The sequence below is a fragment of the Equus caballus genome, chromosome 23, assembly GCF_041296265.1.
Source record: "Equus caballus isolate H_3958 breed thoroughbred chromosome 23, TB-T2T, whole genome shotgun sequence".
NCBI lineage: Eukaryota > Metazoa > Chordata > Mammalia > Perissodactyla > Equidae > Equus > Equus caballus.
In genome coordinates this window covers 46,749,505-47,326,220 of record NC_091706.1, presented here as the reverse complement: position 1 = coordinate 47,326,220, position 576,716 = coordinate 46,749,505, and the positions used below count along the sequence as shown (strand labels likewise).

The 576,716-nt window shown below is 38.8% G+C and overlaps 6 long non-coding RNA genes across 7 annotated transcripts; 5 read left to right on the top strand and 1 right to left on the bottom strand.

Moving 5' to 3' along the window:
• The first annotated feature begins 68,768 nt into the window (after positions 1–68,768).
• LOC111770176 (uncharacterized) lies at positions 68,769–77,799 on the top strand. Its single transcript, XR_011431396.1, has 5 exons — positions 68,769–69,014; positions 72,080–72,188; positions 73,619–73,726; positions 75,736–75,868; positions 77,458–77,799. It is a non-coding gene; the product is annotated as an uncharacterized lncRNA (long non-coding RNA).
• An 18,714-nt stretch (positions 77,800–96,513) lies between these two features.
• LOC111770175 (uncharacterized) lies at positions 96,514–450,839 on the top strand. Its single transcript, XR_011431571.1, has 4 exons — positions 96,514–96,631; positions 444,891–444,980; positions 449,021–449,074; positions 450,368–450,839. It is a non-coding gene; the product is annotated as an uncharacterized lncRNA (long non-coding RNA).
• LOC106782497 (uncharacterized) lies at positions 215,864–228,173 on the top strand. The gene is made up of 3 exons (XR_002803259.2): positions 215,864–216,027; positions 225,724–225,947; positions 227,703–228,173. It is a non-coding gene; the product is annotated as an uncharacterized lncRNA (long non-coding RNA).
• On the bottom strand, positions 368,342–374,512 carry LOC138920419 (uncharacterized). Its single transcript, XR_011431570.1, has 3 exons — positions 373,920–374,512; positions 371,253–371,338; positions 368,342–370,845 (listed from the first exon to the last, which is right to left on the bottom strand). It is a non-coding gene; the product is annotated as an uncharacterized lncRNA (long non-coding RNA).
• On the top strand, positions 377,677–407,372 carry LOC138920420 (uncharacterized). 2 transcript variants are annotated; one of them, XR_011431573.1, is made up of 4 exons: positions 377,677–377,809; positions 399,331–399,457; positions 404,094–404,221; positions 406,106–407,372. It is a non-coding gene; the product is annotated as an uncharacterized lncRNA (long non-coding RNA). The 2 variants fall into 2 exon arrangements; XR_011431572.1 differs by lacking the exon at positions 406,106–407,372 and having other exon boundaries at positions 404,094–404,244.
• A 65,643-nt stretch (positions 450,840–516,482) lies between the features above and the next one.
• Positions 516,483–573,878, top strand: LOC138920421 (uncharacterized). The gene is made up of 3 exons (XR_011431574.1): positions 516,483–516,607; positions 567,020–567,066; positions 573,785–573,878. It is a non-coding gene; the product is annotated as an uncharacterized lncRNA (long non-coding RNA).
• The last annotated feature ends 2,838 nt before the right edge of the window (positions 573,879–576,716 follow it).

The following is a 576,716-nucleotide window of genomic DNA, read 5'->3' as shown; positions in this document are numbered from 1 at the left end:
CTTGTTACCAAAGCGAAAAAGAATTTCACCAACAATTTTATCCTGTCTTGTCCACTTTACTGCCTTTGCAACTTGGGTAAATTACTCCTTATCCTGCCTCCCCCAAAGTTGACCTCTTGTATAATTATAGTTCAATGTCAAAACCAGGAAATTCACATTGGTAAAATCTACAGACCTTACTCAGATTTCAAGAGTTATACATGGGCTTATTTGTGTGTGTGATATGTGTGAAGCTACATAGATATCACATGTGTAGCTTCATGAAAATGTATTTTTAAAATAAAAACTAATCAAATTTGAATTTGAGGCTTGCACAAAAATTAATATAGTACTTATCTCACATTGATTTCTTCTACAGGAGTTCTACTTCCAATAATAATTGAATATCTCTTAGGAGATTAAACTTTTGAGTGAGAGCAACTAGAGAAGCTATATGCAATTTCTTTAAAATGTGTTTCAAGGCATTAAAGAACTACCAAGGGAGCCAAGATTTGAGGGTCCAAGATCCTGTAAAGAAGGGAACCCCATAGAGGTAAGGGTGGTATCTGAGGAAACTTTTACTCCTTGATTTACAAGGGGCATGTGCTGAGAGGCAAAGAAGCCAAACATAGAGCATCTGTTAAGAGTCAGAGATGCTCATCAGAGCTCTCTGTCCTCTCTCACAGCCTAGAGGACAAAAACTAAAGTTCAAGGCTGTGAAAACAGCCAGGAATTGAGGTGCCAAGGAACCAAACAGAGCTCTCAGTCATCTCAAGGTGATGTGGAGATAAAAATTCGAGTTCAGGTTCTGCCAAATAAAGCAGTCACTGGTGAACACCCCAGGCATTCAGCTGGGACACCTGAAGGTCTGTTCCCTAATGTCAAACTGGAAACAAGCCAAACCACAAGAAGACTGAAATCTAGTAGTAAAATAACTCATGTTTGATTGGACAAAGATGATAGGCCCTATTCTATATCTTGACAGAAGCTAAAGATGTTCTCTACAATTTTTAAGATGCAATGTTTGATGTTAAACAAAAATAACCAGATTACATGAAAGAAGACCAAATGAAACCAGGAGTAAAAATAGCCAATAAAAATGGACCCACAGTTGATTTAAATATTTGAGTTTTCACAGAGTTTAAAATAACTATGATTAATATATTTCAAAAATAGATGACCATAGGGGCTGGCCCCGTGGCCGAGCGGTTAAGTTCGTGCGCTCCGCTGCAGGCGGCCCAGTGTTTCGTTGGTTCGAATCCTGGGCGCGGACATGACACTGCTCATCAAACCACGCTGAGGCAGCGTCCCACATGCCACAACTAGAAGGACCCACAGCAAAGAATATACAACTATGTACCGGGGGGCTTTGGGGAGAAAAAGGAAAAAATAAAATCTTTAAAAAAAAAAAAAAAAAAAGATGACCATACGAATAATTTCAGTAAAATCAATAAAAGAAGTCAAATAGAAGTTCTAGAAGTGAAAGCACAGTAACTGAAACAAAGAACTCAGAACCAGATTTAACAGTAGTTTGGCCACAGTTCCTTTTTATTAAAAAGTATCCAGACTTAAGGATTACGAGAAAAAATAATGACTAATACAGGAAAAAAGCACAGAGAAGTATAACATCTGAAGAGATGTTTGTCTGAGGAATTTCCAAAACTGATGAAAGGTATCAAACCCCAGATTCAAGAAGCATTTTATACCTCAAGCTGGATAAATACAAAGAAAAATCCATCTAAACGCATCCTAGTTCACTGATGAAACCAAAGACCAAGAGAAAAATCTTGAAGCCAGCTGATAAAAAGACACATTGCCTGCAAAGGAGCAACAACAATAATTCTGACACTTAACAGCAAAGTTGGAAGCCAAAAGAAAATAAATTTTAAAGTGCTGGAAGAAAAGAACTTTCTACGTAGAATTCTACAATGAACAAGAATTTATTTCAAGAATGAAGGCAAAATGAAGAAATTTCCTGACAAACAAAAACTTTTAAAAACTCTTGCTCATAGTCCCATACTGAAAGAAACACTAAAAGGAGTTTTTCAGGGAGAAGACATAAATTCCCTTAAGGAAAAATGGAAATACAGGGAGTAACAAAGAGCAATGAAAAGGTAAAAATTTGAGTAAACTTAAAAAAAATTGACTTTATAAAATAAATAAGAATAACTTTGGGATTTAAAATATGTGAAGAATGAAAATATAGGAAATCAATAACAAAAAATGTGTGAGGAGGGTCAATGTAGTAAAGGTGTTTAAAGACCCGTTGTTTGGAACAGGATCAAAATACCAATTTACTGTAGATTCCCATAAATCTAGGGCACGTAATGTAATTTGTAGGATAACCATCTTAAAAAGAGAGAAAGAATGCATAACCAAAAAGCTAATAAAGGGCAAAGTGGAATAATAAAATATTTGATTAATCCAAAAGAAGGCACAAATGAGTGAAAAATCTCAAATAGGTAGAAAAAAGAAAATGACAAGTTAGATGACAGATTCAAACCCTAAATAAATGTACTAAACTCTGGGGACAGAGTTGGGAGACTGGATTTAAAAACACCAATTTCATTTCATTAGTTCTGCTTTTTCATCTTTTTACCATAACTTTTCAAACTTGGATTTTCTTTTCTTCCTGATTTTCAAGAGAACATCCTCTCCTCTCTCAGCTCTTTCTGGAGTTTCCTATACTGGGTGAAATCTTCTAATCTATGAGACAGGACAGGGAAATGGGAGGAGAACAGCATTTTGCAACTGTCTAGGGAACTTCCTGAACGAACATGGAAAATATCACTTCACTTCCTTGGGCTTCCATTCCTTCCTCTGAAAAATAAATTTGCTGGTATTGATTTTCTCCTAGCCTTTTTCAGTCCTAGGCTCCTTTTAGTCATGGGCTCTGTACCTGTGCCACGGGGATAAGGTTTATCACAATCTCTCATATTCTGAATGCAGTTTGAACGTAGTTGAGAAGGACGAGGGAAGGGAAATTTCGTATATCATCCAACTCTGATGATATATTCATCTGTAATGCCTCCAATACAAAACGTAAAGATGAACTGTGTGGCACGAGTGTAGTAGAAAGGTGAGAATAGACTCGGGGAGGGATCGGTGGATTAGACTCAAGAGAGCTAAATTCTAGATCTGACTCTGCTGTTAACTAGTGATGTACTTTTGGGAAAGTGACTTAAGTTCTTGGGCTCTGTAAAACTGAAGTGCACACTATTGTTGTCTTTATACTTTGGGACAATGTTACATGTAGAAACGCCTGGTGGGGACTTTGCATTCTTCAATAACTATAATCCTTCGGTTAGGTCTCAGATTGACTCATACTATATAAAAGTCTATTAACTACAGTATTTTCATTCAATGAGCTTCTCTCTGGTGTTGTATAACAGGTAATAGAAATAGGGTCAAGAGGTGTGGATTCGAGACTCTCCCAGCTCTGTGACTTAGACAAGTCATTTAATCCTGCCTCCTTACCTGGAAAATGGAGGTAATAATACTTGCTCACTTTCCCTGACCAAAGACGATAATGAATAAGAAAGTGCTTTGTAAATTGTAAAGCATTTTACAGACATAAAGTGTTTTGTTATTGATGACTTATAAGTAAACTCTAAGGAAGTCTACAAATCTGATTTGTTCCAATAACAGGGAGCCAAAGGCAAGAATGAAGTAATGATTTCTGGTCATTGAGTACTGTGTTCCAGTATCTTGATTCTGCCAATGAAATATATGACAGGGTCAAGATGGTGGCTATGGATGGAATGGCTTTTTTTCTTTCAATGTTTGTGTTTGCTTAATGTACATGCCTGGTACTCTGCTGTGTACTCAAGAACTTTAAGTTATACAAATAATCCACAAAGACATTCTTTTAGTGAAAAAATTCAATCTAGGCAGAATATATAAAAAGCAGAAGTTTCCTTCAGCCTTTCACCTCCAACTTTCTCCTCTGTGAATAAGAGTTTGGAGTACATCTTTTTTAGGTCTTTTGCCAATGTATTTATATAAATATTTGGGGCTTTTTGTTCATAAAGATAATTATACTATACCTGTGTATTCCACAATGTGTTTTTTTTTTAACATAGCAACATATCTTGCAAATCATTAAAGAGCAGTAAATAAAAACTTACTTTATTCTTTTTAATTGTTGCATATTATTCCATAGAATAGAAATCTCAATTAATGTAATCAGGATACTTCAAGTGATTAACAGCTAAGTGTTTTCAGTTCTGTATAATTATGTGAGAGTATTTTTACAGGAGAGATTTCTAGGAATGTAATTGATCAAGCAAATAGTTATTACATGTAATTAGGTAAATATTGCCAAATTACTTTCTTTTTTGTGGAGAAGAAGAAGATTAGCCTTGAGCTAACATCTGCTGCCAAACCTCCTCTTTTTGCTGAGGAAGATTGGCCTTGAGCTAACATCTGTGCCCATCTTCCTCTACTTTATATGTGGGACACCTGCCACAGTATGGCTTGATACGTGGTGCATAGGTCTGCACCTAGGATCCAAACCAGTGAACCCCAGGCCTCTGCAGGAGAACATGCAAACTTAACCACTGCATCACCAGGCTAGCCCCCCAAATTACTTTCTAAAGGCAGAGTTTAAGTTTTCTAAATTGTGTTCCATCAACAGAACATGAAATGTCTTTTTCCCTATATCTTCATCAACACTGTATATTATCAATATTCAAATTTTGGCTAATCTGATCACCAAGAAAATAACTCATTGGCTAATATGGAAGTGGAGCATATTTTTATATATACTTTATGTATACCCTTGCATTTCCTCTTCTGTGAATTGCCTATTTGTATCCTGCATCCTTTTTCTACTGGTTTATTTGTCTCTTTTCTTTTTGGTGAGGAGGAAGATTGTCGCTGAGCTAACATCTGTGCCAATCTTCCTGTATTTTATATGTGGGATGCCACCACAGAATGGTTTGGTGAGGGGTGTGTGGGTCCATGCCCAGGATCTAAAACCACAAACCCTGGGCTGCCGAGGTGGAGTATATGCACTTCACCAGGCCCCTATTTGTCTGTTTCTTATTAATTTGTAACATCTATTTATATTTTGTGGATCTTTATATTTTGTCCTTTATATATGTTGCAAATATTTTTAATGTTACATGTATTTTAATTTATTAGTCATATCATTTGTCATAAACGTTTCAATTTTTCATTATTTTTTGTTGTCTTTTCTTTTTTTTGAAGAGGAAGATTGGCCCTGAGCTAACATCTGTGACAATCTTCCTCTGTTTTGTACGGGAGACGCTGCTACAGCACGGCTTGATGGGTGGTGTGTAGGTCTGCACACAGGATCTGAACCTGCCAACGCCTGGCTGCCAAACTGGACTCTGTGAACTTAACCACTATGCCACTGGGCTGGCCCCTATTTTTTCTTTTCTTTATGATGTCTATAAAATGTTTTCTAATGTGCTTTCCTAATACTTTTATTGGTTCTTTTTTTTTTTTTTGCATTTTAAAGGACTTTTTTTTTAAGTCATCTGGAATTTCTTTTGGGGCATAATAGAAGCTAGGAGTATAACAATTTTTTCCTTCAAGTAGATGGCCAGTAAATAGCAAATTATTTCAACCTCATTTTTTTTAGTAATTTAGTCATTTCTATTGTTGTGAAATATAACATTTTATATATTAAATTTCCATTGATCCATTGGCCTATCTCTCGAACTGTCTTTTTTGTTTCATTAATCTAACTGTGTAATCTTGGGGTATAATGCAGTTTTAATTGTGTATCTTTTCTTCTTGAGAGTTTGAAAAAGCATCTTTTTCCTTGAATAATTTTTATCCATTTATTTAGGTAATTTTTTAAATTTCTCTTTTAATCTATCAAATTTTTAGAATTATAGTAATGGATTTCCCAATGTTGAACTATCCTTGCATTTCTGAGAAGATCCTATTTCACCATGATTGTTTTTATACAGTGGATTAGATTTTCTTTCACTTTCAAGATTTTTTCCTCTATGCACATAAGTGAGATTGACCTCTAGTTGGAGTATATCCTAAATCTTTCTCTATACATTTACATAATTGTCCTTATACATTTTGATATGAGGATTGTGTTAGCTTTTTCGATTGAGCTGGAAAGCTTTCCATCTTTTTCTATGCTCTGGAAACACTTATACAATATAGGAATTATCTATCCTTTGAGAGTTAGATCTTACCCTTTACATTTCCTGGAATAACTCTAATTTTAGAGAGAGATTTTTATTTCTGTAGTGATCATGATTACGTTTTTAGCTACTATATTTAAACATATTTGCTTGGTTTTGAACTTTTTTCATGTTTTGTAAGTAAATGTTGCTTAAGGTTTGCTGGTTTTGTTGCTTCACCAGCTAGAACATCTCTAAAAATGGCACACTATGATCTTAGTGCTTCTCCATCAATTACGTCACACAAGGAACCCAATATATAAGGGATTGTACTTAGGAGTAAAACCAGTACTAAATCTTTCAGTTTCATTTGTCAGAATCACTTCAGTTGTCACCATTTGCTTTACTACTACTGCTGCTTTTGGGAAAGATGGATATTTTCTTGGCCTTCTCCCAAAATAAAATTTCAATGAAGATTGTTTTGACAGTATATTAGGGTTAAAAAACACAAATTTTGCTTCTCTAATGTAACTAATAATGTTTAACCATCAATTAAAAAACAGGCTTGATTAAAATTAAAGTTGTTATAAAATAACAAATTTTACATAAATTTTTATTTTACATAAAAATTTTACATAACAGCAAAAATGAGATGCTTTTATTTTCACAAATTTTAATACACTTTGGGGGTTCAATTAACAAGGTAACATTAAAATGTTAATGTCACATGTCATACCACGTGGGATTCATCATGCAAATTCAACAACCTAGTTTATTCTGTTCCAGGAGATATATTACCTGATCATGGTCAAACAGCTTCCAAATACTCACCCTCACTTTTTGTACTTGTTGTGGTCCAGTGACAAAGTGTTTGTGGACTGGCACCAGAGAATAGGCCGTGGTTGTGTAGTCCCTTTCCTGGTTACCTACTCAATGGTAGAGTCAGAATTCCATCCTGGGTGCGTGGGACGGTTTTCTTGCTTTCTCTGTGGAGTACCTTTGGACTCCTCTGACTATCTTTGGTCTCTGTGATGACCAGCTTATTTCCCGAGCTCTTCCTGAACACACAAGTTTGGAACCAGGGCTGTCATGAAGGGCTCGGTCCTGTGGTACCCCTCCCAGGGAGGGTCTTCAGATCCCCTAAGATTGGCATTTTGGGCTTTGCCTTGTTTTCTGGACCATTATCACTTGATGACAAACGCTGTTTCCCTTTCCCCAAGTCTGAAGCCAGGGGCCATCCTCATCTTCTCCTTGTTCAAATCGGGTTCTAGACCCTCAACTCACCCTGGAGGAGACAGCAGAGAGAACCCAACAGAGGACAGAAAAGACTACTAGCACTGCTTCACCATGCTCCTGTTGTCAATTTCCTAATAATAGAATTGTGAAAATAGTTAGGCAGCCCTCTATTCAACACCATCACAGCTGATTAGTCTCATCCTATGATCCTTCCCTCCCCTCTTACGCAGAGCATTGGAAACTGACTATTTTGCAAAAAAAAATTTTTAAAGCAGATTCACTGTAAATAACTACAATTAAAAACTCAAAATTATGATTAAGTTTCACATTTGGTGGGAACTCTATTTTTCCTCTTACAATATCTAACATAAAATTTCAAATATGTAAGTAGGAGAGAAAATGAAATGCTGCTGATCAAAATAGAGTCCTTCAGATTACTCAGTTCAGGTTGCTTTATTTCAAAGCAGTGACATGGGGAGTGATAAGCTGTAGACAAATATTTAATTACTTAAAAATAATTGTGTGCCTCATTTCTCCTTTTTCTAACCATAGAAGAAAGTATAATTAATAAAATAGAAAATACTGAAAAATTAAAAAAGAAAAACGAAATTAATTCCCCTAAATCCACCACCCAGAGGAAAATCATTTGCTGTATAATCTGCTAGAGATTTTGTGCAAATTTACCCACAAATATATTGAAAAAAAGTGTTCCTTTTATATGTGTGGGTACCTATTTGTAATCTGCAATTTTTACTTACTATTATGAGTATTTTTCCATGTCAGTACAGTCAGGCCTGTCTCAGAAGGGCTGCACAGTATTCCATCGTGTGTCATTACAATTTATATAGTCATACTCCTGTTACTGGACATTTATCTTGTTTCTAATTTTTCATTACTTTAAACATGCTATGACAAAAATAATTCAAAGTACTTTTGTTTTAAATATTTGGCGCCAATTGTATAATGGGTCTGTGTGAAAGGAGATTCTCTCAGGCTGTGAAGAGCTCTGAGTCATGATGTCAGCTGATGTCACTCATTTTACTTTATGCTTTATAAGTTCCATTTTATAAGACACACACAAAAAAAGCACCCAAGATTATAACAATCCATTCTCTGTATCTAGAAGCTTAAGATGAGCTTGAAGTTGGGCATATCTGTGCTCTGTCATGCGGACCCCTACCCCAATTTCCCATCCTACATTCTCTTACTATATCTAATATCCTCTGGCCTTAATTTTTATATCAATTTTTTTCTCCTTCTAAGTTAAGAGATAAAAAAATTCAAAGCAAGGGTTTGATGTACTCAAAGCATTAGCAAACAAATAATTGGGTGCTTGCCTTGTGGGGATACTAAGATGAATAATGGGACAGGGAACTAACATTTATTGAGAGCTTTCTCTGCATCAAATTTTTAAAAATTTTATTTGTGCTTTTCTTTAAGGAAGATTAGCCCTGAGCTAACATCTGCCACCAATCCTCCTCTTTTAAGTGAGGAAGATCGGCCCTGAGCTAACATCCGCACCCATCTTCCTCTATTTTATAAGTGGGATGCCTGCCACAGCATGGCTTGATAAGCAGCGCGTAGGTCCACGCCCAGCATCTGAACCTGCAAACCCTGGGCCTTGGAGCGTGCGAACTTAACCGCCCCACCACTGGGCCAGCCCCTGCGTCAAGATTTTATATTCATTATTTTACTTAATTTTCATGCTACCTCCCCAAAGTTGAGGAGATTAAGTTCCAGAGAAATTTTATAACTTAACCAAGATGGAACCTAGTAAGTGACAGAGTCGGTTTAGAACTCATCTCACTTCCTCCCTATGGATGAAGCACTGTCCCTACCGGCAAGGAAGTCACTCAGTGGTGGCATCCTGAAGAAGTTGTGTGCTAACTGTAATTTATTGGCATGCACACTTCTGTCCCTTGCCTATTTACCCCTTTCTAGCTTTGAGGAGGAAACCCAGGTCGTTCTTTACAACAAGGAAATGCTATTCTTAACAGAATAAACTGAAATGATTACAATGGAAATATGTCATGCACAAACAAAATCCGTGTGGACAAAACTGTGGGCTGTCACAGATGATGCATTCCTGGGAGACAGACTCTTTCAAGAATTAAAAACACAGTTTTAAAAGCCAGCCAAACACTTGTGGTTGCCAAATATTCAATGATGAGAATAAACAAAAAACATTAAAAAAAGAAAAGACCGATTTACTCACCTCCCTCCAGCGCTGGAAGGAGCAGGGCTGAGGTGAGGTTGGGAACTAATTAGCAACCTTAGGATTGTTTCAAAGGTGGGAAACACCTTTAGAACGCGAGGGTATTTTCATTTCAGCCACCATGCCTCAGCAAACGTGCTTCAGTGCTTTTTCTTTTTTTGCAAGACCTTCAGTTCAGATGTCTCTGGGTGGATTTACTGCCCAGGAAGCCAGAGAAACTCCTTGCTGAGCCCTCCTGGAAGGGAACATCTTAAGGTCTTATGTCTACATCCTTGTTCCTTCACCTCTTCAGACCTTCCTGCTTGAAGGAAATGGCCATGTTTAGCTTCAAGAAGAGATGCCTTGCAGGCAAGATAACAGCCTGTTCAAGTTCTATTTAAAAAAAAGTAAAACAAAAACAACAACCATGAAACTGGTTTTCGTTTTTTCTATTAAACTCTAGAAATCAGATGTAATACCACCACGGGGGAATTATAGTGAGAATTTTTTTCTCAAAAGAGAGATAAATGTATCAAAATTTCTGATACAGTGGAAAGAGCACCACATTCAGAGCTAGATGTTTCAATTTCATGTCCTCCTTCCAATAGTCCCATGAACTTGGGCGAATGTCTTAACCCGTCTGGACCTTAGGTTGTTTGTCTAGGCATGGAGAAAAATATTTGCCTCGCCTACCACTTAGGATTGCTAATGACAATGAAGTGAAATAATAGATGTGAAAGCCATTTCTGAAATATTGAGCGCTATGTAAAATTCGTTATTATTGTTAGCGTGGATGTTATTAGCCTCACCATGCCTGATATAACTGAGTACTTGGTTATAACTTGTTTTTGTTATTTTAGTAGCGTTCCCAGAGCAAAGAGCTGTAGTTTTGGAGCTCTGGCGTTCAGGCTGGCACATTATATGAACCTGTTGAAAAATGATGGCTGATAACTGAAAAGAGGAATGTGAGCAATTTGTGGGCTGCTCACCTCTAGCCGGAATTTATCATTCCCACCCAGCTGGCCAGATTCTCTCTGAAGCTGTGACCCTTACATGTCAGCCTGTAAGAAAAGAAGACAAGAAAGAGGGTTCCTCAGACTCAAGATTATTGTTCCAAATGGACAAACATGCCCCCCCAAATCCAAAGCAACAATGATGACAAAGCCCATGTCAGTTGGTCTGCAGTCTCCAAAGAACCAGGATGTAGCACCTAACGTAGCAGTGTGTGTTTGGGGAGTGGGCATGGGGGTTAGAAAGACCTCTTGTCACAGTTAGATGGGCCTGGAGACATTGTCCTGGCCACGCTTTCTGGTTGCGGTCCAGGACACAAGGAGAAGTACAGGTCCTTTGGCCTGGTGCATCTTCTGCCTTTTCACACTCTCCACAGTCTGCCAAAGGGTTAGCCAGGAACAGTTGATGCAGAATTCGTTCCCTGAAGCTGTTTCTGAAATTCCACAGGGTATGAATACAACCTGGCCAGGCAGCAGATGGGCTCCTGGGCTCGGGCCCAAGTGAGGTCCATATCCTCAGAGGAAGGCCAGCCTGGTGTGTCCCAGAGTGGGACGGAGTTCCTGCGCATGTCTGGGAAACACCAGTGCTGGGGACTTTGCTTCTAACTGAAGCTCTTGGCCTATTCTCCCTGCCTTTCTTCCTCTTCCCCTCATCCTTATAGATTTTCAGTCTTCAGAACCTCACTCCCTTTCTTTCCCTTTTTTATTTCTGTTACTTAGTAGATACACAGTCTTGTGCAAGCCTATTAACTGCTTTGTGTTGCATTTTCCTTAGCTGTAAAATGAGAATAAAATACTCACTTACTAAAGGACTGAAGGAGATTATGTACCTGTCTGTTCCCTCTTCCTTTCCCTGTCTTTTCCTCATCTTATCTTTAAAACCTCTTTCCTTTTTTTCCCTTCTTTCTTTCGTTCTGTGCCTCTTCGCTCCTGACGATGTGCAAAGCCATCTCCCACCAGCTTAGCTTTATGCTCTCAGTAAGACACCTTGAAACATTCCATTTTGTCAACTAACGACCTCTCCTCTGCTCCTGGGGCAAGCAGTGTGGCTGTGAGGAGCAGGACTTGCAGAATTAATGAATGGCCTTCCGTTCCCTATACTCTCATACCATTGTTGCTGAAACCCAGGCTGCCACAAATGCAGAGTGGGATTTAATGGTCTAGATCCCTTCTCATGCTCAACTCGTCTGGTGGCATTATCTGTCTTTTTCAATGAGAATTAATCAAATAGAGGTTGGTTGGAAATCTTGCAAACCACAAACATTATTTGACTTGACATGTGCAGCAGAGGTCTTTGCCTTCTGAGAACATAGCCTGCAAGACCCTTTCACTCTTGACACTAAAACTCACTGCTGCCCTCTCACAGCTGCCTCTCAATGTCAGTTCATTGGAGCTACAGAATGTTGACTATTTGTATGTACCATAGGAAATGTAGGGTGGATTTCATCGAAATGATTCAAATATTCAGGGAGGTATTCTTATATTCTTATTCTTATGCTGAGAATAGCACAGCATTGAATAGGAAAGTGAGGTTTCCTGGGTAGAGCTGGCTTGGACCACTCAGCCCTTGTACATCCTGTGCTCCCACCATGGGTTGGGTGCTGAACTGGACAGAAAGGGCACAGTGGTGGACAGGCATCTACTTTGCTCCCAACGGTTCAGAATCTAGTGAGAGAGAAGGCAAGTGAATATCTCCACCTGTGCTAGAAGTAAACCTAGGATTTAAAGAGAATGCTAGTAGTAGTGAGCATCTTCTCTATCTGAACTTGAGGCAAATCTAGGATTTGGGGGGCATGCTAATGGGAGTTGACAGCTATCAGCTTAGGGCTGTTGGTGGGGCAGGACTCCCCAAGGAGAAACACTTGATTTAAATCTAAAGGAGAATGAGGAGAAGTTAGATTTGAGAAGGTGCTGGGCACGGGGAGAGAGAATTTTCCAGGTGGAAGGAGCAGCCCATTGCAAGGCTAGGATGTGTGGGAGAGAGAATCGTGCGCACGGGGGTTCAGGGAGTTCCATGTGAACGGGCTGGTGAGTGTGGAGGCAGGGATTGGCAGGAAGTGCAGCTAGAGAGGGAAGTGGAGGCCAGGAAACCTTGATTGTCATGCTTGGGTATGCATTTGGATATTTTCCTGTAGGCATTAAGGAACCCTTAAGAACTATTAACAGGGAGAAAACATGACCACATATGTTACTTTAGAAAGCTCACTCCTAACTTCAGTGGAATCATTGATTGGAGGAGAGGGGGACCTGACGCAGGAACAACAGTGAGTATGGTGGTTCTCAGTCTGGCTGCACATGGAACTGCCTGGGGAGCTCGAAAAATCACTGATGCCTCCCTTCCACCCACAGAGACTCTGATATAATTGCTCTGGGATGTAGCCTGCGCTTTGGAATTTCTAAAAGCCTCCCAGGGGATTCTAATTTGCAACCAAGGCTGAGAAACACTGATTTAAGAGGTGAAGAAACGGAGATGACCCAAGGACTATTCAATGTGTTGGGCTTGGGCAAGACTCTGCCCCAGTGCTTCTTGAAAAAAATTTTGTTTTCTCCTAGGAGTGGTTAGAAAGTCCAGTCTTGAACTTGATGGCCAACTTCAAGTGGTTCTCAAGTGACTGTGAGGGGAGCAGGGAGCCTACAAGTTCCTCAGTACCAAGCTTGAGACGTTCATTGATGGAAAAGAGAAGAATCTCAAGAATGAATTGATTGGTGACAATGGGATGGGGGATAGAAATGGTACAATTTACTTAGAGTATAAGTTATTTCTGCATCAGCAAACACATATAACCACTTAACATTCTCCCCTCCTTCATTTCGTCTAAATTTTGCTTTAATTTTCTTCCTCAAATTGACTGGGATCGGACAGAAAATCTCTATAATAAACTGCATTGAAAGTTTTATATTTAGCCTCTCCAAACTATGGCTAATTTGTGAACAACAACAACAAAAGAAGCGTTTATTTTAAACTTGAAAAAGGGGTTATTCAGTTTCTTTCTTTGTTTTTCCATGCATTGTTTTTCATGGAGAGCTCAAAGTCATACCGCACAGTCTGCATTTCCCCCGTTTCTGTTTAGCCTTCTAAGAATCGCTCAGCCCCAGAACACTGAGAACGTTCGGGCACGTCCAAATACCGTGGAGTTAACCCCTCCGTGCACAGAAGGGCTCCCTGGCTTCGCAGCAGTGGTTTTGCTGGGAGCAGCCGTGTTCCAATGGGCCCCTCGTGTCTGCTGAGATGATGTGACTTAGGGGTTAAATGCAGTTTGCAATTTCAAAAAAAAAAAAAAAAAATGCTGGATTTGTTGAAAGAGGCTCCTGAAGAAGAACATGTGAGTATGAAATGGTTTGCAACATCTGAGAAGGTGGGAGTGCACGCTCAGAGGCCCTTGAAAACTCGGATTTGGGCCCGGAATCAGGAGAAAGACTCTATTGGGATTTCTATGACTCTCATCAACTTATAAGCCTTCCTGTTGAAATCCCTGACAGTACCTTTGACAGCATGTGATTATCTTACAATAAAATCTGTCCCCAACCCCCTCATCCTGCTGCTCCCCCAGTTTCTAAGAAGGTGTCGAATGGTTAACTGTGGGAGGATGGAGAGTTAAAAAGCAGATTCTAGAAGTTCCTGGAGACTTGAGTCTTTCAGGGGCTAGGTTGGGATCAAACTCTCATTTTATTTTTTCATTTTCACTGGAGTTGAATTAACAACAGCAAGAGAACGCCTCCAGGTTTACAGTTGTATGGCCTATTGTGTATATATCCTATAAAACCGAAAAACATATGGAGAATTCCGCTTTCTTGGCTTTCTGTGTGTGTGTACCAGGAAGTAGTAAAATGTTTTGAGGTGCTATTAAGTCTTTAAGTTACAAAATCAAGATTCCACCTTAAAAATTTTCCATACTGTATGTCGTTGCATAGCCTGGGGTGCTGAGTGCCTGCCAAATATCTATCAGAGAGTGATTTATGACACATGATACGCTCCCCAGCCCAAGTGGGGACTGTGTCGTTGAAACATGAGAAAGGGGAGGCCTTGCTCTCTCGAAACCATGATGACTGGTTTCTGTTTGGCTTTTCGGAGAGAACATACAGTACAAAATGTGCTCCAGTTTACAGCACCAAAACTTATGTAAAAAACAAAACACAATTTAGCTTAAAAAAGTTAATTTCTCTTTGCTGTTTGTTAGGGATTGTTTTCCCCTTGAAGGACTGTTATTCTTTTCTCTTCCATACTCTCCCTCTCTCCAACCCTCCTCCCACCCATTGTTGCTAATCTACTGAGCTCTGAAATAGAATCGAAGAGCTCTGGACAGGCAATTAAAATATTTAAGGATGAAATCTTGACTCCATGTTTTAAATATTTCATGTGCTTTCCGTTCTACTGTGACTAAGAATATATTGTGATTTCTAGTGTTTTCTGTTCTGCAAATGTTTCCTTTGCAGCTGTGAATAAGTACGTCTCCCATATGGCTTTCAGGACACTTCGCAGTTTGCTTGAATAAAGCAATATGGACCAAAAAATTCTTTAAAAAAACAGTTTTTCTTCACAGCAGAATCTTTTTAGCCTCTAATTCGATATTCTAATTAACTGTGATTTAAAGGACAGTCTGATTGCTTGGCTTTCAAAAATACATTTCGTGGTGATAGTGCTACAAGTTTTTTAATAGCCCATGAGAATGTTAAGGTTGTTTTGTTCGTATTAATGTGTATTTCTTGTTTTCTAAATCTATCTATGGTCACTGAAGAAAAATTAGAAAATAGAGAAAGGTACATTCAAGACAATGTATAATAACCCACTTAATTTTCCAAGTTACCTTACATCATTATTGTTTTTCAATGTTATTATATATTCTTTGAAAACATGATTTCTAATGGATAACATCATGATATATTTAACTATTTCCTTATTCTAGGACATATAGGGCATTTCCATTTTTAATGGAGATGTTCTCATAAATCACAATGTGATAAACCATTCTGCATATGGAGCTTTGGTGATATTTCTGTTTACTTTGTAAGGGCAGACATTCCACAATTGGCATTACTAGGTCAAAAACTATGACCCTATTTTAATAATCTTGCTACATATTTTCATATGTGTTAGAAAGTCTATACTGTATTTTATTACCACCTCTGTAAGCTGGGTTTGTGTCAATCATCCTTACATTCTTCAGTACGCTGGTGGTTGATGGTCATTTTTAAAATCTTTGCCATTTTAATTCATATGACAACATGAGATTAATTTTAATCAGTAATATTTTAATTATTTAAATAGCAAAACATATTTTTCTCTTGTATATAGTCCACTAATTTTGAGCTTTTAGTGGCTTGGTTTAGTAAGCTTTCCCCAATCCATATTCTATTTATTAGAGATTTCTTTTGAAAACTCTCAGACTATACATCTCCTTATAGTAATAACATGGGAATTAATTTTCTAGTAGAGCAGTCAAGCACTATATGGAAATCTGGCCAGAACCTGAACAAGTGTTTCCAAAATGTGGGGGATCTTAAACCTCCCAAGTCAGTGTAACTCAGGACCTGCCCCAGGTATACCCAGAGCAAGCTGGGCTTCTGCAACGACTGTGAACATCTTGCTTTCATGGTAGCATTCCTTGACAGGTGTGTGTTGATGTTCTAGGGATCAACTGGAGCGTATTGCTTTTTGTTCTTGATTCTGCTCATGAACTTGTATCCCATTTGACGAATGATTCTTGAACATAGGATGCTTTAGATAATGCATTTCTGGATCATCTTTATCTGTTTTATCTCAAAACTGTTCCCACTGAAGGTCTCTGTGGCTTTCTTTAATGTGCCAGGATTACTGCTAGTTCGTCCTGAATACTTTGTTGAGAGAGTGAAAGTGTCAGTTGGAGCCACTTTAAAGCCAGTCCTGGGAATGCCTCTCAAATGCCCCCTGCTTTTCTATTTTCTAAATTAGTCTTTATTGAGCACCTATTGCATGCCAGGCATCTTTCACATTTGATCTCATTTAAGCTTCACCATTATCCAACGGAGCTTGTGTAATGATCCATTTTCACAGGCAAAAGTAACTTCAGAGAGATTAGGTCAATTCCCCAGAGATATAAAGATTACAAATGGTAGCTGGTAAATACACAGAGGTGCAAAACTCCTGTTTAGTAATTATATAGAAGCTGTAGAAATAGACATGTCCAGTGCTCTCAAGTAAACTATTGAGTGACTCAGGAAGACGATGGGGGGATTTTTTCACTAATAACACGGAGGAACACTCTCTACCTGCTCCCTGAAGAACATATACTCTAGTGTTTTAAAGTTGCTTTTCAAACTTAGTCACTTCATATGTAATAATTAGAGTCTCAAACATTTCTTAGAGCATAGACAAACCCTGGAAGGATTGCAGAAATTTACCCAGTGACTCAGGCTTTTTGGATTTATTCCTCAGCTTCAGTTGAACACCTTGAATTTCTATATACATGTGTCTCGCAAATCCTTTTGCTTTGTGGCTTAGTAGCAAGGCATTTACCCTCCGAGCAGTTTGCTGTGCCCATAAAAACAGGAGTTGATCATTTATGGAAGCTGACCATGGAATATGCCAAAGGCGCTTTAAGGACAAACTTCTAGTGTCCACTCTCGGGAACCTGTATTTCAGCTTCCCAAGGGCTCAGGATTTTAAAGGACAGGCTTCCTAGCCTCTTCAGCTTCTGCAAGCTGAGATAACCTGTTGCTATTTTTGAATATAAATAGACCTTATTAGGCATTAAAAGAACTGCCCAAGGGTTTTCCCCCCTTTCTCCTTTTGGTGTTTGGATTGTCAGCGGAAGTCTTGAGCTTTGAGACTTGGAAGGCAGTGCCTGCAAACAAACATCCTGTGGATGAAATTCTTGGCCCAGCACTCAGTGTTCCAGGATGATTGACAGGAAGCAGAGTGTGCCGTGAGGAGGGAGGATGGACACTCTGAGCAGAGTGGCTTCCAGTTCCCCCAAACAATAGCCCGGCTCCCAGGGAGCCTCACAGGTCCTTTTTCCCATCTGCTGGTGTGGAAATTTAAATGGTTGGTTGTGGTGGGAGTTAGGGAGGATGTGGGCTGGGCAGGAGGTGAAAAGAACCCTGGTACTCAACCCAGCAATTACAAACAGAAAACCGAAACCTTTGATAATGCTTCTATTTGAGGGCTAGGAACACGGAGATACGGGGAGGTCAGGATGACGGCTTGAATCAAACAACGGCAAGAAAGGAGGCATGCAAAGAAATTATAGCCAAAGTCAACCCTAGTCACTCAGGGGAACTGGGCTTGAGGTGGGTGGTAGGGAGAAGAGATCAAGGATGGTTAAAAGAAGGGAAATAAAACTCACTAGGAAAAGAAGAGGGACATTACAAAAAGCCCAGCTATGTGCTGGGATTTTGCATATGTTTTTGCATTTTGTCCTGTTGCAGGTTTTTGAGGCAGGTATTATACTAATTTTTCAGATGGTGAAACTGAGGTTTAGAGAGCTTAAATAAAGTTGTTCAATGTGCCAAAGTTAGACCATGGAACAACAGGTATTTAAGCTTCTGTTCTTTGGACCCCCAGACCCATGCATTTTCCTCTTTACATTAGCTCTTTAAATTATCCAGGTCCTGCTCTCTTCTCTGCCCAGTCCTGGGGAATATGGAGAAGAGCATTTATCTCTCTGGCTCAGTCTCCTACAACTTCCAACTTACATCTTCCTTTCCAATCTTCCCAAACCTTTCCCACTGTCTGAATCATCAGGACCTTCCACATCTCTTGGTTTTATCACGTTGTTTCTCTGCTACAATGACTTTCTCTTCCTTTTCCCTAGCACAGTCTACTCATCACTCTTCAAAGTCCAGTACAAATGCCAGCTTCTTCAAAGAACTTATCACGATTTTCCTCACTCCCGCAAATGGGATCAGTAACTTCCCAACACCATAGTCTCCCAGCAATTTGTGTCTACTCCCATTACAATTATCACACGGTATTTCGAATCTGAATATCCTTAGTTCTTATAATCCATGAGTAACACATACACAAAAAATACCGTAAAATTTAGTCCTGTCTTTTAATAGCTTTATGATGCCCCATTTAAGTAAATATTAGGCTTTAATCTTCCTTTCCAGATCTTTCTCTCCCTCTATCTCTGTGAATCTCCAATAGCCTATAGTCTATTTACAGTCAGTGGTTGCCCTTATGAGATTTCGTGAATTAATCGAAGAAGGAAGAGTGGGCGGAAACATTAAACGAGTCAGTTGGGAAAAGAGTTTCTGGCCAATTTGTCCTTCCTTTCTTCTTCTGAAGTGCAATTTTGGAGAAACTTAGGGAACAAATAGGGGAAGCTATATTGTATTTTATTTGGACTTGAAATGCTTATGATACACCTAGATTTATAAACACTTATATTCTCAATATTTCTGTTCAGAGAACAACGTCAGAATTCCATACCTTGGCATTCAAACCTTCACGCACCTAGATCTTTACTACCTTCCTAGCCTTATCTACTCTGACTCTCCTGCCTCAGGCAACCCGGTCTCCTCATTGTTCTGGGGACAATCCGGCTGCCTTTGTTCTAGTTCTTATGTCTTACCAGAGCTGACCACCCACCCACTCACAGGCACTCCGAATTCTTCACCTCCTGCTAGTCTACCCATCCTGAAAGGCCCTACCCAAGCCCTCCAGCTTGAACGATCTCCCTCTTCCCTGAACTCATGGCACTTTTGACTTATTTGGCAATTTATGCTGTGTGAGTTTGTGAAAAAGCTTGTTTTGTTTGATTATATTGTTGTGGAACTCATATTACTATTTTATTTTTCTACCTTGTATTTTCTACTCTTTGTAACCTCCATAAGGGCCTGGGACCTTGTCTTTTATATTTTTGCCACTCTAGCTATTTGAAACACTGCGTTATCTGAGCAAATCATACGTCTTTAATAAATCACTTGTTTATTTATTGAAGAGATAATTTTCATTACTTAAACTACCAGCTGAGGGATCAATGAAGAGAGAACTGGTATCTATTGATATGATACTATTTATCAGGCACAGAGCTAAAAGTTTTATGATATAACTTTATTTAATCTGTCCCCAACCCAGTAAATCAATTATTTTTAATACCCATTTTACAGATAAAGACATTTCACTTAGAAGTTTTGAGCCGTTTGCTTAGGATCTTACAGAGTGTGTGTCAAAGATTAGCTATCATTTCTCCCACAAAAATGTATTCATTGAAACACTCATGAAACAAATGTTCAGAGTACCTTGTTGAGTCAGGCAGGAGAGATGCAATGATGAGCAAAAATCTACCCAGCCCCTGTTTTCATGGGGCTTAGATGAGTGGAAAAATACAGGCAACCCAAACAGTGACCTAAATAAGTGTCCACCTGCAACTGTGTTAAATGTGGGATAGAGAGAGCCATGCTATTAAGATAGGATGTTTGACCTGCTCAAGGAAGGAAGGAAAGATTTTCTTGTTGAAATAATACCTAGGCTGGATACGTAGGATGACTAAGAGTTAACCAAGTGAAGAGGGAAGGAAGAGTGTACCTAGAGTGGGACCAGCAAGTGCGAAGTAGAGAAGACACGGCAGGTAAGAAAGACTGGAAGGTTCCATTGTGGCTGGTGTGTGTGTGTGTGTGTGTGTGTGTGTGTGTGTGTATGTATGTGAGATGATGTGTGAAGCTTGAGATACAAATCTTTCTCTTCGTTTTTGTCTTTATCCTAAAAACGGTGAATCCATTCAGAACTTTTCAGCATGTGCATGACATGATTATTTTGGAGAGCAGACAGGAGAAGGGCAAGATTGGTGAGGGTAAACCAGGCAGAACACTATTTTAAGAGACATGGTAATGGACAAAATAGTTGGCCTAGTGCAGGAGTGGTGGTAGGAGGGTAATGGAGAAAAGGGCGTGGGTTAGAAAGTTATCTAGGTGGTTCAACTGAAAGGACTTGTTGATGGATTGGTCACAGGGGGGAAGAAGGTGACACAGATGACTCTAGAATTCTTACGTATAAAACTGGCTGCATGATTGGGCCGTTATTTGTATAGAGAACTGTGAAACACAATAGCTTTGAGGTGGACATGTATATCGTTGGATTTGGATGTATTATAAGATAACTTTTAGACGTCAAAGACGAGATGATAATTTGGATAAATATGTCTGGAATTTAAGTAAGAGGTCTGTCCTGGAGATGAAAAATTAGGAGAATCTGTGTAGAGGTGGTTATGAAAGCCATGAGCATGGAGAAGGTGGCCTGGGGAGAATTTCTGAGGGATGCTGGATTCAGGTATTATTAGAGCCACTGAAGACACAACAAAAATGGTATTCAGTCCTTGGTTTAAAGGGATTCTCAGTTTAGTGGTCTCCACTTGGATTTGTCAGATTCCAAAGTCCACAGTATTTCAGTGACATCATCCTTTGAGAAAGCAAAGGCTGAAGTGAGTAGGAGTCAATGCTGCAATTCTTGACCTTTAAGGGTTTTTTTAGCTTTGTTTTCTAAGACATGTGGTTTCCTGCCACTGTTTTGGCACATTTGTTGTTGAGATTGAGAAACAGTGGTGTGTCTTATATTTGGCAGTTATGCTCATTACCTTCCAGTGTTTGTGTGAGCTTGGGAGGTAGAAACTTTTTACTTTGCGAACAGGAAAACAGAGGCCTAGGCAGGGTCAGGAGAGTTTTGAGTGAGGTCACCAGAGGCCCGGAAATACAGATTAGAACCCACCACATCTCAACTCCCAAAGCAATTTCCATGCCTCTGAAGCGTGCTGCCCTGACATGCTTATGTTTTGATTTCTTTTTTACAAGACTAGGAAGCTTGACTAGAAAAGGAGTTGGCATTGCTGTCCCAGAGGGACTCCTGACCTGTCCAGTGTGCACTAGACTAGATTCTGATCATCAAAGTTCTTATTGGTACCAGAAACATCTGGGTCAATCACATTTGCAAACTAAGAAGAGTGAAGGTAAAAATAATCAATCACTTCCATTCCAATAACATGTAGTTCATGGTAATAGGAGTAAACCATAAAAGGACTAGTTTTATAGAAATTGAGAGGATAAATTTGAAAAAGCAAATATTGATGTAAAGAACCTTTCAGGCATTAGTGACTCTCCAAAATAATTTGTATTCAAGGAAGATGTGATTTTTTAAAGTTATTAATTTGAAGAAGTAATGTTTCCATTTGGTAAAAGATTCTACTGGGAGAGGAGGGTACACACAGCAAGGTTCTCCATTAAGATACTGCTCTCCAAAGCCCAATTTTCCTCCCCTGGTGACAGTCGCTGCCAGTATTTATTTCTTCAGAGATATTCTATGTACATCTTTTGTGTGCATGTGGTAGCTTGTGATGCATAGTGCTTTCTGCTTTATTTTTTCTCTAGGATATCACTTCCTATCTGTACATGTAGATCTGCCTTATTCTCTTTAATGACTGCAGAATGTTCCATTGCAAGTGTTCCATAACTTATTGAACCAGTTTCCTACCAATGCATATTTGGGTTGTTTCCAATCTCTGACTATTAGTGTTAAAAAGAAAATTCTTGAACAATCTTTTTGATACATATGTGACTATTTGTGTAGGAGAAATTTCTAAATGTATAATTGATGGATCAAAGGGTATATGTGTATTTATAATTTTCATAGATATTAGAAATAGCCATTTAAAGATGTTGAATTAATTATTATTGTATCAAAAAGTGTATGAGAGTGCTTGTTCCCTGAAGCACTTGTCAAATTATCAAACATTTTATTTCACTAAAATGTAAAATGGTTTTAAAGATACTGGAGCTTTCTGATTTGTTCCAAAGTCTTGCTTGCTAAAGAATCAAGAGGCTTCTAGATTTTGCTTTTATGGTTATTCATAGAGATGTAAGAATTCTTCAGTGCTCTTTTTGGCAAATGGCCCAAACTTCATGATACAATGAAGGGAGAAGGGGGTTAACATTTATTCTGTGTTAAACTCTGTTATCAAATTTTTAAATTTATTCAGCTAATATTTATTAGTACCTACTCTGTACTCTGTTCTAGATGCTTAAGATTCATCAGGAACAACGCAGACCTAGACTTTGACCTCTAGGAGCTTATATTCTAAGAGGGCAATAAGACAATAAGGAAAATATGATAAATGCATGGATTGAAAGGTGGTAATGTGGAAAACCAAAAGGTAGATTACTGTAATGCAGAGGGTTGAGAAATTTAGTGGCTCAATAAGATGGTCAGGGAGGGCCTTATTGAGAAGGAGATATTGGATCAAAGACTTAGCCCAGTGATGTCTAGGGAAGAGCTTTCCAGGCAGAGTCAATAGGGCCCTAGTGTGGGAGTGTGCCTGGAGACTCCCAGTGTGGCTGGAGTGGAGCAAGTGAGATAGGGAGGGCACATTATATGGAGCTATGCAGGTTATACATTGAGAGTGAAATGGGGGAAGCATTGCAAGGTTTTGAGCAAATGAGGGACATGATCTGAACTATGTTTTCAAAAGTGTGACTCTGAATACGGTGTTGAAAATAGACTGAAGATGGACAGGGCAGAAGAAGGGAAACCTGTTAGGAGGCTGGTATAGCATTCAAGAGAGATGTGGTGGCAGCTTGGGCAGTAGCAGCGGAGGGAGTGAGAACTGGTCAGATTCTAGATACACTGTCGTTTACTAATAAAGTTGACAGGATTTCCTGATGGGCTGGGGCATGGGCTGTCAGAGTAAAAGAGGAATTAAGAATGATTCCAAGATTTTGGCATGAGTTACCACCAACCAAGATGGTGAAGCTCATGGATACAGCACAATTTTTGAAAGGAGTCTAGAAGTTCACTTTTAATCATGTTGAATTTGAAATATCTGTTAGATATCTAAGTGGTTTATAAAGTAGGAAGGTATATACATGAGTCTGGAGTTTGAGAGAGAGAGAAAGAGAGAGAGTGATCTGGACTGGAGAAAAAACAAGAGAGTTGCATATTATATTTCATTTAAAACTCACAGTAACAGGAGCCAGCCCTGGAGGCCTAGTGGTTAAGTTTGGTGCTCTCACTGCTTTGGTGGCCCTGGTTGCTGAACCACACCACCCATCTGTCATTGGCCATGCTGTGGCAACCGCTCACATAGAAGAACCAGAAGGATTCGCAATTAGGGTATACAATGATGCACTGGGGCTTTGGGGAGAAAAACAAAAAAGGAAGACGTGCAACAGATGTTAGCCCAGGGCGAATCTTTCAAAAAAAAGAAACCTCACTGTAACAGGCAATACTATATTCAGTTCACAGATGGGGAGAAAAACTCAGAGTAACTTGCTCTGAATTATCTGAATCCAAAGCCCACCATATTCTCACAGTGTTATTACTGTCCATTCTTTTGCTGCACGGCTCCTGTGTTCCGGGATTTGTTCAAGGCTCCTTGCCGTAAAGAAGTTGAGACCTGCTGGTTACACCTGGAGACACATAGATGCTGGTGAGAACACTGTTAGAGTGTATGCTACGGATACAAGGCCCCCAAGATCAGGGGACCCTACTGAGATGATGGTGCTATGTGCAGTAGATGAAGTTTGGGGCACAATGGATTTCCTTTGAGCTAGCATATTTCTGGTAATATATAGTTTTTCTCATCCAACTGTGCTCTATTGGGCCTCACTAATGCCATCAAGGGGGATTCCCAGTTTATTTCCGGCATCTCAAAATCCTTTATCACTTCAGTGGTTACCTTATTGGTTATTCCATAGAGAAGCTTAGATCTCCCTGATGTCCAGGTGTGGGAAGATTGCGTTGTACAGAGCAACCTGTGTCAGACCACTGCCACCAAGAAGACGTGAGAGAGAGGCACTGTGTGTCTTTAAAATGTAACTCGCAGTTATCAATAAAGTTCCACTATCTTCTAAACTGACTCAATACTGCATGTCTTGTATTCTTATTTTGGTGTTTAGACTTACTGAATTTTTCATTTATCTCTCATGAATTAAGTTTTGAGCCATCATTGAAAAAATTCTTATAGTGGTTAAGAATTAAGCCTTTGAAGCCAGGTAGTTCCAACAATTGTTACCTCTCTGACTTGGGGAAAGTTATTTAAGTCTTAGTTCTCTCAAATGTTATAATGAAGGTAACAATAGGATCTGCCTCAAAGAGTTGAGAGGAAGATTAAAAGAGAATAAACGTAAATTCTTAGCAATTCTCCTCGCACAGAGCAGCAAATAAGAAATAGGTATTCACTCTGGAAGTCCCTCAAAAAATTAAAAATAGAAGTATCATATGACCCAGAAATCCCACTTCTGGATATTTATCCAAAAGAATATCTCAAAGAGATATTAGCACTTCTGTGTTTACTGCAGCGCTACTGACAATAGCTCAGATGTGGAAACAACCTAAATGTCCATAGATAGATGAATGGATAAGGACAATGTGGTACACACATACTATGGAATACTATTCAGCCTTAAAAAAGAAGGAAATTCTTTGACATGTGACAACATGTGTGGAACGTGAGCATGTTATGCTAAGTGAAATAAGCAAGACACAGAAAGACAAGTACCACATGATCCCACTTATATGAGGAACCTAAAATAGTCAAATTCATAAAATCAAAGATCAAAATGGTGGTCACCAGGGGCTGGGGGGAGGGGAAATTGGGAAGTTATTAATCAATAGGTGTAATGTTTCAGTTAAGTATGGTGAATAAGCTCTAGAGATGTGCTGTACGGCATTGTACCTACAGTCAACAACAACGTATTGTACACAAAATTTGTTAGGAGGGTAGGTCGCATGTTAAGTATACTTATCACAACAACAAAAAAAGGAAACAATTATCATTAGTAGTAGTAAGCTAGTATGTATAATGACATATATAGACAGTTTATATAATGAGTGATATTTGCCAAAATATTGTATTTAAAATGAAAAAATTTTAAAGCATATGAATAGTACCTTGTAAATATTTTCAGCAACAGTTCTTTTTTTCAAATGACATTTTCAACCCATCACAATTTATAAAATATACAAATAATAGTAGAAGTGTTTTTAAAATTAAAAATATTTTGTAAGTTTAAATGCATATCAATTATTAAAAAGTCAGTTGATGAAAAGCATGAACTTATTTTGATGACATCAATACTTAATCAATACTCTGATTATTCAGCCTTCCCTCCCTCCCCACTAACCCCTGGCAATCACTGATCTTTTTATTGTCTCCACAGTTTTGCCTTTTCTAGAAGGTCATATAGTTGGAGTCATATAGTATGTAGTCATTTCAAACTGGCATTTTTCACTTAGCAATACACTTTTAAGATTCCTCAATGTCTTTTCATGGCTTGATAGCTCATTTATTTTTAGTGCTGAATAATATTCCATTGCCTGTATGTACCACAGTTTAGATCCACTCTCATACTGAAGGACATCTTGGTTGCTTCCAGGCTTTGGTAATTGTGAATAAAGCTACTATAAACACTTATGTGCAGGTTTTTGTGTGGACATAAGTTTCAACTCCATTGGATAAATACCAAGGAGAACAATTGCTGGATTGTATGGTAAGAGCGTGCTTAGTTTTGTTAGAAACCTCCAAACTGTCTTCCAAAGTTGCTGCACCATTTTGCATTTCCATCAGCACTGAATGAGAGTTCCTGTGGCTCCTCATTCTCACCAGCGTTTGGTATTGTCAGTGTTCTGGGTTTTGGCCATTCTAATAGGTGTGTGGTGATATCTCATTATTGTTTTAATTAGCCTTTCCCCAATGACTATGATGGGGAGCATCTTTTTACATGCTTATTTGACATCTGTATGTATTCTTTGCTGAGGTGTCTGTTAAGGCCTTTGGCTCATGTTTTAATCTGGTTGTTGGTTTTCTTATTGTTGTGTTTTAAGAGTTCTTTGCATGTTTTGGATAACCGTCCTTTGTCAGATGTGTCTTTGCAAATATTTTCTCCCGTCTGTGCCTTTTCTTCTCATTATTTTGACGTTGTATTTCCCAGAGCAGAAATTTTTTTTTTTAAGATTTTTTTTTTTCCTTTTTCTCCCCAAAGCCCCCCAGTACATAGTTGCATATTGTTAGTTGTGGGTCGTTCTAGTTGTGGCATGTGGGATGCTGCCTCAGCATGGCTTGATGAGCAGTGCCGTGTCCGCGCATGAAATTAACCACTCGGCCACGGGGCCAGCCCCTCCCAGAGCAGAAGTTTTTAATTTTAAATCCAGCTTATTGATCCGTTCTCTCACAGATCATACCTTTGGTGTTATATTCAAAAAGTCATCGCCAAATCCAAGGTCATCTAGACTTTCTCCTGTGTTATTTACTAGGAGTTTTATAGTTTTGTGTTTTACATTTAGCTCTGTGATCTATTGAGTTAACTTTTATGAGGAGTATAAAGTCTGTGTCTAGATTCATTGTTTGCATGTGGATGTCTAGTTTTTTCTGCACCATTTGTTGAAACGGCTATTTTTTCTCCATTGTATTGCCTTTGCTCTTTCATCAAAGATCAGCTGACTATATTTACGTCAGTCTATTTCGGGGCTCTCTATTTTGTTCCATTGATCTATTTGTCTGTTCTTTCCCCAATACCACACCATCTTGATGACTGTAGCTTTATAGTCAATCTTCAAGTTGGTAATGTTAGTCCTCCAACTTTGTTCTTCTTCAATATTGTGTTGGCTAATCTGGGTCTTTTGCCTCTCCATATAAACTTTGGAATCAGTGTGTCAATATCCATAAAATAACTTATTGGGATTTTGATTGGGATTGCATTGAATCTATAGATCAAGTTGGGAAGAACTAACATGTTGACAAGGTTGAGTCTTCCTGCCTATGAATATGGAATATCTCTCTATTTATTTGGTTCTTCTTTGATTTAATTCAGAGTTTTGATCAAAGTTTCAAGCAAAATTTTGTAGTTTTCCTCTTATAGTACCTATTTTGTTAAATTTATACCTAAGTATATGCATATTTTTGCTGTGAATATAAATGATATTATGTCTTTAAATTCAAATACCACTTGTTCATTAGTGGCATATAGGAAAGCTGACTTTTGCACCTTGTATACTATAGCCTTGCTATAATTGCTTATTAGTTCCAGGAACTCTTTTGTTTGTTTGTTTGTTTGTTTTCTGCTTTTATCTCCCCACCCCCCGACCCTGTACACGGTTGTTTATCTTAGCTGCATGTCCTTCTAGTTGTGGGATGTGGGACGCCACCTCAACGCGGCCCAATGAGCAATGCCATGCCCACTCCCAGGATCCGAACCCTGGGCCGCCACAGCCGAGCACGCGAACCCAACCACTCAGCCATGGAGCCGGCCCCCTATTTTGTTGATTCTTTCGGATTTTCTACAAAGATGATCATGACATCTGTGAATCAAGACAGTTTTATTTCTTGCTTCCAAATCTGTATACATTCTTTTACATTTTCTTGTCTTATTGAAATTTCCAGGGCTTTCAGTACAAAGTTGAAAAGCAATGGTAAGGGGGAACATTCTTGCCTTGTCCATGATCTTACTGGGAAAGCCTTGAGTTTCTCACCATTAAGTATGATGTTAGCTGTAGATTTTTTGGTGGATTTTCCTTATCAAGCTCAGGAAATTTCCTTCTATTTCTAGTTTACTGAGAATTCTTATCATAAATAGGTGTTAGATATTGTCAAATGACTTTTCTGCATCTATTGGTACGATCATGTGATTTTCTTCTTTAACCTGTTGATGTGATGGACTACATTAATTGAGTTTTGAATGTTGAACCATCCTTGCATACCTGGGATAAATGTCCCTCACTCTTTTCATCCATTGGTAAGTGTAGTTCCACCTCCAATGCATGTCTTGAACCAAACATTACTGTTCCCTCAGCACTTTTCAGAATCTCCTCCACCTCTCTCTGATGGATTCTTAGTCCCTCTCTCAGTCTGCTCTTGCTACACTTCTACATCCATTATCCAGAGAGTGAAAACAAATTTTTAAGTATGTAAATCAAATCATATCACTCCTCTACTTAAATGCTCCAAAGTCTCATCATCACCAGAAGGATAAAATTCAAATTTTTCCTCACAGCTTCTATGATATAGCTTCTGTCAAATGCCATGACCTTTCCCACCACTTTTAAACTTAAAATTTAGATCCCTTTTGTTTGTTTTGGAGTAAAACAGGCTATTCACTATTTACAAGGTTATTTATGAGTTGCAAAAATTCTCTCTCTGTATTTTAACTGCATTACCATGTTTTCCACCTATATTCTTCCATTTAATCTTGGTGCCACAATCAGACAGAAAACATGAGGACACTTTTTTCTTGCATCTGCAGTGGAGATCATTGCAGTAGATAGCACCTGCTCCAGGTCCGTCAAACAGTTGTATCCACTTTTTTCACCATGATCCACCGACATAGTCCTTTTTGTCCTTTGAATTTGTCAAACGTATCCTTAATTAAAGTCTCCACACGTGGACTATTTTGTTACCTGATCTTTACATAGTTGGCCTCTTCTCAACATTGAGGTTCAAGTGCTACTTCCTCAAAGTGCCTTTTCTGAACACCCCATTGAAAGAGTCATATGCTCAATATCCCCACTGCTGTTGCACTCTCTTTACCCTGCTTTCTTTAATACCTTCCTTCTGTAAATATTTATTGGATGCCTATATGTGCCACAGATTGTCCTGAGCAATAGAGCAGTAGAACACGAGAAATCTACATCCTTGTCTCTGTAGCTTACACTCTAGTTAAGAAGACAGACAATGAACAGATACATAGTAGATATATAGTCTATCAGGTAGTGTTAAATGTGGAGAAAAGTAATGTGGAAAACAGAAATGCAAAGTGCTGGGATTGAGGTGAGAGATTACAATTTTAAATATTGTGGTTAGGAAGGCCTCACTGAGCAGAGATTTAAAGCAGCTGTGAGAGAGATCTGCTTTCTGGGGAAGAGCAAGTAGAGAAAACCCCAAGTGCAAAGGCCCTGAGGCAGCAGCATTTCTTAGGTGTTTGAGCAACAACAAGGAGACCTGTGTGCTAGAGTGGAGTGAACCACAGGGAAGAGCCATAGAAGGTGAATTCAGCAAGGCAAAAGAGACGGGAATGGGCAAGCTCTTGTATGTCATCTAAGGGGCTTTGGCTTTTCTCAAAATAAGAGGAGATACTTTTGGAAGCTTTTGAGAGAAATGTTCTGAGAGACGTGACCTGACTTAGTTTTAAAAGGATCATCTGCCTGCTGAGTTGATAATAGACTATAACAGAGAAGGATAAGCTAAAAGAAGACCAATTCAGAGGCTATTGCAATATTCCACGTGAGAGAAGCTGGTAACTTGCATAGGATGAGGGCAGTGGAGGTGATGTGTAGTGGTCATTTGATGGTGGATTTGGATGTGAGCTGTGAAGGAAGAGATGAGTCAGGAAAGATGCTAAACTACTGGAAGGATGGAGTGCCCCTAATGAATTATGGAAGACTGCAGGTGGAACAAGTTTGGGTCAGGGCGGGAAAGATCAGGAGTTTGATTTTGCACACATTATGGTTAAGATTGATTTTAAATGGGCAACTGGATACGTAAGTCTGGAGTTCAGCACGGATGTGTGTGTGTGTATGTGTGTGTGTGTGTGTATGAATGTGTGAATTTGAATATGCATGTGGTTTTCAAATTCTCTTAGAATAATTTAAGAAATGCAATTTAAAAGGAATTTGAATAATATTTTTGCAGAATTCCTGAGGTATAATTGCAGAACTTGCATGGAGCTCAGTTTTATTTATTTATTTTTTTGTTTTGTTTTAGTTTTTTAAATTTGCTTTTCTTTTTCTTTTTTTTTTTTTGAGGAAGATTAGCCCTGAGCTAACTGCTGCCAATACTCCTCTTTTTGCTGAGGAAGACTGGCCCTGAGCTAACATCCATGCCCATCTTCCTCTACTTTATATGTGGGACGCCTACCACAGCATGGCTTGCCAAGTGGTGCCACGTAGGCACCCAGGATCTGGGCCTGCGAACCCCGGGCCGCCCAAGCGGAACGTGTGCATTTAACCGCTGGGCCACAGGGCTGGCCCTGGATCTCAGTTTTAAAACTCAACATACAATTCGTGTAAAAAGTACTACTTGATACAACCATCATAATCAATTTTTTTGGTGTGTGGTATGGCAAGAAGAAACAATAGGATTTCCCAAGCTATTTCCCAACAGGGTTTACCTCAATTTTTTATTCTCTGCTGTTGGGTCCGTTTCTCAGAAAAGTAACTGGATTTTTCTTGTATTGTTGAATATGCTGATGTGAAACGCCAACTGCTGACAGGTGCTCTTGATGGACATTTACAACGGGACAGACCACTCACTCCTTTTTAGGGCCACATTGGCACAACCCAATGAAGGGATTTTGTGTGATGTGCAAGTTGTCATGATGTACTTTTCAAAAATAGTGTTACTGACACATACCCGCTAAAATAAATTAAGCTTCCTATCTTGACTGACTCACATTTTGGAAACAGCAACTTCACATGCCAGTGATGATAGGACCAGCAGGCTTGGATAGGGGTGAGAGAGCAAGGACCGGCAAGAAGACAGCAGTGTGATAGGCCTTGTAATAGATTTTAGCAGAGCCGTGCAGAGGCAATGAGCATGAACCTAGATTCGTACCAGCCTGGGTTCTAATTCAAGCTCTGTTGCTTTATGGAGGGCCGGATTTAACTTCTCCAAACTCAAATGTTGATAAAAAAAGATATAATAAGGAATAATTATAACTCTCTGATGAGAAGAACTAATGAGCTAATGCTTGAAAAATACTTAGAATAACATCTTGTACATAGACAGCTCTCAATGAATGATGGTTATTACTCTCAGAACTCTTGCATTTAAATCTAAGGAGTTTGGTCTTTTGCATTATCAGAAGAGGGTAATGGAGAGATCCAGTGATCTTTCTCTTTCTCTTATCTTTTTACATCCAATTCTTTTGATAAATCATTTCAATAGCACATTATTTCCCTCCAGAGCTTAGTTTCAGAATGTGATTTCGTAAGTTGCGGCTGGGCTCAGCAGATTCAGAAAAGGCTTCTTGTGAACGTAAGCCCAAGTTTAGATGCAGGGAATGCTTTGAGAAGAGATGATTTCAGACTGTCATCTCTTAACTGGTGAGCAGGACTGCCACTCCGGCCTCAGATTCAGCTGGGACGGGTAACCCTAGTGAAAATCAGCATCCAGATCATTCAACCTTCTAGTTGAAACCCTTCCACTGCACGCTTGAACATTTGACACACACATTTCATCTTTCTTGGCTGTTATTTGGACTTATTAAGCATTTCTGTAACACCTTTTTTCCCCCGAAGTTGGCTGCTTTTCATTAGCGTTCCCTCCCATTGCCCTGTGTGAAAGGTGAATACAACGGTCCGTATTTTATAGACAAGGAAATTGAGGTTCGAGTAAACCTAGTGCGGTTTGGCTAGGGACAGCAGAAAATTAAAGCCCGTACTAGTAACTGAACCCAGACTGCTTCACAGTTGGGTCGTGGTTGACTCTATCAAGGAGACTGTTTTCCATAGATGACTCAACACATTCAAATAAAACACAAAAGCGGTATCCCCTTCTCTCCCCAAGAACAAAAACACGTCATGATTTCACATGGTCAGTATCGTCGCCAGAGCGATCCTTCTAAAATTGCACCTGGTCAAATCACTTATCTATGTAAGGTCTGGTTCTGGCTCTCCACTGACCAGGAAAGTCCATTCTCCTTAACAACATGCATGGCCTTCTCTGTGCTTCTCTATATGCCCACTGTCAGCCTCGTCACTCATCCTTCCGTCTTCACTATAGTTCATGCTGAAGACTTTCAGTTGTCTTTAGGTGCCTTTGTACAGAAAATATAGAAAAGAACCTTCCTCTATCTCATTTCCTCTCCTTTAGTTAGATGTCACATTTTTCTAGAAGTCTCCCTACATTTCTCAAGGCTGGGTTAGCGGGCCCCTCTGTGCACTCCTATACATGATAGTTACACCACTTACATCACTACAATTATATCTTTAATCAGTCTTTCCCTTGAGACTGAAATCTCGAGGGCAGTAATTTCCCTGCTTTGTCGCAGATTTCCAGGTCCCAGCATTGTGCCTGCAAACAGTAGGGTTACAATAAATATGTTTGGAATGTATGAAAGAGCAATATGCCTTGTGATTTGACATTTGCCATCTCAGAAAATTTTAATGTTTTTAGCTTTGTGTCTGCCTCTGTGAACCATGCTGGAGATGCAGCAGGTTTGGTTTGAAGCTGTTTTTACCAGTGGAGTTGCTGGCAACCGGCAGCAAGGAGGTGTGGTGGCTACAAAGCCCACCACTGTAGATGTTTTGACATAAGATATGCTCATCCTGGTCCCTTGAGCTTTTGCAGATGTAATCAGGTCGACCATATAGTTATCCAGACTAGTACAACTTTGTGAGTGGAAGTGGACACTGTTGATAATTATGTATGAAACTTGGCGTAGACCAGGACTGTCTCAGGTAAATTGAGTGTGTGGTCACTCTAGGTACATGGATTACTCCAATGTGCTGTTAGTCCTGAGCTAAATTCCCAGTTTAGCTGATCCATCTAATGGGCTCAAAGCTGCTGCTGGGTGAGAAGTTGCACAGTTGCACTATATGAAACAGCTAAGGGCTATGTAGCAGTCACTTTGCAACATATGGCTTGACAATCCTTGTCCTGAAGTAGCTCTAAACATGGTGGTGGTTATATCTCAGTGACAGTAGCAGGTGAGAGAGGCAGTTAAGCAGTCATTCTATCGCTCAGTAAAAGTTTTGGCACCTGGATTTGGACATGAAGAATGCTAACTGGGGAGCTGAAAGATTTCCAGATCGACCGAATTGCTCAAAGCTGCCAAATTGGCCTGAGAGCTCTCCTTTGTGAGTGAGATGTGGATGATAGCTGAGACCACTCCTTAGCTGGAGAATGCAATTGAAGCATATGTTTAAAAAAGCAATGATTAAAATATTACATTTTCAGAGCCCTTCAGTGCTCCTGAATCCATGGCTCTGCCAAACACTTATCTTTCGAGGGCGGAATAGTAGTTCCCCACTTGCTACAGTGTAGGTCTCAGCACTGGCCAGAGTTTAGGAGGTGAAAGAGGAGGCCTTGACATTAGTAATAGAGGTGAAAATCCCTGACACCTAGAAGGTGTTGAAATTCTGGTTAGTTTACTTATCTTGTTTTGGCAAATGTCCTATATCAAATGGAAGATGGCATTTTCCTATTACTAAAGTTCTCTTTTCCTTCCTGATAGGATTTCTCCAAATTTATGTCTATCATCTATGCCTGGAGAATGTAATAATTTGGAACTAGCAAATTCGTTGGTAGAATACAGTATTAATTGTCACTGTAATGACCTTGGGTTTGAATTAGGAATCCTTTTGTATTAACAGAAGATTGGGAAGTGGATTATCTTTTTAAGTATACTGAACAAACACACATGGAGGGAGCCAAACCCAAAAACCCAAACCAAAAAAACTCCATGATGCTGGTTGAAATCAAGGAAACCCTGGAATTTCAGCTTCATAGCCCATCTTATCCTTTTTCTAGTTTTGTGTTAGTATCCTTTTATAAAGGCCTGAGTTGCCACCAGGTGCATTTGTGAGTAGTAGTCTTAATTTCCTAATTCAAACTTCTAGGTCATCAATGTAACTATGCTTTCGGACTGGGTTCCTCTGGAGAAATAAAAACCAGCAACAACAACAAAAAGACCCCAAATACATGGAATGATAGTTGCTATACAAGTCAATTGCACCAGCTATATGCCATGTACCTTTGGGGAAAAATAGCGCACTGTGTGCAAGAAAAAAGTGACTCACTGCTTGGTGTGAAGGACTGTAATTGATACGATACATATAATATACTTAGGAAGCAAATTGTGGCTTATACACTTTATGACTTTCCTTGGCCAGACAACAGCAGGTCTTTCATATATCCAGAAGGACTGAGGGGTTTAGAACAGGAAGTGGAAAAAAAAAAAAGACACTCTTCCAATGGCACAGAAAAAACCAGCTCTGGTTATGAATGTGTTTCTAGTGTTAAACAGCCTGGGTTTGTATCGCAGCTCCATTTTCAGTTGTGTGACCTTGGGAAAGGCACTGAACCTCTTAGCTTCAATTTCCCCATCTTTAAAATAGGAATAGTAAAAATAACTGCCACGTATGGTTTTAGTGAGGATTAAATGAGATTATGTGTAAAAGCGCTTGGTAAAGTATTTGACAAATAGTAAGATCAATAAATGTTAATCATGATTGTTAAAACCCAGTCATTTGACGTCACGGCTCTAATTTTTATTTCAGGTTGCGCTTGTGTATATGGTTAACACCCATGGATGTTTGTAGCTCAGTTTATGGTTCATTAAGAATATTCAGCCTCCAACATTGCATGGTTCCTAGGTCAGGGAGTTCCTGACACAAACGACATCCAGAAAGGCCCGCTTTCCCAGAGTGCTTTGGTGGGCTCTGGTCCTACTTCTTGACTTGGGCCTGCCCCAGCTCGCTCAGGGGAGCAAATGGGATTGCAGCACCAGACTGGGGCAGGAGGCCATGGATGATTCTATTTCTCAGGAATGCCTTTAAATCTTGTATATGCTCTGTTGCTATGTTATTGTGTTGAAATTTTTTTTTTGTATTTTTATTCTAAAGCAAAAATCAATAAAGAGCGTGTGTTAAATGTCACAAGATGCGGATATTGAGTTTCCTTGAGAAACCATATATTTGGATGGTGAATTGGCACCAAGACCTCTCACCAGACTCTAAGAACATCCTGTCCTCTTCCAGTCTCCTTCTTCTCTTCTCCTTCCAATAACTTTAACCACAAGAATACTCATCACTTTCTGCTTGTGTTGCTTCTCTCCTATTTTGCTTTTCTAGCTCTTCCAACATCTTTGTTGCCAGTTCCTTGTATTATATTCCTTCTGTTTGAAATACAAATGATATGTTAGAGTAAGAAGTAAGAAGAGTTGGATAGGAATTTTGAATGTTCTGATACTTTGCGTTATCTTGGTCTTATTATTAATCTCTCTGAGTCCCAGTTGTATAAAGACAGCGGAATAACAAGCTCATCATACCTGTTTCACAAGATTGTAATGAGGACAAAATAAAATATTAGGTGTGCAAATACTTTTCAAATGCTCCTATAATTTTTAAGTGTACTGTTTATTGTTAAACGCATTTATGTAATATTTCATCTTGTTGCAAAAATTAAAAAAAATTAAGGCAAATTTGAAGTTATATTTTCCTTGTGCAATCTGCCCAGACTGACCCAGTTCTCCTTCTTTTATTTGTTTTTTAGATAGATTTTATTTTTTAGAACAGTTTTAGGCTCACAGAAAAATTTAACAGAAGGTACAGAGATTCTTCTATTTTTAATATTAAACTGAAATATGACAAAAGTGTTTCTGATTTTTTGATCCTTAAAAAAAAATTCTTCCTTTGCTAGCCTAAGCTTTTATTGGATTTTTTTTTTTTGATCTGTTTGTTTTACGTAAGTGGAAAAGTAAATAGCTGGCTTAGAGGCCTCTTATACTTTCCTCTCAGCCATCTAGACCCACTATGTAAGTGTGCTTAAGTGTTATTTGCATAGCTGCCACTCTGGCCTATTTCTAATCTCTACAACAGTTTTGATGACCATGAGACAATTTTATTTATCATATGTTGGTGAGGAGCTGGAATGGACATTGCTTGAGAAATGCAAATCTGTTCACTAGAAAGTAGGGTCAAATTGAAGGCTATTTGTCATGGAAACAAATCATTAGTGAAGTGACTGGATGTTCTTTTCTTTTTTTTTCCTTTCTCCTAAACAGGGGCTTCTTCAGTAGCATCCTGATGTAAAGACCAATGAGATCACTAGAGAACGATTGAAGGAGCCAAAACAGTCACAATAAAGCTCTTTACTAGGAGCCAGGGACTGTGCTAGTTGCTTTATACTTGCTAACTCATTTAAACATCATAGAAACCCTAGGAGGTAGATCTTATGAACCCCATTTTATTGACAAAGAAATTAAGGCTCAGAGAGATGACGTAATTTCTCAACAGAGTGAAGCATCCTGGTTGAACTAGGATTTCTCCTTATATTTGCTTTTAGCTAGTCTGTGAGTCCTGAAAAATCCAGTAGCCTCTTCTACTCATAGTACAATGAGATGGTATATACACACAAATGGCATGTGCGTTCTATCAGGAACAGAGAATTCCCAGGCAAACCTTCCTCCTCCTCCTCAATAATAATAATAATAATAATAATGATAATAATGATAATACTGTTCTTAGGCCTTGTGCTCAGTATTTTTCACATCTTATTACATTTAGGTCTGCAATAACCCACTGAGGAAGGATCATTAGTCCCACTTTACAGATGAGAAACTCGAGCTTTAGCGAGGTGAATTGCTTGCCCATTTCAAGTAAACACGTCTCTCTGACTCTCTAGACTGCGGCCTTTTTTCTGTATCACGGTGGTGTGAACCCATCTCTTCCTTGAAAGAGTAGTCTCCTCAGAAATTTAAATTCTTGGTGCCCCAAGCAATACCTACCCACTGCAGCATGCTTTATCTCTAATTTCTCTATGATGGGGGTACCGTGGGATGTTGAAAACTTGCAGCTGGACTGGCTATCTTGTCTTTTGGCCATTTTTGAGACCTTTCTCGAAGACTCTATGAGGGCAGTACCTTAGGGATCCTTTCCTTCTAAATATTGGCCTTTACATCTGATTCATGCCACAGAAACAGAGAATCTCTAAATAAACAAACAGAAAGTACGTTGGAATGACTTCATGCCTGGGTTTCCGATTGCTCGCACAGATGACATCCCAGCTCTGTCTCACCACTCATTATTTTTTGAATCATTTCCCTTAGCCCAAGTATCGCTGGTAACCAAATTTTAGTAACTTCCCCAAGGCAACCTGAGGTTTGGAAACCAAGAGGGCAATTCCAAGGTCCTAGTGGACCATTCTGAGGCATGCCATCACAGAGCTAAGGTCAGACCCCCATTAGAATGGGGGAAGGGAGAGAGGATAAGTGGAAAAAGGTACATGTCTTTCCATTGTACTGGAATTTAACTGGAATGAGTGAAGGCAATTTCATTTTAAAATCTTTCCCCCTGTCACCTCATTAACACCTCCAATGAAAGGCAGCTGTGAGACTGTTAACTCTTTGCTTGCACATTCTTGAAAGTGCTATTGGCTGGGATCTCTGGTCCTTGTGAGAAGATACCCTGCTGTCACCAATCTGGGTATCTGTAGCATTGAAATGAGGGTTTTTCCAAGACTCGTATTTATACCCCAATAGTGTGCCATTACATAGAGTGAGACGTGCATTTCTGCCAGGTTTTGCATATTTTGAGCTACTATTCCATAAGCTGCAGTATGTTGGTTTTTTGGGAACTTGGCTGCCACACATTTTTTTTGAAAATAAAATGAGAGCGTATGTGAACATTCATTAAGTTATTAACTCATTCATTTACTCACTCACACTTTCAATAAATCACGTTGGATAAGTGCCCATTACATGCCAGGCAACATGTCAACATTGGAGGTATAAAAGAGAATAGGACATTGTTCCTTCCCTCAAGGAGTTGACTATTTAATGTGGGTTTAAATAATATATTCCAATACAAAGTTATAAAATAATGATAAAAATTACTGTAGGAGTGAAAAAGGAGAGGCAGTAAAGCAAAGTAGACTAAGGGAGGTCAGGGAAGACAGAAGAAAATATACTTGAGCTATTTTGAAAAATAAGTAGGAGTTAGCTATATGGAGAAGAGCTGACATGGGAAAGCAACATGTGCAAAGTCAGGAGAGAGTGGTTTTGGCATGATGTTAGAGACCAGCTTTGCGTGCAGTGTATGAACATTGGTGTAGTGGCTGATGTAGTATACAGCCCAGACTCCCCACTGCCGCCCTTTGGAATTGAAACACACATTCTCCCAGCTGGTGGGAGTGTTGATGGCCATAAGATCTCAGCTGAATCTCTTTTGGGGAATTGCCCACAATCAAAGGGAGCTGCCTTGTCCAAGTTCATGGGCCCTTTCCTGAGATAGTGTGCATCCAAAACACAGAGGTATAAAGGCCTGTTCCCCTTACTTTAAGGTAGACAATTCTGAATATTCATCCCATTTCAAGAGCTTCCAGTAAGATTTTCTGAAGGCTGTTCTGCAACTGTACTATAGTTCAACTTCTCCCTCTGTCTCATCTTGGTTCCACATCTCTCACAGCTGGTGTCCCCTGGCAAATGGTATAAGAAGGGGTCAAAAGGCTGAGGGAGCTGGGCATGCTCAAGGGTAAGTACTATATAAGGGTGGAAAACCTGCCAGCTGAATATGCTCATCAGGAGGGCCTGGTGAACACCCCATTTACTTAAGTGATCAGGGATATACTGGTGGGACAGACTCTAGCATCATTGAGACACTCAGTGGTGGCCGACGGTAGGGGATGCTTTTAGAAAACTAGATTCACTGATAGCAATGAGGATGATAGAATTCCAGGTAATAGAGGCCAGGTGGTGACACCTGACTATTAGAAGCAACAACATTTCTATAATGAGTGCCAAGATTGGAGTGTCAGCTTGGTGGGGAAGTTATGAAGATGGTTAATAGAATACAGTGGCCAGAGAGGCAAAATAGATGGATGGCCAACCAGAGTATTGCTCAATCTACACAATCAAAATAAATCAGGGATGGCTGATCAGAAGGTTGAGCACCCCAAACTCCCTTGCCTAGTCTCCAGACCTGAGACAGATTTTGGACCTGGAACCTTGAAAGAGATGCCCGGTATACAAAAGAAGTTGAAAAAGGAGGAAAAGACCAGTCTTGGTTAATATATGAGCCAGATCAATGTGTGTGCAAGTTAAAAGTGGACTGTGACTGCATTATAGTCCCACTCAGGGATGACCTTAATGGGCCATAGTGAGAAAAAAATCCTTACAAGGAGCAGAGCTTCTAATGGGATACCTGGTCATTTATTTTGTGTGGGAATAGAAGTGGCCCAAGATAAAAATACATCCAAACTCATGGGTAGAGGTGAATTGGTTGGTTGGTTGATCAAGGGCCTGGAAAGAAAAATATTAGAAAACGTAGTACAAAAAGATCTGGCAAAGAGGCATGTGTCTGGACTTATGGGACTGAATACAAAGAAGAAATATCCCTGTATTATGTGTTAAAGCTTCCAGAAAGAACCTACCAAGGAAGAAGCAATAAACAACTAAATGGAAGGAAGGACTTCACCAGTTGATATCAGCCAGCAATCTCATCAACACAATGGATGCATGAATGGAATAGTTATATTGACAGGAAAGAAGCTCTTTATGGAGCCAATAACATGGACTCCCACTCACCAAGGCTTACCTAGCTACTGCTGGCTAATAACCAATGAGTCAGCAACATAGATGAATGCTAACCTGCTGACATGACGACATCCTTTGTGGAGCTCAGTTACTGTGTGGTGGCAAGTTGATCACTCTTGAACCCTACTTCTCTAGGAGGGACGCCATTTATCTTGACTGGCATTGTCACATATTCTGGTATGAGTTTGACTTAGTCATCATTACCGTGTATGGTGCATCAACAAATAATCCCATAAAATATCACATGAGATCAAGGGATACCTTTCAGCAAAGGAAGTGATGCAGTAGGATACGATCATGGAATTCACTGGTTCTATAACTTACCACATCCAGAAGCTACCAACCTGATAGACCTATAGATTGGCCTAATGCAACTGAAACACTAGTGTAGAGATGATACTCAGTAAGAATAGGGCATCATCCTCTAGGATGCACTATCCATGTCAGTAATAATTAAATATTGTTTTATTTACAACAGGAAGAATATATAAGTTCCGGAAAATATGAGTGGAAGCGGAAGTTGATTCTCTTATTGTCACTCCTGGTGACCCACTTGGGAAATTTGCACTTTTCTCTGCACAACTCTGAGATCTGTGTGTTTAGAATTCCTGGTTTCCAAGGGGCAACACTTCCACAAAAGACCATGGCAAAATTCCCATTAAACTTTGGGCTATAGTTGTCATCTGGTCACTAAGGCTCTTTGTGACAAGAGACAGGCAAAAAAAGTAGTCACTATCCTGCCAGAAGTAATTGACTCTGTTCAACAGGAGGAGGTAGGGAGGTTGTTGTTAGTAGTGCAGAGGACTGTACGTATTGTACCGAAGTGATCCATGGAGCATCTCTTGGTATTCCCTCCCCAAGGGACAGATGCTAGAGAAAAAGCCTGAGAAGATCCTGGAAACCAGTGACTCAGACCTTTTCAGGATGAGATTCTGAGTCACCTTATGATGTAAGCTATCTAGACCAGACAAGGTGTTAGTTGAGAATGAGGGGAATTTAGAAAAGATAATGGAGGAGGGGATGATGAGAATGTGTTGCAACCTTGGGGCCAACTGCAGTGGTTGCGTTTGTCGATTTCTTCTTGTAAGTTTCCCCAGGGAAAGAGACCAACCAGAATCCGGGATTTGCTGTTACAAGAACTTATTAAATGAAGCAGGTGGGTCTGAGAGAGATGCTAGAGGTGGACTGAAGTGGATGCTGCTGTGGTGCCTTACCCACATTCACCTTCAGGGTTGAGGTGCTCCTCCTCAACTGCTGGATGTGTTGGTGGTTCTAGGCTCTCAACTGAGCCCCTAGCCAGGCATATTCCTTAGCCAAAGACAGCATCCTCACTCATATTCCATTCTCTTCCCCAGGGGCAACCTGCATGTAATGATTGGTCAATATGGAGGTACAAATGTCTAGTCTTCTTGCCTCGACAAGAAGGGGCATTTCAAATTCAGGGCTTCCTCTAGAATTGGTGGCTTCTGTTACCAATTGCATATAGTCCAAATTCTTCCTCTGCCAAATTCTGCTGCCCTTATCTATTACAATATTGAGAGCCTTTCCCAATAAAACTCCTGTGTGCATATATCCAAGTGTCAGATTCTGATTCCTAGGGCACCCAACCAATGACAAAAGAGTATGTATTAGTTAGGGCAAAGTCTAAGCTGTTGTATCAGAGAGACCTAAACAAAAAATGGCTTCAGTAAGAGAGAATGTTGTTTCTTTTTGATGTAATTGTCTGGATAGTCTAGGCTGGCAGGCCACCTCTGCTCCATGTGATTATTCAAGGACCCAGGTCCCTTATATCTTATTAATTCACTACTCCCTTGAGTGTTGTCTCTTTTGACTAGTTGACACTGTTTTCCCACTATGTTCCAGGCCACGGAAAGGGGAAAAAGAGCATGGAGAAGCACACGTCTATTGATTTAAGACTCAGACCTGGAAGTGGCACACTTTTTCTGCTCACGTCAGGAAGACTTAATCACGTAGTCATACCCAGCTACAGAGGATGCTGGAAAATGCGGTCTCTAATTTATGTGCCTGGTCTCAACTCTGTTATAGCAGGAGGAGAGAAAAGGTTTTGGTGCGCGGTGCTCCCAGCATAGCTAAGGAGGCTAGAGTGGGAAGCAGAAATCATTTCATGTAGAAACAGAGTGTTAAGCTAAGGGGTTAGAACCTTCTTCTGAAAAGTGTGAGGAGCACAGGGGTTGAATAGTGAATAATTTGTGAGAGAGAATTTTGTTGTAGGTGAGCCAAACAAGTATATTATTCTTCACGTGGAAATACTGATTTGTCATGTTGTCTTTTATAACAGATGTGATCCCTTGTGTGAACGTAGTTGATGTTTCTGTTTCCCACTTTGTCCTCACAAGGAGAAAAGACCTGAGGAAAAAATAATGGATATTACTCTGAAGTAGGACAGTGGATGAGTTGTTTTCAACCTTTCTCTGAGAGAAAAACTGACAGAGTATTCTCTTCCTTCCCACTCCCCAAAACCACAGGGGCAGGGCCTATGGGTGAGACTTAGGCCATTAAAAAAAAAGTAGCCTGCCGTGTACCAAGAGATGGAGATGGAGGAATCTGGAAGAAAGGGCACTGGAGTCTCTTGGTCTGGTCAGGAGACTGGAGCTTGGCCTCGCCCTAGCTCTACCTCTAGATTTACGACTTTTCCCAAATCAGTTGGTTACACTGGCATTCACCTCTAAATTAGGTTGTTTGACAAAATAATCTAGAAGTTGCCCTTCAGCTCAAAAACTTACTTCAATTTGAACAGGTCTTAAAACTAAAGTTTGGAACCAGCTAGAGTTAGAGCTCAAGAAATGTTTGTTGATTTAATTAAATTTTTGATTTTTATTCTGGCAAAGTAAATCATTACGTGACCTTCAGCCCACATGAAGACCACCCCCTAACATTACAATAGCAGCAATAACAACAAACAACAGCTTAGTGAACTTTCTGTGATCGCTGATAAACTGTCTGAGGAGATGAGTTTTATTTTTATCTTCCTGTTCCAGAAGCTGATTCCACTGAATGATGAGTGAAGGGGAATTTCCAAGAGAAGAACCCTGGACAGCCAATGGCCACCTGGAGTCTATCTCATACATCACAAAGGTTAGAGATAAAGAGTACATAATGGAACATCTAATGTGCTCTTTTCCTCATGGTATTTTGATGTCTACGAGAAAAGAATTATGAGAGACTGGCCATTTATCCTAGGAGTAAACCAGATCTCTGTGGGTCAGCAGTCAGTGTGAGCAGTGGAGCACATTCTCAGACTCATGCAGCTGCCTCGGGAGTGACAGACACCTTTCCACTATTCTGGGCCTTGTTCTGAGAGGAAGAAAAGCGGTTACCGTCTGTGATGCTGGTGGCTTAAGGTGCAAACAAGGACAGGGATGAGGGATTGGGGTAAAAGCAATTAACGTAAGCTGGAAATTCACCAGAATACCACTCGCATGGGCAAAAAGAACCATGTGACCTCCTATGACCATTCATGACCCTGACACTTTGATTTCTACATCTTAAAAAATAAAGTAGCACCTGCTAGGGGTTGAGTCTTAAGTGACTTTAATAAACTCTAGCTGTTGGCTGAAGGGCAAGAATTATACATTTGTGATTAGAACTAATGAGTAGCAAGGTGTGTGCACAAACTGGCAACGCTTTGATGGAAAATCCTTCCTTTTCAGATATTTTTGAAAGGCTGATTTACTTATAAAGTTTAATTTCCCCCAGATTAGTGGTCACGTCAGCACTTAAAATGCTAGCGGGGGAAAGAATCAGTATCATGTTTGTCTTTAAAATGGGAGACGTAGGACACCTGGCCCTCTGTTAATACTGGGACACTGTACAAGAGTCAGCTGGGGCACAATACGCTTCTTATTCTGAATCGGAATCCATCTGTACTCTACAGTAGGAAGACAAAAGAGGATTGTTAGCACTTAAAGGCACCTTGACAGAGTCATACCGCTTGACTCTTTTATTAATTGCCCCATCTGCTAAGTGAGAGCTCTCTGACACAGGTTGGTGCAGAACTCTTAAAGCCCTTAGTCTGCTTCCTATTGGTTCCACATGTGTTTGTATTTGTTCTCAGTAGGCAGAGATTCCAGAGAGAAAATGAACCGCTGCAGATCGATTGCAGTATCAGTCATGCAGAAGACATGGTGAAGCGTGCCATTTGATTTTCATCTAGTTTTAACCCTTGCCAGGCAGTTGCCACAGCTTCTTGGCTTTTGTTTGCCTCGGTTATCGTTTGAAGTCTCAGATGCTAACATTAGGAGAAAAGGCAGTAGGACGCCCTCGTGTTGGGAAATACAGCGTTTCCCCTTTAAGTCATTGAGTCCTCAAAACCTTTCAGTCTCTGTCTGGGACAGAGCAATAGAAAAACCAGAAAGCATTAATGTGTGTGTGTGTGTGTGTGTGTGTGTGTGTGTGTGATTGCTGCCATGAAAAGATATGCCTTGTTTATGTAGTCAATGATAATTCCCAACGAAAGTACATTGACACTGCAGGCAGAGTCTGGGCCCAGACTGACAGAAGACAGACCAACTAAACTCGATGGTTTACTTAGGCGACCATTCTCCCCAGTATGATTTGTCTTTGTCCTTTCCTTTCTTATTTTGTTTTAAAGAGATTCAATGAGATTGAGTTAGGGATGTGGTGTCTATTTCAGCCTCAGCTTGGCAATTTCCGCATTTAGCCTGGATTATGTTACAGCCATCAGCATGCCGGGATATTTTTCTATGTACAACTTTGAGATAGAGGAGAGAAACAGGAAAGGCTGCCGTCTCCTCTCAAAGTTCCTTTATCATGGGGTCTGGAGGATGCATGGATTTGTGTGTGTGTGTGTGTGAGAGAGAGAGAAAGAGTGAGAAGAGGGAAAAGAGCGAAAATGACCAAGAATACTGTGATGCCGAACAAAGCTTTTGCCCCTTAATTATGCTCCTTATCTTCTCAATAAGGATATTTGAGCTCCTTAGTGTTTCCTGAAACTCCAGGAACCTAAAGATGGAGACCTTGGAGAGAGAAATAAACCCTGTTTCACTATACAGGGGAGAGCCTGAGGTTCAGGAATGACTTAGTACAACTTTCTTGCCAGGCCCTGAAATCTCACTTTGTGCCCTAGGCCCCTCGTTTCCATTCTGAGCCCTGCCCTGCTGAGTTAGGCAGCCTTGGGTCCCTCCTATCCTGTCTTCCCCGGAAGGGAGAACTGTGTTCCTTGTGGCTGGTGCTGTTGGAGGCAATAGCAAACATAGTCCAAATCTGCTTACATTAAAAGGTATTTTATAAGTTCATCTAAAAATGTGGGCTGGGAATAGGGCTAGCTTTGGTCATGGCTGGACTGGGGGACTCAGAAGTCCTCAGGAGCTGGTCCATTTCCATCTTTGACCCATCTCTGCTTTTCCTAAGTCTGGTTTCTTTCTCAGACTCCATATGTTGGCATGAAGACTACATTAGTCCCTTCCAATTTCATGTCCGGGTGGAAAGAGAAACTGTCTTTCTCCTAGTAGCCCCAGAAAATGTCTCACTGGGTCTGGCTTAGATTAGTTCACATGCACGACCATGAACCAACCCTGTGGCCAGGGGAATGCAGTTCTCTGGCCAAGACTGAAGCTATCGTGTTCTTAAAGCTGGAGTAGAAGTCAGCCTGAAGTTCATTTGGGAGAAGCTTATTTCCAAGAGAAAAATCTGGGTACTGTTAGCAAAGGAAGAGAGAGCAGAGGCTGCTCTTCAAACAACAGTCCAAAAATTATCCATTGCAAGGATCTTAGAAGTTGAAAGGAAAAAAAAAAAAGGAAATTTAGTCAATCAACTCCATAATGTGTGTTTGTATGTATTTATCATCTCCCTTTCTTTCTCTCTCTCTCTCTGTCTCTATCGTGTGTGTGTATGTGCTGGTAAGAACACTGTCCAAATACACTGATTTCAGAATCACATGTCCTGGGCTCAAATCTTAATTCTAGCAGTAATTAATTCATTGACTTTTTGACAAGTTTCTTAAAATTTTGGATTGCTTTAGATTTCTGCTACAAAGACTTGGGATTGGTTGGGTTAACTCAGCGTAATTTCTTAAGAAATAAGTAAGTGCATTATTTACATCCTCATTTGTCTATTCTTGCTCACTCTCACTGCAAATAAAAATAATGTTTTATGGTAATTTAATAATTACTCAAAAACATTAGATGTACTCTCAGCTAGAACCTTGACAGTTGTCCAAAATTCTACTTTTCTGGTTATCCCCAGTGTTTCAGAAGGAGAAACTGCTTTTCCTTCCCAGATATATCTTCTCGCTGTCAAAGACTCTTCTTGGGAGAGTAAGTTTTACTTAAGTGTACCCAGAGTAACTGTATATTTATGAAGAATGAGATGATTTGTCTTTTCAATGAAAACATCTTTTGCTGCATTGAGCTTATGCCTTGCCACAGGAATCTATTAGTTCACAAAACTTTCACCTTCCCACAAATGTTTCAACAGCTGGGGTGCAAAGTCCCATTCAGAGACAAACGTGCGCACCACATTTACAGTCTGAAATTCAATCTCGGAGCATCACTTGATTAGAATGAACATTATGGTGCACTGTAATTCTTTTCATTTAAGTAACAGCCAATAAATTTATGCCACAACCCATCCCCCATCCCAAAAGCATATTCAACAAGGTTTCAGTTAATGCCATTTTAACCGGCTGACATGTAGATATTTACCAAATTCTTTAGGTGCCCAGGGCATGTAGCATACTCCAGTATTTACAAGGCTGGTTCCCACCCATGAAAAGTCACACACGTGATTTTGTGACCATTAGGAATCCATTTCTGATTTTGTTCTTAAAAAAGATTTTCAGGGGGCTGGCCCTGTGGTGTGGTGGTTGTTTGGTGTGCTCCTCTTTGGTGGCCTGGGTTTGGAACCTGCACCACTCATCAGCCTTGCTGTGGTGGAGACTCCCATATAAAGTAGAGGAAGATGAGCACAAAAGAGAAAGATTGGCAGTGGATGTTAGATCTGGGCTAATCTTCCTCAGGGAATAGAAAAAGTTTCTCAGTAGATGTCCCTTTGCTTCAAGTACCATCTCCTCTGAGAGTTCATCTCTGTTAAGCAATTAGCAAAGTGCCCATTGCATAGTAGAAGCTCAAAAATGTGAGCTATATTAAAGTGATTATAGTTATTATGTGATTTTAATTATCAAACAGTATCTTTGGTAATGTTAATTCTATTGGGCTTTTTCTTTTTCTAAACTGGGAAATACATGGGTCTCCCCAACCTTTAGATCCACTGCTCAGGCTATCCCATTGACACGTAGAGAGTGAATGCATTTGATGTTATGCCTGCAAATTAATCTAGAATAGATATATATCTTTTGTGGATGTTTACAAACTTCTTTCCCTGAAAGTCCCATATACTTCTAGCTAATGTGTCTCACTGAATGAATTTTGCTTCCTCCCCAGCCCTGCTGAGGCCACTCCTGGGCGTACCTGTACTTTTTCCCTCTTTTACAGAGGATGTATCACTAACATACCAGATCATTGACTTTATTGATCATGTTTCTGTTCTTTGCTGGCCTCTCCCTGCCAGAACATAAGCTCCATGAAGGCATGTGTCTTTGTTCCTTTCGTTGACTGATGGATCCCAGGCAACTTGAACGCCATCTCTTTCTATCCCAAATGACCTGTCCCCTTTTTTTGATGAAATAGTACAGATTTATAGTGTTTCTGAGATAAGAGTAACTCTTTCAGGTAAGAGAGGAACTTAAATGTTGACCTTGGCCAACCTTCCATTATGGCCATCCTATGCGTACTATGAACCTCTTCCTACTTTGCTGCACTTGGGAATGGGTGGCTGTTCTGACCTGGTCCTTGTGGGTTCAGACTACAAATGAGAAGATTGATTACACAAAGTCCCATGATTTAAAAACTCCCTGGTGTGTTGGTTGAGAAGTGGCAACTGAATAGATAAAAGAGGAAAAATGCTATCATGTCTCTAGTCACCCAGACTCAAAACATTTCTCATTTGTGGACATCATCTTCATCTGCTCTACCTGGGCAGACACCAATATCCTCTGATGCTTCCTTCCCTGCACCAGTTTATCAGTGTAGCAGCTGACTTGCAGGTGACAAAACTCCAAAATAAGGGTAGCTTAATCAAGATAATAGTTCACTTTTTCTGGCATAAAAATAATGCAAAGTTAGGAGAGTTGGTATGGTGGCAGCATGGGGATATTAGGGATGCAGGCCTCTGTCAGCACTACTATATCTATGTGACTCTTGTCTTTGTGATCCAAGATGGCAGCTGAGTGTGAGTCTGCATATCTGTGCTCCAGGCGGGAAGTGGTATGAAAGGGTAAGGAAAGGAGGGACACAAGAAGCTCCCACATAACATGTTTGCTGTAATTTAATGGCCAGAACTTAGTCTTGTGGCCATAACTATCGACAAGGGAGTTCTGGAAATGTAGCTTTTGTTCTGGACGGCCACGTGATCAGAAAATTTGGGGAGTTTCTATACTAAGAAAGAAGGAGGGAATGGATACTGAGGTAGGCAATTAGCCTTCTCAGCCCAAATCACTTTTATAATACTCACGAACTAGAGCTTGAATTATTATAATCACTTACTAAGTGCCTCTACTTTCTTTTCTAGAAGTATGATAGAAAGAATTAGGCTTAGAACCCACCCTCACACTCCCTGCCAAAACAAGAATTATTACTTCTCATGGTCCTGTGTGTTGACGGGGTGGTTCCTCTGCTGGTTTCACCTGGACTCACTCCTGCAGCTGGAGGGATGGCTGGCCTGGAAAGTCTTGGATGTCCTCACCCATCTCTGGCAGTATATGCTGGCTATTGGCTACAGTGCCTCGGTTCTCCTTCATGTAGCCTCTTATCCACCAGGAGGCTAGGCCAGCTGCTGTATACTGTAGTCTTAGGGTAACATTTCAATCAATAAAAACCAAAGCTGCAAGTTATCTTAGGATCTAGCCTTGGTAGCCTTATATTTCTGCCACATTTCTCTCACAAGTCTTGTGTTAATTCAAGGGAAGGAGAAATAGGCTATACTCCTTTTTGGAAGGAGAAGTAAAGGCATATCAAAAAGGGGAATTCTTTCCAGGACAGAAGGAATTTGTGGCCATTTTCCTTCACAATTCACAGCAGCAGTTATGTGATCTTGGACAAACCACTTGACATGGCTTAAACCTCAGTTTCCCATCTGGAAAATAGGGATAATAACCACCTGTAGGATATTTAGAGAAATAAGTGATATCAGGCTTATAAAGTGCCTAGAGCAAAGACATCTAGTCAATATTAATTCTACCACTTCCAAGTTCTCCCAAATCCTGCTATGTGGTCCAATGACTGTGTGAACACTGGACTCTGGCTCATCTTGTTACAGTCCACTGAAACTCCCACTTATGTTCTCGATCAGTGCTGCAATTTTCTTTACCTGAAACACTTTTCTTCTTCACTTTCTAGTCTACAAAACTTTATCCCTATGTCAGGATACCAAGTCCCATTTCCTGCATTGAGCCTTGACTCCTCTGGCCACCATGATTTCTTGACTTACTAAATTCTACCAGCCTTGGTGATTTATACCACTACGTAGCCATTTGATTTTATGGGTTCCTATGGCTTTTGCATCGCCTTATGGAGTTATTTGATATTAATTCTCTTTACTTTTTAAACTGCATTTCACCAACTATACTGTAAACCCTTAAAAGACAGAGACTATAGGATAGAATGGTGAAATAGGAAAAGACTTGGAAGATTAGTCACATGGCCCCAGTTTTAGTCTTTAATGCTTATTAGTTGAGTAGACACAAGCAAGTCACTTTACTTTTCTGAACCTTAGTTTCAGAATCATTAAAATGATAATATTCTGGGCCTGCTTAGCAATGTTGTTGTAAGGATCTGATTAGATTATACATAGGAACTTTGTCAAGGATTGTAAAGTATCACACAAATATTTGTCATATGTTTAATGATCATTTGTTGAATAAATACTAAATAAATATGAAATATAGGAAACTAGATTTATTGAGTTTATTTGTGCAGGAAGATGGAAGTTCTTTTAATTTACCCCCCAAAAGAAAACCAGAATACCATGGTTTTGGCAACATCAATTTGATGGGTTCCAGTTGAATGATTCTACCATGTCTAATTATAATTCAATTTTTCAATATAATTCAGCAAGAGAGAAGAAATGAGTGGAGGTCCAATATTATTCCAAAATGGTTTTTGTTACAAAGTTTCTTTCAAAGGGAGTATTTTGGAGGAGTCTAAATTTTGGTCAACTGTTTTGTAAATGAGCTGTTAATGTGGTTACAGTTGAGTTGACTGTTAAACACATCAGAAACTTTGTTTTGTTCACAGCACTAATGAAGTTCTCCAATCCCAGCTCTAATGCAAATAGATTAAGTCATCAGGGTGAGGTTAGAGTTGCAAGATTGTAACTTGTCAGGCTTTATGCAAAACTATTCCATGCAGACCCCAAAAGAGTTGCCTGTTTATATTAGTTTTAAGTGTTTCCAGGGATAGAGAACTATGAACTTTCAGTGTCTATCACATTTATCTTCAAGAAGGTCATCTTGCAGTTGAACACCAAACTCCCACTACAGTGTGAGACATTTTTTCTTGTTTTGTCCTAAATGGGGATGGTGAACAGCTGGTCAATGTCATTTTTATGACAGTTTTCATACACTTGAATTCAGTTGATAAGTTGTCTCTCTTATTTTCCTTCATCCCAGCTTTCTTAACCTTCCTGGAGAGGTCTTGTTTTGCTTTCCAAAAATCATTTTTATTACCATTTTCAGGGCTCAGAGAATTCAGGCCTCAAACTGGACAGAAAAGTCAAGTAACTCCTGGCCAGTGTTCGTAATGACATTACTTCTCATCTTTCCCTCCCGATACTGATTGTAATATGACCTGGCATCATATATTTTATTGTTTTAAATTCATGTCATGGTCTGTAGCCTGTTTCTTTCTTTAAAAAATGATTCTTCAATGTTTTTCTTTACTTATTTTAAAAGTAATGCATGTTTATTGTTTTATATTCAGCATATATAAATAAGCACATAAGAAAAAAAATTACACATGATTCCTCAGTTCAGGCATAGCTCCCCATTGAGATGTGGGCTTCACAGTCTCTAGGGCAGAAAAGGTTGGCCTTCTCATTCCTCCCTGACAGGATTGACCTCTTTCTGCCAAGGTCCTCTCTCCATCCCACAGAAGACTAGCTTTGATCTGAGTTAGACAGCCATGGGCCTTGGTAGTGGAAGATTGGACTCACAAAGAATTGGATGTTATCAAGGAAAAAAAAATATTAACTTGAATTCTGCAAATGTTGAAAAATGAATATTGTCTCTACCGAGGGATCACACAAGTGTTAAATGAAAATATATACATATATGGGCTTATATATTACACGTGATTCTTAGAAATGTGTCTAGAACATGGTAAGAGCTGAATAAATGTAAACTATTATTATTTCTGTTGCAATAGCTGCTTCTTATTGCTGTCATCATAGTCTTTATCATCATCATCATTAAATGTTTCCTGTAGGCTGGGACTGGCTCTAGAACCTGACACACAATAGTGGATCCCTGCCCTCCAGGACCTCTTGGTTTGGTAGGAGTGACAGATATGTAATATTATATTTGTAATCTCCCTTAGATCTAAAACGGAATAAAACAAAACACCAAAACAAACAAACCACCCTTTTACTTGTATTAGCTTCTTAGCTTCCCTAAAAGACCTAGCCCGAGACTCCGCTAAGAACACATGAAGTTTTTTAACTACCATTTGGTCATTCTCTGCCCTCCTACAATAACTCATCCACTTCCTATTTCATTATCTCACTCATTAGTTTGTCACTATTGAACATTTCCATAAAGTAATGAAGCTTTTGAGGGCCCTATGCTTTTAATGTCATCTGTCATCAACTTCTTCACTCACTCATTCAAGGAGTCTCTTCCCTTGTTTACCCACTTCTGTAGTTAAGATGACTGTAGTTAAGAAATGGTCCCATGCCTCTCATGTCACTTGCGATCTAGCATTTGTTTTTTTATGACATCAAAACAAATAGTCGACCTTGTCAAAGTAGTGAAATAAATTAATCAAGTTGGTTGTCAACTTTAAGACATAATCTACGTTGTCATCTTTGATTTCGCATCCCCTGAATTTCCCCCGAGTGACTTGGTATACCTCTTTTGAGAATCTTCTTCATTTTAAACCATTTCTATTGTTATAGACATTTGAAAATTTTCATAGATTGATGGAAATGTGGCATGGTCTACTTTCTATCCTTCCTCCAATTCAATTACATCAGCTATGACATAGTGCAAATTAGGAAATTTCATTAAAGGAAGAAGGGTCTTGATTTTCAGGGAATCAGTTGAAAAACAGAAATGAAATCTGTATTTATGTGATGGTAAACTCCTCTGTCTCACTCTAATTCTCCCTCACTCTCTCTTTCCCTTGGAGTGTGTCTATGTTTGTCTGTTTATGAAGAGTGGCTGGGATAGGGAGTGGAGGGGGAGTGGTAGAATGGCTGAGCAGAGAATAGATGAGAACTCAAATATGTTGAATTCCCTTTACATATAAGATTAATAATGTATACATATACGTGTAAATATTGTCCTATTTGATTTCTACCAATTTATAGAAGATAATATCTGGACCCTGTTTTGCAAATGAGAAAACTTAGATGGAAGAGGATGATTAACTTGCTGAGGTCACAGAGCTACTGAGTGGGAAAACCAAAGTCCAAACCCCATTTGTCTCCCTCCTAAGCAAATCTTCTCTTTATCACACAACCCCTCCTCCAGGAAGCAGAGCCCAGATCTTACAGAAATTCTCATCTCTTGCATGCTCTAGTGTGGTGGCTTGTGCATAGAAGGTGTTAAGAAAATGCGTGTGAAATAGCTTTGAAGAAAGAACAGGGGAAAAACATGTTTTAAAAGATATCCGTTGATGAGGAGTCCTGGGAATTGAGAAATCCAATACCATGGGTGGGGAAGTCCAAAGCAATTACATCTGTGAGTGTTAAAAACGAGTTGTGTGCTTTCTTTCTCTGCCGAAGGAGAAGGTTGTTTACATTATGGGGGATTGTTCCGGTCTGTACCAAAGAGCTTGTTAAGGGTGACAGACAGGTTTGTTGCACGAATGTGCACTCCAAATTAGATGAATGGTGAAATTATGAAGCAATCAAACGGCAAGGCTTTTAGCAGACTCCAGTACATTGCCCTTTTTTGCTACCCCTAGGCCTGTTAGCATAAAAGAAGCTATAAAGATAAAGTGCACAATATTATTCAAGTCTCCGAGTTCAACAAACATGGGCAGCCGGCGCTTTATGGCAAGCGTCCACGGGGTTGCTCAAAGCCACTTCGCCTTCCCCATGTGCTGAGTGAGCCCCACTTCTCTCCTCGCCAGGACAGTATTCAGAGGACCAGAGCGAGTTAGAAGGAGGAGAGAGAAACACCTGGCTCATTTTGAACTTCCCTCCTTTCCCCCTTTTTCACGACCCTCAGGGGAAGGAGAGGTGGGCAGGATAAATTTCATCCTGGCATGCAGGAGTGGGTGACGGGACTGGTTGTGTTCACCAGGAAGGAGAATGGCTTCTTTCCACGGGGAAGGGAAAGGAAAACACTTGTTCTCCTGGGGGTGGGGGGCAGGGGCTGGGGAGGGCTGCCCATTAGGGGGAAGAGGTGAGTCTGTTAGTGCCAAAAGGAGACCTGAGGGGTTGTGGTCCAAACCTCTCCTTTTAGAAATGAGGCACAGAGATGGTAAGGGACTTGCCTGAGGCTGCCCAGCTTTTTATATTATGTTCTGTGCTGTGCTGTTCCGCCTCAAGCATTTTGGGCGGGGGTAAGAGGACAATATATATGTATACGTCTTCATCAATAGGATGTAACCCAGAAGTCCAATATGTAAAAGGGAAAGCTACAAATCTTCTCTGGCTGGAGGAGGGTGTAGGTGTGGGGTGGGAAGGATTCCCACCCTCCCAGCCTCTCTTTGGTCTTGGGAGACAAGCTTTAGAAATCTCAGGGCTCTGGGGAAATCTTCAGGAGCAGAATATTTGATTTTTTTTTATTCCAATCCACTACAAGTTATTTTTTTCTGAATCTTCTTGTTTTACCCAATTCAAACACCTTTCTTCTTATTAATGCTGGCTTTGCAGGGGCTAGTGCCACACTTCTGACTGAGCAGCCTTTGCTGAGCTCGATCTTGTTGTCCTGACCTGACAGGTAGAGAAATGAAGAGGTTAAGTGACAGCTCGAAAGCGACAGAACTGGGCTCAGGCACCCGATCTGTCTGACCCAGAACCCATGCTCTTCTCCTAACCACGACACTCTCTCCTGGCAGCACAGAGGATGCCTCTGCAGTTGGAAAGCTGTCTTCTCTGCATCTTTGCATGTTTTTCCCCAAGAGGGAAGATGATGATATTAGTCAAGAGGAAATCTAAGGCCTTTCCTTAGAAGTTAGTAAGGAACGTCCTGCAGTTCAGTATAGTTTATGGTTTAAGCTAATAGTTCACTTTAAAAGATGGGAGATTGTTCTCCCCAAAATATGTACGTATGGTTTAGACATTGCGATTCTGGAGGCCATGGCCCATGACTAGAATTTTTCGCACAATTATTGCTTTTACAGATCACTTATAATACAAAACCATGTGGAGAACCTTTGGTTCTTTCATAATCTGTTCATATCCTACTATCTCCCCCACGCCCAACCACTTTATAAATTTTGTCTGTGACTGTTTGGGGTCTGTTTTATAGGGCTTATTACAAATAACAGTCAAACACGTCTAGGTGGCGCCAAGTCTTGCTCATGTAGGAGGTCTGCCAATTTGCAGTAGCTTATCGTATGGTTAACAGTGGAGCTAACCCAATGGCCCCCATCTGGATGGGAGGGAGGGGTGATTCCTGACACCGCACTATCCCAGGACAAAGTGAATAATCCAGTCCATCAAACAGATATTTGGTCCACATAACAGAAGACTCCAGGATAGTTAGTAACATCTGTTTTTTGGTTAAGGCCCCTAACCATACTCCATTGTCTCCATTTCATAAATCCACATTTAGAATACGCTTTGGAATTTGATAGGCCCAGTGGAAGTGTGGGAGACGACGGAGCTTAGGGCATAGTGACTTCCCCCCCACCCCCCCACCATGGACAGAGGAGAGAAATGCTGATTACTGTTGAATTTAGCTGTTTGCTCCCAAGAAACAGTGATTCGTTTATAAAACTCTGTGATTTCTCCTGCAGAAGAAAACAAAACCAAACCCAACTGCTATTTTTGGAGACATTTTTTAAATGAAAGGGCTAAGTAAGTAAACCCGCCCAGCCAGGAAGACTATCCGTGAGCTTTCCAAATCTGTCCACTAAAGTAGGAATTTGAAAGCCCCACCACAAATTGCTTTTCACTTCAACCAGGATGCTTATTATGATCCCCTGGCTCCACTAGGCTCTCCTATTACTTACACATGAATTTAGTTACCCTGTATTTTAATTACATGTGTAGAGCAAGTTTTATGTTCTTTTCTCTGACTACTCATAAACTTCACAGAGATCACCAAAAACCATATTGTTCTTAAAATAGCCTTTGCCTCCTATCCTTGCAGCGATACCAAATGACACTCTCTCGACCCAGCCCTGGCTTGTGTAAGTGCATTAGGATCCTGGCAGGCAGGCTCTGCCAAACCACAGTGTAGTTTGAGTTAAGCTGGTCCCTGGTCGTGGAGCTCTCTGCCTGAAACACACCATCAGAGACGCATGATCACCAACAGGCCGAAGCTGGATTTCAGCGGCACCCTTCATCCCACATGTTACCAGTGTTTGAGTCAAAACCATAGGCTCCAGGGGTGGTGTTTATTTTGCTTACTAGCTACAGTGGAAAAAAAAAAAAAACCCAAGGATTTCATGTGCTTCCAGTTCCCAGGTATCTTTTCCCTCTGTTCTATACTATCGTTCTGCGGTTTGAAGTGCACAGGATATGCCTTTTGTAATGACGTGAGAATCATGATTTCAGCTGACTTGAAAGTCCAGTCACAATATTAAACATCACACAGGACTGCACATTGAGAAACTCTGTATAAAGAGAATGCTCTGTGTTCCACAGCGGGGTTGCACTGTTATAATTATCCTTTCCCCCCTTTTTGCTCAAGTTTATTTGGCTGCAATGGGAAGCAATATAATAAAAACTATAAATCAGTTGCTGGCCACATAATAACCACTTGAGTCTTCCTCCTGCTCTCCTAAAAATACAGAAGAAGAATATCATCCTTCTAGCAGATTGTTGATAAATCAGACACTAACAATAATATTTCGGGTGACATGGCTGAAATATGAGTCCTGAATGCTTTCCATCCTGAAATTTCACTAATTGTAACATAATTCACCAACACAATGTTTTTTTAAAAAAATTCGTATAAACAGTCCAACTCAAAAGGCTGTTTTAATAAAGGAGTAATATCACATCCCTGTATTTTTTTAGAAAGCAAGTATTATTGACCCAGCTGAGTGTCATTGGTGGGTAAGGGGCTGGAGTTCTGGACTCCAGGGTTCTGAAGTGTTTCTCTAATTCACTGTGCTCTCTGGGGGATGAACATAACGATGTATATCTCAGCCAACCCAGGAGTCGTAATGACATAATTTTAAACTGATGATGAATATTGGAATTTATCCTTATGTCACTACACAATTGGACAGAAAGAAAAATCCAATGGATCCTTTTTATCTTTGGTGTTCCTAAGGCCAGATCACCAGTATGACTGGTTTGCAACTTCCTCTTTTTCACCTCCAAATCCATGACTTTGACAACTTATTTGGTTTTTGTGTACGAGTTTGTGAATATTTTCAATTTCCTGGGTCTTCGATGGTAATTCTTACTGATGAAACTTCTTTGGGAAAAAGGAATTCAGAATGAAAACAGATGTTTTAGAATTCATGTGTTTGACAATAATTTTTCTTTAAAATAACAATAAAGTCCATAGCTCAATGTCAGGGAAGCTCCTATCAGTGGTTCTGATGAAAAACACTTGGGTATTTCTCTGATGGTGTATCATGGCAGCAGGACTGTTGACGACATCTTAAGATGGGTTGAGTTATGGCCCTTAGTTAAGTAACTGGTTATCTAGTTTTCTTTTTCTCTGAGATTTGTTGAAAAGTCTCAGTTAAATGAGCATGAAGGTTTCCAGGTATGCATGTGAGGTATGTGGAGATTGCCCACTGTTCAGAGAGTTGCAGACTGGAGACCATATGTGCAAGAAAGCATGGGATCCTGTAGTGTCCTTGGCTGGAAATTCTGGATCAGGGCCTAGAGTTGTTCCAGAGCCTTTTCCTCTTGTGGTTGCTTGGTTTCTAATTTTGGTTTCTAATTGTACCAGCCATATTACCACAAGACCACAGCTGTTAGGTGGTACTTGGACAAAAAGAAATAAGCCTATCAGATACCTCCCCTTCCTGTTAGACCGATTAAGTGACTACACTATGTGTTAACCATAGATTTCGAATTTGTGAAAGAATTTATATGCCACATATCTAATTTCCCCCGATTCCCCTCCATCCTGACCATCAACTCAAATGCCCAAATTTCACGGATGAGCAAATAATTTAAGGAATCAAAATTACCTCCTCAACTTAAGGCAAGTAGATTTTTCTCTTCTTTTTTATTTTTTTCCCAGAAAGGAGAAGGTCAAGCTTGGTTCATTTTAAAAAGGACTGGGAACAAGAAAGTACTGTTCACGTAATTTCTCAGAGCCTTGGTTTCCTTACCTGTTGAAGGAAGTCTAGAAAATATATGAGATCTCTTCTAGCTCTAAGATTCTGTAGTTCTTTGGTTGGGGCCTGAGAAAACCAAACTGAATTTGAAAGGAGGAGCGAAAAAATGCAAGCAAGAGGGACAACTCTACGGATGTAAGAAATCTTAATGGGTGAAAATGAAGAGAGACCTGGGCATAAAGCCCTGAGTTGAGCTTTTTAAAAAGACATGAAACTCAGAAGAAGTAGATTTGGTTCTTTTCTCCGGAAAATGGTGGGTGAATTTATAAAGACATTTAATGAAAGAACGAAAGACATGGAATAAAAATAAAATTGAACTGTAGACTTGACCAATCGAGATTAAGAAAGAATATTTTTTAGATCCTAAGTTAAAATGTAGGTAGAACTTTGCTAGAGCAAAATTTTATTGTGTTCAATGTTTTCTCAGGATTTCAATTTGAAACCACTCAAAGTACAAAAAGATATATTGCCTACTTCAGATATAATAGGTGACTAGAAGAACATTTCTTGGAGTTATTGTTTGAATGATAACGAAATGTTTGGTCCTTGAGAATAAATTGCTAAAGTTGTTTATAAAACTCACGAAAAGAGTTGTGTGTGCATTAGTTTTCATGCTGGCCAGGCTAAGGTACATAAGAAAACAGATGCTTCACGTCCTTTCCCTTCTCATGTCTAGTCATATATTATGGCTCTATGTACCCTATGGAACCAATTAAGTCAGAGAATAAAGTAAAGCAGGGTTGAATATTACTAACTCAGTGATTGCTAAAAAGCTCAAAACATTCAAGTTAAATTTTGGAAAAATCCAAATACATGGGGCTGACCACATGGTGTAGTGGTCCAGTTTGTGTGCTCTGCTTTGGTGGCCCAGGTTTCCCAGGTTTGGATCCTGGGTGTGGACCTACACACTGCTCATCAAGCCATGCTGTGGCAGTGTCCCACATGCGGAATAGAGGAAGACTAGCACAGATGTTAGCTCAGTGACAATCTTCCTCAAGCAAAAAGAGGAAGATTGGCAACAGATGTTAGCTCAGGGCCAATCTTCCTCACACACACACACACACACACACACACACAAATCCAAATACGTGGTTATCTTTACTCATGAGACTGATTTGCCTAAGTCAATTTATCCTCCTCCCCATCTGCTCTTTAAGTTTCTGACTTAATATTTTGATATAAGCTTGGATCAGGCTAGCATGTATAACATTTCAAATCTCACCCCACACAAATCTCATCCCGATAGTTTTGTGTGAATGAAGATGTTGGTCTTCTGTTGTGTGTAGTCTCTATACTCAGAGCTTTACTTATGTTATTTTCTTTACTATTCACAATAATCTGTTAGATAGCTGTCCTTTCTATTTTGTTGATGAAGAAACCAAGACTCAGAGAGTTAATGTAACTTGCTCAAAGTTACTCCATCACTAGAGTTTGAATCCAAGTGTGCTTGACTCCAAAATATTTAGGCTTTCCAAGTTATTCGTCAGAGCTCAGAAAATTCAGGAAAGATCATGAATCTGAGATCAACCATTTTCAAGGTGTCGGAGACATTTCTAAGCAAAACATTAACCTGTCTCTGAAGCTACTTTTTAGGAAGCTGTTCATAGTTGGGCACCTAAGAAACATTTTTCTTGTACTGAAATCACTTCTTTAGTGGCGACATGTCAACAAAACCATATAAATGAGTATGACTCTATTCTCCTAGACTGGTGCTCCGAAATGTTTTGAGTTCATCAATTATTACATATATGACTGTAAAAATATTAAGAAGAACAAACAATTAAAAGTCCTAACAGTTACTTTCTTAACCTGTGGTTAAAATCAGCAACATCATCCCCGCAGCAAAACCTCTTAAGCCCCCAGTTAGTATAATCAGAGGGATCATTTTCAACCTTTGTGTATATTCTTTTCGTTTCAAGCAAGGAACAGGTATTAAAAATACAATGCATGAAAATTGCATTTTACTGCTGATGTTCTGTACCCCAAAGCTGACAAGGAGGGATCTGTGGAAATAAGATGCTGTGAAGTGCCGAAATGTCAGTGATCGTCACAGATATTCTGTTGTATGCTAGGAGACCACGCAGTTGCTGAGATAGATCCTCCAGTTGCTGATAAACTCAGGAAAGAGGAAGGAACATACATACTCTCTCTCTGGCTTCACAGCCTGACTTAGAAGCATACGCAGTTATAGCTGGAAGGAATTCTCCAAGCCACCTCCCTCCTTTTAGAGGAGCCTGGAGAGGTAAAGCAATGTTCCCAAAGCAATACAGTTAGTCAGTGGAAGAGCTGGGACTGGAAGCCAGAACTCCTGGAGACTTCCTGAGTGTTTGTTCAGATTGGTGGTAGCAATCCGAGGGAGAGAAAGCCTGGGGAGGGAATGTCAGTAGCCTGTGATTTGAAGGCCGATCTAAAACAGATGCAACTGAACTAACAAGTTTATAACAAGTTTCAGTGCTGCTAAATTAGAAGGGGCTACGTTATTAACCGTGCAAATAGAAATTTATAACCATTGACTAAACTTGACCTTAAGCCAGTCACGTCTTTCCATTTCCCAGCGTCTCAAGAACGTGGTCTCTTATCCACGCACACAGAGCCACTTCAGCCTCTTCTCTGTGAAAATATGGCTTAGAGACACACTGCAAGAAGTGTTGGTGATAAGATTTCCTAATAAACCCTGTGTTTTTTTAAATAAAAAATAATTTGGTGTAATTCTCATTTTGCAGAGAAAAATAATCTTAAATGGATTCATAAATAAGAAGGCATGCCTACAAATTAGAACTCTGTCACAGGTTAATTGTCTCCTGTAGCCTGGAAACACAAAGCCTCTATTTTTTCAGAAGGCAGTGTGGAAGACATCAGTGCTGCTCCCCATGTTCACAGTCCTCTTCCTTTCTTGGAAGAATTGACTCTCTACACTCTGAAGTTAGTCTTGGCCATCAGAGAATTCTCTGGGGACAATGAAGTGACAGAGGAAATGTTATGTGTTACTTCTGGGCCACTTACGAGCCAGCGTGTGAGTTTCTCTCTTTCCCCATCTCTGCTGCATGGATCAATGGCTGCCTTATTAGCCCAGGGCCCATTAAATTGATATGACACAGAGCAGAGCATCAGTCAATCTGGGATGGACACAGAGTGTGAGAGAGAAATAATGCTTTGTGGTTTTAAGCCACACAGATTTTGGGGTTGTTTGTTACTATAGCACAATTTAGGCAATCCTGACTAATGGAGCATTGTTGATAGGCTCACGCTTTCAATAATAATGGCACGTTTTCTGTAAGTGTCTAAAAACTAATGGAGATTTGCACCTATCTGTTGAAAGATGGAGAGAGGTCAAGAGTTGATTCTCTCACTATGCCCAAGAAAAATTATATAATCTAAATATCTTCTTCCATTTGGCTGGTGCTTTAATTTTTAAAGCCCTTTCTCAGAAATAACTCTTCATCATACATCTGTGAGTAGAAAGGTTGGGTGGTATCACCATTTTTTTCAGCTGAGGAAACTTACATTTAGAGAGTTTAAATGATGCACTTGTGACTGGGAAGGATCAAGAGCTCTGTGTTACATTCACTATAATTTTCTGCCTCTGGCCTTCAAATAGGCTGAAAAAATTTTTTGAGTTAATTCTTTATGGGGTGGTGGAGGTTTGGGAGAGGTAGCCAAGAACAAATATATTGTACCTTGGGAAAGGTGACTGAATTTTATATAACCCTATCTGTCGGGGGCCAACCATAGTGATTAGTATACGGTAGGACTCAATAAATATGGCTAAGGTTTTACTTTTAATGAAAGCCAAAGACTTTCCTTCCCCATTCCCATGTTATTCCTTACCTCACTGCCTACCTTCTGCCCTTCATCAAATATGCTTGAAATTCCCCATAGAGTGGACAGAGACTGGTACCCCACAATTAAAATGCATATCCTCTGTACTATAATCTGGATGTGTCTCCCCAAAATCCTAGTGCCCCGTGCAGTGATCTTAGAAGGTGGGGCCTTTAGGAGGTGATTAGGTCATGAAGGCAGAACCCTCATGAATGAGATTAATTCCTTATAAAGGAGGTCTGAGAAAGCTTCCTTTCCCTTCTGCCATATTAGGATACAATGAGAAGCCTGCCACCCAGAAGATGGCCCTTACCAAACCACGCTGGCACCCTGATCTTGGACTTCCAGCCTCCAGAACTATGAGAAATAAATCTCTGTTCTTTATAAGCAGCCTAGTCTATGGTATTTTGCTATAGCAGCCCGAACAGACTAAGACATCCTGATTAACACTAACCTCTAAAGCTCATACTAGTGTATAAATGATAGCTGTCGTAGGCAGTCTTGAAGATGGCCCCCAATGGTCCCTGTCTCTAGGTATTCACATCCTTGTGTAATCTGTTCCCCTTGAGCGTGAGCTGGATTTGTTGACCTGATTCTCATAGAGTATGGCAGAAGTGATAGAATGTCATTTTTAAGAACAGTTATCAAACCACCATGGCTTCTGTCTTGGACAGGCTCTGGCTCTCCCCTCTCATACCACCAGCTGCCGTGCCATGAGGACACTCAGCCAGCCTATGGAGATGTCCATGTAGCAAGAAACTGAGGCCTACCAACAATAAGATGAATGGGTTTGGAAGTGGATTCTTCAGTCTCAGTTAAGCCTGGCATGACCGCAGCCCTAGCCAACAGCTTGACTGCAACTTCATGAGAGACCCTGAGCCAGAGGCACTCAGCTAAATTGTGCCCAGATTCTTGACCCATAGAAACTGTGAGACTCCAAGTGTTTGCTGTTTTAAGCCACTAAATTCGGGGGTAATTTGTTATGCAGCAATTGATAACTAATATAAAGCCAAAACCCATTTCAAGGGCAGGTTTTAATGGGCGAGGACCTCAGGCAGGGAGGGCAAGCTCTAGAAAGGAAGTTGCCAGTAAAGGGGTAGAGTTACATAGGACAATGCATACTTATTTCTCACTTTCATCAATGTATACCTATTTCTTAATTTGTATCCTAATTTTTCAGGTTATACAAATATAAAAGTTATATTTGAAAGTACAGACAGTGAGAGCTGAACTGACATTATCCAGCTCTTGCACTTGACAAAATAGAGAACCAAGACCTAGAACGGATGCCTTCAGGTGTTCCATGTCACCTAACAACCCAGTTGTAAGGCTGGGATTGAAAGCCAGGCCTGCCAACACCTGGTCCAGGGCTCTTTCAGTTGTACCATGCAACTTCCTTCTTCACAGTTAAAGAAAGAAAGGAAAGAAGTTCAGGATTAATCGTTGCAGTTCTCTAAAGTATTCTTAAAAGCTGACCACATTTCTCATTTTAATAAATGTCAAAAGTGGGCTTTCAAAGCCTTTTTCCACAGTTTGTATAGAAGGCAGTCATTCATTCATCCAACGACATTTTATTGGGCACCTACGATGTGCCAGGCACTGGGGTGGTTATGATGGTAAAAGCATTTGTTGGAGATACAAATGAAGCAGCAGGTGAATCTTGTCTCTTTTATCAGTGGTGTTTTCTTCTGTTATCATCAATAAATCCATTTGTCCCATAGACAGAAATCATTTAAGGTGCAATTATTCAATCTCCATATTGATTCAAAGCTTTTAATGCTCCTTTAGAGCAACATCCTTTAGAGAGTTGATTGCAGTTCCAGACTCAGTGTGGGCAGGAAAGTCTTTTGACAGTGGTTCCAGATGAGGCAACGTCCACGTTTCCAGGCACTCCTCCCTGCAGAGGGAGAATGCCCTGGGTCCTGAGCCAGGGCTCATGACTGGGGATAAAGAACCCTCTTTGAATAACTGCTATGGCTTCACTTGAATTATTAGGCACCAAGTAAATTCTTAAAAAGAATACGGAAAGTGAGACACTCTCTGACACATTTTGTGAGCCACAATGTGCTGGCAGTGAAACTGCATGGGTTTCTGGAATCCCAAATCCTGGAAACAGTCTTGGTTCCACACTCTCTAGTTAAGCGACATTGGGCAAGCCAGTTAATGTTGAACCTCTCGTTATTCGTGTGCAAAATAATGAGGATAATGATAATTATACCACTTGCCTGGGGGAAGTGCTTTGTAAGCTAATAAACAATCTTCAACACTTCCCTTATTCCTCAATTATAAGATCCCTGAAAGCCAAGATGGTGATCCATGTTTTAATCTTTCACAGTCTCTAGGGCCGTGCCCAACACTTAGTACGTACTCACTAAATATTTATGGAAAAGCTACTACTCAATAATAGTGATATTCTATGAGTCCCTACCATGTGCCTGACAATGTCCTAAACACTTCGCTTCTATTGGCTTTCGTTTCCTCACAGTGACTCCATGAGGTAAATACTATTATTCTATTACTCTGGGGAGGAAACTGAGGCACAAAGCATTTGAATAATTTTCACAGTCACATAGTAAGTGGCAGAGCTGGAATTTAAACCCACACAGAGGGGCTAACTGCCAAGATTTACTGCCTCTCTATAAGAACTGCATATTGATCTACTGTTTCTCATTAGGAGAAACACAGGCAGAAAGAAAAGAATGAGTTCCCTTATGTTGAATTAATGGGTACTTCTTTTAAATGAGTTTTTATCCAATATCCAAGGGAAAAAAAAACACCCAAAAGCAAACCTTTCCCAAAACAAGCAAAAGACCCCCAGATCACATCAATCCAGATAAAATTGTATTGAATCCCCTCCAGTTCAGTCTTCCTTTCAGTTGAGTGAGGCCTTGACAATTGGTCGTTCAGGATGCTGAGGTGAAGCTGAGGGCTTTTCATCTGGGAGAATATCTGAAAGGCAAGAAGCAGGCTGGGAGATGTTAGCTGTGCCTGAAAATTATTTATGCAAACTAGTGGGTCTTGGCTGACTCTGGCCTGTAGCCTGCCTATCTTCTGTCACAGTGAGCATAAATGACAGGAGATGAATAAATTAAAAGACTAGGAAAGACCTACACCATAGGCAAATGGCAGAACATTTCTGAAAAATCCAGAAGTGGGGAAAAGGGAGGTGAAGAAGAAACTAGCATTTCTTGAATGCAACTTGTGCTAGATATATAAAATCTTATTTTATCTTCATCCCAGTGAGTTGGTTCATGTTAAAAACATCTTGCAGATAAGGAAGCTGAGGCTCGAAGAGGTTGAGTAATGCCACCAAGAAGCTCTCTTAGCTGGGATTCAAAACCAGGCTTCCCCTACTTGCTTCCAAAGCCTGTGGCCTTTCCCTTCTGCTGCTAGTATGTTCCACCTCTACTGCCAGAGTCTTGACTGACTGATTTCACTGAGCTGCAGGGTTAATTGTAAGGAACTACTGGTGAGCCAGAAGACAACTATAAAATGGCCAAGAAAACATTGCTATTATGTTGGTCACGGAGGAGAGAGGAACAAAGCGGCTGAAAGGAAGAAGGAAAGCCCAACAGAAATCACAAAAGATTGTGAGTCAGAGAAAAGACTTTAAGCTTTTGACAAAGTGTGGAAAGAAGAAAATGGTACTCCTACAGTGTGAGTCTTCCAGAGGATAGGTTTCTGATTCTAATAATCCTGTTAAAAAGCAAGAGAAATCTCCAGGAAACTCTACATACCCCTTTTTTCAAAGACGGCTACTTGCTTTTTGCCTTTTGTCATTTCCACTCAACTCCCTTTCTTTGCCTCAAGGTCACTGGTTTGGGACCTTTCTGCTTTCCATGAACCATGAATTAGTTTTTGACTTTTTGCCCTATTCTTTAAGGAGCAGTCATGCCAAGATCAAATTGCCCAAGGTGTTTAGGTCAGCTGTCACTGAATGCAGATCCACAGATGGGACGTGGCCCGTGATGAGGTTGTCAGTGCTCTGTGGTGGAGTGAGAGAAACTGGAATAACCCAGTGAGCTTTTCATAAGGCTAAATGCATTCAATATCAACTGTCTTTTATTCTGAGATTATGTCCTTCTTGCTTGTTTGATGTTTCAATGTTTCTTGTCTTATGAAATGATGATGAGAGTAGATGATTCTCCTTAAATACTTAAAAATAATCTAAATGGTCTGTGAAATCCTTTCCTAGTCAATTTCAGACACCAATTTGAGAGATATGCCTAGTCCATTGGAAAGAGTCTGGTGATGGATACTGATTAAGACTCAGAAAAATATCTCAGTGGGCAAGCTACAGATATATTTGATGGAAGAGTTCATAGGCTGTTTTAAAGACTAAGTTAGATTATATATATAAAGTTCCTACTGCAGCATCTGGTTGGTAAAAGTATGCGGTTTTTTTTTCTCATCAAAATTAAAACTAGGGGTTACTACTGGCATTTTGGGCCAGGAAGATGAAAAGCCATGCTATTCTCAGACCTGTCCCAAAGAAGAGAGGGTTAAGGGAGAAGAAAAAGACTTCTTAAATACTTGCTTAAATATTGACAATACGCCAAGGGGGCCCTCTCCCCCTAGGAAGAAGCACAGTGCAATCCTTATGAATGAAAGAAAGGCGAGATTAACGTGTTCATCAATGCTGCACCCCCACAGGAGGCCAGCTCCTCTCACCCCTCAGTCTGCTTTTCATAGGGACTGGAGTGGAAGGAGAGAGAGGTGTTATCCAAAGGGCTGGCTCTGCTCTGGTGCCTCTCAGTAAATCCTAGAGAAGTGGCCGGTCCACATAGAGAATGTGGGGAATTGTACTGGCAGGTGCTTAGGTTAGGCCTTAGCTGAATCGCCAGGGCAATAGAGAAAGTCCTACTTGACGTCATGTTACATCTTGATGACAAATACCAGCTTGCATGCATATGGCGGCATCAGCCGTATTGGCAGCATCACCCACAGTGATAGCACTGGCCATATTGTCCCAGTGAAGTTCAACAGAAACTGGTGCTCTGAAGTTCCAGTTTTGTCTTTGACTCACCTTTAAAAACTTTGTTTTCCTCCATTTAAAGATTTTAGCTACAATTTAGAAATAGAGTGGGCTCCTCCTTCCTTCCTAATTATCTTGTCAACACAAACACATTTTCTTTTCTTGACAGACCACTTCAACCAATCAACAATATTTCTTGAGAAAATAGAAAAAAAGATAGTCGACCTAAGAACTTCTCTTTATTCTTAAATACTACCCGTCAACATGGCCAGCTTTTTTTTCTACGATTTCTCTAAAACTAGATGAAAAATTCCTTTGAAGGGCTGGAGCCGTGTTTTATCTGTCTTTGCATTTCTGGTAGCTAACACAATGTCTGACACCTTAGAGTTGTTTAAAAATAATTTGTTCCGTGATTACATTTCTCTTTGTACTGTTCACAGTGCCCAGCGCGATGTTGTGTATATATTAAGTGCTGAACAGCTTCATTATTGTTGAAATCCTGTATGGTCCCTTTGCCTCATTTTTCAGATCTCAAATGAGGTTTGCCTCATTTTCTTTCAGAAAGAAAGAGTTCCCTTAGAGAATGTGCCATTTAGTTTGAACCACATTTCTCAAAACTTTGCTTTCTTTGCGCTCATGCCAGAACATTATCATGGGAAGAGTCTTGAACAGGGCTCAGAAAATGATCTTCACACCTCAGTCCCTTTTAGAGACCCGTTGGAAGCCAGTGTTTCTATCTAGGCAGCCACTGGAACATTTACTTTTATTAACTTTGCTGCGCATGCTCCTTCCTCTGTTTAGCATCCTCTCCTCCCGGCTCAGCCCTGGAACATTCCCAGGTGGGGGATGGCCTGGTCAGGAGTCAGGCTCAGGGCTTCGGCTCGACTCGTAAATGTGGAAATAACAAAATGTGTCCCCTGAAGCTTTGCAGCGTTGTCAGGAAATGGGCTGCTTGCATGCTGCACTTCCATGGATCTGGAAATTCTGCTGAGCTTGGGTCGACTCCAGAAAAAAGTTTAAAAGTGTTCAGGGAAGGGAGGAATGAAAGCGGGCCATTAACTGGAGCCACCACCCGCGCTCCTGCTGAGTCTGGGTCTTGGCCGGCTCCTTGGCAGGGAGCAAGGCTGGAGCGCGGCTTGTGGACTGTGGCGGCGGAGTTTGCTTTTCTAAGGATCAGGGCTTTGCAGAAACTTTCCTTCCCACATTTTTCATATCTCAGAAATCTGCGTGGCACCCTTGGGAAGGAGTAGGGGCTAGGTACTGTTTCCGCCTGGAAGAAAACAAGCCACAGAGAGGTAGAAACTTAGAACTTCCAAGGGGTGAGCATTGTATCTTAACCATTTTAGCATACAGCCTGGCCTAGGCCCTCCATGAATGTGTGTGGAATAAGTGAATGGGTCAAAACGGTTGCTGTAACAATTCACGTGTAGTGAAGGCGGGCTCTGAGATCAACATTAGGTCTCTGGATACCCTTGAGCTACACCAGTGCCTCGGCTCGGGGGACGGAACGATGGAACTCAGCGCCAGTTTTGTCTGGTTATGCTGCTGACACACCTTCCCCATTATCCTAAACTAACGAAGGAATTTCCTGGCATTTGAAAAGGGTAAATTGAGTCTTCAGGTTGCACAATGGAGCTATCATAGTAGGGAGATGGAGTTTTGGTTAGAGGAACACAAAGTTCAAAGTCTTTTCCTTCTTGGTGGCTTTCTTTCTGTGTTCCTGCACCACCAAGGCTGTGAGACCCAGAAGTGGGGCTGTGAGGGCAGAGGCCAGGAGGCATGGTGGCCTCTAGTCCTTGCCCTAAGTTAGGCCCTAAGATGATGAGGTAGAAAAACGGACTAGGCACCGGGAAGAAGCACACCTGGTTTTGGGTAGTTGGTGATGTTTGTGTCAGCTGTTTCTCAGGAACCTCCCCAGGACACTAGAAAGGAATTTGACCACCAATCAAGTACAAAGAGAAGTGACTAGGGATTTAGGCTTGTTTCAAATGTATTTCATTATTTTTTCCCATGATGCAATTTGGGGATGATTTTTTGGGGCCCTCTCCCCACTGCCCCAAGAGGCTTCCACTGTGAGAATCTCTGACCTACAATGCTTGTGTTTGAATCCTGGTTCTTCCACTCCTCTGCTGTGTGACCTTGGGCAAGTCACTTAACCTCTCTGAGTCTCGGCTTCCTCAAATGGAAAGTGGGGATGATAACGGAACTTAAGTCACAGGTTTGTTATGAGGCTTTAATGACTTAACATATGTAAGGCTCTTAAAATAGTATACATATGCTAGCTAAGATTGTTGTCATTTTGCTTAAGCCCCATCAATCAGATAATCTGACACGGGGGCCAAATTAGATATCTTTCAAAATTGATACTTTTTGATAGAATCCTGTCTAGAGGCTGGAGAATGAACTAGTGGAACGCTCAAGGTTCTCTTACAAGTAATAGGCTCCTGTGAAAATTCTGATTTCCTTCTTTGTTACCATCACAACTAGCTTTGAACCATTCTTCGAGCTGAGCCCCTGAGTTCTTTGTAGGGCATAATGCACTAGTTCTCCGGACGAATTTTAGGGCAATTTGAGTATGTTGGTTAAGGTTTTTGAAATCTTACCATGAAAGGCTCTAAATGTCTATTCGCACGGCGCAGTGCGCCTCTTCTGCTTTGAGCACCAGTTGTGAAACCGAAGCCGGGATTAAACTGTGAAATGTCAGCGGATGGTCTGGAGTCTTCTGGAGTAAATTCCTGCACAGTAAGCACTTCGTTACTCGTCTCTAAATTATTTAAAAAAACAAAAAAAGGTGGGAGGGAGCTGGCTCAGATCACCTAGGCAAAGCGATTTTCCATGAGCACTGCTCTCCCAACGCACAACAGGAAACTTATTGAAAACCTAGCGGGTTGGAGAGAAACAGTAGCTAGCTTAACAAAAAGTGTCAAGAGAAGATAGGGAAAGAACGAAGAGGGCCCGAAATTACCCAAAGAGTACTGAACGTAGCTCTCTGGAAGGAGAACTTTCTGGAAAGTCATGCCTGAGAGTTTCGATAACTCTTCAGGGGGGTGTTCACACACACACAGACACACACAGACACACACACACACACACACACACATCTGGCACTTGAGTTGCAGATAACCTAATCCGACACTAACCTTGGCATAGCTACAGAAGTAATATTTTCACCGGGATGAACTGATCTTGAACGGTTTCTCCAATGCAGTAGTCATGCTTCAGCTTAACTTTAGACATGCAGAGTTTCCTTTTTTAAAACTCCTTTTAATGCACACGGCTTTCTGATTTGATCTAGGAAAGGAGAATATTACCATTTCCGAATGCCAGAGTTATTCATGCACTCATATAATATAAAAGCAATCAAGAATCATCTATAGCAAGGCAATCTATTTCGTAAAATAGGCGGACCTATCTTTTATGAGTTCCATTGAATCACCAGAATTGGGAAATCACAGAATTACCTAGAGAAACAAAAATAGAAAACAATGGTAAAGTCAGCATATTGCTTTAGACAGGTGATAACTTATTATTCTGCCAGATCTATGTTTTACTGCATAAAATAGGAATTAAAGTACATCTGATATTGCTATTTTATCCTTACTTTTATTAGAATTCCTTTTGAAGACACGTAAGCCATTTTGTATTTGCCCTCAAGATTTCAATACATAATGATGACTTTTTTGAGGTTTTACTGTGTCAGGCATTCTAGTTAGTGATTTAGCTACAATATTAAGGCAGTAGTTCTTAAAGTGGGTGCCCTGGATGCCTCACCTGGGAATTCGTTAGAAATTCAAATTCTTAGGCCTCCTTTCAGATCTGCTGAATGAGATGCTCTGGGAAGGAGACCCAGGAATCTGCAGTTTCATAAGCCCCCCAGGTGATTCTGGTGCAAGCTCAAGTTTGAGAACTAGTCAGTGAGTTAGGATAACAAACCACTGAATAGTTAGTTGGTTACTAACTACTCTACTGACTTAGGGTAAAGTTAATCCACTATAACAAAGAGGTTTGACAAGTATATCATCTTATTTAAATCTTGCTGAAACTAATGAGAAAGGATCATCGCACCCATTTTACAGCTGAGAACACTGAGACGAAGAGATTAACTTCACACAGCTGGATTCCATGTCAAGCCCATCTGTCTTCAAAGCCTATGTTTTTTCCCCTAGTCTACGGACCAACAACTGTCGCCCTTCTATATGGGCAAAGTTATTTTAAAATGGTTTACAAAGAGTTCTTAGATCTGGAGGTAATCAAGACTGAGAACTAGATACACTATTTGCCTTCAATCCAGAGAATCTGTTTCTTTCATTAATTTGACGTATGAACTCAGCAAATGACTTAGCCTCTTCTCTCATTTGAAATGGGATGATGATGGCGCATTTCATCAATGTCTGGTGAGCACAGAGGAGTTGGTTCCAGGGGACATGGAGCCCCTCAGATAGTACTATTTCGTTCAGTTCTACTTGACTAGGTACATGACACCCTGAAAAGTTATGTAAAAATACAATTTCCTCAATGAGGCATACTTCGAATATACCAGGGAAATCTCAATATAAAATATTACAGCCCCTAATTGTGAAGTAAAAATAACATTTTTGTGATACAAACCATATCCTCCAATACAGTATGTTTTGCCAAGGGCAATAGGAGAACTCTGGAAATTACGCATCACAGAACAATTGCTTCAGTGGGAAAAGAAGCGGTTGGGGGTTATTCATCTCAGAAGCACAGTAACAAAGTCATTATTATTATTTTTACTCCAGGAATTTCAATAGTAAAAGTGTTTTATATGTGTGTAGCTATAACACCTTTGCATTACTGACTGTACCCCACATTTGATTACATTGAGTTTTTCCTAAAAATAATAGCCTTCATTTCCCAAATGTAGCCAGCACTATTATTAATACAGACTTTCTCTTATATATTTTCAATCAACTTTTTTTTACCTTTTATTGTACACAAAAAAGCAAGTGCTCTTCAGACTGGATGCTAAGCTGTATGTGTGATGTTTTCTTTTTCCGGCCTAATGTTAGTTCTTAGAACACAATAATTTGAAATAATTCTGGTATTTTTTTAATTGATTGGATTAAAAGCTGTCAGGAAGATGAAAACTTCATCATATTGCCGGAAAAAAATGCCTGAATGTGTTTATGATTAGAATCTGTGTTGTTCAAGTGCTGCGCACCTGTGTTTTAAGGCTCATAGTTATGCAATAGGGATAGCTTTTTCAGTTTTTAGAAGGCCAGAAAGAGAAAACCGGGACTTAGGCTTTCTGAAGTTCTCTAGTTGAAGTGGCTTGTCTTTTAGTGAGTTCAAAGAGAGGATGCTTACCGATGGCACTCGGAGGACAGAAGTTGCAAACCCCAGTGCCTATAGAAGCTAGGAACCTGAATGTGTGATGTGGCCTGAGTGAAAAGTAATGGAGCATGGTGGGGACTGTAGCAAAGCCAAGAGAGCTCGGAGGCTCAGAGGGGGCTTTGCGTTTCGGCTCCAGCTGAGTGTTACCATGTGGAATTCCAGCCAAGTGTAGCCAGATATTTTTTTTTCAAGAGGAGCTAGAAATGTGAATTTCTATGTGACGTCTCCTCATTTTCAAATGTTAATTCAAAGGCTTTTATCACGATGTGATCTCTAACCTACAAACTAAACACAGCTCGTCTGCGGGCTGGGTTTGGCTCATGTACTGCCAATTTGTACCTTCTGAGAAAGAGTGTGTGTGTGTGAGTTGTATGTGTGTTTAGACAAGATAGGGTAGCAATAGTGATGGGGTTATATTTACTGAATCAATTAAATGTGTTTGTGCATAGCTTTAGATAACTAGAAGCAAATATGACATGACCTTGAGGTCCACCACCATTTTAGGAAGAGTGGGCACATCTGAATTCCAATTCAACGCTCTCGTGATATATTCTCATGGTAAGTCATGAAAGAGGTGAATAAGGCCATTCTTTGTTATTTTGGCTGACTAATTAGGATCATATTGGTTACCAGCATATAACCACAAATGAACCCCCAAAAGCTTAACTGAAATTTAATACAATTAAATTGGTTTCAAGTTATGCTGGGGCCGTGAGCAACTGTAGATGCAGCCACAACTTCGTATTTGTAATTGAATTGTCCGGTAGACATCCTTAGGGCATGACTTCACTGGAAGGAATGAAAGTAGGGACAAAATACTCTTTTAATTTTCCCTTCACTGGGGAGACCTACATAATTCAGTCATGGCAGTGTTCTGCTACTTGTGGTTGGTGCGGTTCCTTTTGCTCATAAAAATAAAATCATCTCATATCATCTCTCCTCGATTGTCTCGTAAATGTAAATCAAAGAGGGGAAAAAGCTATAAAACAAACACAAATACTCACTAGATGGGCTAAGAAATAATAGACTGGGATTATTCCTTAAAGTACTTAAGTCCAGTGCTTTGCATAACAGATACAGCTCTCTTTAGTCAATAGATGGATTCCAGAAAAGTTACTCGTAAATCAATTTTGCAAAAGGAAATCATATTTTAAGTGCATTAGATGAGTTTGCCATCTAAAGGAGAGCTAGCGCGAATCTTTTTGGAAAGAAAAAAAATTCCTTTTTAAAAATGAAATCTTGATTCTAATAGATCTTTGCTCCAAGTTCATGGAAACTTTGAGTAAATTTCAACTGAGGTCCTCATCTTGTTTTTTTTCTCTAGCACGTTGTACCTGAAGACCTCAAAAGCCTTTGCATGTAATGTGTTGAAAATGTTGCTTTTAGATTCAATTTGGATTTACATATCCACAAAGACTTGAATCAAATATAGAAATGCTTAAAAAGTTTGCAAAATCAAATGAATTTACAGGCAGAGGAGAGGCTGTATCTGAATCAAGGTTCTTGAGTTGTACGGGTAGCACAGGGTTCAGTGGGACTTAAGGTCCCTTGAGTTCTAATAAGATGGTCTTTAATCCCTATTTCACATTGTGTAGAAATTAAATGATTAGACCAAGTTAGATCATGCTTACCTCTGTATCTGGGCTCCTGTTCTGTCATATGTTATCTTATTTCTGTACCCTAATAAGCAGATGTGAAACTTAGCCCATTGCTTGATTTCTACAAAAATTCACCTGCAGACAAAGCATACATAGGTTCAGAAGACAGGGGGACGAGGTGGGGGCGGAGGGGGTATAGACAAAGGGAGTGTTTGCATTGCAGCAACAAAGAATTTCAAGTTGAACCTTAGACATCACCATGCTTAAAATGGCCTAACAATTCCACCACCGGGAAACGAAGTGGGTGAAGTCTTTTAGCCTCCAGCCATATTAATCGCTGTTTTTATTCTCTCCTCTGCTTGTATCTTCTCTTTATCCCCTCTCTTTCAGAAGAAAAAAGAAATCCTGCTCATGCAGAGGAGTTAAGTGTTCTCCTTTGTTGCCTTAACACCTGCCATGTCCTCGGATCTCACCTTCTAATCCAAGCAGTGCATCAAGGTATTTTCCAAAACAAAGAAAATTTCCTGTTTGGAAATTTTCAAACAACAAAACTTTCACCTCCATATCAAAAGGAGCAACAGTATCCTCTTCAAATTAACTTAAGTAGGATTAATAAAACCTTAGAAATTATTATTAGATCAGAGGAGAATCTCCCAGAACATGAGCCTACATGGAAAGAGTTGTTGGCCCCCTAAAGGACTGGAGCGAGAAGTGGAATGCAGTCAAGAGCTGAGTCAGCTGTCCTCTGGTCTTTTCTTGCTCTTTCTGAGGCCACATGCCTCTTGTGTCATAATCTCTATTCGGGCTTCCTCATTCTTCCCAGTAGGTAGGTGATTTCTGCTTCTTTGTGCACATGGCTGCCCCTCAGTCCAAGTTCACGTAAACCAGTTCCAGATACCATCTCAGATTTTCTAGCATCCTCAGTTCCCTTCCACATGCCTTGGTGAGAGACTCTGATTGACAGCCTTGGATCTGAGGCCCATTAGTCAAGGGGGGTGGGAGGGTCACGTAGTAAAAACAAAGGCTGCTGTGAGCCTACCTCTGAGGTTGGAGAAGGGACAACTTTTAGAGGAGAGGATAAGCTAAGTTCGTTCTCAAAATAGGAGTCCATTGCAGGCTAAATTCCTAAATAACTACAAGGTATTTGACCTGCAGACATTTTTGAAGTGTGGGATTGCTACAAGGTAGTATAGGGGAGGAAAACAATTCCTCTACCCTCTAGGTCCCTCTGGCTGGTCTAAGAATTATATTGACATGAAGCAGAACAACAGGAGAAAATCAAACAAAGTTTAATGACATGTATACGTAGGAGAAACCCAGGAAAACTAAGCAACTCGCCAGAATGGCCAAAGCTGCCACCTTAAATACCATTTTCAGCTGAAGACAAAGGAGGATGTTGGGGGTAGTAGTTTGGGGCTTCAAAGTGGAGGAAGGCAATTGACATGGAGACAGAAATGTGAATGTTTGTTAAACAAGTGTTTGCTGGGCCCTCCATAGACAGTGTGACCTGAGAGACACATTTTACATGATGCTACAGTTATCTTATGGTATTAGCTGCTTCCTGGAACAGGTCTTCTATCTTAAATTCTTTTAGGCAGCTAGGGAGGAAGGTCAAAGTTTCTTTCAGAGTCTTCTGTTCTTAAAAATAATCAAGCCAAAGTGTCGCATTTTCGGGGTGGCCAATTTTGATCCCCCACAGTATTCAGTAAAGTCCAGAGCATGAATGTATGATGGGGAATCTTGACAATAAAAGAAGGCAAAATGGGAGAAAGATAACCTTGATTCCTACCAGTAAGCCAAACAAAGGTGGAGTGACATTGAAGGAAACAAATTGAAAATAAGTCTGAAAGGCAATATAGGGCAAAAAGGAACCTGATGCAGACATGAAGTAATTGAATTTTAACTGCAAGACACTAAGGGAATTACTTCTCCACACACCAAATGTCCTAGGAGATCACGGTTGAAGGCGGAATAGTATGGAAACATGGAATGCTGTGAAGCAGGGGCTAGGCAGAGGGCTTAAGGAAACTTCACGATGATCTGTAGCCTTTTTCTATCACCTCTGTGTACGTCCGGAAGAGGAAATAGCACTGGCTGGGGATAAAGAAACATTTTTGGACAGTATTTAACAGCTTAATAAAATAGCCAGAAGTTATGGTATCTCATATGTTTAAAAATGGGAGAGATTCTCCTTTATCTGGGTAAATGGAAGCCAGAAGAACTCATGAACTCTTCATGAACTTCATGCTTCATGAGCTCTTAGACTCCATTGCTCTGGTCCACCACCTATTTGTTGACATAAATGGAGTCTTTTCACAAACAGAATCACACATCTCAAACCTCAAATTTTGGAGACAAAAGTTCCCAAATCTCTGCTAGAGCACCCCTTTTGTTGAATATGTCTTTTAGTAATGTTTAAAAGTTTCTAACAAACCACATTTCATTTTTACGGCCCGTAGACTGGTGAACACTCAGAAAATAATGTAATCCTCATTTTCCTCCACCAGGGTTTCTTCCTGGCCTATTTGAGCTTGAACGCTCTCTGGGCTCAGGTCACATGAAGACATTATCATCACCTCATTGTTCAAAGCACCTGATCGTAGAACCTGGCGGGTGAACAATTGCTGAATGACAAACGCCGTAAGCACTGGCCTGCCTTGCCTAATTATACAGCTGTCATAGTGCACTGGGCAATTTTTCTTTCCAACGTCTCCTCCCCTCTGCCCAGCTTCAAACCACATAGTAAAGAGAAGAATCCACAGAGCTCTGCATTCGGGCTTTCAGAGCAACCACAATGCAATCAAAGTATCAGGCTGCAGGAGCGGCAGAAACCATTTCTAGAGTGTGGTTGACCCATATGTTGCACTTGAGTTGTCATGTGGGTCAGACCAGGGTGCTGCTCATTGGGGCCACATGTGAAAATGATGATGACTCAGGCTCCCTGGCTCACTTGTTCTGATGTCTCGGCTCCTAACTTTGTCTTCTGGCTCTTTAAATTGGCAGAAAGGACACTGTGGATCCTTAAGGTCCATCACAGAGCCGAGGTGGTGGTGTTCACATATGAAAATCAAGCCCTCAGCTTTCCGGGATGTTGTCAGGATCAGCAAAGGACTAGATAATATGACAAGAGTGCAAGAAGTATAAATCAAGAGAAGGAGAACTATTAGCCATAAATTTAACCTATATTGTGAAACTTTATCATTTGCTCTCATTGGGAATCATCGTAAACATCTTATGATGCTAAGAGCAAAATCTTAATAAGTCCTTAGAACTGTGTGCGGCATAAAAAGGCCATTGCAGATGGGTTATGCTATGAGGTTGAAGCTTATCAGAATCTATGAACTCTAGTAAAAAGTGGCCAAAGGATAGTAGACAGACTTTACATTTCTCTCGTTCATGGCTGGCTGTTGGTGCTCACCTCAGAGATTTGGTGGTAGAAGATAAGACTGGTGATAGTATTTGCCTCCTGACGTTGGTTTGAAAGTACTCCCCAAATGACCAGTTTTAAGATCCAGTATAGCATAAACCATGCCTTTTATTTTCTTATATTTTTTTACTATCCATTACTATATTCTGCAGACAATAGAAGCTTCATAAACACTTGATAACTAGCATGTGGCAATGTTTTATTAAAGTCATGATGTCAACAGTCATTTTATATATATATAAAATTATGTATATAAATATAATATACAAATACGTAATATAATACTTACGCATATATATAATTTCCATTTACTCAACTATTCATTTAACATGAATTTACTAGATGTCTACTTGTGCCAGGATTTTTGCTCAGGTTTGGGAGGTATTAAGTTGTAAGAAATTATTCCAATATTCAGAATCAGGTTTGACATTATGTAATACACCAATTTAAATATTTAGTGACCAAACTATGGTTGCTTATTCAGATGTTACGTATATTTATTTGTTTATTTATTTATTTAGGGGTTATCATTTTGTTCTTGCATGAATACACTCGAACTCAATTGTGGGAAGACACAGACAATGAAAGCTTAGTTTTTCTGTAGAAACAACATGTTTTCCACTCCTTCTCCTTTCTGCTTCTCTTTACATTATCTGATTTTATTCAGTGGTTTAATCTCATGATAGACAGATCAAAGCCTTTGAAACCCAGGGAGGTCACATACTTTTTTTTCCTTTTAAAAAAGTTTTCATAGAATACTTTTAGCTTCCTTAACACCATTATTTTCCATTTCATCTCTAAGGAATTTTGATGACTCCCATGTTCTCAGCTTCCTTGGAAACTCAGTGAAGCCACATGGCTAAACTCAGGCCAATAAGATGTCAACAGAATTGGGTGCTACCTTAGAAAGTGTCTTTTAAAGGGATTGTTCACACAGTCCCTTGCTCCTCCCTTCATTCTCCTGCCTGGAATGCAGATTTGATGTGTGGAGTCCTAGCAGCCATTTTGGATCATGAGTACATGCACCGCTTTCTAGGGATAGGAGAGCAAGGAGATGAAAGGAGCCACCATGTTACCTCGGGATGCCTACCTCCTGACTTTTTTCACATGAATGAAGAATAAACTTCTATCTTGTTTAAATAAACTTGTTTGGGGTTTTCTGTACCTAATTCTGACAGATGTCTGAACCTAATTCTAACAGATACTTACAGTCTCCTGATTTTTGCTGACATCAATATTTAGATACACCTCTGTGGAAAATACCTTGAAAATTTAAAAATTCATGAAAAAAAAGTTCTTCAGCACTGACAGCTGGGAAATAGAGCTACTCAAATGCTAGAAACCATGAGAAATTCCTACCAGATTCAGTGGAGGTCAAAACAAAGGACCCTGCCTGGCCTCCCCCCACCCCCAAGGTAGAATACTATCTGTAAGGGAGTTCTGTGACTTTGAGAGAGACAAGAGGAAGAAATCGTAGACTTTAGGGACAACTGGAGAACTTGGAGAGGATGAATTGGAGATGAAGAAGGGTGTAGGGTGATGGAGAAAGCAGCATTTGGAGCTCCCATCCCACCAAGTGACACCAGAATTGAGGTGAGACTTTGGGTGGCTGGATGAACTGAGCAGAAGCCTCTAGAAGCACTGGTGGCAGTGTCCCTGGAAAAGTTATTTCCTGAGGCTGAAATGATCTCAATGGATGCAGCAGGGAGTCGCACGGAGAAGTCTGACCTGCAGATTTGTGAACATGGGCAGTTACATCAAAATGCCAGCTTCTGCAATGGCCGTAGTTACAGAGGAGCAGCTTCCTGGGAGGGCACATTTCTTCACGAATGTGGTGGGGAGCTGCTCAGGAGAGCTGGGTCTGGGAACTTCAGTGCACTGGGAGCAGAGGGCTGACAAAGATGGTAAAGGAACTCTCTTGATTAGTCAGGGAGATCATGCCTGCCCCTGGAAGGAAGCTGCCTTGTAGCTGGTCTGACCTCGGAATAGCAGCTTTGCTAAGAATGCAGAAGAAATTCCCTTCTTCACCCCGCCAGCATTTCCAGACCCCCGTCTCTGTTCCTATGTCCTCCAAGCCCATCACCTTGAAATCTGAACGGTGTCCTCTAGCCGCAAGTCAGGAAGAATCTCCCACCCCATTTCTGAGGGAAATACCAGTCCTGAGTAGACTTTTTACTATTTCAGTATGAGAAACCAGAAAAAAAAATGGATCTTGTGAATAAAGAAATGAGCATATAAAGAATCATAAAGAAATGAGCATATAATTTAGATAATCTGAAAATTCGTAAGGAAATGAGCATACAGTTTGAATCATAGAGAAATGAGCATATAGTTTAAATAATTGGAAGGAAGAACATATTTTGAATGTGTTCCTTTTAGCTTTCCTTTATTGTAAATTTAAATTTTTATCAAAGTAATATATTTAGTAGTAGTTTAAAAGTCAGCTGAAAAACTTATAATGCCGGTCTCCTCTTCCTCGTTGCCAATTCTCAATCCTTGGAGGCAATCATTTATAACTCTTAGTAGCTACCTCCAAATTTAACCAACACATTATGTTGTTAGTTTTTTTAGGTTTAGACATTATTTCCTACTAAAGGAAATAAGATCTTTCCCCCACATCTCTCATTATAATCGTATCAACACTTTATTAACCAGTATTTACATTATTATGGTTATGCAAATAATATCCATAGTTCAGCCACTTTTGTATCGTTTCCTGTCTTGTGCAATTTTTTGTTTTGGCCAGAGTTAATAATTACCTCCTTTCTGTTTGTTTGCTTAATTTTTATATACCCAAAACTAACTTATTGTTAAATTCTCCAAATTAAAAGTAAATCTCCTTATTATAGTCCAAGAGTTTTGGCACATGGCTCCTGGGCACTCCATTCTCCTGCCCCCATCTGGCGTGACTTCTTCTAGGCTTCCTGCAGAGTTGCCATCCTGGGATCTCCCTTTACCGTTTTCCTAGATTTCCCTTAGTCTCTAACTGTCTGGGAGTTCCAGTGTTCTGATTTCCACATTTTCCTCTCTCTTGGTTTATACCTTTGTTTTGATGGAGCACATCCACAAATGGCTTTCTGCAAAAGGAGTGTAGGAGGAACAATTTTTGAGACCTTGCCGGCCTGAAACTATCCTTACTGGGCTTTGACATTTGATTTATAATTTGGCTGGACTTAGGGTTCTGACTTGGAAACAATTGCTGACAGAATTTAGAAGACCTTGATCCTTCATCGTTTAGCTTCCAGTGTTGCTAAGTCAAATGCCATTCTCATTCTCCATCCTTCAAAACAGATTTGTTATTTCTCTTTGGAGACCTTTAGGCTGTTCTCTTGATTTCTTGTATTCTGAAATTTCACAAAGATTTTCCCTGTAGTGGGTCTATTCATTATGACTGGCACTGGAAGTTTTGTGCCGTTTTCTTTACAGAGGGCTAATTTTATTGTATTATTTCTTTGATAATTTCTTGTTCTTCATTATTTTAAAAATTTTCTTCCTTCTAGAATTCCTATTATTTCACTGTTGGACCTCTGGGACCCCTTCTCTGGTTTTATTAATTTTTCCCCTCCTATTGTCTATCTTTTCTGGTGTGTTTACTTTCTGCAGATTTCCTCAGTTATCTTCCATTCTTTTACAACATTTTAATTGTATTGTTCTCTGAAAGTTCCTTTTAAAAATGCCAGCATGTTATTATTTCATGATGCAGAAATCTCTGATTACTTTGAGACTATTAATACTACTTTTTATTTTTAATTTCTAAAACTTTTTTCTGCTTGCTGCATTGTCTTTGTTTCCTCCAAGTGTATTTTATTTGTTTATTTTGGCCTGTCTTTCCTGTAAAGAGACTTTTGTCAAGTGTGTGGTGAACTTTGGCCGTATGTTCATATTCAAAATGAAAATTGGAATTCCTGTGTGCTGGGGCGGGGCCTGTCAGCTGGGGGCCTCTGAGTGTCATTATCTAAAGGTCTTTTTTGGGGGACCATTTCTCGAGAGGAAGCCTCCAATTTCTTACCTGGGTATTGGGGGTCTCTATATGTATTATTTGTCCGGATCCCCGATTCCATTTTCAGAATATCTCACTTCACCCTCAGCTGTGCCTGAGGACCCTGACTCTGGATTCTCACTGGTTTTGTCTCTCCAGGGGGGTGATCTCCCCAGGGAAGGTCCTCTGGGGTTGGATAACATTCTTGGCTGGATAAATGGAAAATCTTTGCAAAGATTTTCAACTATTTCTCCTATTTTAAGCCTTACCTTGCAATTCTGTTTTTAGGAGTACCTGAAATAATCAATTTATGAGCCTTTCTAGGGCTGTGTGCTACACATTATCTTGCTCGTTCAGTTTGTTCTTTTCCTTTAGTCTTAGGTTTCCACTTTTTGAACACACGCACACACACACATACAACTAGGATCGGACTATTCATACAGAAAAGCATATTTAAAAAAATTACTGAAGGAAACAGAAATACATTTTATAAACTATTTTGTGGTCTTTCAAATATTGGAAAAACATGAGTTCCATAAAATAAAACCTGTAAGATGAGATGATAATACAATAAACAGATTTGAAATTGGACTTGGTTTGAAAGGCAAGCAGAAATTTCAAATGTTATGAGAAAAAAAAAGAACTATTTTAAAGTAAACGTTTAAGAACAGAGATTAAATATGCCAGAGGAGTATAGAAATGACACCAGGGTAAATCAAATCAAGGGTATAGAATATATGCTTGATAAAAATCTCCCGGAACGCAGAGGTAACTGACAAAGAAATAAGGACATTCGGAGATGAGGTAAGTAATTTGGAGGATAAATTACTGAGATCCTGCTTATAGAGAATGAGAGTTACTGAAGAGGATGTCAGAATAAATACAAGGGAAGCAATATTCCAAAAAATTGAATAGCACTTGGCTGGGCTGGTGAATTAAGTTCTGGCTTTGTAAACTGAATGAGCTCAACAAATCTCAGAAAATATGAATGATAATAACTCAACAAATAGATGTATTCTGGTGAAAGTCTTAAACTTCAAGAGGGAAAAAACCAATCTGACATGCCGCTAAGCAGTAAAGGCTGGTCATCTACAAAAGAAAAAACCAAAACAAACCCAAAACTTGCAGCCTCAGATTTTTCTCTGCAATCGGAAGCACAAGAAGACTACAAAGTGATTTCCTGAATTTTAAATGGGAAAAAAGATTGTTAATGAAGATTTCTATAGTGAGGTTTTATTCACATACAATGTAATAGAAACATTTTATTGGATAAACAAGGACTCACAATGCAAAACTTACATGTATACTTTCTTTTAAAAATATACACAAAATTTTCCTAACAACTAAGAGATGAATACACACACACACACGAACACACACAAGCATAGCAAAGTAATGAAATATAGAAAGATGAGGGCTATTATCATAAACATATCAATCTTAATAATGGTAAATTAAGGAAACAATAAAATGTTAATAATTCTAAAAAATATGTATATTTTAAAGTAAGAATAATTATTTGAAAGCAAGAAACTCAGCCTCAGATCCTAGATTACATCACAAAAACTGGTAGGAAAAAGTAACAGTTGTCATTTTCTCATCTAAGGAATCTGTTTCTATCTAAAGTTAAAAGTTAGAGGAAAATAAATTTTCATACACGGTTGGAAAATATAACAACAAGTGGGAGGTTAATTTCCTATAAATAACTAGAGAGGTGAGAGGGAGAAATATAATTTGAATAAAATAGATAGAAAACAAATGAAACATCAAGGATGGATTGAAAAAACAGAAGGCATAAAAAAAAGACAGAAGAAGGAAACCGTAAGGGAACATGTGCTTTGCTGAAAAACTGTGCCACGTCTCCAGACAGCACACCCCTCCAGGTTATCTAACTCTAGCCTCTCATTTTCTTCGAGTTATTTCACAGCTGTAACTTGTAGGTGACTGACAGCAATGCAAATTAATTCTTGCCTATAAACATGAAATTCTGTCCTGACCTGGTCAGTTGAACTACCTCTCCACGTGGCCCCCCAAAACCAGTTTGCCTCTGTTTGCACACTCATGTCAATGTTCCTGATCTGTAAATGTGTCTGTTCTTCAGATTCTCTTTTGAACTGGTTGTGACATCTCTCTGGTTCCCTCATGAGTTAACTGACATCTTTAACACGTTCATTTCTACTTTTGTACGGTAGTCACATTTGAACTTTTTTGGAAATTTTTCTTTTAGCAAAACTGATCAGTTCTGATTAGTATAAATGGGCTAACTCCTGAGCAGAAGAGAAACAAAGATATCAGACATAAGCAACATAATAGCAGTTTTGCTGTATTATAGGAACTCAAAAAGATTTTTAAAAAAAGTTTGGCAACAATATATTGGGCAAGTTCAGACACAAAAAACAAGGTTAGAAATATTAGTATATGACTAAGTAGAATTTATGTCAAGTAATAATAAATAGGGTAAAGAAAGTCAATGTAAGTATTTGAAACGGTAATCTGCAGTGAATTTGTAATAGGTTCTGAATATATCACTGAAATTGATAATGCAGAAAATGTAAACAAGGAGAAATTTTTAGGTCCAAAAGTAGTAAGAATCTCTGTTAGGCCTCTCGTTTCTACTTGACACGTAGAGCAGGTGAAATAAATAAATAAATAAACGATGGTCCAAGCAATATAATTGGCAATATTGATTTATTGGTCATATATTGAACTTTGCATTTTATAAGTGGGTATTCGACACAGCCATGAAGGTTGCCCTCTTCCCGAATTGGTTTGCAGTCTCAGAATGTTTGATGTGGCCAGAAAAACAGACCATTAATTTCATTAAAATAAAAGAGAGAAGAATATACTTAACAGACATTCTCATCATATCCTTGGATCTTACTGTGTCCTTTCGTCTTTAACTCATTCAGCTTCACCCCCATTGAAACCTGCCAAAATGATTGATAGACTGATAAGTAAATACAAGAGGTATTGCTTGGGGAAAAAAACAGAAAATAGATGAACCCCTAGATAATCTAATAAAAAGTAAAACAGAAAATAATACGACCATGCATGCATTTATTTCTTATTTAATTAAAAATAAAGAAAAGTGATATGTACAGCGATTTATGCAAAAGAAGGTATGGTAGAGCCACTAGTTATAAATTACAAAATTGGGGCAATCTAAATGTTCAAGAATAGGCTATTGTATCATATTACATTTCTTATATTTTATATTTATTTAATCAAATTCTATCCTGCCATTAAGAAAAATACTGTAGGGACATTCTTAGTACCACAGAAAATGCTCACAGTATGCTACTAAGTGGAAACAATCGATTGCAGACAAAAAGCAGAGTATAATTTTATACTCATAAAAAGTACAAATATTTGTATAAAATGTATGAAAAAACACATTTCAAAATATTACAAATCTACTTTTTTCTGAGTGAAGATTAGAGATTAAAAATTTTTTTCCTTATGCTCAGCTGTATATTCTAACTTCAAACAATAAAGACATAAGACGAAAAAGTTTAAAATTTTGATATCTGTTTTAGAAACGTCCTCTGTTTTCTCCCTGCCCCACTCTCCTTTCCCTAGAAGTTTGCCCAGGTGGCTCATAAATGAGTGAGCAGGCACCATGGCATCCTTGGGCAGGCAACAGCTGATGCGGCCAGAGGTACACACCTGTCTCAAACTGGGCTCTTTAGATCCTCTCTTCTGAGAGTTTCAAATTGGGATTCAGAATCAGCTGTCAGTTAACTGTGGGAACAAGAATCATACAAACAGACAAACCTGGAGAGCTGGGGGCTGTCATTTAAGTGTGGCCATTAAGACATCACCTGCACTAAGCCAGCAGGAGTGTCAGTTTGCAAAGAGAATAATCAATGATAAGAACAATGTATGCCATTTACTGCATGCTCGTCATGTGACAGGCAGTCTTCTAGCACTCTATGTGAATGAACTCTTTCATAGGCGCGTTGACCCTTTAAGGTAGATACTATCATTTTCCTCATTTTATGTAAGGAAACCGAGGAACAGGGAGATGAGAAGAATTGAAGAACAGAGCAGAGGGCAGGGAGATGAACGATCATGTGGCCTTAGAGAGTCAGAGAAGAGTGGCTCCCTTGGCCTCAGGGCTTTGAGGTCCTAGTTCTAGACTCTTGTGGGGCCTGGTTGTATTTCCTGCCATCTGTTTCCAAGAGATTACCCTGACTTCTTAAGTAAACTCCTTGTCCTTCACAAGCTCAAGAGGATAACAGTTTCTTGCAGTCTACCAACCCATGGCTAAGAGGGAATAAATGCTGTGGAGGATTACGTATAAACCATCTTTGATATCTTTAAATTCTTTTCATGTTATTTTTGAATCCAGTCCAATAGTGGAATAAAATATTGCTGGAATTCATCATGTACAACTTTTTTCAGTAAGTGACATCTATTCTCCCAACTCACAAATAATTTTAGAAATTATTAAAAATATGCCCATGAAGGAGGAGGTGCTTATTGAAAAACAGTCCTTGAGCGATTGGGGAAATTTCGAGGTCCTCTTTATCCTCCCTACAAAGGGCATATTTCTGTAAATGTTTACAAACAATTTCTGGGAGAGTCCATGTATTTTAGTGTGGCTACTAACTTCTGGGTTAGAGGCTGTTGATTTTTTTTTTAAATTACATTCTCCCTAGTTTACATGTTGGTACAGTTTTGAGTCAACTTCATCTAAGCCGATTGTCGAATGTTCTAATGTAACCACCTCCTAGACTAGCTTTGTCAGTCTCTGGATGCAAGACAATTGGAGCGGGCCAGAGAACATTCCTGGGAAAGAAATACAGAGACAGGAGCCTCAGTGACGTTTAGTGGCAACAAAAGTACTTTTGTTAGGTGTGAAACCCGGATAAGAAACTTCCTTCTCTGAGATTCGACACTGGAACTCTTTTTTTCCTAGATTTTCGAATTTACTGGGTTGTGAAGAGGTTTTCTGAAAAAATGAAAGGTTTTCTTTCTCGAGGTAACTTATGTTTCAGAGTGGTGAAATTATTCAAAAATTATTGAAAAACTATAGAGATTTGCCTTGGAGCTATAGCATGCGTTTTTCCTCCTCTCTTGGTGTAGTAATGACTGTGTAAAACAAGTAGATGGCTATTCTTACTTAGAAGACTCAGAGAAAATTCAGTGGCCAAATATATAGACGAAAAGAGAAGCGTTCAGTTAATCATCTGGATGTTTTGTCTATGTGAGGGAAAATCTGTGGATGTTCCCAAATATTTGAAAAAAATATTTGGGAACATCCAGATGCTTGGCCTTATGCAACTCAAACATCCAGATGTTTGACCAAATTTCCCCCTTTTCCAACCGGATGTTTCGGAATCAAGTAGACCCAGCCATGGCCACAGTCATTCCAAATTGTTAACTAATGTCAAGGAAAATGATTTGAGGGGAAAACATGGCACACCAAAGTGTGAATGTTATAGATGATCATAAACATTAAGCATGAGAAAAAAGAAGGAGGGGATTACACTGTTGACCAATCAGGTTGAGTCATCACTAATATAAATTGTCATCAGTAATATTCTCTTGTGGAAGGTCTAATAATTAGGAATAATAAACATAAGATGGTGGGCCTTACTGATTAAAAGGAAACCAGTAGCACTTGCAGTGTTTACAAAACTTGAAAGATGTGGAGAGGGACATCCTCTGCTTTGAAATAAATTGAAAATTTTAGACTTCATGGAGAGAGGTTAGGAGAGTCAGTTTTCCTCCTCTTATTTTATTGGGCTCTGTCTAATGTGACCTGAAGTGTCTCAGATTGCAATGTTCTTAAACTTGTGGGAATCAGCCTAATAAAAATACTGTAAAGAAATACAGCTCATCCCCCAGCTGTGGGCCGGCTGTGTAGATTAGCATGATGCGGGAGTTCAGGTTAGTCTCCAGAAAGCAGCTTCCATTTTCTACATGGCAGTAACATGAACTTGAATGGAGGCGTTAAATGAGAAGGCAATGTTTCAATTCTGATTAAGATTCTAAAATCTGATTTTTAGCCAACTTGTTGTTGGCGAAGAACAGCAATGCCATAAATAAAATAGCCACAGATGGGTCTGGATATCTGTTATGAACAACCATCAAGAAAATGCTTTTATTTTAATTGATACTGAACAAGAGCAGTATTCAGCCAAGACCTTATTGCTAGTCCTGTTGTAATTATTTTTTTAACCAGTTCACCACTGCATTCCAGGGGAATGTCAAGACCTCCAACAGAGGTGCCTGGTACTACGTCTGCACCTGATATGTGTTTGGTTTTGCATACCATGCCTGAAATTGTTCAAGAAATTAATCTCTTTTTTTTACTCGCAAAAGCATAGCTTGTTGGAAAGGAACCTAGATGTGGTCTGGGATTCTTTTTTAAAGTTAACAATCTTCAGAGATCCTGACCTTGGGTTGAAGTCAGGAATAATGTGGGCTGTCATGTTTGCAGGATGGGAATGACTGTTTCAAAGCCAAGGCTGACTTTCCAAGGAATTTATCTGGAGAATGGAGAAAGAAGATGCAGACCTCAAAATCTAAAGAAGCATTTCACATTTTTAATTGCTTTCTGAAGAATTAAATTCTGGTTTAATTTGAGAAAGCATCTCAAAGATTCTTCATACTAGAGCAAAAGTTACACAAGTATGATTTAATTGAAAGATATATACGTATTTCAAAAAATACATATATTTTCATACCAGTAATAACACTCAGCATTGTCTGATAGAAAACATGACCATGGTTCTGAAAATGCTTTCACTGGGGGGGGGGGGGGGAGGAAATATAATTTCTATACAAATTGTATGGAACCAAGTGAGGAGCTAGCCATGATTTCTTCCTCTGATGAGAATGATATTTTGCACCTTTGTATGAGAACTAACTGGAAAAATTTCCTACAATGGAATGTTCAGAAGTGTTATAGGAGAATTGGAAATGATCAGTGTCAATTAGGGAGACCATGGACATCATTGGGAATGCACACAGTATTAAGATGGATAAGAGCAAACTAGAGGCAGATGGTTGGGTGAGATCGGGGCTCTGTCTCTTCTGGCTGTCCGACCTCATGCAAGATACATAACCCCTCTATGCCTCAGTTTCCTCATCTGCAAAATGCGGATTATAGTAATAGTCCTCTTGCCTTGGTTTGTAGCCAGGATTAAATAAGGGAGTAAATGGAAAGCTCTTAGATCAGTGCCTCCTATGTAAGTAAGCTTTGTAGCCAAAGGACATGAACCAAAGAGCATTGAATCAAAAGGTACAGGAAGATCTGAGATGATAATGGGAACTGAAGTCATATGATGAGATACTGCGATCAGAAATAAAATGAGACATGTTTTGACACTTAATGACATTCTAAAAGATTGGGCAGCAGCAAGATGTACACATGTCTGCAGAAAATGTGGTCGGGAGGTGGGGGTTGGGCAAGGGAGATCAATCTCACAGCTTTCAATTAGGATCCTGTGGGCGGGGAAGAAGACTGGAGTTTGCAGGGAAGGAACTGGCTGATATTATTATTATTTTTTTGATGCAGCGTTCCAGAAAACATAATCAATGGCACCCGTCCAGTTCCCATTTAGTAACCAAAGAACTAGCTGCAGCTGTTTTTTATGCCTGGTGGTGCCAGTTTGATAGTGTATAATCATATTTGCATAAAGATAAAAAGGAAGGTGTTATAGAACACAGTTAAGCCTATGGTTTCACCATGAATTAAAGGTAATTTCAGACTAATTAGGTACAATTTGTTAAGGAATTCTTCCCAGCAATGATGACTCTGATTTTGTAATTATAGGACAATGCTTACTGTGGCTTTCCAGGCAGGAGAAAGCACACCCGAGGGGGTCGTGTCCCACACTAGGCAGATCTAATGGTGCCACAAAAGACAGGTGTTTTGTCAGATTTCAGCCACACACTTTCACACCTGCAGCGCATTAACTACAGCAGCAATGTTAATGAAGACCAGGTGCCTGTTCTCCAACTTAAATGAGGAACTGGCATGAGGCTTGCTGTTTGCTACCTGACGCCTTCCTCGGTGTCTCTGAAACTGGCCTTCTAGTTCCCTGGTAAGCTGAGTGCGTGAATAGGCTTTGGGTGGTTTTGCCCTGGTCTTTGGGAGTGGGAGGATGGACGTATTGAAATACTGGCCTTTGCATTATGGCTGTTACCTCTTTACCCACCCCGTGAACTGCCCATCAATTCTCACCCTAAAATAGTGGGAACAAGTCTCCTAGCACAATCTCTCCAGGCTTTCTGTGTTACCACCCCTTTTGTGCAGAGTTCAGCCTCTGAGCCTCCTGAAAAGAGCTGAGCTGCACAATCTACAAAATGGATTTCTGGAAAGTGCTGTGTTATCAGCTGCTACCAGGAAAAGTTTGATTGTAGCTACTTGAGTCTTTTCAAACTTGAAGTTTTGCCATCCACTCCGGAAATGAGTAATGGAGGCCTTGTGCAAGCGTTTTCATTTTAATAAAACACAAGGTTTTCATTGTGTGGGCTACGTCGTTGTAATGCTCTCTGTTACGAAATACAAAATCTTTCTCTCCCTCCCTTAAAAAAGAAAAACCTCTGTGGTGGAGCTTTTCCCTCTTTTTTCCTTCTTTCTTTTGTTTCTCCACCTTGAGTTGCAGTTGTCTGCTCCCTGACATTTCCAGCAGTTACCTGAAAAGTTACTGTCGTCTCAAAAAACCCCCCAAAAACCACACACCGGAATTGAAGGTGGGGAAAAGAATGGGCAGGTCTAGTTCTCAGCAGCGGGAGTATAATTATCAGACTCATTAGCAGTGACTTCTGGCTCATGAGAGTCCCCCGAACAAAACAGTCAGCCTCTTTACCCTGGGAGATGGAAGGACGGACAACATTAAAATCTTTGACACTGTGTTCAAACTCCCAGCCCTAATTAAGTTAGAAAAGAACAGAATCACAGACTTTGAGAGTAGCAGATGTAAATCTTGGAGTGAGAAGGACCTCTCAAGTCTAGAGTTCTTTAACTCTTAAACCCCTGAAAGCGAATGCATGGGCACCCCAAGGCAAATCTGTAGAAACCGACTGTTGAAGTGACCTGCTGGTAACAGAGATCCAAGTCATTCATTCCATGTGATTTTGCACTGTTTTTCAAGGTACATTCATAGTGAGCTTGAGAGAGTTTTTTCCAAAGGCACCCCAGAGTTACCAGTATGGCTGGGTGAGGGGGCCTTTCCCTCTCTGCATTCCCCAACCGTAATGAAAGCAATTTGATGTTTCAATTTATTTATTTATAAGATTTTTATTTATTTTTTGAGCAGTTTTAGGTTCACAGCAAAATTGAGGGGAAGCTACAGAGCTTTCCCATGTACCCTCTGCTCCCACACGTCCATAGCCTCTCATTATCGACATCACCACCAGAGTGGAACATTTGTTACCATTCACGAGCCTACATTGACACATCATAATCACCTAAAGTGCATAGTTTACATTCTGGTTCATTCTTGGTGTTGGACAGTCTATGGGTTTGGACAAATATATGATATGTACCCACAATTATAGTACCATACAGAGTGGTTTATCTTAAAAATCCTCCATGCTCTGCCTATTCGTCCCTCACCTCCAACCCCTCCAAACCACTGATCTCTTCATTGTCTCCATAGTTTTGCTTTTTTTCCAGAATGTCATATAGTTGGGATCACACAGTATGTTGACTTTTCAGACTGGCTTCTTTCCCTTAGTAATGTGAATTTAAGTTTCCTGTATGTCTTTCCATGAGTTGATAGCTCATTTATTTTTAGCATTGAATAATATTCCATTGTCTGCATATGCCACAGTTTATCCACTCACCTACTGAAGGACATCTTGGTTGCTTCCAAGTTATAGCAATTATGAATGAACCTGCTATAAACATCAGTGTGCTGTGCAGGTTTTTGTGTAGATATAAGTTTTTAACTCCTTTGCATAAATACCAAGGAGCACAATTGCTAGATTGTATGGTAAGAGTGTGCTTAGTTTAGTAAGACTTCCAAGCCGTCTTCCTAAGTTTTTTTTCCTCTTTTTCTTTGTTTCACCAATTTGAGCTGCTGTTGTCTCTCCCTGCAATTTCTAACAGTTATGTGAAAAATTAATATTGTCTAAAAAAAAAAGCGGACCTCAAGATAGGGGGAACAGATTGGTGGTTGCCGGACACAGGTAGGGGTGGGGTGGATGGGGTGGGAGTGGGGTGGTAAAATGGGTGAAGGTGGTTAAAAGAAAAAGTCTATACCATTTTGCAGTCTCACTAGGAATTAATGAGATTTTCTGTGGTTCCACATCCTTACCTGTATTTGGCACTGTCAGTTTATTTCCTTTTCTTGTCTTATTGCATTAGTTAGGCCTTTCAGTACAATGTTTAAAAGGAGTGGTGAGAGAGGACGTCCTTGTCTTGTTCTTTTCAATTAATTTTATTGATTTGGTATCCATCAAATATTTACTATGAAGAATATTTGTAGTTACCAAAGAATAGTTTGAAAACGCTCTTATGGCAGAAAACCCTTGGGCCTCTATTGAGTTCTCAACTATATGAGCAAATTCAAATGCTTCTTGTGGACAGTGTTGATTGTGTGTGCAGATTCTCTTGAAGGCTATCTCTGTGCAAAGGTGCTGAGGCCTTCCCATAGGTGAGAAATCAAATCATGGTTTTAGTGTTTCCAGAAAGCCTAGTATCTTAAGAAAATGAATCAAGTTTCAATTAATGCTACTGAGAGTTGGGATTACAGGTACTCACCAGAGAGCTCAATTTCAAATTAACTGCTCCTCAATCTTATTGAAAGTCCAATTCAGTCCATTTATATTGGAGAGATTGCCTCAGGCCTTGCTACTCAATGTGAGGTCTGTGGACCAGGTGTGGTGACCTAACTTGGGAGCTTGTTAGAAGTGCTGAATCTCAGCCCGACTCAGCCTTCCTAAATCAGAATCTGCATTTTCAACAAGTTCATCTGTTGTTGACTCAAATGGTTGACTCATTTGCCTATTAAATTTTGACCAGCATTGGTCTAGGAAATGCTGTAACCATGTATTCCCCTGGATCAGAAAATTTTAACTTGGGATCATTTTGATCCACAAATATGCATTAAGTTTATAAACTCCCTGCAATTGAAGGTAAAATTGAATCTGTGTGAGGGGATATGTGTTGTGTTTGCAACCATAGGTCCATTTTTTTTAGTAAAGAGAGTTCATAACTTTTCAGCTTTAAAAATTTTACAAACTATACAAACAAAAAATTACTTCTTTAGATTGGCAAGCACTACTCCTATGCGGGGTCAGAACTCCAGATTTAGAAATGCTATCATCAAATTGAATTGAATTGAATTGAATTTTCTCAGCTTCTGTTGAGTGTGGGTAAAATGAAATCACTTTTGTATCTTCGGCAAACACCCGTTCAAGTTTGCCACAGTGGAGTCCAATATCATTTATTAGAATTTTAGTGAACTAACGAAAAGTTCCCAATTAAATATAATACTTCTTTTTGTCAGACCATGAGTGCAACACAATTCACTGTTCCATCTCTGCCCCTCCTCTTTATTTATTTTTAATGTTGCATGTTGGGAAGAATCTCAGACCTAAATATGGCACTCACGTATAAAACTCTCCAAAGGGAAAATTTCTGGAACAGATCTGTAAAATAGTTAATGAGTACGGCACAGAGGACAAGAAGGAGCATCAGGATGGGAAAGTAAAAGGAGGGTATGGAACCCAGAGAACTAAGAACTAAACTGCGACCCTAAGGAGAGTTTTGTTTTCTGTGTCTTTTTTGCTTTTCTTTGCCTCATGTTAAGTACAGTGCCTGGTAATAGATGCTTGGTAAATGTCTTTTGCCAAACAGACCAACCAATTTAACAAATACTTATTGAATGCCAGCTATGTGGTAATGTGGAATTGTAATCAAGAAAAGAGAAGTCTTAAGTCAGTCTGTCTGGGTTCCAGTTCCAGCTCCATCACTCAAAGCTACGTGACTTTTGGTAAATTTCTTATCCTCCCTGTGTCTAGGTGTTGTTCAGATAAAAATATAGATAAAATGATAACCAGCCCATAAGGCTGTTATGAGGGTTACTTTAGTTATTGCTTGTAAATTCTTAAAACAGTGGCTAGCACATAGCAAGCACTCAATAAACAGTGATTATTGCTATGTGCCTGACACTTTTCTAGGCTCTAGGGAAATGGTGACAAGAAAAACACCATCCCAGCTCTAATAGGTCTTTTATCAGGAGAAAATAGACATTCAATAATTAATTTTACAATTAGTTACTTTCAACTGGGATGCATAGTGTGAATGGAGGAGTACAAGGCGCCTTTAGGAAGACCTGGCCAGAGATGGGAGGTCAAGAAGGCTTCCCTGCAGAAGTGAGTTTCCGTGAAGGGGAATAGGGAAATGGAGAGAGATCCAGGTCCAGTGGGGTGGTCCTCCCCAGATCCAGCCCAGCGAGGGTTGTACAAAGGGGATGAGATGAAGCTGATGAGGTAGAAGGGCCTGGATCATGCAGTGCATTGTGAAGGCTTTTGGCCTTTAGTCTAAGAACTATGAGGTGCCCAAAAAGGGTTACCATCAAGGGTGTGAGATAAGTGAGTTTTAATTTTTGATATATCACTTTCGACCCATTCTCCACATGCCTATTGGAGTGATATAAGAGCGAATGTTGAGGGACCAGTTAGAAAGCATTTACAGTAGGACATGAAAGAATTGATTGTAACTTGTGTAGGATTGGCAGGGAAAGATAAGGAGAAGTGGATGAACTAGGGAAATATTTAGGTAAAGTTAGGATGGCTAGGTGGTTGATGGATTCCTGATTGAATTGTATTGTCTTTTCCTTTGTTTCTTCCTTCAAGATAATAAGAGAAATTAAATTCTAGATTTTCTCTTCAATCTATAGACACGGACCCATCCACTCTCACAGATTTTCCTGTGCCTTGTTTAGGACCCTGTCGGTACTCTCATAGATCCATATACAATTCATATCACATATACCTTCCCCTTGTAAGACCACTCCTGTTTATTTCAGAAGGAAATTCACCTATGCTTATAAGACAAAGGTTCTATTGTTCTCTGTTGACAGTTTTAAAAAGCTTTTGAAGTTCTTTGAGGTGTGTTGGGTGGGGCTGGGTAAATCCTTACCTTTGCTTTCCTTAGTTAGAAGGAATACAAAGTGCAATATAATCTGACGGCTGTGATGTACAAACTTCCTGGTCCCCCGCCTTAAACTCTGACCAGGTGGTGATGGGGAGTAACTGACACCATGTGCGTAAAATCATTACTCTTGTTTTCTGTTGGGACGCAAGCAGCAAAGATCCTAGGTATCTGGAATCTCTAGTTTCTTGCTTTCTCCAAAGATTTTGGCATATTTAATCTTAATCCAGGCCTTCCTCTTCTTTATCTCCTCCTGGAGGGGATGGCATTATAACAGTTGTTATTTCCCCCCAATGAAAAAAGCTATGGTTCTAGTTAAAGGAGGAACTCAAACTTATCAAGTAGGTTGTAATGTTAAGAGTAAGAAAATAGCAATTATAAATGATTGTTAGAGAGGCTACCATTCATTGACCACCTACTAGTGCCTGCAACCACCTTTGGAGTATTATTCCCAGTTTCCTGAGAAACCAAGGCAATATATTGTTTGTGTTGGCTCTGATCCTAAAGCAACACCTATTCCTTGCCTTTGTAGGATCCTGCTGGCTGTTCCACGCTTTTCATCAGAATCCTGTTCCTCTTGTGTTTCTACCAAGAATTGTCTGTTCTTAAATACCATTTGTTTCCACTCTTTCTCCTTCAGACCACTTTCTTCTGTCCTTTATCTTATTCCCATTTGCCCTTCTCTTTAAGGTGATGGCCAAGAAATCAGAGAAAGGAATATGGCAAAAGTATGGATGTCTCTCTTTTCTTTTGCCTGGGGATTGTCTGGCAATAGAGTGAAGGAACCCCCGGATGTGTCTCTAACAGGCAGATGGTCCAGCACCTTGGGATGCACAGGATGGCAACAACGTTTTTCAGACCCCATTAGATGAGGCCCTGTGGGTGGTACCAACTGGTCAATATGCAGAGTTGGTCATAGCTCAACAATCTGTATTTTTTTGAAGAAGAAGAAGAAAATAAGGTGCAGGCCTTAGGCTTCTGGCCCTCTCCCAGACCAGGTTTGCACACTCCTGAAGTCTGAGCTGAATTCTGCCATCTCTCCAGTAACACTTAATTGTTTTTAATTATCCCTCCACTGAAGCTGAACCATCCCTCATCCAGGTCACAGCACAGAACACGGCTCATGAGTTTTACGAGCCACCTTGTGTATCCCAACCATGTGTGCAGCCACCTTTCCCAACTGTGAGCAATCCATCAGGCAGATACTTCTGCCCCTGATAGAGTCTGGATGCTCAGAGCAGGAGTGGGCTGTTCTTGGTACCAGTGTGTTGACTACCATTGCACCAGGAAGCTGGGCTAAGGCTTGAATTTCCCAACTCAAGATTGCACACGAGTTGAACTTTGAAAGGGTCTTCCTTTTATTCGCCTAAGAAGGTCATCCCACTTGACAAAACTAGAGGAGATTGAGATTCCCTAAGCCCAGTTCTTCCTCTGCTAAGCTCTGAGTCCTCATTCTGAATTTCTGGGGAGATCTCAGGTACCAGGCATGAGTCTTCTTCTGAACTCTGTAAATACTTGTAGAATAAATAAAAAGCCCAATATTTATGAGTGGGTTGCATAGCGAGGGTCCTTATTTATAAGTGGATTTGGAGAAACCTATAAGATCCAAAACGTATTTCCTACTAGCCCTGCTGAGCCTCTGAGATATCCTCATTCATTCCTCAGTCTTTATGAGTAAAGCTTGGAGAAGACAGGTGGAGGGTTACCAGCCACAGGAGCTAAAAGGCGTAATTCTGAGATTTTGACTTTTGTACTTTAATCTTCTGGATTGACCATGAGGCACCCAGGAATATGCAGGTGTCATCTGGAAAGGAAACTAGGCAAAGACAGAACTGATGGACGCACCTCCCCTCAAATAAGCTGATTAGATTAGATAGTTGGCTCACATAGACCCAGATAAGAATATCACTTCAAGGGGGGTAGAGTATCATAGATGTGAAGCAAGATGGCTTTTGGAGGGCCCTGAATGAATGCATTTTTATTGTTCTAATCTAGTATTTACATAATATTCACTGCTATTGTTTGCAAGTGATACTGCTTTTCATTCAATAGTGATGAAAAGTTTCCATTAAAAATGCATATATTTAAGTTAAAAAAGGGCGAATCAGTAAAAGAAAAATGTTAAGTAAATAATGTCGTCAGTGATAACTGGAAATGTCAAAGTCATGAAAGATGGTATATACGTGATAGAATTTTGGGAAACATTGGGATGGAAGATGGGGAGCTTTGAACAAGAAGGAAGCCCTGGGGAGGTGTGGGTGGTAGGGCAGCCAGTGGAGGGTGTGGGGTGGGAATGAAGAGCAGCAGAGAGGTATCTACACCTGCCATCACAAGGGCGGCCAAGGGAGGCCCCAGGAGACTGATGTCTGCCAGCGTGTTCTCCTCTCATAGAGTAGCATTGGCTTCACAGGGGAGGGGAGCCTGGTGAGGCAGGCCTGGTGTGATGAGAGAAAGCCCCACTCTCCTTGACACCCAGCTCATAGAGAAGATGTCTGCACCAGCCCTGATGGCACAGGCCCCAGGATTCTTCCAGCTGACGGTTTTGGCACCCTTTCCTCCACTTCACCGTCACTTGTCCTTTTTCATTTCCACCAGAGGCAGAGAGAGTCCTCAAGGCCTTGAGTACTTCAGATAAACTGATTTTGACACTGAAATTGCTCTTTGCTCAGCAGTGAATGTCCTCATCCGCTGGAAATAAGGCTCATTCTAACTTGCCCGTTTTGTCCTTCCAAATGTCACAGGGAAGAAGGAGGGGACTTGGCAGAAGAATGTATCTAGTTTTCACAGCAGCATCCCCAAGCCGTGGTTCCTCTGCCTGTACGAGCCATGGGAGTGTCCTCTGTCTTCGACTCCACATGCATCTGTGGGAGTGAGTGGGTGAGGCTGTGGGGATGGGTGCGGGTGTGGGTGTGTGTTTGTGTAAAGGGTGAAAAAGAATCTTTGCTGGAATAAAGAAAGGAATGCAACAGGGATCAGTTAGACAGCCAAACGGAGGGAGCGGGGGGAAGGGAGGCCTCCAGCCAACTCCCTTCCAAACTAGTAAATGCGAACTGCAGCAGGAGGCTGACCTTTTACTGTAACCGATGTCAGCTGCAAGTTGTAACCTCATGCCATTAATTATAAGCCAGGATACCTCTGGCGGGCTCTCCTATTGGCCTTGTTCTCCCGCTTTCTCCCTCCCCACCAGTTCCCTCCTCATCCGCACCCCACAGAAAGGCTCAGGTTGCAGGCTGCACTCGGAGATGAAATGCTTTTTAAAATAATGGGTCTTATAAAGCCAGAGTCCATGCTATGCATTTAGGTTTTTTGCAAAAGGGGTTTTCTTGTTTTGGAGACTGAGATGGTCTAAGAAGGCCCCCCCTTTTTTTTTTTAAGTTTAGTGAAAACTTAGACAAACAGGATCCATAACAAAAAAAGTAAAACATTTATCAACTGAGTGTGGAATGTAATAAAGCATCCCTTTTTCTCCTTTTGGAAAAAGTTTGCAAGCATTTTGTTGCGTGATTGGGAGCCTAGAAAAAAATATATAAACATAGACCTGAAAAATTAATGTAATCCAGAGCATTCTGTGCACAAGACAGGAAAGAAACTTGGGTAATAAGTGCGAGAAGAACTTTAAAATTCTGGGCCCTTCTTTCTGTTCCATTTCTTGTGAGACTTTATTGATAAATCAATATTCACTTTGAGAATCTTTGGTTTTCAATTCAATGGAAAGAATGAAAAACTAGAGATATTTTATGCAGATAGTGCTGGCTTCATGGGCATGTGACATGAGCAGTTGTACATGGTCCTGTGCTTAGAAGAGCCTTGCACTTGGTTTAATGCTCTGCTGTCACCATCTTGACGGGCTTAAGCAAGGGGCTCTAAGTTTTCATTTTATACGTCATGCAGCCGTTCCTGTATGGGGGCATTGGAGGGTAAAGAATATGAAAGGTAGGTGGAGCCAATACCAAACTTTGATAAGTTGATGTCTCCTGGGCCAATATTATTTCTGGAAATAGTTCTAACTTTGAATGAAATAAATATATGCTGAGGCTTGTCTTCCCCTTAAAAGCTAAAGTTGTGCAATTATCTCAGCAATTTTTGTTACTCTAAATAATTAACCCGTAGTGCGATTTTCCATAGTTTGTTTTGTTTTCTTGGTCCAAAGCCTTTTAATATTTTCCTATTTTAGTTCATCAGATCATTCATTACACAAACATTTGATATGATCAGAGTGCTATTTTAAAATTCCATGGAGGTAGCAAAGATGAAAACATAGCCACGCCCTCAAGTAGGTTTCTCTCTATGGAGAATGAAACATTAAAAAACAACAAAACAAAAAACACATAACAAAGCTTGAAAAAAAATGCATTAATTGAGATACAACAAAGTGTTTTAGGAGAGCCAAGGAAGGAAAAATAATTCTGATTGGGAGGATGAGGGAAGGTAATGAAGATCCATCTGTCCATCTATCTGTCCCTCCATCTATCCATCCAATTTCAACTTACAGAGGAGAGACCAAAGGATATTCTGGGAGAGAACAATGACTAAAAGAGGTGGCGATGGGAGAACAATTGGCTTAAGTAACAATGGCTCAAGCAAAGTGACTAGTGTTTGAGATACAGACAGGTGGGAGATGATGTTGGAAAGAAGGCTGAGGCCAACTGTGGTGTGGGTAGTTGTTTAGTGGCAAGTGCTAATGGAGGGGAGGAATGCTCATATAGGTCAGCTAGCTTTATACAGGAAGAAAATGTGCCGTAGAAACCATAACTCGAGCGTTACCGGGTAATTGAGACTATGAGCCAAAGGGACCACGCAGAGAAAGTGGAAGTCCTGATACAGAGTTACAGTACATTCCCTAAGAGTGGGGGTCAGTCCTCAGTGTAGTCCTCCTGGGAAGAGGAGAAGGAAGAACGTCATGGTTCCTTTGTAGTCTTAATATGATGTTCAGTTTGGGACTTTTCCACAGGTGAACAAAACTTGGGAAATGTCCTTCAACATCTCCGCCGTTGGTCAGCTGTTTTTCTGTGTCTTGGAAATAACGTTCCACCTTCCATCTGAGTGGTCATGACAGGAATATGTAAAAAACATAAGAAAATGCTTACAGTTGGAAAAATAGCAGTGTACGAACTGCATATACAATGTTTAATTTTGTATATAAAAATAGATAGATGGATGGAGACATGGATGGATTTACGCTGGTATGAAACATACCAACATTTTAACAGCAACATTATCTTTGCAGGCTGAGATTATGGGTGATTTTTACTTTTTAAAAATGTTTAAAATTTGTAGAAAAAGAATGCATGCTGCTGTGGGTGGATTAAAATCCCCGTTTTTTTTTTTTTTTTCATGGATGTGTATAGCATTAAACCCATCCTCAAAATGAATTATTACTTCAAGTATTTTATGATGATGCAAAGTGTCCATTCTGAATCTTCAGTGTCATGTGGTGCACTGGGAGTGGGATTCTGTTTCTTAGGAAGACCAATAGGTACGATGTTGAGAATCTGATATTGCTTGACCTAGTGTAGGGATGTGCCCAGAATTGGGATTTTTGGGGGGACATTATTTGTCCTACCTTTAGTTTCAGGAAAATAATTCACAGAGTCCACATTGACAGTAGGATTTCAGGTTGTAAAAATCTCCTTTGAAATTTTGGATTCAGAATTGACTACTGCCCCAGGATTACTTGGAAAAGAATCTGAAGAGTTCTGTTTTTCTTATGAAACGTATTCAGAGAGATGAATTACTTTTCCATGCCATGAACTCAAGTAAAAAGTGAGATGCAATATCAGCGATGGCGTGACTGCTCTTTTGGGGATGTCCCACTTGACCGACTCAGATAATTTCCTGTGTTGTGTCCTGGGCCAAAAAACTATTGAAAGGATATGATTTCAAGAATGCAAGTATCTTCTGTAGGAATGTTAACTACTGACATATATATTCAGCATGCTTATATATAGATTTGAATTTCACTCAGGTTCACTTACTGAGATCTTGATATTTTAAATTGTATTATTTTAATAAGTTTCTAGTTCCTAACTTGTGGTATCTAGTTGATTAATTACGTTGATAAATGTATATATATTGCAGTGAGCCATATGATACTGTGGGTAAACTTTTGAAAAATTCTTTAGCTGACTTTGACATAATAATCGTGAATTGTTTACGTTCTGTCCCATTTGCTTTGTTTTCTCTATATATTTATACATATTTTTATATTTTCTGAATTTTTTGAGTAAATTGGGGACATTGTGCCTTCTTACCTCTAAATACTACTGTTTGTATTTCTTAGGAACAAGGACGTTCTCTTACGTAGACACAGTAACCATGATAAATTCAGAAAATATAACAGATACAATGCTATTAGTTAATTCACAGTCCAAATTCATATGTTGTCAATTGGCTCAATAACATCCTTTATAACATTTTTTTTCCTGGCCTTGAATCCATCGCAGAGTCATACTCTATTTATATCTCTGTAGTCTACTTTAATTTGGAATGGTTATTTAGCCTTTCTTTGTCTCTCTTGACCTTGTCATTTTTTAGAGTTTAGGCCAGTTGCTTTGTAGAACGACTCTCAATTTGGGTGTGTCTGATGTTTCCTTATGATTAGATTCAGGTTGTGCTTTTTGTAAGAAATACACAGAAGAACATTTTGTCCTTCTCAGTGCATCGTATCGGTAGGCAGATGATGTCAGTTTGTCCTAGTGTTGGTGATGTTAGTGTCCATCATTGATTAAGGTTCTATCTACTAAGTTTCTCCACACTAAAATTACCATTTTATCCTTTATAATGAAAGAATTTGTGTGAGAGAGACTTTGAGACTGTGTGCATATCTTGGTCCTCATCAAACTTTCACCCATCCATTTCCTAACCCTGTCATTCTGCATTCCTTTATTAATTAGTATTGTACTGTAAGGAAGAGGGTTTTCCTTCTCCTCTATTTATTTCTTTATTCACTCATTTATTTATATAAGTATGTATTTGATAAGTTTTGATCTTTAAAATGACAATTTTATGTAGTTTAACCTGAAACTTATGTGCTATGCTTTTAGGATTGGAGGTGTACCATGCATGCATCTTTACATCCAATTATATTTGCAGTAATTACAAAATATGTATATTTTTCATCAATAAGTTTAAAATTATTGCATTTTCTCCCTCACCTGGTGACTATAAGTCTTAGGCAACAATTTTGCTTATCAGTATAGAAATCTCTACCCACTCCTCTTCCCCACAGTAACACATTTCCCTCAGCCTGTGTTGAAACAGCTGCAAGATGGGCCCTCAGTTTAACCTGGTCTATATTGAAGGCAGGATGAGTTGTGGACGTCTATGAACATGTCTTTCCTACTCATTCAAACATTTTGTTTTCATAAAGTCTCTGTTCTGTTTTTAAAACTTAAAGTCAATAACCATGATTTTAGGGAGGAGAGAAATAACTTGAACTCATCTAGTAATAAATGCGGAATATAGACTTCTTCAGTCAGTTTACCCACAGATTTATGGTAGACAGTTTTCATTTTTTTATATGAGAGTAGAAAAAATAGAGTACTATACATAATCGTTCAGAAGAATTGTCACCAAATTGAATGAATTTGTTTTAAGTTCCATGTACCTTTTGTTCTCATTTCTCCAATCTCAGTTGTTTAAGATTTCAGAAGAATATAAAACACTTTGTGAGGATCCTGCATGTGATCTTGAAAGAGCTTTCTTCAGAGTTACATCTCTTTGAGAGTGGGATTTATGTATTTAGAGGAAGAAAACAAAGTCGAGGCAGTTCGACATGTTTTAGCTGATTTCTTAGGGAACACATCTTTGAAAGGTAAGCCTTGAATAACAGTATCACTTTCCTATGAAAATATCTGCGATGATCTAGCTAGAAAAGTTTCACAGACAAGGGAGGCTGTGGTGAATATCTTGAGCAGAAGAATGAAGCAAAAGTGGGGGCAGAGAATTGGGAGAGCTGAGAGGAGGAGGAACAGGGGGTCCTCATGGATGGCAGGAGGTGGTACTGACTGACTGCTTGTGGGAACCTTACCCTAAACCGAAATGCTATGCAAGTCTATTAAAATTTTCAGTGGGGCACTAATTCTGTTTAAAGAGACTGGCCAAAATTAGACACTCTAGGACCTCTGAGCCTCAGTTTCTACAACTGTAAAATGGAGAAAATATCTATTTACAGAGTTATTGTCAAAACTATCTACCTGCTACCTATTAGGCACTCAAAGTCATTCCCTTCAGCCACCCACTGTCCGTCCATCACCTAGATGAGTTTTCTGACTCACTGCATTTCCTGACATGGCTGATGTCTTGGCTCTACAAACACACATATTTGTTGGTCCAGTTATTGCTTGCCCTGGCTGAAGGTGGTTTGCATGGGAAGCAGTGACTTGTGTCAGGGAAGAAATTTTGAGAGGACAACCGTGGCAGTAGGTGGGAAAATGGAGGAGCAGCCTGGGAGATTTGGTAGTGATTTGGCAGCAACTCCACAAATGCGGAAAATTCCATTGTTGGATATGTCCTTGGAAGATTGAAAGATTCTTTGTCAGCTCGTTTGCAACGGTAGAATGGGAAGAAAAGGACACAGAAAGGTAGTGTGCTGTATGATAGAGGAAAAGTCTTAGCATTGCTGGAGGGAGTTATTGGAGGCAATAAACTAAAGAACAGAATCAAGGCAGAGGAACAGAGATGGAAACACCTTGGAGAAGAAAGCTTAAATGCTGGAAGTTAAATATATACCAGTTTAACTGCTCAAGCTAGTCCTTGTTGAATTCTAGCTAACAGCAGCTATTTTAGGGTTAAGAGGCATTTTATTTAAATATCCACATTTTCTGGACATCAAACTTTTCTATGCAAGGTACGAGGCTTCAGTCTCAACATGACAAATGGAGCCAATCTCATCTATCAGATTAGATTTTTTTGTTAACCTTTTATATGGCACAGGAATGTATTTTACAAAAAAAATTTGCATCTGATTGTCTGATTTTACAAGAAATTGAAATTTAAAGAAATTTTCCTATAGTGAAAAAAGATTGTCCAACTTGTAAGACTTTTTGATCCATTTTTTAAATTGAGAAAGTGAGCTGTATTGGGAAAAGACTAAATCTGTCTTGAGAGCCAGGAGGGCTAGAGTTTAGTCCTTGGGCTGTTACTAATTAGCTGTGGAATCGTGAATGTTCTCTCTTTTGTAAAATGAGGGTGATGACTACAATGTTGAAGACCCTGTCAGATTTGATAGTGGAAGATCCCGTGTCTGTGCTCCACCTCAGTGAGGACCCACAGACAAATGCGATAATCATACTAATACTGGGAGTAAGCCATCTAGAGGGCTCTGCTCTCTTTGATATCTTCTGATCAACTTGGACTTTCCATTTTTTCTGGAACAATGTTTGGGGTAAAACAATTATTCTCGAGGCAGTCTTATTTTCTTCTTCAAGTGAATTTATGATTGTAATAGACATTATCAAACATCTGAAAAATACATTGTTCAAAGTTTAGACGTAACACACAATCACAGACTCATTGGTTCATTCATACCCTTTCTTCATACTCTGTTTAAATGCCTTCGGGAAATTGGGGAATTTCATCAGAATGAGTTAGAAATGGGTTTACTAATTTATAGCTGCTCTAAACATGTGGTTTAAGGCAGATACTTTGTTTTGATTGTATATTTATAATAAATATGTTACTAAATGTAAAAATCAGAATCCCAGATAGGAAAGATTTTATGTCTTGCTTTCCAATTGATTTTTGAACAAACGATATAAAATATCAACACTGAAAATCAATGAATCCTCAAAAAGTCTGTGTTTAGAGATTATCATTTATGGATACGCACTCAGCATTGTCGTTTCTTGTGTCATTACACTACTTTTTAAAACTATCTCTTTTGCATTAAATATATTTAACATTATGGATTCAAAATGATAATGAACTAAATAAATCAACTGCATTCTCCTTTTGCTTTTGAATATGATTTTTATTTTCCCAATATTAATCTTTCTTCCTTCTAGACGATTATTTAATGTTGCGTAATGTGAAATGAACTAGTTAGGAGATTCAAAGACTTGAGTTCTATTTGGACTCTGCTCTATGTCTTCAAGTAACTCATTTAAACTCGGACTGTCAGCTCTCTTATCTCCAAAATGGTGTGATGGAATAAGATGATATGTATCGTTCCTTCTCCTTTGACTTCTATGATTTTATTAGTCTTTGGCTATAGGCAAATTGAATAGAGTTTCGTACTCAATAAGGCAATTTAATCAATATAAAAGGCAATCTGGATAATTTATCTCCACATTGCTTTTATTCTTAATAGCATAGTTCTTTTTGGTTTAGCTGGATAATTGCTTGAATTCCGTCCAGGACCATTTCACAGCAGAATTTCAAATTTCAATTTCCACATTATCTCATTGTCATTCTACAGCATTGACTGCTAATCCTGGTGTGAGGTGCTCTTTCTTTTTGAATCTAACAGTATTCCAAATCCACAAACTCATATGGAATTGGCAACAACGTTAAATATGAATGTGCCCATTCCATTGTCAGGCTTGGCTTGGTTCTGGTGCCTGTTTTTATTGCCTGTTAAATGTGTGCTATCGAGTCCATTCATGGGACTCATGTGGAGGATTCTGTGACTGCTTTTAAAACAGCTGTTTCTTTTCCTTTATCTCTTTTTAAAACCATAGGGGAATTGCTTGGAACATCAAATTTATTTCCCGGCAATTCCTGGCATGGGGCAACATTGAAATAGAGCATGTGTTCAACTTTCCCAGATGAGGGGAATAAAAATGAATAATACAAAAACTTTGAATATATTTTTTATTGTATTATATATACATAACATGAAATTTACCATTTTAACCATTTTTAGGTGTACAGTTCTGTGGCATTAAGTATATTCATATTGTTGTGTAGCCATCACTGCCATCCATCTCCCAAACTTTCATCTTCCCAAACCACACTTTGTACCCATTAAAAAAGAACTTCCTATTCCTCCGTCCTCCCAACCCCTGGAAACCACCATTCTACTTTCTGTTTGAATTTGACTACTCTAGGTCCTCATGTTAGTGGAATCATAGTATTTGTCCTTTTGTGGGTGGCATATTTCACTTAGTATAATGTCTTGAGGGTTCATCCATGTTTTAGCATGTGTCAGAATTTCATTTTTTTAAGTTGGAATACTATTCCATTGTATGGATATACCACATTTTGTTTATCCATTTATTTGTTCGAGAACATTTGGGTTGTTTCTATTTTTTGGCTATTGTGAAAAATGCTTCTGGGAACATTGGTGTGTAGATGTCTATTCAAGTCCCTGCTTTCAATTTTTCGAGTATATACTGAGAAATGGAATTGCTGGGTCATGTGGTAATTCTATGATTTAAATTTTTGAGGAACTGCCATACTGTTTTCCACAAAGGCTGTGTCATTTACACTCCCATCAGCAATGCATGAGGATGCGATTTTTTCAATTGTTCTTTCTTCCTTTCCCCTTCCCTTCTCCTTCTTACTCTTCCTTTTCTCTCCCGACCCACCTCTCTGTCAGTCAAGGCTTACTGATTACTTACCACTGACATTAGGAATTGAGTTACTTTTTAGCAGAACTTAAATGGTTTACAAAGATGGTCAGGAAGGTAAGGAGAACCTCAGATTTTGAGAAAATAGTGGAATCAATCCACGCCCATCACTATTTTCATTTGCCCAGGCACTTAGCTAGATCTCAGACTGCATCATAGTACAGACTCAGAGAGAGAGGGAAAACAGTGTATAAGAAGCTTTATTAAGGCTATAAGATAGATTGTTTTACAACCTGAGTCTTGAAGTGAAAGTTATGTCCCAAAAGCCTTTCAAAATCAGGTATTGATAAATTTTGCAATGTCCATTGTTCTCTATAAATTATCTCTTTGTTCTCTCAGCAAATGACGGGACTTAACTACATAATGAAAGTGAGTTCTCTGAAAGCGGGGGCTCAAGGGAGGGGTTCATGATCACTTAACTTCTAAAAAAAAAAAAAGTTCCCTCTTATCAAAAACCTTAAATGATCTCAGGATGTTGGACTTTGAGGAGACTTCAGAGACGTCTAGATCAACCTGGTCATTTTAAAAATGTACAAATTGAGACTTAGAATGGGTCTAGTGATAAGAGCTCAAACTTCAGACTCTATACACTATGTTCAGTGTATGTTTTTGTTCTGCTAAAATATATGTTGAATTCTTAAGAATTCTCACGTCAGTTATCCTTCTCTTAATAATATCAATACATGACGCCTGAAATGTACAATTCAATAGGAACTCCAGTGTCCTCCCTTTATAAAGGTGTAAATGGAGAAATCAAAGTGGGAAACTATAGCCGGTACCATCACATGAAAAAATGTATGAAATTCCCTTGAAAATTATATCAGTGTTAATCTATATCAGATATGTTATGCAGATAAAGCTGTATCATGGGAACTTTTCTTCTAGAACACTCTAAGGACAAATGCAGTGATGACTCTGGGCTTTTCTTTGCATGGGAATCGCAATGGGTGCCAGCCTACAGACACAAGCTGGGTCATAGGGTCAGATTTCTAGAAGATTTTGGGAAAGTTGTAGTGGTAAGAGGATAAGAATAGTTTTAGAGTAAGTGATTGAAGTAATTAGGCTGATGAGAGTTATTACGTTAAGTTGCTGCTTTAAATGTGATCAATTCCAAGGGTTAAAAAGCTAGCAATAATGAACTTTTGCCCATGGATTGTGTCTTTAATTCTTGCTTATTTGGGGAAAGCGTGACACCCTATTCAACGACTATATTGAATTAGCAATAGCTGGAGTAAGTGGAGAAAGGAAGAGCTTATCTAACTAAAAATTTAAAATAAGGGTGAAATACGTTATTGAAAATATTGACAGCTTAATTTAAAAGTCTGTAAGTGATTATAATAAAGCTAGTAATTTTCCACTCAAATTCAGCCTCCTCAAGACATAGACATTACTAATGTTTGCTTAGCAATACTAAAAGGAATCACAGAAACCCGGAAAGAATGCCTGATATTTCTAATAATACTGGCTTTAAAAACTATCTAGCTTTGTTCTTATATGGAGAATAGTTTAAATAAAACAATGTACATGGCACTTGCCTGATGCTACCAATGAAAAAGGTAAATCAAACATGTTTACATATTCATTTATTCAAAAATTACTGTCTCAAGATTGAAACCACTTTTTCTTTTTTTGATTTTGGGTCTTTTTAGACCTATATGAGCCTCAGAGCCATCTCCATATGTAAGTTTTTTCAATTATGAAAGAGGAATGAACAATATTCAAGAAATAGTTTTCTCCTGAGAATAATGTATGAGTGAATAAACTTAAATGCTGTTTTGCGTGTTCTAATAAAAGATGCTACACAACACAACAACACAATTACTCAAGACTGGCACTGTTTTGCTGTCAGTCTTCTCAATTACATTCTCTGCAGGGATTTTCTTGGTTTCTTCTTATTTTTACTCTTCTACTTTTCTATTCTTATTTTCCGTGTTGTTTTTACCAACTTTTACTACCACTAATCCAAGAGCTCCAGCCCAGTTTAAATTTTGCTAATAACAAGAGGATTACAGATAAACTGAGCCTAGTTTTATTTGCCCACACATTGTTGAGTTTATTTTACGATAACCATGTTGAAAATTTCTCTTGGTTCACTCAAGATTTAAACCATACTAAATATCTCTGATTATTTTTCAGATTATTCTGTTAATACTGTTGATAATAGCCAGAGTGGAAACTTCAGTTAATATAAAAACATCTTTCAGTTTTATCTTTTGGGTTTTTTTTCCAGCTTTGAGTTATGACTGACAAATAAAAACTATATATATTCATACAACATGGCTTTTTTAAAGGTGTACAACGTGATGATTTAATAGAGATATATATTGTGAAGTGAATACCACAATCCGGTTAATTAACAACTCCATCACCTCATATGGTTAACTTTTGTGTGTGTGTGTGTGTTGTGTGAACACCTACAATCTACTCTCTTTGCCAATTTCAGGTATGCAGTACAATATTATTAACTATACTCACCATGTGGTAGATCAGAGCCCCAGAATTTATTCATCTTGTAACTTAAATTTTCAGTTTTGTGTTTCATATAATTCACATAGTCAGGCTTGACTAGTGTGGCTGTGATGAAATTCGTGTTCAGTTTAGGGCCACCATTTGAAGTATGTTTGGTTAACACCGTTGATACGAACAACAAAGCCATCAATCTCTACTCATTCAAGTCCATGTGGAAATAGACATTTACATGCTTAGGAGAGTAGGAACTGTGGATTATTTGGTTGACCCTATTAAATATTAAGGGAGAAATTAAAACAATCCAGAATTATCCTTACAATATATATTTTCCAAAATCCTCAGAAAGGGTCAATAAGCACAGAAATGTGAACATGTCACTTAACATATTTGGTTCATATTTTCTCTCATATGCACAGTTTATATCATTATAGTTTCATAAACACTTCGGCTTTTGAGCCAAAATGATTTTTTTCTTTCTGTATCCATAGTCAAACTCACCGGCCATTTTAGAACTTTCTTGCAAAATTTCTACAATGGACTTTTCTACCATAATGCCTCCAGATACTGCTGACAATTACTGCAGCTTTCTAAAATCATATAATAAAGACAACAAAGAATAATTTTCCTCCAATATGCTTTATAAAGTTCTACTAAAACTTCATTATGGGGAAGCAAATTAAAATACCTCGTTTCTTTCCTTTTTGCTTTCACTGGATATTGCTTTTCCTTGGCACTCTCTTATCGGCACTTGGCTGGCATTCTTAGACTTTCTTAACTGCAAAATCTGAATCTGCAAACTGCTTATTCATTCTCTTGGATTCTTTGTTTTTAATGTTGGTTTTTGATTTTGTCATGAACCTATTTTACCTGCTCTGAACTAAAAGCAATACGTTCTTCTTACTGTGGAATTTTATTTGGGTTCATACGCTAGTGTCTCTTATGCCTTATTCTGTAGTGTTCTTGTCACGTTTCTGTGTTTCTGCTTGTCACGTATCAGTGTTCACTGTATTCAGAAAGTACTGACTCTAAAAATGAGTTGTTTGGGAAGTAGCGGAGAATCTACTGTTTCTCTCATAAAGCTCCTGAAGACTCTGTTGAGGCTTGTATTATTAAGAGCATTTTAGATACTTTGAGGACCTTGCTTAACCTCCTATCATTTATTATACCCTCCCCCAAGCAGAAAGCCATATAGGAGCCCTCATAGGAGCAGCTGAAATGTTTATTGTAGCAAGATGGAATGATATTCTGTGTTCATGGATGACGTGTCTTGGCAAGGAGTATTTTATTTATTTTCTTTTTTTGCATTTTTCTTCACTGTCGATATACTTAGAACAAAATGTGGATCTTAGGCTGGAATGTAATAAGTACATGTCATGTCTCTTATTAGAGGTCAGCGCTCTCCATATCTTTAAGGGAAAAGGAAAGCAATGTGTAGTGTTTACTGTCGAGAGGACATCTTTTCCGAGCTGCTGTAAAGTTGAACATTCACTCATTCATCCATTCAATAAACATATATTAGGCTTCTAGTATGTCTCAGGCTCTATCACAGGCATGGTGATACAGAGATATGTAAGATATTGTTCTTGTTCTTAAGAATCTTCTTGACAAACGGGAAATATAGGTATGTATGAATATAATGCAACGCAACGTAACCCCCAAAAATGGCATCTACAAGTTGTCATGGGAGCATATTTCTGTCCACATATTTTTGAGAAATGCTCCAGAGTGTTCTTAGCTCATAGGTTCATCTAGGAATTGGTCTGTGCAACCTCCAGTCTGAGGAAGATGATTTATGATCTTTTAAATCCTTTATTTCAAAGCCCAGCTAAAACTAGACAGATGTGGGGGTTTGGGCATTAGGTCTGTGGTATTTGGTGCTGGTTAGACAGTGGATGTCCTTTTTTCTGCTCATGCCTGTGGCCATCACAGTTACCAGCCTAATGTTGACACTGGCTGGAGTTCTGGGTTTGTGGCCCTTAGGCAAACCCCAAGTTGGTTAACCTTATTTTCAGGGTTTGTGATGATCACAAAGGTGGCGATCTGTCACTGCAGAGGTCATTATGGTGGCTGGAAATGCCTGCTTTCCTCCATTACTGAGTCTACAACTCTTGTTTCTCTCACCACCATTTAGGTAAGGTGGTCACACCTCCGCACTGGGCAACCTTGTTCTCCCTGCAATGGCTCTCCCTGAGCGAGAACGTCTTTCTGAGGGTCCTCTAGGAAATGGGGTGAGATTTTATGGAGGTGCATAGCCATGGGTTGGGTTAACCTTTTACATTTTAGAGAAAATCGGCACCAAAGAAAAACTGAGCTTTCTCTGGCACAAGTGTCTCTGGGGCTTTTCAAACACTGAGCCCTTTACTTGCGTGTGGGAGAAACCACCATGCTGGCTCCTTCAACTAAGAGGCTGAACTTTGACTGAGTATATTCACTCCACTTTGCTAAGTGATAAGAATTATCAAGTTTGGTCTCATCTTCACATAGTGTGAGGAAGACCCCTTAAGAAAACTCTATCCCCACCTCCAGTCCTGCTGGTTATCTCGCCTCCCTTTTTAATAAAGTCCAGCTCCAGATAGAAGGTAGTGAGGAACCGCATTGTCAGTGCATGGTCTGATTCCATAGGAACGCGGACGTTCCAGAGCCAACACTTTATTTTATTTTAACCCATTTATTTTGGTCAGTAGAGCTAGGCTTTGACACAGCTGACTTTATTTCTTCTTGCTGTTAGCGATTATAAGCCTAGAGTGCTTGAGACAGTTCAGGATCTCAAATTCAAAATGAGCTACTTTTACTCACATCCTTCCACATTGTCTCAAAAGTTACACATTTTGAGGGATATACGGGCTATAACGATTGCTTAGGAGAATACAAAGGAAATTTCGTTATATAAGGAGACATTCAAAATTACCCCGAGCGTGAGTTTTCCTGTGGTCGAAGGGAAGCCTCTGGTTATTAACTCCTCTCATGGAAGGTCTGCCATGGGTGGGCCCCAGTTGCTAATCTAGATCTGACATATGCAGATCCACATTGCTCTACAACAGAAGCACTTTTTTTCTTTTTAATTACTGCCATCTACTATTTGGGAAATTCTGCTTCACATTTACTGGGATTAATCTCACCTGGGATTCATCTCCATTACCTTGGCAGTCTATGTGACCAAACCACATGAAATGGCCAATATTCAAAAGCTTTGACCTGTGAAAATGACAATTTCCTGTGTGTAAAGTTAATTCCTCCTGAATTCTGATCTGGTCTGTCTAGTCTGTCCAGAGTAGTGCTCCAGATGTTACGCAGAACAGCTCACTGTGGCCATTGGCACTCCAGGTTCTCCCCAAGAGTTGAAATGATTGTGGCCTCTCTAAGCGTACCTCTTTTCAAGGTATCCCCACCAGTGGGAGCTGCAGATATGCTCGCATGCTTACTTATATCCAGCCAACAACTGTTGAATCTCGCACGCACACTCACACGCACACATTTTGAGAGCAAAAGTTAATTCAGTGACAAGGAGCAAGAGAAATTGCCCCATAATTTGAAAGGCATCTTCTGTTGCAAAGAAGTTAGTATCTAACATATTTATGTATAGCTGTGCTAGTTTCTTTTATTCATCTCCTTACTTTCTTAGCCTTTCCCATGGCCACACATGACCTAGCCAAAAACTTGAAATTGATGCATCTGAAGGGGACCGTTTATTATTTTAGACAGGGCCCATCTACCACTCCAGTTCCTGTGTGGTGTGAAGATGAAACAGATCATGGCAATGCCTTCATTAATTCAGTATGAGTAACTGCTGTTAGTTTGTCCAGTGGTATCTTAGTACGTTTGCCCTCCCCGCTTATTTCACCTCTTCTTTTCTGTATTACGAGCAAGTAGGCTGATTTATTTTGATCACTAGTGAGAACATTTGGCCACGTGCAGATGGTCATTCAACTATTGGGTGAAGACAAGTCCCCAAGTTCCAGCCTTGACTGTTTAGTAATGTAAGGAAATTTCAGATTGTTTGGAAAACACCACTTGATAGTTGCTGAGCTTTTCTCTACTCATCACATCTTTTCATGTAACAGAAGCAGCATGGTAAAGTCAAAGATGACTAGACTTGGAGTCATAGTTCTCTCTTCAGGTTCAGATTCCTTTAATTGCTAACTGGCAAAAGCTTGGGCAAGCCACTGAGCCATCACCAGTCTCTGTTTCTTGACTCATCGTGAGGATTAAATGAGAGAATAATTATACCAGATAAGATCTGTAGAGCATCTCCTGCTTACATATTTTAACTCACTGAATCCTCACTCAACCCTGTGGGGTAAATAATCTTATTATCCTCATTTAATGGATGAGCTAACTGGGGCACAGAGGGTCAAGTGACTTGTCCAGGGTCACACAGCTGGAAGTGAAGGAATAAGGATTTGACTCCTGCGTGTCAGGCTTTGGAGGCAAGAATTTCATCACTATATTATGAGTGAATATAGAGTATATACTACAAGGCATAAAACAACTATCAACCTGAGGTATGGGCTGTGGCTTGACTGACACTAAGAAACTGAACAAAGTGAGCTCAACTTCAGGCTTCCCTTAGTCATCTTTTTCTTTGACAAACTACGTGACTTTCTTTACGAATTTTCACCTGTATTAATTTGAAAAATTGAGATGTTTTCCAAGGCAAGTCCAGGTCAGAGTGTGAACCTCTAAGTCTAAATTCTGACTTAGGTGAAGTCTGGTTTCAAAACTGTCCTACCTGGCTTTGATGCTCAATTCTCAGATGTCCCCGCTGTCCCCAACCACTGGTCCCAGACAGTTTAGCTCCCTCAAGCCCCTTTTGCTCCCTCCTCCCTTTTGAGCCACATTTGTTTGGAAACATGTCGTCTTACTCATTCTTTCCAGCTCTGGAGGCTTACCTACTTCCTTGCCTCCTTGCATCATTTCAAGACTACGTTCTTCGGTTACTAAGTTGGACAGTCTAAAATGGTGGCAGAACTTATATACTGCTCCTAGGCAACTCAGATGAGCTTATGAGAAGCCTTTTGGAAAGAGTAATAGGAAGAACACAAGCTCTAGAAGCAGAGTTAGGTTCAGATTATGTCTCTACCACTTCCTAGCTCTGTGCCCCGGGGCAAATCATTTAACTTCCCTGACTCTCAATTTCCTTATCTGTAAAATGGGAATAATAATAATAGTGGCTCACATATCTGAATATTTGTCAGGAGGTAGAAACTGGACTCTGCATATAGATTATCTCATTTTGTCATCACAACATCCTATGCTGTATGTCTAAAACTGTACAGGTCAGGCCTGAGTCTTTTAAAGGATAAACGTATTAGGTAAGATGTGACAACCAGTAAATGTTGGAGCTGGAATTCAAACCTGGATCTGTCTGACTGGAGAGCTAATGTTCTTATCTTTTACTGAATACTTCCTGCCCTTTTTATGTTATATGCACTAATAACTTCTTAAGATACTTGTAAAATTTAAATGCAGTAATGTATATAATGTAACTAGCATAGAGCCAAGAACATTGCCTTAAGAAATATCAGTTGCCTTTCCTCTACCCTCTTTCCCAAAGGCCCTCCAATGATGGGAAAATCAGCTTTGGCAGGCAAGATAGGGGAGCTATTTTTGGCTGGGTGAGTGGGGATGGAGAAGACGAGGACTGGGAGCTTTTCTGCATCTCAAATCAAACCGGGCTGGCAGCTTTCAACTCTGTCTATACATAGGCCTGGCTGGCTGGCCTTGTTGGTTATGTCTTTATTTAGAATCTCATGTCCCCTTTTGAACTTTGTAACCTGAGAAAGAGTGAACAACTGGAGGAAAAATGAAAAAGATTAATGGATTAAAATATATTCGTAAAAAATTCCTATAGGAATTGGAGTTACTTAGCCTGGCGAAGAAAAGACTGGGGGATATAATTCTTTGACTATGTAAAGGATTATATTATTGATAATGGCAACATGTTTTTCTCTAAAGGTGAGAGGTTGAACTTGATGACATCCACGTCCTTTCAAGATCTAAAATTTCACGTCTGTGAAAATGAGGAATGTGGAGTTAAGACTAGAATAGAAATTTCAGAACCATAAAGACTTAAGGGCAGTGAAAACATGATTGTAAGTTTTCTTGTTTTTCGATACTTTAGGTGTATCGTAGGTTTTTTCTTCTTCCTGTGATTGCATCCAGTCTATTTAGGTGGGAAATAGCCATCTATATTGTGTGTCCCCAAATGTAGCTCTTTTAATCTTTCATTGATGTAAAAAATTCTGTGATTGCTTGCATATTAAGGCATAATTTTTCCTTTTCAAAATATGAATACATATTTTGTATTCTGTAAATGGTCACACAATAAACCATTTTCGTCATTTGCACTGTAGCATTAATTAGTTTAACAGCTCTGTTCAGCTGAGTAAGCACAGGTTTTAGAGAAATTGAAGTATTGTTCCAAGAATATTACTTAAGTAAGACTGGAGGGGTTAGTATAATTCAGAAAACTTGAGCAGCTCAGTGGCATCATGAGGCAATGACGCCGTTCAGGAGAGATGAAAGGAACTCAGTGGAGGGTAGGAGAATACGCAGTGATGCTGATGCTTTCTTTTAGTTTATCATTTAATCAACAGCAATTATGTACCAAGCACTGAGACAGATGCTGGAAGCACAAAGGTTAATAAGACATGGCTCTACACCTGACAATTATGTTAATTAGGGTAGCACTGACTGCTGTAACAAAGAGCCTACATTTATATGTATATATAATTGTTCAAATGCAAAAGTGTGTTTCTTGCTCTTGTAATGATGGATGCTCCTGGTCAGTGAGTAGCTCTTCTATATGTGGTCCTTCAGGGACCAAGTCTCCTTCAAGCTTATGTCTTCACCATCTCCTGGGGCCCCATCTTCAGTGACATTCAGCTGGTAGAAGGGGAAATCAAACATAGAGGAGGACTTTTTTCTTCTTAAAAGTGACTCATCTCCCTTCAGCTCACATTCCATTGTGACAACTAGTGACATGGCCCCAATGAATTGCAAGAGTGGCTAGAAACTATATCCTACCTGCTTGACCAGGAAGTAAAGGAAACAGAGTTTTGGTGAACGGTTAGCGTTCTCCGCTACACAAACTCAGAACTAATTTTATGAACAAGTTACCAGTGCTCACATGAAGTTTGCCTGCTCTATCCTGCCGGTTCCGCATACACAGAAATCCCAGAAGCCCCGTGCAAGGGCCCCATAAGATTGAACTTCCCAGCAGATTCGCATATTATACCTGCCTATCCATCACTCTTCCTGTCTCCCTTTCTCTACCCACCGTACTCGCGTCCTTCTGGCTCAGGGCTACTCTCTGCCCTACATATCCTCCAGGTAAGAGTCAGCAAAATATGGGTCCACAGGACAAATCCAGCCTGCTGCCTATTGTGATGTGGCCTGGGAGCTAAGAATGGCTTTCACATTTTCAAATGGCTGAAAAAAAATCTAAAGAGTAATATTGCATAATGTGTTAAAATTATACAAAATTTGAATTTTTGCTTCCACAAATAAAGTTTTATTGGAATACAGCTCTACTCCTTTGTTTGCATATTGTCTATGGCTGCTTCTGCCTGTAATCACAGAATTAAGTAGTTGCAACAGAGACTGGTCCATAAAGCCTAAAACGTTTACTGTCTGGTCGTTTACTGAAAAAGTTTGTGAACCACTGGTCTAGGTCACCAACAGTAGAGGGCCTCTACTAAAGGACAAATGGAGGACAAACAAGTTGTAAGTGTGCTTGATCCCTGCTGTCAATAATTAAGAGACAGAAAGGAGAAGGAGATGATCAAAGTTAGGAGAAGAGACTTGTATCATGTGCAAGGCAGGAAAGGAAAAGAGATCAAGACATAATGACAATAAAGGGGCCTGCCAGGAGGAATTCAGAGGTGAGACCCAGAATCTGGAGCCCGCTCTTCATATTTCATTTGTGCTTCTTTCATCCTTTTTTACTTTATATTTGTGTACATGCTTAATCTCCCTAGACTACATTATCTTATGTTTTTATCTTCTGCAATATCTAGAAGAGTGCCTTGTGCTCAATGGGTACTCAGAAAATATTGAGAGTGAGTGAACAAATAAATGAGAGGAATCTGGGCTGCTGTTCGTTTGCATGCATCTTTGTGAAAATTTGAAAAAATGGACAAATTTGGGCATATGCAGTCCCACGGGCAAATGCCTTGGCAAGGAAAAGGTGATCTGAATTTACCTGCCTCGTGCCCTCCAGTCTAGCACCCTTGTGCAGGGAAGAACCTGGGCAGAGAGACACAGTGACCCTGAATGGAGTGACGTGGACATTTCTGTTGGGCAAAACCTTGAGTACACTTGTAACTTAGCAAGACTCTCGCACTCACCTGTACACGTGGCAGCTATCTGGCCTCCCAAATAGGTCCAAAGTAGAACAATGCGAAGTAATTGTCAGGCTGTTTGCCTCCAGCCATGTAAGTGGCTTGGTACAAGTATAACTCCTCAAATATTCAGACACTGATCAACTTTCAGCTTAAAGGATGACCAAGCACTTGTTTAGAGGGAAAGGTTATATGTCATAAAAATACTTCATGCCAGATATTGGAGTAGTGTAGAAATTGGAGCCTATATAAATACCTTGGTGCTATTCCATTTGGATACATGCCACAAAAAATAACCTAGAGTGGTTCTGAAAAAGTGTCAATAAATCATCTATTTAGCTTGACATTGCAATGTACCAATTTATTTCTTTTGTAAGCTTAAGTGCTCTTCAAAGCCAGGCAACTTTAAAGCCCTAATTTGAAATTTATCCTCACGTAGGCCTAAAGGATAACCAAAAACTAGTTCAAAAGAAAGATTAGGGAGGAGGTTCAACCGCTGCTGGACTAAAATAACTGGCATTTCAATGGGTTGAATGCAGTATCCGTGAAACTAATAGGATTTTGAATGAAAAGACGTATGCAATTTCTTCCAATATATAATTTCTTCCTATGAATGCCCTAGCTCTTTGACTCATTCCATTGTCACTTTTTTGGCTTCTTTTTCCTTCTGTCTCTCCTTTTCTATTAACTTGTCCTCTCCTTTGATTATACCCCCATTATTCTAACTAGCTGGTTAGTAGCCTCTGGGTACGTTACTAAGCCATGTGACAGCGACCCTAGCATGAAGAGGTTGGTGATTAGTTTACTATAGCATTATGTGGGGGAGAAGAAGAGATTCCCAGTATGGAAGAAACTTGGAACTTATCAGCTCAAACAAAAGGTTTCTTCACTCAAGGGCTTCAGCATAGTAATGACTACAAGGATGCTTTAAGGTGTGGGTACACATGTAGCATGAAGTGTCAAACAAACTTCAGAAACTTGTTTGACTTCAAAACCTCTTTTGGTGGAAAGAATAGTGTCCTGGAGAGCTCATTTCATGATACGGTGCTCAGTGTGACAGCCCCAGTTTCAGAGCCAGGAGAAAACGATGTGTCAAAGACAAAACTACTTGCAGGACAAAACTAACAAAGACCATTTAGTCATAAACTCGTGTCAAGAGAACTCATCTGTGGCAATTTTAGTTTCAGCAGGTATACAAAGGTGTTAGAAAGGAGAGTACGCTTAATAGAATAAAAGGAAATACTGAGATAATCCTTGATTGACAATCATTCTATTAGGGTGAGATTTTGGAAGTGGGGAAGACTTTTAATTGGCCTTCAGGTCTATTTGGCCTATCTTGGTTGGCTACAGGGGACAAGTGAGCAGTGTGGGGACATTTCAAAAGAAGAAAATCGAGTAAGGGTGTATGAAGTGCTTTGCCATCAAATTGTCATGCTATTCCTTATAGGAGACAGCTGTATGGCAGGCAGCTTCTCAGATGGGACAATGGATCAGAACATTTGACACTGGGTCAAAGTGAAAGGAGACGCTTCTATGTGCCAGGCACTATGCTAGGTCCCTTACGTTAACTTTCCATATGCTGTTTTATTTCATTTAATGTGCCAAACTTTGAGGAAGGCATTATCATTTCCATTTTGCATATAACAAGAAGTTAAATAACTCTAAGTTTACGGCAAGGAAATCATGGAATTCAGTCTCTTGTCTGTCTGGCCTGAAACTCCTTCCTAAAGCACCAACTGTTTTCTCCTGCCGAACTCAGGTATATTCAGAATCTATGAGGTTTTGACATTGTTATATCTTCCGCAAGTCAAAAAAAACAGTAAACTCCAAAGGAAGGCCAAGTTTGGGTTATACTGAAATATTGTTAAGAATTGATTGTAACAGATGAGATACTAATCTGTTTTTTTTCCACACTGAAGTCTCTTTTTGGGAAGAGGTTTGGGTGTTTGTTTTTGTTTTAATGATATTTGTTGTTATGGTATTTGATCTAAATTGTTCCTTAGGCCTTTGAAGGTTCTCAAATACTTCAATGGCAGATTAAGGAGGAGCTTAGAGTAAGGAAAAATAAATTGTATTGTTCTTTGTTTGGCTTTCAAGGTTCTTAATGATTGAATTCAACCCAACTTTTCCAAACACACTTCACATCTTCCCCTCTCTTCCACAACTCATATCCTCTTCTTCAAAAAGGCATCTACCTTTACCTGACAGAAAATCTGTTCTCATTTCTATTCTATTCCTAGCCCTTTCTGTCCTCCCTTTCTTTCTGCATTGCTTTCTCCATCATTCAAACCCCAGCTCGAGTCTTTGTGAAGGCCACGTGGAGTAGTGGACAGAACAAAGAATCTAGTCTTTTTATAGAGTGGCATTTTTTTTTTCAGTTATGGAGAATTTCATACATAAACGTAGAGTGGATAACGTAATTAACTGTCATCAACAATTGTCACCCAGATTTAGCATTTGTGAACATTTTGCAGATCCTGGGTCATGTCTTTGCCCCCTACCACTTCTCTCTCCCTTACCTGCCAGGACAACGTTGAACAGAAGCAGTGGGAGGAGATGTTCTTGCCTTTTTCTCAATCTTAGAGGGAAACTGTTCAATATTTTATCATCAGTTACATTAGTTGTAGGTTTTTGTTCATGCTGTTTATCAGATTGAAGAATTCTTTCTATTCCTAGTTTTCTGACAGCTTTTAATCTTGAAAGAGTGGAAGTTTTGTCAAATGTTTTTTGTACATAAATTGAGTGATCATATAGTTTTTTTCTTTAGTCTGTTGATATTTTGTACTTTCTTTTTTTGAGTGTAAACTAATCTTGCATTTCTGGGACAAATCCTACAGGAGTGTAATGTGTTACACTTTTTATATATTGCTGGTTTTGATGCCCTAATATTTTGTTAAGGATTTTTGTGTATATCATATCCTATTGGTCTTTAGTTTTGTCTTCTTATAAATTTTTAGTTAGGTTTTGGTTTCAGGGTAATGTTATGGGTAACAAAATGAGTTAGGAAGTGTTCCCCAAAAGTCCTATTTTCTGAGAGAATTTGTACAAGATTGGTATTATTTCTTCATCAAATCTTTGTATGTCACGAACTACTTAATGATGGGGATACATTCTGAGAAATGCATCGTTAGGTGATTTCGTCTTTGTGTGAACATCACAGAGTGTACTTACACAAACCCAGATGGCATAGCCTACTACACACTTAGGCTGTATGGTACTAACTTTATGGGACCGTAGTCGTATACGCATTGGGTTGTGGACTGAAATGTTTTTATGCGGCATGTGACTATAATTCACTGGCAAAACCATCCTGACTTGGAATTTTCTTTGTGGGAATATTTTTAAAAATTATTACGAATTCAATTTCCTTACAACATAAGTCTATTCATAGATAGCTAAATATAAGGCTATTCATATATACATACTTTTCCTATTTCTTCATTGTCAGTTTTGGAATAGTGTGATTTTCAAGAAAATCACTTTTTAATTTCGTCTAAGTTGTCAAATTTATTGGAATAAAGTGTTTTCTTGTGCTCACAAAGCTAGTAAGTGGCAGAAGAGCAAAGCAACACAACTCTACCGTATGACACAAATGATGACTTAATTGGCAAATATTTATGGATCTCCTACCATGTACCAAAACTTTTGCCGTGCCATGGAAATGCAGATGATTAAGAAGACATCTTTGGCTTTAATGATCCTGTTGTCTGGTAGAGGAGATACATTTATGAAGAGTTTTTTTTTTTTTTTGATACAAAGTGATAAGGGCTACCATAAATTGAATTATCCCAGAAGAGGAAGTGATTAACTCTGGAAGTGGAGGGATTGGGGAAGGGTTTATAGAAAGGACAATATTGACACTGGATCTTTGAGGAACTGTGGGACTATCCCAGGTAGAAAACACTTCTAGGTTGTGAAAAGCGAATGTATAAAGGCACCAAGGTATAAAGGGGCACACTGTACTCAAGGAAGAATGACAAATCTGGGCCAGTGGAGGCATGCTCAGAGAAAGAGAGTTTGAGAAGTAGGTAGAGGTCAGATTTTGAAGAGTCTAGCCTTATATGCCTGCTGGTTAATATTGGGGAAGCCAGTGGGATTCCTTAAGAAGAGAAAAGGCACGATCAAGATGGAGAGGTTGGATAGAACTGGCAGTATTTCTCAAAGATTGGTTTGGACCCAGATGCATCAGAATCACCTGGGGATGTTTGTTAACAATGCAGATTCTCGAGTCCAATCCCAGCCCTGTTCAACCAAGTCAATGGGAGCAGACCGGAGAATGTGTATTTTATGCTTTTCAGATGATTCTTGGTCCCCGCGAAGATTGGAAAATGAATTGGAATAAGCTTTGGTTTTCAAACTATTGTCTGGTCCAGGTTCTCCTAAACTTCCTTCAAACAAAGCATCTCCTCTTTTGTTGTCCGTGTTGAGCATTCACAGAAAATTTTAGATTAACATAGGGTTTCTACAGCTAAAAATAGTTTGAAAACCATGGGAGCAGACATTGGAGAAACCAGTGTTTTGTAAATCATTTGGAAACTGCGGCAGTGATTTATAGCTACCTAGGAGGCGCACCAGGAGGAATGGAGAAGACAGGGATGGGCTCAAACGTCACTTCCAAGGTAAATCCACAGAACTTGTAGAAGGGCTGTAGAGAGTAAAGAAGCAAAGGGAGCGCAGGATCGCTCCCAGGAGCACTGCTTGTTTAAGTCCTTAAAACGTATATTTGTATATCTTTTCCACTTTTTGATTCTTGTCAACTCAACAACGAGAACAGAAAATCACTAAGTATAAACTACAAGATTCTCATATATTTCCAAGTTGTCGGTTTACTCACCATAAGCCACTCGCTTAGCAGGTTAATCCTCAAACTGACTCTTTATCACGCAGTATTACCACCTCTCATTATAAGGAGCCTAGATTTGCTTTAAAAATAAATGCCTCTCTAATCTAGAGAATGGGTAGGCATGAACTGGAAAATTATGTTGTTATAATGATTCAGTGCCAAAATTCTGCTCTTTTCTGGAACAGTGAGCCAAATTTACTGCTCTGTTCTTGAGCAGAAAGAATTCATAATCAAAATAAAATAACAAAAAAACTTAGAGTTCAAAATAAATAATTTTAAAAGCTTGGAAACGAGATTGTTTTACTGATCTTCAAGTCTTTTCGTTTTGTTTTGTTTGTTTGCCTTTTATTTTAAAAGCAAGTTTAACAGTTGGCTTAGCTGGCCCGCTGACCAGAAGAAAGCAAGTTGGACTCTTATTGTTTTGGTTCATGTATTGCTCAGAGGTTCCTAACAGCACCAATTGGATAAAAGAGGATCAAGATGAATTTCACTGTTGGATTGCGACAAATAAGCAAGCCCTTCAGAAAACCCATCAGCCACCTATCTGCTAACCTGCTTGAATAGGAGAAGAAACACTAAACACAGTCAGTTTCCTAATGCTCCCTTAAGTAGTTAAGTAGATGGGCTCATTTCTTTGGCTTTGGTGAAAACAACTCCTAGGGCCAATGGCAAAAACATCCCATATCATTAAAAATCTTTGTGGCTGATGAGAAGAAATAAAAATCTGTTACTGTATCCTTCTGTAACTACCCTAAACAACATCACTGATTAAAACTATTATCAAAATATGACCTAGGGCAAATACCTAGAAGGTAGTAGTGGGATCACCTTCACTTTATTCTTTCAGATTAATTTAAAGGTACCAATAATTTAGATCACTGAATACAAGGGCAATCAGGAAGTTAAATGTTCCCACGCCACAGAAACAGGGTTTAGACAAATGGGCTTCCTCCAGGTATGTGTTCTGAAGGGGACCAAGATACGACTCTGCTTCTTGTTAGAGAGATGATCTTGGGAAAAGCTCTTGACTTAGCCTTACTTTCTTAATCTGTAAAATGGACCTAAAGCACTCTTTTAAGAATGAAGATGTGTTATAAATTGTAGAAGAGAAAATATATAGCCTGTACAGCACTCCACAAATTTGTGTGTGTGTGTTTATTGATGTTTGTTAGGCTCTGAGTGGCCAGATTGATGACCTAGAAGATGAACGTAGAAGTTTTTGATCTTATTCCAGTCTGAAGACAGATCCAACTATTCTTAAGTCATCTTTGCCCAGGTCTGCAGTTTTTGCAGTTTCTTGGTTGTGTCTTCCACATAATTTAGGGAAAGTTAAACTAGAACAATAATGATTGTCAACAATGGTGAGAACTTTACAGTCCATAAAGCACTTCCATAGACCTTGTCTTTTTGGAACGTCACAGGACACTTGAAAGGATTATTTAGATTTCCCGGCTTATAACATGGACACAGAGGATCAGAGAGGTAATAACTTGTGTAAGATCATATAACCAGTACTGAGTCCAAGGCACTTGGATTTTCTTGCAACATAAAATGTGTTCCTTCTATGCATATATTCAGATATAAACTCAAGGGGACTATGAAACTTACCATCCAAACTGGAACATGTTTGTGAGTGAAAGGATTCATAATTACACCAGGACCACAGAGACAAATTGGGACTGCTTTGGGCAAACAGGAACATGGGTCCTTCTTGATAAAATCTAAGTTTCATGAGACTGGATGGTCTCCCAATCAGTCTCATTTTTAGACTATCCTCAAAGATTAAAAATAGTATTTTTAAACTGAACCTTAGAGAAAAGATTTCCGGGAAAGGAATGTAAATAGAAAAATATTGACTTTTTTGGTCATAGGGCAAGAGAGCACAAACAAATTGTTAAATTTCAAATTGCATTTTGTTTCCTTGTATAGGAGTTATTTTGTCACTTACTCCTTCTTAGTCAGACACCATGGGATATACATTGGGTCAACAGTGAAAGTGCCCACAAAAGGAAGGAATCATTAAATGTTAGGGAGATGACTAAAAAAACATATGGAAAGACTATAATAATGTAGTAAACAGGAGTTTCAAGGTAGCCTGGGGTTGTTTAGCTAATACACTAGGTTTCAGAGAACCTACAGTGATCTTTAAAGATGAAAGGCTAACTGTATTTATTGTCCTCTGTTTTCTACCTATCTGGGTTGATAACAGGTCAAGGAAATAAGTAAAATCTGTAATATCGTGGGAGAATATATGAGGATAATGAAGGACTTCTTTAGAAATGCTTTCAATGAAGGAAGGAGTGATGAGCTAAAAAGAGATTTCAATTGCCTATGGATGCTGCTAGAAGGTTCCTCCCATTTCTCCCTCCCTCCCTTCTCCCATTCCTTTCTTTCTTCTTTCCTTCCTATCTCCCTCCCTTCTTCTTTCCTTTCTTGATATTTTTTCCCTTTTTCTCCTAAAGCCTAGAACTGTACTTTGTACTTAGTAGGATTCTAATACTTGCTGATTAATTGATTCTTTTTTTCTTTTCCTCAATTGACTAGTTGGCCAACTTTTCAAGAAGTGCCCTTCTAGCCCTCAAATTTGTATTGTCCTTCCCAGCAAGATGGACAGCACAACATTGGTCAGCACTTCTGGTCTCACACTGATGTTACGAAGAGCCATTGAGTGTTGTCTGACAATTACCTTACACCTCATCAAGGGAGACCCAGGCACTTATAACCTATTATTATTTCTTGGCTATTGGACAATTTCTAGTCTTCATGAAAACAAAATGTATATCACTTCAATAAAAGTTATCCCAGACATTCTAGGCCATTGGGGGAGGAAGGGAGGAGACTGCTTCTAAATTTAGAAAAGGAAGAAAAACTAGATAAGTAACTGAGAAAACTTCATATCACACTTCATCTATTTCCTTCCTCCTTCAGTGAGTCAGTTTCACAGTGAATGAAGGGGATCAAACACATAATACGTCTAACACAGCGTCAACTTTACTTTGGTTTTTGAATTCTGGCTCCACTACTTCCTACCAGTGTGACTTAAATCATTTGCAAGATGAGAATAACAAGAGTTCTCCTCTCGAGGCATTATTGCTGGGATTAAATGAGGTAATACAAGTAAGGCCCCTGGAACAGTACCCAGCACATAGCAAACTTTCAAAAATTATGACATTACTCAATTTAGGATGAGATCATTTTTCCTTTGATGGTGTCTTGTGGTTCCTGGTAGTCTTGTCTTCATCCAGGTAGACTGTGGTTGTCTGGGTGATGTTCTTCTAGATATTCTTCCAAGGGACGCCAAATGCTTACTCCGTGTGTTCCCCAGTGCCTGAAGGCCTTTAACAGGGGACACGACCTCTCACTCCTCAAATGCCTAAGGAGTCAACCGTTCAGGCTCTGGTCTGAGTTCAAAAAGGACTTAATAAATACCCAATTTTTGACACTGAAAAAGCCAGAGGGTCTAACTGTTTCCTGGAAGTGAGAGCAAAGGCAGAAGGAGAGAGGGAGAAAGCAAAAAAGGCCACACTCCAGGGTACCAAAACAAGCCCGAATCTCCTCAAAATTTCACTAACGTCCCGCTCCTCAGTTATTTCATTCACCTAAAGTACAAGAAAGAGAAGAAAGGGCAAGAATGTAATGCAGCCCACGAGGCAATTTCAGGACAACTGAAACTGAACTCAGAAGATGATTTCCAGGGCTGCAAATTTCCAAAGTAACACCTGGGGTTAAGTTGGTGCACATGAATGAATATTCTATTGTTGTTTTGAGGATTTCTTTGTAAGTATCTTGCTTCAAGAATGAAGGGTGACGTCAGTCAGGAAAAAACCCTGCGAATCCTAGAACTTATTGCTCCAATTAAGCAGGAGGACACGTTAGAGCATGAAAGATTGGGTAATAATTCATACCTGTTGTGTTCCAATGTTAACCGTGGGGCTAAATGCAGACTACCCTCACTTAAGCCTGGGTTCTTTTTACACAATAGCTCAAGGCCTTGAATAGTTAATTGCATTTTTCTTCTTTAAGAAAATTACTTATAAGAAAATGCTGAAAAATAATCTCCCTGGAAGAAAAAGTTTGTACCTCATGAAAAATAAATCTGGGTAAATTGAGTTATGAAAGATCTATTCCAGTAGGGGCAGAAGCTTTGAAGTCCTTTTCCTGTTCAAAAACAAAAACTCAACTTCCCAGACGATAAATTTACAGCACAATAGACTTTCGGGTATCACAGGAGCCTGCAGTCAATCTGGGCTTCCAGGTCATCCTAGGTTTAAATCTGACTTACTGTCATGCTCCCTTCAAAGGTCCTGGCGCTTCTACTGTTGATGAGCAGCTCTTAGAGGTTTTAAAGAACTTGGTTCATTTTGTGAGGAAACATCTTGGTCTTATAAGGTATGCCTGGATTCTTTCTAAGAAATGATTCTTGGAATAAGGACCTGGAAAGTCTTACTCTGCTGACCGGGACGTAGGATTCTACAATGCCTGTTGAGTGTGGAATTTAAAATCAGGTGGCCTGGGTTCTATCCCACTTTTGTCAATTCCCTAGCCCAGTGAACTTGGGAAAATTGCTTCCTTCTTTAAGACTTAGCTTCCTTAATTGTATAGAGAATATTACCTGATAGGGTTCCGGTGGGGGTAAAAATGTGAGAATGCAAATAAAATGCATAGCATATGGCAGAACATAAAATGAGCACTCAAGGAGAGGTAACTGTTATGGTTAATTCTAAACATCTTGGGATTTAAAGTATTTGTGGGGGCTCTTTTGACCAAAGAGTTTATCTGAACTACGATAAGAACAGATTCACTCATTTGTATATAAACAAACAAAAAATGATGAGGGCCTTCTAATGGCAAGGAGCAAGGGCATAAGGCCCTATGAAGAATTTGTGGGGAATATTGCCCTTCACTTGCTTGGCTCGAGTTGAGGAGATTTGGCATGTACCTAAACAACAATAATGCCAAGTCAAAAGTGAAAGGCTATAAGAGAATGTAGGTACGCTACTAGAATTCAGAGGAGGGAGAGGTTATAATCTAGCTGGGGGAAGTCAGAGAAGACTTTGTAGATGAGGGTCCCATGGGACCTGTCTCTGTAATATTATTTTGACAATAGGACTCACATAATTGTGTTGACTTGAAAAATTTCAGGTTGAAAAGATCCATATTCTATAGCGCAAAAATTTGGGGCATGTCTGAGAGCATTCAAGTTCAATGTGTAGTCTCTGATTACAGTAACCTAGGGCCATAAAATCAGTATCCATTTAAAATGAGAATCAGGTTTGGCTTTCCCCAGAGGACAGTTGGCCATTTGCCCAGTGGTCTGTGCGGTATACTTTTACAAACTTCCCCAGTTTGGAAAGAAGGGAAGGGAAGTAGGAGAAGAAACAACGGAAGCAGTGCTGATCTTTTGTCTGTGGAAACTCTGCATTACAGCCCACGGGCAAGAAAATTTGCTCAGGTTCTCAGGGAATGTTGCCCTGTTCCTGGTGGTAACAATGGGAACTTTTGTTTTACTCTCTTTCTCCTCTCCTGTTCTAATTCTCTCTTCATCTTCTTTCATGTTATTTGCCGCTCTATTCCTTCATTTGTCCGTTAAGTTTCTAGTCTTAGAACATAGGTGCTGCTAGAGGTAAGAAGATGAATAAAGTGAGATTCCTTGTTCCAATCACCCTAGTAAGAAAGGCCAGGAATAGCTTTCACACAGGAGAGAGGGAGTGGAGTCTCTATGTGAAATGCCTGAAAGGCGGACTTTTCTTTATTTCTTCTATTTCTATATGAGTTTCTATAGACTCTTAGGAACTAAGTTTGCCCCACTCCTTTGATTTTATACGCTGCTTCTTCATGCTTCTTCCTAAGTAAGCAGCTTTGTTTATATATAAAAGCATTTTTAAATTTCAGTATAAAAAATGACTTCTGTAGTGAAACTCTCACTGTTTGCAGACAATATGAATCTATATATAGAAAACCCTGAAGAATCCATTGGAAAACTATTAGAAGTAATCATTAACTACAACAAAGTTGCAGGGTACAATATCAACTTACAAAAATCAGTTGCATTTCTATATTCTAATAATGAGCTAATGGAGAACTCAAGATACAATCCCATTTACAATCTCAACAAAAAAAGAATAAAATATCTAGGAATGTATTTAACCAAGGAGGTGAAAGACTTACACAATGAAAACTATGAGACGTTATTGAAAGAAATTGATGACGTAAAGAAAGGGAAAAATATCCCACACACATGGGATTGGAAGAGTAAACATAGTTAAGATGTGCATACTACCTAAAGCAATCTACAGATTCAATGCAATCCCAGTTAGAATCCCAGTGACATTCTTCACAGAAATAGAACAAAGAATACTAGGGGCTGGCCCGGTGGCACAGCAGTTAAGTGCACACGTTCCACTTCTCAGCTGCCTGGGGTTCACAGGTTCGGATCCTGGGTGCGGACATGGCACCACTTGGCACACCATGCTGTGTTAGGCGTCCCACATATAAAGTAGAGGAAGATGGGCATGGATGTTAGCTCAGGGCCAGGCTTCCTCAGCAAAAAAGAGGAGGACTGGCAGAAGTTAGCTCAGGGCTAATCTTCCTCAAAAAAACAAAAACAAAAACAAAGCATCCTAAAATTCTTATGGGGCAACAAAAGACCCTGAATAGCTAAAGCAATCCTGAGAAAAAAGAACAAAGCTAGAGGCATCATAATCCATGACTTCAAAATATACTACAAAGCTACAGTAATTAAACTAGCATGGTACTGGTACAAAAACAGACACACAGATCAATGGAATAGAATTGAAGGCCCAGAAATAAGACCACACATACACAGACAGCTAATCTTCGACAAAGGAGCTAAGAACATACAATGGAGAAAGGAAAGTCTTTTCCATAAATGATGTTAGGAAAACTGGACAGCCACATGCAAAAGAATGAAGGTAGACCATTATCTTCCACCATAGACAAAAATTAACTCAAAATGAATTAAAGACTTGACGGTAAGATGTGAAACCATAAAACTCCTAGAAGAAAATATAGGCAATATGCTCTTCGGCATTGGTCTTAGAAGGATCTTTTTGAATACCATATCTACTTGGGTAAGGGAAACAAAAGAAAAAATAAAGAAATGGGATTTCATCAGACTAAAGAACTTCTGCAAGGCAAAGGAAACATGAAAAAATGAAAAGACAACCCACAACTGGGAGAAAATATTTGCAAATCACATATCTGACAAGGGGTTAATCTCCAAAATGTATAAAGAACTCATACAACTCAACAAAAAAACCAAGCAACCTGATCAAAAAATGGGCAGAGGTTATGAACAGACATTTTTCTGAAGAAGATTTAGGGATGGCCAACAGGCACATGAAAAGATGTTCAGCATCACTAATCATCAGGGAAATGCAAATCAAAACTACAATGAAATATCACCTTACACATGTTAGAATGGCTATAATCACCAAGACAAGAAACAACAAATGTTGGAGAGGATGTGGAGAAAAATGAACCCTCAAACACTGCTGGTGGGACTGCAAACTGGTGTAGCCAGTATGGAAAACAGTGTGGAGATTTCTCAAAAAATTGGAAATAGAAATACCATATGATCTAGCTATCCCACTACCAGGTATTTATCCAAAGAACTTAAAATCAACAATTCGAAGAGACTTATGCACCCCTATGTTGACTGCAGCATTATTCACAATAGCTAAGACATGGAAGCAACCCGTGTGCCCATTGACTGATAGATGGATAAAAAAGATGTGGTATATATATGAAATGGAATACTACTCAATCATAAAAAAGGCAAAATCACCCCATTTACAACTCTATGGATGGAACTTGAGGGTGTCTTGTTAAATGAGACAAGCCAGACAGAGAAAGACCAAGATCATACGATTTTACCCATGTGTGGAAGATAAACAAATACATGGACAAAGAGAACAGATTAGTGTTTACCAGAGGGAAAGAGGGTTGGGGGGTGGGCATAAGGGGTAAAGGGGCACATATATATGGTGACCGACAAATGATAATGTACAACTGAAATTTCACAATGTTATAAATTGTTATGACATCAATAAAGAAATTAGTTTTTTGAATATAAGTAAAAAGACTCTTCTCTGATTGGGTTGAGTTATAGGCATGAAAGGGCAATGAGGGCAGAGTTGGGAAAAACTGAGTGTAAACATACTCTGAAACAATAACACAGAAGTAATATTTGGTTGGGTTGTAGAAGGAAAGAATAAGTTCAGCTTCCCTCTGTTCTCTACTTCTAGAGGCTTCTAATCATGGCTTATTTTATAGGTGGACCTCTATTTATGTGCTATATATCGAGAAGATTTGAAGAGTAAGAGAAAGGCCCCAGTCCAAAAACGTTTCTCCCTTTGATTCCTGAAATGTCAAGCAGTTTAATTCTCTGCCTTAATTGTTACTGCCTTTGGTCCAAGTTTTATTTTTTTAAATGATTTTTCTCTGAGCAGGATTACAAGAGATATCCCCAACTCTTGAGGAAACAAATCACCTTCCTCCAGAATTGAGAAAAATGGGCAAATCAGAGTTCTGCTCTTTGTAAATATGATCTAACCCTATTCATTTGACTATGTATAACTAGGAAAGTACAGACTGTTGGATTCATTTTCCTTCTTTTTCTGGAATTCTGGGTCATATCCATGATGCAAAGTAAATAAAAGAGGAACACCTTAACTAAAGAATACTAGAGCCTAAACTTGTTCACCTGAAATATCTAGACCTTGTGGTAGCAGTTCATTTTCTGGCCTCTGATTATCAGGATAACTGTCTCATTTGTCACCTTCACTACACGTAGGGATATGGCATTGGGTTATAAAAAGAATTGTTACCGTCTTCAAACCACTAACAGAGAGCTCGTCCCCTTTTGCGAGTTGGATTAGTTGACACGAGGCAGAAAGCTAGAATACATTTGCATCCATTGGTTCAGTGGAGTTTCTTACTGAAGTATGTTGCACCACATTATCTCGTAATGACTTTGAAACTGACATATGCCCAATTGCCTTAGATACTTTAGAAGCAACTGTCGTTTTATCTTGAAGCACAATTAAGTCTTCTGAAGGCTAAATGTTTCCAAAAAAGAAAAAAAAGCCAGACTACAGTTTAATTTATTGAAAGTTATTTATAATTTAGTACTTACTGTCTTGAAAATGCCTGTCCCCTTGGAAATATGATTCAGATGCCCTGAACTGAAGAAACATTTTCCTTTTTCCTGTGTAAAATATGAAACAAAAGACAACTGAAAAACACTTCATTAAAACAGTTCCTTTGTCCTTTTGACAATGAAAACTGAAAAGAGACATGCCAGTTTGGCTATGTGGGTGGTCTTCTTTCTATGCTAACCTTAACGTGACCTCACAAAAATCACTGAAAGTTAATTGATGGTTTTAGAGATTTTAAAAATATGTGTTGAAAAGCAATAGTCACACACACTAAGGGATTTCAGAAATGCCATCTATTAAAAATGAGGTTCCAGGGGCTGGCCCCGTGGCAGAGTGGTTAAGTTCGCATGCTCTGCTTCAGCAGCCCAGGGTTTCGCTGGTTCGAATCCTGGGCGCAGACATGGCAACACTCATCAAGCCATCTGAGGCGGAGTCCCACATCGAACAACCAGAGGCACTTACAACTGGAATATACAACTATGTACCAGGGGGCTTTGGGAAGAAGAAGTAAAAAATTTAAAAAGAAATTGGCAACAGATGTTAGCTTAGGTGCCAATATTTAAGAAAAGAAAATGAGGTCCCAAGAGCTGAAGCATCTGCCCAAGAACTTCTGCTCTGCCAAGACCTTAGTGTCCCCAGGACCTTGTAAGTTTTCATGCCTGGGCAAACCTTTCTCCAATCAGTCATGCTCCTCGGTCATTGGGTCCACTCTTTCAAGGTCCTCCACAGGCTGATTTTTCCATCAGCTGCATGTAATTGGTCTAAGTCAATGTGTGTATGATAACATTTCAAGTGAACTTAAAGTATATTCCCCACAGGAATATCTCTGACTTTTTTTTCTTTTGGTTCAGTAATTTTGGAGCATTCCTCATCGCATGTTGTCCCAAACTTCTTCAGAATGTAGCAATAAAGGGGGTTTGATGATCTGATGAAAAATGAGAATTAGATACTGTGGTGTTTCTTCTTTTTTTTTAAATGTCTTTTACTCTTTTAGAGTTAGTTTTTCATTTCCTAGGATTGTCTGAGAAAAGTTAGTCTAGTTACCAGAAAAACTGTTTTCTGAATAACCTGTTTTCCCAGTTAGACAATTCAGTCTAACAGTTTTGAGAAATGAAAAATGCACCACGGACTTTTGCCTTTGGTTAACGTTTCTCTGTTAAATGAAATTTGATGTTTTATCTCCAATTCTGTTAAAAGGATGCTGTCCAAAGCTATCGTGTGGTAAAAGCCATTCTTTTTGTGCTATTATAAAGTAGCTTTGTCTAGTTTTGTTGTAGAAAAACCAAAAATAATAAGCAAAAGTTTTCAGTTTTAGTGATAGACCCCTGCTAAGTAGCATATAGGGAAACTCATGAAGTCTTAAGACGGGTATCTTCCTTCTCTGAAGTGTCACAAGATTTGAAAATAAAAAATAACTGCTCCAAACCTTCCTATGAAATGGAGTCACTGTAATATGTACTTTTAGCACATTGCACACCTTTGTTATTTAACTTGACATGAATCATGCTCACAGAATGTTTGGCAGGACTTCGAATTTAAGTTCCCAAATGAGTGTTCAACTTAGATTAATTAAGACTGTTATTTCATGGAGTATAAATACAACTGCTTATTAAAACGTATTTATTGAGGATAAACAATTATGTAACAGAAACCAGTTACAGAATATAATAATATGACTAATGAAAAAGGCAATTGATTACAAATGACATAATTACTGAGGGTTAAAAGCTGTGCAATTGATATGACTTGTCCTTAAGTAGGTTTTAATAAGCATTTTGATCATTATTGGATGTGCAATAACTCACTTATTACATCCAAACAAAGAGTGATTTTCCAGCTTGGTACACATGGCTTTAACAGTGCTCCGGGGAGCTGAGAGACTTACAGCATACCCTTAGGACTGAGGAAAGACGTTGACAAAAAACGTTGTGTTACCGATTGTGTTTTATTTTAGGAAATGGAAAGAAAAAAATCAAGGTCTTTGATTGGAACATTTTCCAACTCTTTGACAGATGAGGGGCCCTGCACACGACAGAGGCCCCTCAGTTTGCACAGAGAGGACCTAAGACCACCATTTGAATTCTTGTGACTTGCTCTTTCCTAAGGAATTCTCGAAGAAATTATTTCATTACCATTGTCCCTCCTGAGGGGGTTTACCAGGGCTTAGTAGCTTTGTTTGAACTCTGGCATTAAAATGAATATTTTCCCCCAACTTCTCTGTAGTTCTTTAGTTTCCACAGTAATGTGATATGCGCAGTGGTATTGAGAAGGGGGAGAGAATTAAAGAGAAACGATCGGTAATTTATGACCTCAGTTTTAGGCTATGGAAATAAGGAATATGTTATGATGTTAGAAGACTGTGTATGGAATTAAGCCTTTCTCCTGGCTTTACAGGGGCCCAGAGAAGGGGCTTGGAGCGAGAAAAGGCAAAATGTGCTGAAGACAGTTTTCTATTTGGAGCATCAGGACCCACCATCAATAAGTAGTTTTCGAGACATACAACAATTTGCTTCCTTAAGTGTAATGTTTACTTTGTTCTCTCTAACCTGGTTGTGAACATGGTTCTCCAACATTCTGGGGTTTCTGGATCATTACCTAACAGAGGACTCTCTTACCTGTTCTTAAATATTATTTGCTGATCTTTTTCTGAAGGATATACAGGAAGGATTGACTTCTATCCAACAGTGAGGGGAAACTGTACACGTGTTTATGTGTTTTTGTGTTTGTAGAGGACATGTGGAGAAGACTTCCATTTAGAAGTTGTGTCTTTAAGACATAGATAGTCATGATAACTTTGCTATAGTGTGACAGTCTGGGTGGAATGGCCTTGATCTTACAGTTGACAAGGTAGTTTAGAGGAGTCTCAAAATGGCCTTTGTCTGGATTTTAAGATGTCTACAACTTTTGTCCCTTGAAAGGGTGTCATTAGGCATAACTGTGAGATTGATGAAATGTGTGTGTGTAGCATTCCTATGCTCCTTTTTCTCACTTCTCTGTGGCTCTACTCACCTCCAGATGTTAACAGCTTTTGTGATGTTAGCATTCAGATCACCATAATCTTCCCCCCACTCCCTCCTTACACGCATGCATGTGCGCACTTACGTATTCATACGCTGAATAGGCAGCCTTCATTATGTCTTGAGTTTCTTCCTCTATGCTCAGTTCATAATTTAAAAAATTTATCGGTCTGACATTGTATTTCCCTCAGGGCTCTGCTAAGGGTAGAAAAATCCCACAGTGGTGTGGCTGAGAGCATTGACCTTGGGTCAAACTCTTCTGCATTTGAGTCTCTATTCTAACATTTGTATCTTTACTACCTTGGCAAACATGTTTAAATTCTCTAAGCCACAGTTTCTTTTTTTGCAAATTCAGAAAAATTTTAAAAATTCATGTCTACTACTCAGGGTTGTTGTAAAAAATCAGATGATTTCTGTAAAGCACTTACTTAGTACAGTGCCATCCATATAGTAAGTGTCCCATAAAGTGTAGAACAGTTGTTGCTGCTGTTATTGGAGAAGAATAAGCTACCCCATATAATCACCTAATATAATCAGATCTATATCTAGGTGCGATGAGTTAGGTCGATTGTCTCTATCTCAACACAGCGTCAAGGCGTACAGGACTACTGTCTTCCCTGACTTCCATTCTCTCCTCTGAATTCACAGGTCCAACTCAATCACTTTTTTCAGCTTTCTTCATGGCACCTGAGTGGGTGCAATGGGTTATAGAGAAATGAATAACTCTTCTTTGACATTATCTATATGTGAAAAAATTTTTTTATCCTTCAAGATTTCCCTTGTTCCATTTGACTTAAATTTGACAAATGTCTTGTTTTGAAAGTTACAGGAGAGGGAAGTAAGGGTGGGCAAAAAGGTGGAGGAGGAAAGGAGCTGCCAACGGAATTTATTCAGGGGCTGTCTTATTCGTCTTTGAATCCTCAATATATTGCCTAAGCCTGGGGCATGGAGTGCTTAATAAGCATTCGTTGATCGGAGGAATGAATAAATGAATGAATGAATGAGTACTCCTCCAAACATGCCAGGCAAGCTCCCCAGACCATGCCCTCTGAGTTGCTTTGTAAGTCTTCCAGCAAGAAGGTGTATACCCAGGTCCTCGATGTGGCTGTTGTGATGGCTGATAGAGGAGACAATTCCCATTTTCCCTGCTCTGTACCGTCACATCATATAAACGTCTCATTTAGAGACAATTCCTTTAAAAATTCTTACTCCCTGGCTTGATGTCAACTTAAGAAAGAGAAGGAGAGTTGTTTTGTCTTAGCCTCCCTTTAGCAGGAGACCTTAACCTGGGATTAGAAACTTCAGTGGACTTGTGAGTCCCCTGAAAGTATTGCCAAAAACTTGGACATATGTGCATTTTTCCTGGGAAAGCAATCAGGGTTTTCATCAGATTCTCAGGGTGCCTAACTACTTTTAAAAGGTCACCTTTGAAATTTACAAACCATTCACTTGAGGGCATGTAAAAACAGAAGCCCCTAAATCTGGTGTCATTTAAGGGACCCCTGTCAATGGGAATCTTTCTCAACTGCTCAGGTTTACATTTCAGGTGTGGGAAACTACTGAATTTTTGAAATATGGCCTACAGGTAAATATTAAATCCTAGAACTCATTGGGAGGGTTTGGCATGAATTAGATATAAGATGGGGTGGGGTTTCGGCTATGGTCTCTAGGAGAAAGAAACCCAATTTTGGTGAAAAAAGAAATGTTGGAACTAGAACAAACCCAATGTGTCTCATGGAATAATGAGACAAACAGCCAGTATCCACTTGAGGAGGACATTTGTGGGTCACTCACTCTGTGGAGAACCTTCTGGAGGCATAGCCAAGAACTCTAACTTTAAAAATGTGATACACTGTTAAGAAACTACAGGATATTAAAAACTTTTGGAGGCAAGATGAGAGGACTTACGGCAACAGCACATTAGCAAATGATGATAGGAATAACTTTTCCATTTTTCTGCTTTCGCGTTTGGGCCTCTGGTCATGCTGACATTGACAGATGAGAGAACCTGTACTTTACTCAGACGGTTTTCACAGATCCAGCACAGGTCTCTGTCAGGTTCGTTTTACAGAAAATATTACTATGTGTTTTACAAATGAGCTGCGTGAGCACCTGTAAAACCTATTTCTCTCTGAGTGGAAAAAAATATGGCAACTATGGTTCTGCGGAAGGTGAATAATTTTTGGAATAAGAAAGAACTGGCTTTGAGTACCAACTTCACTGCTTTGCAGCCGGGTGGAGCTGGAAAAGAGGAATTCTCGCCAACCTCAATTGCTCCACCTGTAAATCAGGGATATTGATACTTAATTCTGGAGTTGTTTTAAGTCTTGGTGGTTCGTGTCTAGCTCCATGAAGGGAAAGCAACTGATAAATGGCAACTATTATTATTGTTAACATCTAAAAGGATATAATTCATTTATATGCTATTAGGCAATAAAGAGGTTCACATAAGTGAATTTCAAGGAACAAAAGCTTTCCTCCTGAAATGCCAAATTTTTAGCTACTTCCTAAAATATATATCGCATAACTTTCGCTTCCTTGAGAATACAGGAGTGACATATTTTGTCTGTTTTTTTATGATTCAGTGTCATTTTGAGATCATCCATGATGTATTATTGTGTTCCACTGGAATAGGAATACTTCCAGATCATTGGGTCCCAGAAAAGTGAGCCAAGCAAAAGAAACATCATTGTGGAGGAGAGTGAGGGACAATAAAACAGTCGTTTTTTGTGGAAGCAGAACCACTGAGTTGAATAAATGCAGAGAGCCTTGGGTTCAAGCTCAACCTGCAGCATTTACTGTCTTTACCTTGGTTTCCTCCTCTGATTTACCTACCTCACAGGATCAATTTCACCAGTTGATGAAAATCCACTTGGTTAACTAAAATGACCTATACACATGCACGAGACCCTACCAGTCAAGTTTTCATAAACTTCAGAATCAAGAACAAGAAGCGAGCATACAAGTCAAACCGTTCCTCTCTCTGCTGTATTTACACATATCATTTCCAGACCAGCTATTTTTGAGAGGACTTCAACTTGGCTTTGAAATGATCATTCTTGTAGAAAAGAAGCATGCAGAATTTTAGCTCTAAAAAGCAAATGGCCCCATAGTAGGGAAAGACAAAGACCGGGTAATCCTTATAGATTCCTTCTGCTGATGGGATCGTTTTAGGGTGGTCTCTTCTGGGTTATTGCATCGGCTTCCTGCTCAACCCCAGAGTTTGCCACTGTGCCTTTTATAATCCATTGCATGCTGCGATCCTCCATGAAGAGTTAGCGTGAGCCTATTATGTCTGAGTGTGGGCTGATCCGGTGGTATTCAAACTCTGTCCCTCAGCCTTTGAAGGTTCCACAGGAGTGACTCAGCGGCTGTGGCTGGTATGAAAGATTCCAAAAAAGTGTTCAAGAAAGTATCCAGGAAGGTGGAACTACCAGAACCCTGGCCTTACTTCAACAAGAGTCACTCCACCAGTATCTGCTGAAATATCAGGATTTTATATGAGATTTCATTTGAAAAGAAGGGTTTCTTGGCTTGAAAACATCTGTGAAGTTAAATGGAAAGTGCTTTACCCATTAAGCATTTTGTCTGGAGAAGTTGGGAAAAATACCACAATAAAATCTGAACCCAGTAATTATTCTCACCATCCATCCTCCTCCCTCATTTCTGCTTAACTAATGGGCTCAGATACTAACTCCTGAAAAAACTTTCTCTCATCATTCCTAAACACAAAGGATTTTCTTCTTTTTCTGACCACTTGTCTATATCATTGTATTGGTCAGGATAGGCTGACAGCTGTAACAAACAGCCCCACGTCTCAGTGGATTATCACGTTGTCGAGATTACTTCCTCTTTAAAGGTTCAGCACCAATGTTCTTGGCCAGGTGGCTCTGTTGGTTGCGTTCCTCCCATGAGGAGGTAGGATCTTTCCACCTGGCATCCCCTATCCCCTAGACAACCTCCGAAGCCTCTGTTGGACTTCCTGCAGGCAGTAGAGCAAGAAGTGACAGTGTGAGAACTGCACTGGTCATTTGAGGAGCCAGCCTAGGAATTGGCAGACAGGAGCTCCTCCCACATTTTATTGGCCATAACTAGTCACGTTCTCTCATCTAGATACAAAGAGAGCTAGGAAGTGTAGAATTCCCTGGTGGCCAAAGGGAAAATAGAATCATTTGTTGAACACATAGCATTATCTTTTCCATACCACTAGCTCACCCTTGTCTACATACTGCCTTGCTGTACAGATACCTGTGTGTCCACCTTAAATCCTCAACTAGATTGCAAGCTCCTCAAGATAGAAGTTACACTTTATTGATACTACTTGTAATGCTTGAATTGCTTGATTATTAGAATTAGTTGAATTGCCTATATTAGTTAGGATAAGCAACTTTAAAAACAGACTCAGTGATAACTTAATACCTTAAAGAATACTGTATTTATTCACTCATTCATTCATTCATTCATTTGTGCCTGTCTACCTGCCTCAAATAGTCCTTGGAAAGTGTTACACTTCAGCAGTAGTCCTCCTCAGTAGCATCTTATTCAAGGACCTAGACTAATAGCAATTTTGTCATCCTCAGGGTTGCCTTGCACATTGCAATGCCAACCAGCGGGAAGATGAAACTATTGTGGAGTGTGTGCATGCAAATTTTATGGATCAAGCTGGGGAGAAGCACACATCATTTTCACTCACATTCCACTGGCAAGAACTCAATGCCATGGCCGTACCTCCCCACAAAGTTCACTGGGAAATTTAGCTTCTGGCTGGGTGACTGCAATCCAACTCAGTTACTACGGAAGAAGGGGGGGTGAATGGGTATTGGTGACGGCTATCAGTCTTTCCTACACAAGGAAAGGGAAATTTTGTTTCATTCTGATAATTCTCCAAATGAGGTATTGTCATTCCCTATTTTTGAAACTATAAACTAATATTGAAAGGTGAAGTCTATGTGCCCAATGGGACATATCCCCTAGATCTTCGCAGTGGCATTTACACTTAGTTCTTGCTATCTCCCGAACTAGTTTTCTTCTTCTACACTATGCTGTGTCTCGCGCATAGTAGGATCTCAATAAATATATTGATGCCTTAGGCCTGTGTCATCTCATTCCTTTCTTACTACTTCTTTAACCTTGCTCTTTCTTCTTCCCCTGCCATTTTCAGATGTGATGATGTGTGGAGAGTGACTTCTATTGGACATTCAACACAATGTTCTCAGGTACTTTGAACACATCACATCCTGTTAAGGTAAAAATACAAGTCAGAAATTCAAACTAGACCCTTTCTTGTCTCTTGACATTTTCTATTATTACTATCTTACAGCAAATTTTTTTCTCATTATGGAAACCTGGCATGCTGAACAAGGGTCTATTAAGGGTCCTTTTCTTGGAGAAAGTGATGATATTTTGAGGGGAAGGACAGAAAACTCAGTTCTCTTCTACCCTGAGGAATGGGAAATGAAAAGTGGGACCTTAGGGCATACAAGGAGGGACCACCAAGGCAGCATACTGTGTCCTTGATTCTGCTGGTTCCTTCTGGTGATGCTTCCCTCTGCTCTCTTAGAGATTTTTGCCCCTTCTGTGTTCCCTTCTGCCGTGAAGGTGCTATGGAAAATGCTGTCATAAATTATAACACTATCTCACTTACAGGGGAGGGATTAATTAAACCATGTTGTGCATACTTTGCAAGGCCAGGATTCTAAACCCTCAAAAACTTAATGTTTTATAGAGAGTATTAATAATAAGGCAAGGAGGGGCCAGGCTTCTCAGTCTCTTCTCTCACACACCCACACCGGCACACAATTCCCAAGTCACTCTCTTTAAGAGTCCGAGTAGGCATAAAGATAGCCTTGATGCAGATATAGCTCTATCATTGACTAGTTGTATGTCTTTAACTGATTCACTCAACTTTTCTAAGCCTCAGAGTGTTCCGATGGAAACTAGGGAAACCGTCTGCACTTATTTCTTAGCTATTTTGATAATGAAGTTTGGTAATATACGTAAATTGCTTAATACATTCCAACTGTATTTTTTTGTTTGTCTTCTGCTGAGGAAGATTCACCCTGACCTAACATCTGTGCCAATCCTCCTCTGTTTGCCACAGCGTGGCTGACAAGTGGTGTAGGTCCACACACAGGAACCGAACCCTCGATCCTGGGCTGCCAAAGCAGAGCATGCGGAACTAAAGCACTAGGCCACCGGCCAGCCCCCTAACTATACTATGTTTGTCTTAAATTCAAAATGTCCCAAATCTTTTCTAACCTATATCGTTTCAGACTAGCATAAAGCTGAGTTTTGTTTTTAATGTCCAGAGATAAGACAAGAAAGAAGGAAGTACATGACTATTGGTCTTGCTCTTTTTTTTCTTTTTTGTTTTCAAATTCCAATTCTAGGGTCACCATATTGTTTGATTCAAGCCACGTTTATCCAGATTTCATCACAATGTAACTATAACAATTCTCCATCTATTATTCCTGCAGTTAGCCAATTAGACACTATTGCATACATAACTGTCTGGTAATGCAGTGGTTTTGCTAAATTCCACAATGTTGGAATAATATTGCCAGTGTTTCGGTTCTGGCTGGAAGAAGAGGGGCTCCTGAGCTTCCCATGGAGGGGGCTTTTGTTGGACCCTAGATACCAACATTAATTAGGCAGAATGTAGGACAAAAATGCCAAGAGCCAAAAATAATTTTGTTTAGAAATTTCCCATATGCAAGTCCCCACGTCTGCTGGAAATAATAGAGATTTATTCTGTTTGAGATCAGGTTTCCCCTAATGTGATGTTGTACACTGTTGGAGACGATTGGTAGGCTTTGTAATTCATAACAGTATTGCTCTTTCTAGAGCCCTGAAGGGTGTTGACAATGGAAAGTTTTTTAGGGTGACTAATGCTCTCTATGAATAAACTAGATCCTTAAGTTGTCCTCCGAAGGCCTGAAATCTTAACCGAAACCTCTTTTAGGAAAATGAATATAAGTTTTTCTCAAGGCCCACATAGAAACCTGGTTCTTCAAGTCAGATCTGAGATCCAGATTCAACTAGGACATACTGGGAACTGAGTCCTTTACTAGGAGCTTTCACATCCCTCCTGTCATTGAGTCGTCACTGATCATCTGCTCTAAACAGGTGGTTATACCAAAGTGTTATTTACTTTGTAAATAGAGATATACCATCCTCCTCCTTTGGTTGTCACACTTGGTGTACCTATTTGAAAAATCACAAATTATTTTTGCAGATCTAGACCTTATTGGGGAAAGATCAGCTCATCCATGTTTGAAAATCATTTCAACAAGCAAAGTCACTTCAGTCAGGGCTTGTCATGCTGAAGTTTCCTGGGTAAGACTGTCATGCGCGGTGAGATTCCAGGACTAGAAGCATTTGTGAACCAGAGTGGGAATTAAGAATGAAGAAGACTATGCACTTGGCGTACTTTTCCTTTTTACATCATTTGAAATATCCCTTTAGCTATGTAAAAGGGAGAAAAATGAAAGAAAGCCTACGATCTAACCTCCATTGTTATTTCAGTGGAGAGGAAAGAGTGGAGAGTTTACCGCTCTACCGGTTTAGCAGAAATACTGGAAGTCTGTCTGTCAACTGGAGGATCCTTTCTTGTCTTGGCTTGTTTTGGAGCTAGGACGAGAGCTGACAGTCTTAACCCTGTTTAATTTATGTAGCATCGGAAAGAAAGGTTGTCAGGGCCCACATGACGGAGAAAGAGGGGGGAAAAAAGCAAATAAGACTGGGGACGTGTCTAAACCTTCTCCAGCAGCATTGTCACCCTGCTCATCAGGTAGGAAGAAAAACAGATTAAAGCAAGTTCTTTGTTTCCACATTCCAGACTTGCAAAGGATGTATTACGATACTCATTTCAAAATATGGTTACATCTTGAAAGCATTTTTGTTAGAAAGGAATATTATCTTGAACAATGAAGCAAGGAAAAAAAAGGTTGGTGCATTACAGTAGACTCTTAGAATACCTTAGTGGATCTAACTTTATATATATATTTTTACATTAGCATTCAAAAATCCTTGGCAGAAACAATAGGAACGGTTCAAAGTTCAATTCATAATCATAAGCAGACGTCTCCCCCCGCTGCCTTAGGTTTTGTGAGTGTATCTGGAGGGGGTGGAGGGGAGAGAAAGGGGTCAAATTTAAACATCTTCTCCCTGCCCCCTTCCTCAGGATGAGCTCTAATTTCATAATAGGAGAGTTTTATTCAGAGTTAACTACTTTGGTTTCGGTTCAGAATGATAATGGTAGAAAATATAAAGTAACGTTTTAAAAGCTCAGACTGTGAAAGAAGGGAGTAGTGCCGCTTAGTAAAAGCATATGTTGCTAGCGGGACCTCACAACCACATTCAAATCACGTTCTTGCCAAATCACGTTATGTTTCTAAAGCTCCTTATTTAAATTTCCCAAGCGGGGTTCATATGGCATGTTCTGTGTTTTTGCTGTACAGTATTGAAGGGAGGTCCTTAGAAATCTTTCCCCTTAAGAACCAACATTTTCTTTTCTAAATAAAAGTCCTAATTAAACCTAGTTTGCATTTATGGATACAGGACGCCACAGCACCACCACCACCGGGAAAAAAAAAAAGCTGTTCATGGCCCTGTTTTGGCTTGTGATAATGGCCCGTGGAGCTCCGCAGCAGTGTCCGCCCTGCAGTCGGAGGCCTGGAAACACTGTCTTGGTTCTCTGGGAGTTAGGGTCCATCATGGTCGGCCTTCACAGGACCCGAAACTCCAGCTAACCAGACCCAGTCTCAGAAAGCCAGCGTTCAAATCGCCCCAGGCCAGTGTATTCTTTACTTCAAAAGATTAAAAAGAAAAAGTCACTGACTTGGAGATTCTGTTACCTATTTTTGGAATGCGTTTCAGTGCTTCTCAAAACCTGGAGTCAGGAATTCACCCTGAACTTGAATGTCACCGGCTTAGGCATAATGTTTGCTCTCCCATTTGAAGACTGTTTTCTCTGTAGCTTTCTGTTCTGTTTAGCAAGTCTGATTCTCTTGCTTCTTTTTAGGCTCTGTTTAGCTATTGTGTATGATTTTGATAGCTCTTTCCTGGCACCTCTGAGTTCTTTACAACTTAATTATCAGATCTATCCTTACAATGAAGAAAATGATTACCCCCTCAAACCCCAGTCTTCGCTTGTTGGCTGGTATTAAGCTTTAGTTATTATGACATGGAGAGATTTCGGAGTCGTTTTCTAAAACACAGAGCACAAGCAGAGAGAGAGAGAGACAGAGAGAGAAATAGTCCCTGTTAAGGCCATATTCCTTAATGGGTGCTGTTGGATACTTAAGGTCTCCAATTTTGACTGCCAATAGCCATATGGGTCTGCCCAGTCTAAATATCTATCTCCTGAAATAATGGAATTGTAGCTCAGTATTTTATTCAGAAGACAAAAGGATTTATTGAGAGAAACAGAATTATGGATGACACAAAATATGGTTTACTGAAACGTAATTTTACACGGTGCGTCGTAAATTCTGTTCTGTGAGGTCCTGCTAATTATTTCTAATCTCTCTCTCCCTTTCTCTTTCTTCCTCTCTCTCTCTTTCACCTTCCTTCTCTGTCTCCTTCTCCCAACTACCACTCCTGAACTAGGAAATTTTTCAAAACTCTTATACGAGGGAAGAGGATAGCTTTCCCCCTCCCTCATCTCTCTCTCTCTCTTTCATTTAGAATCTATTGATCTTCTAAGCGCTGTACCCGGTTCATGTTCTCTGCTTGTGTCCCTTGGGCTTTCATATTTTGTTCGGATTTCATTTAAAATATAGATTTCTTTTTCTGACAAGCAGCATAATGTTGTGGTTACAAGAACAGACTGTCTAGGTCCAAATCTTGGCTCGGTGGTTTTGGACAATCGACAACTTTTCTGCAAAATGAGGGTAGAAATCATCCCTAATCCCACGTGTTGTTAAAAGGCTTAAATGAGTTAGTATATTTCAAGCACTTAGAACCGCGCACGGCCATGCAAGTCTCGCTATTTTGATGTTGGCTGTTATTATTCAACTGTATCACTCTGCAAAATGGCTGGCTTCTTTTTCTGTCTGCAGAGCCTGAAGTTGTCTCTTTTTCAAGCAAGTGCTCTCTGTTCTCCTTTTTGGTTCTGGCCAAAGGAGAGTCCTGCCCCATGTTACAGCAATGAAAGAAGACGTGTGCTTGGTTCCTCTCATTGGGAAGAGTCATGTCCAGATTTGAGTTCAAGGTGAACTCCGTTTCCCTCCTGAGAAAAGACATCGAGGCTGTGTTTCTTCTTGGGAATTACTAGTAAACATTTTTCCAGCCTTGCGGTCATAGCCCTTTTCTCTGTGGTGAGCTATATTTGAATAAAACAGTTCATATATGTGCAAATATATTTAATTCCTGAGCCTTTGCCTATTCGTTCTTCTATGTTTTTCATTTTAAAATTCAATATGAATTTTTCTATCACTTTTAGTATCATAGAAAATATGAGGAATGTTCTATCATTTAAGCTACTATTTTTTAAAAAATTGAAAAGTATCAGACTAAGAACCAGCCCTGCAGAACTGTATGTGACACTGAGGTGGCCTCTTATGAGTAATGTACATTCTAAGCAGTGTAATATGCGGCTATAATTAGTATAAAATCTAAGTAAAATGTTGTTAACTTATTGGTAAAATGTCAAGCAGCTCAAAATGGATGTTACTCCAGACAAGATACCCAATAATCTTTGATTTTACTATGCCTGCACAACTCGTCAGAACATAGGAAAAATAGATTCATCTAAAGGAAATAAATTAATCAGAAAATATGGATTCCTTTCCTTCACAAAGTAATAAATATTTTACGTAGTATCCTGTGATCTAGATGCTCACAAATTCATCTTTATATGCTGTCCTTTAATAGGGAGATATTACCTGCTAAAGACTAGGAGGGCAGGCTGTGGACTCAGACTGACTGAGTATGCATGCTGGCTCTTCCATGTGTCTGCAATGGATGTTAGTGCAGATTGCTTAACCTCTCTAAGCCTCGGTTTCCTCATCTTTAAAATGGGGGTGAAAATAGTGCCTACCCCATATGGTTGTTTGGGGATTAAATGGAACAATGTATGTGGTCGTGCTTGCTATACAGATGCACTGTAGAAGTAATAGCTATTATTAAATATGAACCACATTGTCCTCCTTCATCTTTGAACACTTGTCCTTTAGTCTTGAAAACATAAAAACATTGCTGTCTGACTTCTTTTCCTTGCTCCTCTTTCTATTCCCGGTTATCAGAATTTAAACAAAATTCTGGTGTGCTGCCTTTTCAGTATCACCAATTGAGAAATTTTCTTTAAATATGCCTTTAAATATCTCTCTTCTGGCACTCATGCTGAAAGAATTCTGAATGCTTCTTGAGAGCAATGTGCATGCTCAGTCACAGGCCACATTCGGCGATCTTTGTCTTCGTCCCGTTATGCAGAGTTTAAGATACTGTAAGACAAAACAATGTGGCAAAATGACAGTTCAAGTACAGAACTTGGCATATTAGCAGGGTAGACTTATAATTAGTGTCCAAATCGGAATACTTTAGAGGGTGAAACCAGCACCATTCATAGTGATGTTGTAACAACCGGTATATACTGGAGCTGTTTGAAAAAACTAGGGCAAATGGTCACCCTATGCATTTTTCTTTCTGTTACCTACTTTTGTGTTACAAACCACTCCCAAATCTAGTGCCAAAAATCAATAACTATTTTATTATACTTACAATTTTGTTGGCAAGTAATTCAGGAACAGCATAGCTGGTCAGCTCATCACTGCTTCCTGATGACTGGGACTTTGGCTAGAGTGGCTGGAATGACTGAAGACACTAGGATAACTTGACTACGACCATATATCAGGGGCCTTGGTTCTAGTTGTCAATTAGGCTCCTCAGTTATTCTCCATGTGGCATTTGCTGTGGCCAGAATGGTGTAAATGCGGAGAATCAAACAAGAGGAGAGCCAAGAAAATCAGGAAAGCGCAGGGAGTTGGCAAAAGGAAGACCAGGCCTTCACATAGGAGGAAATACCACAGGGCATCCTAAAGTGTACAACGCATCTCCTCAGTGATTTTTAAGTGGACTTGACATTGAATGCTACTATTGTTGAATCACGTGTTTGAAAAAAAAATCTCACTTTTAATCCTTTTGATGATTCATGAGAAAAGGAAAAATCTATTTGCTACTAGTATATCCTCAACGTCAATGTGACCTTCGATGACTTCTCTCTTTAGCAAACGGAACAGCCCTCAAGCCCAAAGCTTTCAACGGGCAGCATGATTTAGCAAGAACTGAATAGCACAGTTTTGTTTTCATTGTAATATTTGTCTGCTATTACCCTCTAATTACAAATAATGTTTTTTTAAAAAAAGCATGGTTGTGATCTAAGGCTTTATTTTAAAACAAATATATAGAGTAGTGATGGTTGCACAACATAGTGAATATGCTAAAAACCACTGAAGTGTTTAAAAAAATGAGGGAGGAGGAGGGAGCCATATGGTGTTTTCATGGGGCTGGAGTTGGAAAGATTTGGAAGAGACTGAGTTGGATCTTCTTGGCCCCCGTACACAGAGATTCACAACAGCCAGAGTACAGAGACAGCAACCCTGAGAGGATGTTTGCAGAAGTCGGCCTTGAAAATGGAGCGTTGAGGATGCATCCCAGAGCAGCTCGTGAACCCAGCCTCACCCCTGGGCCAAGGTTCCAGGATGAGTGAGAAGAGTCAAAGAGCCAACACTGTCCTCCCCGTCTTCAAGTCCTCAAAACCACTAACTTGGCCTGCAATAGGTAGATAAGTATGATTCAACGGGATAGAAAAGACTTTTAAACTGGAGAACAACGAATAAATGCAAAATGGAAAATTACAACTTTAATAACCAAAAGTGCCTGAGCGATTTTGAAATCCGCCCAAAGTGTGATTCAGTAATCTGTCCACAGGATCAGGAGGTTTAGCATAGCACAAGGGGCAGTAATTTGTGCAAAACTGTAGCATGCTTTCACCCTACCACGCTGAGACAACTCAATAAGTCAGTTAGCTATCCCCTAAAACACAAACGTGAACAAATAGATATCAGTAAAAAATAGGGGTCAATATAAAAAAAATTAAAAATACTAGATCTGTAATAGAGTATGGCAAAATTATACTGGTGGTGCCAGAGCAATTAAAATTTGGGAAACACTTTCTACCATGATACCTAAAATGGCTGCCACTTAAGTTATTTTTCTGAACTAAAGCTTTCATATTTCTGTTGAAAGCTAAAGAAAGCATCTGGGAGTGAGCAGAGGAGGAGTTTGCTGTAAACTTGTTGCTAGTTATTATCAATGGATTCAACTATCAGACTATTGGAGAATTGGTTGTTGTATAGTTATATGGTGAATTTAGGAAATCTCGGAGCTCAAGGCCCTGCCTGACAAGGGGAGAGTTAACGTGTGCCACGGAGGGCACCAAACATTGATGTGGGAGATGGATTCCCAGGAAAAAATGCCCTTAGCCAAACAACTCCATGGCTTGGGTCCCTGACTGTTCTTATTCAGACTGTGTCATGTCTTTCCTTCCCCTTCTGTATTGCCCCTCACAGCCCCAGACAGTCCTTCTGTTTAATTTTTAAGCTCTGCCTTACAGCTGGCTGCTGCCAAGGAATGGTTTTCCCCTCCGACCAGTGTACAAATGCCTTATGGCAATGATACTTTTGTATATACTCAGAGACTGGTCTTTGGGAGTTAGAAATCAACATTCATAATAAGAATTAAAAGTAGAAATTTAATTTTAAGAGCAAACTCTGCTTGCATATGTGTGCTGTGCAGCTGTTTTTCCAAGAAACAGATGTTAGGAGAAAGAGCCTGGGTTTTCCTCTAGAGCTGAGTTCAAGTCCCATTCCCACCAGGTGCCAGGAAGTTGACCTAAGTCACATTATGGAAACTCTGAGCTTCCGTGTTCTCAGCTGTCACCTAGGAAGGACAATTCTTATATTTTACTTATTTTATAACTTTATGTGTTGTAAAGTTACAATGAGACACACACATTGAACACACTGCCCACTGCCTGCAGCATGGTTATGCTCAAGGACCGTTAGCGACCTTCTTGTTCCTTCTAACCCTTCTGAAAACCACTATAATCAGAAAAGAAATGCAGGCTCACAAATACAATAACATAGGAGAGAGAGAAATATAATAAACATGTGAGATGTTCATATAAGTCTCATGTTTATTTTTTTATATTGACCCCTTTTTTTTCTGAAGTGTACTTGTTGGTATTTATTTGTTTGATGTTTAGGTGACAGTTGAAGGGTTTATTGAATTGTCTCAGCTTGGTGGGGTAAAAATATGCCACAGTTTATTTCTCACAAATCGCTGTTCCTTGTGCTATGTCAAATCTCCCTACCCTGGGGGCAGATTACTGAAACATAGATTCGACAGATTTCAAAATCTCTCCCATATGTATATGTGTATATTTATAGATATATATGCTTATATGTGTACATATGTATATGTGTATATATATGTGTGTGTGTGTGTCCCCAGATGTAAACAATCAGATATGTAATGTAAATTGTACATACTGGGAGTAACGAGAAAACAATCTGCATAAATTCCCATCAAATTAGAAATAAAAATTTAGCTTCAGGAATTCAGAAATAAAACCAAACAATCAAGAACATAAGAACACAACAACAATATATATGCAGATTTTTTTTCCAGATGAGTCCAAATCATTATTCCCTTGACATATACCTTTTGAAGCCTGTGTTGATTTGAAGAGTATAAGTGTATTCGTAACTTTAGAGGATTACACCTCACTGAAATTTTGTCAAAAGGTCTTAGCCTTTTTTTTTCCCCAAATGTCTGTCCTGTAACTCTCCTTTTTTTTCTTCTTCTGACTTCCTCCCAAATCCTCAGTGACTCCAACAGCTGCAGTCGCTTCCTCCCACTGCCCTATTCAGTGAGGAACTGTGTTGCCATTGGAGACCTCCCCAGCTCCCAGAAGTGAGCTCGGTCCAAGAACTTAGGTGGTGGACTTAAAGTAGCAGAAAGTAGTCAATAATTAGAAAAACAGATTTTCAGCTAACCTGAGTAACTGAGCTTGGAATTTCATATCTGAGATATTGGTTTCGCTAATTAATTAGCACAAAAAATAATGGTTCTGTGGGGGAACATAGCTTTATAAACTTTTGGCTGGGCCTGTTACAAATGAGCAATATGCATAGGAAAATGTTAATAGTTGAGGAGAAAGGCATTTTAACAAAGTTTTATAGTATGTGGTTTAGGGTCCTCAGGGCAAACATATGCATTACACATCTAACCCCACACTGAGAAAATAATCCCTAATGTTGGTTCCTCTGCTAGGCCTATTAAAAATTCCCCAGAACGTAAAGGCTGCCAATTTCAGACTAAGAATAAATGGCTCGTGGTTCCTTCTGAAATGGCATCCAAGATTCATGTGTTCAGCACTGCACATGAAATCATTGGGGGAGGCATGTCTCTGGTTGCTGGGGTGCCAGAAAAGGCCAATGAGTTGATCCAACCCCATTTATTTCAAGCAGGGCACCCAAAGGCCATCTTCGTCGGAAATGTTTAGAGTAGGTATTTCCCATTAAAGGGGGTGAGCCCCTGTGTTTGCTTTTTGTATAATATAGTCAGAGTGTGGGGCTTGGAACCTATGATGGGTGAATTTTGAAATGCTCTGCATTCAGTAGGAATTGAACACTGATATACAGTAAGAGAGGAGACCTCAGCTGTCCACAACACTGGCCACTTTTGTAGTTGATGGCATTAGTGGTCCTGGTATTCAGGTGAATGGATGGTCTCCTCTAGTAGCCTTACATATTTAAATGATTAAATAGTTAAATTAACATGTGAAGGGATGAGGGGTGAAGATGTTAGTGAGAGAAGGCATGAAAAAATTTATAATTGGTTCATATCAAATTTTTCCTTATTGATTGGGAAAAAAAGCTTTGGTTTTGAAGTCAGAAAACTTGGGTTGGAATCTCAGCTGTCAGCTGTGTGATCTCAGATAATTCCTTGAGTTTTCTTGGGCCTCAACTTTCCTGTCTATAAAATGAAATTAACAGTCTGCTCAGAAGACATGGAAGTGAGGATTAAGTGCGATAGTGTTATAAAATGTTATGTAAATATAAGCAAATAATTACTTGGGGGGTTTGGATATGCAAATGCTTAATAGTGGTTAGATCTCATAAGACCTCGTTGAGGTCCTCAATATCAACTCTCACTCAAATTCCCATGTGACCTCTGGTTCTTGGTTGGTATGAATTCTGTACATTATCGAAATTCAATCTGCCCTGTGCTGAACTGTGTTTTAATAATTACACATGATTTTGTAATTATGCATGTACCGGAGACGGTGAAACCAAGAGGGCAAGCTGAATCTGGTGCTCACTTCCTAATGATTCTTTACTGCTTTACTCAATCTTCTGGCTCAAAGATTGACTCATCTCTTAGCACTCTAATGTCTTCCAAATTAATCCACGATTCATGAGGACCTTGATCTTTAAGGCACTTTTAGGCAAGTCTCTGTTACTCTTCTGGGCTCCTAAAGTGTTTCTGTATATATGACCTTTAAGTTATGTGTCCATGTCCTCCTAAAGCCTCTATTCTCAGGGGAAAGAATATTTAGACTTGTTCCTGAAGCTTCTTAACCTTTGAATTTGACCTACAAAGAGAACTGCATGTTTTGTTTTTGCCTGGCCCCAGGCCTGTGTATTACTGGGGGCAGTGATATCCGAATACGCGTATAAAGGATTGGCCTGCATTTCTGAGAATAAACAATTATGCACATATAGACACTCCAGGCAATTTCTTTAGAATACCTTTTGAGAGGCAATGGCTTTACAAAGACTATCTGGTATTTTCATTGACTCTAAATTGGTCATTGAAAGTGTCATTTTATGACAACCTTATTCTAATTCAAACTCCCTACAATATGACTGTGTCCCTTGTTATTTCTAAGCCCAGCCTATTTTCCACCTTTGCCCCCTTTTATGTGTGGCAAAGGAAAGTGTAATTCAGTTGTGTGTCATATGATGACAACTTTGACTACACATCCTTGGAATTTTGCCTGGTGAGTCGATGAGGGGCTGACATAAGGTTATGTGTACAGTCGACTCTGTTTGCAATGCAAAAGAAGACAGGACAGATCCGTTCCACAAGAGCACTTCTTTTTTCCAGCAAATTCTCTGGTACGGTATTGTTCTAAGTAAGTAAAGATCTGATTTTCAACAATTAAATCTGCCACATTTTACATATAATGACAGTTCAAGATCAGACAAATACGTGAAATCTCTTAATTTTCCCTGCAGTGGAAAGGCTAGGGGAATAAAATGAATGTTTTGTCGTTGTATTAGTGTTAGTCTCTCTTAACAAATACGAATTTGGAGTGTGTTCTTTTTAAGGCTGTGACTCCAAGTGACTGTGATAAGAATAAAGGAGGCAGACATTCTTGGTGAGTGTCATGCTAGAGCTGTGTAAAAATAGCTGGGGATCTTCATGTGTTGGGTGAGGGGACATAACAAGCAGAAAATGGGGTACTCGAGATAAAATTGTAAGTCACATTGGAGCTCCTTACCCTGATCTATGCCACATATCATTCTGGATTTTTTTGAAAGATACAGCACAGGGAACAGGACAGGAATACCTTTTATTGTTGCAACATGTGGAAAGACAAGGAAATTATGATAGTGTGGGTCATCGTGGGTGAAGGCAGGAACCACTGTGCTAGAGAACAGAATGTATGTTCTTTATTTGTTGGGAGGAGCCTTATAGAAAAAAATGGAAAGTAGTGGCATCGCATGAGGCTGGACAAGGAAAAATAAAATGTGGTCATACCAGATAGAGACATTTATTCTTGGCCTATAACAAATAAAATATAAGGCAAAGGAGACTGTGCAGTTTTATGGGTTTATCCAATAACAAAATGGTGCAATAGATCTTTGACATAGCTGCAATCCTTCCTGTCTGTTCCAGATTGCAAACGAGCCAGTCTTGAGGGAGAATTATTGTGAGAAACGGATACGGGGTTTAGCCACCATCACCGGAGAAGGGCTAAGGGCACGACAATATCTCCATGTAGTGTTTTGCCAACTTGGCCTTGTAGTCATATGGGAAACTACTAAAAACAAAAAAGGCAGATTTTTGGGTCTCACACTAAGGAATTCTTGATTTGACAGATTCGATGTGAGGCTCATGTTTTTGGTTAAGCTCTTTAGGTGACTGGAATAATGAATAATCTTTGGGAGACATTTTTCTAATTAAGGGAAAGTCAGTCAAACCGGGATTCAGGATACCTGGTATCTACTGCCAGATCCACCCAATTAGAATCAGCTCAACCTTCCATGGTAACAACACACTGGATTCTTCTTTTCCTCATGGGGCATTTTGTAAAGCTCTATGTGATCATAGACGTGAAAAATAGGTCATGTGAAAATGTAACTTCTTTTTTAACTCCTTTTGCACCTACAGAATCAAAAAAGATTGGTTTCAAAATTGTGAAGTAAAGATATTTCTAGTTCCTTCTTCTCTTTAAAATCTCCCAGCCCAACAAGAAACATAAGAAAAAGAAATATATAGTCCATCTTAGAGAAAACTAAATGGGTGATAATCTTCAATCTGGAACAGGATATTTTTCTAAAAGAACATATAATCTGAGAATGATATGGAGCTCTTGGGAATTAAAAATATAATAGCTTAAATTTTAAAAATCCACTAAAATATTTGGATAATAATGTTATCCAGAAATAAAATAAAACAAATAGATGGACAAAAAGAGAAAAAGAGTGAGGATATTAGAAAATGAATCTAATAGAAATTATGAAAAATGGCAAAAAATATGAAAAAGAAAAATGATCGGGGCTGGCCCCGTGGCCAAGTGGTTAAGTCCGCGCGCTCCGCTGCAGGCGGCCCAGTGTTTCGTTAGTTCGAATCCTGGGCGCGGACATGGCGCTGCTCATCAGACCACGCTGAGGCAGCGTCCCACATGCCACAACTAGAAGAACCCACAACGAAGAATACACAACTATGTACCGGGGGGCTTTGGGGAGAAAAAGGAAAAAATTAAATCTTTAAAAAAAAAAGAAAAATGATCAAAGAAGGAAAACCAAAGGACAAATATCGTCATGTTGAAAGTGCCCCCTGAGTACCCAGCCAAGACATACTTGAAACAAAAACAAGCATGTAAAAATTTCAAAAGAAGACAAATTAAAAACAGATTCACACATAAAATGGATCAGGTATCAGAATGCTATGAGAATGGTGGACAACTTTCCAGCAGCTTTGGAAGATAGAGAACAATAGTGCTTTTAACATATGAAGTAAATGATCTTTAATTTACAATTTTTTGTGCATAAAAACTACAAATCAAATGTGATGGTAGATTAAAAGTGTTTTCAGACAAAGCCTCAAATATTTTCACTCCAGTATACTCTTTCTTGGTGAGTTACCAGAAGGTGTTTTCCATTAAAATAAGAGTAAACCGAGAAAGAAAAAGATACCAAGACTAGGATCCGATACAGTCGGAAGGAAAGGAAGTTTGCAAAGGGAAGTTCCAGAAGTAAAAGTCTAAAGAGCGACGGTTGTAGACTGAAGCCGGTGGATGGAGAATTCAAGTAGGATTATCTTTGTTAAAAAAAAAAAATGGAAAGGAAAAATTATCTAGTGGACTTGCTCATGTGAAAAATTAAGGGACATACTTCAAAGATTTTGGTAGGTAAGGGGAGATTAACCGGAGATTTTAATAAACAAATAGAATTTTTTAAAAATGAAGGAATTGTTAAGCCCAGGAAAAACAAAGAGCTATACAAGAAAAGATGTGTAACCATAGACTACTACTTGATTGAACGCTGAACAGTATTCATATTATCTAATAATGAAAATATTGCGATATAGCTATATGAGGGAGAGGAAGGGAAAGTATAAAAAAGCTAAAATTTTCATTTATTAAATTAGGACGAATAAAATCTAAATGGGATGAATCAAGATATGTGAGTAAATACATGTGGTTCTAGGAAAATGGGGATAGATTTTCAAATAATTAAAAAAAGTTAAAAGTGTTTATCTCTGGGGATGAGATGGAAGAATGGAAGTAGAGAGGACTGAGTGTTTTTTTACAAACCTATTAGCACAATTTGACTTTTTCAATTGTATCTATGTATTCTTTTCATAATAATCACAATTAACTTAAAAATTAAATATCAATTAGGATTGAAAAAGATTTAAAAAGACATCAAGGCAATTCACCAATTTCCAACCTGCTGATCAGCAGGGCACTGGTTAGATGTTGAGATAGAAGTTGCCCTTTCTGTTCTCCTTTAGCCTTTTGTAAGACCTGTTCAAGGTGTGGACGCCCGGACTTACTCCGGGCTCCCATATCCCAATGGAAATTTGTTTGCTAAGCTGAGTTGATCCACAGCACAGGTCACAAACTTTATGTGCTTTGGAATCACCACCTTCTTAAAATGCAGGCCTCTGAGAGTCAGTTCAGAGCTTCTCACTGAGAGGTCTGGGATGTGCTGATGAGTTGATTTTAGCAATTGTGTGAGATAAATTTGATACTGGTAATCAAGAGACCCACTTAATGAAAACCTGCATAAAGGTATTGGGATTGAAAATGTTAATACTTCCAGAAGTACGTATCTATTCATTCATCCATCCAATATTTATTTGATCTCGTTTTAGTTTCAGACACTATACTAGGAGTTGTTGAGGAAATGATGCGTCCTCAAGAAATTCATAATTTAGTCATTTGTCATAGAAATAACCAAGCAAAGCCTGTCTCAAATGCCTGAATCATAACACAGATCCCTGAGGTCAGGGTGGAAGAAATACGGGAGCACAGAGAGACTTCCACCTAATAAACTCCCTCAGCTTAAAGTCAGCTTTGAAATTAGTCACCACATCCTTCATCATGAGGCACTGACTCGGGAATCAGACAGACTTGGCGTGAATCCTAAGTCTTCCCCTTCCTAGCATGTTGCCAAACCTTAGGGACATCTGCCACCTGGATACAGTAACACCTTATCCTGCAAGCTCAATGTATCGGAAGCCTGTAAAATGTGAACATAGTGCCAGGTGTATGGTAGGTCCTCAACAAAGGTCAACTCTCCTGTCCTTTTCCACTTTGGCCAGTAATTCCATTTGCAGCTTGACTGGCATTACACTGAGGTAGTCAAAAGCACTGGTTTTTATTTAAATCCCCAGTTCTGACTCTTATTTGGGGTACATGTGTCGGTTACGTTGGCAGGTTATTTGACCTTGCTGATGTACAGATTCTTCATTTTTGATATGGGGATTATTATGTCATTCTGAGGGTTTCTTGAGATAATGTATTTAAAGTACGTGACACAATCATATGCACTTAAGAAATGTTGGCATTAATTATTACACGTATTCTTTCACTCAATGAGAGACATTAGGGGTGTGTGTGAAAACGCAAAAACTCACAAAGACAGATGATACATCAGCACATCTCTGAGCCCTGCAGCTGGAGACTCAGGTCATAGTGAAAAGAGGAATTGAGGGTTCAGGAGCTGAGCTCCAGATATGGTGTAAGAGGGTTGTTCTTCACTTTTATCGCCACGAGTGGCCTCTCCCTTTTTCCTTCATAGAGGCAGTCCCTCGTTTTAGATGTCCCCAGCTAGACTCTGATGCTTTCAGCTTTATTATTATTATTATTAGGCTCAATGCTGTTAAGAATGTGACTGAAAGACAGAATTTCAGTCCAAAGAAGATTCCAGCCCAATCCTTTCATGTTAAGTAGGAAATTTGAACAGAGACAATACTTTCTGACTGCGTTCCAGGGTTGGATAAAAGCTGTTGAAATAGGAAATGACATGGAAATTTGTAGTGAACAGGAAAAAAGGAAAGCCAGACTATATTCCTGTACCTGAGAGGGGAAGGGAGTTTGGTGGGTTGGCCTCAAAGTATTGGCCCTGACGCTGGTCTCCTCAAGGAGGGAGCTGGGGGCCACAGGTATATTCTGTGAGGAGAGAGAACATGATGGCTCAGGGAGCCAACCTGGGCTATGCAGTGATCCTGAGTTCAAGGAGTTGAGAGAACATGGGACCAAACCCTATGCCTAGGGTAGAAGAATTGTTCTCCCTTCTCATACACACAGACACATGCTCCTGACACAGTCAGGTTCTGGCTGAGCCCACCTGCTGTTTGGGAGGTGTGTTTGGCTCTTGAAATCTCTAAGGGGGCCAGGGTGGGCTTTAGATGAGAGAAGGGATCTGGCTGCTTCAAGCTGGCCCCAGCCTCATCAAGGGGGCTGGCAAAGGAAACCTCCCAGTTTCCTTCCAGATCAATTGAGTCCAATGTTATATACACTGTATCACAGGAGTTTGTTCAATCTTACCAAGGAAGCAAAGGAAGCAGAAATTCAAAGTCAAAACCATATTCAGGGGGCCGGCCCCATGACCGAGTGGTTAAGTTCGTGTGCTCCTCTTCAGTGGTCCAGAGTTTCGCTGGTTTGGATCCTGAGCACGGACCTAGCACCACTCATCAAGCCATGTTGAGGCAGTGTCCATGCGGGACACCAGCACAACCAGAAGGACCTACAACTAGAATATATTACTATATACCGGAAGGGGTGGGGAGAAGAAGAAGAAGCAGCAAAAAGAAGATTGGCAACAGATGTCAGCCCAAGTGTCAATCTTTAAGAAAAAAAACAACCCACGTTCAAGAAAAAAATCTGTATGTATGAATACATAAAGACTGTGTAAAAAAGAGATGTGACAGTTTGGTAGAAAGAATTTGGATTCTATAGTCAGATAACTCTTGGCTCTGTGGTATATTGTGGCCTGGGAAAGCCACCTAACTTACTTGAGTGTCACTGAGTCGTCTTCTCTGAAAAATGGTGGCTAATGGTGCCTCTCATGCAAATTATTCTGAATAGAATACTCAGTGCAAATCCAGGACCGATGAGCCTGGTATGTAAACAAGTGTTTGAATGAGAATTTGCATTAAAATTGATAGTGTAATAGTAATTGGGTTCTTTTTCTATTAAGTTATGTTTTCCCAGCATTGCTAACAATGTTAAATTATTGGAGTGATGTTAAAATCAGAAGGAATCAAGAAGGTGGGAGGCAGAAGGTGTAAGAAGAGAGCAAGAGGAATGAAGCAATTGGTTATGACCTTCAGCCTTCTTATAGCTCCACCTGGCTTGACCGTGTTTCTTGAAATCAGAGCTGTGTCTTACTCATTTTGTCTTTCATATACCTGGCGCAGGACTGCCCATTCTCCGAGGAGTGTGAGTAAATGTTAACTGACTTACAGAATAAATGAATGAAAAAGTAAACCCTATTTAATCTCTACTTCTTCTCACTAATATTTACTTGGGTGTCATCGGATTTCATGCCCTGCTAGCAGAAGCGAAATTAATTGTAGTTTTATGTTGGAAGATCTGAAAAATGAAAACTTGAGTGATGTAGTGTTAAGAATAGAAACTCTAGTCCTGGATAACAGGCTCAGAATCCCAGCTGTGCATGTCCTTGGGCAATGCCTTTGACCTCTCTGTGCTTCAGTTCCCTAAGCTATAACATGGGGATAATTATGGTACCAATCTCAGTTTGTTGGGAGGAATAAATGAATTACTCTTTTTGAAGTACGTAGAACAGTGTCGGGTACGTAGTAAGTGCTAAATAAATGTTAGCTGTTGTTGTTATTTTAAACTTTTGAGCAGGGCATTCTGTGTAATATTCACCCATAATATAACACTTATACATTTTTTTCCAGATATTACTTCTAAAAACGTTAAAGCTATAAAGCAATAGGTCAAAGTAATAAATTTCCTAGTAAAAACTTATATATAAATTAATGAGCAGACCTGAAGCTGACACATTTCTAGGTTTGATATATATTTATGAAGGCAGCTTGAAAATGATCCCCAGTCCCTGGTTAACAGAAAGTTCAATTCCAAAGTTAAATCATCTTATTTTTCCCCACCACGGAGTGTAATAATAGACAGAAAGTCATTTTCTGCATTTTTCATCCAATTTGGTTTCAGTCTTCTGGAGTTTTATCTGACTCTCCCCTTGGGTGGATCCCCAGGGCTTGGGTTGATCCTCTGGGTGAAAGGTCCAAGCCGAGATCTCCAATCTGGTGTGTTTGTAGTAAAAAGACTAATGATTTGATGCTTAAAAAGAAAATGTGTTTGCCTTTCATTTGATGGAGACAGAGAATTTGGGCACTCAATGGAAAGAAACTGTGCATATAAAGGATGAGGAGTTGAAAACTCTGAGATATGTTTGGGACTTGGAAAGAAGTCTGCGGTGACCGGAACAAGTGGAAGATAAGGCCACGTTCATCTCTGAAAGGGCTTCTGACTCCTTATGTGATATCAGTAAAACAAAGGAGAAGAGGACGAGTGCTCCTCAGGACACTTCTGGGATGTGCTTGGAACGCGGTTTCTTTCAGGATAAGGAAGTGGAGTTGCAGAGTGGCTGGGTCCCCTAAGCCCATAACTGAGTCCATGAATTCCGTAGACTTCTGAGAGGAAACAGGTAGGGTAGGAGAACTGCTCAATCAAGGGAAGCCCCAAGAAGGGGGATGGAGGCAGCTGAAAGACGCCCGGATCCTTGGGGAGAGGGCTGGTGTCAATTTCCTGATCAGTATTGGGACAGAGACTTTTGAAGGAAAAGATATATTTTGCTCTGTGTGCAAATACTTGGCCCATGGCTCTTTTCCTTCTGGGTGCAGCTAATATACCAAGAAGTTCAGCCCCCAGACCTGGCTGGCTTTACAGGAAGGGCTATTAAGAAGATTCTTTGTTGTTCTTGAAAATACTCTCTGAGCTGACCGCTGGTGCTTGAAACTGCACAACTACAATGCACTTACTAATTTCTTTAGTTTAAGGAGTTTTAACACGAAATTTAAAACTTAAAGATAATCCCAGCCATCTCCCCCCAACCCTGCCCCCAACTAGCAAGAAGCTGTTGGTTTAATGGAGCGTCCACTGGCTTTGGAATCAAACTAACCTGGGTTTGAAATGCAGTCACACCACTAACAGGTTCTTTTTCCAGTTCTTAACTCCTCTGAGAATGTTTCTTTACGTGTAAAATGAGAACAGTAATACCTTCTTGAGGTTTTTTGTTCTTTGGTTTTTTTGGGTGAAGATGAGATATTTTTATGTGACAAGAAGCACCTAGCAGAATGTCTGGCACATAGTAAGCACTCAATAAATATCATAATTAACTAGAGTCTTGAGGTCAGGTAAGGCGTTTCATGGTATGCACATTTCATAATCCCCTCACTGATTTTTTTGAGAACATTAGACACCAGGGATCAATAACTTTTCAGGAAAAAATCTCCTGAACTACTTTCCAGACTGGCATGGAGCCTTGGCTGGTAACTGACGCTTTTCCTTAATAACCTCCCTGATCTCTGGGCTGAGCCCGTGGAAGTCCACAGTACATAGAGCAGAGACTGGGGGAATAATGGGCAGTGTTCCGCTGACATCTTAAGTTGCACCCTGGGAAAAAGAGAAAATAACTGCATCCCTGGCTTCTACCCCGACTGCCGGCCGGCCGCCCACCCGACTCCCACCCTCCCCCAATGCTTTTATTTAGAAAGCTTGTTCATTGTCGTCTTGTTTCCTATCATTTCTGGTTTTCACCACCGGCGTTGACGAGAACATCTGAACAATTATTTGTATGTTAATGATCCCCAGAACCCTGGTAGATAGTAATTAAATATTGTTAACTGTGGGGCTGTGTGACACCTTCACGGCCTGGTGAAAAGATCTGGGAACAATACGGCCTCAGACACTCTCATACCTGTCTCTTGCCCTAGATTTTGCTGACTTTCTCTGTTCTGGGTTAGAAATTTCAGGTCACCTGACAAGCCCCTGGAGTTCTTTTAGTAAGGATTGGTTTGCTTGAGGAAAAACCTGGCCATGATCTGGAATGTTTTTGTTAAAGGTATTCGCTATGGAGTTCAAGCCCGCCCTTATCTGTAGGGAGGCTGCGTAGCTATATATCTGTCAGAAATCATTTTATCCCCCAAGCCAGCTCCAAATCTCACTCTGTTTCCTGAAAAACTCTCCAAAGATATATGCATGAAAGCCCACCTTCCTGGGATATTTTATGTCTATGGTTTATAAAATGCATTTATGCAGTTGTGGAAATAGTGTGGGGAATAGATTCAGACTTCAGTTTAAATTCTAGGACTGCCCTGTTACATGGATTTGAGCATGTTTTCTAATATTTCTGAGCCTCAGGTTTTTTGTTTTTTGTTTCAAATTGGTGTACTACCGTGTGGTTGAACTATGAAATAAGGCAACTAACAAGAGGCGTTAAATACTAGCTCCCTATTGTCTTCTTTTCCTTAATCAACTCCTTCACTGATTCATCCTAGTTTTGTGAAACACACACACATATGCACATAGACACATACACACACACACACACACAAATTAACGTGAGGCAATTAAAGAAAATATCTCAGAGAACCAAGAACTCCTCCTGAAAGCCATTTTCTTCCTGGCAAAGGGCAAACGGGTCTATAAAGTATCTTCTGTGGGAAGAAAAGGCTTTTGTTTCCCATCCTTTCTGGTTTTTACTCCTTGGCAAGTTCCATACTAACACAATGAATGCAAAGGCAAACAGAGACGGAAAGGATTACAGCAATAATAATACATTATGCACTTTCAAAGCAGGGTTTTGGGCCTTCGAGATGTAGCCAAGAGGTCAGTGAGGCCCCTTTCAAAAGCTGCCTTCACTAGGCTTGGGACTAATCATAGAGCGTTACCTGAAGAACACGACTGCAGGGTCCAGGGCTGTCGCTAACTGATGAGTGTGACTCTGGGCCCTCTGAGGGGTACAATCCCCTTCTACTTTCAAGTCTGGGAGGAAATGGGGTAGAGTCCTATTATTTCAATCTCAAGTCTCACTAGTTAGAATTCACAGGCACATGCAAAGGTATTTACTGAAAAGCTAAGAGAATTTCAGAGGAATATTATAATATTGGAGAAACAAAGATTATAGGTCTAGCCAAGTCGATTTTCTCTTCCATCTCAAAGGAAAGATTCCCTAAGACTTAGGTCTTCACAAGGAGATGGCCCTCTTTGGGAGTTCCCTACATTCTCAACCAGCCTGTCCTGCCTTGAGGTCTGTACTCAGAGTCCACGTTCCCCTTCTCAAGTCTCTCACTCTGGCAACTCTAACGATTCCCTAGGGAATTGTCACCTCTTCCATCACACAGTGTTGTCCCTTTGGGAATCACCTGGGCTTTAGCCAGCAGAGCATTTTTTCTTGCTGTCCTCCAAAGTCGGAGCAGGACTAAGAAGGGTGGACTTTAGTCCCATGAGTGGGAGTAAGCACGGATACAAATTCAAGTTTCTTTTCAAACTTTCCAACAATCACAAGCTGGTTCCTTTACAAGTTGAGCTATTAAATATTTTTTCAAAGGTAAATATTTTTTTTTTTCTTGACAACAAGACCATCTAAACACACTGATGAAAGAGTATTTCTCCTCTTACCAAAACACAGGTCTCCTTTAAAACAAGTCTTCAGTTTTTGCCTGGAGGGCTGTTTGTTTTTCCCTACTGACTTTGAGTGAGCTGGTATTATAACAATGAGTTAATTTAATGGCCATTCTCCCTGTTGATCAAGGTATGGAACCAGTTCCTATGAAGATGTTTTGTTGAAGAATTGTCCCACTGTGATGACGGTTCCTACCCCACCCTCAATTTCCAATACAATGTTAACTTTTGTGTTGGATATATAACCTCTTAGACAAAAAATTCATTAGTTCCAAGGGGCCAGTGTAGACCAGAGAGGGATGTAGGTTTGTAGGTCAGAGATGGTTAACATATGACATAGAACCCAGGCTATCTATCACTACTATTATATCTTTACTATTCAAGAAAAATCAGCAAGTTGATTTTGGCCAATGATCTAAGGGAACCTTATTTTATTCTCTGGCGTATAAGATATCACAGCACTTTTGATTGGGCAAATCTTTATGGTAGAATCTCATTGCAGCCCTAAGCGTATAGAAATAAGGTTAGGTGAGGATCTTTAATTGCAGCTCAGTCCTGACTTGAAGAATTAAGATATGACACTGGCTGGTTCCAATTAAGGGCTTTACCAATTCCTTAGACAGATGTGATTGATAGTTAATAACAGATTCTCATTGTATTGATGCTTTTATGACTTTTTCTGTGTCCACATACACTTAGGTACTAAGTAGCTATTTGGTGAGGCAGTGTAGCACAGCAGATAAACACCTGAATTTGGGGTTGGCCAGATGTCTGTTCAAATCCTGATCTTTCTATTTACTAGTTATATTGGGCAATTTGTTCACTGAGCTTTGGTTTTTTACATATCAACAATGCAGGTAATAACACCAAGAGATTTTTAGAAAAGTACTGAGTATTTTACAAAACACTCAGTACAGCGAGTGCCATGCTATGCCCACAATAAATGGCAAGTACACTTACATTTTTAGTAAATCATATATATAGTGGAGTAGGTTCAGTCATTCACAAGAATATAATTAATGTCTTGAGTTAAAAAAAACAAAGCTTTGCAGTTATCCTTAATGAGAGATTCCTGAGCCAGGTGGCTCCTACTGACAATTACATCTCAGATCATGATGTCCAGAGCAGGAAGGCTAAGGAACAGGTCTCACTTTGAGAACTAAGTTTAAAGAGTTATTGCCTACTTTTGGTCATACTTTATCTAAAAACAGTCTCTACAATTTTATAGAAAATTGGCCTTAGGTTAGTAACGTGAGGAGATGATTCTCTGTTGGATCCCTTGTGTTTTTGAATGTCTTGAGCACAGAGACACTGATTCCCTTGATTCTGAAATCTCTCTTCAGAGAAAAAGAATGTTTATATACTGAAACAACCTTAGAAGATACAGACTCTCCTTCCTGAGGGAAGGGCACGTTTCCGTACAGTTCAGTATAATAAAGATGATGTTGCCTCCAGAATAGGCATGCCTATTGCTCATTATAAAATCTGTGGGTCCCCAAGCTCAGGCTTCCTCTTCTCTAACAGTCCTCTGGGCCCATCTGTGATACTTGGGGGCAAAGGGAACTCTTGCAAATATATTATTCTTGCTTCTTGATGTGTGTTATGAATAATAAAACCCTTTGTCTCTACTCAGCAGTCTTTGTCTTCTGCCTGCATCTGTGAAACTATGGCAGGCCAATTTGCTAGCTCGCAATTAGAGCAAAGTCTCAGACTCATCACAGTGTTTAATAAGTAATAGTGAAGTGACTACTCTTCTTTTTCCAAGTTGAACACTTAAGAACTTTATCCTTTATACAAAGTGCTTTAGATAGACTATCCTATAATGTTTTTTCCAATATAAAAATATCATTCCACATTAGCCCCCAAGAATGGGAATAATGCATGAGATGCATGAAGGTAATGGGAGATTTACTGGGCAGGGCTCTTCCATTGCGTAAGTCAGGTCTGTGTCACTGTTACTCTCCAGCTGTTATTGAAGTCTGTGGTCACCATTACACGCCACTGGGCTTCAGCTCTTCAAATTATAGCATTAGGATTTCAAATGGGACCTGAATGACCTGAAAGAATTTATGGAACTTTCCAATGAATAGTTTTTATTATCAAGGCATAGGTAATATATTGGGAGAATGTGGCAAAACATGCTTTATTCCAAGTAACTGTTTTCCTAATGACAAAGAAAAAAGGATCTGTGGCTTGATCTCAAGATCAACATAGGTGCTTGAAATATGGGAGCTGGTAATAATGCGGCAGAGGGAAAAGAAAACATTCCTGAAGAAATGTGAATGGGAGCAGGGGATAGCTATGGAATTATGAGATTTAATTTTAAAACAATCTTTGTTAACGTAGACTGCCAAGAAATTAGCTTGTACCCTGCACCATACATAACTTTTGGCAGTAGTTTTCTGCCATGCCATGAAGAAGAATTAGGCCTGTATTTCTCTGAGTACACAAATATCTTTCCATCATTAACAGTCACGCTGTATTCTATGTATAGAAGCCAGTACTTGTCAATATTTTGCCTGTTGACAATATTTCCATTTCATTGTACATTTTTGTTTGTAAGTTTCTGATAGTATAGATAGCTTAGAGCTTCTCTGACTTCCCAAAGTAACTACTGAGGTAGAAATATAAAAAGCCATACAACTTAATGCAAAGTGAAGATTGGCAAGAGGTGAAACATGAGTGAGGAGTTCCATGTGAAGACTTTTTGCCCTGAAAATGGAAAAATATTTGCTTGGGGTCTGGCTTTGGTTTTGCAATATGGCTGTATTTTACAACATTATCAATTAGAATCGCTCTGAAGGGTTTTTCTCAGGTCAAAATAATATGAAGATTCTCTCTGTGTCCTTCAAGGATCCTCACCTCCACAGCAAAGGTTGCCTGAGTTGGAGACAAATAAAGGATTCTAATTAGGGCTCTTGGGAGACTGAAGAGCAATTGTCTGAGACAATTACTCAACTTCATGAGCTCATTAATGGGCATCTCTCTGTCTGCATGACTGGAGAAAGAGCAGCAAGTTCATTTTGGCCAAACAGGCCTGGGCCTGAGAGACTTTGTATTTGATAAGAGAACATCACCTATTATTTCAGTTAGGAATCATTGGGTTCAAGGAACAGGCAGACTCTGGGCAACTTCAGAAAATAAAGGAATTTATTGGAGGCAATGGAACTATGGGATTAAAGAAAAAACCCAAGATGAAGACCAGTCTGTGGAAAGGAGAAGAAGCAATCAACTCTGGGATCTAGTGGCAGAATTTATAGACAAGCTCTTCAAGGACAGCATGTCAAGATGTCAGAATGAAAGAGCTATAGCTATCCTGAATCCTTGTAATGCTTTGCTTCAGATTCAAATTTCAAGGAGAGAGAACATAGTTGGTTTAGTTTTGGTCAAACATACACTTGTTGGCTGTGAGGATGGAACAATTTAATTGAGAGCTCCATAAGGCTCCATCCCATGGAAGGTTCACTCCTCCAGAGGACTATCAGGGAGATGTTACGAGAGGCGTGGGCAAGGGATGGTGGGCAGGCAACAAGAGCATATATTCATTACATCTAGGAAGATATTAACTATGGTGCCACTGCATTTTAGAACATCTGATAGCTCTGACCATGTCCTTTCAGGAGACCTGGAGAAAGCGTCAGGGTCCTCAAGACTTGAGGTGCAAAGCCCTTGCAGGGAACACAAACTGTGATTACAGAATGAGCTAATGATCTGGCCCAAACTGTTGAATCTTCTATTTCTCAGATTTCTATATCCTTGAGGAATAAAAAAGCAGAATGGACTTAAATCTTTTTAGCAGCCTGCCTTTTTGAAAGCAGGTCATGGGACAGCTTCAGACAAACACTTGTGGCATTCACAAAGTTCTTTGTAAAATTCTAATGTGGGGTCTTTTTAAAAAGGTGAGTTATAGATTTCTTTAAGTGGCACCTGGATTTTTTTCCCTTACTATATCTTCTTTCTTTTTAATTGAGAGATAATTGACATGTAACATTATATTTCAGTTGTACATGATTCAATTATTTGTATATATTGCAAAAATGATCATCACAATAAGTCTAGTTAGCACCCATCCATACATAGCTACAAATATTTTTTCTTAGGATAAAAACTTTAAGACCTACTCCCTTAGCAACTTTCAAATACTCAATACAGTGTTATTAACTATTGTCACCATGCCATGCATTACATACCATGATTTATTTATTTTATAGCTGGAAGTTTTTTTCCTTGAGGAAGATTGGCCCTGAGCTAACAACTGTGCCAATTTTCCTCTATTTTGTATGTGGGTCGCCACCACAGCATGGCTTTGATGAGCAGTGTAGGTTTGTGCCTGGGATCCGAACCTGCAAACCTTGGGCCACCGAAGTGGAATTTGCCAAACTTAACCACTAAGCCACCTGGCTGGCCCCACCTTTGCCCATTTTTTAATCAGATTGTTGGTTATTTTGCTATTCAGCTGTATGAGTTCTTTATATATTTTGAATATTAACTCTGTATTGGATATATTATTTGCAAGTATTTTCTCCCATTCAGTATGTCGCTTTTTCATTTTGTTGATGGTTTCCTTTGTTGTGCTGAGCACATGGATATTTTTGATTAGCACAGAGTTCACGAATTTCCAAAGCAGTGGTGTTTTATTGATGAAGCTGATTCTCTCTCTAGTATATTCACATTTTATATGCAGTGAAGATATTGGTATTATGCTGATTCTCTCTCTTGTATGTTCATATTTTACATGCAATGGTGATATTGGTATTATTTGTTACCTTTGATAGGGGAAGCCAGGAGGGTGTAGTATGAGCAGTAAGGCTAACTGAAACGCATTAAAAAACCACAGCAGCTTGATGGTTGCAGTTCCAGAAGACCATTTTGGGAAATGTGTTGAATGGCTAATAGAAATTATGCCACTGCATCCTTGGTCCTCAACCTAGGGCAAGCCTGTTACAGAGGTTATTTTTACTGTTCTCAAAGTTGAAACTTCAGTGCTAAAAAATCCTTGAGATTCAGATGAGATAATAGAGGCCAGAAGAAAATATGTCATTCATCGATTACCTACTAAGTGCCAGGCATTGCTCTCAGGCTTCATCGTCCATGGAAGTAGCCACTAGCCACACTAGTGAGCACTTGAAACAGAGGTAGTATGACTGAGGAAATAACTTTGTAGTTTTATTCAATTTTAATCATCTTAAATGTAAAACACTGATACTTGATTCAGTTTTGGGAAAACTTAAGTACTTTTGGAACAACTTGGGTATGCGAATCTATTTTTTCAGATGTAAATTTTAAGAAATCTAAATATAGATGAAGCATTTTCTATGAGAATTTAGTGTCTGAATTGAGATGTGTTACAACTGTAAAATACACACTGGCTTTTGAAGACTTAATAAGAAAAAATGAATGTAAAATCTCACACAAGTTTTTCTACCAATTAAGTCTTGAAATGATAATATTTTGAATATATCAGATTAAATAAAATATGTTATTATAATTAACAGTTTCCTTTTTTTAATGTGGCTTCTAGAAAGTTTAAAATTACATAGGGGGCTTGCATGATTTTCCTATTGGACAGTGCGGCTCTACTGGCTTTTACATCAGCCATTTTACTAAATCATTAAAATAACCCAATGAGGTAGGCACTACTCTTGCCATTTTTACAGGAAAGGCAATTGAATGAAGCTCAGAACTTTATTTAAATCATCTCTCAGAGTGTTAGAGAGCTTGTGATGCAGAGCCAGCATTCCAGTCCAGGTCTGTAAGGCTCCATCTCTTCCTGTTTTCACTCTGTCGAGCTCTTCCCTGTTCTCTTAGGGAAGCCACGGAGAGCTCACAGGGCTTCTCTCTTGATTCTTTATAGTGCATAAAGCTTCCATAACCCTATTTACGGACAAGAGGCAGACTGAGACAAAAATTCTACCTCCTCTTCAAATGGCAACACGAAGAATATTTGAGTTCTTGCAAAGTGAATGAACAAAGTCCACTTGCAGGAACAAATGGAATTTTACAAAGGAAGCTTAAAACGTACTTGAAATATGAGTGAAATTTGTTTAGCCAAAGGGCGTGGATTATTTAGTTTAATATTCTGATTTGATTCTCTTTTTTTTCAAGAGGATTTGAATTTGTGGACCATGCTGGAATAGAACATCTTCTCTGACACTAACTTTTTTTAAATGCAAGTAAGTTTTATTTAACAAACACAGGGTTGATACATCATTAGGGCTTCTCAAAATTGCATTCATTACATTAATAGCATCCCATATATGATCATCCCAAACAACGTGGAAAGGCATTCCAGGGTGCTTTTTGGGGGGGGGGGGGGGGAAAGATTAGCCCTGAGCTAACATCTGTGCCCATCTTCCTCTATTTTATATGTGGGACATATGCCATAGCATGGCTTGATAAGTGGTGTGTAGGTCCGTGCTGGGATCCAAATTGGTGAACCCAGGGCCACCAAAGCAGAACTGGGAACCTCACTACGCCACTACACCTGGCCCCTGGGTGCTAATTTTTGATGTAATTAGTTAAAAATCAGCTGCATCCCCTTTCTACTTGATCGCTTTCTCCATATAACAGGAACTAAAGGCAGACAAAGCCTTCCCAGATCAATTCGCAGTGGTACAAGACAGGCATAGAGCTGATGCGAGAGGCGACAAGACCCTAATGGAAGGCAGCACACTGCTCTCTGGGGATTCCCAAGCTCACCCGCCCAGTGAGGGAAAACGTTTTCGTGGAGAGCGAGGCAATCATTTCGCAAATTGCTGCTTGCACCCTGCTAAGAGCCAGCTACACGCCTGGAAAAGCAGCTTCATCTGCTCCGCACCTGCGCGAGCACGTGCCTCCATTGACTAGTTTACTTGCCTTGATCAGGGCAGGAGCAGGCAGGCGCAGGACGTCAATGATGCTTCGTTTTGAGGAAATGTCATAACGCCTATGACAAAAACGGGTGGCTCTAGGGCAGCAGGACCTCCTCCTCCCACAAGGTTTTCTTGTTATGCCCTTGATGTCACCTCTCTTGGCTGTATTCCCCCTGCCACCACCCAAGGGGTGAGGAGGAGTTCTCGCTCAGACCACGTGATTGGCGTTCTCTGCCTAGTCCCTTTATCCTTCCCCACGCTGGCCCTCCTGCACTCAGCCCAAGAGCCTTGCTATTTTTACTTCTCTGTGAGGGGATCTCAGGTTACAGATGATATACCGATGAGGTAAGTTACAGGTACACAGACTCATGTTTCTAATTTAGCTTGGCACTGATTTCAAACATTAAACAGTGTCTCGCTGGGCTCTCCCTTGTTTCCACTCTCCTCCTATCTTTGGCATCTTATTCCATCCTGATGGTGAGGTTCGCTCTCCTTTCCTGCTGGATCACCCAACTTTCAGGCTTCTTAGAAGGGGGAATCAGGGAATTTTGTTTGTATTTAACATTTTTTTTGTATTTTGTATTTATTTGTATTTAATGTTTTATGTATTTAAACACACATTCTCATAATAGGTCAATATTTGTAAGATATTTTAGAGGTTTTCAATTGCCTTCACACATATCATCACAGATTAGCCCAGAAAATTTAGGATTATTGAAATTATCTACAATTTGCAGATGAGAAAAGCTCAGAGAGATTAATGACTTGACCAAGAGTTCATGGTCAAGACAAAGTACAGAAGTGATGGATGAATAAGAAACAAGCTTTTGGTTGGAGGTACCACCCTGAAAACAGCAGAGTCTGGAGAAGTGGAATGCTTATTTTCTTTTTTTTATTTTTCTGGGCTCCAGACCAATCTCTTGGTGTTTACGTTGAAATGATTCTCCCTAAAGCCACCTGTGTGACAAGCACACTGTATGTTTTCTGTGCTCTGTCTCATAAATTTGAAACTTTAATATGAATTTAATTAGAAAATAGGTGTTAGGGAACAGGGAATGGACACCAAAATTAGATGAAAATAAGCCAAGGTTACTAAGAATGAGAACCCAATGCCTATGTATTTTTGTTTCTTTAAAACTGCCCACATATTCAGCGCTTGAGCGATATTTCCATGGCAGTTTTAGTAAGATATTATGGGGCCTTCAAAGTACTTATATGACGCTGTGCCTTTTTTTTTACTTTTTGAGGAAGATTAGCCCTGAGCTAACATCTGCCTCCAATCCTCCTCTTTTTGCTGAGGAAGACTGGCCCTGGGCTAACATCTGTGCCCATCTTACTCTACTTTATATGTGGGACGCCTGCCACAGCATGGCTTGACAAGCAATGTGTAGGTCTGCACCTGGGATCCGAACCGGTGAAACCCGGGCCACTGAAGCAGAATGTGCAAACTTAACCGCTGTACCACTGGGCTGGCCCCTGTACCTATCTTTAAGGAGTTTATAATAGAAGTAATAATATGGAAAATGTTGAAAATAAAGCAAAGCTATTTCCAAACAGATTTTTGCTGTATACTTGGCAACTCAGAAAGATTCCTAGAGTGGAGAAACAGTTCTAGTTTGAATATCTAGTTTTAAATTGTGGCCATTGTATTTTAAATGATGCCATTATCAGTCTTTTCAGACACATCTGTCAGTATACCCACTTGTTACACATACATACATTTACAATTATGTGCCGCATGACCATGTTTCAGTCAAGGAAGGACCACATATACAGTGGCCCCATAAGATTAGTACCATATAGCCTAAGTGTATATTAGGCTATACCATCTACAATAAGTACACTCTTTCTTTGCACAATGACAATATCGGCTAATGATGCATTTCTCAGAGTGAATCCCTTTCGTTAAGCAAAGCATGACTGTACTCACACACATACACCAAGTGTATTTATTTTCTAAGCTTGTCATAGTGCTTGTTGTGTGTTCTTAGGCTGTAAGATTGTGAGTTGCTTAAAGGTAGGAACAATACCTCTTATTTAATTTAATTATTTATTCATTTATTTTTGGTATTCCAATAATATGCAGGATAGACAACACGTGGCATAGCAGAAAGAGTATGGAATTTATGCATGACTCGGACAAGTTTCTTACTTTGAGCCCTCATTTCCTTATCTGTAAAATGGAAATAATAACGTAAGTCCATATTATAGTGTTGTTCAGAGCATTAAATGAGAGAATTCTTCACACCTAGAATGGTATCCTACAGATAGTCAGTGTTCAATAAAGACTGGCATATATGGTTAATATTTTATACTTAAGTATACATATATCCCCCCACATCAATTTGCTTTTGTTTGCTTAGATGGGTAACTCCAAAACAGCCTGATTCCTCTTCATATTGCCCCTGTCACTCAAGCACTGAGTAAATTTTTATCAGATGACTGAAGCAAAGACATAATAATGATGAAAGAGTTATAATGATGTTTGTCATTGATGATTTTCCCTTCCCATACAGGTCAAGGTGGTATTTAGGGGAAAAGACTGTGGGCTTTGAGAGAGAATGGCTAAGAATTTTATCAACTACTTCCCAGACTATCAAAATAAAGGGAGCCAAGATGGAGAAACCAGGACTAAAAAGCCATTGAATTTCACATGATTATATCAACTTTCTCTTTCTTTCTGAATCATTGGAGCTTTAGAAGGAACTTTTGGACATGAGTAACTTTAATTTGTATTCCAGTTATGCACCATTTTAGCACGGCATCGTGTTTGATGAATAGCTCATCCAGAATGATTCATTTATTTCTAGTAAAGGGATGGAATGGGTGGGGTTCAGGCTCACTCACTCATTTATTATTTCTTCTCTGTGATACAAAAACAGAATAGTTTCAGAATTAGAGGATTTTAGTGTTGATATTGTCTGATGTAATACGTTTCTGTGTGTATTTTCTTAGTTTTTTTGAGGTATAATTTATGTGCAATAAATTGCCCCACTTTAAATGTGCAGTTTGGTAGTATTAGCAATTGTATACAGTTGTGTAATCAATACCACAATCAAGTAACTTCCATTATCTCAAATGTTCTCTTGCCCCCTTTTAGTCAAGTGTCTCCCTCAACCCCTGGCTACAGGCAACCACTGAGTTGCAATCTGTCCCCGTATGTTTGGCTTCTTCCCCTCAGTATAATGCTTTGGGATTCATCCATTTTGGTGCATGGACCCGTAATTTGTTCCTTTTTATTGCTGGACATTCTATCATCTGGAATATGCCACAATTTCTTTCTCTAAGTATTAGTTGGATGATGTTTGTGTTGCTTCTAGTTTTTGGTTATTAATAATGATTCTATGAATATTCATGTACTTGAATTATTTTAACATATGTGTTCATTTGTCTTGGATAAATGTCTACGATGACGGGTGTTGGGTCATAAGGTAAGTATGTATTTAATGTAATAAGATGCTGCCAAACTTACTGTTTTCTTACTGATACTGTTTTCCAAAGCTACTGTTATCACTGTGCATTTGGAACCAGCAAGGTATGAGAGTACCTGTTGCTCTATATCCTTGTCAACACTTGTAATTGTCTGTTTATTCAGTTTTTGAATTTCTAGTGAGTGTGTAGTGGTATTTCATTCTGCTCTGCATTTGTGTTGCTCTAATGCCTAGTGATGTTAAGTATCTTTTCACATGTTTATTGGCTATTTGTGTATTTTCTTTTGTGAAATGTCAGTTCAAATCTTTTGCCCATTAAAAAAAGATCTTGGGGTTATCTGATTATTGAGTTGTAAATATTCTCTCTATATTCTAGATACAAACATTTTGTCATAAATATGTTTTGAAAATATTTTTTCCCAGTATGTGTCTTTCCCTTTGCTTTCTTAATCTTGTTTTTCAAAGAGCACATGTTTTTAATTTGGATGCAGTTCATTTAATCAATTTTTTCTTTATAGTTTGTGCTCTTTGTGACCAGTTTAGGAAATATTTATCTTACCCAGCATCACAAAGATTTTTCTGTTTTTTTCTTTTAGAAACTTTATGGTTTTAGCTATCTTATGTTTAGGTCTGTGATTCATTTCAAGTTACTTTTTATATGTGTTGCAAAAAACAGAAAGACTCTTTGGTTTCATGTTTTTCTTTTTTTTCTCATGGAGAAAAAACATTTTTTTGAAAAAACATCCCTTCCCTATTGAATTATCTTGGTACCTTTGTTAAAAATCAGTTGATGTATAACTCTGAGTCTGCTTCTGGGTTCTGTCCTATTGGTCTGTTGATCTACTCTGCCTTCATTAGTGAAGCTTTATAGTAAGTCCTGAAATCAGATAGTATAAGGATTCCAGCTTTGTTCTTCTTTTAAAAACTATCCTGCCCATTCTAGGTCTTTTGCCTTTCCCTAGATAGTTTACAACCAGCTTCTCAATTTCTAAGAAACTTGCTAGGATAATTGGAGTGTTTAGTCCATTAAAATGTAATGAAATGTTGATAGGTTTAGGTTAAGGTCTACTTTTTTCTTATTAATTTTCTATTAGTTCCCTTTCTATTTTGTTCCTCTCTTTCTTCTTTGCAGCTTTTTTGGTTTATTTGAATATTTTTTAGACTTTCTTTTCTTTTTTCTTTTGATCGTGCTTATGTCAATATCCTGATTTTAATTTTATACTATAGATTTCAAGAAGTTACCATTCAGGAAAAGAATGATCTCAAAGTAAAAATTTTCATTTTAAAGCTAGACCATTAATATTTGAATATAGTTCAGACTTAAAGAAAATATTTACAAACTGTATTCCTGGAAAAGGACATGTATACAAGATTTATAAAGACCTTCTACAATTACCTCTGTAATGAAGAGACACCTGACCTGACAATAAATTGGCAAAAAATTGGAGCAGACACTTCACAAAAGATGTATGAATGGCCAACAAACAGAAGAGTGTTCAGCATCATCAGGGAAATGGGAAAGGCAAATCAATACCACAATGAAATACCACTATACATCTACCAGAAAAGTCAAAGTTAAAAGATTGGCAACATCAGTGTTGGCAAGGATGCGGAGTAACCAGAACTCTTATACGCTGCTAATGGGAGTGTAAAATGGTATAACATTTTGGAAAAAGGAATGGCAATGTCTTATAAAACCAAAGATACACCTAACCCGTGATTCAATAATTCCACAACTAAGTCTTTTCCCAAGAGAAATGAAAATATATGTCTATAAAAAGATTTGTATAAAAATGTTCAAAGTAGCTTTATTCATAATAGCCAAAAGTGGATACAGTTCAGGTGTTCATCAATAGGAGGGATTTCGGATAGGAGAACGGATAATCAAACTGTGGCATATCCATACCTTGGAATGCTACTCATCAGTACAAAGAAACCAACTACTGATACACACAGTGACATGGATAAATCTCAAAAACATTATGCTGAATTAAAGAACCCTTATACAGAAGAGTACATGATAGAATTCCATTTATATGAACTTGTAGACCAGGCAACACTAATGTGGAAAAGTAAATCAGAACAGTGGTTGCCTGAAGGGGTGGGTGGTGGGTAGAAATAGATTGGGATGCAGCATAAGGGAACTTTTTGCAGAGATAGTAATGTTCTCTGTCTTGACAGAGTTTTGGATTGCACACAGTTGTATACTATTTATTAAAGCTCATCAAATAATATACTTAAGATTTATACATTTTGTTATATGTAAATTTTACCTCTAAAGATATAAAGAACTCTAAACAAAAAATCATTTGATTAACATATGGTGTGTTTGATGATATTAGAGAATTACTGCTAATCTTTATGTGTTGTCTCAGCTTTTGATGAATAACGAACAACCACAAAATATCAGTGGCATACACCAATAGGTATTAATTTCTTGCTCACATGTCTAAGTTGTCTGGAGTGGCTCTGCTTCAGGCTGTAGATTTGTGAATTTATTGGGGTAGCCCGAGCTTCAAGTTAAGTCCAGCATTTCTCCACATGTTTCTTACCCTTCTGGAACTGGTAGTTTTTGGAGGCCTGCTCTTCTTATCCAAAAAGCAAGAACATGTGAGGGAAAGCCCAAACATGCAAGAACACTTCAAGGTTTGCTTGGGTCATGTCCGCTAACATCTGTTCAATGAAAGCAATTTACATTGCCAAATACAAATTCAAGCTGTAGGGAAATACACAAGACGAAGGCAAGAGTATGGAGGAATAATTCTAATAAGGGCTTATGTGTGAAGAATGATGAGCATGAATTGAATTTACCAAAGTGAATCCTAAAATTATGGTATGGTGTTAAAGATTTTCTGAGTCTTTATTTTTGGAGATATATACTGAAATATTTATGTATTAAGTGATATCTTGAATTTGCTTATAATCTGAAGAGGGAGAAGTGGATGGAGGCATAGAGGAAAAAATGTTGGCTCCAAGTCGATAATGATTCAAGCTAGATGAGGGTACTATGGTGTTCATTATACCATTCTACTTTTGTATATGTTTGAACTTCCCTATAATAAAACATTAAAAAAAGAAGTCATGTGTTAAATATGTCCCTTTTACACATGAAGAAACTGAGGCACTGAGAGGGTGTGTTACTTGTTCTGTGATGAGACAAATAGTGATTGGCAGAATGGGGCTAGGACCCAAGCCAATCCGTTCCTGTGAATGTGACTTTCAATCATTCATTTGGTAAATCGTTAAATATTTATTTAATACCAGACTCCGTGTCAGGTGCTATGAATAAAAAGATAAAGGTTTCTCTTCTCTCAAATCCGCCAGTTGAGTGGGTCAATGTATATTTAAACAGATAGAATGCAATGATGGGGTTGCTAAAATGCCATAATGGGTATACACAAACTCATCTCTAATTGAGGAATCAGAAAAGGCTTCAGAGATGAGGGAAAGTTTGGACTGAGACTTGCAGCACTAATTGGATAAGCCAGAGTCTGCATCATAGGCGGTGGGAGCAGCCTGTGCGCAGGGGTTGAGGTGTAAGAGCACACGGCATTATGACATGTTTGGGGGAATTATAGGTGACTCAGGGTAGTTAAAAGCTAACTACAGTATGTGTATGTTGAAGGGTTCTGGGGAAAGAAGGCAGGAAAGATAAGGCTGGACTTCTATACAATGCAAAAAGTTGAGACTTAACTCTGTGGATTAGTGTTACCTGCCTAATTATAAGAAGCACTTAGGGCTCTTATGAAAACAAAGGACCTTAAATCCTAGTTCTGGTCTGGTGACTCAGCATCCCTAGGGGAGAGGCAAGTTTAGGAAACATGATTATGGGAACTACTGAAGAATTTTAAGCAGAGGAGTGATGGGATCAGATTTGCATGTTAGAAAGACCAGCCTGGCAGCAATGTAGAGGTTAGATGGGTGAAAAGTAGGTGCACAAAGCTAGAATCAGAAAGATGAATCAGATGGCTACCACAAGAGGCCATGGGAGGCGTAATGAGTTCCTAAACCATGACAACAGCGACTGTGAGCGGAAAGGATGTTAAAGAGCTGAGATTGGTAGGCTCCAGTGAATAATTGACTCTAGAGAGTAAGAGAGGAGGATTCTCCTTTAAATGTCTGGCTTGATGGGTCATAGGATAAGGTTACTGTTCACTTGCTGGATAAATGATGGACTCACTTTGAGTCTTGTGTAGCCTGAAGTTCTTACGAGACATAGGAAAATGTCCAGAAGGCAGGTTTTAAGCTCAAGAATAAAATCTTAGCTAGAGAGAGAGATTTAGAAAGTGTCGATATGGAAGTGTTAGTTAAACCTCTGGGTGTGCATTAGGGAGATCATGTAGTTTGAGAATAAAAGGAGAAAGAGCCCAGGAAAGCAGCAGCATTTAAGGGAGAGATGGAAGGAGGACCTGGAGAAGAGAGAGAGAAGGAAAAGGGAGTGAGTGTTATGAAAATCAGGCAGAACAAGATGGGCAAACGGTCACAGATGGCAATGGAAATATGCTCACTGGATTTGGCAAAACAGAGGTTTTTGTTGGCGTTGGCCTGGGCAGTATCTGTGGAATACTGAATGCAGAGACTATAGGTTTGGTTTGAGAATTGAGTGGAAGGTAAGAAAGCAAAGGACAAATGTAGAAAACTGTTTCTAGAAGCTTTGAGGATAAAGTACTTCTTTACTCTTACTTGAGCAGAAAATAGGGCATTTTGGGGAGAGAGGTTCATAATTAAGTATCTTGGATCTTTTTTCTGGCAAGACCTGTGCTGCTTGACAGGTGTAAAAGTTTACCACTTCACATATTTGAAATAACTGATATGAATACTTTTTAGTCCTCTTGCTGAAAATTTATTAGTTAGTCATTCATTGTTAATTTATGGCATAGATTTAATAATTTGGAGTAAATTTGTATGAAAGAGTCCAGATGTGACTACAAGTATGTATGAAAGAATGCATATTCATTTTATTCACTGAGTAACTGAGTACCTCTGGTGAGCATCTATTCTTATGTTGGTGGCATTCACTTATGTTTGTGTGCATCAAGAGAGATCCTTTCATGTATGGTTGTGTAACTTTTAAAACTAATGATATACTGGAAATTCATTAGATCCTCCCCAACTTTTCAAAATCAAAACTTTGAGAGGGTATTGATTGACTGCTAAATTTGAATTTTGAGACAAGCTGTCAGGAAAACTGTAAGTTAATGTTAATTTTTTTCTCAATGATTAGATTTTCTTCCTTCACTTGCTCTTAGGGATCTGAGATAAGGTTTCAGAACCAATATCTGTTTATTTAAAAATCACATTGTATATGTTATCTGTTTATATCATAACTCAAGCACTTTTTTTTGGAACTGCATAACTGATTACACATTGCATTCTATTTTAGCCAAATTTAGGGCATTTATTACATCTTTTCAACCCCGTGTAATTTAGCTGACTTTAAGCAGGATTGGAAAAAGCAAACTTGTTATTAAACTCTGCTTCTAAAACTTGTTGACACCACCACCTCCTCCTTTCTCTCCCATATTCATCTGTGAATTTGAGAACATCTTTAGGCTGACAAGAATCATGGGCAATAAATGAAATGCAGATGAGTTTTAGCTATGCTATTGTCAAGACTTTTCCTATCTGAGTAAAGAAAACCTTTTAGGTAACAGCCTAGAGAAGCTGACCCTAAAAGGAATTTGATGATCTTTGATGAAAAGATGACAGGTTGCCACTGCTCTGGCGGCTACTGCTGTAGCTGGGATGGGTTGATGAGGCAAGAAGAGGGAAAAGACACCCAAAGAACAGGGTCCAGAATGAAGAATTAGGAAAATCAGGAAAAGTTTCTGTTTTCTGCTGCATGGCAAATGAGATCATCTGAAAGTGTCCAGAAATAAATGACAAAATATGAGAAACATTTTCTCAAGTGCATAGCTAAGCTCACAAGAAAGTAAAAAAAAAAAAAAAAAAAAAATTGAGGGCTAAAAGTCACAAAAAATGTGAATCTAGACTAGTAAGTAGGCACTGAATTTATGGCTGCCCAAAGGGCCTTAGCATATCTTGGTAACCAAGGGTCCTGTGTTTTAAGCAACTTTCAGGGATAGAGTAGGCTTTAGGCTGAGCAGTGAAGAGTTAGAATCAACGCCCTCCCATGGAACACAGGGATCCTTGGAAATCTCACTCAGTGTAAATGTAGGCTTAAAAACTCCTGTGGAAAAGAGAGGTAATGAAGAAATTAGTGCCTCTTGGTGAGGGATCTGGATAGCAGAAAAAAGCTCCCCATACCACCGTATAATCTGGGAAAAGTCAAGTCAAAATATTAACATAAAGAGGTCCTCAGGTTCAGTGCCCCATAGGCATCTGGGGAAAGCAAACAGAAATTGTTCCTAGAGATGCAAACCCTTAATTCAGGATGGCAAAAACTGCTTCTGATAAAGCCCTATGAACAAATTGATAAACAGATTATAAAGCACAAATGGAAATAAGCCATCATGAACAAGAGTCAGCAGAATTAATAAATACCAGTAATAGACACCAAGATTTCAGATACTAGAATTACTAAAGAATGTTCTCCATATGTATGCATAAAATGTTGACAGAAATAGAAACTAGAGTAATAACATAGAAAAGAGGCAGGGTATTATAAAAATAAGCAAATATTCTCAAGTAATAATAGACATATTTGTAGGAAAAAGCAAATACAAAAGTAAAGGAAAATATAATCACCAAAATGAAAAATTCAATGGAAAGTTTTAAACAGCGATTTGGTTTAAAGCTAAAGAGAGAATTGATGAACTGGAAATTAGTTCTGAGTAAATTACCCATAATGATGCACAGAGAAAGACAAAAGGAAGAAAAATGACTGAAAGGATAAGAGATGGAGAAAAGAATGGGAAAGTCTAATATATATCCAATAAAACTTAGAATGCAAGAGTAGACAGAATGGAGGAAGGGTAATATTCAAAGGGATAATGGTTGAAAGTTTTTTGGAATCAATGAAAGACACAAATCCTCAAATTCAGGAGGGTGAATGAACCCCAGGCAGGATAAACACAACTCCAGAACACCAGAGGTGAAGAAGTACCTGAAATAATATAGAGAGAAAGGAAAAATCACCTACAAAGAAGTAAAAATTAGACTGAAAACGAACTTGTAAGTAGCAAAAATAGAAGCCAGAAACAATATTCTTGTATCTTCAAAGATCGGTCCATTAAATTTTAGTCCGAGCTAACTCTCCTTCACAAACAAGTTGAAGTAAAGACATTTTGAACAGAGAAAAATTGAGTGTTTGCTACCAATGGACATTCACCAAGGAGACATTTGCAGGACCATTGGCAAATTATAGGAAGAAGTAAACTGAATCCATAAAGAAGGACAGTGACGCAAAATAGAAAAATGAATAAATTGGTAAATCATATGAATAAACGTAATCAAATATTGACTGGGGGAAAAAAGCCACCACCATACCAGTGACCAATTGTAAAGTTAAAAAAGTAAGTTAGGGGCTGGTCCAGTGGTGCAGTGGTTAAGTTTGCACGTTCCGCTTCTTGGAGGCCCGAGGTTCACCGGTTCAGATCCCTGGTGCAGACATGGCACAGCTTGGCAAAAGCCATGCTGTGGTAGGCGTCCCATATACAAAGTAGAGGAAGATGGGTATGGATGTTAGCTCAGGGCCAGTCTTCCTCAGCAAAAAGAGGAGGATTGACAGCAGTTAGCTCAGGTCTAATCTTCCTCAAAAAAAAAAAGTAAGTTAGAACTAAAATGTAGATTAAAATGTAAGATGAAAGAAAATGGGCAGAGTGAGTGCTCTGAGATCTTTTGATTGAAAGAGGAAAAGATGTTGATTAACTTTACATTATGTTATATAAGAATGCATATTACAATTTTAAGGTAAATCCTAAAATAATAGAAACATTTGACAGTACTTATAAAGTGCTAGAGGGAGATATGTAATAAAATGTCAGTCAATTAAAAATGAGGCACGAAATAAAGTAGAAGAAAGCATACACAAACAGGCTGAGTAGAAACTGGAAATAAGATAGGAAAATTAAATCCAAATTTCTTAATTATAACGTGTAACGAAATAGAGATTTTTCACATTGTGAAATAAATGCATGAATAATATAGCCTCAAAATATCTAAAACAAAAATTGGAGAATTACAAAGACATTGTTAATTCCATCATCAAATTGGGGGACTTTGAGACCTGTTGCTTAACAATTGGCAGGTAAAACAGGAAAAAAATTGGTAAGGATATAGAAAATTTGGAAAATATAATTAAGAAGCTTGACCTAATAAACACAAATAATAATTGAGGAATAAATATTTTTCTCAATCATATAGGAAATATTTGTGAAAATTGATCATGCATTGGGCCATGAAGCAAGTCTCAACAAATTTCAGAAAACCAGCATCATACAGATTGTATTCATTCTCTGACAATATTAACTTAAAAATAAGTAGCAAGAAGACTACTAAGAAAGACTTACATATTCACAAATGTAAAATCCCACATCAAAAAACAAATCTTGCAGGAAAAAAGAAGAAGTGAAATGAAAATTAGAATAATCTTAGAACTGAATGGCAATGAGGGAAAAAATGTATATCCAACTTGTGGTATACATCTAAATTATTATACTGAAGGAAGCAAACAAAAAACCCACTTAGGAAAAAAGAAGTGCTGAAAATTAATGATCTATGTATGCAACTTAAGTTGGAGAAAGAATAACAATATTTTCACACAAAGAAGCATGAAGGAAATATTAAAACCAGAAATTATTGAAATAAAGATGCCATAGCTAAAATCAACAAATCAATAAAGAAGAATTACTTCTTTAAAAAATCTACTAGAATAGATAAACCTGGCAAGATTGAATGAAAAGAGAGAGATTAATAAATGGTAAAGACAAAAAAGAGAAGTTACCACAAAGCAGGGATTAAAAATAAATAATATACTTAAAATTTTTATACTAATATTCTGAAAATTTAGATGAATGGAAATCTTTGTAGACAACAGAATAATGAAGAAACACTTGAATAGACACATAATCATTAAAGTAGTTGAATCAGTTAAAAATCTGTAACCTTGAGTGTATACCCTGCCATACACACGCAAACACATACAAACCACGTCCAGTTTTAGGAGTAAGTTTACAGGATTTTCATGGACGAGATAATTACAGTCTTTCACAAATACTTCCAAAAACAGAGAAATCTTCCCAACTCACTTTATACTTAGCATAGTATGATCTCAAAAATCTAGGTGACTCTGGAACTAATATTAAAATTAAATATCTGTAGCATAGAGACCAGGAAACTTGTTCATTCATCTGACCAGGGTTTAGAGGGAAACAAAAAAATTTCCATCCTTTGAAGATTGATACAGTATAAAATGCAGGAAAAGAGACAGCAAGAGAAATTAGAATTAAACTTAGACCTTTGTATAAAAAGATAATATTTCCTAAGCAACCAAAACAGTCCAAAACAAAAAAATCAGTTTTTGACTTGGGAAATAAGGAACAACCAGCAGCAAAAGCTAGTCGAAAAAATCTTACTACATATGAAACTAGTTTACCAATGACAGGATGCCAGTGGGAAGAGGAAATGTAGCATTTTGGAGAACGTGCTATGAATCAGGTATCCTAACTCAGTGCTGTATGCATTTATCTTTAAAAATCTTTAATAAAGCTTTGATTTAGGCACTGTCTTAATTTTTCAGATTAGGAAAAGGAGGCTCGGAGTCCCCAAGTTAATAAGTAGTGGAACTGAAGTTACCTTAGCCCTAGGCTGTTCCACAGAAAGATCATGCTGCTTTCCTGACACCAAGTTGACTCTTAAGAAAGGACAGAAATGTTTCTAAGTTGGATCAAGTTGAGTAATGTGAACCCATTTACCTAATTTAGCTGTTCTGTACCTAGAGTCAACTCTCAGATTGTCTTAAAAAGAAAACACAATGTGCAATGTACTATTCATTTAAAAAGTCTATAAAATGAATACTGTTTAAAGAATGATAATAAAATGGACATTTGTGAAACCACCACCCAGGTTATGAAATAAATTATTCTTGGTACCTTAGAAGATTCCTGAATGTCCCTCCCTCCCCACTCCCCGAGCTCCTCTCAGGAGTACCTGCTATACAGACGTTTGCACTAAATAGTTTCTTTAATTTCTGTATAGCTTTACCACCTGTGAAGGTAACCTAAATAAGACACTATTTTTATTTTATTTATTTATTTTAAGACACTATTTTTAGAATCATATGCAATGCCTAATGCTGAATTGGATCTTTATCCGGAAAAAAAAATATAAACCAGCTTATAAAGAACACTTTCGTGACAACAAGTAAATTTTGAATTTGCATTGGGCAAGAGGTAATACTGTTATGTCAAGAATGTTGTTTTCTGGTTTTGTTTAATACTCTGTGATTAAGTAATAGAATGTCCCTGATTTTAGGAAACACACATTCAAGTATTTATAGATAACAAAATTAAAATAAACAGCGGACAGAGTACAAACCTGATTGTCTCCATGAGATGAATGCTCTTAAGAAAAATGAGTTGAAAAGAGGGATTCCCTGGCACCTCCTCTCGGAGAATTTACAAGACCCTATTCTGGGGAAGATCATGGGGTAGTGAAGGTGTCCCTGCCAGGACGGCGGAGGGCCAGTTGCCTAAGAGAGTAGGTTGGGAAGAGGTTGCAAGCATTCACGGTTCTTGCATAAGGCTATGCAGTTTTTGCACTGCGCCAACCTGCCCGCTACGATGGCAAGCAGGATGGAGGTTGGTGGGTGGTGCTGAAATTCTGCCCATGCGCTTTTCCCAAAGAAGTGGGTCCTTGAAGAGATGCCTCTTTGTAATTCCTTCCCCCAGTGGACGTATTTGCTTTTCTAATTCACTTACCTAGATGGGGCTCACCTTTTGCAATTTATCAGCCTGAAGGAGGTGCCTTTTACAGAATTTCCACGAAGGCTGCGTTCTTCCTGCTTTAGTTCTGCTCACATCTCGTTTGTTCCCAAACAGCTTCCCGCGAGTAGTTCTTTTTTTTAAACCCTTCCGCTGTTAACTTCTGGATTCAGAGACCCCCAGAGCTTCTAGTCTCTGTGCCTTTTGCAGATAGTTGGACACAAATCACAATAGTTCTCAGCTTTCTCCACTGCCAGCTCTGCATTTAGCTGGCTTGTGTCAGCCAAATCAGGGGCCACTGGACCACCTCATTTCCAGTTCCAAGACTTGGTTCCTATGCTTACATTCCTGTTCTTCCTGTCCTTGCAGGTTTGTCTTCTTACAAACTGCTTCAGTGAAGTTTTAGTGGGGTTTCAGATGAAGTAAAACTGAGATGCCTCTCAGATATCTAGTACTGCAATATAATCATTGGTTTTTATTCTTCCTTTAAAAACCTACGTGTTCCGTAGGGAATAATGTGAGAGAAGGTAACCACTGGGTTGGTAAAGCTCCAGGGATGAAGCCTTTGGATGGTAAAAAATAATCCTCTATGCCTATCCCTGCCTTCCCAGATAATGCTCAGTTGTAGATTCTGCAGCCCCATGAGTTCCTGGGCTAGCCCTGGCCAGGCCTGGAAGTACCTTGTGTGTTCCGTTCCCTTCAGATGGTAGGTCTAGAATGTGCTGGGTTGTTCCAAACCTGATATATGTGAACATTACCAACTTTAGACTCTGGAAATAGAGTTCCCTGCCTTGGTCCTGCACTTCAGACTATACTATGGCTCTTCTCTGGCTGTATCTGTGGGGTCAAGGCCATGTGTCCATGCCTAGCTGAAGCCTGTGTCACCTACACCTCAGACCATACCCAAAATTTCCAGCCCAGGTGTTCCCAAGCTTATGTCCTAGAGTAGTGTGGTTCTCTTTCCTGGATGTACCCTCCTGAGGGTGTACCCAGTGCTGGTTTAGGATGGAGAGATGGCCAAGGGACAGGTGACTGCAGGGGCTATGACTGGCACTTGGATATATGGGCTAGGTGTCAACATGTGATCCCATGGGGCCCTTTGCTAAGCCAGACACATCTGAGGTGAGAAGAGAAGGAAGGCGGGCTAGGGACCAGGGACTAAGGGACAAACCACTGTGTCCCAGTGTGGAATTCTAAGGAGTCTGAGAACTCCTCCTTCAAGCCTGAACTTCAGGTCCTCCTGAATATATATTTTCAAGATAGAAGGAGAGGCTATATTTTATGAAATGCTTAGCTCTTACCTTGAATTTTAAGTTTTATTTCTATCATATGTGGACCTCAGTTTCTACTTTTACTCTGGACCCCACAGTACGTTAGGGGTGGAGCTGTGTGTGGGATGAGACCCCAGGCAAATCTGTGTTCACAGAGATGCATCTTTCTTCCCACAGTTAACTCCAAGAGACCTACAGATATGTAATTATGCTTATGGGTCATGGTTTGAGCTCTATTTCTCTCTTGAGAAAGAGCCTGCCTCCAATGCTAGGTTGGGAGTTTTGGCAACCTGATTAACTCTGATTGTCCCCTCCACAGCAGCGTGTCTCCTGTTTCCTTTCTCCTGAGCTCTGGCCACCTTTCATTTAGTTGGCATTCCCTGGAATCAAGATGATGGGACCTGCCTACTTCTAGCGACAGCAGCCCAGCCACATTGGCCATTTCTTCAGTGCCGATTATGGGCCAGTTACTGCCCCAGGTCCTTTATGCCCATGATTTTTGATCCTTCACACCAACGCTGAAAGATAGGTGTGATAGATTTACAGATGAGGAACTTGGAGAGGTGAAGTAACATCCTCAAAACTACACAGTAGGTGGGGAGATAGGATTTTGAATCTAGATAACTCTGATGCCAAAGTCTTTACTACACTGCTTGGAGATTCTCACTCTAGGTGTCATCCACCAGCTCAGACACCCTTCCCCCAAAACAGTAGTGATAACCTAGACTGAGGCCTGAATTTGCTGATGGACAGCGTGCTTTCAGCCTCTGTCCGTTCTCCTTGGGAAATAACCTCTGCCTGAGTTAGACTCCTGCTCTGAGTCTTGCCTTTTGGTTGGTCTTTCTTCCCCTCTGGCCCAAAGCTGAGCTTCTGTACGGTCTTGCAGCACATGCACATGATTCATTTCTTGGCTGCAGTTGAAAGTTATCTTCTGTTTGGGCCTGAATTTCACCGAAGAGGTGCAGTGATTTCCTAGTCAGAGCTCTATTATTGCTAAACCAAGAGGCATATCGAGACGCACTTGAAGCCCTAGAAGGCAAAATCCAAAAAGACCTCTAAAATCAGTTAATGTAAATCTTATCCTCAAAACCTATAAAATGAAAACTGTGTATTAATTTCTTTAAAAAACACCTTATTAATATTTCATAAACTTTATAGGGCCAGTCCACAGTTTTGAAATTCAGTGTCAGCCTGAAAGCAATTGAGTTCAGCATCTGAGGTGAATGATGTCAGTTTACCCCTGAGAATTATTTATACTTCCATAAAAAGTTTCTCAGTCAAGATTAACCTTGCTGATTAGAAAATTATGTTAGTGAAGGAAAAGTCAGGGGTTTGATATCTGTGTGGGTCAATTAATTTTTCTTGCCACCTTGATCTTAGATAAGACTTCTGGAAATGGCCAGCCTGGTTGGATCTTTTACAATTAATTATGTGCCAGCTATGGCAAGGGGAAAAGTGGAGAATGGTTCAGGGATGGTGGGAGGAATTCATGCATGCCTTGCTGATGGTAAATCAAAGGTTTTATTCATTCCTTTCTTTACTCATACAGTGATTAATTCAATAAACATATATTGAATTAGCTTTTTTTATTTTTTAATAGGGTTTCACATCATGATGTCATGTAATTCTCACGACAATCTCATTATCTCTTACGCAAGTTCAGAGTGATTAAGAAAATCCTAAATCTAAATATCTGGTAAAAGGTCAAATCAGAATGCAAACCCAGATCTTCTGACCCTAACTTCAGGATTCCTCCCCCTAGACTGTAGCAATTGGCTGGGTGATCACCACTAAAATAGCTTAATTATTTTATAGGACATTTTACCTCAGAAAACACAAGTAAAAAGTCACTGGTTATTATATTGAGAGATTTTTATTATATTTATCAAAATTAAGATTTTTAGAAATGTTTTATACATCAACAAGGGAAATCTAAACTCTTAAATAATTGTTAACAGAAAAGTATTCTAGTTTAGTCTCTAAAATTCCACCAAAATACATTCCTCAACTTAATAGGAGTGATTATAACTATATTGTTTTTGAAATGATGAAAAATTATTTTTATACATCTTTTTCACTCCAAGGATAGTTTTACTATTTATTTTAATAAGATGTATACAAGTAACGACTAACATTTGTGAATAAAGAACCCTCATTTATCTAATCAAATTTTGCTTAAGGTGCCATTAAACAATTTCAAAATTGTATCTTTTATATTTATTTGATTAAAATTACTTTTATTGAGATAATTCCCAGTAAATTCTACAAAGATGAGGCAGATGTCAAACTTCATCAAGTATAGCTTCTGTCATTATGAAGTTTGTTTTTGCTTTTTGCAGCTGTCATCTCTACCTAATTGAATATTGCAGGTCTAAATTTCATCAATAATTATGACAAGTAATAAGAGGGTAGTGACCCTATCAGATCTTAAAACCTAGTATAAATCTACAATAATTAAAATAGCATAGTTCTGGAATATGAATATAGATTGATCAATAAGGAAACACAAGATCCATAAGCACAAATACATAAAATAATTTAGTATATAATAAGGGTAGCATTTAAAATTGTGGGGTAACTGATGAATAGTGCTGTGACAATGAGGTAGCCAATTCACATAAAATGAAATTCATATGGCTCTTAAACGTGAAAAAATGACCAACCTCCCGTATAATGAGAGAAATACATATTACAACTGTAAATAAAATATTTGTCACGTATAAACCTAGCAAAGATGAAAACATTGGCATGAGTATGGGGAGTCAACACTCTCACACACTCATGGAAATGTAAATTCATCCAATTTTTATGGGCAATTTATCCAAATTGATCAAAATTTAATATAGGATTGCTGACATAGCAATCCTATTTCTGGATTCATATTAGAATTGTATCTTTGGAAGGAGTGCAAGAACTTGCTTATAGTTGCTATTTCCAGGAAAGAAATACCAGTGGCTGGGGGCAAGAGAGTGAGTGAAATTAGTTTTTTATTCATTTTTTCTTCTATATGTTTTTTGATCTTCTCAATTTTATACATACACATATTCATGCATTATCAATTCAAAAATACCACTTGAAACAAAAAAATTGATTCTTCTATTTCATTTTTAGTCAAATGCCCATTTATCATGTACAATTTCAGTTTTACATTTTACTCCTTTTTTTCCTATGAAGTCTAAGTTTTTTTCAGGTCACGTTTTGTGCTTTGCAAATCTCCAACATTTTACCAAGTGCAGTTTTGGCCATTGTCATTTTTATTTTGTGTTGGTTATTACTAATTATGAATTAAGCTAAAAGCCTTTTAAATTTATTTCTTGGTTAATCCATGAGAAAATTATGAACAATTCCCTTCTCGTGTGTACTAGCAATCATCATCGTTGGCAAAGCAAGAGTGAAAATTAAAGAATATCTTCAGTTTCAAAATGGTCAGATCAACATATCCCATTGAAGTGACAACCTTCTCCTGTAAGATAACCTTGAGTATTATTATAAGAGTCATCTAAATAATGTTTCCTTTCTTCCCAGGAACTTTTGAATAACTATTTCCCTTTATGTTCTGTGTATAAAAGGAAGTCTTGGCATAGATGGAGATAGATCAGGGAGCAATATATTGCGCAAACTACCTCTTCCTTGATACAGGTATCTTAGGCTTGTAAGTCTCAGGGATGGGGCTGCATTGATGCCTTGGAATAAACTAGATCCTACAAGGTGGTCCAACTAGGAGACTAATAACAAGCCTTCACCTGCAACCCTCAAACTGAGAGAGATTATTGTTTCTAATCTTTGAAGAAAACATTAATAATTAGAAGGGTCAATGCAAATAATATAGACATTTATAAAATTTAATTAAACTAGGCATTTCCCAAGTCTTTATAGATCTAATAATCCAGAGTAGGGCTGAGATAATTCATGATGTCCCTGGAAAATTAGGGAAATGGACCTATTTAAAGAATTAATTGTTTTATTTAGCAAGCATTTATTGAATACCTACTTTACACCAGGCTTTGGGCTACGCAGGCATTGAATTTACAGAGATAATTAAGACATGTCTGTGCTTATCAAGGGACCCGGCATTTACTTAATCCCTCCATTTGCCTTTTGCATTGCCAGGTAGGTGGATGGAAATGCATGTGATTATTTGTTAGATCTTTCACATAGAGCCCTGAGATGATTAAAGACTTTGGCTTTAGAGAGCAGCTTAAAAAAACATTTTTTTAAAAACCAGCAAATGGTGAAGTTCACTCTTACAGTTCCCTCTCTATCCTGTGCCATTAAGATGCCAATTGATTGCTAATTGCTTTGCATTGTCCATAAACCGCTACAAACATTTTTAATGGCGTGCTCTTTGTGGTAATTTAGGGGCAGTGACTTCTGTCTGTCTCTTTATACTTTGGAACATTTCTGTCTGAGCCTACAGTGTGTTTGGTTGGCATGCACAGGCCTGAGGAAGCTTAGGAGAAACCTGGTCCCAGGAAACATAATCCAGCCACACCCTGAAATGGATAGATGGCTATGTCATGCCAGTGTGCGCACGAGAACTGGTAAGTGGAAGACTTTTCAGCCAGAATTGTGAAAAGTGCTACCACACAACCAGTCAGTTCCGCCAAAGGAGAAAGCCACCTGCCAAGGACAAATATGTAAACAGCCATGAAAATCATGTTTTCTTTCTGTCAGTTTGTTCTGAGCATTAAGAGGAGAGACTGGAGCAAAGTAGACATGGCAGCAAGTCAAGCCTTCCCTGCCTGATGAAGTGGCTGTTTTGAGTTCAAGACTTTTCTCTACCATAGATGAATGAGTTAGTCTCAACAAACTATAAGCAAAAGTTTAAGGATGGTGAAAAAAAAGACTATGGATTGTGTTGGCTTGATAAGCAGAACTCTGTGATGGATAGAGTGATAGAAAATTATTGGGCATTAAACCAAAATGAACTCTTGCTTCAGATGTTCCCAGTGCTCCATATGGATTCTCATGGAAGACTGAGGTAGCTGGGCTAGCATTAGTGAAAATAAAGAATAAAGTTAGGTCATTTAAAAATCTGGAATAGTTTTAGTTAGCTTGGCATTGATCGCATCTTAAATCATCTCCTTAGATCTCCACACTTTTCTTTTTTGATTAAAAACAGAATAGATTGCTTGAAGAATTGTTTTATCAGTAATTCTAAAATTGTTCTCTAAACAGAGAACTGGTTAGTTCCCTAACAATGTGTGACTTTTCTAGCTATGTCTCTTATTTCTTGCAACCCCAACTGTCTTCTCCTAAAACAAAGTCATCACGATGATTCTTGTTCAAGATTGTTCTCAATTCTCTCCCAGATTTACCAAAGGGAGCATAATTTTGATAAGAATATTCTTGTCTGTTATGGATGTGCTTTGTGCCCCATCCAGACTCTCTTTACCAGGCCAGTGCCTACGTACTCCAGCCTCTAAGAATGTTCACTGGTGGCTTACAGCTGTCCCTTCTCTGTAGAATCAGTCTTGGCTAAATGGGAGCCTCTGCGCCCTGGAGGATGTACCCCATCAGCAGCCTACAGCCAATGACTAAGGGAGTAGAAAAGTCAGCCCTTGTCTCAAGGTTGGACCAATTCCAAAGTTAAATCCACGCTCCAGAGTTCCTCATGGGACCAGGCTGAAGTCAGACTCCAGCTGGGACCACATGGATGCTTAGGTTTCTTTCCTGTCTTTTTCTGCTGCCTTCACTCCTCTTTCCCTCAGGACACTAACGCAAGAATCAAGTCTCAGGCTCTGCATCAAGGGAACCTGGTAATCACCCTCATTGTAAACAGATATGGCCAGTAGGTAGGAGTCTGGGGGTGATAGTGGAATAGGAGTGGGCTTAGCATGTAATTTACCCTAGTAAGTGTTTGTTTGCTAAATGAATGAGTTTTCCAGGCTTGATGCTTGGATTCAAAGTAGCACAGATATCACTAAAAGATCTATTTCTCAAGCAGGGCCAAGCTCCCTGATTCACTCCTGGATTGAAAATGAAATTATTAGGAAAATTTCATAAGGCTTGTTGATGGATGGAAAGAAATTGATGCCTGTTAATGATGTTAATTCATCAACGGGGATTATTAAATGCCAACATTGCTCAACATGTTACTGAGTACCTAGGTCTGTGGTAGGTTTGATTTAAAAAAGCTATCTTTTTTCTTAGAAGTTAAATAACTCGTCTCAATGTGGGGACAAAACTTATTCAAGTGAAACAATTATAGAAATTACAAGACAGTAATTAATCACATGTTAAAATATACTTCATAGGTAATAAGTCCCAAAGGAGTTTAGCAAAGAAATCAAGGTGTTTAAGAATTAGGGAAGTCATCTTGGAGGAGTGTTGTGTGTGTGGGAGGTGCAGGAGGAAGAGTCCATTCCAAGTGGAAGAAGTGGTAGAACAAAGGTGTGGAGACAGTAATGAGGCCAGTGTTTGCCAGAATAAAGAAAATTTGAAAACAAATTTCCCCTGAGTTTGCCTCCTCTTCATCTTACCATCCCCCTTTCCTATTTCCATTGCCATTGTTCATTCATTGATGACCTACTCTGTTCTAAGAACAGCAATTTCCCTTAGGGATATGGTAATGAACCCACTGCCCATCCTTGCTCTCAAGGAACTGATAATCTCTAAATAGACATAGATGGTTGCTATGGTGCTGTAAGAGTAAGCATAGGTGCTAGGAAAAAACAAAGGAGAGGTATCTAATCCAGACTTGGGGGAAGATCAAAAAGAGGCTTCCTGAGGAAGAGATATTTAGTTTGAGACCTAAAGAATGGTTAGAAGTTAGCCAAGTGAAGGAGGGTCAAGGAAAAAATTCTAGAGATGAGAAAGCATGGTGCTTTGAGGAAAGATGAGTGGTGCAATGTGCCTGATGTGTGTGGAAGATAAAATGACAAAGGATGGATAATAAACAGAGGCCAGATTGCTACCATTAACTAAGCAAAGGAGTAGGACTTCAACTTAAGGGCTGTGATACCCATTGACCGACTTAAGTATTAAGACGACATGGTCATAGAGTTATTTCTGAAACATTGCTTTAGCTAGAATAGTTTGAACAAATTGGGAGAGACTAAACAGGAAGTTGATGGAGATGTTTAAGGAACTGAGCTATACTCATGGTGGATGATGGTGAGAATGGAGAGAAGAACAACATAAATTTGTGTTTCATTGGTTTGGGGAGAAGAAAATAAGAATGGTCAAGGATAATACTGAAGAATATGGCTGAAGCAAGTGATGGGGGTGATGATGTTTTAATCAAGTTAGGGAATATGAGAGGAAGAGCAAGATTGGGGAAAAAAGGATCGTTCAGTTTTGGACATTTTGAGCTTCTGAATCCTGGGGATATTCAAGAGGAGACGTTGAATAGATGAGTCTGAAAGTTAGAAGAGAGTATTTGGGTGGTAGTCTACATTTGGAGTTTCTACAAACCACTCACCTTATTGTCATCCTACTTAGTTTAATGGTATCACCATCCTTTTAATTGCCCAGGCTAGAAACTCTTTTCCCTAACACGTCCACAGATGGACTTAATGGGATTCATGAACTTCCCTGAAATTGTAACATTTTGGGTATGAGTGAACATGTGTATTTTCCTGGGACTGTGAACCAGAGATCTGTATGGGTTTTCCAAAAGGGTTCTTTACCCCCACCCCACTCACCCACCCCAACATACACACGCAAAGATTAAGAATCAGTGAGTTAGAATCGCTTTGTCTCTTTTCTTTATATTTAATCATGAGTCAAGTTCTTCAGTTGCATCTATGAAGTCATATTTATATCCTTCACTTTTCTTCATTGCTAGTCTCCTAGTTGATATCCTTACCACTTGCAATTTCAATTATTTTTATTGGGATGACTCAACTTCCCCATACATATAACTATATATATTTTTCTCTCTCAACTGCTACCAACTATACTAAGTTGAGCCTCCTTCCCTTTGGGTAGAAGAAATCCTTATCCTTATGAGCCCCTTCTAAAAATTATCAGCTTAATTTATTGATTTTTGCAATCTAATTATTAAAATCTCAGACTCACTTCAATTCAAAGCACATCATCTTTAACTAAGTTAGACATTACAAGGATACTGAAAGCTGAATGCAATGGAGTGGGGTTCTTCATCTGTTTCCTTCCTGTTTCAGGCAGCTATTCTGCTGATGAGTGTCAGGAAGGTAAAGGTGAGTGAACGAAATTCACTCATGTGATTGCTGGCTTATTGGAGGTGGCAAGCTGGCCATCCTTGCCTCTCAGACAGCCAATGCCTTACCTGGTATAACCTCTGGGAATTGGTAAATGGCCTCCAGTTATATATTGTGGTGTTTAAAGTAGTATTGGATGCCTACCCAGCAGTCTTATGGGGCCAGTGCAGCTTCCTCCCCTCACCTTTGGTGGGTGGCTCTCTATTCTCCTCACACCAGCCCATCATTCATCAGTATGGCCAGCTAGTTGCTGCCCACTCCTCATTTGGTTACTTTGGCTAGGTCTATAGGAAGCTTGGAATTCTTGCTGCTTCTCCTTCAGTCTGTATGAAGCTGAGAAGAGGTGGGGAGAAACCTTAATAACGTCTCACCTTCTGCCTTACTCTGTCCTAGGATGCAACATTCAAGGTGTTTTGGTGGCATCCAGGTGCAGCAAAAGATCATTAACAGCCTTCCTTTCCTGATAATGCTTTCAAATTTCCTGAGTGATTCTCCAGGGAACATCTGGCTTGGTTGGGCAGGGTAAAATAAGCCAAACTTATTCCCTACCCACCCCATATGGAGGGAAGATGAAGAGCGTAAATACTGATTCACAGATTTGGCTCTCCCCAAAAGATGACTGCTGTTCCTCTCTCTGTTCACTTCATGATGGTTGCTTGACTGATTCTTCTGAAAGGCCCCCTTGTTAGCAAGTCCTACATCAAAGATGTCTAGCATCATTGTTTTTCAGCTATAAGTTGTCTCCAGTTGGTAACTTCAGTAGGAAGGGGTCTCAGTGCATATCACACCTTCATGTTGCGAATTTCTTAATAGATACCCATGATGTAATTTCTTGTCTCTCTTATACATCCTTCATAATTTTTTTTCTGCTTTATCTCCCCAAACGCCCCCTGTACACACTTGTATATCTTAGTTGCAGGTCCTTCTAGTTGTGGGATGTGGGACGCCACCTCAACATGGCCTGACAAGTGGTGCCATGTCTGCGCCCAGGATCTGAACCCTGGACCGCCTCAGCAGAGCGTGAACTTAACCACTTGGCCACGGAGCCGGCCCCCATAATATTTTTAACTCTTATGACTCCCCAAGCTCAAGATAAGTCTCCTTAGATTGGTCTCTAAGGTCTTTTAAAAATCTGACCCCATCCCATCCACCTTTGCAGTCTCAACTTCTAGCATGAGCTCACTAAATAAAATGGGCATTAATCAAGCAGACCTTGTCCTGTTATCTTAACTTCTCGTATCTCCATAGTATTGCTCATGCCATGCCTTCTGCCTACAATATCTTTTCTTTAATTTGAATTGAAAAAACTTTTATTCATTCTTTAGGTCAACCTCACTTGTCATCTTCTCCATAACATCCTACCCATTCTTTCAGTAGGAGTTAATCCCCTCTATGCCATTCTCAGCATGTCTTCACTTACCTGGTTCTGTCTTATTACACAGAGAGATTGTAAGAAATTGTCAAGTGCATCTACATCTCATTCACTACATTATCACCACAGGCCCAGCAAGGTGCCTTATATTTAGTAAAGTTCACCAGTTCAGTTAAACTGAAACGATAGTTAGGGTGGGAGGATGACGGGAGGAGCCTGAAATGAACTCACAGTCTAGTTCAGTTGGTATCCATTAAAGACTTTGGAGAAGAGGCACACATTTCTCGAGGTCATTTATTTTTGGAATTTATAAAACATGATCCCATTGCAATAGCTTAGAAACACATACACCAAAGCAAACAATGAAACTATAACAAGAAACCAGACGCACAAATTATGACCGTCTGCCTGATAAGGCACTCTCTGCCTGTCAATATCTGGGGGACAAACTAAAACCATGATTGTTGGATCTAAAACACAATCAACAATTGAGGACATGGAGTCTGAAAGGAGATCAATGGAGTCTGAAAGAAGATCAGTTGTGTGTCCCCCAGAATTCAGCCTGTGTCCCCCAGAAATGAGCACAATGCCAGATGGCAGGACTTACATTAGGTTCGGGGAAGGGGTCACCAATTTCAGCTGTGCGGTGGTAAAGGAGGAGAAAATGAGGTGATCAAATCCTGGTAGGGGAACGAAGTCCATATAGATGTTTGTGGGCAGTTTGCACGTTCTGCGTTGTACAGCCGTGTGGATGCTGCCAGTGGGCATCTGAGCATCTGGGCTCTGACGAAGCAGAGCTTCTGAATAAACTTTATCTTCAAGGGCGGCCTTAGGCAGAGGGCTTCAAGGAAGGCTCAGGAACCTCTGAGCAACACTTGAAGACTTTGGTTAAACTAAAAAGCCCTCATTTATATGAATAAAGGCTTAAATGTTCTTTAAACAGCTCACTTCACATGCCTGAACCCTGTAAACAATGAGGCTAGCCTAGATGTATGGTGCTCTGAGCACATTTGGAAAATCATCTTGACACACCTAAATTTAATTTGGCTTGCTAAATTTTCAAAAGCCAGATATAATAATGTACATGCATTACCCATTCCATAAATACCAACTACATATACTTTTGGACACCTCCCACACTATACCCTTCCCCATCAGGTACCCACACACCTGCCCTCACATGACCACACCCCGCTAACCCATCTATACCTGCAAACAGAGGCACATACGTATGCAAATACACACATCTTCATCAAACCTTGGGATCCTACACTTTCTTTCTCTTTCCAGACTATCCTGAATCATGCAGCTGTTTTTGGTCATTCTCTGACCCATCAGCTACACTCTAGGTGGAACAGCTGTGGTCAGAAACTTGGCCAGGACTCTCTGCCAAGAGAGGGTTAGAGGTGGCTGAGTGATCAGCTATTGAGTGTAGCTATGGAATGTGGGTGGAGCCAGACGAGAAGGGGCACAGCTGATGCCACTTCAAGAAGAAGGTGGGAAGTTCCACTCCCTTCCCAGTGAGATGAGCGAAGGCAGCTGTGTGCTGCTGATGCAAGGAAAATGAGATGCTAGAGCTTAGCTTCAGAAGCAGCAGCTGCTGCGGTCTGGAGGGTGCCACCAGGTCATCCTCAGAGTGTGGGCCTTGCTCCAATGCCCATCTGTAATGGTAGAAGGCGGTTGGCTTTCCCATCTCTGGTAAGGACTTTGGTCAGATGGCTTTGGCAAAGTCTGTTGAACTTCTTTGTATCTGAGGGCCAGCGTGTGTTCATACAGTAACAGTACACATTTCCTCATGCACACACATTTACTCATGCACATAGAGACAATTGCCTTGGGGATAGTTTTGAAGATTTCTGACCAGTAGGAAAAGCCGAGAGTTAGCAAGGGTTGGCTAAATGCCTCTGATGCTCACACATCCAGACTCGCCCTGCCTAGGAAGCTAATGCTCTCACTATCATTGAGAAACAAGATCCCTCAGTTAGTGGAACATCCTCATCCACTCTATACTCAGTGCCGTCTTCTTCCTGCAGGTTACTTACTTCAAGCCAAAGGAGGCCAGTGGTGCCAGGGACTCCTAAACTTTTTGGAATGTTTGATGTTCTGGAGCCGCTAAGTAAGGCTGCAGCAAGATCCAGCCTTGGTATTTCAACACCGACCGCAGTCTCAAGTGCCAAGGTCACTTGGGTTTAATGCAAGAGTTCGTGGAGATGATTTAAAAAGGACTAAGTTAGTCGTTGGTTTCTGTCACTTTTACGCTTTCTTCCTAGCTTTGCAGTGTCTTACTTCCCCCTTTCCTACCTGACCAGTGTCCTTCTGCAGCCTCTTGGACTGTCAGACAGGCCTCTATGAAGCCATACTGTACAGAACGGTCTTCCCCTTGCAGTGTCCCAGACACCCAGGTAACACCAACATCACCGTCAGAACTACAGAAGGACCCAGGCTTAATAAAGAATTGAAAACCAACTGCTGGGTGAACTCAGCTGTCTCTGGCACACGTCTCCCAAGTGTTGATCCCTTTAGTCCTCTTTTCCCTCATCCTATCCTGCAATCTAGCTGACTTGCTCCCTCTCTGATTCAGCCACCAAGATTGAACATGTCTTTGATTTCACTCCTTCTCGGCCATCTCCTCAGCCACAGCTGCCTTCTTAGCTTGATTTCAATCTCCGTATTCACTAGGAGTAAATCCATGAGCTCAGTGCGTCTGCCTCCAGCAGCTGGAAATCTTAGTCTCCCATCATGTGATTCCCTTCTTGGGCAGGGTGTAAGCAAGAGAGCTTAAAAATTAATATTTTGGGTTGAAAAATTACTCCTCTCTTTCAGTGGCTCCCATCAAAATTCTTTCTCCATGTGAGATTTGGAGGACACCATTTGAATGTAAGCATTCAGACCAAAGTAGGAATGCCAACTAGATGGTTGATCAAATTTAGTACTTTCTGCACGAAGTATTTCGGAAGAAGGGGATTTCTGTCTCATTTCTCTGAGAAATAAGAAGACCCTTTTTCGGGTTCCCAGTCTCTGAGGAATCTACCCTGACACCTCTCTGGTCTCCTGAGATCAGCATTTTTCTTCCTCGGCTTCCTCCACAGGACACCTGTTCTTCCAGGGAGAGATACTGTAACCCTCTGGATAACCATACTCCTTGGCCTCTTCTTCAGGGTGAGACCTGCGTCTTTCCTTAGGACCCAAACCTGGGAATGTGGTCACCCCCACTAACCTGCCTCTGTTGCCCCTCACTCACCGATATATTAGCTGGTTGGGAACTATGATGAGGTGGACTGTCCTCTCCAACACACTCTCCCTGGTTCAGACAGTCAGTGTTTGTTCACAAAGCAAGGCCATTTGCTCAAAATTATCAAAGTTCGTGCGAAACATTGGTCATAGGCCATTTTTCCTTTCTGCGTAAGCCCATTAATAAAGAATATAAGGAACCATTGTTTATGCTCCTTTATTGGAGCTCTAAGGTAGTTATGATAATTATAATGTTTTATCTTGTTATGTACTTCATACACATCTCATTTAATTGTCACCTTGACCCCTGAAGATGGTAATTACTTACTCTATGTTATGGTTGAAGAAACTGAGGTTTAGATACATTAAATGATTTGTCTGAATGTAGCCAACAAATGGTTATTTTAGGGTTCAGATTAAAGTCTGTCTAATTTTTCATCCCGCGCTTCTTCCGCTAAACCAGTCTGGCCAGGAATGACGTGCTGTGATGGATAAGTTTTGATGTTTTTCTCCCCTCAAAGTTGAGGGCCATTTCAATGACTAATGGGAATTTTGTTCTTCATTCACAACATTCCTCACAGATTATAAAGTAAGGACCCTTGAGACTGGCATGACCTCCTTATGACCGACCAACTGGCTCATCTCAGCCCTCAGCTTTTTCCTGCTGGTCACCAATAAGTGGGACAAACCTGCCTTATCTGCCACAATTGTTGTTACATCTACATTTCCTGCAGAACTGAAGATGTAACTTGTCCTTCCCTTTGTTGCAAGGAGCTAATAGTGTATCCCATAAGCAGAGAGTGAGTTGAGCTTGAGAAGTTAAAAGTGAATGCACAGTTTGCTCCCAGCTCAGGGACAGCTCATGCGCTTGGGATGTGCAGCTGGGAAAATGTGCTAGTCTCTGAACTACACATTCCCAATTTGTGAATTTGTGAGGCTTTATAATAAATACTGTGACGGTTAGGACTTAGCGGCAGCTGATATCATCTGCCAGTTTTGCATATACTCCTCTTCATTTTCAAAGGCAAACCACAGATGTTTTATCCCTTGTGATCACACCTGCAGACCTAAAACCAGTTTAAAAAAAAAACAAAATACAACAACAGGATAGCAGATGTTTTGAAAGTGGAACACTTCTGTGATTGGACAGGGAAAAAACCCAAAACTATTCCACTATTCGTTTAGCTGTACAAATGCCAAAAAGTGAGTCCTTTTTAAACTGTGATACAAAAGACTAGCAGTCCTGACTTTCTCTGTTTCCCCTCATCTAGAGGGCAGTTTTGGCACTTTATTTACATAAAAGATGATGGGTTTTATTCCAGCCCTGAGATTCAACTCACCTTTAATAAATTGTCCCGTAGTATTCCTGACCCACCGGTATAAAATAAAGGAACGCTTTTAAGTCATATGAGGGCACCACATTTGCTGATGCAAAAATGTGTTAGTCTGATAGGAAAGTTAATTAAGCAATAAGACTTGACGTGACATGAATTATTGTGTAATAACTCATGCCTTCGGCATAGCTAGGTGCAAACCTGAAGGCCAAGTACCCCTACAACATCTAGGCATGAGTTATGTTACAATAACTCAAGCCCTGGAGTTTTCCAGTGAAGCAGAAGGGAAAAAAGAAAACCAAGGACAAAAATTGATCTTCAGCAAGCAAGAGAGGATGAAATAGAGTCATTGTTTAGAACGGCATATGCTTCCATTAAAGCTATACATTTGTGACAAGAATTTGAGGAGGAAGTTTATTGGGATTCTTATTATTTCTCCCAGCTTCGAGAAGACACCACAGACTTCCAACCTAGGGCTTGCTCCAACATGCTGAAGAAAATGCTTTGCCAGAGGTATGGGCTCTTGGAAGTTCAGCAAGTGCAATGGATTCTTTTTGACTCAAAGTAAGAAATAACTCATCTCTTCATAGCTTTTGAAATCTCATGTTCTGCCCTCTGATTCTGGGGCAATGAATGTCCTAAGAATCAGAAGCTGTGGGTCATGAGAGACAGGGATTCATCTACCCAAGGTTTCTGATCATGAAAACACCATTTTCCTTGCTTCTCTGTATCCCACATTAAATTGGAGCTGGGTTTGGGGTCAGAACTAAGGCACTAAAGCTGGCTTGATTCTCCACGCCTCAGTTTGACCTAAAGAACTAAAGATACCATGTAAGAGCTCATACCTCTCCACAGAGAGATTTACATAAAAAGTGGGCAAGAATTAGGCCCACAGAGAGATTCATCTGGTTCTTTTCTTTCCTTTACATAGGTATGTTGATTTAATGAATGATGACGTACCCAACGAGTCCCAATTAGTGGATATAGTCCTGTTAACCTCACATCTGGATAACTTGCCAGCCAATCAGATCGCTCTGTTAAAATTCAATTTAATCAAAAAACATCTACAAAGCAAGCAGCAGCATTGTCCTCCATTTAAACACTGACATGTAGGACTGATTGAGATTGACAAGAAGATGTCCTGTCCAGCCTCCCTAAACTGCAGGTGCACGTAGAACAGCTTTCTTTCTTCCCTCTTGTCTTCCTCCTTGAACCTGCAGCCACAGCCTGCATGGAGATGAGCAGTTCAGTAAGTCTGTGACTTCAGATCTTACAAGTTTGCTGGTAAAATTCCAAAATTCATAGTCAGACCATGCCTCCCTCCATACGACTAACATATGGTATTAACAAATTTTATCAACACTGTATAAAGGGAACGGCTCCAGAATGTGTTTCTGTTATTCTTGCAGTTACTCTGTTGCCTTTCAGCATGGCACTGATATTGCCTCCCGTTGGTCCTGCTTGAAATGCTGATTTTAACATTTATTTCTTCTCTTAAGAGGCTGCATTGTGGAATCCTTACTTTATTTGGTAAGCTGCAATTCAGTCTCTTTCTTTAGCAGGTAAAGATCTCATAATTTCTATTCATCTTATAAAAATTTACAATGTATTTGGTTAACGAATTCTTCTTGGGGGAAAATGTGTTTTTGATGAACAAAGAAGGTCTAGAGCAGGAGTCAGAAATCTTTTTCTGTAAGGGGACAAATAATAAATAATTTGGGCTTTGCAGTCCTGTCGCTACTGCTCGCCTCTGCCATCATAGTGTAAAGGAAGCCACAGACAGAATGTAAAAGAGCGAGCTTGCCCGTGTTCCAGTAAAACTTTACTTACAAGAATAGGTAATGGGCTCAGTGGCCAGAGTTTGCCAATCCGTGGTGTAGAGAGTCCAAGGGAAGCGGGCCAATTTGCCAGTTCTGTTCCCTCACGTTGGATCATGGGTTCTCAAGAGCTGAGAGGAGGATATGAAGGCAGGAATGTTAGCACATGGCACATACAGTGCTGTAGTGAAAAGATAAAGTACTTGGAGCTGGATAGGTGAATAAGTGAATTTTGGTCCAGCCACTTTCTCCTGTGAGACTTTGGTAAAGTTACCAAACTTCTTTGAGCTGCAATTTCCTCCTCCTTAAAAGGGCAATAATAATAATATCTAGGGCAGAGACTGTCCGCTTTCCGTACACCTCTATCGTCCCCACCTTCCTAGGCTCATAACTAGACTGCATTACCCAGCCTCCCTTGCAGGGAGGAGCTTCCTTGTGCTTAAGATCTCATCAATAGAGTGTGCAGAGAGGACGTGCACTAATTCTGGTCTAGTCCTACTACATCCACTCTTCATTCTGCTGGCTGCAACCTGGACCTGGTGGTCCAGCCTTCAGCGTGCATACAAGAACAATCCAATGTGGAGGGACAAGAGGGAAAGAACAGGGTCCCTGAATGCCTGCTTGGAGCAGTGCTGCCCAATGGGCTCAAACACTCAGCGGACTGTTTTGTGAGAGAAAAATAAGCATTAGTCTTGAGATTTCTCATTTTAGTGTGTTCCTGCATCAGCAGCTTAGCCTAAAGTAAAAATACAATATCTAACTTGTATGATTATTACGAAGATAGAAAACGCATGTAAAGTGCTTGGCATTTCCTGGGCATTTGGTTAAGGATAGCTTTTATGTGTTTTGTTATTTAGGTGGGCAATGGTAAAATTGTTTGAGAGGAAGGGTCAGCCCTTGGGCAGGAGGTGATCTGATTATTTGGCAGGAGGGTGGCTGCCCTCCGGCCTGGGATTCCATCTTCTCTCTCGTGAGTAGGGGCATGTTTGGGAAGGCGTGGAATGTGCTGGGTGGGCAAAGTGAGTGAGACTATCAGCCACAATCTGGAGGGCAGGGAGAGAGAGAGAGAGAGGAAGTCTCCACCGAGGTTACTGCGCAGTGTGCAGTAGTGGGTGTGTGCGCGTGTGTGCACACACAGGACTGTGGCCTTGTTTTTTATCTTTAGAAGGCAGAGAGGAGCACTGGCCTATTCCTTGGGATATATTTTCTATACCTCTTTACTTCTACTTCTGAAAATCTTTTTTTTAATAAAAAATTTCTCTGGAATGTATTTTATTTGGTGATGAAGGTATGCTTATGATATATAATAATCTTTATGAAAAATTTTCCTATATAAATAGTGCATTAAAATTGAGTTCATAAAATTTTAAAAAGTAGAAATGATAATAAAACCATCTATAACTTTACTATTCGGAGTAAACCTAGAGTAATATGTTGGTGTATAATATTCCAGGCATAGATATAAAATGGTCATAGGGTATGTAGAGTTTGGTTTCTTGACATTAATATAAGCATTTCCCTTGTCATTAAATTTTCTTTTAAAACATTTTCTCAATGACTGTTTAATGAATATTTAATTTATGGAGCCATCCATCCAAGTTGTTTATAATTTTTCTCTAGTAATGAAAATTATTATACATTTTATAGGACTAATATAATAACCTAATAGCTAACCTTCTTGTAGTCATTCTTTCTGTTGTTGTAAGAATAACCTTTGCAAAATACAAAGCTGATTATGTCGTCCTCCAGCTTAAAATCCTTAAAAGGCCAATTCTGGCTTTTGCGATAAAAATCGGCATTGCTGCCATGGATCCTTCACTATCTGGCCCTTGCTGACGTTTTCAGGCACATTCCATTGCTCTAGATTCTTCACCCGAATTCATCTGTTCTTGCAGTTATCTAGGCATGCTATATTCTCCCCGCAGAATTTCCCTCCGGTTTTCTGTCTGGAAGGCTCCTGACCCCACTCAACCCTACCTCTTTAATTATAGCTCATTCTCTTTTTCAGGACTTTCCATTAACCTTTAAATTTATTTTTTCCCCAGTTTTACTGAGCTATAATCGACATACAACATCATATAAATTTAAGGTATACAACATAAAGATTTGATATATGTATATATTTTGAAACGATTACCACAATAAGTTCAGTTAACACCCATCACCTCACGTAATTACAACTTTTTCCCCTTGTGTTGCGAACTTTTAGGATCTACTCTCTTGGCAGCTTTCAAATGTACAATACAGTATTATTGACTTGTCATCATGTTGTACAGTACATCACCAGAACTTATTCATATAAAACAGTATCATACTGGCATAAAAACAGACACAGAGGCCAATGGAACAGAATCGAGATCCCAGAAATAAACCCATGTATATATGGTCAACTAATATTTGACAGGGAAGCCAAGAATGCTGAATGGAGAAAAGATAGTCTCTTGAACAAATGGTGCTGGAAAAATTAGATATTCACATGCAAAAGAATGAAACTAGATCTCTATTTTATACAATTCAAAAAACTTAACTCAAACATTAACTGAAAACCTGAAACCATAAAATTCCTAGAAGAAAACAGAGGGAAAAAGCTTCTTGACATGGGTATTGACAATGATACATAAAGCACAAGCAACACAATAAAAATAAACAAGTGTGATTACATCAAGCTAAAAAACTTCTGCAGAGTGAAAGAAATGATCAACAAAATAAAAAGGCAACCTATGGAATGGGAGAAAATATTGGCAAACCACTTATCTGATAAAGGATTAGTATCCAATATATATAAAGGACTCATACAACTAATATCAAAAAACCCCACAAATAGTACAATTAAAAAATGAGCTGATGACCTAAATAGATGTTTTTCCAAAGAAGATATTTAAATGGCCAAGAGGTACATGAAAATATGCTCAACATCACTAATAATTAGGGAAATGAAAATCAAAACCACAAGGAGATATCACCTCGCACATGTCAGAATGGCTATTACTAACAAGGAAAGAAAGAAAAAGTTTTGGAGACAGTGTGGAGAAAAGGGAAACCTTGTGCACTGTTGGTGGGAAAGTAAATTGATACAGTCACTACAGAAAACAGTATGAAGTTTCCTCAAAAAATTAAAAATAGAACTGCCATATGATCCAGCTATTTCCTTTCTGGTATATATCTGAAGGAAATGAAATCACTATCTTGAACAGATATCTGCACCCCATGTTGATTGCAGCATTATTTGCAACAGCCAAGACAGGGAAACAACCTAGTGTCATGGGTGGAAGAATGAAGAAAGAAAATGTGATAGAGACATACAGTGGAACATTGTCCATAAAAGAGAAGTAAATCCTTCCATTTGCAACACCATGGATAGACCTTGAGGGCATTATGCTAAGTGAGATAAGTCAGACAGTGCAAGACAAGTACTATGTGATCTCACTTATATGCGAAATCTAAAATAAGCAAACTCATAGAAACAGAGATCAGATTTGTGGTTCCCAGAGGCAGGGATTAGGGAGTAAAAGAATTGGGTAAAGGTGGTCAAAAGGTACAAACTTGCAGTTACAGCTCATTCTTTATTATTTCGGCTCAAATATCTTCATCTCTTGAAGCCTTCCTTGACTCCACATTATAAGTTTTCATTTAGCACTGTATGCCTTTCATTTCTAGCATGGACAGCAATTTTCATGGGAATATATGATTATTGGAAGTCTTGCCCAACTAGGCTGTAAATACCTTGAGGTAGGAATCTGTATATTTTTTAGTGGTTAGTGCTGTCGAGTCGATTCTGACTCCTACTGACCCTGTGTCCAGCAGAGCAGAACCCTGCCCTGTCTTTTTGTGTTATCCTCCCACCTTCCGGTGCTCTATCAGACAATGCGCTGCTGCTATCCACAGGGTTTTCATGACCAGTTTTTCAGAAGTGAGTGGCCAGGTCCTTCTTCTTGGTCTTAGTCGGGAAGCTCCACTGAAATCTGTCCACCCGTGGATGACCCTGCTGGTATTTAAAATACCGGTGGCATAGCTTTCAGCATCACAGCAACACGCAGCCACTACAGTATGACAGCCCATGAATGGGTGGTGTGGTTCCCTGATGGAGAAATGTATGTGGGCAGCGCCCTGTATGTTTTCGGTCATTATGAAATATTTTAATAGCTCCCAGCACATTGAACAGATGTCGGACAGGGAGAATTTGAATTTACCTAACACATATAAAAATAAATTCAAAATGGACTAAAGAGTTATATATAAGAAGGAAATTATAAAAATAACAGAAAAAATAATAAGTATTTCATAAAACAATCATTGATTGGGGAAGTCCTCTGAACAGCTATATTTTATCTAAAACTAAGATTTTTAATACAATAACAGCCAGCATAATACAAGCACAAAGATTTATAATTCAGAATTCATAAAAGGTTAATTTCCTCAGTATAGAAAAAAATTATAAATCAATAAAAGCAATCCAAGGGAAAATTAGGAATATGAGTAAATAATTCACAGAAAAAAATAATAAACATAAGATATTCAATCTAACTTTAAAGAATTGGAAATTAGAATAACAGTGAGAGATCAATTCTCACTAACTAGATTAGCAATGACACAATGTATTGGTGAATTCTTCCCAAGAGACAAAGGAATTATCACACGCTGGCGGTGGAAATATGTATGGGGTAAAGCTTCTATGATGCTTTTAGACAATGTCTATGGAAATTTTAAATGCATACATCATTTGGCTCAGTAATTTCACTTCTAAGAATTTACTCTTAAACTATGCTATCTAGTGTTCTTTTACAAAACATATGTTTATGTTCGGTGCAACAAAGTTTGCAGTAGCAATGCTCTAGAAACTTCCTAAATACTCATCAAAAAAGGGTTAAATAAGTGAATTTTGAAAGTTGAAAAGTGTACTATCATCAAAAAGAATGAGGTAAATCTTTGTATCAGCATGGAAAAATGTCCCCTATTTATCATTAATTTCAAAGGGCAAGTGACCAAATAACACATATGTTATGATTTCATTTATATTAAGAAATATATATAAATATATGGATATAGAAATATTGTGTATGCATATAATGTGTGGAAAACATCTGGTTTTGAGCATTTGCCAGTGATTACCCAAGTATGTCTCAGCAGCAGGCAGGTAAGGTGGGAGATGAGGTGTGGGGTGGGAAATACTTCCTTTTTACTTTCTAGAATACTGTATGGTTTACTTTTCCTTCAAAAGCGGTATTATCCTCACTATAAAAACTTAAAATAATGATTTACTAATTAAGTAAGCAGAGTGACAACTTCCTGTTAGAATTCACAGTGGATTTCACATTCAGCTCCTTATTCCACAGATTTTACACAATTTATATTAGTTTTCAGTACATTTTAAAATATATTAAGGTAATTTTTATATCCTCTCCCCTATTCGCATTAATCTCTCTTAAAATTTTGCTCTTCTATCCTTTTAGAGAACTTTAAAGTCACTCTGTCGGATTTCTTCCAAATTTTGTTACTATTGATTCAAAGAACAATAAACTTTCCAAAGAATTGCCTCTAAAATATTAATTAAATCTTAAATGACTATTGGTGAATTTTTTAATGTTAAGTCTTACACATTTCTTGAAGCTTATGTGTAAGTATTTTATATTGTTTTTTGGTTTTGTAAATATCTTTTTTATCACTATATTTTTCTACCTTGCTTTTCATGATAGAAGGGGAATCTATTGCTTTTGTCTTTATTTGTTTTGAATCTGACCAATTTGTTGAGATTTCTTATTAGTCCTTATAGTTTTTAATTTACTCTCTTGGATTTTCTATGCAGACAATGTAGACATCTACAAATAGTGGGTTTTTTGCTCCTCTTACCAATAGCCATCTCTCTCATTTCTCTTTCTTATCTCACATTGTCTAAAACAGTGGTTCTCAAAATTCATCCTTGCAAATTCCACAAAGCCAGTTGATTCTTACAGAATGCTTTTCTTGACTTTTGCTAAACTCTTGTATTCTTAGTCAACCTATGGTTGCAACTGATGAATGAACATTCTGATGTGAATGTTAGTTGACATTTTTTACAAATATTAGTGAGAAACATGAAAGTTTAAAATGAAGACATATATTGAAACTTCATTTGTTTTGTGAACAATTTGAGGAACTTCCTTGCTGAATCAGATAGGTTTTCCAATTCTACAAGAATTTCCCTCAATTTTTTTGTGCTTTTCACAATATAATGTAATGACTACTTTCATGACACACCTTTAAGTTTAGTCTGTGTTATTAACATTTTCTCCAACACTTTTTAAAAGTCTAGGTCAGGAGTCAGCAAACTATGGCAAAAAAAAAATCCAGGCAAAATCTAACCCAGTGCTTGTTTTTGTAAATAAAGTTTTATTGGAACACAGTCATACACATTTGTTTATCTATTGTCTGTGACGGCCTTCACACTGCAATGGTAGATACTATGGAGACCACATGGCCATAAACCCTAAAATATTTACTATTTGGCCCTTTGCAGAAAAAGTCTGACAACCCCTGAGCTGGACAATGGAACAACAAATTGAAACCTGATTTTTAGCGTTGGCCAACTTCACTGCTGTAAATGCTCTCATCATGACCAATTTCAAGCTACCAGTGTGAAGTTGCTGAAGGTGGAGTGGGAAGAGACATGCAGAAGCATACCACTATATAGTATTTCTACCATACTGATGTAATAGCCACCAATGCCTCAAAAACAGATAATAGTACCATGTAGCAAAAGATTTAGGAAGCAACATATTTTGAGTATTTATTAACTTTGATTTTAACATACTTTAACTGTAAGTTTATATACTTTATTTTTAATAATGGCTGTTTTTAATAACTGGCTCACCAAATTCCTGACATTTTAACAGTTGGCTTCAGATTGAAGACCCAATCAGAATTTCTGATTCCGTAGGACTGAGGTGGAGTCTGAGAATTTGCAGTTCTAACAAGTTCCCCGGTGATGCTGATGCTGCTGGTCTGGGGGCCGCACTTTGAGACCCAGAGCCGTATTATCTTAAGCAATAGCAGAATCAGCCTTTGTTTGAGATGGGTATTCCAAATCATGTTAAAAAAAAATTATGTTTCTAGTTTGCTGGGAACTTTGTTGTTGTTTGTGGTGTTCATCCAAAATTGATGTTGGATTTTACAAATTGCCTTTTACTTATCTTTTGAGATGACTTATTTTTCCTCTTCTGACCTATTTATGTGATATTTCTATTAATACATTTCCCATTGAGAAACTTTCTTTTCATGGATGGTATTGTCAATAATCATAATAAATTATTCTTTTACTTTATTATTGCACTCAATTTGTGTATTTGTTTAGAATTCTCCTTCTATATTCATAATTGAGATTGTTCTTGCTACTTTTTTATTCTTTCTCATTAGGTTCTATTAAGGTTATACTAGCTTTTCAAAATTAATTTTCAAACTTCCCATCTGTGTCTATGAGCTGAGATAGAGTTGAAGCAGTATGGAAATTACGTGTTTCTTGAAAATGTGAAAAGTCTCATTGGAAGACACATCTAGTTTAGAGACATTTTAGAGGTTGTTGTTTATAATATTTTCCTTTTCTTTTAGGTGGTTTTTCTGTTCATACTATATCTATTTGGAAACTTAGTTTGAATAAATCTTACTTTTCCATGATGACCATTTCATCATGTCATCATGATTTTCAATATTTTTAAACACATCTGAATCTCCTCTTATTTTTTCTTCCTTCCTCCTAATTTTATAAATTTAACTTTTATCCTTTTTCGTTGACTAGATTTTCTATTTTGTAGATTTCGTTTTGTTACTTAAAAAAAATCTGATCTATTTTTCAACTTTCTAATTTGTTTATTTTTTCTCTTTATAGCGCCTTCTTTTTGTTTTCTTAGGTTTATTTTTGATATTTCTTTAAGCTCTCAGATGGAGAGCTTAATTTAACTTTGGTTACTTTGTTCTTTAAAATTAAAAAACATGTAGCTCTGACTTGACCATTGAACACAGTTTGTCTGTTTTTATTTGTTTGATAAATAATATCCTCATTCTTGTTCTTATTATTGAAGATTTAACTTTCCTTTCTTCTAATAGTGTTTAAAAATGTTTCACAATGTCCCAGTAGTTGGAATTGTGTGTGAGAGCTGAGAGAAGACTGGGGGCAGTGGAGAAATAACAGAGCTTTCGGTTGGTTAGCATCATGGTGTTCATTGTAGAGATTTGTTTAACTAGATTTAGATGACGTGGTTTTAATATTTATTCCTTTTGATATTTATTGAGGCTTTCTTTGTGACCTAATAACTTTCGATTTTTGAAACTAGCACTTGAAAATGTATAAGCTTGTAGTATGCTATATTCAATATACTTTCTTTCATCAGGTTAATTATATTATCCGATTTCTCTCCAGCTATTGTTTGTATTTATTTGATCAATCAAAAGATTGAAAACTTGTCAAAATTCTTTACAACAATTTATTCTGTCAATTTCTCCTTATATTTATAATAATTTTCTATAATATTTTATCACTGGTTTTCTCTGATCATAAATGTTTATTTATGAGGCATATATTATCATTATGATCTATAACCTCAATAAATATATTACTTTTTGTCTCCCCTAATGTTTTCTGCTTAACAAGTGTTTGTACAAGCTACCTTCTTAACTTTTTTTGTTTTATTTTGATAAGAGTCTTATCTATAACACTGGATTTAAAATAACGTATGAAGAGTCTTTGGCTTTTAATATGGGAATTTATATAATTTATTATATAAATATACATATTTACTATATATATATTTATTAAGTTTCTAAAGGGTTGAGAAAATTCACAGAAATCATTGGTTCATTCCCCATTAAATCTTAATCAAGTTATCATGCAATCCATGAAATAGAATAATATTGTATACAAAATACAGTTTTTTTGAGCTAGCCAATCAGAAAGCAACATCTTTGCTATTTGCTAGTTTCAAGGCCTTGTGAATATTATTCTCTCAGTGAGTTTCCTCATCTATGACATAGTGTTCAGTTCATCTACCTCACAGTACTGTTGGGGGAGAAAATGTACCAATTAATAGAAAAAGCTCTAAGGACAGTATGCGGTACTTAGTAGGCACTTACCACATGTTAAATGTTTCTGTCTCAACTGCAGCAGGATGTGAAACTCATTTGCTTTCATAATTCTAATTTTTTTTGAGGAAGATTAGCTCTGAGCTAACATCTGCTCTCAATCCTCCTCTTTTTGCTGAGGGAGATTGGCCCTGAGCTAACATCTATGCCCATCTTCCTCTATTTCATATGTGGCATGCCTGCCACAGTGTAGCTTGATAAGCGGTGCTAGGTCTGCGCCCAGGATCTGAACCGGCGAACCCTGGGCCGTGGAAGCAGAATGAGCAAATTTAACCACTGCGCCACTGGGCCAGCCCCTCATAATTTTAATTTTTAGCATCATGCCTAGCATAGATAAGAGGCTCAGTCGTTGTTGAATGAATGCCAAAGTGGAGAAATGGCTGGTTATAGCGCCTTTGACTCTCGCACAAATGAAGAGACTCACTGGCCATTCCCATGCCCAGTGGTGGAGGCTCCAGCAGTTCTCTCTGGAGGACATAGATTGGGCAAAGGCCAGGGCATAGACTTCTGTGACTGCGCCGATATACCAGCTCGAAGGCTAGACATGGTTAAAACATGAGTGCCAAAAAAACAGAGACTGGGTAGTGGGTGTCTGTGTCCCAAGGACTGTGGTTCCTGGTATGTAGTCAGTGATCAGTAAATGTTAAATGAATGGGAAAGATCTTGGGCATCAGAGCACATGTTTTTTGTCCTGTGCTAAATTACCTGAGCCCCACTTGGATTCCAGGTGCAGCGGTGGTTGAAATATTTAAGCACACTGATAGTGTCTCACCTCGAGCCTCTGCTCATCCTCTCTGCTTCTCCTTCTCAGGCTTTCTGCCAACTACTTTCTCTGGTTGAGTGGTAAGTGGTAGGTTGCTGTAGGGCTAGTGCCATGCCCGGGGGCTGCTCTGTGAGCAGTGATCTTGGTGATATGACAGGAACAAAGCACCCAAGCTGCTAGTGCTCACTCAGCCCAGGAGTGGCACAGCCTGGAAGTGAGGTGAAGTGAATGTTCCTCAACCAGTGGGGAATGGAGACAGAGCATAAATTCCCAGCCTCATGGCCTTTGGAGGATAAATCTCAAGTGCATTCTGTATGGTTCCTCAAAGGATCTCCCATAGGATTGAGTCCCAGTTGTGCTCAGTGGTAACCAGATCAATAACACATCCGTTATCGGGCCTTTCTTCTTCTCCATCTGACTCTTCCTACTCCTTCACCCCCGATTCCTGGAATCAGCACTCATACAGATTACGTACACCACAGTCCTTGTCTCAGTTTTGGCTTTGGGAGAAAGCCTAACTAAGATGGAATGCAGTACTATCTCTTTGCTCACAACACCCCCCCAACCCAGCAGGACACAAAATTGTAATTATGTGTGGAGAAGGAAGATGTATTGTCTGTTCTAATATTTCATGCTTCTATTCCAACCAGGAAGAAACTGTAAGATCATCACTGAGAGAAACAATGGTATTCTCTAGCACAGTTTTACTGTCTACACTTGTTTTCCTTTGAATTTAGTCATATCAACACTGTTAAGAAAAATAAGACTATGCAGACCAACTCAGTTCCCACCTTTTTTTTTTTTTTTTTAAATTCTGAGCTGATAGTTTTTTTCCTCTCCTTTTTCTCCCCAAGGCCCCCGGTACATAGTTGTGTATTTTTAGTTGTGGGTCCTTCCAGCTGTGGCATGTGGGATGCCGCCTCAGCATGGCTTGATGAGCAGTGCCATGTCCGCGCCCAGGATCTAAACCGACAAAACCCTGGGCACCCTTCGAAGCAGAGCGCGAGAACTAAACCACTTGGCCACGGGGCCAGCCCCACCCACTCTTTTTTTAAAGGACTTGTCCCCATATCACTTTGATGGCCAACATTTCCAGTGCCCTGTTGACACAGCTTCAACACTCTGTGGTCTCAGTGGTGAAGATAACACAATTATAGGTTCTGAGCAATGAGAGTAAAGAAAAATCTTAAGAGCTAGAAACCTGGGATTGCAACTGTTCAGGTAACTAGACCATGTAAAAATGCAATAGTAATATTTTTCTACTCCTCCCACCTCTGAGGGTTTCAGTGGACATTTTAGACTACTTTTGTACAAGATTCTATGATATGACCATCTCCCAACTCTTTCCCAATTCAGGATTGGTTCTTATAAAGCAGAGACAGTCCAAGTACAAGTAAGAAAATGAATTAAAAAGATGAACACTCCTCTTTGTTTATCTTATGGCATCATCTGATATCAAAGTGGGTTTAATTGTTGCTAATTCATAATGCAGAGTTACCTCACAAGATGACAGTGAATGACTTTCTGCCACCTTGGCTTTTGAAAAGTTATAGTGCTTTTTGAACAACTCAGTTTTTCTTGTTGTTGTAATGACTTTTTTTACCAACCAAAAACACCCTAAATAAATGTGTTATAACATTATTTTTTTGGGAAGAGAAAAAATAATTCCTCAATCCTGACAATTTCTAGTCAGAGACTATCTCAAGGAAAATTTAAATTGTGTGCCATGTTTGAATGAAGTTAAAACGTTTTGCTTTTCATACACACAGTGGTTTGCCATGGCCAGTTCAGAACCACTTTCAAATCAAAATTTGGTTTGTTTGATTTTCAAGAGTTTTGCTAGCTAGTTATTAAAGACAGTCATTATTGAAAATTAAATTGTTGAACTTACAATAAAAAGAAATACCAAAACCAGAATAATAAATACCCCAAGTTATCACTTCCTAATTATTTGACTACATTTTATTGTTATCTATACTCTTGAGATTATGTACATATATTGTCTCTGTAAAGTGGAAACATTATACTATGCATAATTGCTATTACATCCTGAATAGTGCAGAGTAATTGAAGAAATCGTCAGTACTCAAAATCTATTATTCATTTCAGCAAGGGAATTTGTCACTGAAAATCAAGGAAAGTTTTGACATGTGTTTTCACTGTTTCACTTTTGTCTTATTAATATAAACGTAAGTGAAAATATCAACCAACATTCATGTTGGTCCTACACTCGTTTATCGATCGCAACCATAGGTTAACTACAGACGGAAGAGTTAGGCAAAGTTCAATTAAAGCATTCTTTGAGAACCCATTGGCTCTGTGGAAATTACAATAAAGGCTGTTGTATATTTTATTCTGTGTAAATTGTGTGCTACACAGTCTCTATCTGTAAATTTTGTAATAAACATACACGCATGTACTTTTTTCTGGGGAGTCTGTTATTAGATATTTATCAGCACACCACTGCATGCATGGGTTAGATGAGAGGGGTGAAGAAGTAGCATCTTGTAAGATTCTGATGTGCGTACATTATTTCCACGTGTTTTGACGCTCTCATATTTAGATTTTATTTTGCCCTACAGGTATTTCTTGCTGAAACATTTCTTTCTTTTACTTTTAAGCAGTTGAGTTAAACATGATCATGAACTCCTAAGTTTAAAACATTGAAGAAAGTGGTAGAAAGAGAAAAACGACTACGATGTACTTCATTATATTTTATATACACCTTCTAAATTTCTATTGCTTGTATAAACTTGCTTTCATTCTTCAAGAATCTATTTTTCTATCTGTGAAATTGGATGTCGTAGGTTTGGATGAAGTTCATCATAGCTTTTTCCATTGAAATTAGTAAATGTTTTCTTTTCAGTTAATAGCTTCTCATTTAGAGACAAGGTTTTCAAGAGAAGATTAAGGTTCCTAGCAAGAGGTAGGTATGTATTAAAACAATAGACTCATTGCTTGTTCTCCTGTCTGAGGAGGTGTTAATGTACAGGGCTGGGCTTTGGCTGCCCCATGTCTCTGGTTGCGGGTGAATACTGAGCTGCCTTGGGGGTAGTGTGACGCCTGGGGGCTGTGCTTGAGCATGGTCTTGAGGAATTAACATGGCTAGGATCTTCAAAGCTGATATGTTGCTGGTCTTATAGACAGGTTGAACATTCTGTTCTTGTGTAGGGACATCCCTTCCCAGCTCCAGGGAAATCCCAGGAGATTCTTCCCTCACCCCTAGACAAACAGTTAATGAGGATGTACTAGGGTACAGCACTAAGCTAGGTGCCACCTGGCACACCATTGACTAAAATATGCTTTTTACCGTCTAGGAGGTTAACTAGCTCCATTCATGTCTCAGATAATCTTATCTGACTTGGTAGTAGAATAAGGCACATTAGACAAAAAGTTGAATTATGTTATAAACTCATTCAATAAAGAGACTTGTTATTTGAGATGATTCCAAGGCTGGATGGAATTTTTTGTGGGGGACTTTTCGATGGAATCATTAGGCATGGTGCTGGGTACTGAGGACTAAAAAGATGTAAGGCACCTTCCCTGACCTCAGAGAACTTCACAGGGAGTGGAGGAGACAGAAATGTGAAGTTAACGCCAAAGCCTTATTCTTGATTTCTTGCAGTCAAAGGCAATTCAAAATATTGTACAACCATCACCATTATCTAGTTCCAAAAATTTTTTATCACCCCAAAGCAAATCACATCTACATTAAGCAGTCATTCCCCATTCCCCTCCCCTGTCCCCACCCCAGTCCCTGGAAATCACTAGTCTACTTTTTATCTCCATCGATTTAAGGCTGGTTGGATTTTCATTCTACACAAAGAATTGTTCTAGAAGCAGAAGACAAGAATTCCAATCCCTAGGACCCTTTTTACTGGCTGGGTGATACTGGGAAAGACAGTTTGCCTTTTTAAAGTTCTATCAAATATAGATAGTAATAGCTTATTACTCTGAAAGCATGAAACCAGAGCAAATGATCCTTCAAGGTTTCTTTGAGCTCTAAGTTTTATGATTATGTAATTTCATGGTTTTTGTGAAGACCATGAATCAATGCTTTGCGATATTCTAAAGGTTTATTTGTTTGTAACCTTAGTAATTAAACTCTAGCAGGCCATCACAGGCCTGCATTTAAACAAATATAGTGCTTGCATGTATTCAAAAGTATAGAGAAAAAAAGCAAAGCTTCAAAGTGACTGGAAATTTTTCTGGAAGCACTATTTCTTTGTGTTGTTGAGATTTGCATTAGTCATACCATGACATGAGGGGAGAAAGAAATTTGTAATTTTTTCCGTACATTTTTACCCCGCTGGAATGATAACCTGTAGGAATTCTAAACTGCTGATCTGTGGTTTGATCTATTCCTCAGTTGCTGAAGGACAATTCCTTTGGTTAATATAACCAAGGAGAAATATCTGCAAACACAAACAGGCTACCATATGCCAAAGTAAGAGTCACAGAATTTCAAATATGTGCGGACATCCAAATATTGAAGGGGACATCGACACGGAAGGAAAAACGCACTTGTCTCATTTCTGCCATTTTGGTTTGAGGCAGGAGGCTGACTACCCTCTCGACCAGTTTGAATACAGTTGTAATACACACTGCACCAGCTATTCCTCCTTAAGTGCTCGATTATCCATTTATTATCACTTTGCTTACTTTCGTGTTACTGTGGCTCTCAAAAATACCAGAAGGGAACTCTCATGGGTTGATACTCTCTCACAAAGATGCATTTAGAGCACAAACCCTTTAGATTACATTTTGAGGTAGAGAATGACCCTCTCAAATTATAAAAGTTGTAAAGCTTTCTTAAAGGTGTTAAACAGTAGCCAAATGGGGAGGACCTGATCATGATGGCCTTCTGGTGACTGTTTTAAGGGAAAATAGTTGTCTACAAATGAAAGAGGGAATGTCTGGGTCCCATGGACATCATCTCTCCTCTAGCCACCTGTTCTTTTTTCTCTAGCTCTTGCTTCTTTTCCTCCTTCCCTGCCTTCCTTCCTCCTTCAGTTTCTCCTCTCCTCACCTGCTGTCTCTCTGCAATCGTCAGGGAGGGTCAGTTATGCCATAATAGAATAGCCCACCCTGGTCCTGAACAAGAAGCCCCCACCAGCTAACAACCTCCCTCATGTTGAAGTCATAGGATCCTGCACTTTTTGGCTTGTATCTTCTGAAATGCTTGTGACTCTATGTGGTTTCAAATTATGAGAAGCTTTCCATGAAAATAAACCAGCATGAAGCCCTTGGGTCATTAGTTCTGCCTGGGTTGAATATTGCAAAGAATATAACTCTCCTCCTTTGAAAGGAAAATTCATGGAAAGAGAAGTTGTTGTAAGTTTCTGGATATTCATTAAAGATAAGTAAAAAGTCAAAGCGACCCTCAATTTAAACTAAGCTGAGTAATTTAAGAAAATGTGCCCATAGCATAAAGCTCCACGTATGGATTGTCCTGATTCACTAACAGCTGTGTAGGATTTGCTGTTTCTTCCATGTTTTATGTGATGATAGTGGATGCCGGCTCTTAGCTTCTAACACTGATTGCTATTCAGGGACTGGGATTCTGGATCTGCTCCAATCATGTGGAATCTATTTTGGACCCGTCATGTCACACTTGAACTCTAAAATATGCCTATCGGTGAAAGGTTCTGTTTATCTTTCTCTGTATTCAGACTCACATAGAAAATGGAGTTCAGTCCTCACACCATCGGACTTTTGTCTTGCTCTAAAACTCTCTTTGAATCCCTAGCAGCAGTAACAGAAACAACAACAATTTTCAGGACTTGCTGATATGGTGGCTGGTTTCCCTCAGCACTCTGGTCTCAGCCTTCTGCATACGACTTGCCCTGCTCTTCCATTTTACTCACTCTCTTCTTTGCAAATCTCCCATATGGGCAATTAGGATGGCGATTTATGCTGGTTTTCTTCTACTTCATGCACAGCAAGCAGCTCAGTTCTTTCATAGGACACACAGCTGTGGCCGCCTCTCCGGGGGAGGGAATCCACCACCAAGCATGGCAGCCTGCAAGAGATGCCAGAGAGAACATCAGGGGTGACACTTCATAGTCAAAGAAGCGTGCATGGCGTATGGAGAGAGGAGAGAAAGCAAAGAGGCAGGGGGACAGCTTTCGACTCACTGAGAGTGACGAAGTAACCAAGTCTGATGGGACCAAACAGAGTGAAGACGGGTCTATGTGGCCAAGCCCTTTTGGGCAGATGGCAGAGTTCTGAATCTCACCTAGAAAGATGGAAATACGACAGCTGCTCTCTGTGCCTTTGTTAAGTTCCAGACAATGGATTGGTTCTCCTTCTAACTCTTCTTTGAAACCAAAGTGAGAATAGGATCCTGGATTTATAGTTTCTGGTAAATTTATTTTGAACGCAGAAGCATTGCCCATTTAATAAAGCTTTTCCATATTTTTCCTCTCCTCTGAGTTCATTTTTTTTCCCTGAGTAGTGGGCCAAGAATGTAGTTCAGACTTTCTGGCTGCTCCATTTTGAGATTTGAATCTGATACAGTCATCGAGCTTAGACAGAATAGAATCTGTTTTCTTGGGGAAGGAAGAAGAGGAGGAGAAAAAATGTTCTGAAAACTCTTTAAAAATGAGTAACTAATTTTAGGAGGAAGGCATTGCTTTGCTCGGGGAGGCCTCTGAATCCTCAAACTCCGATGCCTTTGAAAGGAGAACCCCATATGCGATGTGGCTTGATTGACAAGAAATTTGTTTGAAATGACTGAGAGGCCCTCATTAGGCTGGGACTCCTCACCATCTGGGTTTGAGTTTTGATAATGGGGTCAGGCTCTCTTTTGGTCTGTGCGTTGAATAGCTGAGCATAATTTGTTAGTGATTGTGGCTAAAACGCAAACATTTTTTAGTCACATTCACAGGAATTTGAGACTAACCGCAGTCTTGGGGCACAACAGTGAGAAAACGCTTTCCAGCTGCACTACTGTACTTGGCGACCCAGTTGAGACGCGCTCTCACAAAGCTGCCAGTCTCACTCCGGGCTGGACGTGTGCCATTGGAAACAGAAGTGCAACTTTATCACTTGACTTCAAGAAGAGGTTTCCCAGCGGCATATGGAGACAATATACAAGACAGATCCCGTGGAGGAAGCTCCTCTTTCACGGTAGGGAGGAGGGGAGGCTGCTCCCCGGACCTTGCTTGAGTGGGGGATCGGGGAGGAAGAGTGCTAAGAGGCAAAGGAGGGGCCAGGTCAATATTTTTTTCTTGTAGATAACTTCAGTTGATTTCTGCCTCAATTATAGTACAACAGATGTAAACTTGAGGCTTCATGTTTACCCATGAGGAAGAGATTAAATCTAAGGAAGTACACCACAAACCAGCACCAGCAAAAGCGTTGCTCACCAAGACAGCAGTCACTCTCAGAAGATTCTCACAAGGGCTTTCTTAACTTGTACACAGAAGAGGACCAAACTGTTTTCTGTTGTGATTCAATAATAACAACAGCCTCTCCAAAACCAGAGGTGTACTTTGAACTTGTGGTGTCGATTTTAGTTCTCTAGATGAGGAAGGGGTAGCAGCTTTGGGTGGGCATTTGGGAATCCCAGCGCTCAGGTCACAGGAGAATCTGTGGGCTCCAAGCCCCAGGTAGTCTCAACAGAAGCAAAGCTCTGGGAGGCAGTCGATTAAAAGGTTTTTGTATTAATAAAATTCTCTTACAAAGAAGGCTACAAAGGCTAATAGGCTCTGTAAGTGAACTCATCTCAGTCCTGGACAGTCTTCTACCTTTATAAGCCTCACCAAAATCCACAGAGCATTTATTTATTCTGGAAACTGTGAAGTGATGGACACCACCTTTCAGAGATTATGGCTACCCCTTATTGATAACTTTGGCATGTGGATTTATTCCTGATTTTAAAGTTGTAAATATGTAAGAAACTATGATTAAAAAAATGACTTAGAGGGGCCAGCCCAGTGGTGTAATGGTTAAGTTTGTGTACTCTGCATCGGAGGCCCATGTTCGCGGGTTCAGATCCCAGGCACGGACCTACACTCTGCTCATCAGGCCATGCTGTGGCATCATCCCACGTACAAGATGGAGGAAGATTGGCACAGCTGTTAGCTCAAGGACAATCTTCCTCACTCCAAAAAAAAAAAGGCATAAAAATCACCAACGTTTTTTGTCTTCGAGTAAAAGGAAGTTTGAGAAACTTTGGTCAAGAATATAATTAGAGATAAGGATGTAGGACAGAGAGACACACTAGCTTGATTGAGTTTACCTTCGTTAGCATCAGGACTATAATTCTCTTATTACTTTAAAAATTAATCTAGTTTATTTAAGGAAACCATTGAGGATGTTTTAAAAAATTTTTCTACATGGATGTTCCTTATAGCACTGTGTATGACAGTGAAAATTATGAAATGCTTTAGAGGGCCCAAATTAGTGGACCCTTGATTACATTTCAATATGTATGCGTAATAGAATACAATATGCATGTCAAAAAAAAATCAACAGGTGTACTATATACACACCTAAAAAACACAGAAAATGTGCTTCATACATTGATACATTGAAAAACCAGACTACAAAATAGTACATACCTGAGTTTGAGGCTACAGATATTTTCTATTTTCTTCTTTTTAATAATCTTCGGTGGTCTATTTTCTCTTTTGATGTTCTTTAGATAATCTGCATTATCTCATACCTCCATAATAATCGTGTATTGTTTTACAATATAATAAAATGAATATATACTACTTTTATTTATTTTTTTGACTCTTTTGTTATTAAGATAATTAACACAATAACATCATAGTGGTTTCAGGTGTACAACATAAGGATTCAATATTCGTATATACAGTCATGTGCCGCACTGTATGTGTGATGGTGGTCTCGTAAGATTAGTACCATGTAGCCTAGGTGGTATTAGGCCATACCATGTAGGTTTGTGTAACTACGCTCTGTGATGTTTTCAAAATGATGAAATTGCCTAACAATTCATGTCTCAGAACACATCCCCATTGTTGAGTGATACATGACTGTGTTGTGAAATGATCACAACTAGTTAATATCCATCACCACACATAGTTATAAGTTTTTGTGTGTGTGATGAGAATTTTTAAGATATGCTCTCTTAGCATATACTGCTTTTAAATGAAAAAAATATTGACTACCTTATATGCATTTATAAATTATTTTATTTTATTTATTACTTATTTTTTTTTTTGCTGGGAAAGATTGGCCCTGAGCTAACATCTGTTGCCAATCTTCCTCTTTTTTTTCCTCTCCATAGCCCCAGTGCATGGTTGTATATCCTAGTTTTAAGTCCTTCTGGGTCTTCTGTGTGATCCACCACCACAGCATGGCAACTGACAGACGGTTAGTGTGGTTCTGTGACCAGGAAATGAATCTGGGCTGCCGAAGTGGTGGGAGCACCAAACTTTAACCACGAGACCATCAGGGCTGGCTTGTAAATTATTTTATTTTTTGTCTTATTCCTAAAGGATTTGAGTATGCTAAAAATGCATGTAATCCTCTAACATTTTTTTAAAGTTGAAGATAAATTTATTAGGATAAAGGAGTAATGAAAGGCAACAGAGGTATTAAAAAATGTATGCTATGAAGTCCTGAAATTATTAAAGGTGGGCATAGACCTTTCTCTGAAATTCTGGAGAACTATACAAAACTATTTAAGAAATATTTCATTTTGAATCAAAAGTATACCAATTAATCAGGAAAAGCACTTTGCTCCAGGCACTGAAGACAGAGAGTTTTCTGTTTTGAATTCTTTTAGCATAATACAGAGTGAAGGAGTAAGCAGAAGGCTCATAACATCTTTCTAGTAAATTCTGGGGTGACGTTCATAAAGCTGTTCTATAGACAGGGATACTTGTTGAACAACTCCAGAAGACACTGGTCATGTCATTGTGTGTGTGAAGGTGCCCCTGGAATTGTACCCTGCTGCCACACTTGGTGGACCTGTTGATGGGTTTTGCTAATCAGACTGAGGTCATAAATTAAATTTGGGAAAAATAATTCTAGAGGGGCTCAATATTATTCAACTCTCTAGTGCTCTGGATTAGTCCATGGATAAAATGATGGATTATGTATCTGTTAGGAAATTCTTTCTGATATTATTTCTCAAGGTTGAACTTTTGGCACATGCCGGGCAGTTAGTCAGGGCGCAGCATACCTGCTAATGCTTCACCAATCAGCTCAATGGGAGCTGGGCTTGAAGAGCAGTTTCTGGGCTCCATGTGTCCTCCTGCATGTTGAAGATCTAAAGACTTCATATTTTGTCAATTCTGGATTCAGTGCCTTTAAACATGATTAATTTTTTGCAAAATGAGAAGACAATAACATTGTTTCAGGAGATGTGAGTCTGACAGACTTCCCTCTATCAACCTCATATTAAAAAATTCCTAAGAAAACTTAAAATGTAGACAGTCATATTCCCTGAGATGTGCAAGAAATGCCATTTTTAGCTTCTGGAAGTTCAAAGACAAAGAAGAGATCAGGAACGGGGAACTATAGAGAGTACTAATTAAGAATATGGTTTCTGGAGTCAGATCAGGGTATAAAATGTCTATACCACTAACTTGCTGTATAACTGGCCAAATTGTTTACCTCTCTCTGTCTCAGTTGCCACATCTGTAAAATGAGGAGAATGATGCCTAGTTCCGAGGACTGATGTGTGAGGAAAATATGATGATACGTAAATCATGTACAAAGTGCCTGGGAAATTGGGAGTATTCAATAGATGGCAGCTTTTTGTTTTTAAGTAAAATAGAGTGGCATGTGAGAAAGCAAACAAGTAAAAGAAGAAACAACATGCGATATAGGAAAAACGATGGAGAGAAAGCAAACCAAAGTGGACTTCAGTGACCCAGTGAAAAGAGGTCGCTGAGCAAAATGAACAATTTTGCACCCAATGTCACTTGCCTATCTGGCCATGTTCCCTTATTGGTTCGTTACTTTGGTAGTTATTGATATGTGTCTCGTGAAAAGTCATGACACTCAGAAGAGTCTTAAAAGGTCATGAACAAATGGACTGGACAGATGATTGTCACAGCCTGAGCTCAGCTAGAGAAGTACTGACTTTGCACATTGTCAATGCTCCATTTTCTCTGTTGCTCTAGACCTTTTCCTTTACGGACATTCCTGGTTGCAGGATAAATTAAATCTACTCTGTTAAAAATGAGACATTCTATGGTAAGCTAATTGTGTATGTACAGCCATCCCGTTGTAAAATGCACCTTTAGAGACAAAAGTATCAAAAGGCCTAAAAATTATTTTTAAAACAGGAGGCTGTTAGGCCAATTTGGGTTTCAGATTAGGCTGAACTTTTCCATCCTCTGAGGATGGCATGATTTCCCATGGTTCCTTGGGGATCTCATCTGAAATAGAATTGGAGGGAAAGGCAAAATGATTGACAAGGGCAGGTGATGGGAGCTCAGGCGTCCCGCTGAGGGGGCTCACTTAGGATTCCAAATTAAAGTCAGCTACAGCCCCACGCTGGCTTGTGCTGACCCATGCAGACACTGAGTCAATTCTGTGCTAAGTACTTACGATGTACAGATTAGCAAACACAGAGGTTGAGGGTCTCGGTGCATCCTCTGTCTTTCAGAAACAAACAGGCAGAGTTGCAATAGTGAGGAAATTGACATGAAGCTTTACAAAGCATTTTCTAAGCTTTGTATATTTTTCCATGTGGTTATTACCAGGTTCCTTGCATTTTATTGTATAATTCCATTCAAAAAATATTTATTCTCCCTCTGCTTTCCTTCAAAACCTTAATTAAGGTGCTCTGGACCTAGAAAGAAACTGATATTCATTAGGTACTGGCTTTGTTTTTCTACATACATTAAGTTAAGTCCTCACTCTGAAATTCTACAATAAATATCGCTATATGAATTTCACATAACTAAGGCTTCTAAGATGTTAAATAATTCACCAAAGCCAGCACAGCGAATGACAGAACCGTGATTTGAATCAAAGATTCATATACCAGTGAGTAAGATGCAACCCCTGCCTTCAAAAAGCCCAAACTTCCAGGAGAGTAATACGTTAATAGATGATTGCAATCCAAGAGAGACCAAAGGTAACACTGTCATGAGTGCCTAGCTTAGAGATTTTCACATAGTCAGCATGCTAGAAATGTTTATGGTATCAGTGAATAGAGAATATGTATGAAAATTGTGCCTGATGAATATAAAAACACCCTTGAGTGTGAACTCTGAAATAGCGCTCATATGTCAACAAATATATATTCAGCCAAGGAATAAGAGAATCTATTAAAGGAATGGCATGAGCCTTGGGAAAGTTTGATCTGCTATCTTCTGAAGAACTTTTTCTGAAGTTTCTGCTTGCCACCCTGATCTTATATGCCTCTTCCATGAGGGGAAATTGTGTTATAAAGGATGAGGTCATTATGGGCCACATTTTTGGAATGCCTTCCTATGCTTACCCATCCCAGACATAATGGACATCCTCATCTCAAGTATGTCCTGATGTATTTGGGGTCTTAGCTGAGCCAGAGCTGAGGATCATTTTTTTCTGATGAATGGAACTGAGTGATACTTTTTTCCCCTCTCTGTATCACATCCCCAAGCATCTACTTGCATCCACAAATTTACATGGAAGTAAAGATTAGAATAGAAATAAATTATTTGAAAGATCTTCATCAGCAAGGATGAGAGTGGGAAGCTGCAAAACATTTATTTTAAGAAGAAACAGCGGGTGCTTGAGAGAAAGAAGGCTCACTCAGAAATCCAGCGGGAGGGCTGGAGGAGAGTGAGGGAGCATCTTGACAGTTGGAACTTGAGCGTGCAACCAACCCAGTTTCACTCAATCAGGAGGTGATGCGTCTGCTGAGGTGGGGGTAGAATTGTTGACAACTCTATGTGTTTACCAAAGGAGCTCACTCAAATTGCAAAACACTGAAAGAAACAGCCAAGTACAGTCCTTTTAATAGTTTAACAAAAGTCTGGGAGCCCATTTTCATTTTACAGCAAACTATTGGTTCACCGGGCACAGTAAGTATTAGGGACACTGGTGCCTGGATACATTGGTAAGGTCTGTCCCTTAGGTGCAGAGGGTGAGGGCAGAATGGTTGCTTGGCTAGCCCTGAGGGTGGCGGCAGTGAGGACAAGTGCATCTACAAGTCCCAGTTTTACCAACCTGGATGTGGGAAGAATCTTGAATCACAGCTAAGGGAAGGGTGGCCAAGACACCCAATGGTGAAGCAGCTTCTGGGGACATCCACAAAACGCCGTTTGGTCTTTGCAAGATTTCCTCAGTGAGCTGGGATGTTTTCACTGTCTGAAATAATGTTTAACTTTCTATCTGCATCAACATGGATAATTCTCAAAAACAAAATGTTGAGTGAAAAAAGCAGATTGCAAAAAGATAAGTACAATATGCCATCGCTTACATGTATGTTTAAAATACATGAAATACTGGAATATATTTTTATGGATGCATATACATTTATATATGGTAAACATTTTTCGAAAGCATGGATGGAGAGGAATGCAAATTGCTTCGGGATGCTAGTTAACTCCGAGAGAGGGAAACCTGGCGAGGGGTCTTCTGCGCTTCAATTCTGCCCATTACATTTCACCCCTCAAACATTGCTGAAGCAAAACTGGCACCATTTTAATCCTTGTTATATTTAGGTGAAGGGTTCTTTTTTCCCCTTCTTTCTAATGTATTCGAAAGGTCTTATAGTTAAATATTTTTATAATGGAAAAAATCAGGCTTGCTCGTTAATGTTAAAACTTTAGTGTTTATAGGCTGATGAGATCTGTGGCTTTTGGGCTACACTTATAGTTTTGTTATCTTTAAGGAAAAGAGTTAAAATTATCCCAGGAATCTACTTTTCTTGAGGATTAGACACATGGAAAGTTTCAGCTTTATAATTTGATGGGGATTGAAGCATCTGTCCACAGAAAGTTGTCTTTAATTGTGAAAATAGGAATGTGATTTTTTTCATTATCCATGCATAGCTCTAAAGCAGCTAAGGACGTCATGTTCAACTTCTAAAGGCTTTACGTTTGAGATAAGACCAAGCATAAAGAATTCAGACTCTAAAAATGATAATGCATATGAAAGTTCTGACTGAATGAGAAACTAGCTTATGCTGGAAATCTGCATGTAATTTTAACTATAATCTGCTCACCCATGAATGCTATTATCTATTACTCTGTTTCAGACTAAGGTTTTTGTCTGTACATGTGTGCCATCTCTTTGACACAAGGTTTTGGTTTCCAGTGTTTTTATTTCAAATAAGTAGAACAGAAAATGGAATCCTAAATAAATGATTTCTTAACTTCAAAGAAAACCCCAAGTTTTAAATTTTCTATTTTTGGTAGTCTAGTATTCTTTTTCTCTTCTTTCCCATCAAATATCTTATGGGATGGAAAGTGAGTAGACCAGCTATATTTTATTAAAGAATGTGGCACAAAATTGTGAGATGAGGAAGATTGGTAACGTTTCTTTTACTCTAACAAATAGGACGTGAAATCAAATGAAGAGTGACTGCAGAGATTTGGGGGAAAGCTATAGTTTATTTTTGTCTGTGTGTGCGTGTATATTTTTTGGAGAGCGGAAGGGATTCTTATAAGCAACATGTGGTCTGTACTAACAGGACTACGGAAGCTGTTCCAGTGGTCCTGAGGAAAGACAACAACTGCCTCAAATCCCACTTGCCCCTCTCCTTATTCACACTTTCTCCGCATCCCTTATTCTACACCAGAACCTCATTCTTGCTTTCCCCTACCTCTTCCAAAATGATGACCCCTCTGGAAACTTCTTCCATCATATCTATCTCACACACACGTAGACACACATACCCCTAGAGTCATCATATCCTACCTGGTGTTGCTAATAACAATTTCATGAATGTTCTTCTTTTCTATGAGAAGACTGCAACTTCCCTAAGGGTAGGGACCTCATAATGTTTTTTGTCTGGTTTGGTTGTTCTTTAATTCACACAGCAGTACCAGTAAATGGGACACACATGGAGAGAGACTTTACCTCACCTATAGCCAGGAAGTGGAGGAACTGAGGGTGGGGTGCTTTGGCCAAGGACATGTAGTGAGGGTGCCTGAGTGATTCCAGCCCTTAAACTCTATTAGGACTGGAACCCTGCCCTCGTCTGAAGCATGCTTGGTTAGGAGTCTGCCTCCCCAGGACTTGCCTCTCCATAAGTTAACTTGATATGGTGGGAGACCGCAACTTTGGAATTAGGCAAATCTGACGGCCTTCAGTTAGGGAAGTTGGTTAACTTTACTGGGCCTCAATTTACTCATGTCTAAAACATAAATGATAAAACTTCCATGTAAAGTTTTGATGAGGATCAGTTTAATTGGAGAAGTTGTATGCACCCAGCCTAGCACATAGCAGATGCTCAATAAACTTTAGTTCCATTCTTTTCTCTGCCAAGTCCTTCTATTAGGCAGCTGGTATCAGCTTCATATATTCCAAGCTTCAGGGCTTAAATCTTTTTCCAAACCAAACCAAATGACAAAACATGTCAATTGTAAAACTGCCATCCTCTGTCTTGAGTTTAAATGATGTAGTGCTCCATCCACTATATCAACCCTATTTAGATATCAATAGCAATTTGAACCCAAAATTTTCATGTTATTTGGACCTGGACCTTATGACTTGAGCTGCTGACTATCCTCTTTGAGCACCAGCCAGGTGAGTACCCCTATCCTCAAAGCCATTTGATCCCACATTTCTTCCCTTTCCCACTGATCTGATCCTAGGACGTCCAATGGCTAAGTCTGCCCTAAGACTTCTTTACGTGAGATTGGAGCTGAGATAAGATTAGAATCCAGCTCGCCTAACTCCTAGTCAATTACTCCTTTTGTGCTGCCTATCCACACGAGACACCCAATTAATAGATTCTAATTCATCTGTTGAAATATAGAAAGATGGATCAGAACAAAGCAGATGGCTCTGTGAGTGATGGGGAGTCAGTGGAGGACTATAGGTGTGCTGAGTGGAGAATGAGGGTGTTGGTACATTCAGCCAGAAATTAAGGGCTGGCCTGAGATATATTGAATAGACTCTGTTCTGTTAAAAGTCTGAAGGTAGTAATATAGGATGTTAAAACTGGGGCATTCAAAGTGATTTTTTTCCAAACAAGGCTGCTCAGAGTATTCAGGCTCTAAGTAAATCTGCTTACTAAGATAGCTTACTATCAGCATTAAATTTATCCATTCAACAAACATAGATTGAGCACCAAATCAGATCCAATTTATGCACCTCCTCCAGTTTCCTCGGCCTCACCGATCTCCTGGGCCATTGGCCACTTGGTCCTTGAGAGCTCTGGCTGCTACTGGTATTGCCATGGCTATAGCAGTGGTAAATTATCCCCAGGCAACACCCGCTTGCCCAGTGAGTGATGAAGTCTGGCACCGCCTCTGCCATGCCCTTTGTGGTGGGAGCCACATAGATCTGGAACTGAGGCTTGACCTGACCAGAGCTGTACAGACTCTCTTTCCATCTGCGACACTGCAGCTCAAATGAAGCTCCACAACACAGGGCATGCAATCCAGCTTCCTTGTGGCTGCCCTGAAGTGCAGAGATGGCGGTAGACGAGGTTGGCTAGTTAACCATGAACCGGAGAACCTTGATCAATGAGAGAAAAGAGGATATAAATTCCTTTCCCTTCCTCCCTCCAACCCATCGCTCCAAGGCACAGTGCTTGTGTACAGCCCATCTGGAAACATCCTTCATGGCTGAGCAGCTGGCTGTGTGTCTTGAGAAGCTGCAGCCAGCTTGGTCATGGACAGCCTGACTGTAATCACATTTTTCCTTCTTCCTTATTTCACTTTCTTTTTCTCTCAGTCTTGCTGTCCTGGGATGGATCCTCTCAATAAAGAATTAGCACTCAAAGTTTGTCTTGAACCTATCTCTATGGCATCCATCCCAGCTAAGACAAGCAGCTAATGTAAGCCAGACACCATGCTAGGTGTGGGACATAAAGCGGTGAACAAGACAGACACGGTCCCCACCCTAAAGAAGGCTTCGGCAACACACTACTAGAAAAAAAGAAAAAGGCACAATTTGTGGTAAGTGCTATAAAGGAAAGAAATTGACTTCTGATAGATAATAGCGATGGAGGGGGGAGAACAAAGATGAAAGCAGTTTAAACATGGAGATTTGGAAGGGTCTCTTTGAGGAGGTCATACTTAAATTAAGACATGAAGCATTAGAAGGAGCCAGCCATGATAAGAGCAGACAGAAGAGAATTCTCAGCTGCCAGAGTGGATAGCACATGGCGGGGTCCTAAAGCAAGAAGGGGCTTTGGGTGTTCGTGGAACTTGGGAAAGTTAAGGATGGTTGGAGTGTCGTGATTAAGGTGAAGAGTGACTAACTTGAGGCTGGGAGGATGCAGGAGCCAGACGCTGTAGACTTTGTAGGCTACTGAATAAGGCTAGATTTTATTCTAAGTGCCACTGGAAGCTACTCAAATGCTTTAAATGGAGATGTTACCATAGAATCCAGTGGAATCATAATTCCAATTCAAGAGTCTCCTTAATTTACCTGAATAAGACTTTTTATTAAAGTCTAATAAGTTTTTAAAAATTGCATAACCGTAATAAAAGAACAAAAGGATTATAGGAATAAATACATGGAAGTGAATTTTTTAACATAAACTATGAATTAGCATAAGCATACATGTATATTTATATGTACTATGAGTTAACATAAGCATAAATGTTATATACACATACCTGTGAAAGCTAGTGTGGGTTGGCTTCTGACCACCACTTTCTCTCCTTTGGGAAATTACGATCTATTATAATACTACTTATCTTTTGTCCAGCTGGTCCAGCAGTGTTTGTTGTTCTGATTCGTTTTCTGCTTTGCTCTATCTTCATTCATGGTGGTTTGATTATTTCCTTGTATGAAAGTAAGTTCACAGTATTTGAGGTTGCAATGTCTTAAAGTATGGAGCCTCTTGTGCCTCATTTAGAGTTTCTCATTAACTGTAGTTCTCTTGCTATGGCTGTCATTAGCGCAGTCTGCTAATTCACAAAATCACGGAAGTACGGAAATACATTTTGCTAATGTGCGCTGCAAAATGCCCTGTACGAACTGCTTCCTATAGAATGTCATTTACGAAATGCCTGCCTTAGCTGCCAGGAGAGGGTTTTATAGACCAACCTGGATTAAGGTGAAAGCAATATATCTCCTAGGCAGAGAATGCTCTCCTCTATAACTCTAAAGGCTTTTTCCTGTGGTTGTTATCTATTTTCAACTGTCACCTGTTCCCAAATTGCCTCTCTGAAGTTAGGTTTTTAGCCACCTTACACCTATTTAAATGTGTTTTATTAACAAAGAGCTGGCAGGATTTTTTAGAATAGTTTCACAAAGCTCATGAAAATTAAACCCAAAGATTGACATCACCCTAGCCCAAGTCGTATACAAGCAGGATTGGCAGTAACCAATGTGACATGTTGGGAGGGGGGGCAACAGAATTGTTGAATTACCAAATGTATTATTTTCTGGCCAGAAATTGCACCACAGAGATTCATCCTTTTCCTTGGTTGGAAAACTTTGTCAGTTCAGGGAATCAGTTAGCAACACTTTAGCATGGATTTGTTCATGTTGATTTCCAAAAGACAATTGCCTGAGATGGAATGGGACAGGGGAGAGATTTTGACAGAAGAGGATGGACGCCGTCTGGAAAGGCAGCGCTACCAGGGAGGTTTATAAACGGAGAACCCAAGAGAAAGCTGGGTGCCCAGGGGAGGTAGTTGCATCGCGCTGAAAGCAAAGATGGTTGTGCGCCAACATCTAACTTCAGACTCTTGTTTCAGGCAGCACTGTTAGCGCTTCAAGTCCTATTAAAGGACCCTCCTTTTCAAGCAGATGGTGGCTTCACTGATAACAAAGAAAACAACAGTGGTGGGAGAAAAGATGGCCAGACCAAGTTTCAAAGAAGCAAAACACCAAGGGAAAAGTTATTAATATTTCTTGGAGAATGAAACACTGAAAAAAAAATCTTTCAATGGAAATGATACAAAGGAAATAATTTATTGAAGAGAGCCAGTATTATCAAGGGCATAACGTCCCTAGATCTTTTCAGACTTTCTGCCTCTTTGCAGATGGATGAAGAAATGGAGTTAAAATGTATCTAATTTGAAACAAAATGTAAGTGTTACAGACTGGAACATATTTTTATATTGGCATATTTTGTACCCAGCTGGAATATTTTAAGCGAAGCTTTGAGAAGGTCTCTCTAAGGAGGGGATGTTTGAGTTGAGCAATAAAACTTTGAGTAATCAAAATAGTATTCTGCCCCTTATTAAGAAACTTTTATTGCATCAGAAAGAACATGCAATGTCTTTGGTTTAGTTAATTTCCAGAAATAAGCTATTTTTTAAATTGCGTATATAAGAAAATCTAAATTCTATAGAAATTAAATGAACGGATTAAATAATTATTTGTTCTTTATATATAGCATGTAATTTTATAAACACACAGACAGATATGTGTAGACTAAAATTTGCACACATGCTTTCCTGTGTATGTATGGACCTTATTAATATAGGAACCTGTGATATGTGTATTTTAAATCAATTGGTGCCAACTAAGTTTGCTTTCAAATGCTCTCTCATCACTGGTCCCATGCCCAATATTCCACGTACAAACCTAGCTAGGGTTAAATCAGCCCAAGTTTCAGGATTCTTTGTCATTAGTAAAGTGCCACATGTTGGCCGTTTTGACTCCTCCTTCTGATTTTTGACCTTCTATTTTACCTTAACCTTGCTTTTATACTGGGAAGTCCTCAACTCTTAATTCGTCTGCATCTGGCTTCCATTTTATCTGTGGTTTCTGGGCACTACCTAGCCCTTTATGTTGTTTGTCAAACATTTCTGCACCTTCCTGATCCTGGTGTGCTCACACTGTCTCCAAAATCTCGTTCCAAGAATTATCCTAAGGTGAGCACATGGAACTTCCTGCCTTCAGACAGGCTTAACAGGGATCTAAAATTTAGTAAGATGTATGGGTTGGCCCACCAGCTTTAGTAAACTTGGGTCCTTTATTTGTGTAACCCAATTATAGATCTTCCATTCCTCATCATATATTGATGACCTGATCAGATTTGCTGGGTTAATTGTTGTATATACAAAGATGAACAAAGCATAGTGTTTAATCCTTAAGGGCCACCTGGGTGAGAAAGACATATAAATATAATTTCAAGACAGTGAAATAAGTGCTGGGATAGTAGTTAACACAAGGCAAGAAGAAGCACAAAAAAGAGAGAATAATCAGTTCTACTTATAGATAAAGGGTCGTTCATTCTAGTTTGCCCAGAAAAATCCTGGTTTATGACTCTTGCCCCAATAACCACTAGAGTTTAGTATTAGTCTCATCCTCTTTCATTCTCCAGTGTGTCCTAGTTCAGACAAAAAAATTATATGGTGACCCTGCTTATAGTGGGAAAGTCAAGCAAACTTTATAAGAAGATGTAAGAAATAAAATGAAAATTATGGGAAGGATTTTGCCAATTTGATGAGACAAAGATGAAAATTACTGGCAAAGAAAATAGGCCCAGTGACCTGAGAAGCGTATGAATCTGGAGAATAATGATGTAGTTTGATGACTGTGCCACATGGAAGGGGCAATATCTATGGGCTGGAGAAGAAACCAGGAGCCAGTGATGGCGACCCTTCTCTGCCATGCCAAGGACCTTATACTTTTTCTTGTAGGCAATGGAATCACATTAAAGTTTTTAACCAAAAGAATGACCTGATTAGGTTTGAATTTTAGTAATAACACACAGAAATAATGTGCAGAACAGATGAATAGGGAATAAAATATTAGGCAGACAGAGTTAATTAGGAAACCATCATAATAATCCAAACAAGTGATGCTGAGGGCTTAAGCTAAGGCAGAGGCAGTAAAGATAGAGAACAGAGCGTGGATTTTAAAGCTATTGCTAAAGGAGTTGGTAGAGGTTAAAGATTTGTCTGATTTGGAGGATAAGAGAAAAGTAAGAGGCTGGATCATACTCAGTGGGCAGTTGGATATATAAATCAGGAGCTCCGAGGAGAAGTATGGGCTACAAGGATAGAAATGGAAATGTGAGTTAAAAATGAAAGGTCTAAATGCAGAGAGAAAGAAGCTCTCCTTCTAACTTTATTAGGACAATATGGGAATATGGGATAACAAATGGAACCAGCTTTAGGAAAAAAATATGCAAGAGACTCGTATGACAAATTACTTTTGCTTAAATAATTAAGAGGGATGTTGGCACTAGAGCTTGATTTGCCAGCATAACTTATGTTATTTATTGAATATCTTGTTCTTTTTAATGTATCACTGAAATTCTATTATAAAATAGAGATTTCATACAGACAGAACAAAAGTGTTCTCCCCCATAAGATCCACTTTAGAATGATTAGTATGCATAATTAAAACTATTGGTAAAGGTCCCAGTCATATTATATGAGTCAGCAGTGAGCTGTATTCATGATAGAGTGTACCACTCTCACACACTTATATCTGGGCAAAAGCAGAACATCCTACTCAGAGAGCATCTTGCAGTTGCCACAACCAAGTGATAGAGTAATTGAAGTACTTCTCTCCATTGACAAGTGGAGATCTCTAGAGATAAAGTTTTAAATAGTATTAAATCTTCTGGGAATTTCAGCTGAACTTTTTAAATGACAGTTTAAAATTTGGTCCATTTTTAAGTAAGGCTGAAAATGTCCAAGACAGAGAAATGATTGATATTTGTTATTCCCTATATTCCTTTTCTTTATTATAATTGTGCATTTGTCTGTCTCTGCCACTGGCCTATAAGTAAATTCTGAATAGATATGTTTATGTAATGAAATGTGTTTGAATTATGATACATAAACATTTCTACCCAAGTATAAAGTCATACTTAAGGCTGAGGTTTTTCTGCACATGTTGAAATTAATTACAGTGCTTTCAAGTTGTCACACCCAAATAGGAGAAATGTTTTGTAGTTTCCGAGAAGAATTTCTGAAGCACTATTTGAAGAATCAAGATTTTTTTAAGTTATCAAGGCAAAATTTTCTTCAATATCAATGATTTACACCTTAGTAAATTTTAGTATTTTGGACTATACAAATTAGGAAGCTGGTAATTCAGGCAATATTGACAAATAATTTCATACATAATGAATGAAACATAAAAACAATTGATTTACTTTTTAATTTTCAAGATTGTATTCAACAAGAAGACAGAATTGATTTAAAAACAGTGAAACTAATAGTTTCTTTTTTAAAAAAAATCAAAAGATTATATAATAACAAAATGCTTCAAATGCTATCAGCTTCTGTTCTTAGAAATTAATTTTAAGAACAGCTCTATTTGTCGTATTTTATGTTATAGGAAATTATAGGACATATTTTCTAAGTGTTTTCCCTTTATTTAGTGGTATCCATTTATATTTTAGAGTGCAATACAAACACTCCAAGCAAAAATATTTTCAAAAAGCAGTTTAAAATTCAGTAATTTAATTAAGCAAAATTAGCTCCCTCCCTCCTGCTCTATTTTTCATAATTAGTTAAATCTTTACCATATCATGTAAAATTCACCAATGGCTTTTGCTTCTCTCTGGTAGTGTATGCTACAGTGTGCCAATAATAGTCTGAGGAAGCATGTCCTCAAACTTGAGGGTCTTGAGACAGCATCCTGTCACTTGTGGTAGGTAGATGCTATGGACTGAATTGTGCCCCCGCCCAAACTGATGTGTTGAAGCTATAACCCCATTGTGACTGTAATTGGAAATAGGGCTTTTAGGAGGCAATTAAAGTTAAATAAGATCATAAGGGTGGAACCCTAATTCAATAGGATTAGTGGCTTTATAAGAGGAGGATGAGAGACATTTCTTTCTTCACCATGTGAGGACACATCAAGAAAGTGACCTTCTGCAGCCTAGGAAGAGAGCTCTCACCAGAACTCGACCATGCTGGCACCCTGATCTTGGACTTCCAGCTTCTAGAACTGTGAGAAAATAAATTTCTATTATTTAAGCCACCCAATTGATTGTATTTTGTTATGGTACCTGGGGCAGTCTAAGTTAATGGGTTATTGATAAGCTCTATATACAATACTTGTGCAGTTGTTAAAACTTTTACCAATGGTGAATTCAGATGGGATACTGGTAAAAGGAGATGCACTGGTCAGCGCAATATTTCAAGTATTTGAATGGTTTGGGAAAATAGTAATCATAAGAACTATGGAATCAGCTGGCTTTTTCTAGGTGCCATCGATACATTGGAGAAAACAACAAAATTTAAGAGTAGTTAATCATTAATTTAAGGGAAAATATGAAGATCAGGGAGCCTCACTGACAACATATGAAAAGACACTCCTACAGCTAGAAGCAGAAAAAGCCAAGAATCAGGCATAGAATTTTATTAATAGGATATGAGAGATTCAGAGAAGGTTGAATTCTCAACCCCAGCAAGTCTGCTACACCAGGGTCAGGTCCCTGATTAGCAGAGTGGGATCCTGAGATTTGAGAGGGGAATCTGGGTCAGTGAACTTAAAAATCTTAAAAATTCCTAGATTACCCCGAACCCTCCGCAAAAGTGGTTTATTCTTTCCTAATACCTACCTTTCTCCTCTTATTTGAAGATGATGCAGACATCTCAGTCTTGCAACACAATGTACACTCAAGATCTAGCCCTACTTTCCCACAGGCCACCAAACAATAATTACGTTTATGTCACAACATAACCTAAGCACAAAAGTGCTAAGTCTAATGGAGGAAAGCGACCGCACTACAAAATGAGTACAGGGCCAAGTCAAAATGTAGCTGAGATACTAACTGGGTCCTTAGGGAGCTGAGATCAAGGGGAGGGGACATAGAGTTGGATAATGGACAGTTTGTCAATATGAGAGCAATTTTGAGTGATTAAGTTTTTAATATCCTGGCAATGATCCTGCTGTAGGCTTAGAGAAAGCAAAGGCTCATGGTAAGTAAGTAGGGATTCCAGAACTCCCATGGCAGACAGTGGAGGAAGGAGTCAATTGGCTGAGGAAAGTGGGCATGGCTAAGTGAATATACTGCGTAAGGCCAGCAAACATTCCATCTGACTCTGTTCCATGGAAAGGCCCAGAGTCTACACCACTTACCGAAAGATGAAGAATGTGCTAACAGTGGGCACTTACTCTGAAAGCAGGGGATGACCATAGGAGATGCTGCTAAAGACCTGGGCTCCCTGATAGCAATGCCAGTGATAGAATCCCAAAGTGATAGAGGTTAGGTGGCTGTGCAAAATAGGTGCAGCTGTAATGACAACATGGTCAACGTGGCAGTGTGGGCTGCATGAAACTGTGCAGATCTTTAATAGAACCCAGGGGCATGATAAATGGGCAGCCACCAAGGATATTGCTCAATTTATGTAAACAAAATATCAAGAGGCTGTGGGAAATCCCCCAACAGAAAGTTCTGATCCTTTACCCAGTTTCCTGAATGAGTTAGTTTTCAAGCTCAGAACCCTCATACTGAAGGAGATGCCAGGTTCCGGGGACAAAGAACCCTATGACTCCACAACAAGTATATGAAGTAAAGATTCCCCAGTTTTCCCCCCAAAAGAGTTTAAGCCATATACTTTGGTAACCATACTCTAGCAAAAATAAAAATACCCAGAAATTTTAAGTACTGTGGGCACAGGGTCTAGGTTGAAAGTGCCCCTCCCCTCCAGTTAATGTCGGAAATAAAAAATAATACTGCATCCTGGTGGAATGACAGAGATTAGTGCTACCATAAGGACCTAAACTATGCAAAAATGGTGGTCCCCATCATATCCCCATTTAATTCATCAGTCTTGTCACTGAAAAATTCAAGTATATCCTGAAGAATGGCAGGAACACTCAACCAAGTAGTAGCCCCAATTGTAGCTCCTTTGTCAGCAGTGGGATCTTCACAAGCACAGAGTAGCACAGCCTTAGGGCATGGTCTGCAGGCCTTGGTGAGTGCCATCATCTTCAACCCTATCAGGAAGGAGCGTGAGAAGCAGTTGCCTTCACATGGCATGGACAAAAAAGTATGCAAATGTAGTCTTGACCCAGAGCTGTGCTAATACCCCATCTTCTATCATAATTAGTCCAAAGGGACATGGACTGTCTGGACATTCTTCAGAACATCACATTGGCTCCCTATACCCAAGGCATAATGTTAATTGAACCAGTTGAGCAAAAAGCAGTGAATATGTTAGACCTTTTGGTAAACCACAAACAATTCAGGGAACAAGGGACAAACCCTATAAAGATTCAGGGGCCAGCCATATCAGTAAAGTTTTAGACATCAGTGGGGCAGGCAGGAGCATCCTCTGGAAAGTAAAAGACAAACTAAATTATTGCGTCTTGGGCCTCTCATCTCTAAGAAGGAAACACAATCCCTGGTAGGCCTCTTTGCATTCGTGAAACAGTGTATTTCACATTGGGAAAACTGCTCCAACTCATTTAACAAATGACATGGAAGGCTGCCAGCTTTGAGTGAGACCCTAGCAGGAAAGCTCTGTGGCCAGTGCAGGCTGCAATGCAGTGAACTCGGTTGCTTGAGCTATAAGACTTGGCAGATTCTATACTACTATATAGAGTATATGGTATTATCATAGAGATATTGCCATGGAAAAAGATGCTTTATGAAGTTTATGGCAAGCCACAGAAAGAGGATCACAGTGTAGACCCATATGTTTCTGGAGCAAAAATACATCATCTGCACCAGAAAATTATACCCCATTAGAAAAATAGCTCCTGGCATGCAACTGTCCTGGTAACAAGATGATAGGAGGAGAATTGACTTTGTGACTAGAACTTCCCATCATTGTTAGGGTTCTGTCAGATGCACCAAGTCATAAGGTGGGAAAATCCAACAGCATTCTCTTGTAATACGGAAGTGGTACATCTGGGATTGGGTCTGTATCATTAGGGACCCCAGTACTTGAACAATTGACTCATGAACAGAGTAGTTATGGTGGCAGAGATGGAAGCTATGCATGGAATCAACACGATATGCTCCAACGACAAAGCTGGTTTAGCTGCTGCTGCTGAATATCCAACCTGCTATCAAGAGAGACCAACACTGGGCCCCCAATGTGGCAACATCCCTAAGGAGATCAACCAGCAACTTCATGGCAAGTCCATTCCTTGCCATGTAAAATTTTACCTTGACTGGAATCAATACCTTGTAGTATGCATACGGTTTTCCCGCTCCAAGGGCTATGGTCAGCGTCATATCTGAGGAACATTTGATCCACTAACACAAGGTCATGTATGATATCACATAGGACCAAGAGACCCACTTTACAGTGGGGTGGACCCACTTTAAAGGAGGGACCACCATGACCATGGGTCCACTAATCATAAAACTTACTGTACCACCTAGAAGCTGCTGGCCTGATGGACCAGAGGAACAGCATTTTCAAAGAGCAGCTGAGGTACAAGCTTAGAAAGGATACAGCAAGGAGAGTGTTTCATCCTTCAGGATACAATATAGATTCTAAATCAATGAGCATTATGTGATACTATGTACCAATAGGTAGAATACCTGGACCCAAAAAACAAAAGTGGTATTAGGACTCGCCCTAATTATTCTCATAGATCACTTGGAGAATTCATGCTTTCTGTCTCTGCAACTCTGGGTGTTGTGGGTCTAGAGGTCCTGAACTCCGGAGAAGGAATGATTCCACCAGAGCACACAGCAAGAGCATCACTGAACTTTGAGTTATGACTGCCACTTAGTTACTTCTCACTCCTTGAAGATGGGCCAAATGGAATGTGTTTAAGGTAAGGTAGCTCTCTTCCACTGAGGACAATGCTGAGGGAAGGACTCAGTTCTGAACCTTCAACAGCTATCATTCTGGACATCTGAGGGATAAGTAGCTCCATCCTGAAGAGGGGATGGAATGACAACCACAGCAGTTGCTACACTCCATTCCTTGCACCGCTTGGGTACATAGTTCTTGCGTGAAATTTTCACTCCACCTGAGAACAGCCCCCTCAGAATTCCAGTTGGTTTCTTTTCCTGAGAAAATTACAGAAAATTAGGGAAACAAACTATAGTTCCCACTGTTGTAGCTGGTCTTAGGCTATAACTGATATTCGTCATCTCATTCTTCTATTGCAACCACACAGTTCCACCTCTCTCTGCCGAGCCCTGCTTCCTTCATCTCCTTTACAAGAACTGTTTCTGAGGGCAAGCCCCAATATGCATGCAAATCTCCATCACAGAGCCTCATTCCCAGGAAGTCTGCTCTTCAACCTCTCATTTTCCCCTTTCCTTGGATGGACGTTGAAGATTGTGTGATAAGTACGGTGCTTAGAGATAAACTTCCAAAAAGTATATTGACCTGAGAAAAGTGTAACATGATTTCCTCATTTCTGATATTCATTTCCAACTTTTAAGAAAGCTCTCTTTGTCTACAACTTAGCTGGAAAATTGGTGGAAGAGAATTCTGCCTACAAGTTTTAATTTTGAGGAGGACACATATGCAAAAAAGGCAGTTGCTGCATTTATTAGTTTTCTAGGACTGCCATAACAAAGCACCACAAATAGAATTGCTTAGACAACAGAAATCTATTGTGTCACACTTCTGGAGGCTAGAAATCCAAGACCAAGGTGTTGGCAGGCTTGATTGCTTCTGAGGCTGAGAGAGAGGATGTGTCCTAGGCCTGTCTATCTTCTGGTGCTTTGCTGGCACTCTTTGGCATTCCTTGGCCTCTGGTGCATCACCTTGGTTCTTTGCCTTCATTTTCACATAGTGTTCTCCCTGTGTGAGTGTCTCCATGTCCAAATTTCCCCTTTTTATAAGGACACTGACATATTGAATTTGAGGCCTGTTATACTCCAGTAGGAACTCACTTAATTTAGCTAATTACATCTGCAACAAGCTTGTTTCCAAATAAGGTCATATTCTGAGGTTAGGACCTCAACATATGAATTTTGGGTAGGCACAATTCAATCTATAATAGTGAACTTTGTGGGGGAAGAATGTATTTCTTAGGGAAGTTCAGTGGTAGAAAATACCAAGTATAGAGGTAATAGGCTTGCTAGGATTCCTTTTTAATGGGAAACTTAAATCACTATCCTCAAGAGAAACAACTTTCCTTCCACTTGCTGGCTGGAGGATTTCCTCCAGTGGTTGCCTTTCAGATGAAGCAGCTGAAAACACCAGGCTCTATTTGTGCCCTGACACACGCCTACCTGTCTCTTTGCTCGATCTGAAAACTTCATGGCACCAAAAGGAAAAGAATGGATAAAATGTCCTCTGTGCATGAATTCATAGTAACTGGTTACAGCTAATCTTCTGGAGAAAGAGAATTCAATCGAGCAATTAGAATTATGGGCACAAGTTCTGGAAGATGAAAACCCTCGCCATCCTATTTGGTTCACTGACTCTGAAAGGCCCACATGCCATGTCACATTGCCAAATCGCACATCTGCATTTGGGTTGGTACATGCCTTTGGTGTTGGCATTGGCCCTATGACCACAGAGCTTTCTATTGCAGCTATTTTAGTGGCTTGGCTCTTTTTTTATTCCCTTAGGTCTTATGGTGGAGCAAGAGGACACCCACGGTGGAAGCCAAAAGAGTCATCTTAATGAATGGCATATTATAGACCTGGTGATTGTGATTTGCATTGCTTCATGGCGTAGCTGGCTAAATTCCTATTACTGAAGGATCAAGTTAAATCAGGCATAAAAGTGATGTGGAATCTTTTCTTTCAGGAAACCTTTCACAAAAGCGCTCTTGTCCCAACCAAGGCTCCCTTTTGTATGAATTGTTAAAGGGAAGTTAAATGTCATATATGCATGTGGAGCATATACTGTGAACCAGGACTCTAGATCTAAAGTTGGAGACTTCGGAGGTAAAGGAGGTGCCCCGTGCCCTCACAGCTACCATCTCGTGTGGGGGGTCCATGTGCACAGGACCCTGAATATAAAACGCAGGTCAATACTTCCAGTTGTGGGCTCCCCTCTGGCAACCATCTCATTAAACGCAGGATTCAGGAACCCAGTGGAACTCTGCCACAACTGCAAAAAACACATTTCAGTCCCAAAGTGTCAGAGTGAAGGGGAGGGGTGGGAATAAACCAAATGCTAAAGCAAATAAAAACATCTTTTAAAATGTCGCCTGCTTGCTGCCAAATGTGGGCTCAGAGGGAGTGCCCCCAGGAGTAAGTTCCACATGGCGAGGCCTTCCGTGGAGAAGCCTGGCTGGCAGGCCAGGAGGGTTCAGTAATTAACACTGTCAAAGACTTGTGAGGCCCCATTTCAGCAGCTCCATTTGGAAGCGTTTGCCCATGTACAGTCACCCTTCAGCGGCACAGCTGCGGTGTGGAGTCCGTCAGCAGTTGGCGCATGTGTGGGCTCCAACTCTTTGTCATGCAGTATGAGAAATGTGGGGGGTTTCTTTGGGGGCTTTAACCCTATGGGGATTAGGGCTAAGAGTATCTGATTTTTTAAAAAATCAGTTAAATGAGGGATTCTAAGAATGCTGAGTAACCAGTTCCTAGAAATCATAGCATCCAGACAGCTAGATAGCAAAATGGGAACTAGAGAAACTGGCATGGTCACCTCAGGCCTGGGAATATGGCGTTGGCTATTGTGGGCTGGAAAGGGGGCTGTGGAAACATTGGGAAGGATGGCAGAAATGACAAGCTATTAAGTAAAGACTCTAAAACAGGGTATGGTAAGGAAGAATGACAGCCGTCTCTCGAGAAGAAGAGAAAATTAGTGGATAGGTTAGATGTGCTGTCATGGATGAAACACAAGCTGGACATGGATTTGTGGGTTAAATTCCCAAGACTGCCACTCTTTAGTGCTGTGACAATGGGGCAAGTTAACCTTTCTAAACTTATTTCTTTATATATATGTAAGTGAGGATTATATCTCATATGAAATGTTATAAAAATATATGTAGACATATTATTGAGTAAATAAGCTATACATATGTTAATATATATGCATTTATCTGTGTATCTGTCTGTCATTTACTGGTCCACTATTATGCAATCAACAAATATTAAGTGCCTCTTATGAGTGGGCAAGTGTTGATCTATGGTATTAAACATGACAAGTAAGGTCTCTGTTCTCTTGGAGCTTATATTCTAGTGAATGAAGAAAAACACCAGACAATTGGACATGGAAATGAATGAGACATTCTCAGGTGGTGGGGAGACCTATGATAAGAATAAGAAAGGGTTGTAGAATGGAGAACTAAAAAGCCTGCTTTAGGTAGAATGTCCCAGAATGTTTACATAGCTCTTCTCATTCAATTTTTCTGACCCCCCCCCCTTCTGTGGTAGGCAGTACTGTTCTCATTTACCAGCAGAGAAACTGAAGTCCTATAGGTTAGCTCTGTTGAGGAAGGCTTAAAAATGTGGGTATCCTATTAGAACTGGGTGAGCTACGCTGAACCCGCATCCTCTTCAGTGAGGGAGTGTCTGAAATCAGTGGTTGTTTCCACCCCACGTAGATTTATATTGCCTCTACTTTTCTTGTTTGGGTAAAATGTGGTTTTCTAGAGCCTGCATGTATTATAATCTATGAATTGAGCCATACAGTGGTAAACTACACTCTCTTACAATTTTAACATTCATGTTACCTGCCATCACTGCACCCTGGGGAGGATACAAATGGACCTACGATAGCCACAGTGCCCTGTTACAGACATCTGCAACCAGTTCCATCTGCGGACATTTCTAGCATCTTAGGTGGGGCATCTGTTTCATAAGAAACCAAGACTCATGTAAGACCATTGAGTGGAACTACTTCAGACAAACTTCTTTGAATTGGGAAGATAAGGCATGTTCAGATTTATTCTTTTCATGTTTCTTGTTAATGCTTTTATTACTCCTATGGTGGACATGGTTTAAGTACAGTGTAGAAATTAAACTTGTGGGAAAAAATACTGCAAGGAGGGGTAGGAAATTAAATCATTTAAGTCTTTGTCAAAACAGATTTGTTTTGAGATGGATTTGAGGCATCTCAATGTCTCCTTACATTATGCCCAGTTTTAAAATTATGTGAAACATGTGTCTCCTTTGGGCCCTCCTAAAAAGGAATTATGATGGTGCTAAAGAGAAACCTAAAATCATGTAGGTGAGAGTCGGAATTCATGCTCACTCTCCACAGTCGCTATTCTTTCGAGTTTACCATACTGCTTTCTGCGAGAAGAATCATGTAAATTTGCCGGGCACAGTGTCAGGCCCAGGGTCAACAACAATAAATGCTTGATGCCTCAGCATGGCCGAGGAAATGAAAGAACGAAAGAATGGTGGAACAGAACCCCTCCATCACTGGTTCTCTCTCTCTCTCAGGCTTTCATCTCTCTTCTTATTACTTTCCAATGAAGCACCTATACTCCAGGCACTTCACTTCTTTTTTCTCCCCTGCATTATTTTTGCCAGCTTTAAATGTCTACTCTTTTCTTGTGTAATTTTCTCTAGCTGGCACTCCTGTCTCATCGAGATTTCTCACCCACTCCATGATTGTTAATTTCCTTAAAGGCCTTCTGAAAGCTCTACCCCTCACAAGCCTCCCCAGTGTAACTAAATAGTCTTGTCTAAGAGTTAGACAAGATTTGCCTGACACCACTGAGTCCCAAGAATTGTATTTTCACCATGTATTGTTTCACTTAACCTTCAAAACACTCCCTGATGTACAGTGTGGTTTCCATTTTACACTAGAGGAAACTGGAGCCCAGAGCATCTAATGACTTCTCCAAGGTTACCAAGCTGGTAAATGGTAGAGGGATAGATAAACCTACATCCTCTGACCCGGGCTTGTTAGCCCACAGCATGATGTTGGGCCATCATTGACTCTGTTCGCCCTTCTTTCCTTGGTGGTGAGTAGTCAAAAGGGTGACTGTGCACAAGAGAAGGACAAAAATTGTGAAAGGTCTTTCTGAATCAGCCCCTGCAGAACCAAGTTGTTGAGTCCTAGGGACTGGTAACTAAAGTTTGGGAAGTAGCATTTTGGTAAAACTTTAATGGTGAGTTTTGTCACTCACACACTACTGTTCCAAGATCTGCTCTGTCGAGCAGCTAATTAATCCTCTTGGGGCAATTACCCAGCCACCAGAAATGGTCTGCAGCAGGCCCATGCCCCTAGGCACAGTCTGTGTTAAATAAGCAGCAGAAGAACCTTGAAGTGGCAGGTTTGTAGCTACTCCTTCCTGAGGTCAGCACTTCGAGCACTAGCACGTTCTGGGCCCAGCAGCACAGCATCTCACACAGGTGGGTGTTCTGTAAGTGCTTTTTAATGATGGTGGTGGTGATGATGTATGGAGGTCTGTTTATACTTGCAGAGAGGGTCGTGTATTTTAACAAGGAGGACTTTTGATTGGCATTTCAAAGAGGCTAGTGTTGTTGGAAAATGTCAGCACCCTGCATAGGAGGGCACTTCATAAGTGTTAAGGGATTGGGTCTGCTAAGGGGATTAGGATAATTGTTTTGGAGTGAATGGGCAGGCTCAGTGGAGGTGACCTGAAGTCATTTTAATGGGCCTAGTGGAGTCCATGGTGACAACTCATGCTAGTGGATTAAGATGCTCTGATGGAAATTCCCAATCATTGCTTAGCATTGCTTCCATTGGGATACTGGCTACCCTATTGTATTGCTATGCCTGGTAGGCTGACTCAATTTCTGGACTTGAACAAAGAAATGCTGATCAAAGGAACTGCCACCCCACCATGTGGCATAGGGCTCCTTTGCCTCCAAAGATGAAAGGTGCCTATTTTCATGGCACTTCTCATTTTGGGAGAGCCTTTTAATTCATGCCAGTTCAAGATCAATCAGGGATGAAGTCAAACACTGTCAGAATAGAAAGTCCTGTGGATGAAAGTAAAGAAGGAAAACTTCTTTCCCCTAAGTAAGCACCAGGCTGCATTGCTGAAAGTGAATATTGCATCAAGTTTTCAAGCTTTGGAAATAAACGATAATCTCTGGAATAAATGCATGTGTAGATTCAAAGATGAAAAAGAGTAGCAATTTATATTATATACTAGTAGTTCATGCCTGTCTGCAACACTTTCTTATATGATAGAAAGAAATGCTGGGTGAAAAACTTAAATTTCAATTACTGTTCGACCCAGCCAAAAATGACTGAGTCAGGTAATTCTGTTGGCCAAAGTTGGAGATGCTACCAATGCCTTTTATGTTAGGATAGTTCCTCTTTAGCCAATTTGAATTTCTTGGTGCACAAGACCATCCAATGGCCATAAATATCATTCCCACCCTAAAAGAACTAAAAGAGAATGTACTAGAAACAAAAACTGGCTTTTGTCACAAGTTTCTTGCACCATAATTATTTGAGGATTGCTAGTTTCAGACTTTACTGTGTCATCGGGTGGCATGGGAACTTTAAATAATAATGCTCTAACTGGTTACAGTTTATTGGAATTAGACACTTCAAGGGAGTGGCTGAAGCGGAAAAAGAGGGAGGTGCAGGCAGGGCAACATAGCAGCTTGGATGCCATGGAATGTCCCAGTTTTGCTGCAGTGTGAGATTTGCACCTGCAGCAAACAAACTTTGGGTTTCTCTAGCATGTGAATTGAGGAACTGTATACACAAATGGCTCTCAGCCTAGAAATTCCATGCCTTCCGCATTGGTTTTGTAAACAGAGTCTTAACAACCACATTACATATCTGGCCTGGGCTGCCTATAATCATTTCAGTTCCTTTGGTGAGAGTGGACAATAACTTCCTCAGAGGTTGGAATCTTTCCTTTTTGAGTTTAATGCTGAAGTTTGCTTTATTTATGGAGCATAACTGGTCCAAGACAGCTCTTCTTTAAATTAAAAAAAAAAATCTGCAATAAAATTTACTGTTCCTCTATGCAGTGCTCTTTTTCTGTGGACACATTCATCTCTGAAACTCCTCACTCTGGTTTCTCAAAAGGCCAAGGAGAGTAATGGAGATTTTGATGAAATAGCCCACAACTTTGAAATATTCTTTCTCCAGAAGTGTGTCAGAATCACTGTGCTCATTGTTAAAAACTGAGTTTCCTGGAATTCAACCCAGGTCTACTGAATCAAAACCCCTACTGCTGGTTCAGGAATCTTCTGTACACACAAGTCTGAGATGCACTTTTGTAGACCTATGCCAGATGCCACCAGCTTGTTTTCAGGGACACATGCTAGAACTATCACAGAGTCTTGGGTGAGTATTTCTCATGCTAATATAGAAATTCACCTAATTTTTGACTGCCTACTTTTTGTCTGATTCTAGAGAGATGGATTACTGTCTAAATGACTTACCTACAACAAAAGTGAGGATTTTTCTCTCCTTTCTGATCCTCTCTTCTCATCCCCGTCCTCCCCTCCTTTCCTCTCTTCTCTTCAAACTTTCCTGGCGTCGGTTACCAACATATGTGACATACTGAGGAAGATATAGGGGGAAATGCCAAACAACAATAAAATGTCAAGGTGAGCCAACCTCATTTTTGGTATTGATGTAGAAAGTCTGAGAAGGAGAAGTTAACTTACAGGTGGGCTCTCCAGGAGAAGGATGGCACACTGCAGAGCTCTTGAAGAGAGTGCAGGAGAGGTGGAAAGCTGAATGCTCAAGAACGAAATGAAGACATAATTTGTGCGGAGGGCAAATGGTAGTGAACGATATCTAAGTATGCAAGTTCCACACAAAATACCATCCGATGGACTACATGGAAGGATGTTGTGTGAGGAAGATAAGAGTTTAGAGAAATTTCTTTGACTTCTAGCTGAGCCAAAGAATTGATTCTTCACCTGCTTGTATCCAGAAACAAGTCATCACATAGAGTTTTAGCCAATACAACTCCCTTCTGACTACCTCCAAATCCTAAAACTAACAGGAAACTCACCTGGGTAAATGTCTCATTTTCACTAAGATGCTTAACATAGTACATGTCAAAGTTAAGTTCACTTTTCATAATTCATCTGAATGTGACTGTGTGTCTACAAGGAATCATGTGTGTTACTCTGAACTTGCCTTAAGTAATGGCAGAGCATGATAGGATGTGCGGGTACCATAAGGCCTCTCCCTATCCCCTATTATTCCCCCTCCAGCCTATGGTCCTTCTGTTAATTTTTATCAGAAGAACTGTTCCTTTGGATTAGACACTACATTTAAAAGCCCAAACTCACAGAGCACAAAAAGCCATTTCACAGCAAGCTACTTAATGAAAGCAGGTAGCTGTCAACAAGAAAATGCCATGGCCCGGAGAGTCTGGATTGGAGAGAGAGGAATGGAGAGTGTGGGGTATGAGTGGTTGTGTGAGGAGGGCAGGCCTGACATGAGCATCACACAGGGCGGTCCTGGGGGCGGCAAGAGGCAATAAAGAAACTTAAAGGCAGCACTGAAGGAAGAGATGCCAGAGACGCCATTTTCCAGCTTCATGATAATTCTCTGGGCTAGACCTGATTACGGGTTTGGTGGAATGAGGAAAATAGGGTCAGAAGGTGAGGTGGGGAGAAGTCAGGTACATTGCAATGTAATAACAATAACCGATATGCAATCTGTGTCAGCTGGCTGTTAAGTCTTTAGCCAACTATTATTTTCTCTGCATTAAAGCAACACTGATAGATTATTTTAGAAAAAGGATGGACCAATTTCTCTAATTTGTGTAAGGCTAAGGGAAAAAATAATCGGCTTCATTCTCCTAACTAGGATGGGGGAGAATGACATTCATGCACTTTTTTCCTCTGGTAGGATTAGTTCTAATGATTCATGTCGATGAGAACTGTTTCCTGGAGAAAGGCAACATGAAAGGCGAAGTTAATGTTACAGGTTTTTTAAACTCTGATCATAAAACGTTTTCCTAAGTGAAGAATAGGTTGAACAATTTTTTCTTGTCTTTTTCCTCTCGGCTATCCTGTTCCTTCAGTTTCTGATTCATGAGCGTGTATCAAAGACATTAAGGACGTGGGAGCAAAATAGCTGTAAAATATTTAGCTCCACCAAGGGGCCGATTTGGCTCCTGTGATTCTGCTAATTGGGTGGGTGCCTGCCTTCTCCCTCCCTGCTCCATCCCCCAGGGCTTCACACAGGCATGGAGACACGTCCAGGGATTGATTCTAAAGTAATGGGACCAATGTTCACAGACTGGTGTGAAAATCAGCCTCATTGTTTTATATCTGGGATTGAGTTTTGTCAGTGCAGTTGGTTGTGAGATTAGAGAGTAATGGGGCCTTTGGCAAACAGGGGAGAGCATATCATGTCCATATGGATTAAAATTTGTATTAAAAAACACAAACCTTGCACAGACCAACAAACAAAAACAACAATGGCAACAAGAAAACCCAAAAATATAAACCTACAGGTCAGATTCAGTTCCTGCGGCTCCACGTTATGACTTCCGCTTTAAAATTATGTCTCATCTTTATAAATGCTCTTTCAAACTCAAACTGCAAGACAATTTTGGATTATGGGATATTTGGGGTCATCTACTTTTCTTGCTGTATTCTATAATTAAACTAGTAATCGAAAGGCAAATAATCAGGGGCTCTGCAATTCTTTGAGTTCTAAAATGGAGCATAGATAAAATTTAAATATTGAAATGTACCTAAGTATATACACTATTTTTTATTTGATTTATATGTAGGTAAGATGTTTCTCAACATAGTATTCTGAGGTGATGCTAGCAAAGAAAAAGGACTTTCAAAAATATTCTGAGTAGAAGAGGAGTGAAAAGCAAAATGATCCCACACTCTGGGGAGGCAGCTTCTGTGTAATATTGTTCTTACTATTATTGTTATTTGCTAATCTGTAGTAACATACCTGGTACATAGTAAGAGCTCAATTCATGGTCGTTGAATTAAAAAGCCAAAGTTACTGGATTGTACTCCACCTTCTGAAGCATCTTTTATTTCAAGGAAGTCCTGGGTAGAAATGTCAGTATGATCAATAACCAACACAGGGATAGCAGTGTGATAAAAATCCATGTCTTCAATTCAGAGATAAAGGAAAATAACTCTATTTCCAAAGTCCCATAGATAGAAAACAACTCCGTGATTTTGTAGTTTGTTCATATCTCATGGAATTAGTGCATCTTAGAACTGAAGCATCTACTAAGAGGACGAATGTGCAGTAAATCCAAACCAGTTAAACCTTAATCGTGTAAATGAAACCTTTAAATTGTGTGAACCACTAGCAGCCTTGCAACTCTTTACATGTGTGAAGCATTGAATGGAGACATATGGTCACCATCAACTTGGTTATTTAATTCTGAGATGACACACGTATTAATCTAGCTGAAAGGGGAAGCTACTATATAGCTGGTTGTAATTAGCCAACCACAAATTTCTATAACCACTTCAGTCTAAACCAAAAGCCAAAATGGCATTTCATGATTACACCATCCCACCCAGATTTGCATTTCTTGATGAATTCCCAAGGTTAGGATATGAGCCATACTGTAAAACCAACCCTCAATTACACCTTTTTAGAGGGGAAGATTAGTGGCAGGTGGCGCCTGCTATAAAAGCCTCATTAAAACACCTTCTGGTGGAGTTTCACAAAAGGAAGCCACCAGATGGAGACCCATCTCCACATGGTAGTCTTACCTCAAATGAGAGTTTCACCTGACACTTTGGGGACAGACAATTTTTTTCTCACCTAACAAGCCACTGAGGTTCAAAGACGATCTATTAGGATTAATCGGACTTGATCACTAATCCATTGTAATGCCATATGCTGAAAGCGTTGTTCACTGTTAAGCCTGGAGCCAGGTAGAGCCCCTCTGGTAATGTAAACCCTCCCATTTTCCTGCAGCTAATCTAATTTCACCTCCTCCCAGACCTCAGATGCCAGGAACGGTGCTTAACTCTTCCTACACTGTCTCTGATGCATTTTTGAATGGTAGCAAATCTGATCTCGAAGGTAATGATGCTGAAACCTGCTGACTAATTGGAAAATGATTTTCCTGGCGTTGCTTGCTTAGTGGGGTGAATGGATAAAAGGCATTTATTCCATTGTGCACAAATTCAAAGACTGAGTCCCGGCCTTCTTATCGGCACAGCTTGGTACTCCTCATGTCCTCCTCTCCCCTAAATGTGTTTGCCGAATCTGCGATTTACCGCATTGGAACAATTGGCCAGCTGGGCAGAGAAAGTGAAGTTTACATTTCATAAAGAAGATTCTGTCACCTTATGCAGTCCTTGAAACAGCAAGATTTTTTTTTCCTGTGGTTGGCCTTTGGGATGGATCCAAACCATTAAGTGCCAAACAGTATAACTCGCATTTAATGTGGGTGTGCATGTGTCTGTGTGTGCATATGTAATATATATAGTTCTCTTGTATGTTTTGTGTTAAACTACTTAGGAAGCACCACCTACTATGCTGTTTTTTAAAAGAAAGATGGCCTTTCTTGCTCAAGGCCCCATGTCTATGAGTTACACACATAAAGGTAATCATACACTTATAGCCACATGAGCTCCACGCAATTTGCGCTAGTCCTGGGGCCGCCATATGAGGAGTTAAATGGAATAACTTCCAAATTCTCTGCACTATTTTGTGGTCACTTGGTTCCAGCTATAGACAGACTGCTAGAGCAGATAGAGTAAATAATCCATCTGCAATGTATACTAAACAATATCATCAAGGCAACAATAGTTTCCTAAAGTAATGCCATATGCATTTAGCAAATGGGACCTGGGCTCCTGATACATCCTAAATGCAATGCTTCACACCTTCCCAATAAACTGCACCCTGAAATGCAATCGTATTTAGACAGTACCATAATTGTGATATCTAATCAGGAATCTGAAAATATAATTCTTATATTGCATAATCATGGCACGGGGCAGGGGGTAGTTATTAAAATGCAGATTCTAAGGCCTTAACATAGACTTACAGAACTGGAATCTGTAGAGGTGGAAGCTGAGCGTTTGCATTTTTTTTTACAAATTTTATTTTTTCCACGTTCTCCAGGTGATTCTGATGCACACTAAAATTTAAGGTCCAAAAAAACACAGGATCTCATTACCTACTCTGAACTCCGGCCAGAGCCCCACAGACCACTACTCTCTTCTTTCCTCATTCTGAAGGCAATATGACACTGTGGTCAGGGGAGGTAATGTGACCACAATGTGTTCTCTGAAGGGGCTGGGAAAGTTCCCCCACTTGCTCTCTGGATCAAATTTGTAACCAAGCAAGGTTGCTGTGAGTGTTTTTTGTTATCCCAGTGATATATCTAGTATGTCTGGTACTGTACATGTTTGTGAACACTTAAAAAATCTTAAATTTCTAATGACACATATAAATCATCCTAGCTTTGTTCTTATTGTTTTTGTAGTCACCAGACACTACAGATAAAAATACAGCCCCAGCATTCTGCAGCTGGAAGACTTTATTTTATCACACATGAGAACTGCTAGCTTTGGCCAGGCAAAAATATCCTAGGATATTTTTTTGCAAGAAAAAAAAAAGGCAAGAAGGTTCAATAGCCAATCCGCTATACTGAGGCAGGAGTCTAGGTTTGCCCGGTGATTATATGTGGAGGGTGCCCCTTCTCTATTCGATGCAAGCGCATTTCCAAAAAAGCATGGACAGTATCTAGTTTCATTAGTCTCCCTTCTTGTTCAAAAGAATGACTTTTACTTCAACATATCAAGTCATCCAAAATGTAAAATTTTTTATAAGTTTTGGTAATCGAACTCCAGAAAGGGAAGTCTTGACTCAACCTCTGACAGTGGAAACCATCTCGTCTCCCTCAGCCCTACCTCCACCCTGAATGTCTACAGGCACGAGGGCTTTGCTGAAGCAGAAAGGAGCCCAAGAGAAGAGTGTGGTGCACTGAAACCCGGACTCAGAAGAGACAAGCAAAGGAGAGATCAGCCAGGACTGGCTCCCCTCCTCTGACCCTGGGCCTAAACCTGCCCTCCAAGGTCAGTAGGAATCCTCTCCATTTGCCTGCAGGAGAGAGTCAAATCTGATCTGGTGAGAAGTGCAGTTCAGCACCTTTCAGAGGATCTGGAAGCAGCTTGTTTGCAGCAATCTGTCTGCATTGAGGTCACCACGCACCTTGGGACACTGTGTGGCCTGCAGGGAATGGAGGATCATCCCCAGGTATCTGGCTCTCCAGAGCAGCCAGAGATACCGGAGTAGACGCCTTCTTCTCAAGTATTTGTGAGACGGGACCTGGAGAGGGTCTGAGGCTCTGCATTGACCAGTGAGAGCAAGAATCTGAGCACCGGTGTACAGTTCGTTCCTCCCTGGAAGCTGGTGAGATCCAGAGATTTAGGATAATTTTGAAAAGATAAAACTGTCTACATTTGACCTTTCTTTCTGGAGTGTGTGTGTGTGTGTATATATATATATATATATATATATATATATACACACTTTATTTTATGGCATTCTCTCCCTTCCTGTCCATCTCTTCTCCCTTGTTGACTGGTTATTAGGAGAGAAAATGAACTCTGCCATTATGTCCTTCAAGAAATATGATTCCCTGTGACCTTCAGGAAGTAGTGGCAGTATGGAAGCGGTGCCCAGAATTGAGTTTGTGACATAGCAAATATGAATGATTCTGAATTTCCTTTTCCTTTATTTTTCATTTTAATGTTTCTTAGATAGTAATGTCTATTGCCACAAAATAGACACACACACGTGAGAGCACAGTCCAGAGCTTTTAGTATAAAATAGAGTATTTTGCTTTGATAAGGGAAGGATTAAGGTAAAGTCTTACAAGGCAGCATTTATGTTTTCTTTGTCTAATATTTGTGTAATGTTGAGTCAACTCTCTATCTTCCTTGCCACATTTCTCTCAAACGTTCTTCTTCCTTTCCTTGGTTGCTATTTCTTTGTTTTATTTTGCTTCTATTCCTTCCCACGTTCTCCCTGGTTATATCTGGCCTGTGCTGAGTATCTTCAGTTTAGTGGAAGGTTTCCATTTGTGTCTGAATGTTGGTCATAGCCATCCTCAGGAAGTGTTTCCTGTTCCTCCTGACATTCTTCTCCCATTTATATCCCATCTCAAAATATTTTCCACCATTACTTTAAAGTCAGGATTTCTGTGTTTTCTAAGAATACAAAATACCTAATTTTTATTTACTTCTTGCTCTTTGCTGTGCACATTCCTGTGGATGAGGGAAAAGTGAACACATGCGTGTCTTGGCTCTCAGCTTTGCGTGCCCTCCTGTGTGGGAAAGACACAGCAAAGAGAGGTGGTCGTGATAGCTGAGCACAATCCCCATTTTTTTCCACACTCCTTAGTCGATTTGGTTATCAAAATAAAACACATTTTTTTTCTTTGTAAAGCATTTACTTGTAGGGCTTTTATCTTCTCTGGTTACCTCAGATGTCCCCCAAAGAAGAAATCTAAGCCCCAATTAGGGCAAGTGAGGGGCGGGAGGAGCCGACGTAGATGCCCAAATCCCCAGCGGCTGCTCTTACTGAACAGACCGCAAGATTCTCTCAACCAACCTCATTTCTTCTCATGTAAGTAAGAGAAGGCTGGGAGGGACCTTTGCAGGCCAGTGGGCAGAAGCTGAGAACCACTCCCCCAAATGAGCGAGGATGTATATCTGTTTACTACACAGCATGCTGGCCTCAAGCTAATGACATTAATCCCCCTACTGTGTTTCATTAGGTGACAGACAGGGAGCCACACTTTGGAGGGAATCAACTGCTTTTCCCCATCAGCCAGCTGCGGAGAGGAGCTGCTCCAGGAGCAGCACAGCTCCCCTCATTTGCTTTTCTTCCTCTATTATCCCTGACATGTTCACTGAACTACAGACTGCATATGTTTAAAAATAATTAAACGCGCTCCAAACAAATAGGCAATGTTTCCACGATCCCTGCAATGAACGTTCTGCATGTTTTGACAGATTTTTCTGCTCGTTGGATTCATCAAGCAGCCTGGCTCTTTGCTGTCACTCCTGACAACCGGCAGATAAACCCCCCAGGGCAGGCTCACTGGCCCGAGCTCCTTCCCCTGCTCTCACCTTGAGGCACAGAGAACATCCAGGCTGAGGGTCCAGAGACCCTAGGGGGACCCATTGTGATTTGTAAATGAAGCCATTAGGTGGAAGACAAAAGAAGAGTGAAATATATAAATTTGGGGCTTTATTTTGAATGGCTGTGCTGTATTATCCTGAGAAAAGAGACCCAAAGATAATCATTTACGAAAGCAGAAGGCTGCCATAGGGCATTAAGACCATCCTACTCCCACCCCTTGTCAAAATGAACTTTCCATACCCCTTCCTGCAAACCCCCATTTTTATTTTTTTAAAAATTAAAATGCTGCTATTGCAAGATGAAGAAGAAAAAGGCGGAGGAGGAAAAGGAGGAGAGAAGGTACAGCTTATAAAGCTACATAAAATATAGCATGATAAAATGAATTAAAATGTGTATAAAGACAGTTAAAGAGAAAATAAAGAGTAAGGAGGTAAGAAAGAGACTTGTCAAGTTTAGGGCACAAAAAACATGCTGAAAATAAGAGAAGCTAATTAGTTTTCTTACTGAGACAAGGGTCTTCCTCATATGAAGGATACATTGTGACATAATCAACAGTGTCCTCAACAATATTCATTGAGTAATAGTTTGATAGATGAATGAGAGTGTCTTGATCTCTCAATATAGACTAATGAAATCTTACAAAAGAGTAACCCTTCTGGAGGAATTCTGTGGAGTAAGGAGTGTGTGGATGTGTATGTCCGAATTGTCAGGGAGGAGTAGTCATACATGTTGGTCCCAAACACAGCTCTAATGGTGTGGCTTCATCTACGAATAGCTTTGAGAGAAACTGTAGGAATGGATACTCTCTAAATCCTTTAGATAATATGCTTAACTGCGATTTGAATCAATATTGACAGCAATTAATGTGAAGTAACGTTAACTTACCCACTGGCTGCTCTGATAGTCAGTGGTGTCCAAGGACATCCTAATAGCATGTGAATCTTGAAGAACCAACAAAAACCTGCAGGAAAATCCAAGTTTCTCCTCAAGGAAGATTTTCTAATATACTGCAAAATGAGTTATCAAGTACTAAATTCTATACCAGAAACTAGCAAAGTACAGCATGTGGGGCAGATCCAACACGTTGCCTATTTTTGTAAGGCCTGTGAACTATGGTTTTAACATTTTTTCAAATGATTGAAAAAATCAAAAGAGGAACAGTATTTTTAAATATGTGACGATTATTTGAAATTCAGTCTCAGTATCCATAAGTAAGGTTTAATTGGAATCCAGCCATGTTCACTTATTTACATACTGCCCACGGCTACTTTCCTTACTACAATGGCAGAGTTGCAACAAAGACTTCATGACCCACAAAGTCCAAAATATTTATTATCTTGCCCTTGACAGAAAAAGTTGGCCGACCCCTGTCCTATACCGTAAACAATGGAGCATGACTACAATATCATGAATATTTTTTCTGATTATTAAAGTAAAATAGATTCAAAGTTGGTCATGTTTTCTAGATGGCTATTTGATAATATGTACCAAACAATAATACCATAAAGTATGCTTGTCATTTGACTCATCAAGTCCACTTCTGAGGAATTTATCCAACAGTGGAAAGTGGGAAACAACATAGATATCCAACAATACAGAAATGATCAAATGAATTATGGTATAGTTATATAAATAAATGCCCTGCAACTACTAAAAGGATGATTAGATACATGTAACCAGGGCACAAATAAATTGACGGGAGTATTCTCAGCCTACCAGCACTGTCACCGCCTTCTTAGGAGGAAGAATCCTTTGTTTCTGGGGGGAATTACCAAGCTTGGGCTTTCTTTGTGCTGAGTGGGGAAAGCTATGGAATTACATGGAGCCAAGAAAGGCTCAACTGATTATGTATTATGGGCATGGAAGTACTGCTGTTGGAAGAAGGAAAGGGGAAAGGCATGGAGCTGGAAAGTTGGGGAGAGGGAAAGAATGAGGTAGAGCAGGTCTTGGTTTCCTAGGGCTTCTATAACAAAGTCCCACAAACCGGGTGACTTAGAACAACAGAGTTTTATCGTCTCACAGCTTTGAAGGCCACATGTCCAAAATTAAGGTGTTTGCAAGGCATGGGCCCTCTAAGGTCGCTAAGGAAGGATCTGTTCCAGGCCTCTCTCCTTGGTTTGTAGGTGGCCGTCTTCTCCCCGTGTCTCCTCACGTCATCTTCCCTCTGTGTCTCTGTGTCCAAATTTCTCCTTTTACAAGGATATGAGTTACGTCAGATTAAGGCTCACCCAATGACCTCATTTTAACTTGATTACTTCTGTAAAGACCCTATTTCCGAATAAGGCTTGATTCCAAGGTACTGGAGGTTAGAATTCTAAAATATCTTTTTTGGGGGAGGTAGGGGCACAATTTAACTCATAACAAACAGAGACAATGAAAAAAATTAAAGCAGACTGGGGTTGTGGAAGAGAGAGCTGAGATTTTCTGGGCACTCCAAAGAGAACCTTACTGAGACAGCAGGTTGAAGATAGTGTTGGCTGTGTTGCTGTGTGCCATGCGAAGAATTGCCTCTTTGTATTTATAGTGTGTTCCCTCTACCTCTTCTTTTTTATTTCACTATTCCTTTCTTTTTCTTCTCTCTGTTTTGTTTTTTAAGAGAACATATGCTTTTAGAATAAAATCCCAAAGGTCCAAAATGTAACATAATGAAAAAGAAGTCTCTCTTCTCCCAATGTTCCTAAGCCACTTGCTAACAAGCAGCTATTTGTTACCAGTTTCTTGCGTTTCCTTCACGAGGTATGCTCTGCACATACAGGTGTATATTGCCCATCTTTTGGTGGTGTAAGACAATGATTAGCCACTACATGCACTGTTTTACTTTGCTTTTTTGACTTAAAGATACACACCTGGAATCATTCCATATCTGTTCATATGGAGCTCCCTTATTCATTTAAATAATTGCATTGTGTGCATGTTCCCTAACATATTTAACCAGGTCTTTATTGATTAACCTGTAGGCAATTTCCATTCTTTTCCTATGATAAACGATGCCATAATGGCTATTTCCTATCTATGTAATTACTAATTACTCATAAGATTCTGGATATGTATAGTATAACTCCTGTATCCAAAATCATATGGATTTTAAATTTTGGTAAATATTGCAGATGCTCCCCATAAAGTTTGCACTAAATTACATTCCTACCTGCAACACGTAATAGTGCTTGAGTCCTCACACTTCCTTCAAGACAGATGTTATCAACTATTTTATTTTTCACCAATCTGAAAGATTAAAAATATTTTATCATAGCTTTAATTTGCATTTTAAAATTATTAGTAGGTTTGAGGATTTTTCTTATGTTTAAGAACTATTTGCATTTTCTTTTCTATGATGTGTCTGTTTATTCTCTTTGTTTTTCTATTGGGTTGTTGATCTTTATCTTATCTATTCACAGTAGCTTTGATATTTTAGGAAAATTAGTCCTTTTCTGTGGTAGGTTTTGTAAATATTTCCCCTTGATTATCATTTGATTTTTGTCAGTGTATTTTTTCCATAGAGAAATGTTTCAATTTCATGTAGTCAGACATACTTCTTTCGTGACTTAGATTTGTTGTGTTTAGAAAGGACTTCCCTACTCTGAAATTAACAATTATATATATTTAACATTTTTCTCAAGTTCTTTTTGTTTTCATTTTCACTATATCATTATCTTATAATCTACATGTATATTTTGGGTGTCAAATTAAATTGCTCGTTAGTGCCTTTTAAAACATATTGAGCTCGGCATGACACCACACTAAGACTGACTGTGGTGGTGCTATTTACTTGCGTATTTTTGCACATAGAAGTATGTTCACAATGGGATGTAGAATAAGTGTGAATATATAGTTTATGTATTGAGGCATGCAAAAAATATAATTTTAATTTTTGATAATCTAATTCCCATTTTGAGCCTCGTTCTGTAATCCACCTTGGGTAGAGCTAGTCATTAGGGTAAGTACAGCCAATTCAGAATCTTTTCCCTATCTTTTTCGTCTATTCAATCTGGGCTTCCCAGGTTCCATGTGGCTACATGAGACATCTTGGTGGCTGTAATGGTGATGTAAGGCTTACTCTCTAGTCTGTGGTCACCCTCCTTCTGTGAGGTGGCACATAATTCTGTATGGTCCTTGAACAACATGGTTATCCCAAGGTGATGGCATCTTCCAGGGCTGCTCTGTTCCTTTCTGGTCACAGTGCAATAAGAGTCAAAGAATTCTCTGTCATGATATCTCCTCATCACAGCTGCATTTTCCTTCCAGGTCCATGCCTCTTGGTGTCACATGAACGCAGTACCAGACACCTGTCAAAACATTAGTTTTTCTTCCATCCAGTTGGAGGGTCCACAGACTCTCTAGGGCAGTGTTAGGCCTACGTGCACCCTGCAGTCCTCTCAGCACCTCTAACTGTCCCATGGTGGCTTGGGGACCTAGTTTTAACGCCTGTCATCTTCCAGAGCAATCATCAGGAAACTGGGCCACAGGTCTCTATTCTCTATCTATTAACTATTTTGGGTTTCTATCACTCTTCCCTGGAACTAATTCTGTGGGTGGTGGGGTGGAGTTAGGACTTTTCCTTTTGTCGCTCTCCTTGAGAACACTGCTTGGTCTAACGGCCCAATAATTTTTTATGTACACTGGGAGGGTGGGGTGCAAAAGTAAACACAACTAGTTCAGCAAGCGTTTTCCTCAGAATTTTAGTGTCAAACCTAGACAATAGTTTCTTGAGACTTAAAAGTCAAAATTTTGATGTCAAATTTTTTGTGGTCTCCTTGTTACAGATTACTTCTGGGGCTATAAGGACCACATGTTTAACTTTCTGGGCTTAGGAGAAGCATCTTTGATTATCCGCAGAAATTTAATAAAGCATGGGGAGCAAAAAATAATGCGGTTAACATCTCCCAGTTGTAAAGATAAAAAGTAAAATAACAAAACATTTTATACACTATATGTCATTTTTATAAAAAGTGATAACCCAAATATAAAACAGTAAAATTTTAAAAGTGATGTGATTATCCAGGGTGAAGGATTATAGGTGAATTTGATTTGTTTCTTTAATTTATATTTTTATAAAGTAATGCAATTTCTTTCTCAGTTTATAAAAATGAAAACAGCAATAGATCAATACATAATCATTTTAGAAAAATTTAAAAATACACAAAAGCACAACAAAGAAAATAAAATTATGCAAAACTCCAGACCTAAGTTCTCATCTCTGTCAATGTTTTTGGTATAAGTTTTTGTTTTTATATAGATAGACATATGTTTCATATAAATAGTATTATTTTGTATTTCCCTTTTTACAAGCTTTTAAGGACTAACAAGCATATTATGATTATTTTCTCATGTCACTAAATAGTCTTTACAACATGACTTTTTGGAGTCTTCTGTGAAATATCTATACTATAAAAATTAAAAGTCTTTTGTGATACATGTAGATTTTTCCAATTTTTAAGTATTACACTAAACTCTATGATGAAAATATTTATAGGTAAATCTCTATTTAAGTCCTTGATTACTTTTCAATTTTTTTCTAGAAGTGAAACCGCTGTTTTAAAGTTTAAATACTTAAAACAGCCTAGAAAAATGTCTAATCAATTATAGACAAATGTCCACTTTGACCATTAGAAAACCCCCAGTAAACCATCTATAGAATGTCTAGTTTGAATCCATGTGACTTTCTAAGTGTGCCATCTAAGAAAACCTAATGAAAAATTACCCCATATGTCTGAATATGGTGAGGTGTTATATAAGATTATTAGCTACAATATAGTTAAATGTAAGAATTTCTACCAAAATATCAGGGTTTTTTTTTTTTTTTTTTTGGTGAGGAAGGTTAGCCTTGAGCTAACAACTGTGTCAATCTTCCTCTATTTTGTATATGGGATGCCTCCACGGCATGGCTGATGAGTGGAGTGTGTCCGCGCCTGGGATCTGAACCCACGAGCCCGGGCCATCAAAGCAGAGTGCACAGACCTTTAACCACTTGGCCACAGGGCGAGCTCCTCAAAATACTTGTTTTATTTTAGAAAAGTTGATATGGAATATTTCTTTCTCGTAGTAGCCCAGTTCATAAAAACAAAAAGTTACAAAAAAAAGATACCAGATTTTACATGAGAATGGTGTTTTAAAACATGGCTACCAACACTTTAATTCTCTTCTTGTTGAGAAGTATGGTCTATCTTGTCCACCCTTCTCCCTAGTAGACTTGTAGCTGCTTCTATCAACAGAGGATGGTGGAAGTGACAGTAGACAACTTCTAAGGTGACCCCAAACAAAGGCCAACTGGTTTGTGGCTTCCAGCTTGCTTGCTGGAACACCGGCCTGCCAAGGAGGACATGTTCCCTGAGCCACCATGCTGGAAAGAGCACGCATAGGCACTAAAATCTACAGTCCCAGCTGAGCTCAGCCCTGAGCCACACCCACCAACTGCCAGAAACGAGGGTGAAGAAGCCATCTTGGAAGTGAATCCTGCAGGCCCAGTTGTGGCAGTCCCCAGGTGTGTGAATTGCCCCTGGCTGAGGCCTCAGACGCTGGTGCAGACAAACCATCCCTGTAGTTCTCTGACTTGCTGATGCAGAATCGATTACTAAAGCGGTTGTTTTTCATGCCACTAGGACTAGGGGGTTGTTTTTTAGGCAGCCTTAGATAATAGCAACGATGAGAGTTTTTTTTTTGCCTTCTTTTCATAGATTGCACATTCAACTCATTCAAAATAGCTCCAAATACTTCAGGTTACAACTTAAAAAGATGTGAAGGCAGAATACACCCGTGTTTTATCCCAGCAGGAATTATCTGACCCCATGAGAGACAGTTAGCGTGAAGTCGTACTTTCATGCCAGTGTTATAAGACAGATGCCAGGCAGAGGAGTGAGTAGCCAAGAATCTAATCCAAGCCTCTGAGATTGAGTTCAAACCGTACCCTGTGTGTGGACTCAAAGGGCAGGGCAAGGGCAGTCAAAGCTGCAAAGAATCTCCATTGTTCCTAATAATGAAAACCAGAAGAAAGCAAAAAGCACAACAGTCGTCAATAGTAAATGTGCTTTCCTCAAGTCACCTGGTCCTTGTGTAGACTGTCACCCAAAAAAGCTCAGACTTGCAACTGTAATACAAGAAAGAGTCATAATGTTTTAGATCTAATGCATCTATAATTTGGGCAAATAAAATGTTGCTCTGAACTAGCTAAGGCCAGGGCCTGAGTCCAGCAAAGACAGTGAAGTGATCATTCTCTCCCTAGTCCAAATTATCCAGTCCCAAGATGATAATAAGAAAGAGGGATTTGGGAGGCAGGGTCCCACAAAATTTCTATCATATGCCCCATGGATGAGTTTTCCCCTGTATTTACATATTATTTTCTGCACCACCATATCCAGTTTATATGTAAAATTGTTGAGAATGTTTTCATTTTTGTTGTTGTTATTACAGCAGTTGCAAATAACCTATAAGAAAGCAATTGGCTCAATGCTCAGTGGCCCAAGTGCTGTCCCGTCAGATGGGTCAGCAAGCATTTCACTGAGATCCCTGAAGACTGAGTGAAAAGGAGGCCTATAACAATAACGTCAGGACAAGAAATGAAAAGCTGGCCTGATGGCATAGTGGTTAAGTTCGTGTGCTCCACTTTGGGGGCCTGGGGTTCGTGGGTTCAGATCATGGACACGGGCCTACACACTGCTCATCAAGCCATGCTGTGGCAGTGGCCCACATATAAAATAGAGGAAGATTGGCACAGGTGTTAGCTCAGGGACAATTAACCTCAAACACAAAGAGGAAGATTGGCAACAGCTGTCAGCTCAGGGCCAATCTTCCTCATAAAAAAAAAGAAAAGAAAAGAAATGAAAAGCAGGACGTTCTAGGCAAAGTAGGACAACCCTTTTCAAAGGTGACTGACCCCAGGGAGGGGCATTTAGAATAAATGAAAATTAAGTTCACAAGGTGGGACCATGTATGCTGACAGATAAGGTGTTCTGTGTCTTAGAAGACCATAAGTGTTAAGCATAATTATGTTCTACTTGCCAGGGAGCCAGATTAGGACTAGAAGAAAAAATATCTGTCATATTAGTCAGGAAGTTAACAATAGCCCCTCCTTTTTGAATGTAGCTTGTGCCATTGACAACTTCATGATTTGAGGGAAGATCCACAGACAGTGGAAAATTATCTATGGCCCCCCTTCTCATTCAGTACTCTAAAAGCATATTTACTGCATGTCTGCCTTTTTTTTTATTAGATACAGACCTCAAGAATAGACATGGGTGGTGGAGTGGAGAGCAAAGACTTTGGAATCAAATAATAACAATAATGATACCAACCTCGCAGGAGACTTATGAAAGTAAATGAGATGAATGTATAGACAGTGACTCTCACGTTGACTGGCACATAGAAGGACATTACTTCCTACCAAGTACTTACTATTCTAGTGCATCCCAGATGTATTCAAATGTTTGTTCAGTAAATATTTATTGAATATCTCTAATGTGCTGGACTTTGCTCCAAGGATTGATATACATTAATAAACAAAATAGACAAACAGTCTTGCCTTTAGGGAGTTTACAATCTGGATTTTAATGAAAGTCTAAAATCTGAAAATAATTTGGGTCTAAATTACATATGAATACTGGGAGAAAAATAGGGCTTGTCATGTTTTCTTCTAACTTTCCAGATCAACTTACTCTGAGGAGTATGGAAGTTAAACACACCCATGGCATTTATTACTAGAACTTTTTTTTATCTTAATAAAACTCCTTGGGTAGAAAATTCCTTCTACTTAAGCTCATTTTGGATATTTTTAACAGATAGCTTTGACAAGTACAAAACAAGTGTGTTTGCATTTATTCAAGGCAATTGAGTCAATAAAATTTATGATTGCTATTATTACTGAGTGTGAGCCAAACAGTAAGAAAAAAAAATAAGGACTTATGTCTACATATTATGGGTATCTGTCATCTATACTTATACGGAACAGGCAATGTTCTAGATTTTACCAACACAAATGCTTCCTGTTCTGGTGGATAAGACACATGTGCAAAAAATATGTGTACTACAATGTCCTGTTACAGAGATGAGTCCAGAAAACCAGAAGTATAAGTACTAATTTTCCCCTGGGGCAATGTGGGGGAGGATATGGGGTAGGACTTTGGAGAATAAATGGCATTTTCCTCTGGGACTTGATCCACAAGAGAAGTTTGTCAGCTTGACAAAGGGTGGGCTGCTGAGCCATTTCCAGGCTGAAGCAGCAGCATGAGGAAAGCAAAAAGTATTAATTTAAACCTCGCAATGTCCCTGGGAGACCGATTTAATTCTTTCTATTGTGTAAAAGAGAAAACAGAGACCCAGAGAGTGCTCTCCAAATATACTGCTAAGACAGGAAGCGTCAGTGTTTTAATCCACTTTGCTTGACCCCAAAGCGTATTCTTTCTCCACCACATTAAGCTATGTCCCTGTTCATAGAATGAGGACAAAGGCAAATTCATATATATTATTGGTGTATAAAACTGCTATTGTACTGTTCAAGATCTGAATCTCTTTTGTCAGGTACTGATTCATCAATTAACCAGACAAGATACTAAATTCCTTCCTTAAGACCTCAGATACAAGTTGAGCAATCACTGGGTACTTGGTGTTGATAAATGGTTTTGCATGAAATCCCAGAAGTTGCAACCTCCAGTACCTACAGAATAGAAGATGGGATGGGGCGGGACCCAGAGTGGACTTGCACACTGCTGCCCTGAGTAAAGGGCTGCTGCTGCCCAGCAGACATTTATTGTTGCCCTGCAGAATGGTAGGCCCAGGGCCGCCAGATCTCCAGACTTTTTAAGAGAAGCCAGAAATATATACATTTTATTAGACCTCTCCCCATTTAAAAATTTTGGAAACTAATTCTTTTTTTTGAAGAAACACTCTAGAAACTAAACAAAATGTTTCTGGGAGATGTGACTATGGGGAGCCATTTGAGACGGTCCAGCTATGTAAATTTCATTAGCAAGTAGCAGAGTGTAGGCTAAGGGGGCAGAGCTGGAAGCCAGCTCGGGGGTTCAGTGTAGGTGTTCAATAAACATCTGTTGACTTGGCTAGCGTTTTATGGGCCCTCTGAGATGTCTGGCAACTTTCTGTTCTTGTTTCGAGTTGAATTAAGTCATCTATCTTGGCACCTCAAAGAGGGTCCCATGCTTCCTGACCAATCTCTCGGGGCCCCTTTCGTCTCCCAGTCTTTCTGGTGGATGCTTGGTCCTGCAATTTTGGCATGAACTCAGGGGACAAATAAGAGTTTTCTGATAAAGTTCTGCTGGGATCCTTGCCAAGTAGCAGAAGCACGGAAGCCACTCTAGAGCGGCTATGGCAGAGACCAGGCCTGCGGAGGATTTGGTTGTGACCACCCTTGACAGGGTCTGTCTCCTGCTGGCTCCGATGCTGACTGCAAAAGAACTATAAATTATATACACATGCCACAAATCTTAAGTTTGTGGCCCAATAACACCTACAAAGGAGATTTCCAGGAAACTGGCCAGTAAGTTACATTATTTGTGCTGTGAATTTTCAATTAAACAAAAGAGAATGGTCAAGAATCACCAGAGATTATGCCATCTATGTAATACACTATTCATGCAGGTTTTATAACCTAAAGAACTCGTGAGGTTAAAGGTTCCAAGATATCTTTCTGAATGCTTTGGGCTTTCCTTGTATGTCTGAAATCAGCTCCAATTAGATTTGGTTATATAAAACAAACAGACACACACCTATTACTCACATAGCACTTTCCATGTGCCAGGCACATAGACTGCTTTACATAGGTAATCTTCATGAGAAGGAAGTAGTGTCTTAGTCTGTTCAGGCTGCAATAACAAAATATCAAAGCCTGGGTAGCTTATAAACAACAAAAATTTATTTCTCTTAGTTCTAGCAGCTGGGAAATCCAAGATCAATGTGCCAACATGGTCACATTCTAGGAAGGCCGTCTTCTGGGTTCATAGCCATTGCCTTCTTGCTGTGTCCTCAGTGGAAGTGGTGAGTGAGTTCTCTTGGATCCTTTTTGAGTGAGCTCTAATCCCATTCGTGAGAGCTCCACTGTCATGACCTAATCACCTCCCAAAGGCCCAACCTTCTAATACCATCACGTTGAGCTTTAGGATTCCAACATGTAAATTTGGGGGGGACACAAACATTCAGACCATAGTAAGTAGGTCCTATTAATATCCCGGCTTTAAGGAGAGTAACTGGGGCGGAGAGAGGCTAAATGACTTGCTCAAGGTTACGTACTTAGTAAATAATAGAACTAGGATTTGAACCTAAGTCATCTGGTTTCCAGAGCTTTTCTGCACATATGTGCATACTGTAGAATGTTATTTATTACATTCTTTGATGAAATGAGCCTCTCATACAGGCATGATAATGGGTGACAGTTTTGAATAGTGAATAGTATAAGTTCAAAATGGACAAAATACTTAGGAATGCATAAATACATCCTCACACCATAGACTCTAAAGCTTTGGTGCTCCTTTAGTACATGGGAGGCTGAAAAAAGTAGTGGTCACTGGGTCCAGGCTACTCTGGTTTGTAACCATCTGTGTGGCAACCAAGTTACTTAACTCTTGTGTAAAATGAGAAATAAAAGTATCCATTTTGAGCCAACCCTGTGGCAGCGTCTCACATAGAAGAATTAGAAGGACTTACAACTAGAATATGCAACTATATACTGGGGCTTTAGGGAGAAAAAAAAGAGAGACGGGAAGATTGGCAACAGATGTTAGCTCAGAGCAAATATTTCCCAGCAAAAAGAAAAAAAGGTACCTATTTCAACATGTAACTGTTGACCTGGAGAGTATCTGTACAGCTCTTAGAATGGGCCCAACACATAGTAAATGCTCAATAAATAATGGCTATTAGCCATTCAACCACTTATTTATTCATAAAGGAAATCTTGTATTTTCCTCTATTGAACATTACAAGGTCCACAATATGTCTGGCATTGAACGTGACAGCAGAGGATGCAAATATGAGGAAAGCTCAGGGTATATATTCTAATAGAAGAGACAGATGCATAGAGGAAAACGATTACACTGTGTAATAAATGCTATGACAGATGTATGTCCAAGAGATATGGAAACAGTGTGGAAAGAGCGATCTGTTCCACCTGGAAAGTTGAGGAGGGTTTCGAATGGAGTGACTTATGAACTATATCTTGGGGGCTGGGTAATTGCTCTCCAGAAATAATAGTCCGAGCCACAACGTGGAAGGACGGACGAACTCTGTCTCAGAGGGAGTGGTGAGTGGTCAGTACGGACCAAGCAGTAGTCTTAACTCTGGATGTGGGACAGACTCACCTCCCATCCCACTCCAAACATCCATGGTTGCACCTGGTTACATTTAAGCCACTGTATTTTTCAGAGAAGTTTTAGGTTTACAGAAAAATTGAGCAGATAATACAGAGAGTTCCCATACCCTCTCTCTCCCTTGAACATTATATATTTTAAAAACGCTCTGCAGGGATTTTGATACACAGCCTGGATTCAACATTCTTGGCTAAAATCTAGAATGTGGGAGCAGTGTGTTTTGGAGGTGAAGGATGCCAAGCATGGAAGGAAAAGGAAGAGCGAGGAGGCAGGCAAGGTCAAGGTCAGATAGCAATGTGCCCTGTTAGACCCTGCCAAGGAGATTGGACTCAAACCTGAAGACAGTAGGCCACCACTGAAAGGATCTAGGCAGGAAAGTGAGATTTTTCTGCTTCATATTTTGGAAAAACAGGCTGGTGGAAGTGTGGAGAATGGTTATAAATTGGAAGAGGGCAAGGCCATAAAAATGAGTTGTGAGAATGTTCAAAAAGCTCAGGAAAGAGATGATTAAGGTGAAAAGCTGGAGCTGGAGGGGCCGTGTTTGGCCCATATAAGAAAATGGTAATATCCCTGGTGAGAGGGAACTGTGGGGCTGCTGAGAGAGGGCAGGTACTGTCTGACATGCTTGATAGCAAGAAGAGCAAGGGAGGGAGAGAGAGGAAGAGCGGGAGAGGGAGAGAGAATGCTTTACTCCTCACGAAACTGGGAAACTGAAGACTTTCTCTCTCTCTCCCTTTCCCTCCATTTCATGCTGTTCCTGCCTCCCTTCATTTCTGCTTTACTCTCCTCTTTTCCATGGCCAGTTCTATCATTAATTGAGTCTCATTGTATAGAATGGCTGTCCTAACCCTAATTCTGTAAGATCCGTCTACGTTGATGATCTTCTCCACTAGATGCTGACTGTCACATTTTCCAAAGGTGAGCTAACGAGTTAGTTTACTTCATCCTTTCACACTGGGCCAGCCCCAGCCAACCCATGGGTTGACTTTCCTTGGGGGAGATGTCCTCCCCTAGTCCATTCACCTCTGGCTGATTGGGGGAAGGGAAGTAGTCAGATGGTGCAGAACATGGGTGCTTTGACAGAAGGACTATGGGAGGGCAGGCACCATAAATATGTCTAGTAAAAATGGACAGTATAAAGTGATTGATTAAATGGGAGGGAAAAAGACTACAAGGCAAAATGTGTTATGTGCCATGAGAGAGAGATAAATAATCACCAAGGAGGTTCAGAGAACAGAGGGGTCAAATCTGGTTGGATTGACCTTCCTTAAAAGTGTTTCAATAATCTAGCTATTTATGAGGAGGGCTGCATTAGTTTTCTATTGCTCTGTAGTGTATTACCCCAAACTTAATAGCTTAAAACAACAAAAATATATTTTCTAACAATTCTGAACGTCAGAAGTCCCGCAAGTGTCTCACAGACTAAAATCAAGGTGTCAGCAGGGCGGCAGTCCTTTCTGGAGTCTCTAGGGGCAAATCGGTCTCCTTGCCCTTTCCAGCTTCTAGAGGCCACCCCTTTTCTTGGCTTGTGGACCCCTTCCTCCATCTCCAAAGCAGCACCAGGGGATGGAGTTCTTATCACATCGAGTCACTCTGACCTCTCTGCCTCTCTTTTCCACATTAAAAGGCCCTGTGGTTACACTGAGTCAGCCTGGATAATCTAGCATGATCTCCCTATTTTAAGGTTAACTGATTAGCAACCTTAATTCCATGTGCTACCTGAATTCTCCTTTGTCATACAATGTAACACATCCACAGGTTCTTGGGGTTAGGATGTAGACATCATGGTGGAGATGGGGGCCTCTTCTCCTACCACCAGGGAATTTCAGATGGACGTGAGCAAGCAGAGAAGCAGGAGGGTGCGGGCTGTTCAGAGACAGGTGAGTGGTCTGATTTGGCTGGAGCTTAGAACTTTATGAAGAGAAGTGTTAGGTGACAGACAGAACAGTAGCCTGAGTCACGTTGTTGTCATTCTTTTTCATTTTAGCCATTTTATTAGCTGTATAGTTGTGTCTCATTGTGGTTTTAGTTTGCATTTCCCTGATGACTAATGATGTTGAACAAGTTTTCACGTGCTCCTTGGCCATTTGTGGATTTGTGTGTGTGTGTGAAGTGATGGGGTCATATTTTGGGGGCTATATATTTTGGGGGTTTTGAACATTATGTTGCAGGGGATGGAATTTGCTTAGTCAATGATAGTGATGGAACCCACTGAGGGTTTTAAAGAAAGGGAATGAGATAATATCGCACGCTTTAGGAAGATAAATTTGATATATCAAATACATAAAAATTAAAAATAATACATATAATTGAGGCATGGAGAAATTGAATGAAGTCAATTCAGGTAAGAGCCTATTGAAATAGTCCACAGTAGAAAGAATAAGGATATGAACTAGAGAAGTGACTACAGGTGACTCCCCAAGAAAAGAGAAAGTATTATCTGGGGCAGCCGTAGATTAGTGGTTAGGCTACTGTGTAGTCAACTTGCTTGGGTTTATTCCAGAAATTATAAAAATTTTTTAAAAAGGTTTTAAAGGCCCTTGAGCTATGGTTTCACCTTTGGAGGTGATTGTCTGACTTGCACACAGCCATGGCGCCTTAGTGGGGAAGTGGGGTGAGGGAGATGTCCTCACCCCAGTGCCCTTGGAGTTGAGTGGAAGGTTGCACTGGGCGGGACCTATGTGAGACGATCAAAACTAGGAGAGAGGAGTCAAATCATAAAGCTGTGTGGAAATGACATTAGAACAAGAGAAGCCAGAGTGCCCTTGAGAAGCTGGGGTGAGGAGAAAAATGGCCCTCAGAGAACAAAGGAAGGCCAAGCAGCAGCAAGCAAAATGAGAGAAGATGGTTTGGCCAATTCTGGGGACGGGGTGTGAATGCCTGTGGCAGCTCTTTTATATGTCCCCAGGGCATGTTTTCCTGGGGCCTTAAAGGGGCCAGAATGATGAGACCATGATAGAGATTGGCTAGCAAGCTGCAGGGAGGTTTTCTTAGTTCATGGACAGATTGAGCAACTGGACTGACTCTACATTGTGTAGATTCTGTTGTATTGTTGCTTTCAGATAAAGGCATAGCCATCTATCTCTAAAGGAAGAGTTTGTGCCCCTCCTTCCCAGCTATGGGGTCAGAAAACTCTTTTCATTAACATCTGATATTTGTAGGGAGGAGTGTAATCACTTAGTCTCAGCTTCCTTCCTGGAGGGCGCTGTCACATTTTTCTGCAGAGAAGCCGTCACACAGCTGAGGTTTAGGGCCTTGCCCAGGGTCACACTGTGCGACAAGGTTAGAGTAGGGTTGGCATTTACTGTGTGTGCCCGCTCTCGGTCTGGTTCACTGGTTCACTCTGCTTGTAATCATGGCAGGCCGTGGAAACAAAATCAAGAAAATATGATGCCAGACAGTAGCCAGAGAATTCCGAGGTGAGTAATAATCTGTTCTCAGTGTGTCTCTTAGAAGCGGCATCATGTAAGAGAGAGAGGTAGGCCTTGTTGTCTTCTGGACCAAAGACCACAACTCATCAACCACTTTAGGCACATAATTGCCCCTAGGTTCCACTTCCTTGTTTTTAAATTTATGGAGTGTGTGTGCAAAGGGTTCCCCTATTTTCGGTCTCTGTTGTAGGGAAAAGGGCACTCTCACAGTGGTGAGTGTGAAAACAGGTACAGCTTTTTTCAAGGGCAATTTGGCAGTATTCTTGAAAAGCCTTTAAAATGAAATCTGACCCCAGATTTCACTTTACGAATAGACTATATCAGTAATTAAGTTGGGCATAAAGTTTTATGTACAAAGATGTACATCCAAGCATCATCTTTAATAGCAGAATTGAGAAACAACCCAAATGGCCGACAACAGTTGAATGCTTAAATAAGATTTGGTTAAAATTGCAGGGTGGAACTCTATATGGCTATTAAAAATGATGATGCAGAACGCGTTGGCAACTGCAGCCCATGGTCCAAATTAGCTGATTGCCTATGTTTGTAAATAAAGTTTCATGGGCACACAGCCACACCCGTTCATTTACGTATTGTCAGTGGCTGCTTTTGGAGCCACAGCGGCAGAGTTGAGTAGTTGCAACAGAGACCATACAACTATCTTTTCTGTCTCTTGCTTGCTATCTTTTTAATATTTATTCCAGTTCTTTCCTTGCCCTTGGAGTGCCATGACATTTTTGGTCACTATTAGGACAAAATCTTACAGTGACTTTAGGTTGCAATACACAATGTTTACTCAAAAACAAGAAGATCCCGTCTAATATAGTAATCAATACTTCAATGGTTCTTTTTTTAAAGATTGGCACCTGAGCTAACATCTGTTGCCAGTCGTCTTCTTTTTTTTTTCTTCTTCTTCTCCCCAAAGCCCCTCAGTACGTAGTTATATATTGTAGTTGCAGATCTCTCTGGTTGTGCTGTGTGGGACACAACCTCAGCATGGCTTGATGAGTGGTGCCATGTCCACACTCAGGATCAGAACTGGCGAAACCCTTGGGCCACTGAAGCAGAGTGTGTGAGCTTAACGACTCGGCCACGGGGCCAGCCCCCAATACTTCAAACTTAAACATAAGAATTCTCCATCCCTCATTCACCTAGATGGCTAGGACAGCTATAGTCCAGCTGCCTACAACCAACAGTGAGAGTGGTAGCCTTCTTTCTTCTTGCCTCACTTTTGACTTCTACCCTTTCTTCTCTATCTTGCCAATCCTGAGAAGGGTCAAAAAAAGTACAGAGGACAGGGAGGATGGAAAAGAAGACCAGAAACAGTTTCACTTGACTGGTGCTTTTATAAGATAGCCTCATCATCTCTGGGATGGGCAGACTCACTCCTTATTGGGCACTTTTGTGTTGGATTTTTTTCAGGGTCCGAACTGGATTGTGCATCCATGATGGAAGCAACCCATTTTCCTCCAGCAGCTATATCCCTGGCTTTTCTCATGTTTCTCCACATAAATGGTCTCCATCAGGGTCCCAGACCTTTTGTAGGTTGTCCTCTTGGGCAGGATTTAAAACGTTTCAAGTTTGGCTTAGTCCCCAGTGTGTCCCACACTAAATATTCATGCATATTGCAGCTTGACACACTCTGAGTGTGCAGCTGACCCCAATGTGGCAACAATTCTTCTTGCTTCACTAGCTGAACAGCTGGATGACTCATCTCTGCCTTTTAGATTTGCCAGGTGGATGTCAGATATTGGTACATTTCACTCACCAAACTCCTGCATAAGCATAGCAAGTCCTGAAGTTTCCTTGAAAACCTTTCTCAGTTCCATAAAGTGAGAGGCAGCTCCTCCTCCCTTTGTGAAAGACAGTGGGATAGTGAGAACAATAGCATAACCCACACCAAAACAGGTCTTTCTAGGAGAATCTCCAACTGCCCATTCTTTGTGGTGAGTCATCTAAACGGATTTCTCTCTTTATGGTTCTCTCTGATTGATTGGCTGTTTAAGGGGTGCTTCCTCTTATCTGTATTTTTTAATGGACGTATATCACATATATGATAAGAAAAAAATACTTAAAAGATTCTGCTTCAGTTTTAAAAGGTCCCATTCTTTGAGTCCTTGATCATCTTTTGTTCTCAGTGTTCACATCTAAAAAATGGACTAGAAAGCATAGCATCCTGACTCAAGATGTAATAGCTATTGGTTTTTCTAGCTTAAAAGTTATGCAAGATCTATTGAACAGAGGAAGTTTCATTTAGAAACATAAGGTCTTTTATTTCCTACATTTCTTATAGCACAGAATTTTTCTTTCCTGGTGAATAGAAAGATCAGCCTTGATTGAAAAAACCCACATATTCCTCTAACTTACTGCTTGTTTCAAACTCACCCTAATTATCCCAACAACACCCTTAACAGAGAAAAGCTGACACAGAAACTGGACAAAGTCTGTGTCTCAAGTGCTCTGAGGAGAGAGCAGTAAGTAAGGTGCTCTGCACAGCTCAATAATTTGCACCGCAGGAAAGCCATACTTCCAAGGGCAGGCAATATGTCTGCAGTATCCTCCTGGAGGAAGGAGGGCCGGGAGCTCATCTTTATGGCTTGAGGCTTGAAAGCTGCTTAACTGGGCGGAACGCCACCTCCTTGCCATCAAAGCTGTCCACCTGGCAGTGAATCTCAATGAGACAGCTGACTGGCTCAGCAGACAAGTTGCCTTGCCAAGGGGATGAGAACTTAACCAGAAGGTCTTTCAGGAAATCTGTTTAGGATGTGGGGGATGAAGAGGAAGAGAAGGAGCAGGTCATCCCCGAACGAGGCAAACGAGGAGTAGCTGTCCCTCCGTTGCACAAACCATTTATCAGCTTTTCTGTGCTGTAAACTCATTCAGCTCTAGATTCTGTGAGTCTGATTTTAGATTCTGATATAAACATCACACATTAATTGAGAGTCCTTTGTGAATAGCACATGGAAGTTGATTCAGTTTAAAGAATGAAGCTGAGAAAAGACCTTGCATTTTTTTCTTTTGAAAATACCCAATACAAAAAGAATATTACAGAGGAGGCATGTACAGTTGCAAACTGTATGTACAGCTGAATGTACAGTTGAAAACTTGATTGTTACTCTTCACCAAAGATTTAGCATTGTAAACCTAATAATTATAATAACTCTTATTTTACCCTGTACTTGCTTTGTGCCAGGACCATCTCAGCACTGACACAAACGTTCTCAGCCAACGCCCTTCAGAACCTATGGGTGAGGCTTTTTAGACTGACTTTGCAGGCAAAAGAAACAAGATTCAGAGGTTTTGTAAATTACAACGGACATACGGTGAATAAGTGACAGGACAAAGATTCGGTCCTCAGTTTCTCCTCCTCCAAAGCCGGGGATCTTGTCTACTAGGCTTGTTATATCAAATTTGCCATAAAAGCTATTTTTGAAAGATAGTATTTTTATCACATAATGAACAGCCAGGACTGCAGAGAGGGAATTGTGTGAGCGTGCGTGTGGGATATGGGGATATTCCATCAAACCACTCCCCACTTATCCTCCGCTTGTTCCCTCGGAGCCGAATGCCTGTTCCTGTCACAGCATCTGTGGTGCACCTTACATTCAGGAGAACCTGTATATCTCCTGAGATGTGCTCTTGCAGGTGAGTTAAGCTAACAGGGCATCATTCTATGCCCTTTCCCTGTGGTGGGGGAGTGGGGAGAAGGCAAGAACAAATGAAAACTGGGCATAAGCCTCAAAAAGCCCAGTTTTCTGCCTCTGGCTTTGGATTATGACAAGATAGTTCCTCCTCTGTCCTTGGCAACAATGAAAAGTTATTCATTTTGGGTCAAACTATATATGTATATGGTGCTACACAACTTGTCTTTTTAAATGATGCCTCTGATTCTTTTGGCATTAGGTAAGATAAAACTAAAGAAAAATAATAAGGGCCTGGCCCCATTGCCTAGTGGTTAAGTTCAGTACACTCTGCTTCAGCATCCCTGGTTCGGATCCTGGGCACAGACCTATACCACTCATTGGCAGCCATGCTGTGGTGGTGACACACATACAAAATAAAGGAAGATTGGCACAGATGTTAGCTCAGGGCGAATCTTCCTCAGCAAAAAAAAAAAAAAAAAGAAAGAAAGAAAGAAAGAAAATAAGATGGAATAGTGTTAAAGTTTTTGATGGTGTCTCCAAAAACAAAGCCTATTCAGACTAAATGGCTATTTGGATGCAGTGTTTGGAAACAGCTTAATGGATCAAACCATAGACTGAGTTTGACTCCCAGCCTCCTTCTCCCTGGCTCTGTGATGTTGGTGGGGCTGGTTACAAAATCTAAGCCTTGATTTCCTCATATGTAAATAGAGGCACTAGAACTTAACTCATAGGTTTGTTGTGAACATTATGAAAAATGAGATATTCCATATACACTGCTTAACATAATACCTCACCCATGGCGAATACTCAAAAAGCTCATCAGCTGTTAATTGGTCTTATTGATCTGGGATGCTGCGCTATTCTTGAAAATTGAAAAAATATACCTTCCGCAGAGAATACTGCTTCTCATCATTCTTGTGGCTAAAAAGTCATCTTCAAGAAAGAATTGACATCTTCATTCACTTCATCACTGAGGAACAAATAGGAAGGAATTGGCTCCTCTCCCTCCCAAGCCTGGGTTAAGTCCATTCTGGGTGCCCCCAGAGCGCCTTGCTCTGACTGCTATGGTGGGACTTGCCACGCTGTGCTGAAAAGGCCTGTTTACTCATCTGTCATTCCCTTGAGGGCAGGAGCTCGGTTTTATCCTTTTATCCCCAGCACCTACCACAGTGTTTGAAACACAGGGTCTATACAACACATACCTACCGGGAGAATGAAGGAGAATTGATGAGGTGATATATGTGAAAATGTTGTGTTCTTAGGAATGTTGTTACACTCCTTAGGTGTTACTGTATAACACAATAACAACTGTGACATACAAGTATTCCCACTAACTCTTTCTTTCTAATACTACTAACAGAGAAAGCTATTTAACCTTTTGCTAAATAAAAGGCTGAATGACGTCATCTCACACCCAGGCTTCACTAAATGAACAGTGTCATCTAAACATTTCTTTCCCATGCTGAGCAAAGTGAATGCTGATTTTATTTTATTTTGTGAGGAAGATTGTCCCTGAGCTAACATCTGTTGCCAATCTTCCTCTTTTTGCTTGAGGAAGATTGTCGCTGTGCCAATCCTCCTCCGTTTTATGTGGGATGCCACCACAGTGTGGCTTGATGAGCGGTGCTGGGTCCATGCCTGGGATCTGAACCTGCAAACCCTGGGCCACTGAAGTGGAGCACGTGGACTTAACCACTACGCTACCAGGCCAGCCCTGAATGCTGATATTAAAAGAGAAAACTAGTTGTGTAATCATCATCAATGCCACATATAGAAGTCGTTTCTGGTGACATCCATGAGGCTTGCCAGAATTTCTACGCTGATTTCATCTGGGAAGAGCTGCAGTAACTGTGAAGTGTTGAATACTTTTTTCGTGATGATTACATTGATTCTTTCTCAGGATGCTGAAAAGCGGAGGACAGCTTTACTGTGGATTCTTTCGCCGTTTGCAGCATAGATCTCTGGGCCTTGGGAGGGCCTTACGAAGCCTGCCCTGGGCTGCAGATAGGGGAGAGAAAGGGCTGCTGCTCTGAAATGAGAGGAGGGCAGCAAAATGAGCCAAAGCTTTGTGTCTGCTCATTACAGGCGCAACAGTTATGCAAACTAAGAACCCAACATTTTACTAAACTGATGCCAAAAATCTTGTCCCACACTAAAACAAATGTTTGAATCTGCAGAAAGCCTATGTAGAATAAAATCAATATGCTGTTGTTGGAATACTTGTCTTTTGATGAAATTGGTGCTTAAAAATGCCTTGGACATTTATTTTGAATGAGCCTTATCTAATAGCAAATTGGATATGCATTTTCTTTCTATTAGAGATGGAATTCTTGAAAGTGTCCTTTTTTCCCCTCTCAAAAATTCGGTTGGGAAGGGATGTGGAGGGAGTGGGAATGAACAGTTTTGTCCTAGGCTCTTTCCTTACAAGCGAGATCATGATTTAATATACATCTTTTGGAGATGAGAACTCTGAAGCTCTGAGAAGTTAAAGAATTTCCCTAAAAGGTGAAGCAAGTATTTGAACCCAGGTCTGCATGACATCCAAGTCCATGCTCCGTCTACCATGTTAAATTACCTCTCAGGAAAGGTGAGTGTGGCCTGTGGTCTGGTTAAGTCACTCTGCTATCTAATGTCCCCATTCTGTTTACATGAGGTTCTTAAAATGTAAGCCATTTCATCATGAGGTGAGGCAGTGCAGAGGGTCAAATATTTGCTTCATTTTATGGTTAAGATATTTGTCATAGCTTTGCGAGTCCCTTTGTTCCCAGGCAGTAATAATGAATAAAAACCAGACCTCCAGACTCTAGGTTAGTTTCACACTTTCTAGCTCCAGAGAAGGTAAGGGAGACGTGAATGGTTCTCAGTTGCTGTATCTAAAATCACCAGAAAATTCCTGCAAGGCCACGGGGGCTTCTGGCATTGATCTTTTGATTTTTGTTTTGAACATTGAGTGACAATTCCATTTATCCCTCTTTTCTCTTCCTTCTTTGTGATTAATCAACTTACTCCCTGTTCTGTTTAAGCTTACCTTACTGCATTGGTTGCAATTTCTCATACATGGGAAGTTTCTTTTTTTGCCTCCTCTAATAATCATCTGTCTGGCACAGATGAGTTCAGAACACAATTATACAATGGGAGCTTAATATTACAATCCCACTAATTTGTTCCCATTTATTATTCTGTCAAATTCTACTTACCAAATTAGGGCACAAATAATACAGCCATGAAGACACATCTGGAAAGCAAATTCCTTGCAAGAACATTTCATCCCGTTGGAGAGGGGATCTGGAGAACAGTCACATACACCAGAAAGAAAGAGCAGGTGTTGGGTGGTGAACAGAGGGTGAAATGAGCCAAGTTTAATCTGGATGAGGGCGTCCCACGGGGCCTGGGAAAGCTGTGAAAGCTGGGGACCAGGAGGTCCAGGCAGGTGAGAGTCAGGAATGTCTGATATAAGTAAAGTTGTCGGCAAGGCATGTCTAATACATTTACATTTAAATTTTAAATCCTTAGTTTATTGGGAATTCATTGTTTGTTTGGGGGTGATGTAAGGATCCAGCTTTATTTTCTTCTAGAAGGAGAGCCAATATTCTTAAGACCATTGATTAAATACTGAATCTTTCCCTCACTAAACTGAAAAGCCACTTTAACATGTAATAAAATACACAGTCAAATCAGCTTCTTGACTCTCTCTTCCCTTGCATTGATTTATCTTCCTACTCATGGGCCAGAATGTTGCTCTTTTGATCACATCAGCTTACTTTATCTATATATTAAAATGACAGTTATTGAGTGTACACTGTGCTCCTGGCATTGTGTAAGTCCTGGGAAACAACTCACTTTCCCTCTGGAATCTTACTTTCTAAAAAGTTTTAGTGTCTGGTATAGAAAGGTTCCCCTCTCCCAATATTCTTATTTTTCATAAATTTCTTGTCAATTATCATACATTTATTTTCCAAATGAACCTTTATATCATTTTGTCTAGTTCTGAGAATGGACTTTTGATTGGAATTCATTAAATTTCTATATTAATATGAAAAGAAATAACTTTATTATAAAATATATTTTGGGATACTGAGAGACAATATGTCCTTCACTTTGTATCCAATCACATTGTCAAATTTCTTATTAATATCATTAGCTTTTTTTTCCAGTCTTCTGAGTTACTAGGTATGCAATCATATCCTATGCATATAATGCTTTTGTCTCTTTCTTTCCAGTGTTAATGCCACTTACTTTATCATTTTAGAATCCCCCAAATGACATTGTTTAAACTGTGATCACTGGTTTCCTTTTTAGTATGATGTTTGCTGTTGGTATTAAATAAACGGTCTTTGCAGTTCTGTTATATTCTTTTTTTTTCAACCTGGAGTTTTTATTTCTAAATTTAAAATGACAGCTATTTTTAAGAGATGTTTCTTAGCATTAATTAATGTATTTATATTATGTTTTTCACTTATCCTGTAAATTGGATGAGTTTTGTTGCCATATTTTAATGTTGAACTATCCCTGCATTCCTGCGTTATACTCTGGTTGGTCATGGGACGCTATTCTTTTAACATGCACCTGGATTTAATTTGATGATTTTTACAGACAATTTAGTTACTGTATTGCATCCATATTCATGAGTGAAATTTTTTATAATGTTCTTTTGATTCTATCCTCAGCAGGTCTGGGAAGTAAGGTTATGCTAGCTTGGTAAATTAGATTGGGAAATTTTCCATCTTTTGCTATGGTCAGAAATTTTTTGAATAACATACGGATTATCTGTTCGCTGAAAGTTAGATAGAATTCAGCTGTAAAACCATCTGGGCCTGGCACATATTTTAGTGAATAGATAATTTTTGAAGAGGGTTTTGGTACAGTGGGAAGAGGACTGTCTTTGTAATTGGAGACTTATATTTGAATCCCTGCCCAACCCATCGCTGACTGTGTGACTTGGTGGAATGACTTATTTTCTTTCCTGTGAGGTAGTGATCTATCTATCTATCTTGGAGGAAAGAGTATTTTCTAGGGACGTTTATTAAATGAGAAAGTTTAACTAAGGAGCTAAGTAATATCTGATAAGTAGATGCTCAATGAATAGCTATTTCGGATTTCTCCAAGTCATTCTCATTGTAATCATTCCCCTGGGGCTGCATGCATGCTCATAATCTGCTTCGGCAATAAATATACTTATCTGTAAATGGCTGAGTCAAGCTTCCTAAACTCTCTACATGTCCCTGTGCACTTAGATTCACCCAGTAGTTGCTGTGTTGAGACTGTCAGGTCTGCTGGAGAGACCACCGCATAGGTGCTCTTCTTACCATGTTACTCTTTCTAATTCTGATTAAAGTTCAGAAAAATCTGATGAGGAGGCATCTTCTGATTTCCAAGCTTTCAATTCAATTTTTTTGATACCCAAGGAAGCTTTCAATAGCATAAACATGCTTTGGGACTTCTTCTGTAGGAGTAGGTCTACTGACCAATAGCCCTAGTAGTAAAGCCATGTTTATTGTTCAAAAGCATTTATTTAGTACTTTTAGTGATTTATTTCAGGAGCTGATGATAGCCTCGTTGATTCGTAGCTAGTATTTAATCCTGAAATGTTTCAATGAAAGAGGTTTTTTTCTTCTTCCAGTGGAAAGTACTATACAAAATGCTTGGGTGTCTATATGAGCAATTTCTCAATGAATTCAAAGGGAAAAGCAATCAATATTTTTAAGCTCCAACAGGGAAAAGGAATCTACCCAGGCAGTGTCTGTAGATGTTAAGGTAACTTCCTGAACAATTTAAATGAAAAAGACGACATATAGTAGATCCCATCTGGATAGGTAAAAAATATACATAAATATACACACTAATAGAGGCATTACAGTTTTTTCTGAAGAATGTGTTAGAGATCATTAACTTTGCTTTTAGTAAGAGGAACCTAGGATTCTTGGGGAAGAGTGAGGAAAGAGAGAGATTTACATTTAATTTTATATCGTTCTGACAGAATTTTATTATGAATTTTAAAAAGTTAGTTTATCTTACTCAATATATTTTTTATTATATGGCAGTACTGCCCTTTCCTTCCCACTAAATTGACTATTATTTATTTGAATTATGGAATCAAAGGCCTAAATCTGGTTGCAGTCCACATTTCTTTGAACTCTCTCATTCCCTCATTTGGGTACCAAGTCTATCTTAGTTCCATTTGTCCTTCATCTTGCATTAGGCCCTCCAAGGAAAATTTACTACAAGTCTGGCCCAGAAAACATTTCTGGAACTTAAGCTTTGTTTGAGGGTGTTTTTGAAAAGGAAATTTGCCATCATCAAATACAGTTTCTTGAGCCCACACAGAGTGTGTGGCATGGGTCCAATAGCTCCTTTCTGGTTCCTTTGAGATTTGTTTATTACTTTGGAAATCAGAATTTCCATAAAACAGCATAAAACTTCTCTGCCTCATAGCTCAATAGAATGACTGAGCAAAGAGATTTAACTTAATTTTGAGGGTGAGTTTTGCCACATGTATTAACAATGATAAAAGCAACAACACAGCAAAACAACCGTGACCGAATGAGCACAGAGCTCAGGAAACTAAGCTGCTTTTTATTTCTTATGCAACCTTTAGGGTCAACATGATGTTGCTGGGTTTTGCTGGGCCAACTCAGACCTGTTCAGATGTTTGGGTGCAGAGCTAACATTCGAATAATCATCCTCGAGGGGGTGGATTAAGAATGAGTTATAAAGCATGACGTTGTTGACAGCTAAAGCAAATTGTCTTTCAGTTCAAGAGCAAAAGCCTGTGCTACTGGGACGGGCTTTGAGTTCCCATGCCCTTGCTGCATGCTGTCGCTCTGGCATCTGAGTTCTCAGGGTTGTTCACCTTTGGTCACAGGGGCCACTCACTAGCTATTATTTTGTTGTTGGGCATCTAGTGATAATTTGCACATACTCCCAAGAAAGTTCTCCATTTCCAGAGAGAATTTTATTTGGCCTGTAAATGCTTATCTTTCTTTCTCTCCCCTTCTCTCCTCCACTCCCTACTTCCTTCCCCTTCTCTCCTCCTCCCCTGTCCTTTCCCATCCCCTCCCCACTCCCTTCCTGTTCCCTCCTCTCTCCTTTCCCCTCCCCTCTCCACTCCTTTCTGCTTCTCTCCTCATCCCCCTTCCTCTCTCCTCTCTCTCCTTCTCACTTTCTTGAGTTGGTTGTTCTCAAATGCTGACTTAGATCTGTGTAAGAATGTGACCAAGTTTTCACTAGTCCAAACTGAAATGAGAAAATAAGAACAATGCCATATAGAACAGTGGTACCCATCTGCATGGTTTATTAAGTATGTGCTGCTTGTCAGATATTGCCAGCTCACCTGGTAAGTTTGCACTTCCTGGGCTTCTTGGGGTAGGCTAGGGCCATGTGACTAGTGAGGCCAATGAATTATGAGAGAAGTGATGTGTGTTACTTCTGGAGCATTAATTGCTGTTGCAAGAGCATCCAGAGATCTCTTTTCCTCTGACACAGCCGTCAGCCATATTTGAGACTGCTGCTTTGTCACTTGTCACTCTTGATCTCTGAGGGATGACCACTCCTGCCTACCCATGAAAAAGATGAAGCATGTTGTTTTAAGCTGCAGAGATTAGGGGGAGGAGGGGCGTGTTTGTTACTACAGCATAATTTATCCTATGCTGATATAATAGCTAATACATGTTGATATAAATGCCAGGTGTACTTTCTTAGAAATGACTCTAGTTTATTCTGGTATTTTTTTCTACTTTTAAAAATATTTGAATGTCTTCAAATGTCCTCATTTGAAATTAAAAGTTGGTACCCCTATGGTGGTTCCCTTTCTTGGCTGTTGTTTTTTCTGTATTTTACTTTTGCCTATCTATGACATCCAAAAGTCTGGGAACCACTGCTTTAGCCTGTCTTCTATGACCCCGTAAAATAGTGCAAAGACATTCCAGAGTTTTCTGAGATAATCCATTAGATTCAAATTAGTCCTTAGTCCATTGGATTCGAATTCATCTATAACAGATATAATTTGTGGATATCCATGGCATCTAACCTTAGCCCACTGTCTATGGTTACACAAAGTCTTAGTTTTTTGATGTCTTATTTCTTTGAGACTTTGTACGTTTCACTTCTTGCCACTTGCAAGAGTTCATTCAATGATTTCTGCCAATTGTGCTAAACCAGTTGGCAGTTAAACTCACCTGACCAGGGTCAGCATGGTTTTCAAATCATGGGAGCCATGTTGGAGATAGAAAATATTTCTTTAAGAATGCAAGATGGAGGGGGCTGGCTGCCTGTGTGTGTACTCACGGGGACTTAGCTTGACGAGAGCGGGGAAATTTTTGTCTGCCTATTTTACCGGTAGCTTCAGGGCTTAGAGGAGTATATGGCCCATAGTAGAAGCTCAATAAATATTTGCTGAATAAACTAATGAAATCTACGTATTTCGCGTGCTAATGATATGATACTTCATTTAAAAAGTGCAAATTCTCCTTCCTGCTTTCCAGTTGTTGAGTAACGGAAGGTTTAGGCTTCAGAGCCTTCAATTCTGCGACCAAGCATACACTTATTGCAACTCTGCGTGAACAGGTTAATTTCCCACTGAAAAGACAGGTTTTCCTTTTATGTCATTCACCCAGTCAGACAGGATCATCGCCTCTGGTGTCTTAAGGATGTTTCAAAACCACAGGTATGTGTGCGGTTTTTAAAGCCTTAGAGCACAAAGCCACATATACTTTAAAAAAGTATTACTGTTTTCCTTTCTATTGTTCAAAATTGAAACTATTCATGTATTTACCCTAGGGCCAGTCATGCATGACAGAGGTATGTGCAATGAAAACTCTTTCCTTGTCCTTTATGCTGTCACCCATAATTTTGGGGCTCACATACAGTTCTTTGTTCAGACACTGAAGAAGGTTTCGTACTGTCTGAAGACACAAAGGGTTCAAGTTTGCCAGGGGTGATAGGTTATGTGTACACACACCTTAGACTGGTTGATCTGGAACTCTTAGATCTTGCACCGTCTGTGTATCTACAACCTCTGTGTCGCTGATACTTGGTTTGACAATAATTGTTTGGAAATTGTATCTCTGTCTGAGTAAAAGTTCATGCCCAAGGCTTGCAAAACAGTGTTAGGATTTGAGTGGCAGAATTTTAAGGGATTCCTAACTTCCTCTTATTTTTGCTTTATTTGTCCCTAGTCAGCCTGTCAAAAATGTCTACTCGTTGTACTCTTTCCTCGGCCCTATGGCAAGAGCTGGAAATACAGAGGGTAAAAATGCTGACATGGTTCTCATGACTCTGATAGCCCTTCTCAAGTTGGCAATAAGAATGTACAGAGTGTTAGAAGGAGACGAGAAATTAACTCATCTTTAAAGGTATTAGACATACTAAGCAGTCCCTTATAGAGAATTCAGCTGAGTTCTGAAACGTAGACCATGCCTCCAGCGCTCACTAGCCAGGTCTCCACTGTGCCATTAAATAACTCAGTTTAGCAGTGCAAACTTTTTTTCAAAATGAATTATGCTCCCATATGTAAAAGCATAAAGACTACGTGTCTGCCTGGTGGAACGCACATACTCACAGCTGTAGCCACGCATCCTCGAAGAGAGCACCACCAATGAGGATTTCCCGGTTTCTTACTTTGACGTGACTCGAAGAAACCTGAGGGTATTCAGACTGATGAATGATGTGCTTGACTCCAGGCTTCTGCCTGCCCAGCTCCAGAGTTTATCTGCTTTCTGTTTGTTTTCTGTGCTCCTATTAGGTTGTTGTTAGTTACATTCTGATGTTTGTAGTTTGGGGAAATCTGTATCTTTGTTATTTATGTTATCAATAATGTGACCTGGGCCTTCCTCAGCAATGTTCCAACTGTTCCCAGGTCCTCAATCACTAATTATGCAGATGAACAGATTGTGGAAACTCTTTCCTTATGGCTACATTCTGGAGGAGTTGTTTTTATTAAATTGCCGGTGTCTTGAATTATAATTAGGTACTGGCCCATATTTATAGCATTGCTCCCCTCTCTCTGTCTCTTCCTCTCTTCCCCTCACTTTCCTCTTTCCCCTCCCCCTCTGCTCTCCTTTTTCATTTTTATGGGCTGAAAACTTTATCAAAAGCGAACTAGCAAGAGAAGCCTCACGTCATTAGCTTCAGAAGTAAGCTTGCTTAATAGTAGATGACAGGGCAGCGTGGTAGATTCCAGGAGGGTCTGTTTCTTGCAGAAAGTCATTAGGATGTGGAGCTGCCTGCCAGACAAAGTAGTAGAAGCTGGAGAGCTTAACAAGTTCAAGGGCAAGGAAGGGATTCATTTACAGCCTTGCAACACAGCCTGGCCAGTCCACTAAGAAAGGAGATTTAACAGTGGTCAGAGAAAACAGAGGGAGAAACATGGGGATCATGGGGACTTCCGGTCTACCTCAGCCAAATCCTTACCTGGTTCATCTACTTGCTCCTTGTGCAAATTATACTGCTCTTATTATCTGAAGCTCATTAAGCATTCAAAGCATGTTCTACGCTATAACGAAGGTACGAAGCATAACCTTCCCCAGGGGGAAGCATGCCTTAAAGGACCGTGAGGGCTTTTGCTTGAATGTTGTGTACATGATGCCAGATATTTATGATTTTGTTTTAGGAAAACACACACACACACACACATACACAGTTTTTGAGTGATGCGAGGTGTGGGGACAGGTAAGACTAGAGGTTGCAATAGAGGAGAAAATGCTTCAAGTCCCAGACACTAAAAAAAAAGTCCATCTTGGTGTTTCTATAGCCTAGATTCAGTCCTTCATTTATGACTCCAAAAGAGATGCATGATTTTCTTTCCACTTTTCTAATCTTGTTTAGAGACTTAAACAAAAAAATGTTACACTAGAGATAAGTGTAGATAAGCACCAGGCCTTACCTAATTATGGGCGGGAAATATTTATATAAAAGTAAGCCTATAGGATTCTTCCATCATATTGGTGTATCTGTGTATTTTAGATAGGAGGCGTGAGAGCTTTGTGTAAGCATTAGCATTAATTTACCATCACCTGGAAGATAACTAAGTGCTAAGAAGTTGTTATTATAAAATTTTTTGGAAAGAAGCTCATGCCAAATGAGCTTGTCATTGTTGTATTGTTGGAGGAAGTAAAGCATTTGGTGTACATAAATGAGAATATTCTGTATGCTATTATCATGCAAACATAGGATTCAGCCTAAGTCTGAAAGAAATTAGGCCTCTGCAAGAACGTTAATAAGAATGGAAATTATGTTTACCCCTAGGTAACTGATATCCAGTGTTATTAAATAAATTATACAATCATAAAACCATGGAGCCAGCGGGGAATAGAGCTTATTGATTCCAATCTACCCATCTAAAGACAGCAGTAGACCTAAACAATTCCAAGAGAGAAGAGGGCTCAACTTATCTTTAAAGACTTCCAGGGAAGGCCCACGAGATTCTGTGTTAAGCTGCCCCAGGGCTTTACACCTCCCATATCATAATCCCCATATACTGCTGTGATGTTTACATTGCCAATAAAGGGGCCTGCTGTTTGTTTCTTTTTTCTTTCCTTTTAAGTAAACATTTATTTTAAAATAGTTTTAGATTTACATAAACATTGTGAAGATTGTACAAAATGTTCCCATATACTCTGTACCCAGTTTCACGTATTGTTAACATCTCAAAATAGTATGGTACATTTTCAATTACTGAACCAACGTTGATACATTATTTTTAACTGAAGCCCATCTTTTTTTCGGATTTCCTTACTTTTTACCTAATGTCGTTTCCCTGCCCCAGGATCCCATCCAGGATATTTCATTGCATTTAGTTGTCATGTCACCTGAGGCTCCTCTTGTCTATGAGAGTTTCTCAGGATTTGTTGGTTTTTGATGACCTTCAGTTGACAGTTTTGAGGAGTACTGGTGAGATATTTTGTAGAATATCCCTTGATTGGGATATTTCTGATGTTTTTCTCGTGATTAGAGTTAGGTTATGAGTTTTGGAGAGGAAGAATACTGAGATAAAGTGCTGTTCTCATCACAACCTGTCAAGGGTACATACTGTCAATATGACATCACTGTGGATGTTGACCTTCACCACCTGACCGAGGTGGTGTTTGTCAAGTTCCTCCCTCCCCACCCTGCTCCTTACACTGTCTTTTTTGGAAGGAAGCCTCTAAGCACAGCCTACACTTAAGGAGTAGAGAGTTATGCTCCGCCTCTCTGAGAGGGAGTACATATATAAATTATTTGGAATGCTGTTTTTTTAAGACAATTATTCTAGAAAATTTCTTATTTCTTTAATGTTCTATTTTGTCCCCTAAGTTCACTGAACTGGTCTACATATCTTATTTCTTGAAAATATGATATTTATTTTAAAAATTAGACATAATTAGGTATTTTTGACAAATTTTTGGAAATATTAAATTTAAAAAGATACTAAAGGAAGAAAAAATAATCCGTAAGTACAAGCCACTAAGTCAATCTAACTATTTTAATTGTGTTATTCTAAATACTGGCTTAAGTAGTTTTTTCTTAACTATGATATCCTAGGTCATTTCCAAGGTATCTAATCTTATCTGTTTCAAAGTGTATACAGCTGCTGCTTAGAATGTGGATGTTAATCACCTCTTTAATACACCATGGCTGCTTACTTACTCTGATCACTAACAGGTCCTCAAGGGCTCCCACTTCGTCCCTACCTATAATATTTCCCTTGTTTTCTATAGCCCCACACTTTTACCACTGTTTCCTATTATTTCCTATTCTCGAGTAGATCTAAAAACATAAATCAAAGAGAATGCGCATTTTCTTTTAATTTCAGTAACATTGGATTATAACATTATGTAGCTTTCAGATGTCCATCGTAACATATTTCAAATTCTGTGTAGATTACATCATGTTCACCACCCAAAAACTAATTATAGTCCATCCCATCACAAGTGAGCCTAACCACCCCTTTTGCCCTCCCCTCCTTCCCCTCTGGTAACCACCAATCCAATCTCTGTTGCTATGTGTTTGTTTGTCGTCGTTTTTATCTTCTACTTATGAGTGAGATCATATGGTAGTTGACTTTTTCCCTCTGACTTATTTCACTCAGCATAATACCCTCAAGGTCCATCCATGTTGTCACAAATGGCCAGATTTCATCATTTCTTATGGCTGAGTAGTATTCCATTGTGTATAAACACCACATTTTCTTTATCCATTCGTCCCTTGATGGGCACCTAGGTTGCTTCCAAGTCTTGGCTATTGAGAATACTCATGTTAACTTATATCAGCACTGAGTTGTTTTGAGTGCCAGGACTATTTTATCACTTGGGTTTAGACTTCCTGGATAAAGAACGGCAAAGAGTTATTTCATGTACCTAATTTGACTAATTATTAGGAACTACCTAAAGAGCTGTATGGTGAAGGATTCCAAGGATCTTGGCTCATAGGAGAATTACCTGAGCGATAAACTGTGGGCATGGAGAAAGAAAATGTGGAAAGTCGCCTCTGGATGAGATTCCTATACCATCAGACATTGTGACCTTATCTAATAAATCACAAGCTAAACCAATTTTTTTAAAGACTTCTTAATAGCTAACTTGATCCCTTTATACTATCAACTTATCTTCTTATCTCATGGGAAAAAAAATCTAGTAACCATTTTTTATTATACAGCTTAGCAACATATTTGTCTATGGAAGAAACTTGACCCAATTATCATTACATATGGGAAGACGGTAATTGAAGAAGACAGCAAGAATTCTCTGTCAGGCATGAAGTTCTAGCTTTGTGTTAGATTTTCCCATCCAAATGAAAATGTGGAAAGGGAATATGGTAGAGAGGGACCTCATGTTCAGGGCAAGGAATCAACCTTTAGAGTGGGAGAAAGACACAGGGTCAAAAATTCTGTTTCCTCTGTTGCTCCTTCAGCTGCTGGTCCTATCTAGCCCTGGCTAAAATTAGAAATGAAAACTCTTCAATTTTGAAATTATTTATCATAAAGATTAAATAATTCTCCAGTAAGTATGGAGTTGTTTTAAAACTAATACTCAATGGGCCAGTCCCATTCAGTTATAAATGCAACGTATATGCCAACATCGCGTATTTGAGGTGTCTGGAAAGTTCCTTCTCCACCATAATATCTACGTAACTCAGATCACAGTGTCTGAAATTTCTACTGATGGCAAATTGCTCCTTTGGAGAGTTCCTTGTACAGCATATTTTTTAAAATGCAAATTTACCCTGGAGGAGTAATATATTAAATAAATTCACTGTAATATGTTATAACTAGTTTTCTTCTAAAAGAAAAAAATCTGAGTTAGCTTAAGAAAACTAAAGATACGAGACGGAAATGGCAAGGATAAAGCAGAGAACTAAATGTTGAGAAAGAATTGATAAAAAAAAAAAAAGCCCTCTGGCCTCTTAGCAACAATAACAAATTTTCAGTACTTCCCACATTCTTCCTAGGGCTGGAGATGAACACCCTAATAGAATATTTTGTACTAGACTTAAAAATATTTAAGTTCTAAGATAATTTTTCAGAAGAATGAAGGAATTTATTTAAAATTTTGCAGCTAGTGGAAACTGAAAAGTGTTGCCAGTGCTGTGGAGTTCAGAAATGATACAAAACAAAATCACCTTATCATGTTGGACACATCATACAAACCAGTGGGAAGAAATTTGATAAATACCAATTGGAGCATATTTTAATGGGGAAAATAAAACAATATAATGCATATGTTCAACAAAAGGCATGTACATTAATTGGGCATTGAATACTCACATAATAAAAAATCAACTCAAACATCCATCTATTATAGAATGCATAAATAAATGATATATTCATGTGAAATACTGTATAGAAAATCCTAAATGGAAGTACAATAATCTATAAAAACATGGATGACTCTCAGAAATGCAATGTTGAGTGAAAAAAAGCTATTCAAAAGATAGTACATACTGCATGATTCTATATATGTAAAGTTCTGGAGCCGGCAAAGCAAATCTCCATTTAAGAAGTCACAGGAGAGTGGTTCCCCTTGGGCAGAGTGTGGGTGGGTAAGTCACTAGGAAGTTGCATGAGGAGACTTCTGTGGGGCTGGAATGTCTGTTTCTTAATCTGGATGCTAGTTATACAGGGATATTCACTTTGTAAAAATTCATTAAGTGGTAAATTTATGACGTACTCTTCTGTATAAATGTTGTATTTTAATAAAGTTTTTTAAAAAATATGTTATAGACAGATAATCAGTAAGGCTAATGTGGCTCATGTGTAAACAATCAAAGGGTTAGAGGGATTTGAACTGTATTTATAATTCAGCTCTCCTAGGACCTTTTTGTCCATTCTGCTGGCCAGTATCCCTTAAAGTCAGTTGAATTTTCTATTTTTAGCTTTAGGTTTTTCGAAGTAGAGTTGATCTGTTTTGTATCTGCGTTGCTATCTTTGAAAGTATCTTATCTCCTTGGCTTCTAATGGTTTGTCTCGGAGACCTGGAGACGTCACAGAGCGAGAAACATGGAGCTTGAAGGTCTTGATATAGAAAGAAACAAGCCCACCCTGATGGCTGAGTATCTCCTTAAGCTGATGCCAGTGCGTCATGTCATGGATCTGAGGAATGAAATAAGCTCTTTGCTATTTTAGCTGTCATGTGAACAGCGAGTTTATACATGACAGAAACTTTTTGTTCTCAGCCTGAGGCCTACTTGGCCATAAATTATGTTCATTGGGAGATGGGGAATTAATTATCAAAAAGGGGTAGGGCTTATAGGAGAAAGAAGAAATACCCTTATATGGTTGGCCTTGGTGCAAGATGACAAAAATCCAAATTACAGAGCCAAGGGGAATAGGAACTCTGGGATGATCCTGTTGGCTCTACATCTCAGGAGACCAATTTTGAGGCTGAGGCAGGGTATGTGTATTCAGGTAGATGATAGTCTATGGTTTTGGCCAATTTTGGTAACCCTTTCAGTCTTAGGAGATACAAATGACAAATGTACGGACCCTGTTGAGAGGAGACCCAGGTCAATGTCGAGTTTCAAACCTTTTAGGGGAATTAGTCAATTTCATAACTAAGAAAATGTATGTGTTTGGAGGGATGGCATGTGGGAGTGTATGGCAGTCCTGTGTAGCAAGGACTAGTGTGAGCTTTTGTTTCCTAGCTCTGTTGCCTACTAGCTGAGCATCCTAGAGCAAGTTACTTCACCTCTTGGAACCTTCCCTCATTCATGCATAAGAGAGCTAGTAATACCTATCTTAGAGAGTTGTTTGGGATTTAAATAAGAAAATGTGTGTAAAGTATTTGGATAACTGGCACAGACTCAATGCTTAGTACATTTTAGCCATTTTTCTTATCAGCTGAAGACAACCCCAAGCAGGCATATGATACCCACATTAGGGCAGCAAGAAAACTTCCAGACTCCACTGATTAGGGAGGACGAGACCTCTAAAGTAAAGTTCAGATTTGGATTGAATTGGCTCCGGGTAGGGCTGAGCTTAAGTGTTGAAGATTTTCAGTATCTGCCTCTGGGTGGGGCTAGGTCAGAAAGGGTCTGACTGTATAGACACATAATTTGTCTCCATAGTCTTTCATTGTCTTCTACATATTTGTAGATATGCACGTGTTCAGTTTTCCAAAGAAATTGTTCCCTGCTGAATTTTGGCTGATTTGATCATTTTTTCCTAATATTTAAATAATACAGTTATACAAAATTTCTCTCCAGAATCTTACTGAAAATGTTTAATTTCCTTCTGCTTCAGCCATAAGAAGCATTCCAAATTCTTTTGTGATTTATTTCCTTCTCTGAAAACTTTCAACAACATTTGCTATTTCCAAAGGGTACATTATCTCTAACCCATTCACTCATATTCTGGAACTAACATTTATAGACTCATCTGCCCTTCTTCACCCTCATTTCCTTACCCTGTAAATTCTCATCTTTATATTTACTTAGAAAATGAATGTTCTGACCAGTGTTCTAACCTGCAGGTCAGCAACTGGGGTATTGTAAACTTGTGACAAGGTCTGCCTTCATGGATTTGTGTGATCATCTTTAAGACGCAAGAAATTATCTTCTCTTCAATGTGGGAACCAAGCAGAGTGACCTTACAGGGATTATTCTCCTCTCCTGTGCTTGCTGTCTGGGAAAGTGTGGAGTATCTTCGCCCTTAACAATTCTCTAAAAGGTTAATCAGCTCTGCTCTTTGCAGTGTCTCTCTGATCAGAACTAGTACCTGTCCGCTGTGAGTCATCAATTCGACCTTATAGAAGAGCAAAGTCTTGCAGGTAGTTGGATTTCCTTTCCACGTGGGCTCAGGAATTTCTGTTCCTTGGCATACAAAGCGGAAAGAGTCTGATTCATTGTTTCCCCAAAGATCAAGCCATTGTTGAGAACCTTGGGATGGGCCAACTCGCTTCTGCTGGGTACAGAGGGAAGTTTACCCCTCGGGTTATTTATAAGGAGGTATCAAATCCAATCTTTAGAATCTTCCCCCTAGTAAATCATCACTCATATATTTGCATGCTATTTTGCATATATTTGTATAATGTGCTACATTGTTTCTACAAAATCATCCAAAATTCCTAACTCCAGGGAAGTAGAACAATTAATGAGGCAATTGTGTTCAATTTTATTGTATGGTCAGAGTGAAAGAAAGCGTGGTGCAACCAAGAGGCCTATGAAATAGTGGACCACCTCTCCTGGGCTAGTTTTTCTTACTCCTTCCACGGACACCTACTACAGGCTTGGATTAAAAAGTCCTTAAAAGGAACAATAGTAGCAATATGGTTACGTGTGTTTCTACTATCTACATGTATGTTTGTATTATCTTATTTATACAGCAACTCTATTTTCCTCAGCTCTTAATTTCATTACCTGTAACTTAATAGTATTCATTTCTAATGGTTCTCCCCATAATAAATAAATTCAGTTCCCAGCTTTAGTATTTCTTAGATATGTGACATTGGTGAATAATTTAAATTGCTGGGCTTCAGTTTCCTATCTGTAAATTGGAGACAATGCCTTAATGGCATTTTTTTAAAGATTAAAATATGAGGGAGAGTGTCTGACAAGGAGTAGGCACTCAAGAATTGCTCATCTTTTTTGTTTTCTACCTCTTACTGTACCCTATTCTGCCTTATGGATTAAAAGCATGTATTTTTACCTAAGCCATACCTCCGCGATTTCAAAACATCTGGCTAAAAAGTGAAAATGAATGCAATCATCCAGGTGTTTGGCCGGTATGATGACAGATATCAAACACTTAGAGCCTTCTGGGTGATAGGCGTATTTTTTTTCACTTTTATCCAGATGTTTGTGGATAGAGCCTTGGTCAAAGGAAAAAAAACAATCATAGTGCTTTTCTTGAATCCTAAATGAATACCTTTTTTTCAAAAATGTTATTATTTAGATACCTTTTGTTTATTTCCTTTGAAATATGTCTTATTCATGCCACTTTTTAGAACAGAAGCGTTATTTAATTTCATCTCCTAGAATCTAGGAATTGAAAAAAAGAAGAAAGTTACTCTATAGATTTGAAACCCCCATGTTTCTACTCAAGAGAATTAAGGAGAAAAAAAGCAAAATAATGATTCCAGGACACAGTGTTAAACAGTAACAGAGTTGGGACAAGAATAGATCTCTTGACCGTAGGCTGAAGACTCTACTTCAGCCATTGCCTGGCTTCTTTCATCCAAGTCATGTATGGTTTTACCCATATGCACACAGAACCATATACACCCAACTTGTAAACACACATAAATAGCACCACTTTTCTTCCTGAGAGTCATTTTACTCTGACATGATCTTTTCCCAAATATTTTTTCAAACTTTTGCTGGTAAGCCAGAGACAATAAACCAGGCTTCAATGCACTCAGTCACACATGCGTCCAGTAACCATGCTCCAACATCTGCCATCCAGGGCATTGCTTAAATAGATGTCGTATTGAGATTTGGTATCCTGTGAGCAGCTGATGCAATTTTCCTCAGTCACAGGGATGAAGCTTGGATAACATTTCTGGCTCTGAGAAATCCCAAAGTCACAAAGAAATGATTCCATTGACCTAGCGGCTTTGCACTCCCAATACAGCATGTTCTTGAGCAGCTTCCCAGGGGAGAAAATAACGTGAGAGTTTTTGAGAGTGCCGAAAGCTTCCCCTCTAATCATCATGTGTGGATTCCGCTAGCATTCCAAGCCATCCCAGACGATCCCGAAGAAACTTTGGGGACTCAGTGAGGTTTTCTAAACATTTTTTCTGCCTGAAGACACTAACGATAAGCAGCTTCGCATAACAACTTTGTTATTTGGACGTGAACACGACTTAACGATGGCCGTTCTCATCACAAATCAACTATACAGCTCGAGGAAGGCCTCCCTGATAAATTCCCAACAGGATATTGCTTATTTTCCTTTTAAAAAAAAATTTTAAAGGAGGGAATTCAGAAGACTGGCATATTTGAGGGCTGTTACTTTAAAATCTTCTGTTTTGCTTAATTCATGTCTAAAAGCAGAAGTGGGTGGCTGGCCTTTGGGGAAGGAAGAACATTCCTGATGAGTGGATTTGTCAGTAATACAACCAGCTGCAAAATAGTCTGGAATACAGAGGTCACCAGTAGTCAAAGGTTACAGGGGGTGATTGTGTTCTAGCTTTTGGTGGGATCCTCAGCCACTAAGACAGTCTAGCAACCTTAGCTTCCTTAAAAACACCCTAAATGTGCAGTGAAACTAGTGGTGAGCTGAAGCCAGCTTATAGCAGCTTGCAAAAGCCAATTATTCAATTTCGTGAACCTGTTGATGTTACCTTGGTAGCTTAAAATTGAGCATGGTGGGAGTATTTACGCCGTGGAAATTGGCTTATGCAACAAATCAGGGCTCTTGTTTTCCACAGAGCTGGTTGTTAACTTTTACCTACACATCACTGAGGTAGACAAACCTGACTTCAATTCCTACCTCTGCGACCTATGACAGGAATTTGAAGATGTAACAACCCTCTGAGGCTTGGTGTCCTGATATGTAAATTAGGAATAGTAATACACATTTTATATTGTTGTGAGGCTTAAATCAGGCATTGTCCTTTATCAGATGTATTATTCATTCAATAAATATTAATAGAGCACTTATTTTATGCTAGGGACTGCGATTAGTGCTGAAGACACAAAGGTAAATAGATTGGCAAAGGCTTGAGTGAATGTAGAACACAGAAGATTAAATACTAACTACAGCGTACTTTGGAAAGTACTATACTTTCTATAGTATACTAAAGTATGAGGTGCAAATGGTCAACACTGGAGTAGAGATGAAGGAGCCATCATTGTTAAAGTTCCTTTAAAGAGGTACTAGTCGTTCATGATTGATGAGGAATATTTGTATGGTCATTTCTAGACATGCTAAGTCATGGGTATTTTTGTATTTGGAAATGTAGAGGTTCAAGTCTTCTGGAATATGTGGAAGGCAGGGCAACATTTTAGAGTTGATGAAATATCCATTTGTAGGTTGTTATTACAAGAGCATAGCTCTGTACCTCAAAATTCAGTCTTTACTGACGGTCATTCTACCTTTACAGTTGATTCCTTTGGGTCTCAAAGTTATGGTCCACTGGAATTGCCCTCTAAAAGGCAATGATTTCTGTGAGATTCACACCTTGTTGCATTATTATTGAAAATCTATAACTACCAGGAAAGGAAACAGAAGCTAACGTTTCTTCAGGGTTAGCTATGAGTGAGGCATTTTACATCACTAACTTATTTTATCATAGCAACTCTACTGTGAAGTGGGTATTGTTCTTTCCACTCTGCTGAAGAGGAAACTGATGTTTGGAGAGCTTGAGTTATGAGCTCAAGATGGAATTGAGATCCAAACTTGAGTCTGCTAAGTCATGAACATTAACTTGATCTTAACAATCTTATGAGGTCCTATCATGAAACTCATTTTATAAAGGAGAAAATTGAGGAGGAGAGAAGTTTAGTGATTTGCCAGTAAGTAAGTAGCAGAGTTGGACTCAAATCCATGCTCTTTCTGATCAACACCATACTTCATATCTTAGTTACTACTTTAACAGAGATCAATTAACAACCTAATGAGCATAGGAATGGCTCTGCTATAGGGTGGACTCCTCAACAGAGAGGGATTAGGGTAGGGGACCAGGAGAGAGGAGAGGGGCATGGAGGACAGGAAGATATCTAATGCAGCTTAGTCCTGTCTCAGTGTTTGCTGAAGGATGATGGCCATAAAGAAGCACTTGTCATTTTCTATGCAAATCCACAGCCATTTGAGATCCAAAGAGAGATGAGAACATCTGAATGACGGCTGTTCCTTGTAGGACCTTCTGTATGGAAGAATCACCCACAATGATAGATAAGAGTACAGATTGGCTTTGAGCGTGCATTGGTAAGATCTACATGTTTCATGGGGCTTTTGAAAAGTATTATTTTTGTGCAGTTTCTGCATAAGGCATTATAGCATTATCTGGAAACTTATAAGCTACCTTAAATCATTTGAGGGGTAAGATGGAAAGTAAAAAAATATGTAAAGGAGAAGAGATAAAGGAAAATGAAAAAATATAAATAAGAAGATTTTACCACTGTAAAATATAATAAAAATTCAATAATTATACTACCTATGAAGTGGTGTATTCAAAAGTGGTCTGGATTAGTTGTAAATGCATATTGCAAACTCTCAGGCAACCACTAAAATAAGTTTAAGAAACAAAAAGAAGTATGATTGATATGCTAAGAAAGAGAAAATAGAATCACATAAAATGCTCAGTTAAAACCACAAAGGGCAACGAAAGTGTAGAAGACAAAAATAGGAATAGAAAACAAGGATAAAAAATAGAAAGCAGTAGCAAATATGGTAGATATTAATCCAACTATATCAATAATCACCTTAAACATCAATGCCTAAATACACCAACTAGAAGACAGAGATTTCCAGAGTAGAACAAAAAACAAAGGTCCAACGATATGTTGTCCACAAAAAAACTACTCTAAGTATAAAGACACATATAGATTAACCAGAAGGGGATAGAGGAGAGATATACCCTGTTAACACAAATCAACAGAAAGCAGTTGTCACTATACTAATTTCAGACAGAACAGGCTTTAGAGCAAGGAAGTGGTCAGGGATAAAGAGAGACATTACATAATGATAAAGGGTCAATACTCCAAGAAGACATAACAATCCTTGAGGTGTATGTGCCTAGCAACAGAGCTTCAAAATACATGAGGTAAACACTGATAGAACTGCAAGGAAAAATAGATGAATCCAATGTTATAGTTAGACACTTTAACATGCCTCTGTCAGAAATTGATGGATTCAGTAGGCAGAAAATCAGTAAGGACAGAGTGGAACTCAACAGCACCATCAATCAACTAGATATAACAGACATCTATTGACTGCTTCATCCAAAAACAGCAGATTACATATTTTCTCAAGTTCCGTGGAATATTAACCAAGATAGACCATGTTCTGGGCCATAAAACAATCTTAACAAATTTCAAAGACTAGAAATCATACAATGTCTGCTCTTAGACAACCATGGAATTAAACTAGAAATAAATAACAAAAAGATAGCTGGAAAATCCCAAAATACTTGGAGATTAAACAATGCATTTCTAAATAACGTATGTCAAAGAAGAGATCTCAGGCGAAATTTTAAAATATTTTGAACTAAATGAAAATGAAAATACAACTTATCAAAATTTGTGGGATGTACAAAAATAATGCTTAGAGGGAAATTTACAGCATTTAATACATATGTTAGAAAATAAAGTTCTAAAGTTGATAATATAATCTTCCACTTTAAGAAAAATTAAATCCAAAGTAAGCAGAAAAAAAGTAATAAAAACTAGAGCAAAAATTAATGAAATTGAAAATGGAAATCAGTAGAGAAAAATCAATTAAACCAAAAGTTCGTTCTTTGAAAAGATCAATAAAGTTGACAAGACTTTAGCCAGACTAAGAAAAAAAGAGGATACAAATTACTAATACCAGAAATGAAAGAGGTGCCATCACTACAGATCCCGTGAACATTAAAAGATAAAGGAATACTATGAACAAATCTATGTCCACAAATGATAACCTACATGAAATTAACCAACTCCTTGAAAGATACAATCTACCAAAACTCATACAAGAACAAATAGACTATTTGAATACGCCTATGTCTAGTAAAGAAATTGAATCAATAAGCAATAATCTTCCAAAACAGAAAACTCCAGGTTCAGATGGTTTCACTGGTGAATTCTGCCAAATATTTAAGGCAGAAATTATGCCCCTTCTCTACAATCTCTTCCAGAAGATAGAAGCAGAGGAAATACGTTCTAACTCATTGTTTGAGGCCAGCATTACCCTAATACCAAAACCAGACAAACATATTACAAAAAAGAAAACTATAGACCAATATCTATCATGAACATAGATGCAAAAAATCAGCAAAATATTAACAAATCAAATCCAACAACGTATAAAATGAATTATAAACCATGAGAAAGTGGGATTTATCCCAGGTATGCAAGGTGAATCCATATTGAAAAATCAATCATAGTCATTCGTTGTTTAATGACAGGGATACATTCTCAGAAATGTCGTTAGACGATTTCAACATTGTGCAAACATCATAGAATGTACTTACACAAATCTAGAAGGTATAGCCTGTGACACATCTAGGCTATATGATACTAATCTTATGAGACCACTGTCATATATGTGGTTTGTTGTTGACTGAAACATCATTATGTGGCACATGGCTGTAATATAATCCATCACACCAGTAGACTCAAAACCATATGACCATACTAATGAATGTAGAAAAATCACTTGACAAAATCTAAGATCTATTTACTATAAGAATTCTCAGTAAACTAGAAATAGAGGGAAGCGTCCTGAACTTGATAAAGACTATCCATCAAAAACCTACAGCTACCATCATACTTAATGGTGAGAAAGTCAAAGCTTTCTCACTAATATCAGGAACAAGGCAAGGATGTCCTCTCTTACCACTGCTTTTCAACATTGTACTGGAAGTCCTAGATAATGCAGTAAGACAAGACAAGAAAAGAAAAGCTGTATACATTGGGATGAAAGAAATTAAACTGACTTTGTTTGCAGATGACATGATCACCTTTGTAGAAAATCTGAAAGAACAAAAAAAACTACTCCTGGAACTAATAAGCAATTATAGCAAGCTTGCAGGATCCAAGGTTAACATGCAAATGTCATTCTCTTTCCTATATACTAGCAATAAACAAGTGGAATTTGAAATTAAAAACATATTACCATTTACATTAGTATTCAAAAAAATTAAATACTTAGGTATAAATCTAACAAAATATGTGTAAAATCTATATGAGGAAAACAATAAAATTCTGATGAACAAAGTCAAAGAAGAACTAAATGTATGGAGAGATGTTCCATGTCCATAGCTGAGAAGACTCAATATCATCAAGATTTCAGTTCTAGAAAAAATAAACAAATGGGACTACATCAGACTAAAAAGCTTCTGCACAGCAAAGGAAACCATCAACAAAACGAAAAGACAACCCACCAACTAGGAGAAAATATTTGCACATCATATGTCTAACAAGGGGTTAATTTACAAAATATATAAAGAATTCATACAACTCAACAACAAAAAAACTGAACAGCCCAACCGAAAAATGGGTGGAGGATGTGAACAGACATTTTTCCAAAGAAGATACACAGATAGCCAACAGGCACATGAAAAACTGTTCAACATCATTAATTATCAGGGAAATGCAAATTAAAACTACAATGAGATATCACCTCACACCTGTTAGAATGGCTATAATTAACAAGACATGAAAAAGAAATGCCAGAGAGGATGTGGAGAAAAGGGCACCCTCACACACTGCTGGTGGGACTACAGCTGTTGCAGCCACTATGGAAAACAATATGGAGATTTCTCAAAAAATTAAAAATAGAAGTACCATATGGTTCAGCTATTGCCCTACTGGGTATTTATCCAAAGAACATGAAATCAGTAATTCAAAAAGATATATGTACCCCCATGTTCATCACAGCATTATTCACAATAACCAAGACATGGAAGCAACCCAAGTGTCCTTCAGTAGATGAATGGACAAAGAAGAGGTGGTATATATATACAATGGAATACTATTCAGCTATAAAAAAGACAAAATTGTGCCATTTGGACAGCATGGATGAACCTTAAGAGTATTATGCTAGGCGAAACAAGTCAGAGAAAGACAAATACCAGATGATTTCACTCACACGTGGAAGATAAACAGATACATAGATAAGGAGAACAGATTAGTGGTTACCAGAGGTGAGGCAGATGGGGGGAGGGCAAGAAGGATAAAGGGGTACATATATTTGGTGATGGATAAAAAGTAGTCTCTTGATGGGAAACAGGATGCAGTCTACACAGAAACTGAAATATAAATAATGTACACCTGAAATTTACAAAATGTTATGAGCCAATATGACCTCAATAAAATAACTTTTAAAAAAAGATATCGGTTCTTCCCAACTTGATCTATATTCAATGCAATCTCAATCAAAATCTCAGCAAGTTACATGGTAGATATTGACAAACCGATTCTCAAGTTTATATGGAAAGATAAAAGACCCAGAATAGCCAACTCAATATTGAAGGAGAAAAATAGAAGACCGACATTACCTGACTTCAAGATGTGCTATAGAGCTACAGTAGTTAAGACAGTGTGGTATTGGTGAAAGAATAGATAAATAGATCAATGGAACAAAATAGAGAGTTCAGAAATAGGCCCAAATAAATATAGTCAACTGACTTTTGATAAAGGAGCAAAGGCAATACGATGGAGAAAAGAGTTTTTTCAACAAATTGTGCTGGAACAACTGGACATCCACATGCAAAAATATGAATCTAGACACAGACCTGAAGCCCTTCACAAAAATTAACACAAAGTGGATCATAGATGTAAATGCAAAACTATATACAATACCGTAAAACTCCTATCACATAGCATAGTAGAACACCTAGATAACCTTGGTTATGGCAATCACTTTTTAGATATACCAAGAAAGACACAATACGTGAAAGAAAGAATTGATAAATTGGACTTAAATAAAATTAAAAACTTCTGCTCTGTGAAAGACAATGTCAAGAGAGTGAAAAGAAAAGCCACAGACTGGGAGAAAATATTTGCAAAAGACACATCTGGTAAAGGACTGTTATCCAAAATATGCCAAGAACTCTTAAAACTCAACAATAAGAAAACAGATAACTCGATTAAAAAATAGGCAAAAGATTCCAAACACATGAAAATTCTGGAAAAGGTAGAACTACGGAGACAGTAAAAAGATCAGAGGTTGTCAGAGGTTGGTGGGAGAGTGGCTGGGATGAATAGGTGGAGCACAGAGGAATTTTAGACAGTGAAAATACTCTGTATGTTCTAATGATGGATATGTGTCAGTATACAATTGTCCAAACCCACAGCATGGACAACACCAAGAGTGAACCATAACGTAAACTATCCACTGTGGGTGACCGTGATGTTTCAATGTAAGCTCATCAATTACAAATGTACCACTGGTAGGGGACGTTGATAAGGGAAGAGACTATGCCCGTATGGGTATGGGAGGTATGGGAAATCTCTGTACTTTCCTCTTAATTTTGCTGTGAATCTAAAACTGCTCTAAAAAAAGCAAAATCTTTAAAAAACATAAGCAAAAGACCTGAACAGACACCTCACTAAAGAAGATGTACAGATGGCAAGTAGCATATGGAAAGATACTCAACATTACATGTCATTAGGGAATCAAGAATTAAAACAAGATACCACCATACATCTATTAGAATGGCCAAATTCTAGAACATTGACAACACCAAATGCTGACGAGGATGTGGAGTAACAGGAATGCTCTTTTGTTGCTGATGGGAATGCAAAATGGTATAGCCACTTAGAAAGATAGTTTGCAGTTTCTTACAAAGCCAAACATATTTTTACTATATGATCCAGCAGTTGCGCTTGTTGGTATTTATCCAAATGAATTAAAAACTTTTGTCCACACAAAAACTTGCATGCAACATTTATAGCAGTGTTATTCACAGTTGCCCAAACTTGGAAAGAACCAAGATGCCCTTCAGTATGTGAGTAGATGAGTGAACCGTGGTACATGCAGACAGTGGAATATTATTCAGCACTAAAAGGAAATGAGCTATCAAGACATGAAAAGACATGGAGGAAATTTAAATGCATATTACTAAGTTTAAAAAGCCAATCTTAGAAGAATACCTACTGTATGATTCCAACTATGTGATAGTCTGAAAAAGGCAAAACTATGGAGACAGGAAAAAGATCAGTGATTGCCAGGGGTTAGTGAGGAGGGAGGGATGAACAGGCGGAGCCCAGAGGATTTTTAGGGCAGTGAAACTATTCTGTATGACACTACAATGGTGGACACATGTCATAGAATTGTCCAGATCCTTAGAATGTCTAACACCAAAAGTGAACCCCTATGTAAACTATGAACTCTGGGTGATAACGGTATGTCAATGTAGGTTCATCGATTATAACAAACGTACTACTGCGGTGCAGGACTTCCATAGTGGAGGGGGTTGTGGGTGTCTGGGAACAGTAGGTATATGGGAACTCTCTGTACTTCTCAATGTTGAACCTAAAGGTATTCTAAAAAGTACAATTTATTAATTTAAAGAATTCAATAATTTACACTCAGCGCATTTTGAATTTGTTACCAAAATGTTAATAACAGTCTTCAGTGCCTCTGACATCTTGTAGATGGTTCAAATTTATACAGTGTGTATGTATGTGTGTCAATTTAAATTACCTGTTGAGCATATTTATCATATAATAATAATATTACTGAAACATCAATATATTATATATAGCTATATTATTGTATTTTATGCTATTATGTGTATAATATATGTAATGTATTTTATATATTACAAAATTATTATATATGTAATGTATATAAATAAGCTAATTATATTCATGTTAAATATCCTAAAACTTAGACTTTAATTCAGGCCTTTTTATTCTGATTAACTGATAATAATTAAAAGCATTTATAAAGAGATACAAATTGGCAAGGCATGTTCTCTTCTTGCCAACGCCACCCTAGAGCCCTTTAAGGTAGGATCATTTTCCATTTCTATTTTTGAATGAGTAAACAAAGTCATGGGAAGGTGAGTTAACTATCTCAGAGCTACCCAGAGTCTCATAAGTTCAGCTAAGTTTAGTCCCAGCCATCTGCGAACTCGAGAACTATATTAGCCCAATTGGCTAGCTGTGTAGCTTTGAGTGAGTCCCTTAAACTCAGAGCTGCGCTTTGCTCGTCTTTGAATGTGACGGTTGCCTTATGTAATCTCCAGGCTCCCTTCCAGTCTTCATATCTATGTGACTGGTAGGATGGAAAAGAGCCAATGCATAAATGGAAGAGAAAGGGCCCCTTTTCATCATTTACTTTACACAGGATGTAAAGTTCAGAGGGAGAACTGCCCTAGGGATGGTTTTATCAGCAAAGTTCCCAGCTCCTTCATCCCCACCAGCTCCCCCACTCAGAGGCAGAGCAGCACAATAATCTGAGGACGAGTTGGGAGCAGTGTCACACTGAGGCTGCAATTTGAAGAATCTCCTCTTATCAACAAAGATCCAAGACCTCACAGAAAGTACCCTAACATGAAAGCTTCTCTCCAACAAGAGATTTTCTAAAACCTGTTCTCCACAGTAAAGCTCCACTAGGCTAAAATCTCTATAATTTGTTTGTACAGGGCTTTATGGTTACAAAGTCCTTCATGTCCTTAATGATCTCCATTCGACTCTCAATGCCAACCTGTCAGATGGTGAGGAAAAGGACTGTCATTCCATTTACAGTTGAAAAAACTGAAAAATCGAAGAAAAATAAGCATTTGCTCAATGCCCCCGTAATAGTAAGTGCGAGAGTGGGAATCAGAATTCAGATCTTTTGACTCTCAGTCAAGTGCTCTTTCTATGGCACCAGAAGCATTTCACCTACAGACTGTTATAATGGATAGAGGACTAGAGAAATCAAGCCATGCCCATGGGCACTATGGTGGGGCATTGTCTCTCAAAGCTCCCAGTGAGAGAACTTGGGCCCGGGAAGACTAGGAGTGGCTGTAATTTCCAGTCTGAGACAATGGATCTCAGCTTTCCAGATGCCTCCTAGGCCAGCAGGTGGAGCCTCTTGTCATGCTCATTTCCAAAGACAGGATTGTTTTTCCCTTTTTTTTTTTTTTTAAAGAAAAACCCCAAAACCCAACAACATCCACATTATTATTCAGGGCAGAAGCAAGGCTCTTATGCCCTTGCGTTTGTTTAAACTTTCCTCAGGTGCTGAGTGGGAGGCTCAGGACCATCAGCCTGGAAGTTCAAGCACACGGAGACACAAAAGCATTTCAAAAAGGAATCTGAGGGTTTTGTGCAAGGTATAGAACAGTGAATATGCTCGGTGAGGCATGCCAGCTTTGCAAACACAGCAAAGGAATGAAGGAGCTACACATGGGGTGGTTTGTGCCTCCAAACTGCTGTCAGCAGGCATTGGATCCAGAAACAGCAGGAGACAGGCTTTCTCGTTAAAGAAAAGACAGTTGGAGCCCCTGAGTGTTGCCCTGGTAAATAGCAGCCCCGAGCCATGTGAGGGAGTGATGCCCCTTTATACAGGTCTGCACAATGTCTTTCCTTTCCAGTGGGGAGGCCGGGAGGCAGCCCTGCTCTCGGATTTTAAGCATAAACATTCCTTCCTTGTATGCATTAAGTGCCATGAGTGGGCCATCTTTTCCACTCCCTTCCAAAATATTTTGTTTTCCATCTCTCCCTTCTTTTCCATGTTGCTTTGAGAAAGATCCAAAACTTCCTCCGTGCTTTCCTTAGCTGCTTTTTGTTGTTGTTTCAAACCGCAGCCTAAATTTAAACCATGGCCCAGGAGAGGGAACTGACGTGGTTATGAGTGTGGCTTCATTGTTGCCTTGGGGACAATTACCTTCAGCCAATCCTTTAACCTTGTATACAGGTAAAATGAGGATATGTGTGTGTTTCATCACAGAAGAATCGTCTTGGGGCCTTTGGGGAAGAGCGTTCTAACTTATTTTCTTTCTTGTTTTTCTGATTTATCTGGCTAAAGACAGCCAGATTAATCTTCCTATGTAACAGCTTTTATTATAACATTCCTCTTTCCAGAACCCTGAAATATTTTAATGTTCCTCCATTCTTGTCTCTAAGGTAAAGAATTAATCTCTTAGCCTGGCTTCTGGGGCCTCCAATGTCTGGCCTCAACTTGCCTTTTCAGTCTTCTTGCCCATTCTTATATCATAAACCAACCTGGTCTACTCGTTTCCTTAAATTTTCCTGTCATCTTGTTCCTTTCACCCTTTGCGTTTGTCTCTTACAACTAAGAGGACCTCCTCATTCCTGTCAACTTAGCTGATGTCTTCTGATCTTTGTTCAAGGCCCGGCTGAGTATCCCCTTCTTTATGAAGCGTGCTAAATTTCTGCAGACCACATGACTGTTCCTCTGCTTTGAAACTACGAGAATAACTATGACACTTCCTAGCCTGTCTATATCATTTTGGCTCCTGTATAATTACAGAACTGTGCTCTGTCATTATACCCTTGGCCCACGTAGAAAACTTTGTAAGAAGCCACCCAACAAAAAGCACTATCGAATTTACTGTATGGATGTTGTTGGGGACATGGTTTGGTACATTTCACAGCATCCTTTCCATGCAGGCCCATGGGAAAAATGTCTCTCAGTCCTCAAAACCAAGAATAGCTGGTCTTCTGAGTTGCTATTTTCTTTTGATCTTGTGGTCATCATGAGTCATGTCTCCCTCTTTTCATAGGCTCAGGGCCAGAATTGCAGCCCACCACAAGTCACAAGTAAGACTTAATGGCACGTATTTGGGGGGTAATAGCATTAACTCTAGCTTTTTATTTTTATTTCCTGTCTTTATTTTTCTTTCCTCTAGTTTTCTCTCTTATTTATTTTGTATTCTGGTAATTGTGTATATCTTTGTGAAAATGTTCAAATTGTTTTTGGAATTTGATGAGGATATATATAAATGTAAAACAAATAATGCCTTGTATTATTTTTTTATCTTTAAATAGTACATAAATCTTAAGTATATAGCTTGATGAATTTTTTCATATGTATACACCCATGCAACCACCATCTAGATGAAGATATAGAACGTTCCAGAACCCCAGAAGTCACCACTTACTTTCATTACTAATTTACCTTTTTATGTCTCTCCATGTATATTAGTCCCAACCCATACTGAATACTGTTTGAGAATAAGGACTCTAAGTATTTGTATCCCCGACAAAATGAGGGGGATGGGTGTGTTTCCCTGGGCATAGTAAGTAATCAAGAGGTAGTTATTAATGTAAGGAAGAGACTTATTTCTAATGAGGGAGGGCTCTAAACCCCACAGATTACCTGCCAATGAGAGTTAATAAGCTCTGCCACAATTACATATCCTCCTGCCCCAGAATTCCTTGTGGTTTTCTCTTTGATTCTTGACCTTGTGTGGAAGAATCTCTCTCTATATGGAGAACATGATGTGCACTGGGTAAAGAGGGCTCAGTTGACAGCCCCAGGCCCCACCAGCTCATTCTTTTCTGTCTAGCTTTAATGCCTTGGCAAAGAGAAATCTGTAGAGGAGCACAAGAAGCTTCCTTCTCTCTTTGTGCCTAAAGACTGCTTATTCCTGGATGCTGAGAGGAGAATAGTCTTGATTGAGAATTTATTTTAGAGTGAACATTTCCACAGCATGTGAGTGAGGGGGGAAAAAAACAAGCACATATTATTAGCAATAATGGAAATAAACAATACAAATTTTTCAAGAATGATTTTAATTTATTTTAGTCTCCAATCTCTGGGCCATCTGGTAAAGAATCTGGTCCCAGAGCAAAAGCTGAATGGCAAGAAGGTTGGGAACAGTTATTCTAATGGAAAACTAGGCCAAGGGGAGAAAAGAAATCACGGAAGTAGACCACTGGCCTTGGTGACTTGAACGATGAGTGTTGCTCACTTCTACCTAGAAATTCACCTAATTTCTTGAGGATTCAGTTTCCTCAATTTTAAATGGAGGGATTGGACAATAATCCCTTTGCTCTCTGTTCTCTTTGCGAAAGAAAAAAATCTCTGATTCTATGTTCTGTATTTATTTCTCTGAGGATATCAAGACCAAATGATTAACAAACATTGTAGTTTATTTTCACAAATTTCTTTGTCCTTAAAATAAAATGACTTCTCTTTATTTGTGGAAAGTGACCAAGGAAGCAAGTGCTATTTAATAGCTAAGCCTGCAATTCTTGCGGCTGACAGAGTAACGATAGGTTTGTCTCTCATTTGATGATCTTAATCAGGATTTCTACTCTCTAAAAACAGAACTTTTGTTGGTGGAGAGTTATAGCAAAGGAGAACCTGTTGTAACAAGCTTCCTGAGAGGAGACAAGGGAGGTAGAATTTATATGTTTTAGCCCTGCTGAAATATAGCTCAATCTTTGCAAAGTGAATTGTATATTTTCATTGGAAAAAACAATAATTAACTCAGGCCAGAGATTCAGAAGTCTGGCTCCAATTCATAACTTGTCAAATCGTATGGTTAATATTTCTTAGCACAATAAATCTTGCATTCTTGCTTTCTGTTACCAATCTCTTTAAAAAATAAAAGGGAAGATGGGAAAAGGTAATAATATCAATTTTCGATATTGAAGTCTTTCAAGGTATCATTCTATATTTCCATTAATATTCCTCTTCTTTCAGAAAACTTGCAAACATCAAAGGTAGTATTTTGGCTACTACATTTAAACTTTATCCCTACAAATTCAGTGTCATGTAGGTTTTGATTTTATGAGTGCTGCACTTGAGGAGAGCAGAAGGAGGCTATCGACATTCATTGATGCCCACACTGGACCAAGAATTGCATTAGAACCTTTGCACACATTTCACTCATTTTACCCTCTAAACAAGTCTAGGATGTAAGTTGTCTTCTCACTCATTCAGCAAATATGTATTGAACACCCATGTGTGCCAGGGACTGTGCAAGGCAGCAGGTGTGTGATGGTGAACAATACAAAGTCCCAGCCTTCATGATGCTAAGAGGGCAGTGGAGAGGTTAAACTATAAAGGAGTCAATCAGCAAAATAAATGTGCTACTATAGGGACCAGCCCCATGGCCTAGTGGTTAAGTTCCGTGTGTTCTGCTTCAGCGGCCCAGGTTTGGTTCCTGGGCACGGACCTACACCACTTGTCAGTGGCCGTGCTGTGGTGGTGGCTCACATACAAAATAAAGGAAGATCGGCACAGATGTTAGCTCGGGGCAAATCTTCCTCAGCAAAAAGAAAAAAAAGCTACTATAAATTGTAATAAGCCCTATAAAGAAAATGTAAAGGATACTATGACAGAGAAGAGTAGGGCAAGAGGTCCCAGTGGTCAGAGAAGGCCTCTGTGAAGAGCAAAGACCTGAAAGATGAGAGGTGGCCAACATGTGACTAGCTACACAAAAGCATTCCTGGTAGAAGAAATGCAACATGCCAAGGCCACAAGGTGGGAAAAAACACAGTGGGTTTAAGTCACCAAAAGCAGGCCTGTGTGGCAAGAACACAGTAAGTGAGAAGACGGATGGCACTAGACAGGGAACAGAGGTTCAGAGAAGTCAAATAAAATCATCATGGTAACTCATCTATTAAGTGACAGAGCCACGAACAGAAGTCATCTGCCTGGTTTCACTACATCCTTTCACCTGCCATGGTATAAATGTACGGAAGCTAGCTCAAATTAATTCCTTTTTGTCATTGTCAGTTTTGCTATTTTAACATTTTTATCTTTAAAATGGTAATCTATTTCTTTACAAATCTCTCTAGCTTTTTGGAGATGTAGCCATGTGGACATAGTTGACTAGCAAGAACTTCTAGAAGCCTTAAGAATTGCCTACTTCCTGGATGACTTGGTTGATGATGCCCAGTGTGCTTCACTACGGTTAGAATGGATATTTCTAGTGGGAGGGCGAGACTTTGCTAGCAGGTAAACCTGTCAGAAAAGCCTATGAAGCATGCATGATGGCTAGAGAGGAGGAAACTGTTCAGGCTTCTGTTTACAAGGGAAATGGCTCACATGGCTTCTCTATTCTGGTCACTAGAGTCCTGGTGGTGGTTGATAGTACTTAACATTTACTTGAAGTCACATGGCATAGTCACTTTTTTGGATCTTATAAAATGCAAGCATTACTTGGCAGTGACTGGGCTCCCTCTCTGGAACAATCTCTGTACTCGTCATTAAGTTATTAAGCATAAACTCATCAGACAAGAGAAGAGTTCTGTTGCTAACCCCAGTGCCTCTTATTTGGGAACTGGTGCAGGGTTTAGCCAAGAGCAGCAAAGGGAACTGCTTCCTTCCAGGTCCTGGTTCCCTTCTCTGTCACCCATAGTCTCCTTCAAGTGGAAGCAGTGAGTTATACTCTCCCTGACTGCAGTTGCTTAAAGTTCAGATTTTCAAGTACAGCGTCTGTGTTTACGTAATTTTGGCTCTTTCTGTTCCTAATTGCTAGAGCTCAGACCTGTGTGTTCTGGAACTTGCAGAGATGTGATTCTTTGCCAGTGACTGACTGCAGCTGCCTGCTAATACTCTAGAGTAGCTTCTTTTCTCAGCAAAGGCTACGGTGGGTAGGGTTTTATATACTGCCCTGAATTTCAGTGAATAAAAACCAACTTACGGTGTTAGTAAAATGCAACTTCTGGTGTGATAGAACATCAAGAAATACTTCCCTTGTCCCAGTTGCTTTAATCCAGGCCAAACCATTCATGCACCAGGTGGCTGTGACTTGACATAAGGGAACGTTATACCTCTTTCCTTGTTCATGATTGATGCTTATGACCTATTCATTTAATTTCCACCTTTGTGACTTACTTCTCATTCTGTTTCCATTTTTACTAACTCTTCATCCTTTAGCTTCATGCCCCCACTATTTGGACCTGATGCCATATTGGGCTCCCCAGCTTTCAACTTTGGCCCTGTTTCTTGGACAAGACCCTCCTCCTGTCTCTGGATGTTGTTGCTACTCCAGATTACCAGCCCACATCACCCTGACCCCAAGAACTCTTAAACATGGGCCAGTTTAACCAGCACTGTAGCCTACTTTCCTACTAGGAGAAATGAATCAAAAATTTTTCCCTTATTACTTTCTGGCAGCATTTGCTAAAGTGTGTTTTTTTTCTTTTGACTATTAGTACTACATGAGATAATTCATAGACGAATAAGTAATTTTAAAATATGGTATAGAGACCTAGTGAATTTGATTTCCTCTTGGCCGTTCACAATATACATTATCAAAATACAGGCCTCTGAATTCTTGGAGGAAAAAAAATAGTGTACTTGACCACAGATTTTCTAAATTTATTTGGCTATGAATCCTATTTTCAAATATTCATAATAATGTTCCCAGATAATTAGTTTTCCAAGAATCATGCTTTAGGAAATGTTTTTGCATGTGACTTCCTTCATTATGCTTTTAAATGTATTACATGCCCCTTCTTTGTTCAAAAGCCTAGTGAGTTGTATTTAAACCATTCCAGTCTTGTTTATGAGTAAGCTACATACTCCTGCAATCTAGAACTTAAGCAAAAAATATTTAAGTAGAAGGAAAATCAAAGGGCAAGTTAAAAATTTTAAATACTGTAAAATATAAACTGATTTACGTATCTCAGGGTCTTATCTCTGGGGCTTTCAAAGAGTACAAGATTCCTTCTCTATAACCCATTTTTCTCAAAGCAATTCCGAATCCCTCCCCTTCAAAACTAATGTTCATACCTAACGTACAAGAGAGGCTTGTCACCTTCATTCCAAATTTACTCCCTGGTAACAACATAAACATTCCAGATCCAACATTGTACAGCAGTATTGGTAAGAAGAAGTGTACAGGTGTTGGAACTGGGTAGAACCGGAGACTTTTTGTGTGTCCTGTGACCATGAAATACAAGAGTAAAGTGTCAGGGAGGAGTGGAGCCTTCCTAGAGACCGGGTATACCATCTTTTCTAATCAAAATCATTGTGTTATAGGTAAATCAACTCTAAAACAACTTTAGATGAAGAAATGAACAATGAATGAGCAAATAAATAAATGTATTGATGTTGTTAGGAGCCCAGGCACTCACTGAGAAAGAAGAGACGTAAAAAATATAGAAGGAGAAAAGGCAATGAAGCATCCCGGGTTAGTGAATTGGAGTTGGAGGTGCTGATGTGAACTCATAATTTCTAAAATGCGGATATATATGTGGATGTGCATGAATATATGTACATGTGTATGTGTATATGTATATTTGTAGGTTGGTGGGTGCATTTGTCTATACACATTCATATATTTCTTAGGTCTGTCTTCTGAAAGCACCAGGAAGCAAAGACATTCCAGTTGGGCACCTTTAGTGCCCACATCTTGGTCTCTAATACTATTCATTACTAAAAGGACTCCTACTCCTTGGAGAATTGGCTGATTCCAGGGCTGTGGCAGAGTATGTATAAGATGAGCCTAGAACATCTTGTTATTCTAGAAAGTAGAGAAGAGCTCAAAAAAAAAGGGGGTGGGGGGGGGTGGCTAGAGCATACCAAAAGGACAGAGAACCAGATGAGGAAGCATCTTGTCCAAATCTTAGGCAATTTGATTATCGACATTATTTAGTACCATAATGAATTAAAAAGCACTGAAAAATGGGAAGTCATGAGTCCATACCAGTAATAAATAGATAAATAACTAAATAAGCGGGACAGAAGGGAGGGCCCCTACTTATAGTAGTTTGCTGAGAGCCAACTGGTACATGTGGAGGGTGTGCTGGAGTGGGAAGATGAGCATTTTGCAAACATTAACGACTGCTAAGTTTTGATGAGAAACTAGATATTTTCATCATCTTGAAGCATTTCCCCACAAACTGCTTATGAATTTCAAAAGAAAAAATAAAAATTATACAGTTGAGAAATCAGACAACACTTTGGGTGATCAAAATGAACGTCATCAATGAGATGGCATATCTCCAGATAGGACACATATATAATATCATAGGGGAACTTATGTTGTAGGCCAGCTGAGAATACGTAATCTGAATCCAATCACGAGGAAACACCTGATAAACCCAAAATAAGAAGAAACATTCTTTTATTTATTTTATTTATACTTTTTAAATAACATTTATTGATTGTGCTTTATAAATGTTGTTGCCATCATTATTCTACAGTTTTTTAAAAAGATTTTAGTTTTCCTTTTTCTCCCCAAAGCACCCAGGTACACAGTTGTGTATTTTTAGTTGAGGGTTCTTCTAGTTGTGGCTTGTGGGACGCCGGCTCAGCATGGCCTGGTGAGCGGTGCCATGTCCGAGCCCAGGATCCAAACCACCGAAACCATGGGCTGCTGAAGAGGAGTGCATGAACTTAACCACTTGGCCGTGGGGCCAGCCCCAAACATTCTTTTATTTTAAAAGAGAAGGATGTGATTGTCTTCTTCAAAAATGCCAGGGTCATAAAAGACAAAGACAGACTGGAGAAATATTCCGGATTCAAGGAGACTAGAGAGACATGACAACTGAAATACAACACATGAATCTAGACCAGATCCTATCTTGCAGGAGGGGATGCTATGAGGGATATTATTGGGTCAATTCAAAATTGAAATGCAGATGACAGATTACATCTCTTAGATTTATTAGATGTATCAATGTTAAAGATACTGAGGTTGATGACTATATTATGATTACTCTTGAGGTTGATGAAGCAAATGCAGTAAGACAATAATAGATGAATCTAGATTAAAAGGTATATGGGTGTTCTTTATACTAATGTTGTTGCAACTGTGCTCTAAGTTTGAAATTAATTCCAGATTAAAAAGAAGTTTAAAATTGAAAAAATATATATGATTATCTGCAATGACTTTATCGTATGTGTTGGTATTTATGCTACATAGAAAGATATGAAATAGTTTTAGAGTTTCAGAAGTGAGGGTAATTTTAACATAAATGAGAACTTGATAAACCCTGTGGGAGAAATTTTAAAGAAAAATTGCAAAGTAAAATTCTCAAGATTCATCACTAAGAATATTGAAAAAAGAGAGAGTACCCATTTCTCAGAAAGTATAACAACCAGTTAGGCAGCTTACTGGGCGGCAGAAAGAAAAAGATGTTTGGTCTTCACTCTTAGACGTGGGTTGACTGTGCCCTGGGAGTGATGTTTCTACAAAAGACACTTTGGAGTACCATTCAAATGTCCTTCAATCTAGTCCTTGGAGAATTTGTCTTAGATTCCTAGGGACAGGGACTGTATAAAATGGGTAATTGAGGCTACTCTTTTTTAAGTCGAAGAAAAATTAAAATTTATAATTTTTGTAGGAGCAAAGACTTTTTCCCCATTTCACCCAAAGCGTTGCTGGCAGCTCATTTAAAGCAGCTGGATCAGTGTGGGCAGCCCTGTGATGTGCCAGGTCAGTAGTGGCGGCACCAAGAGTGCCTATGCTGACCCACCGAATCCCAGTAGCGGCAATGCAGACAGAGGAAATACAGGAAACCGAGATTGGAAGAACGGCTGAGCCACAGGACTGTCATCCACCAAGGAGGAGGGGGTGGAAACCACCCTAGGCTGTACTTGCAAAGAGAACATCCCTGTGATCTGCAGGGTGAAAAGCAGAGCCAAAGACTTGTCAACACCAGGGCATATTTTCCTCACATCCTTTGAATGCTATCACAACCTTCGGCTGTCTCTGAACCCAAGTCGCTGTGGCCGTGGTAGGCAAGGTTCCCTCTGTGTTTAACAAGTAGCCTTAAGACCCACTTCTTTCACAACCTCATTCCAAATTAAGCATGGGCTCAGATAGGATTGTTCTGGATTTGGAATCACTTGTTCTCAGTATATCCTACTTGGGAGCATTACTGGGCTGTGTTCAGGGAAATGTCAAGAAAAGCCTTTCTGAATGGCAGGCTTGCTGAAGTTGGTAAGAGGAGTCTGTTCTTGTTCTTTCAACACCCTTCTTTACTCTGCAGATGCCACCACAAATAGAATACACCTGTGCTCATGAAACATGTCCTGATACTTGTCCCCAAAATACCCACAGCATATAGCACAGCAGTGGCACACCTTGCTGGGTGCTGTCTCAGAAAAGAGCGGGCTATGTGGCCTTACGCTTTTGTCTAAGGAGCTGCTTCCCCTCTCCAAGTACATAATCTTGTGCATATGTTGTGCTGGAAAGAAATATTCTCTAACAAACCTCACAAGCGTTAATAGATCTCTGAGCCTTTAGGTTTGATGGAGTCTATTTATACATTCCTCATGTTATTGCCTGCTCTGAACTAACTAGAAGGATGCAGAGATGTGCAACGTACAGACAACACCTGTTTTAAATATTGGAGATGGAATTAGAAACTGTAATCCTGGAACATCTAACTGAAGACACCTGGAGATTTCTGTGGCAATTCAGGCACTCAGACATCTCTGGGAAGATCTTAGCGGTACTATTGTATAGAAATACCATCATCCAGAGGCAGAGCGAGGTTATGATTTCCCTGTGGGAAGTTGTACTTGAGTTCAGGTTGATTTTGAAGTTATGGGAACAAGGTCCTAGGAGCAGAGAATTGTGATTCGAAACTTCTAACGTTGTGGTTTCTAGCAGGATGGATCAGTATGGTGAGTCCTCTGAGTCCCAGAAGTTACTGGTATAGAAAGGAGTTTTTCAGCAAGGAGGAAAGGATTGAGATAGAGTAAAATAGTTGTGAGATAGCTTCAATCTCATGAAGTTTATTTCTTAACTATATATCTTGGGAAATATCATTCATCCACATTCTTAGCAGAAAATTGGTAAACATCCACTATGTTGCAGAAACTGTATTGGATGTGTGCGAAGATGAAAACAGCACTTGCCCAACCCACAAACAGACCATAAGAGAGCAATGTGCTGAGGAAGATTGGCCCTGAGCTAACATTTGTTGCCAACATTCCTCTTTTTGCTTGAGGAAGATGATCCCTGAGCTAACATCCATGTGAATCTTCCTCTACTTTGTATGTGGGACACCACCACAGCATCGCTTGATGAGCAGTGTGTGTCTGCACCCAGGATCCGAAACCATGAGCCCCAGGCCACCAAAACTGAGCATGCGAACTTAACCACTACGCCACCAGGCCGGCCCCTAGAGCTTAATTTAACTCCATTTTTTATCCACAAGCTGCTGAGGCTTGGAGATGTTCTTTTAATCTAAACCTTGCTTGTACCTCAATCCTGCAGAGTCTATATTCCGCACAATAGGTACTAAGGTGTAGGCAGCCTGTGGGAAAAACGTCATCTACTAAGTTGCTAATCCTTGAAGATCTGGGTAGAAATAATTAGTTCGTCACTGTTCAGACCAAGAGCAATGAAATTACATGGAGCAGAATGGAATAATTATGCTAAGAAAAGTGACTGCTTTTATACTAAATATAGGTGAAAGAATATCTGAGAACTTTTAATGTGTGTTCTCTGGAAACGACTTCAAGATTTAAATACCTACATCACACTTTGTGCTACACAAAAAAGAGACCTAATGAATGATTCTCATCATTTTGTTTTTAAACTTGTCTCCCTTTCTTCTCTCATGCTAACAATTAGTCTTTTAACTGGTACACCCACAGCATGTTAAAACGTACTCCCAGTCCAAGCATGCACAGAAAGGCATTCACCAACCGCCTCCACACTTGTTCCTTCACACTTTCTTCCAACTGGCTATGTAGCTAGTTCTAAGTATATTTTTAATATTTTCTAAAATGTAGAAAATTACTTGTAAAATTTAAATTATTGTCAGTGCAGTTTCAAATCTGCTAATAATTTTTAAAACACCATATCTCAAAGCCCAATTTATAATCCTTCCTGCCAAAACCTACATTCTAGGTATATTGTTAGCTCTGAGAAAAGCAAATAAACAAGAAAGAAATACATTTAATAAATAGAATTGAATTATTTTGACCCACGTTTATAGTTATATTTAATACCTACATAACTTAGCATATAATTTTGGAAAGGAAAGTTATAAAAATCCTTGGGAGATATATACACTGCAGTGACTCCAGAAGTCAATGAAACCTCAAATACTTAGCTGAAAAATTGACCCTTCTAAGATGTTGATCTGAATTGGCTCTGTCATATGTACATTGCTTTAGTGTATGCTGTGTGTTTTTAGGGAAATTGAGGTTAGTCGATGTGGTTGGCAGACTACCCAATGTTGACCTTCATTTCTTCCTTCCTAACTCTATCCTAGTTTTGTTCAGATAGTCATCCCTTCTCCAGTTTCAGAGGGAATTATGATTAGAGTAAATCAATCAAGTTGAATTTTCCTAACATCGAAGAGTGGACTAGTTACCTAAAATGACCTAATCAAGCTGAAAGGAAAGCCATATTTACATGCTGGGAGACAAGTTTCTCTCTGTCTCTGCCACTGTCTCTGCCTTTCTCTCTTTCTCTCGCTCACTCTTCTACAGATCACAGATCTCTCAAGAGTGTTGCTCCATCTGCTTCTTGCAGTCATCTTGTGATCACTGGGAGAAACAACATGAGGACAAAGATAAAAGGGCGATGGCCAAATACAAAGATAGACACTTGGCTTTGCTGACACACAATAGCCAAGTACAAAGATAGACATGTGGCTTTGCTGACTTCATTGAATTGCTAAATAAATCTCAGAAAGTGCCCTATCTCTTATTTCTTTTCATGTGACATGATGAATTTCTTGATTTTTAAAGACAGTTTTTGCCAAAAAAAGCCTCAGAAGTGATATGCCAGTTTTGCTACTGAGTCACAATAGATGGGCCTTGTATTGATCAGAACATGAGCCAAAGTCAAATTATCTGTAGGAAGAGGATGAAGGACAACTCATGCTTCCATGCTGGCTTAGCATGCCCTCTGCCCTCTAGCAGTGCTCCATACGAAGTCAGAGCCAGCTGATTGAATCATACTGTGCTTTGGGGAAGTGTAAATATAAGTATCATTTATTGAGTGCTTCTTACGGGCCATTTACTTTCCTAATACATTTATGTGGATTAACCTCATTAAATTTGTCCAAAATCTCCCATAAAATATGGATAATTAACTATTTTACATAGAGGGAAACTGAGGCATTAGAGAGACTAGGAAACTTTCCCTGGGCCATACCACTGGTAGGCGATGGAGCAGAAATTCCTAAAGATATCTGTGAATTCAAGCACCATGTTTTAAAAATGTGTTTCCATGGGAAAAGAAAAGTTTGGGGTCAGTAATGTCATACTCACATTAATATTTTTTTCTACATAAAGTTTAAAAATAAAATTATTTGGAGAGTTTTATGTGAACATGTATGTAATCGAAGATCACTGAGAAAAAGAAAATCTGTGCTTCTGGATTCTATCAAGATTTTGTTCAGTACAGTTCCTTTCCTTTTAATATGAGCACTATTATAAGCATAGACTTTCTTAAACACTCTTTTTGAAATTATGGTGAAAAACACATAACATGAGATCTTCCCTCTTAACAAATTTTTAAGTGTACAGTATAGTATTATTAACTATAAGTGCAATGTTGTACAACTGATCTCTAGAACTTTCTTGTCTTGCATAACTGAAATTTTATACCCATTGAACAACAATTCCCCATTTTCCCTTCCCTGCCAGCCCCTGGCAACCACCATTCTACTTTCTGCTTTGATGAGTTCGACTACTTTAGATAGCTCAGATAAGTAAAATGATGTTGTATCTGTCCTTCTGTGACTAGTTTATTTAACTTAGCATAAAATCCTTAAGGTTCATCCATATTAAGCCATATGACAGGATTTCCTTCCTTTTTATGGGTGAATAATATTCCATTATATGGAGTATATTTCATTATATGGAGTTTTCTTTATCCATTCATCTGTCGATGGACATTTAGGTTTTTCCCACCTTTTGGTTACTGTAAACAATGCTGCAGTGAACATGGAATGCAGATATCTTTTCAAGATCCTGATTTGAATTCTTTTGAATAAATACCCAGAAAGTAACTGGCTCATATGGTAGTTCTGTTTTTAATTTTTTGGAGACTCTCCATACTGTTCTCCACAGTGACTATACCATTTTACATTCTCATCAATAATGTACAGAGTTCCAGCTTGTTCACATGCTTGTAAACACTTGTTATTTTCAGGTTTTTTTTATAGCAATCATCCTAATGAATGTGAGATGATTATTGTGATTTTGGTTTGCATTTCTCTGATGATTAGTGATGTTGAGCATCTTTTCATATACCCATAGGGCATTAGTATGTCTTCATCAGAGAAATGTCTATTCAACATTTTTGTTCATTTTTTAATTAGGTTGTTTTTTTACTATTGAGTTGTAGGAGTCCTACTGCTATTTAGTTTTACATTTTGGATTTTAACCCCTTATCAGATATGTGGTTTATAAATATTTTCTTGCATTCCATAGATTGCCTCATCACTCTGCTGCTTTCCTTCTGCTGCTTTTTACTCCCTGATTCCTTTGCATTGTAGAAGCTTTTGGGTTTGATGTAGTCCCATATATCTGTTTTTGTTTTGATTGCTTGTGATTTTGGTGTCATATCCAAATCATTGCCAAGACCAATGTCATGAAGCTTTCCCTTATATTTTCTTCTAAGAGTTTTAGAGTTTCAAGTCTTACATTCAAATCTTTACTCCATTTTGAGTTGAATTTTGTCTGTGGTATCACATGAGTCCAACTTTGGCCTTTCGCATGTGGATATCCAGTTTTCCCAGCACCATTTGTTAAAGAAACTGTCCTTTCTCCATTGTGTATTTTTGATACACTTGTCAAAATCAATGGACCCTAAGTAAAAGGGTGGGTTTATTTCTGGGCTCTCTATACAGTTCCATTGGTCTATGTCTCTCTTTATAATAGTACTATACTATTTTGATTACTACAGCTTTGTAACATGTTTTGAAATCAAAAGTGTGAAGTGTCCAGCTTTGTTCTTTTTTCTCGATTGTTTTGGCTCTTTGCAATGTTTTGTGGTTCCATTTGAATATGAATTGATTTTCCTATTTCTATAAAAATGCCATTGACATTTTGATAGGCATTGCATTGAATTTGTATATTGCTTTGGGTAATATGAACGTCTTAACATTATTAAGTCTTACAATGCATGAACACAGGATATCTTTCCATTTATATGTGTCTTTAATTTCTTTCAGCACTGTTTTATTGTCCTCAGTATACCGGTCTTTGCTTCCTTGATTAACTTTATTTCTAAATATTTTATTCTTTTTGATTTTATTGTAAATGAGATTATTTTCTTAATTTTGTTTTCAGATTGTTCAGTGTTACTGTGTAAAAATGCAACAGCTTTTTATTAAATTGATTTTATATCCTACAACTTTACTCAATTTGTTGATTAGTTCTAACAATTTTTGTGTGTGTGTGTGAGGAAGATTAGCCCTGAGATAACATCCACTGCCAATCCTCCTGTTTTTGCTGGGGAAGATTGGCCCTGAGCTAACATCTGTGCCCATCTTCCTCTATTTTATATATGGGATGCCTACCACCGCATGATTTGATAAGCAGTGCGCAGGTCCATGCCCAGGATCCAAACCAGTGAACCCTGGGCCACTGAAGTGGAGTGCGCAAACTTAACTGCACCACCAGGCCAACCTTGATTCTAACAACTTTTTGTAGAGTCTTTAGGGTTTTCTAGATATAAGATAAGGTCATCTGCAAACAGAGATAGTTTTACTTCTTCCTTTATGATTTGAATGCCTTTATGTCTTTTTCTTGTCTAATTGCTCTGGCTAGGATTTCTACTACTGTGTTAAATAGAAGTAGTAAGAGTGGGCATCCTTGCCTTGTACCTGATTTTAGAGGAAAAGATTACAGGTTTTTCATGACTGAGTATGATGTTAGCTGTGGGCTTTCATTTATATGGTCTTTATTGTGTTGAGGTAATATCCTTCTGTTCCTAGTTTGTTGAGTGTTATTTATCATCAAAAGTTGTTGAATTTTGTTTAATGCTTTTTCTGCATCTATTGAGATGATCATATGATTCTTACCCTTCGTTCTGTTAATGTGGTGTATCACATTGATTTTCTTTAGTATACTAAAACATCTTTGCATTCTGGGATATACTCATTTGGTTATGGTGTATAATCCTTTTAATGTGCAGTTGAATTTAGTTTGCTAGTATTTTGTTGAGAATTTTGTATGTATATTCATCAGACATATTGGCCTGTAGTTTTCTCATAGTGTCTTATCTAGCTTTTTCTTTTCTAGCAAGGTAATGTTGGCCTCATAAAATGAATTTGGAAGTATTCCATCCTCTTCAAATTTTTGGAAGAATTTGAGAAGGACTGGCATTCATTCTTCTATAAATGTTTGGTAGGATTCACCCAATGAAGTTGTTAGGTCCAAGGCTTTACTATGTTAGAAGATTGTTGATTATAGATTTAATCTCCCATAATTATATATCTGTTCAGATTTTCTATTTCTTCATGATTCAATTTTGTAGGTTGTGTATTTCTAGAAATTTGTCCATTTCTTCTAGATTATACAATTTCTTGGCAAAATTGCTAGTAATAGTCTCTTATGATCCTTTACGTTTCTGTCACATCAGTCATAATGTGTCCTCTTTCATTTCTTACTTTGTTTATTTGAATATTCTTTTTTCTTAGTGTAGCTAAAGGTTTGTCAAACTTGTTGACCTTTTCAAAACACAGCTCTTAGTTTGATTGATTTTTTTTATTGTTCTTCTTTTCTCTGTTTTGTTTATTTCTGCTCTAATCTTTATTATTTTCTTTCTCTTGAGAGCTTTGGATTTAGTTTGTCCCTTGAGGTATAGGGCTAGGTTGTTTACTTGAGATCTTTTCTCATTTTTAATGTAAATGTTTATTAGTATAAACTTCCTTCTTATTAACATTTTTGCTGCATCCCATAAGTTTTGGTATACTGTGTTTTCCTTTTTTTTTTGTCTCAAGATATTTTTTAATTTCCCTGTTGATTTTTTCTTTGACCCATTGGTTGTTCAAGAGTGTGTTATTTAATTCCTACATAGTTGTTAATTTTCCATTTTTCCTTCTGCTATTATTTCTAGTGTCATTGCATTTTGGTTGGAAAAGATACTTGGTGTGATTTCAAGATTCTGAAATTTGTTAATACTTGTTCTGTGACCCAATGCAATCTATTCAGCAAAATGTTCCATGTGCACCTGGGAAGAAGGTGTATTTTGCTGTTTGGGGATGGAATGTTCTGTATATGCCTGTTAGGTCCATTTAGTCTATAGTGTTGTTCAAGTACTCTGTTTCCTTATCAATCCTTCTAGATGTTCTAGCCATTATTGAAAATGGAATATTGAAATCTCCTTCTATTGTTATGTTGCTGTCTATTTTTTCTTTACTTCTGCCAACATTTGCTTCACATATTTAGGTGTTCTAATGTTTGGCACATCTATATTTATAATTGTCATATCTTCCTGGTGACCTGAACCTATTATCATGATATAATATCTTTCTTCGTCTCTTGTGACTGTTTTGAACTTAAAGTCAACTTGCCTGATATAATAATGGCCACCTCTGTTTGTTTTTAGTTACCATTTGCATAGAATATCTTTTTCCTATCTTTTCACTTTTAGTCTATATGTGTCGTTAAACCTAAAGTGAGTCTTTTTAGACAGCATATGGTTGAACCTTGTTTTTGTTTTCGTGTTTATTTATTTGTTTTATCTATTCATTCACCTATGTCTTTTGAATGAGGAGTTCAATCCATTTACATTTAAAGTAATTATTGATAGAGAAAGACTTACTATTACCATTTTCTTAGTTATTTTCTCTCCGTCTTACAGCTCTTTTGTCCTTATTTTCCTCTCTTGCTGTCTTTCTTTGTGTTTCATTGACTTTTTGTAGTGACATGTTTTGATTTCTCCTTTCTCATTTTCTTTTTTGTATTTAGAATAGGTTTTTGGGGTTTTTATTGTCGTTACCATGGGGCTTACGTGAAACATCTTACAGCAATCTATTTTAAGCTAATAACACCTTAAGTTCAATTACATACAAAAACTCACACTTGTACTTCTCCCACCCCCATACTTTGTTATTGGTGTCCAAAATTACAACTTTCTATATTATATATCCTTTAACATATTTTTAATTTTTTTTAATATATGCTTTTTTTGGTGAGGAAGATTGGCCCTGAGCTAACATCTGTTGCCAATCTTCCTCTTTTTTGTTTACTCCCCAAAGCCCCAGTATATAGTTACATATCCTAGTTGTAAGTCATTCTAGTTCTTCTATTTGAGATGCTGCCACAGCATGGGTTAATGAGTAGTGTATAGGTCTGCACCCAGGATCCAAACCAGTGAACGTGGGCTGCCAAAGCAGAGCGTGCAAACTTAACCACTCAGCCAGGGGGCCAGCCCCCTATTAACGTATTTTTATAGTGATAGTTCTTTTTTATACTTTATCTTTTAACTTCTATATCAGAATTAAAATTGATTTATGTACCACTGTTAAAGTATTATGTATTCGTCTATATACTTACCTTTGCCAGTAGGCTTTATACTTTCTTATGCTTTTGTTTTACTGTTTAGCATCTTTCCATTTCAACCTGAAGGACTTGCTTTAGCATTTCTTGTAAGGCAGGTCTAGTAGTGACGAGTTCCTTCAGCTTTTATGTATCTGGGAAAGTCTTTATCTCTTCTTCATTTTTAATAAAACTTTATTTTTATAGAGCAGTTTAAGGTTCATGGCAAAACTGAGGGGAAGGTACAGAGATATCTCTTATACTCCCTGCCCCCACATATACACAGCCTCCACATTATCAACATGCCCCACGTGAATGGTACATTTGTGGCAATTGATGAACCTTCATTGACACATATCACCCAAAGTCTATAGTTTATGTTATAGTTAACTCTTGATGTACTTTTTATGGGTTTTGAGGGATGTATAATGACTCATATCAATCATTATAGTATCATACAGAGTAGTTTCACTGCCCTAAAAATCCTCTGTGCCCCACCTATTCATCTCTCCCTCGCCCCTAACTCTTGGCAACCACTGATCTTTTTATTTCCTCTGAAGCAGCAGCATACTATCCAGTGGCCCCCAGGTATCTAGAGTATGCTGGGTCCCATCAGCACTCTGGGACAGCTGATACAGAACCTCGTCCCTGGGGCAGCCACCCTTCCCCCCGCCCCTGAATAGTCAGAACATTGGATGAACAGTCCAGTCTTTTCTTTCTCTTCTCAGGAAGAAGCCAGGAACTGGAAGTTTCCTCCTGATTCTGTGACACTGTGCCAGGGGAGGGAGCATGGTGAGAGGGGAACACAGATTTTCCTAATGGCTTTGGTACGGTTGATTTTGCAGGCACCCAGGGTACAAGAGCCTTTTAATTGCTTTCTTCATTTCTCACAAAGGGAATTAGTCCATGTATTGTTGTGGAATTGGTGTCTTCATGGTAGGAAGGTATGTCTCAGCTTCCTATTCCACTAAATTCCTGACATCAATACCTTCTAATCACTGTTATAACTTATTCTTGTGGGGAAGCGTATTATCATTCAAAGCAGTTATGTTGCCTTTGAAGTGCCTTTTCTTTTCCTTTTCCGTCTCCAAATTTGTTGGTCCTGGATTATGGGTATTATAATCAATTATAATGTGTATAATAAACCCTAAAACTTGTACATAGAGATAGCAAGTAATAAAAAAAATTTAATAGTATATTGGTAGCATAATAAAAAGGTAGAAGAGAATTCACCACAAGGAAAATTGCCAAAATAGCTCAAAATATAAATCAACAGAAGAAATGAATAGTGGGCTTGCAGAGCACAGAGAAAACATGAAGAGCAAAATCAAATTATTACAAACATGAAAACTACATTTAAAACTACAAACACAGAAGAAAACATGACTTAAAGGAGCACGGTGGGGGAACTTCCTCTGGGAAGATGAAGTAGATCAATTTTCCCTATTCCTACTACTACGTATAACTAAAAACCTTGGATGTTATATTTAAAAAAAATAAAAAGACTATGAAGGTGGAGAAAAACCTGCTACTCCCCTCCCACAAACCATCACCTATGTGTTATTTGAGGAGGTTGAGTTTGGAGCTGGGAGTTTCATCCTCACTTGGCAGAAATAAGTCCCCACCCTCCCCACTGTGTTAGTAGAGATAACATGAGGAGCCTGGACTTCTATCCCCACCCAGCAATAACAAGGAGCACTCCCTTGTGTGTCAGTGGAAGCAAAGTGGGGAACCTGAACTTCCAACTGTCAATAATGAGGCAGCACTCTCCTTCCCCTGATGGAGCAGTGTCACAGAAAGCCAGATAAAACATTCTTAAATAAGATTTAAAGTCTTATAATATAATAATAAAATGTCTGTTTCAATTCAAAAATCACTCATCATACCAAGCAGGAAGAAGTTCTAAATCAAATGAAAGAAGACAGTCAGTAGATTCAAACGTTGAGATGACAGAATGTTAGAACTATCTAACAAAGATTTTGAAGCAGCTGTGATAAGAATGCTTCAGTGACAATTACAAATACAGTTGAAACAAATTAAAAATAGAAAGTCTCAGTCATGAAATAGAAGATATATGGATATAAAGAAGAGTCAAAGGAAAACTTTGAACTGAAAAATATAGCTGGAATCTTAAACAAAAACAAAAACCCTGGTGGATAGGCTCAACTACACAATGGAGGGCATCATGGAGGGCATAGAAGAAACAGTGAACTTGAACATGGAACAACAGAAATTACACAGCCTGCACAACAGAAAAAATACGTTAAAAAATAAAAACAAATAGCTTCAGAGACCTGTGAAACTATAACAAAAGATCTAAGATTTGTGTCATCAGAGTCCTGGATGGAGAAAAGAAAGAGAGCTGGACTGAAAAGGTACTCAAAGAATAACAGTGGAAAACTTCCCAAATTTAAGAAATGACATGAAAATATGAATTCAAGAGGTTGAGTAGACCCCCAAAAACAATAAACTCAAAGAATTCCACACAAAGGAACATCTAAGTCAAGTTATGAAAACCAAAAACAAATAACACAATCTCGAAACTAGTGAGAGAGAAATGACATTTTATCTATAGAGGAAAAGCTATTTGAATGACACTGGATTTCCATCAGAACCCATGCAGGACAGAAGAAGTGATGCAAAATTTTCCAGATGTTGAAAGAAAAAAATTGTTGACCCAGAATTTTATATCCAATGAAAATATCCTTCAGAAATAGAGGAGAAATTCAATACATTCTCAGTTAAAGGAAAAGTAAGAGACTTTTTTTCCAGCAGACCTACACTAAAAGAAGAAAAATATCTCTAAACAGAAAGGATGTGAAAATAAGTTATCTTGGAACATTAGGAAGGAATAAAGTCCACGATAAGCAAAATACGAGTAAATACAATAGACTTTCCTTATCCTGTTGAATTTTCTAAATTATGTTTGATAGTTGAAGCAAAAGTATAACATTGTCATTGTGGTTCTAAACGTGTGTAGAGGAAACAGTTAAGATAATTATATTAAAAACCTTAGAGGGTCAAGGGAGGTCAGCTTTCAACATTTCAGTTGAACTGGTAAAATGACAACACTAGTAGACTGTGTAAGTTATGTAAATATTCTATAATACATGGAGCAACTGATGAAAAAGAACACAAAGAGATGCACTCAGAAACACTACAAATATATAAAACATGGGATTCTAAAAAAATGTTTAACCCATAGGAGGCCAAAAAAAAAAGAAAAAAGAAAACAGAGAAACAAAAAATAGAGGGTACAAGTAGAAAACAAAAATAAAATGCAGACTTGAGCCCTAAAATATCAAGAATTACTTTAAATGCAAATGGCCTAAATACACTGATTAACAGACAGAGATGGGTAGAGTGTATTAAAACATGACCCAACAATATGCTGTCTACAAAAAACTCAAATTAATATAACAATCAATATAGGCAGATTAAAAGTAAAAGGATGGAAAAAATATATCATGCAAACATTAAAGGAATGCAGGAGTGATTATATCAGTATCAGATAAAATAGTCATTAGTGCGAAGAAAACTGCTAGAGACAGAGAGGGAGACTATATAATGGTAAAAGGGTCAATCCATCAAGAAAACATAGAATCCTAAGTATTTGTGCACCAAATGAAAGAGCTGCAAAATATGTGAAATAATAGCTCTAGAACTGAAAAGAGCAACGGAAAAATTGACAATTGTATTTGGGAGCATCAACACCTCTCTGTTGACAATTGGTGGAACAAGTATACAGAAAAATTAGGAGGATATAGAAGAACTCACCAGCATCATTTACAAACAGAAGTGAATTGACATTTATAGAACATGCTACCCCAAAATGGCAGAATACATGTTCTTTTAGAGTGCCCACAGAACATATACCAGGATAGACCATATCTGGGCCATAAAACAATCCTCAATAAATTTTTAAAAATTTAAATCATATGATGTGTTCTGTGACTACAGTGGAATCAAATTAGAAACCACTAATAAAAAGATAACAGAAAAATCTCCAAACACAGAAACTGAATGATACACGTCAAAGTAATTTATAGGTCAAAGATGAGTCTCAAGGAAAACTTAAAAAAAATACATTTAACTTAATGAAAATTAAAACATAGCATATCAGAATTTGTAAGATACAGCTAAAGCAGTGCTGAGAAGGGAATTTATAGCACTAAACGCGTACATGAGAGAAGAGGAAAGTTTTAGATCAATGATCTAAGCTTTCATCTGAAAAACCTAGAAATAAAATTAAAAAATAGAAAAGTAAAATAAACCCAAGGCAAGCAAAGAAATAATAAAGATAAAAGCAGAAATCAATAAAATTGAAAACAGAAACAATAGAGAAAATCAATGAAACAAAAGGCCGATTCTTTGAAAAGATCAATAAAGTTGGCAGACCTCTAGCAAGAGCAGAAATCAACGAAATTGAAAACAGAAACAATAGAGGAAATCAACGAAACAAAGAGCTGATTCTTTGAAAAATATCAATAAAATTGGCAGACCTCTAGCAAGACTAACAAAGCAAAAAAGAGAGGACGCAAATGACCAATATCAGGAATGAAACAGATATCACTGCAGACCTACAGACATCACAGGGATAACAAGGGACCACTACAAACAAATCACACACATGAATTTGACAATTTAGGAAAAATGCACCAATTCCTCAGAAAATACAAGTTACAAAAATCTGTCTAATATCAAATAGATAATTTTAATTGTTCTGTAACTATTATGAATATCGAACATGTAATTAAAAAATTCCCCCTAATAGAAATCTCTAAATCCAACCGATTTTACTAGAGAATTCCACCAAACTTTAAAAAGAGCCAGCACCAAACCTACTCAATCTCCTTGCTTCGTCTGAATATTTGTGTTCCCCAAAATTCACTTCAGAATCCTAACGCCCAATGTGATGGCGTCAGGAGGCGGGGCCTTTGGGAAGTGAATAGGTCATGAAGGTGGAACCCTTGTGAATGGGATTAGCGCTCTTATAAAAGAATCCCACAGAACTCCCTAGCCCCTTCAGCCGTGGGAGGCTGGAAGGAGAAGACTAGAAGAGGGCGCTCACCCAACCATGCTGGCATGCTGATCCTTCCAGCCTCCAGAACTGTGAGAAATAAATTTCTGTTGTTTATGAGCCACCCAGCCTATGGTATTTTGTTATTGCAGCAGAAAGAGACTAAGACACTCCTCTAGAAAACAGAAGTTTATACATTCCAATTCATTTCATGAAGCTAATTACCTCCATGAATTACCCTGATATCCAGACAGCAGGCAAAAAAGACAACCGTAAACAAATATCCCTCCTGATTATAGATACAAAAATCTTTAACAAAATATTAGCAAATAGAATTCAGCAACCTATAAAAGGATTAGTTGCACCACACCCACGTAGGATTTATTCCAGGGATACAAGGCTGGTTCAATATTTGAATATCATTCAGTGTCATCCACTATGTTAACAAACTAAGGAAAAAATATCGCATTATCATGTCTATTGATGCAGGAAAAGCATTTGGCAAAATTCAAAATCCGTCCACGATAAAACCTCTCTGAAAAAATAGGAATAGAGGGGAATTCATTCAACTTTATAAAGGGCATCTACAAAAACCCTACTGCTAACACCATATTTAATAGTAAAAACTGAATGCTTTCCCCATAACATCCAGAACTAGGCCAGAATGTCTGCTCTCACTATTCTTACTCAACAAAACATATTCAGAAATTACGTGTTAGAAACCGCAAAATTCTGATGAAGGAAATCAAAGATCTAAGTAAATGAAGAGACATACATGTTCATGAATTGCAAGAATCAACGTGGTAAAGATGTGAATTCTCCCCAAACTGACATGTAGGTTTAATGCACCTAATGTGTCCAAGAGTGGGAGGTTGGTGAGCTGCTCAAGCATAAACTCTGAGGGGACGATATTTTGTTGAGATCATTTTTAGTTCTGAGTACATAGTTCAGCTTTGCAAGACCAGAACTTTTAATTCTAGTATATTAAAGATGCAGTAAAGAACTGCTCTATTTTACAATGGCTAAAGAGTGGGAAAGCTTTTTGAGCTACTCTACAAATCACATGGCATTAATAATCAAGATGGCTTGTTGGCAAGAAATCTGATCTGCAGGCTTATTTTGTTTGGCTAGCGATGTTATTGTTGTTAATGAGAATTAGAGTGCCCTCCATGGAGACCTGTACTCTCCTGTTCGCCACTGTCCCCATTACCCTCCATTGTCTGACACTTGGCCCTGCCTCACTTACTTACACAACCTGCCTGCTCTCCTGTAGGTACTAAAATTTGTGACTCTTGACTTATAATTTTGTTGTAACAAAAACAAATCAATTCTAAGTTCAAATAAATGACCTTAGAAACAAACTTTTACAACCCATAAGTCAATTAGACAGGGATTTTTAAGACATGCTAATAAAACACACAGGAAACTGGATATTTAGGCTGGGGAGAGAGGTTTCAAGATTTGGAGTCCTAGCAAGCTGGGGCTCCTCTTTCCCAAGGTAACTTGAAAACCAAAATAGGTTTAATAAGGCTTCTTAGAGAAACTGAGCAAGTAGTCTAAGGAATAATACTGGTTTGGAAAAAGGAACTTATGAATTTAAAAAAATGTTCATTTTCCATGTAAAATTTGATCAATTGTTCTCATTCTGTAGCACTGTGTGCCACACCAGTGACCAGAAAACCCACATTCATTAAGGTCAGTGTTTTTGAAACTGATCATCCCTTGGCAGATTTTTATGCTTCATTTCCTTTTTTTTTAAGCCTCCCTACTGGCGACATTTCTTTTATGGTTACGTCAATTGCTCTGATAGTCTGGTTGACGCGCAATGGATAATGTTATACACTATTTGCATTGATTCAACTGAAAGATAACTTTGTTCCCTTAATTCCGTTTGGGGCGGGGGACACCGTATTCTAACAGATGTTTGGGAGGCAAAATGGCCATATTAGTGACATATTTACAAGCCATCTCTGAAACTAGGATACTTGCATATGGTAGACATCTTCAGTTTTAGCCCATGGGTTTCATTTCATTTCAGATACTGTATGTGAGATTGCTTTGTTCACAATATTTGTTGTAGCAGGGCAAAGTGGAATAGCGGAAAAAGCAAGAACTTGTAGTTATGTGGGTACTCCTCATAACAATCATTTCCTGCATTGTCAGCTTGGGCAAGTTATATATCATCATTGGTTCTTAATTTTATCAACTATAGAAGGGAGTATACTGATGCTGTCTTCAGCGGGCTACTGTAAAAATTAAAGAGATAATACACCTAAAAGTGCTTAGCATATAAAGGTGTACAATGCAGTTTTTCCTATCTTCAGAGTGAGTCATTTTCTGACTTCATCCCTAAATTAGGGAGTGGGAAGGATGCTGGTGAGAGACTTACTGGTGTTTCCTCTGCACTAATTAAGGAACAAATGTTTAAATATAAACATCTCACATAGGTAATGATTTCCTATAATATTTATGGTGTAACTGAGCACTGTATTGTATACCATAAATTAAGGCTTAAAAGTGGCTTTGTCTGCATTCCAAATTACCATTTTTATTTCTATGGGAAAATGCATTCCAGATTTTAAATAATCAACTCAGAAAAAGAAATTTTGTGTCATAGCCTATTCATGAATCAAGATTGCTAATAGTGCTTACCTTCCTCCTTCTTATATCTTATCTAAGATTTTAAATTTCTTTAGAATAGGATCCTCTCAGTGGCTAATGTGTTTTGCTCATAACAGGTGCTCAGTAAATATTTTTGGTTTACTTTGGTTTTAGAATTAAGAATGAAAGGAAATCGGGCTGGCCCGGTGGCTCAGCAGTTAAGTTCACATGCTCTGCTTCAGTGGCCCAGGGTTCAACGGTTCGGATCCCAGGTGTGGACCTATGCACTGCTTGTCAAGCCATGCTGTGGGAGGCATCCCACATACAAAGTAGAGAAAGATGGGCACAGATGCTAGCTCAGGGCCAGTCGTCCTCAGCAAAAAGAGGAGGATTGGCAGCAGATGTTAGCTTAGGGCTAATCCTCCTCAAAATAAAAGAATGAAAGGAAATCAACTGTGGCAGGCACGTTGAGTGCAAAAACGACTTCGATGTGTCTCCTCCCTGTATCTATATATCTCTTATAACATGACTTTGCAGCTCTTCCTTCAAGAACTGGAGTCTGTTTTCCTACCCATAGAATCTGGGCTGGCTTATGATTTGCTTTGACCAACAGAACATGGCGGAAGTGACAGTAGGCCAGTTCTAGTCAAGACTTAAAGGGGCTTTTCTTGCTTCCATACTTTCTTGGAACTCTGCCACGGCCATTTTAATAAGCTAAGACTCCTGCTGGAGAATGAGAGACTGTGTAAGGAAAGTCCAGTTGTCCCAACCAAGGCCACCCCAGACCAGTTTACAGCCAGCTGACCTCCAAATATGTGAAGGAGCCCAACCTAGAGCTGCCTACGCAACCTGCAGCTGACCACAGATACACGGGTATGCCCAGCCAAGACCAGAATAGCCGCTCAGCTGACCCTTAGACTCATGAGCAGCAATACATGCTTGCTGTTTAAAGCCACTGAGTCTGGGGTTGGCTGGTAGTGCAGCAATAACTAACTAGTATACCAACTGTATCAATATATTTTCAAATACGTGCATAAAGCCTGGTGACCTCTAAAAATACCAATTACCTGTTAGAAGTTAGAAGCCCAGGAAAGCTGTGTGCCATGTATCTAGAGCTCAGACATTCAAAAAATGTCTGCTTTACTGGCAATAAATATCCAAGAGGCTATTCTGGGGGGAAAGCATCTTTTACAAAGTAAAAACACGGCACAGGAGAAGCAACAAGGGGGCCCGGGAACATGGGCAGTCAGATGCAAACTCAAAAGTAAACAGACCCCTCCAAAGAAAGTTTTTCAGAGCTTTCTGCAAGCAACAGCAAAGTCCATAATATGGAGTTCTGTAAATAAATTAGATGGAGGAAGCCAGCCAAAAACAGTGACATGGATACAGTGCAAAAGGTCCATCGAAAAAATGAGAAAGAAGATAGCACAGAGACTCCATTAAGTCTTGGCTTCAGTCACTCCTGAGGAGGACCTTAGGGAGTTTCCCACTCTGAAACTGTCTTTTGACAGAGACAGGTCAGAGGTAAGAGAACAAATAACGCTAAAAGCACAAGGTGTGCTAAAATGAATTGGCAAACTGAAGGTAGATCGTTTGTACATTGGCATCCTGGCACCCAACCAAGTATTTTGAAGAAATTGAAGGGTAAAGAGAGTTCTCCCCGACCAAAATGTGCAGCTGTAATAGAGGACTTTCCTCAAAGGGCACCTGATTTTATATCCGGACAATTGTCAGAACCCATATAAAAGAGTGGGATCGTGTGCTATTTATGCAAAATATGGTAGAATTATCTATTGAGATTTTTATTAAAGCTACTGTAGAAGTTGGTATAAAGGGTACTGTGTCTTTCTCCGAGATTTCACAAGAGAGGACCAAGTTTTGAACTCTGAATTCTGAACTTTTTCCCCAAGGAGTTGTTAACAGCTTTTGCAAGTCAGAAATAAAAATGAAAGTTGAACTTAAACCATGACCCTGACCCAAAATTCTCTTTGGGGAGAGTCTAGGCTCATTTCGTGTGAGTTAAACTGAATGGTTTCTAGAAGGAAGGAGATGAAAGCTGAAGGTAAAAGAGGAGAAAAACAATGTAGTCTGCCTGAGGTTGGTGAAAATTCCCCAAGACTGAGAGCAGCAAGAGGGCTCGGTTGATTTCCACAAAGGGTGGACAGGACCTGGAGTGGGAAGAGGAGAGGGGAAACGGCTGCAGGGTACAGATGTAGGTTAGCTGTTGAACCATGAGGTGTTGAGAACAGTAGTGAAGATTTCAATGATTGGATCTGGGGTTGGCAAACAGGACAGTTGGGGCAGACAACTCTGAGTCCACAGAGTCTGCACTCTGTCGCGCCTGAGTGATGGCGAGGGGAGGCTTGGCAGAAGCATCAGCTAATCAGAGGAGAAATAGCACTAATGGTAATTGCTGTGGACTGAGAGCTTGGCTCATGCCTCTGTTTTTGGTTGTCCAATAATTATTAGCATTGAACGCCTCAACTGTCTTGAGTGGGATTCAGAATTTAGATCCGTGACATTTATGGTGTATGAGTATTCCCAGAAAATGCTTAACCTACTCCTACAACTTATCAAAGTGAAATCAGAGGGGAATATATTTTTAAAAATAGAAATCATCACTGATTAATCCATTTGAGTTATTTGACTGGGAAAATAGGCCTGAGAAAAATCAGCAAATTTAATTTATTTAGCTGTTTAAAAGACCTTTGCCAAAATTCTATGACAAGAGCCATTTAAAATTTTTCTTTCTGTTTTGGATTATGAAACATTTCATACATTCTGAAAAGGTCAGAACATGAGATAACAGACACCCAAACACTGACCACCCAGATTTAACAGATGTTAACATTCTATTGAGGTTGCTTCAGATCCTATTTTTAAAAATAAAAATAAAATATTGTGCATGGAGCTAAAATCTCAACTTCATCTTTCTCCTCTCTTGTTCCCTTGAGGTAATTATAATCCTGAAGTTGTGTATAACATTGTTTTATATCAGGTTATATATACATGTATCCATAAAAATATATAGTATTACTTTGTGTGTTATAAATTTTTACCTGACCGGTATCATTGTTACAGATTTTTATATAGCATTCACATAATTTTTAATTTCTTCCACATCTGTGGATCTATGCTCTTCTTTTATTCCTACCGTTGTTTATTTTGTCTCTCTCTTTCTATTTTCTTTCCTTCATTTAAAAACTATTGTTAGCCTGCTGGTATTTTGTATTTTTCACAAGTCTTTTCAAATATGCAGCTTATTGTTTATTTAACAAATTTGCTTGTTTCATATTTGTCTTTTTTCTTAACTAATATGTTTGCTCTTTTCCTTATTACTTTTTGCCTTCTATATTTATATTTTTTCTGTCTATTTTTATTCTCTGTTCTTGGCTCTCTGGACTATGGGTGATATTCCTTTATCTCTAAGTATATAAACCCTATTTAAACAAACAAATGAACAACAGCAACAAATTATATATATAATATATAAGTATATGAATAATATGTGTAATAAATATATAAGCTTATATTTGTTAGGTGATAGAATATATTTAGTTGAAACTATTTATCCACAATTACCAATTTCCAAAAGAAAGTATCTCTTGACTGCGCTCTATTTCAAATGAAACACCTAGCACAAGGTTTCTCAACAGCAATAACATCGACATTTTGGGCTGTGAAATTCTTTGTGGGGAGGAGCAGAGCTTTGTTTTCTTGAATGTTTTGCAGCATTCTTGGCTTCTATGTACTGGATGCCAATAGCACCCCCTACTCCCCAAGTTGTGACAACCAAAAATGTCTCCAGATATTGCCAAATGTCCCCTGGGGGACAAAATTGCCCCTGGTTGAAAGTCACTGATCCAGCACATTGCACTCTGTCCACCAACCTGCCAATCGATTGTGCAAGTTCCAAAATCTTGGAGGTGACTGTCTTCTCTAGGTCAGACTAACATTTAATTCTTTTAATTTAAAAGTGAGGCCAATATTGGAATCCTCCAGGAAAGCCAAAGACTAATCAAAAGTGTTTTCTTATTGCCATTTTATCCTGTACTAACAGCGACACTATAACGTTCATATTTTATTACGTAGGTTTTAGTGCATGGCTTAGGAGATGAAGTATTTTTCACTTCTGAGCATGCTCCATTTTGAGAGGTAATCGCAGAAGTTGCCCACTAGCTAAGTTTCTGCTACATGCCGGAGAGATGATCTGGATCTGTATATACTATGTTCTGTCATAAAAGTAATTTGCCGTGATTCTATCATTTCACACCTCCATTAATTCATTTGCAGTGATTTTAATAGACAGATTCCGTGTCTTTTGATGGCATCATTATGGCAGGCTGATAAAATTTTTGGACAAAGACTTCTTCTAATTTTCCTGCCCCTGAATTCTTTCCACTCAAAAAATTGTTTTCTTTCAATATTAAAAAATATTTCTAGACTTGCACCATTTTTTTGTTATTTCTCCAGAAATATTTACTATTTTTAAGTTGGAACTTAGCTCTTAATCGTTTGCATGCCACATTATCATTATTTCTGCTCGTTTTCCTTTTCCTCTGGATTCTTTGAGAACTAGAAACTTTATTTCTATTTATCAGCTGATTTTCTGTAATGTTCATTTTCTTCTTTACTCCTATGGTTGACCTGTGATAATAATGCTCTGGTATTTTTATTTCTTTTCAATACTTTAAATGACTTTTAATTCTGTAAGTAGTATATCGATTTATTTTTAGTTTGCAAATATTTGAGATATTTCAGATATCTTTCTGTTTTGATTTCTAATTTAATTCCATTGTGTTCAGTGATCTGTTTTGTATGACTTGAATCGTTGAAAATTATTGATACTTGTTTTATGGCACAAAATTTTATTGCTGCCAAATTTTATTGGTTTATATTTTATGTGCACTTTAAAAGAATAAATATTCTGCTGTTGTTGGGTGGAGTGTCCTCTAAATGTCAGAGGCCAACTCGGTTGATAGCATTGATCAAAACTTCAGTATCCTTCCTAATTTCTCTCTACTTCCTCTCACTCATGGCGAGAGGCATACTGAATTCTTTGATAATTGTAGATTTGCTTTTCTCTCCCAGCAGTCCTATCACTTTTGGCTTCAAGTATTTTGAAGCTTTGTAATTAGGTGAATACACTTTTAGGATTATTACATCCTCTTGATGAATTGTGCCCTTTATTATTGTAAAATTATCTTCTCTATCCCTTGAAATATTTTTTGTTCTGAAATCTGCTTTGCCTGATACTAATAGATACTCCAGCTTTGATTTCATTAGTGTTAGCATAGTATATATGTTTCCATCCTTTTCCTTGTAACCTATTTTTGTCTGTATTTTAAAGTGCATTTATTGCAGGCAGGAAATAATTGGGTCTTGCTTTTTTTGTCCAACCTGATAACTTCTGCCTTCTGGTTGGGATATTTAGACCATTTACATTTAATGTGACTCTTAATATGTTTAGAGTTGACTATATCATCTTGTTATTTGTTTTCTCTTCATCCCAATTGTTCTTTGTTTCAGTTTTCCTCATTTTATGCCTTGTAAACATTTATTCATATTTTTTTAGTTTTGTCATATCTCCTTTGTAGCTTATTAGCTATTACTCTTTGTCATTTTAGTGATTTATAATATACATTTTTAGTTTTTACAGTATCCTTCAAGTGATATTTTACTAATTTCCATGTCGTATAAGAGACTTACATTAGTTATTTCCATTTCTCCCCTCCTGACCTAATTGTTGTCATATATTTACTTTTACATATTATTATATGTTACATATTATAAACTCCTCACTAAATTGTTTTTTTGTTTAAATAGTCAATTTTCTTTTATAGAGATTAAAATATCATGCCAAAAAGTATAGATATACCCATGTAGTTAACATTTCCAGTGCTTTTAATTCCTTCGTGAACCCAAATTTCCATCTGGTGTCACTGTCCTTCTGCCTAGAGGACTTTCTTTAGTATCTTTTTTGTATGTCAATCTTCCGGTAAAAGTCCGAAAAAGTCATTATCTGGCCTTCATTTTTGAAAGATCTTTTTGCTAAGTATGGAATTCTAGGTTGATACTTGCTTTGTTTTGTTTTCATTACTTAATAAATGTTACTTCACTGTCATCTCAATTACATTGTTTCTAAAAAGAAACCTATCATTCTTGTCTTTATTCCCTGATACGTAACTTTTTAAATTTTTCTTCTGGTAGCTTTTAAGATTTCCTCTTTACCACTGGCTCTGAGTAATGTGATATGATGTGCCTTGATATAGTTTATGTTCCTTATGCTTGGGATTTGTAAATCTTCCTGGATCTACAGATTTATCATTTTTATCATATTTGAAAAACTTTAAACATTAGTTATTCAAATATTTTTCTGTCACTAACCTTCCCCTCTTCAGGAACACCAATACCATATATAATAAACTATATTAGGTTTTCCCACAGCTCACAGATGTACCATTTTTTTCCCCCTCTGTGATCCTTTTTGGGTAGTTTCTATTGTATGTGTCCAAGTTCTTTGATCCTCTCCAGTTTATTTTAAAAATCACAATTGCAGTTTTCATCTCTAAAATTTCTCTTTGGGTCTTTTTTTTATATTTTCCTCTTTCTAATTAAGGTTTAGAACATATGGAATACAGTTATAATTACTGTTTTAATTTCTTTGTCTGCTAATTCTAGCATCTGTGTCAGTCCTGTGTTGGATTTGGTTAATTGATATTTCTCCTCATTGTGGGTTGTATTTTCCTGCTTCTTTGAATGTCTGGTAATATTTAATTGAATGCTAGATCTTGTGAATTTCACCTTTTGGGCTGTGGAATATTTTGGTATTCTCATAAATATCTCGAGTTTTGGTCCAGGGTGTAGTTAAGTTCCTTGAAAACAGTTTTATTCTTTTCAGTCTTGCTTTTACAACTTGTTAGGAGGGGAAAAGTGGTGCTCAGTCTAAGGCTAATTATTCCCAACAACTGAGACAAGACACTCATGTGAACTCCACCCAACGCCTCATGAATCTTGGGGTTTTCCACTCTTATTGGTGAGAAAGGCACTATTTCAGTCCTATGGCAGCACTAGGGACTGTAACTGTTAATCTTTTGGGTGATTCCTCAGACTCTGGCAGTTTTTACTCATGCTTACACTTATCAGTACTCAGCTGAGTACTTGAGGGGACCCTCTTCAGCTGTCTGGAGCTCTGTCTCTGCACAGTTCTCCTTTCTCCAGTACTCTGTCCTGTAAGCTCTTACCACAAGGTCTCCCTAGAGTCTCAGCTCTATCTCCTCAACTCAAGGAGTCTGCCAGGTCCACCTGCTGCCTTCTGCTGTGGCCTGGAAACCCTCCAAGGCAGTGGTGTGGGACAATAGTGCTCATCTCATTTGTTTCCTGTCTCTCAGGATCAGTATCATTCCTTGTCTGATATCCAGTATCTTGAAACCACTGTTTCATATAGTTTATTCATTTTTTTGTTTTTTCCAGGATGGAACATAAATTCATTTAATGAAATTCCATCTTGGACAGAGGTAAAAGTCTCTGTCAATTCATTTTTAATTTTATTAGAAAGTATTTGTAGTATACAAGGTAAAATTAGAAAGATCTCCTAATTTTTCTCCCCTTCTCATTCCAACTACCCTTCCCACAGTATCTTCTGTCAGGAATTCAGAATGTGTCTTTCTATGTATTTATATACATATATGGATATTTTTAATTAAATTTTCAATTTCTAGGTGAGATCATTGCAACTTTCTGTTTTCCCTGAGCACTATGTCCTTGGGATCTTTCTATAGTAATATTTATTTATTTAAAAAATTGTCCCCCAAATAGCCAAGTATTGTATACTATAGATATACTTTACTGTACATATTTTATAATTTCACCTATTGATGGAGTAATTGATTATAATGTTTTTCTATTAGAAACCAAACTACAGTGCAAGTAGAGAGAGGGACAAAGATGTGGAGATATAGGGATAATAATACAGAAAGGAGCTGGCCCCATGGCTGAATGGTTAAGTTTGCATGCTCCGCTTTGGCAGCCCAGGGTTTTGCGGGTTCAGATCCTGGGTGTGGACATAGCACCACTCATCAGGCCATGCTGAGGCAGCGTCCCATGTGGGACAACTAGAAGCACTCACAATTAGAATATACGGCTATGTACTGGGCAGGGGGGAGGGGGAGGGGGCTTTGGGAATTACAAGACGAAGAAAAAGAAGAGGAAGAGGAGGAAGAAGAAGAAGGAGAAAAAAAAGATTGGCGACAGTTGTTAGCTCAGGTGCCAATCTTTAAAAATAAATAAATAAATAATACAGACAAAATGCTCATGAATAGTTATTTCTCTGGTTTGTTACCCAAGGACGTATTCATGCAAATTTTTTTTATTAATATTGCTCAGTTGCCTTCTAAAAATTTTAAACATTTATACCCAAATCAACAGTGTACCAAAGTGCCCATTTCCTTGCATTCTCATCATTGATCATTTGTTAACCTTCGTTATTTTTGCTAATAGAAAAAAAAGCAATATTACTAGTTATTTTTATTTTTATTTTCCTGGTTCCCAGTAATGTTGAAATATTTACTCGCTATTTGGATTTCTCTATTCTCAACTGTCTGTTTTTCTCTTCCGCGCATTTTCCTTTGCATTGTATTCTTGCTTTCTTTCCTTACTGATAAATTATACAGCCTTGATATTGCTCCTTTTTCCATTAAACATCCCAATCATTTTTTAATCTGCTAATTTTTTCTTTAATTAGCTAATGCAGTCTTTTCTTTCATACAGAAGATCATAATTTTATTGGTGTAAAACATCAATATTCTTTACATCTTCCAGATTTGGAATGTTCTCTTGGAAAGCCTTCAGCACTTTAACATTGCAAAAATAGTTACTTATATTTTCTCCTAATAGTTCTACGATTTTCTCCTCTTTTATCTCTTTAATTCCCCAAGAGTTATCTTTGCTTGTGTTATGCCATGACTCCAAGTGTTTTTGCGGTTTTTTTCTGAATGAGTAGACAATATTTGCAATAACATTGCCGGAATAGTCAATCATTTTCCACTTAATTAAAAAACTAATTTTAATGCAAATTAAAATTTAATATGTACATCATTCTTCTCCTGGGTTATTTATTCTATCCTTTAAGTATTTATTCCTGGGATAATACTATGTAACATTTTTGTATACATTCTTAAGCTCCATAATGACATTTCGGTCAACAGCAGACCACATATACAAGGTGGTCCCATAAAATTAGTAGCATATAGCTTAGGTGTGTAGTAGCCTATACCATGTAGGTTTGTGTAAGTACACTCTAAGATGTTCGCACAATGACAAAATAGCCTAATGACACATTTCTCAGAACATATCCCCATTGTTAAGCAATGTGTGACTTTATATTAATATCTGGATATCTCTTTTCAGTGTCATTTTGTTTTCAAAAAGTCCATGGATAGTCTTATGTTCATGTCTTCACTTGAACATTATACTAAGCTTTCATTGCCATGTTGAATGAAGGTAATCATTTTTGATGCTATATTGTATTCATAGAAGACTATCAAGAGAATTGATGTTTACAATATTCAATAAAGACATGCAAAAATCTGAATTTAAAATGGAGATATAGTCACTTTTATGTATTCAGATCTTTCTCAAGTCTTAAATTCTCTCTCTAGCTATCTATATATCTCTCTGTATATCTGTATCTATATATATCATTCACTCATATATATCTATATCTATAAAGATCAGATTTTTCTCTATATATCTTTATCTATAGATGACACAACAAACTTGCAGAATCTAGCTCCCTATCTCTATTTATAGAGATAGATATCTCTATCTATCGATATCTACCTAGATTAATTATCAATATCTCTAGATTAATAAGATAGATAGATAGGTCCTGCATATTTATTGCTTTGTCATTCCTAATTATTTTATTATTTGTGGCTTTTGTAAATAAGATCCTTTGGTCCCCTAAAATTTGGTATCCAGGAAGGAGGCTGAGAAAACCGATCAGTCTCAAACGAAGAGTTTCCAAAATGTCTTCACATGTGGCCAAAGATGCTAATGTAAAAGGAAGGACATCACTGAGGGACCTTGAGAGTCAAGGGCTGGGGAACTATTTCAGGGAATGGAATCTAGGGCGAATGAAAGAGTATTCCCTTCCTCCAAAGTAGAGCACCCTTGCAGTAACAGCCTACCCCTCGCAATTTCAGAACTGCTTTGGGCCACAGACTGCAGAATCTCTCCCTCTCCTTTCTAAACTGGAAGGTTTATTTGGATAACCTGATCCTTTCTGCAGTTTATATCAAGAATATGGGGGACAGATCACTTGCCATTTTGGTTCATAGGCTTCCAAACCAAGAGGAGCTACGTAGAGAATTTTAGTCCAATGTAGTGATTAGACAGGTCTTGGGAAGGAGGCAAATACTATAATGTAGTGATTGAAGAGGACTCAGGAAGGGGACCACTATAATTTGCTGACAGCTGATAGGGACATTTTTCACAAGTATCAGTCCTCTCATTTTGAGCACAAAGTAGGATTGTTCTCCACTAATTTGATCTCAGGCCTGGCTCTGTGATTTGCTTTAGCAATTGCAATGTGAGTGAAGGTGATTCACGTCACTTCTGGGTAAAAGCTGGAGTCAATGTTTAATTTTCCATGCTCTCTTTTCCTGATTTTGCAGTCCAGGAAGCAGAAGGAGGAAAAGAAGTTCTATTGGCTGTGTTCCCTCAAGACACGAAGATAAGCAGGGCCTTCAAGCTGACCTTTGACTGGCATGTAGCGTGAGCAAGAGCTGTACTTGTATGCTGTAAGCCACTCATATTTGGTGGTTGTATTTTACCTCACATAGTCTAGCTTATGTTGAATAGTAGATTTTTTTTCCTATATCCTGATTCTTGTAGTTAACGCTTTTCAGAAATAGTCTCATCTTCTGTGTTCTGTGTCTTCAGAGGTATCTTTTCTATGTATGGTTCAAATTTCCCACGGTTTCTAGTTTTTTCTTATTCTTTAACTGAATAAAAGTCTGTATAGATCTGCCTTTTGCCCATGGACATTGTGTATCCTTCACCCCTGGTACCCTCCGTTTTCCACACCTGCGTGAGTGAAATCAATCTCTTGTCTTGAAATCAGGAAATGTGCCCCGTGTCTGTACTAAGCAGACATCTGCTTAGTGACTGTGTCTTTTTGTACTGAGGTGGAAGTTTATTTCTCCTGCCCAATTTTCTCACTGTAACAGTGAAATGCTTATGCTTTTTAAAATCTGAAATCCATCTATTTTTCTTTTATTGACCAAAAACAAGCAAAAATAACACCCCACTGAACATGAAATATAGCTCCCAGGTACTTTACTGCTTTCATGCCCACCTACATGATTGGTAGGTCAGTTTCCTTGCATGTAAAATAAAACAACACCGACCTTACAGGTTGGGAAGGTTGAATTAAATAGCAAAGGTCTATAGCGCGCGTGACACAATGCCCACTTTGCTGATTCGATTCATTATTATTATTTATTTGTCAAGCTCTATTATACTCACAATTTCTATAATCCTGTGTATTTTTCCTGTTTACTATTTGCAAAGTTGTTTTACTATCCTTTCTTGGACCCTTTTCCCTTTTGTTGAAAGGGTAACCCAGATGATTCTGGGAGTAAAATCATTAAAGAGTAAAATCCTATGGTTCTGTTGTTTTCAATCAAACCTTTTGTTGCCTTAGTAACTATCTGAATAAAATAATTCTCAAGATATTATTCTAGAAAAATATCTGCACTGTACCGGAGTTTTACATCAAGATTCTTAGGTCTAGAATGAAAAGAGCAGGTAGCTGCCTCCGTTGAGAACTGAGCCTTAACAAGGTTTATTCCTGTCTGGGTTTGTTACACATTATACAAGGACATCCAAGGAAATGTCAGATGAGATCTTTTCATTTTCATTGGGATAAAATTAGACTGGCTCTGATGAGCCAGAGGAGTGTGAGCAAGGGCCCTGGGCACAAGCTTCGTAATGTGGCTGTGCCCACAGACTTATCCACAGAGCGTTTCTCCTGGGATTCTCAAACCAGCTGCCAAATTTACCACTCAGTTCCTGTGCTGTGTTCCATGGGACTTTCTGCTTATCCTGGCTTTACTTCTAGTTCTTTCGCACTCAGCTGGCTATCTTGGCGCCCCTGCCCCCAACTTCCCCAATAATCTGATTCCCTGGCTCCCACTCACAGCCTCTCTATTGGAATGCAACCTTAACTTGACACTATCCTGAACTTGGTCACTGGTTTCCTCCCTGAGAGAAAGGCCTTTTTTCCCAGGCAACAGCAGCCAGAATCTTAACCCAGCTAACTCCTCTCTGCTGGATGTTATTAATTCCTGGAGACTCACTCTCTTCCTCTCTCTCTCTCTCTCTCTCTGTCTCCCAACCTCCCTCTCTCTCTCTCTCCCTTTCAACCATAATTATACTCACTCCCATTTCTATTCAAATTAACCCTTTGAAACCTGTTAACCCCTTGAGATAGGAGGGTTTACCATTTGACATACTATTATTCTTTTAAAGTTCAATCTGAGTTTGGGTAGCATCATTTTCTTAAGACCATCCTTGGTAAAGTCTTGAAAAATACCAGTTAGTTCTTCTTTTATCATTCACTCCTCCTAGCCACTTTCATGCACTTTCCCAGTGCAGCTCTGACACTGCCGTCATCAGGCATTACCGGTGATGTTTTAGCTTAGGGTTTTTCAACCTGGGCACTATTGACTTTTTTGGGCTGGATAATTTTTTGTTGTAAGGGACTGTCCTGTGCATTGTAAGATATTTAGCAGCATCCTTGCTCTCTACCAACTAGATGTCAGTGACAACTACCACCCCCCATCCTGACAGTCGAAAATGTCTCCAGACATTGCCAGATATCCTTGGAAGCAAACTTATTTCAGTTGAAAACTGCTGTAGCTAATGAACTCCATTAGATACACCTAGAGAAAGTGTCTATGTGACTGTGTATTATCTGCAAGAAGCTTCTCAAATCCTTAATTGGCTTTCCTCATTTTCTGAGGACCATATGAAGCTTTCGATCACCAAATTGTATACAGGATTTCCCTACATATGCCTACAAATGTGCAGGTGGAGATTTAACTGCTATTACACACCTAAAAAATCTAGTCTTCAGTTGTTGGCTTAACCGTTTATCCCCTCCTGCTTCTTCAATGCTCTCTGCTACATTTCCAATTAGAGAGTTCTAATTGACTATAGGAACGTGGTTGCAGTCATGAAATAAATTCTACCAGATGTTTTCTTTATAATGAAAAATAGACACTTGTCCATCTTAAAAGAAACTTTTCAGATGAATTGATTGTGAACACATGTCCAAATTTTATTTCAAACTCGCCTGCAAGGGAGAAGGCTTAGATTTCTCTTTGGGGGATTTTATAGGAAACTAAAAGTGGACAGAAATATTGTTAGCTGAGTGTAAGAAAGAAATATCTAGTTAAAAGTCATTTGGCTCGTTAAGACGGATGGTTAGCTGGGTGAGTAAAATCTGACTTCCGAGAAAAAGCTTAAACTCATCAAATTCTACCAGAATTTGAAGTACTTTCAAAAGGGTCTGTTAATAACATTGTAAAACAAAGTTCTGCTTCTAACATCATTTTCTAAGGTTTTATCAAAAATTTTTTTCTTTACGTGGATCAACTCTTAAGAAATGAGCGTATGTAGGAGATAGGGGAGCAATGGGAATGAAATATTAATACATCAGGTTGTGTCCCTTTTCTGGAAGCGTACTTCTAGAACACATGATTCTTAAACTTCCTTTCTCATCCACAGATCTACTTTTTCCTCTCCTAGAGCATCTTCTTCTTTAGCTCTCCATGTGATTTTCTACTCACGCTTTTGGACATCTCCACCTACAGAATTTAATTTTGCTCCAGGATTTCCCCTTTCCCCTTCATCAAAATGCTCTTTAAGCCGGAATAGTGGATCATCAGGCTCCAGGTCCTACAGGAGGAGAATCCATCTAGGGCTCTGATATACACAGTGCAGTTTCTCATGCGACCTGCCCACTGGTGTGGAAGTAGATAACCCATTGAATCTACCGAACGTTGACCTTTTTTCTCTAAAACACACAAATACACACACATATACACATAGGCACACACACACTCTTTGAAAAACAAACAGTAATTCTTAGAGGTTATATCATCTTTTTCTGACTGCCCTATTATCAACCATATAACTATCACTCTGCATTACAATGCCTTTTCATTTCTACCCGCTTTCATTCAAATGTTACTTTCTCACACCTACTAGAAACAAGAATTAGACAAGCTACTGAGTGATATACTCCTCTCATAACTACCCAAAGAATGCTAAAGCTTGGATATGACCACTTTCGGGGTTTAGTTGAGTTCTCAGGCAAGGCAGTGATTGTGATATAAGGCTGAAAATTAAATCCCAATATTATGTGCTGCCTCAACATCTGGGAGGAACCATGAGGGCCACCAATAGCCTAACTGCAAGTTTTTCTCCCCAGTCTGCTCCTTAGATGAGATCCCTGAGTCAAACAACCCGCTTTATCAAAAGGACCAGGTACAATTCCTGCTCATCTCTGAGAAGTGAATGTTAGTCCCCTGCCAGCCCACAGAATTATTCACACCCTCCTGTGCGAAGCAGGGGGGGGCTCCAATCTTCTGATACTACACAGCCTTCCTCCCACAGCCCCTCCCATTCACTCTGCTCCAGAGTGCAAGCCCTGTGTGGTCCTGCCTGGTGTGCAGTGTCCTCCTGCCCCAGGCTGTGGGTGTGTGTGACTAATAAACTACACTTGATCTCATCAATCCAGTGCCAGGTGTTGTCTGTTCAGCCATTCCCATAACCCTAGGGCGGAAATCCACCCCTCATCAATAAGGTGAATAGGAGGCCATTAAAATAACAATCCTTCTCTTTGGGTTAAAGACGGTGGGATAGGAGAGTTGGTATTCTAGGAGCATTTTAAAAATTGAATGTAATATACACAGTAAAATGTACAAATATTAAGTATATAGCCCAAAGAGTTTTTGTATAAGCTGTATGGTATTTCAGCTTATTTTTCAAAACACCTCTAAATGAATCATTTTTATTAAGGTTACCTTTTTTTAACAATAAATGCTTATTTACCTCTATTCCTGTATGTATCTTATCTCCTCCCTATTGATTTTTCAATTCCATTTCTTCCTTTTAGATTCTATTGTCTTCTTACTGAAGCACACTCTTCAGTAGTTCTTTCATTGAGGGCCTATTTGTGCAAAGCTTTCTTAGTATGTTTCCTGGAAAGGGTTTTATTTTGCTTTTATTTTTGGATAACAGTGTAGCTAGTTATAGAATGTTAGGAGGCCAGCCCGGTGACGCAGTGGTTAAGTGCGCACGTTCTGCTTTGGCGGCCCGGGGTTTGCCAGTTAGGATCCGGGGTGCGGACATGGCACTGCTTGGGAAGCCATGCTATGGTAGGCGTCCCACGTATAAAGGAGAGGAAGATGGGCATGGATGTTAGGTCAGGGCCAGCCTTCCTCTGCAAAAAGGGGAGGATTGGCAGCAGTTAGCTCAGGGCTAATCTTCCTCAAAAACAAAAAAAGAAAGAAAGAAAGACTGTTAGGCTGACATTTATTTTCTGTCAGCATTTAAAAGATATTATTCCGTTGTGTTCTTGCCTCTGTCATTGTTGTTGAGAAATCTGCTGTCAATCTAACTGACGTTACTTTGCAGGTAATCTTTTTTGTTTCTTTTTGTGGGTGATGTTAAATTTTTTCCTTTTTTGTTTTATGTTATACTACAAAATGTGTAGTTGTGTTAGTAGTATGAGTGCATGTATGTTTTTATTGATTGATTTATTTTTTATTGTGCTATAACATATCCAGTAAATTTTACATTTCAGCAGGACAGTTCAATGAAATTTTAGGTCCATATCTACCCTTTTGTAACCATTACCCTGATTCAGATATAGAACATTTTGATCACCCCAAGAGGTTCACTCATGCAACACCAACTAAAGTTGACCAGTAATTTGATTTCTATCATCACAGACTAGTTTTGCCAGTTTTTGAACTTCATGCAGATGGAACCATACAGGATGTATGTAATATAAGATGCTATTATTAACTTTTGAAAAATTCTTCTTTTTTTTTTGAGGAAGATTAGCCCTGAGCTAACTGCTGCCAATCCTCCTCTTTTTGCTGAGGAAGACTGGCCCTGAGCTAACATCCATGCCCATCTTCCTTTACTTTCTATGTGGGACGGCTACCACAGCATGGCTTGCCAAGCGGTGCCATGTCTGCACCCGGGATCCAAACCAGTGAACGTCAGGCTGCCAAAGTGGAATGTGCACACTTAACTGCTGTGCCACCAGGCCAGCCCCTGAAAACTATTCGTAAGTTTTTTTTTGATTTTCGTTTTTGTGATTCATATATTTGAAATTACATAATATAGGTGAGAAATAATAAAATACGTATAGCAAGCTATCATTTGATTTAGAATAGGTGCTAAACCAGCATGAGAAAGGTCCTGAACTTCTAAAAAGTTATAATATTTTCTAATAAGATTTATAAAGTAGGTTGTGGTCAGAAAGCAGATAAGAATAGATCCAAATTCCTATAAATCATTGAAATTGATTTAAAGGATTTGGGTGTTTAATACATTTATTCTGTCAACTAGCTCCTCCCCTTCTTTTTTTACTTTATCCATCTCTTTGAAAGAAAGATCCTCACATTTCCTTGGCCTCTGATATGAAGAAATCTTTGCAATTTCTTCCAGGAGTCATACTGGCAAGAAGGCTTTTCCAAATTCGAAGAAGCCTATTTAAAGTAGAGTTTGTTATTACTGCCCTCGAGTCGACTCTGACTTTTAGTGACCATGTGTACAGCAGAGCAGAACCCTGCCTGGTCTTTTTGCACCATCCTCTCACCTTCTGGCACTATATCAGACAATGCTCTGCTGCTATTCACAGAGTTTTCATGGCCAGTCTTTTGGAAGTGGGTGACCAGGTCTTTCTTCCTAGTCCGTGTGAGTCTGGAAGCTCTGCTGAAACCTGTCCACCATGGGTGACCCTGCTGGTGTTTGTGGTGGCATAGCTTTCAGCATCACAGCAACTTGCAGCCACCATAGTATGACAACTAACAGACAACAGACGGGTGGTGTGGTTTCCTGACTAGGAAATGAACCCAGGTCAGGGCTGTTAGAGTGCCCAGTCTTAACCACTAGACCACCAGGACTAAAACTAGAGTTATATCTGCCAAAAACATTGGTCAGCATAGGTAGCAGGGCAGTGCATTCCCACCATAGCTCTAAATTCACTGGGGAATAATTTCCTGTATCAGTACATACCATCTATCTTGCCCTATCAGGTGCTCGATCTTATCGCTCTGAGATTATGGCCAGACAATGTGCTAATTGTGACCTTATATAACAACTTGAGTAACCCAGGAAAAAATTAAGTTTCCTAATAAAACATGACTCAGTCTTCCTCAGCCAGGCCAGGGGTTTTATTATTCTGGAATAATCTCTATCTTTGGAAAAACTCTAAATCATATTTAAGAGACACATTTATGTTTAGTACGCATTGTTGAAACACTTTGCAATAAACCAATAGAATTGGAGTACAGTAATAATCTAGTTTTCTAGGGTACGTTTTTTTCTTCTCTCTCTCTCTTTTTTTAGCTCTGTTTTATAATTAAAAGATCCTTGAGTTTGATTGCTGGTGGGAGGCTATGCCAGCCAATTTTGGCAAGGCCTGGTTTTCCAGAAACGCACATGTCTTGTTTTGTATGCACTGGTTCAGGATTCAGATAATCATGTGTTGAAGGGTGATGCCTGGCGTTAAAACTGCAAGTGCAAGATCCAGCCTGCCAAAGGACCATGAAAATGAATATATGAGAGAGAGATAATGTGGGGAATTCTAGCGATCAACAGCCAAATTTTCATGAACTAAACTCGAATTACAGTTTGACAGTATAACATCTGGAAATCCGTTTATGAAGTTTAAGATCTACAAAATAGTCAGAAACTCCTGAACTTTAACTGAGCTCTCCTCTTACACAAAAGATTCTCTCCTGGCTGGAGCTTATCTTTTAGTTATGACTGTGCTTTTTAAACATAAAGACATTTCCGTATTTTGCTGTATCATTTGATGCTCAGTATTTTTTCATCTCTGTTATTTAGTAGTCCACAGGGAGAGAGAGAGGATGTCAGACATGAGACGAGGATAAGATATCTTTAAGCTTCTTTTTGAACACCATCTTGCAACATGGCTGATTATATAAATTTGAAACAAATACTATCCTGGAGCATTTTGTAGAGCAGATCCTGTTTGTACATTTAGAAACAAATATGTAAAAATATGTGCCTATGTAAGCTACATGGTTTCTTTTCACACTGTGCATGTTTTGTTCTTTTCACAATGTGTATGTTTTGTTTTATGGATATAACATATGAAGATGCTATTCAACAATTGAAGCAGACTAGCATATTTTGCTCTTTTGAGATAGGTAGGTCTCCAGGTGAGAAAACAGCGAAATGTTAGCTGTGCCTTTCAAAGGATCTGTCGCAGGCTCTAAAGGCATCAAGTTTGATAATCCATATTGAGAGAGTCACGAAATCATAATTTAATTACCCTAAAGACACATAGCTTCTCGGCTTTAGGAAAATTAAGTGCTTTGCTATCTGTATCCTTTTCTTTCAAGTGCCAAAACACATCTGATAAAAGAAAAAAAAGGGGAAAAAATGAACTACCTAAAAAATAAAGCACTTAAGGCCAAGAAATGGAAGGAGTGGGAGAGAAAATCCAAAATTATCTCTTCCACTGACAATGTTCAAAGGTTTCATCTATGTTTCACTTAAAAACAAGAGCTTCCACATTCTTAGTATATCCTCTAGAGTATGTTCTAATACTGGATTTTCTCTTTCAATATATAATAGAAAAGCTGAAAAATCTGTCTGCAAATGAATCATTTAGTTAAATCCTGCTTGTAACAAATTCTCTGCTTCCGTGCTGTACCTAGAACTTGTGCCGAAAAGAAAGTACCATAACAGAGATGCTAGAATCACTTAGTATTGATCTTTTCTATTTCTCCATCCAACTCTCTCTAACAACTTTAATTTGAGAAAGAAAATTCTGATACAAGAGAGAGTTGAAGTAGGCAGACCCATACTGAAGTAACATCTTAATGTAAATGTTTCTGTGACTTGCAAATACCTTAATGCAAATATGAAATAGCTGTAAACACAGGAACCTCATTAAAATAAAACTTAATTGCATTCACCTTCATAAAGGTAGCTACTCTGTTTCGGGTTTTTCTAAGAGATCTTTTATGTATCTTTTCTCATTTAGTCCTCACACAGCTCTAGAAGGTGGGTATTATGATTATCATTTTATAAATATGGGTGTAAGCTGGGGAAAGTCGAGTGACTTGTCCAAAGGCCCATAGCTGGTCATTGGCAGAGCTCCCACTAGTGTTGGAATTTTATAGGTAAGAAATGAAATCTCCCAAGCTTACAAGAGTGGCCTCTGCTCACATGATTAGTTAGGCGAAGAACTGAGAATAGCATCCTGGCCCTTTGAGTTTCTGCCCAGTGCTCCTTCTAATAGTTCACACCTCTCCTATCCACATTTCTCCTGCAGCCTAAAAAGCAAATTGTCGCTATAGCTGAACTGGATGCAAAAGGGGAAATTTCTTGAGTCTGAAGTCTCAGCTCATCCATCTTTTAGTAACCCAGAAACTATTAGTTATGAACTATAATGTAGACTCTTCTTAAAGACAATCAGAGGTATGCTTCCCCTGAATAATCTTTTATCCAGTGGCTAATCTATAGGAGTCTGTACAATTTTTTTCCAATGTAATGAATTACATTGACTTTTAAATGGAAAAAGGTATTTTTTTTTCTTCCTTTATTTGGATGAGGACATTCTGTAGTTAAAAGTAAGACAATAATCTATTTGTGCTGCTGCAACCTCTGTACAATGTATAGCCGAATAAAATCCACATCGTCAAAAGGCTCAAAGCTGGGCTTCCTCCACTTTGCCCTCACCCGCCTGCGGAACACGTTCTGTATCCAGAATACATCAACCAGGGAAAACACAGACATGCTTCCCATCATCTAAACAGGAACACTAATGCCCCTGTCCCCTATGGGAAGCCTAATAGGTCAAAAACTCTAATAAAATCACAGGTTTCCCATTGCAAACTTGTACACTGAAGCCCGAATTGCTTGAATTTCAGTTTAGTCATACTGTAGTATTCTTTTGTTAACTATTAATATCATATTAAAGATCAACACTTTTATACTTCTCATTGCAGGTGAAACCGTGTGAAACATAGCTGTATGTTTTATTATCTCTTCTTCTGACATAGATTCCAGGATCCCAACATGCCTGCAAAGACATCTTGGTTTTGAAAATTATACTGTAGCAAACTTCAGAAAACTGACCTAGGAATTCAGGTTTTGGTATTTAGTTTATCTCAAAGGTTCCACTTCACGTAATTCGTTCCAAAATTAGCAATGCTAAGCACTCCCATGCAGCAGACCCCAAATTAAGAACAGACTAAGTCTTGGCCAAACAGTGGAAAGAGACTAGGACTAATAATTAGGGCGGATGGAAGAGCGGTATTCTGTGAGAACAGCCAGGGGATCAGTTACCTCTGTCACTAGCAGTAGCCATTGGGTGTCCATTATTGGGATGCGCTGGGCTTGTATTAAGCACTAATCAGAGGAGAGGTTTACTGACCCATCTCTCTTCCTCTTCTTTGTGAGTGAGCTGGAAATTTTCTTTACACCTCACTTCCTTATTAATCTTTTTAAAGTTTTAATTGAAATTTGTGAAAGTCCCTGAGACCTTTGAGAAATTTGGTGACTAGACACCAGCCGTAAGCTTATCACCATACCTGCAAAGAACAACACAATGAATCATACTTTCCTTGTACTCTTTGACCACTTGAATTTTCACATTGAATTTATTTTGATGCTGGTTTGCTTTAAAATAAATCAGCAAAATTAACCCATTTGTGCCAATTTTGTAGCACTCCTGGAAGGAATTAGGATCTTCCTTAAATTGAGTTGGTAACTTAGTGGAGATTTCCATACAACCGTGATTACACTGACTGAAATTACAATTCTATGTTAGTGCTAATTATATTTACACTCTTGGAGAAAGCCTTCATAAACAACATGGCTTAATATCTTTCACTTCATTATCTCCATTTTCTAGGTGAAAAAACTTAAGGTCAGAGAAGCAGAGATTTGCAAAAAAAACATATAACTAAGAAGTAGTAAAACTTGAAAGCAGGTTTTTCTGATTTTAAGTCCGTTGCTCTTTCGATGTACATGGCTTTAGGATACAGTGTGAAAATTGATTATATTAATTCCATCATGCTTGTAGAAGTTCAAACTTGTTCCTATTTACTCAGTGTATGGTCAGGACTCAGGCTCATACGTAAAGAAGCAATTAGTTTGAGAATAAATTTTGAAACAGAAACTGAATCAATTTGTTGTACTTCCTTAGTCTTGGCATTGCCTGACTTCTTAACCCTATTCTTATGCCATATGTAATCCATCACCAACAGAATATACTTGTTTCCCTAGCAAGAGGAAAAAGACAAGATACTTACAGAAGAGAGTTAAATGTTAACTTCATCACAGTCTACTTCCCAAAGAGAGTGAGCAGAGAAGACGTGAATATCATCAAAATATAGCACAGCTAACTTTATTATCTGCATTAAAAGGAAAACTCAAAAGCATGTTTCAAAACCTAGATTGAATATTTGCATATTTAGTAAACGAAAGAGAAATATGTATTATCTGTTATGTCCATGGTCCCCTATTAAGCACTACAGAAATAAAATCAATTCTAAAACATGGTCTAGAAATCAAAAAGCTAATGATCAAGTTGATGGAACTGTGTATGTGTATAAAATATAAGGAAAATATAAGTTAGGAGTCCACATAAAAATATAAGCAATAATTTCATGTATTATAAAAGTAAAATCAGTGACACATAACATACAAATTTTCTGACAGAATTTAAACAACATGCACAATCTATTTGGTTTATCTCATTCTAATTTCCTTCATTAAATTACTACCTATAAATTAGTAAAGTCCAGTTGATTCTTCTAACTTTCCAACCTATATGGCCAGCTGTCTACTGGACAGATCTATTTTGCCACTACATACGAAACTCAAACTCAATGTATCTAAAACTAAACTGGTAGTCCTAACCTCCAACACTACTGTTTTCTGCCTTGTGCTCCTTTGCTCAATGAATGCAGCACAATCGAATTAATTGCTCAAAGTATTGCCCTGGTTACTTAGCCTGATTTATTGAAGCTTGGATAATACTTTTATTCTCCATCCAAACTCCTGACATTATCAGAATCAACTAAATGACCATGCTGATTACCTAGCCAATGCTACATCCTTGCATGATTCCTTACTTTCTTATCTTCCAGAGCTTTTCCTCAATTCTGAAAGCCCACCTACTTCCATGGTAATATTCTGGACATTGTCATAGCCTGAAATTGCTCCACCTCTGAAAATCATCATCCCAACATGACACCATCCTCTCCTTGTGCCTTATTTGCTGCAAAATTTTACCTTATGGTGGCCTCCAATTCATCAACTCAATCACTTCCACGCTATCTGCCCCCTCTTTTCCTCACTTCTCATATTATTGGCCTCAATTCCCATGAAATATTAGCATAATCACTCATGCATAGATTCCCCATTCTCCTGTACTTTCTTTGTGTTGTACTCCTTGGAAACAACTTAGCCTTGGATGAACCAAGCTGTTAAATTTCTCTATATCTTCACCTTAAAATGGAGTGTTGCTAGAAACAAAAAATCATATGACATGCCAGATTAACATCAGTCACAAATTCATGCCTGCTAATCTGAACTGAGTACTCAACATTACTAGGTAATGTTGCAACTTTTCTTTGGTGTGATCTCATGTCCTCATACCTTTACACTTTCCCCAAACCTCCCTGCCCTCTTCACTCATCCAGATGGTAGCTTTCCTAAAACAACCCATGAGTTTTCTGAAACTGCCCTGGTTTCTGTTCTTTTCTAGATCTGATTCTTCACTTTTCTGTTCAAGTTGATAAGCTACATTTGGGAAAAAAAGTATCATCAGTTTCTGTTTAATCAGTGAACTCCAACATGGAAAATTATAACTATAAGTAGGTGTGTTACAAATGACATGTGTAGAATTGATTGATTGAGATGGAGTTAGAAGGTAGTGAGGTCTCTAGTATTCTTGGAAGGGGAGTTGGTGGTTTTGTAACATTGTAGTGAAGCATCTGGTTCAATTGTCATTTATTTTTTTCTCACTGACACTGGAAAATTAGGAAACTTGAAAACCATTTTAAGAAAACTACTTGACTTATTTCTGTGCCATTTCAGAAAGTCCTTTCTTTTGCTGTCTTCACTGAATGTGTTCAAATCTATTAACTATATATATCTTGAATTTTGGGGCATTAAAAAAATATCTAACTGACATCATACTTTGGTAAACTAAATAATAGCACACAAAAATGTTCTGGTCCTAATCCTTTAGAATTTGTGAATGTTACCTTATATGTCAAAAGGGACATTATAAATGTGATCATGTTAAAGATCTTGAAATGAGAGATTGTCCTGGATTATCCAGATGAACCCTAAATGTAACCAGAAGGGTCCTTAAAAGGGGGAAGCAGTGGAAGATCTGACAACAGAGGAAGGCAGTGTGACAATGGGAGCAGAGGGCAGAAAAGGGAATGTTTTGTGATAAATGGGTCATGAGCCAAGGAATGCGGGCGGCTTCCAGAAACTAGAAAAGGCAGGGAAATGGATTCTGCCCTAGAGATTCCAGAAGAAACCAGCCCTGCCAACACCTTATTTTAGCCCTGCAAGACTCATTTTGGGCTTCTGACCTCCAGAACTATAAGAGAATAAATCTGTGTTGCTTTACGCCACTAAATTTGTTAAATTGTTCCAGCAGATATAGGAAACTAATATATATGTTGCTTTTGTCTTCTGTACTTGCTTTTTCACTCAAGAATAGACTTTTGAAATGTTTCCATGTTGAAAATATACATCTAATTTATTCTTTTAAGTGTCACCCAAAATTGAAAAATATGAATAAACCGCAATTTATTTGTTTTTCTACTAAGAGACAGTTAGTTTTGTTGTGAGGATATCTTGCATATGTCTTTAGATACTTTAAGGTAGATGCGCAGAACTGGAAATGCTACATTGTATGTATTCGTTTACTATTTCTATATAACAAAGTGATGCATACCTAGTGGCTCAAAACAACACAAATGTTTTATCTTACAGTTACGGAAGCCAGAAGTCTGAAATGAGTCTCACTGGGCTAAAATCAAGGTGTTGGCAGGGTCGCATTCCTTCTGGGGGTGAGGGTCCAGGGAAAAGTCCATTTCTTACCTTTTTCAGCTTTTGGTAGCAGCCCACAGTCCTTGACTTGTGGCTCCTTTCCTTCTTTAAAGGCAGCAATTGAATCACTCCGACCTCAGCTTCTGTTATCACATCTCCTCTGACTTTCCTGTTTCACTCTTGCACTTACAAGGACCCCTGTGATTACAATGGATAATCCAGGATATTCTCTCATATCAAGATCCTTAATCATGTCTACAGTGTTTCTTTTGCCCTGTAAAGAAACATATCTACAAGTTCCAGAGATTGGGACATGGACATTTTTAGGGTACCATTATTATGTCTCTTGCATGGGTCATAATGTATGCACATGTTCCACTTTACTAGCTATTGCCGATCCTCTTTCCAAATTGGTTGTTCTACGTATTCTCATGTGAAAAATAGATGCTTCACTCTTTCCATACATTTTGTGTTAATAGAATTTATAATTTTACCCAGCTGAATTCTCATTAATTTTATTTGCATTTTTTTCTGACTGCTATTGAGATTTGTCATTTTTTTATATTTTGATTAGGCATGCAAATTTAATTTTCTTTTACTTTCTTTCATGTATTTTGCCTCCCCTTTTGATGTAAGTAGTCTATCATTTTCATATTGATTTTAGGAGCTTTTAAAAACATACTTTAGAAATAAATTCTTTATCAGTTATGATACTTCAAAATGTTTCTTCCCCACTGTGGCTAATATTTTCATTTATATTACACTTTTAATCTTACTGTATTTTTAAGACAATTTTTTTCTTGTTATTTCAGCTGTTTTCAACTTGTTTAATAAATGTCCAAGATATTTTATACATATTATTCTAATATATTTACAGTTTCTTTTCAAATTTTGGTGTTTTACCTAGCCAGAAATATTTTTTATATAATATGAACTAGAAATAGCATGTTTCTTTTTCTTCACTATGGACAGTCAATTTATATATAGGATATTTTACCTCTTGGTCATATAGCCAGCACTCATATTTTTACTGATGAATTTTGTCCATGTACATTTATTGTGATTATCTTGGTTCTTTTCATTTTTAAAAAATTGAGATATAGCATGTAATTTGAAGTGTAAAGTTTGAGGATTTTTAAATATGTACCTTATGAGTTGTAGTTCCTCCTAAGATATGAGACACTTCCAGAGCCCCGGAAGACTTTCTCTTGCCTTAGCTAAGCCCGTACTTCCCTCTAGAGCTAACCACTCATCTCATTTCTATGATTATCAATTAATTTTGCCTGCTTTTGAATTCATATAAATAGAATCACACAATAGATACACTTCTGTGCCTGGCTTCTTTTGTTCAATGTAATGTCTGTCAGATTTATCCATGTTGCAGCATGTACTAGCAGTTTTAGCTTTTCTTCTTAATACTTTGTAGTATGTCATTGTATGACTATATCACAATTTATCCTCTCTCCTTTTGATAGGAATTTGGGCTGTTTCCAGTTTGCAGCCATGTGAATCAAACTGCCCTGAACATTCAACTTCAGGTCTTTCAGTGGACATTTCTTATTTCTTTTTTCTCTTGGGAATATACCTAAGAGTGGAGTTGCTGAGTCATATGAAAAGTGTAATTACATTTAGTAGGCGCTTCCAATTTTCCAAAGTGTTTGTGCCATTTTACACACCCAACAATGATATAGGAGAACCCCAGTTGATTCGCATCTTACCGATGCTTTCACATTTTAGCTGTTCCAGTGAATGTGTAGTGTTATATCATTGTGATTTCATTTGCCTCTCTCTGAGGAGTAATGATGTAGAGAGCATCTTTATGCTTCTTGGCCATTTAGATATCCTCTTTTATAATGTGCCTGTTCAAGTCCTTTCCCTCTTAAAAATTTAGTCATTTTCCTTTTTCTTATTGATTTATAGAAGTCATATATTCTGAAGTCCAGTTCTTTGCTAATACTTTCTTCTAGTCTGCCTTGTCTTTTTACATCCTCGTTGGGGTCTTTTGATGATAAAGTTTTTACTATTTATAAAACCTAATTTATCAGTTTTTATTCTTATAATTAGTGCTTTTTGGTGTGGCATTTAAAAAATATCAGGTTACCCAAACTTTTGAAAATATTTTTCTGTTTTCTTCTGGAAGCTTTATAGTTTTTGCTTTTACATTCTGTCTATGGTCCATCTTGAATTGACTTTTGTGAATAGCATGAAGAAGGAGTTAAGATTTATTTTTTTCTATATGGGTTCCCATACTTCAGCATCGTTTATTGAAAAGACTAATCTTTTCTCAATAAATTCCATTAGTGATTTTTCTCATAAATCAAGTCACCATTTAACTGTGGGCTATTTCTGGACTCTCTATTGTGTTCCATTGAAATATTTGTCCACTTTGCAACACTGCCATTTTATCATACTAACACAGTAAATCTTCGTAGTAAATCTTGAAATGGTGTAGCATAAGATCAAAAACTTCACTTTTCTATGCCAAGATTGTCTTGGCCATTTTTCTCAGTTCTCTGCATCTCCATATAAATTTTAGAATCAATTCATCTATTTATATACACACTCAAACCTGCTGGCATTCTGATTTGATTGTATTAAAGCTATAATTCAATTTGGGAAGCATTGACATCTTAATTTAGAGTCTGCCAATCCAAGAACACGGCATATTGCTCCATTTATTTTTTTCAATTATGATTTGTTGTTTTCATCATAACAGCTTTTATTTACAAATTTTTCACTTTAAGTAGACTGTTAAACTTATTCCTAAGTGTATAAATTTTTTCAATGCTTTTATAAATGATCTTATTTAGAATTTTATCTTCTAATGTTTTTGTTACTAGTATATATAATTTAATTTTTATAATGACATTGTATCTAGCAACATTGTTAAGTTCATTTATTCTGAGTTTGTAAATTGTTTTATATTTTCTGTTAAAAGTAAGAACATAGTTTTATGTCTTCTTTTCCAACTTTTGTGCCTTTTTTTATGCCATATTACACTGACTAAGACTTCTATTGCAATATTGAATAGAAGTAGTAAAAAGTGGAAATCCTGACCTTGTTCCCAATCTTAGGGTGAAAACATTCAATATTTCACCATTAAGTGTGATGTTAGCTGTAATTTTTCAAATAGAAACCCTTTATCAGATAAAAGAAAGTCCCTTCTATTCTTAAGTTGCTGATAAATTTGTTATGAGCAGGTATTAAGTTTTAGCAAGCTTTTTTTCTGCATCTATAGAAATGATTATTTCTATATATAAATTTTTTTCTCCGTTATTAGTTTAATGTTTAAAGTCTCCTTTATTAATTTAATTAGATTTTTAAAGGTTAAATCAATCTTTCATATCTGGGATAAATTCCACTTGATCATGATGTATCATGTTTTTTACATAACACTGTGGTCAATTTTCCAATATTTTATTGAGAAGTTTTTGCATATATCTTCATAAGAAATATTGGTCTGTAATTTTCTTTTTTATTAATGTCAGTCATGTTAGTCATCACTATCAAACCTTCATAAAATGACTTGGTAAGTGTTCCTTCTTTTTCTCTTTTATGAAGGAGTTTAGATAACATTGATATTATTTCTTGCTTAAGTGTTTAGAAGAATTCATTAATGAAAACATGTTGGCCTGGAGTTTTCTTTGTGGAAAAGTTTTTAATTATAGATTTAATTTCTTTAAGAGATACAGCATTATTCAAATATTCGTATTCTTTCTTGTCTTAGCTTGGGTATATGTGTTTTTCAAATAATTTATTTCATTTAAATTGTTGAATTTATTGGCATACATTATAATAGCACTTTATTATCCTTTTTCACATATACAGGGTCTGTAGTGATGTCTCTGATTTCTGATACTGATAATTTTATGTTTTCTCTATTCTTTGTAGTAAGACATATCTTACTAAATGTTTATTATTACATTATTTATGTTAATGAATTTATATCACACTTTTCAACAAACCAACTTTTGACTTTGTTGATTTTCTTTTTATAACTCTTCTCTAAAGTCAGTTATTTCCACTCTTGTATTTATTATTTCTTACCTGCTAGTTTCTTTGGAGTTGAATTAATAATTTTTAACATTTCTGAATCAATACAAGAATCTTACAATGACCATCTGTGCTTTTTTTGTTGTATATTTAACATTTCTGTGTGTTATAAACATCTTGACATATTTCTGATTATTTTAAACATTTAATATTCTTTTATATTTTTAACTTACCCACATATTTACCACTTTTCTTGCTCTTCATTGCTTCCTGCAGATTTTTTTCCATCTTGGGCCATTTTCCTTCAGCCTGATGAACCTACTTACCGCTGCTGTGTGTTACCTACTGGCAATAATTTCTACTAGATTTTATTTGTAGGAAAGCATTTTAATTTGGTTTCAGTTTAAGGATTTTTTTTGCTAGACATAGAATTATAGGCTGGCAGTTTTTAAATTTTCTTTCTGCACCTTAAAAATGTCATTTCATTGAGTTATGGCTTCTATAGTTTCTGTTGTGAAGTTGGCCATTAGAATTATTGTTGTTAATTTGAAGATAATATATCTTTTTCTTTGGATGCTTTTGGTTTTTCTTGTTTTATTTGGTTTCAGCAATTTGTCTATAATGTTCCTAAGTGTTATTTTTCTTTTTATTTATCCTGCTTGGGTTTTGCTGACTTTTTTGAATCTGTGGGTTGATTTCTGTTATGTCTTTTGGAAAATTCTCAACCTCTATTGTTTCAAATATTGCTTCTGCTCCATTTTCTATCCTCTCCTTCTGCAACTCCATTACATAAGTATTAAGTCATTTGTCCATGTCCTTTAGACTCTATTCCGTTTTTTAATCTTTTTGTTTCTCAATTGGATATTTTCTCTTTACCTGTATTCAGATGAGCTTGGAACATCTTATGTGCCAGAAAGTAAGAGAGTGCTCAAAAAATTGTGGGGCATTTCAAAAGGACCTCAGTAGCTGCCAATGGCCAAATATGAGGTAATTTGAGTGAAAAAATAAGTAATAATAGTGGTGAATTATAACCCGTGAAATAAATACATATCCATGAGTTCATGCTGATATAAAAAGACAGCTGAATCAATAAATAAAGGGTGAGATGGATCACTGTTTCATGCAGTACAGTTCTAGTTAATTAATGCAGAAGGAATGATGGCAATAGTAAATCCACATTTGGCAAACAACATAGTAATAATTGTTGCAGATAAAAATCATCAATGGCTACTGAAATTAGTAGGGGAAAGTACGATGAGAATCAGGATATTTGCACAGTCCCGGACTATCTCCCCACATGATACTTATTAATTACAATGAGAAAAATAATAACATCACAGTGGAAAAACCTGTCAGACACTCCTTTAATCAAGTGATCAAAGTTAACATCACCCCTAGTAAGGCATCATACCTACTGATATGATACACTGCAAAAGGCCCAACACTACTTCTGTGATATTTTTGCCAAAAATGTACAACTTCAATCCAATCATGAGAAAACATCAGACAAAGATAAATTGAGGAAGATTTTACAAAATAACTGGCCAGTACACTTCAAAAGTATCAAGGTCATAAAAGACAAAGAAATCCTGGGAATCTTTCCCTGATTAGAGGAAATTAAGGAGATGTGAAAAGTAAATTTAATGTGGGATCCTGGGTTGGAACCTGAATCAGAAAAAGAAAAATAGTGGGACAGTTGGTGAAATTCAAATAAGATCTGAGGTTAATAATATTACTTCAATGTTAATTTTTTGATTTAGAAAATTATACTACGATTATATAAGATGAGATGGTAACATTGAGGAAAGAGGAGTGAAGGGTAGATGAGAACTTTGATGTTCTATTTTTGCAACTTGTTCTGTTTATAATACTGCAAAATAAAAATGGTTAAAAAAATAAAGGTTTTGTCTTCTACTTAAAATATCTCAATCACAACAGAACAAGATCAGTTTCTCTTGATCGTTGATTTTCTTTGTTTCCAGTCCGTTAGTACTGTTTAAGCATGCCTCATGATTTTCAATGTGGTGTCAATGTGTATGAAAAATTAAGACTCTCAATGATGTTATTTTCTTCCAGGGAAGGTTAATTGTTCTTACAGGCAAATGCAGCATCAGTGGATCTCCTAGCTTCGGTACAGAAGAGGTCAATAAAAGGGTCAGACAGCAAATCTTTCAGGCTTTTTTCATGGGGGCAAAGGGCTGCAACTACTCAACTCTGTTGTAGCATGAAAGCAGCCATGGACAATATTAAAGCAATGGATGTGTGTGGCTGAAATCCAATAAAACTTTATTTAGAGAAACAGGCATAGTTTGCAGACCTTGCTATAGAGGATTTATAATGGCTGATCTACTCTAATTTTGCCCTTGTTTCTCGGGCATGGGCCCTCTGGAATCCCAGTAAAGTGCTGGAAGTGGTTGCCATGCTCCTGAAGCTTATTGAGTCTTGAACTCTAAGCTCTGTCTTCCCAGCTGCTTAAATCTCCGCTCAGCTCTTTAACTTCTCAGTTAATGCTTTCTATCAATTCCTCAAAGTTTGGCCCTGACACAGCTTTGGAGTCAGCCAACAATTTGAGGGCATTTGTATGTAGATTTTAGGGCTCCCTCCTCTGATTCTCTCCTTTCCAGGGTTTTCTCCCTACTTATTTCTAGTCTCTCTAGCAGCCCCAAATCCCTGGTCGTTTCAGTATAGTAAGATGCCTTCGTGGCCCTGGCCCACAGAGAATGGGGAAGTACCCACAGAGGAAAGGCCAGGTAAATATGAAGGTCAACTTTCTTGAAAAAGAAACTCTCCTTCTTTCAAGAACTAGACTTTCTACAGTTTCTGCCTACTTTGAATGTTCTTGAACGCCTTCCAACAATCGAGGTTTTTGTTTGTTGTTTTGTGTTGTGGGTTTTTTCTTTTGTTTTTGTTTGGTTTTTCGGCCCAACTTTTGTAATTTTTGTCTATAAAGAATGAGTCTAGTATAAGCTATTCCACCATGACCAACACTGGAATTCTTTCTTAATTATTTTCTACCATGTTATTTTGTGCTTTCAATTTACCATGTGTTTTCCTCTCCTTTCCTGCATTTTATTGGATTGTTTCATTTTTAATCGTCTTTATTTTCCACTATGTCTTTGTAAGTTGATCATTCATTTTCTATTCTTTTTGTGACAACTATATAATTTTTCATTTTTAACTTTTGAAGTTAAGTATAAGTATAAATTTAATCCATATATTTGCCTTCTGTATCAGTCAAGGGTCAAAAGGAAAGTAATGACACTCTCAAATTAAGATCATACAAAGAGGGTTGGTCCATTTAGGGGCTATTTACAATGATGATAGGGATTAGGGAATTCATATTGGAGAGTGCTGGTACCTGTCAAGCAGCAGAGGGAATGTTGTTATTTCTAGTCTCAAAGCAAAGAGGAAAAGTGATAGGAGCCTGGAAGAATAGTGTCTCTCTTTCCTTGAGTCCAGAAATGACCTTAGTGAAGGATAGAGTCAGTCCTGGATGAACCCACAGGAAGAGAACAAGGGGAATAAATACACTTGAACTCCCTCTTCTCCCTCCCTCTGATCTTCTGCCAGGACTCCCAGTTGGCCGAACTCAACCAAAAGCCAGAAGGTTCAGGATCATGATGATGTAATACATTCAGGTCAGCCTTCCAGGGCAGAGGGCAGGTCGAGAAGAATGCAGACTGTGTCAGGTGGGGCAAACAGAAGATATCCAGCACAACCTCTTCTCAGCACAAGGGTACCTTAAATGCTTCAGTATGAATTACCTGCCTCCTGACATCTAATTTGTTGTTTTTTATTGTTTTAGTTTCAGCTTTATTTTATCCCTCCAAATTAGTCATAATTGTTATTATTATTCTTATTTTATAGTCACTTCTTGTTTAGGTTTACCCATATGTTTATCATTTTTTGCTATGTTACTATTGTTTCTTGTATCACACACCTTGCTGAGTTTATGTTTCTTCTTTCTGAATTAGACGATACAGTAGTAGTTATTTCGGCAGCGGTTGGAGTGCATTCCTCCTAGCCTTTATATGAAAATATCTTTATTTCACCCACTCTCTTAAAAGTTGGTTTAGCTAGGCATTCCAGGCTGACAATTATTTTCTCACAGCTCAATAAAGAAATGATTCTATTGTTATTTGGCTTCCATTGTTGTTGTTGAGAAATCTGTTTCTATAATTTACATTCCTTTGAAAATTATCTTTTTATTCTCATTGCATTTAGAATTTTTTCTTTGTCATTTGTGTTCAGAAATTTTAATAATATTGGTGTAGAATTATTTTTACTTGTTCGGTATAACTCACTGTGCTTCTTAAATATGAAAAGTTTTGCTTTTCATTAATTCTTGAAAATTCTCAGCCATTATCACTAATGTGCGATTTATGGGCCCCTTTTCCCTCAAAGCCACTTCTTGCCTTTCTTGGATTTACTCTATCTTGGAATGGCTGAATCCTGACAGCTGCTGTTCTCAATTCCTTAATTCATATCTTTAATAATTTTTATATAGTTATATTGTAATCTTAAAGCAATTTCTATTAACTGAAGTTCTTGGTCATCTGAACTTGATTTCTTTGAATCCGTCAATACATGTTCAAGTTGATTAGGCCGTTGTATGTCATAGAATTTAGGAGTGGGGCTTATATCTGGCAACCTTGGCCTAGAGAGTGTCCCTCTAAAGAGGTTTTGTGTTTCATGTTTTGAGGTGTGAAAAGATAAAACAAAGTCTGTTGGAAGATAATTGTTCCCAAATCTGAATGGTGGGTACTTAGAGGTTATTATACTATTTCCTCTACTTTTATGTATATTTAAAACTTTTAAATGATATTAAGATAAAATAATTTAGTCAATTAGTTCACTTCTTGCTGCCTTCATGGAAATTAATTTTGATCTACTGGGTAGTTTTAGATGTGTGTGTCTCTCTCGATATATACATATATCAATGAGTCGATGAGTCACATTCTTAAGCTAATATACTGCCTGGTAGTGAGAATGTTTTATGTCTTCATTCACTTATTTGTGCATTCAATAAGTACACATTAACTACACTATGCTAAGTGTGAACAGCACCAACGTAGTTCCTACCCTTATAAAATGTATCATCTAGTAAGGTCATTAGATTATCATCATTAGGTATTATATACCAAGAACAGAGGAAGAAAGCTAGAATGTGAGGCAGCAAGTCAGAGAAGAACAGATATCAATTGAAAGGGAATATTAATTGAAAGACTATTGTGTTTTATTTTTTATTTATTTATTTTTTGAGGAAGATTAGCCCTGAGCTAACATCTGCTGCTAATCCTCCTCTTTTTGCTGAGGAAGACTAGCCCTGAGCTCACATCCGTACCCATCTTCCTCTACTTTGTATGCGGGATGCCTGCCACAGCATGGCTTGACAAGCGCTGCATAGGTCCACACCCAGGATCCAAACCAGCGAACCTCGGGCCACTGAAGCGGAATGTGCAAACTTAACACCTGTGCCACTGGGTCATCCCCAAGACTATTGTTTTAAATACCACTTGAGGTATTGTCACTAAGATGTGTTATTTAGAAGCATTAATGTCTTGCTGGCATTACTGAATAAAGTGAATTCAAGCAATGATGTAAAATAATTCAGTTTCCATACAGAGAAAACATCCATATTGGTGCCATTCTCAATCGCCACAATATAGTAGGCACTCTGCTGGGTAGTTTCTATCATGATGCTCAGTCCTCACAAGACACTGAAAAGTAGTTGTTTTTAGAATAAGAAAACTGTGACTGAGAGAAGTAACTGCCCAAGTTTATGGAGCTATTAAGTATATGAGGTAGGATGTGAATTCAGGTCTACAAGCCTCTAAATCAGGATCTTTCCACTACTTCACGCTGCCTCCCAAGTAGGCGAGTGCCTTCTCCATGGAAATGTGGGATCCTTAACTGCCCAGATATTTTAATATTGTGAATTAAAAGCCTACTTGATGTTGGTACTGGGAAGCATTTAATTCATTATAATCATGTCTTTTTTCTTCAAATATTTTTCTATTTTTCAATTATTTGCCTTGATCCCATGTGAACGAACTTTTGGAAGTGCCATGCTGGAGTGTCAACATCATAGATAAATGTTAGGCTCTAAATTTTATGATGTAAATATTTATAAAGCATGTGCCAGATCACCAGAGTAACCAGTTCTTGTCCTGGTTTTGGAGTCTTGGATTCCGAAGGCAGAGGAAGAAAGTAGGACAAATTTCCAATGTTTGATGACAGCATAACACGACTCACAAGTTATTACCCCTTTTACTTTCCATAGGCTTACCTTTTGACCAGAATAGAGTTGGTAACAATATTGTGATGCCCAACACGAGCCTCTCAAAACCTGCATGTGTAATCTACAGCCTTCTTCTTGTCAGATGATCAGCCTTGACATTGTCATGCTTTAATCCTACACTGCCCACCTTTGGAGCTTATGGAATAGCCTATCAGTTTTTCCCCAGTAGAAAATAAGAAAAATAATCACTTACTTAAAGGAGAAATCAAAACTTCTAACACTTTAGATCCTTCTCCAAGCAAGAGGAGATTTCTGGAAAAGAAATAATCCACTAGACATTTTTTCCAGAAACTCTCACTTCATTATGCCTGTAAAAGAGTTTAAATTGCTGAATTAGCTCCTTCTGTGGTGTGTCTAATTCCACCAGTAATGTTATATAGAAATGCTCAATGTCCAAAACTTGGAATTTATTAAAAAGTAGTTGAAAACAATGCAAACTCTAGCCAATTACCAAAAAAAGAGATTTCAAAAAAAATTCTTGTTCTGACCCATCTCAATCCTATAATTTAAACCATTTCTAAAAATTCCAAAGAAATATAATTTCAATAAGAGCATATTCTGGTGCAGTTTCCCTCAATTTTTCTTATAGGACACATAGAATTTTGCGTAGTATTTCCTTAGACTGTAAAACACAGAGAGAGGACATTATTCGTGTAATTTTTTAATTTAATTAGAAAAAATGAAAATTTTCAGTATTTTTGATGGAGATATATGTACATAAAATACCTTCATTGAGGCTGCTTGAAAGTCCTTACCTAAGATATATAGCAACATATACATACATGTATGTGTGTGTATCTTAGATAATGACTTTAAAACAGCTTCAACAAAAGGGTTACATACTGATTTTATACATTCCCGGAAATTTTCATGTCAACTCCCAAGACAGTGTAACCTATAGCTGACTAGTCCTCATGAAGAAAACATTGTAGTAAAATCATTTTAAATTCGAGGACGTGCACATTTCATGATTTTGTCCCACTTCCTCACATTTCAGGGGCGATTCTCCCTTGATTTTAATGCTTCATTGAAGCGATTTAAAAAATATTCTATTAAACTGGTTAAGATAATTCACCACTGCGGGTGTTACCCTTATACAGTGAACGGTTAATAACATAATCATTCACACTGGTGAAGTGATCCAGTATCTGGTTCCAAGCTCTCTGTTCTAGAGGGCCTGAGAGGGGCTGGAGAATTATTCCAGGGAAAAATATGCAGTATTACTAATGGGATGCCCCACAGTTGTCATAGACTGTTCATTGTTTCCATCTCAACTTCACCTTATGTGCAGAAGCCCTTGGGAAACGTCGGCGGTGAAGCTGATGGTAAGAGCTTGTACTCCATACTCCTCTTCAGACCATACAGCATTATTTTGAGTGTTAATTAGCAAAGTCACAAGAATAGTCAGGAAGATGGGGAGTGGACATGGATTTGAAACACACTTCAGAGCACGACTCAAGGCAGCAGTTTACAACAGGAAGCAAAGAAGATTGTGTCTAATTAGAACTTCAGGGGCAATTTCAAAAGGCCTAGTGTAATTACCTGAGCGGGAGGTCAGCCAGATGGAGGGTAACACCTCCAGTAAGGAGAGAAAGTTCTATTTATATTCACAAACTCATTCAGCTATAATTTCTAAGTGCCCATGAAGGAAAATAAGATTGCTACCTTTCAAAATGTTGTGTTAAGTATATTTTAAGGTTCCATGAGCCATGATTTTTACTGGAACTTTACATCATTAAACAACAAATGACCTGTTAATCCAATATGAAATTTAGTCCCATTTTGAGTTAAAGGTACAAACTCTGAAATTTCTATTCTAAAGGGGTATCGCCTTGAAACCTAATGAAAAATATCTAACCTAACCGAGAAAGCATCCCATTCATCATGTTTTAATCAGTGTAATTGTTAAAAATAGTTTTCAGGGGCCGGCCCCGTGGCTGAGTGGTTAAGTTTGTGCTCCACTTCGGTGGCCCAGGGTTTTGCCGGTTCTGATTCTGGGCGCGGACATGGCACGGCTCATCAGGCTGTGCTAAGGCGGCGTCCCATATGCCACAACCAGAGGCACTCACAACTGGAATATACAACTGTGTCCTGGGGGGTTTTGGGGAGAAGAAGGAAGAAAAAAGAAAAAAAAAAGATTGGCAACAGTTGTTGGGTGCCAATCTTTAAAAAAGAAAACTGTTTTCAAATTCAATTTTTTCTAAACAAACCTTAAAAACTTAGATTGTAGAAAACTACAGTATAAAATATTTGGCAGATTTGTTTAAACTTTACAAATATGCTAATTTCCATTAGTTTGTGACAAAAATAAAATATTATTCTTGAAGAGAATATTAATGTGGGATAAGTAATGAGCTTCAGCTTTGAACAGCAGTGCAGTCAAGGTAACAAAGGCACACATATTTTTTTCTGATGGACGCACACGTGGCATCTTCCATGCATGTGCTTACAGGAAAGAAAATCTTGCTTTGAAACTTAATAGAGCCATGCTGACAAGGATTAAAATGTTAGAGTCCTTTATATTCAGAATATAAAATATATTTAAATTATTCTAGGCAATTTGTTTCATATACTACGACTAAGGACTTCAAACAATTAACATTTTAATATGCTGTGCAATGTAACTGCTTGTTGCTTTTATGTTCAGGGTGGGAATTATAGAGCCCTCTGCTTTTACTCTTGAGGTTCCTAATGTGGTGAGGCCAACCATGATGTGAGTTTTATTACTTTGTCTTGTCAGCGATTTTAACTTGACACTAGATCAAGGCCATGGAGCCTCACCGTTCTCTTTGGAGAAGACAGACATTTGCTCTGTCTACTAGGTCATGCTTATTAGATGAGGCAGCTTTGGAACATGAACTACTATTGTCTACTGGTCACTGGAAAGTCTATCCTAATCAGTAATGTTAGACATAGTTGATCTGGAGAATGAAGAATGAAGACAAGGAGATCTGCAGCCAAATGTGCATCCCACTGACCAGCAGCAGATATTTGGGTCTTGCAACAAGGACTAGTGTCGTGGTTGGGAACTTAGAGAGAGGAATGGTAAGGGAAGCTGGATTAGTTATGGTAAGCAAATGTCATGAAACAATGAAAAGGTAAGAAATGAGGAAGTCAGAGGTACTCTGACTAAGTAAGGTACTAAGTAAGTAAGGTACTAAACGAAGACATGGTTTCTCCTACCATGTCTTGGTTTTAAAATTCAAGGGAGTAACATTTCCAGGATAGAGCTTTGTCTTCAGGACTCTTTCTCTTGGCTACAATCTCTTTCTTTGCCTTAGAAGAAGCTCACTGCTTGCGGAGAGATGGAAGGGAGTGAAGTCTGAAGAGTTCACTTGCAAGCACCACCTGAATTCCCAAGTCTAAGTCATTTGAGTAGCAAAAGAAGTAGCCCTCTGGTTCTGTGGGTTCCTGCGTGATGCTCACCTCCCAGGGCTTCTGCTCAGGGGCAGGTATCACTTGCCATCTCCTCCCAGGAAGTTCTTGCACTTGACTTCTCAACTGTCATAGGAAAGAGCACATGGTAGGCAGGGATAGGAAGGAACCCACGAAGAAAGCTCAGGTTTCGTGAAACCAACTCTTGTGTCCACAGTCAGGAAAAATTTAAACTGCTGTTACTCTGACAAGGGCTTGGAATGAATGAGAATAAAGAAAGCAGACATTCCATTTTTTTGCATGCTAAGTCTCTTATTTAAACTGAGACTTTTGGCTTACGATTTCTGACTCTAATTACCCTTTCTCTTAACTATTACTAAAGAGTATATTGATCTGCCATTGAGTATGTAATAGCATTTCACTAAAATCGGAGTATCTAGGAAAGATTAGAAGTATTTACTGGAAATCTAATTTGGCTAAAAGCTAAGCATCTGGCAAGTTCCTGACTTCCTTAGCTTAAGATCTCTAGACCCAGAAGGTAGAGAAAGTACAATGATCTGAAGATTTAGATCCTCTTTTTGGTAGATTGGAATAATATCACCATGTAATCTTTAGTAACTTCATAATTAGGGGTGGGAAAGTCTAAACATGATTCAATGGGCACTCTAGATGTTAGGAGGGTAGGGATAAAAAAGCCAAAATGAACGCACAAGTAAACACACAAAAAGAGCTACTTCCATGGCCTAAAATTATCTCAAAAATAAAACTGGCAGGTAACAGCAAAAAGATGTCAAAATTTAAATCCTAATTATCTTTTTACCACCTGATCTCAGTGAGGAAGGAAAGTAGAGACATGCAAAGCAGGAGAATTTCTCCAATAAGTTCAAACTAGAAGAGTGTGTGCAAAACGTGACCAGGAAGGTCTCTAACCAGAAGACTCTAGAAATGGCATAAACCTTTAAGAGAGTGTCAGATAGGCTAGATTCAAGAATGTGCTGAAGCATTGGAAAATTAGGGGAGAAAACATAGAAGAATGCTTTTAAACCAATAAAATTATTTTCAGAGTTGGAACAAGCTTTATAGGATGAAGCTATTTTATTTGGGATCACAGGAATATAGTGCAATCACTTTTTTTAAAGATGTGGAAATTGAGACCCAGAAGACAAAGATTTACCCAGAAGCACAGAGCTGATAAGTGGAAGAACCCAGACCATATTCCAGTTCTTCTGAATGTGGATCCTGTGCTTTCCTCACTGCTGAAATGATAAACATCTCACCAGGTGACTTGCAATATGCAAGGTGCTGTTCTTAGGGCTCAAACCCAACTAAATGTGGGATGGATAAGGGAGGCCTGGCTGAAGAGCAGCGTGTTTGAAAATACCTTAGCTTTTTCAGCAGATGACTTATTCTATTCTGTATTCAGCTTAATATCATGTAAGTAATCTTTGATTATACCTGTTCTACTGTACTTTGGCTGGACAACCTCAAGAACGCTGTATTCATTTATGGGTTACACTTAAAGCAAGGAGAAGCTACAAAGCTTGTTCAGAAGAGAGACCAAAACTAAGAAGATTTGAAACCACATCATCTTGCAGGTTTTAAAGCATGAGTTGCCCATTTAAGCACTTACAGCACTCAGGCCACTGATATAAACAACTGAAATGGAATAAGAGGAGACATATTTCTCTACTACTAAAGGAAAACATCAGTGGAAGCCTGACAATAAACAAAAACTGGGAGTCTGCCTCAGGATATGCAGCACAATAGAGAGTGATGGGGACTGTGGCACACCGGAAATCTTAGGCCTAGTCTGATGGAGGCAAGCACTACCCACCTCTAGCTGATTATTGCATTGTAGGAATGCTCACCCAGTGCTGCTAGAACTCTTTATTTTTTCAAGTGAAAATTGAAATGTGGCTATTTATGCAAAATTACCCAATTTTTATGTATTGGCTCAATTAATAAAACAAACTGCCACTGCTAACAACAAAAATCACTGTGTGGAATGAATAAACTGTCTCCAAACTTGATCAGGTCCATGGGCCAACAATTTGCGACCTCTAAAGTAAAAGTCTTAGGGATGTTTATTCTGAACAAGACAAAATTCCAACAGTAACCTGTAATTTTTTAAGGGATATAAGATGAAAGAGGGAATCAGTTATTCTTTGTAGATGCAGAGTGAAGATTAACATTTAAGGGAGGTAGAATCTAAAGAAGAACCTTCTAAGAGAGATGTTTGAAGATATCCCCAAAGGCATTGCTTCAGTGAACTGCTGTTACTGCTGCTGCTGAAAGACAGAAAAATGTGATGATAATCAGGAACAATATACGAAACCATGGGAACATTGCCCTGTGCTTATCCAAACCATGATGTGTAAGTGTAGAGCTCTAACCACTGAATTTCAACAAATTTGTAATTTATCTGAAGAAGGTAAAGAGAAGACAAAGTAAAATAATCAAGGAAATGGTGCTACTCTTTCCTAAGAACAAATGCAAAAGATGAAGAATCTTTAATGTGTAAGTAAGATGGCGAGGTGAAATAACTACAGATCAGCATTTAATATGCTAAAGTGCAACCTACGTTTCTTAGGGGATTATGATGTCCTGACTTTCCCTGACTTATTTGTACTGGTCCTTTGGGACCCCTCTGATCCCTATGCTCTCTGGGGACATTTATGGAATTTGTAATTCCATGGAAAATCCTTAGGAAGCTCTGCCATAGATCATAATCTTAGAATATTTGAAGTATAGGAACTCAGAGATCATCTGGTTGATTTCTCATTTTCTGATGAAGAAGAATTAAGTGATTTTTACCAGGTTCCCAGGGAGAGGAACTAAAACTAGAATTGATAAATTCAACTCTACTCCATTACTTCACGACGTATTTCCTGTCTAATCATGAAGGAGGGAGTCAGCTGACTGTCAACTTCAAATCAATACAGAAGTAGGAGGTCGCTCCCTGAGATTAAGGGGGCGGGGAGTATAAGATGACAAAAGCACCAAGAACACAGAGAACATTACTCATCATGGACAGATCCCCGTGCCCGCCCCTCTGCCCTGCCCCAGTATACCTGTCACCAAAGATCTATTCTAGAGCTGACTTCTTGTCCAGCCTCATGATATGGGCTATAACATAAGTAAATAATAGCATCCCTGAGCTCAGGCAGACGTAAAAAGTGTTGAAGAGAAAGCATTGTCATCGTATTCATATTTCTGCTCAGTGGGAGATCAATTTACAGATTAAGCAGGAAATGACTCCTCTCATTAACTGGTGTTTAAGGGCTCTTCCTTTCAGCATTGCCTGTTACTGAAACCTCTGATCTCACAGGAAAAAATACGTGGTCCAGGAAGAAGGCAGACCTAGAATGTGAACTTGGGAAAGGTTTTGGCTGTACACTCACACAGATGTTTTCATTAGCAACTTCAACAGGTAAGCAGCTTTTGTGAAAGGAAGTTGGAGGTAGGGAAAGTTCTTTTATTTGTTTATCGAATATTTATTAAGGGGCTACTAGTGCCAGACACTATGAGTATGTTAGAGCTACAGTAGTGGATGAAGCAGATATAGTTTCTGCCCTCGTGTTTTTTGTTGGTTTGTTTTTTGTTTTGAATGAAGAAGATTCACCCTGAGCTAACATCTGTGCCAATCTTCATCTATTTTGTTTGTGGGTCACTGCCACAGCATGGCCACTGACAAGTGCCAGACATCCACGCCTGGAATGGAACCCAGTTGCAGAAGCAAAGCATGCTGAACTTAACCTCTAGGCCACGGGGCTGGGGCCATAATGGAGTTTTCATTCTTGTTGGGAGGGGGGAAAGAACAATACACACATAGAAAAGTAAATAACATGAGGTTAAATAATAATTGTTAGGAAAAAAATTAACTAACGTGAAGAAAGAGGGAGGCAGGAAGTCTGCTCTTTCAGAGGTGATATTTGAACGGACATCTAAACAAAATAAGAGAGTCAATGAACAAATCAATGGAGGAAGAATTTCTGGGAAGAGGTACCAGTAGGTAGGAAGGTGTGTTCTGGGAAAAGCAAGATCAGGGAAGTGAGCAAATGAGAGATTACTAACTATTAAAAACTGATAATTAATGATAAGATAGACTGTATTTTCAGCAGATATATAAATAAATGCCAAAAGTTAATGAGAATAGCCTCACAGCAGGACACGAAACCCTACTCTAGAGCAGATTATGAAGAAATGAGTTTCACAGAGCAAAGAAATGTCAGAATTAAAACAAGTTATTCATCTTTATTACTTGTAGATTATTAATAGTTTCCTGTTGTGGCAGAATTGTAAGTTGATATCATATACATATGCATATATGATAAAATATGTAGAATTTTAATACAGAGTGTGAGTAGAGTAATTCTTGACAAATTCTTTCCTTTTTTTTTAAGAGATGGGCACCTGAGCTAACATCTGTTGCCAATCTTCTTTTATTTTTTTTCTTTCTTCTTCTTCTCCCCAAAGCTCCCCCAGTACATAGCTGCATATTCTAGTTGTAGGTCCTTCTGCTTGTGGAAATTCTTTCTTTATCTTCACAAAATTCAGGGTAAAGTATTCCTTTTATTTAGAGATACCTAAACTGCCAGAGTCATTATTACACTGTCCACTTTCATATGCTGTTGGAGTGTAGATTGATATAAATATTCTGGCAAGCTATTAGGCTTTAGTGTATAAAGAGCCTTGAAAAAATTTATGCCATTAGACACAATAATTCCACTTCTAGGAATCCATCCTAAGGAAATAAACAAATACAGACAAAGATTTATGTGTAAGGATATTCACAATAACTCTATTTATAATAGTGAAAAATTAGAAATAGTTCAAATGTCCAACACAAATTACTGTACAGCCATATGATGAAATACTTTGCAACCATTGCAAACTGTGATTTCAAAAGTTTTTAATAAGAAAGGAGAATTCTAATGAGCTAAAATAAAATGGGAAAGAAGTTGAAAAGTTACATATATAAAATACACAAAAGATGTATGTGTCTATACATACCGTGGAGAAGACAATGAAAGGATACACACCAGATAGCTGAGTAGTGGAGGGGCAGATCATTTTTATTTTCTTTATTTTACTTCTTTTTTCAAATTTTCCACAATGGGAAACTATCATTTCTATATATGAAAAGAAAAATTTTAAAAAGAATATGAACATTTGGCTATCCTTGGTTTGCTCTCCTTTGATGGAGTCAAATTGACTATTTATTTTAATCTTCAATTTTTCTATTGAAGACATCATCCTGGTACATTTGTCTAGCTGATGTCTGGGTCCAGGAATTGTGTTTGTCTTGAGGATAAGATTTTAGATTTTGCTGTGCAAAATCTTTTTAGTTTGATGTAGTCCCATTTGTTCATTTTTTCTTTTGTTTCCCTTGCCTGGTCAGACATGGGGCTTGAAAATATGCTGCTCAGACCAATGTCAAAGAGCATACTGCCTATGTTTTCTTCTAGAAGTTTCATGGTTTTGTGTCTTACATTCAAGTCTTTAATCCATTTTGAGTTGATTTTTGTGAATGGTGCAAGGGAATGGTGTACTTTCATTCTTTTGCATGTGGCTGTCCAGTTTCCCCAACACCGTTTATTGAAGAGACTCTCCTTTCTCCATCATATGCTCTTGGCTCCCTTGTCGAATATTAGCTGTCCATAAATGTGTAGGTTTACTTCTGGGCTCTCGATTCTGTTCCATTGATCTGTGTGTCTGTTTTTGTGCCAGTACCATGCTGTTTTGGTTACTATGGCTTTGTAGTATATTTTGAAATCAGGGAGTGTGATACCTCCAGCTTTGTTCTTTTTTCTCAGGAATCCTTTGGCTATTCGGGGTCTTTTGTTGTTCCATATAAATTTTAGGATTATTTGTTCTATTTCTGTGAAAAATGTTCTTGGAACTTTGATAGGGACCTCATTGAATCTATAGATTGCTTTATGAATGGTTAAAGAAGATGTGGTGTATATACACGATGGACTACTACTCAGCCATAAGAAATGACGAAATCCGGACATTTGTGACAACATGGATGGACCTTGAGGGTATTATGCTGAGTGAAATAAGTCAGAGGGAGAAAGTCAAGTACCATATGATCTCACTTATAAGTAGAAGATAAAAACAACAACAAACAAACACATAGCATTGGAAATTGGATTGGTGGTTACCATTGGGGAAGGGGGTAGGGGGGAGGGCAAAAGGGGTGATTAAGCTCACACGTGAAGGGACGGATTATAATTAGTTTTTGGGTGGTGAACATGATGTAATCTACACAGAATTCCAAATATAGTATGATGTACATCTGAAAATAAACAAATAAATGAAGAAAAAAAAAGAATTTAAATTTTTAGGGGCCAGCTGTGTGGCCGAATGGTTAAGCTCACGTGCTCCACTTTGGTGGCCCAGGGTTTGCTGGTTTGGATCTTGGGCGCAGACTTAGCACCATTCATCAGGCCATGCTGTGGCAGCATCCCACGTAGAAGAACTAGAATGACTTATAACTAGGATATACAATTATGTACTGGGACTTTGGGGAGGGGAAAAAAAAAGAGGAAGATTGGTAACAGATGTTAGCTCAGGGCCAATCATCTTCACCAAAAAAAAAAAAAAGAAAGAAAAGAAAAGGGATTTAGATGTTTAAAAATTGCTTAAGTCCCAGCTAGAATTTTCCACAGTTTGTCACATTGTGTTTCTAGGCGATGCTCTTTGAAACAAGTATTTCCTTGGTAAAATAAATTTGAGAAATGCTATGCAGTATATCCTCCTCTTAAAAGTCGCAATGCACATTAAGATGTTAAAATTTCAAAGATGCACTATAATATAGAAAACTGACTGAATTTGTTTACCCAACATACACCAAACTTTAGGAGAAAAGCCTTTTTGTTTATTTTTCTTCACATACTTTCTTTTAACATTTTTCAGAACTAGAGTTTCATGGAAATCTCTTTATGAAGTAAAGGATTAGATAATTTTGAGGTGGATAAATGGGTAAAGAACTGCTTTAGAATATGGAGAGCTTGGGGGAAATGTTTTCAAAGTTATGAAGCCAAAAGCCTTTCAAGTTGACGGGAAAAAGCACAAGCATGATTTAATGATTCCATGGTACTTCTGTTAGAAACCTAATTCTCAGGCCTCTTTACTCATAGACCTGGCACATGGACTGAGAGTGATTCAGTTTATTTCAGTGAATTTGGTCGTACTATATCTTGGAGGGAGGAAACTCACTATTTAGTTACAGACCCACTTCTCATGTGCCCAAATATAGTGATAGAACAGCACGTTAATAATTTAACGTTTGTCGATAGAATGAGTGAATTGAAAAATGTCATTCTTATCCATCACCTTGAATACAGCAAGAAGGACGCATACCTCATTTCATTTTTATTATGATTTTTTTCACTGAAAAAGACCTTAACGTGGTCTTCTACTTCAACCCTTGTGTCTTCAGAAAGCTGAGAGTTGCTAACCTCATTTTCAAGTGAAAAGTAAGGAGATGAAGTGACTTGCTCAGGGTCACCCAGCTATGCTTAGTCTTCATCCAAGATTTCTTGGCTCTTTGCTTCTGGAAAAGAAGAAATGGCAGTAGCTGTCTGAGGTGACATGAGTGGGAAAATGGCCAGCCATCAGTCCCCAGAGAACCTCATTTTCAGTCATCCTGACTTTGTGTCCACCCATGTGAGCCCAAAGTCACCAAGTCAGCCACTCACAGATGCCAAAGTCAAACCCAGTTCTCCAAGATTCCCTTCTGCTCTGCTGTCCTCAGAATGGGTATTTGAACAATGCTCTTGTTTTTAAATCAAGATTTATTATTCCATCGACAATGGAGGAGAAAGAAAGCCTCAGTCTGAATGTGAAGTTAGCCATCGCCAGGCTGTCCCCTCGCCATTGGGAGCCTACAGCCATCCCTCCTTCCTGGGTCAGAAACACTGCGGAGCAGGACTCACAGCTCTCAGCACCCCTCAGACTTGCCTTTGGCAGCTTGGAGCTTCCACACGGGCATCTCCCTCCCGCCTTCTGCATCAGGACGCCTGAAGGGTTTCTTGAGCGGATTTGGACTGTGTACAAAACAGGAAGAACCAGTGTCCTCAGGCTGCTTCTGCCTTCAAAGTTTCCAGAGTTCCTAAGGTAGGGAATTCAAAAGCCTAAAGACTGCTCAAAACTGGGGAGAGGAAAAATATAGGGAGACTAGGCAAAACAAAACAGTAATAATAACAATAACAACAATAATCACAGCCACCATTTACTGAGTGCTTTTTATCCATCACCCTGGTAAACATTTTTTCGCTATTTATGTAATCCTACCTTATGAGGTAGATCTTATCCCCACTTTATAGATGACAAGAATGAGGCTTAAAGGAGTTATATGCGTCTAGGGCTGCCTAGGTTACACAGCTATTGAAGTGGCAGGGCCAGTTGTTCTTCCTCCCTCCTAGGCCCACACTCAATATCTGCATTGCCAACTTCCAGGACTTCAGACGGGGCCCTCTCCTCGCACGATAAAATGGCAGTACGTGTCGTATCAATAAAGTTGGTTAGCTCTTAAATTAATGACATCAGTGAAGCCAGCTAGAGGCCTAGTTCGTGTGTGGGCCTGTTGATTTCTCCTCTTTGGCCACAGATTGGGTCTCTAATCTCAGCCAGCTGGCCACTATTTAAAATGTGCTGTTAAGGGACGAGACAGCAAAACACTGTACATGGCTTTGTGAAATCCTGAAAATTACACCAAAAAACTACCTAAGGTGAAATTACTGCTGTTTTGGGCCAATGTCATCCTCTTTGCATGGGAAGGACAGGGTTACATAAAATCTCGAAGTGAAGTCCGTCGCTAAAGAACCCAGAGGGTCAAGCACACAGCTCTGTTTTGTTTTAATGGCAGGGCGTTAGAGGAGCAGCTTGTTTCTTGTGGGAAGATTAGGAAAACTCTAGTTATTACATTTTACCGAATGTGGTTGCAGGCACTGAGCATGCTGTGAAGAGATGCTGGCGTGGCCACTAATGGAAATAGGATGATTTCTTAAAATTTCCACTAACAAATATGTAGGAAAAGGGCTTTTTTTCTTTAACTCCATGAATATTAAATCAGCGTTGGGAGTAAGGAAATATTAATTTCACCATAAGATTAGAGAGTTTAAAAGGTCAGTTCCAGGTGTTTGTAATGAACTGGAGTCAGAATGAGGCAAATGAAAAAGAAATTTTCTCTTTTGTATGGAGATAGAAAGTACACTGGTAATTGCCTGAAGATTACACTAGTTTTCAGAATGAAAAAAAATTAAGCTTATCTGATACCACTTGAGAATGTAGATGACACTAATAATATAGCACGTTTCTGCTCAAACGCCTTTAAATGTTATATTTGATTGTAAAAATAGGCACAAATATAATGGAATCAAAGTAGCTGGACGTTGTAAAAATTTTTCCCGTTTTAAGTTGGAAATACTTTAGCTTAAAATCCTGGTTTGAGAAGTACTTAGTTGAAAGAATTGTACACTTTGTAGGAAACCATGGACACAGGTCCAGAGCCAGCCTCTTTCCTTCTGGACGTTCGTGAGTGATATTGACTTACTCCCAATCACTGGCCATAGGCAGCCCCTAATGACATCTTCACAACTGCTGTAATCTAGTGGTCCAATAAGCCATGAATTTCAAATACTTTACCAAAATTTCCATTCCATTTGAGCATCTCTTTAATTAAAAGAGAAGGGTTTCAATGAAAATGAAGACTGGAATTTGTGTGTGTGTGCCATGTCGAAAACTAAAAGGAAAAGGATGGCGCACAGAAAACCCCAAGCACGATTAATCAGATGACAAAGTTTTTGCCAAGTACCCGAGAATGCTTTTCTTTGCTAATTCTAAATGAACGTTTGTCAGAGCCTAGCAGTTCATACATCGAACTTCCCATCCCCACCTTAGCTTGTTTTTCCTTTAAACACCATTTCTCCCTATCCACCGCTTCGGTACCCCAGAAGAGCCCACCCCAGAAGGCACAAAAGCTCTATATTGCCTGGTTAAAGCTGGCACTTCATCCTTAACTCACTCCACTGAGCCTTTATTTTTTTCACCCTTCAAGAAGAGGCTTGGAGGGGTTTGGAAATAGAACTCTAGCCTCCCTTAATTCTGAATTTGCTGGCTTTTGTCACTTTAAACCAGATCCTTCATGTTATTTAAATGTGACCCCCCCCCCCCCTTCGGGATAACGGCTAGGGAAAAGAATTTAATGTTATTTTTAACTGAACTATCTTGTTAACCTTGGGGGACATCCCTGGAGCTGAAACCCATTCAAGTAATAATAGCTGAAACCACGCATTGCCTGCAGACAGCTCTGCCGAGTCAGTCTGCAAAAGCTCTTTAAACGCACATCTCTGCCCAGCCCTTTTCTTTTGGTTTCTGTGGAATTTTTCTTAGTAACCAGTTTTAGCAGAGCGGGTTACCGACAAGAGCACTGAAAGGAAGGGTGGTGGGGAGGACCGCTTGCTGCATTAATAAAAACAAAGCCAGCTTGTGTAAGCTGTGTCCCCCCCGCCTTGGTGCAAAGGGGCAAACAGCACAAGTGCCTCTCCTAGCACACAGTTCCAGTCTGCAGGGACTTATATTTTTAAATACAATTAAAAGTAATGCCCCTTTGTTGATTATACTCGCCTTGCCAAACTTGAGGACCTCCAAAACTGCCAAACATTTACTTTTAAATTTCGTATGCCGAGCCTCCTTCCAAATGCTGTCATTCTCACAGAGGGCAGGGCAGCCTGGGATGACCGGCTGGCTTCCCAAGATTCTAGGAAGTTGCTCGGACAGTATTTCAAACGGATACTGGTTCTGAGACTGAGCAGATCAAGCCGGAATTTGGTGTCACTTTCGTCTTTAGGAGGGAGATAGAATTGTTCTTGTCTCTTGATAGTGCACAAGGTTCCGTGTGGAAAACACCAAAGTAAACTTGCCAGCTCCGTGTGTGCAAGCAGCAGAGTACTGTATGTGGTCCAGACCCAATTCACAAAGACTCATCCAAGGAAAGAGAAATGCACAAACATGTCTGTACTTTGTCCTCCGAATTTTAAAACCATCTAATGTTACATAGCTCACGTGAATTTTATTTAAAGTGCGGCCATCCACGAAGTATTCCCTTTATGCTTTCAGTGGCTGATCTCTTTCCTTGCTGTTCACGACTATGATTATTTTATAAGCCCTTTTGTAGCTGGGTTTATTTGACTTAACCTTTTAAATGTAGCTTTGTTTCTGACAATACGGGAAGTATAATGCCAAAGGAAAACTCTGTGGTGGGGGCAGGGGTTGATGCGGGAGACAGGCATGCGATTTGAAATCAGAAATCTTGGGAAGATAGCAAACTTATTTGGGAGTTTCTTGATTTTTCCAGTGTAACTATCTATAAAGCTGGCCGCCAAGTTTTGATTCCTAGGTTTTATGAGGTTGCAGAGGTACAAAACTAATCCTTGGCTAGGTGTTCTTTTTTTTTCTTGATGAAAAATGCAGGCATGGAAAACAAGGTGCAGCATCCGTTTTCAATTAAAAAAATAAAAATTTAAAACCTTTCCCTCTGGGCCTGGTACTGAGCCAGGTGAGGGAATGGGATGGGTGTGGTCCCTGAGAAAGTAATAAGATGAAAATACCCTTCTGCTTGAAGTCAATTTGTATTTCAGAGGACTTTTCCCCTTCTTCCAATAAAGAAAGTTACACCGTGCTATCATTTTATTTCAAATGCTTTTGCTTTAAAAATTCACTTACTTTGAAATTTTACTAATTCCCAAGAACACTGGATTGGATTTCTGTTTTCTCTGTGCATCTCTGATTTCTGTTCGATCCCACAGGGGTAAATATTTGACATCCAGCCATTCCCAGGGGTGGCAGACCAATGTACTAAACAGAGTCGTTTCATTTCACCAAGCGATGAAGTCAGGCTCCAGGGGATAAACAGCCGTCCATAAATAACCTCTCAGAAATAGCCTCAGGAACATGTCCTGCAAAGAAATCCTGGCTCAGGACATTCTATTTTGTTTATTTTGCATAAAAGTTTTCTTTGTCTAGATTTGCACCAGCATAAAAGCACTTTCAGCAAAACAGGCAGTTAAAACAAAACAAAACCAAATAAATAAAAAATTCCCACCCGAAAGGAAATTAACTATTGCTCTTTGAAATGCCAGGAGAAAACTAGTTTACCTGTCATTCTAATGACTAAAGAGTGGTGAGAAGGGGAAAAGGACCTGGAGGGAATTCCATGCCAAGTAGGACTATTCAGAGCCTCTGTCTGATGCCCAGGTCCCGTATGCTACAGTGAAAAGCATTTTCAATATCTGACTCCTAGCGGCAAGTCCAAGGGTTGTCAGTAATGAGACATGCTTTAAGACTTAGCATTTGGCCAAGATACAACTGACCCATCAGTACTGTGAGATAGCTGGAATTTCTCTTCGAAAATCTGGAGGAAATTTGCCATTTTAAAGTGTTCTTTTGGAACTTCAATTTCTGCCTTTTAGAGGGATGAATTCAAGCAAAGGGAAGGGTTGATGGGGAAGTGTTAAATGGATCGGTACTATATGTTGTCCTTACTTTGAGCGTTGTCATTGAGCTCAGTTTCACTTTTAGCACCTCAAGAAGTGATCCAATTTATATAATTGGATGACTTATGTCTAGATACTTAGCCAGATTCAGAGGATTTATAAAAATAGCATGAATTTCAAAGACCCTCCCTGCCACAGGGTCAATTAGTAATTACCATTTTTATATTAACAATTACCTCCTACCTTTTTGAAAGTCAAGTATCCCAATTCTCATGACTCTTAGTCAGTTTTTCTTCTAATTTCTTTGATTTCTGTCTCCTTTATTTTTACTACCACCACCCTAGGTCAAATTCTCATTATTTCAGAACTGCAGCTATACAAGAGACAGCCTCCCAACTGGCTTGCCTGCCTTCAAGCTGTCCCCACCACGACATCCCAATTCCATCTCTGGATTAATTATCTTAAAGTCATGCATTACATCATGAATTCACCCTGCTCAGAATTTGTATCTGGCACCCTGCTTCCTAAAGGAGGAGATTCAAACTCTAATATATCTTTTCTCTGTCCTAATTTTACGTCTACTTACTTCTGTAACCAAACTTGCTATGAGGTATTCTTTAGAATCTCTCATGTTTCTGTGCCTTCACCTTTATTTACACAATGTCCCTGCTTGGAATGTCCTTCCTTCAATTTGATGTCTCAATGTCAAAGTTAAGCCCAAGCATCCTCCTCTACTTTTTCTGAAGTGCTATGAAATAATATATCATTTACTTTGGAGTATTGGTTTATTTGGCTTGTGGACCTCATAACCCTGACTAGATTGTAAATTCCTTGAGGACAAGAACTAGGTCTTGCAAATCTTCTCATTCCCCAAGCAATGTTTGTCCACCATCAGTGTGAAGAGACAATTCCCTCTTTAGGAATATTTAAACTACTTTATTAACTTATGGTTATCAAGAGGAACATTCCTTTGCTGAGATAGTTTCAGTTTCCTAAAGAGTGAGGTCATTCTCAGCCTCAGTAACTGATGGAAGGGATGGACTCTCAAGCCAGAACTAGATATGAGGGGGCAAAACCTATGGAAATGGAAGAAAAAAGCTTAGCCATTTTCTCTTGTTCTCCATTCTAATGAGTCTGAATATCCAAGAAGGAATTCTTACTTAGGCGGTTTTAAAAGGATATCTGTAACATCAAGAGCCCAACGGGGAAAGAGCCTATATAGTGGACAGCTGGCTTCAGCAAATTAGCCCTATTTTGTATCCCAGATTGCCTAGATTCTGCTATTAATTTCCTTTTGTTATCTTCAAGGCTTTTGGAAAGTTACATTGAATGTTACAGCCCTGTGTTAGATAAGCTATGGGTAAACAAAGGAATGGTCATCTGTCCAGTGTTAAGGGGAGAGTTTTTCCCTTTGGTGGCCAATATGATGGTGGAAACAGTGGATGGAAAGACAAATCAATCTTAGAAATATGTTGTCTATCTCTCTTCCTCACCAGGAGAAGTCAAAATCAAGAGTTTTGGGTTTTATGTTATTTTTAATGTTAATAAGAAAAGTAGCATTTCCTCCTTAAATTCTTATTAAAAGATGTATAATATTGAAGACTCATAAACAGATATAGTTATTATTATTTACACATTGATTCAATTGTAGCAGTTTAAAATTTATGCCCTATAACATAAATATATAGAAAGGTAATTTCATTTTCTGTAACTAACTTGTTCATATGCTCCTATTTCTATCTAGTTTTGAAAAGTTTAAATTTTCCCAATCAAGTAACTAGTCACTTTTGATTTAAGTTTTGCTTGAGACTTTTCCAATTTAAATCAGCCTTTTGAGGTAAACACTCAGTTGTTCAGCTTTTCCTCCCCATCTTTTCTTTCCCTTTCTCTCTAGGGAGCCTCTGGGAACAGAAGAAATCCTCCATAACATTTTAGACTTAAGGAGATGAGATGCACCAATGGTCTGTGATTCCTTACTGCACATCATGTAAAAAAATTAACTCAAAAAACATAGACCTAAATGTGAGTACCAAAACCAAAAAAATACTATTAAAAAATACAGGAGGACATCTTTGTGATTGGAAGTTAGGCAAAGATTTCTTAGAAAGGACATAAAAAGCACAAACTATTAAATCAAAATATTGATATATTAAGCTTCATCAAAAATACGAAAGACACTGTTAAGAAAATTAATGGACAAGTCACAGACTCGGAGATAACATGCACAAAGCACTTATCTTATGAAGACCTGTATTTGGAATATTTAAAGAATCGTTATAACTAAATAACAAGAAAAAAATAATTTAAAAAATGAGCAAATATTTTAAAAGACACTTTACCAAAGAAGTGATATAGATGTTGAATATGCATATGAAAAGATGCCCAACATCATTAGTCATAAGGGAAATCAAACTCAAAACTATGAGATACCACTGCGTATCTTTTAGAATGGCTAAAATCAAACACCAAGGGCTGTGAGGATGTGGGAATGTCCAGTGGTACAGCCACTGTGAAAACAATTGGTAGTTTCTTGAAAAGGAGGCATTGTCTTAAGGGGGAAAGTCCACCAGTTGTCTCCCCAGGTCTCAATTCTCCAATGCTCCTTAAATAATAGTTGGAAAAGGTAATCGGTTTAGTCAGAAGACTACATTCTACAATCTTCCTTACCAGTTATCCAGGGGGCTAAATTCTTGTCAGTAAAATGTAAGCAGAAGTTGTTGAGTGGGAATTCCGAGGAAGCTCTTTAAATCAGGATGTTTGATAGAAATATAACGTAGGCCACACGTGAGAGCCACGTATATAATTTAAATGTTTTTGGTAGCTACATTCAAAATGTAAGAAGAAACAGCTGAAATTAATTTTCATAATAAACTTTATCTAACCCCGTAGATCCAAAATGTTATCATTTCAACACAAAATCAATATAACAAATTATTAATGAGATAATTTACATGCTTTTTTAAAATATGAAGTCTTCAGATTTGGGTGTGTATTTTACACGTTCTGCACATCTCAGTTCAGACAAGCCACATTTCAAATGCTCAATAGCCACATGTAGCTGGTGGTTATTGTATTAGAGAGCACAGTTTTAGATAGATGAGCATATTTTGCCCTTCTGCCTCTCTTCCTTTAGAGATGCAATATATTTGTGTTGGCTGGAGTTTCAGCAGCTATTTTAGACTATGAGTTTTCCTTGAGGTAGCACGCAGTGGAACAGAAGGATAAAAAAGATCTGATTCAGGATGCCTATGTAATTCCCTTACCAGCCGTGGCCTGCCAAATTCTGGACTTCTTTTACGTGGCTATAGTAATATCAGAGAATATGAACTGTGGTGAAAGTCATTCTTAGTGATAAAGAGGCCCACTAAATGATAACAGAAGATAGATAGTACTTTATATTGATTAAAAGCCCAATTTTAGTAGCCATATATCTAGGTACAGATCCTGACATTGCCATGTACTGATGTGTGATCTTGGGTAAGTTATTTAAGCTCTCCAAACTTAAACTGATAATAATATCTCCCTCTTAGAGTGAGGACTAAAAAATGTTAATGTATGTACCATACTTAGATTATGCATATCACGTAGTAAGTTCTTTGTAAGAGTCAGCTGTTATTCATTCATAGGAAAGTGTAATAATTCTGAACTTGTATGCATCTGATAATGTAAGCTCCAAATATATAAAGCAAAATTGACAAAATTGTACCAAATGGTTGATCAATCTACAATACTATTTCAAGACTTTGACACATTTCCCAATAACTGACAAACAGAGCAGACAAAAGAATGAAAAAGATTTGAATAAATGAATGTGATTAATATGCCTTGGATAAGGCACAAATTTAGTGACCTTCAAATTTGAAAACTATTACAAGTATGAAAACATATCAGTTTGAATAATTTTTATTATTGGGGAAAAAAGAATGCTGGCTTTTTTGGGTTTACCATGTTATTTATATTTGAGGAAACATGATGAAGTATCTGTATGCTCAACTTTTTAGTTTCCTTCCATTCCATTCACAGACTAAATACATAAAAATCTATATTTTAACTTGACATAAATCATTAATTTCATAATTTATCACACAAATATGAAGTTTCTGGTTGCAAACTCTTCACTCACTTTGTATATTCCTTAGCAAAACAGCATAAGCAAATGAGTGGATAATGCTTTCTTTGGAGGTTGACAAATGTTCCCTCCCATGGGAGATTTCTAGCACAGCCTTTTTTTCATGCTCCAGGAAGCTATTCACTTGGTCTGTCTCCCAATGAGATGCAGCAGGTGGAAATAAACCCAAATTTCCAAAGTGTTAGAATATTTGCAATGATTCCTGTTTATAATATCTCCTTTAAAGTTTGGGTGCTTTCCCCCCTAACTTGCAACTATCTTGTAAAACATTACCTTTCGTTTGTTTGTTTGTTTCAATGAAATAATTTGCATCCTTTGTGAAGAATCAAATTGAACAAGATTTGGTATTTGAAAAAAAAAGAAAAAAGCATTGGCTAACCATTAGACTAGAGCCTGGGAGATGGAAAAAGAAACAAAATTCGGCTCAAACTTACTAAACTATCTCAATCGTACAGAAACTCCAAGCAACTAAAATACTCTCTGGAGAGTAACATTTCAAGCTTAGGAAGAAGTTATTTACTTCGTGTAGGAAAGTACTTTGCTCCAAAGAGGGGCCCTGGCTCACCATAATATTGGGTTTGGCCTATCGTGGGACTAGACTTAAAATATTTTATGTTCTCAATTTATTTTCTCTCACATCTGGATTAAGGATAATTTTTCTAGACCTGAATTATGGAAAATTTCTCTTGTCAAATATATATGCCATACACTTCACGGTAAACATATTGGTCTAATTACGAAATTTACCACTGGGAAAGCTAATTATTTAAGGTGTGGGTCCAAAGTAGAATTTCCCCACCTTTATGTAAACCACAAACACATATCTCTGGGAACTTGAAGTGTTGAACTCCACTGTAAGGCAAAGAGGCATTTCCTGCTGAGCCCTCCCATGGGGAGACTCCGGCCTTTGGCTGCGGGTTGTTTCCACAGGCTGGAATCCTTTTTCCTGGATGCGGGGGTCCTCTTAAACGCAGGGGAATTGTGGTAGCCCTTTGAGGTTGCACAGGGAATTACTTGAGTGCCTCCTTTCAGTTTCACTCATATCCCTTAGCATCACTGTAACAAGGAGCCCATTCTCTTGGTACCGGCTTCTTTGGCAACGCCTTAGGACAAGCTACTGCTCACTGCCTCCTGTCTATACCCCCATGTTAGCTGGAGCCAAGACAGCAGCAACAAGGAATTCCCTTCTAGCTTTGTGCCAGGCACTTTTACAGTTTTATCTTGTTTTTGTTTTTCTACTGGGCAAAAATCAGGAGCTTTTATTATCTCAAAGTACTACCCCTCAAGCTCAAACTTCAATGGTAAAAACAAAACAAAAATCAAGCATAGTACCAAAATAGAAATGTTCTTGCTTTTATTAAAAAAAAAAAAATTGGCAGTGCCAATACAAATAGCAATATGAATGTTTATCAAAGCTAGATTTCAATTGTACCCTATATGGGATGAAATTTTATAAATTATTCAGTACATATTCATTAGGTATATACTATGTACTAGATCTTGTGTTAGGCACAAAGACTGTGAAAATAATACTTAATTCTACTCTGAAAATACACTCTCTGGTGGGAAATAGGTATAGGGAAGTGACAGGAATGCAAATATATCATTATAAAGCAATGTATATGTTATTGTTGCTCAGAGAAACAGTAAACTCGGACTACAGTGTCTTAGGACAGATCCACAGGGGAGATGATATTTGTTGTGAGTCTGGAAGAGTGAGTTGAATTGAAGAATGAGAAAAGCACTATTTCTAGGAAATGGAGACAGTATGTAGACAAAGGAATAGAGGTCAAAATTAGCATGGAATGTTTGGGGAATAGCTAGTAGTTTGGTATGAACAGGAGACAAGGTTCAATGTATGAAGTGATGCTAAGTGAGTCTGGAAAGGAAGATAACATCCAGGGGATAATGTATCTTAGATGAAATGTTCTGGCTTTGGGGCTTATTGTTTAGGTAATGGAGTTTGTCTTTGAAGGCTTAAGGAAGGCTTTATTTTATTTATCCTTTATTGAGACCTGACCATATGCCACACATTGTTCTAAGTGCTTTAGATAAATTTATTCATACAGTCCCCATTATGACCATCAAAGGGAAGGATTACAGTGATTTCCTCTTTTTTTTTTTTTTTTGGTGAGGAAGATTGGCCCTGAGATAACATCCATTGCCAATCCTCCTCTTTTTACTTAAGAAGATTGTTGGTGAGCTAACACCTGTGCCCATCTTCCTGCATTTTGTATGAGGGATGCTGCCACAGCATGGCTTAATGAGCACTATGCAGGTCTGCACTCAGGATCTGAATCCGCAAACCCTGGGCCACTGAAGCAGAGTGTGCAAACTTAACTACTATGCCACCAGTCCAGCCCCACACAGTGATTTCCTTTTCGTAGATGACCTTAGGCAAGTCACCAGTTTCCTCATACTTCAAATTGATCTGTAGATCCTGCACAATCCCAATCAAAACCATAGCAGGCTTTTTTTGGAGAAATCAACAAGCTGATTCTAAATTCATATAGAAAGGAAAAGGTCCTGGCATAAACAAAACAACTTTTTTTTTTTTTGAGGAAGATTAGCCCTGAGCTAACATCTGCTGCCAATCCTCCTCTTTTTGCTGAGGAAGACTGGCCCTGAGCTAACATCTGTGCCCATCTTCCTCTACTTTATACGTGGGACACCTGCCACAGCATGGCTTAACAAGCTGTGCATAGGTCCACACCCAGGGTCCGAACCCCCAGGCCACCAAAGGAGAACCTGTGAACTTAATGGCTGTGCCACCAGACCAGCCTCCAAACAACTTTTTTTTTAATTGCAGTTGTGCTAGTTTACATTATGAAATTTCAGTTGTACGTTATTATTTGTCAGTCACTATATAGGCGTGCCCCGTTACCATTTGTGCCCACCCTCTCCCCCCGGTAACTACTAAATAGTTCTCTTTGTCCATGTGTTTGTTTATCTTCCACATATGAGTGAAATCATACAGTGACAAGATAACTTTTAAAAAGAACAAAGTCGGAAGATTTACATGCCTTAACTTCAAGACGTATTGTGAAATTATAGTAATAAAGACAATATGATATTTGCAACAAGTTTGACAAGTAGAGTGTTCAAAAATAAAGCAACATATATAGACAACTGGTTTGAGTGTGTGTGTGTGTGTGTGTGTGTGTGTGTGTTTGCAAAGTTGCAAAGGCCACACAGTAGGGGAAGAATAGTCTTTTCAAAAAATGATACTGGAAGAGGTGGACATCCATAAGCCAAAAAAAAGAACTTTGAGCCACACCTCACATCATACAAAAAATTAAATTGAGTGGATCACATACCACATTTTAAATCTAAAACTATAAAAATTCTGGTAGAAAACATAGGAGAAAATCTTTGCGACCACAGATTTGGCAAAGATTTCTTAGATATGACACCAAAAGTATGCTCCATCAAAGAAAAATGTAATAATGTGGACTTGATCAAAATTAAAAACTACTTCTCTTCAAAAAATATAATAAAAGAATAAAAAGGCATGTCACAGGGGGCTGGCCCCGTGACCCAGTGGTTAAGTTCGTGCGCTCCGCTGCAGGTGGCCCAGTGTTTCGTTGGTTCAAATCCTGGGCATGGACATGGCACTGCTCATCAAACCATGCTGAGGCAGCATCTCACATACCACAACTAGAAGGACCTACAATGAAAAATATACAACTATGTACCGGGGGGCTTTGGGGAGAAAAAGGAAAAAATAAAATCTTTTTTTTTTTAAAAAAAGGCATGTCACAGACTGGGAGAACATATTTACAAAGCATGTAAGTTATAAAGGTCTTATATACAGAATATATAAAGAACACTACAAACTCAATAATAAAAAAAACAGCCCCCAAAAGAGATGGCAAGAGATTGGAACAGATACTTCACCAGAGAGAATATGCAGGTGGTAAATAAGCACATGACAAGATGCTTAACATTATTAGTCATTATAGAAATGCAAATTAAAACCAACATGAGATAGCATTACATGCTTATTAGAATGTGGTACATTAAAATATCTGACCACATCAAGTGTTGTCAACGATTTGGAGCAAGTGGAACTCTCAAGCACTGCTGGTGGAATGAACATGAGACAGCCACATGGGGAAACATTTGGTATTTTCTAGGAAGTTAAACATGTACCTACTACATTATCCAGCCATTCGTCTACTAAGTATTCACCCAAGAGAAAAGAAAGTATACATCCATACAAAGATGTATCCATCAATATTCATAGCAGCTTTATTTATAATGGCCCCAAACTGGTAAAAACTCAAACCCTAAATATGAATAAAAAAATTATGGTATGTCCATTGTGGGGGACTGGAATTGGCCATGCCAAGATATGTCTCTTTGGCATGAGGATTATTTTGGGTTGGTTACTTTTAAAAACTGAAGACAGGAAAACAACTCTGAAAAGTAGAATTTACTTACCCTTTGTTAAGAGACATTTACACTGTAAAGGAACTCTCCAACTGTAAAGGTGTCTCCCTCTCTGTACCAAGAAGAAGGGGGAATGAACTTATCTCTAGAAACTCTTAATCAACTCCAAAGGCAAGGACTTAAATCTGCATCTTGTTTACTGTACTTGTCTGGTAACCTCCTGTAACTGACTCCCCCCACTGCCAACATCCTCCTTTGTCTTTAGCTGAGGAGGATATTTAAAGTGGTGGCTTCAGCCATTTTGGCTAGTGGCTCAGCTTGCCTGAGCCTCTCCCATGTATACATGTTATAAAGCTTTGTTTAATTTTCTCCTGTTATTCTGTCTCATGCGAATTTAATTTGTTCTCCGGCCAGAAGAACCCACAGTGGGTAGAGGAAATGTCTTCACCCCCTACACTATACAATGGAATGCCAAAAGGAACAAACTACTGATACATGCAACAACACAAATAAATCTTTAAATAATTATCATGAGTGAAAGAAGCCTGATAAAAAGAACCCATGTTTTTTATTCCATTTCTATAAAACTCTAAAAAATGCAAATTCTTCTGTAGTGACAGCAGATGAGTGGTTCTTGGGGAGGAGAGGTAGAGAGACAGAGGGAAGGATTACAAAGGGGAGCAAGAAAACTTTTGGGATGATGAATACATTCATTATCTTGATTGTGGTGATTTCCCAGGTGTACACACCTGTCAAGGCTGATCAACTTTTACCCTTTAAATATGTGCAGATTACATTATGTCAATTATACCTCAAGAAATCTATTAGAAATCAAAAATTGGGGGAAGATAGGACTGAGTTTACTCTGTGATGTAACATTAAGTCTGGGGGCAAATCCATACACTGTAAAACCATCATTCCATACACTGTAAAACCATCATGTAAGTAAAAAAAGATCATTGGTCAGTTGTTCATATGACTCTTTTACTTGTTCATTCAGCAAACAGGTATCAAGTGCCTATGGATGGCAGCACTGTTAGGCATGCCTAGACCTGGACTGTGGAGGACAAGGTGGGGTCCCCCTGCCCTCGTAGAGTTTGTTTGGTCAGTACAGTAATATAAAAGACAGGGTAAAAGTACAAGCTTCAGGGTTGAAAAATCTCTCCAAAAACTCCCCACAAGTCTTCTACTTGCTTTTCCTTGGTCAAGATTGGGTCACAGAGTCAGTTTATAAGTTGCAGAGTCAGAATTTAAACCCAATCCCAGAGCTTTTGCTTTTAGCCTCTCTATCACCACTCAATATTATGGCACCCAATCATAATTGGAAGGACTGAAACAGAATTGAAATGTATTAACTCTCTTACTATGGATTTAACATTATTTAAAGTCATATCCATGTACCACGTGAAATCTTTATACCACCAGGGGTAAATGTACCACCCTGGGAAACACTGGGCCAAATGTTCTCTACAGTCACTTTTGGCTCTAATACCTTAAGAACTCATTTTCTGTTTTTTATCCATGTGGAGGTAGAGGATAAGTCATGCCCCCTGCAATTGTCCTAGCCTTCCTTATACTGTGGGGGAAAAGAGAACATGCCCTGCTCAGGTCATGGGATATAACATATGGGTCTGCACAGGCACGTGGTAGACCTCACCTTTTCCCTTCTGTATGTTCACCGGGGTTGGTGCTTGGGCGTGGGGGTGTGGAGGAGTAGGATGAGAGGCAGCAAGAGACTCCAGGCTGCTTCAGTCTTCTCTTGGTGAGCTCAGGGCAATAGAGGGGAAGTGGTTGCTAAACAGAGGTGGCCTCATTGGCAGTGCCTGAAGCAAAGTGGCTCCTTTAAGGTTCTCAGGTAGGGTCTTGCCTCCTATTATTTGATATTAGATCAGCCCTACTTTCTATCATTATCTTCAGTGAATGAGAGTCTCCAGCAACTGGCTAAGATCCGGAATTGCCAGTTCTGTCACCTAGCAACTTTCAAAGGGGACAAGGTAATTCCAAAAGAGAAAGTTTAGGTCTCACGGTAAAGATTCAAAGTTATCGTCAAAGGTTGTGTGCAGAGCACAGAGGAAGTATAATCCCTCTGGTCTTTTCTCACTCAGCAACATACAACTGTGACAGCCCTTAGTTGCCATTTGTTTCCATTCCCAAAAGTGCTGCTTCTTAAGGCACTGGTCAGCCACAAAGAACTGGGACAAAATTGGCTTCAGAGAATGCCACTTGTGGACCAAAGCCAGCAATCTCCCCTCTGTCTCCTGACAATGTGAGGAGTAGGCCATCAGCTCTGTCTCTCTACCTCAAAGGCAGGGTTTCCAACCACAGCACTATTGACCTTTGGGGTGAGATAATTCTCTATTTGGGGGACTGTCTTGTGATTTGAAGAATTTTTAGCAAAATCGCTGGCCTTTACTCCCTAGATGCCAGTGGCACTACCATCCCAGCTGTGATAACCAAAAATGTCTCCAGACACTACTGCCAAATATCTCCTAGGGGACAAAATCAACCCCAGTTGAGAAGCGTTATCTGAGGCTAACTTTATCTCAGAGCCCTGAGAAAGGGCCACCCAAGTCTGTTCCATAGATCTTTATAATCTCAATCTCAAGAAGATGAGACGTGGGGTTCGTTGGGCCTCTCTCCTTATTCACATTTACCTGTTTTCCTCCCCGGCAGATTGTATACCGGGAAGAATGGCTTATTTACTAAGTCAAACAAAAGGTCACATACATCTTTTCCCAGGGCCAACCACCTGCTTCTCTTATACTTACAAAACTAAGAAGGGTCACTTGATATCTGCTCCCAAGTGGTGGCCTTAACCCAGAACACATGGTTGCTTCTTTTAGTGAGGATAAAAGGAAAAATAAAATAAACTCTGGTAGGGCATCTCATTTTATTACAATTTTATTGGCTATCATATTCCAATTAACACTTTTTCAATTCGGCCCATTATAAATGAATTACACAGAGACTGCAGTTTTATTATTTTATTTTTAAATGTTGTGCCTTGGAAGGTTGAATACACTTTTCAATGATAATCACTGGTGAGGGAATTGTGCTGCGCCCTCTGGTGATGCTACAAATACCTTGCCTAACTACCCTCCTGGAAGAGCTGAGTAAGGAGAGGTAAGTCAACAGAAGGTAGTCTTTCTGTGTTTCTTCAAACCAACTTGAAGAGAACAAAGGCAATAATTAGGATTCATTTTCTCTCCTCATCAAGACTGTGCTCAGCCCCTCTGCTGAGCAAGCCTTTGCAAGAGATGGCATTTTTAATCAGTGATTGATAGCACTCACAGCTTTCAGGCAGGAGAATGTTCTGAGTGACCTCTATAGAGTTGAGGTACTGAGTTATGTTTCAAAAGCTTGACAGTGCCAAGATTTCTTTAAGCTTGCGAAGTTTCAAGACCAACATTATCATGAATTGGTTGATGGTTTCAAAATGTAGATGAGCTCTGATGATGGATTAGAAGCTACAGGAAGAAATTATGGAGGAACAGTACTTCTGAGTTAAGAAAAGCCTTTTGATTCTGTTTTTAGAAAATTGACCAGGCTTTTTTCATTGTCTGAAATCTTTCAACTGGCCCCATTGGATTTTCCCTGAGTTTCCCAAGTTCTGTCCTTTTCTCTCCATCTCTGTTTTCTCTTGGTGTTCCCATATATTCCCATCTCTTAAAATACTTGACTCTCATATACATGGCTCCAAAATCTATTTCTTCAGGAAGCGGACCGTGCCTTTAACTGCCCATTACCTGCTACCTTGGATGTTAGGTCCTTTAAACTCAATGTGCCTAAAACTAACTCAACATCTTGCCTTCCAAATATCTTCCTCTTACTGAATGTCATGATATGCTAGTCATCCTTGCCCCAAACCAAGGACTCATCCCCTCTCCTCTCACGATCAGGAACCATATTTCCTCACATTGTTAGGGACCATATTTCATCATACAGTCACAGCTAATGCTCTGTGGGTTCTATTTCCGAAATTCTTTCTGGTTTCTCCCATCTCCAATCCCATTGCCACCTCAGCAGCAGCAGCAGCATCCCTTGCCTGGATTTTGCAGTAGAGTCTAAATCGGCCTTTCTGCCACAACTGTATAACCTCTTTTTTCAACCTTTGCATTATTACAGAAATTACCTTGCTCAATAAAACATGGATCTGACCATGTCACAGCCGTGCTTTAATATTTACCGGTTCCTTTGACCACCAATCTAGCCCTGTCACCCCTGTGTTGTTGACGAAGCTCTTACTGACTTAAGAGAAGTCTTTCTTGCTACCAGGGTTACATCTTCTACGCAGCATCATTTTCTCTCTCAGTTCTTTACAGTGCCACCCATGTTACAACTCTTCTTTTAAGTATTTTCAATTATCATATAACCTCCAATTAAGTTCATTTATTTTCTTCATTTAACAAAAGTTTACCATATACCATGTGCTCCCCTAAGCACTTTAGAAATATGAATTCATTTAAGCTTGAAACAACTTAAAACAAATTTTCCTGAAACTAAGTTGAAATATGGATGAGGGGCACTACATAGAGACACCGCATTGTTACTACAAGATGTTATCCATCACCCAAACGAGAGTTCTCAGAAACCCTGAGATGTGGGCATGATGTCGGGACTTAATCTGCTACTGTGCTCTCCTTCCCTTTTTCATCCAGCAGGCTTTCATTTATTAACTGTGTACTGAGGATACTGAACTCAGTGGATTATAGCATGAAGCAGTCATATATTTTCCAAACACTACTTTAAAAATGAGGCAGCATGTGATTTGGGGCAAGAGTTTAACCTCTCTGTGCCTTGGTTTCCTTTCTTAAAGAGAGGACAAATAACGTTACCTCTCTCATAGGGTTCTTTTAAGATTTGAATGTGTTACTACATATAAAATGTCTAGAGCACAACCTGGAACATAGTAAGCACTCAGTAAAAGTTGACCATAATTTTTATGCTCCTGTCTCCCCCTCTAGACCACAAGCTATTTGAAACCCAAGAGATTAGATAGTGTCTGGAATGTATTAGGTGCTTCCAAAATATTGGTATAATTGTGGATCAAAAGTAATCAAAATAAGGATTCTAGGAATTAAACAGAATTTGAAGTTGATTTGAAAACAAAATGACTTTTTTCCTAAGGATTTCAAAATAGCATTCAGACAATACTTGATTCTCCTAGGAAACAATGACTACAGAGAGTGTCTCTATGACAGAGAGAATAATATAGCTAGATTCGATCACAGAGAGATTAAATTACTTTCCTGGGAACTAATGGAAGAATTTGAAACAGCTACATCGTTGGTAGACAGTGAGAATTCTAAACATGTTAAGATGGCAGAATTAGCCTTTGTTATTTCCTTTATCTGGTTTTATCTCAGACTTTTTTTTGAAGAGTGGCAGTGGACTAGCCTTCAAAAATAAGAATTGCACAGAGCTCTGCAGGATGTTATAAGATGCTTTTTTATCAGGTGCTTTGGAAAGCAAGTAGATCATGTTACCTACTTCCCGTAGGCATTTTCCAGGTCCTCAGATGGCATCATAGCCCATTTGTATCACAATGCAAAAACAAAATGAAACAAAAATAGTATCTCTTTTTCTGCATTATAACAAACAGAACTGCTGGGTGGGTGTGTTTAACATCATCAGGTAGGTGTTCTCCATCATTGTGGCTCAGAGGGTCATGAAAACGAAACCAAAATTAAAAAGGAAGAGTAAAATCAATCATAGTTATCTTTCCAAATAGTCAGATATTTAGCAACATGTAGACTAAACATCTGGGTGATGGTTAAATTTTCCCCCCACTTTTTCTCCACATTTCTACCCAAAGATTGAACTCTGCATGGAAAGGCTCAACCATTAGCCTACAAAAGCTGAATCAACAAAGTTAATCATCACAGAAAGTATAGTTACTTATTGAATTAGAGGTGGTCATGGCGGAGAAAATGAGGAAACCTTAGCCAAAGTCAATGGTTTTGTGGTTGGATTTTTCTGGATTTATACTAATGAAAAAAAATGTGCTTCTGTCCAGAAGATCAATTCCAAAACAAATAAAAACATTGTCACAATAGCCTTAAAGAGATGCCCTTACTTTCAATAAGGGCCTGGGAGGAGGAAAGTCCTTGGAGAATTATCCAGGAGTGGATGACATACAGTTTTGTTTGCTAAACATTCTTGACCTTATGTCCTCTGTCAAAATAGTTTCTTTCAGTGCAGCTGAGAAAGCTGTGATTTTGCGGTCGGGTCAATCTAGTCTGGTCTCCTTCATCATGTGAGGATGGGTGTGGTTTAACCTTCAAGAATAAAAGTAAAAGGTGGCATGTTTTTCCACGTCCTATTCCAGTGACTCAAGTATACTGCATTCTCCTTGCCCCATTTAGAATCTTCCACCAAGAAAGCACATCATCTCACATGATTCAAGCTCAAAGTTTCTGAGTGTGTCTAAGACCCAGAGCATAAAACATTTCTCTGTTCCTGTCCTGTTTTACCCTCCTTTCCTACCCCTGACTTATTAGGTTCCACACTGCCAGGGAGCCCTGTGGTATCAGGCTGAACATTTTGATGTAATCCCACCACTGTTGCTGTAGCTATCTAAGCTTGAGGATTTATTAGTTGTGAACGTTCATTTTTGTTTTTCCTGGTCCAGTGCCAGTAAATAAGTCACCCCAACCATGGCTGAGTGTCATTTGATAGGAAAAGGCTGGGATCACAAGGAAGCCTTCTGTCTTTCAACCATAAAAAAAAAAAAAAAAAGGAAAAAAAACTGCTGAGGTAAGCAGTGTCAAACCCAGCTGCATCAACACGATGGTGGTAAGACAAATGAGAGCTTTCACTGCTGGATATGGGACTAGAGAGCAACTAGCCTGAAAACCTTCGCAAGCCCAGGAAAAGCTGAATTAACGCAAGTAGCCAGGGATTGCTTTTCCAAAGTACTAGCTTCGAGAAGAAAAATTCTCTGTCCGTTTTGATCTTTCTAGCACATAAACACAGCTCATCTGAAAGGTGAATAGAGATGAAAATCTCCTACACGCATAAACACACACACACATACACACACGTGCATACACCTATATACATGCACATACACACATCAGCGTGGTTTAAGCGCCGCCATGAGAACACGGTGAAATTATTCCAGTCTGGGAGTCGGTGACCCACTGGCTGGAGGGTGTGGGGCCAGAAGGGGGGTGCAGGTTTGTGAGGGGCCATTAGGAGAGCCGGGATGGGAGAAGGGGAGGTGGAGAAGGAGGAGGTATGAACTTGGGAGGGGACTGCTCTCTCGCCACAGGCCGCGCCAGCTCCCTGTGACTGTTGCCCAGGCGATGGCTGGGGATCATCAGGAATGCCTGGAGCCGGTATCCTTTTGGACTCATGGATGGAGCAGAAGGGGGTGGATGGCTTTTCTCTTTCTGTTTCTTCCTTTCATATTCAGCAGATTAGAGCGGCGGGTTGCTGTGGCGACGACACGGAGGAGGGCTCCCGCACACCTGCACCACAAACGGAGCCCGCCAACGTGGACTTAGGCTGTCCTGGGGGCAATTTTTTGCTGTGGGAAACACAACAACAACAACAACAAAAAGAATAAGGGGGAGAGAGGGAGGGGAGACGAAGGAGGGGAAGGGAAAAAGGAGAAAAGGAAGAAAATACACCACTAGTTCAAGCAATGGCAGTGTTGCTCTTCAATAAAATGGGATAGGGATCCACAGGACACACAGATGGTACCCCCAGAAACCTGATAGATGTAGCCTCGTGGGGCTGTTTAGGTATGACGGGAAGTAGGGAGACAGACACCCACATCCTGGAGCCACCAAGTGCATACACCATGGAGGAACAAAATTATAAAAACAGAGAGAGCTTTAAAGCTATAACTCTTACTAAGAGTAACAGAGTAGATGGCGAAATGGAAAGTTACTCTGATTATCCAGAACTAAGAGACTTGCCATTTCTGCAGGCCGACTTTCTAATGGAAAGGAGTGCATTATAATGTGGAAAAAATAACATTATGTGCTTTCTTTTTAAGCTTAGGCAGAGGGAGAGAGAGAAGGAGGAGAGAAGGGGGAGGGGGCAGGAAAACTGATGAGCTCCTAAAGCAGAGTTTAGTCCTTTGGAATGTTCTGGCAAGGCTCCAGGTTCTGCTAATGAAGAAGTCAGCTCCACGCAGCGGCCCGGTCTCACCTCTCAGACACCCCCGCTCTGCCTCCAGTCTGCCCCTTCCTGGGTCTGCCTCCTCCTCTTGCCGTCTTGTGATTGCCTTCTGCATTATTGTCTCTGTTTCCATTAACAAAACATCACAACGCATTAGCCTGTCCAAAGCACTTTACAATGACAATATTTACAGAAGGTTAAATAAAATATGTATGGAGAGATTGATAGTGAATATGCAATAGACCTTTTGAACTTAGAGCATGCTGGGTTTGTTTGTTTTTTAAGCTAGATTCTCCAGGCTGCTTCAGCTGTTTGAACATCTCTCAAACAGTCCACTTAAAGGGAAAGATGACTAGAGAGAAATATTCTTTTACATTTTTTTTTCTCTTTTCCAAGCAATGTGATTAGCAGGCAGTGGGCCTTACGTCTCCCATGTTCCGTATGGCTGAAACCAAGAGCATTTCCTTGGGGTAACTGTTACAACAGACTGACGTGAGACGGTCGACTGTCCCGTCAGCAGGGATGCAAACAACACTGCACTATTGTTCATGAAATCTTTACATATCCTCATATTGACTCTAGCTGAGTGAATTTGGTAAGATGATCTGATCTTGGAGTTTAGCTTCTTTTCATAGAAGTATATATTTGTCTCCTCCTTTAATAGACAGTCTATAAAATATTTTCACAAGAAAGATAGCTATACACTAGATCAGGAGTTGGCAAATTTTTTCTGTAAAGGACTAAATATTTTAAGCTTTATGATCCATACAGTCTCTGAAGCAACAACTTAACTCTGCTATTGTTATCAACAACTTAACTCTATTGTTATCAACAACTTAACTGCTGCTGTTATCAACAACTCAACTCTGCTACTATAGCATGAAAACAGCTACAGACAACATGTAAATGAACAGCATGGCTATGTTCCAATAAAACTTTATTTACAAAAACAGACAGCAGGCCCAAGTAGTCTGTGTGCCGTAGTTTGCCAGCCCCGGGCCCCAGATCTGTCCTTTTCTAGGTATAGCATACTGCATACATTAGAATGTTCCCTAACTCTCTCAGAAAACTTCACTATCCAATGCCATTCTTTTCAGTTCCTAATCTTACACGATATCCAGTAACCAAGAACAAATAAGCAACCAACTAGTTCAACTGAAGAAAGTGTCCAACTGGCTCATGTGACTGGAATTTCTCAAATCTGTTAAAAAAAATCATGTAAGAACACTGAATGTAAAAGGAAAGTCCATATTTCATCTGTTGCTGTATATGTTTTCTAGTCTTGTAATGCCTGATCCACTGGCAAATAAATGGTGGAGCAGATTACCTTTAAAAAGAGTAGAATTTGTGCTTCTTGATGGTCATGGGTTTCAAAGGCCTATTTGGTGCCCAATTTTCTACAGAGTCTTATGCCAAAATTCCTTTTATCACAGGGAGGCAAGCAGTGCATTTAAACATATTTTGTCAACTGGGCACCATATGTAGGAGTGACAGCCAGAATTCTCTGCCAGTCCTCTTTCGAAGGGGAGGATGGGTTTCCCAAGTTCAAGCATTGCATTTTGCAGTGTGACTCATGCTAGAGAAGTCAGCAGGTAAGGGATGGACCAAACAATTCCAAGTTTCATTCTGAAAAAGATGTCTTTCCTAAATATAGATTCTTATTGTTACTGTCTCTGAAATTTATTCTTTATTTTTAGGAGTTGTATATTTTATTCTTGCTGTAACTTTGTACACAAACAGCAGAAGGAAGTGGGGACATATGTTCACCTCATTCCAGTGTATGAATTCCAATGTGGATTATAATGTTGAGGCCCCATATGTGGTCCTATTCATGACTGAAGAGCTCATTCTTTGGGAATTACATTGATGTCTGACTATAGAGTTCTGAAAATGTGCCCTGGTGGGAACCTAGAGAGAGGTTACCCTTGTCCATAAGAGGTAGAATTTGTCCACCTCTTTCCCATTGTCTATCAGTGGGCAATAAATGAGGTTTGGGAAGACTGAATCCCAAGCGGAGTAGTCATGTTCCAGGGCATTCCCACAAAACGTGGGGGCAAGAAGCAACAAGAATGGATTGGAAGAACAGATTTGAATTTCTTGAGGAGCATCCCAGAAATACCTGGGGTAAGAAATTTGAGGAAAAGCTATGCTTGTTTTGGTCTAGCCGGTTTGGGATTCAGATTATTGTGATTCTGCCCAACCTGGTAAAGCCAGGGACATTGAGTTGTCTACCTATTATGGTCCTTCATTAAGATGGACCAGCTTAAATGTATTTCCTTGTTGCTGAAGAAAGATCTGGGACTACTTCATTGGGAAATCAATGTAGACAACTTTGCCATTCAAATAGTGAGACATGAAGATGAAGACTATATAGGAAAAAGGATGGGGTTCCATTTTCTAAAAGTAGTCAGTGTACAAAAACGTACAGAATGGGAGCTTCCCCTCCCTCCCACTGACAGATTGTATAGCAGTGGAAAGATACAGAAGATCAGTCTTACTCTTCTGTTCAGTCAGTAATAAATGCAAAGTTAAACTAAGTTAACTAGAATATTATGCATAAAAAACAGAAATGACATTATGCTCTCGTTCTTTACTTGTGATTAATAGAAAATAAAATAATTTGGGATTAAGATTAGACCTGGATATTACTTCTCATTTCATATTAAAATGATGAGGAGTTTTCACAGAAGAAATACGATCCATTCCAAGAAGGTATTTTCCAGATGAACTTAATAATATAATGGGAAAGTCTTTACAGAAACTTTTGGTGTCATTGATAAAGTCGAATATGCATAGAATCTTACTCGTGGAAATATTTTAGGCCTTCGAGAGACTTGGCATTCCCTTTGAAGAGTTAAGACTGATTTGAGAAGTGACCATCATGGTGCAATTTTAGTGTTTTGCTGGGAAAATTTTAAATTGCGTGAAGAGAGAGGATTGCATCTAAATGTTATAATTTGTAAAAATGGATTATAAGAGAAAACACAGTATTATGGTGTTAGTGTTTCATTCTCTGTGTTCTGCCTGGTTAACTTTGGGGCAGATACCTGGTGAATCAGTGCCCGATAGGAGGCACTGTTTTGGGCAAGTCCATGTTGGTTGCAATACACAGATCATCTTCCATCTGCTTCTGCCACACAGTGGGACTTGACTGCTGCTGTGGGTCGGGATTATAACTGCCTCTAATTGCTATTCCCACCCATTGTAGAGAAGAAAGAAGTGTTTCTTCCTTTTTGACAAAAGCAGAACAGATGACAAATAATATGCCAAAAGAAAAACCTCATCCCTCTCAGTCCTAATACCAAATAGTCAAACCAGTTGCAAGGGGGTGAATTCAGAAATAAGAAATGACTTTTGGTAACCGAAGTTTGATTCTTCAACTTTCGGGCTAACATCGAATTCAGAGTGATGTCTAATGGAGAATATATTGCAGGGGAGAAGTAAAGATGGAAGTGAAGGAAACCACACTTACTGTTTACCAACTGCCTGCCAGGCCCAGTCAGGAATATCTCTACTGCCTCCAGTGACCCTATTAAATAGGTGAGACCACTCCATTTACAGACACGGGAACTGAGGCTTGGAGGCTTACAAAACTCGCCCCAAACTATTGTTGGCAAACAGAGGTTCAAGGAAAATTTGTGAATTGGAGGTCTTTTGGACAGTCTGTCAACAAGAGTAATGGTTTCTTAGCTTAAGCAAATTTTGTAGGAATGTAACTATTTGCAGAGGAATTTTAAAAACATCATCTCTGACAGCCATCCAGAGCTAGCATAAGAGACAAAGAAGTCTCAGTTTCATAATCACGGGGTTATAACTGACAACAATGAAATGTAAATATGTTCCTGGTTCATTAATTTGCTAATAATTGTTACTGTATTAATGACCCTCGTCCAAGCTCACCATTTGCTGAGACACAGTGACGTACGTAAATAGTGACAGACATTAAAAAATTCCATTGTTTTCCAGAGTGAATTCAAGATGAAGGAGAAGACTCTTTTGGAATTAAGTAAAGTATACAAAATAATATGAGGTGCATATTACAAGTGCCCTACAAGGGAATAAGAATTAAGTGTGGTTCTATTAAAAATAATGACACTGAATTTAAATTATTACAATTTCTGTTAAGAAAAAAAAAAGAAATGACTCAATGGGTCATACAGGAGCCACTGAAAAAAGTTCGTTTTCCTTAGTAAGGTGTAAAAACTGGGCATTGAAAGGATATTATCAACGGTCCTTTAAAACCTCAGTAAAAGGAGCAATAAATTTTTCTTGAAATATACAGTATGCAAAAATATGAAGTTAAAAGTTCTGGAGCCTCTGTTGATTTCTTTAAGGGGGGAAAAAAAACAGCCAAGGGAAATTCAAACTGCCTGGTCCTTGGGATTCTGACCACGTGCTAAGTGAAATTTCCAGGGACCAGGCGGTGTCTGCAGCACAGGCCGCAATGTTGTCAAATTCCAGGTATAGCCTTGGTGAGCCTGTGCATCAGAGGCTACAGGTTCCCAGTCTCGAGTAAAGTTCCTGAATATTCCTCTCTGTGGTGGTAAAGTCAGGGAAATAGGGCAGATTGATGAAAAGTCTAATTGCTGGAAATATTTCCCTCACCTTCTGCCTTCAGGTCATGTGTCCCTGCATTTTCCTTCTGAAATTCAATGTGAATTCCCAGACATGTATGGAGCACCTTGTCAGGTTTGGTAAAAAGCACTCGAGAAATAGGGTGTAGTCTCTGCTCCCAGGGATCTCAAATAGCCTGCAAGGGGGCAAGCAGCAGGCCTGCCTCTAGAAATTTGCAAACCCAAGGCAAAACCACAACCCATATGTCTGAATGTTTCAAATATATAAGTCAAACACATAACTTTTAAAGTAAATATGTTTTATTGTCCAGTCTTGAAAAAAAAAATCTTTCTAATGATCTGAGAGACCACGTTCACATTTACAAGTTTTAGCTTGCTTGGAGTTCTAAAAGAACATGGTGGCATTCAGTGAGTGGTACCTGGAGCCCCATCCCAGGGCTTCTTCCTGCCCCATAAGGGACCTTGTGCACCAGTGGACAATCTAGCCTGTGCTCACAAGCTCTGTCCACCGCTCTTCTCCATATACACACTTCAGCCAGCTGCTCCTTGACCTCCCTCAGGCATAAGGTCAAGTACTGGTGGTACATTCCATCCTCCTGAGAGAAGGATCTGAAGAAGAGGTTAGCACAGGCCTGGAAGTGGGTTCACAGGACTTTGGGGAGGATATTCCGGAGTCTTGGGTCTAGAAGGAGAGGCATAGCATACAGGTGAGAACAAACAGTGGACGCTCAAATGCCCTGCCTTGGGGAGGGGCATGGCCTGAGAAAGGCAGAGTTGGGCACTCCCAACATGGGACCCAGAACAGAGGCCGTACTTGCCGGGATCTGAGGATGGTATTGACAATCCAGGTGTTGAAACTGGGCTAATATAATATAGTTCCTCGCAAGAAGTATCAAAAGAACCCATTTCAGGTTCTGGATTGGTATTCTTCAACTATCGTGAAGAAAATGAAAAAGATTATTTTAGGCATTGCCTGTTGCTTATGTTCTTTAACAGAGCAAAAACCATGAAAAAGGCTTCACGTAAGTGGACCAACCTTCATACCTGACTTTATAGAGATTTGTAGCCACTGACTTATCTGTTAACTCAGTTTTTGATAACTAAGTGTAACAATCACAATCGTCATGTTATGTTTTCTTTAAACTGGAAATTTCAGAATTTCAATTCATGTTTTGAAACATCTTCATCTGTGAGCCATTCTACATTTTTTTCATAATAACTGGTGTGGAAATTTCTTCAAAGGTTTTCTTTCTGGATTTATTTCACTGTGCTTTCCCCTTTCTGTTTATCGTGACTGTTAATCATTTATTACTTCCTTCTTTACCTAGCCAAAGCTTTGATCATAGTCCTTATTTTGTCTTTCAGGTACATTTAGTCCCCAAATGACACAATCAGCTCTATTGCCCTCATTTTGAATTCTCTCTCCTTTCTCTGCATTTTTCTGAAAATTTAGTCTTAGTTCCCAACACTGACTTTTCTTGTCCCATTTCCAAACTGTATGGTATATCTTTTTCTGCAACATCACATTATAAATCAACCAAAGATTAACTTCACTTTATTTTTCCTTTTTCCAGATATAACTTTTTGTATTAATAGTATTTAAAGCTCTCTCCCTACAAATATATTCCTCTGTAACTTGGAACATGTTATTCAAAATTTTAAAAAGGTTCTTCCAAGTCATTTACTATTTTTCAATGCCGGCTCTATATCTATGCTTTCTAAAAATAAATCTTCTGCAAATTTCATTAATTCTTTGTTTGGCATATTCATGCTCCTTACTAAGTGCATTAAAGTGGAAAGGGGATCATGCGTTTTGCCAATGATTTTCAACACAACATTGGATAAGACCAGTATTGCTAATTATAATCTAGTCTTGTTAAATTTGAGCCTACCCAGTTCCTAAGTTACTCCCTGGTGTAGTGTATCATGAACTCAAGAAAGAGACATTACTGTTGTTCAACACTTAGTATATAGTTAGTATATGGGATTTGGGTCTTTATTTGGTTTGGAAAAGTAAATTCAGTGAAATAAGGCACAAAGTTCAGATTGAACGTTGGCCCTAAAGTAAAGTGGAGAGGAGGCAGCCCACGAAGTTTTAGCTAAATGTGGCTGCTGGCTACTCTCCGCCTTCCTTAGTGGGTGTCAGAGAAAGATTGCTGGACTGAGAGCTCAGTTCAAGGTTCACTTCTGACCCTTGGATTTGGACAAATTATCTAGCCTCTTCAGGCCTAAATATTGATGGTTTATAAAAATAGAACATAAGATTATCTTTAAGATCCCTTTCACTTTCCTAATCGATTTCTCAATTGTTTTACCAGGTCTGAAATTTTCCCCATTAGTTACTAATGAGTCACTGGTAGGCTGGACCACAAAGGTTGGAGTGTTATCTCTACACTTCCATAATCAAGATGCACAGAAGGCTTCCACAGAGGTGTGTACTTCCAGGTTAGTGACTTGAATCACTGGAAGCTGAGAGCAGCTATGAGAACCAGCAACTTGAGAGTGTTAAGTCAGGGATGATGGGCGAGAGGAGTGAAGAGGAGAGCATCAGAGGGAAAATGAGGAGCCGCCAAGGACATCTTGGCTAGGGACCTTTCGGATGAAAGTGATCTGCTAATCAACACGCTATGAGGTTGCTAAGTTAATGAGGACCAAGATAATCAATAGCCTCTGTAATAATGTTATGCCTTTCTTACATCTCTCAATGTGATAGAGAATTGAATTAAAAAGTGCTAGATATACAGTAATTTTCTCTTAAATCTGCTTTGCTTAGTATAATAAAAGCTCTCTGTATCTAATTCAATACTGCCTAACTAAGATACCCAAAATGCTTTTGCGCACACTGTCCATCTACAGAAGACTGTATCCCTCATTAATGTCGAACTCCAACGCTAACTTCTTCAAGTCATCTCTCAAATGCCACCAGGCAGCGCTAACCTCCTTTTCCTCCACATGCTGACAGCACATGAGCACCATTTCTTTCAGAGTTTTCTTTCATTCCACTCCACATTAGTGGGAGCTGGTCGGATTATCTGTCTCTCTCCCTCCTTTCCCTCCCCTTGCCTGCAGCCTGTGTGAACACCTTGAGAAGGGCGGCAGTCCCTCCTTCTCCTTCCCAGTCTTTCCAATCAATGCTCTGCTCCCTTCCGGGGCCTTTCCATATGATTCTCTGGAGCCTGTAGGAAACCAAAACCTGAACATGAATTGTGTCTTTTCGTCTACATTCTTGCTCCTATTACAACCCACGTTCTCCTTCAGGCAATGTAAATAGCTCTGACTAATTAAAGAAAGGTTGGGAAGTGAGGGAAAGTGAGAAAGTACAAAGATGAATATTTCTCCCTCTTATGTTGCTACATTTCAGTGACAAACTTGGGCTCCTAGTCCCTTATTATAATTATTGTTTTTGTTTTTGGTTTTTTTTGTAGTTTCGGTGGGCAATATCTTAACCAGGGATCTGCATCAAAATCATGAAATAGATTTTTAAAATCTATCTACCTGGACCCAGTGCTGGTGATCCTGGTTCAGTAGATCAGGGCTAGTCCTGGTGTCTAAATAAAGAAGGCCCCCGTGGATCTGGGCACAGCACAACCTTAGTTGGGAACCTCTTCTCACTTAAAGCTCAGGGCTCTAGAGCCACAATCTTGACTGTGACCTTGGACAAGTTATTTAACTTCTCTGAAGATTTTATATATAACATTTTACATTCAAAATTTTAAAGTATATATATATAGCATTTTATATTTAAAAAAATTGTGCTAGATTTTTCATCTGTGATTAGAATGGATGGAAATACCAGTTTGTTTCAGAGAACATACTCCATTTTACGTTTAAAGTAAATATCTGAAAACAAGTGCTAAATTTTTTGCAGTTTTATTGAGATACAATTGACATACAGCTAGATTATATTTATAACCCAAATTTTGATTTGGTCTGATATATAGCACTACTAATCAGTTTGGGATTTAACAAAGTAATGTAGTTTGTTCAGGTTCGACTCCCGAAAACCACTGTTTTACACCTATCTACCTAGAATTGAGCCCCCAGCACTGATGTATTTGGTGATCAGTTACTCTTTTTCCCTGGAAGATTGTTTGTAGGAGTTCTCATTCTGTAATATTTGTCCTTTGAAGGAATGTATACAGGTTGATGTCTATAAGATTGAAAATTTCTCTTTCTGAATTCGCTTCCATTTATTTTCCCAAATGTTTCACACTTCCCAAGAACACTCTTTTCAGTATGTGTGTATGGTGTGTGTAGCGAGAGATTTCTTCTGGAAATTGTGTTAATGGTCAATTTCTTGTTCCTGATTTGAACATTTTTTTTTTGTTTTTTGGTTTTTTTGGTGAGGAAGATTGGCCCTGAGCTAACATCTGTTGCCAGTCTTCCTCTTTTTGCTGAGGAAGATTGGCCATGAGCTAATATCTGTGGCCATCTTGCTCCATTTTGTATGTGGGGTGCTGCCACAGTGTGGCTTGATTAGCGGTACATAGGTCTGTGCCTGGGATCCGAACTTGTGAACCCTGGGCCACCGAAGTGGAGTGTGTGACCTTAACCACTAGTCCAGCGGGCTAGCCCCTGAACGTGTTATTTTTTAAAATTATTTTTCCATACGTTTATAAGCTTTCCTCCTCTGACCTAGAGTGTTCCCGCCTGATGTTATTTCTAAGCTCTTTCCATTCTTCAGGTTCTAATTTTTATAAAATCTTCCCTGATCCCTCCAGCCATGTCTTTCTTTCCTTTTGTCTGTGAGTTATTGTCTATACTGTGCACTGAACACTCACCATGTGCTGTGTCATATTTTAATATGTTGTTTTATTGTTTTAGGAGTGTATTTTGTCTCCTTAATTCTCTTAAGCCTCACACAAATAGAGTCTCTATGGAATATTTCTGGGCTTCCTCCTCAGTGCCAAGCAGTACCTTGCAAATAGCCTGTGCTATTATCCTCTGCAGAATGCAGATGGAGGAGTATTACTCTTAGATATAGTAAATAATTATGCCTGCTAATATTAAAGGAAATATAGCAGAGCATTATTTATTTAAGTAGAAACAAAGAAGTCCTTCCTACTGACTCTCTTGGCCTAACAACCTACTACCAGTGCAAAGTACCTCCCAAGCTTGGTCACTGGAAAAATCCGGGTATCTACCCTTGACATTAGGATTAACTTGGCTTATCTCAGTTATTTAGAAATAAGAGAACCAGCTTGCATATTCTTTCCTTTCCTGTAAAAAGATGACTTTCAAGTCTAGTTCCCTGCATGCTATTTCAATTGGAGTTCAAAAATATTTACTGGCCTTCCTAGATGCCAAACACCTAAAGGTTTGTTTTGTGCTAGTTCTGTCGCTACTCTCTCTATCCAAAGTTGAGGCTTCCCCGTGTGTTCCTAGAAGTGTATTTCTTATCTACTTCCTTTCCCAAGGCCTCTGGCAGCTTTACACAGTGCCTAGAGCTTCTCATGCAGTTCCTGATATTGTTCCATGTTCCTTTTCAGAAGGCAGGGGAAAGGAAGGGATCTGTCTGTTATTAACAGTCCATAGTAGCGGGGAGCGGGCACAATGACTCACTAACAAGTGAGAGTCTTTCTCACTGAAATGCCGTTCAGGCCTTATAAAGACAAAGACATTGCTCTCCTTGGCATTGTGATCTTAGCACCTATCATTTTGCATGCCACATAGTTGGCAACTGGTAAGTACTTGTGGAATAAACACAGGAGATCAGATGCTATCTCTTCCAAGAAGCCTTCCTTGGTCTACTGAGTAGGATTGATTGCTTCCTCCTCTGTGCCCCACTATGCCATGCACCCTCCTTCTGTTATTGAATTTATCTTCATGAGTGGCACTGGTTTGTATACTGTAGATTTGTCTTTCTCAGTGACTCCTTGAGAGCAAGGCCTGTCTTACAAATTTTAGTATCTCCAGTATCAAGTAAGCACAATGCTTAAAGAAACAGCTCTATGAAACTGCGGCATATCTTCTCTAAAGGTATCATTAGTAACATTATTCATTATATTTCACAGTATTTTTAGAAGATTTCTCCAGAAATTTCTCTCTGTAATTATAACCAGAATACAAGTGCTTCTCTTAGATGATATTTTTGTTTTCATTCTGTGAACACTATATTTTGCGTCTTTCCAGTTCTATTTGGAGCCATACATAGTAAGAACTCATGGCAACTGCTTTTGTATTAGCCTTACTCTTGGTTCTAATTTAGGTACCTACCATTAGTTTTCCTTTGGATTTTCCTACTTGTGACATATGCTACTTTATTGTATTTATCCATCATATAAACTTCCTTAAATCTTTCTTGTGGAATAAGATAGAGTAAATGTAAACATCTATAAAATAAGTGTAAATTAAATTTACTCATTCACTCAACAAAATTGAGCTAGGAACCATTGATAAATCAGAACTAAGTAGAATACACTGCCCTAAATTCCTTTGACTTGAAGAAGTTAAATCAATCCAACTTGGGATAGACTGAATATAAGAGTGAGGGCTTGGGAGGTGTCAAAGCTCATGCAACTGTTTGGATGGTGCCATTCTCTGAACTACAGAAGAGAGGAGGAAGGCCAGATTGGAGAAGGCACTGACAAAACAATTGTAATGTAAATAATAATTATTACAACTAACAGCCGTATAGTCTTGTGCGGTTCACAAAGCATTCTAACACAAATAATAGTTAAAATAATGAGCATTTGCATAGTGATCTAAAGTTTATAAAGATTATTTAATTTGTTTCTTATAAGCCTGTGAGGTCGCAAAAGCCAATATAACGTCATTCCCATTTTGCAGATGAGGAAGCCGAGTTTCAGAGGGGCTACAGGACTTAGAAGGAATTGTTGGGAGGACGTCTTATGTTTGGGAGTTCTGATTTGATGTCCGACAGTCTACCCCTCATTATTCTGCTTCATCTAGGATGGGAAGCACATAATAGCTAGAATGAGAAACACAGGGGTGATATAGCTCTCTAGCTTTGTGAAAGAAGAAAACAATTGCTAAGGTAACCATTATTACTTCCCCATTACTTTCAATTTTATTACCCAATGGCTGTTTCCTGTGACCTGCTTCCCACCGTGACCTGCAGCTCCAGCGACCTGGGTTTGTTGAGTGCAACTGTCCCTCAGCCTTCTGGGTCGGAGCTCCAGTCAGTAGAAGAATGACACACCTGAACATTTAACTGGGTCTTGAAGTCTAACAGCATCTTAAACAGAGGTATTAAAATGACATTTCTGACACAATTTGCCTGTTTTTGAATAAAGTATGAGCATGTGATATATATTAAATATTAGTTGGTTGATTACCATCTAGGTTTCATAGGGAATACTAGTTGATGACCAAGCCTTGGAAATATTGTCAGACTTCTGCTTAGAGATGTTTGTGCACACCGTGAGCAAATTAGAACTTTTAGCATGCGTGTGTTTGAATACCAAAGGATAACTTTCCAGTTTGATCTTGTGGACCCTTATAGTGGATAGCCAGAAAAGAAGAACTGAACTCAAGAGAAAGAGAGGGTTGGGTAGATGGGACATGATTATACCTTGAGTATATGGCCTATTCCTGGGAAGGACATTTCCTGATTTCTCTGTCTTATCCACATTGCTGGACCAAATGCTGCGTGTGAACCCTGAGAGGCCTAACTGGTCATTTATCAAAAACCCTCTGGACACACACCTTCTGATAGATGATCATAATTATTGTAAGATGGCACCACAATCAAAGTGTTGCTGCAATGCTTTCTATGGCCTCTGTCTAGTAAGATAGGTTTTGGACTCCAGATTTGAGAAATAGGTGATTAAGAAATATTTGCAAGCTAATTCTTGACTGTGAATCAAAACACCATGGAGGCATCAGATAAAATATGATGCAGACTTGGTTTTCAGACAGATTTTCGGGAAATCTGTGACCTCTACCAATCTTAAAAAAAATTACCATACATTTCTGAATGCTTGGGCCAGGCTCTCTTAGTCAGTTCTCTATTTTTCTTACCACCCAGAGACTGAAGCATTTGGCATACGTGGGATCCTAGTAGTTCAGAGCTGGAAGGGAAGCTCTCCCACCCTGGGTTTATCTGTAGGCTGGATAAAGGTTTGGGATTTAGCAATAGGCTTTGCTAGCTCAGCTTGTGAAAATCACATTCTTTATCAACTCCCCAGATGGTTTAGATCATTAAAAACACAACAAAACAAAACAAAAGCCCTTCAGAGTGTACACTGTGAAGATATTCTCTAATTTCCAAGAAAAATAAATATATGTCGAATTTCTCACAGATTTCTCACACTTTCTCAGTGTACAGCCTGAATTGCTGTGCTGAATGGAGAACTTAAAGCCATGGTTTTTGAGACAGCAAAGCCTTGTGCTGCATACTTAACTTCCAACTGCCCCTTTGCCTTTCCAGCTTGCCCATCAGCCCCCAGCTCTAAGTCAGTATTTATCTATTGGAGCTTAGCTTAAACTGAAAAGTGGATGTCTTTATTCAGTGAATTTGGGGCAACTGGCTCTCAATAAGCAACAAAAACAAAAAGGCTGTTTCAAGTCAAAGAGACCTCAAGAAACTATCCCACCATCTGCTGAGGAGAGAGAAACGGGCCTGTGGGCCAATAGCTCGGGAGTGAATAGAAGAAATAGTATTGTCATCTAAATTTTCTGCAACACTCTTTGGATCAAAATATTATAATCGCAGCAAATAGATGCAGCAAATAGATGTGGCCACACTTAATGGATACTCAAAGGGCCAGTCCGCTGCTTGGCTTGGATCATTGACTGTCATTTGGAAGTAAAACTGGGGGGCTAAGGGGATTGGGTTGCAGGGAGAAAGGAAGACCTTCCGTTAAGCTGGCATGCACCAGTGGATAAATGGCTGGCATTTGCAGAGCTGCATTGCAGGGGCGCTTTTAGCAGTTTGCCACTGCCAGCTGATGTCTCTGTGAACATCAGTGCCAAGAAGCCAAAAATGAAAGCAGGTGCAGGGGCAGAGGAACTGAATGTTGGGGCGCGAGGGAGGGGGGTATTCAGCAACAGAACTTCTGTTGTTAAAAATTGGTTGCCTTCATTAAAACCTAAACAATGCTTCACTTTAACTCTGCATAACATTTTTAGCCCGCTGGAGTCCTGCGCACACACTTAAGGCAGCCTCTTACATTTATGCACCGGACTAAGAGACTCTGTGTTTTGTTTGTCTCTCGCCAAAGCTGCGGATTGTCTGCGAGAGTGCTGAACTCTGATTAGAGCACTTTCCTTCCGAAGCCAGGAGCATCTGCTTCTCAAAGTGCCCCTCTTCTCCCCTCCCTTCAGAGTGCCCCCTCTTCAGAAAGTCCCACTTCTGCACAACCAGGGCCTGGGAACAGAGAGGATTCCTGAACTCGGCATGTCTTCGCAGAGCCCTGTCACCAGATGAGCTCTCTGAAATGCTGCTTTCCGATGAGAAAACAGACGGGACTCACGGCCGCCTGCAATTTACATTTCCCTCAAAAGCGCTATGTTCCGGCAACATTGTTCCCCAAGCCCACCACAAGTGACAGCAGGAAAAAAACAATAGGGGTAAGCAAAAACAAATAAATAAATAAAGGTAAAGGTTCAGGGCCAACAGCAGAAAAGAACTAAGGCTTGTCCCAGGGCACACTCAAAATGGAGAATAAAACAGAAAGACGTCTGCCCCCTCTGCTGCCCTGTGGGCTGAGCTGTTCCCAGCATGGACTTCGTCAGCGATTGTCCTCCTACGCGGCAGAACGGGAAAGTCATCTTTCAAGGAGATAGGACAAAAAGACAGATCACATGCAGCCTTCTCACAACGGTGACAGAGAGCAAACCCTGACAAGAGGAAACTGCAGGCAATCTGTGCTTGGTTGAAAATACACTTTGTTTCTTTCTAATGGACATTAGTGCAACGAGGGAAATATAAAGTATGTTTGTTTTTACAGGCTTTTAGAAAAAATAGGAATAGCAAAGTTCATCGACAAGCCAGATGCTCTGCATGAAATAGAAAGAGCTCGGTCTATTAAAACTATGATGCCACCACTTTGGGGTCAAGAATTTGAACTATAATTTGAGATGAATAAGTATGGTAACACTTGGGGAATGGTGCTGGGAATTCGGTTTGTCCCATGACCTCACACTTGGGGAGAGTTTGGATTGCTTCTTCTACCGAGCGCTCGTGTCTTGTCCACAGTAGGTTTGTTATGAAAACCCAGAAGAAAGTTTAACAACTTAAACCAGAAACATAAGCGGGGTCACATGCCAAAAGAGTCAATGGATGAAAGGAGCTTAGTTCATAAAGCGAGTAGAGTCTGGGTTTTAGAAGGAATGAAATGTTGAGTTGAGACACCAAGAGACGGCAAAGCTAAGTCTGAGAGACGTGAAACGCTCCAATAGGAAAAAAAACAAAAAACAAAAAATTGGCCGAGGCTAGGAAGAGAGGAAAAGGCATTCCAAAAAAAGAAACAGATAGCTAATAACAGAAAACAAGCTTCAAGCACGGGACTAAAAAAGCAACGTTTGAAAGAAAAAGCATGTTCAGCTACAAAATATGCAGATGAAAAAAATATATTCTCAATATTGTTGAGGATTTGAGTGAAATGAGCTTAGATCTTGATGGGAAATAGAAAAACACGTATATCAAAAACTTTAAACTTTTTCACTTATAGGAACTTATCTTGCTCAAATATTGAGAGATGTAGTATATTTATGTAAAAAGGAGTTCATTGTGGTAATGTTTAAATATTTAAAAAATAGGAAAGTGCTAATTATAAAAATATAAAGGATTGGCTAAGAAAATTATAGTATAAACATAAATCATGTTTTAGAAAAATATTTTCTGCCGTGGGAAACTTCTTGCTGTATGTTTGCTTAGTGGGGGGAAAAATGTTGTAAAATAGTATATACAGTATGATCTAAATTATGTGTGAAGCATCCACTCCAACATGTTAACAGTAGTTATGCTGAGTTCCAGGATTATAGGTGAAAATTGATATATTTTGAACTTTTTATTGAAGAGTGTTCTATATATAGAAAAGTGTGCAAAGAAGAAGGCAGCTTAATGAATTTTAAGAAACTGAAGACATCATGTACCCAGTACCCATGTCAAGAAACAGAACATAGTGATGGAACGTAGTCCCTGGAACATCCCTCCTGCCCCTTCGAGTTCTCTGCCTCTCCCAGAAGGGTAAACTCTATCCCCATCTGTAACACCATGAAGGAGTGCTGCCTCTTGTGTACTTTAAAGAAAGGAAGCGCGCAGTATGTGATCTTTTGTGCTGGCTTCTTTTATTCAACATTGAAAATACATTGTTCTAAGCCAGGAGGAACTAACAGGAACTTAAGACCATTCACGCAGAGCAGGTGGTTGTATCAGGGCTTCTTTTGACAACTCCGGGCCCCATTCCTGTCCACCTCTCCAGTGAGTGCTCTGAATCCAGTATTGACCTAAACCTCTTGAGCTCTCTCAGTTACAAATGTTCTTTCCTTTTCCGAACTCTTATACCATGTGTATCTTCCATTAGGAGATTAACCAGTACTTTATTAGTTACTGTTGCATCAAACTTTTAATCATCGCTTCCATGTTTAATTTGTCATGTCTTGTTCATGTTTAACTACCGGTCATTGGAGGCCTACCATGTGCCAGCTACATTATGCCTGTAAAATAATATTGTCCCCATTTTACAGAGAAGGTAAGTGATTTCCCCTAGGTCAGAAAACTAGAAGGTAACAGAACCCCAATATCTACCAAGGTCCTTGGACGCTGTATCAAATGGTCTTTCCAGTATACCCCATCCTCCCATTTGCTCTTATCTCCTCACTAGATTAGAAGATCCTGGAGAATTAAAAACATGTATTTACGTTTCTTTGGATTTCCCCTCCTAGCGCAGTGCTTGGCATGGAATAAATGTAGTAAGTGTTTGGTTACGGAGCATAAGTGTTATGACGTCTTATTTGACTTTTCCAGTACCACAGAACTCTTTATACATCTTTTTCTTTGATGAAATTGTATCATGATGTTTTATAGTGCTGGCCAGCATCAGGGCCTGGGATTCTCATTCTACTCATTCTGTGGGGAAAATGGGTTTAATAGCTGGCATGACCAACAAATCTAAGTAGGAAAGTGGATATCCGAATCGGATGCAGTGGTTTAAACAGTATATTTGATGTGATGAATGGATCATCTTTTAAACATCATTCTCCTTCATATGACAAAATTATTTCATGTAATAATTATGAAATGAAATGAATTCAAATAATAGTCAGAACATACCTGTAGAAAGAAAAAATAAATATTTCAGTAGAAAATAAACAAAAGTAATGATTTGAATCTTTTTAATAATATTAACAAATCTCTTAGGAAAAAAGATAAAAATGTATACCTATGTTTTGGCCCGTCGTAAGAATGAATAATACTATTATAGATTTTTTTCCTCAAGCTTTAAATGTGCAAATTCATTGATGAGTTTGTCAACATTGATCTTTGCAGATTCATGTTCAATATACAGAATAGGCAAATTTGTCAATCTATTTTTGTGCACAGTTGATCAAAGAATACATTTTAGTAAATTTTAATTTCAAAAAGTTTCTTTCACATAAAGAAACATGATGTAACACATAAAATTCCAGCTATTACAATACTGTTCATCTCTTTGAGATTGATTCTAGCAGCTTTCAAATATCTTAAGTCAAATAATTGTAAATACACATTTTTATCCCTCTGTATAAGAATTTCCCGAACTACTGGTGTTAAAGTAATTTAAGTTTTGCAAATTCGTGTTTACAATTACTGCTCTATTTCTCTGTGTCACATCTGCTTTTTTAAATGCAGGAAAATATAGTACCATAGGAGTTGGAGAAATGAACTCTGTGATAGTGAGCTCTAACGATTCCAGACTATTACAAAGTTGAGTCTGCCTGTGCCATGGCCCACGGTATAACTGGGACTCTTAAATTAATTTCCAGGTAGAATACAATGTTTACAAAAGAATAATTAATGAGTATGTGCTAATTTAAAGCTTGTATACGTAGTATTAAAACTCAACAATAACCCCTAAAAGCCATATGTTGAAGTCCCAACCCCAATTACCTCAGAATATGACTGTATTGGGGTCTTTAAAGAGGTAATTAAATTAAATTAAAATGAGTTTATCGATGTGGGCTCTAATCCAATATGACTGGCATCCTTATAAGAAGAGATTAGGACACAGAAAGACCCAGAAGGAAGACCATGTGAACACATAGATGTTGGAAGGTATGGATATAGGCACAGGAAGAGACTGCAAAAATGCTCACCAAACTCTAACAGGCAGTAATCACTGGCAAGTGGAGGATGGCGATTTCTACTTATTATATTTACATCCTTTTATATTGATGAGATGACTTTTAGGACAAGCATGCATCACTTATACAATTTCAAAAGGTAGCAAATAAAAGTAGGGTCAATAAGTGAGAGTTTTTATATAATATGAGCTCATTTTAAAATCACTGCCATAAAACATGAATATACAAGATCTATGAGAATCCTGTAGGTATTTGCAGGGAAGAGCTAGAAACCATGTGTGGACATTGTACAGAGGCAAATTTTGGATCAATATGAGATAAACTCTTTGCCATCCAGTGATTAAATAGCCTAACAGCATTGTTTATATTGGCCAAAAAAAAAAAGTTGAAACTAACCTAAGTGTTTTAGAACAGAAAACTGAATAAATGAGGTGTGATATATCATACAATGGAATAAAATTCAGTTGTGATAATGAGTGACCAGGAGCTAGCTTTATCCACATTGATAAATCTCACAAATATATTGTGTGAGCAATAAGAGCAAATTGCAAAAGAATACACACCATCTGATAATATTTATATGAAGTTAAGAACTACGTAACCCAATAGTCTGTGTTGTTTATGGATGCGCATTTATACAAGAAAATTATTAAGTGATGCATAAGAATGGTGAATACCAAATGTGGGATGGAGGTTAACCTTCAGGAAAAAGGAAAGACAGGAGAAAAGAAGGGGTATCCAGAGACTTGAATTATATTAATTATGCTTGGTTTCTTATGCTAGGTGATGGGTACATGAGTATTAATCACATAATTCTTTATACGTTTATGTGTGAAATATTTCACAGTAATAATCACAATACTATCAATAATAATAACAACAGCTTACTTAGCACATACTATGGGCCAGCCACTATGCTAAGGCTTTAGTATGTATTAACTTATTTCTTCCTCACAACAGCTCTATCAGGGGCCAGCCTGGTGGCACAGCAGTTAAGTGCACACATTCCACTTTGGTGGCCCAGGGTTCGCAGGTTCGGATCCCGGGTGCAGACATGGCACTGCTTCGCAAACCATGCTGTGGTTCACAAACCATGCTGTGGTAGGTGTCCCACATATAAAGTAGAGGAGGATGGGCACGGATGTTAGCTCAGGGCCAGTCTTCCTCAGCAAAAAGAGGAGGATTGGCAGATGTTAGCTAAGGGCTATTCTTCCTCAAAAAAAATAAAGCTCTATCAGATGGGCACTGTTATCAAACCTAATTTTACCAATAAGCAAAACCAAGCACAGGAAGTTAGGTAACAAGTCTCAGATCACAACTAGTAGGTCAAGAGCACAGGTGAGATTTGAGGCCAGGCAGTAGTCTGCGTACTATTCTCTTAACCACTTAGAGACATACACATGAGAAGGGCTGTCTTGTGAGGTAATGTCTTGTCTTTTTTTTAATGTAATGGGTTACCTGGTGAAATAATGAGCTCCTCAGCTTTCAAAATGTAAGTGTAAGATTGCTTGTGGGGGCGCGTTACGTTGTGGTTTGTGGGAGTTTGGGTTACATAAATTGAACTTTCCTTGCAATCCCGAGTCTGAATTTTTAACGTCAGGAAGAGTTTGTCTGGGGGGAAACACAGGGGTTCTACTTTAGGCATGTGGAGTTTGAGGCAAAAATGTGGCTAGCAAATAGTTAGGGATGACGGAATTCAGTTTGTTCAGTTTGCACAGCTAGGAATTTGTTAGCATAATAGCCCAAATATAGAAATGGATGGAAACACGGAAAAAGGAAAATATGAAAGGCCCACACCTGGTGGGAAGAGGATCGGGAGACTGTTTCTGTCTGTCTGTCTATTTCTCTCTCTCTCACGCAGGCACACCACATACTACATGCACACACATGCATGTGCACGCACACATTCTCACATACACATGCATGTGGTTCCTTAAGTTAAAATAAACAGTTCTATTTCTTCTTTTCATATGTGTAGAAGCACTTCTCAAATGTACGTCAAGAAATGAAGAAATTAACCCCTTTGAGATAGGTGTTAAATTCATTCTGCTTCCAATCCAGCACGCCTATCTACCCCCTCCATTCCATCTGCATTAAAATCTGAAGAATTACAAAATAAAAAAGACACGTACGCACACATCCCTACCACTTTTCTTCATAATCCCATCTGCTCTCTTAAAGAAAGAACTATGTCTCAATAGTAAATACTCCCCATCACAGCTTCCATACTTGTCAGTTAAGAGAAAGCACACTCAACGCCAAAATAATGTTTAGAGCTAAAAGTCTCTTGAACAATGTATAGTGTGCTATTTGCTACTTTAAAACATTTCATTTTACATAGTGAAGCTACTTTTAAGGAAATAGAGCAATGTGTCTTTTGAGAATGCTCACTTTTGTGTATTCATAGATTAGCATGCTAAATACAAAGAGAAATTTTTTTGCGTGAGCAGGTCTGATCGGTCCTGCAAATGAGTGTCTCTCAAATGGATTCTAACAATTATCCTAAAGTGTGACTATCATCCTGTGAGTGGAAGTGTTACTTTGATCAGATCCTAGTAAGATTTTGCTTTAGCTCCTACTTAGTAAGGAAGCAGTTATTCCATATTCTCTGGGGTATTGCAAAAGGGGTTGCAAAGGGGAGCAGATAGAGAAAAGGAAAGCCAGTATTTATGGATTCTGCCAGGTACTCTGCACTCGAGCAGGCTATAAATATTTACTATTCTTGGCAACTTCCCTGTTATTATTATCCCCGTTTTCAGATTGTGTAACTGAGTTTCAACACAATAAGTAAATTTCCTCAAAATCATGCAGGATACAAACTCAGGTGTGTCTTGGCTCCAAAGTCCACACTCTCATTTATATTCACTATGTACAAATAAAGAATATCAGGGGGCTGGCCCCGTGGCATAGTGGTTAAGTTTGGCATGCTCTGCTTCGGTGGCCCAGGTTCGGTTCCCAGGCATGGACTTACACCCCTCATCGGCAGCAATGCTATGGCAGTGACCCACATACAAAACAGAGGAAAATGGGCACAGATGTTAGCTTGGGGCAAATCTTCCTCAAGCGAAAAAAAAAAAAAAAGAATATGTGTTTATCCAGAAGAGGATTCATCTGTTCCTCCACCTCTTCCTTAATATCTTCAATTGTATCTTCAATCACATTGAAACTTCTCTGTAGTTGTCAGTAGATTTTTTAATACCTGGTTCATCTCTGATAGGAAAAAAGAAATTTTTGGTCACAGCTTCTACCATTACTCTTAATGCTTAACATAAGACTTAGAATCACTATACTATACATTTCCAAAATGTATATTTATTTTATCACTTGGTAAATATGATTCTAATTTGGTTTTACGTAAGTCATTTCCTATTTGTGCCAAATATAATTTCCATGCTATTATACTTTTGCTTATTACTGGTTTGTAAGAATTGTATGAAAAGTCATAATTCTAGCGGTGGCCTTCTTTATTTATTTATTTATCTTTTTTTGGTGAGGAAGATTGTCCTCAAGCTAACGTCTTTGCCAATCTTCCTCTATTTTGTATGTGGGACACTGTCACAGCATGGCTTGATGAGCAATGTGTAGGTCCATACCCAGGATCTGAACCCATGAACCCCAGGCCACTCCAAGCGGAGTGTGCAAACTTAACCACTAGGATCAGTGGCCTTCTATAAATGAGAACTCTGAAGATCCATGAGGGCCTGGGTCTCACTTCCCACTATACCCCTGCACCTCGGGCAGTGCCTAGCACAGAGTAAGTCATCAGTAAATCTTTACCCCCACCACCCCTCAGCACCCTCTCACTCTTGTTTTTGCCACCTACAACCAGTACGTAAGGAGAAAAGACACACATGAAATAACACACAAAATATCTAATCCATTTCGTTGCTTAACGTCTGCTGTGTTGAGCCTCTTTTGTGTATTACTGCATTTGATTTTCACGACATCTGTGAGGTTGGTACTGTTATTATGATCATTTATTGTTGTCGTTTAAGAAGTGAAAAAACTAAGACTTGAGAGGGTTTGCAAGAATATTTTCTTTGAACTCAGACCTCTCAGAATCAAGAGCCCTTGCACACATCCACAACAGTAAGCTGCTTCCCTCTAAGAAAATCAGGTGACTGGTGTGTCGAGGAAGCCACCAGTGCTGAGCAGGCCAATTGAGTAGGCGCGGGTAACAAAACAAGGGCAATGTGAATGAAGAATTTCCTGCAGATAAATCCCCACTAGAGTAAATACTGGAACCCTCATTCTTCTTAATATCTTCTGTTCTCTGGCATCTAATTTGGTGGAAGGTTGAGAAGGGCAATGGATCAGGTTGGGACAGGGCTGGAGATCCAAATTCTGATTGCTGCATCCATTAACCTGGTTAACAACCAGTCTCTCCTCATCAAAATAATGGTGCTGTTGCTGCACTGTTGCCTTGGCAACCTCTCCAGTGACTGATATTGGTACCACTCACATGATGTCTTTGGTCTCAAGCAGTAATAATGCCTTCTGCCATATTGTTGTTGATAATACCGCCAGCTTTTGGCCTGGCCTTTTAAATATTGCATCACTAACTTGTTCATTCAATAAATGAACTGACAGCAAATCAGTGCTAGGCATTCTACCATTAGATCCGTCTCTGGCTACAGTGTCTGATAGAAGTATATATCTCCTTTACTAAATGGCACAAGACTGCTTCCCACCAAAATTTTCGATTCCTGCTCTGGGATAGAGTTTTCTTCAGTACTGTGTGTCAATTTGGACTGGGGAGGATTCACCATTTCTCCTTTTTCCCAGGAGCAAGGGAGGTCTGTTTCCCAGGGTGAAAGAGCTATGTCTTCTCCCCACGTGTCATCTCTCAGGGCCGTTTCCCTTCCAGTGCTGGGTTTCTCCTAGAAAGATCATATTCAGTCAGGAGACTTGTCATGTTTTGTGAAAATCTCTGACTTTCCCTGTTACCTAGAAATATTAAAGTTGAGTCAAATACAGTGGTAGACAGAGCAGGAAAGAGGTTCTTTTCTGGGCAAGACATGAACTGGCACTGGAGCAAAGGACGGAGTAAGTGGGAATGGCACAAGGCAGCCACAGGGTCTGCAGAAGTGAGTGCAAGAGAATCAGCAAACAATCACAAAAGGGACATCAACCAAAGACAGGAAGAACCTGCCACTTGTGGTTTGGCCCTTTCCCTTTGCATGTAGTGTTTTCATTCAGAATCAGAGTCAAATCACAAATTCCCCACCAAGACTTTTGTTGGGAACCATTCTATGACTCCTCCAGAGTCATCACACCTGTGTAGATCACCAGCCACCCTAAATAGCTCCATGACTAGTTTCCAGCAGAGTCGGCCTTGTGTCCCTAAAAGGCAAGTCAAATGTCAAAGGTCTTGAAGAATTTAAAGCTAAGGAGTTTAGTCTTATCCATCTAGGGGATAACAATCATGGTATAAATTAAAATTACTATGGAATGACCAACTTGTTTAATATTACTTAAGAAAAACATAATTTAGAGCAAGATTGGAAAAAATTCAAGTACCTAGATACACACTACATTCACTCAAGGTAAATGAAGCATTGCTCTTTATTCTTGCTTAATCTACTAAGCAAGGTAGTTCCACTTCCCAGACTTAAACAGAACCCAATATGACCACCTTCCTAGCATCAAAAATGGCCTGGACTGTTCACATTGGCAGAACTTCAAGCTGGAGGACAGCAGAGCCATTTCAGCCTGTTCTCTGTACTTAGGTGCCAAAAAGCCTTTAATTAGCTACTTATTCGAATTACTCTAAATAGAAACGTATCTGTTCATGTGTCCTAGACCAAAGGCCTCCTAGTCCTCGTATCACATCCTTAGGGGGAGCCTGCTCTTTAAGACTCTCTGTTACTTCTGTGGCTAGAACAAAAAAATAAGGACAATACAAAAGTCACAAGTCAGTCAGCCTCCTGCATAACCTCATCATCATGGCTCCATTTATACTGAAATGATTTCTTCAATAATCTAAAAGAGACTCTGCTCTTCACAGTTTGAATTGGGTCAACTTCCCTTTTCCTTAAGGGATCAAAAAATCTTTTTAAAAGTCCATTTGAACAGGGCAGAGTAGTTTTTGAAAACAATTTCACAATGACTTCTTCAGACTGGTGTATGCTGTCTAACATATAAGAAGATTAGAAAAGGTTCTAAGGAGCCTTGAAGGAAGTGGGGAGGAGTATGATGAAAAACAAACCAACAAACAAAGGGCACAACTGTCAGTCGCCTAGGGCAGAGCCATGGCCTCTTCCTCCTGGTTGTTGATCTATATGCCAAGTACAGCAGAGGAATGCCACACCTTTGGGGACAAGCTGGTCGGAAATAATATTTCCCTTTATTCAGAACATTAAAAAGATCTGAAATTATGTATATTTCATGGGATTTGGAGTATGATTTAAAACCCTTAAGCATCAAGAAGTCTAAAACATGAATAAGATTAACCTCTGAAAGAAATGTAAAATTTACTGCTAATAATGAAAATACACTCTTCCTACATTTTCTGTAAGCTGAACTGATGACCGAAAACAGTAATAGGTCAGCAAGAGTGCATTTTCAAAATCAATGATGCAGGCAAGTCTTATGAAATGAAACTGTAGATGAGGGGACTTAAATCATCGGTCTTTTAATTTTGTACATTTTGAACATCATCCAAAAATATTAATCCACTGTTGAAACTCTATGAAAGGGAGAGAGATGAGAAATATTCTACCTATTGCGGTCTTCCAACCAAAAGCTTTCACATCCTGCTATAAATGTATCAAGACTGTATCATGTTCCTTGTTGAATACGCTTCCTCTTTTGTTTTGGTTTTGCTTTTAAATCCTTTTACAGAAGTTTCATATTTGGCAAGAGCATATATTTTTTTACAGCTCCTTTTCCACTTTAATCCCTGCCTTTCCATGAGCAATACCAAAAATGAAGATGAAAATAGAAAAATTCAAGCATATATTCAATTTGGAACAACAAGATTTGGCTTTCTAAAAATGCACTTTGATGTGTTCAGTGTTATGTTGGTAAGTTACAGGAAGAATTTTTGCCCATCGAGGAGAGACATGGGAAATAGATTAAAATTAATTATTTATGCATTCATATTTATCATATACCCTGTGCCGACTTTTAGAACAACTGAAGCGCAATGGAAGCACAGTATTTTATATATGGAAGTGTCCCTATGTTTTCTAGTTCTTGTATTTTTAATTTCACATCACCCTCAGCTAATTGTTACAATTTGTATGGCAGATATTCTCATTAAATTATCTTTTGGATGTAATGCAGAATTTTTCTTGAAAGCTAAACAAATCTCTAAAGTTCCACGTCCTTCCATAAAGCAGTAAGAAGCAGAAGCATGAATCCTCCCACAGGATAAAATGACTAAACTTTTCTCCAGCGATGATCGGCCCGGGGCCTCCACTGTGGTGGGAGGCACTGCTGTCTCCTGTTTGTTGGGGGAGCAGATCAGTTTCTGTTGTATCATTCAGATTTTCTCCAAATTGCAACTGCTATTCACATCAACACATAATGAGTCCACATTTATTTTGTTCATATATGACAGTATTCAGTATCGCATTTTTAATCCACAAGCTCCTTTGACCATACACTTTGAAGATCTATACCTCAATTTCCAATAGCAAGAACTTTTTATTTTATTGAGGCTGTGTTTATTAAAACTTTTAAACTTTCTCTTTTCATTGAAGTTGATTTCTCAGATTTGAAGATGCCAAAGCTACATCACGCCTGCAATACTCTCATTTATTAAATAGGTCTGAAAAATATTCTGAATAGCTTTATTTCCTTTTCTGTTCAAATTAATAGTTGATTATGCTCCTGTAAAAAGGCTTCCTCCAAAGAATATCACCAAAAAATGAAATATATTGGCTTTGGCATTAATTGAATCTTTAAATAGGTAATCTGTAATTACTTAAGAAAAACAAGGAGGAGTGTAGGTGTGGAAGAGGTTATTGTATAAACAAATAGGAAATCTGCTCACAATGTGAGAGAATGCAAACAGGATGTATAAATTGCAAAGCCAATGCCAAGTTTTCTGCTAGCCAAAATACATAGGATTAGAATTATCTTTTCACCTGGGAAGATTCCAAGAGGAAATAAATAATGGTATTCAGAATTATTTCTTTAATGAAAGAGGTAACTGAAATTGAAGTCAAAAAGTTACATAACTCTTTGCTAAACATAAACAATGGCCTTAGGATAGCTTGCACACAAATATAGAATACTTTTATTTAAGTTTTCAGAGTTTAAGCTGAAATTCTCTTGAATAGTCCCCTAAGTATATTCCTCCATTTCCCCATAACTTTTAACGAGGTAAGTTGCATTGTAAAGCAGGATGAAGAGAAGAAACCAGGTAAAAATAACATGCTATAAATATTTAAACATCACATATTTTACTTGATTACCCGTTTAGCTTCTACGCACTTTTCTGTATTTTCGATTTCCTAGCTCTTTTCATTGTCAGAATTACAAACCATCCTTTAAGACTTCGATTCATTTAATTTCATGCAAGTCAGGAAGTAGAAATAGTGTGCAATAGATAAAATATAATTGGAAGCATTTTTAAATGAAATGTCTGTCTGAGCACCCTGAGTCCCTGTTTCCTCATCTATAAAAGGAGGAGTGAACGAGTAGAACCTAAGTCCTTTTCAGGTGAGAGACTCTGTAATGCATGCTTTTGCATGCCTGTACTCAATATTAGAGAAAACACGGGCATAGTAACAAGTCACTGCTTTCAGAAATGACTTTAAATTGAGCCCCAGGTAGTTGATTGAGTATGGAAAATGATCAAACCTTAGGGTCCTCTGCCAAACCCTGGGGACTAGGTGAGAACTTAAGGGAAACAATAAACTCATCTTACTAAGGAATAATAAGGGCAATTCAAGAGAGCGAGAACAAACTCAAGAAGCATTTACTAACTGCTTCCTATGAACCAGGCACCATATGGCATTCTGGGTATACAGAGATGAACTATATAGTCAGCTCCTAGCCCAGAGAAGGAGATAAAGGAATAAATACAAATCTCAGTCTGGTCATGATATATACCATGATAGATATCATGATAGAGATAAGTACAGAACGCAATGGAATTACATGGAAAGGAAACTGCTACAGGCTGGGAAGGACCCACAGAATAGAAGACATAGCAACAGAATCTTAATGGAGGTGATGCTAGATAAGGGGCAGTTTAAACTAAATCTCTAAATCTATTGGGGAAAATATCCCCTTTTCAATTTTCTTTGAAGTTGTCTTGGATCCTTCTGGTGCTTTAGTTGTTCATATGAATTTTAACAACAACATCAGCGTCCTATGAAAACGCTGTCAGCATAAGGAAAGTGAATTTATCTTTAACATACATGCCTTTCTATTCACGACAACAGTTGCCTATTTATTTTAGTCTTATTTTAGATCCTCCCACAAAATTTTGAATTTTTCATACAGACGGACTTGTACACGCTTTATAACATTTGTTGCTCTTTTGAATGGAATATTTAACTACATTTGAAATGATTTATTTGAAATTATTAAGGGTGTTCTAAAGATTATTTATGTTTTATATTGACCTTATGTCCAGGAACTATGCAGAAGTTTTTATTTGTTCTAATAGTCTGTCAGTAGATTACCTTGGATATTCTATGAAAATAATCTTGTCACCTTTAGATAATGATACTTTGTTTTACGATTCCTTTTTAATACTGTGAATATTTATTTGCTCTGATTTTTCTTTTACTGGTTAAGCTAGGACCTTTTAAACAATGCTGAATACAGGTAGTTACGATGGGCATAATTGTCTGATTTACTTAAAAGAGAATGTTGTAAATTTTTATCCATTAAATAACTGCAGTGCATTTTTTGCTACATCATGAACGGATGTCAAATTTTGGTAATACTCTTTTTCTTTCTAATATTTTTATTATAAAGTAAACATAGCTAAAGATATACAGATGTATGCAAATAGATAGCTTTTAAAAGAATAATAATAAAGCAAACACTCATGTGAATACAACCTGGGTTAAAGAATAGAACAATGACAGTTTTTTAAGGTCCCTAAATCCTCTTCTCCAATCATATTATCTCCACCATCCAATAAAATAAGCACCATCATAATATTTGTGATAATCATTGATTTAATTTCCTTTATGTGTGTATCATCTATATGTATCCTAAACAATATATCGTTTAGCTCTGCTTGTTCCAAAGCTTTATATAAATGGAATCACACTCACAGTGTTCTACAGTAACCTTTTTTTTTCCCTCAGAATTATGATTTTGAGATTCAGTCATGTTGCTGTGTAGGGCTATCATTCACTCATTTCACTTTGATATGATATTCTATTGTGTGAATGTATTATCATTTATTTATACAATCTACTGTTGATGGACATTCAAGTTGTTTCCAGTTTCCTGCTGTTATGAATAATACTTTAATGAATTATGTATTCTGATGCAAATTTGCAAGCATTCTTTAGGATATATACCTAGGACTGAATTGCTGCGTCTTGGGGTATATGGATCTTCAACTTTTCTAGAAAATGCCACACTATTTTCCAAAATAATTGTACCAATGCTCAGGCAGTAAAGCAGGAGAATTCCCGCGGAGTCACATCTTCACCAATAATAAGCCACACCAGTGTTTTTAAGTGTTATCCTACTAGTGGGTGGGTAAAGATAACACATCATGGTTTTAATTTATTTTTCTCTGAGATTGAGCAAGTTTTTATATGTTTATTAGACATTCCTGTTTTCTGTGAAATGCATGTACAACCAGTTTGCCCCTTATTCTCCTGAGGGCTGGAATTTATTTAAGCATTCTGGACATCAGTGTTTTGTCTGTCACGTGTGTTGGAAATATCTTATGTAAGCTTGTGGCTTGCTTTTCAAGTCTCCCTATATTGTCATTTGGTGAACACTTCTTAATCTTGATGTCATCAAAATTATCCATCCTTTTCTTTGGTTTACACATTTTTCAGACTTAAGAACAATTTCCCTACCCCAAGTTTGTAAAGATACTCTGTGTAATAGCAGATTTATTATTTTGCATTTGCATTAAAACCTTTAATTAACCTGTAATTGATTTATATATATGGTGTGAAAAGGGGTCCAAATTTATTTTTCCTTATAATAGCCAATTGTCCTAACTTTTTAATGAAAAGTCCATCTTTTCCCCAATTATCTGCAATAGCATCTGTCATTTTAAGTGTCTGTTTATGTTTGGGTCTATTTCTGGGGATTTCTATCTAGTCTGTTTCATTGGTCTCTTTGTCTCATCCCTGTGTGAGTGATATAGTGTATTAATTACTGTAGCTTTGTAATAATTTTGATAAATGGAAGGGCAAGTCCCTAACATTTTCTTCTTTCTCAGTCGTCTAGACTGTTCTTAGCCTTTTAATTTCAGATAAACATTTTAAAAGTGATTTATCATACTTAAAAAAAAAGATCATAGAAGGAAAATATTATTGGTATTTTAATATCCATAAAAGCAGTGTGGAAAAAAGTGACAATTTTTGCTGTATGAACTCTTTCAGTTCTTAAATCTATTATAGATCTCCCTTTATTTTAGACCATATTTAATGTTACTCTACATGATTTCAAGGCTTACTATAAAATTACAGAAATAAAGACAATGTTGTATTGAAGAAAGATAGATATAGAGATCAATGGAGTCCAGAAATAGGCCCACAAAAATATAGACAACTCATTTTCACCAAATGGGCAAAGGTAATTCAATAGGGAAAGCCAAGTCTTTTCAAAACAAAGTGGTGGAACAATTGAATACTCATATGCAAAAAAATATATAAACATTGGTCCATATCACACATCTATACAAAATTAACTAAAAATAAATCATAGGCCTTTTTTTAATATCTAAAACTATAAAACGTCTAGGAAAAAACAAGAAAGTAACCCTTGCAATTTGGAGCTGGCAATGATGTCTTAGACACAACAACTAAAGTTTGGTCTATAGAAGAAAATAATGAATAAATTTGATTAATGGGTAAAGAGAATGTAAAAATGAAGCCGGTGACTGGAAGAATATATTTGTAAACCACATATTTGATAAAGGAGTTATATCTAGAATATATAAAGAACCTTCAACACTCAATAACAAGAAAAAAAAACCTCAGTCAAACAATGGGCAAAACATTTGAACAAAAAAGATATAGGGCTGGAAAATAAGCACATGCAAAATTAGTCATTAGGAAAATGCAAATTAGGGCCACAATGAGATACCACTATATACCTATTTGAATGGATAAAATTAAAATAAAAAAATACTTACCATAACAACTGCTGACATGGATGTGCAGAGCAACTGGAACATTCATACATTGCTGGTGGGAATGCAACATGGTCCAGATCCTTTAAAAAACAATTTGGCAGTTTCTTATAAAGTTAAAAATACTCTTATTGTACAACCCTGTAACCCCACTCCTAGCTATTTACTCAAGTGAATTGAAACCTTATGTTCACACAAAAACTTATACGTGAATGTTTATAGTGGCTTTATTTGTAATTGTACAAAACTGGAAATGATCCAAATGTTTGAACTAGGGACTGGTTAAACAAACTCTGGTACATCTATATAACAGAATACTACCAGAATAAAAGGAAATGAACAAGTAACACACACAACAGTGTGGATGGATCTTAAATGTTTTATGGTAAATGAAAGAAGTCAGACTCAAAGTCTACATTTTGTATTATTCTATTTCTATTAAGTTGAGAAAAAGGAAAAATTATTTGGACATAAAACACATCAGTGATTTCCATGGGCTACTGGAAAAGAGTTGACTGCAAAGGGGTGGGCCCATGGCATATTTGGGAGAAGAGGGGATGACAGAACTGTTTGTAGTCTTGATCATGGTCGTGGTTAGAGATCTGTTATGTATTTGTCAAAACCCACAGACTAGTACAGTAAAAAGAAATGTGATTTTACTCTATATGGTTTATAGCTTAATAAAATGATTTAAAAAGGAGCATACTTCATCTGATTTTAATATAACCACATCTCCTTTATTCTGGTTAGCGCTGGTATGACATATCTTTTTCTATCCATCTTTTTGTGAACTTATATTAGAGCACTTATTTTAAAAGGACATTTTTTTTCTTTTTAATAGTCTTGTAATCTCTGTCTTTTAATTAGTCTGTTTAGCTCCTTTACACTTAATGGAATTACTAATGTAGTTTGGTTTAAATTTACCTTCTTGTTATTTGTTTTCCATTTGGTGTATGTTGTTAGTTTTTTTTCTTCTTTCTGACATTCCTTTAGATTAATTGGATATTTTTTACTTCATTTTTCTCCATTTTCCATTTTTACTCCACTTTCTTTCTTCATTTTTCAAGGCCATCTCTCCTGCTCCTTTGTAGATAACTACCTCTCCTTAAATGATTGTTAGGGACTCTATTCATGTCTACTAAGCCACCTCAAGCCACCAAGGCTTCAGGAAGTTTACAATCCTGACTTCAGATTCTTCTTAGGTTCTGGGCCCTGGGAATTTGTCTTGATGTTTAAAGCCCAGCTTGCATTAAAAATGCTTTTAGTTATATTTTATGCAGCATTTCTGTGTTTTATAGCAAGAGGGGTCTTTGTTATCTTGGTTCTCCATTATGCAAAATTCAGCAGGGAAAAAGTATGTAAAGCTGATAAGCTGATATGTATGTCTGGGGAACTTAAAGAAATTCTCTGTGGCCAGAACATGGAGTTAATGGTGGGAAATAACCAGTTGGGCAAGAATCAGATCATGAAGAGCCTCATATATTATGTCAGGATTAAGGATATTAATACAAAAATGGAATACAAAAAAAAAAAAGAGTTTAAACAAGAGAATGACATGGCCAGACTTGTATTTTAGATATATTATATTGGCTGCTCCGGGGGGGGGGGGGGGCTCGAAGTTAATTGTCATTGATTTTTGCACGAAGCCAGGGCCTCTTCTACTTCTCTTTAAGAAATTCTGATTCATGGGGGAAATTTCCAAAGACCTTTACATGTTCGTCAAATTTTCTCTATTGATTGATTTAACAACCATGAGTATGGGCCATTTGTATCATCAGAAAGAAAGAAATAAAACCATTTTCAAGTGGACGGAGAAAAGAAATCCAAGATTTCTGGCACATAATTCAAGATATATTTATATATTCAATTGGGAAAGAAACAAAAACAAAAGCAAGGAACCAGGTGTGACTCTATAACTGAAGCAGAGGAATACTGAGGAAACGAAGAATGCCTGTGCGGGGCTGGTGTTCGCAAAAGCCAGGTGACCTTTCATGCTTTGTTGCCCTTTGCCAAGGGAACACACAGGCCACTGGCATAGCTCATGCCAGGCCTTACCTATGTGTGTGTGCCTCCTTTTAAATTTTTCAGTGAACCGATCCCCAGCATTTTGTATTTCAGTTTTATACAGGTACCTGGTAAGGATGGGCCACGAGAGTAGACAGAGTGCTGGTTCCATCAGGCCCCTTCAGTTATCTAACTATGACCCAGGGTTACACCTTCTAGATGAAGCCTTCTCTTTTGACTCCCACCCACACTGGTCTGCCCTTTTTCTGAACTCATATTGGACCATGTACCTTGGCATTTGTTTTCTAATTATTAAAACATGATATTTCTCATGAAAATAATTTATTAGCTTTTTATTAGATTCTTGGGCTATATTATGTCTCATGTACCCAAGTACATTATGTGTGTAGTTTCATTTATTTTTAATGACAACTCTATGAAGTTAAGTACTATTTTTCTTATTTTACAGGTGAAGCAACAGAAGTTCATGCCCACAATAACTCAGCTTATTCATTCACCGGCAAATATTTGTCTAGCATCTGTATTTCAGGCTCTAAATTTAAGTGCTTGGCATATATATTTTATTTAATCCTCACAACATCTCTGGAAATAGGTATTATGACTACCATTTTACAGATGAGGAATCTGAGAAACAGAGATATTAAATAACTTGCCTAATGTCACATATCCAGTAAGCATGAGTTTATAATCCATATCTGAGCCATTCCAAAACCCATACTCTAAACCATTCTTCCTTAATCTGACTTGTCCATCTACTCCTAAATTATCAAGATCTGGACCTATGCTTTGCGTAGGTCCCACACCGCCCAACACATACTGAGTCTAAAGAGAAAATTTTCTTGACACAAGAAGAGTGTCAAAAATATCTTTATTAATAATTATCAGAGAAATCCAAGGAGAGACAATGCAATGACATCTCATTGTCTAACATCACTTGGGAATAAAAGTTTGATATGAGGGCATCTTTCCAGATACCCCAAACAAAAGTGTTTACATGTCAATTCTTTTTAACGGAAACCCTTCTAGCAAGAACTATGCTCTGCCTTCAACACAAGGTGATCAATGCAATTTAATCTACTCTTGAGAAGGGAGGATCATTGTCAGAAAATCATTTTTAAATTTACTATAATACAATGCTGCTAATAAAGTATGTTTACAATAGCTCATTTCTTAATGAAAGAAAATCTTAACTAGCAGCTTTAACTTATTTATTCTGACAGTACTTGTGCCCCCATGGTAACATTTTAAAATTTGCTGCTTCTAATTTCTTTGGATTGGGAAAAACAGATTCAAGCCCAAAAGAATTATGTGTAAAGTAAACAGACTGAGAAAGTGTCTGAAGTTACCAAATAGAGGATAAATAGAGGATAAATGTAATGGCCTATTTTTGGGCCTTTTAAATTTACTCTCAAGTTTTTTGCTTGTTTGCAGAGAGAAAGTGGAGCCAGGTTAGAATTACCAGAAATCTGATTTCTAATATGTGGAGTATTTCTTTACCTGCTTTATATGTATCATCCTGGCTATAACGATAATAACAGTAAATGTTTCCTATCAGATATTATTCTCCTTCACCTTTGTTTATTTCTGTCTTTTCTAATTCATTAAACTTGAACTATTAATAGAATGGGGGAAGGTATTGGTATGGGTGGGCAAATTGGAGTTGGTGCTAAAAAGAGTTAGCTGTCAAAGTTAGACATCATTAGTTATTATGTAGATACAATTTCATATTTCAATTGAAGACATTGAACCCTGAGGTCAAGAGATATTATTACTTTACATGGCTTATTGGAGGCAGGACTCAGAACTAGGTCTCTAAAAATTCGTCCCCATGTTCCTTCAATGTTCCTGTTATTTGCATAATGGAGTCATTGCAGGTTTCATTTCCTTTTGCAACAGCAGTGTCATAATGGTCTATAATTTATTCTCCTTACTTTACCTCTTTAGGTCAGCCTAATTTTTAGATGTCAAAAGGAAAAAAGACAAAATCCTAAATATTGTAGAGCAAAGAAAACAAATATAGTTCATATAAACTAGTCAGTTATAAAATTTTTCCTGTTCGCCTCTTTCTGTGTATTAGGAACACAGAAGGTCTAGGAACCATGAAATGCAGGATTAAACTCGGCACCAGTCTCTTTAGTGAATTATTCCCTCACTCAAGACATGGTTCTTGAGCACCACTGTGCTTCCAAGCACTCTTCAAGGGACACAAGATACGTCAATGAACAAAAGAGACAAAAATCCCATCCTTGTGGAGTCTACGTTCTTGCAGGCAAAAGCAATAACAGACAATAAAAGAATACGTAAGTAACTTTTATAGTATGCTAGAAATGTTGTGGACAAAAGAGAGACCTGAGGAGGGAAAGCTGAATGGAGTTCTGAGGGAGAGAGACAGGCAGGTGGACGTGCTGTGCAGGTTCTCGTACCCAAAGCTAGCTGTGCTCATCTCGATATGGAATCGTCTCTAACTTTTCCATGTATGTAGTATTATCCTCTCAGCTACATGTTAAACTCCCATGTCTTAGACTTCTTATTGTAGCCTCTATAATACTCAGCACAGAGCTGACCTCATGGTCAAAGTTCAAAAAATACTTGACAATGTACTATATTCTTATTCTATTTAATGGATACCCTTCATTTAAAACTCCTTTTTAGATTAAAATTGGCCTTTGGAAGTGACACGTTAAGTGAACTTTAAATGTTCATTTAAATATTTAGCTTTCTTTCTTAACTAGCTAACGCATTTGGGGAGTAAGGTTTGGCCCTTTATTGGGTACAAAATTAAAAAGGTCAGATATTTCCATTATACCACAGTGACTCATTAGGTAGAGTTCTCAGCCCTTTGCTCATATCAGCATGAGTGCCAAACATTCTTCATAACTAGAAGCAGGGCATTTTCCAGTAGTCAAAGGACATGAGTGGCATAGTGGGTAACTTTGTGGAGCCCAAAAGATGATGGCAATCTCTGTCTCTTGGAAGCCGATGGCTACATCATCAACGGATGAAAGATGTCCTGGGGGCTTGGGTCAGCTGTAAAAAGGAGCACATGTTCTCCTGCCTTGCCAGATCGTCAGGCTTGGGAGAATACTATGCATTTCCACAGCTAATTAGAGGCAGGACTGAAAACTAGGTCTCTAGAAATCCATTCTCATGTTCCTTCAACATTACTATTTTTGCATAATGGAGTCATTGCAGATTTCATTTCCTGTGGAATTTAGCAAAATCTAGAAATGACTTTAGGCTGCAATTGGAGTTCTGTCTGGCAGTGAGCAGGATAAACTCTATGGCGTCATTGCCCACTTGAGGCAATAAACACAATCTGATTACCTCAGCTAAGATGGAAATCAGAAAAAGCCAAAGCACTCTGTCTTACATAATTTTTCAGGTTCATAATAATGATGGCGATAAGAAAAGCTGGCATTTATTGAGTCTTTTCTATGTGTCAGGTTCTCTCCTTTGCAGTTTACATACATTAATTCAATGAATCCTCCAAACATTCCTACGAGGCAAAATTCTTCTTATTTCCAATTTACAAATGAGGAAATTTGAGACCAAAAAAGTTAAGGAACTAGTTTCATGACCACACAGAAAGAGATAGAGCCGCAAGGTAAATCTATCCTGGATTCTTAGATTTGGAAAAGATCTTTGCTACTGAAAGTGTTGTACACGGCCCAGCAGCATTGGCTTCACCTGGGAGCTTTGTTAGCCATGTAGAAACTCAGGCCTCACCCACACCTCCTGAACCAGAATCTGCATTTTAACGTGATCCTCACGTGATCCATATGGCCATTCAAGTTGGAGAAGCACTATCCTGTAACAGCCTCGATAATTATTCAAATAGCCTTTGCTTCCAAGATGGGGAGCTCATTAACCCACAGTCATCCTATTCCTCTGTAGGATGGCTTTCATTGACTTTTTTTGTCTGTTTAGAAATTTTGTCCATATTTCAGTTTTCCTATTACGTCTACCTTTTGGTCTTCATGTTTTATTTTCAAACCACATATAAGGTTGACTCCTCCTCTTGTGACATTCCTTTAAGCATTTGAGCACAGCGTCAATTTAGATCTGACATTACCATTTTCATCCCCTGCCTGTGTGCTCAACCCTCACCCATACTCAGCTCAAAAATCATTTCAGACAAAGCATCCAGATTTCTTTTAATTTTTCCTGAGCCCTGCTTTCTCTCCCTGTGTTGCAGTGTATCAATTCCTCGTAGATGCGAATTGAATTCCAGGTGTGGTCAATTGCCTCCTTCATGCTGGGAGCATTTCATACAACCCAGACCTTCTTACTGGGGCTTGCCTTTGCTTTTTATATTTGAGAAGTAGTGTTATGATAGCATCCTATGTTGCAATTAATTCTAAAATTTCTCCAACTACACCTTCTACACATTCTCCTGCTGCTCATGGTAAAGTAAAAAGTTTGCTTTACACTGTTGCCTTTTTCTTCCTGGCTTCTCCATTAGTGAATTGACTCAAAACTTCTTTGTTCACTTATCACCAAACTTACTGATAAGATGTGTTTTAATGGTCAAAAATCCCAGATCTTCCTCAAAAGTCAGATATTTGCCATTGGGAATAATTCAGTTTTCTGCTGTGTTCTTAAGAATTCTACAGACATAGTTTAAGACTTCATGTACTAGGTTAGTATTATTTTGACCACTTGAATAAAGAATTCAGAATCTAATATTGAAAATCATCTTCTCTGTAGACTTTCTAATGGTCTAAGTGCAAATGAGCATCTATATAATTAGAAGTCTTCTTTTAATAATCCAAGATTTAATGATTAGTGGCTGTCAAACTTTATAGTGCAGAAGCATCACCAACGAAATTGTTAAAAATTAAAGTTCCCAGGTCCACAGGTTCTTAATCACAGGGGCTTATGTATGGGCTAGGAATTTTCACTTTTAACAAGAATCCCACAAGGCAAGTAGTTCACAGGTAACAGTTTGAAGATCTAGAACTTTCACAGAGTTATTCGGTTTCTTCATCCAGTTTATTGGCATCTACATCATGCATAATACTTAATTTTATTTGGCAAGGAATGATCATCAGTAATGAATATTCACTAACTAACTGCCTTCTCTGCAAAAGGCTCCACAACAGATACCTAATCAAAATCAAGTGTTAAAACTTTCAAAAATGAGAAACTTCACATGAATCGTCATTGTCGCTCAGCTTTACCAAGGAAAAGCTACTAGAAAAATGACATCAACAGTAGGGAGAGGTCACAGAGTTCTTAGTGTTCCAAGAATTGCTAGGATATATGTCTCCTTGACACTTTATACACATGTACAGTGTCATTGTCAGTAGCTGTGCCTTTTAATACAAATAAGGAGATATAAATGTAAAATGGGAGGCTGAAAATCTTACGTGCTATCTCCATGCCCATAATTTTCCATTTCCTTTCTAAGACATTTCTCCTGATAAGAAGCTTTATGAAAGACCTTTACTGTGTATATGAATAGTCCAAGTGTATAAACTAGACTCAAATTTATTACATATCTTTCCAGATTTAAATGGGTTGAGAAATGGGTCAAGCAGTCATAAACACTATCATGTATTTTACTATTACCTGTTTTTAGAGGCTGTACTTAAGTAACTATTGCTTTACCTCAATTCAGTAAAACTCTTGATAAAACTAAAATGAAAAACCTCTCACTAGTAAATTAGTTCCAAGAATTGGTATACGCTGGGATTCTGAATTTATTCAGGTGTTATCCATTTATTTAATGTTGGGTGAGCACAACAAAATGCACATGTGAAAGTTATGGTTTAATTGAAAAGCATATAGCATAACTTAACTAGACCCTGCTGCATCATGCTAAACATAGCAACATATGGGGCTAAGTTTTAAAAAAAAATCTAATTATAAAAAGAACTATGGTAAAGTTTAGCCAATGCCTCCAAGGCAATATTTAGTCTTTCCAATAGGTAATAACTAGGTATTTGATAATTTACCAAACTGGCCCTGTATAGCATTGATACAGACAAGTTAAACACAACACACACGCACATACACACACACACATATCTCAAGAGAATCTCCTTACAAATCAGCGGTCATTTGATTTACAAATTCTTCTGAGTACATATAATCTAGTTCATGTGTCTTTTGGCTCTCATCCAGGATTTTTTACCCTTAGCCTAGGATAGATAAATAAGATTTTCACCTGGTAGAAATCACCCTCTATTCATCATTGGAAGTCTAGGTAAAAATGTAAACTCTCTGATAGTGAGAGCTGGCCTTAGGGTCACCACGTTGGTAGACATAACGAGTAAGAAACAGTCATCCTAGTAAGCTAGAATGACGTAAGCTGGTGGATTTTTGCGATTGAATGGATGCTCTGTCCTGTCTGTTTCCTGTAGATCTGTAAGTTAGTGGCAACTCAGCTAAATGTGGGAGTTGGGGGGCTGGCCCCGTGGCCAAGTGGTTAAGTTCGCGCACTCCGCTGCAGGCGGCCCAGTGTTTCGCTGGTTCGAATCCTGGGTGCCGACATGGCACTGCTCATCAAACCACGCTGAGGCAGCGTCCCACATACCACAACTAGAAGAACCCACAATGAGAAATATACAACTATGTACTGGGGGGCTTTGGGGAGAAAAAGGAAAAAATAAAATCTTTAAAAAAAAAAAATAAATGTGGGAGTTGGAATAAGGAGCCAACTTCATCATTTTTCCCAGATGGCAACTCTTCTTTTCTCAGACAACAAAACACAGTGGATTGGACTAGCTTGTTAGAACTCACAACTGGGAAGTTTTATTCTGATCTTGCTTGCTTGCTTTCCAGCAGGTTTACTGATCTTCATTTTTGTCCACATATGAGCTTCAAGAAGTTCAAAGTAAATCAATTCTTTTAGAAACTAAGGGCTCCTCAAATCAGAGCATGTGCCTTTGTGGCCCCTGGAGGCTGGGAGGACACTTGATTTATAAATCAACTGACTGCTGGTTTGTAAGGAGGCTCTCTTGAGATGTTTGTGTATGTGTGTGTATTTGGTAATTAACCTGTCTGTGTCAATGCTGTATAGTGCCCTGTTTAACTTTGGCAGTCTTTGGGCATTTCCTTTATTATTCATGGATTTGCCTTTCCTTCCATAATGAATTTCCTCATCTATCAATGTGCTAAAAGCTTGTGCCAGTAACACTTGTAAATTTTGATTGTGCAAATTCAGTCTTGCAACTGGTAATTCCAGCCTTGGATTTTCAAAATTATTCACTAACATTTCCATTCTTGAATGAAGACTCTCTCAACTTAGCAATTGTTACTTTGGCTGATATTAATTCCATTTCGTTAACAAATATTTTTTTGCTTCACATTGGGACCAAATTCAGCCCTGAATTGGCTACTAAAGTTTTAGTTATAGACATAAATATAGATATCATTATATAAAACATCAGGCAATCTTGCTACCATAGATGGGGGCAATCATTCTTAAACTCACTATGGATATGTTCAAATATGAGAATTACATTTAAACATATGGGGAGTGGGGGGTGGGATATAAACCACACATTTTGCTTCAGTCATTTCCAATAAACCTGGCTTGGGGGAAAGAGAAATTAACCAATCAATTGCTAAAATCTTTATTTTGTCTATGTATCTTCCCTTAAAATACTTCAGATGAATCATGACCATTTGTAAACTGACCGTGAAGGACAGCTCTCCTTCTCAGTATATTAATATACTGAGGATAGTTTTAATGATTTAAATCATTTTTTATTTCTTACAAATAATGCATCAAGAAAGCATCTCTAACAGGTCATGTTCATATACGCCAAACAGTTATTTAAAATAAGGCATTGTATAAATGGGTGAAGATTTTCACCCAGACTCTGTTGCTATAAACTTCATTCCATTGGTTAGTCTTTGCATAATTTTTAAGAGAATATTTAGCTAACCATTGTAATTAGACGAGAAAAAGAAATCAGAGATATTAAACATGGAAAGGAAAAGGGAGAATTATCACTATTTGCAGGTAATATGATTATACACCTGAAAAATCCAAGAGAACTGATTGGAAAATTACTACAAATAATAAGAAAATCAGTAAGGGTACAAAATAATCCAAAATAGATAGCTTTCATATATAAAGCCAACAACCACTTCGAATATGTGAATAATGAATAAGCCAATTTTTAAAAATCAACAAAAAGTTTAAAATTCATAGAAATGAAAAATAAAAAATATACTAGACCTATATGAATAAAACTAACACAGGACTGAAATACCAAAGAGAATCGAGTAAATAGAGAGAAACCAGGTTTGGGGACAGGAAGACTCAACATCATAAGGTCGTCAATTCCCCTTAATTAATTGATAATTTTTTAGCACAATACCACTTAAAATACAGCATTTTTCAATTAGACAATCTGATTCTTTTAAAGATTTACCTTTAAAAACATTTTTTAAAAGCCAGAAAACCTCTGAAAGAGAAGAAAAACGAAGGCAGACCAGACCTATTAATTTTAAAGCATATAGTCTTGGTAACTAAAACATTAGGACGTACACATAGAAAAACCAATATAGTGGAATAGAAAGTTCAAAAATATTGAGGGAATTTAGTATAGGAACAAGATAGCATCTCCAATCAAAAGGGAAATAATAGTCCATTCAATAAATAGTGTTGAGACAATTGGATAACCATCATTTCTCATTATATGCACCATAATAAATTATAAATGAATCAAATATTTAATTGTAAAAACTTATATAATTGATAAAATGACAAAAGCTGAAGGCTTTTATCTGTATGACTCAAAATCCAAAAGAAATAAAAGAAAGCTTGATGTAGTGGGTTGTATGAATATCAAAAACTTTTCATGGCACCAGGAGCCATAAACAGAGATTCTACAGAAAGGAATACAGTGAAAGTCTCTTTAACTTCATCTGTCACTCACTCAGTTACCACATAACTCTCCTGACCCTCTGGAAACCACCCATTACTTTCTTATTTTTCTTACCAGAGTTTTCCTTTATGAAAATGCAAGAAAATACAGAGACAGATTTTTATATATCTCCTATTTTTATACACAGAAAATATTCTATATACACTATTCTGTACCTTGCTGTTTTCATTCTATAATATGCTTTGGAAATCTTTCTGAATCAGTACATAGAGAGTTTCCACATTCTTTTTGTAGATATCTGATATTCTGTTATATGGATATGCCATTGTTAACTTAATAACTACCTCATTGATGGAATTTTCAGTTGTTTTCAATAATTTTTCTCATAAAAATATTAGAAATACAACTATTTAAAACAATATCTCAACACAGCTCTCAGAAATATAAGATTCTCATTCAGAAAACAGGCTTTATAAGAGGTGTTACAAAAATCCTAAAGGCATATCATAATTAAGCTACTAAAGACATTGTTGATAAGATATAATAGTTTCCCCTCAAAAGGATCTTACAAGCAAATTTACTATGATGTGACAGGCAGTGTTAAGAAACTAACTCATATAAAGTGAATATGAAATTATAATCATTATAATGATCAAATTACAGTAATTAGTACATAGAGCAGAGAATTTGTGCCAATTCCACATACTAAAATAGTTTAGGCAATAGTTATCTTATCAGTCACAATCCTTCCCAGAGAAGAAATAATGGCAACTCTATAACATTCTATTTTCAATTTTGCAGCACAGAACCTATTAAATGTTATTTTTATTTTTAAATGATGGTAGAAGAGATAGGATTGTGACATAATATATTATAATAGATTCCTTTACTCATTTTGGCACATCCACCTATTAATTATCTCAATCTCATTCTACCGATAGGGTTAACCTGATTACTCATTAGGGATAAGAATCAATACTTCATGTGTATATTTCCCAAATTTTTGTCCAAAGATTCACTAAGACAAAAAACGATGACATGGTATGCTAAAAAAATATATAAGACTTTGGTCACCTCTGGCTCAGAAATCCAGAGGTCACAAGAAATTTTATCCTTCTAAATGTATTCTTGATGGAGGATCATGGTGGTAATAACTAATTACAATGTTTGTCCTGTTTCTGACTTTTGATAGCCTTTTGAAGCTATAAAATAAGAGAGCTTTCCTGAAAGGCATCTGAGAAATAGAAGATCTATCTAGTTGGTGCCTTGCCTTAACTTTTCACAGCTACCAAGAAAGCCATTGTCCTATATTTTCAGATGGCATCTTACACAGGTGTAAGCTATTTTCAACAGTGATTGTTCATCTTTTGGAAGTTTAATACTCTATTCATTTGGGTTTTCTGTAACCATTTCTCATCTTCCAAAGCCTGAGACGGCATAGCCTACATTTTCAATTGAATCAACATTAATACTGCCTTGAGAATTTCCCGACTCCTCGACATTGATAAATTAACTTATGAAAGACTCTATCATATCTAGAGAATGTGTTTCCAAAGACACATTTGGCAATAATCAAACTTGAAAGTGGCTAACAATACATTTACGGGACACAGGAGAGTGGTTTATTGGCCCTGCAGAGCAAGCATTTCAGTAAATATTCAGCTGTCACACTTACAGGACAATAGAGCCGGAGCATTCAGGTCGTCAGACTCAGTGGGAAGGAACTGAGCCATTAGGCATGTCTTGGTCAAAATGAAAAAGAACATTCTTTATTTTAAATAATGTGTGTACACGCAGAATGGAGATGCCATCTTGAAACTGGTGAATTGTTGTTTAATGTTCAGTGCTCATATGATTTCAAAATGGTAATTACCATATTTTATGGAATTGCACAGGTAGTGGTGATCAAATCCTGTATAATTTCTCTAAAACAGGAAGGAGTGAACTGAATCATTAAGTACAAAAGCAGTCACAGGAGATCAAGGTGGAAAGAACAAAGTCTCTGAGGTCAGGCTGAGCTCAGCTAAAATCCTGGCTGTGCCATTTGCCAGCTCTGTGATTTTGGACCAGTTACTTATGTCTCCCAGCTTGTTTCCTCATCTGTAAAATGAGGATAATGGAAACTCCCTTAGGGAGGTTTGTGTAAGGATTAAATGAGGTAATTGCCAAGCACAGGACTGGCAGACAGTAGGTACTTAAAATTTTTTGTTTCATCTTTTTTTTCTCTTTACTAATTTTCCATGGAAACAGAAAACCATCAGCAGCATCCACTTGTCTCTTGTCTATATTGCTTACATCTGTACAAAATAGTAAGAAGCAATTAAATTTCTCCCTCTAGCCTTATTCAGAGCCAAATCATTCCTAACAGATTTATATATAGCTTTTATTATCATAACACAAAAGATATCTAGGAGAGCAAATTCCACAACAACTATCAGCTGGATACAGTATTTTTCTTTTCTTTTGTTTCTTGAGGAAGATTAGCCCTGAGCTAACATCTGTGCCCATCTTCCTTTATTTCACATGCAGGTCACCACCACAGCATGGCTGACCAGTGGTGTAGGCCTGTGTCCAAGCTCACAAACCCAGGCCGCTGAAGCAGAGTACACCAAAGCCAACCACCAAGCCATGGGGCCAGGCCCCACGGTATTTTCCTACGACCTCCTGATCACTAATATTTTCAATACTGTAAGACAGAAGTTCTTTTGCCTTCATTTAGTCACATTTTTCCTCCTTCTGTCTTCAGTATAGATGTTGGTCAATTGATCCCCATACCCCATAATCTTTCTGTACTTTTTTCTGAAAAAATTTTCAAATGAGAATGATAGAGTTCACTCCATTCATTCACACAGACAGCCGAGAGTATTTGTGGAATATTTCAGTTACTTACTTAACAGGCATCTAGTTTAAGAAGTACATGGGCTCAGAATTCAACATGATTTCAATGAGGAGTTAAAGTGAAATTCTAGTTATGGGAATAGCAGTTTTAGTTTTCTTGTAAAGAGTGAGGTGTAAGACTACTTCCAACTATATACAAGGGGATAGCTACTGTGGAAAAAGCATTGGAAACAGACAAAAAAAATCAGTTTGACTCATAACTACAAAAGTGTACTGGGGTCAAGGAGCCTATGAAGATTCTTAAGTAGGGGAGATAAATGACCAGGACCTTGTTTTCAGAAGATGATTCTGAAAAAGAGCCTAAAATTCCTTAGGTGAGGCACAATCTGACGCATTGTGAACTACAGCCAAAATATCAGAGGCTTGGATCAACCTAAGATTAATTTTTTTAATGTTGAAATTGTAGTCTGATCAAAAAGTGGATAGATATATCCTAAAAAGGCAGAATTCTAGTATGTGTGATGGAAAGAAGTGTGGTAAGGTGTCAGTTCCTTGAATTCCTTCCCTTATAGTTTAGCTTCCTCTCTCTTCCTCTCCCCTCCGTTTGCCTCTCCTCTTTCTTACAAGATTGTTTATAAAATGTCATCTAAATTGCTGTCACAGAGAATTTGAAAAGACTTGGAGAAATCAAATGCCACTGGCTGCTGTTCAATGGGTGTCTCTGATTGGTCTGATTCCAAGTCCACCACACTTAGCAACAATGAGAGACACTGCATTCTTAATTGGGGAGATATTAGTTTTGTGTGGGCTCTGGAATGCAGACAATACCTGATGTCTGGAAAGGGAAAATAAACAGAGGTAAATGACCAAGCTTATTTTGGCAGGATGTGCAAAAACACAGACTAAACGCCCAGCCAATCTGATAGGGGTGGGAGAAGTCCTGCACATTTATACAGTGACCAAAGAGGAAATAGGAATCTGACATGTGGGAAGCAAGAGAGGAAAGAAAGAGGGGTGGGAGAGGGAGCAAATCGCGTCTACTCAGCGGTGCAGAAACATTGCTTTATGTGTGCTTGTAGAGCCTCAACTTGAACTAGTCACCAACCAAAAAGCTCCAGTCAGAAAGCTAACTCTTCCACATCATAATTTGGTTGCAGTTCTACCCTGCTAAATAAGCCACAAACCATTCACAGCGTTTGGAGGCAAAGTTCCTTTGTCAACAATGATTGTATTCAAAGAGAGTTGTTGAGCATCAGACTCAGGGAGGAAATCTAAAAGTCAATCAGTTCAATCCATTCATTTTACAGATAAGACAATCAAAGCTCAGGGAAGGTAAGTAGCTTTCTTCTTCCCGCTTTGTTAGCTGGAGCAGAACTAGGCGCAGAACCCAGGAGTCCTCATTTCCAATTTAGGGTATATTCCCTTCACGCACCTTCCACTCATACTGTACGCCAGTCGCCTCTTCTCCCCTCCCTGCCACTCTTTTCCCCTCTCCTCTCCTCTCCTTTTCTCTCTTTCTTTGCTGAAATAGAAATTTAAGAGTACTGCCCAGAAATCTCCAATTATTAATTGTTGGAAGTTGCTTACCTCCCTGTACACTCTATCATCCCCAACTAGTGAGACCTGACTCAAGTGGAATTTATGATACTAACGTTGACTTGAATTTTGCAACCAATTACCATCTTGTACTCCACCCCCTGTGGCAGGAAAAGTTATCCTGGAGTGGTATGCAACGTTACTTCACATTTTCGTATATGCATTTGCTATCCTGTTTTCCCAGTTCAACTCTGGGTGAACGATAGTACTTAACAAGAACATCACGATAACAGCAACAAATAGTATTCTTATGACTCTTTCTCAGCTCACAATTTGAGGAATTTGATTCCTTTTTGAAATATCTCCCCCTCTCCCAGGTATTTCTGGAATTCTCCAAAGAGTGCATGTATGCTGATAAAGGGGGTTCACATTTCCCACTCTCCCTCACTGATCTCATGCCAGAGAAGTTGTCACTCAGCCCCTCTGAGGCCATCTCAGAGCCTCCAACTTCTGTAGCTGATCTGTACTGAAACTTCTCAGGCTGCTGGATGAAACTTGCTGAGGCCATTCCAATGCTAAAGCCACCACACCCTCCCCACCGCCACCTGGCCTGTTCCATATTCTAATATAGAAGACCCAAAGAAGGGCTCCCTTGTCCTCCCACTTGAACATTTTTTGTTGAAACAGCTCTTTCAGTTTGCTACTCCCAGAGTGGCAGGCTAGGGACAGACACCATGCTGCCTTTGGAATGTCCCAGACTATTCTACTGTGATGCGTAGCTCTTAGATTAAAGTTGTCTGCTTTTAATTTCTCTTCCCTTAGGATGATTTATTGACCAGATTTTGATCCCTCAGGACTGAGATTCCTGACAGACATATCCCACAGCTCCATAAGATATGATGCTCCATATCCATGAGATATGATGGAACCCAAAGCACACAAGGATGAGTGGGGCAAAGACTAAAGGACCAGTGAGGGCTGAAATGCAGCTCACACACTCCACTCACCAGTCTACACAACCATGACCATGACCCCCTAGGAGAGTGTCTTTTCCTACTTTACAGATGGGCTGTGGCCCTGCCATTCTTAGATTGAGGCTTCAAACAGGAACTCCTGCTATATGGAGGGCAGAGACTATAACTTATATTTCTTTTGTACAGACCTCATCATATGGCCCAGCAGTGGGCATAGAAGCTACTCTACAATCGTTCAGTAGATAAAACTGATGAAGGGGCAGATGGTTGAGACCTAGGCAAAATCTCTGGCTCTAGCAGTCTTAGAAAATAATATAAGAAAAGATAAAGGTAAGAAAGATAAAGGATTCTTTAAAGTGCAAAATGCTAGCTTTCTCTTAACTTTTGAAATCGAACTCAATCAAACCCCATGACATTTCTTTCTTGTTCACATCCTGAATCATTGGTACAGTGTTGTGCTCAGGACCGTATTCTGGAATTCTTTTATCTGGCAACCTTAGTACTCTAGGCACTGCATGTTCCTGGACCAGTACCACATCATGCTATGCTCCTCCTTTCTTAACATAGAATAATACCACAAAACAGGGAGTGTTTTACAGAATTCGATGTGTGATTTTAGTGTTATGGAAATTGTTGCTATGAAGACACAGAGATGTGAAGAAGTCCAATGACCTCCCCTTCGTGAAAGCCACAATTTCCGAACACCGAGCGGCCCAGCCTCTATTTCCCTTCCTCCCTTTGGTCTGTGGGGCTATGCTAGCTAACTAATGAGGACTGGCAGAATTGTATCTCCAATTGTTCAATTCTAAACAGCATCTTCCTGTGTATACTCAGCAAACCTTCACTTTCAGCTCCTTGCTTTTTGCAAATCTATACTTTACTCCCCCAAAAGTTTTTCAATTTATCGTTAAAGTTCACCGATTCAGCACTTGCCCTTCACAAAAGTCCTGGAACCCACAGACAAAGATTAAACCCTGCTGCACAAAAAGTCAGACAACCCAGCCACGGAGCTGAAGTGGTTCCCACCCTTCACACTCGCCACACCCCATCAGCCAACAATAAATCCCCTCCGGACATAAAAGTCCCTCTCCCCACTCACCCGAGAGACTAAATCCCCTGTTGGCAGGAAGCCAGACTGAACAGATGTGTCTGCCACCACTTCCTGGGGTGGGGTCAGGCGGCACCAGCTTTGATCAACCAAAAGGAGGAATTTCCAGTGTCAAGGGCCCTCCTCAGAGAATGCCCCAGGGCCCAATCCAAGAAGTAAAGGGACCAGGGATTAAAAAGCGACTAGGAGCATCCCAACTGGGCAGAGCAGCACAAAGGACTCATGCATCCAGAGAGGTGATGTCTTGGTCATTCTCCTCATTTCTTGGACAAGAGTGCAAATGCAAATAAATCCACCTTTCATGGCTAGAAGCTCTTTCTGAAGAAAGGAAATGCCTTCGTGATTTGGACTTTCGTCCTCCCTGCTATTTAATCGTTCTTGCTAATAAACTAGACATACAGGAAAGACTATTAACCCTTCTGCAACTCAAAGATGTGTTACAGTAACATTAACTAGTGTTTATATTTGAGCAGACCTGAAATAGATCCACGAATCAGTATGCTGGCTCGTGAAAGGGACCACCACTGGTTCACTTGCCACTTTCCAGTAGAGTCACGTATCACAATTGAAGTTGACGTGTCTGAGTGTCTTGTTTGAAGCTGTAGTTGCAAAACTTGAAAGCCTTAAAACGTATTGCAACTTTCCTCACTGAAATTGAAGGAAGCTTCCATGGTGACGTAAAATAAAACATCTTGTTCCATCAGTCAAGCTTTGCCATACACTGCCACTCAGGTAATCTATCCATTAGTGAGTATTGTCTGTGATTCATTCCTATTAGGAACCCATATCACGTTTGTTTGGGAAATTTTGTTAATCAGGGGAGGCTAACTGTTATAACAAATACTACCACTACCATATCTCAGCCACCAAGGCCCACTGCTCACACCCTTCCCAGTCCTGAGCAGATTAGGAGGGAAGAGGTTGTGGGGTTGTGTGGACTCTGCCCCAAGCAGGAACCAGGTTCTTTCCCTCTAGTGGCTCTGCCATCAGGCTTTGGAGTCCTCTGCTGGATGCTGTGCATTTGGCCAGCATGTGAGGGAAGACAGACAACTGGGAGCATTGCACCAAGACTTTTATGGGCTCAGCTTGGAGGTGATTGGGGTACATCACTCACCTGCACTCCTTTGGCCTAGTGAACTGCAAGGGAGGCTGGGAAACGTAGTCAAGTTATGTGCCCAGTAAAAGAAGAAAAATTACAGGTCAACAATTGCTACAGAGTTAACATGTGCTGTGGGTCAAAGTTTGGATAAGAATTTGCACAATGAATGAGGGGACTTTTTCATTCTTTGGAAAAGGGTCTGCCTGGTCTAGTTGAGAAAATACAACATACAGCATTTTCTTGACGATATGCTTTTTCAGCATTGATTTTGTCCAAAACTTTCAGATGGTGGAAGATACAGCTAAGAGAACAACTGAGCAATCACACACACACACCCATACATACACACACCCCCTATGGCTTTGCCTGAAGTAGGAACATGAAATCCTGCATTTACCTTCATGCATTTAACTCTCGCTGGCAGTGGAAGAGCTTTGCAGTCAAGGTCAACTTCTCTAGCACTACATTTAGTGCAAAATGAAGTCTATCTATTATATTTGATTTAAAATGCAAGGAGTTTGGGAAATTAAGCTTTTTTTCCCAAAAACTACTACTACATTTTTGCAAAGTGTGCAAAAAAACTCCTATTAATGTATGCTGGTGTGCTTTACACGGGATGTCGCCCCTTCAGGGCAGATGCAGGGTGTGAGAAATGTCATGAGCAAAAGGAATGAGGATAAGAGATTAAAAAGTGCTGCTGCCCCTTCCCTCCCCATTTCGCCTCCCTTCCTTCCCTTCTCTGCAGCACAGGTCAGCAAGTCCATCAAGGATGCAGGCTGTGGCAGGGTGGGAGCAGAGATGGTAGGTTGAGGAAATGGCCACTGTGGTGGGAGGACTGGCTACATTGAGTAAATAAGCAATTTGAGCAAATAATTCAATATTTTAAGGATAATGGAAACCAAATTTCTCACTTCTTGGGAAGATATTTACAAACGGGGAAAGGAGAAAGAGTAGAAAGAAGACTAAGGTGTTCAACTGGAATTGGAGGTATGGTATCATTATGAACTCATGGTCTGTTTATATATATGTGTGCACATATGCACACGTATACATATACATATGTCAACTAGACATGTGTTTGTGACAAATATATACACACAGATAGGTATAGAAATTAAGATGAATGTGGGAGAATATTTATATAATATATATGTATATGTATTTACAGTTATATGTACATATTTACACATGTATTTCCCAGCTCTGTCCACTGAGAAGATCCAGAAGAAATGGCATCCCAGTATACAATATAATGAACATACTAAGCACCTAGATCTTAGCTTCTGCCTACCCACCTCTACTAAAAAAGAACCAGGGCTCCTTGAAGAAATTATAATTTCCAGGACTGGGATAGGAAAAGTATAAAATGAGCTTGGAATATATTGTTTTTTCAGAAAATAAGGAAATGTTCAACAAATGATGGACACATATCAAAAGGACATAGGTGCCAAAATAAGGAGCTGACAGATGTAAATACATAAATCAATGGAGGAGAAGAGAAAGCTCTTCCTCAGAGAAGGATTCCAATGAATAAACATAAAAGGAATGATGTAAATAGAGAACCACCACTGGGCAAACATTACAGAGGTGGTCGATTCAGACAAGTCTTTAGAATTTGCTAGAGCTAATGATGGAGATTTGATGAGACACAGATATCGGAATAACTTCATGATCCCTCTCTATAATATATTAATAATCACTTGTAAAGAACAAAATTGTGACTTTAAGTGGGAGAAAGTTGACAGATACCAATATAATCAGGTGACCACAATTAATATCCCCAGTGATGGATGTGTCGGTCTTGTTTTGATGCACTAAGAAGAGCACAGCATCACTTGCATGATTTCCTGTCAAGAATGCAAGATCTGGGGGATGGCTCGGTGGCATAGTGGTTAAGTTCGTGCGCTCCACTTTGGCAGTCCATAGTTTAGGAGTTCCGATCCCGGGCGTGGACCCACACACCACTCATCAAGCCATGCTCTGATGGCATCCCACATACAAAATAGAGGAAGACTGGCACAGATGTTAGCTCAGGGACAATCTTCCTCACCAAAAAAAAAAAAAAAGAAATCTAAAAAGAATGCAAGATCTGAGTCTGGTCATGAGGAAATATCATATGAACCCAGGTTGAGGGGCAAGATAGAAAATTAAAGACTTGTATTCTTTAAAACTGTCACGAACATGAAAAACAGAAACTCTAAGAAATTGTTCCAGGTTGAAGTTATCTGAAGATACCTTATAACTAAATGCTCAAATATTTCTGGTTGGGAACCTGGATCAGAAAGGAATATGAGATATTATTGGGTCAGTCGCTGAAATTTGGGCCCATGGATGGATGGTAATGTTGTATCAATGTAGATTTCCTGATTTGGAGTGTTGTATGCTGCTTACTTAGGAGACCACCCTTCTTTGGGAAACACAGTTCGGAGTGTCTCAGGGTTATGGGGTGTCATTTTATGGTTTTCTTTCAAAAAGTTCAAGAAGAAAACTAATGATAATGGGTGTACAAGTGAGTGACTTATGGAAATGCAATAGCATGTTAACATTTGGAAAATCTGGGTGAATAAGTTAAAGGAGTTTTCTGTACTATTTTGGCAAATTTTTGTAAGTTTGAAATTATTTTCGAAATAACTAACAGAAAAAGAACTTTCTCCATTTAAAATAAAGTCTCTCTGAATTTCAGATTGGATCCATGTTGATATTTTTTAGTAACTCCAATTAAAATTTAAATTGCTTTTAATTATTTTTGTGGCCAGACCATGTTTTTCACATACAATTCCATTTGAAGACTGGACTCATAGAATCTAAGCTTTCATTCAAGTTATAATATTTAACTTTTATTAAGGGCAAACTAAGCTTTTATTTAGTGATAGTATCTAAGCTTTATTGAGCTCAAAAAATGCTTTACCTGTATTACTTCATTTTGTCCTTACAATAACCCCATTGTACTGCTATTTGTCCTCCTTTTCTAGATAATTAAACAGAGATATACTAGTTAGGATTAGGTTTGGCTGCATATTACAGGAAAGACCAAAATGACAACAGTTTACACAAATTGGGAAGTTATTTTTCTCCTATGTAAAAGATTCCTGAAGGTAGCTATCCAGGGTGCATTGGGAAGTTATTTTTCTCCTATGTAAAAGATTCCTGAAGGTAGCTATCCAGGGTGCATGATGGGGCCTCCAGGCTTCTTTGTTTCCTCTCTGCAATCTTCAATAAATGACGTCCGTTCCTAAAACCAGCTCACGATCCAAGACGGCTGCTGGAGCTTCAGCCTCACATTTGCATTTCCAGGCAGCAAATGAGGCAGAAATCCAGGGCACTCATCTCTTTCCCTTTAGTTAGTCTCGCCTAAAAGTCCCAAACATCATTTCTAGCATAGCCAAAATTGCCACATGGCCACACTCAGCTGCCCAAGAGCTTGGTGAATGTTGTGTTTTTGCTGGGCATATTGCTCTGAATTCTGTTGATAGTGGGAGGCAATCACTGCCGCTAGCAACCTCTGCCAGATAGAGTAAGCATTTATCCAAGGTCACCCAGGTAGTAAACTGGGGAGCCTCGGTTGTCTACGTGCATAGCTTGAGCATTTAACATGATGACAAAGTGCTCAGTCCTGGGAGCGCTAGCACCCTCAATGCAGGCAGCAGTTGTCTTTGCATGGTCAGCAATAATTGTTCAACTGACATTGGCACTAAGTCTTCAAGGTCATCAAAGGCCTTAGAGAAACATTGCCACAGGAGCAGAAGTAAGGAGAAAAAAATATGAGCCCCATGTGGTAACTGAGAGGACTACGTATCTGAGTCCATGTGAAACATTCTCAGTAATAATTGGTCAGGGGATCTCACAACAGGGACTGGGGATCTGAGTAATGTGTCTGTTGTGGCCTCTGTTATTCTCATGTATCCTCAGGAGTGGTCTGTGATACATGGGAAAACCGGAGCTGAGTGGAAACCTTCAGAATATTCTCTCAGAGCCCAGATGTTGAAGGAGGATATAGAGGTGAGTGGAAATTATTTAGACTCATTCTTTCTTCTTACACTTTTCCCTGCACATACCTAAAAACTCTTCCCATAACTACACTAGTCTCACTTTCCATGGAATAAGTGACAAACATCTGTACCTACTCCTGGCATTCTCTAGAAGGTGGAGTAAAGGTCTTTATATCTCTTCCAAAATCCTCTAGAAGTATCTAAGAGTGTCTCTATGGGAAGCGACCAGATGCTAGTTGCCTGAAACTAGACACCAAGCCTAGTCCTATCAAATTATCTGGAGGACAATGAAGACACTGTCTGCCGCGCCACTCTGCATGCCTCTATGCCTCCAAGGAAACAGGAGAGAAGTGACAAGTTGCAGGCAATGGCAATAGACGATTTTTACCACTCAAGCTTGAGGGGGAACGCTTTCACACATTCTTTATTCGCTGTCTGTAGAATGTCACTTTCATAATGAAATCTTTTTACACCAGAGGAGGGAAAAATAAAGTCTCCTCAAATAGTCCAAAGTAGAATTGCTTTTGGCTATTTCCAAACCTAAAAGAATGAGCCAAACCAGTTTCAATCAAATCTTTTTGAAAGCACAACAACAACAACAACAACAAATTTCCCCTGAGTGTGAGGTTGTGAAGGTCAAGGTCCAACCTGATATAAACACAAATGTCTCCGGAGAGCGGAGTTAGAGGTTAAATAAATGTTTCTAACAACAGGGATTTAAAATAGAACCATTAAAAATAAATGTTGCTGCCTGTGTAAAAAGAAAAGAAGGTAATGACTGCCTTTAATCTTTTCTCTGAGTTCTGACTGAGAAATACAGATTCATGAACACATTCTGGAAACAAAAGAAGAATAGATTTATGACTAGAAATGTAAATTAAAATATCTGGACAACAAGTAAGGAAAATACTCCATCTAAAGTACATTATATCCTAGTTATTTTGATAGGGTAAAAAAGGCTGCAAAAATTTATTTTTAAAAATATTAATCTTTTTCCAGGTCATATATGGCCATTGATGAAAACCAGTATAACCAAAAAATAAAAATCACTCCTAAATCCCGATTCCCACTAAATGTTCATTGTTAATAATATTTTGGAATATTCATTTCTTTTCTGTGCATATTCATACATATATTTGTAATTTCCTCCAATGAGCATCATATTGCACATACTAATGTGTAGCATCTCTTCTCACTTAGCAAGTTAGTCAGCATTCTCCTATATCACCAAATATTGTTGTAAAGCACAACAATATTGAAGTTGCTGCAGATTATTCCCTCTTATGTACATACATAATTTCTTTCCCAACTCTTTTATTTTCCTCTGTACACATATTATTTTCAATTTTTTGCTGTTATACTCCACTCTGCAATTCACATTTGTCTACATGAATCTTTGTGTAAACCCCAGCTTCTTTCCTTAGGATAGTCTTTTAGAGTGAATTACTGGATGAAGTGGCAAAAGCATATATAGAGATTGGAAATCTATTTCCAAAATGGTATCCAGAAAACTTGTGCCAATGTCATTGTCACCAGCAGGGTAAATGCCCATAAGTCTCTGCCCTTACAGATATACACATGGATACATACATTTTTGTATACTTCTATTTTGATAAGTGAAATATTTTTATTTCCCTAATTTCTAATAGAGTTAAACATTTTTCATATATTTAGTATATTAAAGTTTCTTTTTTGGTTCGTTGCCTCTTCACAGTCTTTGACAATTTTCTCCCAACACATTTGTATTTTTCTCATTAATTTCTTATAACTCACATATTCAAAGTGGCAAATATTATGCCAGTTTTTCATTTGCCTAATTATTTTGTTTATGACTATTTTGTTGATGCTGCTGTTACACAGAAAGCTTAAGTTTTTATGTAGCCAAATTTATTAATCCATCTTTTCATTAATTTGCCTAAATGTTTATAAAGGCCTATCCTATTCCCAAGTGGATAAACACTCAGTTTTGTTCAGTTGTGTCTCTTAAATTTAAATTACATTATAGCTGAAAGAGTTGTAACATAGACTAGCTTAGGGATCTTTACGTGATAATACAGTGCACTCAGTGGGGAACACGGTCAAGCGAAATAACCCAATGTCCCAGGCTTCTGTAAACAGAGGGAGTTTCTGACACTGAGATACAGGAAACAGAATGGAATAAAACATTTATGAACAATGGGGGAAACTGTCCCTTACTGCTGGAGTCAGGGTGGTCTTTCTGACTGCTGCCATAGCCAGCTCATAAGATCTGAGAAATAGAAACCATTTTCAGATAGCAAGGAACTACAGTAGGCATTACAAGAAAGTGAACCTTGAAGATGTGAGCAAAGGCAGATAGAAACAATCAGAGCTATGTAAAAACTTCATGAAGCAATTGCATTCAAAGCCTGAGCTTTGACTAACTGCTCTAAAGAGGATTTGCCTCACTCGCTGTAGAAGTCCTGATAGAAGAACGTAGCATTTGGATCATCACAGAAGAAGATCAACAGAAAACCAAGAAGGACACAAACACCAGGGAAAGAGGATTTTTTTAGAAGACCAAGGAAGAGAGAGAGATTTGTCAGTCACATTTGGCTAGCATTTTACCAACTCCCAGTGGGTTGTAGTTGTGTCGCCATGTCAGCCTGGTTTGTTACAATTTTGCTCAAGCTTGAACTTTATATCAGAGCACGGGTTCATCCTCAACTGATTTTTTTTGCTGTTGTCTTATAATATCTCTAGTTCAAAGGTCTCACTCAGATATTGTTAAAGACAGGATTCTAACCTGCACAGTCCTGCGTGACAACTATAATCTACATTTAGATTGAGGAACCCAGAGAGGAAGCACTGGGTAAGGAGACCTCTCTTCAGGAAAATACAGAGGCAAAGCTGATTACCATGGGCAGCACCATGCACAGGAGACAGCGGAGCAGGGAGTCAACTGGGCTAGGATGTGATAAGGCAGAATCACTTATTATGTGACGATAATATTGTCAAAGGAAATTATTGAGATAGCACAAGATAGGTATAGTGTAGTTATTGAACGCTCTAGCATAGGTGTCAGAAGTGGCTTCAAATAAAGCCCTCTGCTTTGTAGCTGCTAAACCTTGTGCCAGCTATTTAATTTCTCCGAGTATCAGATTCCCAATCTGCAGACTGATGTTAATGTTTTCAGCATCATAGCATTGGAGTGGGGATTACATGAGATAATGTATATTAAGTACTTAATCTTCCAGCCACATAACCACAGTTATTTATGGGCTCAATAAATGGGGACTATTCTTGTCATTATATATAGCAAATAAGGAAAATTAATAACGTGTTCCCAGAATAGTCCCTACATAAAAGTTCAAGTGAAATGATGATAACCTAGTACCCACCCATGCGCTAGAATCACTTAGTATCCCATCAGTTAATATTGTTGGTGAAATTCTAAAGAAAAAAGACACGTGTAAGAGTAAAAGCTTTAATGCAACATGGCCTTCCAATTAGGGAGAAAATGAAAATATAGTCAGTCTCGCAAGTCATTAGCAATCTCATTTAAAGTTTGGTTGTTCATAAAGTTGGTAATAACCTATCATTATATAGCAAAACCAGATATAGATTCACTATTTGACGCTTATGGAGCCCTTATCATATCCTGAGAGTTACGTTAACTATTCTCACTTAAATGATCCGATTTAACCTTAACATACCCATAGGACAAGCAAGATATTAGTCACATTTGATACAAAAGGAAACTGGATCGCTAGGATTTAAGAAAACTCTGTACAATCAAACAGCAAGGAAAGAGTTAAGCTGGATTTTTCACCAAGGCCTTCTCATTTCAAGCTTAATCCTCTGTCCATATACCATGAAGCAAACAGGAATTAATCTGTTGTAAACCGTCCAAACTCACAAACAGCTTTCCTTGCAAATGTAACTGGAAAAAGGAAAACATATAACCATACCCAGCCAGTCAGAAACTAGGCATGGAATTCCAAAGCTGCGGCTGAGTCTGTACATAACCAGAGGAGGAGCGGTTACGAGGTATTGGAATTTTTAATTTGTTTTTTTGTTTTGCATTTGCAGGAGACTTGAGAAGTTTGGAGGGATCAAAAGAAAGGAACTGATCATAATAATATGGTAACTTGCAGGTTATAGGATGAGTCAAAAAAATTCTCTTTAAGGATCAAGATGGAACAATCTGAAAATTAATATTAGTCTTTGGGAGAAATATGAGTTTGACCCAGGAGTTCCTGTTGGACATTTAGAAAAATAAAAGACATCTAAAACTTTCTCTGGTGGACAGATATCCAAAGGGCTTGCTTTGGGTAGACAATGGCCACTTTGGTCTGTTCTACACAAATTTGGAGAGGCAAAGTATCCCACTGGGTACTGGATACTTAACTAGGTACTTAACTCAGATTAAGAAATGCACGATGGGAGGAATGAGATGGATGAGAGGCTAGACCAAGAATGTGCGCTGGAGTTTCCTTAAGCTAGATGAGGAAGTCACAGACCTGAAGGCAGTGCTGCAAAGTTTACATGCACCTAGGGGCCGGTCCTGTGGCCGAGTGGTTAAGTTCACGCGCTCTACTTCAGTGGCCCAGGGTTTTGTCCATTCAAGTCCTGGGTGCGGACATGGCGCCACTCGTCAGGCCATGCTGAGGCGGTGTCCCACATGCCACAACTGGAAGGACCCACAACTAAAAATATACGACTATGTACCAGGGGGCTTTGGGAGAAATAAAAGGAAAAATAAGATCTTTCAAAAAATAAAATTTACATGCACCCAGGAGAGGATGCCAACAGATTACTTTAAACTCTGTGGGTTCTTGTTCATGAACTATGAGGATAATCAGATGTCATGTACAGTTTTTTTCCTTTTCTTTCTTTCTTTTTTTTTTTTTCTTTTTAGCTGAGGAAGATTCGCCCTGAACTAACATCTGTGCCAATCTTCATCTATTTTCTATGTGGGTTGCCGCCACAGCATGGCCACCGACAAGTGGTGTACATCCATGCCCAGAACTGAAGGCAGGCCACCAAAGCAAACCATGCCAAACTTAACCACTAGGCCATGGGGCTGGTCCCTGTTGTGTACAGTTTTAAATACGATCACTCGTATTTTAATGTCTAAAACAACTTTGTGGAGTGGTGAGAGAAGGCAGGGATGTGGCATAAGAATGAAGAGACCCACCCCATGTTTACATACTTTTTATAAGTTCATCCTATAGCTAGCACAGGGGTGCTGATCACAGTGCCCCTCAGCTGAGATAGGATACCAGGAGAAAGTCTCGTAGAAATAAGGCAAACTCCTCTTCCCCAGATATTTTTTGAGGCAGGTCACCATTTTGAGAGAAGGATAAATTGAAAACTGATTTATACTTAAATGAAAACTGACTACTACTGACCACAAATAATTCTGCCTCCTTCTAGATTTGAAAAATGCCATCCACCAATCTAGTGTCCATGAGTTTTTACAGCAATTACTGTTAGTGGGAAGTGAAGTCCATTTTCCAAATTGCAAACTCAAAGGAGCAGTTTAAAGATGGACTCTGATTTCCCTGAACTACACAGTGTTTTTCTCCACCATAAAAGACAACAAAGTTGACCCTCTGGTTACTCCCACTGAACCTAAAAGGCCATCTAAGGGAAAACAGGATGTGGCTAAGAACAATGACACCTCTGCAAACCGCAAACAGAGCCAACAGATGAATGAAGCCTGGTGTTTTCAGAAAGTCGGAAGAAAAGCATGGATTCAAACAGAGAACAATGGTTGTGAAAATACTATTGTTAATTTTGCCCACCAACCAAAATTTCCACCTTCCTCTTCTAGCTAGTGCCTTTTCATCTGTCTATAACACCTAGAAATGATCTGTGCATTAAACGTCCTCTTGCCTGTGCTCTGAAGCCCTCTCTGTGGTTTTTAATGTCCGTCATCATTATAGTGATCTTTCAAATGAAAAGTTTGTTCAGCTATTCTCAATAGGGAATTCCTAGTCATATAAACCACAGATTTATATGGTTTATATATACATACGTGCATGTGTATATATAATATTATATATTTATATAAAATATGTATATACAAGAAATATCTATTTTCTCAACCATAAGCATTTAAATTCAATAAGCTAGAAAGATTACCTGGGAGGCAAAAGAATTATTACCAGCTTTCCAAAATAATTCATATTTGGTCTAAAACACATTATAGCAAGAGTGGAGATTGCTATGAAAATAAATCTGTGAGTAGGAGATATTTTGCAGTTTTCACAATCGCTCTCACACTGGGAGCACCTACGAAAATGAACAAGAGAAAAGATCGATTCCAATCAATAAAGCAATAACAATGCATTAAGATATTAGTCCCTGTAACACTCAGCCCGTTCTGCCGCCTACACTTCCTTTCAATGTCCTTAATCTAGGTACAAGGAGTTTTAGAATTTGAGGCAGTTGTAAAGGAAGACATAATCATTTAAAGCTAACTAATTTAGAAGAACATTAGCTCCAGAGCAAAATATTAAGCACAATCTATTAAATTTACTATTCCTGCTATTCATCAATTTAACTGATCGTTACAAATAAGTACAATATAAAGGCAATAGCCAAGGCACTTAAACGAAACAAAAGAGAAAAGTGAAACTATGTCACTTGTCAGGAGTTGATTTTAAAAGTTCTTTTTCTTTCTCATTGCCCACCCCTTTCACATCACTTGTAAAAAATAATTAGAAATGGTACTATAAAGATCCAGGTTCCTGGTGAACAGGCTATTTATGAAAATTTTGGCTTGCTTCTTTTAAGGGTCACCAAGGGCTTCACAGATACTCCTGTTAAATTTGTGAGGAAGACGATGACAGGAATATTTCTTCTTCATCTTGGGGATGATTAAGCTGCTGGACCCATAATTTCCATTTACATAATCTGTACCTTCCTTTGAATCTTGCACTTTTAAAAAGTTGTCTTAAAGTTTCAAATCACAAAACTACTAAATTATAAGCTCCCTGAGGGCAGGAACTAAGTTTATTCATCGCATCTCATTTTTCTCCTTAATGTTTGACAAAGTGTTTGGCCCAGATGCTTGTAAGTGCTTAATAGTTGATTGATGAAAGATACAACATTTACTCAAAATAGTACTTTTTTTGGTCTAATTCTTGATTTTGAACTTGGCACTTGTCCCTTATATTTCCAACTTAACTTGTCTTCACTTAGGTAACTAACAAGCAGTTTATTAAGCCAGAATGGCATCTCCTGATAATTACTTTGGTTATCCAAGAACGCCCCTTATTTTGAATTCTGTTTTGCTGTTTACCTTATTTTATTTTATTTTCCATCTTGGCACTTGAATATCCTGTCAGTATCTTGCTAAAATGATGTTGCTGACGTAGGTAGAAAACACTTGAAATTTATGTGTTCTGCAATTTCTTACATTTTGTTGCTGGAACACTTTGAAATCCTCCAGTTTTGTACAGAAACTGTCAACATAGGGGACAGACTGGTGATTTATGGATAGAAATGTGAGTCTAAATTTCTATGTTGCCAAGCTGCTCATTTCAGAAACGTGGCGAATTACAGGAGAAGTAAATCCACCAGACTGGAATGCTTCCCCTCGTTTCTCGAAGTATGAGTGATAAGCAATGTTCCTCTTCAGTGAATGATTTTTGTTTATTACATTGATCATTTGCACTGAAAAATGTCTCATCCAAGTTCCTAGTCATGTCTTTTTTAAAAAAGAAATAATTCCACTAATCTTTGGGGGTACTGAATATTAAATATCCAATCCTTTCTTTTGCATTTTATGACAGCCTCTAAAATTCTGTGCCAATTGGTACTGCAGTTATGGTTTTGGAGACTAATAGTGCAAAGAAAATATGAACTTGATCCAAATTGAAATTATTTCAAAAGCTACATTATATAATAATGCTAGTGATATAAATGTCAACTAAAGAAAGGTGAGTCATGCCTACTTTCTTTGTAAAAAAAATAAAAAATTTAACTTAGGATAATGAACAAAAGAGCTATAGTTCAAGTGCTGTAATGAGAAGATAACATCCCATCCACCCAGCAATACACTAAAGCCAGATTTCCAATAGAAGGTAAAAACATGGACCTCCAGAAAAGTAGAAACAAAAATTTGCTGTCCCTTTCTCAATATTTCCCCTTCTTATACTGCTGTAATCTCTCGCTCTCCTTGTCCTCATTCCAAAAAAAATAACAAAATAATAAAAGCAGAAGTAGCACAAATTTCCTCTCCATTATCGAAGGCTCAGATCCATTCTTTCCTCTTCTGTGATATCTCTCTTAACTTCTGTGACCCAGACTATTATTTTTTCAACTCTTGTTCGACATTTGAGCAATAACATGCAGTTTAGCAACAACTGTTGGATTATTTTTTTCATCTGACTGCATTGTGAGTTCTCCAATATTAACAGCTATCACCAAGTGTCTGTAATGTATCAGCCTCAAGGTTGAGTGTTTTAAATGGATCACCGCCTTTAATACTCACACAACGCTATTAGTATCCCCATTTTAGAGATGTAAAACAGTCTCAGAGAGGTTAAGTAACATTTTTCAGAATCACAGCCAGCAAGAAGTAGAGCTAGGATTTGGGTATAGAGTGGACATCTTTAATTGGAATGCTATACTCTCTCAGAAACATCACCACTTGGAAGCAACTCACCACTTTCCTCATGCCTAAGACAATGATCCCGGGTAGCAGGGCACCATCATTTCTGGATTCCAGGTATCTAGAGCCTGGTAAAGAAATGCTTAGCTGGATTTGATTATAGACATTTAATACATTTGTTTTTCTGACTTAGCTTTGTATGGCAGAGTGGTTCCTTGGAAAATACGCTGTCACTCTCTGTGACCCTTCAAGATGATTTTGCCAAATGGGGATGGAACATACTGAGTAAGAAGGGCAAAGGGCCATAGAGGTCAGAGGTCTACCTACAGCTAGACAGCAGTCATGACATACAGCCAGCCGCCGCCTCTTGGTGCCTAGACTTTCTAATATCTGAATTGAGATAAACCTATGACTTAAAATGACTGTGATACTGCCTATTACTAAGGATGCGTAGACAGTTATCAGCCTGTCAAAGCAGCCAATCCACAGCCAGAAAAGGGTTACCCTCACTCAATTAAGTGTGGAGGCTAGGTGAGGGAGAAAGATACAGTTTTATGTTGATTACAATTTGCACAGTTGAATAGACTGGTTATTCTTAATTAAATATATGTTTATCATTTTATTTTGTTGTGCTAACCCCTATCAACATCTTCTGGAATTAATGCTTTGCAGAACAGATTCTGAAAAATGCTATTAAATTTGTAACTGAGAGAGATGTTGTGAGGATAAGACAAAATAATATGCAAGAGGAAACTCAGATTTACCGAGTGCCCGTTGTGTAGAGGGCTCTGTGCTCAGTGATTTCCATGTCCGTTCTGATGTAATACTTCAAAGAATCCTATAAAATAGACATTATCCCCATTTTGCATAGAAGGAAACTGAGGAGGACATTTTACTTTCAGAGGTGACTGGGTGCTCACCACTATATGTTCTTTAATTTCCACTTTTCAATTACTGTTAAACTTTGGCATTATTTCCTCTATTTTCATAGATGATGAAATCAAGGCTTTGAGAGTTTACATATCTTATTCAGTGTCACAGATCAACCAAAGAGCCAGCCTTCAAACCTAGGTCTAATTCCAACATCTGTGTTCTTAATTGAATGATTTAAATCCTTGAAAACAATTGAACTTCAAGAATATAAATCATTCAATGAATATTTCTACTATAGCAAAAGGTATAATCATGGCCCAGGGGCCATATAGAAAAGAATGAAAATTAGTTTTGCATAATATCCAACTGCATCTTTGACATCTTTATTTGTCTAAGAAATGTGGCCAAACTTGATTTTTTATATTTTCCCCCAAATCTGCTTTACCTACAGCTTTCCTCACCTTGGTGGTTGGCAAATCCATTCTTCTAGTTGCCCAGGCTAAAAAAAAGTCTGGAATCACAACAATTATGTTAACAGGGAGAATTTAATATAAATAATTGTTAATTAGACATAAAGTTGTTAACTGAGTAACTGAAAAGGCAAAAAGAGGTAAAAGGGAGGTAGAAAGAGCAGGAAGGGGTGACTACGGCTGGGGAACAGAGGAAAGAGGTTGAACATATTAACACTAAGCGGCTTGGGCCCCGAACGACAGGTGCTGACTGACAGGTGCCGGTGCTTCTGAGAGAGTGAGATGAGGCTCGTTCTGCGAGTGGTGGGAATGCCACACACTGCTGCCGAGGGAGGAGACTGCTGCTGCTGGGTTCTAGAAGCACTGGTGGGAACAGGAAGCAGACAGGAAGCAAATAGGAAGGAGCAAGACCTTCTTCTTCCTCCACTGTGGCAGGCCCCCTCTATTACCAGCTGTTGGCAGAGTCTAATAGGGGCAACTGGCAAAGCAGAAACATGGTTTGCAGAGTCCCAGCCTGAGTGTGACCAAGCCAAGTATAAGAAGGATGAGTTTGGAGCTGAGAGACAATAACTCAATAACTGGCACACCCATTGAAAAAGTGAATCTGATCAAGCCTTCCTTTGCTAAAAATTCTGCAAGGGCTCACCATTTCAGTAAAGGAAAAGGCAAAGTCCTTGCTGTGACCCACAGGGCCCTATATGAACTGGTCCCCGCATCTCTGACCTTATATCCAGTTCTCCATTCCTCTCTCTCTCTCTGCTCCAGCCGCTCTGCTCTGGCTTTCTTGCTCTTTCTCAGACTCACTTGGTATGCTACCATCCGAAGACCTTTGCTCGAGCTGTTCCCTCTACCCCTCTGGAATGCTCTTCCCCCAGATATCTGTATGACTGACTCCCCCACCTTCTTCAAGCCTTTGATCACATCGTACCTTTTCAAGAAGACTTATCTCGACAAACCTATTTAATATAGCACTCTGCCCACCCACCCCACCCTGAGCTCCCAGTTCTGTGACCCTGCTGTGTGGGTGTGTTTTTTTCTCAATAGCACTCATCACTTTGTATCATACTAAGTTATTTATATAATATATTTATTGTTATAGACTCTTTCTTGGCTGCTTTAATGTAAGCTCCGTAAGAGTAAGGATCTTTGTTTCTTTACTCATGTAGCTCAAGCACCCAGAACAATGCCTAGTCCGTGGAAGGCACACATTAAATATTTATCAGTGTGAAAAGATTTCACTTCAGTCAGCTCTACAGAGTTCGTGGAAATGAGAAAAATGATCTTAAACTTTGAATGCTCCAAAAGTAATTCATATGGGATATCTACACTCACTAGGACATTTTGATGTTGTTTTACCTTGTAAGTACAAAGAATTGTGTTTTGCCTACCCTAGGATGCAGGTCAATTTGCTTTTCTTGGGTTAAACCTTGCAAAAGAAGGAGGAAGTCCTGAAATACAGCAGTTTAATAAGGAAAGTTAACCTGGAATAAAAATTTCATCTCAGATAACCATGAAGTGGTTCATCTGAAGGCAACTAATTGAGTCAAGTGACAGCAAAATACACGAACATAAAATAACAATTGCACCGTTGAGATATTAACCAAATCAGTCTTCAATTATATATTCCTAATTACTTTCCATAAGTCAAAAGGCCCAAGTTTTAAAGAATTTGGTTTTGGCCTGAAAAAAGTCGCAGTTTAAAAAATAAAGGGGTAGGTATGTAGCTATTTGCTTTATGATATTTCATTAACCTGAACCCATATGTTTCATGTACTTTTTCTAAATGCATATTGTATTTCACAAGAGAGGAAGGAAAAAACGTTTTAAAAATCATATACAGTGAGCCTTTCTTGAACATAGAGACAGAAAATAAACTGAGATGAACTCATAATACTATTGTGCTTTGAGAAAGCTGATAAATTTACTTCAAACTGCAAGCCCCCTTACCCTTCCACCCCTCAGAGCTCCTGGTGTGAAGGTTCTGCTCAGCCCCAGGGAGGGTGAACTGGGGAATGCTGGGAAGTTCCAGGCAGGAGGTGCAGGCTGTGTTGGTGTGGAGGCTGTTGGTAGGCAGGCAGCAAGGCGACAAAGGCTCTGTAGTGTCCTCTCTCAGACAGCACAGGATCAGACTCCCTGTGAGTGATTACCCTCTGGGGTACCCAAAGATAACAGACTCCTGCCAGTTCTTAAAACAAAGTACCAGCTTTCACGAAGCCGGTAACTTCTGGCCTGTGTGAACCCTGGGAATCAGCTCTCCTCCCTCACAGAAAGCCCCGTTCCCCACAACCTAAAGGAAAGTTAAAAAAACCTCTTCCTCAAGCCACTAGAATAAGGAACAGATGATTCCAGAGGGCACATGGGACACTGCTGAGCAACCTTGGATGTGTACTTGAAAGCGAGGCAGGAGGAGAAACTGCTGCAGAGAAAGAAGAGCCGATAACTTGCTGACGGAGCAGTGACAAAGCACTAACAGGAAGGGAGAGGCCCTGTTCAGCCTGAAGGCAAAATAAACTGACAACGGGGCCAGGAAGACAGGACAGAGAGAGAAGACAAAATAGGCGTACCGGGAGCTGTCTCAGCAGGCCTAGACTGAGAAAACTCCAGCCTTGTCTCAAATTCATAAGGGATAAAGACCGTCCCTTTCTCCATTAAAGGAGAATGAACGAGAACCATAAAAAGGCTGCACATAAGCCTATCTGGGTTACCTATAGAAGTTGTGCATGTAAACATCACATGAGGATGTCAGCCTTAAAAAAAAAAAAAAAAAGGAAAATTCCACAGAGCATTTTTTTGCCGCACAATAAGAGCTCAGTGGTTTTCTAAAGCATCCCACTTTACTGAAATTAATAATTTCCTCCCTATCTCCCTGGAATCTGGGAGCCCCTTGTGCCATCTTTCCTGACCCTGTGTTTAAGATATGTTAGGAAGAGGCCACCTAGAATGGCCCTGGGAGGTAAAATCATAAAGAATTATTACTGTCAATGACCTCCCTCCTTCCTCCCATACTCTGTCCTTCCCTCCTCCAAACACACACACCCCTGTTGTTTTTAGTTCCATTTGCCCTCTTTAAGGCAATAAGGAAATAAGGAAGGAATGACCTCTGCACATTTTTTGGAAACTTTAAAGACACGAATCCCAACCTTTTCAAGACAGGTGTAAATCTGTTGTCTGGTTCAAGTTGGAAAACCATGTTTGGAAGAAAATCTGCTGAGAGCAGGGGAAACCAGCAGCTTCTTGCTCTCTAGCAGGCTCTAGCAACTCCTCCCTCATGGCAAATATGTTTTGCAAGCTTGGTAGCTTTCAACCAAGAATCCTTTCCCAACAGAAGAGAGGGTGGTCCTGAGAGCAATCGCATCTGTGAGTTTCGTTGCAAAATTGCTTTGAACCCTATGTCAAGAGCTAATCTGCTATAAACCCATTAACACAACCATTATCCTCAAAATATATTGCATACGCTTCATTTTGGATACTTTCACTTTTGAAATATCTCCTCTATCCAGAATTTTTTATTTATTTAAACTATATCCCTTTCTCTAAATTTGAATCCAAGACTTGTCTTTTCATGAAGCTTGATCATCGCAGCTGCATAGTTAACAGATTTTGGGGGAAAAGGAACCACCCACGATGCTCTTGTCTGAGAACTACCTCACCCATAACTCCCTTTTAAGGGATAGCTCAGGTTTGTTCCACATGATCCTTCTTCCCAGGCACAATGGCCTAGACCAGAGACGGTAAACCTGCCCCAACACTAGTAAAGTCATTGGCTAGCTAGAATCCATCAGGCCAGCTCTCACTCTCTCTTGAGTTTGAACTAAAAGACACAGAAACAGACTTCAGTAAAGTGTGCCTCTACATTTTAACATTTTTTTCTCATTCACCAGGAAAATTCTGTGGAGCTTTGGTTTCCATAATTTGCGTAATGAAACACTGGTTATGTATTAACTTTTCCAAATATAAAGTTTATGTTAAAATAAGAAAGATGGATATTTAAACTGCTCATGCACCTCCTCTCCCTATCTAAAGATTCCGATATGCATGCTCCATCTGGAGCAGACAAGCTTCCTCAGTTGAGAATCAAGGCTGTAGCTGGCAAATGCGAATATTGGAACCTACAAGATCAAATAAACTTAGGTTCACCTTGTTGGACCACGTGTAAGCAATGGAAGCCAATCTACTGTGAGATTAGACAGACAATATCAAGATAACTAGAGCTGAAATAAAGCATGCAAATCCTGAAGGGTAGAGTAGACGTTTGTGACCCTTGGGAGACCCAGAACTGATTCTGTTTCTGACATCCACTTAGCTCCAGTTGACAGAAGAGCCAACTAGACTTTAATTCCTGTGTTTGGAAGCTTGCCTCACCATAGACTCTCCTTTTTACGTGGTGCAGGACTAAAAGGTTTCTGTTCCTTGAAGTCAAACTAGGCTTAGTTTAAGGTACCAATAATAGGTCCTTGGGCCTTCAAATTATTACAGCAACAGTGCTAAAATCTACTGTCCTTTGAATAAGGTAATTTTGGACTCGCTGGTTTTAACTACATATACATTTTGTTTAAACATACTATAACGTAAGGTACTATTAGATTTTAAAGTGATATGACATGTTTAATGAACCAGAACTTTGTTGTACGGTATTTATTTTTTCTTCTTTTTGATGCCCTATAAACTGTTAGTATATGTAAGGCAGATAACATGGTAGTGGATGTTTGTGAACTTGAAATGTGCAGTCATCGTATGAATGATTATAGCACTCTTGTATGAGAGAAAAAAGATTATGACCAACCTTTTTAACACAATAAATGGAGGCAAATGATAATTTCACTGATTTGCCATGCTCACACTAAAACTATGGACCCATAATGAAAACTAATCATTCATTATAATTTTTAAAAATATTATGGAAAGAAAGCTAGAGAAATGTTTGGGGATCTTTCAGAAAATCAAATATATAATCAGTGGAACGGTCAAAACTTAAACTCTTTGCAATAAATCTAATAATGTCTCCAACAGTCCACAAAACAATTTCTTTATTTTGAACCAGGGCAAACTTGGTCCAAAGATGTTGTCTTATCTACTTTATCATATGGTATCTGTAATAGCCACTCATAACTATTCTCCTAATAGACAGCTATCCAATATCAAATGCCAGGAGGCCACGAGTTGATCCGTAGATATCAAAGCAATGTCACTGTAAATGTTTCAATGGGTTCCTAATCTGGGGAGAAAAGGCACCATGCCAATCGTCAAGACTTAGAACAAATAGGGCATAATTCACCCTGACCCCTTAACTTGCATCCTCTTCCCTTTTCTTTGAGCTATCCTCTGAAGATAATATGCTTTGTGTGTAATCCTAACTGATGAGAAGGAGGCAGTTTCTTTCTTTATATTCTTTTGTATATCTGTTTCACCTCCATCGCCAAACACCACCACCTCCAACCCCAGCCATATACACTCTTCTATTTGATCCTTCACTCTCTTCCAGATGTTTCAAAATCCATATCATGTTGTAATTATTTCCCTTTATAATCTACTGAAACATCAAAATTAATAAGTATTTTCTGGATAAGTATTTATTTTTGGTAAACAACAGGTTTGATATTAGGCTGTCTGAAGGCTACTTCATCAGGGCACTTGAGTTAAACCAAGATGCAGTAGAGTGGGCCTATGTTCAAATCTTGACTCTCCCATTTATTTGATAGATGCCATTAGGCAAGTTATCACTTTTAAGCTTCGGGTTCCATATTGGTGAAATAGAGATTACAATGGGACCTGCCTCATAGGATTATTGTGAAGATTAAATAAATGTATACCTATAGATTATTCAGAGCAGTGTTTAGCACATAGTAAGAATTCAAAAAATGTTTAGCCATTATTATGCTACTAGAACTTAATTAAAAGCCTCCTAAATATTGAAACAAAGAAAAAGAGACACAAATTTAATCCTTCAGTTTGGTTTCCCTTCCCTCAACTCTCATCCTAATAATTTTATGTAATTTTTGGATGAGCTTCCTGCTATTGAGAAGCAAAATGACTAGGATTCCTCCCCATGCCGATGACATGTTTCTGTTGCTAGGCTCTAGAAGTAGCCTTACTGGACAAAACAGGTTCTTCTATCTAATTATTACGAGAAAGAATAGCTTAAGATGAAGTATACCAAACCAAAGTAAGTAAATCAAAATTATCAGCTTTAAAGATACGGTGTGGCATTTAATTGGCTTTTAGTCAAAAATTTTATATGGGGTCAAATCATTCAATTACCAAAAGGCATGATTTCCAATTAGTTAATCATAGAGGCCTCACAAATATCTAAATAGATTAAAATTTGACACATGTGTAAGTATCACTGATTTGATCTTTTTCCTTTGGTGGTTGCTGGTAATTATACTCATTCTGAATTTCTTACATCTAAAATGTGTTATGATAACATAATATGGCACATAACTATAGTCTTAATGCCTATCTTTTCATAGAAATGTTGGGCCTTCCTATAGCTATTCCTTTGATGTGGAGTGCTAATCTATTCTGGCTTGTTTTTGGGGTAGTCTCATTAATTTTCCTTATCCATGTCCCTCCCCAACTGACTGTCAGATCTTATTCTTCTCCTCTCAATTGTCACCATAGATTATTCTTGCCAAAAATTACAGGGTTGCATCTTCTGTGGGTCCATTTGAGAGAAATAATATTACTCTAAAGGTTCTAATGTTATTCTTAGATCTAGCCAGATTATCAGAACTATGTACCAGAACTGCTTTTTTACCATAATGCCAGCAGACTACACTGAGGAAGGGAGGTTTTAAATTACAGTCTTTGGAAGAAGTAACACTATTTGTGTGCTGGTGAGGATCTTGTCTATTACGTCCATTATATCCACAAAAAGACTGAAAAAAAACAAAACACTTATTCTGGTTGTAATGTAATCATGTTCTCTCTGTCCCCTATGAGGTCACCAATGCATTGTAGACAAGTTAATCATTGAGGGTCAGATTGAGGTTCAGTCAAAACTCAGGATTTTTGGCTCCAGGTAAGGGCGTTACATAAAAACCCTTCCTTGTAGGAGTTATTCTTTTCTGTCAGTCCCAATCTAATTTATCTAAAACATTTCTTAAAACTCAACTGTCTTATAAGTACCATCTAATGGGTTGCACTGTTTGGTTTCTTTAGCTTATCACAAGTGCTGATAACTTCTTGTATACATTACTAATAGGCCTCTTTCGAAGTATGCTGACATTTAGCTTAGTGTTAAATGGCTTTTAATGAGCTCTACAGCATCCCCCTCCATCCCGAGTTCCCACAAAGGAAGTTCATTTTCTCCATAATCTGGAGAACTAATGGTACTGTGCATTCCAGTGAATGTGGACCAAGTCTGGATCCTAAGTGGATAGCTTCAAACCAAATTACTATCATGAAGACAAAACATTCTTGTGGCTGACGACATTCTTTCAATTTTCAGCAGATATTTGGCAACCCAGAGGCATAGCCTTTATGTCAATGTATTTATTCCAAATGATGCAAACAGCTTAACAACTATTTGAGACATTTGATCCTTGAGACAATTCAATCATAAATTTTGTTTACTTGAAGTGTTGTGTGAATTTTACTAAAAATTTGGGGATGGTAGTGGTATTTATAAGCTCAAATTTTCCCAACAAATCCATCCGTTCTCCCATTCACTTTTTTTGGCTTCATTTTGGGGAAAATGTCTCTGGACCTAAACCAAGTGAGGTGAGAGTAGAGCGATTATTTGTTCAAGCTGGAGAGTATAAAGTCTATACTGTGTTCTAGGCAATCAAGCTAGACGAATGATTCATGTTTTGTTATGTCTTAGGTATATGTGTGTGTGTGTGTGTGTATGCATGTTGTCCTTCCTCTCCTGCTTTGAAATTTGGATGGGTGTATGTTGGGTTTCTGTTTCAGCCCTTCATAGTCAACCCAAAGCACCTGATACCTGGTAGTCATCTGCTCCTCTCGGTCACTTGTTCTCTCAGGCAGCATCGGTCTATAGCATACAGAGCAAGACCATCAAGAACAAAGATGCCATCTCTTCCCCTATTGCTGCTTTTCCTTGATTTCCAAAAATGTCCCAGTTCACTGCACACCTATTTCTAGGAGGAAAAAAGGGAATAAAAATATGTATCATATACAGTATCTTTAGAAAAGTATCACATAAATATTTTATAGACTGTACAGTAAATAATGTATATGTTTAGAAAGGCAATGTAAATATTTTATAGACTTCAGAGTAACTGTTAAGGTTGAAATATGTTTGGAGAAGTACAGTATGCCCTAAACTGTACCACACGATTTTACCGTGGCTTAGTATAGTACACTTCATAAATCACTGCATTCTCTGCATTACCTGGGAGTTCAAGAATCTCAGCTGCCAAGGGGGCTCCTCCCTTCTTTCCCTACTGCTTTCAAAGACCCCCCACTCCCACCTCACCACTCAAGGCCCTGCTTTGAACTATGGCAGTGATCAATACATGCTCCCTGAGAAGTTGAACCGGGGCATGCGAATGAACTCACCCAGATCGCCTAATTTTCTTGGAGACGGCGGTGAGAAAACTGATCAGGAACGGACAGAGAAAACACGGAATGAATTCCAGATGTAACCTGAGTTTCTGCGTATTTTTTCAGGTGGCTGAGGACACATCATCTTGGTTTCCTGAAACCCACTCCTTGTGAGTCTTGATTGGCCCGTCCAGGGTTCAGTTACGCATCAATGCCCTGGTGATGGTTAAATATTATAATATTTACCAGATTGTGTGAAAAAGACACAGGTGTGTTCTGAAAGATGGATAACACAAATAGCAAAATGTTCAGAGGAAGGGCAAAGCTGTGCCAGCCAGTTCTTTTTCCCACTAATTGAAACAATGGGAATCGAGAATAACGTTGTAATCTAAGTACAGTGAAAGTGTTATATAATTAGTTACCTGGAGCTCAGAAGAGGAAGCTCATCCTCTTTATGTTTTTTAAATGGCTGCAGTAATAATGTCTTTGAGAGAGAAAAACTCCAAGCCTCCAACAAAAACAAATAAACAAAAAAGAAACCTATAGGTTTAACGGTTATATTTAGAGCCCTTTGATGAGTCATTCAAACAACAAGAAGCAAAGGAGACCTAAAATGACAACACAGAAAAGAACCCAGGAAATGAGAGGAGAAGAAACAGATTAGAAATCACAGCAGATCGAAGCTGTGAAGTAATATTAAAAGGATCACATTGAAATGCTGTAACGGGGAGGCGCTAAGAGCAAAAGTCAGCAAAATGTCCCTAAAAATAGCAATTCAAGCATAAGATCACTTGGGAACTTGTTTTAAGCGTAGATTACTGAGGCCCCCTCCCTGGGATTCTAATTCCTTAGGTTTATGGCATCAGGGAATGCGCATTTTTGGCAAGTTTTACAGGTGATTTCGATCCAAGTAGATTGTGAGCCACACTTTGAAAAGCCCTTGATTATCACAGCAAAATGTGAGAGCAAAGAGTGATGGATGGAGGGAGAGGAAGGGTGTATGAATCAGAGGGACCAGCTAAGCATTTCACCCCATGCTACATGTCAACTACTGCAATTGGTGCTGCTGAAAATCACCATTGTTGTATACAATGAATACCATGCGTGTTTAAGAAGAATAAATTTAGTTCAACATTAGCAAGAAAAAAAAGGTGAGATGCAGTCAGTTACATTCCAAGTGAATGCTCCTCTAAAACAAGGTACTTCTTACTGCAAATCTCATCTTTCTTTAGAAAGAAGTTGTTTGTTTTTTAACATTTTATACCTTACAACAAATGATGGATAGTCCCACTGTCAATTAAACTGATTTTTGGTTCTTTAAATGTAAGAGGACTTTGGGAACAAAGAAAAGACGATTGTTTTCTTTAGTGGTATGGGAGCATTGCAACAAGATACATTGGCCCTGTGAGAAAAGAGAAAACAAAACACAGAACTATGCCGTGAGGATGTTGTGGTTACCGAGTGCTGTGTAACAAACTACCCCAACCTTAGTGACTTAAACCAACAACCACTTTATTGTATCTCACTGTTGTGTGGGTCAGGAATTTGGGTTGGGCTCAGCTGCATGATTCCTTTGTTCCACGTGGTATCAATGGTGGTTACTAGTGGTATTCAGCTGGAGAATGGGCTGATCTACTGAGTCCAAGATGGCTTCATTCTCATGTCTGCGTCCTTGGAAGAAAGGACTGAAAGGCTGGGCTCAGCTAGGACTGTCAACTGGACCATCTAAACACAGCCTCTCCAGGATGGCAGGCTCAGTGTATTTGAACTTCCCACACAGCATTTCAGGCCTCCTGGAGAGTGTTTCAAGAAACAGAAAGACAAAGAGCCGTTTTGGAAAGAAGCCAAGAACATCCAATGGAGAAAGGAGTCTCTTCAATTAAGGGTGTTGGGAAAACTGGAAGCCACATCCAAAAAAATGAAAGTAGACCACTATCTTACATCATACACAAAAATTAACTCAAAATGAATTAAAGGCTTGAATGTAAGACCTAAAACCATAAAACTCTTAGAAGAAAACATAGGTAGTATGCTCTTTGACATCGGTCTTAGCAGTATTTTTTTGAATATCATGTCTCCCCAGGCAAGTGAAACAAAAGAAAAAATAAACAAATGGGACTACATCAAACTAAAAATCTTCTGCACAGCAAAGGAAACCATCAACAAAATGAAAAGACAACTAACAATGGGGAGAAAATATATGTAAATCACATATCCAATAAGGGGTTAATAGCCAGAATATATAAAGAACTCATACATCTCAACAACAAAAATACAAACAACCCAATTAGGAAATGAACAGAGGATATGAACATACATTTTTCCAAAGAAGATCTACAGATTGCTAACCGGCATATGAAAATATGTTCAGCATCACCAATTATTAGAGAAATGCAAATCAGAACTACAATGAGATATCACCTCATGCCTGTCATAGTGGCTTTTATTAAAAAGACAAGAAATAACAAGTGTTGGGGAGAATGTGGGGAAAAAGGAACCCGTATACACTGCTAGTAGGAATGTAAACTGGTATAGCCACTATGGAAACAATATGGAGATTCCTAAAATAATTAAGAATAGAACTAACATATGATCCAGTTATTCTACTTCTGGATACTTATCCAAAAAACACAAAAACACTAATGCAAAAAGGTATGTGCACCCTATGATCATTGCAGCATTATTCACAATAGCCAAGACTTGGAAACAACCTAATTGCCCATCAACAGATGAATGCATAAAGAAGGTTTGGTGTATATGTATAGTTTGTATATATATACACATAGACACACATGTGCACACACGTGCACACACACACACACACACACAGTGGAATACTACTCAGCCATAAAAAAGAGGAAATTTGCCATTTGTGACAACATGGATAACCCTTGAGGTTATTATGCTAAGCAAAATAAGTCAGATGGAGAAGGCTAAATACCATATGATTTCTCATAGGTGGAAGATAAACAACAACAATGACAAACAAACACATATAGAGAGAGAATAGATTGGTGGTTATGAGAGAGGAAGGGGATGGGGGAGGGCGAATGGGGTAAAAGGGCACATGTGTATGGTGACGGATGGTAATTAGTCTTTGTGTGGTCAACACGATGTAGTCTACACAGAAATTGAAATATAATGATATACACCTGAAAGTTGTGTAATATTATAAACCAACGTTATCTCAATGCAAAATTTTTTTAAAAAAGAAGAAGAAACTGCCTGTTTCTTAAAGCCTGAGACTGGAAACTGGCAGTGTCAATTCTGTTCTGTTCTACCGGTCAGATCAGTCACAAAGCCCACCCAGATTCAAGTGGAGAGGACAGACCCCACTTCTCAAGGAGAGGAGTGTCAAGGAATTTGTACCCAGATATCTTAAATCCACCACAGCAAATGTTGTAGAAATTCATGTAAATATCTCTTTCTTTGCCAGCACATTGAGAAAGGCTGAACGTGTAATCATTGCTTCCTTTGCCCCTACCCCACAAGGTGAAAAAGTCTGGTTAAACTTACGAAATCAGGATGCATACGATTCATTCTCTTTCCTTACAGTTAAGGGATGGAGTTCTCTAAAGCAAAGATACTAAGTTTTTTTTGATACATTGACCAACTGGTATATGCTAATTTGTTTTGAAGTGTTATTACAAGTAGTATGCTGCTAATAGTACCTAATGCTTTTTCAAATAATTTACCCATTTTTAAAAATAGAGTTGGGTTCACTGTCACTCTCGCTCACCTGTGGAGTTCATGCAGTTCCTAAAAGTCTCCTCAGCATGGGATAAACCCGTGGAATGTTCCAAGCAGGTAGAAATCACCAGGCATTGCTAGAGGGTAGAAAAAATTCCTTGAAGATGTAACTTTTCAGCTGAGATCCAGAAGATGAGTGGGAGTTAACTGTGCTAAGAGTTGAGAATGTTTCAGGCAGAGCGAACGTGTGAGGCTGAAACAGGCTTGTCGTAAACAAATAGCATGGGAGAAGATCAAGTCTGAGAAGAACTGAATCAAGTCTGGCAGTGACTTAGAGGCACTTAAAATCACTTGGGCAGGGACTGAATACTCAAAAAAAAAACCCCCAAGAAATTGAGTTTAGTAATTAATCATAACAATCTTCTCCAATGAAGTCTTATCAGCTTTACAGACAATTTGCAGAATTGGCTAGGTTTCATCTGATCTTCTTTCATGTCTCATGTGTCCCTTTTAGAGACATACGTGAACATTGAAAAACGGTGAATAACAAGGGATGGATCAAGGGAAGACAAGACCTTAGTACTATTAACAAAACGATAAGCTGGTTTTCAGTTCCTTTTAATATTTCTAATGAATTTTACCATAAAGTTGTAAAATTTTTCTTCTGGCATATCTCATTTGATTAAACTCCTCTTTATTTTATAGAAGATGGAACTGAGAACCAGAGGTGATTGTGTGATGTCCCAGGGCCAGTTAAGGAGCAGTGGCTGGGAGAGACTGCTCTTTGTCTGATATTTCCAGACCATCACCACCCACCACGTCGCTAGATGAGAAGATGAGGTTCCTGAAATACACCTTTTGATTTTAGTCAGATAAAAAAGAAATCCTCTTCTACTGGAAATCATCACAGACTGAGTTCTTCAGGAAGCAGATTCTGAGAGATTAGCATTTATTAGGGAGTGTTTTTAGGGGCAACGGCTGTGAGGGCAAAGTGACAGAAGTAGGATCTGAGGAGAGAGAAGCTGCGGTCCAGTCACAAGGCCTGAGCCAACCCTGCACAGATCTCTAAGGCTGGGATGGCGCTTCAGGGTTGTCCTGCATAGAGTCCAGAGAGACAGGCCATTATGCTCCTGCATCAACCTGTCATTGTGTTTGGGCTGCCCCAGAAAAGGAGCAGGTGGCTCTCATCAGAAGATACAATTCCTAAAGATGATTGACAGCTGAGAACTGGCAACCAAACCTCCCAGCAGCTGGGGTATAAATCCTTCCCGTGAGGGCCAGGGGCTTGCTGGGCAGCATAGCACAAGGTCCAGGGTTTGTGCTATGTGCCAGTGCCACCACTTCTCACCAGCTCTATGTGACCACCTCTGCCAAGCCAACACTGGGGCATTCCTCGACTATTTCAATAGCGCCCTGGATGGTCTCTGTTTCGCTCTGCTGCAATAAATGGACCACATCACAGATGGAGTCTGCTTCTTAAAACGTAAGTGAGATCACGTCACTCCCTCCCTAGAAAACCTCCAATAAATTCGCATCTCACAATAAAATCCAAATCCTTCACCACAGCATATAAGGCCCTACTTGATTTGCCTCTCATCCTTATTTTTTTTTCTCTTTTTAAAGAACAATGTACAGATTTGAAGTGTACAGTTCGATGAGTTTTAACAAACGCACACACCCATGTAACCACTCCAATCAGGATACAGAAAATTTTCCTTCACTGCAGAAAGCGCTCTCGTCCACTTCTGCAGTGGCCTGCCCTCCTGCCCACTCCTCACCGCTATCGCAGAGGTAACCGCTGCATTCTTATTTTAAAGGTCTTGCAGCAATTTAAAACAACGATAAATAGAACTAAGGATGCCTAATTTTTCTAGTTACAAACTAGATGACTTACTTCTCTCAGAAGGTAGGCAGGGAGGACAAATCTCCAATATTCAGAACCGCTCCTTCCACAAAGAACACAGGTCAAACCTCTATCACTCCTCAAGCCAGTATTTCACATAAGAGGGTACCATAGTCGTAATGAGCATTTTGTAATGGTTGCAAAAGATCCTGGTTTCATTTCCTGGTGTGAGCATGTATGCTGACATTTGTGCATAATAAGCATCTTCTGGTTTGAGTTTGCTTTGCTCATAGGAATGTAAATGTAAAAGAAACGAACATATTCCTTTAATGACAATCGCGCTGTCACATAGTAAACAAAATAGATGCCACTGCCCTTAATTTTCAGCTATAAGAAGAACTTTAGAGTGAATTACACTCACGCCAGCACAAAAACTAATGGCTTTAAATAGGAGCAGCTGTTGAAGGGGTTTGTTGTTGCAGGTCTTATTGGTGATTCCTCAGCATGTACCAAAATGCGTTATTTCATAAGACCGATTTTGGCAAAAGTATTTCCCTTTAGCTTTAGAGATTTTTTTATGAGGTGGGTTACAACTTAAAGCTATGTGAGAGATTTCAAATGCTTCAAGCTTATCCCTCTGGATGTTTTTCCACATAGCAAATCTTCTTAAAATAACTTTGATTGCAACCAAGGGTATGCATTAGTCAAGCTTTATGGCATTCATCCAGCGATCTCCAACGTAGCATGGATAGACTGGAGAGAAGCAGCAAGAAGAGGAGGACAATGGTGGTGAATTCTTGGTGCCCCAGCACCATGTTTGGGAAGTCACCGAACTTGGGGTAAGAGGGGAGAAGGACGCGGTTTGGGTCTCCAACTGCCTATGAATTGGTAGACAGTAGGTAATTCTTCCTGACGATATCTGAACTCACTCCCTACAGATCTGTTGCAGATGACTGTTCCATTTTGATGGCCCCTTTCATGGGGACATTAAATAAATCCTATTATTTACAGGCAAAGTTGTACTAAATCCAAGAGGAGACGAATCACGTTTACTTATTTCAAAGGCAAACTCATGTGAGCAATTAAATTTGTTGTATTTGAACATTTAAACAGTTCCCACTGATACACAGTCCAAACCAGCACTTGATCAAAACATGTTTGCAACTATCAAAGCTGCTAATAAACCCCTTTAACCATCGCTCAGGGAAGAATGACATCCTCAGTTTCTTCTTAGCAGCATACTGGGACTCAGTGTATTTCTCAGTATTGTCCAAGGGCATGGTCCTGAAAACAAAAATGCCTAAAGTAATGAAGATGCTAATATTTAAATGTAGTTACTATACAAACTGACTGCACGACCATTAACCTAGTCACACTGAGGTCTCATGTCAAGTTTGTTTGCAACCAGAGAATGTTTCAGATAGTTTGGGTATGAGTGTTGGGAAGTCAATACCAAAAACAAACCCTACTGATTTAAAAGGATTGAGTTTTAAATTTTATCTACTTTTCTCTCTTAAGGTTCATGAAACAGTATTTAAATTTTCAGCATTAGGGAATTTCAGAAGTTCCACACAAAATATAAAAGGAAAATTATAGCATATCATGTAGTTATATACTTCATGCTACATAGAGTGTCATATAGCATTTGCTGCAGAGCCACCCCAAAACTTAGTGGCTTAGCCATTTTATTAGTTGACAATACTGCTGGGTGGGTCTTTTTCTGGTTCAGGCCAGACTCCTGATCTCATCTGTGTTTGCTCATGCGTCTGCAGTTATTTGGCAGGTCATCTGTGGCTGGCTGGTGTCAGATGACCTCACTCACATGTCTGGTGGTTCTGTTGCAATGTGTCAGCTGGAGCAACGGGAGTATCTTGGCTATCTGATTATGATCATCCAACAGTCTAGCCGAGGCCTATTCCTATGGTGGCACTGGCAAGCATTCCAAGACTCGGTATAAAAATAGACTTGGTCTCATTTTCAAATTCCATTGGCCAAAAAATTTGTAGGTAAGCCCAAAGTAAGAGTGGGTGGTGACCACGTGAGGGGGTGGATACAAGAACAAGTGAAAAATTGAGGACCGTTATTTCTTTAATCCACCACAGATAAAAAGTGTGAACTCAATTTTAATAACATATGGAGGAAAATGGAATTAAAAATTAAAGCATCCATTTGAAAAATTATTGCCTTTGAATGATAAAATTGGCTCTAAGGGTGCAGCTTCTTTGAATAACACCATAGTTTTTTATCATATCATCCTATATTGTTAAGAGGTTACTCCTTCCCTAAGCAAGATGTTTCTTTCCATGTGGAATAAGCTCCACTAGGATAACACTCTTGGCCTTTCTACAGCCCCTCACCCGCTGCTCCTTATGGGAGAAGGAATGAATTCTCTTTGATATGTTCAAGAAGAATATATTGAGTGGCTCTTTTCTCTTACTCATGGAGCTGAAGCTGCCTGAAGACAGCACAGGCTCTTTTCCACCAGGTAAAAGACCTGCCCAGTGTGACTGGGTATATGAGTCTGCTTAATTCTCTAATTTAACATTATGAAGATCACTTGTCCACAGATATAAGCCACGTCCTCCAATCTCAGCTTTATATGTAATAAAGATGATATTATCTCCTGCTTACCTTAGTCTTTTGTCTTATGTCTCATTTGGATCAGAATTTGAGCCCTTTCAAATGCTAACACAGGTTGTAGAATGTGTGAAATTAATCCTATCCAGTTCAGAAATGTGAGTGATATATGGAACACAACTTGAAAACTTGTCTTGTGGTTTCTTGAATGCAGTGTCTAATGTGCCCACTGCATTAGAATCATCTGCAGCATATGTTAAAAATTCTTGGGGCCGGCCTGGTGGCATAGTGGTTAAATTCGCATGCTCTGCTTCAGTGGCCCAGGCTTCGTGGATCTGGACCCCGGGCTTGGACCTACACACCACTCATCAAGTCACACTATGGCAGCATCCACATACAAAATAGAGGAAGATTGGCACAGATGTTAGCTCATGACAATCTTCGTCAAGCAAAAAAGAGGAAGATTAGCAACAGATGTTAGCTCAAGGCCAACAATCTTCCTCATCAAGAAAAAAAAAAATGATCTTATTTCTGGGCCCCACCCTAGACCTACGAAATTTCTGAGGCTCAGGGTCAAAGAATTGCCCATCTTTAACAAGCACTCAAGATTTATTTTAAAGTGCTTTTTAATTATATAAGGTATATATATATTTTCAAAGTACCGTTCCCCCACTTCTCTTCAGATATCCACATATCATATTTTCCACCTTGTCTGCTAATCGAAGTAAGCACCAGTTTGACTTTAACATGGAGCCTTGCAGACCTTTTTCGTTGATACCATACGTGTATGACCAAGATAGTATTTGCCAGATTTCTCCACTGTAAAGCTACATCATTCCCCCCTTTCCATATTCTGTTCTTTTGAAGCAGTCACTAAGTCTAGCCCACATTCCGGGGCGGGGCGGATGGAGTGGTTAAGCGCCCCCTCCTGGTGGTGGGAGGAGGTACCATCTACATAAAGTGGAATCTGTCTTCAAGGAAGGCTTGTCTCTTTTCTCCTATTGATTTGTTTGTTCAATCATTTATCCACATCAGTATGGACTCCTGTATATTTACTTTATGATCTAGTACTATGTTATTTATTTTATTGGTCAGATTGTTCCCGCTTTGCCGCTGGGGCTCTTTTAGGTTGGTTCCTCTGTCCCTTTGACATGTGATCATCATTTGTCTTTTGAGCATGTCCTTATTTGGAGACACTACAAGATGCTCAAGACTCATTTTGTGTTTTCCCTCCTTTGCTTTTATATTTGATGAATTTCTTTATATATATTAGAGGATTTTTCTTTGTATATTTTAGATATCTGTTGTATAAATATTCGCAAGTGTTTTTCCCAGTCTCTTGCTTGCCATATAATTTTGACATTATCATAATTATGCATATTTTTCTTTAGGTTTCTTTTGTTATTTGTTTAAGAAGACCTTCTCTACACCTTTGGTCATAAAAACATGCTCATTTTCTTCTAGTAAATTGACAGTCTTGTTTTTATGTTTACATTTTTAATCCATCTGAATTTATCTTTGCATATGATATAAAGAAAAGACACAGCATTATTTATTTTTTCCACATTACCCTAATATCATTCCCTATTGTCTGAGATTATCACCTCTGTCACTTACCACATTCACGTTTGGTGAATATGTTTTCAGGCTCCCTTTTCTGTTCCCTTGATCTGTCTGTTCCTTTACCAATTCCACAGTTTCAATTACTACAGCTTTTAAGATGTCTTGATTTCCATTTGGGCATGGACTTTCTTAGTACACTAGGTTTGAGAAGCCAAGTAATCTAAGGCAAGGTTTCTCAGCCTCAGCACTATCGACATTTTGGACCATGATCAATCTTTGTTGTGGGGTCTGTCTTGTGTGTTGTAGGATGTTTACCAGCTTCCTGGCCTCTAATCACTAGATGCCAGTATCACCCTCCCCACAATGTGACAACCAAAAATGTCTCCAGACATTGTCAAGTGTTTTCTAGCGGGTAAATTTGCCCCCAGTTGAGGGCCACTGGCCTAATGTGATGAGCAAGACTCTTAGGAATCCTACTGTAGAGTCTGATTTTCCTGGGTGTAGTAACTCTGGGCGCATGGGAGAATTGCACTTCCCTGTCCCCTTGAAATTAGACTTGGATAAGGACTTCTTTGAGTGGTGAAATAGGAGCAGACATGATAAGTGTCCCCACTATGTGGAAGCCCCGAGAAGCCACTGTGTGGAAAAGCACATTTCCATGTCCTCATTTCTCCCCTGTCCTGGAGGGGTGGGAAGGACGTGTTAAATGTCAGTGTATCTGCCAGTGACTTAGTTGTGCAGGGCCCCTACTAAGACAAGCTGGAAAACTAGAAATAAACTGAATATTTTAAGCCAATGGGATTTTTGGATTTTTGTTATCATAGCATACTTTGGTCTATTCTGACTGATACACTGAAGTCTGAGTAATAAGAAAAATATGGTGCTGCCTCTGTACCCTGATTTAATAGGAAATTATCTCCTCTCTGTCTTCTGTACCGACGGATTATGTGAGCAAACCAGCTATCTAGGCAAACGATGGTGGGAGAAATTTTTGTTCTTCTTTGTTAGTGCTTGCAGATACTCACTGAGCAACTGGGAACAAAAGCTCAAGTGAGGTGGAGAGAGGGCTCGATTCTAATCTCCATTAGAAGCGAAAGCACAGGTTTTCCTGCATCGATTTGATGGTTTCACTTCTGCAAAGATGCTTCATATGATTGAGTACTCTTTCAAATATATTATCCCTAGGAAAATTCCAGAAACAACAAAGCAGGTCAAGGGAAAACAAAGGCCTTCATAATTTTAGGAAAGGAAAAAACCAACAGAGAACTGCATTTAAACTTGAAATTCAGTCTAAATTTGGGCTTGCTTTTCTCAGTACTTCTAAAAACATTTTGTGATTTAGCTATGAGTTTTATCAAATCTGAGGCCTTGCTTAATGGCCATTATTCTCAAAATCTAGGAAATAAGTCACATTCAACAAAACAGTCCCATGGCCTCGTCAGGTTATTTTCGGGTTAGAGGTTTACGGTACTTTACCGTGTCATCTGCAGAGCCCTTCTTTCACAGAGTCATCAAGGCTTGTACAATAGAGCATCTATATTGAAATGCTCTGTACTCTCTGCAAATCGTTCCTAAAGCCAGTGAGACAAATTCTAAGGAACTACTTTGTGGAGAGTTTGGATTATTCAAAGAGCCTCCAGCTCTCCACACATCCTTTGGAGCCAATTCCCTGAAACGGAAACTATCTCTCTAATTTTCTAAATTGGTAGGTGTGCACCATTACTCACCAAGCAAATTTATTGCCTAGGAAAGTGGAAACAAATATCAGCGGCTCCTGCCAGGTATAACTCCAGCAGGTGTACCGCCGTCCTGCCCAGCTACATCAACTCATTTCCCTTCGGTTCTTTGGCACCCATTTGCCACAGACTCCTTATTTATGTCACAACCATTTGCAGCCCAGTTCCATTGGAACCTGCCAGGCAATGTCATTCTTACTTTAAGTGACTTCAGTAAACAAATGAACTCAGTTTTGTGGTAGCAGAGTGAATGGTACTAAAATTCCAGTTGCCTGAATGTCGGCATTGGCACTTTTGATCACTAATATTGAATAGGCTCCTTATGGATCAGAACATTGGAAGCATTTATACCCAGGAGAAAGATAATTTATTTGAAGTTGTTCTGTGAACATTATGGACAATGAAAATGATTTTACTAATGGGAAAGAGTCAAAAAGCTGTCTTTCCAGATTCCCCTCAATGCAAGAGTGCTTGGCATATAGTTGGCTCTCAATAACCTTGAAGTGAAAACACCCAGAGTGCACTAGCAACTTTGATTGCCAAAACAGAGATTTAATGTTTTTACAGAAGTATCTGCATTGAGAAAGTGAGTAGTCAAAGTTTTAAATGCTTTTCTGGAGAGTGTCAGACCATTGTTTAAAATTACCCTTCTGTTGCTCTTCTAGATGACAGCATGGAATATCTTCAATAGGAAGTGTGGAAATGTGACTCTGCGTACTTTTATTACAGTAATTATGATAATAGCAAATTTACGGTGTGTTTACTATGTGTCAAGCACCGTATGCTAAATGCTTTTCTGGATTAACCACTATAGGCTCCACAAAAGCAAGAAAGAGCAGTGTGTTTCCAATAGCCAGAGGCACACATAGTGCTCCATACTTGGAAGTGTTTCATAAGCACTTGTTGAATGAATGAATGATTGATTACAGAATCTCAATTAATCCTTATATTATCACCAATTTGCTGGTGAGGAAATTAAGTTCAAAGGTCACACCTCTCTATTAGATGGAGGAGGAGGATTTGAACCCAGGTTGTCCGTCTATAGAGCCAATGCTCTTGACCTCTATCATGTCCATTTACTCTTTCAATTTCAACCTGCAGAAGAACATAGAGAATTCAGGGAAGGCAGTTTCACAAGGATTCGCTGTTTCCTAGTGTCTCCCCACCTTTTCCACTAATTACAGAGGGGCCAGTACAAGTCTCATTCCCCTGCCCATGCAGGAAAGAAACCTAAGTGCAGGGTAAATAAAGAGTGTCACATCTGGGGAATGAGGACATGAGGGATTAGAAAATTATAGACATCTTGTGCAACTTCAATGAGATTTTACTCGCAGTATCACACCAATTATACAGATCTTTCTATTCACATAAAGTACTCATGTAATCACTGACACAACTGACCTCTTCTTGGAAGATGACAAAGAATTCATTGTATGGGGCTTTATTAGACAATTACAACAGGTGCAAACTTCTGCATTCCTTTTTCATTATGTCTTTAGCACTTCTGGGAACAGGAAAGGCGCTGAGTTGCTTACATACCTGACCAGTGCCATGCAATCTTCAGCAGGCCAGGGTAGCTACTCCTGGGTGAAGCAGAAGAGAATAATGCCTTCATTGTCAAGTGAGGAGGAAAGCATGCAGCTGCCCTGCTGAAAGGTAAATAGGAGGGGAGATTCTCTCCACATAAAAACCAATTCTAATGCACCCTACATTCCTTGGACCATCACATCAAACCACACGTGGCATGAAAAAGTGCAGATTTCAATTTAGGTAATGTACATGCCGTTGACGGTTAGCCGAGGACCATGACCAGGCCAATTCATCTTCAGTAGATTAATGTCTGGGTTAGGCAGGTATGTCATAAAACATGGCCAATGCAAGGAGACGCTCAGGGCTTGCCTCCTCCTTCTCTAATGCACTGTAATGCCTGCCTGTAAGACAGCTTTGGTATTGTGGGGCTATTGCTTTTAAATGCTGCCTCTGACCCAGATAATGTCAAAATGTCTGCATGCATGTGATCCTTTTTTTCCAAAAGAGCATCTCTAATGTAATGCAAATGCACATTGTAGGGGAAATTCCAGCTGAGAAAATGAGGCCTTATATTTCTAAAACCATATACATGTCAATAGCCCATTATTCTCCTGTTTTAAATGTAATTGCAGCCCAGCTTTAAATGAATTCCTGAAATAATAAAATACATGGAGTAGCAGTCACGGACTCTTGCCGTGATTTTATGCCTGCTCTTCCTCCCCTCTGTCCCTCCCCAGCCTCAAAAAACAAGAAGGGTTTGTAGAGAAGGAAGGAAGAGGAGAAATCAAAGCGAAAGTCAGGTCCCCTGTCTTGAGTGTGTTATGGAGTCACTATGTGTAAAGAAAATACAACATTGGTGCCTCTAAACCATTTCTATAAATGTATCGTACATGGTCCAATTTCGCATGACAAATTATTTCCAGGCAATTAAGAATACTTATAATTGTTTTCTTTAGTGGGAACTTCCTCCAATTTCCAATTTTCGTTGAAAGCTAATGTTTCTGGTGAAGCCTCAACAGCAATCATTTTGAAAGAACCCTTCAAAATGGCGTTCTTTCTTAGTCGTGGGAGCTGTCCTGCCTCCTCTTGATAAATTTAACATGTGTGTCATACAACCTTTATCGCCAGAACTGGTGGATTTAAAGGGACCATTATTTCATTCAATTGCCCTTCTGACTCTCCTCCTCCGAACACTTTCCACCTACTTCTCACTCTCTCCTTGTCTCAGGAATTGTCTAAGAAGTGCTTCTTATGGTTAAAGGTAACATTAATTTTACAGCTGGGAGACACATAGTGATCTTCCTATAATTTTTTTTCTCCTTAGGAGGTACTTGAGACCGTGTCTCATTTTAATAAGTAAAATTAAGATGTTTTACTTCCTAGGACACAGGTGTGAAACTTACCAAAGAAATTTCCAGAAATAGCAAGTGAGACAATTTTAGAAAACTAAGTCAAATCCTACACGTTTGCAGGAATTCTGACTTCTCAGTTCCCTTTAACTTTCAAAATATCAGAGTGAAATATGATTCTTTAATCTTAAACAGTTCTTGAACTCAACTGATCCTTTACCTGTGACTTGGGTTACTTTTTATAAGACGACTATTGCTGTGGTCCAAATTCTTCCCAGAATTTCCTGAACGATAACACCTTTGGGTAATCACTGTGGTCCTTTGTGCCAAAACTGTTAAATCTGTTTGCTAGTATCCTTTGAGTCCCTGAGTTGCCTGATCAAGCGTTGTGTCGCGCCCTGAAAGAGTCTATTGAGTTTATCATTTAGAATGCTTTTTGCTGCATACAACAAAATACTCAACCAAAACTTGCTTAAAATAGAAAACACGCACTGTTTACAGAACAAGAAGGCCAAGGGAGGTAATTCCTGGGTTGTGCTTGGGTTGTGCTTGGGACTTAACCATATCACTAAAGGGCCCTCTCTTTCTGACCTTCTGTTCTGCATGTCCTCGGTGAGGTGATGAGCTCTCCCCTGATGCTCTCAGGATGGCTGCTGAAGTATCAATCATCAAAGTTTTATGGAACCACATTCCAAATAGAAGGGGGATAAAGGGTGATGGCAGAAAAAAGACTTTCTTCTTTTTTTTTTTTTTTTTTGAGGAAGATTAGCCCTCAGCTAACTACTGCCAGTGCTCCTCTTTTTGCTGGGGAAGCCTGGCTCTGAGCTAACACCCGTGCCCATCTTCCTCTAGTTTATACGTGGGACGCCTACCACAGCATGGCTGCCAAGCAGCGCCACGTCCGCACCTGGGATCCGAACCAGCGAACTCCGGGCCGCCGAGAAGCGGAACGTGCGAACTTAACCGCTGCGCCACCGGGCCAGCCCCGTCACTTTCCTCTTCTTGCTTCTCCTTATATGGCATTGGCCAGAACTGCCTCCTATACCTAACCCCTCTCCCAACAATTGGCAGAGGGGAAGAAGTTACCTCTGATTTACCTCCTGGGACTGAGCACACTGCCACCCAGAAAATCTGGGGTTTTCTTAAATAAGGAAGAAAAATGGAATGATGGCCAGACACTTCTTAATGTTTGTCCCATTGAGGTACAAAAGGAATAAAGTGCTATGTCTTCTTCCAATTAGCCATTTTGATTTTTACCATTAATCTACTGCCCTTTCAGGTAAATGCAAAGACTCTTAATCAGGTTGAAAAAACCCTGAGGATGCAGGCTGGTTAACAGGCATCTCAATCTTCAGATAGAATCAACTTTCCGCTCCACTGTCAAAAAAAAACTATAAACACTTGCCTTAAGTAAAGCACGACTTTGTTTTCTCTGGATAATTTTGGGATTGCAAAATACAACTTGCTTTGAAAAGGTAGTTTTTAAGTTGGTTGTACCAAACTTTGATTATGTTTCAATAGAAATTATCAAAAATTACAGTTGGTCTTCTAGCCCACCCCCAGCCCCCAAACCCTATACCTCCCAGAAGATCCCTGAAGTCTACTGCTGATGCTCCCCGGCACTTCCATCTTAATTGTTTCCTGAACGATAGTTAGAAGTTAAGCAGTTGTAAGTCTTGGGTCACCTGTATAAGTACTTGGAATTTACCCCCAGACTCTGGTCTTATGCCAAACAATTTGTGTCCTAAAGCAATCAAATCAATCCTTTGCTATAGTTAAAACTTATTTCTTTGATGTCTCAGTGAGCTCATCCTTAAATATCTGAAAGAGATGCAGTGCCCTTCCTGCAATTGTCACTTGGCTCAGAGCCACGTGGATTTGCTGCTTCTGATCGTGTAATCCACATAATCAAAAGTTTTTCCACCTCAAGAGTCAGCCCATTCCATTTTATTATTCCATGTTGATTGCATCAGCCTGGGAACAATGGATGCCATGTGGCACCCTCTGCTTCAGTAGCAGTCTTTAAGTGGTCAAAAATATGAATTTTATTTGTTTCTTTTGCAGCATTACTGGTTTCAAATAGTTTTAAAGATAAGAGCTGGAAGGCTTAAGGATATTTACAAGTTTCTTTTTATAATTAAAAAATCTTGATTGTATAATGGGATGCTTTGAGAATCTGTGAGAAGCATTTGGCTACCAGTGATAGGCACCTGAAAACCAGTGGCTCCAACATCTTAGGGGTTATTATTATTCACAATGCATGTGAATTTCTTCTCTTCCCAGCTTCCACTTCAATATCTCCAATTCGGTACACAGTTAGAGGTGGGATAGGATGAGAGTAGAGGATGAGGAGGTGCCGACAAAAAAGAAAGGGGTTGGAGAAGAGAGAAATCCTCAAGGGGACAGCAGAAAGGAATGGAGAGACATTCCCTGGTAGCTAGAAGATGCAAAAATATGTTAAGTTAACGAGTGTGGTGCGGACTGCCTATAGTGAAATCCTCTGACATTATTTACAGAGGTGTTATCAAGAACCTCAGAGCTTTCATCTTTCTTTAATTTATGTCACAGATTGTATTCATATAAATTCCACCTCTTATCTGTTTCTCATCAAGCTGAATTTCTATCAATGTTTATAACCCTGGGGATAGACAAAACTAAAATTAGCTCCATTTCAGTCGGAAGGGGGAAATTTTTTGCAGATAAAGAGTCTCTTTAGGTCTTTAAGTCTGTGGTAGTTGATTAGTCCCTGCAGTAGGGAAAATTAAATTTTGTGGTTGAGACCCAGCGTGCTTGGATGGTTTAATAATACGATGGCCATCGTCCAATGGCTGACAACCAAGAACTAAGGTACGCTCTGTACTTTACTCCCTCGTGCAACACCTGAAAATCCTGGGGCGAATCAAACAGCAAATTAAAGCTCAGACAGCCCTCACCTGCAAACCATGCGCAGTATAAGGAACTCATTTTAATGTTTTTTGGCTGAAGTCATAGGGGATAAGAATACAAAAGAATAGCCACGAAGGAATCCTGGTAAGTTCTTAAAGCACCTTAGTTTGTGATATATTTTTCCCCTTTCCAGTTTGTTGTTACTTTAACTTGCTTAAAAGTTAGTGATTTTTTTTCTCCAAATTCCAGGCTGTACAAGGGCCAAATTGACCACTGAATAGCAGGAAAAAAAAAAAAAAAAAGTCTTATGAATGGCTGAGTATATGAAGGGTTGGGACCACTTGGAGAGAGGAGCATTTGGAATTTACAGCTCGGAGCCCTCCTGGTCCTAAGCTGAGACAAGGTGGCAATGGACAATTCAGTGAATCCCTGACTCCAAATACTGTCAGGTTGATGAGGAAAATCAAATAGGCAAAAGGACCATTTGCAAACTGATCTTGGATTTTATTTTTTTAAGACCAAGTCTGAACCTTTTTTATGGACATTAAAATGTTTGGTTTGATGATACGCGTCTGTATTCCCAAAGAAATCCCAGGAGAAAAGTTTGGGCATTTTAATTTATTTCTAATGGGTGTGGGTAGTGGGTTAGGGACAGAGATTGAAAATAACAAGCTAAAAACAACAGAGAGAAAGGATGTGGATACATATTAGTTTCCTATTGTTGATATAACAAATTACCGCACCCTGAGCAGTTGACAACGGCACAAACATATTGTCTGATGGTTCTGGAGGTCAGAGTCCTAAAGGCAAGGGGTTGGCAGGGTTGCAATTCTTCTGGAGGCTGTAGGGTGAATCTACATCCCTGCCATTTCCAACTTCTAGAGCCCGCGTTCCTTGATGCGTGCCCTTCCTCCATCTTCACAGCATATCACTCCGACTTCTGCAGCACACCACTCCTCACTGATTTTGACACTCCTGCTTTTTTCTTTTCTGAACGCTTGTGATTACACCGGGACCCCCTGGATAATCCAGGACACTATTCCCATTGCAAGATCCTAATCACAGCTGCAAAATCCCTTTTTCCCATATGAAGTAACATCTTCAAGTTCTGAGGATTAGAATGTGGACATCTTTGGGGGTCATCACTCAGGATACCACAAAATGTTTTAAGCTAAGCTCGCTAATTCAATTTTTGATTCTGGGATGTGTGATATAAATTCTCAACAAGGCATAGGGAGTGTGCTGTCTTTTTACCGTGAGAATTCTTTGCTAAAACTCAGTTCTGAGATGAGAGAGATGAGAGAGCTTTTGTTTCCAGTTCAAAAAACTCTAAGAGCTTCCCATAATGAGAAATAACATGCAAATACATGCTTAGCAAACCATCCATCTGAAGTTTTTCCCATATGTTCTCAACTCACTTTGCACTATTTCTATTGAAACCTCTCACTCACCCTAAGGTACATTTTCTTCACCATGAATCTTTACTTAAGCTACCCCCTCAGCCAATTCTTCTAATACGTGATCAACATCCGGTCTTTCTATAAGAACTATTGCATACCCCATCACTTCTGTAAAGGATTTCCAAATAGTTAAATTTGGCATCATCATTATTAAAATAGCTAACAAATGCAAAGGATGTTACAGTTACAAAGAGATTTCATATACATGATGTCATTTGTTTTCAAACTCTATTAATCTTAATTTACTTCCTTCATTTCCAGATGAAGAAATGTAGTCTCAAAGAAGTTAGCTTACTTGGTGAAATCCAGGACCTGTGAATCCAGATCCATCTTTCTTTTACGATTTTGTTTGACATTTCTAGACCATCTCTTAGACATCTCTCTCTCCTTGATCTTTCCCTTCAAACTTTCTCTTTTATGGTATTTGTTGCAGGCTGTTAGGTATCATAGCTGTTTGCACTTATCTGCTCAGACCTGCCATTCTGTAGGCTCTGAGAGCAGGAACCATGTCTTTCAGTTTTATATTCCATTTAGACCCCAAGAAAAACAATTTACATTTAGTGAGTGCCTATTGTATACCAAGCACTTTTCATTTTTTATATTATTCGTACCTCACAATTTGTGAAATAGGTATTATTCTTTTCATTTAACAAATGAGGGCATTGGAATTTAGAAAAATTGCATAAATTTTTCATGGATACACAGCAGGTCATGTGATTCTCAGCCCATATTCTTTCCATATGCCCTGCTGCAAACACACTCAATAAATTTCCGTTGAAGTGAAACAATATCACTGTAGTGTAACTATTGTGAAATATGCTTCCCGTAGGGAAATGGTAAGGTAAGTGTGGAATTTGCCTGGAGGTGAAGCCCCAGGATTGCTTTCTGAATGCCAAAAACCATGGGAAGAGGGACAAAGGAGAGAGAGCTTTCTGAGTCCACCTTACATTTTGAGGCCATCCAAATACCCTCCCATATCAGAAAACTGACATTGGAAGCCAAAACTTGTTTAAGAGGCATGATTTTACCCTTTGGTAAGTAAAAAGTACCTTACACTCAGTTAGGCAGGAGAAATGATTTAAGTTTTATTTCTGGATAATAATTGAGTAACACTTTGGTATGCGATTCACTGCCAAGTGGATGCCGTTGGTTTCACACAGCTGTAGTTTGGGATGGCTAGAGCTATTTACTGGGAAAATGATAATGCAATTGGATGTCATACTGAACCCAAGGGCTAGATCATTTCTGCTGTGCTGCATCACAGGCCTGCAGTTATACGCTGTTTGGTCAGCCTGTTGATAGAGCTCTATGTGGTTGATGCTAATTCACAGGATTCAGTTATAGAAAAGGAAAGCTTACCTTCATTTTAAATCAAATGCGGCAAAGATTCAGACCCAGTCAATTGATATTTTTCAGATTCATAGTTTACTTTTCAAGCACATAGAATGTGGTCTTCCCTTTGGACTTGTTTAACTGAAATGTTTACACTTTCACTCAGTAATCTCACTCCTGGGAATGTACACTAAGGAAATGATTTAACATAAGAAAAGAAGCAAGAGGCATATTTTTGCAACATTATTTGTAATCATGAAACATTGGAAAAAACCTAAATGTCCAGCAATCAATGAATGCCTAACAAATTATGGCACATCCTCTTAAGGGAATCATTATGCTGCAATCAAATCATATTTATGATGGCCATTTCATAAATAAATATACAAAACCATGTAGCAGTATGGGAAATGTTTATGATGTACAAGTTAGTGAAGAAGTAGAATGCAAGCCCAGCTAAGCTGTCTCATTTTATGATTTGAGATGAAATTCATACACCCTTGTCAGATCCCTCTGCCAGCAGTACCATAAAGTCCAGACCAGACCACCAAGTCCTCTACCCTGCCCCCAGTATATGACCAGAGATTCCCAAAAGCTTTCCAGAGACTGAGAGATGGGAGAAGTCTGGTCGACTCCAGTCATTTCTCCATATGCTGCCTGCAGCTGAAGGTTGCTGCTATATAGGAGGACTCCCCAACAAAATGGAGAGAACCCTTGGTCTCCAAGTTCTGTTCCTTACTTCACCATAGGACATGAAGGAGCTATAGTGGAGCTGTGGCATTCTTGGAGACAAGCCCACTGGAAAGCATATAGCCAAATTGTCTCCATGAAAAAATGCAGGTTATGGGACCCAGTGCTGCTTCTAGGGCAGAGATGATTGGGAATTGCCAAATACCAAGGAAACTCTGATGGGTCATCTAGGTGGCAGGGAGGTAAATATTGTTCTCAGGATGTAGCTGCATTCCCCTTGCTCTGGTCCTGACCTCGAAGGTTTCATTGGAGCCCTCTTCTAATCATAGCAAGTTCTTCAATGGAAGACTAATCCCTGATGTCATACTCGCTTAAGAGAATCCATTCATGAGTAGCCTGAGCCCCAAGTATACAAGTCCATTGTGCACTTAGCTCCTCGTTCACACACACATCAGTCCCTTCCTATTGCAGAAAACTGGAACAGAACTTGTTCCTCCTTGACATAGAACCAACCGCCTTGCTTATGCTCTCCATCTTTTCTCAGGCCAAGCATGGGCTGTTGGTTTCAACTCTTTTATAGTTTAATCTGTCTTCAACTTCACAGAAATAAGATTTTAGGAATTTGTAGCCTTTAGGACTTGGTTGCAGTCAATCTAACTGACCTGATAAAACTCCTTTCTTCCAAATCTCAGGAAACACATGTTAATTTATCTATATCTCCTATCCTCCCAAATCCCTGAATATCATATGCAGGTTTGTCCTCCCACTTCTCAGAATTTTCATACGGGATAAAGGGCCAATTTGAATTAGTTGAAAAGACCCTCTTGCTCCTTTTGTTCAAGAAAAAGAAAGATCTGGAAGGTTTGCTCCAAGATATCCTGCCTGCATGATGTGCTATCAACTGAGTCTTGAGTGAAGGAGGAGGAGAAGAAGGAGAAGGATGGAAAGGAGGAAGGGAAGGAGAAGAAGAAAGGGGAGAAAGAAAAGGGAAATGAAAAGAAAAAGAAGGAAATAGGAGAAAGAAGAGTAGGAGGTCCCTCTTGGAAAAAAATATAACCATACAAGTACTATGTGTATGAAAGAGGATATAGAGAGGATATAGAAAAAGGGAGATAGTAGACATTTTAGAGCTTTGTGATGGATCTTATTTTTCTTTTTAATATTTTATTTACTTTGTTATTATTTGCGTAATGGGGTGGGAAAGCAATGCTTAGTGAAATAAATTTGACTTCATTTGCTAGAGTGCTCAAAATCATACACTGGAAAATTTTGACTGAGAGAATAAAGACCTGTGTTCCAGCCCAGCTCTGCCATTTAATTACGTGTCAGACAAGTCATTTCACCTCTCTGTGCCAAAACTCATAAAAAAAATAGATCATCTCTGACATAAATTGATAGAACATTTTCATCAGTGATGGCTATGATATTTGTAATGTCTGTTTATGATTCTAAGTGAACAGAAGAATGAGTAGCAAACCTGATTAGTATATCATTAAATTTGTTTAAATGGAGACCTAATCAAAAACAAAAATTTATTTATTCCAAGATACTCAAAGAGTAAAGAGATTGTCAAAGAGATCTTAAGTAAGGATTTGGTAAGTAGAGAGTAAAAGACCAAGAAGATATAGTGAATAGTACAGAATTAAAGCCTAGAGAAACCAAGAAATCATTGATGTCATCACTCCATCCAGTGTTTAAATCATGTCTGTAGGATCCTTATCATGTGGTTATTTTGAACAGTGATTTACAAATATTGTTATGAGAAGAACTAGAGTTCCTCCAACTTGCTCCAGAAGCCACTTCAAGGGAGCAAGAGGGGAGGACAAGAAGGAGAAGAATAAGAAGGAAATAAGGAGAACGGGGGTGCTGCTACACAAATTATGAACTACTCCAAGGAGAGAAAAAGGAAATCCTGCAACTAAAGAAATTCCATTTTCAGCCTTATTATAGAAAGGAATTCTGCCCCCCCCCCCCAAAAAAAAACAAAAAAAGAAGTCAGGAAATAAAATTCCATTACTTTAAAATAGTTTTGAAAACCTCTGGTCTGCATTATGCTTGGACATTTTCATTACTTATTTATGCCATATTAAATTATGGCATCCAAAACAGAACAGAATACTACAATGTGACCCATTAAAAAAAATAGTGGCCTCACAGGGGAGTGATGTCAGCATCATGGCAGAGTGAGCTCTTCCTTTAGATGCTCCCCACTAAGGTACAATGAAAAGGACATTCATAAACCAACAAAGGACATTCACACAACACAATAGACCTCTGAGAGACCCATGCAGCCATATGTCTGAAGGTGGAGGTGCTGGATCCCCCTTGGAGGAAGTGTAAGGAGGTAAGGGGATCTCCTCTCACTCCTTGGCAGCAACCTAGGACGTGGGACTGCACACAGCTCTGAAAGGAGACAGGGGAGGGGCAGCTCTCCAGGGGAACACCTTTGCTGTCTAAATTGCCTCCCAGCTATGCGAAAGCTCCACACAGAGAAGGATAAGCTATTGTGGGGGTGTTTTCATCAAGCCAGCACCCCAGAAAGGCAGATAGTGAGGGCAGTGAGAATGCTCCGGGATCATACACACAAAAGAAAGTACCTCTCCCCCTGCCTGGTGCACCAGCTTAGCCAGTCAGCCAGAGCAAGAGACCCCCACCAGAGCCCATGCGCATACATTACTAAAGCAGCAGCTGTGAGTGGGCAATCACAGATGGGCCCTGTCAGCATAGATCCCAAAGGACAGGCACAGATGCCAGAGATCATGGCAGACTCAGAATACACAGCCCCTGCCCAGCCCCCCAGTGGTGGCAGATGGAATCTGCAACCAGATACTACCAATATGTGAAAGTACAAATCCACCCCATCAAATAATATGAGAAGGTATATTAACACTCAAGATCAGAAGGAAAATGACAAGAACCCAGAAATCAATCTGAAGGCACAGAAATTCACAACCTAAATGACAGAGAATTCAAAATAGCTATCATAAAAAAACTCAACTAGGGGCTGTCCTGGTGGCACAGTGGTTAAGTGTGCGCTTTCCACTTCAGCAGCCTGGGGTTCACCAGTTTGGATCCCGGGTACAGACACGGCACCACTTGGCAAGCCATGCTGTGGTAGGTGTCCCACATATAAAGTAGAGGAAGATGGGCACGGATGTTAGCTCAGGGCCAGCCTTTCTCAGCAAAAAGAGGAGGAGTGGTGGCAGTTAACTCAGGGCTAATCGTCCTCAAAAAAAAAAAAACTCAATGAGTTACAAGAAAATTCAGAAAGACAGTTGGGTGAAATCAGGAATAAAATTAATGAACAGAAGAATTTTTCACCAAAGAGGTTGATACTATAAAGAAAAACCAATCAGCAATGTTGGAGACGAAAAACACAATGAATGAGATAAAGAAAAATCTGCAGTCCTTGTATAACAGAGATAAAAAATGGGGGACAGAATTAGTAATTTGGAGGGTGGAAATATAGAAATGCTTCAAATGAAGGAAGAGAGAGAACTAAGACAAAAAGAAATGCAGAATTCTCTGAGAAATACCTGACTCACTTAGGAAATGCAACATAGGGTTTATAGGTATTCCAGAGGGAGAAGAGAGGCAGAAAGGAGCAGAAAGCTTGTTCAAAGAAATAATAGTGGAGAACTTCCCAAACCTGGGGAAGGAGCTGGAATTACAAGTAAAAGAAGCCAACAGAACTCCTTATTACATCAATATAAAAAGACATTCTCCAAGGCAGATAGTAGTAAAACTGGTAAAAGTCAATGACAAAGAAAAAATATTAAGGGCAGCAAGGCAAAAATAAATAAATAACTTACAAAGGAACCTCTATCAGGCTTTCAATGGATTCCTCAGCAGAAACCTTACAAGCTAGGAGAGAGTGGAATGATATATTCAAAATTCTGAAAGATAAAAAGTTTCAGCCAAGAATACTCTATCCAGTGAAAATATCCTTCAGATGTGGTGAAGAAATAAACACTTTCCCAGATAAACAAAAGCTGAGGGAGTTCATCACCACAAGACCCCACCCCCCCCCCCCACACACACACACAAAATGATCAAGAAAGCCCTCATACTTGAGAAAATAAAAAGGGTTTGCAAAGCCTTGAGTAAGACAGAAAAAATCAGAAAATTGCAGCTCTCTATCAGAACATGTTAGCAAACAATTATAACATTAAAGATAAAGGGAAGGAAAACATCAAAAATAACTATAATCTCATCATTTTAACCACAAACTCATGACACAAAATGGAATAAATTGTGACAACAATAACTTCGAAGGGGAAGAGGAATGGTATGGAAACTGCTTAGACTAAGGAAATGAGAAGCTATCAGAGAATGGATGATCTCATCTATGAGGTTTTTTTATACAAACCTCAGGGTAACCACCAAACAAATAATCAGAACAGAGACACAAATGGTAAATAAAGAGGAAACCATCATAGAGAACTACCAAACTGAACTGGCAGTCTGAAACACACAGGACAAGAAGTAAGGGAAATACAGAACAACTGGAAAACAAGTGATAAAATGGCAGCATGAAGCCTTCAAATGTCAATGATCACTAATGGAGTAATAATTAGTATTATTAATGGAATAATATAAATGTAAATGGATTGAATTCTCCAAGCAAAAGACACAGAGTGGCCGGATGGATTAAAAAACAAGACCCAACAATATATTGCCTCCAGGAAACACATCTCAGCTCTAAAGACAAACACAGGTTCAGAGTAAAGGGGTGGAAGATGATACTACAAGGTAATGGCAAACAAAAGAAAGCAAGTGTTGCCATACTTATATCAGACAAAGTAGTCATCAAGATAAAAAAGGCAATGAGAGACAAAGAAGTGGAGTATATAATGATAAAAGGGACACTCCACTAAGAAGAAGTAACACTAACACTTATAAATATATATGCAACCAACACAGGAGCACCAAAGCACATAAAGAAACTATTAACAAACCTAAAAGGAGATATAACAATAACACAATAATAGTTGGGGACCTTAATATCCTGCTTATACCAATGGATAGATCATCCAGACAGAAAGTGAACAAAGAAACAGTGGAATTAAATGAAAAGCTAGACTGGATGGACTTAATAGATAAATATAGAACACTCTATCCAAAAACAGCAAAATACACATTCTCCTCAAGTGCACATGGAACAGTCTCAAAGATAGACCATATGTTGGGAAACAAGGCAAGCCTCAATAAATAAGAAGATTGAAATCATAGCAAGCATCTTTTCTAACCATAATGCTATGAAACTAGAAATCAACTGCGAGAAAATAGCTGGGAAAGTGACAAAAATGTGGAGACTAAACAACATGCCACTAAACAACCAATGCATCATTGAAGAAATTAAAGGATAAATCAAAAAATATCTGGAGACAAATGAAAATGAAAATACATCATACTAACACATATGGGATGAGCAAAAGCAGTCCTAAGAGAGAAATTCATAGAGATACAGGCCCACCTTAACAAACAAGAAAAATCTCAAATAAGTAATCTTAAACTAGACCTAACAGAGTTAGAAAAAGAAGAACAAATAAAGCCCAAAGTCAGCAGACAGACAGAAATAATAAAAATTAGAGCAGAAATAAATGAAATTGAAACAAAAAAAAGAGTAGAAAGGATCAAAGAAACTAAGAGCTGGTTCCTTGAGAAGAGAAACAAAAACAACAAACTCTTAGCCAGACTCACTAAGAAAAGAAGAGAGAATCCTCAAATAAATAAAATTAGAAATGAAAGAGGAGAAATTACAATGGATACCACAAAAATACAAATGATTATAAGAGAATACTATGAAAAACTATATGCCAACAAATTGGACAATCTAGAAGAAATGAATAAATTCTTAGACTCATATAATCTCCCAAAACTGAATCAAAAAGAAATACAGAATCTGAATAGACCAATCACAAGTAAAGAGATTGAAACAGTAATCAAAAACCTCCCCAAAAATAAAAGTCCAGGATCAGATGGCTTCTCCGGAGAATTCTACTAATCATTCAAAGAAGATTTAATACTTATCGTTCTCAAACTATTCCAAAAAGTAGACGTAGAACAAGATGGAATGCTTCCTAACACATTTTATGAGGCCAATATCACCCTGATCTCAAAGCCAGACAAGCACAACACAAAGAAGTAAAATTACAGGCCAATATCGCTGGCGAACATAAATGCAAAAATACGCAACAAAATATTGGCAAACCCAAAACAGCAATACATTAAAAGGATCATACACCATGGTCAAGTAGGATTTATATCAGGGATGCAGGGATGGTTCAACATCTGCAAATCAATCAATGTGATACACCTCATTTAAAAAATGAGGAGTAAAAGTCACATGATCATCTCAATAGATGCAGAGAAAGCATTTGACAGGATCCATCATCCATTTATTTATCAAACTCTCAATAAAGTGGGTATAGAAGGAAAGTACCTTGACATAATATAGGCCTTATATGATAAACTCACAACTAACATGTACTCAACAGGGAATATTGAGAGCCATCCCTCTGAGAATAGGAACAAGACAAGGGTGACTACTCTCACCACTCCTATTCAACACAGTACTGGAGGTTTTGGCCAGAGTAATTAGTCAAGAAAAAGAAATAAAGGGTATCCAAATTGGCAATGAAGACGTGAAACTCTCACTATTTGCAGACAACATGATTTTATATATAGAAAACCCTAAAGAATCCATTGGAAAACTATTAGAAATAATCAACAACTACAGAAAAATTTCAAGGTACAAAATCAGCTTACAAAAATCAGTTGCATTTCTCTACTCTAATAATGAACTAACAGAAAGAGAACTCAAGAATACAATCCCATTTACAATCACAACAAAAAGAACAAAATATCTAGGCATAAATTTAACCAAGGAGGTGAAAGACCTATACAATGAAGACTATAAATATTATTGAAAGAAATCAATGATGACATAAAGAAATGGAAAAATATTCCATGCACATGAATTAGAAGAATAAACATAGTTAAAATGTCCGTTCTACCTAAATAAATCTACAGATACAATGCAATCCCAATCAGAATCCCAATGATATTCTTCATGAAAACAGAACAAAGGATCTTAAAATTCATATGTGGCAACAAAAGACCTCAAATAGCTAAAGCAATCCTGAGAAAAAAGAACAAAGCTGGAGGCATCACAATCCTTGACTTCAAAATGTTCTACAAAGCTATAATAATCAAAACAGCATGGCACTGGTACAAAAACAGACACACAGATCAATGGAACAGAATTGAAAGCCCAGAAATAAAACCACACATCTATGGACAGCTAATCTTCAACAAAGGAACTAAGAACACACAATGGAGAAAGGAAAGTCTCTTGAATAAACAGTGTGGGGAAAACTGGATGGCCACATGCAAAAGAATGAAAATAGATGATTATCTTTCTCCATACACAAAATTAACTCAAAATGGATCAAAGACTTCAAGGTAATATGTGAAACCATAAAACTCCTAGAAGAAAATATAGTATACTCTTTGACATCAGTCTTAGAAGGATCTTTTCAAATACCATGTCTACTCGGGCAAGGGAAACAAAAGAAAAAAGAACCAATGGGACTTCATCAGACTAAAGAGCTTCTGCAAGGTAAATGAAAATCAGGAATGATACAAAAAGACAACCCACCAACTGGGAGAAAATATTTGCAAATCATATATCCAACATGGGGTTAATCTCCAAAATATACAAAGCATTCACACAACTCAACAACAAAAAAACAAACAACCTGATCAAAAATGGGCTGAGGATTTGAACAGACATTTTTCCAAAGAAGATATACAGATAGCCAATAGTCGCGTGAAAAGATGTTTAGCATCACTAATCATCAGGGAAATGCAAATCAAAGCTACACTAAGATATCACCTTACACCTGTTTAGAATGGCTATAATCACCAAGACAAAAAATAACAAATGTTGGAGAGGATGTGGAGAAAAGGAACTCATATGCTGGTGGGAATGCAAACTTGTGGTGCCACTATAGAAAGCAGTATGAAGATTTCTCAAAAACTTAAAAATAGAAATATTATATGATCCAGGTATCCCTCTACTGGGTGTTTATACAAAGAACTTGAAATTAACAATTCAAAGAGACTTATGCACCACTGTGTTCATTGTAGCATTATTCACAATAGCCAAAACATGGAAGCAACCCAAGTGCCCATTGACTGATGAATGGATAAAAAACATGTGGCATATACATACAATGGACTACCACTCAACCATAACAAAGGACAAAATCATCCATTTGCAGCAACATGGATGGACACTGAGGGTATCATGTTAAGTGAAATAAACCAGACAGAGAAAGACAAACACCGTATGATTTCACTCATATGTGGGAGATAAACTAACATGTGGACAAAGAGAACAGATTGGTGGTTACTAGAAGGGAAGGGGGTTGGGAGGGAGGCATAAGGGTTAAAGGGCACATTTGTATGATGGCTGACAAATAATAACGTACAACTGAAAAATTTCACAATGTTATAAACTATTACAACCTCAATAAAATAATTTAAAAAAAATAGTGGCCCTATTGATCATACCTTTCAATACTTAAATCCGAGTGTTTTTGTTTTTTCTTCTTGTTACTTTGCTTGTTTGTTTGACAACCACAAAACTTGTCTTCCTACCCCTGGACCAGTTATTGAAGTAAACTCACCCCTGGAAAGAGGTATAAATTTGGCTAAAGCATGCCTTTCAGCTTAGGCAAGTTTGAGAGGGCCTTCAGCAGGAATGCTCCTGCTGGCTGGAGACTGGGGGTCTTAATCCTGAAAGGGGCCAGGCAACACAGTACTATGTACTACAGTCCACCCCTTGCATCACCTAGTTCTCTTTGTTTCATATAATAAGTTTGCTCCATCTGGGATCAGCTCTTCTAGGATTCTAGTTAATCTCTTTTCCTAGGGAACTTACAAGAAAAGGACAGTGAACTAATTGGACCCAATCCTCAGCTTTTTCTGTCCATCAGCCACAGGAGATGAGAGCCTCCTTATTTGCTCACAAAGCCCTCTGGTTTTCAGGTTTAACCTTAAATTGGTGATCAACTACTCAGTCATTTATCATACTTTTTCCGAAGCACTGATTGTCCCAAACAATAGCCATCTAATTTCTTAGTTCCTATAGGAACTACCTCTCCCCGCCCTCAGTACTAAAGTTAAATGCCGGTGATGTTGCACCAGTCAATGCATTTGCCCCAGGGACTATCAATATTGCACCTGTCACTAGTGATGAGGTCCATACTGCCAGCCAGACACAGAGCTAACTCCAAAATCTCATTCACCATCTGCTTCTAAGGACCATTCCTGGTACCAACTATTGGAGTTTGGGAGGCCTAGGAAACAGACTCTAAGATGGAGATCTGCATGCAAAACATTTACTGAGAAATGCTCTTGGTAAAAACAACTGTAAGGAAATCAGGGAAGCAGGACTGGGCATAGGACAAGTTGAAACATGATGCAGTTCCAACAGAGACTTGAGGTGATCCCGCATGGACTGCTGAAGTGGGGATGGTTCTTCAGAGAGGTCCCAAATTGAGGCAACTGTAGTCCCACATAAGCAGTCATTGGATGTAGGCTGACCTGAGAGAGGGAGCGTAACCTTTAACAGCCACTTTCAGTAGAGAGCAAAGCTCATGGAATTGTTCAGCTGTGAGACATTAGCCCTCACCCCCAGAAGCTGGGAGGATGAGTGGCTCCGTTCTTGTTAGGGGAATCCAGGTAATATACAGCAGCATTTACAACAGCATCCATCTCATACTTGTGTTTTTCTAAGAGGGTATCATGAGTGACTCAAGTCACTGGTGATCTCCTCCAGCTAAAAACACAGTGAGATGGCAGTTCGGTGAGGAGTACTGAAAAAACTCTCCCAGTTTAGTGAGCAATAGTTCAATCATCCTGGACTTTGTTATGACTGTTCAAAGAGGCACATGAAGAAAGTGAGAGAAGTTTCAGAAAACAAGATTCAAAAATTATATTGATGAAAAATCCTTATTCCAGAACTCTTAGAGGTTAATCAGTTAATGGTCAACAGAGGTATGAAGTGTTCTACCACTAAAAGTAGTAACCAGCTGCTCATCATTGCCCTAAGGAAAGATACTAAAGATACTAAAGAATCAGGAATTTCATCCCAAGATACGGGAAAAGTTACATGTAATAAACATTGGACAATCTCAGAGTTTATTACTGAGGAAAATTATGAAGTATTCTTTTTTGGAGATATTGAAAAATTAAGTATATTCTTATTTTCTTGTGTTTGTAATATCACATAATAACTACCACTGAGTGCCTACTCAGTGAATTGAAAAAGGTGTTAGCCTAGATGTTTAAGTACACTATTTTACTTTATATGCTCTTCCTGCATTTTGCCCATGTATTCTGTTTAATTGCCACACAGTCTCAAATATGTATTATAACACTTCCTCTGTTGGATACAGGGCCATATTACAAAATTACTTAAAAATAAAAAGCTTTAAATGCACAACAAATTGATAACCATTCCTACCAGCTAAATGTGTCCTGAGTTGATTATCTCCTGCAGTATTTGAGAGTTATACACGTGTGTGCACAGCTTGAGGAATAGCATGAAGGAGTAATGTTCTAAGAATTCTGATCTCAATTCTCAACTTCTGCCAGACCTTTTAGGAGGGAGGGATGCTAATATGAGTATGACAGATTTTCACAAGTAGTACACGTGGTCACCTATCATTAATTAACCTGGAATTTTAGAAAAATATATCTTCATGTAAACTTTTCTTATCACACAAAACCTGTTTTGTACTTCCAGTAAATGGTTAGTAAATGCCTACTGGTATTCTGCACAATACTTTATCATCTTAAAATTTTCTTTTTTTCCTCCCTCTTCAGTAAATGCTTCAAACTTCTTTGTTTTCCATTTCCATTTTTATTGCTAGAAATGTCTTCTCTAATATCTCTACTAACAAAAATAATTAAAATAATAACATTAGGGCCAGCCTCAATGGCCTGGTGCTTAAGTCTGCGTGCTCCACTTTGGCAGCCCAGGTTTGCTTCCCGGGTACAGACCTATACCACTCGTCTGTCAGTGGCCACGCCGTGGTGGCGGCTCACATACAGAAAGAGGAAGATTGGCAACAGATGTTAGCTCAGGGCGAATCTTCCTCAGCAAAGAAACCAAACCAAACAAAAAAATTAATAAAGCATAAAATTCAAGAATTCCCTGTGGTTACCTTTAAGTAAAGAGGAAGTTTAAATTTCTCCTCCAATATTTAATGAAACACATGTGCGCACAAACGAGCACATACACACACATGCAAAGATTTCCCCCCAATGTCCTTAATGATGTGCTGTAATTATTGAAATAAATTAATCATCTTGAAAGCGAGATCCAGGCATGAACTTAAATTCTCAGAAAATAATCACAAAATTATAATTTCAACAATTGTCACTGCATGAAGGCTGAATTTACTAATTTATGTGTAGGAAATAATTGGCAAGCTAAAAAACAAAATACTAAAATTTTCAAGAAACAACCAATAACTTTGTTGAGTACCTTTTTTTTCTGGTTCTCTGTTTAAAGGAGATGCTAAAAACAAATAAAAAATGCCGTAAGATGCTTGGTAAGAAAGAAGTGGTAGAGTGTAACAGTTGAAAAACCACAACACCCAAGCACAAGTAGACATCTATTTTATCTGACTGCCCTAAGCACCTCGATGGAACTGTCCTCTTCCTCTCTCAGTGCATGTTGTTCTGGTGGAGTTGAAGCTTTCCCGTGGCTCTAGAGTGGCCACAAGCCCAGTATTCACTCAACATAACCTTAGTGACAGGCTCAAGGATGTGCACTTGACCCTAGCCAGACCATTGAAAAATATCATTCTGGAACAAATTCCTGACTTTCTTTGGACATCTGAGTCTAGCTATGCCTGAAGTTAGGCCAATGATACGTCAGGGAAGAAGGATCCTCCTGAAGACTACACCATGATTGCTCTGTGGACCCTCATGTCATAAATTGTGCCTCTTTTGCCTTCTAGTTCTAGAACTGACAGATTACTATTAAAAAGAATAATTCCTATGTTTTCTATTGTATACATTTCTCAAGCTCTCAGCCACATCTGGAGACTCCTTTCACAAAGGTGGTTTGCATACCAGTTGGAATGATGTCTACTACGTGACTCCGACTTAAGTTGTGCTTGTTCTGAATAAAGAATCTTCTCAGCCTCTTAAGAATTTATCCAGTGTAATTAGATACACCCTGATTCATCTAAATGCTATCCAAAGGCTAAATATCTGTGGTTGTAATTGAAAAAGCTCGTTAACTTTAAATACAGCAAAAGTTATTGAGGGAAAAAAATCTCAGTAGAAATACCCTAAAAGATTGTCTGGTAAGACTAAAAAGGAAAGATTTGTATATTCTAAACCAATCAATCTTGACATTGTCTACATCATTCCATGTACTTTGAATTTGAGTTTAAATATTACAAAAAGAAAACATATGCAGGCATGCTGGCTGAATTCTTCTCATTTGCTAGATATTCAACAGACTTTAATAATTGAAACTAATTCATCTCTCTGGGTGACCAAATAGTAGGTGAGGGGGAATTTCTCTTTATAGAATTTTTCCAGCTAATGAATGAAGAAAGAATGAGGCAATTAGAATATTACCATTTTGCAACCCCTAATGTACTTCTAGATGTTGATTACCAATAGTTCCTTGTATCGCTAACAACCAAAAGATAGCACTCAACACCAGTATAGCAGTCTTGCTCAAAAATGTGAACCTGAATCTGATCAAGCCTCTAGATCAGGTTTCTCAACTTCAACACTACTGACATTGGGGGCCAGATCATTCTTTGCTGTGGAGGGTTTCCCCACAAGATTATCCTGCATTCTGGGATGTTTAGCAGCATCTCTGGCCTCTACTTACTAGACACCAGTATCATCTCTAAATTATGAAAACCGAAACTTTGCCAAATGTCCCCCTTGGGGCTCGGGGAGTGGGGAGCAAAATGATCCCCTGTTGAGAGTCACTGCTCTAGATTCAACTACCAGTTTACAACAAACACTCAGGATAGCCAGGCACTGAAAAATCATAAAGGACAAAACACTTTTCTGGTTGCTTGCAAGGGGATAAAAAAAAAAAGAAATGGATGGGACCCCCACAGATTAAAAGCGATTTAAGAGGTATATCAACTAATCACAATGTGTGGACCTTATTTGGGTCTTAATTGAAACAGACTATGAAAGTAATAATAAATAAATCATTTGAATACTGACTATTTTATAGAATTATTGTTAATATTTAGGTGTTAAGATGCTGCAGTTCCTTTTTTAAAAAAGAATCCTTGTCTTTTAGAGATACATACAGAAATATTCACAGACAGAATGAGATGTCTAGGGTTTGCTTCAAAATAATCTGAGTAGGGTACAGTGGAGGATGGGAGAATCGACGACACAGATTGGCCATCAGAAGATAATTTTAAAAGCTGGGTGGTGGACACTTGAAAGATCTTTATACAATTCTGCTTATATTTATACAGCAGTTTATACAAGGAGTTTTTAAAAACTCCATGATAAAAGTAAAAAATTAAGTGAATTATTTCTAGAAAAGCTGGTTTCTTTGGAGAAAGGACTATATAGAACATGAGAACAAGAAAAATATATATATAATATTCATAGCCCTGGGGTGGGGGGAACAGTTCTGGAAATATTTTTTTAACCTTTAAGACCACTTTTTGGGGGGAATGCCCTCACTGTAACGTAATGACGCCTCTTAGAGGGAGGGACACACGCAAAAACATCAAACATTGTAAACTAGTTTAACCAGATAGTCATTAGGGCCAAACGCATTTTAACTTCCTCACAATGGGGCTATGTTAAGACCACTATCTAATTAACTCAGCTAAAAAATTTGCCTAATCATATTTCCATCTCTCCTGACCAAATTCACAAACAATTCTTAAATTTTCTTATTTTCTCTTTTGTGTGACTCATACCTCGGAACTTCCACCACCGCAGCAGTAAATCAGCATCGTCTGAATTGCTCTTAGGCTCCTAATTCTTCTTCTTGCCTGTAGACTCCTCCCTCACCAATTCTTCATGAACACAAAGTTATCTTTATAAAGCACAGAAATCATTATATCACCTCCTTACTTAAACATCTCAACATCTTCCAAATTCATCTGCATGAATTCTTAATCCTCAGTCTGGCAGTCATGGCTCTCTATGAGCTATATGTTGGACATTTCTAAGCATTACTCACTATGTTAAATCTGACTCCCTCACAACACATTCACACATAAACCCTACACTCCAGGGGTCTCCTTTCCTTGAATCCGCTCTGCAGTTTCTTTCCTACTTACATTTATTTATTCTATACCCATATTGCCCACCTTTCTCACTTTTAACTTGTGCATTTACGCACATATTGCAACACTTGACCAATCACCAACTACTCTACAAATCACTACCCTTTTTTTACCAGTTGGGGTTTATCTCTCTCCTCCACTGCTACTCCCCTGTACTTGTTCCGCTAGTCATCATTGCCCCAGTCGCTTTGGATTAAAGTATATCTGTCCAGCTTCACTGCTGCACTGAGATTTCCAGGAGGACAGAAACGGTATTTTATGTAACTTTCGTGGCTACAGCACCTGGTTGCATGCAGGCTGCACAAAATATTTGCTGAATTAAGTATGGTGATTTTTTTGACTCCATAACATAACTAAATCTATCCCTCGAAGTAGAAATGCACGCAAAAAGATTACAGAATTCAGTATTGTCATTTTGAAATAAATACTACAGCAGAGATCCCTGTGAGATGATTCAATCATCAGAGGAGGGAGAAAGCATTAATGATGAGTTAGAGGTTCAGGATGAAGTCTGGTTGCTAAATCCTGCTGTTCTCTTCTTTCAAAGAAGGCTCGCTTACAGCTAACTGGAACACAGCTGGCACTAGAATACTCCCTCATCAACGGCTGCACGAGCACTGATACTCTTTGTCTTCACCCAGTTTCTCTAGAAAACATAAGCTGCAGCAAGACTTAAGTACTAAAGCTTTATTGAGAATTAAAATATTTGGAGCAGGAAGCCAAGGTGAGGAAAAAAAAGGGGGGCAGAGAAGCATCAAAGGCAAATACAAGATGATGCTGCTCCACAAAGAGTCAAGCCAGTTACCTGGCTACTTGGACATCTCTGGTTAGGCTCTTGAGCTTCAGGACAGTCCATAGAGTGGGGATGTAAAGGGAATTTTTCTGCCTCTTGCTTCTCATATACTGTTCCCACTGGTCAAACTTTGCCCCAGGTTTTGCCGTTTGGCTACTTCCACAGCTTCTGGGGAAGCCATATTCCATACCCTATGGGCTATTCCATACCCCAGGAGAATCTAGAAGTAATAAGGTGAGTTAATATTTAAAATATTATGATCTTGTCTGTTAGTCCATGATATCATCAGATTGTCCAATTAGGTGAGAAATTCTTCCTGGACTAGAGAATATAGATGAGAGGCCTAAGTGTGGGGATAGTGTGGAGGGACTGTCCACATTTCCAACAGTCAGAAATTCCCAAGTTTCTAGTGGTAGTGAGAACAACAGCAACTCTCTGCTGAGTCGGTCAAGACTGAGTTGGGGATGGTACTGCAATTTACAACCAACTTCAGCAAATTCCCCCAACCCTCTCCCAGATGTAGGCAACCATTAATCTACTTTCTGTTTTTATAAACTTATCTATTCTGGACATTTCATATAAATGGAATCATACAATATGTGGTCTTAGGTGAGTGATGTATTTTACTGAGCATAATATTTTCAAGGTTCATCCATGTTGTAGCACATATTAGTATTCCATTTCTCTTTATCGATAATAATATTTCATTGTATCAATGTACCATATTTTATTTACCCATTCATCAGTTTGTTGATATTGGGTTGCTTCCACTTTGGGGCTACTATGAATAATGCTTCTGTGAACATTCATGTACAAGTTTTTACATGAACATATTTTTCACATGCATTTCTTAGTAGTGGATTTGCTTGGTTATATTGTAACTTAACCCTTTTGAGTAATTGCAAGGCTGTTTTACAAAGCTGCTGTACCATTTTACATTCCAACAGCAATGTATAAGAGTTCTAATTTCTCCACATCCTCACCAACACTTGTTATTATCTGTCTTTTTGATTATAGCCAGTCTAGTGAGTTTCATAAGTGAAAGCTCATTGTGGTTGTGATTTACATTTCCCTGATTACTAAAGGCGTTGAGCATCTTTTCACGTGCCTGTTGCCTATTTGTATATCTTCTTTGGAGAAATGTCTATTCAGATCCTTTGCACATTTTTTAATTGGATAAGCATTCCTTATATATTCTAGATACAAGTCTCATATCAGATATATGATTTGCAAATATTTTCTCCTACTCTGTAAGTTGCCTTTTCACTTTCTTGATGGTGTCCTTCGAAACACAAAAGTTTTAAAATTTTGATAAAAGTCAAATTTGTTCTTTTTTATTTTGCAGCTTGCGCTTTCAGTGTCATATCTAAAAAACCATTGCCTAACCCAAGATTTACACCTGTGCTTTCTTCTAAGAATTTTATTGTTTTAGGTCTTACATTTAGGTCTTTGATCCATTTTGAGTTAATTTTTGAATATAATTTGAGGTAGGTGTCCAACTTCATTCTTTTCCATATGGATCTCCAGCACCTTTCGTTGAAAAGACTATTCTTTTCCTATTTAATGGTATTAGCACTTTTGTCAAAAAACCAAATGACCATAAATGTTATTGATAATATCTGGACTCCCAATTCTACCCTATTGATCTCTACAGTTTTTCCTTATGCCAGGATCACACAGTCAAGATTACTGAGGATTTGTAGTAAGGTTTGAAATTGGGAAGCGTGAGTCCTCCAACTTTATACTTCTTTTCAAGATTGTTTTGGCTATCCTAGATCCCTTCCATAGTCACGTGAATTTTAGAATCAGCTTATCAATTTCTGCAAGGAAGACAGCAAGGATTTGGATAGGGATTGCACAGGATTTTTAGACCAATTTGAGGAGTATGTCATTTTAACAATTTACGCCTTCCAATCCATGAACATGGGCTGTCTTTCAATGTATTTAGGTCTTCTTAGATTTTTACAAGAATAAGATTTTGTTCTTTTAAGAGTATAAGGTTTTTACTCCTCTTGTTAAATTTATTCCTAATTCCAAACTATTTTTATTAAAAATAAACCTCTTAACATCTACTTGCTAGTTTGCTTTTGGTTTTCTTTTTCCCTCACAGGCTAATTTCTGCATATTACTGTAGCAATATACAACCAATAGTAACATAAGTAATGTATTTAATCCTCCCCAGAACCCATGAAAGCTGCACTGAGGAACTGGTGTGGTAAAGAAGCCTGAGCTTTCAAGTTCAATTTTCTATTTTTCTCCCATTCTTTTTTATTTTATTTTTTTTTTTTTTGAGGAAGATTAGCCCTGAGCTAACATCTGCCAGTCCTCCTCTTTTTGCTGAGGAAGCCTGGCCCTGAGCTAACATCCGTGCCCATCTTCCTCTATTTTATATGGGGGACGCCTACCACAGCATGGCGTGCCAAGCAGTGCCATGTCTGCACCCAGGATCCGAACCGGTGAACCCCGGGCCGCTGAGAAGCAGAACGTGCAAACTTAACCACTGTGCCACCGGCCGGCCCCTATTTTTCTCCCATTCTTAACTGTATCATCTTGTGTTAGGTATTTAATTTCTGGGCCTCAGTTTTCTTATTAGCAAAATAATAATAGCTAACATTTATAACATTTTTCTTATATTCTGGGCAGTCTTCTGAGTGTTTTACACATAGTAACTATTTTAATTCTTCTCAACAATTCAATGAAGTTGGTAACAAAATTTATCCACATTTCATAGATGAGGACACTGACACTCCAATTGGCTAAGTAATTTGTTCAGTCACGTGGTAGATGGTGGAATCACAAATCGGACTAAGGCAGTTTGGCCTCTGAGACCATGTTCTCAACCACAATAGTATATTAATTTCATCCTCATTGATAGCAAAAAAAAATTAAATCAGAAAAAAATGTACAATGTCCCTGTACCTGATTTGTAAACTTAGAATCTTTTTAAAGAAGTTCCCTCAATTTACATAATCTTTACATCCCACAAAAGCTGAATCTGCTCCTGAATGTATATTATCAAGAGAATTAGAAGATAATCCAGAGATTTCCAGTTTGGAAAAGTGAAGGTGGAGTGTCATCTACAACTAAGACAACAAAGAAAAAGATGGAGAAGGAAGGGGAATGGGAGGGTAAGCAGGAGGCGGAGGCCAGTAGTTCTCAACTGGAGGCAATTGTTCCCCCCAGGCACCTGAGGATGCTACGAGCGTCTAGTGGGCAGAGGCCAGAGATGTTGCTAAACATTCTACAATGAACAGGACAGTCCTCCACAACAAATAATCACCTTGTCCAAAATGTCTATAGTGCAGAAGTTGAAAAACCTTGTATTAGATGAAGACCAAAGGGTTGGACCAAGGAGAAGACTGAAGAAAACATTTTTGAGAAAAGGATGTGAAGAACCAAGATTTCTGCAAGCAGAGAGGATCAAAATGCATTCTGAAGGGACAATACAGAAATACAGGAAGTATAAAGTGCTTATTATTATTTCCATTTTTTTAGGTCACCCCAAAGAGACCATTACACTGTCCTGTCAGTAGTATCCACTATCTTTCCTCTGCAACTGCGTTGTCAGGGTGATGATTCTCAGATGAAGTAACGCAACTTAATTAAGTCCAGGATAATAAGGGTGTGAATAGCATGCAGATGCTCAACATCTGCTAATCCCAAAAGGAATAACTCTTCTAGTTAAGGCCGTTTCATGGGCTCTGGAAGAGTTGCTGACATATAGAGTCCCAAATGTCTATTCTGCAACTTTTGTTTTGCATCTAGTGTTAGGGTGTGTCTGGATTGATATCATTCCATGACACTTATGGTTTACATTAGTTGTTTAGTTAATGAGAAACTGAAAATAAATTATTACTGTGAAAATTTGCTCAGATAATAGCAGTGACTATTCATGTGACTTTTGTGAATGGGTACTTTCTGGAGGAAGATACAAATACTCACAAAAAAGAACTATAGCAAATATTCCTTTTTGTCTATCTGTGACCCGTTCCTTTAGACTCCCAGTGGTCTGTACTAAGCACTGCCCAAAAATGCATCAATGGGGTAGGAGAGGGGTAGGAGTGGGGAGGTGGAGAGAGAATCCTGACATGTTCTTTCTGTACATATTCTTAGTCACAATCATACATTACACTTCTTTCAACTCCTCCCTTTTCTCTATAGTTGCTCTAATTGGCTTCTTAGCATCTTGCCCTCCATATTTTATTCATACTATTGTCTTTCTTCCAATTATGATCTTGGATCTTCTCAACCATATTTCTGATTCTCCACTGTATGGAGATATCTAGCTGTTTTTGGTTATTTGTTTTGTTTTTTGGTTTGTCGGGTGGGTAGGTGGTTTGTTTTGTTTTCTGCCCAGCATCCTTTACCCCTTATTGTGAGAACACCACCTTGAATTTTTGGAGAGGAATCACCTGCTCAATCCATATGGTTGGGGTGGGGTGGCCCATTCTCCACATTCCAGAGGTGGATCTTGGACCCAGGCCTAGCCAGTTTGTGTTTGATATTTCCCTGGTCATAGTAACTGGTCCGTGGATGATCTTGTGAGCCAGGTTAGCCCAGAAAGATTCAATCCCAGGGCATTTTCTGAACTCCTGAGGAGATGCTTTCTTTCTGTTGGATTTGTTCAGCTGTGAAGACTTCAGTCTGAGTATTTCAGGAGCCATTTTTTGGGAGGAGTCTGCTTGGAAATTAGGCTGACAAAGGAGAGTCCATAGGATGGAAGAAGAGGAAAGGAAAGATAAAGTGAGGGGAAATGACAGAGAAGGAGACAAAGAAAAAATGATAGAGAGAAAGAGAGCAATATGGAATTCTAATAATGATTTATAATAATATAGAATTCCATAATCAATTCTAACAATCATTTGAGCTCCAGGATCCAAATGGACCTGAAAAATATATCTCCAGGCTTTTCATTACTACACAAATGGTTGAGATTCTACTAATTGTACACAAAACCAACCAGACTAATGGCTTTACTTATTTAATCATTAATTCTTAGAGGCACTGGGAATAGAGAGTAAAAGGAGGGAAGCAGAGGTTGGCCCGGTGGCACAGTGGTTAACTTTGTGAACTCTGCTTCAGCGGCCTGGGGTTCACAGGTTCGGATCCTGGGTGTGGACCTACACACCACTCATCAAGCTGTGCTATAGCAGTATCCCACATACAAAAGAAAAGTAGAGGAAGATTGGTACAGATGTTAGCTCAGGGACAATCTTCCTCAAGCAAAAAGAGGAAGATTTGCAACAGAGGTTAGCTCAGGATCAATCTTCCTCACCAAAAATCAAAAGAAAGAAAGAAGGGGTGGAAGCAGTCCTCCTGAAGCTCACAGTCTAGTTAGGAAGGCAAATTTTAAACAAGAACACAAGAGTACTAGATGCTAAGAAAGATGTACAGGGTGCCCTGGGTGCATAAAGCATGAGGATTTGATATGGTTAAAAGAGTCAGGGCAAGAGTCTCTCAACTAAAACTCAAAAGAACAGTGATTTACACTGTTGTCTTATATTGTGTACTAGTTATCTATTGATGTATAGCAAATTATCCTAAAACTTAGCAGCTGAAAACAATAGGTATTTTTTATCTCATAGTCATCTCGGGTCCGGAATCCCTGAGCAGCTTAGCTGCACGGTCCTGGCTCAGTTTCCCTCGTGAGGCTACAATCGAGGTGTTGGCTGGGGTGCAGTCATCTCAAGGCTCCTCTGGGGAAGCTTCAGAAGATCTGCTTCCAAGCTCACTTACCTGAGCTTCTCCACAGAAGAAGCTGCCTTGCCCTCTAGCAGCTGGTTTCCCCTCGTTGAACAATCCAAAAGACAATGAGAAAGAGCTCTCAAGAAAGAACCCACAGTCTCTTTAGAACCTAAGCTCGGAATTGACATATCTCCACTTCTGCCATATTCTTTTCATTAGAAGCAAGCCACTAAGTCATGTCTACACTCAAGGGGAAGAGATCATGCAAGAACGTGAGTACCAGGAAGCGGGGATCATTGCGGGCCATCTTAGAAATTGCCTACCACAATTTGGGTTCTTCTAAAAGCAGATCCTGAGACAAAGACTTAGGGGCAAGCAGCTTTTTAAGAAATTGATCGCAAGAAGTATTGTGAGGAAGCAGGCAAATAAGACAGGAAAGAGAGGACAACCTGTAAATGGTGGCCATTGGATGAATACTTGTGTCCCCCCAAAATTCACATGTTGAAAACTATTCCCTAATGTGATGGTATTTGGAGGTGGGGCCTTCAGGAGCTGGTTAGGTCATGAGGGCTCATGAATGGGAATCGTGCTTTTATAAAAGAGGCTCCATCGAGATCCCTCACCCTTTCTGCCATGTGAGGAAGCAGTGAAATGAAGGCTGTCTATGAACCAGGAAGAGGGGTCTCACCAGACACTGAATCTGAGGTCACCTTAATCTTGGACTTCCTAGTCTCTAGAACTGTGAGCAATAAATATTTATTGTTTATAAGCCCGCAGTCTATGGCGTTCTCCTATAGCAGCCTGATCAGAAGAAGACAATTCTCTTTAATGAGTAAATTATAGCTCTGTGCCGCTGGGCTCCATCCCACTAAGATGCCCCTGAGAGACTGTGTAGAACACTGCTCAGAATTGTCCATCAAGGAGTAAGGAAGCTGAGGTGTTTATTCACGATCTCCTGCCTCACCTTGCTTCAGGGTTACCTGGAATTGTCTGTGAGGATTTGGGCAAGCACCAGCAGCACCTGCTACAATTGCCTTAGGGATCACCCCTGTCTACTGACCTGGCTCCTGGGACTTTCCTTCCTTGGCACTCACATTCCACTCACATGAGGCTGGTTGACCTCCAGTCACTTTTGACATACAAAGAATTGTATTCAGTTCATAAATATCCACAGTGCATCATCTATATATATTTGTTTCATTTGACATTACAAAGCAGATCAAAATACAACCCCAGTTCTTAAGATAGGTCTACTCTACTGGAGGGGATAACGTAGGGACAAAGTGGCCATTACATAAGAAAGCTCAATACTAGTGTCCTACATTAAATAGCAATGGAGAGAAGGGAGGGCTTTATTCATAAAGAAGAATTTGTCTGGATTTTGAACAGCAAAAAGATGATAATGTTTAGATACTAGAAACAGCCAGAAATATACAAGTTAGATTTCCTTGGCAGTGGGGGGCTGATTGAGGTATTTGAGATACATAAGACATAGTCATATATTGTAAAATAAATAATATCTCAATGAACATTCACACCTCATTTACAATGAACACAGAGGAAAACGAGATTTGTAAGGTTTAATAAAAAAGTGTTTGAAGGGAATTGCTATTGCAATTATTATACTATATTATATACTATTATTGGTAAATTCTTGAGTATTCCATGTGCTCTAGATCAGAGGTTGAAATACTTATTCTTCAAAGGGTCAGACAGTGAGTATTTCAGGCTTGGTAGGCCAGATGATCTCTCCTGCAATTAGTCATCTCCTTTTGCTGTAGCATGAAAGCATCATAGACAACGTATAAATAAATGGATGTGACTTTGTTCAAATAAAACCTTATTTACAAAAACAGTGCAGATATGGCCCACTGACCATAATTTGCTAATCCTTGCTCTAGATCATGCTCCTCAAATTCTCACGTACAAAAATCACTGGAGATTTGTTAAAATGAAGACTGTGATTCAGTAGGTCTCAGGTGGACCCCTCACTTCTAACAGGCTCCTGGGTAATGCTGATGCTGCTGGTCCTCAGACTACACTTTGAGTCACAGGATAGATTATATTAAATTTTCAACTAAAAACATTGTTTCTACATTTGATACTTCGTGTATCTTCTCCCACTTACCCCTAGGAATTTATACTTCATCCAGAGTGAAGATACATTAATCCTGCTTTCCCCAAACTTGCCTGATTTTAGGAGTCATGTGGGACACTTGCTGTCTGTACAGATTCTCAGGCCCCTCTCCCTGGAGATCCTAATTCATCTAGGAGTCCTGGATGGGGCTCCAGAGTCTGTGATCTAAAAGCCCTGGGTGATTGTTATGATCAAGCAATTTTGGAAGCACTAGGTTAACCATCACAGAGTCATTCCCCATTTATGGCAATTTTCCATCACTCTCAGGAGTGGCTAACATTGAGATCCTGCCTTGAATGCAGTGCAGTGTAAGGAAACAGAAGGAGACATAAGATAATGCCTCTGGCCTAAAGGAACTTATATCGAAGAGATCAGGGCTAAAGGCAGTACTTTCCCTCTGAGCATTCAAAGGACCATACCCTTAAGCACATATTATTTATAGAAACATAGTCACTCAGCCTCCTCCCCAGTGAATGTTGCTCTACTTTCTTCTTCAATTAAAGCCAGTCTAGAAAGAATTGGGAGTGATACTTACACTCCCCTAAGGAAAATGGGGTAAACACACCTAACACTTTTGCCTTAAGGAAAACACTCAGCTAATAGAGCCAGGAATTACGGTATGCCCTTGGTACCTGGGGCAAGAGATTTTGTGACCCACGTCCAGAAAAAAAATCTTTCTTTAGAGAATGCCTCCTTCAGACAAAGAAGGACTTTTCTAATTAGTCAAAAATTGCTACTGAAAAAATATTTAGATTTTCTTTAAGATAGCTCTTTCCATCTAAAATGCTAAGGCTTTGCAGAAAAGAAACAACTTTATTTAAATTATCTGAAAATACTTTCTTCAAAGAAAAAAAAAGAAGAAGAAGAAATGCATCAATAATTGTCCTTTTCAAACACTATTGGTTCAAAGAAAACCTGGGAAAAGAAGCACTGGTGAGGAGGTGGGTCTGAACTTTTCGTCCTATAAAGTTCTAAATTCCTGGGAGAAAGAAGATGCTCTGTTTTTGGTTGTAAGGCCACTTCAAAGATCTAGGGTCTCTGGTCACTACAGCTCCACCTAGTAATTGCCTGTTTACATACTTAAAAGGACAGCTCAAAGATGGTCTCTAACATTCAATTTGTGGTTCCCCTCCACACAACCACCCAGTGACTCACCATCAATTACCTAATAAAATCAAAACTCCAGAGTATGAAGTGCAAGCCCCTCCAGGATCTCACCCTTGCCAGCTCTTCTAGCCTCATGTTCACCACCGCTCGTCCTTGACTGTAGAGTAATATCAACTTCTTTGAAGTTTCCTGAGCCCACCGTACCTGATCATTCCCAGCACTGCGGGACTCCCTGCTTGGAAAACCTGCTCCTATGCCACTCCTGCCCCCTTGCCCCGTCTGCCCAGCAAACTGTGACTAATGCTTCAAAATCAGCTCAAGCACAGCCTTCTCTGTGAAGCCATCTGTGACTTAGAAGTATGGTACCCTGTTCCACCATTCAACCTCATATCTACCTCCATCAGAGCATTGTCATATCATGTTATTTCTGTTGATTATCTGCTTTAAATCTGTTTCCAAACAAACCTGAAAACTCCTTTGGAACACGGACTATGTCAGTTCATCTTCCTACTTCCAGTTCTACTCCCAAATAGAGTGCTTGATACCAAATATAGGCTTGGAGCATGTCTGAAAATGCCAATGACAGTGCAAGAATGAATGAATCAACAGGGTAAAGATATTTACACAGAAATAGCTGTCAGAGCTGACCCTGGCTAATTGGATGATGAACGTTTAAGCTATTAGCCTATAGTTCCTACAACACCCCTACTTAAGAACAAGATCCAGTTTCCAGGCCTTTAATCCATTAATTCTATCCTTGTACCAAGCAGCTGGCATCACATAAAAACAGGTTTCCAATACCCTCTGATCAGTCACAAACTTAGTCCCAAACCACTTGTCCTAACCTACTTCACATACTACACCCCATGTGTTTCTGATCCTTTTGGCTTATGACCTCATTACACAGTCTCCTGTTTACAACCTCACCACATTCTTTAGGCTGGAACTTGGCCTTGCCATTCTAAGCATGGTCTGGGTTCTTCCCTGACTATAACTTGAATTCTGTCTCTGCATTCGTGGTTAACTATGCATAGGTACCTCTTAATATCCAGCCAGCCCTGACAACTCCTTTTGTTACAACTCTTGCTGGACTCGACCACAGCCTTCTGAGTGGAACACAAATACAAGGTGACTTTGAACTACTAGTTGAGGGAAACTGACCCCTACTGCAAATATTGGGAAAAAGGTGGGGGAGGGGAATGGAGTCAAAAACATAATCTATATGTCATGTCAACTGGTACGTATTATCCCATTGTAGAGCCATTTGAATTCATCTCAAAAATAATTTAACCTTTAAATATCAGATATTTAAGAGAAAAATATATTGAGATGAGGGAAGGGAAAAATGTCTTAGAAGAGCATAGAGACAGGTGATGAAGGGATGAATGAAAATGGTAAAAGAAAACCAATTTGGTATAATTACCAATGGTGGGATATTTAGGATAGAATAGTTTTGTACCTGATGCTGAATCTACCTAGAAGGCCTGGTTAAAGTCTATTGCAGAGAAGATAGAAAGAAAGGGATTAAAAAGAAACTACCAGAGCAACAAGACAGAAAGAGTATAGGCCCAATATCCTGAAATTGTATATCATCTACGGAATCCTTATATTTTGCTGTTACATGAGACAGAAATAAACTTATGTGTTGTTCAAAAAAGAGAGAAAGAAGAAACTGCCAATCCTACATAGACTGGCAAGAGTAAAGGAGTTAAGGTTTGACAAGTCACTAGGCTGGAAATGGGAAGGAGAGGAAGAGAGACCAGTGGTCAAGAGTAAAAATAAGTTCAGTCAAAAAGACCTGGGCTTGAATCTCAGATCTGCCCTTTTAAGGCAGTGACACCTTCGAGAAGTTACTTCGTAATGCCATTTGCCCATTTCATCATCTGTGAAATGAGGATAAATATACCTAATTTTCAAGTTGCCTTAAGAATTAAATATAATAATTAATGAAGAGTAGTTGACGCAGTATTGTTTGAAAGTGTGTCTCTATTCTGCTGACGTCTGCTATGTCCTAGGAAAAGATGGAGGCTTCATTCCTACTATTCTGGACAGTGTCCATGTATGGGTTTATGATCACTACAGTATTCTCAATAATGTCTGACTCTCCAATGGCCATAGCTGTTAGATTGCTACGGATGAAACAGAATATGAATTAAGTTTTTTTGTGGTTTCCTTTTCTTCAAATCGAGTTCCCTCCATTTTGCTCAGGAATTCTCTTATGAATTTTTATTGGCAATGAACTTTTATTGGCAATTCCATTCAGTCCAATTACTTAGACCAAAAACTTCGGAGATAATTGCTCTCTTTTTCCCCAAATCCAATCTAAGAGCCAGTTCTGTCAGTTCATCACCTTCACTGCTACCGTCATTGTCCAAGTTGCCTGAATTACAGCAAAAAGCTCTTAAATGGTCTTGTTGATTCTACTCTTGCTCCCCAATAGTCTATTCCGAGGAGTGAAATCTTCCTTTAAAAACGTCTTTCAGATCCATGTACAAAATCCTCCATTGGTTCCCTTTTCACTCAGAATAAAAGCCAAAGTCCTTTAGATGGCCTGCGAGGCCCTCAGTGACCTGGCAACCTGCTTCCTCTTGCACCATACCTCTCACTCTCTCCACCGTGCTCACTCGCCACAAGATGCACGGGCTTCATGTCGATACCAGAACAAGCCAAACAGTTTCCTGTCTCACAACATGTGCTCTTGCATGGAATACTCTTCCTCAAGATATCTGCTTGGCTTCCTCCCTCACCTTTCTGATGTCTCTACTGAAATATCACTTCATCATAGAGGCCTGCTTTGTTGGCCTGGGTTTCCTCAAAAGCAGAGCCTGAGACAAAGGCTTGGATGCAGGGAGTTTGGGGAGAAATTGATCTCAAGGAAAGAAGCCAGGGAGGAAGGTGACAAAGCTGAACCAAGTATACGTTAGTAACCTGATGGATTTTGTGGGCAACCGGAGCTCAGTCCATCTGCGTCCCTCTGGGGCTCATGAAGGATGCCCCCCAGAATTGTCTACCCAGATGAGGAAGAGGTGAGTATTTATCTACCAGCCCTCCTCTCTAATTGGTCAAAGTTTACCCAATGGAATGTTACTTCCCTTGAAGCAAGTGAGCTCATGCACATAACAGGATGGCCATGGGGGATAAATGCAGTGGGGCAGAGAAGCCCCTGTACAGAGACAAGAGTTACAAGGTACAGGTAAGTGGAGATGCTGTTACATGATGCCTATGTGAATCTGACTGCTGCAGCAAAGGATGAAATAAGAAAGAGGCCTGAGAAGATATGAAACAGGGCTCAAGAGTTATCCATACTTCCCTAACCATTTTCTTCAAAATAGCACCCCACCCCTACCCTGTCTCTCTGTATCCCCTATTACCAGCTCATGCAGGCTTCACTTGCTCATAGGCTTGAAGTTCTTCCCAACTAGACCGTGAGCAGCATGAAATCAGAGGCTTATTGCATTTCGATCACTACAGTATTCTCAGTTTCTGGAATGGTGTCTAATATATAGTAACAAACATTTGTTGAATGAATGGTTTAGTACCTATAAACTGATATGTCTGTGTCTGTGAAAGAAAGAGAGAGAGAGAAATGTCTAAATATCGGGCTGTCCTTCCATAGGGGAGCTATGTCAGTGCTTTATTGCCAGTGACTTATTTCCCTCTCCAACTTTCCCTGCAATCCAGGATTCTGCACTTCCCCTAAGTGAAGTTAAACCAGGTTTAAGCCAACAGGTGTCAACAGAATGCCTGTTGATGCATTAGACCACGGGTCTCAAATGCTAGGAGGCATCAGAACCACCTGACGGGCTTGTTAAAACTGAGTGCTGGGCGCCATGCCAGGGCTGGCTGGAGCCTGAGAACGAGCATTTCTAACAAGAGCCACTCATGCTTCTGGTCCAGGGACAACATTTTGGGAACTGCTGCATTAGCCGGTTCTTGTAGCCCCTTGATGTGGGCATCTTGCCCATCACATAGCCTGGCCCAGGATTGGTGAGACCCAGGGGAAGAAGCAGGTTTGTTTCATTTAAGCTGCTACAAAGCCCAGTACAACCTGGCTTCTTGGAGACTTTACAAGGTCACCATTCAACAAGGGATTTACTTACTACTTTCAGCTAATCCTGACGAAGAGTTCAGGCCTGTTTAAGGGCTCTCTTTACAGTCAGCACCACGACCATATTTTTTAAATAAACCATATCTTTCCTTAATTGGCATGTCTAAGTGAAAGCAGAAAAACAGGATATGAAGACCAGAGTAACAGCAGTGAAAATCTCAGAAATCATGAGGAAAATGAAAAAGAGCAATCCTGATTTGGGGCAGAGTTCTTTTAAGCTTGATAAGTTCAGAAGAATCAAACTGATTTCCTTTGAAGAGGGGAAGAAATCTCAAGACAAGCAATTAGCTCTCCATTCTACAGGAAAAGGTACTTCCCTATCAGCAATGGCCGCTGCTACTACTGTCTTTAATGCCGTAGTCCTCCATCAAAACCAGCTGTCAGCCGCACTGATTTCAATGGATGTTTTGGGGACCAAATCAGATTTGAGAGACAGAGAGAGAGTGTGCCAAGAGTGGGTCTTTGCCTTTGCTTTCTACGGTGGCCATTTAGGAGGAGGTAGAGACAAAAGATACTATTCCACAAAATTAAACCTCTCATGATTTGCCCCAAACCACTCCCTCCCCCCATCACCATTCCCTCCCCACATCTCACTACCTAAAACAAATTTGGCCATGTTTTAATATAGTCTATTTCTGGATTAGATTTCACCAGAGTATTTTTCAACAACAAATGCCACTTGTGATTCCATGAATAGAAAGTCTCTATGGCACAAGATTAACAAAGCTAATTATTAGAGAATATAAAATTAATTTACTAGCTGAATTTAACCAACTAGCTAATCTACCAGAGAGTGGAATCTCTGTCTAGCTGGGGCAGTTTTTATTCCTATTGGTTACGATAAACTTGGGGATTTTCTTCACAGCTTATCCTAATTCCCAAAAGGTCTTCTGAGTCTTTAGCATTTTGAAATTCCAGTGGAGTTATGCATCATTTTGGATACTAAGGGCTTGAAATTGTAGTTCTTTAAGAAGGCTTTTTAAGAATAAAGATGCTTATAGTATAAGATACATATAGAGAGATACATGTAAGCTACAGATATAGAGCTATAGATACTATATAAATAAAGATGCTTACAGGACAAAGACGAAATTCTTAACCAATAACCTTTGGGCCAAATTTAAACCTTTACAAATAGTGCTTGCAAGCCTCATCTGAAATCTTTGCCAATTCTTGAAAGCCTGTCTCATTCTCAATCCCTTTAAATAAATGGAAAGAGCAAATAAAATTGTGTTATGGTCTTTTTACAACAATATCTAGAATTCTTTCTTAGGCTTTATCGTATGGCAAAATTTCAGAAAATTCTACAAGATTTATAAAGAAATTCAACTTATCCCTCTTCATTTATATCTCCTACAAAAAATTCTCTTGAGAAACTTAAAAATATTGTTTTATTTCATGTGATCACAGACTTGCCTGAATAAAATTTGCATATGTGGGTTCTGCTCCCTCCTCAGTTCTAGGTGCAGACGTGCCCTTGGAAATTCTTATTGCAGACCTGAAACCAAGCTGTTCATGCCGTTCTAAGCAAGGGAATAAAGAAACGCAAACTTTTTTAGTTAACCAGTCAGGAATGACTATCCCCATTTTAAAGTGCGTTTTTAAAATTGGAAACATTTTGAAAAGTCTGAAAGCAGGTTTGGATAAGCAAGGTGGCATACCCAGAGGTGCTTCCAGAATTATGTGATGTGGTGGTCTCACTGGGCAGCCCCTCCCGGGTGATCCGGGTCAAAGATGTGCCCCAACCAGCTGTAGAATCGCGTTTGGGCTGTGAATAAAATAAAAAATATGGACTCTGAACGCTAACGCAACTCTCTAGTTAAACACATGTGAGATCTTTTCAATATTAAGCAAAAGGCATGGACATTTAGTCTACTTCACTGTAAACCCCCGCATCTCAGCAGCATTAACACTGAAGTGGTGTCTAAGGACCTATTCAAAGCAACTCCGGAAAATGCTTCTTGTGCAAAAAAGCATCTCTCAAAGCAGGATAGCAGGGCTTTACCATTTCATTGTTGTTGGTTTTGTGCTCATTTTGGCACTAAATAAGAAGCAAATTACAGACAGAAGACTTCTACTAAGACTCATTTTTTTCCATGCACTTGAATAACCCGACTAGTTTATAACAAATGAAAATTCAAGTGCAGGTATGTATGTGTGAGTGTGTGTGTGTAATTTACTCAGATGGATAAATGCTTGGTGGATTTTCATTGCACATTTAGAAGCCACACAGTAATGCTGTGTCACTACACACTGTAATATGTCATGAGTTCCCTTTGTTGCAGGGTACTGTAGACCCCTTTATTGCCTACATGCACTTCCACAGCAACGTGGGTCTGGTCTAGAGGCCTTCAGAGTAGCTTCCTTCTGTGCCCCAGTGGGGAAGGACCCTCTGGTGGGGTGATTCTCCTGTAACTTAAAGGACTCTGGAGGAGCAGGTCTAGTGAATAATAAAGGGATAAAATTCAGAAGTGGCTTTTGTCTTGGTGCCACAGAGTCTTTATGGAGCCAATCAAAATCTTGAGAATGACCTCAGAAATGCCTCTTCTCTGAGGTTTACTTTATTCTTAGAGAATTTCCAGGCTAAAAACAAGATTTCTGTAGTGCTTGTCCACTGGAGAATTTCCAACCATGGACAATAATTAAAATTCCTGGTAGCCAGAGAGAATGGAGTGGCACCAGGGAGTTTGGAGGCAGAAACCAGATGGAAGCTAAGTTTGGAGGTTTCATAAACAAATGATTTCCATAGCAAGGACACACTAAACCTCATTTTTATTTAATAACAAAAATTTGGCCTTAATGACTCAATGGTGCAGAAAAGGGGAACAAGCCAGGGGAATTGTGGCTTGGATTTGGGGCTCTAGTTTCTGGAGATAACAAAGGGTAAATTCTCTTGGTCCTGAGTTTCTCATCTACAATAAGGGAGGTTGACCAGAGACCTCCAAATTTCCTTCCAGCTCTCAGATTCAATAATTACAACTCAAACTTACGATTCCATTGCTACCATTTAAGGCACCTACCCGAATTTTTATAGAATCATAACAAAAGAAATAGAAAACATGTGTCGTGTCTTATTTTCCTTTACTTCTTAGTATTGTGGTAGGGCCACGTCTCTAAGAAGACTTACAGGATCTGCTGTTTACATGCCCAACCAATAGGCCAAGATCAGTCTTGCAGAATCAACCATTTGTCTCTCTTGCTGCATTGGATCCCTGTAACTATGAAATACTATGGCAGAATGATGCCACAAGACAAAATGCAGTGACAAGATGAAAAGTTTCTTTGCTTCATTCAGGCCAAACATTTCTTATAAAAATAAATCAATAAGGTTGAGGGTGCTCTAGTCATCCAGACTGTTGCTACGCAATTCCCCAGACTGACCGCATCATTGAACAGCCTTGTGCTTTAAGCAGCCAGTAGGAACCCAGTCTTTGAATATGAATATGTGCTGTCTGAACAGTACTGGTAATGAGCGAAATGAGTCAGATTCACATTAATTGCTTATCCTGATCAACTATAGGCTCTAGAATGTGATTTGAGTCCTCCTGCTAGATGAAAGTTAGTGGGAATATAAATGACATTATTTTTCAGCAGTGTAAGCATTATACATTAAATGTGGGTATATGATTTAAATTCATTAACTGAATAAATATTAAATGCCTACTGTATTCAAAGAATACCTGAATCTATTAAAATGTTACAACCTTTTTCTTCATCTTCTATAAACACCAAACCCTAATGGATTTAGGGAAAAAGGAAATATCTTTTAATATGACTTAATCAGCCAGCTGCGGGTCTATCTTAATTCTAAACAAAGACTTTCTGACAAACTGCTGTTTCATTATTCTCCTGGTACACAGAAAGTGTGCTTTTCCCATGAAGCGTACCTAAACCTCTTGGGGACGTGGCAGAACTTGTGCTTAAAGGACTACATGCTATTATTCAGAAGCATGAACACATGATATTGCAAACTATTCTAGTGCACACATACGCACTCACACACCCCTACACAGGAGTCAACACCTCACCCTGAACATTTTTACATTATTGGCATGTTGCAGAGCACGTTCTGCTTCTCCACATTTTAATTCTGAGCTACAGCTAATCAAAGCACAGGCTCCATCCTTGGCAGCAGCAGAGCCCAGATGTGCAGTTCCTGGAAGGAATCGCTCCCACAGTGTCATCTGGCTATCACCTCCCCTCGCCTGGTTTCTCCAGCGGATTCCAAAGTGGCGATGCTGTGTATCATGCCAGTTTCACCTACGTTCACACCATTCTTTTGTAAACGGGAGTACCTGGTTCACTTTACACGTTTCTAAACTGAGAAGGAAGAAATCACAGGTATGAGGAATTTTCACTTTTAAATAATTGAGAAAATGAAAAAGATTTTTCCAGGCTTTCATATGTAGTAGAATGTTCTATTCATAAATGAGGAGCTGGGCTGGTGACAATAGACAGATGTGTGACCTGCTCTGGAACAGAGCTGGAGTCTTAATCATTCTGCTATACATTGAAATCACACATGTTTGCATGTAAAAGCCCAACCCTGGGCTCCCCTTGGACAAAGAAACATTGTGGTTTTGGCCCCAGAGACTCCTGGGCTTCTGTGGTTCTAGGCAGAAATGGTAATTCAATCAGTTCAACTACACACAAAATAGGAACTGATTCTGGCAGATTGCTCAGTTTCAAACATATTCAACTCCTACTTGAAACAATTTTGCTCGATTTTCATAGAGGCTCCATGTTCTTGGCTTGCATTACTTAGATATAAAGACAAAGCACTGATTTTCTCTAGTAGTTTTGATAGAAAAAGCAAGCAATTCGCATCCAATCCTACCAAATTGATTGTCCTACATCTTCACGGTTGCTGTGGCTAATGGGCAAAATCTACTCTAAACATCTTCAAAAGTTTTTTGAAACAAGAAAATAAAAGGAGGGTGAAACAGGGCTGTTTCAGAACAGATTGGTGCAGTAACTGAATTTCATTTTCTTAAAGGAATCAGTATTATTCTTATGTACCCAGGAACAGTTTCTCCTAGACTTTCTCGTGTTGTCGGGGGTGCAAAGTTGTTGCCCAAACAGTGTGATGTTGCTAAAGATAGCATCTATCCTTACTTTTTAAAATTCTTCACCATTCAAGTGGATGGTAATATTTACTCAACATTGAGGAGGTATGGTCTGGTGGATAGATTCAGCAGTGTGGTATGCCTCGGCGCTACTATGTTCAGTGTTGCACGCAATTTGGATAAGATACTGACTATCCTAACAGGAGAAAGGGCACACATGACATCAGGTGATTTGAGTTCTTGTTTGAGCCCCATCAATAGCTAGCTTTGGGGTCTCAAATAAGGCACTTCATTTCTCCCGGCTTCAGTATCCTTGTCTGTAAAAGAGATTTTTTAGCAGTTTTCCAATTGCTTTAGCACCAAAATTCATTTATTAAACAAAAACACCAATATATAAAACAGATGAAAGTACTTCAGATATTAGTGTTCATTTTTGGAAGTTCAAATTCATAATATGTTGACTGTCCCTCCAGTAAAGCCTGGGACTGTATAGATGAGAGAACCTCACTCTAGGTGTAATGGAAACTTCAAAGGAGGTTGAATCTCTGAAGATTTCATGCAACAGTTTTACCAGCCCTGAATGTCCAGCCTCTGGGATTTTTATGAGAGAATAAAACCTTTAGCATTTAAGCCATAGTTAATTTAGATTTTCTTTCCATGCAGCCAAATCTAATCCTAACTAAGCAAGTTGTGTCCCTCCAAAAAAGTGAATTGCTATTCCAGTGTTCCATAAAACGTGCTCAGGGAGGTGTCCTGCATTGAAAGCACTGGCACCAGAGGGAGTAGGTAATCTCCTATAAACCTTCTCTTCCCGACTCTTCCTTTTACCAACCCTATCACTGAGGGTCTCACATCTTTGCAGTTTTAAAAAACCAAACTCATACTCTCTTGTCCAAAGAAGAAATGGGAAGACTGAATTGGGAAAAAGGAAGGAAGAGGGTGAAAGCTCACAAAGGAAATAAATCATTTATCATCTAAGTTGGGGCAGGATTTTTGAGGTTGTACATTTTATCCAATGCCCACTTTCCGGTAGAACTTTTACCCCACAAGCTTTGATTAAACATAATAATGTAGTTGGTAGTAAGTGTTAACCATGTAGAGATGAGTAAGACATCTGCCTTGCTCAGAATGAATGTGTAAACTAGTAGGATAGGCAAGCACAGAGACAAGTAGGTGCTAGTATTTTCTATCCTCTCAAATTGGTTATCCAGTCTCTACTCGAACAGTTTCTATGATGGGCTCCTATTAGCCTCTGCCTCCATGTTCCTTTCCATGTGTAGATAGTACTAGTTGACTCCTCTATCCCCTTTTTCTTTACAGCACTTCCCACCTCCTAACATATTGCATATTTTTGTTTCTGTCTATTGCCTCCACCCTCCTCACCCTAGAATGAAAGCACTGTGAGAGCAAGAAGTCTATTTTGTCCACTGCTTTCTTTCCAGTACCTAGAAAATACCTGAAACATAATAGGTTTTCAATAAGCATTTGTTGAATAGGTTAATTTTCAGAAGGTTCTTTTTGCTACTGAGCCAAAACATACCATGATTGCTTATGTCTATTTCACTTCAATTTATAACCAGATTTATTCTGTTGTCTTTCATTTTATAATGGTGAAAGAAAACTATCTACATCTAATGCTAATATCTTGACGGTAAAATGAGATACTAAACAACAACTTCTTTCAATTAATCCCTGATAAGCATTCTGGAACCATATCAAATAACTTTAATGTCTTTTTCATATGACAGCTCATCAATTACTAAGAGACACCACATCCTCACCAATAGTTTCTGGTTCAGCCTAAGAGACATTTGCTTCTATTCTTAAGTCATATTTTCCTCTTTCTTATATCTTAAATATTATGAAATATTTTGTGTGAATCTAAAAATGACTATTTAATAGTTGGCTCCGTCCAATCCCTAGCAGCTAAGCCAGGAGGAAGCAGCCTGACCCCTGAAAGGCAGAGCAGAGCAAGCCTGGGGGAAGCAGGAAATAACTAGCCAGCCCAGAAAGGGCTCCTGGTGGGAAGGAGGAAACTTTGTCTGCGGCACAGAATGTAATCTTATGCAAATTATTATGTCTTCTACAAACACATCTTCCAACAAGCAACTAGGCTGCTCATTCAGTACTGACAAGTGTTTCAGGCTATTTCTGCAAGATACCAAAGCATCTGGAAGGAGAGAGGTAAAAATCACCCAGATACTTGAAGAATGATAGGGTCGAGAAGGCAGCTAGTTGCAGCTGCCATAGTCCTTTTTTGGCACTTTCACAAGACCTCATTGAATTTCTTGGGTTTCTCCAGTATATCAGCTTTACACACACACACACCCACATACATACACACCTGAAAAATTGTGAAGGACTTCATAGCTTTTCTAAGGGAAAGAAAAGGATTTCGATTTTTATCTTCAAGGTCCACATCAATGAGACACCCGAGTTTGAGATTACTATTTACACTTGGAAGTTGTAATGGAATTTTGATTTTAATTTTTCAGTGTCTTTGAACCTTCAGAATTTTTTTGTCTTGCACCAGAAAGATGTTGGTTCTCATGATGACAATTATCAAGTGCCCGTTTCTAGTATTTTCAACTTTTATTTTATCAGTTGTCTCAATGCAGCTGCCTGATCTCTAAGACTCTCTTGTGCTCGTTGATTCTGGGAGTCCATGATACCATGATAACAGAATGATGATCTCATGACACTGTGGTCATTTCTTTTAACATAAATCATTACATAGTTCATAAAGTGAAATATTAAATTAAATATTAAAATTATGTCCCTCCATGACATTCCCATTAGCGGCGGGACTAGGGGGAAAAAGAAACTGCAGAGAATTACATATGGGTCTGTTTCCATAAACATACTTTTCTGCCAAAAAGTATAATAGATTCCCTTCACTTTAGCCTATGTTCAGAGTATAGTTGATTTCCCAATGGAAAGAGACGTATCACAGTGGCTAACTGAATGGCAAAGTCAATGAAGACTTTTAAAATGTTTTTGCCATGAAAAATCCTACTGTGATAATTAGAGAAATTTCTAATGCCACTGAAGAATCGGAAAATAAAAGAGCATATTGCAAAATATAGAAATTTATAGCACCACCTATTGGTTTCAAAATAAATATTGAATTTTTTTCTACTTTTACTAATGGTGAAGAATAGCATAAAGAGACATCATTATTATTTTGAATTATATGAAGATTAAACTTTTTACTTCCCACTGATGCTATGGAAAGTTTTTAAACAAAACTCATATTCAGGACTAATATAAATTAAAGCTTTTATATGCCAGTGAAGTAAAATAGAATTGAGATTTTTATTCATGCATTACTTGTGCTGAGTTGTGTTAAGTTTTGAAAATCACCCTTTAAGGGTTATTTCTAAACGGATGAAGTGTGTTGGGCTGCATTTTCTCTATTGGCCAACTGCAGCTGAGGAGTTAAAACGCATCTAGCCTTCAGTTTCACCATTCACATCTTCCCCTAAATGCTGGAGGAGATGCTGAAAATCTCTCAACAGAGTAAATTCTCATAGCACTGGCTACTCCAGACTCTCACTCAGATGGTCTTCCCCTTTTATTCAGCCCAGCATCCTTAACAATGAAAGCCTTTGCGGGAATCTAAGAAATGCTTCCTTTCCACTCTGCTTTCAGCATGTACTAGTCTGCATTTTTTTCCAGAATGCATGACTCTTCCTATAAACAGGGGAGGAAAGAACCGTTTCGTCCCATTCCTACACATTAGGAAGCATACGGACGACATTCTTGATGGAAACTCTCTTCCTCACCCTTGGGACAACTGAGCTTATGAAAGGATCGCTTTTAGTCTGTAATAGAGCTTATGAACACATCTGTCTCTCTGACCCTATTTCTTTTACATGGATTATTTTTAAAATCAAGTTTTCCTTTTCAAGACTTGAAGTGAAGTAAAGGCCTTGAGGGCATCAGACATGACATCCTGTTCTTAATATTTGCAGTGAGCAAATGATCTGGAAAACTGAACTTCATACGGAGGACCTTAGAATAGAATTGAAGGAAAAACTATCTCATTTAGACCCCATATTAAACACAGGTTTAAAATGGTTTCTTTTCATCTAACCAAATACTCACTTGTCCAAAATTTCAACAGTCATTCAAATATGAAGGATGACTAAATTTAAAAGCAGAGGAGACGAAACAAAACAACACAAAAATAATACTGGGCTCTATGATGAGTCCATCAGAAGAAAATACACGCATTATCTTCAGGGAAGGAATTATTAGGCTGAACTAATAATCAAAAATTAAGTCAAAAATTGTCAAATAGTCTAAATTTCACATGATTCAATGTAATATTATGTGAAGGAAAAAACCATTCAACCATATTTAGAAACAAAAATGAAATTGTGCCTCACATAATTCAGATAGTAAGAATTACCATTTTAGGCTTTCATAACCAAAACTATCAAAGAAGTTCATCTTAGCTCCCTCCGTGACTGGCCTGGCACTAATTTCTAATCAGGAGCATTTGCTGTCACTTGCATTCAAATGCACTGCTTCTTACCTAGTTTCTAGCAGATTAGTTTAGAATTTTTCATATTTGGAGCTACCTGTCTTTAATATCATAGAATTCAAAATTTGGGGATTTTTTTAAAATTATGTTGCCTTGTTTTTTTAGATTTTATGAAGGTTCGGAACAGCCACAGCCTGGTTAGACTCAGAATCCTTCAAGACTCATCTCATTTCATACTCCCCCACGATTCCAAACAGGCTTCACACCAGACAGCCTTCACACCCTCCCTGCGGGTCTTACTCACAGAGCAAGCTATAATAACAAGCTTCTATGCCCTGGCTGGCTTTTTGGCTCAAGGGGACAGTTCTGTTGCCAAATCCTGCTTCGAGGGCTTCATGGGTTTATCCTTACATGCACCTTAGTTATGTCCCGTATTTGTCTCTTCCAAGCTCAGGTTCATTTTCTATGTCTTCTTGTTGTGCTATTTGGGCAACAAAATGTCTACATCTGGAGGGAAAGAAACCCCTGATATATTTTTTGCCTTTTCCTCTGCAAAATATCATCCTGCTGTGCATGTGGGGAAAAGCATGTTAGTAATAAGAGAAGCAAATGATGGGGTCAGCTGGGGCAGTTAGAGACAGTCCAGATGAAATTTAAAGAGGAAACTGCGATGACGGTTTTTGAGAAAACTCGGTGATGTGAGTTTCAAAATCTACAGCCCATAATCTGGACTCGGCTAAAACATACCAAAAAGCTGAGCTCAGAGGCGCAGGTTCACTTCTAAACCTAAAACATGGAAATGTAGCAGGTTTGCTCTTTCTCTTTAATAAAGTACATTAACAACCTGCTTTGGGGAACATGAATCTTTTTACGGAGTAAGAACTAGCTCTTTAAAATGGGAAATATGTGTGGGGATGGTGTTTATTTATGCACACATAAGGATACATGAATGCAATGATTATTAATATTTACATACACATACACGTATGGAAATAATTGTCTCAGAAAGTGGTTCAGATCTAGAAAAATTGGCAGACAAAGAAAGGAAAACTACGGATGGTCCAGTCCACAAAACCACACCAGAGGACAACATTCCCAACAATGAGAAGACTGATAGCACAATAATCCCCATAAAAATAACACGGGGGAAGAGCGAGTGGAGGATTCTTTAGTTTTTTCATGGATCCATATGAAAGGCTTTAGAACCTAAATTCTTTGCAAATCAACTTTTATTTATACGTGCAAAAATAGATTGACAGCTTCAAATGAAGGGTAGGTGGGTGTCAGAGTCTTGGCATCTGGTGATAATTGGGTGGGTGTTTGCTAAATGGAGGGAGAAAAAGAAAGAGAGCCCTCCCTTCTGAAAACATATTCCCACCACAAACACGCCACTGTCCACTAGAGTATGTGTTCTGTCCTGTCTGTGCAGGATTCGGGTTGATTTTTATCCCTGTGCAACACATGCCATGGAATATTTACGTGTTTGGGTACATCGACAAAGAGAAACAAAACAAAACAAAACAAAACGATGCACACACAACACACACACACACACAAAATGGGATTGTGCTCCTTTGTTTTGCATTTTCTGTAACCCAGATTGCGGTAATTATCTCCCTGGCTTTACAAGCCTTTTCTTTCATTCTAAAGGCAGTTTTTGGAATCGCCTTACACTTAACTCAGTTTAACAAATAAGAGTAGTCTGGCAAAATGGCACCATGTGCTTTCCACAAATATTTGTGGTATAGGCAAGCTCTCAATGTTTTTATTATGCCCAAGCTTCTTTGGTTTTAAAGCGAGTGGAATAATGTAAAGTAGGGAGAGAAGCATGGATTTGGGAACTGTGTGTCAGATGCACTTTGCAGATCCCTCTGTGCCAGAGAGCGAACGAGGAAAAAGATACATTTTAAAAATAACTGGGGGAATAAAAAAAGCGAAAAGGGTTTGGAGGCATGTAGCAGAGCAGAGTTTACCCTGGCGTGAGCTACAGGCTAATGATGGAATAATAACATTTGGCGCTGGAGCCCCGAGAGGCTGACAATGCGCGCACTGTAGCCTGCGCGCTTCACACGGTTGCCGGCTCTGCAGTTAGGACAAAGAATTGTAGAACAGAGGCAAAGTAAAGAAGGGGTGAACGAGAGAGAGTCTGCACCCAAGTTTACTGTCGTATAAATATCCATACACTGCGCTACAGATGTTCCTCATTGGCGAACGCTGGCACATAATTACGCTATGCGCTTCATAATATTTTAATGAGGTTTTTCTCCAAATAGCAACGAAAATGAACACTAAGAAGCTCTTAGGGAGGGAAAGTTGGTGTTGTTTTTGTCCCTGGGAAAAAAAATTCTCATAATAGGTTATATTAGAATGACAGAAAAAACACCAGGCTGGGTTTAATAAAATTGAATTGAGTCTAAAATATAGTTTCTGAAGCTAGTTCCCTTTTTTTTTTTCTTCAACTTTAACAGTTCATTCAGGCTAAAGGAATAACAAAACAGAGGTTACAGCGTAATTCTAGTTGATTGTTTCTCTCCCTCCTCCTCTTTCTCTCTCCCTCTTTTTCTCTTTTTAGAAAAAAAAACCCTTAAGTGGAACTGTTGCAACAATGCTGTTAATATATTGTGCCAATTAAAGTCTTGAAATAAATAACAAACCGCTTAATATGTGTTGTAAATGTCGTGCTGATTTAAGCATTGTTACGCATAGATTACATCTCTTCAGGGGATGGGTGGCTGAGTCCTCAATGAAGGTTTTCTCTTTGAGTGTGTGTGTGTGTTCACTATTGTTCTTTTTTATTTTGCTATAGTGTAAATGCCAAATAAAGAATAAAGAGCCAAAGTTTGATAGAGCAATAATGCAGCCAGTTTTTAACATTAATAACCTTACAAAGAAAATAATTTGGGGCTATGTTCAATATTTCATTAAAAAAAAAAAACCTCTACAGCAAAATTATTAGAGTGTGCACCTTAACGATGTAACTCTTTGGATGGCTTCCTTCGCAGAGCCCTTTTTTATTTTAGGGTGAGCTGAATGGGAGTACATACGTGACATGTGAGTAGTACAATTATAATAACAATTATAAAGACATAAGAACCTCTGGATGTTCTTTGGGGAAGGAAAACAAAATTTCCACATAAAAATATTGTGTATTCAGGTATGGAGCACAGATATGTTCTTCCTAGCTTGTGGATTAGAGAGCAACGATTACTGTTCAGATTATCCACTTCTCATGTAAAAATCCTACCATTTATTGCATTTGATGTTTTCATTACTGACAGGATAACCCCTACCCGCTTCTTGTAAACCCCATTGTGGTGTATGCATAGATTAATGATGGAGGTAAATTCTCATTTTAGGGGGTCCATCAGACCGCTAGGCATAAATAACTCAAATTTGTTTTCACTTTGTGCATTTTGATGTTAGAAAATGACAAACAAAACTAGTAGTACCTCAAGGATATATTCATATGAAATAACTTTTAGAAAATTTCCTGAAATATCATTTAAAGACAGCTTAATTGCCAAGCCCTCTATAGCTCTCCTCCTTTGGAATGTAAAATGATGTTAATAGGGAAGACTAGAGGCACTGAAAAACTTGCCATGCCCTCCAAATCAGAATTTAAATGAAATTGAATTATGATGAGTACAGTTTTAGTGTCAAGTTTATTTTAATTTTTTATTTTTTTAGAAGTGGATACTCTATGCATGACAGTTTTGTTAACTTAATTGGCCAGAATATGTTAATCATCTGAATAGCACTCACTGCTATCCTGGATAAATGCCCTGCATGTGGGAGATCTTTATATATATAAATATATGCATATATTTATATATCGATCTTAAAAAAGTTTCTGTGTACATAGATGAACTCATACGAAAGGAACAAAATGGGCATGCTTGGCTTTTGATGAAGTCTTTGTTTCTAATAAGATTTAGGCATTTTTTAAAGTAAAGCAGATTAATAGGTCAAACTACATGTGGGCCAAAACAGTTAATTAAATAAAATATAGTATAACTGTGTGCTTGAAAGTATGGACTTGGTAACTGGATTACATGGAATCCAGTCCCACCTCTGCCACTTAATAGCTGTAACCTTGAGCAAGTTAATTAACCTCCCCATGCTTCAGTTTATTCATCTGTAAAATGGAGATGATAATAATACCTTTGTCATAGTCTTGTTATAAGGATAATAGGAGTTCATAAATACAAAGTGCTTAAAACAGTGCCTGGTGCATAATAAGTACTGAAAAAGCATTTGCTATCATTATTATTATCATTATTATTATTATCATTACTATTTAATGAATCCAGTATGCCACTATTAAATCTCTCTGCCTACCCGTTGAAGAGGAATTAGAAGCCCTGGGCCTCAGACTGGCCTTGTGATCAACATTGAGACTGTCCCAGTCTTCTATTTTCTTTAGCTGTAAAATTCGGGAAAGTTGGCAGATAATTTATGAGTCTAGTTATGTGTTAGAACATAAACCTTTTAAAATAATTCAAAAGTTCACCAAGGACCTCTAAAGATGCTACAAACAAAAAAGTGACGTGGAGGGGCTCAAGTCTAGGGCAGGGGAATTGACAAGCGTCACGGCTGTCCCAACACATTGTGCCAGAGAGAATTTTACCTCCTGCTTGTAATGCCACTGTGTCCTATGTCCAGACAAGCTGCCACAGCATAGAATATTGGGGCCACCATGGACAGCTGAGGGTCACTAGGGTCTAAGGCTGCCTTCAGAGTCTTTGGTCTCAGCTCCTGGCTCTCTCCAGAGAATTGTCACTTAGAATTCTACAGTTCCAAACCTAGTAGGCGACAGACCACAAACTTGTCTTCAAGGACATTCGGCTTCCTCTGTGGAAAATCAGCCTTCTTGGCTCCTAGAGTATTTTAATCCCTTCCATAAAATTAAATAAATATTTTAAAAAACAACAACAACAACAACAAGCAGAGGTGCACAGAGTTTTCTCTTGGGAGCTGAAGTTGTATTTTCTGTTTCAGTAGAGTCTCTCCTGTCCCCTGACCACTGTCGATGACACTATTCGGAACAAACTCTTTCTCAGCTGAAGTCTGTGTGGAAAATAAAATACCCAGACACAGTAAAGTTTCTCTAGACACCAGCACCAATGGTTTTTATTGATGACTGTTGAAAATATTTAATATTGTATCTGCTTAATGATAATAACATCTAACAGGTCCTGAGCACTTACTCTGAGCCAAGCTACTTTCTTTCTTTCTTTTCATTTTTCTTTTTGCTGAGGAAGATTGGCCCTGAGCTAACACCTGTGCCAATCCTTCTCTGTTTTCTATGTGGGTCACCACTAGCATGGCCACTGGCAAGTGGTGTAGGTCTGGGCCCTGGAACTGAACCCAGGCTGCCAAAGCAGTACATGCCAAACTTAACCACTAGGCCACAGGGCCGGCCCCCCAGGTGCTTTCTAAGTGCTTTCCATATATTAATTCATGCAGTCCTCACCAAACCCTATGAGGGCATTTTTATCCCATGTCTCAGATAGAGAACAGGACAGAGAGGTGAAGGTCACAATGTGAGGAAGTGGCACAGCTAATGCCACTCTAAGCATCCTCTAACTAGAGACCTCAGGCCCCCAGCAGCCACGCCATGGCCCAACTCCAGCAATAAACAGAAAACAATAAATTTTAAAAGCAAAGTCAAAAAAGCTTCTCAGCCCGATATTAGGATTTATGACTACTAAGTCAGACTATAAGATACATCTATTTGCCAACCACTAGTTTCAAAAATAATAAGGCTTTTCTATTTAAATTGTGATTTCACATCTTGTTCTGATTTGAATTTCCCAGTTACTTTGAGAAGTGAGGAAAACTTGAATTTTTGAAAAGTACAAATTGGCACTTCTTTCTCTTGCCCATGATGTCTACTTTAGATCGTTTCTAAGGAAATTTACCCTCCTGTATTGACATATGAGCAAGCTATGTGAGAAACCCCACGAGCTCCTCTCAGGACACCAAGCCCAGATCTACTAAATTTGGTAAAAATGGGAGAATCTCTGGCTGGTGTGGGTCTCAGAGTTCCTGTTCAAGTTGTATTAGGGATGTTTTTATTATTCTACCATTGTCACCACGTGGATTAGAACCTGCTAGTTCAATTAATAAAAGCAAATATAGCCCCTTCGAAATTGGCCAAGGACCCAGTGACTCCTTCACGGAGCAGACAGACCTGCTGGACACAAGTCAGAGCTGTCTTGTCTAGCCATCCTGCCTAGGCTTTGATTCTCTCTGCATTGCCAGCCTTGGAGGACTGACATTTTATTGTATTAAGCAAGGCAGACAAGTACATATCTCCATCTGACAAAAAGGAAAGGGAAGCCCAGTGTGATTTGACTCTGCAGATGAATTTTGAAATAGTAAATGGAGGGCCGGCCCTGTGGCCGAGTGGTCAAGTTCACGTGCTCCACCTTGGTGGTCCAGGGTTTCGCCGGTTCGGATCCTGGGCACGGACATGGTGCAACTCCTCAGGCCATGCTGAGGCGGTGTCCCACATGCCACAACTGGAAGGACTCACAACTAAAAAAATACACAACTGTATACTAGGGGGATTCAGGGAGAAAAAAGCAGAAAAAAACAAAAAAGATTGGCAACGGTTGTTAGCTCAGGTGCCAATCTTTAAAATAAAAAGGAAATAGTAAATGCAGTTGAGGCTAGATTGACTCTGAATATGTACAGCTTCATATTATCTTCTATAAGAAAAGTGAAGAAATATGAATGTATGTCTATTTTAATATATATATTTTTAATATCTTTTTAATTTTTGATGCAAGACAACAAATGACATTGCCAACAGCAATAAGCAGAATTAACAAAAATTATGGTTCCCTGTTGGTATTAATTAAAGGTCTACATTTAAATGTCCTTGTTGGGGCCAGCCCAGTGGTGCACCAGTTAAGTTCCCAAGTTCAGCTTGGGTGGCCCGGGTTTCGCAGGTTCAGATCCCAAGTGTAGACCTACACACTGCTTGTCAAGCCACACTGTGGCAGGCGTCCCACATATAAATTAGAGGAAGATGGGCACGGATGTTAGCTCAGGGTCAGTCTTTCTCAGCAAAAAGAAGATGATTGGCGGCAGATGTTAGCTCAGGGCTAATCTTCCTCAAAGATAAATAAATAAATAAATAAATAAATGCTCTTGTTTTCCAATCTGGAATGACTTAAAACAGACACTTGTACCAAAATGTTGACTATTACAATATCTTAGAAGCTCAATATTTAGCAAAAGGAATTCTAGATTACATTGGAAATAACGTGAGATATACACGCATGCTGCATCTTGTGACTTTGGAAGTCGTGCGCACAGGTCTAGATGGCTTTTTGCCAGGTGTTTCAAGCCTAGGAATTTTGTATTCACTTCTCCTTCACTTTCAACATGAACTTTGGAAGTTAATCAAATGGCCTTGAACCCTAGCTCTACCATTTAAGAACAACGTGAATTGGGGAGAGTTACTTAAAAGTTTTGAACCTGTTTCCTTCTCTTTAAAATGTGAATGATAATCCCTGCCTTTCATGGCATTGCAAGGATGAAAGGAAATACATGTATCGTTCCATCAGAAGACACGGCTCATGGTAGGCCTTCTATAAATAGTCTAGCTGCTATTTTTGTAATTACTTCTTACCTTACACTCTCTGATTTTCTGTATCTGTTGCTGACATCATCTCAATTCCAGTCAAGCCCTTCATGATTAGATTGTACAGTTCTACCTTGGCCAGAGATCAAACGCTCAAGTAGAAAAAATCGTACAAAGGAAATTAGGGTATAGGGAGTGAGAAAGAGGAGATTCAAGGGAAGAAAATTATACTGTGTTCCTGAAACTGATATTTAAGGGGTAAGGGAGCATGATGTGATGGTATCATTTTCAGCATTAGGAGGCAGCATATTCTCATGCCACTAAAGAGAAGGAAATATGATCTTCAGGACCAAGTTCTTGGTTGTGGAAGAGGCTGTTGGTCAATATGACTCTCTAGTAAACGTCCAAGAATGTGCAATTCTAATTCCCTTTTAATCAATGAATGTTTATGCTAAAGAAAAGAGCCTATAGGCATTGACTTGATTTCCCTACAAAACAAAACAAAATGTCATCAGGAAAATGATTTCGTTATTATTGAGTAGATTAATTTTAGTACACCCATCTGAATGCATGCTGCCCCAGTACGTTGAAAAAATAATCTCTAAAAACTTAGGGAAAATCTTGCAAAATAAGGCCTCCCTCGAAAACCTGGTGTTATGCAATGTGCCAATTCTTCCCATTGCCAGGGGAGTGGGAAATCGTGTGTATGGGTGTGTCCTTAGACAAGCAACCCAAGAACAGAACTGGAGAAAGCTGAGACACAGATGGCAAATGTCTGGGCTGTCCTTCCTGGCAGGAGTGTGTTTGTGACCGACTCTGTCTCTCATGCAATGGATTCATCTGGATATGAGCCTGGCACATTACAAATGACAGAGGGAATGGAGAAAGTTGTTTCCCACGGAGAGTATGAAGTTCAGAAGGCAAAATGAATCTGCAGGCGAAACGTTCATGCCTGCACTATCCTGGTAATACAACATAATCCTATTCAGCGAACATAAGGATCCCTCTCAGGCTCCACCCCTATAGTTTATAGGTTTATAGGTTATATGGTTTATAGGTTCTCAAGGTGCTAAAAGGACCTTCTTCAAAAGAAACCATACAGATATTTTCCCACTGGAATGGGCCTCAATAGCAAAGAAAATTTTCACTGCAATTAGAGAATGTATTTTGCATTTGCATGGGGAAGAGGAGTCAGGCTTAATCAGAGTGACTCCAAAACACCTCTTGGTCAATGTTACAGGGAGGCCAAGTTTGGCTCAGTAGGAGGAAGAAATTTTTAACAACTAAATCTATCCAAAACTGGAATGGGCTGGAGGTATTCCAGCAAAGGCTGAAGGAACACTTGTTGGGCATGTTCAGGAAATTCACGACTTGGAAAAGTGTTGGGCTAGAAGCCTGAAATTCTACCAAAATATTTGATAAAAGAATGGAAAAGTTCTTCGTATTAGGAAACACTGAAAAGTGAGGTTGCATCAATTCTACAATAAAACATAGAAAGCAAAGCCAAACTACTCTGCTTATTCTCTTCCCCAGCGCACTCAAACGCCCGGTCGTTAACCTATGAGCTTGGTGCTGAGAAGATAGGGGCCTCCCCTGGGGACAGCGCTTGCTCCCCGTGGCCTCAGGAGGAGGCTAGTTGGAAGGAAGACCTAGATGACTATTAAGCCGCAAGTTCCTATGGCCTGGAAACACACTGGTTTATTAGGCTCTGGTGCGATTCTTCCCATAGCTCACCCACGTCTCCTCTGTTGCTACGCACTGCCGCGCACAGAGAGTACAAGGGAGTTGTAATCATAATTTCTCCAATCTGTAATCATAATTTCTTTGCTTTACCATCCTTAAAGAGGATGACTTTTAGTTAAAATTATGCCAGAGCTGTCTTGAATATCCTTGACCATAAGAAACTTTGATGGCTTTTGCTTGTAGGTTTTCCTTCCCTGAATGCCCTCCCCCCCTTGCTCCACTCGGGAAATTCTGATTGATACTTTCATTCTCACCCCTTGAACCATTCCCTGGCCTTTCCCTGAATCCTTACCTGTATGTTCTCCCTTCTCTGTCCTTCTATAAAGCTGTATGTAGATCCCTACCATAGAACTATGACCAGCACCCACTACAAAGTTTGCACAGCCCAGGGCAAAATGAAGATGTGAGGTCCCTTGTTTATAAATTATTAAGAATTTTAAAATGGTGGCACAGAACATTAAACTAAGTGTAGGGGCTGCTAAGCACGGGGCCCTTTGTGATTGCATAGATCCCATGTTCATGAACCCAACCCTACTTACGACACTGTAATCAGATTCTGTTACTTATTTTGTGTTGATTTTCAACACTAATCACTCCTTTTTTTTTTTTGTAGCATCCAGACTTCCATTAGAGGGTCACTTCTCCCCTGCTGTGTGCGGTCTTGGTGACCCTATAAATCAAGGTGCCCAACCCTCTTCTTCTAAGGGCTGGGCACACGACTAAATTCCAGCTGCTTTAGCTCCATTCTCTCTCCCTCTCCTTCCCTCCTTCTCCTTCTTTTTCTCTCTCTTTCCTTCTTCTAAGACTTTGAGTCTTGAGAAAACGACGAAAGAACAAGGAAAACAGTTGGAATGCATGTTCACTGGCTGTGCCCTCCAAGACTGGGGAGAAGTTCCTGGTGCTTAAACCCTCAGGTATGCTCATTCTTCCCCTATTTTCAAGCCTGATTCTCCAGCCTTCCAGTTGATCCTTTGAGTGTCCCAGTAGCTTTCCAATAAATTTCACTCCTGCTTAGACAGCCAGAATTCATTTCTGTGTCCTGCAATCAAAGAACCCTGTAAGTGATAGATATATCTCTTTTGCTCACTGGACTATGAGTTCTTTGGTCTAATTAGAATTATAGCCTATGTCCATGAAGTAAATACTGCTTAGCGAGAAAGTGCAAAGTGTTTCACGTACAATATTCCATCTAATCTTCACAAGATAGGTATCACTGTCCCCACTTTCCAGATGACAAAAATGAGGTTCCAAGAGATCAAATCATTTTCTAAAAGTCTCCCAGTTACTTAGTTATGCAATCAAGATCTTCAGACTGAGTTTTTTTTCTGACTCCCAAGACCACACTTTCCACAATGTTTTATCCTTTTCGTATCCTCATTGTCCAGCACATTGCTTGGCACATTATATCCCCAATAACTATTCAAAAAGTGAAGGAATAAATGAAGGAAGGAATATGCATCTCCAGGTCTTCATCCAGGATCAGTTCATAACCAATACATAATGGCCTATAATTATAAAGTCAAATTTTTATCTTTTGTCTCTCTCATCATAAAATTTTATTTGCCATTTACTACTATGAAAACATTGGCAGAGCCATCACTTATTTCTAAAATTAGCTTAGGATCCCAATAATCTCAGTTTATTTCACATTTTTTTTTAGTGGTTAACTGTGACTGCCACTTTTAGATCAAAGGCACAATTACTAGCACAAATATATATCAGTCATTGACTCTCAGGAAACAAACTATGCAACTTTAACCATGTTGGCCTTTATTTTAACAGAAACAGTCTCCAATTATGGCCCTTTAACCAGAAACATTTGAAAAATGAATAATGCGGAAGGTGCGAAGCTACATAGAGGCTGAGTCTGCCTAAAAATGTTGTTGTACCATAGCACAGCATTAAAGAAAACCAGAAAAACAAGTAGGTAGCTAGAGCCAATTCAAATTCTACACGGGATCTATCTATCGTCCAAACAGTGGAAATACATTTGGCAGGTAAAAACAAAACCCATTATTTTCCCCCTTATTTGTGTCTAAACAATTCAATGTAAATAAGACGTTACTGAGCAATTGACTAATCTTTACTGTTCCGTGTACAGGTTTGGGGGTAAAAAAAAAAAAAAAATCAATTAATTATAAAAGCTTCCAAACAATGCAAACAGCATTAAGCGCAGTAATTATAAGATAAGCATTGAAGCAATTTCCAGTTGATTGGGTGTGGGTGTGCAGAAGGAAACCTACAGTTTGCCTGCTGGTGCAAGAATGGCTTACATGCCAATTAGTAGTTATTGCTACTAATTATTAAAAACATTTTTAAGAGTAATTAAAAATTAAATGCACCTGTATGATGGCTCATAACTGTGTTGTGGTAAATTGCTCAGATTTTCCGTATCAATCACACGGGAAAGGCTCAGGGAGATGCCGGAGCCTTATGACTCGGAGTATTAGAAACCAAACTCCATGTACCCGTGCCCTCTACGTGGAAGCGCTGCTGATAGTTGGTTTTTGTTCATTCGGTTTCAGGCTTTTTCAGCAGTTGTTCAAATCCTTGGCTGCACACTGGAATCACCTGGAGAGCTAGTAAAGCTATAACGCCAAGGCCCATTCCCCAGAGACTCCAATTCAATAGAAAGGAAATGGGAACAGGGCGTCAGTGGCTTTTCAAAGCTCTCCAGGTGATTCTAATGTGCTTAGAAGGTTACAAATTACTGACATGCTTTATATACATCACATAGCTAATTCTAATTTTTGTAAATATTCTGTGAGATATGTATTTTTGTCCCCATTTTGCAGATGAAGAAGTATATTCAAGGAGGTTAAACATCTCCCACAACACAAATGTAGCAGAGACAGGATTGAAATCCTAATGTCTCTGACCCAAAGATCCTGGGCGTTTTTTAACCTTAAATATACTATCAATTTTATAAGTTGTTGATTGACCCCCTGGTGTTTCTTGTCTTTGGTTACCATTTGTATTCTCATAGCACACAATTGTAAATGCCTTTTAAATTTCCTTATAGTTCTTGGATACGTAAATGGAATAATATACAAAATTAGGGGCATGAATTTGCTTGTTATTCTCATAAAGGATTCTTTTACTTACTGGAAGCAAAATGTTGGAAGCCCAAGTGGGGATGTTCTGGAAAATCATAGCAATCCAGGCTCTTTCAATAGGTGACTGAGCCTGAAGAAGCATCAAGGCTCAGGGAGAGGAGAAGTAAGCAATTTCTGCTGTCTTACGCTAAAAAAAGTGCACAAGGCGGTGGTGGAGAGGACCCACGCAGCGAGTGGAAAGTTAGGGAAGTTTCTATCAGTCTCTGCCTCAGACATTTTAGGCTTTGTTTGTGTTTTGTTCATCTTAAGGGTGTTACCTCTATTTCTAATGATGGCCTCAGGACACTCCTATCACTTATTTAGTTATTATCTCCACTGGAAATCTAATTATTTTTTCAAAAGGTACGAAGCAATTTATGTACCACTATAATTTTATTTACAATCTTAATCTTACACAGCCAAAGTCAAGAAAAGTAGTCATTACCTCTCTGTATGTTGTGAGTCTACTATCTGGTACATTATTGGAGCTTAAGGAAACAAATAACAACAACAACAACAAAAAAACAATACCAAAACACACCTCATCCAGCATTCACTCCTCTTTTTTTATGGAGGTCTCACCACCTATCAATTCACACCCCCACTGCCAGCATATAATTGGCAGATCCATATTTTGTTTTTGCTTGTTTTTTTCTTTCAGCAAAACCAACGTGCCTTCCTTCTGACTTTCTCTGCCAAACATATCAGATTGTGCGAGGTTTATGGATACACAATAATCCCTGGGCAACCTGAAAGCCAGGGAGACTATAGGAAGCACGGGAAAAAAAACAAAACAAACAAAAAAAAGTGTTATGGAGAATGTATGAGTGAATAATAGAAGACAGATTTGAGATAATTATTGGAGAGATGACAGAGAACATCACCACGATTTGTTTTGCCAGGTTGTCGTTTCAAAGATAATGAAGAACTATTAAATTGATTTCTTTTTGCTCTCGGGGAAATGAGTACACAGATATTAAAGAATAAATGAAATGAATACGCAGATACTAATTATAAATACTAATTATGATAAGTTTGAGGAGCTAGCTGCTTTATACGACACTAGAAATATTCGTTATGCAAATACATAAACTCTACCCAAGGGCTTCATAGATGTTGGCGTTAGGTCTGGAACTATCGTGCCGAAACAGGGTGGTGGCTTAGCTCGGTTGGGGGTCATTTTAGTGCCAGTTTAACTAGTGCTAAATTAGTGGGTATTTAACTGTCACTAAAACAATTTAGGGCTCAATTCACCAAAGTATCATTTTTACTAATATTTTAGTGAAAGTGAAGAATTGTTTCTCCCGCTCCTGTCCTGCGATGCTGGAGGCACCACTGTTTTCTAGTCTACAGTAATGAAGCTTGCATTAGTAGCAGTGGGCTGATTGCCCACTAAGGAAAAAAATAATCTCCTTGAGAACTTGGTATCCCGCTGCATTTTATTGCAGTAAAACCATTTTAACATCCCTCTTCACTGAATGAGATTTTTTTAAATTCCTAAATCATGAGCCAAATTAGTACAACCCATCCAAGATTTCATGGAAGACCTTCACTGTAAGATTATTGCATTGAACTCCCAACTTTTTGTTTTAGGAAGAAAACCCCACATATTTCTCTACCAACACAAAACATGATCAACTCCAAATTCAGAAAGATTTACAAATGCCACAACACAGTTATCTACCAGCAAACATATCATTTCTTTGTTTCGTAGGACACCAAGGATGAATTATTCATGAGACCCCATTTCAGATGCTTATTGTGTCTGGTGGCAAAGCCTACGTCTGCTCAGCCCCGGGAAAGCTCGGGTGCTTTGCTGCCGGCACGGTGTTCTGTGCCATCCAGGGACCAGCCGTGTGCTCTCGAGTTACTGGAGCAGCGCAAGCAGTTCCAGTGGCCTCAGCTGTGGAGACAGCTGTTTGCCCACCGTCTGTGATGGCAGAAATGTGTGGCAGGCTTCCCCTAACAGCATGCCCCCCCACACACCATACACACACACATAAACAACTCCCATGCCACGCATCACACACACACCACCACCAAAAGGGGTGCAAAAGGACCCCGTGATTTGGACACCAGCGTGAGCGATGCACCACAGTTTAGAATAGCTCTTTATCTTGTAGGCTAAATTATTGGATCAGAGGCTATAGCCGCCGACTCTAAACCTTTCTCGTAATTTATGTATCAAAAGGTTTGTGCATGCGTGAACCGCAAAATGATTTATTGTTGAGTTATTGCCTTATTTACTTACTTAATGGATTGATTGATGTGTCAGGATCCCACAGACAACAGAGGCTAATTTTTGTTAAAGATTGTTTTAAAGGAAGTAGATTGCAAACAGGAGTTTCACTAACACAGTAAGTCAACCCCTCCTTAGTGGTTTGTATTCATAATGAGTTCCTTTTGGCTCTTGCTTGCTACCTGTCTCTGTCTATTCATGGACACAAACTACTGCACCTTGCACACAGTGGGAAGTGGCAAGGATGAAAGGATAAAATATGAGGTGTGGAAGGGTAAAATATGGGGAGAAAATCTGGATCAAGCCCCAGAGTTTCAGCCAATATAAGCACCTATAGTAGGCAATCTCTTGCCTTGGTGCTTGGGCTGGAAAGGATAGAACCACTCTACAACAATGGGAGTTATTAGAATTCCATCTGGCATCACGTCTCCGCAGAGGCGGGAGGTGTTTATCTTACGGACACTAAACTTACTTTCATTTTGTAAGGACACAGTACACCTGAATTAGTCAATAGAGTGAAATAAAATTCTCTATAAACATTGGAAAGATGGCTATAAGAAAAGTTCCACAAACCTCTTAGTAGCATGCCTCTTGAATTTTATTTATTAATTTATTAGGGGTTCTAATTTTTTAATTGGTCTTGGTGAATAGGGGCCAAAACAGGAGGGAAGTTGATTCGTTTATAGAAATTGGATGTTGAATCTGTACAGACCTCTTATTCACTCTGTGTGCGACATTTACGTAAGATCTCTGTAACCTCTTTTCCAAACGAACTCTAATTTGACATAATGCAGCGTAGAATGGCACCAGTCATCGGGCTTGCATCAGAAATGCATTTTATTTGGACTCAATTCAGACTCTTAACGAACTGGTTCCCGTAAATGCAGCAGATGGGCGTGAGGCAAATGGGAGCGTGTGTGCGGCCTCACACCCAGCATCCGCTGCTGCTTCCCTGTGCTAAAGCCTTTCCTGAGTTAGTTGGTTAGTTAGTTAGCTAATTAGTTAGGCACATTCCAGCTGAAACTTTTAATTATAATAACATATTTATCCTACCAATCCACCAAATTGAAGCATGAAAAGCTACAGTCCAGCCAAGGCAAGTAGATTCTTTCCTTCACTTTCTCTCTCCTACTGATTAATGTGGTGGAGGCTGCCAGAAGATGGTCCAATGGTTTATAAACCTGGCAAAGCTGTAGCTGGATCTTTTTTTCCAAAGGTCAATTAAAAATGCTAGTTGCACTGTAAACAGAATTCTCCACAGAAGGCCATGCGGTGCCCAGAGTGGTCTCTTAATACAAAATATCAATTTGATTTTCCTCAGGAGATTCGCTCTCCTTTTGCAATGCAAATATTTTCAAGTGTACTAAACACGTTTTAGCACCTCAACATAGGCACTAAAACTATTTGCATGCAAAATTACCCAGAGTAGGCAGACAGGCACAAGCTTATGCTAGCACCATATGTGCTAAAGAATTTGAGCCAGGAAACAACTAGTATCTGGACGTTATTTACAATTTAAATTTAATTTTACATTATTATTCAAACGAGAGCTTATATATAAAGTCTCTATTAAAATGAATGCTTTACGTGGACCAGAATTTCACCTAAAATTATATGTTTCATAGTGGTGGGGTTTTTTTTGTTCCAGCTATCTAAACCACTCAAGAAGTAGAACGCAGCACTGTTGTTCTGTGTCTTCCAACTGTACCTGCACGAGGAGCTCATTTTTCCCTCTACCAACTTCTCTCAGAAAGAGCAGCAAAATTCATGTTGATTGGAAGGCCCAGAAATCAACATAAAACATAGAACAAGCCAGACACACGGAAGAGCATAAGTGATTTAGAGAAATACACGCTACCTGAAAATAGCACTGAACATTGTTCACATTCAGATAAAAAAAGAAACACCTTTTTTTTAATTTCCAAGAAGTTCCACTTGACGTTTTGTGAATGAGAGAAATGACTTTGGTTTAGCGTTTCGTTTGCAAATTGCAACGTACTGTACTATCCCACGAAAACGGCACTTCTTTAGATCCTCAGGAACACAACAAACTGTATACCTCTATTATGCTTTCAGTGTACCTTAATGAAGGAATCTTAAATCTGTTGGCATTGATTCGGTGGTATGTTTAATGATTGCTTGTTGGTGTGTATCAAGACACAGCTCTGCTTTCTTCTTTATCTTTTCAAGTAATTTTCCATTTCAAGTTTGGTAAGATTTCAGGTCTTTAATATGGTTGGTTTAAATGTTCAATATCTTATTTTTTTCTTTATTGTAGGAGAAAACATTCAGATGAATCGGAGTGATTATTTCTAAATCTGTCCGACCTTCTTACCTAGAGAGTAGACAAGTGGATTCTCAGGGACCATTTGAGAAATGGTATTATCAGAGTAATAGTTCCTGGTTTATCTGCAGATTGTTACAATTGCAGTTCCTATGTACATTACATATTAGTGTCAACTGAGATAAAGATAATACTTGGTGAGGTGTTTGGAATCATTACATAGCAATCCATTGTAACTAAAATTGAAGTACAGAGAGGAAAAGTATCTTTTAAATACTAAGCAATGAACAAGTCCTTTAAAACCCACAGCTAGGGAAATAAATTTGCGGTGGAGGGACTATAAGAAAAATCAGTACACTATATTTCATCCCAAGGACAGCATCGAATATACCCAGAATCTTAACTATGGAGAGTTCTTCTCCCTGGATTAAAAATACTCAGATTTATTGTAAACCTAGCATATATAGTTTTTCTTTGAAAACTTCAAATATTGTTCTAGGTCAAGTATCTTTTTCTGCTTTCTTTCCTTTCCTTTCTTTCTTTCTTTTTTTAAGAGCGAGAGGAAGGAACTGCTTTCTTTCTTGACTTGCAATCAGTCTTAGAAATGTTGAATCATTGCCTAGGTGCATGAACTCAATTCTGAGCAGCTTTAATTTATAGCAGCCAACATTTCTATAACATAAGCTCTCTAAAACAGGCCCACAGAAGAACCAGAAATCTGTGGTTGTGTAGAAAGTTTAATGGGAATGGAAAATCTCCACATTTACACGTCTATCCTTGCATATTAATATCATTACATTTAAACGGTGGTTTGATTTCAAACATTGAATTAATTAAGAAGGGAACTTCCAGGTCGAGTCTTAACACCAAATCAAATGCCAACAGCTCCCTCTACTGGTTACTAGAGGAAAACATTTGGTTTCTATCAATGAAAAAAGAAACGTGCTGTTGGTTTAAGAAGCATCTTCACCAAATGAAATTTTTTTAAGAGCATCTAAGCTTCTTGAGAAACTTGAAAGATGTTCACTTGTAGTGATAGGAAGAAAATTACTACGAATTACAGAATTAGAAGTTGACAGTCATGTGAATTTTTGACCATCAATAAATAGTTCCTGCCTCCCCCCCAAAAAATCCGGTCATTCTCTTGCCCAGCACCCTCTATTATATAGACTTTGCGTTAAGCTTAAAGTATAATTAGGGCTAGGTTTACGGTTATACCTTCTCAAATCTGACACAAATATCAAATTTATTTTCTGGAAGTTGAGAAATCTTAATGGAAGTATCAAATTTTTTCATGATATTACTTTGTCTCTTGCTGAATTCTAAAAAAAGAAAAGAACCAGGAACTATTGCTATTTCAATGAGAACAAATAGATCACTTTTAACTTGTTTATAGTTTGGAAGCACAGATGTTGGCTTCTTTTATTGAAACTTCTAACGTTTGATGTAACAAGTAGTTTAATTAGGGCAATAAAAGTAAAAAGATGTAAAAAGTAAAATACATTTTCCTCCCAAACTCCTGGCCCCATCCTTCATGGAGACAGCTGTCCCTCACCATCTGTAACAGTCAGTCTATTTGGTTTCCCTCATTTAGAGCTGTCTCTCCCGCAAATTACCCCCAACTCCCCGCAACTCTTGGCTTCGTTTTCACACAGCCATATTCCCTGAATGTGAGTGGAAAATGTAATAGCACACTCAGAAGTTTTCAAATCCCACTCGTTTCAACAAGTGAGACTCGACAACATTGATATGATAGGCTCAAGTGAGAAGTTTTAGAATTTCGACACAAATGCCCTGTGAAGGGAGACCTTTCTTCTTAGAAAGGAAGAAATACAGCCCTGCAGAGACATCAACATCTCATTCTATGGATTTGTCTTAACCATGTAGTCTCCCCCGCCCCAGCTTACCATACGAACTTTGAAAACAAATACGTAATTTTTGCAAGATTACCATGATACAATAATTCATTCACTCTTTCTCAGTCTTTCTCTTTCCACCAAACATGCCCCACCACACACACATACTGCCTCAAAATATATGTATCCTTCATCTTTGGGAAGTGAGCCATTTCTGTGAAAAGAATCATCCCACATCTTAAACTCGATGTATTAATTTAGGAAATCACACTGATTTCCTAAAGCATCCATAATTGGTGTCAAAGCCACAGAGAATCTTTTTATGACAAGTTCTTCCCTGTTGAACAATACAATTATTGTTGAATTACAGTACATATTGGCATGCAACATTTTTAGGGATTTTCTTATTTCACTAATTCTCTTAAAACACTAATTCTCTTTGAGAAGCTGAAGTTTTGAAACATTAAGTTAAAAATTGGGCTTTGGAGTCAGACTCATCTCCTAGATTCAAACTTCACCTGTCATTTATAAACTGTGTAACCTAAGGCAAGTCATTTAAACTCAGTGAGCCTCAATTTCCTCTTTCGTAAGGGAATAATAATACATTTCTGCCCATTGGGTGGCTCACTGAGGTTGCCATGAGATAATACGTGTAACATGCTCTAGCAGAATGCCTGGCACATAACAAAAAAACCAATGTTGCTATTCTTGCTTAATAAACAAGAAAAAAAGTCTTATGTGAATGAAATAATATAACTCGCCATTTTATTTCCTGAGAAGAAAAACGCCATCATAGGCATCCAAGGGAGCTCTGAGTACTGATGACTTTGACCATGAAAGTGAAAAGTAAATATCTGAAACGAGGATGCAAATTTGACAGGTGAAGTACTCATACTTCTTACCTGGGAGAGCACAGCAGAGTTCTTCCTGTGATGGGAGAGGCGCTATTTGCAGTGGGGCAGCCAGTTAGGACCTAGAACCGGAGAATAAAGTTATCCTTAATGGATCGTCCAGAAAGAACATCTATTGGAAAATGTGTCAGCACAGGATTGTGAATCACTGGGAGAATAAGCTGAGAATGCAGGCTCTGGAAGTGGATAGATCTTGTTCCAACCTCACCTCTGGGCGCCTTCTGGCTGTGTGACCTTAGGCCCATTCTTCACTCTGTCTGAGCTTCATTTTCCTGTTCTGCAAAATGAGGATGTGGTCCAGCTCACAGAACTGGGTGAGAATTTGTGGTCATGGATTATGGTAAAAGATCCTGCATGATCTGGCTCCTTCCTTCCTCTGCAGCCCCTTCTGTTTCAACCCTCATCCTTGCTCCTTCTGCTGCAGACACACTGGCCTTCTTGGAAGCCAGAGAGAGACACTCGTTCCTGCTACATTCCCTCGCACTACGTTATCTAGCTCATGCCTGCTCCTTCATCAGATCTTAGCTCCGTCATCACTTCCTCGTGGAAACCTTCCCTGATCTTGCTGAGAAGGCCAAATCCCTTCGGTGTTCTTCAACTACCTTTCAGTTCTCCTTCATCGTGACACTGATCCCAGATTTAATTCAATTCGATTGACTGTCTCCCTACTAGACTATGAGCTACCTAAGGGCAAGGAGTGTCTATTTCTGTTCACCACCGTATCCCCCACGCCTGGCCAAGAATACATACCTAATGATTATCTGCTGAATAAATAAATGGAAACCCAACACATAATAGGTACTTGGAAAATGGAAGTTATTACTACAACATCTTATTACCAAAGGGACCTTAGAGGCCCTCTAGAGGTTAGTTCAAACCACTTTTCCTTCAAATCCATCCCCAGCACGTTCACACCTTCTTAAGATCAGTGAGCAAGGAATCAAGACCTCAGAATCAATGGATGTCCATTGAAATCTATACTTACTATCCAATAGCATCTACATTGCCCTTGATTCTCCTAAATTGTACTCCCTTATATAATTAAAACAACCTCTCAGCTGCAAAGAGCTATGAGTATGATGACAGGAACTCTGAACCACACACTCCAGTAGGGGATTTCAGGCAGTGATGGGACTGGGGATTATTTACTTTGGGAAGAGAATCCCATTGGGATTTCTGCACAAGCCTTTGTACACCGTGAGATGCTGTGCGCATTTAGGGGACTGGGAGGTCCTGGGCTGCATATTCAGGCCTTCCTTAAGACCTCTATTTGTATATTTACTCAACTCCCCACCCCCTTTAAAATTCTTTCACTGAGTAGAAATGGCGATAATGCCTGGGAAATATTTTAATGCCATAATAAAAGTCACTGGAAGTGTGGCAACACAAGAAAGAAACTGTAGCGGTAAAACTGCAGAAACATTTAAAAAAAATTTTCCACTCATTAAAAAAATAACCGTTGGAGACGTGAAAGGCAGGAAATGCTGCCACTTTATTGCTTTTTGAGTCAAATACCTTTACGGGCATATCCCTTTAACCTATATTATTAATATTGATCCCTCAGGGCCTAATGCAATTCCCACCTCCTCCCTGTTCTGACTACCCCAGGACACTCTGGCATGTTTTCTGAATTCCTGTTATGCCTCTTTGCATGTGTTTCTGATGTTTATTTTTCTCTCTCAACTGCCTTGGAAGGACAGGACACTGAGGCTGGGGAACACCACTTTAGCAGAGTGAGGTAAGAAAACTCAGTTGGAATTCTATTCCGTGACCCTTGCTACCAGTGAGAAGCAGGCCCAGGATCTAGAGCAGGGGGAAAGAATACCTCACCTTAAGAAATTATTGCAAGAATTAAAATAGAGTAAAAGGGGTGAACCAGCAACAGTTTACCTTATAACTCTCCCCCCCCACCAAGTGGCTGGTTGCCAATTTAGTTGTTAGTTCCAACACGTTTTTATAAAGCTTTTGTATTTTCATTGTTATTTTCTGATTAGGAAACATAAACAAATTCTTTTAGAAAATTTGAACAATTCAGGAAAGTATAAAAGAAGAAAATGCAATTAGCAGCTGCCATATTTGAGAGATGACCATGTGTGGTGACTCTGTTTGTTGCACATTTATATCACACCTTTTAATTTGGGCAGCAACCCAGGAGGCAGATACTGATATTCTTCCCATTTTACATGTAAAACAACAAAGGCAGTGGCTGCTTAAGGACACACAATAAGTAGTGGACTTGGAAATCAAATCCAGCTGCTCACTCCATAGTAAAAATTACTGCATAAGAAAAAAAATTACTCCAGCTCACAATGCCAGAGCAATTCCCAAAATTATTCATAAGTCAACCATGTCCCATCATAGAGAAAAAATCCATGCTATTAATATATTATGGATTCAATCATATTTCTTTCCAATTATATTTTCACACCCACACACATATGCATACACACACACATATATCTACAGAGCTATGCCATATTTTTAAAATCAAAATTGGGATCTTTATGTATAGTTTTTTTATTAACATTGTATTTTTGGCACTTTAATGGAATAAAAATTATTTGGATATATCCTTTTGGTAGGGACTATGCGTGCTTTCTTCCCCCCCTCATTGAAACATTCTTCTCTTGTTGGACTTGCAAACAACTCCCAGTCCTTAGCATATAATTTTTCTCCAGGTTAAATCTTATCACATATTAGGATTGTGCACATTACATATGGAAATTAGTTATCATAGTAAAGAGATAATTATATAATCTCCCAGATGTACTATTTGTGATTCAGATGTTGTAAGTAAAAGGCTTTTATAATCATCCTCCAGCCCACCCCATCGCGCTACCCTATTTTTGAATAACGTTTGAAAAACTAGACAACCCAGTTAATCTAATTCTGCGTCCTGTGCCAAAATGCATCACCAAAGTGCCTATAACGAAGCCTGAACTCTCCTGTATGATTTCAACAAGTTTGGCCACTGGTCTAAGAAAGGCCATGTGGCAGGGAGGAGCAGCTGGACCTGGACACAAAAGGTGTGAGATCCTAATCACAGTCACCACTTAGTACTATGTGACTCTATTTTGAGCAAGGAAATGGATCTTTCTTAGCCTCAGTTTCCTTACTGTAAATTATAATAGCAATGTTTTCTCTACTGTCTTGTAGGGTGTAATAAGAATTAAATTCTAGAATGCTCTGCACATACATTTTATTATTATTATTAACTAGACTGATCTAAACAACCATAACATATTCAGAAAGAAAAATCACAGAAAATTATTGGGTTCATCCTTTTCAATGCATAGAAATGTCTACAAAATTCACAGATGCTCTATTTGTTCTGGAAAAGAAAAATTAACAGACCATTTTTGCCCCATGGAAAGGAAGGATGCATCAATAATGAGAATTGATTTTATTTTTGATTAGATGTGTCTGAAGATGCTTGATCTTTTTCTGCCATTGAGTTCTGTTTGAAATGTAAAACCACTTTTGTGTTTTTAATCATCCCTACTGGGGCTGGCCTGGTGGCGCAGGGGTAAAGTTCGTGTGTTCTGATTCAGCAGCTCAGGGTTCACCAGTTCGGATCCCAGGTGCAGACCTATGCACTGCTTGTCAAGCCATGCTGTGGCAGACATCCCACATATAAAGTAGAGGAAGATGGGCACAGATGTTAGCTCAGGGCCAATCTTCCTCAGCAAAAAAAAGGAAGATTGGTGGCAGATGTTAGCTCGGGGCTAATCTTCCTCCAAAACATTTAATTAATTAATAAAAAACATCGTGCCTACTTTTCCTTTTCTTGGGTTCGTGACACAAATCCCATGTTCCTTAGAATACAGAGTGGGCAAAAATAACCAGAGCCCCTCCCTTGAATGCAGGCCTGATGTCCTCTCTGGCTGTGGCTTACACAGGTTCTTTTGTGGCTTGGAGCAGAATGCCTTCCTTGCCCAGAAAGCAGATGACCTTCAGCAGGCTCCTAGCATGGGTGGGTTGGGACCTTGCTTTCCACCCTATAGTCGCCTTCTTGGTCACACTGCATTTCTCTTGACACCTGAGTATTGGCCTACTGTGTAAATAGCCACAGTGCATAAAAATCCTGTGAAGGGTGAACCTTCTCACTGGTGTTGGTTTTTGGATCCTTCTCATAAAAAACTTTGGTCAGACAATCACACCACAACAGTATGTTAGCTGTAGTTTTTGTTCTCTTATTTTTTCTGAAAATTTCCTTGTCATATTATTTTTCTTTTCTCCTGATTCTTTGGGAATATATCCCTCAAGAAGTTTGAGATTCTCTAGTGTTATCAGAATGCAAATCTGGGCTGGTACGGTATGATTTGGGCTTTACTGCTTTCTTTACTGAACTTTCCCCTCTGTTTTAATTCAATAGAGTTTGTATCATGGTGGACATGGTTCCCCCAGGCGTATGTTTCCAAATGATGAACTGTTAAAAAGATCTTGCTTTCTTTCTCGTGTCTTTTGTTCTTAAATGTCTCATGCTTCCTATCAAGCAGGCTCTTGAAAAATGAGTCTGGCTTGCTGGAGTCAAAACTCTTAGCAGCATCTGCCCTGCCTCTATAATAATGGGCCTGTAATCATATTTTTCAACTTGAGCCTGAAATCCCAGAGGAAATATTTTTCTTATACTTTGTGCTATATGTGTGGTAGTATGTCTCCTGCATCAAGAAGTAAATAATAATTATGGTTTACCTCAGTAATATAAATGTTTACATAAAATAAAAAGTAAGAAAAAAAAGAAGACAAAGAAAAAGAAGAAAATTTGTTAGGGTTGACTTTTCATTTGGTTCACTGTTAACAGGCCCAATACAGGTTGTAACCCACTTCTTTAAGAGAATTTCACCTCCTGTGGTTACTTGCCCTCAAACTTCAAGTCATCACTATTCATCCTTCTATTATGTTTAAACTCAGAGGCAGTCATATAAAAACTGTTAGGGGGCCGACTCAGTGGTGCAGCAGTTAAGTTCCTACATTCCGCTTCGGCAGCCCAGTTTGGATTGGTGGTGCAGACCTATGCACCGATTGTCAATCCATGCTTTGCCAGGTGTCCCACATACAAAGTAGAAGAAGATGGGCACAGTTGTTAGCTCAGAGCCAGTCTTCCTCAGCAAAAAAAAAGAGGAGGATTGGCTGCAGACGTTAGCTCAGGGCTAATCTTCCTCAAAAAAAAAAAAAACTGTTAAGGCAATTTTTATTTGAAAACCAGATTTAAATATAATATACCATCCACCTCTCCTCCCTTGTTTCAAAAAGATTCTCCAGCCTGCCATGCTTAAGAAATTGTCTCAGGACATTCGTGGGTTATGTGAAAGAAGAAGGAAGAAAATAGGGTGTTGGAAAAAAACAGGAGCTTTGCCCATGCTAATCCTTGCTCATGAAATGACCCTAGGCAAGATAACTAATGTCTTGGAACCTCAGTTTCCTCCTTCATACAATGGGGATTAGAGCAGTTCCTACCTCCCAAATCCTGCCGTTCCTCTGATGAGTTACAGGCGTGGGCAGAGGCCCTGCAAGGAACTCACAAAGAATTGATCAGATTTTTTGGATCACTTGCCTAAGAAGATTTGATGATTCATATTAACCCACGTGATGTTTTTCCTCCTATCTTAGCTTAACAGAGTAGCTGGCAAATTGTGTGCAGTCAATAAATGGTTTTTTGAATCAATGTATATTTTAAATATCTCAAGCAATCAGTCTTTTCTTTTTAAGCACACCACAGTTCATAAATAAAACAGTAATTAAGTTTTATTATGTGCAAACACTGGAATATACTACTCAGTCAAACACAGCTCTTGCACTAATACATGGAGAAGAAAATATGGATGCTGCCAATGGTGTGCTCGAGCTGACTGGTACCTGCTCATGAAAGCTAACTGTTAAAGTCTCAGGAGTTTTGTGGGCCAGTTGTTAAAGACAGCCATTAATAAATAATAAATATTAAATTCAATTTATATTTAAAACAAAAAATAGTAAATATGCAAAATTCATCACTTTCTAATTATTTTACCACCTTATACTATTATCTATTCTTTTGAGGTTATTCATGTCTATCGTATCTGTATGGTGATAATATTGTATAATGGTGTGCTACTGTGTATCTCTCTCCAAGTCTGTGCTTAGTGATGTCCCATTAGAATTTTGAAACCTGCCAGGTGGGAGCATTTGCACCAGGGAAATTTGCAAATGCTATGAATCAGAACTTTTTGTTTCCTGGAAGGCTGGTTGTTAAATCAGACTACCACTGGCTCTATGTCAGTAGAAGTTTTAAGTAATATTTTGAGACAGCATTTTATAGCCTATTTATAATATCTAAGTTCAAAGATAATTTTCATTATCTGCATTATCTCATTCAAATAGAGTCTTCTTCACACAGCTATTAAAGGATGCTGCCAGAAGCAGAACCCAAGTTTCCAGACTCTGATTTTACCACTGCATCCCCTGCAGCCACTCTGATTGTTAGTGAGTCCTTGTCTTGAGAGGTCTTCGAGGAATCCTGGCTCAGCAAAGGGTATGAGGGAGGTTTGCTACTGATGGCTTCAGGGGTTTGAGAGGGGCAAGGATGGCCTGATGTTCTGCTATTTGACCTTTTGGCTTACTCTTCACTGCCTTCTATGAGACTATATATATTTAATTGCCCCTGAATGACATAAGCAATAAGTCAACTGCACTGAATATATTTGATCTTGTCTATATTAAATAGAAGGGAAAAAGTTTTTTCAGTTTTTACTTATTTGTTTTTGACAAATAAAAACTGTATATATTTAAGATACCCAAGGTGATGTTTTGATATATGTATACATTGTGAAATGATTACAACAATTAGACTAATCAACATATCCATCACCTCTCATAGTTACCATTGTGTGTGTGTGTGTGTGTGGAGAGAACACTTGGCAGCTATTCTCTTAGCAAACTTCAAGAATACAATACATTATTATTAACCTTGGCCACCATGCTGTATATTAGGTCTCTGGAACTTATTCACCTTATAACTAAGAGTTTGTACACTTTGATTGATATCTCCTCTTTCCGCTCCCCCACCTCTGGTAACCAGGAACCACCCTTCTACTATCTGTTACTATGAATTCAACTTTTTGGAAAAACAGTCTTGCTCACTCCAGGGGAGAGGAGGGGCTTTGAATGGAACCCTGAAGAATGGAAAGGCTCCATCTGGATGAGAGAAAAGGGAAAACCATCACCAGACACAGGAAGAGAAGGAACGCAGTGATCATTCTGCAGAGAAGTAAAGAATCCAGTTTGGTTGGAGAACAAGATTTATAGATAGGAGTCCTGGGGAAATGACTGGAAGGATAGAAGGCAGCCTGATTACCAGTAACCCTAAATGATGGTATGGAAATTTGATGCTAAACTGGTGCAGGTTTGGGGAGAGGGAAGAGTTGAAGAAGAAAAGAAGTTTTAGTATTTGCTTTAAAAAGCTTATTTTTCATAAATATGCTTGTGATATACACTTAATTGGCAATATAAGGCAATTTAACTTACCGCGCTCTATACAAATTGAACCAAAATATATATTGTCTTTAATATTTTAGAAATGTATAAAAGATCCTCTCTTAAATGCTGCTACATCAGGCATACAAGAACATGAGAAATTCACCTGTGGTTACTTCAGAAAATATATACAATACACGTAAACTGTATCATAAAAGCTTAAAACATGGTACAAAAAGTTTTAGTATTTCCATGCCAGTTTACAAAAATTGAATCCCTATAACATTGTCTTAGGGGAAATAACATATGTTCACATTTGAAACCATCACAATAGCTACCTGGATTCAATTAATATTGCATGTAGATGGTAGATTTACACAAACCAATATTCAAGAGAGTGAATCTGATCAACAGCATTAGCTCAGCTACTCAACTGGGGTAAATAAGGAAATTTAATATATTGGTGGTCCATTTTTCTGATTCTTATATAAAATGAAATATTCAGTTTCATCCTTAGCTCTCCAGAGTTGGTAACCATACTATAGCAAGATGTTCTTTCTACACTCAATGTGCATAGTCATCAGTGTCCTTGACTTTAAGTTGACAAACACTCAGTTACAATACAGACCCCATATAAGCTCAAGACAACCAACTTTTAAAAGAGAAAGTGCTCCTCTTGGAAGATTGGAGCAGAACATTTAGTTGTGCTTTTAAAAGTCCTTATCAACGAGAAGTAATGCCGAAAAGGAAAAAGCAGCTTTAACAACAGAGGGAAAAAAATAAGTTAAACATCTTAAAAAACAGTGTGAAAAGCAAATTTAAAAAACAGTTAAAGAGAGATACATTTTGAGAGACTAACAAAAATTAGATCTCCAGCATTTCAGGGGATCATCACTAGTAAGTAATCATAACTTTGCAAGGACCAGGTTCTGTTTTTTTAATCCTTTATAATTAAAATTTTTAGTTTCCATTCTGTCAACAAGGGAAAGCCGATACAGCAATGATTCAAGGGCAATTTTATGTAAATATCACAGATTTCAGACGAAAAGTCATACTCAACAGAAGCAAAAGTTCATAGTACTGATGTATTTTTCACTGATTCAATCCTTAATAAATAATAAGAGATGGTATTAGGATACAAAATCTCAATATATAAGCCTTACTGTCATATCTTTGTTTTCTGGGAAAAAACCTGAAATCTCATGAAATTTCCAGTAACACACAAAGGTTTCTTACAGAAGAATTTAATGATGGAAGAGTTTATTAACTTGTTTTGCATTTTTCCAAAGAGGTTTTTATACAAGATGTAACATGATCAATTAGTGGCCATGTTCAGGATGAACTAGAATGGGGTAGAGAAAACAGAAGCAGAAAGAACGGCTAGCAAAGTCTGATTGTCTTCCTGTGTCCCAATTTTTGCTCAAAGGAAATTTTGCTGAGGGCAAGCACTCAAGTATAGCTCAGACCTGCCATCAGCATGATCTGTGCATCTCATCAGTCATCATACCTCATTCCTTTTAATAGGTCCTGGTTGAGATGTAGCTCAAGAGGAAGCCAATAGAATGCTTTGGAGCTCAGGCTCTGTGTCCAGCTCTCTGGATTGAAATCTGGGCTCCACTGATTACCACCACTGAGACTGCATCGGTTACTTAAACTCCTTAAGCTTCTCTTTTCTCTAAGATGTTGATAACAAGAGTACCTCCCTTAGAGGATGAGTGAGAGGAGTAATTTAATAATGAATGTAGAATGCTTCGCACATCTCCAGGCACATGGTGAGGAAGCAATTATTGGCAGTATTTCACTGATGTTGGCAGCCAAAGAAAGTACGATACAAATGGTTCCACCTGACTACAATAAGTAACTATATGATGCTACAAAACTGAGGTTATCCGAGGCTGCATTTGATACTGCGTGTCTGTGTGTACACACACGCATGCTCCCACATGCACCCACCCCATGTGTAAACGTGCAATGGTCATGTAACGCTTACATTTCACTCCTCCAGTCCTGTGCATTGCTCACCTCTCTGAAGACACAGTATTCTAAAGTCAATTAGAGTTTCACTTTTCTTCCTCTCACAACGGTCCCAACTTGGACTCTGACTCTGCTGGGGAGAAGAGAAGACTGAGAATCTCCAACCCCACCTGTGGCTCTGGGTATAAAGACAGCCAGGAGAATGTAGAGCAAAGCAGAGCCAACGCAGGGAGAGCTTTGGTCCTGGAAACAGAGGGGCAAAAACAGAGAGACCTGGGATGGCATTCTTGAGTGGTTTGCATCCACTCATGAGAGAAAAAGAAGGATAAAACTAAAGCCCTCATGAAGAGAACGTGATTATCTCTCTACTCCATCACACTGCCAGCCTTAGACTTTACCTTGACAAACTAAACCGTTCTTTTGCCTCTGGATAATTTGGCTGGATCAGGGGGGGTTTTAAAAAAAAATAAAGAGCTTGCCTGCAGTGTTTGATCCCACGAAGCTTCATGAGGGGAGGGATGAAATGTGAAATATTTGGATTCCTGGGGCAGCTGCTGCTTAGGTATTTACCTGCCTATTGTCCAAGAATCACAGAGAATGCCTCCTACCGAGATCAAAGCATCACTATTTATACTTTAAAATTGGCTTGTTGTGGAAGTCAACTCTACCTGACAAAAGCGTCAGGAAAAAAGTGAAGCCTTTCTTACAAAAATGTTTATATGGGGGTATTTTCCTGATTTTATGTCTAAGTCACAACTGGTGAACTTCTCCATTCACGTTTATGTTGAGGATACCACAAAGGGAGATTTTTTTGTTTGTTTCCCACATTTTCATGATTCTCAGACTTTTATATTATAAGAGCAGTAAATATAATTATTTATATATTATTACTTATGATATTAGTTACTCTTACTAATGATTCTACTCTATGCTCGTCACTATATACTTATTACTTCTGCATTTTATAGCAATTCTTCAAATATGTTATTTTCCTCATTTTTGTAGATAAGGAATCTGAGGCTCTAAGAGTTTAAATGACTAGCTAATAATTGATGGAATCGAATCTTTAACCCATATCCCCCAGATAAAAATAATATGTATTCTTTCCAAAGATTTCACATTACCTCTGCTGTCCCAGAAACATTCATTCTATCCTTATTTGCTCCTGCAATGGGTATTAAGCACTTTTCAGAGGCAAAGTGATGTGTTGGGTACAATATAAGCCACATTATGCCACAGGCATTTGAATGTCACCCCTTGAAATGAACTTACAGAAAACGTTCATCCTTGATTGCAATAATGACACCATCGTATAGTCTCATTCCTGGTTCCAAACCACCTACGTATGAAGAGAAAGTCTTGAGATGGCAGCAAGACGCAGAATTGTCATAGGAACTCAAAGGTGCTGTGAGATTTGAACAACTCCAATGGATCATTCCTATAGTGTAAAGTATTTATCTTCCCAATTTGAAGAATAAATGTTAACATATTTCCAAGTTGCTCTTGTTGAACGGTAGTTGCTTAACCATAATCACCTAAAAAAAAATAAATCTACAGTAATTGATGACCGTTTTTCATCATTGTAGTTATTTTTCAACTTTCTGTAATAATCAGTATCTTTGACTTTAGTAAAGTAAGTACAGTTCTGAAACAATTTTATGGTGCTCGAAAATCTGAAACTTGCTCCCAGAATATCAGGTTTTGGGTTTTTTGATTTTTCATTTACTATATTTATATAACTAGGTTTCATGTCCCAATTCCACCCCCCAAACACACATAGTTCCTATATTCATTACCAATTTTTAGGAGTATGTGATGGTAATTTTTCTCACAACAAGCTGGGTGGCCATCGGCATCAGAAATAAGCGTTGAATACAGAGGACAGTTGAAGGGTTCTGATGACTACCGTTGGGTGAAGATTAAAGGAAGAATGTTTGAGCACAAATCACACCTCTTGGGTTCCTTTCTCCAAATATTTGAAAGCAAAATAACGTCATTCAAATATCAGATTTGAATTTGACGAAGTTTTACTTTATCTGGAAGTAAAGAAAAATTTCAATTTATCTGGAAATAAAAGAATAAGAACCAAAAACTAACCACTGTCAGTACCTACTCTGGGTTAGAGCACAAAGCATTCAGCCAGAATGCATTTGGACGGAAGGCACTTCTTTACCACCGGCCTCCATTTTGTCTGAACCAGCATTTGTTCTGATTGGTCGATGCTAGTATACGTGGATTGTTAAATATTTGAATAGCACCCCGGTCTAGCACTTCATAAATGCTCTTTAATTTAGTCCTTACCACCAGTCATTGAAGTAAGTTTATTATTCTAAGATATAGATGCCAGGTCTGTGAAATGAGGAGGAGCGTTCATATCCACGCTGGTTTGAAAGTGTTTCCTCTGGTGTCGATTCTCATTTCTAAACAAGAGCAGGGCTGTGTCTTTGTCATCTCTGTAGCCTAGGGTCTAGGAGTGTCCTGCCATGCACTTGGTATTCAAAAATGGTTTACTCAATTGAACACGATTGTGCTTCTTTGCTGGGATGAAGAATATCACACCTGTCATCCAAGTTCCATGTGGGACTCAACTCAGGATTTAACAGCCACATCTTCTGTCCCAGGCTACAGCTGTAAGAATTTGAGGGCTCCGCCATGTTTACCCCATCAATGAATGCAATTGCAAAAAATTCACTTGCATTAATCTCTTTCCCCATTGTCGTGTAATTTCTCCTCAGGAAAGGGGCAAATACTTCTAGAACTCTACCCAAAGTGAATGTGATGCAAATGAATATTTAAGTACAAATATATTCATAACAGTATTGTTTGTAATATTAGAAAATGACAAATACCTCACAATAGAAGAATGGTCTAATCAATCACAGTGGAGCCTTATAATGGAATGTTAATGCAATCATTGTGAATCATTTTCCATTAATTTGTGATTTTGTATTAAATAAATCTTTTATTGAAGTACTACATACAGAACAGAAATGTGCACAAATTGTAAGTATACACTTGATGAGTTATCAGAGAGTTACACCCTGTAACCACCATCCAGTTCCAGAAAAATTATCCCCATTACGCCAGAAACTACTTCACAGCCTCTCTTAAACACTACCCTCTCCTTTCTTCTCAAAGATATCCATTATCTTGACTTCAAATTGGATATGGGGAAACACTCGTTATAGCATAAGTAAGAAAGGATGGAACAAATTGTATGTACAGTATTCTCTCAATTATGTGATTATTTATATGTAACTAAATGTGCAGGAAAATACTAGAAGGAAATAGCCAAAATGTTCTCAGTGGTTACATCTTAGTTATTAGATTAGGAGTGATTTCTATTTTCTTCTTCTACAGAAAATATGTATTACTCTAATAAATAATTAAAGGTCAAGTATTATTTAAACGGAATGAAATATATTACAATCAATTGTAAACATGATTGTTCATATTTGTCAGGAGCTGGCATTATTTTTGTAGTCCTAAGATGTGAAAGAGCACCAAACTTTGCCTAGGAAGTTAGGCTACTAAATACAATGAGATTTAAAACAGTATATCACCTGTTAGAACACGGCCAATTGTGATATGCTTTTGGTTACACCATGGACAGGAATTATTGAGAACCCTAAGCACATACCACAAAACCACATGTGGTATGATCAACTCTCCTGGCCAGTGTGAATTACGCTTTTGCTGCCAGCACAAACCTTATAAGGTTCCCATTATGCTACCCTTGCCATGTTCCAGAGAATTTCCTTGCCACCCTCATGGCTCTGCTTAGAAGAGCAAGAGTAGAAAATGATGCTAGAGATTATGAAGTCAGGCTAGCAAGAATTGTACTGACAAGGCAGCAGAAGTTTCTTGGGATAGATGTAGCGTTTGGGAAATCAGCCAAAGTCCAAGGTGTGTAGATGGCATTTTCTGTGTCTCGCTTAAAATTAACAAGAAAAAAAATTGTATCTGTTACATTTGTTTTTACAGAAGTCAGATAATATATTGATGTGGGGGTAGAGATGTGGAGAAAGATTTAGTTCTCGAATAAGCCTTAAATATACAATCAAGATTAGCTGGATTCTTTTTCATTCCACCCTTCCTCCTAATATTTATTTCATCAATTGCATATGTATTCTGAAAACAGATTAGAATTTACTATACAGAAGGGATGTATGAGACCTTAGAGGGAATGAAACAAAAACTAAATAGGAAACAAATGGAAAGGAATTCAATAAAAGTAATTCACAATGTGATTTATCTAGGAGAGAAGCGGAAAACTTTCCTAATCAGAAACACTTCCCTCTTGGGATGTCAGTTTTCCCAAAAGGAGCTGGAGAAGGGGTCAAATATTTGAATCATTGAGGGTAGAAGCCTGATTCTCCATCCAGGCAGAGGCCCCTGATTCTGCTCTGTGTTGTGGAGAATATTCCAGACGGAGCTGCCCGGGTTCCTTAGGAATTGCAAAATTTGAGTCGAGGGAAGGGAGTGGAAATTGTGAAGAGTCACTATGGCTCAAACTTCATAAATAGTAATGAAGTTTGCAAATTTTAGACCTCAAACTGGAAGATACAATTTTTCCTGGAAAGAAAAACCCAGGACAGTGGAATGTCTCAAAATCACTTCTCTAATAGCCAGACTGTAGAATTTAGTGGCCAGCAGTGACCCAAAGTGGTAATTTTTCAAACCCTGACATTTATTAAATAAATGCCTTTAATATGGTTATGTAAAAGTATTTCACATACACACTATTAATATTTAGGTGCCAGGTGGCTGCTATGCATAGTGGTTTATTATTTATGAGTCTGTTTCTTCTGGTTCATGGGGAGATGAGTGGCTGCCATTGACCCGAGAAGGATTCTTTTAACATCACCCATTAATTTCCTCAGAGAAAGAATCGCATTATTTTACAGCTCGGTGGTAGTGCAAAATACAGTAACGTACTAGACTAGAGATCAAGAAAATTGCATTTCAGTTGTGTATCTGTAGCAAGTGAGACGTGCAAGCTTGTGTATTGCTTAGCCTCTCTGAGACTATTACCTCACCTGTCAAATGGGAATGTCAGCAACCGTTTTCAAAAGACTGCATGCCATATACCTATCACAGTGCTTTGGAAATAGAAAATGCTTAGAATTTGTTTCCTACCTCCATCTAGGGATCTCAGGACCCTCATGTGAAAAAACAGTGGGCTAAGTATGGAATGTCAAATAGTCTCATTTCATATGATAGCTCCAATCAATTGATATAAATCGCCTAGAGTGTATCTTGGAAAGGATTTGAAACGCAGTGTGGGTATATCATGAAAATGCTAAATAGATTATTCATGTCTGCCTTGGATAAAGAAGAGTGGCTGTACATGTGCTCCCTATTTCCCAGCCCTCCCAGATACAAAAGTCTCTGATTTTGAACCTGGCCTTTGGTTTATGAACTACTTTGGGTAGAATTAAGGGAACATAGTTCAGACCTTTGTTACTAAATCTTTTTTATTACTACTGAGACAAAGTGGTATATAACATTATATAAGTTTCAGGTGCACAACGTTATAATTTGACGTCTGTATACACTGTGTTTTAATCACCACCGAAAGTCTAGTTACCATCCATCACCATACAATTGATCCCCTTCACCCCTTCACCAATTTCACCCACCCTCAACCTCCTTCCTCTCTGGTAACCAGCAATCTGTTCTCTGCATCTGTGAATTTGTTTGGTTTTTGTTTTGTTTGTTAATCTGTTTCGTTATTTTGGATTCCACATATGAGTAAAATCATACAGTATTTGTCTTTCTCCGTTTGACTTATTTTACTTACCATAATACCCTCAAGGTCCATACATGTTGTTGCAAATGGCAAGATTTCATTCTTTATATGGCATATATACCACATCTTTTTCATCCATTCATCCATCGATGGACACTGGTTGTTTCCATATCTGGGCTATTGTAACTAATACTGCAGTAAACATGGGGGTGCATATATCTTTTCAAATTAGGGTTTTTGTATTCTTTGAATAAATACCCAGAAGTGAAACGGCTGGTTCATATGGTAGTTCCATTCTTAATTTTTTGAGAAATCGCCATACTGTTTTCAACAGTGGCTGTACCAGTTGGCATTCCCACCAACAATGCTAGAGTGTTCCATTTTCTGCACATCCTCTCCAACGCTTATTTCTTATATTTTTGGTAATAGCCATTCTAATAGGTGTAAGGTGATATCTCATTGTGATTTTGATTTGCATTTCTCTAATACTTAGTGATGTTGAACATCTTTTCTTTTTCTTTTGGTGAGGAAGATTGGCCCTGAGCTAACATCGATTGTCAATGTTCTTATTTTTGCTTGAGGAACACTGTCCTTGAACTAACATCTGTACCAGTCTTCCTCTATTTTGTATATGGGACACTGCCACTGCATGGCTTCATGAGCAGTGTGTAGGTCTGTGCCCAGGATCTAAACCCCTGTACTCTAGACCACCAAAGCAGTGTGCGCAAACTTAACCACTACACCTCCAGGCCGGCCCCTTGAACATCTTTTCATGTGCCTGTTGGCCATCTGTATGTCTTCTTTGGAAAAATGTCTATTCAGATCATCTGTCCATTTTTTAATTGAGCTATTTGTCTTTTTGTTTGTTGTTGAATTGTGTGAGCTATTTATATATTTTGGATATTAACTCTTTGTCAGATATACGATTTGCAAATATCTTCTCCCATTCAGTAGGTTGGCTTTTCTCTTTGATGGTGATTTCTTCACTGTGCAGAGGCTTTTTAGTTTGATGTGATCCCATTTGTTTAATTTTGCTTTTGTTTCCCTTTCCTTTGGAGTCAGATCCACAAACATAGCACTAAGACTGATGTCAAGGAGCTTACTATCTATGTTTTTTTCTAGAAATTTTATGGTTTCAGATCTTATATTCAAGTATTTAATCCATTTTGAGTTAATTTTTATGGATGGTGTGAGATAGTGCTCTAGTGTCATTCTTTTTGCATGTGGCTGTCCAGTTTTCCCAACGCCATTTATTGAAGAGACTATCCATTCTCTATTGTATGTTTTTGGCTCCTTGAGTTGGTTGTAGATCATTTGTCCACATATGCATGAGTTTAATTCTGGTCCCTCAGTTCTGTCCCACTAATCTGTGTCTCTGTTTTTATAACAATACCATACTGTTTTTATTATTAGAGCTTAGTAGTATAGTTTGAGATCAGGGAGCATGATACCTCCAACTTCGTTCTTCTTTCTCAATATTGCTTTGGCTATTTGGGATCTTTTGTGTTCCATACAAATTTTAGAATTATTTGTTCTATTTCTGTGAAGAAAGCCATTGGAATTTTGGTAAGGATTACATTGACTCTGTAGATTGCTTTGGGTAGTATGGGCATTTTAACAATGTTAATCCTTCCAATCCATGAGCACAGAATATCTTTCCATTTATTTGTGTCTTCTTCAATTTCTTTCACCAGTATCTTATAGTTTTCAGTGTATGTTACTAGATCTTTAAAGTGGTCCTAATAAAATTCAGGCACAGTCTGGCAATTTCTGTATTTAGCTTAGGAACTTTTATTCACAGACATTTCATAGAAGCTTGCCTTACCAACTTTTGACCGGTTAAGCTCTAAGTCAAAGGCTGGTATTTGAATATTTGCCAGTAAAAACAACTCTGGAGTTTTATTACCTTACATATTCCCAAAGGAGTCATGATAAGATCTCTGCTTATCTTATTTCTTTAAACCATTCCACTCACCTTACTACACTCCTCTCAATTTCACAGGCAGAGCATGGGGAACAATATGGTTGGAAGAAGTGAGATGTAGTCAACAATTCAATTGTTAATAAATAGAACTAAAAAAGTAACTTTAGAAATTAAATCCATCATTATGTATAATCACTAAATTTGTTGAGACCAATTTTCAAGACATTAAGTTCTATTTTCATAGTTTTTTTTCACTTTTATGCAAAAACTAACAAACATTTTAAAATTGCCCCCAAATCTCACAACCTAACACAGCTATTATGATTAGGGTTTATTCCATTCCAGTTTTTGTGTATTTGCATATGTACAGGCACTTTTAGTGGTTGTAAATATAATACGCATATAATTTTAAATTTTAATCATTCATATATAATCATATTATAAATAATTTCCCATATTTTCCATCTTCATTATAAATAGAGGAGGGCATGTTAATTGCAGCATGGTATACCACTAATATTTGGACTATAATTGATTACTTCTCATAGGATTTTTATAATGTCAAAGCCATATTACGGTTTGAACTTAGATTTGTTTTACACATTCCAACATGGTATGCCACACAAACTGACAAAGCTGTCCTGTTGTTCTATTGGAGAAAAACATTTTGTGTAAAAAAAAAAATTCCATGGTCCATCACTAAATTTTTTAAAAAGAAATAAGAATATATACTAGCTGAAATATTTTAAATATATCATAGTTTAAAATAAATGCAGTTTCATTGCTTCCAAATATGTCATGGAGTTTGAATAATAAAATGAATATAATGATGTTAATTTAAACATTGTGCCATAAAAAAATGACATGGTGATATCTGAAATGCTCACCATTTAATTTTTGTCAACAACATGACAGCTGACACTAGGTCATACCTGTATGGAGATGGACCTCTACATGCATGAAAAATTAGTGGAAGGAATGAGGCCACCAGGGCTCTGCTTATGTAAGAATACAAGGGAACTTCTAAGTGAAAAACTTTTAAAAAGAGTTCAAATGTAGTTGAGAAGTATAATAGCTGGCTTCTAAGTAAGACAGCTTGAGTGACCTTGCAATGTGACCATGGTAAAGTTATTTAACTTATCTGTTTCTCAGTTTATCATCTATGAATGATGTAAAGATTCAACTGCTCGTTGAGCAGGGGCTGACATATAATCCTTCAATAGATTTTAGCTATTATTATACAAATTTAGTTCAAAGACAATGAGCCAGAATTGGAGAGAGGTAAGATTCTGAGTAAGGCACGATGCCTGTCATTCTGATTGTCTTCTAGCTCACCTCCTAGGAACTCATGATAGATTCCAAGGATGGGAATCTACTAAAATAAACAAAAAATGGAAAACAAAAGAATCACTTTGTGAAAAGTTTTAGCTCATAAGAAGAGAAAGTAAGAAGGACAGAGTCCTGCATGATAGATGATGACATAGATATCCTCAATATTAGTCAACAGGTTCATCTTTGATGCTATCACTGTCTAAAATCATCAACAGCAGTGTGTTCAGGTGACAACTGGTGACACATATGCCTCTCTGCCACTGGTAGCAAAGAAGACATGATCCCAAGAAAACTGGAGAGAAGAATAAAATGTAAGATAAAGCACAGAAGAAATGTCCCCAAAATTCCCAAAGGAAAAATTTAGAGGGACTATTCCTACTGTGGGTGCAAGGCTAGAGAAAAATAATGTTTTATGGTTTTTATTTCACACACAGGCAGTTATGATACATCAAACCCAGGTTTTAGGTGGTACGAACAATGATTTGTTACAAAAATCCATAAGTTGATGGCTTGAACAAATACTTACTGAACAGTTAACAACGTGGTAGGCGTTGTTCACTGTACCAGTGAAGGTCAGATAGATTATGCTTAGTAAGGAAGTACGCAAAAATCTCACTGCTTTACAACATCAAATATCCTTCCTCATTTATGCTGCAGGTCTTTCATGGTCAATGGTGGCTCTCCTCCCTCACCACCTTCACTTAGGAGACCCAGACGATTGAGGAGACTCTGTGTGGTGTATTGATGGTTTTGTGACAGAAAAGAGAAATGGTGAAGCACATGTTGAATCTTAACACTTCTATGCTGAAGTATTACATGTTGGCTCCTCCCATGACCATTTCTGAATTCAACAGAGTGGGGATACCTAATCTCTTTCAGAGTGGAACACCAGGGCAAAAAAAATGTCAATATTCAGCAAACAGCAACACAATCTACTTCGCCTTAGAATCTGTCCTCACTGGTCTTACCATCTAATAGAGTTTCATTTGGTCATATTGGTCTTAAATATGATACTAAATGGAGTAAATATTCAGACATCAGTGAAAGCACAAATGCGATCATACAAAGTAGGTGTAGTTTTAAGTTTTAGTTGCTTGAGGCTATTTGGAATTGAGGATCATATGAGTTCAGGGCCTTACGATTCAGAAACGACTCCAGATTCTTTCATCATTCCCCAAAGGAAAAGCAATAAGAAGTAGGATACCAGACATTTATGCAATCTCTCTGAGATCATAGAGGCTAACACAGGGAAAGTGTTCAAAAGGCAAAAATAGTTTAGAAGTTCTTTGCAACAGACATCATCTAGTAAATACACACAACAGCATTCATGGCCTGGAGACATACCACCTTGGGCTGTGATCCTGGCAAGCATGATAGAGTCTGCAAGGTTGGACAGGTTAAAATTCTTTGGAACACCCAAGGATTGCAAAAAGTGTAGCTGTCTTTCAGATGAGATTTTATTCTGAGTTTTTCTTGTTCAGTAACCCTTCCTAACTACACATAGGATAGTTTTCACTCAATTGTCTTGGCCAATTGTATCTTCAGCAATCCTGGTTTATAGAACTGAATTTGTCTTGCCCTTTACTGCATTTAGGTAGATGGAATGGTCTTGTTTTAGACTTCTGAAACTATTTGTAGACCTTTGCCTTCACATGTTTGAAATAAATGTGAGGCATTAATTTTAGTCAGACAACACTGAGTCCAATTCACTTGGGAAAATGCATCTCAATGTGTAATTTATCATCCAAGGCCTGTCCACTAGTTCGTTACTCCCTGGGAGTAAATTAGGCACTTTGAAAGGTGCATTAAACTCTTCCTGGCTACTAGGTACCATTTAGGGCTGCGAAGCAATAATTTACTTAATGGTAACTTGGTGACCTCAAAAAGTTTATGTTGTTTTGCAAGTTCTTAATTTTGTTCCACAAAGTAATTTATGCACTAGAAGGTTGGGTAGGCTTATAAATATATTCCCGGGGGGCAGAAACTATTGAATAAATAAGATAAACATTGTCATGCTGACGCAGAAATTAAATGTTTCACAAACATGTTATCTATCCTATCCATGGAATAGATGTATAGTTCACAAAACAATTATTTCTTTGGATTTCATTTTTTATTTACGAGACAATCTCACATTTTACTGTAATTAGTAATGCTTCATAGCTATAAGGTTTTCCAGATCCACATCACTACATTTTTCGAGAGTACAAAAGACATTTATCCAAAGTTAAAATAATGGGCTGACTATACTGAAAGTCCTGACAGCAACTTAGATTCTGTGTCTTCCTTTCATTCATAGCAGAGTTTCATCCATATTAAATAAATTGGTTGTTAAATTTTAATACCTCTCAGTTCAGTCACTCATCACATTTATTAAATGCATCAGATTAAGCTTGACCCACCAAGTCAAGTACAAGTGATACATTTTGGATTTTGCTTTCATTTGGGGGATAGAATTACTGATAAAAAAAAAAATACAGCATTCATCAATTCTAAGATGCAAAGATTTTCACATTTTAATGTCTCTAAAGTTTGGATGTGTCTGATAATTAATAGTGTGTCTGTCTAAGTTTAGTTGGCAGCATCTTTCTCTCCCTTATTGTCATAAGATGACAGTACATCTTACAACTGATGGCATATTAGATTTTTTAAATATAGTAAGACAATTTATTTGGAAATCTTGAAGAGAAAAACCTGGGAGAAAATAGTTCTAAGAACATAAAAATATTGCCAGTAAGAAGAGCAGAAACTGATAATGTTTTCCTATCCACTTCAGTCACACTGTTCCGCTGAAGATGAGTTTGTCACCACTGACCAGTTTTGAAAATGTTTGAATGGGGCAGAAACTGACCATTTTATGGAAGTAAGACCTGTGTGAACTTTTAAGGGAATATGTATACATATATATATATGCCATAATAAAGCAGTGGAAATATTTGTTTAAATACTAATTAAAGATTATTCTTACTATTCTCCAAGTAATGGAGGGTGAAATAGTGACTCACCAATTAAGCACAGTTTTGGGGAGAAGCACTGACCCACTAAAACTTATGTTTACAACACATATATTTTCTTTTGTCTAAAGAGACCTGTAAGAGAATGTCTTTTCCAGAATAACTCCACTTAAATAGTCTCAGTTGCATCTACTATGGACCTCTTTGGATGGAACACCTCTTGGTGTTCAACACCAAGTCACTTCAGTACACACGTCAATGACACTGGAGAGGAGAGAGGGTTATCTGCATAGAAAAAAGAAAGGAGGGAAGGGAGAGGGGATGGAGGGGGAAAGAAAGGAGGGAAGGGAGAGGGGATGGAGGGGGAAAGAAAGGAGGGAAGGGAGAGGGGATGGAGGGGGAAAGAAGAAAAGGAGCAAATTTTACAATTAATCAAGATACAGAACTCCTGACCTATGCCCTTTATATTATTCTGAATGTTAAGAAGATATTTGCCTCAATATTCTACACATTTTCATTAACATAATAATAAACAGGACAAATGTGCTTCATTCTCTCAGTAAAATATGATGCCTATTATGGTTTACTTGTTGTATTATCCCAAAGTACCAACATAAAACTGGGAATCCCACTTCTAACTTACAAAATGTCAAAATTCCAAAATGTGATTTCATGAGTACCCAACACCACGTTCCCGGATGGAGTACTTTTTAGGAGAGGTTTGATTCAAATGTTAAACAAGTAGCTAAGTCATAACTAAATTTTCAAGTGGACTATATATAGTTGAATACCATTTGAATTCAAGCTCTGGAGTCCAACAAATCCACCAACTATTATACAATAAGAATTTTTTATGTGTATTTATGCCTCTATAGAATAAACTCAATTTTTTTGTCAAGGGAGGAGTTAAGGTAGGATGTACATTGTGATAGTGGAAACTTCTGAGGCCTTCTGCACTTTTCTGGCCAACATCACAACACAGCTTCACACCGAATGTCCAACATATTTTCAAACTCTGAAAAGTTAATAATATTTATACATCTACAAATTCTACACTTGCCTGAAATATTCTTCAGGGTATCTTATTTTTTGTTTTGTTTTGTTTGTGAGGAAGATCTGCCCTGAGCTAACATCCATGCCAATCCTCATCTCCTTTGTATGTGGGATGCCTCCACAGTATGGCTGATGAGTGGGGCAGGTCCGCTCCTGGGATCCAAACCCACGAACCCAGGCGGCAGTAGCAGAGCGCACAGAACCCTAACCATTCAGCCATGGGGCTGGCCCTAGAATATTTTATTTTTATAATCTTTATAATTATAGAAATAATTATCACTATTAAGAAAATTCCAATTTCCTTGGAAATTAGAGAAAATAATGTAGCTAATTTTTTTCTTAGGATTCACTTTTACTAACTATTGATCTACTTGTGCCTTGTAAGGTTAGCCAGGGTCTGGTGGCAGCCAGCAAAGGCTATTGAGTTTGAAAAACAGGACATTCAAACTCTCATTTGCTACTTATTACCACTCTGTTAGCTGGCAAATTACATTACTTCTTTGAGCACCAGTTTCCACATCCTTAAAATAATGATAATGATATTTACTTTTATACTTATCAGTAAGATTAAATGAGTTCATGTGCGTAATGCACCTGGCACATACAATAATATTCAATCGTTGGTTGCTTAAAATAAGTCCCATAGAAACTGAAGAGTAGAAGCAGCTTACCTTTTAGTTCTATGTGACTGGAATCTATTTGATGGGTTACCTCTAATTTCTCCATAAGTTTCATAAGCATTCAGTACTCAATAAGTATTCATTGAATGCCGTGATAGGTCTAGAGAGGATGGAAGTTATACAGTGCTTCCTGTAGAAGCGTTCACAGAGAGTTAACATGTCAATAAACATTCACAATAGAAAACCCTATACCCTTATTTTGCAGTCTTAGCAAGCAGTGTGGAACGCCTTGTGACAAAACTGTGGTGTGGAAGATTAATGATAGCGGGTATCACAAAACCACTGATGAGAAACATACAGAAAGATGAGCTGGAAAATACTACCTAAAACAGAGAAACAGCATCCATAAAAAGAGGGAGAGAAAACTGTACAACAACATATTAGCACCCAGATAACTTTTAAGATAGCTGGGATACAAGAAGACTCAGGAAATATATCTGGCAGAAATAGAATGCAATGAGAATCTTGGTCACTTTACTAGTTTGGTAGGTTAAAATAAAAACGAGCTAAAATCCATGATGCCTTTACTATAGCAGACAGCTAAGCAGATGTCTAATTTTAGCTCGGTTTACATATTAGGGTCAATGGTCTTTTAGGATGAGAAACCATCATTTCTTGCTTGAAGTCTTAAATCCATGAGGCATAGGATGATTTATTTTATTGATAAAGAAACGTGGGATGGCCTTGAGGGAGACGTAAAATGACCCAAGAATTTGGGGGTCATGAAGGAAACTCTGACCATGCTCTTTCAGAGGCCCTGCATCCACTCCTCCATTCTTCATCTTCTCTGCCCTCCAAAATCACCACGTGTTTCTCTCATCTTGTACAAGACAGATGATCTTTCACATTTGGTTTCTTTCGAATTATTTAATCCAAACAGGTATATCAACAACTTTTCCAAAAAAGGCAGTTTTCCTTCATGTAAGAGAAATTCTTATGCAAACTGTTAAGAGAATACTGTGCTCTCTACTTCAGTATACCTGAATACTTTAGAATTATCGTAATTCACAGGTCTTCCTTTCTCTGCTTGAATAATTACAAAGCTTTAGGGAGTAGGATGTGAGGGGCCATTGAAGCTCAGCTATAAATCAGGTGACCATCTATAAGCAACTTGTCATGATCAGAATATTGTTTAGTAACAGTATCCTCGATAATAATGCATAAAATAGTCAATCACCCAGCCTTGTCACAGATCTCTCATCTTCTTTTTTTACACAGTATTACTTGTTAGTTACGAGGTAGGGAAAAGAAAATTCACCAATAAAAAGTTTGGAAAGACAGGAAGGCTAATTTTTATCCTTCTCTTTTTCTTTTTTTTAGGAAAAAGCATATAAGGTAGGGAAGATGGCGGTAAAGGGCGATCACAGGGGTATGTGGGTGAGAGGGGAAGAGATTTAGCACCTACTTTGAGTGAGAAATTTGAAAAGGGGAGAAGATTCCTGATATATGTGTGCTGTCTAGAAGATTCCCTTTAAGGAACCTTCAAAATTTAAGTTTTTTTCAAAGAACCAGTAGACGCTGCTGTTTCTTTATATGTTACACTACACAGAGATTGGACCATATGGAGCCTCAGGTGTTATATGTGATGTAATTTATATATGAGGAAGTTATATATATAATTATATTACATAGAAACATATATATACATGTTTATTTGAAGGCCAAGCTCCTGTTTATCTTCACATATTCCACAACATCAAGCATAGCATTTTGCACATGGCAGGCACTCAATAAATATACATTAAAGCCACACAAGGAAGTGTGGTTCCCAAATTAGTGTTTACTAAGGTGGAAGCATTGCGATATGTTGGAAAGAATATGAGACTGGTGACATGAAAAATCTCAGCTATGCTCCTGGCCTATTAAACTCAATGACTTTGGAACCTTCGGGAAGTTCTTTCTCTTCCTGGGAATCAGGTTCCTTCTCTGGATCATAAGGGAATTGACGGGCTCCCCTCTCACTGTCCTTTCAACATTCTAGGTCTAACAATTTAATCTTACGAGATTCCAGGTAGTTTTATTTGGCATGGATGGATTAAGCATTGTTTAGCTAAAAATTCTATCAGACTTGCTCTAGAGTTCAAGATTATATTTGATTTTCCATTGTTGATTGTTTTAAGAGAAACAGCTAAGAGAATACTCTGGAAAGAGATTGATGGAAAACACTTGTTTACAACCCATGCCATCATTGTCTAAATTACTAGAGATGATAAAGTGGCCCCAGGAATAATAATAGCTGCTGTATATTCAGCCCTTACTGTGTGTTCCAGGCACTGTGCTAGGCATTTAACAAACATTTTCTCTTTTGCTTATAAAGAATCCTAATAAGTAGGCCTTGTTGTTTTGGTTGAATAGGTATCTCTCGTCGACCACACTACTGGAAATCAGTATCACAACCACAGGTAAGAGCGCCGGAGGTCAGTTGGGACAGGCATAAGGACGGGTCCTGCTCTTCCTTAGATGGTAACCCCTAGAGTCACAGGAAAGATATTGTGTAGGTCTGCATTTACACATTTGTATTTGTAAATATACTACTATCAGCAGATTTGCTCTTTTTTTTTTAAAGGAATTGCATCTCTAAAAGAGAGACTTGAATAGATCTTATTTGCACTAATGAATTTCACTAGAAATGTCCTTTGTCCTATTTTCAGCTGGTTCTATTGGAACTGGCTCTTCCTTCCAAGTAGATGAACTAGAGATTTATTGTCCTCAGAACATGTGGAAATTAGAAAATGGACTAATGGAATCCATTAATATCCTCTCAACAATTAGATGAATCGTAGATCAATACAGTATATTAATAGAGTCAAACTGATTTATATAAATATCCCATTGGGACAACCTCAGGGAGAGAGAACTAGTCTCAACTGTCTGAAAAGAATCAAAAAAAAAAGTCATACTTACAAGACAAAGGCCTCCTTCTCACCTTGAATTTTAATAATTTGGAATAAAAATAAAATGTTAGTCTATAATTGCTTAACAATAATATGCCAGTTTGGATTGAAAACTAAACATCTAATATAGCAAAGTGAACAGCATTCTAGTAATAATAAATAAATTCTTTGCCAGGCATTCTACAGTTAAATGTTTGCATTCTTTAAAAAAAAAGATTTTAGGTAATAATCGTTATGTTAGCTTAGATATCCTTTTTACTTTCAGGATGCAAGTAACTCTGAAAAAAAGGGACTGATTAAATATGATTGATATAACAGTTGCCCTCCCCTGTACATGTTCTCCATAAACGTCTAAGTCTAACCTCACAGATAAAAAATAGAATTCCAAAGGAAAATTACTGTAAAAGTACTTTTGTGCTAAACTGGCATCAGACATAAAAATAAAATAATGTCTGTAAAGCTTAAGGGACTAATTAAGATTTTAATGTGTTCTCATTCCCAGGAAAATATTAGGAATCATGATTCAAGAAGCCTTGTGTTTCACAAATTGAAACAAAAACAATTGAGGCAGTCAGTCTATTAAAATGTTCCACGATTGAAATTTAATGAAAATCTTTAATTAATTTATATTGGGATCACGTTTTATCGTTATCAGTGAGAATCATTAGGAAAATAGAGAACAGTGTGAACTGCCCACATTCCCATAAAAAAAAAAAAAGGAGGTCAAAAGGTAGAGCGTGGCAGTTCAGCAAGAGAAAGAAAACAAACTATAAATTATCTTCTGCAGAAGGACAGCATGTTCAGCTAGACACTACAGGTTTTATTTTTTTTTATTGCTCATGGTACTCCGACGCCCTTGCTTATGAGTTTAGATTTACCGAATGTACAAGCTGGGCTTTGGGGGCACTCAGCACCAGATGAGGAGTTTGGACACATACATTTGTGTGCTCCTAAAAGGACACGGGCGTAATTGTAGTAGCCATCAGACCCCATACAATCTGGAGCAGGACACAGAATAAAGAAGTTAGCTTTAATTCTGGAGGAAAGGTGGAGAAAAGCCCAAACATCCTTTTCCATTTACGTTGACAGCATACAAAAATGAAAAGTAAGAAGGAAGCATAAGATAAGTCAAAAGCTGTTTCTTATTATTCTGACTCTTAAGAGGAAAAGACTAACGTATATTGGGTCCACATGAGGTATTGATTGTCATATCACTGATTATGGATTTAATTTCCATTAGCATAGGTGCTACAAGTGCTTTCTTTGACATTCAATAACAATCCACTGTTACTTAAATGCACCTTAAATTCCTGTGCTGCTTCCAAAGGCGAGGTTTATGGAATTTAATTTTATAGTGCATATTTGAAAGCATCACGCGAAAGATAGCTGACTCATGTTGGTCAATAAGCAAGTGAATTTTTCCCTCCCAGTCGGTCACACCATTCTAAGACCATCCCTATTAATACAATTGAACACTCAATTCAATTGCTTGCTCTAATCTCTCGTTGAGGATAGAAAGGATTGACACAACAAATCAAGGGATACAAACACAAGCTCTTTCCAAAATGACCTGCAAAGGTGGTGATTGTTCCTCAAAATGGCATTTGAAGGTTTCTCCACAGAAGTCTATTCATTTCCACAAATGCCTTACAGGGAACATGAAGTTACAACCAGAAGTAATTCGACCACTGCCAACTAAGTGTTCTAGAAAGAACTTCCACATTCTTAAATTTTTCACAATGACACAAAATGAAATAGGAAGAAAGGCAAATGTTGAGAATGAGCAAAGAGTGTTCAGAGGGAATATTATATTAACTTTAGGAAGCTTAGGTCCCTGATCCCAAGGTTCACTCAGGAAGGATTTTCCTACCTCCTCAGTTCTAGAACTAATGGCATTCTTGTGAGAGGAAAATAGAGGAGAACTCCAACCTCAGGTTCTGAACACTTTATTTCAGCTTCCTGACTCTAGTGTGTAAACCACTCCTTTTAAAAGAAATAATTAAACTAATACCTGACATGTATAACAAGAATAATGTAAAAGGCACACGTCAATTGTTTTGCATGGATTATCTCTTTTACTTGCCACAACAGCCCTAAGACACAGGTACAATGATTGTCCCTATGTAATTAAGGTGAGGTAAAATATTCCCCAGGAACACAGTTATTAAACAGTGGAGCAGAGATACATGATTACGTTTTAACCGGGTTTTGGACCCCAGTTCTAGTTATATTATTTCCTGGGACTGTGAATATGGTAGCCACTAGCCACATGTGGCTCTTTCAATTTAAATTAAGACAAATTAAATAACCTTAAAAGCTCATTTCCTAAAACACAAGAGCCACATTTCAAGCACTCAATAGCTACTGTATTTTATAAAACAGATTGAATATTTCCATCATCGCAGAAAGTTCTATTGGACATTCCTGTCCTAGGACATTGGTTTTCCCTTGATGACCCTGTCAACTTTCTCTTTCCTTCCCTACAATATTCTAAACCAGAATTAACTCCACAGAGAATATGTGAGCTGTGATGAATCTTTTCTTCCCACCCCCCAGCCAAGGGCTACCATCCTCTCATCTGGAGAAAATTGTTTCTATCCCACTTCTCAAAACAAAGCTGTTTTAATAATAAAAAATGATTAGTAATGAAAGTCTAAAATTATTATCAAATAGAAATGTGAAGGGTACTCTGTGGGAGTCAATGGGGACTTTTCACCAAACCATCTGTATGATCTTTGACAGCTGAGAAAGAAAAGCAAGTAAAATTATTATGAAGCATATTTTATGGTGTTGATGTTATTTTGGCATCACATAAAGTACTGATGAAATTTCACGAGGGAATGTTGCTATGTGCAGTTCTGCATCGATGCTATAGGAGGACATTCTGAGAATACACATCAGAGAATAATCAAAATGATTTGGTGCTAAATCATGACAAAGAATTAGCCAGTCTTGGCCTGAGTCCTACAGACAAAAAGAAGATGTTAAGGAATACCATGGAGGTAAATGAGATCCAGGAGGGAGCGTAACAAGTTATTGTCAATAATCTTCCAATAATAGCAACTCAATTTAATGTTAGTTAATAGTGTAAATTGCTGATCATTAAACTGAGAATTAAAATGTTAGGCAATATACCGAAAATCAAAGTTCAAACATCATAAAGAAATCAGGCAGAACTTCCATTGTGCTTTCTGAAGGAAGAGAAAGAAAGCATCCAAAAAGAATGATGGAACTAGGATAATGATTTCAGCTGATCTAGGAAAATATGTGAAAAATGAAAGAAAGAGTCAGTATCATTGGCTAACATACAGTCTGGCTTATTGGCAGTTTTCATGCCTAAAGTGAAGGTGCACTGTCTTATGAAATAATATGCGACATTAATTTTTAACATTGTCTTTGAATATTGGCACAACTTCACTGTGTACATAAAGAAAAACAAAACCTTAGAAACTTAAAATTTTTTTATTAAACAAGCTTTGGAAAGTCCTCTGCTTCTCCTAGATTTCATAGAGAATACTGAGACCTGGAAATGGTCAATAATTCAACCAGGGTCACTCAGTTTGTGGGTGACAGAGTCAGGACTAAAACTATGGCACCAGATGAATAATTACAGTCAATCAAGTGGCCAGCAGCAGCGACTCTTCCATATGTGTCTGAGGACCGAGGAAGTTTGGATGAGATGATTTGTAAGGTCCTTCCAGCTGTAACATTTTGAGAATTCTTTTTCAATCAAAAATAAACTCTTTAATTTTTATTATAGAATAAAAATTTTAAAAGCAGAAAAGAAAAAAATGTTTAGGGTCCCATAAAGCCACACCACCCAAAGAAAATGACTATGTCCATCATAGATCTTGCAAAAGGAGGCACTGATATTACATCCTGGAAATGTCCTGTGTAGAACACACTGCAGCCATCTCTTCAAGAAGAGCGCCCGTGTCTCTTTCATCTCACAAGAAACGTTTATTGAATTGAATTCTGAATTTTAGAGATGAGGAAACTCAGGCCCAAGCTGGCTAGGAGCTTGTCTTTCTATCAATCTAGTCTATGCATTCCCAACAGCAACAATATTGCCCACAAAGGGGTGACAATTGGTTCTTGAGGGGTGAAAGATATCTTACTCTTGTTATGTAGAAAACACAAATATCCATAGAGTACATAAAGAGGTATATGGTATGGCTGAGGTATTAAGATTTCACAAGGGAGGAACAATTCGAAAAAAAAGCTAAAAACACTTCTATGCGGACAAAAATAAAAAAATTTTTTAAAGGTTGAGAAACACTGTTCTAAGCCTATAGAAATTCCATGAAATGAAGAAAGTAAATGTCACAAAATCCGAGAAGAGATATTACTTTTTTAGATTGATCCTCTTGGGGCCTCAAAGATGTTGAAAATATTTCGCATTCTGTTTACTGGCTCCAAGATGACAGAAATATAATTTAGCAAGCTCCCCTTTTCTCCATTAGTAGGGAGTTCTATTAACAGATCGGTTGATTTCATGGACAGTTACTAAAATGGCTTTATTTTGTTCTTATGATTCAGTTGTTCATTTTAGAGCTTCACTGTCATATTCTATTCAAAGCCATCGTCTTTCCAAGCATTGCCAGTCCCTTGGGAAACTCTCCCACTTTCTCTAGGAGACCCCACTTCTCCATGTGATCTCCCCAGCAACGCTGGCCCCCTATCCTCATCTGACCCATGAGCTCCCCCACTCCCATTCAGGGTGCACGGCTCTCATGGAGTCCCCGTTCCATACTCCTTGGAAAGCTCAGTGTCTCTCCAATGCTGTTACCCTGTGTTAGGAGGCAAATTCAAGAAAGCAAGCTAGTGGCTAAACAGAAGACCTGTGGGCGATGATATTGCAGCTGCCTCAAATTTTTTTTTTGTTTTTAAAAAAAAGACTGGCCCTGAGCTAGTATCTGTTGCCGCTCTTCCATTTTTTTTTCTTCTCCCCAAAGCCCCCCAGTAGATGGTTGTATATTCTAGTTGTAGATCCTTCTGGTTCTGCTATGTGGGATGCCACCTCAGCATGGCCGGATGAGCAATGCTAGGTCCGTGCCCAGGATCTGAACCAGCAAAACCCCAGCCACTGAAACGGAGTATGCGAACTTAACCACTCCGCCAGGGGCCAGCCCCTGCCTCAATTTTTAAGGTCCCTCTCATTTGGCTTCACTGAAGGGAAGCACTCCTGTTCTCCCTCCCACAAGGAAGTAAGATGAGGGAGTAGCCATTTTTCACCAGCACTCCCATGAAACAGAACTGCCCCTCCCTCTCTGTCCTCTGTCCTCCCTCCAGCCTCCCTCAGCTCCATATTGAAGTGAGCTGGCTTCTCCTAGTTGCCCTGAGAGGGGGCAGGACTCCACAAGTGATGTTTCTCTAAACATCGAATGTAGAGCGCTGACTTTATTCTCAGGGCTTTCTTTATTCTCAGCTGTGAGCCTCATTTGCTAAATCAAGCCCTAGACCCCAACATCATACTGTTAAACCAGCTGCCTTTTAGCTTGGGGACCATACTAAGTATTTGATACACACTATCCCATTTATGTCTCATAACCAACCAGTGAGTAATATGATTTTCCTCTTTTTACAGGTGAAGAAAGTTTGTCTTCAAAGTTAAACAGCTTTTCTAAGACACACAACCAATAAGTGGTTTAGCCACTAGTGGAACCTTAGACCAGTAAGACTCGCCAGTCCAAGCTCTTAACCAATAATGTTTTTAAAAGTGAAAGTGAATTAAAATTAACTTGATTGGAGGTCTGCTTAAAAGATATCCTCTGAGAGACCTAGCACATGGCCAGCCAGGAAACCTATGCCTAAAGCTGGGGCTCAGGAAAACATTAATAATTTTTACCATCAATTTGACTTTTTTCCCTGGATATATCAGGTCTTACTTTTTCAACCTGACCTGAGAGAAGTGTTTCATATGGGAGGCTAAACAATAAAAAATAACATGGTAATACCCAGGCATTTAGGGGAATACTCAAAGAATTAAAGACGCTTTTCCCATTATCGATTTTTTTCCATGAGTGTTAGGTAAAGAGGCAGAAAGAAGCGAACGGGCTCTGCCGAAGTAATAGGAACAATTCCAAAATAGCCTTGCTAACATTTTGGGCCACCATTACTGAATCGGAGCCCTGCATCATTTCTGGTTGATAGATGAACAATCTCTTGTAAGGCTAGCCAAGAATTCTGGACCCCTGTGCCATCTCTGATTCATCTGTGTCACCAGGGCCTGAATCACAGCTGTATGACCTCAACCAATTGATGAAAAACAGAGGAGAGAAAAGAGGAAAAGATGTGGAGGAGATTCGCCTTAGAAGCTGGTATGCTTTATTTCTTACCTACAAATCCTGTCTGTGTGTGTATAGTTTCTAAAATTCATTATTAATCTCACGGATGTTTATATGGCAAACAGTGTAGATATTCTTGTCCATTCTCTACAAAAGATCAGTTTCTTGGGAATATATTTTTAGCTTTCTAGTCCCCATAGATCAACCAGCAGACTGGTTGACTCTAGTGAAAATCCAATGATCTTCTGATTGGGGCTATGGGAAAGTCCCAGTAGCTGCCTGACCAGGTCCCTAAAAATGCACTCCAATCTTTCTGTTGTACCTCTTAACAATGGCATTGGATGTCGTTTGTCCAAGGACTTCTCCTTCCCTGTGTAGAGATTTCAAGGCTCTCTCAGACTGTCCCAGGTTACTTTCATCAAAACCTACATATGAGTAATTGAGACATATTGGGCTTTTAGCTCTTAGGACAACTGCCTTCTCTGGGGAAGCCATTCTGGGCCCAGCGGTTCCTTCTCCTGAGCAGAGGGAGTGGGAAAGTCAGAAGTCAAGGTCTGTGTGTCTAGCAAAAGCAGCAGTGAGGGCTCTTGAAGTTGTAACGCGCGCGGCAGACAGCAGAGATGTCAGGAATGCCAAGTTCTTAAGCATTCCCCATGAATTACACCAAATTCAAATTCTTGTTGGCAGAGTGTTCCAGCTAGCCTTTAAAGTGCAGAGACTTTAGAGAAATTCTTCAGCAAACCCTTCTAATTTAGAAAGCTATGAAGTTACATTAGTCTCTGGGGAGAATTAGCAGTTGACTAAAGAAAACACAAACGAAAACACATTGCAGTAGAGTAGGGTAGGGAAGGAGGGAGGGAGGGAGGAAGAGGTAAGTCAGTACTCTGTGCCTATGATTTTGTTCTTTTCCATGTGCAGATTAAGTAGCTGGGCTATTGAATGTCTGACATTTCAAGCAGTTGCTATGAAATAGTTAAACAGGGAGGCCTTGTGGTCAACTGGTCAGAAAACCACTAATGATACCAGGGCTTCCGCACTCCATTTAATAAGTTCTTTGCTACACCTCAGTTTCCACAACCAGGAAATAGAGCTACCATTGGCCATTAACACCTGAGAGATCGAGGTGCCCACTGCTGGTTGGGGACCAGAACTTGAGCAGGCAGTGTCTTCTCCCCACCCCAATCCTACGGAGGAGCATCCGGCCTCCCCACCATCCACAGGGGCTCTACTCCAAACCACTTTTGAGGCCCACCAGCAAAAATTTCTTTTACAGTCACAGTGATTACTAGCAGTACAATCCTATGGCATGATAATGTAAGAAGAATTGATAAATTAAATATTTTAGAGACTTTTTCACTGATTCTAGAAGAACTTTCTGAGGGTCTCCTGTGTGTTAAGCACTGTCCCAGGCGCTTGAGAGACAACAGGGAACAAAACAAACATCTCTCCTTTCAGGGAGCTTAGGTTCTAGCTTTAAAGAATAGGAACCAAACATCCCTCTTCAAGGGCTACAGGCCAGGGGATGCCCTTTGAGTTAGGTTATAATATTCACTTTATGTAAAAACAGTGTCTAAGGTAAAAAAAAAAATTTTAAAAAGGAAGAGCAAAGGAGAATGAAAGTAAGAGGAACAAGAAGAGGGAAATAAAAAGTGTTAAATATGGTCAAGCTTTTTGCAATCCCAATCTTTAGCAAATTAAACTTTAGGAATAGAGGAAAATGTGTCGACGTCATGTCATAATAGACTATTTCAGTTTACTTCATCAATCATGTTTGTAGACTGTGAATGAGAATGAATAGAGAATGCATCATATTTTAGTTCCCTTAACTATGCCTCATTCAACTTTTAAGAAATATTTCCAAACTTATGTGTATTTTGTACTAATTTCCACTTTTTGAGCATCTTCTATATTTAAGACACTCTGCTAGGTGATTTGCATAATAGTTAGTTCACATGTTAAATCTTAATGTAGTTATTATCTGCACATCATAGGTGAGGAAATAGATACTCAGAGATTAAATGACCTGTTCAAGACCACCCTGCAAGTGAATGGAGGAGGTAACATCTGGATCTAATTTTTTACTTCTCTAAGCCTGTGTCCTAATCTATAACAAAGGGATAATAATAACTATTTTGTTGAGATGTTCTAAGGATTACAAATAACACACGAAAAGTTGCTATGGCAGTGCCTAGCACATAAAAGCCTGCACAATAGCTGATAGCTATTGTACCATATATCCCATATCTAAACTGGGGACACATTGTACCCTAAAATGTAAAGACAACTGTATCAAAACTCCTTTTCTTGCCCTGCAAGAAACTCAACGTCCTCCCCAATATTTCCATAATTAACCAGCAGTTGATAATTCCCCTCTGTGATTTCCGATTCTACTAAATTTATTGTTCACTCTATAGCTTATAGTTGTTCCACTGTTGCAACAGCATAAAATCAAATATTAGACATCTCTGTTCTTAAAATCCCCTTGGCCATTTCAGTCAATGGGCTCCAGTTCCTGTGCTTAAACCATGTTCATTTCCCATATGGAGCAGCCTGGCCTAACCACTGTTCCCACCAGGCTCCAACTTTAGCCCCAAGCAGGTTATCAAGGCATTTTCCTAAGGCAAAACCATTTCTTCCTTAGGAAGAGCCTTGATATCAGCTAACAAAATAGGTTTTCACCCAAATATCCGACTATTATCTGCTAAAGTCCCTGGAGGGCCCCTCATTTATATATGATTGGGGCTGGATTTCTAGCCAAGTCTCTGAGGCTTGCTAGGTGAATGAATGACTGTAGACAAGTCTTCTGGCGTCTATTCTCTCAACTGTAAAACAAGATTGGACTAAATGGTCAGCAAATCCCTTTTTGCTCAG